This window comes from Vicugna pacos, chromosome 16, assembly GCF_048564905.1.
Source record: "Vicugna pacos chromosome 16, VicPac4, whole genome shotgun sequence".
Taxonomy (NCBI): Eukaryota; Metazoa; Chordata; class Mammalia; order Artiodactyla; family Camelidae; genus Vicugna; species Vicugna pacos.
The window spans coordinates 41,621,817-42,169,218 of record NC_133002.1 but is presented as its reverse complement, the minus strand read 5'-3'; the positions used below and the strand labels follow the sequence as shown (position 1 = coordinate 42,169,218).

The window sequence follows — 547,402 nt, the reverse complement described above, 5'->3', positions numbered from 1 at the left end:
CATACTGCTTTATAACATGTTTTCTTCACTTAGTATTACATCTTGGATACTTTTCTATGTTCACCAAATTCTTTTGAGTAAGATGTATTCATCAGTCTTTGAGATTTTCCTCTTCTTCAGCTGAGCTTACCCACGCCTTTGCTCTCCTCCCTGACTTCTAGCCAGTCACAGCATCTTGTTTACCTCTTTGGGAGTTTCTCCTTTTGGATCTTAGAATCTAAAGAATCAACTTTTTCATCCCCTGCCTCCAAACAGGAAAAGTTAAAAAAGCTTAGCCTAGACCAGTGGTTCACAGTTTTGTTCCCCAGGGGACACTTGGAGGCATTTTGTATTGTCCTGATAGGGGGTGGGGGTGGGGTGCTACTGGCATCTAGTGAATAGAGGCTGCCAGAGATGCTGCTAAATGCGCAGGCCAGTCCCCTATAATGGAGGATTATCAGACCTCAGCTGTCCATGTGCTAAGGCTGAAACTGAGGGTGAGAAACCCTGGCCTGCACAGACAGATCTCTGCCCCATTTTCAAAGTTCTCCTGAGAGACTATGTTCTCGTCCATTAAAGTCCTGGCATCCAGAACATCAAACCTCATTCACTCCTGTTGAGAACATGGCTTTTTGAAAGTGAAGGGGAACAGAGAGGGGCTCCAGCAGCAGCTCCAGGATTCTGTCTAGGAGGGAACCAGGGGAGGCAATCAAGGCAGCGGTGAAGGTTGGGGTCCTGTCTTGCCCCTGAGTTTGCACAGTCAGCATGATGCTGCTTCTATACTTAGAGGGTATGTGCATTTGGGAAGCTGAAAGGGGACTGGTGGAGATAATGGGTGTCAGTACCCCTCAAACTCTGCTTTGGAAGTGTTTTCAGTAATTCCCGGGATCAGAAGCTACAGACATGTAAAGTAAGGTGAGATTTTTGCAGCATGAGGCCTTAGAGAGTGTCCACTTGGCCAGGATTGGGGATGTAAGACCTGTCTCTTCCAAATCCTGGCATGGTAACCAAACGTCATATGTGACCCTGGCACCTGGAGGAGAAACAATCTAAGTTATGAATAGTCTGCTGTGGCATCTTGGGGAAAACATGCCTGGTGCTATGTAAATCTGAAAAAAAAAAAAAAAAAAAGCCCAGGATGGTTGGAAGTTTCAAAAGCCCATTAGCTAGGAACATTTCAATGGAGGCCAAATTGCAGCTTAAGTGTGCAGGTTGTCTTGGTTAATTTGGGGTTGTGTTGGAGAGAAGCTCTGAGAGTTGTTGCTTCCATCTTTTCTTCCTTAGTGTCCTTTTCTCTGCCTGCTTGTTCTTCTTGTCCTTGTCAGGCAGCAAGTGGCACGCCTGGGCGTCAGGCACAGATGGCGCTGGAGCTCTTGCTGTGGTCCAGAAATAGTTATGCAAATATCCAACTTCTGGGGCTTTATAGGACCCCACCACCACCACTTCCCTCCCTGTTCCTCCCTTCCTACCTCAGTTCCTTCCTTAAAGCTTGTGATTTCTGTGTCCACAGTGACCCAGGCTGGGGTTCCTGGGGTCTTCTCACTTTCTAGAGGGACAGTTCCTGGTGGGAGAGAGGATTCTCGCCACATGCCCGGGGGCTGCAGCCCAGGACCCCAGCCTGAGGTCACATGAGGTCTCGGCCATCTACCTTGCTCACGTGGTGCTGCAGCCTTTATGGGGTTGGCCTTCCTGATGGGGCAATACGCTCTGTTTGGGTCTGATGTTCTGGCCTTGTTTCACTGCTACTTCTGCCCCTGGTCACCTTAGTACTGACTGCCTTGTGATCAGGATCACAGAGAAGCTGATCTTCCTAAACCTCATATTTGGGGTGCGAGAGGGCTGCTTCCTCCAGAACCTGATGGGGCTACACTACTGGGGCTGGGTCTTCCCCTGCCAGGCCCTCTTTGTGTCAGCTGCTGCCACTTCTAGGGTGGCCTGTCCTTCCCCCCTACTCCACTCTGATGGGGACAGCATTGGGCTCCAGGTGCCCTCTTGCCTAGAGGTGGAGATCTGGGCCGTGCAGGCCCCAGCACAGACTCTCTGCCTGATGGTGAGAGGCAGCCAGCCCGGTCTGACTGGGCAGTGCCCCCGGCAAACAATCCTGCTATCACTGTCACTCTCCTGCTTGATCCTTGAGGGCAGGGAATGTGGAGAGGGAGTGGGGAACCCTGCTTCCTCCTGAAAGCATTACCTCAACAGATGTAGGAGAGCGAAGTGATTAAGAGCAAGGCTTCTGGAACTGGACTGCCTGAGTTCAAATCGCAGCTCCCCCATTTACCAGCCATGTAACTTTGGACAAGTTGCTTAACTTTTCTGTGCTTCAGTTCCTTTACCTGCAAAAAACATGGGAACAATAATAAACCCTACCTCCTAAGAATGTTTTGAGGATGAGATGAGTTTATATGTGTGAAGTACTCACTGGTAGTAGCCAGTCGCAATAAACATTAGCCGTTGTATTAGCCTTAGCTACCTAGAGGGATGCTTTTGCCTTGCTGCCTGGCCCACTCAGAATTGTGGCATCAGTTGCCAGCTCTCCCCTCACTTGCTCCTATGGCTCCTGGTAGCCAAGTCCCCACACAAACCTTCCTTCCTATTCTCTCCTACCCAGTCCCCATGTCACCTCCTTGGCTCAGACTTGCATTCTCGCTGCCCTGGACCCCTACTGCTTACCTGCCAGCACTTGCCTCCTGGTCAGCTCTCCACTTGAATTAACCCCTTGAAGTATCTCTGCCTGGCCTCCAGCATCTTCCACGGGCCAGCCCAGACCTCGCTCTCCACACTTTCCCTCCCCAGCCACACTTGGAGCTGTGCCCAGAACTTCAGGGGCTTCCTCCCGCACTGTCTCCAGTCTCTCCTGCGGAGTGCTGCCCTGGTCAGCTTCAGGGCCAAACTAACTGGGTCCAAATGCTGCTCTGCCACTCAACTGGCTGTGTAACCTTGGGCAAGCTGCTTGGTGTTTTTAGGCTCAGTCTCCTCCTGTATAAAAAGAGATTAATAATACCCACTTCACGGGGTTGTTGTGAGGATTAAACAAGATAATGTAAATAAAGGGCCAGGCGCACAGTGTTCCCCAGCAAGCAGTGCTATTATTTTCTAAATTTTCCTATTATAGGCTCAAAACCTAGCCTCTTTCTGTGAAGCCTTCCTTGACCCCTCATCTGGTCTGTCCCCCTTCGAGTCTCCATGACGATTTCACTTGATAATTAGTCATGCACTGTTTGCTGTGACTCCCCTTTACTGTGGCCTTCAGAGGTATTCAGATCCATCCTGCTGTGTAACTTTGCACGTGTCTCTGACTGGTCTTTGCACCTCAGTCACAGGTGGGAGGTGGGGGGGGGCGGTGATGCTGTGCTTTGTAGGAATAGGACACACAGTCCTGCTCTTAACTTAGTGCTTTGCATAGAATATGGACTTGGTTCATCTATGCTGATTTACTTTAGTTTTGATGTCTTTAGACCAGAATTAAGAGTGGCCACAGAGGGCTTCCCCTGAGGCATGTCAGAAAACCAGAAGAGATGGACATTCCTCCATCTCCTTCCACAACTTGGGCCAATTTTAACAATCCTTTAACAGCTAAAAAAAAGTTCTTTCCAAGGTCTAACTGGAGTCCTGCTTGCTGCAATGGAAACTGTTCTTCTTGTGCTTCAGGCTATTGATGTCTATTTCTTGAGGTTGATCAGATACCTAGAGTCACAGACATTTCCTGCATAAGATATATCATGTAAGTCAGGTTTGATTTATCACCAGCATTTATAAAATCAGATCTAAGGAAAGAAGTAGGTCTGGGGACACAGTCATGGTCTAAATATAGCAAATATTTAGCGTGCCCTGATTATTACAAAATCAGTAGTGAGAATATTCACAGGACACGGCTTCTAAGTATCTTTTCATCTACAGGTTTCTCTTCTAGCTCTTTCATTTTCCCGCCTGCAACTTATTTGTGGAAGAAACTAGGTCATGTGTCCTATAGATTTTCCACAGTCTGGACTTGACTGATTGCATCCCCAGGGAGTAGTTTAATATGATGTTCCGGCCTCTGTATTTCCTATAAATTGGTAAATAGATCTAGAGTCTTGAACAAATTTGAGTTTTATTTTGAGGGGAAGAATAGTTCATAGATGGCATGGTCTTCTTTCTTCAGATGGCATATAGCATTTTGTCTCTGAAATGACAAAGGCAACAGATATATATGATTGTCTTTATTGGAAGTATAAGAATATGAAAAGAACCATCTATCAACAGATGAATGGATAAACCAAATGTGGTGTTTACATGCAATGGAATATCATTCAGTTATAAACACGAAGAACATTCTGACATATACAACAGCATGATTGAAACTTAAGGACATTTGCTAAGTGAAAGAAGCCAGATACGTAAGGAAAACTACTGTATGATTCCACTTATGTGAGGCACCTAGAATATGCAAATCCATAGAGACAGAAAGTAGAATAGAGGTTACCAGGGTCTGGGGAGGGGAGAAGGAAACAGGGATTTTTTGTTTAACGAGTACAAAAGTTTTTGTTGGGGATGATGAAAAAGTAATGGGAACGGATAATGGTGATGGTTGTACAACATTGTGAACGTACTTAATGCCACTGAATCATACACTTAAAAATGGTTAAAATGGTAAATGTTATGTATATTTTACCACAGAAAAAAATATTTTTCAAGAGCTCAGCTATTGCAGAGAATACGACCCCTCTTACAAATCTTTGATGGCCTCAGTTTACATATTGGCCTTTGTCTGAACCTGCAGCCTACTCCTTCTGAATTGATCTCCACATAATTGTGGGGCCCCTTCCATGCTCCCAGGAATTTCATGGCCTCTGCCTGACTCTACAATGAGCCCCAGCAGCCTCGAGCCCAGCGTCCTAGACCATAGACAACTATAAGCAGAGCTGCAGAGTCAGATGGGGCATGGGCTTCCAGAGTCATAAGGCTTGAAGTTGAGCCTCTTTGCCACTTACTTGCCATGAGAACTTCGTCAAATCACTTAATCTCCCAGTTTCCATTCCTATAACTGATCAACCTCGAGAAATTACAGCACAGCTAGTGGAATAACTTTTGAAGATAACTATTGCTAATTTGATGATTACCAGTTGCCATTGAATGAATTGTTTAAAAAAAAAAAAAGTCATGTCAACTAACTGCAACATGTGAATCAATTCTAACAAGCAGCAGTTTTTAAAAAAACTTTATGGAGATAACTGGGAATTTGAACATTGATTATTTGATGATATTAGAGACTTGTTAAAAAAGTTTAGGTATGACAATGGTATGTGGTTTTGTTTAAAAAATAACCCTTATCTTTTAGACATACATACTGAGATGTTTTCAGATGAAATGATACAATATCTGGGGTTTGTTTTAAAGTTATATTGGTAGAAGGGAGTATGGTTGAAAAAAGATTTCCATGAGTTGATAACTATTGAAGCTGTGTGATGGGTACTTGGGGGTTTGTTATATTATTTTGCTTATTTTTGTCTGTGTTTGAACTTTCCCCAAATAAAACTTTTTTATGTCATTGCAGAGATGTGCTTCTTTATTTTGGGCTAATATTCAGCAGGTACTCTCCTAAGAATTTAGCTTCACATTTCCTAGAGAGCATTCTTCACCCACACTTCAAGCATCTATGCAAAGGAATAAAAGATCTTATGCTAATAAGTGCGTTTTAAGGAACAATATTCAATGTGTACTTTTTAAAAATTCTTTTTTTTTAATTGAAGTGCCAATTTTCAATGTTAATTTCAGGTGTGCTGCAAAGCGGTCCAGTTATACTTACACAAACATATATACATATTTTCAGATTCTTTTCTTTTACAGCTCATTACAAGAAATTGAACATAGTTCCCTGCACTATGCAGTAGGTCCTTGTTGTTTATCTATTTTATATATAGTAATGTGTATCTGTTAATCCCAAACTCCTAACCTACCCCTCCCCTCTCAACGTGAACTTTTGTCACCTGAACATCATTTGCTGTCAGGCAGGTATGCTTTTAAAAAAACTGGCTTGAGTATTTATGATCCTTTTTGGAGGATCATATTGTGGTACTTTATCATGTAACAGGTATCACTCACATGCTTTACACTTGCCATTTCTTCTAAGCCTCACAATAAGGCTATGACTTACATATTATGATCAGCCTCCATTTTACAGATGGGAAGAGATTCAGAGAGATTAGTGAGGGTGAACATCTGTTAACCACTTACTATATATCAAATGCTGGGCTAATCACTCTAAGTGAAGTTGCTTGTTTTATCCTCTCATGCCCTTATGAGGTAGGCACTATTATTATCCCCATTGTACAGACAAGGCAGTTGAGGCTTTTAAGGAACTAGCCAGCAGCTGCTAGAACAAGGGTCCTCTCAAGCCATGTGGCCCCAAAGCCCAGGCACTTTTCAGTCTGTCCAGGACACAACCCAGATGAGTGATTCAGAGCAAGTATTTTGGACTCTGCTATTTAATAGCCGTGTGGCTTGGGCAAATTATTTCATCTTCCTCAGGCTGGTTTCTAATCTGCAGAATGGGAATAACAACATCACCTCCCTAATAGGGTGATGGTAAGGACTAAATGAGACAACGCCGGCCAAGGGGTTAGCACAGCGCTGACCCACGGTGAGGGCTCAGTTGACGTGAGCGATTTTTATTATTACCAGGTTTCTCGCTCAGAGGACTTTTCAATTAAAATCAGGTAGCTTTAAGAGCTTAGGAGTTTTCTGGTAAAACTGGCTTTTCCGTGGTCATCTGTGCTATTTTATGTGGACACTCATCTGACACTTTTCTATGAGGAGGAGAGGGTGCTTTATTTCTTTTACTTTTACTTTTACTTTTACCCTGACCTTTGAGAAGTAAAAGACTGAAAAAACAAATGACCATGAGCTAGAGTTATTGTGGGTGTTGCTCTGGTGTTTCCGTCTTGCTGGGTCTCTGAAATCGGTTCCTGGTTCAGGCTAGAGGAGCTCTTAGGAGCACCATGTGCTTCCCCAAGTACCCTAGACATGGACACACATGAATAAAATCAATGTTAATATGCCTATTCATTCATTGCCATGGTGTAGGGAAAAGAAGGTGGGCTTTGAGCCTTGGGGACCTCAGTTTGAATCCTGACTCTACCACTTGCAGGCTGTGTGCAAGTCACAAATGTGCCTGTACCTTAGTTTTCATAGCTGTGAGTTGGGAAAGTCAGGCCAATAAAGCTAAAGTTATAGAATGCTTACTATGTGCTGGGTACTGTCCTTTTTACATATTAACTCAGTTAATTGTTACAAAAATTAATAAATTATTTTTGAAAGCAATTTTAGGTTTATAGTAAAATTGAGCTGAGAGTACAAAGTTCCCATATACCCTCTTCACCTGCCCCCACACAGCCTCCCACACTATCAACATCCCTGACCACATTCGTGTATTTGTTACAACTGAACCTACGTTGACACCCAAATCATCACCCAAAGTCTATAGTTTACATGAGGTTCATTCTTGGTGTTGTACATTCTATGGGTTTGGATAAATGTATGCATGCATCCATCACTGTAGTATCATATAGAGACTGCCCTAAAAATCCTCTGTGCTCTGCCTACTCATCCCTCCCTTCCCCAAGGGCAACCTAACAACCACCTATCTTTATTGTCTCCACAGTTTAACTTTTCCAGAATGTCATAGAGTTGGAATCATATAGCCCTCTCAGATTGATTTCTTTCACTTAGTAAATAAATTAGTCAACAAATATGCATTTGTTTCTTCCATGTCTTTTCATGGCTTGATGGCTTATTTCTGAATAATAATCCATTGTCTGGATGTACCACAGTTTAACCATTCAGTTACTGAACGATATCTTGTTTTCTTATGTTTTGGCAATTATAAATAAAGCTGTTCTAAACATCCGTGCACAGGTTCTTTTGTGGATATAAGTGTTTATCTCCTTTGGGTAAATAACAAGGAGGCCAATTGCTGGATCATATGGGAAGAGTAAGTTTAGTTTTATAAGAAACTGCCAAATGTTTTCCAAAGTGGCTGTGCCATTTTGCATTCCTAGCAGCAATGAATGAGAATTCCCGTGGCCCCACACGCCTGCCAGCATTTGGTGCTGTCAGTGTTCTGGATTTTGGCCATTCTAATGCAATGTTCTATGACATGTGGTGTAGAGCATATTTTCAAATGCTGATTTGCCATCTGTATATCTTCTTTGGTGAAATGTCTGTTCAGGTCTTTGGTCCATTTTTAAATTGGTTTGTTTGTTTTCTTATTGTTGAGTTTTAAGATTTCTTTGTATATTTTGGATAACAGTTCTTTATCAGATGTGTCTTTTGAATATATTTTCTCCCAGTCTGTGGCTTGTCTTCTCATTGTCTTGGCATTGTCCTTTCATGGAGCAGAAGTTTTTCATTTTGATGAAGTCCAGGGTATTAATCCTTTCTTTCCTAAAGTGTTTCCTTTGATGTTGTATGTGAAAAAAAAATCACCATACCCAAGGTCATATAGGTTTCCTCCTATGTTGTCTTCTAGGAGTTTTATGGATTTATGTTTTACATTTAGGCCTATGATTCATTTTGATTTTTGTGAAGGGCATAAGATCTATGTCTAGACTCAATTTTTGTTTCTGTTTGTGGATGTCCAGTTGTTCCAGCACCATCTGTTGAAAAGGCTAAACTCATTTAATTTTCAAAATAAGCTTCAAGGTAGGCATTATTACCTCATTTTTTTAGATAAAGAAACTGAGGCACAGAGAGGTTCTGTAAGTCACCCAGGGTAACACAGCTAGACCTGACAGAGCTGGGATTTGAACCTAGGCAACCTGGCTCTGGGTCCATACATCTAATCTCTATCTATAAAAATAATGTCTCCCTCATAGGTTTGGTGTGAGGAATAGAGATAGTGTCTAGCACATAGTAGGTGCTTAGAAAGCAACAGTGATAGTCACTGTCCAACTTAGCTTCCAAGCTTTCACTCAAATGTCATGTCCTCAGAGCAGCTTTCTTTCACTCCTACAGCCAAATAAGTCATCCATCAAAGTGTTATCTCATCATCCAAGTGATGACATTGTGGTGAATCCTACTGCTCACAGCTCACTTCCATCCCCCACTGCACCATGTGAGTTCCCTGGAGAGTCTCCAAGTCTGATATCTCCATGTCCCTAAGAGTGCCTGGTGCTTGCCTTGGCATTTAGCAGGCACTCAGTAAAAGTGTGCTGGATTGAGTTTGGGGTGCGTGCTATTCCTTTATCCAAAATGCACATTCTGGGTGTGGTCTACTCCTCAGGGTCTCCTAGCTCTTACTCAGCTCTTAGTTCCTGAGCCCCCTTGCTTGAATCTTCCCTGGTCTGTCAGGTTGAGCCACCTCTGCCTGGAGAAGTTCCTGGTTGGGCTGTTTATGGAAGTAGCTGCCCTTGTCTGCTACACCCTTTTTCCTGCACCACTCCACCCAGTTTCTTCCACATTCTGGGGTACCTCCCTTCATTATGGACACTGCCTGTAGAAGTGTTCACCTCTCTTAATGAGAGAGAAATGTTCTCTCTCTCTCTCCAAGCTCAAGTCATAGCCACCTATCTTGGAGGCCTGGTCTCTATCTCTAGCCTCATCCAGAGAGTCTAAAATTCCTTCTCACTCACTAGGTAGAGCAGCTCACCTGATATTTATAGGACATGAGGGACCCAGAGGCAGACCTCATTCCAAAGAGCTTCGGAAAGGTGTTAATCTTGGCATTGTTGGACTCCTTTAGGGAGCAAGTGCCTCTTGTGGCAATGTCCCCTGGGCCCTGGTTCACCCTTTAGGCAGCTCCACCTGGGGCAGAGCTCTCTCAGACCAAGCCACCAGGAGCCTGTGTCCACCTTGGGGAGTACATTCTGCCAGTGCCACCTTGGGCACAGCAGGCAGTGCCTGCTATGGACTAGGCCATCTGGCATCCTCCAGCAGCGCTCTCTGTCTGCCTTGCAGAGCCACCCTGGGAAGATGTGGCCTGCAAGACTCAGTTGTTCCTTCTGAGACCACTGCTCCGGGCAGCACCGTCTTGGACATAGCAGAGTCCACCAGTGCCCGCCTCAGACAGAGCGTGTTCTGTATACTCAGCATGACCCTGGCCCTGCCCTGGGCACGCCTAGCAGCCTTCAGTGCCCAGTGCAGACAGGACCTCCAAGGCAGGCCTCTCGGACCCGGACAGAGGTCTTCAGGGCAGTGCCGGTGCCCTCAGAGCCCGGTGCCCTCAGCGCCCAGTGCCCTCCTGGCCCTCTCTGGAGGAGCGCCCACGCGCTGCCAGGAAGGCTGGCCGTTTATCCCCGGAGCCGCCAGCAGGGAGCTCCCTTTCGGCTCGGCTCGCGCGGCCGCGGGGGGCGGCGCTGCGCTGCGCCGCGCTGCGCTCCAGCCCGGACCGGGCCGGGGCCGCTGGATGCCGCGTCTCCGCTCCTGCTGCCGGCCGGGCGGGCTCCGGCGGCCGGTGAGTGTGGGGCGGCGGGGGAGGCCGCTCGGTGGCGGGCCAGGCCCGGAGTGGTGGGGCGACGGGGTGTGCTCGAGCCGGGAAGGCGGGCGGGCGGCGGGGCCCGCCGGCTCCTCCTCCTCCCCTGTCCCCTGGAAGCGGCGGCCCGTACTCCCGGCTCCGGTCCCTGGCCCCACCGCGCAGCTCGCCGCCCGGAACGCGGGGCCAACCGGGACTGCGGGTGGGAGGGCGAGCTCCGGCCCCTTTTGCCAGCTTGAGGGGCGCGGGGAGGCCGGGCAGGGTAGCCTTCAGTTTGAGGCTTTGAGGGCTCGCGGGAGCCCAGGTGGCCCCGAACTGCGGGGTGGAGGCTGCAGCCTGGGGGGTAGGGGACTTCTCGGGGCGAGGCCCAGGCCCCCCAGACAGACCGACCGACCGAAGCCCTGAGGGAGGCGGCGGGGAAGGCGAGCACCTCCTCCGAGCCCTTTATCCCTCCCAGCGGCCTTCACCCTTTCACTGCCAGGCCGACAGCGGGCTCCTCTCAAAGGAGCAGCTGCCAGACAGCTGGCAAAACAATGGAGACCCCGCTTTCCCGGGCCTCCTCCCCTTGGGACAGAAGAGGGGGGTGGGGAGGTGAACGGTAGGCTTTGGGGATTAGGGAGTGCAGGCTGTCCCCTGCGACTGGCTGCTCACCTCACCTTTCCCTGCCAAGGGGTGGGGTTCGTGTGGGAAGGTCGGACAGCCTGCCCCAGGCCTCTGGGAGAGACTGCCCTGACGCCCCGCCCTGCGAACCTGTCATGCCAGTTGTTTCGCCAATGGGACGGGGAGGTGGTAAGGTTCGCTGCCCTCCACCCCCGTGTTGGGGTGCTACTGGTACCAAGCCTGGTGAGGAGTGGGTCATGTTCCTGGCTGAGATAAGGCCTGCAGGGACACACCACACATTGGAGCTTTGTTTGGGGGTGGGGGTGGGGTGGGGGAATGGGGGTGTCACCCTGTTGCAAGGCACATGTGTCCTGCTGATTAGCTGGAAAGGCTGCCCGCCAGAATGAGCTGGGGGTGGGGTGGGGTGGGGAGGGGGAGGATGGGGGAGGCTGCCAGTTGGTTTTTTGAACGGTACTCCCTTTGCCTGGTCACTTGGCCAACCGGGCATGTGTTTGGCAGTGTCCTCGTGCTTTGTGTTTGTGTAGGGAGGCCTGGGACGATGCTTCCTGGGAGGAGCTTTCCTGCCTACGACCTTTTTGCCCTCAGATGGTCCACCCAGGTTATGGAATTGGATTCCTTTCCCCCTTCACTGGCCAATGATTTTTGTGGGTTCGTTTTGCCTTTTGGAGTGCCTGGCATGTCTGTGGCTGAGGAGGCCTGGTAAATCCCCCCATGGAGAGTGAACTGTGACGAGTGTGTATGCACGGGGGCCATGCTGGAAGCCAAAGAAGGTCATCCAAGCGATTAAGAGCAAGATCACCTTAGCCAGACATTGAATCTAGAGGTTGAAGCTGCCTTCCCACATGCTTACCAGGTCTGGAGCCCTTTTCCTGGGCAGATTGGTATCCTGTTGTCATGGCAGTGGGCCCAGCCTTGCGTCATGTTCCCCACCCTATTAGTTCAGGGGCTACTTTCTATTTGGGGATATTGAAAGTTGCTCTCCTGAGGTCTCTGGCTTCCGGACAGACCTCCCTGGCTCTTTGTCAGTGACCTGCCACCTCCTCAGCTTCCCCTCTGTCCTTTTGTGATGAGAACTTTCCAGGAAACATCCTCCTGGTTGCTGGACATGACTGGTTATATATAGCTTCGGGTGGAGGTGTGCTTGTCCATTTGGGGTTGGAAACATTGGAGTCGGGGCTTCAATTCCAGGAAGATGATGGGGGAAACTATTGTATTGGGGATTAGGGGAATGAGAAGCGTCACAGATGTGAGGGAGGGGTAGAATGCTGATGGTCACTTCCTGTGGGAGCTTTGAGCTTTGAACAGTTGATGACCTGGTGCCCGGCAGCTCTGAGGATCTAGTTTGTTTACTCTCTCCTGGCCTGGCTCAGCTTCCTCCCATGCCCCAGGCTCTCCTGAGAAGCCCTCAGGTGGATTGTGCCCTTCCTGACTCCTGCCTGGTCCCTCAACGTCACTGCCTGGCAGTCTGGACAGTCAGCCTGTTGCCTGGAGCTCCCGTCACCGGCCTAGCTGGAGGCTGCTCACTGAGGGTTGCATGTGTCTTCAGAAGTTGGGCCTGAAAACTCTGGGGTTCCCCAGAGACAGGTACCTGAAGGTGAACTGGGAGAGGCAGAACTGGGGCTTATGTGAAAGGAAGAATCCACCCTATTCGGGTGGAGCAGAGAGTTGTTGGATCTCAGGAAGCCTTAACCTGGACGTGGTCTGTCCCCTGTCCCCAGGGCAGGAGGGCTGTTCTTACTCCTTCTCAACCAGAGGTCTGTCCCCAGTCAGACCTCCCTCATCTGGAGTGGACATCACAGACTGGAGCCAGAACATCCATGTAAGCAGTGTCCTGATGGTGGCCCTGGGCCCCAGGCCTCTCCTGGGCGTGGTGGGTAAAGCTGAGGCACTCTGGCTTGAGGTAGCTGAAAGGTTTGAGGGGACAGGAGGGCCCAGCCCACCCTGTGCTATGATTAACAGGTTTCCCAGGACTTGGGTTGGGGGCTTGATAGAGCTTTTAAGTTCTGCTTTGGCTCAGGCCCATGGGTATTTAAGATCTGCTTACTGCATCTCACCTCCCCATCACCATTTTCTGAGGCAGCCTGAATTAGGGGGTAGGGTGGTGCAGTGGCAAGAGCTGAACTGGGAGGGGTGGGGAGCAGACATGGAAAGCCTCCACTCTCCCTGCCCCCACTTTCCTGCCCTTTCTCTTGAGGTAGGAATTGTGTGGCTTGTAAATTATCCACATTCCCTTGACAATTCAAATAGTTTACAGTCAGGCAGCAGTTTAAATTGTGGACTGACGATTTTACAGGGCCCAGGGCCCTTTCTCTCAGCCAAGTACTTTATCACTTACAAGGAATTATTTTTATTATTTTCTGGTATTCAGAGATGTTGGATGCTGGGCTCTAGGTCACACAGCAAATCAGAGGGAGAGTGGGATTAGAACCTGCAGTTTGTGGCTGAGCAGAATACTTCTCTAGCAAAGGCAAGGGCCTGGAACCAAATCTGAAGTCTCAGGCCCATGGAGATGCTAGAGTTGGAATAGCTAAGACCCAGAGTGGGGACGGAACTTGCTCAAGGTCACACACAAGGTGGGGTGTAGGGGGGTGGGCAGTGTTAGCTGAGCTCAGAGCCCAGCGGGCTGCGGCAGGCCCCGTAGGGGGCCGAGGAGGTACACCTGGAAGAGCCACCGGGGACCTGGCGGGGTGGCTGGCACCTCTCCCGCTCTCTCGTCTCCCGGGGCCTTCGGGATTGCTGCGTTCCAGGGGAGACGGTATCGTAGCGGAGGCGCCGCAGGGCTGCAGCTGCGCCGGCCCGGCTGCCTGGAGGTGCCGAGGGCCGCTGGGTTCCCGGCGCTGCTGCGAGCAGAGCAGGGAGCGGGCGGGCCGGCTGATGTCATGTGAGAAGCGTGCAGTCGGAGTGAGTGAGCACACCTGGAGCCAGATAAGCTCCGTGTGACCTGGCAGTGAGTCACGGGGCGCTGCGGAGCTCCGCAGGACCGGCGGGGAAGGAGCTCCGCGGCGACAGGCGTCACCCTGCGCCACTCGGGCCAGGCCGGGCCGAGCCAGGTGCCGGGCGAGCACCACTGGGCCGCTCGTGCAGTCGTCTGTGGGGGCCGGTGCCCCGATCGAGGCCTCCGGCCGTAGGAAACAGCCGCTTAGGGAGGTCAGGGGCCAAGCGAGAGAGGCCGGCTCTCTTGGGAAAGTATTTCCTTTGTATTTATTTATGAGTGTGGTCTGGGGGTGGGGGTGCGGCGGACCGACCGTTTTAAGTATCCACCCACAGCAGCCAAGTCTGGGCGCCCTTGTCTTGGGATTCTAACGTTATAGTTTCCATTTCCTGGGGTTTCTACTTTGCCAGCTGCAGGGTGACCCATTTAAATCCGTCCCTACTTAAAGCCACAAGACACCAGTGAGATCTATTTTAACCAAGTCCCCCAAGTCACTGAAACTTTTTCAGGGCTCCAGAGGGCATGCTTTGAACTTGCTACTGGAAACCTGTTCACAGCTTTAATGCAAAATGGATTGCTTACTGCTTTGTCAAACCTTTCTTTTTCTTTTTTAATCTTTAAAATCGCAAAAGTAACATGCTGAAAAAAGGTTTAATCTATAGCAAGTTTACTAGGTAGAAAACTGAAGTGTTACCCCTCTGTTCCTACTCTGCAGAGAAAACCGATAAATTTATGTAATGGATCTTTCCAGACTATTTTTTTAAAGCTTGTTATAAATATTTTATATATTATATATTTATAGTTTAATATATTGTATGTTACATAAATGAAATTTTATATAAAAATATTAATTTTTTTCCGGTGGGAAATAAAAAACAAGAAGAAAAGTAGAAAAAAAATTATATATAATTTTACTATCTAAAGCCCCTAGGCTTAAATGTACGCACACGTGCACACACACACACACACACACACACATACCCCTACCAGCTAAATATTCTCACGGTAAAAAATTAAAACAATATAGACTAAACACAAGTCTACTTTGGCCCCTCCAAAATCCTTGTCTCTTCCCTAAAGCATACATTTTCCTATGCATATGCAAATATTACACATAATGTACATGTATACATATGCACACATATACATAGTTTTAAAAATTTAATAAAAATTATATACTGTCTGGCTGCTTGCTTTTTTTCACTTAACAATGTAGTACAGAATCTTTCCAGGTCAGTATACACAAATCTACCTCATTCTTTGAAATAACTGTCTAGTTCTATAATTTAGAACAATGCTATTGTAAACAATGCTGCAAAGATTAGCCATGTTTATTGTGTGAATATATCTATAGATGTCTTACAAGTAGAATTGCCCTGTCAAGGAGTGAGACACCCTGCTTCCCATCCGCTGACTCGTGCTATTAGTCTTGTTTTGTTTTTGTTTTTTTTAGTTGAACTGCTAAGTGAACACAGTATATCTCTATTTTATTTCACATGTCTGTGGCTGTTACTGAGGCTGAGTACCTGTTCATGTTTGTTGGCCATTTGCATTTCTGCATCTATGAATTGCCTGTCCTTATCTTGGCAGTAGTTGTATGAGGCCTCTGGGCTTGAGCCAGTGTGATCCAGCTTGGCCATGTGCTCACTGGATTGCCTTCACTTCTTTGAGCTTTACTTCTCATATACAAAGGTCCTGTCCAGCATTAATGTCTAGACTTATTTTAGTCATACTTGTGCTGAGAGTCATTTGTGTATTTTATTATCCTCTCTACCATCCCATTTAGATGGCAAGAATGTGCCTTGCTATTATTGGGTGCCATTCTTGAGGGTTTATTCTGGGCTATATGAAGGGCATATATACATATATTATTTAATTCCCATGCCTTATGTGGTAGATACTATTATTATCTCCATTTAAAAAATGGGAAAATGGAGACACCGAGGCCTTAAACGACTTGTCCAAAATTGCATCACTGTTAACTTGAATTTGTTCCCAGCTTTGTTACCTGACATATGAAGCCTAAACTGTTTCATGAATTTTATCTTTATATCCCTTGCATTTAGTAGGTGCTTGATAAATACATATTTCCCCCAACATTTTATCATAAACACTCAGAAAAGTTAAAGAAGTTTACAGTGAACACCCTTCACCCTCCAGACTCTACAGTGAAAATTTTACTATTCTTGTTTATCACATCATTATCCCTTGATTCAACCATCAAGCCATCTTACCTTTTTTTAAAGCCATCTTACATTTTTGATGCATCTCAAAGTAAGTTGCATACACCAATATATTTTGCCCCCAATACGTTACCATACATATCATCAACAAGAGGTCAGTATTTGTTTACAGTTCTTTTTTGCCTTTGAATGATTACCTCACACAATGAAATGCACAAATCTCATGTGAACTATTTGATGACTATTGACAAATAAAATATGTACATATCTGAGAGTCATAATTACATTTTTAAAAAATATATGTCAACTTAAACGCTTATCAAGGTATGTGGCATGAACATCACCCCAGAAAGTTCCCTCATGCCCTTTTCCACTGCACCCCTACTTCCCAGAGGTAACCACTGTTCTGATTTTTTTTAACCCTAGGTTACTTTTGCCTATACTAGAAATTCATATAAATAGTTATCATACCAGTATGTCAAAGGCTTCTTTTACAGTTACTTAACATAATGTTTTTGAGATTCATCCCTGTTGTGTGTATCAGTAGTTTCCTTTTTATTGCTGGGATAGTGTTCCATCATATGAATATGTAATTTGTTTCTCCTGTTGATGAATTGATACATGTGTATTTGAGCTGAGTGTTCCTTGCCCTCAAAATATCTTCAGTCTTAAAGCAGCTGAGTTGACTGAATCAATGGTACTTCGATTTGGGGGACACCAGGGTCAGGATGATTTAAGTACATACTCTAATTTACAAACATACCTTCCTTGCACTTAAAATTAGAAAAGGCCTCCTAGAGTAGGGTGAGGGGAGAAAGGCAGAGGAGGAGGTCAGAAAAACTGTAAGGCACCTAACACTGGAGAGGGTAAGAGATGAAGGGTGGCAGGTAGAAACTGCAGCCTGGAATGGAGAGTCAGGAGGCAGTGATGTCATTGCTGCTAGAGACTTTGGACCTGAGAACAGGAGATGCTGGAAAGTCCAGGATCTACAGGAAGTTGACAAAGCCCAGATCTCTGGCGAATTGGGAGCTGAGAAGCATAGGAGCAGCTGCAGGTGCCTTGTAGGTCTGACCCTGGGTAGAGGGGGTAGGTTGCAGGTAGCTCTCAACATGTGGAGAGTACAGAGGCCACGACCAGGTCTGGCAACTGTAGAGACAGCAGTGGGGAAGGGGTACCTTGTGAGCTGTGCAGATAACAGTGGCAGGACAGGGGTGATGAGGGAAGGGCTGAAATGGACCCAGCCTCCAAAGGTCCCAGGGTTGGGATGACTTTGGCAGAAAGTTAATAAGTAACCTGTGTCCACAAGAGACTTAGATATTTGGAATTTTAGAGCTAGAAGAGACCTAGATCATCTAGTCCAACCTTGAGCAAAGTGACAGACTCAAGGTCCCCTAGCGATTTATTGGCAGATCCAGGCCTAGATACCAGATCTCCTAACATTTCCTGCCAGCCCTATCCCCCTGTGCTGCTGCTGTGACTGTCTGTTGTTTTTGCCTGTTGCAATGACAGTGAGGGACAAGCTTTGGCCAAGACAGCCCAAAGATTCTAGAATGCTGGGGGCTGTTTTCCATTGATACTCCTCAGATACCTAGCCCCCAGCAGAGAGCCAGGATTGGGTAAGGACTGAAGACTGAGAATTGGAGACCATAAAAGGTGTCTTGATGGGACAGCATTGTAGGCAGTGGGATTCTCTGTGCTGGGCTGAGGCCAAGATACTCGTTTGTTCCCTCCAAGTCCCCTGCATGGGTTTCTTTCTTCATTTTCCCCACAGGTGCCCCTGGAGCCATCTTTTAAACCAGCCTTTTAAGAGAGTGCATGTTGTGATGGCTGAGAGAAGAGGTGAGCAGTGCCCAGCCAAAGATCCCATGTCCTGGCATATGGTCGGTCTGTCCGCACCTCCATCAATGTTTAGGAGGAGAGCAGAGACTCCCCATATTAAAGTAGAGCCCTGAAGAGAGGTGCTTGCTGCCAGGCACTCCACCTCCCCAAATCAGTCCAAACTCAGCTGGCCAAGGCTGTCCCTGGCTTTGCACACTTCTTGGGCCCTAGATTTCCTGTCTTCTACTCCCAGGTACTGTGCATGGAGCATTTAGAACCAAAACATTCAGAGGGAACTTTGTTTTACCATGTAGAAACTGAGGCCAGAGTAGGAGGGGGCACCTGCTAGGTCCACAGGGAGCAGGTGACTGGGCCAGATTTCCCACCTCTTTGGTGATGCTCTACAACTCAGGATTTCTCTAGAATTCGCACTGTCCAATCTGATATCCACAAGTCACACAGGGCTGTTGAATACTTGAAATGTGGTTAGTCTGAACTGAGATGTGCTCTAAGTGTTAACTACGCACTGAATTTCAAAGATTTAAAGGAAAAGAGAATGTAAAATATCTCAATATTATTAATACAGATTACATGTTGAGATGATAATATTTTGGATGTATTTATATTAAACTATATTGTTAAAGTTAATTTCACCTGTTTCTTTTTATCTTTTTAAATGTGGCTACTAGAAAATTAACAATTACGTATGTGATGTGAATTATGTTTCTTGTGGACAGCACTGCTCTAGAGAGGTTACATTGATCTCTCGGGAACCGCGTGGGTCAAGGTGCTGGGAGGAGGGATGGAAGAGGAATTAGCTGGGGCCCTGGGGCCCTGGGGCCCTTGGGCCCTTGGGTGTTCCTGGCCTTGATGCCTTCTTAGGAGTTGAACCTGTGTTGGGGGGGCCCTTCTCAGTAGAATGGGGAGCCTAGAGTGCCTTGCTTGTTTGTGGGGATGGGGTACACGGAGGGAGGGCCTCTCCAGGGCTTGGCAAGAGGTCATTGCTGCAAAGAGTAAGCTTGTAGGTCCTGTGTCTAGAAGTCAGGGTGGGGGACCTTCATGGAGAAAGGAAAAAAATTACATTTAATTTCTAATTAGGTGGTATGGCCTACTTCTTGTTCCCTGCTGGTTAGAACAAGGCAGGCTCTCTCTATTTCACCCCCACCAGGCTTTTCTCTGTCCTGTCCCCAGTCGGGTGTGCCAAGGGATGGGAGTAGGTCGGTGCCACAAGCACACAAGCCCTGGAACGGGGTTTTTCTCTCAGGCTGCCACAACTTTCTTCCCGAGGCTATATTTAGGCATTGGTCTGGGGAAAAGGATGTGAGTTTTTCAGGATCCTGTTTATCCAGCAGACCCCACCTCTACCCCCACCTCACAACTGTCTGTCCTCTGTTCAGTCTGGAACTTCCCCTTACTTCCCTCCCTGTTTCACTTTGGACTCCCAGGCCCTAGAAAGAAAACAGTATTTGCCACTGAATCCTGCAGTTGCCACTTATTAGCTGTGTGACAAGTAACATATACTTAATTTTCTCAGCCCTGTTTGAAAGTGGAGATAATGATACCTACCTTGCAGGGATGCTGTGAGTTTCAAATGAGATAGTGGGAGTAACGTGCCTGGCATTATGCCTGGCGAGTGGTAGTCGTTAAATAAGTGCTGGTTCTCTGAGGTCTTCTGTCAGACAGTGGCTAAGGCTGCTGTTTTCCAAGCAGGCTTAGGGAAGAGCCCAGGACCTTGTGAGTTCTGTTGCTTGGGGAGGGGATGGTGCTCAGAGCTCCTTTCCTTTTTCCTTTGTGTTTGAATCATAAGTTGGGTTCCTCTTACCAGAAGGTTAGATCTCCCAGATGCCACTGTCAGGCACACCTAAGCCTGGGTCTAACAGGGATTACAGGAAATGAGAGACTTTGGAATTTGGGCTTTTATAACCTTATCAAAACCTCAAGTTTCCTTATTTGTAAAATGGGGGTAGTATTAGACCGACTCATAGCAGCATTATGAGGTTAACTTAACTGGGATAGTATTGTGTAGAGCAAAGCACCGGGCACATAGCTGGTACTCAGTGAGAGATAGCTGCGCTCATTAGTTGGCCACGTCTGGACTGGAGACAGAGGAGGCCCTGCTTGAATAACCTTTCTCTCCCTCTCTGTTTCTCCTTGCAGCAGCAAGGTGGGACACAAAGGCCCCGTGCTAAGCACCTATAATCCTCTGGGGCTGCCACCCCTAGAGCCAGCATTGCCACCATGTTTAACCTAATGAAGAAAGACAAGGACAAAGATGGCGGGCGTAAGGAGAAGAAGGAGAAAAAGGAGAAGAAGGAGCGGATGTCAGCGGCGGAGCTGCGGAGCCTGGAAGAGATGAGCCTGCGACGTGGCTTCTTCAATCTGAACCGCTCCTCCAAGCGTGAATCTAAGACGCGCCTGGAAATCTCCAATCCCATCCCCATCAAAGTGGCCAGCGGCTCTGACCTGCACCTGACCGACATTGACTCCGACAGCAACAGGGGCAGCGTCATCCTGGACTCAGGCCACCTGAGCACAGCCAGCTCCAGTGATGACCTCAAGGGTGAGGAAGGCAGCTTACGCGGCTCCGTGCTGCAGCGGGCAGCCAAGTTTGGCTCCCTGGCTAAGCAGAACTCACAGATGATTGTCAAGCGCTTCTCTTTCTCCCAGCGCAGCCGGGATGAGAGTGCCTCAGAAACCTCCACCCCCTCGGAGCACTCTGCAGCCCCGTCTCCACAGGTGGAGGTGAGGACTCTAGAGGGACAGCTGATGCAACATTCTGGCCCAGGCATCCCTCGACCAGGACCTCGGTCCCGAGTCCCTGAGCTGGTGACTAAAAGGTTCCCGGCTGACCTGCGCTTGCCCCCCGTGGTACCCCCACCACCCCCCGCTCTCCGGGAGCTGGAACTGCAGCGTCGGCCCACAGGGGACTTTGGCTTTTCCCTGCGGCGCACAACCATGCTGGATCGGGGCCCTGAGGGACAGGTCTATCGGAAGGTGGTTCACTTTGCTGAGCCCGGTGCGGGCACCAAGGACCTGGCCCTGGGGCTGGTGCCAGGTGATCGTCTGGTGGAGATTAATGGGCACAACGTGGAGAGCAAGTCCAGGGATGAGATTGTGGAGATGATCCGGCAGTCTGGGGACAGCGTGCGGCTCAAGGTGCAGCCCATCCCAGAGCTCAGTGAGCTGAGCCGGAGCTGGCTGCGGAGTGGCGAGGGACCCCGCAGGGAGCCAGCCCATGTGAGTGTTTACCGGGGCATCCAGGGGCGAGCAGGGGTTGGGGATGTTGGCATCTCCTGTGATTGTACTTGGGAGGATGGTTGGGTAACCAAGAGCTGTTGTCAGGGCCTAGCGAGTGTGGAAGTGGTAAAACCATGCCACTCCTTGGACTCCAGGACAATTTACCTGACCTGTGGGGAGGAGCAACCTCAGCAGGTGTGATATCTGGCGATACAAGCTTCCTGATACTAGGGTAGGTTAGAGGTTTAGGCACCATATTTCCTGAGCCCTAAATTGGGGCATAGAGGCTAACATATGCCACTTCAGGTATGAGAGATGATCTGGACTACTATAAGTCCAGACTGGTATCTGGACTGAAATATAGGATTTCCATTATTTAGATATTGGAGGTGAAAAGAAGATAAATTATTTCAAATCAGGGCTCATGTGGAACATCTGTGATGTGCAACTGCTGTGGTAGCTCCTGGGATGATGACCTCAGGCTTCCTTTTACTCCTGAGTGAGTGAGGAGTTGAAGACCAGGTTAAGGTTGTAGAGATAAACAGGGGTCAGATCATGGAGGACCTTGTAAATAATGGTAAGGGTTTAGATCTTATCCCAGTGAAATGGGATGATTGTAGGGTTTTCAGCAGGGGAGTGACTGGATCTGATTTTTAAAGATCACCTGGGCTCCAAGAGTCTTTATTATCTCCGAGAAGAAGAAAAAGCACAGCCCTGGAAAGGCAACAAGGATCAACCCTACAGAGACAGTATGACTTGACTGTCCCTGAGATCCCAGCTGTTATCCTGCCCACACGAAACAGCCACAGAAGAGGGTGACAGAGGAGCAGAAGAGATTGAGATTAGATGTATGCACATCTCTAAGCAGGACGGAGATCTCTAACGCCAGGGGTCTTTTCATAGAGTGGCTACATATTAGTTTGGAATGTTCTGCCTAGAGACAGTACATGAGGGACAAGTTGGCCTCTGGCCATCCCTTTCTCCCAGCTGGAGGTTTTAGGACTGTCCAGATCTGGTCCCTGCAGCCTGACCACTGCACAGCCTGGCCAGGACCTTTCAGCACTAAGTGACCGGCCAGATGCGTCTAAGTCAGAAGTGGGAGGAAATGCTAAGGAAGCAGGCAGGGTCCTGGTTGTAGCTTTCTCCCGGGGAGGGGAAGTGGATGCTCAGATGGCTATCCAGCCTGGCAGCATCTCGGGCCTGGAGGGCCTGGGAGCAGCAGGGTCAGGCTCTGGCAGGAAGCACTGGAATTGGGTTCCAGATGTTCTTTTACCCTGGAGCTGGTGGGGTCAGGCAGCTTTGCTAGACAGGAAGGGGTTGTGAGTGAGAGCGAGCCTGTCGCGGAGTCCAGGGAAGGACCCGGACTTGTTATTTCCGGAAACGCACATCAAGCACCTACTATGGGTTAGCCACCAGGCTAGACTGAACTCAGGGGACCACAGCTTAGAGGCAGTGGTCTTTATCTCAGAACCAAAGATCATACCATGTTGCCAAGTCTGTCTGCTTCTACCAGGCTACCATTGCTTGTAACAGATGGAATTTTCTTCTTCTTAAAGAATGAATCCCCCTGGGGAATTGTTGCCAGCTCCCTGCTGAACTACAGAGCAGGCCTCCGTGGGGCCCTGGGCCTGGCATCCCAGACGCTGTTTAGTTTTGTCTTTATAGCGCAGGGATCATCCTGGCATCTCAAATTTCCTAGCCACTCTCCCTTCACAGCTAGCTGCTGCTATCCCATCCCTGGGGAAGTGGATGGTTTAGCTTTGGAGGCCCCAGTGGTTTCCACATTACAGCTGGTATCCTTGAAATGCTGACTTATCCTTGCCCCGGTGGGGCAAACCCAGCTGGTACCCAGAGGACTTCTTCCTTCACCTGGGGGACCGGGCAGGGGACATAGTAGAGTGCCTCATCTTCATGAGTCTCTTAGAGCCATCTGACAGGACAATGGGGTTAAGAGAGGCCCCTGGTCTTTTCCTACCTGGAAAGGTGGTAGGGACTCAGGCTACAGCAGAGAGGAGCCGAGTGAGCCCAGCATTGCAGCTTCCTGGGACGGACCCCAGAGCTGGTGTGGGAGTGCTGCAGCCTCTTCTGCGGCTCTCCTCCTCTATCTCCTCCTCTTCCTCCCACTCCTACTTCTGCTCCTTTTCTTGGCAGCAGTTCTAATCCCAGTTTCATGCCAAGAAAAGAGTCTTCCCGCCTCCTCCAGGCTCCTGGGCGGGGTACCCTGACAACTCTAGCCCCACGGGGACAGCTCCTGGCGGCCACCCTGCCCATCAGGCCATCCATCAACTGCGTCCACACATTGCCTGTCCCCAGGGAGCTCTGAGGGAGCTGGCTAGCCATCTGTTCTCTTTCTGCACACAGATGGGGGCCAGGCCCCATGGCTTTTCTCCATGGCCTCTTCAGAAGGCCTCAGGGAGAGACAGCCCCTTGGGTTTCCTTCTCACATGGTGTGTGTCCACAGTGCTTGGCTCACACCTTCTTCATGTATCCCTGTAGCTGCTAGACAGGGTTCCGCTGGGAGCAGGGGTGAACTACTGTAGTAAGATAGACTTGGGGCCTGATAGGAATCACTCAACTGGCCTGTAAGGAGCAGCTCCTCTTCTGCTGTCTGGTCTTCCACTCTCCTGTCTATTAAACAGACATTTGTTGAGCACTTCCTGTGTGTAGGTCCTGGAGTCCAGGAGTGAGCAGCACATAATCCCAGCGCCAAGGAACTCATAGTCTAGTGGAAGAGATGGTCAAATAGCAGACAAGGATAATGCCACTTGAGAAGCTCAATGACAGGGGCCAGGACACGGTCCTAGGGAGCACAGAAGAGGGACTTCTAGTACAGCCTTAGGAATGTGTCAGGGAAAATTGACATCCGGGTGGGAAATGAGTGTCGAGGAGGCAAGAAGAGGAAGAGAAAGGCTGTAAGACATGTCAAGAACCAGAGGTTGAAGAGAATGACACATCTGGGGAATAAGACTGGGAGATAGTGTGGGGGGCAGTATTGAGAGAAGCAGTAGGAGAGGCAAAGGCCAGGTTATGACGGCCCGTGTGAGTTGTGCTAGAGAATGTGAGCTTTAACCTAAGGGTGAGGAAGCAATTTAATTAAGGGTGAGTTGTGCTAGAGAATGTGAGCTTTAACCTAAGGGTGAATGATAGGAACAGGGTTTCGAAAATCTCTCTGGCTGCTTATGGAGAATGCTTTCAGGTGTAGCAAGGATAGCAGTAGTGAGGGAGCTGTTGTAGTGATCTTAGTAGAATGAATGGAGGCCTGAACTCGAGTAGAGGCAGTGGAGATGGAGAGACATATCAGACACAAGCAACAGAGGTAGGCTCTGTAGTCTTTTTAATTTTTTTAATTGAAAGGTAGCTGGTTTACAGTGTTGTGTTAGTTTCTGGTGTACAGCAAAATGATTCAGTTTATATATATATATACATAATTTTCAGATTCTTTTCCATTATAGTTTGTTACAAGATATTGAAAATAGTTCCCTGTGCTACACAGTAGAACTTTGTTGTTTGTCTATTTTATATATAATAGTTGGTATCTGCTAATCCCAAACTCCTAATTTATCCCTCCCCCTTTCCCCTTTGGTAACCATAAGTTTATTTTCTATGTCTATGAGGTCTATGAGTCTGTTTCTGTTTTGCAAATAAGTTCATTTGTATCATTTTCTTTTTAGATTCCACATATAAGTGATATGATATTTGTCTTTCTCTGTCTGACTTACTTCCCATAATATGATCTCTAGGTCCATTCATGTTGCTGCAAATGACATTATTTCACTCTTTAATATCTGAGTAGTATTCCATTGTATATATACCACATCTTCTTTTTCCATTCATCTGTCAGTGGACATTTAGGTTGCTTCCATGTCTTGGCTATTGTAAACAGTGCTACTATGAACACTGGGGTGCATTGTAGTCTTACTGATCAATTGGGGTAGGGGAAGGAGGAAAGAAGGGAGCAAATGTGACTTCCAGGTTTAGGGGAAGATGCTAACTTCTTTCCTTGGCTCCTCAGGGAAAATGTTTTAGGGACATCTGTTTTTGGATTAATTACTCAAGTTTTCTAAAGGCAAAGGGTTCCTTGAGTTGGTGAGATTAGGGGAGGTGTTGGTAAAGATGAGGATCTTAAAACCCCAGCTGGGTCAAAATTCCTTCCTCTGGTTCCATGTGTCTGAGTGGGAAAGTCAATATCCATTAAGAAGGGGTAGGAGCCCAGTGGGAACGAGGCCTGGGAGAGGGGAGAGCCCATCCCGTCCGTTTGTATTCTCAGTGGGCCCTTCATGGGGGCAAATGTGCTGTCTGGGAATGTAGGATGTTTCTGCTGAGCTCAGGAAAGCCCACTTGGCCAAACCCCGGCCGATGTGATTGTCCCCCTGCGACCAAGAACCAGATCAGCTGGCCTGGATGGGAGCCCTACCTACAAAGCACCGCTTCCCTGAGCTTTGGAGGATGTGGTGGAAGGGGAGAGGTTGGGGAGGAAGGCCCACTCCCTCCCAGTCAAGTCTAGTTTCCTGAGCCCCCTGGAGCTTTCAGGCGTTTCCTCTATTGGACCTTGGGGTTTGTACTCAAAGGTTGGAGGGCTGTAAGTTTCCTTAAGTGGTCATCATGTCCATCTAAACCACCTCCACATTCAGGAGAATCTGGAAGAGAGCATATTATAGTGTAAGGAGCATGGACTTCAGATCCAGAGAGACCTGTGTTTGAGTTTTACTGAAGTTACCAAACTTTTCTGAACCTCAGTTTACTTATCCCCTTAAACATTTAATGAAGTCTGTAATGACCAGTACATTCCTGGGCAGGAAGGGATTAAATAGATAAAATATCATCTTTCCTTGAAGAAGCATAGACCTAAGTAAAGAAATGCAGGCAGGCACCATAACTGCTGTCTCAGGGGTCTGCACAGCTATGCAGTGGAGGGAGAAGGGGCAGCAATTTGGAGAGGCCTCCAGGGGGAAGTAACCCTTGATCTCTGTGAACGGGCTCTATTCTATCTTCCCATCCAGAGTTTAAGAAGGCTGAATCACAGTAGGATGCACACCTGACTAACTTAGTACAATTTTCTCTGAGAAGGAGAATAAAGATCAGAGCTAAAGGGAGACTTGTTTTGTATTCTGTGTACCATACTTTGTGGGTCTTTATTTAAGATAAAAAGATGAACGTATTTGTGAATTAGATGATGTCACTTATGTAGACTTGGGCAGGTAGTAAATGCTCCAGAAGCTTGGTACCCTTTCCTCTGCCCAGTCTCTAATGCCATCCAGGAAAGGTATTTTTGCAGCCTCCTTGATCAGTCCATTCTGGTGCTCTTCCATTCTTGCTCCTGCTAAGGTTTTCTTTCCAGTGGGACTCTGGATGCTTTTGTCCAAACTTTCTCTGTAGCTCTGTCCTTAAAGACAGCCAGCTGGAGGGAGAGAGGGGATGCTGAATGCCCTCCTGCTTTTTCCAGCTTTTTAGAGCCTAGTTTCTCAGGCCTGCAGGCGTGGTTATCAATGGCCTTGCAGGAGACTGGCCAGTAGGGTTGCTTGCAGTTGGGAGAAGGCAGGGGCCCCTTTGCTTAGTGGAAGCCCAAGACCCTGAGGCAGAAACAGTATAAGCCTCATCACCCTTGTCCCCAGGACCCCTGGGAGCTGTCGGGAGTAGGGCCTGCAAGATTTCAAGGGGGGACTCGAAATTGTGCTGCTTCCAGTTCTGCCAGGCCAGCTTCTGAGCAGTGAACTTTCCCAGAGACTTCTGGAGGTGGTGGAGCAGCTGGGGACTGCCTGAGCTTAGTGTTCTAGAATGCTTCTGTTCCTAACGTGACTCCAGGAAATTTTTACTTCATTTTGTGCCAAAGCTTTTGGCATTTCTGGCATCAGAGTCTCACTGTATGAGATCCTTGATTTGAAGGCTCAGAGCAGATCCCAAACTATGTCTTTTTGGTAATGAGAGGCTGGTGAGTAGGTATCAAGGGCTTGAGGACTGATGGGTGAAAGACCTTGTGGGAGCATTTTGGGGGGTTATCGATCCTGCATTAGTGGGGTACATGGACCAGCAGGACAGAGTGGTGGACTAAGTCACTTCTGTTCTGCTAGGTCTCCCTCCTGTCTTCAGAGGACCATTCTGCCTTTTTCCAATGAGACATTAGACAAACTACAACCCAAGAGTGCCCTGGCCATCCAGCCCGTAGGTGGTGGGCACAGTGCCCAGGCCACATTGAACTGGGTGGTTACATGTCATGGTCATTGGTTGTTTTTGCAGGTATGGCTTGGATCCCTGGTGCAGGGGCAGGGCCTTGATTGAGGCAGGCTGCTCTGACCCCTTCCGGCCCTGGCCAGAACCCCTCTGGCCCACCCTGATACCCTTGGTCACCTTGTCCTCTTCTCCCTTCTAATCTCTCTTATTTACATTGAAATGGTTCTGGAAAATACCAGATATGCAAAAACCCAGACTGGGGGTGGGTGAGGAGTGGGGCGAAGGGGGGTGTGTGGCGGGTGGGAACACAAGTATTTTAAAAATGCTGCAAATCTCTACAGCATTTCCCAGAAACCACAAGCACGCGTTCTGCCTGCCAGCAGGGCTCCCGCCACCCCACTACACTAAGCTGCTGGATTCTCCTCACTGGAGCCTGGGGTGGGGAGCAGCATCTGTGGGGGTGGGGGGTCGGTGACCAGTTGGCGTGGGGGCTCCCCTGCTGCCTGGGCAGGCTGCCTGGCGCCTCCTTTGTCAGCCCAGGCAGCGGGTATGGATGTGCCCCAGGCATTCGCAGCACAGTGGGCACCCACCATGTCAGACTGGCACTGCCAAGGAGGGCAGTCTTCACGGCCCCCCACTGCCTGCTGTGCAGTTTGGGGAGGGCCCCAGCCCTTGAGTTCCGCGTGGTGTTTGGCAGCAGCTTCTGTTCTGTTAAATACAGGGGACAGTGTCAGCAAAGCTTATTTTTTCAGTTGTTGGATCTAGTTTGGTTGGGAAACTATTTCCTTAGACCTGGGACACCACTCTGGCTCCCTTAATCTCCCGCCATACGTTCCTCAGAACCAGGGCGTGGTGTTCTGCCCTGGCCTGGCTCAGCCCAGCCACTCTGCACAGATTCCGGGGCCGGGAAGACCGTAGGCCGTCTGCCCAGTGTTCTGTATGGCGCCTGGTATGGCGTGTAGCACACACGTGCTCCCTAAGTGGTATTTCATTGATCTGGTAAAGATTCAACCAAGCAGAAATGCCTTGAGGGAAGGGCATGAAAAATAGTCACAGGGACAAGGATCACAGCTGGCGCCCACTCTCCTTCCATTAGACACCATTCTAGATGTTTCATGTGTATTAACTCATTTAATCTTCCCAGCAACCCTCTGAAGTAGGTATTATAATCATCTCAGTTTTGCAAATGAAGAAACTGGATTACAGAGAGGTCTGAATTACAGAGAGTTCAAGGTTAAATTGCCTGTGGTTTCACGTCTACTGAATGACTGGTCAGGATTTGAACTGAAGGCATCAGCTCCTTGTCCTTCACTCCACACAGGAGGGATATGTATGCTCTCCGGGGGGGGGGGGAGGTGGTCTCTGGATTTCCTTACACACCCACTGCCTAGCCCAGGCCTGGGCCTTTTGATTCCTTCTGCCCTGTCACTAGAAGCCTCTTTTCCAGCAGGAAAGGGGGAACCAGGAGAGACTGGCCACTTGTGCTCTGTGGATGGCATGCTGCAGAAGGCGGTGATGGATGCTCTCAGTCTCTCCTGAGGATTAGCCAGAGGAAGTGAGCCCAAGTGGCAGCGGGTAGAATTTAATCTTGAGGGAGCTGGGACAAGTCCTGAAAAGGCAGCTGAGTAGTGGCACTTGCCTTGGCAGCATTCGTGTGTGGCCCCTAGGGTGGTGGAGGGGTGTGCTTTTGCACCTCATATGTCTCCCCTGCTAGATGCCGGAGGCCAAGCATGTTGCCACCTCACCCTTTTGGCCCTTACCGACATCCTGGTACTGACTCTGTAGCACTTGGAGTCGCAGGAACCCTTGAATGTCACCTCTGACCAAGGACAGGTCCCGTTCTGTTGCACCGGGGCTGGACATGTTGTTTCCCAGTGTGTGCTCTGGGAAAAAGGTGAGGGGCACGGCCTGGCTGAGTGCCTAGCAGGTGATGGGTGTGCCACGCAGTTTTTGTTGGCTTCTACCCTGCTGTTCCTTTTGTCTATGATGCTTTTTCCTGCCTACCCTCACATACTCATACACATTGGCCCTGGTCTGAATATCATTTCCTGAGGGAAGCCTTCCCTGTTCCTTCAGACCATGTCTGGTCTGCACCTCATCCTTTTCCTTCATAGCATTCATCAAGACTGTAATTAAATACCGTGCTGGAGCATTTGAGAGCAGTGGATATTTGTTGAGGGGAAGAAGATGGTTCTCTAGTCAGGAACTTCTCATTCTCTCTGTCCAGGTTCCCTCACCTAGCTCAGTTTTGGTTCCTAGAACCCTCTCCGTTGACTGTCCTTGGTGACTTATCTGCGACTTGTCCTTGGTGACTACATTGCGACTCTGTTTCTTGTGTGCCTGCCTGGGCACTCGGCACCCCTCACAGGAGTGGAGGGGAGATGGGCTCTAGACATCCAGGAGCAAGAGCCTGTGGAAGGGGCTCTGCCTCCTGCCCAACCCTGAAGCCCCCAGAAAGGCACCAGGCGGGGATGAGAAGCAGATTTAGGGTCATGTGGAGTCACATAGTGACCGGCCCAGGGGACCTTGGAGGAATGTGCCTGTCTTCCTGGCTGCAGGTCTTGTTGGGGTGGAATATGGCCCTGCGGGGTTCAAGGCTCCTCTTCCCCTCTGCTTTCCCTGGGCTGCCTGTGTACTGGAATGTCGGCAGGCTGGGAATTTTCACAGCAAGGATTTTCCCCAGTCAGAGCGACAGATTCCAGCTGGAGCCTGGGGACAGCTCCTGCATGGGCAGGGCCTGTCAGAGAGGGCAGGGGCATATGCTGGGGCAGCCCCAGCTGCTTGGCTCTTGGGGCCCGACTTAGTTCCCATCCTCTCTGGGAGATGCAGACATCTGTTTCCCCATTGGGCCAGGCCAGGGGAAACCTGGGCTTCTGGAGCACTGGGGCTCGGGAGACGCAGTGGGAGGCCATAGGGACCAGAGACTCCACAGCAGTGAGGCGAGAATGTGGCTGACCAGATCCCACAAGGCCTCACTTCCTCCAGCCAGTACATGAGTCAGGAAGGGAGCTGCCTCAGATTCCATCCTCAGGTGGGGCTGTGCCTGCCAGACCCAGGTTCTCCGGCCTATAGGGGGCACTCAACCTTGGCAGGAGGTAGCACTGCTGAGTTTGTCACCTGTATCTGTCCTCCACTCTCTGGGCCCCACAACACCTCTAGGGCCTAATTCCCTCTTTTAGTGACCTTTCCAGCCCCCATGCCCTTTGCCCTCTGATCTCAGTTATGCTGGCTCCTCCCTCCCATTCCCATTTCTGCAAGAAGCTGACTCACTTCCTCCCTCCCTCCTCCCCCAGTTTCTGTCACTGCCAGGCCCTGTGGCAAGCAGGGTACCCACCGTGGGGGAGAGTTCTCACAGGGCACTTCCTGGAGGGCTCTCTGGCAGCAGGACCATGATGCTACCCCTGGCTCTGGGCAGAAGGGGAGGGCCCTGGCCCTGGGCTATAGGGGGGACCAGGTGGGAATGTCTCAGAGCCTTGACAGTCAGGGCGAGTTGTCAGGAGACCTTGAGGAGCACCTGCTCTATGTCACCCGGTGGGCTTGGTTCTGTGGGGGAGAAAGGCTGAAGATGTCATCCCTGTGATCAGGGAGGCTGTGCTTTCTCTAGAACAGAAGACATCTGCAAAAAGATAGATCTCAGCCCACAGTGGCATGGGCTAGAGGCCAAGCAGTGACAGCACTGTCAGGCAGCATGAGACAGTCATGACTCTCCGTGACACCCAGTTTCACGCCCAGCCCCATCCCATCAAGGGGAAAGTGTCTGGATAGTCCCGTGGAGCCTTCCAGGGACAAGGCGAGGGGAGGGGTCTGATGCAATGTCCTTGTTCCTTCTTCCTGCTGGGGGCCTGCATCCTGCTCCTCCCCACCCCCACCCCACCCCCCTCTTCTGTGGACCAGTTTGCTTGTGGAGCTGACTGCAGAAGCACCGACCTCAGAGCAGTGAAAGGTTTCCTCCCCAGATGGGCTGGCATCTTCTATCTCAGCCTCCCTGGAGCTGTCAGGCTGTGGGAGCCTGGGCACCTGGCACTTCAGGCACAGGGGACCCAGCCTGTCCTGGGCCTGGCACAGCCTTGCGTCCTCCTCCACAGGCAGCCTAGGTTACCTAAAGGACACAGGCAGAGGGCGAGGTCATTTCCCCACTCACTTGGCCACGCATCAAGATCAATAGAGGCGAGAGGCAAACTGGGCACAGCGCCTGAGAAGCCTGGGGGGACTGCTGTGGGCTCTCTTCCTGGAATCAAGTGACCAGCAAACATCCTTATTCCCCTTAGCACTTGGCTTTGCCTGGCAGAGCCCCCATTGCTCAGGCAGCCTGCAGTGATCCTGATTCTGGCTTCAGGATTTCTGGACAATGACAGGAGTTTCTTGTTTAGGTGAGGTTCAGGCAGGAATGAGGCTTAGGCTTGGAGAAGGTGAGGGATACCAGCTTGAACACTTTGCTTGGTAAAATGCCCTCGTGCTCCCTCATGGGGAGGTGAACCACCCTGCCCAGGCACTCTGATGCCCGTCTGCATTCCTCTCCTAGGAATTGTTTCCTGCCCCCATCCGTCATTACTTGGCCCTGACCTGGGGAGCCGAACCAGGCTCTGTGATGGGACACGCAGCTTGGAAATAGCTTGTGCGCATGTACACGTGCGCGCACACACACACACGCACACACACCACAATTTAGTCCAGGGTGTCCTTTTTACCTAGACCCTTCCAAAGCATTTCTGCCATCAGCTTCCAGTCCTAACCAGCCTTCACCTTCTCTGTGCAGAGGAAGGCTGGTCTCAAACCAGACCTGGTCTCAAACCCAGGTCTCAAAAGATTGTTTCCTGGGCAGAAGAAGGCACAGTTTTCCTGTTTTTATCAGAGTCCTGGGTTCCCCACTCAGCCCCTGTGTTTTCCTTAGACCACTGGTTTTGAGGTCTCTCTTTGTGCCTCTGAAAGAGGAGCCCCTGCTATATAAAGGGTCCCTGACCCCCACCCTCTTCAAAATTCCCAAACTGCAGCTCTTACTGTTGCTATAGAAACAGATGCTTAGCAAATATGAAGTTGGAGGGCTGGTTTTGGTTGTAGGAACTACTTTCAGCTTATTTGGGGGAGGAGAAAAGAGGAAGAAGGCAGCATAGGCGGAAGCGCCCACAAGTCGGGAGCTGCGTGTAATCGTGTATGTATTGTTAATACATTGGTATGTGTTGGGCACGGCCTGGGCTCTGGAACCAGGCTGCCTGGGCTTGACTCCTGGCTCTGCTGCTTACTAGCTGGGTGACCTTGGACAAATTAATTTCTCTGTGCCTCGTTTTCCTCACCTGTAAAATAAGAATAATAGTACTTTCCTGGTAAGGTTGTTTTGAGGGTTAATGAATCAATACATACAAGTTACTTAGAATGGTGTCATCATCATCGATCTGTCTTTGACGCTTCGGAAGCATGGGCTGCCCGGGGTGCCCGGGAGCCTGCCAGCCGTCAGCCCACAGGAATGCCACAGCTTGTCGATGACTCAGCTCCGTCCATGATGGGGCAGAGAGGGTGGGGTTTGCTCTTCTTAGGATGGTGCTTTTGCCTGAAGGGCCTTCCAGGTGGAGATGGGGAAATAAGGCCCAAACTGGTCCCCAGACTTACTCAGGGCCACATGTTAGCCTCAGAGTGGGATTGCTTGGCCCTGGGCTTTCAATCTAATCTGTAGTTTGATGCCAGTTTTCAAAATTATGCTGCTTTTCCTCTGACTTTCCCCAGTCAAATTCTTGGCTGTTACCAATAGCTTTTGAAGACCAGGCTTCTTTCTACCTACTCGTTTTCCAGTTGAACAAACAAACACTACTTTTTTGTGGTCTTTTTGTAACTTACTGTGTTTCTTCATGCCTGTCTTGCCTCCGACAACCCATCTAGATTAGGGCTGCTAAGCAGGAATTGAGGATGGAGTTGAGGCACAGAACAGAGAAGCAGCAGCCCTGACCCCACCAGTTCCCAGGTGGGTGCTCTTTCTATCACACACATATGAGATTGCCCAGACACTCCCACCTTGGATTTTCTAGCTACTGTAGCAAAACCTTTCAAATTAAGTGCCTGTGATAGAATGTGGTAATAGTCAGATCCATGCCCTGTCCCCTTGTTTCCCTGAGGATCCAGGGCTGGGGAGTGGGGGTTGCCGGGCAGGGGGAACTTATTGGAGCTTCTCTAGCATGAGCCAGAGTCCTTTCTCCACCATTCCCTCCCCTCCCTCTTCCTCATTTGATTCATCCAGCTGGCAATGCAGGGAGGTGTCCAGTTATGGTCCCCACTGCCCCATGGCACAACCCCTGGCATTCTGCCCAGTACACGGCTTCATTGCCTTATTTGTGCTCAAAAATTCATGGTTCTGCTGGTACTTCCCTTTCTGGGAGCACTAATATCAGAAGAGTCCAGCAGTGGGTGATGTGGGGGAAGCCCTCAGGCCACTACATTCCTGATGTCTTACCCAGGCATGGTCCAGAGACTCTGCAGAAACAAGGAACAATTGTGTGGCACTGAGGGGCTTTCTCCCAGGCCTGGGATCCCTTGGGGTGGGGGCTGCCTTTCATTCAGCCTTGCCTTTTCAGCCCCTCTGCATCTGGCTTCTGCTCCCAGGCTGGGTGTTAAATTATGGCTACAGTCCCCTCCCCCACTTCTTTCTGTGGCCTAGGGGTCAAGGCCAGGCACCTGGGGACAGGAGTCCAAGCAGACTCTGGGGCAGGGGTGGGAGAGAACAGTAGGTGTTAGGGGCAACACCTGAAGGAGTCTATGACAAGGATGACAAGGACAAGCTGAAAGGGGGATCCTCTAGACAGACATGTTCAATAGGATGTTTGTTCTGCAAAGATGGAAATATTCTGTAGTCTGTGGTTTCCAACATGGTAGCCATTAGCCATATGTGGCTACTGAGCCCTTGAAATGTGGCCAGTGTGAACAAGGAACTGAATTTTAAATTTGATTTGATTTTATTTAACCAGAAATATTCCTTTGTTTCAATTAAATTTTTAAAATTATGTTTATGGGGGGAGGTAATTAGGTTTATTTATTTATTTATTTTTTAATGGAGGTACTGGTGATTGAACCCAGTATCTCATGCATGCTAAGCAGGCACTCTACCTCTGAGCTATACCCTCCCCCTTCAATTTCACTTCAGTTTAAATAGCCACGCTTGGCTGGTGGCTACCATATTGAATAGTGCCGCTCTAGACAGCTCATTCAGAAATGATGGGGTGCTCTTGAAGCTTGCAGTCCCCCTGGTGAGGCCGAGGAGGGTGGTGTTTTCCCTTCCTCTCAGGAAGAAAGGCTTGTCCTCTCTGGCAATTTCTACACTTCACCAGCTCTGGAATCCTGATGCCCCAGGGCCAACAGGCCCCTGGCGCTGGGCCACCACAACTGGGGCAGTGCTTCCCCACCTCACCAAGCATGTTTTCTGCCCAGCCTTGTCACACACAGGTGCTCACATGCCCAGGCTGTTAATGTGGAGGTGGTGGGTTGGTAGGAAAAGTAGAAGCTTTTGCTTCTTCCTTCCTGCTTCTGTGGAGATTGGGTCTGTGCTTTATTTTGAGTTAAGAGGGTTCTAGAAACAAGCCCAGTAGGGGCCTCCAGAGGTGAACACACAGATCCTCAAACACTTATTGAATGTCCAGTGTTTGGAGGACCCTGAGGCTTATCTAAAGGATCCTCTCTGACTTTGAGAATAAACAGCACTGGCTCCAACTCACACCCTAGAAGACCTTCGTAATACTTTATTTAAATTGCTGTGGCTGATCCTTAAACAGGTTTTTTTTTCTCCTGTGGAAATAGAGAAGAGTTTCCTGCATGTGAAAAAAAGAACAATATTTCATTATGCTTATTCTCTGCTGTCTGCCAGAGGAGGTGGGGATGGGACTGTGTGTGTGGTGCATTTAGTAGACTCAGAAGTGCCCCAGGTCGTGGTGGGGTTTAGGGCAGGAGTGTGGAGGATTTGAGAAAACCATCCTCAGGGTTGGCCCTTGGCTTTGGGCCTTGCAAGAGCTTGGCAAGCAGAGGTGGTTTGGAAATCCCCAGGGGCCATGAGGAAATCCCCAGCAGCTGAGTCTTCGGAGCAGCAGGCCTTCTGGAACCGCCAGTCAGGTGGTCCCCGCAGGCAGCCAGGATGGGACTCTGAGGGGATGAGACTCTTGGTCTTATCAGCAAGGACAAGCCCAGACTTCCCTGCTTGGGCTCCGTGCTCGTGAGATGGTGTGGTGTCAACAGGCTCTGAGTGGACTTTTGGGTGTGCCCAGGCAGGGGTTGGAGAGCCCTAAGCCTCAGTGACTTCTGGGGCAGTGATCTGGGACTGTCCCCCCCAAGCCCACTGACCCTCCTGGATTGCTTGTCCCAGACCTCTCCCCACCACACAGGTTCAAGGCGTCCCTAGAATCTTCTGTTTATTCACAGTCATCCATCCATCCAGTTTATTCCATCAATAACACTTATTGAGTGCCTACCATATACAGGGACTTTTTGGGCTGTGGGGTTGGAGCAGTGATGGTTCATCCTTGCCTCTTCTTGCCATATTCCTCCAGGGATAAGAGAGAGGCCATCTTAGCGCTGCGGGCCTCTCTGTCTCCAGCTCCCTGGGGTCGCCGGGCCGAGGGGCAACCCCAAGGAGATGCAATCCCGCGGCCTGGGTGCCGGCGGGCCCTTGAGAAGGTGGCGGCTGCCCTCTGCCGGGCTCCAGCGGAGCTACAGGGCGGGTGCATCCCTGGGTTCTAGCGCAAGTGCCGGCCTGGCCCCACCCTCGGCCCCGCCTCTGCGCTGGCGGGACCAGGAAGCTAGGCCTCTGGGATTGGAGGGACGAGGCCTGGGGCTGACTCTCCAAACAGCGACCTGCCTCCTGGGCAGGATTGTCTGCGCTCAGCCCTGGGCATGCACCTCTGGTCTCGGCAGGTTTCCTTTCAGCTCCCCTTCCCCTCCCTGCGGCCACCTCTGGGCTTCTTCAGGGGGTCTGTTCTCTTCCACTTTGGGATCCACTGGTCATTGATGAGTAAAATTAAACAAATGAAAAAATTGATATCTCAAAGGATATTGGTCACTGTCTACTAACACCGTTACACTGTTACTGCATAGAAAACGTTTGTTACACACCAAAGGGGGGGGCGGTAATGAAGGATAGTCATTCCCAAGAGAGGGAGGGCACTGGTGCTGAGGAAGCTTTGAAGTGGCCCTCCCAGAGAATGCGTCTGTCACGTGGTGGGGAGCCTCCTACCCCAGGAAGCATAAGCGCTCCAGGCCCTCCCCAGTCCTGAGAGCTGAGTGCCTGAAGCAGGATTTCATCCCCCCACCCCCCACCCCCGCTTCCCTAAATAGAGTTCATTATGACGTTTTATACATTGCAAATTAATTATACTGCAGGCACTACACAATTAGTATCCATTAATGGAAACGGTGTTTACAGCGTTTGTTTGAGAGTTTTGATTTAAAGGGGAACTAGAAAGACAAATAGGGTCAAAGGAGTAATTTTTTGTTAGGATGTTAATTAGAACATCAGTCTCAATGTTTTACAAACTTATCTCCCTCTAAACCACAAGTAGCTCACAGTCAGTTTTGGGGGGATGAAAAACAAAAACAAAACCCCCAGAGCCTCAAACCAGGCGTGGTGCTTCCCCACAGTGTTCACCTTGAGGTATTACACACCACCACTAGTTGAGTAAGTAAACAACTTACTCCTCAGAGCCTCCAGTCTAGCCTGCACCCAGCTCTGCTTAGCCACTCTGGTGGCCTGTGCCTGAAACAGAGCCAAGGACCTTTCACTCCCATGCCACCAATGTGGGAAAGCAGAGTAGTTGAAGTTGTTACTCTATTTGGATGTTCTTTTGTTCCCTATTCTGTTCCACCCGGCTAATTGCACATGTACCTTTCAGATCACTTAGTTAAATCCAATGGATGTTTATTGAACACCTACTATGTGCCTAGTGCTGGGGAGTGGGATGGTATCTAAAAGAAGTAGGAAATGGTTCTTGTTCTCCAGGGAGAGAAGGCTTAAACATATGACACATCAAAACATCAGCTTAATCATGATATACACAGCAATAAATTTGACTGCAGGTTTCCCCCACTATATGAAAGTAGAGGGTTCCTATGAAACCTTTTGCAAGTGGAAATCACATAAAGTGAAGAAGCAGTTATCTTAGGACACATCTTGCTAATGGGTCCATAAAATAAATTGAGATGAAGCACAGTTGCTCACAGATTCAGTTTAAAGCTGCGGTGGCTTGATGTGCTGAGTTGCTGAGTGTAGTTCCCGGGGAAGGAGCTTGGCAGTGCAGCGCAGGGTGCTCCCTGCCTCTGTGAGGGTTTGGCTTGCTGCAAAACAGGCACTGAATGCTATTTTTGCTTTTTTCATAAAAGCAAAATTACTCTTCTGGCTTCTTTCAGTTATCGAAAACAGGTACTAATGTAGGTCTTTCGTGAAAGCCAAGTTGCATAAAGCGAACTTTCAAAAAGCAGGGGATACCTGTACATGGTTGTGTAAGAAACTGTATCAGAGTAGTCTGAAACTGTAAACATCGTATTTTGTGGATTTTTATTATATGCTATACATGACTGTATACATATGCTTTCAGATACAGAATAATATCAACAAAACCATGTGTACTATACTTTGTGAGCAATAAGGGATTTTTTAGAGTAATTTTAACTATATTCTATCTTTGCCTTACATGCTGACTTTAAAATCTAACCTCATGTGGTGTGTGACTTCATTGCATCTAACAGAGCACCATGTTGAGTTTACTCAAGAACCACCATGCATGTGTGGTGATATTTAGGGATAGACAGTGAGTGCTGTGGTTTTTAGGACTAATTTAAACACTGCCTACAATATGCCAGGCCTAATGCTAGGTGATTTACATGTACTATTTTTTCTAATTCTCACAACAACCCTGTAAGATAATTACGCTATTATAAGGCAAAAGAGTGGAAAGTCTAAGAAGTCAACTAACTTTCCGCCAGGTCAGACTGCAAGGAAGAGCCAGGGTTCAGACTTTGCACTATGTCACCACATAGGCCTTGTGTTTTGGGAAAGACTTCATAAAGCAGGTAGGACTTGAGATGGACCTTGAGAAATGGGGAGGGTTGGGAAGGTGGAGGAGCTGGTGGAGGGATTTTTGTAAATAAAGGCTCTGGTGGTGATGTAGTCAGGGAGCTGTGGGAAGATCTGGCTGAGAGAGTGAGAGCCAGGTGTGCTGGGAGAGGGCGAGAAAAGTGAGGGTGACGTTCTGGGGAGGGACTAGGTTGTGGCCGTCCTTGGAGGCAGGCCGAGGCGCCGGGAGGTGGTCTGCTGCCTGTGGGAGTGACCACGTGGCCCCCAGAGCCATAGGGCAGGCCTACGGACCAGCCCCTGAGGTAGCACTGAGCTTTGAGCAGCAGAGGGACTGGCTGTGGTTATGCAAAGCTGAGCGGACTGCTTCCCCCTCTGAATGAAGAGGTTGCCCTTTTCACTAAGGGAAGTGAAACTGCCCTGAGATGGTCTCCGTCAGTATCACCAAGCATCTTGGAGACAGAACAGACAGGAGCTAGTCATCTGAGTAGAAGTGTGGGGTGGATGGGCACGTGGTTACTAGTGAGTCAGAATAAGACTGTACAGGTAAAGTGATGCTCGGTCACCCGGAAGTCATCTTCCAGGGCACTGCCGAATGGCAGGTGGGCCTGGAAGGCCCTCAGGCAGCCAAAATAGAGGACACCAAGTCTGCACGTGAAAACCCAGGTCTTTCCCTCACAGGGCAGCCTGCGGGTTCGCTGACATCCCTCTTGCTCTGCTCTGGACTCTGTTCTATCCAGCTTGGTTATCTAGTTTTCCAGCTTTTGGCAGAAACAGCACATTAGAAGGAGGTGAGACTGCTGGAGAGACAGGCATGCTGACAGGCAGAGTGACAGCCAGTGGTCTGGCAGGGGTAAGGGGCAAAAGAACTAAGAAGCAGATACATGGACATAGAAGAGCATCTGGCCCTCCCAGCGTGGGGTTGGGGGGGGCAGGGTGAGGCTTCAAGTTGACTGTGGTGCCTAGACGGGGCTGGTGCCCTTTGAGAGTGATTTGCGACATTGGTGGGGCAGGAGCCAGGCTGGAAGTCAAGAGTCATTGCCATGGGGACGACGTGCCCTGTGGTACAGGCTGGAGTGGGAACAAGTGGGTTCAAGAGGGAAAGCGCAGAGTTTAAGATGTTTGAGATGAGTTCATGGTGTTTTACTTAAGAAAGCTAGGGAGTCCATAACGTTATTTTTATGGTAGTAAATAGTAATAGAATTTAGGAAACTACTTAAAATAGAAAATATTTTCTCTTTTAAAGGGAGTAGGCTTCAGTTACCTGGAAATTCTTCTTGTGCTGCTCCCTGCCCCGTAATGATCACAAATAAATAGTAATTGTTAAAACTTACTGAAAACTTATGGACTGGACACTGTTCTTAGAACTTTACAAGTTCAAATTTGTTTAATTCCTACAATAACCCTATGTGGTAGGCACTATTATTTTCCCCATTTTGCAGATGAAGAAATTGAAGCACAGTTAAGTTGTGTTGTTTACTGCATGGAAGCGCTACGATTGAGCCAGGCAGTCTGGCTCTGGAGATCTCACTGACTTAACCACCGTACACTGGGACTAGTTCTTTTAAAGCAATTGTTCTCAGAATCACTTGGAGGGCTAGTTAAAACACAGATTCTGGGTCCCATATCCAGAGTTTCTGATTCAGTGGGTCTGGGATAATAGGGCCTAGAATTTATGCTTCTGACAAGTTCCTGGTGATGCTGATGCTGCTGGTCTGGGGACCACGTTTTGAGAACCAAAGCCCTTTCACTAAGATTTCACCCATTGCATAGTATGTCAGTGCAGCACATCCTCATTTTACAGAGGAGGGGTTTGAGTCACCGGCCCATGGTCACACAGTTAAGTCATTCATTCTTTCATCCACTGACTCACTCATTTCTCTGCACTCGGCCTTATGCTGGCCTTCCAGCTGAGTGGCTTTCAGCCGTGGCTGCGTTTAAGAATCACACAGAAGAGCTTTTAAAAATCCCAGAGCCCGGGCCACTCTTCCATACCAATTAAATCAGAAACCGAGGGGAAGAGGTGGGATCTGGGCATCAGTATCCCCACAGGGGATTTCAGTGTGCTGCTAAGGTTGGCCCTATCATGTCAAGAAAGTACAGGGGATGCAGAGACCTGTGACATGCCATGTGCCCCAGAAGGACCAGACCATCTCCCTGGGAAGACACACCATTCCGGAGAATGCAGCAGCATGAGCCCCTCATCCTAATGGCCGTGAGTGAAGCACTTGTGAAGCACAGCGAGTGGTAGGTGGGCTTTGGTCCTCTCAGGCAGTGCTTCTCAACGTCTTCACAGAGAAGGTAATAGTGTTTACAGGACCCACTGGGCTCACAAGGCCGGCCAGGGTCACAGGCCTGGGATCTCCAGACCCCCTGTGGGCACCGGTTAGGAGAGAGCTCTGTTCAGCTTTCTAGCACCTCCCCTAACCCCACCCTTTTTCTTCTCGGAGAGGAAGAAAGAGACGATGACTGTTTCCTTTTTTCTGCAGAGCTGACAGCTTCTGACAGATTCAGAAGATCTATCTTTTGGCTCCTTCCCACTGCTCCCAGCTCCCGTTTCAGCCTTACGGGTGTCGCCAGCCTGGTCTGGGCATCCTGTGGTGCTAACTGAAGAGCCCGGCCAGGGCTTCTCTTCATGAGGCGCACTAGCCTTTCACCGGCAGCCCCTGCTCATTGGCCAGACACCCACGATTTCCTCTGCAGGGCCAAGGCTCAGCCACCATGCGCCACCTACCCCACCCTCCTCTGTGCCTGCGCAGTCACTGGCTGTGTGGGGGAGAGGGACGTGTACACAGAGTACAATTGATTCCCTGCATGTCCCCGGTGCATTTATTACAGTGAGGTGGCCACAGTGGGCCTCTGAGCGGTTGTATGGATCTCTGCTCCTGCTGGACTTTACGGGACGGCTGTGTGGCTGATGTTAGGACACAGCGTGCTGTGGGCCCCACGTGTTACACTGGATGTGACATTGGTGGTTGTCTTGGCCTCCGCCGCAGTAATTAGATGGCTGGGGTGAGCCTATGATTTGTGTGTTCTCAAGAACACTGTGCTGTGATCGAGTGTTCATGCATGGCGTGTGTGTATGTGTGTGTGTGTGTGTGTGTGTGCGCGCGCACGCATATGCTTGTCTTCATCCTGGCCCGTGGGGCCGGGGGGCTGCAGGTCTCAAATTCCTCTGCTATTTTTAGGGGCCATATCAGCTCAGCTGTCAGGAGCCCGGGTGTGTGTCACTCAGAAAGTCTCACCCTCCCTGTCCCTTGCCCCTAACCCTCCAACACTGCCTGCCCCCCACCCCATCCTCTTACTCTAGGAGCCTTCTCCTTCTCTTCCACGCAGGCTGGATCACCCTCTGCCTTCCGGCATACCTGGTTCCCACAGTCCTTCAGGCCACTCACTCTCTCCAACTGGCTCTGGCCAGGGTTGGGCAGCTCCAGATGGGAGGGGCCTGGGGAGAGGGAGGGGAACAGGGGCGGGGCTGCTGCCAGTGCTATTTTGAGCCGCTAACGGAGCAGCATCGGAGAGGAGACTCCTTGCTCTGGGCTGCTCCAGGCCAGGCCATGCGGGTGAGTGTCCCTCTGACCCCCCACCCGGAAAAGTCCCAGGCTCCTTATGCTGCTTCCTCATTTAGGAAAGGAGGGGCCTTTTTGTTATTTCCCTAGATGTGACTGAAGGAGGTGCGGAGGGAGGGGTAAGGCTGCCTTGGGGCTCCTCTCTGTGCCTCTTGGTGGGAAGGAATTATCCAGCCCCACAGCCTCCACCTCTCAGAGGCAAGGGGCAGAGGCTCCTGGGCCTGACTCATGATTTTGGGAGTTTTGAAGGGGGCACCATCTTCTAAACCTCAGTGTCCAAGGACTGCATCAGCCACCCCACACACTGGGACACGCCTTCCCCACAAACCACGAATGCTTGAGGCCTTCATTCCTTGGAATGCTATTTTTTTCCAAAGCCCAGAACCCCAGCATTTCCCAGGCCTTTGGAGTCTTGTCCCTGCTTTGTGTCACCGGTGTAGTCTTCCACCCCCTCTTCCTCCTGGTGAACAAGAGTGAGGGGCTTGAGAGGGGTGGTCCTGGAGTTGTCAGGGGTCCCCCTCTCACTGTCCCTGAGAGTGGACTCAGTGTGGCCTCCTCCATTTCTGTGAATCAGACACTCAGAAGGGGCACAGATGGCATCTTGGGATGCCCTGACTGTCTGTAGGTCTCTTTTTTAGCAGAGATTACTTCAGAGGAGTAAGTTCCTTTAAAAAGCAAATGAGGAGCGACATAGCTGCCTCTCAGTCTGTTCCATTCCCCCCATGCCACCCCTCCCAGCCACCAAGTGTAAGGTTTTCAGTTGTGTCAGCAGTTGGCAGAGAGTATGGGCTGGCTTGGTGTGGAGGTGTATCAGGAGCCTGAGATGTGCCCAAGGACTGCCCGCCCCAGCCACAAAACTGGCGTCAGTGCCTATGTGTCGGGGTGAGAGTGGGTGCTTCCTGGTAGAGATTACAATCCATCCCACCCCACCCTGCCCCACCCTGGGCCTCTAGAGCCTAGCACCAGGTCACAGATTTGGGGCCATGCACGATGATGGCCAGGCAGATGGAAGAGTGCCCTGCAGAGGGGCAGGGAGTATCCCCAAGGAAGGGGACCTCTAGCAGGTCCAGCCGTTGGAGGAGGAAGCCCAGGCCTTCTGCAACTGCAGCGGCAGCAGGAAGCATCCTGGTGTACCTGCTTCCTCCGGGCTGGCCTGGCCGACACTGACTGTGTTGCTCAGCTACTTTCTGTTCCGCCCTGGTCTGGGGGAGGGCTCTTGCTAGAGGCTGGACCAAAGGGGCCAAGGTGTCCCTGCCAAGCTTCTCCCCCTCCTCCTCTGGCTGGCAGCCTGGCCTTTAGGCCACTCCTGCAGAGCCCCCGTTCCTCCAAAGCAGCTTTGTGTAAAGCTTATTCTGGTCATGGGTGGTGGGGTAGCTTATCTCTGGAAACCCCTGCTTTCTACCCAGGCTGTTGCCCTGGAAGGTGATGTCATGGAAGGACAGTCGCGCAGATGAACCAAGGGAGGTGGGGGCAGGGCTTGCTTCCACCCCCTAACATGAGCCTCTGAGGTTCTTGCTGGAGGATAGACCTGGGTATGAGTTCTAATTGGCCACTTGCTGCTCTGAGGCCTTGGGCAGGCCATTTCTGAGCCTCCTTTTGCTCATTTGTAAAGTAGGAATCATACTAGTATCTTTTTCAAAGGGCTACTATAGGGATGAAATGAGATAATGCATGGAAAGTGTTCAGCACAGTGCCTAGTACTTAGTACATGTGCAATAAAGGCTAACGGTTATTACTGTTACTACTGTTCTCCCCGCCCCATCCTTAGATAGGTTGGTGCTAGGTTGGGACTGGCAGGGAGAGGGTCCCTTGGGAGCTACCTTCTGTGTTCAAATGGGAGAGAGAAGGATGCCATGTCTCTTTCTTCTCCAAATGAGAAGCTTGGAGTGTTGGCAGAGGGAGAGGTGCCAAGTTCCCTTGGCCACAGGCCATGGGATCTTCTCTTCCTCTAGACACTCTTTCTCAGGGTACCCGCTGCCCTTGGGGGCTCCCAGTGGGTGGACATCTGGCATGGACACTTGGGCCTCGGTGCATTTGTCCAGGCTGGGCATTCTGTGCCTGAGGGGTGCCTGGTGGGTGGAATGATTCTCTTGGGGGCATTTGTGCACTCCTGTTCCCTCCTGTGAGGGGCACAGAAGATGGAAAGTGAAGGGCTGATGGTCCTTGATGGCTATGCAGAAGGTGGAACCCAGCCTGACCCAGCCCCTGGAGAGTGGGGAGTCTTGGGGGCTGAGTGTGGATGGGCCCCTCAGCACAGTTCTTGGCTTTCTCTTTGACAACAAATGCCTTTAGCTATTATCTCCTCTGCTGTTTCTTTTTTATTGATTATTTAGCCATCCTTATAATAGAAATAAACAGTAAGTAACAAATATGTAAAATGAATACCAGCTGTCTCTAGTGTGCCTAATTTGCACAACTTATGAGATCATTATGACCACTGTTTACTATTTAGTTGTAGGGTTGTGTTCTGTTTGTTTGTTTTAAGTTAAGTTAGTCAAAAGGCTCCACTCTGCCTTCTTGTTTCAGCTCTTATACAAAGATAACCAGAAGACAGAGCCAGTAGTGCAATACGATGTAGTGCAAGAAATTCCAGCTCTGGGGCCAGTTGGACAGGGTTTGAATCCCAACTTTGGCACCTGCTAGTGGGGTGGCCTCAGGCAAGTCACTTAACACTTCTGAACCTCATTTTCACTTTTAAAAAAAATGGAACTTTTTGAGATAGTTATAGCATTTTTACTTTTGTGAAATAAAACAGAATTTACCAGGATGAGTTGTTTTAGGATTAAGATTGTAATCTATGTGAGAAATATATACATATTTCCCCCAGAAGCAATGGTTCAGTATTTACTAACTCAGTGCACCAGCTTTTAGAACATTACTACCAGTTTGGGTTTTTTTGATTGATGTTATTTTAGGAGTTTTCCGTATGGTTGGTTACATTGTCCACATATTTATTAGTTTAAATAGCAACATAACAGTGTATTGTAGTGAAGTAACATAGTTTACTTACCCCCTCCCTAATTCTTGGGAGTTCATTGTTTCCAATTTAGGTTTATTATATACGGTGCATCTTTAAGTCTTTGCATGGGTCTGTGAGGGTATTCTCTTCCTTTCTTTAAGTCAGCTCATTGCTTATCCATTCCTGAAGGTGGGACAGCCGGGCCAGAGGATGATGTATTTTATGGCTATTGTTGTTCCACAAAGAGCTACTAAGCAATTTCAGAGTGTCCTGCCCTCCCCCTCATCCCCATGGCAATTGGGTTTATATCTACTTACTGTTGCTAAGTTTAGAGATTCGACCTCCCTTGTTTTTCCCACATCCCTGGGTATCAGGATGGACAAATCTTACTCTCCATAATTTACAGCTGGTGGAAGAGTCTAGCTGGGAGTAAGAGGTTTGTGCAGAGAACCCCCTTTGCAGCTCCTCTAGGCAGCAAGCATTTACTAAGTGCCCGCAGTATGATGAGTGAAACAGAGTCCTGGCAGCGAGGAAATCACAGTCCAGGGAATGTCATAGACACACAGACAGCTGCCCAAGATCCACCCTGGTTGTGAATCCCAGTGCTGCCACTTACCAGCTGGGGGACCCTCAGCAAGATACTCGCCTTCTCAATTTCTTTACCTAGAAAGTGGGTTGTTGTGAGGATTTGATGAGGACACAATGTGACGTACCTACCACTGTGCCTGACTCCCAGTGAGAATCCAGTGAGCATTGGTTTCTCTTCCCCTCCATGAAGAGAAAAGGCCAGAAGTGCGAGGGAGGGAGGAGGTGGTCAGAGCCTCAGGGAGTGGTGGGGTCATGGTGAGGTCTCCCCTTTGCTAGTTTAGAAACTCCATTTGGGCACGCTGAACACTAGTAAACGCCACACTATCAATCTGTGCTCTGGCTCGAGCCAGACCTCCTGAACCCCTTCGCTGCTGAGGAACTTAACCAGAGCTGGCTGCTAAGGATGCCTCAGCCCCTCTGACCTAACACAGCAGAAATGGTGGGCCTCCAACGGAGCAGCACCGGCTTTGCAGTCAGAGCCACTTGGGTTCAAATCCCAGCTCTGAAGCACTTACCAGCTTTGTGAGTTAATCTCTTTCTGAAATTTTTTCCTCATCAGTAAAATGGGAATAATAATAATTCCCATGTCATGAGGCTGTTGTAACATTTATATTCAAAAATATATGTTAGGGGTGGGTGGGGAGGGACAGACTGGGATTTCAAAATGTAGAATAGATAAACAAGATTATACTGTATAGCACAGGGAAATATATACAAGATCTTATGGTAGCTCACAGAGAAAAAAATGTGACAATGAATATATATGTGTTCTTGTATAACTGAAAAATTGTGCTCTACACTGGAATTTGACACAGCATTGTAAATGATTATAATTCAATAAAAAATGTTTGAAAAATAGTTTTTTAAAAAGTAAAAAAATATATATGTTAAACAACTTTACAGGGTACATCTCATTCTAGGTGTTCCATATTCAGCACTTACTATTGTTGGAAGTGTCTGAACTCTCCAGAGAGAGAACAGGGCAGGGGGCAGAGGCTTTGGCTCCCAAGCACCCTTGCTCCACAGACCTGTAGTTCTCAGCCGCCAGGGTGATTGTAGCGAAGATATTGCACCATCTTTGGGACCTGTATTCCTCGCCATGTTGGATAAAGATAGGTTATTCTTGAGCCTGAGCAAATCTTAGTTAAAACCCAGTAATAAGGAAGAGAGGCAACAGACCCAGACAGTTCTGCACAGAAGCCACAGAGAGACCTTCCTGCAGGGAGAAACCCACATTTGTGTCCAGAGTGACACTCATCAGGAACCGCTGTGCAGAGGAACGGGCTGGTGTGAGTGTCCTGGTGTCCCTGCAGCCTTGGGTAGGTGGGCCTCTCCCTGGACACAGAGGAAAACTGGAGCAGGACATCAAAGAATGAATGAGTTAATTAAACAAACAAACAGACTTAAAGTCTATCATGTGAACTGGATAATAGCATAAAAAAGTCAACAAAACAAGTTAAAAATAATTCATTGAAAATAAAACTGTGGGTTTTTTGTTTTTTGTTTTTTGTTTTTTGCTATCAATTCGTGGTAAGTAATAATAAGAATGAGCCAGTTCTAGGGGGAAGGGGAAGCTCAGTGGTAGAGCACATGCCTAGCATGCACGAGGTCCTGGGTTCAATCCCTAGTACCTCCACTAAAAATAAATCCCTATACCTAATTACTACATACCCACTGCCCCCTCCCCCCAAAAATAAAAGAATTAGTAAGAATGAACCAGTTCTTAAACTCCACTGACTTGAATGGATTCTTGAGATGAAGCCTCTCCCTGGGCTGACTCTGGGCTGAGGCAGATTCTGCCTCTTGAGTTTCAAGAGGACCAGCTCTGGTTTCTAATTCCTGGACAGGGTGACCATGCAGTTCTCCAGGCTTCTTGCCCCTGGCAGGTGCTGGTGAGTTGCAGGTAAAAGGCACAGCCACCGGAGTCCTACAGCAGCTTCCTTAATCCCCTCTCTGGGCCCACTTTGGTTCAGTGAATTAAGGGCTTGTGTGGCTGCCCCTACCCAGACTTCTAGGATGCCAGACCTGGAAAAGACTTTAGCTGTTTGTTATCTGAACTAGTCCATCCACTAATTCCACAGAGAGGCCCAGAGAGGTGAAGTGGCTTATTCAAGGGCACACAGCTTCCAAAGGCAGGAAGGTCTGTGTTCTGTACCCCACCTTGCCTTTCCTCTCCTCTAGTATTTTATTCCTTACTCCTTCTCCTTAACTTTTGAGCTCTGTATTCATTCCCTCACTACTCCATCTCTCCTTTCCTCTGTTGCCCACAGTGTTTGTCCTGGCAGGTCCTGGCCTTTAGGAAGACTCCGAGTCCCTGAGAGACCCTGCCCCCTCATTTCTTCTCTGACCCAGGGTGTGGGCCATTTCCGGCACCATGGCCTTTTCGTCAAGGTTCGCCTTCTGGGAGCAAAAGGAAAGTTGTATTTCAAAATCTTTATGCTTTTCCTATATGCTTGGCATGGTGTGTGCAGGCAGGAGACTGGCTTATGAGAGAGCAAGCTTTGGAAGCTTAGCGATGGATTGGGGGCAGGTGTGTGTCTTTGGGGGTTGGGGAGAATGACCATGGGGTCCGTGAACTCACCCTTGTGTCTGGATGGGCTCCTGCGCTGAGTCATGCTCCTCCCCTGAGCTCCACCTCTAGTAAGCTGAGCTGCCTTTTGTCCCTCTGGTGCTCCTCCAAGTTAACCCCTCTGCACCCTTCCCACCCTGCTGCTGCTCTGACTCACGCCCGGGAATGGGAGCTGCTGTAAAGGGGCCGCCAGGAATGGCTTTGGCTCTGAGGGCTCGGAACTGGGTCTCCCCAAGTCTGTGGGCTGTGATGGGTAGAAGGAGAAGAGCCAAGAGTGGGGAGACAGGCCAGTTGGCTGACTGGGTCCAGAGGGTGATTCTGGCGGCAGACCTGGGCGTGCCTTTGTGCTGTGCACAGTCCCCAGCTGGGCAGTGACCTACAGCAGACAGAACCCTTTGGTTGGGGGTGAGTCAGCCTCAGGCTAAATCCAGAGCTGAGCTCAGAGCTGGGCCTAGTGTCCCAGACATTTCAGGGGCAGCCAGTGTTTCCCCCAATGCCTCACCACTTGGGTAAGACCCTTGGGAGTCCCATGCTCGAGCCACTGGAAGGAGAGCAGCTTTGAAGCTGGTGAAGGACACGGAGTGAACTTGGAATCTGGGTCATCCCTGAGCCCACGCTAACAGCACTGTGCAGTAACGAGTGTGTCTGGGTGGTGTGTGAACACTTGCCGTCTCTCTAACCTGTATGCCGGGAAGCTGATGCACGGTGTGATGGGGGTGAGTGATGGGCATTTGTGGGGGCAGCAAGCACAGACCTGGCTCTCCCACTCTTCTTTTCCTCTCCACCAGCCCCTCCCTTCCTTTTCTCTGCTCCAGTCCCAATTTCTAAAGTAGTGGAGTCCATGCTGATGAATAATTGCCATTTTCTCTCTGACCCTGGCAGTGTGAACTAACTTTGAAAAGCTTGAGCCCATTGAAAATAGCTCTATGGGCTATTAGCTTTAAAACTACAGTGGCCATCATGCTGGTCAGTGCCCCGGGCACTGCTAATTAGAGCTCAAAATTAGCCATGAACCCTGGTTACAAATGGACAATCCCCCCAGGTGGATAATTAAAATGATTCTGGATGAGTTTCTAAGGATCTTTTCCAGTAGGAATCAAGGACTCCTTCTCATGCTCCTTCCCCAACTGTGCTGGGAAAGAGTCATGCTGAGGATAAGGTAGGGCTGGTAGCAGACCTGTTTTTTTCCTGTAGTCCTAAGTGGCTGGAAGAAGAAGAGAAATGAAACCCACCGAGACTGCCTGAGCTTTGGGAGAGAGAGGCCAGTGAAGGGGAGGGGGAGAGGCTCTCCTAGACTCGAGGCCTGGCCCTCTGTGTCTCTTCTGAGCCAGTCTCTGAACTGAAAGAACCATCAGAGCAGCCACATTGTCTGTCCTTTTCCCAGATACATTGCGGTATCTGCCGTTTGCCCCCAACTCTGCTCCCCGCCTCTGCCTCGGGCCAGCCAGCTCCCGGGCTGGGCACTAACCCCAGAGCCCAAGTGTCTTTCCTTCCTCCACACCCAACCCCAAACCTTGGGTTTGCCTTCCTAGGCTGCCTGATTGGCAGAGTTTTGTGGGTCTGGGGTTGGGGAGGTATCTGGCTTCCTGAATCCCTGCCTCTGCGCCACTTCCTGCCTCCAGCCAGAATTCAGCTGCCTGGTTGGGAAGACACTCAGGCTTTGTGCTGGGGGAAGTCATACAGACCCAGAAGCAAGCCTAAGCCAGCCTGATAGGGGCCAGTCAGCCACTCCCCCTACACTGAGCTCTGGGGGCTCAGCAGGCCCCCACACTGGGGTCATCCCTTCCCGCTCTGTCCCAGGTCAGGGGCTTCAGACCACGTCCTGTCTGAGCTCGGAATGGCTCTTGTAGTTTAGCCTGAGTTGAATTAGCTGGATCTTTCACCCTGGAACCATGACCATAATATTGCTCTTATAGGGGGACCTCTTTAGACAGCCCAAGGGGGCCACGTGGCTGGTCGCTGAGGGCAAGAGTGCTTGGCTTTAGCTCCCCCCTCCGCCACAGAGACTCCTCATCCTTGAAGTTGCTGCTGGACAACTTTGACCCCAGGATAGGAGATCTGTTGCCCACGTCTGTGTCCCCAGGACTCCTTGGATGTTTTCCTTCCATGCTTTTATTGCAGGGTCTCCCCACCCTAACCTCTGACCTACCAGTGACTTCTTGGTCTGCTCCCTCAGGTCAAAGAGGAGGACAAAACTCTGCCAAAGCCTGGCCCTCCTGCCAAGGAGGAAGGGGCTGTAAGTGCTTCTCTGAGTGTGTGTGTGTGAGTATGTGTCTGGGTGGGTTGTGTCCGCCAGCCCGAGCCTATCTGGGAGGCAGTTCCACAGAGCTGGCAGGGTGCCCCTTCCCATTCGGGGTGGCTGGAGGGAAAGCTAGTAAAGTGACAGAAAGGGCAGCTGGTGTGATGCCAGCCTGGGGTGTGTGAACGGGATGGCAACACCAAGGCATGTTGGGGACCTCTCCCTAGCCCCCGTCTTTACTTCCTACCTTTAGTTCTGGTTTCCTGAGCTCTTTGGGGCTGGAGAGGCTTAGGTGGGCAAACTTTTAGGTCATGGAGCGCCAAATGAGAGCTCAGCTGTTGAGACTCTTCATTCTGCTCTGAGTGGCACAAGACAAGGGCAGGGAGGGACTTTACTGCAGCTGCTGCTGTCTCTTCCCAAGACCCTGTCAGCTGCTCGGTGCCGGTGACCTGGAGGCAAGCTCCAGCCACGCAGTGCTACCACCCCCACGAAGTCATTCTGCCTTGGGATTGAGACCCTGAATAAAGTTGGACACTTAAGGCATGAGAGAAGAGTCAGTTCCAGAATAGCCAGGTCTAGAGATGTGTAGTTCCGCAAAGAGGGCAGGAGTGCCCAGGACTTTGGAACAGAGCTGGGTCACAAAACATATCCATACTTGATTACCCCAAATGGTGCCTGTCCCGGCTCCCTGACTTCCTTGGATGGGGATTTGATTAGCCAGGTGTTATGGCTTCCACCTGATCTGTAAGCAGTCCTGCCAGCCCAGGGTGATTTCAAGGGGATATGGTTGAGATTTGTGAGGGAGGGGTCTTGGAATATGCCGGATTTGAGGGCAAAATTACATGTAAAGTGTTTAGGAGACTACCTGGCACATAATGAGTACTGTATAAGTGTTAGCATTTACTGTCATTATCATCATTGTCATCGTCACCATCAGCTTTGGCTAGAGGGCATGGGAGGAAAGCCAGAAGAGCAAGGGGAAGGGAGTGGGACCCAACAGCTGGGGCCATGCCGGCTCTGCAGGGCCCTGATGTGCCATGGAACACTCTTAGCCCTAGATCCTGAGGAAGAGGCACCTTCAAGCCCTCCCCTACCCACCCCTGTAGCAGGGACACCCCACAGCTGAGGCCTGGGCTGAGGTCATTTGGCTCATCTCTGCTCGGGATGTGGGGCAACCTCTCCACATGGCGGCAGCTAGAGGTCAGTCCACTCTGTAAGCATCTTCCTGCATTTCAGCAGAGATGGCAGCCAGCCCCTTGCAGAGTCCAGTACCCAGGTATACCCCAGAACCAAGGTCATTGTTTTGGAGACTGAGGACTCAAGCACAGCTCATTAGTGGCAGGGCATTGCCTGACAAGCAAGGAGCCCCCAGGTTGACCTTGCTCCCCCAGACAATGTGGCTGGCTTTGCAGGAAACTGCCCTGCTGTTAGCTAGCCTGGCCTGCCAGTGGCGGTCTCTTAGGACTACAAGCAGTTCCTACCAGGCCCAGTGTGCCAGCGTCTGTAGTGGGCTCCTGGGTGCCTGGGGGCGGAGCCAGGGCTCCAGCTCTAGGTAGAGTGGTGCTGTGGCCACTTGAGTGCTTAACCCTTCAAGTTCTGCAGCTGCCACCTCTTCCTCCCATTATTTCATGTGCACACTCTGGGAACTAAGAGGTCTCCACCCCTTGAGAGGCTTGCATGAGGAAAACTGCAAGGAAGCTGGCAAAAAGCAGGCTGAAGTGGAGGCTCCCTGGGCCAGCACTGGGTTTCTGCAGCTCTTGAAAGTGTGAGTGAGGGGTAGATAGTGGCCACAGACCAGAGCAGTGAGGAGGCAGGAGATTTGGCATATTTCGGGGCCAAGAATTACTTCCTGGCTATTGTTTTCATTGGGATGGGTAGGCTCTGGGTCTGACTGCCCAGAAAATCAGGTGATAGAAGAATCAGGGACCACAAAGGCAGGAAGCCCCAGAGTAAGGCCTAAGGTTGATAGTATGGATCCGTGTCTGACCTCTCCCTGCTCTGTCTCTGCTGTGTTTGGGCCGTGAGGGAGGGGGCTTGCCTGGATCCTGGCTTGGTTGCTGTCCTGAGATAGCCAGTAACCCTGGGGCACCTCGTGGGCATCAGGGCTCTCTGTGCTGGCCTCTCCCAGCTCTGTGCTAAGCCTGGAGATAGACAGCAGGTGACAGCAGTACCTGCCCGTGCTTTGTGGGAAAGAGAAGCCAGACTCTCAGATGCAGTTGTCCTATTTGAAAGATGGAATGAGGGCTTCCTGGGTAGCCTCTTGGAGCTGTGTTGTTTGATGGATGAATGCAAGGTCTGTTCCAGGACTGAGCATGAGTGCACACCTCTGTGTGGGGTGGACAGGGCCACAGGGGCTGATGCTAATGTCTCCCTGTGTTTGTGTGACTGTAGCTAGAGGGCAGCTCAAAGGACGGCAGTGGCCCATCTAGGAGTCCTCAGCCTCCCACCAGCCCCTCAGAGACTCCTCAGAGGACCAAGAGCCCTGAGTCCACACTCGCCATGAATGGCCCGGGGGCTGCTTCGGCAGAAGGCCCAAGCGAGGAGGCCCAGGGCTTGTCCCGGAAGAGGGTGGCGAATGCAGTGAGAAAGGTGGTGAGCAAGGTGCTGCCTGGTGAGGAGCCTGGAAGTGCCAAGGAGCCTCTGGGCAGAGGGGTCAGGTCCCCTGAACACCCGGCTCGAGGCAAGAGGGGCGAGAAGACAGGTCCTGGTCCCAAGCCACCGCCCCCTCCTGCTCCCCCTCCTCCACCTAAGCCTGAAGCGAAGAAGGAGGCAGCCAAGGATGAGCTCTCCGTGGGCCTGAGGAGCCTGATGTCCCGGGGCAGGGGCAAGGACCACAAGCCACGTGGCAGGCAGTCTCCCGGAAAGGGGGAGAAGCCTTCCAGCCAGGAGCCAGGTTCCTCGGGGAAACCAGTCTCCCCGGAGACAGTGGACCCCTCAGAGAAGCCAGGCTCCCCAGCCAGGCCTGAAACCCCAGGAAAGCAGTGTCCCCCAGCCCTACCGGAAAAGCTCGCGGACTCAGGCTCTGCTGGCCCAAAGTCGAACCTCACAGGATTGCGGCAGAACAAGTCACCAGTCCCTGATGTGCAGCAGGAGGTATCTGAGTGTGTCACTAACCTCCCGTTCCCTTCACTGCCCTCTCCTGAGGGCTGGCCGCCTGGCAGCTGGCTTCACCAAGGCTCTTCAGCAAACCCTGCATGACTGAGAAGCTGGGCCCGGGCCATGTGCTGACAGCAGCGCTGCATGGCCTTCCTTCTCCAAACGCCGGAACCCAGGGGGCCTGTTAACTAGCATGTGGCTGCTCTTCTGCACTTTTGCGTGGGAGTTGGGGCCTGGGCCCCAGCTGCACAGTGTCAGCTTAAGGCTTCAGATCCCAAGTTAAGGATCAGAGTCTTAGTAGATCAGTGCGAGGGCAGAAGGACAGAATTTCTGGGGTCAGGGGCCTGTGCTTGCATCCCATCCCCGCTACTCACTCCTGTGAGACCTTAGCATCTCTGAGCCTTCGTCTGTCAGATGGGGGTAACATAGGTCTAACAGTCTCTCCTCTGAAGCCCATGGGGCCAGAAGTATTTTGTAAATTAGTAGTTTTTGTATTTGAGAGTGTCATACAAATGACATAATGAGCAGCAACCTGTGACCAAACACATGAATATTTCCACAGGAAATTAGGGATGTTCATGCCGCAGGAGGAAGAGAGTATAAACAGCTTTTGCCACCAAAATAATCAAGAAAATTCTTTTGTTTTGGAGGACTTTTTGGATTTTGGTATTGCAAATAAGAGATACTCCGTGCTTTGAAGTGTTGCTGTGAAGATTAGAAAGGATATAGGGAATGAATGCTCCAAGTCCAGTCCCTGGCCTGGTGGGTGCCCAGTAAATGGTCTCATTGATAGTGATGCTGATAACAGTAATTATTGGTACCATCACTGCCATCGCTACTTCCTTAGGCCTGCCCAGCAGTCCCCTCTGGCGGCAGGACTCTTGAGGAGCTCTGGGCCTGGGTAGCAAATGGGCACAGTGGGCCCCCTTCAGATCTGGGGCCTCTCCTGTCCACAAAGTGCCCTCTGGGTTGGACAGGAGGCTGAGAGGCACAGGAGAGGGCCGAGGATGATCTGTCCAGCCTTTTCCTTTGGAAGGTGATGCCTGCTTGGCTGGTCCTTAGGTTGGGGACTGTTCTCTTCAGGCTTTCTCTTTTTGTGGATCCTTCTGGGGCCTCATGGGGTTGCGTGAGGCGGGTGGGATGCGTCAGGTTTCACCACTGCTTCTCTGTGCTCTTGCCTACTACTTCTGGCTGGAAGGGGACAGTCAGGGGGATGGGGGGCAGGGTACCACCTTAAGGCCTGTCCTGTCTCCCAGGCCCTAGAGGCCCTCTCTGACTGCTACCTCCTAGGATTCCTCAGGCCCCAGAACCCTCCTTGCTCCCCATTCCATTCTTCCTGAGCTTTTAGAACTCAAAAAGGAACAGGTGGTGGCTTCCCCTACCCTCCTAGCTCACTCTGAATCAGGGAGGTGACCTCCTGGCACACAAGAGCTAGCAGAGGCATTTTGGCCCAACAGGCAGGGTTGTGAGGTGAACCACCAGTCCCTAAGAACCTTCAAGGAGCCAGAGAGTGTCATGTGCTGGTTCCTGGGCCAGCTGCCCTCCCTCTGGCCTCTCACTAGGGTGGAGTTGGGCTGAGATGGGCCCTGACCTGGAGTTCAGCCCCCTGTCACCTGGGCCTAGGGCAGGGGCCAGAGGATGTGTGGGAGAACAAGGCCATCCTGTGCTGGGGTGGTGGGAAGAAATAACCCTAGAACCCCCAGGCACCTGTTTTTTTCTCACTTGGCTTGCCTCCCTGACCCTACTCTACTTACCCATGGGGTCCCAGTGGCTTCCTGAGCTAGAAGCTTGGCATGCTGTGTCCCCACCATTCCCTGGGCCGGGACTAATAGTGATTTGACCTTTAGGCAGGAGCTGCCCCCGAGGTCCGGCTGACCCCTACAGAGGAGGCCCACCAGCGGCTTGAGAGGATCTTCACAGCTTCTGTAATGCCACCTCTCACCTGTGGTTTCCCCAGTCCCTGGTCCTCCTCTTGCTGGGGCTGGTCGCCAGACTGTGTGTGTCTGTGTCTAGGAGCACCTGACAACAGAAAGGTGGCTCCCTGGTGGCCTGGGGGCCCTCATATGGGCTTCCTACTTGGAAACATGAGAGAAGGGCTCTGTGAAGGGTCTGAGCACAGGGAGGCCTGTTCCTCCAGGGAGCCCATGGGAGGGGCCCTTCTTGGCTGGAGATCCAGCCTCCTTCTCTGGTGCCAGTCTCTTGCTCTGGAGGACATGTCTTGGTGCCAGGGCCTGGTGGGTGTGAGGCAGAGAGCTGACACTCCCCTTTTTTGATGCCCTGGCTCTCCAGACCCAGGTGGGGCCTGTTAACTCCTTGCCCATTTCTAAGAGGGAGTGGCTGACTCCCCATCTTCCCCAGAAAGGCCTTTAAGTAACCAGACAGAGAGGTCAAGGCTGGCCACAGGGTCTGCCGACAGTCCCTTGGTTCTTGGGTAGTGGGTGGGTGACCCTGGGTGGGGTGATGCCTGTGCTTGCCATGGGGTGGTGACTGGTGCAGGTGTGCAGTGGGGGGCTTGAGGAAGGGGTCCTGGATTTAGGGCTGCTGGTGGGCTTGTTTGATGAAATATGTAGGCGTAACAGCTCTGAAGGGCTGCCCTTGGCATGGGGAGTGGCACCCTTGGGTGTGTGTTTGGAGGCCAGGGACAGCCTGTGCTGGGGTCCAGTGGCTACAGGGAAGCCAGGTTGGGAAGTGCCCAGGAGATAAGGCCAGAGGCTCCCAGGGGGCCCAGGCCCTGGCTGTGGTGAGGTGGCCCCTCCTGGCACACAGAAGAGGAGGCTAGTTCAGAATGGACTGAATGGCCAGCCCAGGACAGACTGTGGCCTGAGGCAGAGAGGCACTCTCCTGTCACAGGGAATGACTTATCAGAACATCTCTGAGGAATCTTATGGTACAAAGTGTTTCCTTTTACCAAGCAGGGCCTCTCCTTCCTGGTCTGGCTTCCCCTTGACTGGGTACAGTTCACTTGCCTAGACTGCCTCCCCCCGGCTCCCCCCACCTCCCGGTGCTGAGTCTCTCTCACCTCCACTTGGCCCAGGGTGCTTGCTGAAGGGGACGTGCCAACCTGCTTGTGTTCACCCCTCTTCTTCTCTCTCTCTCCTTTGCTTGCTGCTGGTAGCTGGACCCTGAGGCCGCCTCTCCTGCCCACAGCCAGGTAGTGTACTCCTGCCCCCCTCAGGAGCCCTCCGCTTCCTCCGGTGACCACCCGCCACCCCCGGCCTGTACCTGGGCTGGCGTCTGTGCTCGGGCCTCGTGCTGGAGTGTAAGGCCCCCTTCCCCTTCCGGCTCCCACCCGGTGTCTGGGGAGACCCCCAGGGGAGGCAATGCCAGGAGTTTGAGATGGGGCAGCTCTGTGCCAGGCCCTGGGTCAGTGTCTAGACTGTGTCACCACTTGAGTTTGGCCTCTGCAGTGCATGGTTCTTAGCCACTGAAGCCCAAGGGCCCGGCCAGAGTTTTGGTTTCTAGGTGTTTCAATTCTGTGCTCTCTGGGTAGAGAAAGCTGCAAAGTCTGAATCTCTACCAACCCCCACCCCCGCCCCCTGCCCACTCTTAAGCCTGACGATGCACATCCTCTGTCTCCACCTGCTGGCCAATGTGGGAAGCCATCTTCAGATTGGCTCTGAAGGAGTTAATTATAGGCCATGATCCTTTGATGTCACCTTTTCATTAGTCTGCAAATACCTGATCCATAGAACATGCCTATGCGAGACGAAGTTTTCACCTGTCTCATGACTTGAAAAAAAAAGTAATTTTGTTTTATAAAATTAATTTTTTTCAAGTATGAAAAAAGCATTTTTTTGATACCTTCACGCAAATTAAAGCATTGACAGCCCCATAGTCCTCCTCCTCCTATTTGACAGGTAATTTCTCTGGTCCATGATATGCAGTCTGGAGACTGCTGTGTAGTCCAGCGTTCTGGCTCTATAGCCAAGAAGGACCATCAGCAAGGGAGGGGGTCACCTGAAGCCAGAATCCAACCTGGGAGTAGAACCCAGATCTTTTTCTTTCAGCTCCAAGAAATGTAACAAAGAACATACTTATTATCTTTTCTTTCCCTTTACAATCCCTCACCCAAGGAGTCAGTATTGCAAAACAGGGTCTATGCCTTGGCCCCAGGACTCATGAGAATGGGGGACTCCAGGAGAGTGATTGTACCTCATAGCTGGAGCTTTGGCTGTTCACGCCACAGGGGGTGACCATTCCCCTACAGGAGCCTGATGGGCCATGCAGCTGGGCCCCTCTCCTGTTTGCCCAGCTCAGGTCTTCTTAGTGGGTGCCAGGTTTGGCAGCCCCACAGCCTGACAGTGCCTGTGAATGCTTCTTTCTGATTGGTGATCGCTGGGGTTGCCAGGGGCTCCCAGCCCCTTTGTACCCATTCCATGCCCATCCATGTGGTGCGCAAGTCTCCCCTGCCCCCACCTTGTGTCCCTGGCCTTGCTGCTTCATGTCCTTGTGTGGCCTTAGCATGTCCATGTGGGTCTGTGCACCTGTTTCCTCCTGAGGAGGAGCAGGGGGCTGGCTCGTGCACCTAGGCACTGCCCCCGCCCGGGAGAGCATCCTCTGGAGGGGAAGGCCAGGGCCAAGGTGAGGACTCAGGACCCACCCATCAGTTTGCACTAACATCCTCAGTAGACACTTCTCAGATCTTGAGGAAATGCCCCTTCCCAGCTTAGTGAGGGAGGGCCTATCAGGTGGATGAACGGAGAAGCTGGACGCGAGGGGTCATAGTAGCTGTGGCCCAGGGTGCGGGCGAAGGGCTCAGGAGACTCATCCTTCACAGGGAAGGCTTCACAGGGAAGGGACAAGAAGGAGGTAGTGATTTGCTTTCCTGGGAGCTGCTCTTTTCTGGGTACATTCCTCATGTGTCCCTGTCTTTCCAGACCCTCGGGGCTGGCATGTTCCCTAGCTCTGTGTCCCTGTCCTCGGGGCTCTGCAGGACCACCACTCCCTCCTGGCTTCCCCACCTTCTTCCTCGATATCTCTGATGTCTCCTGTTCAGTGTCTACCACCCACCTGTCCCCCTCGCTCAGTGGCTCATCCATAAGTCCTTCCCTTCATGTGTTTCCTCTCTCCTGTTGTCCTTGTCTGCTTTCCAGAACAAGGTCTGACTCTTTATTCTTCCCCTCTCTCTGACAGGTGAAGACAGAAGAGCAGATCGCAGCAGAGGAGGCCTGGTATGAGACAGAGAAGGTGTGGCTGGTCCATAAGGACGGCTTCTCCCTGGGTGAGTCTGGGGAGGCCCAGGGGGCAGATGCCTGGACCTCTCTGGTTTCAGGGCTGGGCAGTGGGTGTGCCTCCGGGTCTGGAGAGGGCTGGGTGGTGAGCAAGGAGAGGCTGATGATACAGTGGGAAGGAGGCAAGACCATGAAGGGCCCCAAAGAGGGCTGTCATGGCTGCCCAGGTCCATGTATGTCTGTCTGTCCCTGCTGTGCAGCCAGTCAGCTCAAATCTGAGGAGCTCAGCTTGCCTGAGGGGAAGGTGCGTGTGAAGCTAGACCATGACGGAGCAATCCTGGATGTGGACGAGGATGACGTGGAGAAGGTTCGTAGGTGGCTGGTGGAGGGCACAGAGGGTAGGCTGGGCCAGGCAGGCTGTCCAATGGCAGAGCAGACCGGAGCTGCCTCTTCACTGCCCCCCACCCTCGTCCTGTCACACAGGCTAATGCTCCCTCCTGCGACCGTCTAGAGGATCTGGCCTCACTGGTGTACCTCAACGAGTCCAGTGTCCTGCACACACTGCGCCAGCGCTATGGCGCCAGCCTGCTGCACACATACGCCGGCCCCAGCCTGCTTGTCCTCAGCCCCCGTGGGGCCCCAGCTGTGTACTCTGAGAAGGTGCGGACCCCCTCGGCTGCCATGCAACCCCACAGATCCACCCACCCTTTACCCACTGCACATTCCTGGGCTCTGCCCTTTCCCCTTGGCATCCCATGGGGCTCCTGTCCACTCACAGTGACCTTGGGAAGAGGAGTCACTTCAAGGAGTGGGAACAGAAGGCCTTCCCCTGACCTCTCACAGAGGCCAGGACTTGGCTGGCATCTGCATTTCCATGCACGGCCTTAGACTAAGAACCCCCTAGCTCCTCTGGAGTGGAAAACCCAAAAAGATGGGGGCTTTGGGGATAAGGGCTGTCTGGGCGGGACCAGCTTAGAGCCTCCATCGCTTCCTTCTGTCTCTCCTGTGCCCAAGGTGATGCACATGTTCAAGGGGTGTCGACGGGAGGACATGGCCCCCCACATCTATGCCGTGGTGCAGACTGCGTACAGGGCGATGCTGATGAGCCGTCAGGACCAGTCCATCATCCTCCTGGGCAGTAGTGGCAGTGGCAAGACCACCAGCTGCCAGCACCTGGTGCAGTATTTGGCCACCATTGCAGGCACCAGTGGGAACAAGGTGTTTTCTGGTGAGGCAAGGGCAACTGGGAAAACAGAATGGGCTGGAGGTGGGGCTGGGGATGGAGCCCTCACCTAGGTGCCAGCTCTTTTTCTCTCTGGCCTTTCCATGTCCTCAAAACCCCTCTATCCCTGATAGTTCTGGTCTGATTAACTCCGGGCTTTCAGGTGCTGGGAGAACAGACATGGGCTGGGCCTCTGGAGCCTGTGGCTGGGGGCGAGCTGCCCCTGGCTTTCCTGATGGCCCCTGGGCCTGTCTTCTGCAGTGGACAAGTGGCAGGCTCTGTACACTCTCCTGGAAGCCTTTGGGAACAGCCCCACCGTCATGAACGGCAACGCCACCCGCTTCTCCGAGATCCTTTCCCTGGACTTTGACCAAGCCGGCCAGGTGGCCTCAGCCTCCATCCAGGTGAAGGGACACTCAGGAGAGTAGGAGATTGGCCGCCTGATTTCATGCCCTAGAAATCAGGCTCTCCCCTGTGCCTCAATTTCCTGGGATTCTGCCCCAACAAAATGGATCCTGGCACCAGCAGGGCTGGCCTGCTTTGCCCTAGCCTTCACACTCTATCCCTTCCCACCCCCACCCCCCACCACATGCCTCCTGCCTTGCACGGGGCACAGCTCAGCTTCCTGCCCATCCTGGGGTTGCCCGCACCCTAGTTGGGGCCCTGGCCCCTGCTCAGGGACTTCTCTCAGGCTGATTGACCCAGGGAGGACTGGTCTGTCAGTAGAGTAAGGCCTGGCTGAGGCTGATTCCTTCCGTGCTAAATGGAATATCTCACCACAACTTTGTGCTGTGCCTGGGGGCTGGGCAGGGTGGCAGGGTCTGTGTTTTCCTCCCCAGCTCTGGTTCCTGCCCCAGGTTTGACCGTGAGGCGATCTGGCCTCTGGTTGAGCACCTTGAGAATAAGATGCAGCTGCTGGTTCCCTTGGGCCTGGCTCTTTCTGGTGTGGGAGGGAGGAGCTGTCCCAGCACCGCCCTCCTTGCCCACATACCCTCTATCCTGTGCCGCAGACGATGCTTCTGGAGAAGCTGCGTGTGGCTCGGCGTCCGGCTGGTGAGGCCACATTCAACATCTTCTACTACCTGCTAGCCTGTGGGGATGGCACCCTCAGGTGAGATGGGACAGAGGGAACAGGGAGGATGCCCTGGACTCCCGCGCACTGGCGGCTCCCAGGCCTTGCCACTTGACCGCATCCCACGCTGGCTGTTTATTGCATGCCTGCCACGGGTTAGGCTTTGAGCTAGGTCCTGGGGATGGCGAGATGAATGAGCCAAAGGCCCTGCCTAGCAGGAGCTCCCTGGTCCTGGGCATGAGTCTTGGCTATATGTGAGGGGCACCAGTGACCCTTCAGTATACCCAAGGCCTAGCTAGGATCGCTGCTGCACATGAAGCCAGTTCTGGAGATCTGGGGGTCAGGGACTTGCCTGCAGTTACATGGCTAATGTGGGGCTGAGCTGATGTTTGAACCCACGCAGGGGCCAAAAGCCCAAGCCATTTCCGGTGCCCTCCACGCTGGCCTCCCTGCCTCCACATTGGCTCCTCCGCCAGGCTCTTCCCTTTAGACCTTCAGACTTGCTGTCTGTGTTCACTGAAATAAAGGATAAATGATAAGGCTGAGCAAGCAGCCCAGGGCACTATCCTCTTTAGCTCTTCTTGTAATAAGGGCACAGTCTCTGTCCTGGCTGGACTCCACCTTCAGGCAGTTTCCCTGCTCCCGTCCAGGGGTCTAGCTGGACACTCACCAGGGCATTTCTGGTGACCTATCCTAGGTCCAACCAAGTGTCTAGGCCAATTAGGAAAGGCAGCAGCAGCTGGCCTGACAGGAGGGCATGATGGACAGACAGAACTGGATCTGGAAGCTGAGTATCTGCCTCCAGCCTGGTAGGGAGAGGGCCTTGGCATGGCGACCAAGCACGGAGCTGATGCCTCGTTTGTACCCCTAGGACAGAGCTCCACTTGAACCACTTGGCAGAGAACAACGTGTTTGGGATTGTGCCACTGGCCAAGGTGAGGGGCCTGTGGGGAGAGGGTTGGCACCCCTGGGCCTGGGGGTAGGAGAAGCTTCAGATGGCCCTGAGTGCCCCCTGGGAGTAGCAGGAGCCTAGCTCCGGCTGGGGAGCTCTAGCCTAGCCTTGGCCTCCCTGAGGGTCCAGCAGGAAGGGAGAGCCCCTCTGAGATCTGGTGCCAGTGTGCCCATCTGTCCCTGCAGCCGGAGGAGAAGCAGAAGGCAGCTCAACAGTTCAGTAAGCTACAGGCAGCCATGAAGGTGCTGGGCATCTCCCCCGATGAACAGAAAGCCTGCTGGCTCATCCTGGCTGCCATCTACCACCTGGGGGCTGCTGGCGCCACCAAAGGTAACCTGCAGTGGGTCCCCACAGCCTGGCTGGTCATCTTGGGGGTCCTGCCCACTCCCATTTGTCCTCGCCCAGCACGGACTCCTCTGTTGTCAGACTCCCCTCTTTTGCTTGTGCTGCTTCCCAGTCCCCCTCATCAGAGCTGCAGGCTCCACATGCCTGGAGAAGTGTCTCTGCCAGTGATGGCCAGAGGCCGGGACTGAGTGGCGGTGACTGGGAGCATTGTGAAGAGTGGGAGGAGGGGGTTGGGGGTTTGGAGGCTGAGGAGAAAGAGAAGGGCACTAATTCAGAGCTGTCCCCCTGGAATAACCCTCCTTCTTGTTCCCTTCCTGACAGAGGCTCTCGAGGAGCAAGCGGGTAACTGACCTTGACCCCTTCCTGGGGTGTAGGGGCCACCTTGCCCCATCTTGGTGCTTGCCCTGGGCTCTCTCTAGGGGCTGGGCTTGGTCTATCATAGCAGAGGGCACTGGCCTGGGAGAAGCCCCAGGATTGAGGGTGGAGAGGTTACCTGCTGGCAGTGGGGCGTCTCTGGAGTTCCAGAAATAGGTGCTTCTACCTGTTTTGTATCCATCTCAGGATGCCCTCTATGGGGCTTAGGTGGGGGAGGGTGTGTTACTCCTGGGGTTCCCCAAGGCCAGTTTTCCCTGGATCTTCCCTTCTCTCCACTGGTTTGGTAGTAGGTGCCTCTTCCTCTTGCATGTCAGGGTGGAGGCCACTAGAGGGCAGCAGGCACCGCGGTATTGAATGGACTGCAGCTTCAGCATTTGTGCCTGGGGTCTTGCGAATGGCAAGAGCTTGGTGTGGCTTGGAGGAGCTCCTTTGCCTTCCTCTGAGATTACACTGATGGGCTGGTGCTCCCAGCGCCTCTTCACCCTTTTCTCCTTCAGTTTAGGAAAAGGGATGCTGCCTTTGAACAGCATCTCAGGCTTTGGCTTCATCTTCCTCTGGGATGTGAAGGGCCCCAGGCTGCTTAGCAGAAGTGAGGAAGCACCGGTGGGTGGATGGCAGGGTGGGTGCATGCAGGAACAGGTGTCTGGGTGTTAGTCTCCTTATGATCCCAGCAGGTGGCATTCCTGCCAAAGAGGAAGCAGGCTCTGAATTAAAGAAGTTGTCTCCAGACTGTGTTGGTGGGCAGGTGGGTGGGCGTGTGGCTATGTCTTGAGGAAGTTCTTTCACTCTGAGGTGACAGCCTCCAGGTTTCCTGTAACCCTGCTCAGCGCTGACTGCAAGGGGAAAGCTCGGTGCATCAGCACGTGGACCTTGTTGAGCAGTCTGTTACCTCCTCAGAGCTTCCAGTACTTTCTAGGGGTGTGTGTGCGTGTATGTGGTAGAAAGTCTTTGTGGGTCTCGTGGGTCTCTTTCTGTGTGTGTCAGTGTGATCACATCCACAGACTCTTGATGCTGTGAGTGTGTGCTCACGTGTGTGTTTTCGTGTTTCTGAGTCTGAATGGGGTTGTGTTTTCTCTCCTGCTCCTCACAAAGCCCCGCCCTCCACGGTCCCTTCCCCTGGGCCCAGCGGGCTCAGCTGATGACTGTTTGCTAACACGCTGTTTTTCTTTGCATGCTGCATGCTGGTCCTTTGCCTTACAGAAGCTGCCGAAGGTAAAACCTTGTTTCTTGTTAGCTTTCCCTAATTGCCGCGATTAGAGGCTTGTGGGCGGCTCCCCCTCCCCTGCGGCTTTCTTGCCTCTCTGCTGTTGGGCCGCAGTGGGTGTTTGTGGTCTCCCCTGGCAGATGTCTAGGGGTAAGGGGGAGGGTCCTAATGTGTTCCTGGAACGGGGAGGCACCAATGCTTTCCTGAGACGCGGTGGTTCTTGTGCTCATCATAGCGGAGCTGGCTCCTGCTCTGCCTGTCTGTCCTTGCCCACGTTGGCATCTGGAGCCAAGCCCTCTAAAGGGGTTTTCACAGCCGACTGGGAGCCCTCTGGCGGCAGCAGTTTGGAGTTACCTCCTCTTTTAGGACCTGCTCTTTCTCTACAGCCCCAAGGGACACAGGAAGCGCTGGCAGCTGCCTGCTGTCCCTGTTTTGCCTGAAGCCCTGCTGGTGTCATCAGGGCTTGTTTTACCCTCTGGAAGGCACCTGCTCCCTTGTCCTCTAGGATCGAGGGAGCTGAAGGGCACAGTGGTTATCAAACAGCCTAAGGAGGAAGACCCAAGATGCCATATCCTCTTTTCTACCCCATAGCTGGGCGCAGGCAGTTTGCCCGCCATGAGTGGGCCCAGAAGGCTGCCTACCTGCTGGGCTGCAGCCTGGAAGAGCTCTCCTCGGCCATCTTCAAGCACCAGCACCAGGGCGGCACCCTGCAGCGCTCCACCTCCTTCCGCCAGGGCCCTGAGGAAAGCAGCCTAGGGGATGGCACAGGTACCCTGAGCCCCTTTGCTGGTGGATGTCCCCAGAGGCCTCTTCCAGGGCTGGTTGCCATCTCTGGGGCAGGCAGACTGCTGGGGTGAATAGATGCTTCAATTAGGAGGAGAGACCCAACCCAGGGCTGTGTGCTGACTTGGCCTGGGTGGGTAGGGAGCACACCCAGGTGGGGAGTCCCAAGGAGCAGGAGATACAGTTGACCCTCCTGCTCCACAGGCCCCAAACTGAGTGCGCTGGAGTGCTTGGAGGGCATGGCGTCCGGCCTCTACAGCGAACTCTTCACGCTTCTCATCTCCCTGGTGAACAGGTGAGTGCCAGGCAGGGCCCAGGAGCTCCCTCTTCCTGTCCTGACAAAGGTGGGGTTGATGCCTTTGTGCTTATGTGATCGCTAGGCAGAGCCGTTCTCCACCAGCAGAGGGCTCACTGTCCCTGCAGGCAGGAGAGGCCCGCCGTCCCCACAGGATCTGGGCACTAAGACAGTGATGGGGATCGGGCTTGGTGCAGGGGGCGCTGCTGAGGCAGGGACACTGCCCTGGACAGCTCTGACCCAGACTCTCCCTCTGAAGGGCTCTCAAGTCCAGCCAGCACTCGCTGTGCTCTATGATGATTGTGGACACTCCTGGCTTCCAGAACCCTGAACAGGGTGGGTCAGCCCGAGGGGCCTCCTTTGAAGAGCTGTGCCACAACTACACCCAGGACCGGCTGCAGAGGCTCTTCCACGAGCGCACTTTTGTACAGGAATTGGAAAGATACAAGGAGGTAGCACTTGACCTTGCGTCTGCCTGCCCCCCACCTTCAGGCTCGCCTTCTGACCTTGGCACCCTCAGGGAGGGCATCTGTGGATGTCGGAAGGCACCACTTTCCCCGCTCTTTACCCTTTGACATTTCTGTCCCCTTCTGCTCTCCAGGGCAGGAGGCTTTTCCTGCCCAGGCTACATTCTTTCTTTGTGGAGAATTTGCTCTCCAGGAAGCCAAAGATGCATTCAGGGTTCCTGGGAGCCCCTCTTTGCCCACCTTCAAGGCACCTGCCTAGGCCCTGGGTACTACAGCCATGCAGTTCCTGCCTCCGCATGTGTCAGACCTGGCCTTCCCTGTCTCCTGATCTGTTAGGATGGTGACCAAGTATTTAGACCCCCTCCCCCATAAAGGGGTGTCACAGATAGGATCTGGAAACCTACCTTGTATGGAGATGAGTTGAACAAGCTAGGAAAAATGTTTATCTTAGTTGAGAGAAGATTCAGGAGGAAAATGATCATTGTCTTCAAGTGTTTCAAGGATGAGCATGTGAAATAGAGAGTGGGCTCACTCCATGGAGCCTAATTAGCAGCATAAGTAACAGGGATATGCACGTGACTGTAGCTCACTGCACAGGGAGGTTAGCTGACCAGAGATACAGGCTGGTGCCTTGAGAGGTGTGGAGTGTTTGTCAGTCGGGCTGCTGGAGGGGAGCTCCTGCTCGCATGGGAGATTGGCCTTGCTGACCCCAACGTCCCCTCCTGGCCTGCTCATACGCTGTACCCCACACCAGGCCCCGTTCTCACCACTGCTTCACCTTTCTTCCTAGGAGAACATCGAGCTGGCGTTTGACGACTTGGAGCCAGCCACGGACGACTCTGTGGCTGTTGTCGACCAAGCCTCCCATCAGTCCCTGGTAGGAATCCCAGGGAGGGCCTGGGCTGGCCTCTCTCACCTCTCCCATTCCTCTTCCTCAGCAGAGCCCTCTCTGTGGGAGCTGCTGTCACCGGTGCCACCGTAGGCTGGGGGCGCCCAGCAGTCAGGCCCAGACACCAAGCGTGTTAGTGCTGCGTGCCCTGCCCCTCGGCTCTCAGCCAGTGTGATCAGGAAGATGGCACTTTCTTCTGCCCTGGTGCAAAGGGGAGCACAGCCCCTGGGTGTCTGAGCCAGGCGGGAGGTGTACCTCTTCTCTTACCAGATGGGCTCAGGCCCTTTCCCAGCCGTGCCTCGAGTGTGTCTGCCAGGAGTCCTGGTACCACCTCCTTTGTGGTGAGGGCCTGGCTGGACCCAGAGGAACCTGGTCATCCCCTCCATTGTCCCCACATAGAAGACTGGTGCCGCCTAGCAGAGCAGGGTGGGGAGGTGGCCTTCCGCCCAAACAGAGAGGATATAAACGCCCACTGAGGGGCTGTGTGGATGTGAGCCATCGCCCCTCATTCTGGTGATGGGCTTTGTCACCCTTTGGGCCAGTGTCTTGGGCACCTTGCTGCCTGGGGGCTGGCTGGCCTGATGAGCACTAGGCGTTGGTGAATGTCTTCAGTTAGGGAGGTTGTATAAAGCACTTTATTGGGGAATTGGCATTTTTGCCAGGTTGCTGGTTTCTCTCCTCTGCCTTGAGCCCTGCCTCCCTCTCCCTCCTTCCTGTGAGAAGGCCCTGTCAGGCTGGCACAGGGCGTAGGGCCCCAGGGAGGGTGTGTCCCCCTGGGACAGGTACTTAAAGTACCCAAATTCCACATCCCCCCAGGGAAGCTGGCTTTTCTTCCTGTCACCTGGGCCCCTGCAGTGGCCTCCCCTGAGAACCTTCGCCATTTCCAGGAGGTGTGGAGACGTCAGCCCGCGTGGCTTAGGAGCAGCAGTGGGTCTCATTTAATATGCCTGGGAGGTGACGCCCAGAGGGTGAGGGCAACATGGGGCTTGCCCAGCCCTCCCCACCTCTGAGGGGCCGAGGGTAGAGGAGAGGCTCTGGATGTGGGCTTGGGTTACTGAGAAGACTTCAATCATTGCTGACTTTGCACATGAGACCTAGGAATCAAATTGCTGGGGGCTTCTCTCTCTGATCTCTTCCCAGCCCCTCTTCCTCCTTGCTGCCCACTTCTTCCACCAGATGCAGCAGTGAGGGGCAGGAGCTGCAGTGTGTGTGTGTGTGTGTGTGTGTGTGTGTGTGTGTACACGTACGCACGCGCACAGCATATTCAGAGTGTGGGGCTAGGGCCAGGGCTCCACGTGACAGTGTGGGATTTCTCTGCTTCCCCACAGGTCCGCTCACTGGCCCGCACAGATGAGGCTAGGGGCCTACTGTGGTTATTGGAAGAGGAGGCACTGGTGCCAGGGGCCACTGAGGATGCCCTGCTGGAGCGCCTTTTCTCCTACTATGGCCCCCAGGAAGGTGACAAAAAAGGTAGGTGGCACCCCTGGAGCGCCGTTCCTCTGCTTCCTCTCCAGAGAACCACCTATACCAGGCCAGTTGGCACTGCTCGGAGCTCACTGAGTCAATGGGCATTTTGGGGCCTGTGCCCTGATGATCTGAACCTTGCTTCCCGGACTCTCAGGCCAAAGCCCTCTCCTGCGCAGCAGCAAACCGCGCCACTTTCTCCTGGGCCACAGCCACGGCACCAACTGGGTGGAGTACAACACGGCTGGCTGGCTGAGTTACACCAAGCAGAACCCAGCCACCCAGAACGCCCCCCGACTCCTGCAGGACTCCCAGAAGTAAGAGTGCCACTCACTCAGCCCATCCCAGTTTCTCTTCTTACTGTTTGAAGATTTCTCTGCAGTGTCTCTGTCAGATATGGGACGTGCAGCCCCAGCCCAGAAAAGCCAGACGCCTGGCCGTGGGGGTGGTTGTGTGTCCTAGGCTCTGGGAGAAGGAACAACCTCTACTGCTCCGTGAATGTGACTTCTTTCCTTCCTTTGCCTCCCCTCCTTTGGTAGAAAAATCATCAGCAACCTGTTCCTGGGCCGGGCAGGTGGAGCCACAGTGCTCTCAGGCTCCATTGCGGGCCTGGAGGGCGGCTCGCAGCTAGCGCTGCGCCGGGCCACCAGCATGCGGAAGACCTTCACCATGGGGATGGCAGCTGTCAAGAAGAAGTCCCTGTGCATCCAGATTAAGCTGCAGGTGGTAAGTGTGCCAGCTCGGGCCGCGGGGCACTTCCCGGCCCCTGGCAGGTGACTGGGGCCTCCTGGGCACACTCAGGGCATCAGTGCCCACTCAGCAGCCCACCTGCATTGATTACTGCTGGTGGGTCCTCTTTCAGTGCTGCTGCCTGTGAGTGGCCACCCAGGCCTAGTATGGGCAGAGTTGTCCAGGCTTAGGACATTCTGGCCAGGGATGGGACACCTGCTATCCTGCATGGAAGGGAGATGCTGTTGCTGGTCCCTGATCTCTTGGGCTGTGGATGTCAGAGCCCACTGAAGGCTGTATCTTCCTATTTGGCAGGATGCCCTCATCGACACCATCAAGAAGTCAAAGCTGCATTTCGTGCACTGCTTCCTGCCTCTGGCAGAGGGCTGGGCCGGGGAGCCCCGTTCCGCCTCCTCCCGCAGAGTCAGCAGCAGCAGTGAGCTGGACCTGCCCCCAGGAGACCACTGCGAGGCCGGGCTCCTGCAGCTGGACGTGCCCCTGCTCCGTGCCCAGCTCAGGGGCTCCCGCCTGCTTGATGCCATGCGCATGTACCGCCAAGGTGGGGGCCCCCTTCCCTCTCAACTCCTGCCTCTCTCCAAGAGCTACCCCTCCCCCTCCCCACCTCCCAAACAGGGCCCATGGGGCTAGAGGGGTGCTGCTCCTCTCCTGCCTCCTGCTGGCCCTACATCTTTCTGCTGCTGCCTCCTCTGTGGATCTCTCCTTATGTCTCTCCAGCCCAGTCTGTTCCTTTCTCTTTTTCTTCCCAGCCTGCTGGCTATCCTTTCCCTTCCACATTCCTGTCCTCTTCATCCCCTCCCCTCCGCACTCCACATGCCCTGTTCCCACAGCTCCCTCCTTCCCCCTTCCCTGGTTTGGATGGGTCAGCTCTGCCCACGGCAGCAGACCCAGTACCCTCGTGGAGAAATTGCCTCTAAGAGCAGGCCAGCCCCACAATGAGAAATGAGGTGCTAAATCTTTCTGAAAAACTTAAAATTCCCAAGAAAGGTCAAATAGACCCTTTTTGTGGACCCATCTGGAGGAGGGAATAGAGAGGGTGATAATAATAATAATAATAATAATAATAATAATAATAAAACAAAACCCTTAGAGCATTTTTCTAAACTCATCACACACATGAACTCAGTCCTCACAACAACTTCATGAGATGTAAGTACTAATATCATCCCCTGATAAGGAGACAGGTTCAGAGACGTTCAGTAGTTTGCCCAAGGTCATACAGCTTGTGAGTGGCAGTGTGGGATTTGACCCAAGCAGATCACTTCTGAGTTCATGCCCCTTGGGTAGGGTTTCATTTGCCTGAGAAGTTATGAGTTGCCAGGTTTCTACCTTTGTCCCTTAGTGGAAAGGGTGGGCAGTGTCCCACTCACCCACAGCCAGGTCCCCTTGAGACATCCCCAGGGGCACTGTCATTTCTTCTTGGCAGCCAAAGCCAGGAAACGGGCTCCCTGCCCTACTCTAAATAAATCATCGATCTGTCCCCACGTTGTGCTATGGAGTTGGTGTTTATTATTTCAAAACCAGATTGTTACTGCTCTGAACCAAAATCAATGTGCTTTACTCAAACAAGCAGATCGATGAGGCCAGCAGCAGCCAGCCCCCCTCCCCTCTCCCAGCCCCCAGCCACCATCGATAGCGCTGATGATTAATTAAGATGCCAGGCGTCCAGACCTGCTATCCCAGCCCATCAATTTAATTGCAATTCAGATACAATCAATAGCTCACTTTGTCTTGGCCCCTCAGCAGCCCCTGCCTCCTGTTTCAATTATCAGGCACATGCATCAGCCTCATCTCCCAGTTGGAGGGTTTCCCAGAGCTACTATTCCCATGTAGTGGAGAGAGCCCCCGAGTGGCTGTCAGGAGCCCAGGTCTGGAGTCCAGTTCTACCATCAGCTGCAGCCTTTGTGTCTGACCTTGAACAAGCCAGGTGCCCTACCTCCAGACCTCAGTTTCCACGTCTGGAGGATGTGTTGTGTCTGGCCTTTTTGGTTTGAAATTCTATGTTTCTATAGGAGTGGGTCTCTTGGTCCTCTGCTTGGGTCCTTTGGTGTCCTTGAGGTACCTCAGGGTAACCTCTCGCTGGCCACCTTCCTGACCTTGCTCCAAGTCAGAAGCCGCTTCCTCCTTTCCCTGACCTTAAGACCAGACAGTAGGAGATCTCTGTTAGAAGTAATACTCTTTAGAGAAAAAGAATCTATAAGATTTTTTGGTCACCTGGCCTAGGGCCCAACGTCAGGAGCGGGCAGGAGGGGAGCCCTTTCTGATACCTTGCTTCAGTGGACTGGGAAAAGGAAGGGAGCCTTTTACTGAACACCCGCCAACTAAGCCAAGCTGTACTTTCTCCATATCTTCTCATTTAAGTCCCATGACTACCATGCAAGATAACTAGTAGGGCCCTCCTTTAAAGAGGAGGAAACCAAGGCTCAGAGAGGTTGAGTGACTCGTCCAAGGTCACATGACACCAAGAGCCAGGACAGGATTCCAGCCCCAAGCCTACACACTTTTCCTCTCTGCTGTTCTCTGATGCCCTATTTTTTTTTCTTATTAAATCCCTAATACATCATTCTCTGGGTTATCACAGAGTCATAGACTTGGAGGCTAGAAAGCATCTTAAGGGTTCATCCAGGCTTTTATCTCCTTCCAGGTGGTCAGCCATCCCCTGTTTGCTTCCTCACTGACGAGGCAGCTGCTTCCTTCTAAAAGAACCTGTTCCCTTTTTAAACCTTGTAGTCCCACTGTGGGGCAGCCTTAGCTGTCCTCTCACCTCCTGTTTCTCACCCCTGCCTCCTTCCTTTCTGCTCTCCTTTCCCAGATCTGCTTCAACCACAGGCTCTCCTCCCCCAGCAGTCTCTTCCCCGTCAGGTGACTCTGCCAGGGCACCAGTGGCTGTTGGGGCTCACTGGGAGCCAGCAAGGCTGATAGGCCTGGCTCTGGGCCGCTGTCTCCCCAGGTTACCCTGATCACATGGTGTTTTCCGAGTTCCGCCGCCGCTTTGACGTCCTGGCTCCACACCTGACCAAGAAACACGGGCGCAACTACATTGTGATGGATGAAAGGCGGGTAGGTCTGGGCACCCCCAGCCCCAACAGACCGTCCTTCTTCTGCTCAGACGCCTCTGAGCAGCTGCCCTTGCTCCCCTTGAGAGAGCCAGGCTGGCCAATCAGGACCAGGACAGGGACATGTGGCAGCCAGGCTGTGGCATAGAGGGAAGGCACCCTGGGTCATGGATTACAGGAGTCACAGAAGAGCCACCCACTTCGAAGGCCTGAGATGAGCGTGTCTGCTTTCTGATGAGCCAGACAATCCTCCAGGACCCTCTCAGGTGGCAGATCAGAACAAGGGTTTTAGGTGCCCCACTCGTGGCATCTGGGCCCTTCAGCCTTGACTCCCATGTGAGGGACTGCCTTCTGTATACGCAGGTATACAGGTATACAGGTATACCTCTCCAGGTGCCTCCTTCCCCAGCCCTCCTATCTGGGTGGGAGAGGCTTCCCTCCCCTTGTCTGATCCGTTCCTCCTGTGCCTCGGAACCTGTTCCCTTTGGTCCCTCTAAAGGCCTGTTCCATCAGCATAAGTCCTCTCTCCTGTTCCCTTGGCCTCACCTTCTCTGCTGGCTCTTTTCTCTCAGTGGAGGAACATTCTGCAGACATTGCTCTTGGAAAGGAGCCTTCTGTCACCCTCCCTCATGTGCTGGACCTTCAGTACTTACTTTCCTCCCACTGCTCCTGCCTCACCACCGTTCATTCCTCCCCCCGTAGCTGCCTGGTCCCCACCCCTGACCCCGGGACTAGTCTTGTCCCACCACGCCCCCCACGTTGTCAGAGCTCATGGGCACTTTTCTGTGCTTCTTGGCAACAAGTGACTCTGTTCTTTTTGAAACATTCTCTACTCAGCTTCTTTGCTGCCACTCCTGGGTTCCCCCTTGTCTCTTTGTTCTTTCTTTCTCAGCCCCTCCAAGCTTCCCTTCTTCCACTTGCCCCCAAAGTAAAGGTCTCTTTCTTATTTGTCTCTCTCCTTGGCCATATCTGCTTTCTATTTTACACTGTCTTCCTGGGCAACCTCATTCACACCCATCACTTCAATTACCACATATATATTGATGGTCAGATCAATACCTCTCGCCCAGGCCTCTCTCCCACTCGACACGCATTTCTGTCTAGCTGCTTTCCGGACTTCTCTACCTGTATGCCTTATAGCACCTCAAACTCAGCGTGTTCAAACCAAATTGATCACATTTCCTCCCAAACCTACGCTTTCTCTTGTTTTCCCCTCCTTGGAGGATGGCTCCATCATCCGTTTCCTGCATAAGTCAGAAACCTCAGTGTGTCCCTAGATTCTCCCCTCCCACCTACCCCTCCCCCACATCAGGCAAGGCTCCATCCCTTTAACATCTCTCGTATCTCCCCCTCTACTCCTCCGTTTGGGTCAGGCTCTAGCCTTCTCTCCTGTGGATTCCTGCAGGAGCTGCCTAAGTGGTCTATCCATCCTCCACTCATATTCCAGTGGGATCTCTGCAAAAAGCAAATCTGATCATGCCCCTCCCTGAGAGAACCCTCCAAGGGCTCTCCGAGCACACAGGCTCACATACTTTGGCCCCTGCCCACCTCTCTAATTGCACTTTAATTGCCCCCTCCCACCGCCTTCACCCCAGTTATACTGGACTACTCCGAGTTTCCTCCATGCTTCCATGCCTTTACACATGCTAGGCCCTCTGCCTGAAATGCCCTCTCCCCGGCTTTGTCTGACTAATTCTTACTTGTATCTAAAGACAGCACAAGCAACACCTCCTCCGGGTGCCTTCCACAGCCCCCTTGTCTGACTTACACAACCTCCTCCTCTGTGTACTTCACTGATTCTCTCGTCTCACTCCCCAACAAGATAGCTTGTTCGTCTTGCAGTCATCTTTATGTCCCTGGAATCCGGCACATTGCCGGATGCTGTAGAAGCCACCAGTAGCACTCGCTGAATCAATAGTGGACCATCCGAATGGAGAACGGGAAGGACTGAGTGATTGGGTGAAGCCTGAGTGGAGGTGGGGAGACCCCGGTGGGCTCTCTGACAGAGATGTCTCTTTGCAGGCAGTGGAGGAGCTGCTGGAATCCTTGGACCTGGAGAAAAGCAGCTGCAGCATGGGCCTGAGCCGGGTGAGTTGCCCCTACAGGAGGGCAGCCGGGCCTTCACTCTCTGGTCACCCTTATCCAGATGATCGGCCCTCCCCTCCTGCTCTCCCTGCTCTGCCCAACTTCAGGAATCTCTCGGGACCCCTTCTAGGTCTTGCCCCCCAACCCCTCCTGCCCCATCACTCTGGGGCTACCCTTCCTCTCAAGCTGCCCCCTTCAGGGCTAAGCCCAGGAAGTTAGATATTCCACCTGCAGCAAGCGTGACTCTCCCCCCCTTTGAATAACTGGGCTTGTTCAGTGCCATGAACACCTCTCTGATATCAGGAGGGAGTGGGTTGGAAGATGGTCCTGAATTGGCCTGAGGCCTGGTGTGGGGAGTGGGGAAGGCAGGAGGGAGGAGAGCTGGGAGAAGCAGGAAGGCAGTCGGCAGGTGCTCCAGAAGGCAGGGCCCCCTTTAGGGGAGTTGTCCAGGGCTGCCAGGGTCCCAGAGAGCAAGCAGGACTTGGTGAGGCTGTGCCGAGCCACCTGCCCACAGGCCAAATTCCTCATCTGAATGGAACGCGGTGCATAAAAGGCAGGCACGCCCGCCCAAAGTGCCAGTCTGCAGCATCTACCCGCACCAAAGGGCCAGCCGAGCGTCCCTCCCGCGGGGCCCGGAGCCTGTGCACCCCTCTCTCCCAAGACCAGGAGGCTTGACAGCGGCATCCACGTATGTGCTCCAAGGGCTGCGGTGGGACAGAGAGCAGTTGGGAGTCCCCAGGAGGGTTCTGGCCTGTCCATCTGTCAGCAGAGAGGAGAGGAAGTCATGGGGAGTATGAGGTGGAAGGGGAGGCTCCCCGAAAGAGGCTCCCGTATTGCTTGTCGGCTCTGTTCTCCCTGTTCTGCATTCTGAGCCACTGGGAATCCCTTCCCCGACCCCTCACTCTTTGTCTCCACTGTCCCTGGTTTTCTCTTTTCCTTTTGGCCCTGGCAGTCCCTGCTGGTCTCTGTTCCTTGGTTTCAGATTCTGTTATTTTCTGTTTCTTTCCTGGTTCTCTGTTTCTCCTGTGATCCCACCCTCTTTCCGTGTCATCCTTCTGGTTTTGGTCTCGGCTGTGTCTGGCTCACCTCCTTCCTTCCTCCTCCCCACTGTCTCGAAGCTCAGAAGCTGCCAGCTGAGCTTCCTCCCTGGGAAGCCTGCAGTCAAAGATTTCACTGCGGCCTCTTGGTTTCTCCCTGGGTGGGCTCCTGCCCCTCTGGTAGGCTAAGCTGCTGCTGGCTGGCACGGGGGTGGCACCTCCTCCAAGACATGCCTCGGGCAGCTAAGAGCCTGTACGGGCTGGTCCTCTTCCCAGCTGCCATCTCAGACTCTGCATCATCACAGGTGCCTGGCTGAAGGAGGCAAGTCCCACTCATGCTCAGAGCAGAATAGAGGCAAAGTCGGATGTTCACTGACATCTGGTTTGCCAGAGAAATTTCAGGGCTTCTCGGCTGTGATTAACAATGGCTGGTGAACGAGGATTCTCTGTGTGTTTATCACATTGCTTCAGAGGAAGGGGGTCTCAATCCAAGCCCACGGGACCCTGGGGGTTTAGGCAAGGAGTCTGGGGGTCTGAGAGCCTCCTGATGTTGTTTGTAAAATATATATGGACGGTTATGTTGGCGGGGGCATGAGGTGTGGAGATGGCCCTGAGATTTCACCTAAAAGGACTCAACCTCACAAATGTGCAACTGTTAGGAGAGGTGTGAGGCTCGCTGCCCTAGTCTCTAGACCACCCTTTCTCTGCTCAGTGTGTTTCTGGGCCATTCTCTGTCCCCCTCCCCAGCACCTCACTTCTTCTGTCCCAGTCAGACAGCTGTGTGCTGGCCATCAGCATGTTGGCTCACCTCTTCCGGGGACTTGGGTCTTCCCTACCCTCTGTGGAATCTCAGGCTCACGGATTGTGGGAAACAGAGGCCCAGGTGGGGCTGGAGACCCCAGGGAGATCTCAGGTGCTCACCCCAGGTGTTGCACAGGACTGAGCTGGCTTTCTCCCAGGCCGGCCTCAGGGGACCAGGTTCTTGCCAGAGGCAAAGGTTTCTCAGCAGAAAGTGTAGGCCCCTCCCCACTTCTTCCCTGGAGGGAGGCCTGGGGACACCGTACCTATCAGTTCTGAATGTTTCGCATGGAGTTCACATCTTCTCTTTGCCCCACAAAAGGGAATTTTTCTGTCTTCTGGGCAAGGTGGAGGTGGCATATACCTAGGTGTCTGTTTTTTGCCCTCTTTAAGGAAACCAGAGTCTCTTTTTCACCTGTTTTTCCCCCACTTCTTCCCTTAACACAGAACATTTTACCCAGCCCTATTTCTGGGCACCAAAGAGAGAGGAGAGGCTGAGTGTGAGGGCGCCCAGCTGGTTCCTCTCACATCTGCCCTCCAGCCCCCAAACCTGTATGACAGGTCCCTTGCCTGGGCCAACCCCCGCCCACCACACAGGCTTTTTCATGAGATGAAACCTGGGGGTGGGGGTGGGGTGTTGGCACATGAAAGAAGAGACAGTCTGAAATGAAATCCAGCAGGGAGTGTGCAGAGAAGCCCCCCGCCCCCCTTCCTCCCCCTTCTCTGCTTACTGCTTCCCGGACCTTTTTCTTCTTCCACACATAGACCTCCGTCCACCTGATCCCAGGCACCTGGAGGCCGGAGGTGGCCGGGGCCTGCGGTCGGGACTGCAGTGGGGCCTGCAGTGTGCTGTGGGCACAGCGTCATGGGCAGAGCTGCTGGCGGCCCTGGGGGAAGAAGCCACCATAGGTGTTGCTGAGGGGCGTCCTCTCCCCCTTTGACAGCAGCTGCTTCTGTCTTTCTTGTCTCAGATACCTTCCCTCTGGCGTCTCTTTTCATCTCTCTTAGAAGTTGGATTTCCCACCTTACTCCTCCCCTTCCAAAACCTCCCAGCCCCCAGCCTGGCCCTCCTCCCTCAGCCTTGCCCAGGCCTCTTCTTGCTCCTTCCCTCCTCTCTTGGACATTGGCGTTTTCAGGCTCTTCCTGGGCCAAGAGCCACACTCCCAGGCCTGCTGGTTTTCTGCTCCAGCTGCTTGTTCCTCCACCGGGTGGCCCCCGGCCCAGGTCCCGCCTTCACCTGGCTGGCTTCTCCACAGGTATTCTTCCGGGCGGGCACATTGGCACGTCTGGAGGAGCAGCGGGATGAACAAACCAGCAGGAACCTAACCTTGTTCCAGGCGGCCTGCCGGGGCTACCTGGCCCGCCAGCACTTCAAGAAGAAAAAGGTGCTGCTCCAGGGACATCCCCGTCCCACAGCCCAACCTAGACGGGCAGAGCTGGCTCCTGGGGTGGGGGTTAGGAGGGCCACTCTAGGGGACATGCAGGGCGGGAGGCTGGTCTTGGGACAGTGAGTTATTACCTGGGGGAGAAGAGGCAGGACCTGCCAGGGGCACCATGCTCTGGGCTGGGCCAGGATTGGGGTGGGCAGCTCCCCCGTGCCAGGGAGAGTGCTGGTGTGCCCAGCAATGGGGCCATGTGGCCTGGTCTGAGAGCTAGGGTGGTGGGGGAGCAGGGCCCAGGCAAAGGTGAGCTCTGGATCATAGGCTGCTCCATGAAGATTAAGGAGCTGTGTCAGCGACTCCTTTTCTTATTAGCAAGTCCATAAAACAGCCAGCACCGCCGCCTCTTGTGTTTCAGCAAGATTAGGTTTTATAGCACATCTAGGCCAGGGTGCTGGAAATAATCAGGCAGCAAATAAAGCAGACGAAATTATTCCTAATGACGGCGGAGCAGTTAGTGCCCAGTGCAGTGCTCCCGGGGCTGGCTCTCTGCCGCCCACTCTCTGAGGGATGGAGGGAGGCCAGGGGCAAGGGTGGTTTAGGGAATGCTTAACTCGAGGTCAGGTGGCCAGAGGAGCAGCCCAGCAGCTGGGCTGGTGTTGGGGAGGGTCCTGGCTAGGCATGGGACTGAGAGCCTGCTGTGCGCCACTCCCACCCCAACTTAGATCCAGGACCTAGCCATTCGCTGTGTGCAGAAGAACATCAAGAAGAACAAAGGGGTAAAGGACTGGCCCTGGTGGAAGCTCTTCACCACCGTGCGACCCCTTATTGAGGTTCAGCTGTCGGAGGAGCAGATCCGGAACAAAGACGTACGTGACAGCCTGGGCAGGGCCACACAGCCAGGAGGGAAGGGCTGGAGTTCATCCACGTGGGCAAGAGGTTTGCCGGCTTGTCTTGGGCTCCCAAGTGCTCCTTTGTTTAGTCCAGAGAGCTAGTGTCCTTGAACTATGCCCAGCAAACCGAAGGTATCCATCTGACGTGCTGGCTGACCCCCTGGGTATCCTCTTAGGATAAGACCTCAGGCCTCCTTGGCACATGGGGAAGGGTCTACCGACAGAGACCCAGGGAGGCAGTGGCTTCCTGATCCCTCATGTCCTGGCCTGAGCTTCACCAGCTTCACTCACCCCAAGAGTGCAGATCCCGAGCCCCAACCTCTTGCAGTGCCTCTGGCTCACTTTGCCCTCCTTACTGTACCCTAGGAGGAGATCCAGCAGCTGAGAAGCAAGCTTGAAAAGGTGGAGAAGGAGCGGAATGAGCTGCGGCTCAGCAGTGACCGGCTGGAGACCCGGGTGAGCGATACCCAGCACCCAACAGATTGCCCACCTCTGCAGGGCAGCCACCTGGGAGCCTCCACCCCACCCTCCCGGTGTTCCAGCTGAGTGAGGCAGGCATTTCAACTGGTGGTGACTCCCTCCCCCAACCCCAGATCTCTGAGCTGACATCGGAGCTGACGGATGAACGTAACACAGGAGAGTCCGCCTCCCAGCTGCTGGACGCGGAGACTGCGGAGAGGCTCCGGGCAGAGAAAGAGATGAAGGAGCTGCAGGTGAGGGCAAGGCTGTGCTAGGGCTGCCACTCTAGTGCCCATCTCCTCCTCCAAGGACAGGTGGCATCTTTGTCACCAGCCCAGCAGCCCTGTCTGCCCTGGGTAAGCTTGTGACCATGGTCTGTGTGGTTCAGGGGTGCAGATGGTACTGAGTGAAGGGGTGGAACTGCACACCTCATCACCATCTTTCTGCAGACCCAGTATGATGCACTGAAGAAGCAAATGGAGGTGATGGAAATGGAGGTGATGGAGGCCCGTCTCATCCGGGCAGCTGAGATCAACGGGGAAATGGATGATGATGACACAGGTGGGTCAGAGGCTGGAGGACTCGGCAGTGGCCTGAGTGGCGAACTCTGAAACCTACCCCTGGGCAATCGTGATAATGATGATGTTCAAGAACTATATCCAAGGACCATGATCTGGCGGTCCCAGGGGAGAAGACAGCACATGTAGCCACATCGCCATCTCTAGTCTTTTCCCAGCTAGTGGCTCCTTCTGTCTTGGGAGGAAGCCATTGTTCCAGGAGCCTTTCTGAGTCCCTCTGGCTGACTCCATCTGTTGCCCCATCCTTCACCTCCTCTGCCCCTTCTCGGGGACACTCATCAGCGCAGTCCTCCCTATTCTGCCCCAAATACACAGGTGGCGAGTGGCGCCTTAAGTATGAGCGAGCAGTGCGGGAGGTGGACTTCACCAAGAAGCGGCTCCAGCAGGAGTTTGAGGACAAGCTGGAGGTGGAGCAGCAGAACAAGAGGCAGCTGGAGAGGCGGGTGAGTCTGGTAGAAAGAGTAGAGGCCTGTGCCTGGGAGGGCTGGGAGGAGCTTGGTGCCACATGTTGTCCCAGTGAATGGCCAGAGCCGGGCAGGCCCTGGGAGCAATAGGGAAGGGTTGACTTGTTAGCCATTTGGTATAGGGAACAACCAAGGGTAAACTACTACGAGGGTGTCTTAGGTTCCCTGGATGACCCTGGCTTCATCCCTCATCCCCGATCCCCCCCTCCTTCATTCACTTCCTTCTCCACGCCCTCCACTAAAACTCCCTGGGCAACCCTGCACCCCATCTCATCCCCTAGCTTGGAGACCTGCAGGCAGATAGTGACGAGAGCCAGCGGGCCCTGCAGCAGCTCAAGAAGAAGTGTCAGCGGCTGACGGCCGAGCTGCAGGACACCAAGCTGCACCTGGAGGGCCAGCAAGTCCGCAACCATGAGCTGGAGAAGAAGCAGAGAAGGTGGGTGGATCCCCTGCCCTGGGCGCAGAGGACTTTCTAGAGCCATGACAGACAGGGCTCCCTGCCTCCCTTCAGGGAGGAAAGAAGGGAGGGCCTGAGTTTGGCCAGGCACTTTGCCTGCGTGGTCATTCACCCTGGAGTGTGAGTCAGGGTCTCACTCCTGACCTCCGAGGAGCACACAGACCACATCCCCACTGACAGCCTGCTCACTCAGGCCTCCACTTTCCGATGTGCTCTCCCTAGCGTGTGCCTGTCACCCTGTCTGGGACCAGAAAGGATGGGCATCCGCAAAGCCCCATGCAGGAACCACTCCATGGCAGCCCTGCCCCTTGCCCCCACCCAGTTCCCTGTATCTCCCTTGCCCCAGCCACACAAACACACTCTCCTGACTAATGTCATTAAACTACCGTGACACTTCCATCTCATTATGATAATGACACAAAGGGAGGGGGCAGCCCTCACAGGAGAAAATCCAATCTAAATTAATTTCCCTGGCTGGGGATGGGAATGGGATGCCTTTATTAGTAATACAGAGGAACCCACGCACCCCAGGAACAGCAGGGTGCCCCAGGGAGTGGGAATAGCACCCAGATCCCCTCTGCAGGGGACGGGTTCTCAACAGAGTCACCAGTTGCCTTTGTGAAGGGGCAACCCCACACCCACAACTCTGGATATGAGAATGGCAGGGCTGAGTCCTTCCAGTGACCCTGGCTTACCCTCTGCCCCTTGGGGTCACTAGGGCCTGTGAGGCTGCTGCTTTGCAGAGAGCAAGGGGAAATAGGAAACCCTATATTCCTCCCTCCCAGCACCATGACCCTCTGCTTCCCTAGTTCTTATCTTTTCCCAACCCCCCCTTTTACCTAGGGGCAGGCACCCTTTGTGGGACCCCCCTCTCTGAGCACCCCGATGACAGTGCCAGCTTGGCCTAGTTACCGTCTTGCTACACTCCTCGCTGGGCAACTTATTAGGTTTCAGCTGCCCGGAGTTTTCTTACTTTCTTTCTTTTGTGTGTGTGTGTGTGTGTGTGTGTGAGTGTGAGTGATGTGGGGTTGGGATGGGGATGAGCTGTTCAATTTTTGACAGGAACCTGATTAGCTATTCAGGGGAGGTGTTAAGAGGAATTTCAGCAATTTGCTCCTTATTTAGAGTCACTGGGCAGGAAATGGAAGGCTGGGAAATGGAGAAGTGAAGAAAGAAGCCCCCGACTGTGGACCGTGCACCCGTTGAAGCACGCTGCGAGCTGGGCACAGTTGGAATGGGGCTTCCAGCCGGGTGTGGGGTGTCCTGGGGGTGACATGGGTGCTGCTGGGGAAGGTGGGCCCAGCCAGAGATTCGTGCCCACGGGTGGGGCAGCAGCCAGCTCTTCCATTTGGACTTGCCAAATTGAACTGTAGAAAGTGAGTTAGACAAGGCAGGATGTCTGTCCATTTCTATCCATTCTGATGCCCCATCTGCCCTCACCCTGGCCCCTCATTTCATTCTTTGAACTACTGAAGGGGAAAAGGTCAAGGCTTAATGCTAGAGGAGAGTCTGTCCACCTCTCCCATGGAAGCAGTCTGTGGGTCCTTCTTAGGCCCACCTGCTGAAAGGGCTCTGTGGACCTGCTTGATGAAATGCACTCCTATCCCAGACCAGGCTGCTCAGCAGGGCCTCCATGTCCTGACCTGTAACCCCTGAATGTCACCTCACCACCACCCCCAAGTTCAGGCTGCAGCACTGCCCCTCATCCCTGACTTGTGTCTTGTCCGAATCTGTGGCACAACTTTCTGGCAGCCTCTGGGTGCTGGAGACCTGGACGTTTCCCTTATCTGATGGAACCGTCATGACCACGCTTCCTCACAGGTTTGACAGTGAGCTCTCGCAGGCACACGAGGAGGCCCAGCGGGAGAAGCTGCAGCGGGAGAAGCTGCAGCGGGAGAAAGACACGCTCCTTGCCGAGGCTTTCAGCCTGAAGCAGCAACTGGAGGTGTGTGGGGCTGCCCATCATCCACACCCCATCCCCCTCACAGGTCTGGGCCAGCCCAGGCCCAGCCTCATCTTTTTTGCACCAGGAGAAAGACATGGACATTGCGGGGTTCACCCAGAAGGTTGTGTCACTTGAGGCTGAGCTTCAGGACATTTCTTCCCAAGAGTCTAAGGATGAGGCCTCTCTGGCCAAGGTCAAGAAACAGCTCCGGGACCTGGAAGCTAAAGTCAAGGATCAGGAAGAGGAGCTGGATGAGCAGGCGGGGACCATCCAGATGCTGGAGCAGGTGCTGAGGGCTTGGCCAAGGGAGGCACCATCGACCCTACAGCTACCCCAGGGTGTGGGCCAGAGGAGGGCAAGATCCCAAATTCAGTCATTCATTCGTTCCCTTACCCACAAAATATTGAGGGAGCATCTGATCTGTGCCAGCCACAGTGTGAAGATAATTAAGCTTTCCTGGTACTTTCCACAAGAACAGGTTTTAATTGAGCTCCATTGGTGAGGGACTCAGGATGCATGGCAGCTGGAGGGCCATGAGCCCATCCAGCCTGCCACTGAGCCACCATGTCAGTTCAGGGAGCTAGAGCCTGGAGGCCAAGTGAAAAGCTGCAGGACTGTCCCATGCCCAGCAGCCTTCTCTGGGCCTGTGCCAGACATCTAGTAGAGGAGTTCAGCTTCTCTGGAGAAGCCAGCTGCTGCAGGAGCAAGGTGGGAGCAAAGGGAACTGCTGGCAGAGATGTTCCCTGCTCCCAAGCCTGGGGAGACTGGCCCATCGGGGTGTGGTGGGAAGGGGTCAGGGCACTGCTGGGAAAGAAACCCAGTCCCTACTCCCACCCACCTCCAGGCCAAGCTGCGGCTCGAGATGGAGATGGAGCGAATGAGGCAGACCCATTCCAAGGAGATGGAGAGTCGGGATGAGGAGGTAGAAGAGGCCCGGCAGTCGTGTCAGAAGAAGGTAAGGCCGTGGGCACTTACCTGTCCAATGTAAACACCAGTTCCCCATCACTGCTTTAAAGTAAGGGCTGTTCTGTTTCCCTACCTTAGCCACACTGTCTTCCATTGCCATTCAGGACTGGGACGCTCCACTCAGGATCCTGGCATTGGCTGCGATATGCGCTCTCAGGGTCTGTAAAGAAGCTCAGGCCTTTGAGAAGCTAATGCCCCCTCCTTTCTGTGCCAAGCAGCAGGCAACTAGCCTAGCCCAGTGGAGCCTGCCAATTTAGGAATAAGGGCTCCCTCCCAGGCTGCCTTGAAACTCTAGGAACTTCAAATTCAGGGTCTGATGCCTTCTGGGGTCATCCATGCTCAGCCCTGGCTCACTGTTTTCCTGGGATGGGGAGATCCAGCAGGGAAGGGGCTGGCTAGCACTGGACACTAAAGGGACTGATGGACCCCTGTCCTCAGTTAAAGCAAATGGAAGTACAGCTCGAGGAGGAGTATGAGGACAAGCAGAAGGTGCTGCGGGAGAAGCGGGAGCTGGAGAGCAAGCTGGCCACGCTTAGTGACCAGGTGAGTGGAGACTGCTGGCTGCCACAGGGAGAGCTGGGAACAGGAGGGGTGCTGGCTCTGTAGGGCCTGCTGTCATCACCTGTGGGAGGGGGTGGTCACCATCCATGGCAGCCCCGGGCTTTCTCACTGGCCACCGTGATCCTGGCACTTTTACTTTCATTGCTCATGAGGGGTCTCTGAGAGTGAGGGCAGGGTGAGGAGTGGACTTGGGGAAGACAGGAGGAAGCCCCAGCTTCTGATGTCCACCCAGGTGAACCAGCGGGACTTTGAGTCAGAGAAGCGGCTCCGAAAGGACCTGAAGCGCACCAAGGCCCTGCTGGCGGATGCCCAGATCATGCTGGACCACCTGAAGAACAACGCACCCAGCAAGAGGGAGATTGCCCAGCTGAAGAACCAGGTATCTGCAGACAGGAAGTCATAAGCTCCAGGGGCAACCAAGCTTAGTTTTTCAGTTCTCTCTTTCTCTCCCTCTGGCCTCTCAGTGGTTCTTGAGTCCTTGGGAAGGAAGGTGACAGAGAAGTGGGGAGAAGCCACTTGCAGCACCCAGACTCCCCAGGGTCTGCCCATGCAGTGTGCATGACCGCCAAGCCCAGGATGCTGTGGGTGGGCCCAGCACCTACCACCCCATCACGGGAGGAGATGCGGTGCTCTCACCACAACACATCACAGCCCCGGGGTCTCAAGTGAACGAAGGAGGAGAAGGAGAGCTCCTGGGTTCCCTCTCCCCGTGAGCACTTGGCACAGCCCTCCTGCCCCGAGGGGGATGGCTGACTTCTCTCCCTGGGGCGGGGGTGGCTCTGTGTCCAGCTGGAGGAGTCAGAGTTCACCTGTGCAGCAGCCGTGAAGGCGCGGAAAGCAATGGAGGTGGAGATCGAAGACCTGCATCTGCAGATCGATGACATCGCCAAAGCCAAGACAGCGGTGAGAATGAGGGGTGTGCGGGGCCAGACTCGGGGACTGGGGGAGAGTGTAGCTGTGACGTCGGCTCCCTTTACCCTCAACAGGGCTCCTTCCCCAGCTTGGCCCCTTCACCAGGGCTTCCTGCAGGGAGAGCTGCCCCTACCCTCTGCCTCTCCCCACTCAGAGCAGAGACCTGGAGGGGGTGAGGTGGAGGAGGGAGCCAGCAAGGGCCCATCTCCCTGCTTAACCACCTGCCTGTGGGAGCTTGGCCACAGGCCCCAACACCATAAATAAAGGCAGCTAATATGGCTGAGAGATGTAAACAGGTACCTAGAGATTAGCAGAAGTATCGATAAGAGGATGGGATGGCTCCGTTTCCCTCCCCTGCCCCTGGCCAACCCACTGACAAGCCCAAGCGGCAGCTAATTAGAGCGCTTATTTAATGCCTCCCTTTTAATTCCCCACCTCTCCCACGGCCCATCCATCGGCTGAAAACTCATTACTGGGATGCGGCCACCAGTAGCTCCTCGGGCGGGGAATGGGGCCGGGGAGGAGGCTGGGCTTGACTCAGGGCTCCTGGCCCCCAAGCTGGTCCCCTGGCTGCTGAGAGATGCCAGTCTCCTGGGCTTGATTTATCTCTGTGACATTTGTGCTCCTCAGCAGTTTTCAGGTGAGTAATTCAAATTCTTTAATTGTGTTAAAAAAAAAAAGGCTGTTATAAAATTACCATTTTATTTAAATCCAAGTTAATAAATTTCTTGGCGGAGGCTTCCCCAGCTCCCCACAGCCCGGTAACAAGATGGATGGGGCAGAGAAGGAGCCAACGCAGTCATTTTGGTTTGGAATTACAGGCTAATAGATTCATTCATTTCCTGAAGCTGCTGTTGGCTGTCTCTTCCCTTCCCCCCAGGAGTGGACTCGCTGTGGGGGCTGGAAGGCCGGGAAACAGGCAGTCCCAGAGAAAACAAGAGTCCATGCCAGGAGAGCTTCACAGATTTGAGGGGTCCTTCCCTGGGGCCTGATGGGGGCAGAGTGTGCACAGGTTAGAGCTTAGATGCTACTGCTAGGAGGATGTGTCGCTGGTTCTGGACCGACCTTTTCTGCCTTCTCATTAGCCTTCAAAGAGCTTCGTTATTTAGCCCAGGGTCTGCCTGAGTGGCGAAGACAGCTCTTTCCGTCAGCTCCCAGCCCAGAGCAGGACAGGTAGCTCTCTGAGTATCACTGGTCCTGGCACCTACTCCCGCAGGTGGGCCTGGCCCCGTCTTCAGCCCCTCCCGTTGAAAGTGGCCTGGGGGAGGTTCAGTCTTCCCACTGAGGACCACCAGGCACACTAGGCCTAATGCTCTCTGATCTGTCTTTGCCTCTGTCCAGCTGGAGGAGCAGCTGAGCCGTCTTCAGCGGGAGAAGAATGAGATCCAGAACCGGCTGGAGGAGGATCAGGAGGACATGAATGAGCTGATGAAGAAGCACAAGGCAGCCGTGGCTCAGGTACCTGCCCAGGAATGCCCCTCCACACCCTGCATCGGCACTGTCCTCTGGTCCTCCTCGTAGACCCCCAGCACAGCCACTTCTTTTGGGAGGTCGCAGTGCCTGCGTGCCCTGGCCCTCCATGTGGGGTGGAGTGAGCCAAATTTGGTGCTTGTAGGGGATCCTGCTTCTTCAGCACTCTCTCCTTTCCCAGGCCTCCCGGGACCTGGCTCAGATGAATGATCTCCAAGCTCAGCTAGAAGAAGCCAACAAAGAGAAGCAGGAGCTGCAGGAAAAGGTAGAGACCAGGGTCTCCCTTAGTAGAGACAGGGTGCCAGGATTGCTGTGTGTGGGGATGAACCCTCGAGTTCACAGACCAGCACCCGCTTCTCTCTGCCATCCGTCATCCACAGAGCATCGTCAGCAAGTGCAAAGGCCTAGGCTTAGAGCCATGTCACCGTAGCAGACATTTTGGCTTCCGCTGCCTCGTTTCGCATTTCTATTCCCTCTCTGGTCCTTAGCTTTCTCCTTTCTCTCCAAAGGGCAAAATCCATGCCAGTGCTGGGCCAGATGGGGAATGCCTCTGGCTCAGGGCCCCATCCTTCCACCTCCCTTGGGCATCTTTCCCTCCCTCGGCCTTCTAGTCACCATGGTGATCTTGCAGCAGGGAAGGGGGGACAGACCCTGCTCCCTCCCTTTCTAGGCTCAGTTCTTTCTTCCCTTCCTGCCCTGCACCTCCAGCTACAAGCCCTTCAGAGCCAAGTGGAGTTCCTGGAGCAGTCCATGGTGGACAAGTCCCTGGTGAGCAGACAAGAAGCTAAGATCCGAGAGCTGGAGACACGCCTGGAGTTCGAAAGGACCCAAGTGAAGCGGCTGGAGGTGGGTGCACACTTCCTCCAGTCTGGTCCGCAGTGAGCAGCAGGGCAGAGCAGCCCCAGCAGCTGGAGTCACGCATGCTCAGCAGAGCTGGGCAGGCCTGCAGCCGCTCCTAAGAGGCCTCTGCCAAGCTGCCAGGCCAGCTGACAGGGCGGGTGCCTTCTCCCCCGCCCACCCAGCCCGCTCTCTGGGCATCACGGAGCCTGCCTACTTTACATTCTGTTTCCGTGCTTGCTTTCTGCCAAGGGACCAGAGCAGCTTAGCTTTTCGTCTTCATATTTTCCTCCACCGTGTGCTCCCTGCGCCAGTCCCCTCACTGCTCTCTGGCAGGGTCATAAATATGCAGCGGATGGCGCCACTTCTGCGAGGGCTGGAGTCTGTCCTCTCATCTCACTGCTCGCTCTTTCTCCCCCTTCCCTTTTCTTTTCCCTTTTTTCCTCAATTCTTCCCACTCTTCCCATCTCTGCTTTTTCTCCTTCTCCCTTCATTATCCTTCATTTTTGCCCCATTCTTTCTTCTCCTATGTTTATTTTCTCCCCAATCTCATTTCTTACCCTGTCCTATTTCTTCCTTTCTCCCCACCCCATTTCTCCTCTCCCTCTACTTTTCATTCTTTTCCCTTCAATGCTACTCCTTTTCCTGTTCACCTCCTTCTTCCCTTTTCATCCCTCCTTCCTCCCAACTGTAATCTCCATCCCCTACATTTAATCCTTTCGGTTCTACTCTCTGGAAGCCAGTGTGCTCCAGCCCCCTCCCTCTCCAGCAGAGCAGGTAGGACGAAAGAGGCTTGCAGAATGATCTCTCTGGATTTACACCCCTCTCGCCCTATTTTAAGTTCTTCTTCTCCATCTTGAGCATGTAGATGTCTGTCTGAGCACTGACGGGCCTCCAGGAGAAGCGTGTTCAGGGTGTGGGTCCTGAGGAACATCCCTGCCACCTCCCCATCAACCCTTAGTCAGTGGAGCAGGCAAGAGGGTGGGGATGGAACCAGGTGACTTTGGGGCTGGCACTGGGCATCAGAGGGCATCGATACCATTGACTTAGGAAGAAAATATGGCTGAACCTCCTAAGACAGGGTCACAGTCCTCAGGAGAGCTAGAGAGAGTTAGTCCATGTTCTGCCTTGGTGATGTTTTGATTCACATTTTACATACAGGAAGGATTCAGTACTTTGCCTGAGGTCACAAAGCTGCCAAAGGGCAGAGGAGGCCATTGGTCTGGTGGATGTAGGGCAGACCTGCTGCATCTGCCTTCTTTTCTTGTGGGCCCCAATCCCTCTCCTCAGCTCTCTCTCTCATTTTTCCTTCTGCTCAGAAAGGCAGTTTTGTGGTCTAGACACACAGAATGTTAAGCACATATGGCCCTCAGAGATCATGTGGCCTAGTTCTGTTGTTTTAGAGACACAGGGCTGGGGGCCAAGAGTGGAGAACTAGGATAGGACCAGAAGCAGGACTCTTCCCTCACACTCTGCCCCAATCTCCTAGACATTTTTCGCTCAGCATACTATGGCCCAGAAGGGAAGGATGTGTTCAAGTTTCTGGGGAAAGAGAGATTCATCAGGCTTAGAGGGCTGGCTTTGTGTTTGGCATATGATGACTGTTTAGTCTCCTTCTAATACAGAATTCTTGGTAAAGCCATTTACCTCTGAGCACAGGATCTAGCCTTTGGAGCTTCTGGGTTTAAGGTCTCTGAGGGAAGCCCTGCTGCCCGTGGAGGCCCCACACATGGTGTCAGTATGGACAGGCCCAGGCTCTAGCCAGAGTCCTCCTCTGACCTGGGTGGTAATGATGATAATGGTAGTATCTTTCATCTTCCAGAGTGCCTTCACATACATTACCTTGTTTGGTCCTTAAAAGACCCCTGGGGAATAGGTATTATTCTCCCCCTTTTACGGAAAGGCAAAAGAAGCCACCTCTGGGGGCTTTAGTTGCTTGCCCACCTAGCCAGTGAGCAGGGCAGCCGGAGCTGGACCCAGGCCTCCCGACTCCAGAGCTCTGCCACACCCTGCTCTCTGCCTGGCTGATGGGCCTCTCTTCCCACCGCCCTGTCCAGAGCCTGGGCAGCCGGCTCAAGGAGAACATGGAGAAGCTGACCGAGGAACGGGATCAGCGCATAGCAGCTGAGAACCGGGAGAAGGAGCAGAACAAGAGGCTACAGCGACAACTCCGGGACACCAAGGAGGAGATGAGCGAGCTTGCCAGGAAGGAGGCCGAGGCAAGCCGCAAGAAGCATGAACTGGTAATGCCCGCCCCACCGACCCCGAGGCCTCAGGCCGGCAGCCCTCTGAGAAACTACCAAGCACACACCTCACCCCTGGGCTGGTAGGGGTGGGCCCCATTCTGGGGAAAGCAGAAATTTAAGGGCCATGGTTTAGAGAATTGAAGGGAAGAGGACATATCGAGAGCCCTGCAGGCGGGCCAGGGGGCCAAGCATGGTACCAGAGTCTCCATCAGGTAAAGCCAGGCCCCAACAGCCTAGCAACATCAGAGAGAAAACCCTGTAGGCTCACAGCAGCACCCATGTAACTGTTGCCTGGCCCAGAGAGACTGAAACCGGCCTTTTCTGGGGCAGCTGGATGAGAGACTAGCCCTCCTGTGGACTAGACTGCCCCCTCTCCCTCCTAGGAGATGGATCTGGAGAGTCTGGAAGCTGCTAACCAGAGCTTGCAGGCCGATCTGAAACTGGCATTCAAGCGCATCGGGGACCTACAGGCTGCCATTGAGGATGAGATGGAGAGCGATGAGAACGAGGACCTCATCAACAGGTGAGGGGGCCTCGATGGCTGCTGGGGCTGGCACGGAAGCCCTCGTGACCAGGTAGAACGGCTGCGACCTTGGTCTCCCCGCCGCTGAGCCACCAACCCACCCTCCCGTAATTGCCAGACCCCAGCATGGACCCTGTCCTGCAGTGGCTGAGGGCAGGACAGGTGCTGCCCGGGTGAGACGTCCTCCCCTCTTCCTCCTGGTCCTCCTCCCCAGGCCTCTCAGGGACCTGGCTCTCCAGCTCTGCCTGTTCAAGATGAGTTATTCCCCCATTTAACTGCATTTCCGATGGCGCCTGCCCCACTCTGGGGAGAGCAGATTTAAGGGCCATGGTGCCTTGTTACCGTGCCAGAGATTTTCTCTCATAAAACCCACCCAGGGAATGGTTTAGGAGAGACAGATTTGTAGTCTTAGGCTGAGGAGGAAGTCACGAGGCAGGCAGACCGACCGTGGGGTCAGGCCCTGAAAAAGCTTCCGAGGCTGCCCTGGGCAGACCCCCAGACTTGCCCCTATCCCACATGGACCCCATCCTGCTCCTGGGCCACCCAGGGAGCCTGCTCCTTTGGAGCAGAGGAAAGGTGCCCGAGGAGGCCTGGACCTCCCTCTGAGGACAGCACTATCCTGCGGTCCAGAGCCATGTCTTCCTGAGGAAAGAGGGGTCCTCAACTGAGGGGTCCATCTTGGTTTGCCGGTTGACTTTTCTGTCTTCTTCTGGCCCCCATGCCCACCATTTTCTTTCTGTTTCCAGTTTGCAGGACATGGTGACAAAGTATCAGAAAAGAAAGAATAAACCGTGAGGACTGGAGCGCACGCGCTCTCTGCCTCTCCTCGCGTGGTGTCTAACCACCCCTAACACTGGGCTCCCGGCCCCGCTGCATGCCGCATGTGGACCCACAGCCTCAGCTCTTCCTCTGAGCTGATCTCTCACGCTAACATGGCTGACTCTGTCCTGAGGGAGGCAGGGCGGCGGGCTGGGCCCTGCATCAGATGTAGAGGGGCAGACAGTGAGGGTGCCCTGACACTGGAAGGCTCAGCCGGCCCTCACACCGTTGGTCGGCAGGGTTGGGGCTCCATCAGAAAAGAGAGCTCAGCCTCATGGGGTGGTACCCACAGTCTGCCTTCCTGAGCTTCAGCCCTCTCCTCCCTCAGAAACCAAGTGTAGCCACTTCCTGGCCTCCTTATCTCTGGGGAAAAGTCTGATCTGGATTTATCCACATCCTTGGGCTCCTTTGGAGCCTGAGCTGCCTGAAAGAAGTGGGTATGTTTCGCTTTGAAAGGTCCATCACCTTCTTTTGGCAGACAAGGGTAGAAGGTGAGGGGCATCTAACAGGTTCTTGTTGGAGAAAGCATTCAGGCAGCTAATCACGGGCTGCTCTGCCATGGCAGGGGAAGGGAACGCAGCCAGATGTGTTTACTTTACTCCCTGTGGGCACCACGGGCAGAAAGACGCCCCGGGCATTTGTGCCAGTGCTGTCAATGAGGTGGCGGGGAGCCCAGCAAATCCACCCCATCTCCATTCCTCCTTTCTGGGTGGGAGCTAGGCCTGAGGTGCAGATGTGCCGGCCTCCGGGTGCATCTGGGTGATCCTCCCTCAGGTTGGACAGGGCTGGTCTTAGAGGTTGTTATTCTAGTGTGGCATTGGGTCTCCTCCCCCACTCTCTCTTGTCTGGCAGGCCTCCTCCCCTGGCCGGGATGGGCTGGCAGGCAGTGCAAAGGACTCCGCGAGAGCTAATGATAAATGTAATAGTGTGTAACAGTGATAGAGGGCCGCTGGAGCCCGGTTGTCACACACAATTAATATCCCCCGCCGTTCTGTCTCCGTTTGTTTGTTCCCCCGCGATTCGGCTCCCAGTTAACTAATAGCACATGAGCCTGGACATAAATTGTATTTGACGCGAGGTTTAATTCCAACCATTTAAAATTTCAACTGCCCCTTGAGCCTGCCTGCCCCTGGAGTTTGTTTACAGGCCTGATTATTTAAGGAAAAGAATCCAAACTTCCTCTATAGGCTTAAGACTAAAGGGAAGGCAAGGGCAGGCAGGCCAGCTTCTCAGCCCATTCACTGCTCTGAATATAAGGAGGCAAATTCGTATTCCAGGCCCATGACTGTCTGTCCCCAGTGTGTACCAGCCCTGCTATCCTTGGGCTGTAGGAGCTTTGAGGGCTGATAAAATGTGCATTTAAGATATATTCTAAACTATCGCACATGCACACACACACACACCAGTGTGCACTCACGCAGGCACACGGGGCATGGGATCCTAGCTGGGTTCCGCTGATGGCAGAGGGTGGTGTGGGTCTTTCCTCAGCACCTCTGGGCCCCAGGTCCAAGTTATTGAGCAAGCGTGCTAAGGCGGGCAGAAAAATAATGTTTCGATTTACTTAGAGATACAGTTGTTATTGCCATAACCTTAATGAAAGCAGTAAACAGCACAGTATTAAGGGAGATTTATACAGAAACGCTTTTAACATGTAGGCATAGATTTTGCGATGCATACAGCACCTCCTTTCTAAAGGCAATCAATATGGTTATGAACGGCGGTGATAAATTACAGGCTCTAAAGCTAGAGAAGGAGGTTTTTTGCACGGGTGTATAAATTAGGTGGTATTGGCGTTCCACGGGGCCCGTGCACCATAGTAAATCTGCCATGCTCGGACAGGCACAGGGCTTGCATTAGCCGTTTCGGGGCTGTCTCCTAAACTCCTGTTTACCCGGGGCATCAGCCAGCCTCGTCTTTGTTATAATTCTGTGTTTGACAGAATCCCATAAAATATGCCTCTTTATTGCCCACCCCACAAGTCATGCTGCCTCACAGCCCTCAGAACAGAGTCTGGTGGTTTCCTCGGTGTGTGTGTGTGGTGTGTGTGTGTGTGTACGCACACACAGGCATACATGCACACACGCACACGCCTGTGTGCCTATTTATTCAGGAACATAATTCAGGAATGGGGCTGCTCCTGTTGACATAGATGAAAGGAAATTTATATCAAGGAGAAATCCTAGCATATCTGTAGCAGGGAATGTGGTGAGCAGACATTTTGCAGAATTCTAGAAGCATTCTCCCTCAGAAGCTGTCTCTAAGCCCTTGTTGCTTTCTGAGGAGGTTGCCATGATTCCAGAGTCAGAATTTGACTCCTTCCTGCTTTCCTGCAAGTCGAGAGGGTTCAGGCCAGCTTGACCAGAAGGAGCCCTGGGGAGCAGGAGCTGGAGGTTTCCTGAGGGAGGGAAGAGGGGACTGGAAAAGACAGAGCCCTTGTCTGGAATTTTCTGGTCCCCCCTGGATCTCCAGGGTGCAGCTTGAGTTCTGAAGCTGTTGCCAGCCCTGTGGGAAATGCTGCTGCCCTCTCCTTGTCTTTTCTCTGTTTCTTGAGAGCCAAGGGAAGTTGTGGGATGGGTCTGAAATATGGACTGTGCCCAGGTTGGCATTGCCCTCAGCTCAGGAGACTCCAGGGTCAAGCTCACCTGAAGTCATAATGAGGCCCTTCTCTTCTCTGCTCCATGGCCAGCAGCCCAGTTCCTGCAATGAAAGCACAGAAAGTGGCAGGAGCTGTAGCCACGTTCTGGGGAGTGGGCAGACAAGAAACAGCAGAATAGGCCTCAGGGAGGAGCTAAAGGGCCCAGGACTCCTCTTTTTAATCGAGAGCCATTTATCTGTAATTGAAGAATGGACAATCTCCCTGTCGTTCTCGTCGGATTGGCTGGCTGAACAGCAGCCTGTCGCAGAAAGTGGGATGGAGGTGCCTCCATACTCCTCAGGGCCTTCTTGGTGGCTGTCACACAGCGTGGCTTGCTGAGCCCAGTCACGGTCCTTGTGAATGGCGTGCTCCGTCTAACCTCTCTTGTTCTCTCTGACTTATTGATGCGCATGCTGCCCCGCACCGCACCTCTGCCCAAGACAAACCTGCTGCCACTTTAGTGCTGCCTCCTGGGCCGAGGGTGATCACCTTTTCCCAGCCTTGCCTACCTTTCTGCTCCTCATCCCACAGTGAGGGGGACTCCGATGTGGACTCGGAGCTGGAGGACCGGGTCGACGGGGTCAAGTCGTGGTTGTCGAAAAACAAGGGGCCTTCCAAGACGGCTTCTGATGATGGCAGCTTGAAGAGTTCCAGGTGAGCATGTGGCCTTAGCTGGGAGGAAAAGCCACCTCGTGCCCTAGGGATGGATTGGTAGCGCCTTGATCCTAAAGAGGGCGGGCCTCATACCGCCTGCGTCTCTCTCTTGCGTGGTGTGTGCGTGAGGGACCCAGGCCCACCCCCGGCATGTGGAATGAGAATAGGATGTTCCAGTTTCTTTGTAGTCAGGGTCTGCAGTGCCCTTATTTTCCCCAGGCAATGTTTTCTTACCAGGCTCAGGGCTTTGGTTTTGTATATGTTTCACCTTACCCCATTTATTCACTTAACAAATATTGATCAAACTACCTGATAGTTTGGGCCATTGGAATCAAGACAGGGTGACACTGGATCCCACAACCCTGGACAGAGCTGGTCCGGGCCAGCCATGGATTTCTGAGGTCTTAGTAGGAACAGCAGCAGAGAAGGCTCTGGTTCCTCTGACTCCATCATAGCTACAGACACAATTCTGTCTGTCTCTGCCCATTCTCTTCTTCCTCTAATCTTTTCACTTGCCCCCACCCACGTCTTTCTGCTGACAACCATCCACTGGAGGGATTTACCTATTCTCCAGCCCAGTCACAGTCTTCAGATCACACAGCTACCTGGAACCCAGACTCCAATTTCCATACCTCACCCTCATCCCTCTGCTCCCACTCCTGTGGCCACTTCCCTGCTGGCTCCCCCCTCCCACCTCAGAGCCATCCTGATCCCCCAAGGCATACCCTGCCCAACTCCCTCCCAGAGACAGTCGATGGGCTGGATGGAAAAAATAATCCCTCTCCTTTAAGTCCCCTGAGGCCCCTTCCCAAGTCCAGCCCCTCACCACAAGCACCCAGCGGCCCCCTCTAATTGGTTTAATTTATTCGGCCAAACAACATTTTGTTATTGCCGATAATGCTGCCTTCCCCGCCCCACTGCCGTTCACCACGGCGTGGCATGAGGCTCCAGGTAGTTGACAATGAAATAAATTGAACTAAACGTTTTAGAGGGGAAAAAGTGATGAAATAGAACAATAGTCTAATTTACATGACATTCTCCATGAAGCTATTTTCACTGACGCAAATTATTTTGCTTCATTTCCTCCGCCGCTCTCACTGCCACTTTGCCAGGGCTGCTGCCGATTTCTCCTCCTTTCTCCTCCCTCCCCCTGTGCCTTTATTCTCCAGGTTTAACACGAACTCTCTTTCTCTCTCTCTCTCCCTGCTGCCCCTAACCCGCTGCTCGTGGTTTTCTCCTCCCTGGCCTCACCTCCCTCTGGCAGAACGGCCCTCAACACCCAGGGGAAGGAGGGCAAAGGGGTGGAGGAGAGGCCGGCCTCAGTGCTGAGCTCCCTGAGCTATCGGAAACGGCTCACCCTGAAGGACTCCATCGGGGGCACTGGGGACGAGGATTCACTCTTCACCACCCTGAGTGAGCGGGCCGCCTCCCCCGAGAGGCCCCCCCGGAAGGCCCGCGGGGGCCCCAGGGAGGAACCAAGCCAGGGCAGGAAGTCTTCGGAGCCTGATGAATGCGGCTCTGTCTTCTCTGGGGTCGGGGGCCGTGCCAGCAGGGGGCTGGAGAAGCGGTGGGGCTCAGACTTTGACCGGGCCTCAACCGTCTCTGCGCCCGTCAGCCGGGCCTCCTCGGCCACACGGCGTGGCTCCGGTGAGGACGGGACCCGCTCCTCCATGAGCTTCTCGCTATCAGGCTCACCCAGTTCCCGCCGCAGCACCTCCCGGCTCGACAGCCTGTCGAGGACCCTCAGCCCTTCCTTGAGCCGGGCCTCGGCCCTAGGTCGGGAGAGCCCCGATTCCCGCCTGTCCCTGGGCCAGAGCTGCCTGGATGATTGGGACGATGGAGCCAGTGTGGCCTTGAGTGAGGCCCACTCACAGTATAGCCACCCGTCGCTGGCCCGCAGCCTGTCGGTGCCACCGCAGCCCCGTGTCTCGCCTTCTGCCAAGAATGAGCCTCTTGGCTCCAGCATCCGCCCCGTCAGCCGTCAGTCCTACCTGGACCCAGACCTGGAGGCTGCCATCAATGAAGTCTTGAGCTACAAGCCCGTCCCATTCCACCGGAGGAGCCTGGAGCCTGACTCCGAGGATGACGACCGGAAGAGCGTCCAAAGTACCCGGAGTGCCCAACTGGACCTTCCAGAGCGGTCCACCAACATCCGCCGCTCAGCCTCTGCCGCTGATGTCTCCCGGTCCCACAGCAGCCGGAAGAGCCGGAGCAAGAGAAGAAGCAGCTCCAGCTCCAGCTCGAGCTCAGAAGATTCTTCGGAACACAGGCGGCGGAAGAAGGGGCGCTCTCGAAAGAGCAAGAAGAAGTCCAAATCAAGAAGAAAGAGAACAGAGACGGAGTCTGAGTCCTCCTCGTCGACATCCAGCGGCTCTACTGCCTCGGGCCACAGCCGCTCAAGCGTGAAGAAGGGCCCAGCTGCAGAGAACGAGGAGGCTGGGCAGGTGCACCGGCCATCTCGGAAGGAGGAGAAGAAGCGCAAGAAAGAGGTGGACAGCCTGATGATGCGGTACCTGTACCGGCCTGAGAGCGACTAGTGCAGTAGGTGGTGCCTGGCGTGGGGTGCAGAGCATGGCGTGTGCCACTCGGTGTGAACTAACGTGCTCCCTTCCCACCCACCACCACCCAGGCCCCTCCTGCATTCCTCTTGGGCAGACTTGGCCTCAGAGAGCCTCCTGGCCACCTCAGGGAGCAGGGGCCAGCTGAGCTGGTTAGTCATTCTGAGCCCTGAGCCCAATCAGCTGGGCTTGAGGGTGATATCAGTCACAGTTCCTGCTTATCAATTCCTTACCCTGGGCCAAGTGCCACCCCCTTCCTGATACTTGCCACATTTTGTTCCCTTAATCCTCACACTAACTCCATAACAAAGGTCTGATTAGCCCCACTTCATAGAAAAAGAGGAAGCCAAGGCTCAAGGAGGTTAAGTCACTTGCCAAGGTTACGTAGTTAATAAATGACGTTGCCAGGATTCAAAGAGTCTTTTCAACTTGCTATTAACCACTCCTCCATAGGACCCAAGGCAGAGCACATGGCCAAAATGTTTCCTGTGTGGCTGACAGCATGCATGTGGGAGCTTCTGTCCATGACCCTGACAGGCTGGGCCCAGGAAAGAGCTCTAGCTGACCCTCCAAGTGTGGGCTGGTGCATCATCAGCTATTAAGGGGTCTTTTGCTCAGCTCTCCTCGCATCCAGCAGTGTTACCTTCCACTCTGGGAAGGATCTCAAGCCCAGGAGTGCTAAGCTCACAGAGCTGCCGCCTCCACAGCACCGCACCCTGCAGCAGACCTGGAGATGCCTGACTCTCTCCCCACCCCTCCCACCTGAAGCCCACACATGGGTGTCACCTTGTCTTAGCTCATCTTGTAAAGTTTTAATGAATAGAAATTAGCAGCTGCTGAGTGACAGCCCCCTCCTGGTTCTCCTGCCTCCCCCAGCCTTCTCCCTGTGGGAAGGGAGATCTAGCTGTTAGGCCCTTTATGCCCACACCCCTACCCGGCAAGAAAGGCAAAGACTGACTCATTGGAATCCCATTGTTGCCAGTTTCCCTAGTGGGCGGTGACATTTGGATCACCGTGGTAATGTGAAGCTGTTTTCAGCACAGTATCCTCCCAGGGCAAGCTTGCTGCTTCTCTGGTGGTATGACCCCAGAACACAGCCCCCTGGGGCATGGGCAGTGTTTCCTAGATGCAAGAACTAACACACACCTGTCGCATGCTTGTGGGCTTCTCGTGCAGTGGAGCAGCTGAACAAGCATGCTGACTTGGGCTGGGTTCTACGGAAATGGACCAGTCATGTTTTAAGGAATGGAGCCAGTGGAAGTGAATGTCACCTGCAGCTGTTTAGAGGTGGTGATGGGATGGGATTGGGGGAGGGGGTTTGGGAGAGGCAGAACTTGAACCCAGACCAGGCTCATGGTCAACTCAGATTCCTTGGGCCCTGAGCTGCTCTGAAACCAGGCCCTTAGGCTGAGTCCTGCTCTGTCGCTTCCCCCATGTGGCACATGGTTGCAGGATGCTCTGGGAAGAGCAGGAAACATCTCAGTTGCACTAGGGAGCTGTTGTCAGTGGCACAGTGAGAAAAGACAGGAGTCATAATATTGTGTCTACTGCCTCAGCCTTCCCCTCAGCAGCCCTGCTGAGTGCCCTGCTCCCCCAGTGCAGGAAGTCAGCTGATGGGCCACAGAGGGAAGTTTGGAAAGCAGAGGGGGCCTGGCCCTTCTGAGCACTGCACCAATACCTGAAGAGAGAGACATGGACCTGGCCAGGCCATCCCACACTGACCAGCAACTGGTGCATTTCAAACCCCAGTGACTCAGCCCATGGTCACCCTTGACCCTGCAGGAAACAAAACACAAAGCCTGTTTCTTTCCTCAGCCACCAGCATAGTTTCTCTTGTCCACCAGGAAAACAGTAGTCCTGAAACCCTGCACACCACCACCTCCAACGAGTATTGGATTCACTGCTGGGAGATGGGCACCCAGCCAGAAGCTAGCCAACCAACATGGAGCTGGCAGGACCTAGTTGGACTCAGCATGAACTGGCTTTGGGTGAACAAACTGGCAAGAGTGGGGGCAGGGCAGAGTGGTGGCTTAGCTTTCCACCTGGCGATGGGGACCCGTGAGAATTCAGAACACGAACTCATCCATAGCAAAGCAAAGGGAGGGGGCTGCCACCCTGGGCTTGCCCAGCGGGAATTAGCTTATGCACCAAATCATTTGTGACAGCATGGAGCAGGAGACACTGGCTTGTGGGGAGGAAAGCTTTTTAAACAATTTGGTTAAAATGTTCAAACTGCAGCCCTGACTCTTGCCCTGGGGAAGGGGCTAGCTGCCTGTTGTTGGCTCTCTGACAGCTGTGGCAGTAGAAGCCATGAAGGAGACTGCCTAAAGAGCACCCAAGGTGGGAGCAGGGGGATCTTGTGACTGCACAGAGCACGGGAGGGAGGCCTGGTGTTTACCCCTCCCAGCCGCCTCTGCTACTGCACCCAGCATCTGGTTGGAACAGTATTGAAACCCAGCTGTCATTTATCCAGGTGTCTGCCTGGCAGGCACAGGAATATGGAAGTGGGGGCTGCAGCCGCACTCTGAGGAGAGGTGTGAGAATGGAAAGGAGCACCCCATTTGCACCTGGGTCCCAGACCTCTACCGTCTACCTCACCCCTCCTCTGCCCACAAAAGAACCCCACTGAACTTGCACAAAGCCAGTCCTTCCTTTGCCCAACAGCAGACCTTAGCATTGGGTGCCCAGAAATTCTGTCTGAAAAGTGAAAATAAAATCAGGCTCCCACTAATTCAGAATTCAAACAACCTCAAAGCTAAAATAACCCCAATTTTTTCTATGTTGCACAGTCATCATTAAGCTTTGTAATTTTGTCCCTGAGACACCCCAGAGTCTTTAAGTGCCTTTGGCCCATCAAAGTAAGACTCATTTATGTTCAGTCTAGTTTGTATTAAATGTGTTTTGTGCTATTCTGATTCCTTTAAAAATGGTAATTCATTCATGAGAAATACGATAACTATTAACCAGACTGCCCCATTCCTGAACCATTTTGCATAATTGAACATGTATTCTATCAGGCTCTTCCTTCTCCCCAGGGAGAGCAAGAGAGACCTATCTTTACACACCCCCTGGGCTCTCACCCAGGCCTGTGGGGAGAATGCAGGTTTTGTTGTGTTTTCTCCTGTAGTCACTGGTCTGGCAGTGAGGTGGAGTCTAAAAGGCTTTGAAGTCTAAGGTCCCAGGTTCAAATTTACATACTGGCTGTGTGACCCTGGGCAAGATGCTTCATCTCTTTGAACCAGCTTCCGCATGACATTTCACAGAGTTATTGTGAAGAATAAGATAGCACATTCAGAGCGCCTAGGACAGTGTCACACACAGGAGGTACTCAGTGACCAAATCCTTTCTTCACTGCAGTTGGAAAAGCTTAGAATGTGATTCTTTCTTGCGGCATGCTGTTTCCTTCTCTTTTGATTTGGAGATAGAAGAACTACAAAAGGGCTGGTAAACAAGGGCCTTCCTCAGATTCTTAAATCAGAATTGTGGACAGCGGGATCACAGAATTCCTGTTTATCTGAGATGAAGCTCTCTGGAGTCTGTGTCCCAGAGAGCACAGGACAGGGACCCACTGAGTGCAGCTCACTGGTAGGGGTGAGCCACCCTGAGCTGCATTTTCTCCAACAGTGCTGAAATTACAGTGTGCTTGGACTGGCAGAGGCAGCGGAGGTGGGAGGGGCAGGGGAAGGCTGCGCTAAGGTTTGGAAAAGAAAGGAGAAGGTTAACTGGAGGTGGAAATGAGGTCCCATCCATCCTCAATGCCATGAGTCTGCTCCATCCAAGGGTTAATGCTTCTTCACATCTTGGCTGGGGGAGAGTTTAAGACTTACAGTGGCCTGATGAAAACTCTACAGGGTTGGGTTATGGTTCCACAAAAGGGATGACTATGCCACCCTGAAACAGAGGTCTTGCCAGCTCCTACATCCTGAGTCTCCATTCCTTGTGAGTAGATGATGCCATGATCAAGGGCAGAAATTCTCACTGGCCTTAGGAAAACCCAATTAGGCAAAAGGGTTATGATCTGGGAGAATTCAATGGGGAAAGCCCCCCATTCTTGGAAGGAATCTTTCTAGGAATAACTTTACTAAGACAGGTTGTAGTTGTGTAATCACCAGACCTCCGGTCTCCAAGTCGTTGTGGTCCATGGACTGCATGTATCAGAATCTTCTGGGGAGGGAGCTGAAAAGGCAGAATTCCTGAATTTCACTCAAGAGCTAGCAAATCAGAATTTCTCAGGGGGAGGACCGGAGGATCTGCAGCTGATTCTTAACACATGCAAGTGTGAGACCCACTGCTCTTGGCATCAATTTCCTCGGAGTTGTAAAAGTTTTCAGAGTCAAAACGATGTGCTCCTTTCTCTTACTGCTCTGAGTATCTTCTGGGGAATCCAGGGAAGGTTTGTACTCCTCAATTTGTGGCCTTGGGGGAATACTGTGACAGGATTTGGGGGGCCTCCTCAGGACCAAAGGCTTTGCTGCTGAAGGTAAAGAGCATCCTTCCTCTGTGACCTCATTCCTCTCTCCCTGCAGCCCCACCAGCTACTGGAAGTCCCTTGCCCCTGACCGGTCAGATGATGAGCACGACCTTCTCGACAGCACCTCCAGGCCCCGATACTCCCACAGCTATCTGAGTGACAGCGACACAGAGGCCAAGCAGACCGAGACCAATGCATAGCCCAGGGGAGTGATGCACACCCCTCCCACCCACAGCCTACCGCTGCCTCGGCGCCTCTCCCGGGAAATGGTGGGGCACGAGTCTCCCCCACCTGACTGTGGACCTGCATGGGAAACACCGACCTTCTTCGGTCAGGGGGCTTCCAAGGCTGTGGGTACCTGAAGTCTCTACGTGGAAGAGGTGGGGGGAAAAGCAGTTCTGAAAAAACTTTCTGCTCCTGCCTTAGGCCACCTTGGGCGATAGCAGGTGGCTTGGCACTGCATGGAGCCAGCAAGTTGACCTCCATCTCAGCCCCCAGCTCAGGGACAGTGGACAGATTGCCTACTGGGACGTTTTTGGGTTGCTGGGTCCATGGGGAGGAGTTTGGGGAGGGAACAGCAATTTCTTCCCCCTGGCTTGGGGTGAGGGCTTTTTCTTCTCAGTGCCTGCTGTCTTTTTCTTTTTAATTTAAATACTCAACCTCTCCATCGCAGCTGCATCCCTGAGAGTGGGAGGGGGTTGCGGTGGCAGCCAGCCCGCCTCCTCACACCGGGAATGACTAGGGGAATCTCAGCTTCATCTTCACTCTTCAGAGAGCAGTCTTTTCTCTGTGCAGCTGGAGAGACTGGTGAGCAGAGGTGGATCCAGGTTCTTAAGAGTCCTCGTGGGGAGGGGCTCTCAGGTGCTTCTGGGTTTGGGGTGAGCAAGCCTACACAGACAGGGGTGCATACGTACCAGCCGGAACTTCCAGCCCCCACCCCTCTTCGTCTCATCAGTGTGTTAAGTGCAATGACCTATTTAAAAGTAAACCCATTCCACCTACACCAGTTCAGGGCTTATCCAAGCACTGCCTCCCACCCCTCTGTCCAAGTTTCCTGGATGACAAGCTCAGCTTAAGAGGGAAGACCTTGGGTTGAGGGCTTGTGATCAGAAAAACTGAAGATGGAAGTTTTGGTCAGTACTAAAGTATATTAGATACGAGTCCTCACCCTGTGTCCTGAGCCTGAGTCATTTTTCTTCTTCCAGTCACCTTGCCCACACACACTTATCCTAGACATGACAACATGTGGACCGACAGTCCCCGCCTCCACCCTAAAGGTCATCCCACCACCACCACCAGACTCGGGGGCCCAAGGGCAGTGCCTGGTGCCGCTCCCATCTGCTGTCCCCCTCCTTTCCTGCAATTGGTTTGTACTCATTGGGCTGTGCTCTCTTCCCTGTTTACCTGATGTATGGAAATAAATGTCCTTTTCCTCTTGGCTTTGCCAATTTTCCTGCCTGTTCCCTCAGGCTCAGGTAAAGTCCAGGGTGGCCACAGGGGAGCAGCATGAGGATTCTGGTGAGGACCTGGGGGAATCACCGTGGTCTCTGGCCCACCTCTACATCAGACCAGCAACTCAGAGAGCTTTGGCAGGTCACCTGGAGCAGGGAGAGGCAGTCGATGTGAGGAATGGTCAAGGAAGACACAAGCCCCACCTTTTAAGAACTTGTGGCTTGTTAGTTTGGCCTCATCCTACCCTGGCCTCCACTTGAGAATGTTGAGGTCCCTCTGATTGTTAGATCTCACCAATTACAGAGATCCTGTCTTCTCTAGGCGATTTGGCTTTGTTTAGGAGGCAAGCCTTTCTTATTATACATATATTTTTTAAGTTCCAAAAGTCATTCCAAAGATGACTTTCTGATCAGAACTTGGCAGAACTCACTCTGGCCCCCAACCCCACTGACTATAGGTCAACTTGAATAGGCTGGGTGTGCTGGCTTCTCTGCCCTGCACAGTCTCTGTCTTTGTGCCCCAGTCCACACTTTGTCCCCTCACTGACGGCTAAGAAGCAGCTCATGCAGAAGGGCAGGAAACAAATGATTCCCTCCTCCTCCTCCTCTACCTTCTGTAATGCGACTGGTTACAATTCCCTCACGCATCAAGTATTTACAGCTGGTCGATCAGGCTCCCCTGGTTTGGACAGGTAGGCCGGAAAGGGTATCAGGCCGAATGCTGATGCTCTGGTGATGTCAGCCACCCAGAAAGGGGCAAGAAAGGAAAGGAGCAAGAAAAGTCACCCCCAAAGTGAATGGAAAAGAAGTGTGAAGTGGATCCACCTTGAATGAAAGAAACTGCCCCCTTCCAAGGTTGAATAGAGAAAGTAGTAAAAGTGAAGTTACTTTTTAAATTTTTTAACTGCTAGCTCTTCATGTTCTGTTCTGTCACTCACATCTTTTACTCCTGCTTTCTTTCTTTCTTTCATTTTTTTTAATCCTGCTTTCAAATAGCTTGGTGCATTTTTTTTTTCTCACAGGAACTAGTGTGACAAAGTCCCTGCCACCTGCAGACAAGATTCCAGCTCTGTTCACCCACGCTGATTCAGGCCTCTGTTTAACGGGAAAGTCCCAGCATTAGTCTCTAATAGCCTGGCCTGGGGCACAGAGCTGTGTTCAAGTCAGAAAATGTGTATTATTCATCTGTTCATTCACTCAACAGTCAACTATTTCAGAACTGCATGCTATGGTCCAGGCATTGTTCTAAGTGCTGAGGATGGATGAGGTCCCTTCCTTCATCCAGTGGATATTCTAGTGGAGGAGTTAGACACACAAAATAGGTACTGCACCTCCTAATATATACAAGCTTTTGATGAGTAGAGAGAAGTAAATCATAGTGTTTGTCCTCCAGGGGTTTGTGGATTAGGGCTAGGGCAGATCCCTTTGGAAATAATTATATGAGACATAACAGGACAAAGAAGTTGCGTTTGACATTTTATGGGTGGGGAGGAGACAGTCACTAAGAATGGGTGGGAGGGACTGGCAAGGCTTCTAAAAGGAGCTGGTATTTTGAGCTGGGGCTTGAAGAAAGGACAGCACTTCCACAGGTAGATATTGCTGGGACAGTTGTGCTGGGAAGAAAGAACAGCCTAAGCAAAGGCACTGAGGCAGGGAAAGATGGTGGTAGGGAACTCCATAGGCTGTCTGGGGAAGCCAGACATCACCTCACAAGACCAATACTTCTCCAAGCTGCAGCAAAGCCCCTTGGCCACTGTGCTGGGCTCCAGGCTGGGAAGGAGGTGATTCCCTCCACCCCACTACCCAGGGGAGTCCAGAAGCCTGTAGGGCCATCAAAGCCCATTTTCATTTTGAGTGTGTCTTCACAGTTTGGTAAGCTCCTGCCCTCAACTACACACTCATTGTTCCTAAGATTTAAGTGATTCCCGCAAAACAGGCAGCAATCTGTCACTGACAGGCTCAAAGCTGCCTTGCTAGATCCTCCTTTCTAATCTCAGACCCTCAGGATTGCTCTGACTCCTGGATAAGGGGCATGAGCAGGACCAAAGCCCTATGGGGCTCCCCATGGTGCCCCATCTGTGCCCAGAAACAGCAGCATGCAGTGACTCCTGAACTACCTCCTTTTGTCCTGTGTCCCCTTGGCAGATTATCCCAGTTGTCCTTCCCCCGTGCCCCGCCCCCATGCCTGGTGGCACAGACACTTAGCGATTTGCTCCTTAATTGTCCCCCAGCTAAGCTGCGCAGATGCCGCTCTTTAATCTCTCCTGATAAATGAATCGCGCCGCTCCTTTAATCATATGTTCATATCCAAGCCAATTTGAATCAATTTGGCAGGGAGCGTGTTGCAAGAGATGCCATGACTGCTGCTTCTCCCCCCAGGGCCCCGGAGCCAGCACGTCTGCTGTCCTCACCCTCAGCAAAGAGCCCAGGAGGCCCATCCAGGGGAAGGATCTCTTACCTGAGTGGTGGGGACTTTTCAAAGTCAATCATTCATTCTTGTCCTCCAAGCAGGCCTGTGTGGGGCTGGAGGGAGATGGATTCCCAAAGGCCTCAGAAGTGGGAAGGACAGGGTGAGCCCACAGCCTTCCTTGGTCATTAAATAAAGGGCCCCATTATCAGCCCTGGGAGAAAGTGCTGCCTTAAATCTAACCTTAATCCTTCTGTTCCCCTTTCATTATCTCGGAGCTGGTTCTCAGGGAAGCTGAAAGATTTCATCACCTTTTACACAGCAACATGTTCCAGACCAGTCTATGATCATTTGTCCTTGCCTGCTACTGCTACTGGCTGCCACCCCAATGCCTTTCATCTTTCCCCAGGAAGTCTTTTCTAAATCCTCCAGGCTGGTGGGTAGTCCGGGACATGCTTGGTAATGTACCAAGTTTTGCAGCATTTGGGGCTGCTGCTTTTCACCTACAGAGTGGTGTCCACGTGCCCTAGTGAAAACAAAACAAAACCAGACCAGTAAAATCTGCTAAACTGAGCGCTTCTGCCACTGGCACTGGGACCTTAGAGAAGGGCCTTGACCTCTTGAGCCTCAGTTTCCCCATCTGTAAAACAAGGTGATATTGTTGGCAGGAACCTTTTGGCTCCTAAGTTCGGGCAGAGACTTTAATGCTGCCAACAGAACCTCTCACCCCCACCTCTTCATCACCCTCGGTGAGGAGCCGCAGGGACGGAGAGCAAGACCCACATGCTGGGAAACAGACGTCTTCTCCCAGTGCGAGAGCTGCCTGGACTTGGTTCCATCCAGCAGCCCGGATGAGCCTCCGTGTCCTCTTCATTTCCTTTCCTTGTCCCTCATGAGTTCTACCTGTCCAGGCAGTGCCCTCCTGTTCCCTGGAAAACCGGGCATATTAGCATATTTATACCTTATTTGCATGACCTCGGCCTCGAGCACAGGGCCTCTGGCTCCGCCCCCACCTGGAGGTTCTTCCTGCTCTTCCCGGAAGCCGCGCCCCTGAAAAGGTTCTCCAGCTGCTGACAGGGCCGAGCCCGTCAGCGTTGACCTTCTAGAAGCATGAGGACCAGCCTCTTTGCTCAGCAACCCAACAACACCATTTCCGGCCCTTTCAAGGGCTCCTGGAAGTCCTCGGCAGGAGCTGAGGCTGACATACCGACTGGGGCTGAGGGGCCCTGCAAGGCCTGTCGGCAGTGACTCGGAGGATGAGGAGAAGGAAATCGATAATAGTTCCCATTTGGTGAGCACTTACTGTGTCCCCAGTACTTAGCACTTTGCCTGCACAATCTCGTTTAATCTCTATCACAACTCTGTGAAGTGTCATTGTCCCCTGAAGAAACTGAGGCTCAGAGAGGTGACGCCCGTTTTAGCAGGGTCCTGAACTCTGTTCCAGCAACTGGCCAGGCGTCTCCCAGCTATTCTGGCCCCCTCAGAGGATGAAGAGGGAGGGGAGAAAGCCAAGAATCGCTGTCATGCACCTCATCTCAAATCACTGTGTGCCAGGTATTCACCAAGGCCGGCCCTTCGGAAGGAAGCACTTCCTGACAATTTGGGGGTGGAAATAACCTCACATTTGTTGTTGCTCCTTAACAATTTTCAGAGCAACCCCCATACATTATAACATTTGTGCTTCAAGAACACTGTGCCAACAATATGAGTAACAGTTCCTCATGGCCCGGAATGCATATTTTAAGCTGTATTCACCTCAGTCTAATTTCATTACAGTACAATGGAACAATCCAGTCCATTCTCTAGGATTTGATCTGGGAGGAGTGATTTCCAGAGCAATAGCCATTTTGGAGTTAACAAGGATGCTAGATTTATTTAGAAGGAATTTTACAGAGAAATTGAGTCTTCTGTAGTGTAAGCCCCAGTGATGGGTTATACATATAAGGGAGATTCCAAAAAGGATGTGTGCTTTGCAATTGAAGTCAGTGACATAAATCTCCCAGTGGAATACTTAAATGTGCAGATAGAATTTGCTTTAGATATCAAAAGTCAGCTATGACAGTTTTACCAAAAAAAAAAAAAACCTCAAAAAGGATATTAAGTTTTGACACCATCCAGGCAAATTATATTTGAGGTGGTTTAAGAGTCAAAGAGTTTCCACATTTTAATAAATTTTTATATGTTTTGTGCCACATCTATGATCTGACGAGATTAAGGAAAGAAGCAAATGGATTTGGGGAAGAGAGGGCACTAGGGAATCTGAAAGTGGAGAATTAAAAAAGAAATCCTGGTATGGGAATACAGCCAATAGCTTCAGAAATATTAGTTCTTTGAAAGACAGGGCAACAACTGATAACCAGGCAAATATAAAACTGTATGTGGTGAAATAGACCTCACGGCTCGTATTAAATCCTAAGGACCGGCATCAGTTGAAGGTTGGCACCCTTGCTTGAAGGCTACTTCTGGCCCCCACAGGAATACTGTCCTCTGGAGAGCACTGCCCTGAAAGGTTCTGCACTAGAAGCACAAGTCCATGGCCTGCCTTTGAGGGTCCTGGAGCTCATCTGTAGGGGCTAGTCTTTCTAGCTGACCATATACTGAGCCACTGGACAGGATTTAATAGTAGAAAAGGAGCTTCTGCCACAGGACTGGCAAAATAAGACTAGAGAACCAACTAAAGTGAGGCAGTCTTGCAGCTCTGTGAATGGGTTCTTAAGGGAACATGTACACATGACAAAAGTACATGTGAAAAAAAAGTGTGAAAACACAGATAAATAAATATTAGAGGGACTTCTGAAAATTAGAGAGAGCTTTATTCAGGGATGTAGGGTTATGGATGAAGTATCTGCATAATAAAGTTTTCATACAAATTTTCTTTTAAGTCAGTGCTGATGTGTATCTGTGTCAAACACCAAAGAAGGTCCCAAATCATCGTATTAGTGTGACTCTAAGAGTAGCTTCTTCCCCGGCATTTCATATATAGAAATAGTAGCCATGGGGTGGTGGGGGTAAACCATGTGGCAAAGCTACTTAGAAACTGCTTAGATTCCTTGTTCAGGGAAAGCCATTCTTAAAGCAGCAGGCGTCTCTTGGCATAGATGAGAGTGGAAGCTGGAAGAGGAACAGATTGGAGGGTGGAACTTGAACAGGGTATTTAGGGGAGAAGGGCAGCAGGAGATGGGGGAGAGAAGAGCATCCAGACACGGCCTCCCATGCAGCCTGGAGCCCTGCAGGTAACAGGTTTAGGCGAGGAGACTCATTGATGAAGGGACTGATGATGGAGTGGGGTGAGGAGAAGCCGGTCATTTAGGATATTTGTGTCATGATTATATACTTTTTTTTTTTAAAGATCTGTAAGGGCGAACATGACTCAGTGGCCAGACTGTGCCTAGCTAATGGACTCGTGCTTTTCATATGTGGTTCCATCTAAGAAGGTTTAGCCCCTTAAGGAAGAAATATTTTTGCTGTTTCAGAGAGTCAAGTGACTGGTGAATTCTCTGAGAAAATGAGAAGGTATTGGCATTAAAAGGGGAGAACTGAGGGTTCAGACATTGCAGAAGGTCTGGGAGGAATAAGTCTCCTGGGGCGGGGGTGATCTTCATCTCCCTCCCCACCCCCACTCCTTGCTCCCCAGTAGAAATCAGCTACAAATCTCAGCTTGTTGGGAACAGATGGCCTTGGCTGACGAATAAGCCACCGCAGGCTGCTCCACCTGTTCTCAGGCTGGAATAATCAGCTCGAGACAAACATCGGCGCTGAAATAACTCATGGCAGCGGGTGATGCGCAGGCACAGATTCCAAAAATCTCTTAAATAGACCCCCTCCAACTCTCTCCCCTCCCCAGCCCCTAGAGGCCATCAGGAAAAGGTAATGGAGCGGAGAAGAGAGAGAGAGCCCCAAACTGAGCATGATGGTGGAGCTGGTGGTGCCTCGGGTGAGGATGGGGTGGGTGCGGGGCTGAATTCTGCTGGGCGGGCCGGCGGCGGGGGCGGGGAGGGTGGCAAGGGAACCTTGCACTTCAGCAGAGCAGGAAGTTATTTCTCAAAAGCATCTGGAGAACGTGGGAATGGTTGGCCCATGTTAGGAACAAGTGTGAGAAGATCCAGCCTGTCGGGGATAGTAGAAAACTGAGAATTTGGGATTCATTTGAATGTGTTCATTAAAGGAGTGATATGCAAATGAGATCAAGCTACTGGGGAATCTCTCGGCAGCTCAGACAGCTCTGCTGGCAGCCGCTGAGGGTGGTGCCTGGGTGCCGGCACTTCTGTGGACTGGTGTTCAGCCTCCCCTCACGTCCTTGATGAAGTCAGCTGGGCTAATGTGCCCTGGCAGAGGCAGATGAGCCCGTCGGGGGAGTGACAGCTCTGGGAAGCAGTGGTGACGGGCAGTGGCGAGGGTAGTGGGGGGTGGGTGCCGGCTGAGATGGGGGTCCGGTTCCTGTGGAGTCAGTCAAGAGAGGGCAGGGACTCAGAAGAATGAGGCTGACTGCTTGCTCTGGGTGCCTCAGGCAGGAAGCTCCCCTGGGTCCAACCGCCTGGCCTGGGCTCTGAGTCCCCAGACGGTGGGCTAGCTGGGGAAGAAGCCTAAAGAACTCTTGGACTCCCCAGTGCATCTCTGCCAGGTATGTTTCACCCCAAGTGGTCCCTGGGGCTCTGCCTGAGGCCTAGTGTGTTCAAGGACAGGACTTGCGCCTGTCATTTAGGTCACACAAACCTGGTCTCCTTAAACTTCGTTGTGCTCACAGAGGTGCCATGGTGGCCCCTGTCCTGCTGAGTGCCTGGCGCTGTGGTTCTCACCTTACTGTATATGAGAAACACTCAAGGAGTTGTTTTTGTTTTGTTCTGTGTACAGAAAGTAAAAAGCTTAGTACAATGAACTTTATCCACCAAACATCTTCAACAGTTATCAACACAGAGTGAATCTTGCTTCATCTACACCCCACTCACTTCCTCACTCCCTTCACTGGATTATTCTGAAGCTGACTCCAGATATAACATCACTTTGTTAAGATAAAGATAATTTGTTTAATATCTATGCCTCAAAGAAAAGAAAAGAACTCTTCAAAAATATAATCATAATACTCATATCATACCTTAAAATTTTATCAATAATTATTTAATAACAAATAGCCAGTCAATTTTAGATTTCCTGGATTTTTATACATTAATAATTTAATAAGTTATATATATATTATATACTTAATGGCACTGAAGTATACATTTAAAAATGGTTAAAATGGTAAAAATGAACTCTACAGATTCACATACCATGTGGGTCTGTTCCTACCACTTTCTCCCCTAATATGTCTGGTGCCTGTTCTAGCCTTGCAAGCGTAGCAGATTTTCTTTTTTTGCACGAGAATAGCAAAATTCCTGCCTCAGGAAAAAGTGAGAACTTCCCTGGGGGCAGTTCTCATTTGGCTGCTCAAGTGGCTCTGTGCTGCGATGGTGCTGAGAGAGGAGCCTGCTGGGGTTTTGGCAGCAGATGTAAAGGAAACCTGGGATTGAGTGGGACTTGAACCCAGCACATTTCAGAGAATCTAAGAAACCTTTCTCTCCTGAAGATGTTGGCCCCAGGAGCACTTTAGAGGATTATGCCCACGTTCCTAGTTCACAGCTGTCTGCCTGCCTTCCTGTGGCTGCTTCTGTCCTCTCCCCTACCCCTCCACTCTGCCCACCTTTTGGATTTGTTCCTCTCTCTTGTGTCCCCCACTCCATGCCTCACTGAATGTTGGTGAAACAAATCTAGTCTAAAATAATGAGCAATCAACTACCCTGATGCTTGGGGCAGGCTGGGCAGGGGCTGGGAGGAAGGGGTAGGGAGCTGAATCATTTATAAAGCTTAATAAAGATGCAGATGAGCATGCTGACTAGGCGCCCCAGAGCTGGGCTTATTCATTATTCAAAGTTATGTAAATGCCACTGGGTCCTGCGTGTTAGAATCCTGCCCCTTGTCCCTGCTGCTTCTTCCTGCCTGACAGATCCGGCCTGCCTTATGTCTCCCCTTCCCCACCACGTGCTTATATTCATTTGCCCTGCCCAGATACCCATTTCAGACCCTACCTCCAGGGTAACACAAATCCTAGATCTCCTCTCTAGCCAGACGTCTTCCAGAGGTTTGTTGGGAGGTCCTGGCTTTCAGGCAAGACTATATATACCCAAATAGATAGGTTTCTCATTTTTAAAGATTTCCAAGGGAAGAATACCATAAGAGTGCTTATATATTTTAATATCTCACAAATCTACTTAGTGGGATGAATTTCCTGAGGTCTGACCTAAATCTCTTGCTACACTGGAAGCCCACCACTGAAATAAAACATCCAATAACCAAATTCTCTTTAATCACTCTTCTGAGAAGTAAAACACAGGCATCAAGTCACTCCAGCCTACTGTCCCTAGAATGAGTCATCCTTGTTGCCTCCTCGTACCTTTCCAGATAGCTGAATCTCCTTCCAAGTTAGATTTATACTCTTTAAGCTCTTAAACCTATTTTGGGATACCAACTCTGGTGAGGGTATAACTTGTACTAACTACACTATGTACCTCCTCTTTTCCTTGTAGTGATTACTGATTTGTATCCCACAATTGCCAGGGTCTTAGGATTCAAATTGCTTTCCACTGACCCTCCTCTCTCTGTACCCAGTCTTGCCCTTTTCCCCCAATCACCTCCTAATTTTTCAGTTTGGTGCAGCTGAAAGATGAAGAATTGGGTCAGAGTCGCAACGGCATCGATTGCCTCTGCTTTCCCTTCTTTTCTGGACTGGCTCTCCTCCTCCCCACCTCCAATCTATTTTCAGCCTGCCTCTGTTTTCCTTAGTCTGGTTGGCAACCATGCGGGCCTCTTTCTCTTTGCTGCCCTTATCTCTCCCCTGCAGCCTGTGCAGACCCCAGCTGCCCCTCCAGAGGTCTCTTATTGCCTGCCCGATTTATTTTGATTTTCTTCCATCTTGAAGATAGGTGGGGTCTGCCTGAAAGTGGATGCCTGGCCACGCTCAAGCAGAAAGGAAGCAAGGAAGCAGAGAGATAATGCTAGTGGGTCTGTTTGGCAAATCCTCCAGTGTTACTAAAACCCTCAAGTTGTCCTCTGAGCCCACCTGCAATGGCTGGTCCTCTCCCCCATACCCATAGACTCTATTCCCTATCTCCCCCTCTGCCCCTCTATGACCCCACCCCACCCCCAATAAAGAAATGCTCAGTTCCTCCCACTTGGGCTTTCTGGACCCATTGCCTTTGGCTCCGGGGGTGTGCAGCATCCCTGTAGGTCCTTGCCTGCCTTCTTGGCCTGCACGTTGCCAGTCTTTTCTTATCCAATTCCTGTTTCTCTCCATTCTGACTTGACCTCATCCCTCCCACACACACCCGTCCTACCCCACATGCCCCTGCCCCTCCTTGCACTCTGTTTCTAGGACACACCGGCTCATTTGTCGAGGCCTTCACCAGCTCAGGCAGGGCTTGTCAGCATCCCCCACTTGTCCTTTCTCAGCCTCCTCTAGACACTGGTCCCCTCCTTTAGCTGTCACCAGCAAGCTGAATAAGACTGGATATTTTGGAAGGGGAGCTGCAGCTGGCTGGGGGAGGAGGGTGGCACTGAGAGAAGCAGAGACAGAGGGAACTGTGGGCAGCCATGGAATGAGAGGCGGGGAGAGGCCCCCAACGTTCTGTCTCCCCAACTTGGCCACGTTGGGAGCTGGCAGGATCTTGATCCCTCTCTGTACCTCATTTTTCCCTCTCTCAGTCATAACACAATACCTTGCTTTACAATTTACTACAGTCTCTTACATACATCCAGATATCTGCATGGCTCACTCCCTTTCTTCCAAGTGTGCTCAAATTCTCCCTCCTCAATGAATCCTACCTTGACATCCATTGATAAGAGCAGCCCCTCCCCTGGCATGCTGTATCTTCCTCAGTCTGCTCTGTGTTTTCCACAACGCACTTGTCACCTTCTAATATATGCCATAACTTGTTTATATGTATTGTTCATGTCTTCTTCTCACTGGACTGTAAATGCCACAAGAGTATTGATTTTCATCTGTTTTGTTCATGGATACACTCACCATGCCTATCACAGTGCCTGGCACATAGTGGAAGCTCAATAAATGTTTGTGTATTGAATGAATGAATGAAGGATCGTACTGAATCCTCACACACTCCTGTAGAGTTGGTCGGTATTATTACTCTTTTTTTATTTTATTATGGTAAAATGTACATAACATAAAATTTTAAACATTTTTAAATGTATAGTTCATTTTTACCATTTTAACCATTTTTAAATGTATACTTCAGTGCCATTAAGTATATTCACACTGTTGTGCAGCCGTCACCACCATCTTTCTTTAGAACTTTTTTATCTTCCCAAACTGAAACTCTGTGCCCACTAAACAATAATTCCTTATTCCCTCCTCCCCCCAGCCCCTAGCAACCACCATTCTACTCTCTGTTTCTATGAATTTGACTAATCTGGGAAGCTCACACAAGCAGAATCATCTAGTACTTGTCCTTTTGTGTCTGGTTTATTTCATTTAGCATCATATCTTCAAGGTTGACTCATGATGTAGTATTATTCCCATTTTACAGATAGGATTATTCCCTTTACAGAGGCTGAGGTTCAGGAAACCAAGAGAGAGCACCCAAAACGCAGTCTTGGCATGGGGCTGATGGGATTGGCTGGCTTTTATAATTCCCAGGAGAAATCAGTGCTAATCATGTGCCTAGGCCTATATGGCAATTGAAGAGTAATTTCCTCTGTATTGTATTTCCTTATTCCCATTTCCCTCTCTTATCCCCGCAGCAATTCCTCGGAACATTTCCACCCCACCCAGTCCCAGTTTTTTTCTTCCCGGAGCACTTTAACTCCTTTTCTCTGGGGTCAGACTGGCTGGGTTTGGAGATCCTCCTGCCTGGGTTTCATCTGAGTGCACTTAACCTTGTTGAGTCTCTGTTTACACCCCTCACCCCTCCACCCACCCTGGGGCAGTTATGAGCCTGTTTCCTTCCAAAGCAATTAGTGCAAGGAGGCCAGCCGCCTCGGTGTTAATGCCGTTTCATTAAGTGGGAGCAATCCTAATGATAATAAAATGGCACATTTAACATTCAAACATTGAACAGGGTTTCTAAGCGAGTGTGTCTCTCTCTTCCTTTCTGGTATAACAGCTTCATCTTCATAAAGACCTGACAATACACCTTAATGAGAGACTGGGAGCTGAGCATCTTTACAGCACCAGAGAGAGGATGAGAACCAGACAAAGAATCCAGAGAAAAAGGGTGCAGTGCATTGAGGGGATAAAGACCCCAAGGAGTCCTGGGGTAATGGATTCTGTGGTGCTAATTTAGATAACTAAAGTCTGTAAGAAATAAGGTCACGTGGAAAATAAAGCCTCCCACAGACTTTCATGCAATGCAGTCACTTATCTGTTTGTTCAACGCATTTTTTTTCAACAAACATTTACTGTGCACCCAAGATGAGCCAGATTTTATGGAAGTTTGTGATAGAAGACGGCTCTGGTTTTATGAAAAAGAACTCCAAGGTCATTAGTGGTCTACAGATCATCTTGCTTACCCTCCCCTGAGCAGCTTTAGTCAAACCTATCCCAAATTCATCGAATGCCTCAGCAAAGAGAATTTTAAGTGCTTTGGTCTCTTTATGCCCCCTCCTTATTGAGACATCCATCTCAAAGTTCCTTGCTACTCTGTGATTATTGAATATCTAATTGAACTTCTGAAGCAAAAAAGTAGTGGGTTTGGGGTGCTGGCTAGGGAAAGAAGGTGAATTCAATTGGCAGGTGTTTGTGGGTGTCTGAAGAGAGGCAGGAGAAAAGGATGACATCTCACATCCTTCCTTCCTTCCTCTGAGAAGTCTTTCCCAGCAAAGGGTTTTATTCACAGCTCCTGTGCGCAGAAGGGAGGCTGCTGGCCAGGGGTCAAAGATGAGCTTTGCCCAGGCCAAGGAAGCGGCTGATTCGAAAAGGTGTCAAGTCATAGGATGGCGTTAATTTCATGCTTAATTCATACAGGATCTTCCCCACAACAGGGGACAGCTTGAAACCATGTCCTGAGGAAAGAAGAACAGGTTGTCAGGCATCCTGAGAGAGACGGGCTGGGCTTCCTGGAAGTCCCCCACAAGGTCCCCAGATAGGGCTAACCTCCCCACTGGCCGCATCCCAAAGCCTGAAGTTGCCTCCCACCATGAGCACCCCTTCTTCTCTGATAGCCCTTCCCAGCCCCCTTATACACTCAAGGTCTAGGCTTTGGCCCCTATTGGTTCAGCTAAAAGCAGGGAAAACACCATTTTGCCTGGCACTGAGGCAGGTCAGCTTTAAGGCACCCCGTCTTCTGCTGCTCAGGCTCACCAGAGAATCCAGCACCAATGACAATATTGTCGTACTTTGGGAGTCGATCAAGGATGAAGTGCTTATCAGGAGTGTTCTAGAAAGAAACAATCACACCTGGGTGAGGATAGAGGGTAGAGGAAGAACTGCAGGCTCAGAAGGGAGGGGCCTCGACTGCATTTCTTTCCAGAAAGAATGAGAATAGGGCACAGGAATGCTTTCTGCATGCCAGTGCCCTAGGTAACTCCATTCACCCGTCTTTCTCATTCATCCATCTGTCTCTTCTTGTATAGAGCTATGAACACAGTAGGCACTCAGTTAATGCATGTAAACTAACTTTAGCCAAGATGCCTCAGGCCCTGGTGACATCTGTCTCTTCTCTTTGTCCCTAAGGCCTGCTCAACTAGAACATCTTGCCAAAAACTCTTTTAGAGCTCTTCTGGGAAACATAGTGAAGGACTGCCAGACATAAGCCTAGTTTCCTAATGAAAAGGAATATGAATAACTTCTAATGGGCCCTCTCTGGTGGAGGTGAACCGACCCGTAGAAATGAGCTCATCTGTGTCAAGTCACAGACTCTGTTGGGGTCAGGTAGAGTCCGGCCTGATCAGCCCAAGGCTGGTCTATTTCATTCCTCTGCTCTCCAGGGCTGCGGGAGGGCCTGGCCCAGCTGCCCACACCCTTACCGTGTACATGCAGTGCTCCATAACGGCAGGTTCGGGCTCTAGGCCAGGTAAGCGATCTCGGACAAAGCGGCTGAGGATGTGAACATCTTTGATGTCTGAGAAAGCTGTGGGGCAGTCCCGCTCCTCGGGATCGGCATTGTTGCCGTGGTGATAGCAGACCTGGCTCCCAATCAGAGCAGTGTGAGCTGGGAGGGCCAGCCCTCATGCACACTCCCCCCCGCCCCGAGGGCAAGCTTATACACAGAATGCCCCCCATCCATCATCCCAGCCTTCCCCAGTCCTGACAGATGCTGTTTGTTGCCACACAAGTTTGCCTAGCTGTCCATTCCCCCACTAACCCTATGTGTGAAAAGGAAGGGCTCCCTTTGCTGGTTCCAGCACAGGTGTGTGGCGGGGGGCTGGGGGGGGAGGCTTGCGCTGCACACTGTAAATAGTGAAGTAGGTTCCTGCTGCTGCCCACTGGGATCTGGGGGAGTCTGTTGAGAGGGAACAGCTGCCGCAAATCTGCGTGGGCCCCTATTAGCCTTCTCTTGCCCTCTTCGCTCACCTTCATCAGCCCTGGGTACTCTCCAGAGGGCAGCCCGTAGATGTGGTGAGGAGCCAGGCTGAAGTCCAGGCCCAGGAAGCATGGAAAGGCCTGGGAAACACCATAGCTTCCAGGAACCTTCTCTCGCCAGTAACACACGTTGATCCGCAGAGTCTTGGAGCAGGGAGAAGAAGTGGAAGATGAAGAGGGAAAGCATTTCTAGGGTCCTGTAGCCCTTTAATATAAGCCCAGATGCTCTGCTTAACTCAGCCATCTTTGTTTCACTCAATTCTCATGTCATTTACATATTACAGTATGTTATAATGCATAAAAATCTCTGAATCTCTGTCTCTTCCCTCGTTCTTAATCTTCTCCCATACTTGCATCCAGTCCTACTTCTCTGTCTCTCCAGGAGTTAATAATACTTCATGTTTATTGAGTGCTTACTATAGGCCAGGTCATCTCTTAAGGTCTTTACATATATCGTTTAATTTAACTCTCCAACAGCCCTATCACCCACTTTACAGGTTATAAAATTGAGGTTTATTGAGGTGAGTCTGCTGAGCCTCAATTTTATAACCTGTAAAATGTCAAAAGTCATCCACTAGAAAGTGGCAGTTCGAGAACTCAAACTCAAGTCCATGTGGGTCCAAAGTTTCTTTTCTTAGGCACCAGCTCTCAGGCTTTCAGTTCCCCTTACCTGGAGAGGCAGCTCAACTCCCAGGGGATGGAGGAGCTGGTTGGTCCAAGGACCTGCTGTGATGATTAAGCTCTTGGCTTTGTAGCTCCTGGAGGTGGTTTTCACCACAACTGGTAGCCCCGGTTTTATCTCCATCACTTTCTCTCCATCACGTACTATGACTCCTAGCTGTTGGATTACATCCTGAAAGGGCAGGAGCAGGGAAGGGCAAACCCGTTATGTATGTGGTTCACCCTAGTGGACAAAGAGTCCTCCAATGAGGGCAGGAAAGAGAGTGCAGAATCTAGACCTCCTCTCCCATATTGTCCAGGGCTAGCAGGGTATATAAAACTCCCCTGCCCAAAAAGTCAAAACTAAACCTGAAAGGGCAAAGACTCTGGGTGTTGGGGAATGGCTGATGGGGACCCAGGTTGCCCAGAGTAGGAGCTGAATTACCCCTAATGTTGCACGATATCACCTGGAGGGCTCTGAGCGCTTTGTCGGCATAGAGAACTCCTCCAGACTTGTCCAACAGCCCCACTTCTCCCCTGGCCAACCGAATATTAGGGAAACGTTGCTTCAGTTCCTCAGATGGAAGATACTGGTGTTCCACTCCCTGACTAGACAAAGTAGCCTGGATTGTCTTTAATTCTGGATTCTCCTTCATTCCCAGCAGCAGTAGTCCAGTCTGCCTGTTGAAAAACACACACACACACACTCACACACCTGGATGAGTGTCTTCATCCAGGCCCTAGGCCATTCTCTCTGTCTTCAGAAAGGGACCTGGAGCCAAGCATCAAGGGGAGTCCTGGCCTCACATTCAAAACACAGATAAAGTCACCTCTATTCTGTCATAAGAGTCCCAGTATTGTTGAGCTGGTTTCCAGTCCATGTGCATCCAAGTCTGCCCTTGGCTCTCATTATTGGTTTGCTAGTCCATCCAACCTCCCTCCTCAGGATCCATCCTGCCCTTGAAGGGATAGAGCCTAAGTCTTCTTTTTTCTCTACAACTAGGACGTAGTAGGTGTTCACTGAGTTTGACGAGTTCTTCCCCTTCCTCCAGTCCCCTGACCCTACTCACTGTTTTGATCTCTATTCTTTATCCCCTTCCCCCTTATCCCACCCTCTGCTCTTTCTTTTCCCTGTCCCTTTTTCTTGTCATATAATGTTTTGTCCCTTCCTGTGTGTCTGTCTATCTCTTGGTGACTTCTCAGAGGCTGCTTGTTCTGTGGAAAGGGTCCTAAATTGGGAGCTCTGGCTCTGGGTCCAGTCCTGACATCCCCTCTGTGACCTTGCTCTAGTTGCTCCCTGCTATGGGCCCCAGATTCTTCCTTCGTAACACAGGCCTGTTGGACTATTGGTGGTTCCACACCAGATGGTACCAGCCCCAACCCAAGGGTATGTGGAAATGGCATGGACTCTTTTTTTTCTTTCTTTCTTTCTTTTTTTTTTTTTTTTTTTTTGCTGTCACAATGCTGGGGGCTGCCACTCACATTTAGTGCGCAGGGGCCAGGGATGCTAAACATGCAGTGCTCAGGAAGATTCCACCCAAATGCCAATAGTGCCCTCATGTCGAAATACCAGTAAATGGTCTCTTAGGGCTCCAGCAATTAATTCAGTGATTCAGTGATTTTGTTTCTCCCTGTACATCCTTCTATGCTTCTTACTCCATAAGAGAGTAAAAGCCTTTTCTCTTTACTGCTTTCTCTCTCTCTGTCACAAGAGATCAGAGCTCCCTTTTTATGGAAACTGATCTAAACAATAGAAAGGTCACTTTGGCCCTTGGGACCATTCCTGTAGTCCCTCTCAGTTTCAGCAGCCACAGTGACCAGCATCAGCCTGACGCATCCCCGAGGTACTGTATATAAAGCTCATAATAGCCTATAATGGAGTCTCATGGATATTACATGCTTCCAAATCCCACATTATCTGGTTGGGGGGATTAAAGAGAAGATTGGAAGGGGGTAGGGACGCAGCGGGCCCTGGGGCCGGTGTCTGTACACAGAGCCGCGCAGCATGCCCAATCCATTTGCCACGGCCCCCGCCTACCCAGCATTCACCACTGGTGAGAAAGCAGTGAGTGCCTCTGCCTCTTCAAAGCTCAGCAAAGGAAACACACTGTAGAAATCCCCACACCAGCAGTCTTTTTCCTGTGGCCCCAAAAGGACTTCACATTGGTTCGCAGGTAATGAAAACTTGCCTAGGAAACTCTTTGGTCAACAGGATAAGTAAGTCACCCAAATGTACGTTCTTGAGCCCTTTGTACCTAATGAGATTGTGGCTAGGTAGAATTCTGGGAAAAACCTGGCTTAATCTTCACCTTAGCAGCCATAATGTCAGACCCCTGGCCCGGAAATTTCAGAGCAGCATATTTTAACCCCCATCTGCAACATACCAGCCTTGGTTTCTCATGTACTCTGAGATTTAGTTACTTTCCCTTCCTTCCTCTGTCCCTCCATCCCTCCCTTCCTTCCTTTCTTCCCTCCTTCCTTCCTCTTTTCCTTGAAATAAGAACTCCTCTTACAAGAATGTACTGTGTGGGGAGAATGAACTCATGCCAAGACAATGGGCAAATCTGTCAAATTATGAAATGCTGAGTGATGTTCTAATTCCCAAGCCATCCTGTGGTGGACGAAGCAGGGGCTCCCCATCCCAAGGAGTAATCAGTGAGCTGATTCTGCCGGTGAATGTAATTGTGCCGATTGTAATCATTTTGCTCCAGCTCTCTGCCCCTGTAGCATTTATTTCTTAGCCCAGATATTGATCTAACAGTAGGAAATTTTCCATCTGAATTTGTGATGCTGGACCCTCCCCTAGTCTGAAGATGCGTTTGGGAAATTCTCATTTTCCGTGGATCACAGCTGAACTATTTGGCCTGAGGGAAACCATGCACTGCTGGAGAAATGCCTTGGATTGGAGAGAGATTTTTGACCATTATGAGCAAATCGGAAATAAATGTAAAACACTGCCTGGAAATGCAAAGGCCTGTCATTATGGGAGATAGGTGAGAGGCTCCTGTGGGAAATGCTTAGAGAATTGGAAATCAGTCAGTCAAAACCGGGATTGGAGAACGGGCCTTTTCCCCCCAGTATGAAGATAGATGACTTCCATGGGCAGATTGAAAATCATTTAAGTGCTTATTTTCTTAATGGCTTTTCCTAGATCCCAATAAACAGTCTGCTCATTCTGCATCAATTTCTCACCCCCATGCTCAGGGCTTCCCTCTCCTCTTTTTCTGCTCAGACCCAGGCTACAAAGTTTGAGGAGGAGAAGGGTGAGAAGGGACAAGGGCATTACAGGAAGGAGAAAAAAAAAAAAAAGACCAGGAAATGACTGGTCAGAGCTGATCTAGAAAGATAGCACCTTGAAGAGAGGCTGGGGTGCCAGGAACTCCCAAGTCCCAGAACACTGTCACCTATGTGGAAAGCATTTGGTACTAACTCTGCCTTCCTCCCAACCCTAGCTGGATCTAGTACTAAGAAGAGGTAATCAAAGATTCCTCCCAAGGGCCTTGTTGACTCCTCTATGGCCTGACTAAAACCTCTAATGATGTCAGGAGTTGGTGATGAGGGATTTCCACCAGTTACTATAGCAGGACAGGAGGCAGGATGGAGTGGGGAAGAATCAGGAGGGGCAGACAGCTCTCCCTGCACCTGCTATGTCCCATCCCAAGCTCCAGCTTTTCCCTATCTGGGTTAAAATTGCCAGGCAAGCCAGCTCTCAGAGTCACCTTGGGAAAGGGACTCCAATAGGGACTTGGTAATGGCTCTGTCTTTGTTGGTTTTCGAGGAGCTCTTGGCGTTTCATCTTCCGCTCAGTGGGGCAAGGTGGAATTGGTTAACAGAGACTGCTCTGGGGAGGTGACGTGGCTGACAAGCCAGACACTTCGCAGACACAGGAAGCAGCAGCTGCGGAGGGGGCCACCAGGTTCTGCCAGCAGCTGTACTGCCTACGGCTGTGATCTTGTCTGATACTGTCAGCTAAGCAGGGGCAGCCCAGGTCAGGAGCTAGATAGTAGGACTCAAAGGGGGAAGGCGGGGTAAGAAAGAGATGGGCCACAGAGCTGGGATTTGCTCTTGGTTTCAGCATTCTGGCTGTACACATCACAAAAGATTCAGGCCTTGTGATCTGACACGTGTCATTGTCTGTTCCCAGAATATATGCAAATATCCTGAGTCCACCCATATTTAGTATGCCACTGTCACAGAAAGTGACAGAACAGAACAAAAAGAATTGTATAACTACCTTAACTATCAACTTGTATAGGTTTTTTTTTAATTGTCAACAAATAGCATTAAGGAAATATGTTCATATCTATCCATTCGATTACGATATTGTGCTGGTTCTTCCAGAAGAACCTAGGAGAATAAGAACCACACAGCTGATGAATCATTTAGAAAATCAGCATTAGGAACAAAAGCTAAAGGAAATGGAATGGGAAGTATCTGTTCTGTGTCTCTACTAAGTAAAAGAACCAAATTAATCAGTATGCCTGAGTAAATTAGATTAGCCATAAGAAAGGTCTCATTAATAATAACAACAACAACAATAAGAGTACCTAGCACTGTATAGAACTGTAAAGATTTTTCAAAGAACATTCACTGTATTCTTCATTTTCCATAAATGGGGCTGTGAAGCATAGGTATAGGCTTTTAAGAGAGGCTATGATATGTCCCAGTCTTTAAATACATGTTAGCAGTCTTCTGACCTGGGATGATTTAGGCATGAACTTGTTTGGAGACAGGGGATGGACAAGGTAACAAGTCCATGGTATTTTCTAAACCAGGAGCCAACAACTATGACCCAGGGGCCAAGTCAGGTTTGCCACCTGTTTTCATCTGTCCCACAAGCCAAGATGATCTTTATATTTTTAAAAGGTTGATAAAAAGCAAAAGAAGACTATTTCATGACATGAAAATTATCAGAAATTTTATTGGAACCCAGCCATGCCCATTTGTTTATATGTTATCTGTGGCTGCTTTCACAATGGCAGAGCTGAGTAATTGGCAGAGTTGAATCGTTGTAGCAGACCATATGGCCTGCAAAGCCTATAACACTTACTGTGTGGCCATTCACAGAAAAAGTTTGCCAAGCCTTGTTCTAGACTAAGTAGCATAATTCACAATTTGCACTAACAAGTTAAGACCCTGACTACTCAGTAGAAACCGTCTTATAAGGCTGTAGGGAGAATTAAATGAGTTAACATATATCAAGTACTTTTAGAACAGCATGAGTTTCTTATTATAAGCACTAAACTATGTGGTGATGATGAGGATGAATTGTCAGGTACTCTCTAAGCCCTTTACGTACTTATCCTCACAACAGTCCCATGAAATAGATACTATTATTACACTCCTACTTTGCAGATGAGAAAACTGAGTCTCACAGGTAGCTGAATATGTCAGAGCTGATATATAGAAGCCAGGCCTGCATGGTTCCAAAGCCCTTCCAAATTCCTGTCCTTCTGCCAAAGAGGAGGATTGTGAAATTATGAGATTCTCCTACCTGAGGGTCCCTTTCCCTGTCTTCAGCAGCCATTCCCCTTGATGTCCAGGGTTGCTGCATCCCATGTCTCCTCTTGCCTTTCTTTCCCCCTTGATCAATGGAGATAGGATACCGTTGACCCAGAATAGGTGGTAGGAACTGCCATTTATTCAAAGGTGCTAGGCACAATGCCAAGTATTTTGTGAGAGTCTCATTTAATCCCCACAAAGGCCTATGAGAAAAAAATGAGGCATAGAGAGGTACAGAAACTTTTTCAAGGTCACACAGCTGACAAGAGGTAGAGCACAAAGTCAAATTCAAGCCTGTCTGACTCCAGAACTGCCTTCCCTCTGAAAGATGCCAGACACTCTCCAAACATCCTTAGCTGCCTCCTTGTCTGCTGGGACGAAGTGTGCCCTCCAAGTCCTCAGCAGTTCTTTTAGCACAAGATACTCAGCAGTATTCACAGATGGCTGACAGAGAGGGGTCCTTTTGCTAGGCCACCCCTCAGCAAGACATGCTCCTTTATTTGGGTGCTGGGTACATTAGCTGCCTCTGGTATAAATCTGTAATTAGCTGCCCTAGCTGTATTTGCATAATGGATTTCACTTTGTTCTTAAGTTAATGGTGTTTTTGCAACAGAACAGTAACCTCTTGGTTCCTGGCCATTAAAATAACTGCCACCCTGTAGGGTAGAGCCGTGGTGTTGTAGGAAGTTCAGTTAGGAGCCACAGAGAAGGTGGGAGGGATGGTGGGATGAGGGGTTAAAGTTCTGTTTGCCTCCTGGGTTGTCTGCCTCCATGCCCATGAGTATTTGAAAGGTCAGTGAGGGAGGGCTTAAGGGCCGGAGAGGGCCATGGGGGCAATAGAGAAATAGCTGCGCGCTCATTCCCTGGCAAGCAATGCAGCCTGAGAAGCATCCCCATTTGTTCCTATGGGAGGAGGTATTCAGAGGGAATGAAATGGATTTATAAGGGTTGTTCTGGTGGTGAGGACCCAGCATGAAAGGTTGTGAAACTAGTAGGAATAAAAAGAAGACAGCAGCCTCCTCCTCTGTTTCAATCCCTGACCCAAGAGAGTCTCCAACCTCTCCACAGAGATGTAGATATAAACTCTAGCTCTGGGCATCTGCCCAGTGTCTTTCCAGCAGTTTTCCCAAAACAACCTCTGCAAGCCTTGGACACATGGTCTAAACCCAGCCCTGGAACTCAGAGCCTGGCAAGAGCCAGCGGGACCTGTGAAGAGATCATAATGACAGCAAGCAGAAAACTTCCACGTGCCTGGCACTTCCGCAGGCCCTGTGTCCCTCCACTGGATGTTGAGTGTTCGTGTGTTTGTGGCACTGCCCACTTGCATAAGTAAAAGAACCCCCAGGTGCCGAGCCCCATCATTCAAGGAATCTCCCCTCCCAAGCCAACCTGTATAATTGGGTTCCTGCCTCATGCTCCAGCTGGGCCCATATCCGGTAGCACTCGGCCATCATCTGGGTGTAGAAGTCTTCAGGGTACGCCCTTCGGATTATCCGGCTCTGCCCATGGGAGCTTCCTCTGGAGTGTGGGAGGAAGAACTGGAAATGGAGAATAAGAGACAACTGCAGCTGTCACCCCTGGCATTTAGGAGCCAGCTCATCATGTGCTCTCAGCCAGGAGCACTTATTCTTCAAATATTTCCATACAGTCTCCCTTTATGGCCAAGTTACTGACTCAGCTTCTGAATACAAGTTCTTCAGCAGCTCTAACTCAGGCTTCCTTCTTGCTAACATCATTCACATCCCAAAGTCCCTCTGTTAGTTAGTCTTCAGTCATCCTGCTGCAACCTCCCCTACACTTGGACTTACAGAGGAGCAGAATTAGAAAGAAACTTCAAGATCATTCTAGTCTAGGCTCTTCATTTTGTGGACAAGAAAACTGATGATGACTCTTTCTCTGTGGCCTCAGATCACTCAGGACACCACCTTGGGAACCACCTTGGGATTTAGCAAAAGTTGGCGTGTTTCCTGCAAGGTTGGACCAGGAATCCTTCAGGTTTTGAGAAAACTGACAGAGAAATTAAAGTTTTCTAACCAATCCAACTCATTACCAAGAAGAGTAAACCAAAACCAGCCTGGATAGATAGAGGCAGAATGGGAAGGTAGAAACCTTTGGAGAGCTGGGTGGCCCTACCCTGGAAAGGACTCTGGATATTCAGGGCCTACCCACAGTCTCCAGTGCAGTGGCCACTGTAGACTGCACTGCATGTGGTCACCTCTTCTACAAGTTAAAAAAAAAAAAAAGACCTAAGTCTTATTTCCTGCATATCAGACAAGGAGGTTGCTACTACCCGGAGGTGGCAGAAAAAACGGAAGCCTCTTCTGTGTTCCAGGGTGAGAGGCCAGGAATGTGCAGAAAAGAATCCTACCTCTTAGGCTGACAAATCAGTCTTTGCCTCTAGGCAAAATTATCTTTACTTAAAGTTACCCAAAGCAGAACTGATTATTTTTCTGGGCCAGAATCAACTATTTTGGCACAGAAGAGACAGGGTGGCAAGAAGGAAGAGAACGGGACCTGGAACACTTCTTGGTCAAGGGTGGGAGCTGGAAAGCAGCAAAAGGAGGAAATGTGCCTAGAAATCCAAAGTGAACCTTAGAAAGAATGAAACTTTACTTGCATTGTACTGAAGCACACCAGGCAGCTAAGCTACAAACTGTGCAGAATTTGTAATAATCAGGCCTTTGGCCTTCACCCTACAGCTGCTGGCTCCAGAAAAGGGGAGGAGAAAGGGACAGTCCCTGAGGTTAAAAGTGCAGAAGGGACACAGTACCTGCTCCAGTAGGAGGACCCTCTTCCTGTGTTTGGCCAGGTGGTATGCAGTGAAGCAGCCCTGGATGCCTGCTCCAATCACAATGGTGTCACAGAGATCTTTCTGAGCCGCCATCCTGCCCACCGAGTTAGCCCTACAGCCTCAGAGCCCACATATAAAGAAGAAAGCAAGGGAAGGCGGGCTCTGGCCTGAAGGAGGAGGAGTAAAGCAAAGTCCATCCTGGCCAGCATTCACACAATCCCCTGGGGCCAAGTCCTTCTCCCCACTTCTCCCAACCCCCAAAGCCTGGCACCGACCCGGCTCAACCCCCCGCTTCCCCTGCAGAGCAGAGCTGGGTAGTCTGATTTGTGAGGTTAGCCCAGCTCAGCTGCCAGCCTCACCCTTGCATCCCTTTAGTTTTCTATTCTTGGATCAATTATTGTCATGCAAATGGGCTCCTTCCTATGCCACCTTCCTGTCTCATTATGATCTTTGTCTCAGGACTTCGGCCCTGGAATTTCAATGCCTCCTAGACCAAGCTGGGCACCAGGAATGCTGCTTCTCCCTGTTGGCTTCCCTCTCTCCAGCCTGATTTCCTTTGGAGATTCTAGAGGGCAGAGCTAAGAACTTGGCACTATGCCCAGGGAAAGGCCCACCCCTCTGGTGGGTGGTGAGGTTAGTGGGGTAGACGCAGGGGCCACAATTGGGAGGGCAGTTTTGTGATTATGAAATTATTCTCAGCATGTTTTACATTCATCTTTTAAAAAGGAGAAGGAGAAATGATCCTGAGCAAATGGAAAGGGCAGAGTGAGAGGAGGAGCCTTCTCTTGAGGCCCAGAAGGGGACCGGGCACCAGCCTAGGGCATGAGGGCCCCTGTAGTGAGCACTCTCTCTGTGCCAGGCAGTGTGCTAAATGAGTACTTTAACATACATTTGGGACAGAACTAAGATTTATAGGGCCTAATTCTTATACAATTTGGGGATCCTCTTTAAGAAAAGAAAAAGAAAAACTGTGAATACAAAATTAGATGCTAGAACTTGGAAGAAATCATACAATTAAGGAGCCCGGTGGTTGAAGTTTCATTAGCTTCACAATAAATCAGCCTCTGCTTGCATTATTTAGTTGAAGCTTCACAGCCCTAGGAGAAAATATTTTTATCCCCACTTTTGGCACATTAAAGATGGCCCCAAATTCTTGGTCACTCTTCCCATCACAGGATCTGTGACCACTTGACCAATAGAATATGGTGGAAAGTACACTGGTATCCTTTCTGGCCCAGGTCTTAAAAGCAGCTTCCTCTTCTCATCTTGGAGCTCTCACTCCTGGAGCCCTGAGCCACCATATTAGTCCAACCACCCTGTTGGAGAGACCACGTAAGGAGGCCCTGAGACTACATAGAGAGCCAGATATAAGAATGAAGCAATCTTGGACCCTCCTGCCCAGCCCAGCCACCAGCTAGATACCACTGAGTGACCCAATTAAGGCCACATGGGGCAGAAGACTCATCCAGCCAAGACCCATCTGAATTCCTGACCTACAAAATCATGAGATAGAATAAACCGGTTGTTGTTTTTAGCTAAGATTTGTGAGAGTTTTTTATGCAGCCATAACTGAAACACCACTTTATGCCAAAGACTTTAAGGCTGACAGAGGCCCAAAGCCACACACTTGGTAATCAGAGGAACTGAGATGTGAACTTCATTTTTTCTTTTCCAGAACCTGTTCCCTTAACCACTGTGCCAAACTGAAGAGTAGTCAGACTTGTGATGATGAATCTGATTTAAATATTTTGCTGTTTCTCTCATGACTGTACTGTGAGTGGAAGAAAATAATGGACCAGGAAATCTACATAACCATAGGAAGATGTGCAGCCCCAGCAAAGAATCCTCAGCCCAACCCTTCCTTTCCTAGGAAGATGGGGGCCCAGAGAGGGGGTGTAATATGATTGGCTTTGTTTTCTTCTCAAAAAAGAAATTTCTCTAGAATCCAGAAGTCGCCTCAACTCCACCCCACATGGGACCAGATAGCATCCACTTCACAACAGGACAGCTCCCTTAGAGTAAAAAATGGCAGACATAACCAAGAAAAATGTACTATTTAAGTATGTAAAGCCTTGATATAAATATAGAAGGTCAGCCCCCGGATTTCTCTTGATAAGATGTCAGAGAAGATGAACAGTTTACACACGAGGAAAAGCAGACAATAAATCCTCACGTGGAAGTGTGCCCAGTCTCACTAGCAGTGAAAGAAATGGCGATTAAATAACTTCAAGGTATGATTATGTGCCTATTAAATGAGCAAAAATAAATAAAAATGATAAAATCTGATGTTGTCAGTGCCGCGTGGACAGAGAGAGAGTAGTGTGGCAACTCAGCTTGTCTGGGCTTCCTGGAGAGCATGCAAGCACCGTAAAATGGTTCAAAGCTTCTGACCTGGAAATTTGACTTGGGGAACTATACCCCAAGGAAATATCCAAGGGGAGAAAAAGACATTTGTATGAAGACATTCGTAGCTGTGCTTTTACAATATTAAAAAATTGGAAACAATCCAGCCACAGGGGATAGCCGAACAAACTCTGGCATGTTGACACAATGGAATACTAGGTAGGATTCAAAATGACAAGTGTGAGTACGGTGGGCTCCGCAGAAACATGTAAGTAAGTGAAATCATACTGAGGAAGGGAAGCAGAACACAAATGGACTCACACGGATCACAACCACGAGCTATGTGTGTGTGTTATCAAAGATCTAAAGAGAATTTGGCGAGGTAATTGAGCTTAATGCTCATTAATTTCCATACTCTATAAAAATTGCGCTTCCATTCACAATTTGTAAAAGGATAAGGAGAAATCCCCTGAGGAAGCAGATGCTTCAGATCTCCCTGTCACTGGTTCCAGGGCCTGGGGAAGTTCTTCCTTTGTTCTAATCTCCATTTTCCCAGCTGCCCCCTGACATTTCTTATTGTTCATCCTCCAGGGAAACTACAAAGCGGCTCTGTAGCCCACCTCTCTTTTGTTTAATATAATATATCTTCAGAAATAAAATAACAATTCCATTTCCCCATCCCTACTTCACAAGCCTGCCCTGGATTCCTGGACTCAAGCATTCTGCTTCTTGTTAAGAATTTCAAACGACTCCTCCGAAAGCAGACACTGGCCAACCTTAAAATGAAAAGCAAACCAACTTCTGAAGGCTTCCCCTCTCCATCAGGATTGCCTGTCCTGTGGCTGTCCTGATAGGGGCAGGCAGAGAGAAGCGATCCCCTCAAATTCCATTTTAACACCCATTCTGGATACGAAGACCATTAAAGGGAGAGCCAGCAGCCCTAACTGTGCTGCTGTGTGTCAGCAATTGCTGCTGTGTCCTGGGGCAGAGTCGCCAAGGATGTAAAGGATGTAAGGCTGAACTGCTCATCTGATGGTTTGATTGACACTTCGCAGACAGGGGTGGGAGAGCGAGCCAGGGAAGCAGCAAGCTGTACAGCTCAGAAATAATGAGAGGACCCGAATCTTGAGAGAGAGAGAGAGCGTGGAATAAATAAGAGAGACCTAGGAGTTGAATAGCAAGGGAGAGGCTTCTGTTCTCTTTTCTCTGCACCTCTTTGCCAAGGAGCTGGAGCCTGGGGCAAGGAGACAGGCAGGCTGACCGGGAAGCAGCCCTTTCAGACCCATCCTGCCAGCTAGGGGGTGTTTGTGGCCCTGAATGTGCAGAGAATGCCAGCGTGAGAAAACCAAGAGCAGCAGAGCTGGATCTGCATGTGGTCTCCATACACATTTTGAGCCCATTACCTGTCTTGGGTTTCATCCTTCTCCTCCATCCTGGCTCCCTTTGCCCTGAGTCGTCCATCTTACTTCGTTCACCTAGATTCCTGCATTAACCTCATAACGAATCTCCCGGCCCCATCCTTGCCCCTTTTAAACTATCCTTCTGTGTTCCTGCCAGAATCCTCTCTCTAAACAGCAAATCTGAACAGGTCATTCCCCTGCTGAAAATTCTTTAATAGCTGCCCATTTCCTATTAGGATAAAATCGCAGCCTCTTAGCTTGGCACAGAAGGCAGTAGGGGTGCTGGCCTCTATCTGCTCCTGCAGTTCTACCGCAGGTCCCTTCTCGCTACGCTCTTTAGGCTCTGGCAAGTCTGAGCTGAGAGAGGTTCCAGCATTTCCTATGATGACCCCAAATTCCTCCACACCCACAAGACGAGTTGGATGGCCTCTCTCCTGTAGTCCCTTCCCACCCTGTCTACATCTCCATGATAACAATGAGCATGGAATGTTGTAACTGTGTTTGCATGTCTCCCTTCCCCCTTAAGGAGAAGGGGTCTTCTTTTGATTGTCATTTTTCATAGGTAATACAGACATATGGAACAACAATTAAAAGGTTCAAAAGGGAACACTGTGAAAAGGAAGTCTCCTTCCCACCCTATCCTCAGCCACTTCCTGCCCCTCGTCACATGCAATACTATTACTATTTTCTTTTTTTTTAACTTTTTCTTGATTTATAGTCATTTTACAATGTTGTGTCACTATTTTCATTTGTATCCTTCCAGAGATGTTTTATGGGTATACAAACATATGTTTATTCCTTTTTGTTTTTCAGTCTCAGAAGTAGCACACTATACAGCATCTTGCTGTTTTCCATTTCCTATACTCAACTTCCACATGAGTTATCTGGGACTGGCACGTTATTCCTGATGGCTGCATAGTATTCCATGGTGTGGAGGAGGCATCTGGGACAGAGAAGCACCCATACATGTTTGCTGAATGGACTGTGGGTTTCTCTGGCTGTCACAGGCACCTTACACTCATGTGGCTCTCTAGCCAGCCAGCTGGTATTAGGTGTTCAGGGAAGCGAGAGATCTGTTCTGGGCTGGCCCAGCAAGGTTTATTAAAGGTGGACAGTGTCTTCTGTGAGCCGCTGAGGACAGTATCCTCCTTCAGGCCAGGAGGTAGAGGGTGGAATCCCCAGAGACCCTGGCTTCTGCTTCCTGCTCTGCCTTTGTTTTGTGTTTGTTAAATTGCAGATATTAGGTTCAACTCTGCTCCCTCAAGATACAAGAGTTAATTACTAGGCAGTTTCCAAGGGAGGAAGAAATAAGGTAAGTCCTAGAATTAGGACTGAAACCTCTGAGAAAATATTAAGTCATCATTTAGCCTGAGCATGGGGGAATCCACCTATGGAAGGATGCTCTCAGATCTCACTGGGACAAGAGGAAATGAAATAAAAATGAGAGAGGAGGTGTTTTCATTGTCTTAAGGAAAAATGTCCCTGAAGATGAACAATAGAATCTTTTTAATCTTGTCTCAAGGTCTTTCTATCCCAGCTCTATACAAATAAGTGTGCAATATTTGCACAATCATATGACTGTGGTGCGCTAAGATATACCCAATTGTTCACTAAGTAGCCATCTTCACATATATGTATATCTTAATGGATATATTTCCACCATTAGACTTTTGGAGAAAGTCCCTTTAAAGCCCAGCAGACATTGGAGGAATTGAAAAATCAGAGTGCTGAGAATTGGTGTCCCAGTTCCACTCCTTGGAGGTGAGGATGTGTCCGGAATAGAGACTACATATGAATCCTCTATCAGGAGCCTCCCCACACTCGCCCTTTCATGTCTTTCCCATGCTTCTTAGCCTGGAAACTCTGGGGTGGGGAGCTTAGGGAGGAGTGAGAATTGGGAGCAGGGAAAGGAAAGTAGTTTTCACATGGATTGGGCTGGCTTGACAGGTGACAAATAGCAACTGAAATTCAGTAGCTTGCAGGAAGATTAACTCCAGGGATTCAGCTCTCGGTATTTTCCAGTTTTCAAGCAGATGTGATATTCCCCTCTCCTATCTCTGCAGACTGACCTACTGATGTTGCTGTTTGTTAGGGACGGTAGATGAGTATGGGATTTCAGATCCTCCCCACACTGTACTGCCAGATGTAAGGTCACAGAGGCAGAGAATCAGAGGGAGGCCTGGGGAAAAGGAGGGAAGGGAAGGGAAGGGAAGCAGAGTTCTGAATAGCAACTTCTAAGTCATCTTCAATCCCTGTTTTCTGCTTGTTGCCTCCAGGCCGCCCCCAAAGCCAGTCTAGCCCATCTCCTAAGTGATAATGCCTGCAAGAATCATCCCTTACTCTGCTTTCTCACTTGTTCTTATTCTTTTGTTCTTTTTTCTGTTTCTGCCTTGAGCCTTGGGGTCAGGCGAGAAAAAGAGGTTTGAGGAAAGGCTTTGATGGATGGATGGTATGGTATCAGGGCCTGGCTGGAGGAGAGGCCTCAAGGCAGTGGAAGAGAGAGAAGGGCCTAAGGGAGCCAGGGAATCTCAGGCACCAAAGCCACATGGCTCTGCTTCTTAGTGGGAGGCTTTATGGAGTCTAGCCTACTGCCTGGGAAGGAAACTCTCAGCTGTACCACCCACTCCTGTCTCATCTGGCTGCTGGTTTAGACAGGACTTCCATGCTTGGGATTTACTGACCTCTTGAATCTGTGGACTAGAGCCTTTTCATCAGTTCTGGAAACTGATCAACCGTTATCTTGTCTCAAATATTTTCTTCTGCCCTATTTGTTCTTTCCTCCCTTTCTGGGATGTTAATTAAACATGTTAATTAAATCAGGCCTCTATCCACTGTATCTCTTAGCTTCCCTATTCCTCCCTGCCTTTTTTCCCCTCTCTGTACTACATTCTGGGTAATTTCTCACTATTACCTTTTACTTTGCTAATTCTCTGTTCCACTTCATCCAGGTGCCTTTAAATTAATGAGCTGAGTTTTAATTGCAGTTCTTGTGGGGGTTTTTTTTTTCAGGATTTCTTTTTTTTTTTTTTTTAAGTTCATTTTGTCACCTTACCCAATTTCTTATTTCCTGTGAATATTTTCAAGCTTTTCTTTCTTTGACCACAGGAAGCATGATTAATAGTCTAAATCTGATTGTTCAAATGTGTGAAGTCTCGGCTGTTTTTCATTTGTCTCTTGTTTTTAGATTCTTACTTATGGAGTCTTATTTTCCTGTAGGCTTGGCTCTATTTAACCAAGTTCTGGTAACTGCACTTGAACAAATTATTATTTATTATATATTATTCTAAATACATAGGAACAATTTGGATATGAAGGGGCGTTCCTTTAAAGAAGATTGTGCTTACTTCCACCAGGTACTGGGGTACCACCAGGCCTGAACTGTCTAAACCAAGTTCCTGGTTTGAGATTCCCTGGATCACCCAGGCAATGTGAGCCTGGGCTGGAGGACTTCAGTCTGATGATGTCGCCCTTTGGGGCCTCAGTGTATTGAGGAAAAGATCTTCTGTTAGACTCTCCACCATATGCAGACACTGAGCTTGGATTTCTAACCCCATCCCTCTTCCAGATGATCAAAATGAAAGTTCAGATTTGCTAGGATTGATAGATGCTCTTTCAGGGAAAAGTGGCATCTATGCTCTGGTTTTCTCTTTCATGTTGGCCCATTAATTCCTTGCTATTTTGTCAACTCTCTGGGGCTTTTAAGATGTTTTTGATATTTTATCTATCACTTCTAGTTGTTTTTACTGAGATAGTTATTCCAAATAACTCAGCCTGCCATAAACAGGCTTGCAACCTCAGTTGCAATCAGATTACTAGTACCCAAAATACATCACCCCTTCATGTCCTCCATTTACATTCCCCTGTCTCCTCCCTCCTCAGATATCAAGAGTTAAAAAAAAAAAAAAAGGGCAATTTTCAACAAGAATGGCCTCAGAGGGCAACAAGAGTGGGAATCTCATAATAGCCCCCAGGAGAGTCAGATCTAGGAGGGGACCAGTGAGGCTTTGGCTGAAGGATCTACATACATGCAACAATAAAGCATCACCATGATTGTAAAAAGACAGAAGAGCATTTTGCTGACCAAATGCCTTTTAGAGAATCACTATGTTTGTATTAAAAAAAACTATTTTGAGTATAGACTGTGACCACCCCCACCACCAGCCAGGGTAACTGCTTTCAGCTGACATTGGGTCCTACTTCCTTCACAGCTTTTGTTTCAAAGAATGGGGCATGCAATTGTCCACTAGAGCTGAACTGCTTAGAACAATGAAGAAACAAAGCCTTCTGTTCGGCCTTCCTTTTTGCAGCACCTAATCCCTTTAAATAAAGTGTTGAACAAATATTTAAAGAAAAATCAGTTTTCTCTCTATAAGGATAGCAAGAAACTGGCAACACTGGTTGCCTTTGGGGAATGAAGCTGGGTGGAATCTTGTTATATAGGAAAAGGCTTAGAAGAAAATACTGTACAGATAATTGCTGTCCTGAGGGGGGGAGGGACATTGGGCATCGTCAGCATCCTGCCTGCACCTAAGCTCCCAACCACAGGCAGGGTTTGGCCTTGGTAGGATTGAAATCCACAGAAGGGCCAGAAAGCAGGGGAAAGGTGGTGTGCAGCATCTGAAAATGCAGGGAATGTAAGGGGAGTGGGATTTGGGTCCCACCTCACTGAGCAGGATCTCATACAGAATCTTGAAAGGATCCATGCTGAGTTCCCAGTGACATGGAAATTATTAAACAACTACCCCCTGTTTCCTGCCTTCCTGACTCATCCTTGGAAACCCCTCTCTCTCAGGGTCCCCCACCCCTCTCTCTCCACCTATCATACTTGTCCAACTTAATTTTCTCAATATTTAGAGGGACAGAAGAAGGAAAGTCTTAGAAAACATATTGGGAAGAATCCAGCTGTGTTTGGAACAGATTATCAGTGCTCCTTGCCCAGAATTTTAAAGGAAAGGAGAAAACAGTTTTGTGGAATGGGCTGGGAGATGTCTGCCTGGAGCCCATCCAGAAAGCTCTCTGGACACGTCGGGGGTCTGGACAACCTTGGTTATTATCATGGCTCTTTAATAACCCCTCACCACATTGCATAAGCTTTTTAAAGGTTTCATGGCCCTCACTCTATAGACATCTCATTCAACATTCACGAAAGTCCTGTGAAATGGGCGGGGCAGGCATTTTTACCCCCATTTGCAGATGAGGAAACTGATAGCTAGTAAGTAACAGAGCTGGCATTCCAACCCCCAGCCAGGATTTCAAGCCCCAAGCCTTACTCCACATCCAGAGACTGGCCCAACACTCTTGCTTCGAAACATCCTGGGTGCCAGGATTAGTGCTTACATGGAAAATGGGCAAGAGTATGGTTCATTCTGTGTTGCAAACCACAGCATTCCCCACCCCGACCCCTGCAAAAAAAAAGAAGGAACATGATCCTCAATGGGAAGAAATTCTAAAATAGACCCCAGGGACCTTTAGAGAAGCTGTTTGATTTATTCTAGTCCCTGCTGGTATTCTATGCCACATTTATAAACGTCAGCTCTGGAAATGAAGTTCCCACTGCCCTGGCAGCTGCTGGTTGCTGCTGTTGCTCACCAAGGGTTCAGATAAAGTGTTTCCCCCTCCCCTTGATTGATAGAGAGCTGAGAATAAAAGAAAAATAAAAGCCCCCTGGAGCCTTCCTGTAAGGGAGGAGGCAACTTCTCAGGAATAGAAGGGGAGTGATCTAGAAAAGGCTGATGTTTGGTGAAACAGAGAGGGCGTGTATGTGTGTGTATGTATATGTGAATGTTTAGGGAAAAGATCCAGTTTTTAAGGCCATGTGGAAAATAAATTCATTCTACTTCTGTAGCGAGAGGGAAAATAGTGAAATCCATGGTACATTTCAGGGGCTCTGACACAAGATGAGGGAAGGAAAAGGCATCTGTGAGGTTGCCTTTGTAACCTCTGGGCTTCTACTCTCCCTAAGCAGAATCTGCTATCTTATGGGGTCTAAGACAGGGACAGAGGCGAGCAGAGACTTAGAGCAAAGGGGTCCTGGAGGAAAGTGGAAAGAAATGAAAGGTAAAGGTTCCCAAAGGGCCACACAGATACAGGGTATTACCATTATTAACTGAACCAGCAGCTGAGATTGGAGACCCCCTCCTGGGAGCAGCTGGACGTACCATATGTGCTGACACACACACCCTTGATGGTCTCCTAAATCTGTGATGCCCTCTGGCCTTTGAGAAATGCTAGTTGGGACCAACTCCAAAAGCCCTGACTGAATATCTAAGAAATGAAGCAGCTAACCAGGGATGGCTTCAGTGGGCCCCAAATCAACAAGCCATTTCAAAGTTGCTTTTAATTTGATCTTTTTGTACTTTAATTTTTAAACATACTAAACCAAATATTTCCAAATGACCATTGTTCTCTTCAAAGTCACCCGCTACCCTGAGAGATTGTGTCGTTAATCCAGTGGCACTCAATGTGTGGCCCAAATCATCTTGGAGGGCGATGTGAAATACCTTTAGGGCCAGTCTATAACCTGGGCGATAAAATGTCATGTTGCTTTATAGAGGGTTCCTTCCTTTCCCATAATTTGATTTATCATACCTGTTTCCTGGTAACTTTTGGCCCTTTCCAAGTACCAAATCCTCTGCCAAGCTGCTTTCTCAGAGTGATCTGGAATGGTCCTTGAAGAACAGGGTTGTTTTGTTGTTAGCAAAAGAAAGAAACACAAAAGGAAGAAGAATCTGGGTGGGTTTTCTCTTTTCACTTTCCTCAAGTAGATAGAAACGTTTCTGTTTTTTAAAAAATGTAGAAAAAACAAAATGTGGTATATTTATACAATGGAACATTATTCAGCCTTAAAAAGGAATGAAATTCTACCATGTGCTGCCACAAGGATGAACCTTAAAGACATTACGTGAAATAAGCCAGTCACCAAAGGACAAATACTGTATGATTCCACTTATACGAGGTGCCTAGAGCAATCAAGTTCATAGAGACAGAAAGTAAAATGGTAGGTGTCAAGGGCAGGTGAGGAAGAGAATGGGGAGTTACCGTTTAATGTGCGCAAAGTTCAGTTTGGGATGATGAAAAAGTTCTGGAGATGGACGGTTGCATAATTATTGAAATGTACTTAATGCCAATGAACTGTACACTTGAAATGGTCAAAATGGTACATTTAAAAATAAAAAATAAAGTGGTAAATTTTATGTTATGTGAATCTTACCACACACACAAAAAGTTTAGATAACAAAATCAAATCTACTTTCAAAAGGTGGAAGACTTGACATCGCTGATATTCAAAAGAATTTGCTACAGGGTGAGTCAAGGTCCAGAGAGAAAGGCCCCACATATTCTTTGCCCTGGAGCAAAACCAGAACACAGGGTTCAGGCTCCTGCCCTGAAACAGCTCTGGGAAAGGGCCACTTCCTCCAGGTCTTCTGTTCTCACACCTGCCATAAAATTGTGCACCTGCCACGGCTGCTGTAATGCCTCTCCCAGCCCTGGAACATATCACAACACAGCTTTGGTCTCCCTGACCTGGCCTGCTGGGGCTGGCGAGTCCCCCAGCAGCATGAACAAGGCTACAGCAAGTCATGGCTTTGCTGGCCAGGAGGCTGCTGAGGTGGCTTTTTAATCCTCCAGCCGTGCCGTCCGAGTGATTGCTTTTATTAGGAAATGTAATGAAAAAGACTATATGAAGCCCTTGCCAGAAAAAAAAAAGCTAATAAGATTCTGCACCAAGTGTGGCGAGAAAAGAAAGGGGGGGAAAAAGCACATTAGGAGTCAGATAATGAGATAAATGAAAGACCGCAGGGGAGATCATTTTTGCCGACTTGCTGGATGGTTGTAAAAATTTTAATTTGCTGAATTCTCCTTTTTCGTTGTCTCTGACTCTCCCCATCTCTGTCTTTCACTGTTTCGAAGCTCTGGATCTTGTCTCAGCCTTTCTCTCTTTGCCTCTCCCTTTCTTCCTTGGTTTCTCTCCGTCTGTTTCAGCTCCTGCTTTACAAGTAAGTGTGTGTGTGTGTGTGTGTGTGTGTCTGTGCCTGTGTCTGTGTGGGTGGGTGTGTACTTTCACCATTGCCAGACCCTACCTCTCAGAACTTGGGTCAGAGGCTGTTACCTTGGGCAGGGAGGCCACACCCAGTCAGAAAGAGCAAGAGGACAAAAGATTGCTTCCTGATCCCCCAAGGCCCCCACCACCCCTGCCTTCTAGGAAGCTGCTGTGATTCTGCTGAAGGGAGAGAAAGAAGGAGAGATCAAGGGAAGAAGGAGGGGAAAAAATGGGGCTAGAGAGGAAGGATAGGAGATCAAAGACCAGGGAAGTAGGGAGGAAGAGAAAGCCCCCGCTGCTCCCGCAAATCGATTCTCTGCAATGCCCGCCCTCCCGTCTGTGCTCTGAGCTGCTGAGCAGAATGCCACCTCCATGGGGTGCCAGGCCTGAACAGAAGGGTTCTGGGGCACTGGGAAGGCACACAGGCCAGGCTGCTGGGGACCACTGGGCCTGCCTGGCCCCGCAGGAAGAGACCGCTTCGCCAGGCCCAGCCTCTCACTACCCAGGCTGTAAGGATATCCTCCCCAAAATCTAGTTTTAGTTCTTGCTTTGGCAGACTCCTTTCTCCTATTCCACACTTGGGAATTCTGAAGTGTTTCTTGGCTCCTCTGCATAAGTCCCAGTTCACAGCTACAACTGGAGGAACTGAGGGTGGACACAATGAATAGCTTCCCCACAGGGAGGAGGGATGCCTGTGAAAGTACAGAAGTGAATGGCTCGGGATGGAAGACACACTGTTGGTTATTAGGAAGATCACTCTTGATCCTCCATCCCTTGTTCCTTCCCTGGTAGGACTATCTGCTGTTTTCCTCCCAGGGAAGTCATCTCTCTCTGTGCTCTGCCTCCTGCCAAAGCGTGCTGCTGGTTACCTAGGGGATGAGCCTTTCCTGTACCTGTTACTGCAGAAGACAAAAGAGCCGTGAACATCGGCAAGGTCCATGGGAATGAGAGGACCTATTAGAAATCAGGCGAAAGACCCACTAAAATCTGATTTGTGTCGACAGAACTCTGGGGATCACAGGGAGCCCTCTAAGAACTTGGGAAGTCTGACAGTGGGGCCCCAAGCCAGGCTGGGCAGAGGAAGGGGACTGGGAAATAAGATGGATTGGGACAGAGAGAGGCAGTCTCAAGAGGGAAGATGGAATAAGTCCAAGATCAGTTGGGAGGGTTGAAATTTGACTGTGGTGTAAAATAAGCTGGGAATAAGGGCAAATACACATAGAGCTTCCTTCACCCCAGGCTCTGAGAACCTGAGGATATTCACTTATTTAATCCTCATTCCAACTCTATGAGGTTGGTTCTGCTGTTAACATCTCCATTTTACACATGAGGAAACTGAGGCACAGTAAGAGGTGATTCCAATTTCCAGAGTCTATGCTCTTTTTTTAAATTTTTATTTATTAATTTTTTAATGGAGGTACTAGAGATTGAACCCAGCACCTTGTGCATGCTAAACACATACTGTACCTCTGAGCTATACCCTCCCCCTCAGAGTCTGTGCTCTTAACCACTTCTCTCTACTCCCCCTCCAGAACAGGAGACAGGTTTGACAAAGACTAGTTGAGAGGGAGATCAGCACTGTGGTTAAGAACATGAATTTCTGGGCCCGATAGCCTGACACTGACTAGCAGTGTGACCTTGGATAAGATCCACAGAAACTTAAGGTCGCCCCTCAGAGTGACATAAGAAGTTAAGTGAAGGCTTGTAGGTTTAAACACTGGCACAGCACCTGGTCCCTGAGCTCAGTCACTGGAAGTTTTAAGGAACCAGGAAGGGTGCTTGGCAGCTGGCAAGCCTCAGCCTCTCACCTCTGGAAATCATCTCCAGAAACACTGGAGATGAGCCCTTTCAGAGATCAACTTCTTAGGGGCACACAGCCCTGCAAACAGGCCCAGCACCCACAGCACAGCCCCTCCCCCCAGAACCTCCTGGCCCTTGCTCTGACCTGGTGACCCCAGGGGTTCCTAGGCCATAGGAGCACCCCTGAGTTCTGTGGCTCATTGAATTGTTCCAGGAGTATGTGTTGCTGCCATCCTTTTTCCCTGTCTCTTTCCCTCCCCCAGCCCCTGCTTTTCTCTTGATGGAGAAAGCACAAATAAGGCAGAAAGGAAAATGTTGACAGTTTCCAGCCCTCCCTTGCTGGGGATAAAGAGAAATACGTTAACGGTTGAAGCTTTAGGCGGATCAAATAGTTTGTGAGATGCTTCAAATGTATTATTCATCTCACCAATGAGATACAATCTTGGGCTTTCTCTTTTCGCCCCATCAAGAGGAAACCTCAGCTACTATGGAGATGCTGGGCTCCAGAGAGACAGGGTGCTTTCGTTTCAATATTAAATCAACGAGTTCATCTTGTGTCCCTCTTGTTCCTCCTAAAGCTTTCCAAATGGGATGGGTCAACTTGCCAGAGAATCTACAGGTGCAAAGGCTGCAGGTGAGACCCACAAGAATAGGTCAGCAACAAGCACCCGGAATCAAAGAGAAGACTGTGACATTTCGAGGAGGCAGGAGCTGGAAGGTCCTCGTGTACCACATGAACTTGAGAGACGTAACTCTTATGGGCTAGAAGAGCTCCAAGAGGAGCCATCTCATCTCTGACTTTAGCTCTGCAGACCCTCATAGACAGTGGGGCTGCACTCACCCTATGCTTGGATGCCGGGAGGAAGGATCTGGATCCAGTGTCAGATGCTTGCTGCACAACCCTTAGGCCTTGTGATTTGGACTAGCTGAGGCCCTTGCCCTGCTGGCCTGAGGGTTTGTCACTCATTCCTTGTTCTTCCCCCTTTTCTTTTTGGCCACCAAAGTCCCCACTGGGCTCCTGCCAGCATCCCAAGGGATGGAGGTACCAGTGCACGCTTCTCAAACAACACACTGCCCTCTTTTTGAACATCACCCAGAGAAGAAACCATGCCAGCCTCCCAAGACTTTGCCCCACTATCTCACAAACCTTACACTTGTGCTATGTCAAACAAATCAGAAGTGGGGGTGGGGCGTTGGCACTGCTAGTGGAATGGGAGATTGGAGCAGCCCAGAAGGAAAGAAATTTGACATGATGGACCAAAAGCCCTTAAAGTGTACATTCCTTTTAGCAATTCCATTTCTTAGAAACTGCCCCAAGGAAACATTGGATGAGTGTGCCAAGATGTACAAAAATGTCCATCCCAGCTTTGTTGATAATAGCAAAACCAGTAAAAATCTTCCAACCACAGTAAGAAAGGATTGATTAAATTGTAGCCTTCTGATGTAGTCATTTAAAATCAGATTCTGGAATATTGGGGGGAAGTAATATGCAAATATATTTACATTCTTAAAAAAATTTTATATAATAAGTATAAAGCAAAGTTCCCCCTTATTCTAACCCAATCCAGTTCGTCTTCTCAAGATCCCCATTATCAGTTTAGCATGCATCCACTCAGACTTTTATTTTTGAAGAATCAATATTTAATGTAAACAAGTAATAAACTCAGGTTATGCAACTTTGTAACTAGAGATGTGTGTCTCCGTGCAAAGAGAAAGGGTTTGCTGATTACACACCAAAACGTTAACAGTATTCAGCTCTGAATAGTGGGATTGTATATGATTTTTATTTCCTTCTGCAGGAATAATTGTATTTTCTACATGAACAGAAAAGGGAAACAATGCTATTTTTAAATATAGTGAAACACAAGGAATCAATAATATTGGCTGCCTCTGAGTAGTGACAGAGACTGTTCACTATATACTGTTTTATGTCTTTTGAATTTTGCACCTTGGGCACGAACTACCTATTCGAAAAAATGAATAAAAATTTTAAAAATGTAATATAGCAATAAAATAAAATGAGGGGCTGGTGAAGAAGACCTCTGAAGGATGGCAAGCCCTGATATTCTGGGAATCTGTAAAATTCTTCAAGCTGTAGATAGTTTCTGAATCTGCTCAGGATTCCCTCTAATAGTGCCTGTCTCTTTCTGTCTCACCAGGCGAGGGATTAGGGGCTATAACCTGGAAGAAATGAGGTAGGGTCTAAAATAAACCAGGCTGCCAGCCAGAAATAACTGTAGTAATTTACAGCATAGCAACAATAACGGCTTGGTTGAGCCAGTCTTCATACTTTTTCAAAGTACTTTTCATCTCCCTTTGGTTCTCCAAATTTTCCTTGAGGCGACCTGCTGCTGTCAGGTTCCTGGGCAGGAAAGGATGAGGCTGAAGACCTTGTCTAAAGGGCCGTTGTTTGAAGTCTGAAAGATCCACATTTCCCAGGGCTGGGTGTTAGGTCTCAGACAACCGTCCTCTCTCCTTTAGAAATCACCTCATCCATCAGCACCCCGCCTGTCACCGGTGTATGAGGCTCGGTTTCCTAACTTGTAAAATGAGGGTAATCAGCCTTGCCCCTTGGGCTGGTTGTGAGATGTGGGTGATGGCTGATAGACCTTAGGACAAAGGTGCTGCCCAGTGAGAACAGGGGGTCCCCACAGCTGAAGAAGCTTCCAGGCAGCCCCCTGGGGGGGCAGGGAGGATCTAGATAGACCCTCGCTTCCTGCCCCTCAAAGTGCCTGCCCTGCCCCGAGACCTAGGCCCCGGGGTGAACCCCCCACCTGCATGCTGCTCGGCACAGGGGCGCCCACCGGTGATCCCGTCTCACCTAATAAATTCCTGTCAGAGAGACTGTCAGGACCGGGGAAATAAATAATGATATTTAACATTTTGTAATAACAACAATTAACCAGTAAATAATGTCCTTTAAACTGCAAACGCTGGAGTAAATTAATTCTTCTAATGAGCTGTCAGGAACGAAGAAAAAAGTCCCCGTTTTCTTTGGTGCCGCGCAGCTGCCGTGTGAGCAGCGAGGGAAGCTCACCTCGGGCCCCAGAGCTCATTAACGGGAAGCAGGCGGCGCGGTTTCCCGGTGAATAAGCCGGCCTCTCCTGCTCCCACGTGGGTGCTCGGCCGCCCCGGGCCCCTGCGCACCCGGCTCCCCAGGCCCAGCCGTACCCGCCCCGCGCACCCGCCAGGTGCCGGCTGCAAAGGAGCAACGCGAAGAGCATTTCAATTAGAGACGCCCCCTCCCTTTCCTTCCCCAGCCTGGGCAGCCTCCGCCTCGAGGTGGCAGGGGGCAGGGGCCAAGGACAGAGCAGGGAGGAAGCCAGGCGCCCATCCTTAGTCCTTGCTGCGTGACCTTGGAGAGTTTTCCTGCCCTCTCTGGGCGGGGAAGTCATAAATGGAAATGTGAAGCTAATCAAACCACATGTGATTACTTCTGAGCTCCCTAGAAGCCTGTGACCATAAAAAGACACCTAAGAGTAAGGCAGCTCTTTATGTACTGATTCGGAGTAATCTCCAAGATATATTGTCAGGTGACAAAAGCAAGGCACAGAACAGCATGTGGGGGTATGCTACATCTTGTGTATTAAAAATGGGACTAAAGAAAGAGAATATGTGTCCCTATTTGCTTGTATCTGTCTGGACAGGAAATGCAGAACATTACTTGCCCCTGGGGAGGGGAACTGGGAGACTAGGGTGGGAGGGAGGCTTTTCATTGAACCAGCTTATTTTTTGTGCCCTTATTTTTTGAACCATGTACAGGCATTACATATCAAAAAATAAGAGTCGCACACATCAGAAGTCATCTTGTCTCTCAGTAGCTGTCAGGAGGTGAGAGCCGCAAGGGGACAGCTGAACTGAGACCCCCGACCTAAAACCCCTCCAGAGACAGCACACTGCTCTCTAATAACCTCTCCTAGAGACAAGCTCATGAATGCAGAAATCCTTCCAGGATCTAATCCTATTCCCTCCTGCTTTTTTTTTTTTTTTTTTTGAGTTTCTCTCTACGTGTTCTGTATTTGGTGGGTGACGGGGCTGATAGATGCAAAACGGGGGGTGAATTGGGGGGCAGCCACTGTACAGAGAAGAGAGAATGTAGGCAATCCCAGCCCTCTGGAGCCATATAGGCCTGAGTTTGAATCAGCTTCTGTCACTTGTTAGCTGTGTGTATTGTATGTCACTCTCCATTGCTGGGCTTCAGAGTCCAGACGTCCCTGCCTCCCTCAGGGAAGACATAAGGTGCTGAGCCTAATGGACAAGCATCCACCTCCACATGAAGCGGCCCAGCCCCACTGCTCCCCAAGACAGATAGAAGACCTCCTTCACAATCCAGGGCCATCTGGTCCCTAGACCCATTCCTCCTCAGCCACAACGCCCAACCCCAGCCTTCAAAGGAGGTGGATATGTGACCTCCCAGGGGCAGCTTTGCCCGCTTGCCACATAAACTGTCATGCTCTAAACCCAAACAGGCTCAAGGTAGCTGGTGGCTGAGCTTGTGCTGGAGCCAGAAAATCAGCCAGGCTAAGGGCTCAGTCACAGCCCCTGGGGGCCTGCTATGGGGCTAGGGGGTGAGGGAAGGGGTGGAGCAGCCTTCCTGGAGCAGGAAGTCTCAGCCATTATCGCCATCTGACCAACTCCCCTTTTATCTGTTTGTATCCTTGCCTTCCTCATAAGCTGTCTCCTGGTTAAAGAGTTTCTTAGCTAAAATGTATTTGAAAATCCCTAATCTTGGCCGTTCAGAACCAAGGCAACCAAGGCATGGGGTTCCAGGAAAAGCAGGGGCAAGAGAGGGGAAAGGGACCCAACTCATGTTGAGCGCCTGCTGCTTGCCTAGGTGTTCCACATGCAATGTTTCATGTTAATCCTCACAAACTGTGGTTTAGATAATAGTATCTCCACTCTAGAGACTGGATAAGGGAAATTCCAAGAGGGTAAGAGACTTGCCAAGGGTATTCAACTAATAAGTGATTTGGCTGGAATTTGGACCCAGATCAGCTGACTCCAGAGTTACATCTCCCAACACCCTGCTGCCTATTCCAGATCTCACCCAGTTAGACCAACAGGGTTGGGGAGGGAAGGGGGGTAAAAGCTGAGGTACAGGAAGGTGGCCAGCTTGCTTCCTGACTCTTAGCCTCAAGACCCTAACCTAGAGTATCAGGTGAAAGTTCAGGGAATAATTGCTGATTGTGAGAATTCCTGCAATTCTCTTCTCTGGTGGACTGGAGGAAAAGGAATGTTGGCTTCATTTAACCAGACAGAATCCAGGAAGGGGGAGAATAAGGGCATCTCTAATGTTATCTTAGGACAGAGTGGTAGCTAAGGCTTAGTGACAGGAGTCTAGCAGACCTGGGTTCAAACCCAGGCTTGATCACTTGCAAGCTATCTGACCCCTGACAAGTTATTTGACCTCTTTAAGCTTTGGTTTCTTCTTCTGCAAAATGTAGGTAATTGCTCTCTCTCTTTGGGCTGTTGTGAGGATTAAGAAGGTGAGGTCTGTAAAGTTCTAAGCATACTCCCTGGGCATAAAGTAAGCAACTAATAAATAGCTATATCTGTTCTGGTGAGCTTTTTTGCTGCCCACTAGACAAACTACACCTTCAAGACAAAGAAGGGCAGTTGTCCTGGTGCCTGAGGTAGGCAGACTACCTCTGCAACTGCAAATTTGGGAGATAGCCCAGAAGGGCCTCCAGGCTTGATTTTTGCAGAGGGCAGCGGGAAAATCAGAGCTGAAGCCAGCAAAATGAGGTTCCCAGCAGCGGGTCTGAGTCAGCTCCTCCTGGGTCTGGAAATTCAAGAGTCTTCCTCAAGGTCACATGGCCTCCCAGTCACCCTGTCCTCCATACGACTGCCCCCTTGGCCTGAGCTCTCCAAGGACTCTGGGCACTTGTGTGCACAGAATATCCAGCTGGTAAAGAGGTGTGCTCCAGTGAGCAGAGGAACCTGTGTCTCAGCCACGGGGAAATTAAAACCAGCTTGCCCAGCTCTGAGTTACCATGTCGCCTGAAATCAGATTGATTTCTTGGGCTTGTTGTGACGGCAGTGTTGCAATTGATTCGTCTAGATGGCGGGGAGTTTATCTATTTGGAGCTGTCTGTCATTGATCTGAATAAGCTTCTAAAATAGCCCAAATACCTGGTGGGGGCGAGATTGCCACCAACCCCTGCTCAATATTAATTATAATAATGAACAGGCGTGAGAAAGGTTGGTTCATTGCCTGCCCTGCAGGGCTGGCCTCTTTGAGGTTTGGTGTTTAAATATTCATTGTAGGCCAACATGTACAAAGAGCTAGTGGACACTCCGAAACTGTGGGAAGTTTGCATGGGTGGTGATGCTATTCTCTGCTTTCATGAGACAGAGAAGGAACTGGTGCTCCTGAAACAGGCAAGGTTTATGTTAGACCTCAAGAAGGACTTGCTAATAACCAAAAATGGATGAATAGAGCCTGGATAAGTTATTTCTGAGCCTGTTTCCTACTCTATAAAATGGAGATTATCATACTTAACTTCTCAGAGTTGCTGCTACTGCTATTCCCGGCCAAAAATTAAGACAAGAAAAAACAAAACAGAACAAAATAAAACTTGAGGCCTCTTCTGGGCTGCCTTTTGGTTGAGAAAGAAGCAGAGAGAGGGTCTTACTTTGCGTAACAAAGCACTTGCCCATCTCAGCCTTGACACAGAGTGAGTACTCAATCAATGGACTATTACTATAATAATTATTGATTCTAGATATTTATTAAGCACCTGCTTGCTACATGCCTGGTCCTGAGGAAAAATTACCATACAAGCCATGACCCCTTTGAGAAGATGATACCTGGGTTACTATGGGAGCTGGGGCATCCTACTTGCTGGAAGTTCTCTGGGAGACAGCTTGGAAGGCTGGCAGGTGAACATAAGGACCTCATGGGGTGGGTGTAAGTCCCAGGCAGCGTTATCCGGCAGAAGATAACTCTGCCAAAAATCAGTCCACAAGAGCCCATCCAGAATAACGTTCTTCCAGGAAGAAGAGAATCCTGCCCTCAAAGGATCTAGCAGAAATGTGACTAACTCAATTCACCTGACTTTGTGGTTCTGGTCTGCAAGAAGCAAAGAATAACCAGCTGACTCCCGTTACCCCTGAAGACACCAGCTAAAACTGCAGCAAGAAACATGGAGGTCAAATCAACACAAAGACTTCCTGGCTGAGGTTTGGAAAGCAGTGAAGGAGACCCCGGATGGAGAGACTCCTGTGTCCATCTGGGAGGCTGACCTGCTGCCTTCCCTGCAGCGTTCCTGCCTCTGTTCCTACAAAGCTCTCCTCTCTCATCCAGCCTGGCGGCTGGCGGAGACCCCCACAGCCAGCCTTAAGAGAAACATCAGAAGAAAGTTAATAGCGAAACGCTCTGGCGGATCTAATTGATTTTTTTCCTATTGGTTCCCTAATATAGGCAGCACTGTTCCTGCCACTTTTCTGGGCCGGAGATTATGTCATAAATAAAGAGATTTGCTCCCTATTTCCATGTGCTTATCTTTAATAAGTTAAGAACTCAACAAGCTTTAGGAGAACTTGAAATAAGCAAAGGATCCAGTGGTGGCTTTGGCTGTGGCAGTGGCGGTGGCAACCGAAGCTTTATTTCAGCAGAGGGGAAGGGAGATGGCTGAGGTGAGTGGTGGGGAAGAATTTGCATTCTTTGGGCTGCACTGAGCCCAGGCTCAGCTAGAAGAAGAGAGGGATGAGATGGAGAGCTCGGGGAGGAAATTCGTGATGGCAGATGTAGCAAAACGACTGGACAGGGCCCATGAGGTTGACTGTAATATAGGGTTTAAGAGTGCAGGTTCTGGAGCCAGGCAGTCTGGGTTTAAGTCCCAGGCCCAACATTGCTTAATAGCTGTGTGACCTTGGGCAAGTTACTTAGACTCTCTGTTTCCTCATTTAAAAAATGGATAATAATATCTATCTCATAGGTTGTTTTAAGGATCAACAACATGCAAAGTGCTTAGAACAGAGCCTGGCATGAGGTGTGCCCAGACTATATGTGATCCAGCACATGATTACCAAGACATCATCTAACTCAGTTCACCTGAACTGCTGCTGAGACCCTGCCATGTGTCAGGCCCTGGCCTGGGCTTCATAGATGAGTGAGATGCAGCCTGGCCCTCACTTTACAGAGCACTAGGCCTGCTGGGGACCCAGCCTCTGCAACCGGAATGAGCTGGGCATCAGTCCTGGGTGTCTACATGGAGGAATCCAAACAGGGAGTGGTGACCCCTTCCTGGAAAGACTGCCATCCCATGCCCCTGTCTTGAGGCTCACCCACTCTCTAGTTCCAGACATCCTACAGACTTACTAGCATTTCCTTAAAGCTGAGAGTGAACAGAAACTGTGCAGCATGTGCAGAAACAGCTCTACTCAAGACTGAACTCAATCACCACCACCCACTGTGCACTTAACATGTGCCAGGCTTGCTCGCTCTTTGTCTCATTTAGTTCTAAGCAACCCTATGAGGACAATACTATCACTAGCTCCCTTTTTACAGTTAAGGAAACTGAGGCACAAAAAGGTAAGGTGATTTGCTCAAAGGCTTACAGTTGGTAAGGACCAGGATTTGAACCCAGATCTACTGACATCACCCTCTCCAAACACTGCCCTCTATTCCTCTTGCTGCCGTTAGAGTCACCAACATTAATGAAACATATATAACATGCAAAACCCTAGGCCAAGGGCTGAGGGGATAGAAAAATAAATACAACAAGAATTTCTTGAGCACCTACTGTGTGCCTAGCCTCCTTAGATTATCTCACTGAAAGGCAAATGGCATCATTTTCCTTTTATGTGTAAAGAAGTAGAAGACCAGAGAGGCTCAGAAACTTGCCGAAGGTGAACAAAAGGCTGGGATGATTTGAACCCAGGCCTGACTTCAAAGCCTGGGCATCATTTAGGATGCCCCTCAGCTTCTTGATAAGCAGTCTCCCTTTCCATCAGGCCTTGCTCCTGCAAACCATTAACATGAACTCAAAGGAGCCAGCAGGCTGAGAACACCCTGCAGGTGCCAGCAACTTCCCCTCACTCACTCATAGAAGATGGAGGGCAGGCCCAACAGCATTATTCAAATCAGCTGGGTATCCTATAAGTCAGGAATCAAGGCTCCTTGGCACCTGCACGTCCTCACTTTTTCCCTGATAAGGAAATCAAGGCTCAGACATAGACCAGGTTTTGGCCAGCCCCTCTGGGCCAGTGGGACTGAGACCAGAACCACACTCCTGCCTCCGCTTCCTAGTGGTGCATGGGGCCACATCAGTTATCCCAGAATGCTCCTCCCCACGTCTCATCGATCCCTGCAGCCCATCTGAGTGGGATTAGATGAAGCTCTCCCTTCACAGGCAATTTCAGAGGAGCTAAGTATCAGTGAAGAAGATTTTCAGTGATGGACAAAACTAAGAAGCTGTTTTTAGCCTCTGCAGACAGGCTAGAAGTCGAGTCCTCCTCCCTCCCACAAGTCTTGGGTGGCCTTGTATTTTCCCAGTAGGAGATGGTTTCCCTCTCAGGCCCCCATTTTGCACCCTCCCTTTCTCCTACAGGCCATTGTCTGGCCCTGCAGATTCTGTTGCTTTAAGGATTGGTGACCTCACAATTCGTTGCCATAGAGACCATTGTGATGTCACAAGCAGAGGACAAGTAGTTCAAGGAGGAGTGAAGGGTGGGAGTGCATGGCTAGAACAGAGGGACATTCGTGATTTCCATCCTATTTTCATGCCCAGAAAAGGTAGTGTCTGGAACTGAAATCTGAGGGAGACCTAACCAATTTTCCCTGTGTTCTCCTGGGACTGAGATGCCTCTGGACCCAAAAGAAGGGTCAATGAAAAGGGATGTCAGAAATACTCCCCACCTCGGGACTGTGAGAAGTGAGATACTTTTGCAGCCAAAAGGAATGAGATTAGATGCCAGGAGGAACCTTGCTGCTGGATGATCTTCCTGGAGGGGATGATGTTGCTTTGCCTTAGGAAGCTTGAACCATAGGAGACAGCCTCTAGGGCTCTCATTGCCTGCAGAAGCACTTTACAGAGATGGACATGCTGTGTTACTGTGTGTTGAGACTCTATACTCCCTCCCTCGACTGGGAGCTCCTTGGAGACTCTGCCTCTCCAGCAGCCCACTGAGGTCCTGCCACAATAAATAGCCCCTCATTCAGTAAACAAATGAGTAAGAGGGTGATGAATGAACTGGGTAGGTGATTCGATGAGTGAATGCATGGACAGATGACTGGATGCACAGATGGGCAGATGGGGAGCCTAGAGGTCACGTGCTGCCCCCTGAGCTTTGGAGTGCTACACTCGCCTGCCTCTCTAACTGCATCCCATCCCACATTTCTTATTCCCTGTGATCCAGCCACACTAGCCATCTTTTAGTCCTGCCTACCACAGGACTTTGCATATGCTATTCCCTCTGCACAGAACTCACTTTCCATCCCTGTTCTATCAAATAACTCATACTCCTCCTTTGGCTTTCTACTCAATCACTACCTCCTCAAGGAAGACTTCCCTTATTAGGTCAAGACCCCAGTGTAGGCCTCCACAGCCCTGTGAACTCCTGAGCATTGGATACACTATAGTTTTGCATTTAGTCAGGGGGTTCTGTGGAAGGTCTCTCAATAAGCTCTGAGCTGGCTGGGGCAGTGTCTGTTTTCATTCACCTTTGTATCCTTAGCACTTAGCAGGGTGGATACTTGTCTAAATATTTGTCTAAAGAGTAGTTGATAAGTAACCAGCCCTGCCCTGCCTGTTCCAAGTGGCCCACCCTCCATGGACTGCACCAGAGGAGAGCATCTACATACAGACCTCCTGGAGGTGAACCCAGGGCAGAGGTCGCAGGTTCAGGGAACCTGAGATCCCTCCTGCATTTGCTCTGGCAAAGACCCACTGGCATCTATGCCTTTCTGCTCTGCCTTGGTATTATGTGTATCTTGGTTTGACCTACTAACTAGCTGCAAATCACTTAGCCTCCCAGAGCCTCAGTTTCCTCATCTGTACGATGGGGACAATAACAGTACTGATTTCATAGGATTACTGTGAGAATGTAGTTACATTCTCCAGCTTAATACCCAATAATAGTAAATAATAAATGGTGCTATTATTCTTATTTTTAGAGGTTAGCTACAGCCCACTGGATTCAGTGCTAGCTTCCTAAAAATGGAGAATATTCTAAATTTTTGTGAATCTGTTTTAAATGCATGGGGAAATCTTTTTGAAGAAGAAATACTTAAAGCCCTTCTGTAAAATATGAACCAGCTATGAGTCTGTCCTTTATGTAATTCCAAAGCTTCATGCCTGGGTTTGCTCAAAGGGGAAAACTCAATTATCCTCTTATATTATTCAAAGCAACCCCTAGTCTTATCTCAGGCATTAAAAAAGCGGGGGGCATTCTTCTGCCCCCAGCCATGGCTTGACCCAGGGTGAGTACTGTCAGGGGCAAGGGCATGAGGTCATTCTGGCTGGGATATTTGTTCATGCCTTCCCCATCCTGCCCTAGTCCCCGGAGGTGGGTGGAGTTAGCCTTGGGATTCTGTAGGTGAAGGGGCTCTCCCTGACAGAAGACCAGCTTTTGGTCATTGGCAGCGCCTCCTTGCTTGTCCTATGTATAAATATCTTCTATCTATCTATTGACCAAGATTCCAGGTCAGGCCAACCGAGGCAAGAAGCATTGGGGCATCCTAGGTGGTTTTACATAGGGAAGAACTAAGATGCTTTTGAGGGGCATCCCAGCCAGCCTGGGAAGCTTTTCTCCTCCCAACCCCACCCCCACCCCCCACCCAGTGCCTGAGGCCCACGTGCCAGGGACAGCTCACACGATGCACCCAGGGCGTCCTCCCCCTTCCTCAGAAACTCACCCCACCCCCACCGCTGACCCACTCCCTTATCCTACAGTCATCATCCTGTTACCAGGTCTCCAGCCTGAGCCACACCACCATAAACCCAATGCCTCTGGACAGATGTATTTTATGTAAGTTCAAGCACTAGAAATATTGAGTTCAGAGCATTTTATTTCTAGAGACCTCTATATTTCTCTGGGATTATCACCTGTCTTTGTTCCCTCCCTTTCTGGGTTATTATCTTTGGACCCTTTCCAAGCCAAGCCGCCTTGATTGCTTGGGGAGAAGAAGGCTGCCAGCATCCTCCTATGGTTTCTCTGGGTCTGGTGAGAGCAACCTTAAGGGACCCCCTTTATAACTGCAGATGGCCACACTGCCCAGACAGCTTTGGCTTTTAGGAGCTGGCTTCACCAAGAGACTCTCCAGGTGCCAGGGAGCATTGAGGGGGTGGTGGAAGTGAAAGACTCATCCCTCAAGTTAGGGAGGGCTATGCTCAGGGTGAGCCTTAGGGTACGGAGGGGAGGAAGAAGGCCAGCTGTTCTCTTTTCTACACAGTGCCAACCTAGCCTGACACCAAATTAATAGCATTCAAATGAGATGCAAAGCATTATGTAAATCTAGAGGAGAAGGCCACTCTCACCCGGGGCCTTTTGGCTGTTGGAAGGCCAGCACCTTGAGCCCTTTCCTGGAGGACCCCACAGGCTCCCTTCGATTTCAACCCTCATCCCTTCAGCAGCAGCTGGTACAAAGAATCCAATGAGACTGGAGTGACTATGTCAAGGTCCTCTGATCCAAGTGCCCGCTCTGGTCTCACCTCCCAGGCACTCGGGCCTCTTCCATTCTGAAATGATGCAGAAGCAGCCACAGAAGGTGGCATAACCTCCCTCTGGATGCCAGAATTTCAGTTCCCCACTCCTTAGCAGTATATGCAAAGTAGATGGGGGGATGCACCTATTTAACTGTCCATTAAAATGGCCCTACACCCATCACCTCTGCACAGGCCCAGGCTTCCAAATTGCCAACCCCTGCTGCCTGCAAGCACCATGTGGTTCCTGCGCCTGGTAATTGCTGTGGTGTTTGTTGACCTGTATTTGCATTTGATTGTCATTTAACTTTCCATCTTTCTCCTTCAATCAAACCAGGGATTGGGTTTCTGTAATTGATTATTCATTTTATTTTCAACCCCTTGTTGGGTTTTTTAGAGTTTCTTTTATTAGTGCCACAAACTTGAATGCTGGGACTTGGGTCACATGGAGGGAAAGGCCTCCTCCCACCCATCGCAGGGCTCCTACATGAAAATAATCTAGCCAACATCATGGATCTTATGTCCTATCCCCAGTCTCTCTGTTCCAGCACCTGCCTTATTTCTGCCCAGCCGGTGGCATTAAACATTTATGGAGCTGTGGAGGATCAAAGGAGTTGGCTGGGGGTGGTGGGCAGGCTGGAGGCCTGTCTGGAGATGGAAAGCAGCTCACATCAAACTGCTTTCTGCTGCTGTCTCCACCCACCCTGGGCTCCTGCTACAGTTGATCTGATCCTACTCCTGGAGCAGGAGCAAATGTTCAGGAGTCAGGCCTCCCATTTAGGAGAGCAGAGCCCTCCTTCTTCCTCTAAATTCAAAGGGTTGACTTTGGGTACTCCAGAAAGCCTGGCTGGAGCCGTGGCATCCCAGACTGTTCTAGATGCTGCAGGGTCTCGGAGCCCCCTCTGAGGAGTGGGCTGAGGTGAGCAAGCAGCTCTGTGCCCCTAGGAGTCTCTGGAGTAAGGTGGTAGCCCATGTCCCTGTTTCCCTGAAACCCCAAAACCTCCTTGGCTCCATAGAAGATACAGCTCTGGTTTGAAAACTCTCTTGGAGGAGACTAATTTTCTTCTCCTCTCACTCAGAAAACAGGTGTCATCCAGGCAGAGACTTCAAAATAAGTCACCAAAGTACCTGTGATCCCGCAAATTGATGGGCTGTTTGGAAGTGGTGAGGTGAGTCTGGCTTCTCCAGGGATACGGGCTGGATGTCTGGCACTGTCTAGGCAGAGACTACAAGGGTCCCTGAGTTTGGAGAGACCCTTCTTCCCTTTCTCTGGCTCTCAGTGCTAATGCAGCCATTGTAATTCACACCTCTTCCCCCACCTTCTGAGTCAGCAGTGAACCCCTCACTTCCTACCACTGGCCATGGTGTTTGAAAAACATTCCTTAATAATTTCAGATTCCCTTTTTCTGGTGAAAATATCTTTATGATGGGATAACCCCTTCAGTGTAGGCACTAAGGATGCCCTATGGCTCAGATGACTACAAAGCCTGGATCCAGCCTGCTCCAACCCTTCCTCCTACATCCCTGCAGAGATATACTCTTCCACCAGAACTGGTCTTCTCACTGACAACAGACCATCTTGCATTTTCCACCACTTTGTTTTTGCATACGTCACTCCTTCCACCTTGGATGCCCTCCCTCTTCCTCTCCCCTGACTGAAACCTAAAACATAATCAAGACTTAATTTCAGTCAATTTGTCTGCTGTGTGAAGCTTTCAATGACCTCCCCTCACCCCCAAAAGCAAATGTCTCCTTCTCCATTATCTCACAGCACTCATTTGGTACCAATGACCTTTCTTGGGCTTTAGACACTCCTCTCCACCCCCCAACCATCATTTATTCACAAATATTTATTAAGTATCTACTATGTGTGGAGCACTGAGCTAGGTTGGGAACAGAAGAGACAGACATGTTCCATCCTTCACAGAGTTGACAACTAGCAGAGAAGACAATTAAGCAAACAATAACATAAACAAGGAAGCCCAGAATTCTCTGGGGGTAAAAAACCAGGTGTGGCTTCCAGACCAGAGAGAAGAGGAGAAATGAGAACAGGAAGGGAGCCTTGCATGTCTCCCCAGGCTGCCGTTTTCAAATGTGTATATGACTTGAGTGCACTATAAACCTGTAGCATAGACCTGAATGTCCCCTAGGGCATCTTATTAATTATCTTTAATTTGTGGGTGATACTAAGGTCTCAGCAGAATGGGCCCCTTGAAGGACATGAGACAAGATATTGATACAAACTGCTTCCCAGTTTGGCCCAGGCTCTGCTTCAACCTAACTGGGAACACATTGCACAGAGGCCACGTTGACCATCTTTAGGAAAAAGGGACAGCCCAGGTTCATATTCTTCCCAAGATGCAGTACAAACCCATCCTCTGAGCTCAGAGCAGAGTGATGCATTCTGGGACTTGTAGTCTTTATTGGACCCCCTCCTGACTGCCTAGGTTAGTTCAGGCAGTAGGAACCATGATGTGCAAAGTTCCTGAGCTCCTCCTTCTTGTAAGCAGTGCCCAGCCCATGAAGAAGATCAGCTGCTACCAGCCTCAAAATCCCCATGAGTCATCCTGGCATGCAAGGTTCATCCCTGGGTCATGATTCATCCTCCTCTGTCCAAGCTGCTTAGTTCAGAGGAGACCAGGAATCAAGGAGGAGTTCAGGAATACCTTTAAGGAGGAAAGGAGGAAAGGAGGAATCTCATGCCATTTCCCAGTATTTCCCCAAATTTCCCTCAGCCACAGAACCTTCTACCTCCCTCCTCTGTTGGCAACTCTCTTTCTCCCTCCCCTCTGCATCTTCTTTCTTGGCTTTCCACCTCTGATCTTTTTGTTAAGTCCCCTCCCTTCTGCCATCCTTCTGCTATTGCCCTCTATTGTCTCAGCTCTTTGAAATGACTATCGAGAAATCTTCTCACAGTGACTCCTTTAGATAATTCCACAGGCCACCTGCCTGCTGCCTGGGATTTTTTCACAGGGATCAAGGTAGCTCCCTAGGACCAAAGCAAGAGGATCTAGAGAGAATCTGATGAGAGGAGCTGGAAGACTGTAGTGATGGTAAGGGCCAAAAGACTTTCTGAGGAATGAGACTTAAGAGCAGAAGTCTTTCCCCGGCTTCCAGGATGAGATCAGGGAGGGCATCAGACAGTGACTGGAATCTGGAATCTTTGGAGAGGAGCCAAGTTCATGTGAAAAGAACTAAACAGAAAGCTGTCCTTTTCCATGGGGGCCACAGGAAGTTCAGCCCTCCTCTTCCTCTACAGGGAGTCATAATATCTGTCACAGGGTCATGTTCCGTTGTGTCCATTGAGGCTCTTCAAGTGAGCCCATCCTTGGAGCCAGAAGACCTCTGGATCTAAACATTTGCCTCAGGAATGTGACTGCCCTCTCTGCTGCCCTGTGACTCACTGGGGCTCCTGAGCCCAAGTAGCATCCTAGAAGCTTGTTCTTCCATTCTCTTGAATGGTCCAGTCTCCCTGGCTACTCCCCTGGGCCTCCTTCAAGTCTCTATCTAAAATAGCCCTAGAGAAATGCCCTCATCACTCCACCCTTCCTGTCCTGTTTTCTCCACTTGTTCCAGGAATCTGGGCAGGAATAGGTGTGAAGGATTTGCTCTCACTGGCTAGCGTTGTGGCTTCTCTGGTCCTGTAGGGGGACCAAGGCAGGGTACTGGAGATCCAGGGCTGCATGGAGACCCAGGATACTTCCTTCGGCTGCCTACAGCTTGGCCCGAGTTGGCTCCAGCCAAGTGAAGAATGTCTTCCCAGGACGCGAGTACCGCTGGCTTTTAACTGTAATATCAGGATAATTAAGCTTTTCTGTGAGCACAGTTTGCTGCTGATGCAGCTGCCTGGAGCCCTGGCATTTATTGAGCGCAAAGTAATAATTTATTGTCCTTTGTACGCTTAAAAGCCATCTTCATTATAGGCCCAGGACGGAGCTGCCACAAGGGTACGCGGGCCTCGCCAGCCGGCTGCCTCACTGGCCGACGTCTTCCCAGAGCCCTCAGGTATCAGGATGGGATGGGGAGAGATGGGGAGAGGGTTGCTTTCTCATGGAGAATTAGGTTAGAACCCCACCTCCTTAGCAGGCTGCTAAAGTGGTAGAGGGCGACAGGCTTGGCTGGGCGTGGGTAGCGCGGAAGGGCGGGGGCCGTGTGCCTACATTAGCAGGGCAGTGCTTCCCCTGAGCAGGCGGCGGCGCGGGCGCCTTTGCTCCCGCCGCTGGGTCTTCTGCGCCTTTGCTTGAGACTTTACGGTAAGCCGCTCCTCCCGCGCCCGCGCCCCCGCCCCCAGCCCCGCGCGGCGATCCCCGGCGCCGACGCCAGGCGCTGGCCGTGGTGCTGATTCTGTCAGGCGCTGGCGGCGGCGGCGGCGGCGGCGCGGCGGTGGCACCGCTCTCTCTCCCCGGCCGGACCCGGCTCTGTCCCCAGCGCCCAAGCCCCGCCGAGCCTCCAGCCCTCCCGTCGCGGCCCCAACCTGGGGCGCGGCCGGAACCGGCACCATGCGCCCGGCAGCCCTGCTGCTCTTGCCCTCGTTTCTGGCGCTCCTGGCTCACGGTAAGGGACCCCGGCGTCCGGCGGCAGGACTAGGGCAGGGGCAGGGTCCCGCGGGTGGGAAGAGAGGACTGTTCTCGCTCTCAGCTCCTCGCATCTGGCTGCCCAGCCCAGGCAACGCGCTCCGCTGGCTGCGCTGCCCACCGCGCCGGCCGAGCCGGGCGGGGCGCAGGCTCCGCGGGCGGGAAGCTGCCACTGCTCCCGCCATTCGCACCCGGCCGAGACCTCGCCTTTAATCATCTCTCCGGATCTAATGGGATTTCTCTGCTGCAATTCATCACGCCACCCCCTCCCCGCACACACGCGCTCACTCGCGCGCTACCGCTCTACACTCCAGGCGTCTAGGAGCTCCGGGGTGCGTGCCGCGGGGGAGGGAACCGGGCAGTGAGTCGGGACGGTCCCGCGGGCGGCCCACGGTCCCGCCTCCCTTGTCGCCCGCCAAACTTCTTTCGATTTTGCCGCCCATTCCGGGGCCTCTCCTGTCCTCACTGCGGAGGGATGGAGCCGGATGGCGGCCGGACCTGGAGTTGGGACTTCGCTCACCTCTCTCCGCCTTGGCGCTGCCGCGCGGGAGTCGAAACCTAGAGTATAATTCCAGGGAGAAACTCGGGGGTCCCGGGTACCAATAGCCGGTTCTTCACTCTGCCCTGGGCTGCAATACCTGAGATCCTGGGATAGAGAATCTGTCCTCCCCAGAGTCCTTTCCTTGTACCCTCTACACTCTCACACGTCCAGAGCTCTTCCTCCCTCCGGGCCTGCTGTCCTGCTCGGGCCCCATCCACCCCATGGCCTCAGACTAGTCTCGGGAGAACCAACACCCCACCCTGCGGGTACCCGGTCCCTCGCTTGCAGTTCGGTCTCCAGCTTCATTTGCTGAGGGAAGCTTGGCCATGGATTGGGCAGCAAGGGAATGTTAGGGATAAGATAGGGGTTCTGCGCCTCAGGTAATGAAGGTTTCCGAGTCTCCAAGGGACCAGCCCTGGCTCAAACACTCATCAAAACTACCGACGCCCACGTGTTTCTTCCACTGCAGTCAGTAGGCTGGTGGGATAGACAAAACCTTGATTGGAGTTGGACCCGCCATCTCTGGGAGTATGGTTCATAGTGCCTGATATGGAGGGGGAGAAGGTGGAAGTTTCTAACCTCATCACTCGATCTTTCCAAGCTGTGTCGGAGCTCAGGGTAATGGGGCCAGAGCCATGTTGGGCCCTTGAGTGTCAGTTTTCTTCTCTCTGGGTCCCTAGAGATGCAGAAGCCCCTCTCTGAGCCTCTGGCTCCAGTCACAGGTAGCCAGATGTGCTCGCTCTTCTCCCTGACTGCCCGTGCTGGGTTCCTTTGTGGTGCCAGGAACCCACGCCAGAACGGTGTTCCCATTGGGGAAGAGGGGAGGACTTGAAAACTGGAGGAGTGGGAGAAGAAGCTTGCACCCTGACCCAGCTGTCCCTGGGAGTTCAGGGCTTGTCTTGCAATTGGGCCACGTCCTTGCACTGGATAGCTCCCTTGGGGCTCAAGACCTGTGTATGCCTCCTGACCTATAGTCTGAAGTTTCCTGTGTGGGTGTGTGGGTCTGAGTGTGGTGTAATCAAGGTCTGAAGTAGTGGGTCCGAATGTGTCTGTGCTTCAGAAGGTTTGACGTTGGATGAGGGCTCAGCAGTGAGTGGGTGTGAGGAGTGTGTAAGGCCGCTATTGTATGATGCAGCCTCTGCCAGAGAGCTCCCTGCAGGGCTGGAGTGAGACTGCGGGTCTCCAGGAGAATGGCTCGTGTGGCCAGGAGTCTGGGGAGCCTCACTGGGGTTGTGGGTGTGAGTGTTGAGAAGAATCTGTTCACTCTGTGACCGAGAGTTGTGTGTCCCCAGCCAGTGCCCCCCCCCCGGCCACCCAGACCTCTCCAATGCCTGTGAGACTTCTCCCCCAAGAGGTATGTGAGATAGGGGTCTGTCTGCTGGGAAAGATCTTTATTTTCACTCCCCAAGGGAGAAGAGGAAGCAGCCCAGCAATGCCAGGCCTGAGGAGAGAGGGCCTGGACACCGGAGCGCCTCTTCCTTCTAGTGGGGCTGCAAGGTCCCAATTGTTGGGGTACTCAGCAGTCTCATTGAGAGGCAATGCATTTAACCATCTCAGGGCTCCTGGGGGCTTCAGCCATGACAAGGCAGGCCTGGAGCAGTAAATGCCTTGGACTGTGAGCCTTTGCAGCCTGGGCGGTACATCCCGCGCCCCGGTGGCTTCGAGAGGGGAGCCTCAGAGGTTTGCTCTCACTTAGATGCAGGGACACAGGACTAGATGCAGCCTGAAGTGGCCCAGAAGTGGCTGGAAGTGGGAGAGGCTGAGATAGCACTGGGCCAGGCTCAACCCCGCAGGGTCAGTCCCTTATTCCTGCCTCCGCCCCCTGCAGCTGCAGGAGTATGATTCACTTTAGGCTTGAGGGGCACCTAGAGCCACTATTGGTCCTCCCAACGCACAGGCGGCACCCAGTAATTCTACCACAAGCCTGGGGAGGAAAGCAGTGCGGGAGGGGCAGCACGTGCCTGAGCCTGCTGTGTCAGTTTAATGATTTTTAATGAGCAATTACCTTTAGTCATTCTCCTAATTTCTGAATATCAATAAAGTTAATTAAACTCCGCATGTGTGAATGTGGCCTGGGGAGATTGTGAAGGTGGAAGCAGCAGAAACTGGAGTGGGGTTTAAGTCTCCGGAGACAGAGGCTACCTCCACTGTCTGCGTGACCTTGGACCCGATGCTCCCCCTCTCTGAACACTGATGATGTGTTTGGTGGGAAGAGGAAGGGGACAGCAAGTAGGGGTCACTCAGTGTGCCAAGAACTGGGACGGTGTCTGGGAGGCAAGAAGAGGAGGATGGCTTGGCTTCCAGGAGTCCTCGTGCTGAAAGAGTTAACAAACCAGGGCTGCCTTAACCTAAAATGGTAATTGCTGCTTCCCGCAGACTCTGTGGTAGGTGCTGGAGTCTGACGGCACATTCCTGAGTCTGGGGGCTGCAGCCAAAGCCAGCACCAAGCCCTTCTTCCTGTTGCCCTGCCTGGCACTTTGTGGTAAGGAAGCCGGTTCTGGGGACAAGGCTCTGCGGGAGGCAGTCTAGATTCTACTCAGAACCCCAGAGTTTGACGTGGTGGGCAGGAGGCTCCCTTGGGCTTCTGAGGAGACTGAAGGACCCAGAGACTGCCATGGACTGGAGGGGAAGACTGTGTTGGCTTTTTGTCCCTCATAGGCCTAAGCTCATCAGGCTTGGCAGGCCCTGGCGGCGGTCCCAGGCTCCTCAGCAGGGTGGCAGCTTAAAATGCCTTGGGGACACCGTGGGGCGCTAATGGGGATCGAGGAGATACAGGGACTGGGTTTAATTAGAAACCGGGCTTAATTAGAGCTTCTGTGCCCCTCCTACCATAGCTGCCTGAACGGTGGGGGGCATGTCAAAAAAATCCACTTCCTTAGCCCCTCCTTCCCTCCAGCTCTAGGTGCCCAAGCCTGCCAGCCTCCTCCCATCCCCCTTGTCCCCACCTCCCCAAGTCTTTTCAGGCCCCATTTGCCAGGCTGGGCTCAGCTCAGGGATGCTGCGCCCCTACCAGGGCAGAGCTGTCAGCTGGGTTCCCCAACCCCCAAATAAGAAAGAGGGCATGGAAAAGGGCCTATAGGTAGGGGTTATGTTAGTAAAGGAACCTCTCACTTCAGAAGGTTAAGGGCCTCAGGCTTCCTGTCTGGCCTCAGGCATGCCTCTGCCCTCTCTGGGTCTCCACTTTCTGGAGTGTTCAATTTAAATATACACCAAGCTGGTGGTTGCCAAGCCTTGAAGCACATCAGGGTCTCCAAAGGCTGCTGTTAGATCATGCAGATTTCTGGATCCCCAGCTTACTGGTCTGCTCTCAGGAAGGAAGAGCCAGGCTCTGTATGTAAGAAGCTAAGGTGGAGCCAGAGCTGGGGAAAGATATGGGGGAGACGTCAGGGAAATAATGCTGCCAGCCCTAGTCAGCATCTGGGAGGTGGGGAGCAGGCACTAGGAGGTCTCCAAGGCCACTTCCAGACTAATTCCAGCAGGAAACCAACTTACCCAGCCAGGCCAATCAGTTCCCCAAACTAGCCATGTTCTCAACAGCTTCTGGGCTCTTGCCGTTCCTTCTACCTAAAATTCTTTTCCTCTCCTAGGCCAACTGGCTCATTGCACCTTATGCTTCAGGTTCCGGCTAGTTGGCACTTAGTGCAATTCTTTGGCACATATTTATGGGACATCTACTGTACAGTTTCTCAGGGGAAGCCTGCTTCACCCGACCTCCAGCCTGGGTCAGGGGGCTCTTCTATGTTTCCACCATCTCCTGGTACCCATCTTGTTGGGTCATGAGCACCTGATTGCTTGATGCTCCCCTCCAAAAACAAGACTGAATTTAGAAAGGAAGGGCACCAAATCTATTTTGCTCAGCCCCTCCATTTTGGGGTAGTTCTAGAATTCCTATTGGAAGAAGTTTAGGGTCAGCTGCCTGTTTAGAAAGGAGAGGTGGGTGCATGGCAGCTGGGACTGTGTCTTGAAGTTTGCGTAGCAAGCACACTATTTTTACATAGATTGTATGTTAGGATTTTTTCCCTTTCCTAACGGTTGGCCAATTATCCCAACTGTAAATTATAGCCTTTACTTAGTTTTTTCCTTCCACAAATTAAGCTGCCACGCTGTCAGCCTGAGGTGGCTTGGGGGTGGGGTGCTGATGGCCATTCCAAGAGAGCTAAAGCCTCTCTCCAGACACCCTAGTGCCACCAGTGCTGGAGTCCCCAGTGGCACAGAGCCTAGCACCTGGTAGACATTAAATATACATTAAATAAATTCACAAGTTACACAAGTATGTAAAGTGGCAGAGTTAATCCCAGAGCATAGGCTTCTTGACTCTATCTCACAATACGTACCCACCACTTCTACTGGCTGTTAGGGGTGCCCTGCATGAACTTAACGACTGAGGTAAGGGAAGGGCAACCCCATCTCATCTGGCTTTATCACCCCCTCATCCATCTCAGCTTCAGACACCCTTATAGAGCTTGGAGGGACCAATATGAAACCTTGGGAGCAGCTCTGAGCCTGTCCTATCCTTGAATGAATAGGTGGGGGCTGAGGAGTCATCCAGGAGCACAACAATTCATGTCTACGAACTTTTCACAGCTCCTAAAAGAGTAGTCACTGAGGTACATTCATGTCCTGGGATACATTCATTCATTCATTTCGCAAACATGTAATGAGGTATGAGGCCTGGCTCAGAATCCTCAGGCGCCAAGTTTTTCACTTTTAAGCCTTTTCTTTTTAATACTCGAGACTAGTTATCCCCACTTTATAGACAGGAAAACTGAGTTTCAGAGAGATTTAGTCACTTACCCTAAGCTTCATAGCCAGTAAGTAATAAGACTACTCTATAAAGTGCTTGCCCATTTTGCAAAACCTGGCTGCAGTCAGCAATGTCTACTCCCACACCCTAAGGCAAAGCTTCAGTACAGGCAGATGGGAACCCAGGAGAGTATCACTATCCTAATAATAACAATAGCGAACATTCATTAGACCCCAACTATGTGCCAGGTACTGTACTAAGTGCTTTATATACATTAGCTCATTTAGCCCTCCTATCATTTCTATGAGATAGAAGCTACTATCTGCATTTTATAAGCCAAATTCAAGCCCATGTTGTCAGACAGATCCAAGACAAAAATAGCCCCTAACTTTTTTCTAGCACGTTTCTAGTGATGACAATGGGTTATCTTCCTGATATCTACCCTCAGACCTTCCTGCTATAGATTAGGGACATTTTATCTTGATCAATCCTTAGTGGCAGAGGAATAAAGCATCCTTTCTGACACTTGGAGGCCAGGATAGAGCAAGGATAGGGGCTGGGAGTCAAGTGAACCTTGAAATCTTGCCCCAGAGGCCAGTGACCTTGAGTAACTCTTATTCTCCCACCCTCTGGGGGCCTTGGTGAATGAGATCAGTCACTCCTGTCCTGGCATCTGGGCTGCCCCACCTACCCCCTGCCCCCATCCCTGCTGAGCTTCCAATGTGGAAAGGCCCAAGTTTGCCTGAAGCTCAGCTCCTGGACAGGACTGGGTAACAATCCTGCCCCAGCTTCCCTCCACCTGCCTACCTGCCACCCAGCTGCCAGCCCTGGGAGGGGAGGATCGATGCCGCAGCGCCGGCAGTGTTGTTGGCCATTGATTGTTGAGATTTCTCAGCGGGCTCTGGAGTAAACAAATCTGCCACTTCTCCAACAACAATCCGGGTCTCAGGCTGCAGAGTCTGCAGCCTTGCTGGCAGGCAGGCTGGTGGGAAAGGGGTTGGAGTGGGAGGTCCTGGCTGGGCTCAGGAGGGACAAGGGCCTCTGCCAGGAGATGAGAAGGAACTGAGTGTGTGGAAAGGGAACAACAGAAAGACTGGGTGAGGATGCTGGGGTGAGCCCTAGACCCTGCACATGCTTTGTTTGGGCCAACCTCTACATTTTTGCTCATCCATTTTTCCATACCTGGAATGCCATCTTGGGTCCTTTTGCTTATTTCAGTTCATCCACCCCTTGTCTTCCTGATCATCCAGCCCAGAGGGCTCTCTGTTCTTTAAACACTACCAACCATCAGGAACTTAGCCTATTCATTCTTCATCCACCCATCTGTTCTCCATTCAACAACCCTCTATTCAGCACCTATCAGGTGCTTTAAAAGGCAAGAATACAACATAATCCCTGCCCTTAAGGAACTTAGTTTGGAGGGGGAGCTGCCTTTTTAATATGCTCAGCTATGACTGCCTCCCCAGCTAGACCACAGACCCTCTGATTTTACTTAAATGCAATACAAACAAGATGCCAAACAGCATCCAACCACTAACCTTCAAAAGGATAGGAGACTTCTGGCCAGGGACTGTTCTGAACCTCAGGTTCTCATCTATAGAAAAAGGGCTCACTTTTTGGGTCTTTGAGGGCCCAGCAAGCCTCTGGAATCCCTGAGCCAGGACTTGCTGGTGCCACCTATCACAACTTTTCCCATCTCTGCTGGGTCTGAGTGTCCCCCAACCAACCCCCCCCCCAAGAAGGCAGAGCAGGTTCAGGACCCCTCCTGCCACCAAACTGCAAGTGTGCTCCAGAATTCAAGCTATGCATCTCTCCCCTCCCCCAGTGCAGTCCCCAGGGTCCTACCCAAAATCCTGCACCCTAATATCAACCTCAGCCTCTCAGTCCCCCACGCCTCCCCTCCCCACAGGCTCCTCTCTATCCTGAGGATTCTTCCAGCTGGTCATGGGCTGGGAAGGCAGAACTGCAGGGCCCCTGTGAAAAGTGCCTGAACCACAGAGCACCCCCACCCCCAACATATGCTCATTTATATGCTCTTTTACCCCCCTTTCCATACTGGCTTCTTATTAAAGGCACAGAAGCAGGCCCTGCCCCTCCCACTTCCATCCAGATCCCTCCCCAACTCCCTGCCCCCAAAGCTTCTTCCTCCCTCCCTCTCAGCCCAGCAGCTGAGCCACCAGCTCCTTTGTCCCCCAAGCAGCCACCTGCTGAGTATCTGGCCTGGGTCCCACCAGCCAGCAGGTGCCTAGGGAGTCCCAGAGCCTATGAGGGTGGATATCAGGCAACGTGGAAAGCCAAGTTGTGCCTCAGGGAGGAGGGGGCAGCCCCAAAGGAAGAAGCCAATTTGAAGAATGCTGGTCAGGGGGCCAGGACTCTCAGATTTTAAACCTGATACTGGCTCTTGCTGGCTGGGTGAACTTGAGCAAATTGTGTCACCTTCCTGTGCCTCAGTTTCCTTGGGAATTCACGGCGTCTGCCCCACCTCTTTCACAGAACAGCACCCAGATCAAAGGAAGTTAGAAGGGGTGGTGACAGGAAAGAAACTGGAAGCCCCACTTAAGGGGAGGGTCCTCCAATATCCAGAGTTGTCTGGCGCCAGGAGGGGCTGATTTTTCAGGGAGTCACTGGAGGGGATGGATCAGAAACCAGAGGAGCCCAGGGCTGGACTGTCGAGGTGGGGATGGGCAGTGAGCATCAGTTGGCCCAGGTCTGACCAGGAAGCTGAGACTAGCAGTGCAGAGGGATGAAGGCTGGGTTGAGGTGCTTCTAAGGGCCTTCACCCTGGCTTGCTGCTCTGACGGACATTGTCTTAGACATCATTTATATCCAGCAAGGGGATGTGCTGGTGATTTGAAACATCTGGTCTGGCAGCTGGCAGGCTCCCTCCTGTTGTGAGGTCCTGTTTTCTAGCTGGTTAGAGGAAATGGAGGAGAAGGAGTCACCTTCTTTTGAGGACAGAAGAGTCCCTGGCATCTCCAGGCAAAGGTGTAAAGGTGGGACCAGACAAGGCACGCCTGAGAGAGATCATTTGCACATTTGCTTATTTAGCCTGCCTTTATCCACCTTCCCTCACTGCCCACTCTGTTCTGCCCACCTCCTGCCAGAGCCATAGCCTTGCCCTACTGGGTCCAGTCATTTCCCTCCCTTCCCCCAACCCTGCTTGCCAGCCCAGGCTAGGAAGAGGCCTGCACCTCAGGTTGGGATGTTGCCCTGAGTCTAGTCTCTGTTGCACCTGTATCTCTGATGCTGCCTCTTGTGCTCTCTGGTCCTTCCCTGCCCTGGGCCTGAAGCAGAAGAGACTGGAAGGGACAGGGGGAGAGGACTTATCCTTCTCAACTCAAGGTGCACACATCCAGCCTGGCAGTGTCCTTGGAGGTCAAAGCAAGGTTGGGGTAAGGGGGAAGACTAAGACATTGGGGGCTGCACAGCTAAGTCCATCTAGTGTAACTGGGGGACTGGGGGAGAAGCCCCAGAAGTGCAGGTAGCCCTGTCTGTGTACATCTCTGCCCGGCTTGTCCATCTATCCTTGGGTGTCTGTGTCTATATGTCCCTGCATATCTGTGCTCTTCTGTCTTTACTCCCTGTGACTGTGGCCCTGGGTGTAGGCACAGCAGGCCCCAGCTCAGGCTGGTCTCTCCCCTCCCCAGAGTCTGCTCCACTCTCTTCCTCCCCAGTCTTGGGCTCCACTGACCCCTCAAGGAGATTTGAGCTGCTGCTGCTATTTTTAGCTGCTCTGCACCCATCCCTCCCCCTACTCAGGCTTGCTGGGGAAGTGGGGAGGACAGGCTGAGCCTGGGGAGCCTCACATGCTGGGGTGCTGGGCCAGTAAGACCCTCAGTGTCACAAGGCTATAGAAGCCAGGGGAGTCTGGGATTGTCCACAGGTGCAAGGGCCATGCCCTGGGGCAGCTTAAGACCCATGCCACCTGCCTTGGGCTAGGAGAAGTTCCCAGGCTGTTCTCCCTCTGTCCCCTCCCAGTCTCTAAGGACAGATCCCAAGCCTCCAGTGTCTTCCCTAGGCCATTTGAAAGTAAGGCAGGACTGCCTGGGTCTTCCCCATAGAAGGTGGAGAGACAGAATGGGGCTCAAAGTGGCCCCGTTCTGCCTCCAAAAATCAGGAATTCAGAGGGAGGGGAATATACCTGGATTAGGTTACCCCCTGCCAGATACTTCTGGTACTGTCTTGGCACTTCTAAGAGGGGTTTCTGGCCCCTGCTATAGCTTGACTTTGCCAAAGGCCACCATTAGACCCCCTTGCCCTCCAGATCCTTGGGATTTCTGGGCCCCCCTCCACCGCTGTCCTTGCTGCTCTGGAAACTGACACCAGCTGGGAGTGGTTAGGTAACAGCAGTTCAAGAGGCCTGAACAGAGGGACCAAGGAGGAAGGCAGCCTTGGCCCTGCAGAGCAGGTGCCTGCCCTCCAGACTCAGGCTGCTCTTGCTTTCAGAGATCTTTTGTCCCTACTTCTGTCCTTCTGTCTGTCTCTTGAAATCAGCAGGGCAGAGATGGCCCCTTTCAGAGATCTTTTGTCCCTACTTCTGTCCTTCTGTCTGTCTCTTGAAATCAGCAGGGCAGAGATGGCCCCAGGTCTACCTCCTGGGCCCAGTTAGACCACTTCTCATAGATCATATTAGCTATCTGGTCTTATTCCTTTATTTGTGGGATGGGGAGGATTAATCAGATAGTGTAGGTAAATGGGCCAGCAGAACCTGGCACACAGTAGGTGCTCAAAAATGTTAAATCTCTGCCTAGGCCATTCAGATCAGAGGTAGACACAGGCACTGGGAGCAACCTCAGTAGTGCCAGCATCTGAACTTCAGGGGGATGCGGGGAGGGGCAGCAGCCCAGAGATGCTGATCTGGGGCCTAGGTTGGTACCTGCTCTCCAGCCCTGGTATATTATGGTCTTGTCTTGCTGGGCTCAGTGACTGGGAGGGACTGTCCTTGGCAGATGCCTAGAATTGAGCAGTGGGCAGAGGATGGAGGGGGTGGTCATTCCTCCCTAGATCAACCCCTGTCGCCTAATTTCACCACTGGGCTGGGCTCAGCTGGCCCTGGTACTAGCTCCAGGGAGAATGCCATTCCTGCATTCATAGCCTTCCTCATCCCAGCTGACATTTCCAAGGTTTTCCATTCAAAGAAATATGATCCCTACTGATGCTGAGGTGGTAGTGAGAGCTGTTGGTGCTGGAAGAGGGCTTACCTGAGCACCCAGCTCAGGGCCACATCCCTCCTTTGCCCTGGCCACACTATTGCCAGTTGGCATAATTGGGCAGACTGATTAGTTACCAGGCTGATGAGGAAGCCTGGGCTGTTCCTCCCATTCCTTGTAGCCTGCCCTAGTCCTCTTTCTTTCTCTCAACCCCCTCCCCAGGCCCCCAGCTCCTGTGCCACCTGCCCAGCCCCAGGAACTGTGGGCAGGCAGGACTGGGGGTCCCCAGGGCCAGCAGGCAGGCAGGAGTGGGGAACACAGGGCCGCAGGGGAAGGTGTAGAGCACAGCAGGTGATGCTGTAGCAGAGGCCTCATTAATCACCTCTCCAGCCCCCAGCTCTGCAGTGGCGAGACCATATTAGATTTTAAATTGGAAAGCGGAGAACGTGGCAGTTAGCTGGGAGCTCCCTCTACCCTGGGCCCCTGGTCACAGCCTCACAGGAGGGAGGGGGCATTGGGGAGAAAAGGGCAGCAGCCCGGAGCTGTGTCCCCTCTCCCTCCACACACTCAGAGCCTGAAGGGTCTGTCCAGGCCACATGGCTCTGGGGATGGTCAGGTTAGGACCCAAGAAGCGGGCAGAATGAAAAGGAGGGAGCACAGCAGCCGCCGGGAGAAGTGCATCTCTTCTGAGAGGTAGGACCTTTCCAGGCTTGAGGACAGTGAAGCCAGTTTCCAGGGTGTAGCATCCATGGGCAAGGGCAAATGGTGGCTTATGGTCCATGTGCGTGTTTGGAATCACACATGCACACACACAAATACATACACACGCAGGCACACGCACATGCCTGCACATGTGTACACACAGGCCTCCATACTCAGCGTGTCCACACATAACCATACGAAGCAGCAACCCTGCAGTAGAAATTTGAGGCCAGGCTGTGGAACAGGCAGACCCAGATCAAATCCCTTGTTTGCCACTTTCCTCCTGTATGAACTAGGATGATTCACTTTGCCTCTCAGCCTCAGGTCCTTCATATATAAAGTGTAAAATATTTTTAAAATTTTGTTTTTATTGAAGTATAGTTGATTTACAATGTTAGTTCCAGATGTACAGCAAAGCTATTCAATTATACGTATACATATATTTTTTTCAGATTCTTTTCCATTATATATTATTAGAAGAAATTGATTATAGTTCCCTGTGCTATACAATAGGTCCTTGTTGTTTATTTTATATATAGTAATGTGTATCTGTTAATCCCAAACTCCTAATTTATGCCTCCCCGGCCCTTTCCCCTTTGGTAATCACAGTTTGTCTTCTATGCCTGTGAGTCTGTTTTTGGATTGTAAATGAGATTTGCATCATTTTTTTTTTCAGATTCCACATATAAGTGATATCATATATTTGTCTTTCTCTGCCTGACTTACTTCACTTAATATGAAAATCTCTAGGTCCATCCAAGTTGCTGCAAATGGTATTATTTCATTCTTTTTTATGGCTAAAATTCCATTATTAATATATATATATATATATATATACACACACACACACACACAAGTACACACACACATACACACACACCATAGCTTCCTTATCCAGAACTGTAAAATATTGATTTCAGGTGTAAAAGGTGCAGCTATGGGTGAAAGACAGCCCCTTGGAAGTCCACGGCTGACCGACAGAGGGTGCTCAGTTAATGTGAGGCCCTCCCCTGGCCCCAAGGCCAGGCATTTTGGGGCTGCCCCAGGCGGGGGTGGTGGCCAGGCCAGGCTTCCTACCCCTATGCTCCTGACTGAGCAGTGAAGTCAACTAAGCACAGCAGGCACTGTTATGGAGTGTTCACACACCCTGGCCCCATCCTGGGCCAAATCAGATGAGGCCAAGCATTTCTGACTCTTCTTTATCCATAAAATCCTTCTACACTGGCTCTGCCTGAGCTCCCCAAATTGCTCATTGAACACCCCACTCCTCAGAACGCCAGTGCTCAGCTAAGGGTGGGGAGCAAACATCATGGGTAGGTGGCACCAGTCTTCCCTGAGGAGTGAGGAGCTGATAGGCCCAGCTCTCCTGAGGCCTTAATGGAAAACCTAAAGAAGTCCCAGAGCTCCTTGACATTATCTCCCCGCCCAACCCTGGTCCCCAGTTCTCCCAGGCCCAAAGGAGGGCAGTAGACACTGCTACTCCATCTTAATCTTCTTAATCTTCACCTTCACCTTCAACTCTGGGCTCTTCCCTTCTGAGCGGTGGTGAATATAGAGGAGGTTACAGAGGTTAATGAGCTGCACTTTCCATCCTGGTAGCCACTAACCACATGTGACTATTTAAATGTAAATTCATGAACATGAAATAAAATTTTAAAATTCAGTGTCTCGTTCTCACTAGCCACATCTCAAGTGCTCCCTACCCATGTGTGGCTACTGGCTACTGTGTCGGACACGCAGGTAGAAAACATTTCCATCATCACAAAAAGTCCTATTAGACAGCACTGATCTAGTGCTGTAAATTCTCAGTAAACAGTTCTGTTCAGTATTTTTATTCACAGAGCCCTTTGTGGCTCACCAGATCCTGGAATGTGAGAGCTGATAGGGCCCTTAGATACTTTTTCCATTTTACTGATGGGAAAATGGAGGCTCGGTTTGGGGAAGTGATTTGCGCAGAGGGACCGAGCCCGTTAGGGGCAGGACCAGGACCACTGGGCTGACTCCTGGCTGTTGCCTGCTACCCCCACCCGTACTCCCTCCACGTGGCAAGAAAAGTGCAACCCTGGAAATGCTGAAGCCCAGGGTTACCCCCCACCCCCCACCTAGTACAGTGGGGAGGTAGCTGCCCCTGCAGTTCAAAAGCAGTGCGCTCTCTGTCCCTGGAGGTATGCCCACAGGTAGCAGACAGCCCCAGAAGTATTAGAGGGTTTACTCTTCAGAGCAGTTGGGCCATGTGTTCTTCAAGTCCGTAAGTCCTGAGTCCCAGCCCTGCCCCAAGTATGCTCTGTGACCTAAGAAAACCCTCTGGAGTCAGTTTCTTCCTGTGTAAATCAAGAAGGGATGAGACACACACAAAGACTATAAGGGCTCAGATTCTGGGGGCCAGCCACTTCCTGGCCTGGATTCTGGCCAAATGGAGGTACCCCCATTCACATCTGCATGCCAGATTTGACTGTACTGCCAGGGGTTGGCCAAGAGAGGGTGGTAAGAGGGTGTGATCAGGGGTGGTCAGTGACAAGGGAAGAGAGGGTAGGCTGGGGTTGGGGGACCCACCAGCTGTGCCAGCAGATACTCTTCAGCAGTTGCCAGTTGAGGCTGTTCTGGGACGCTGTTCTGGGACACTGCCAAGGGCTGGCTGCCCATCTTCTCCCTACAGGACACACCCCTGCCTGCCCCTGCCCTCCCCTACCCACTCCTACTGGCCAAGGGCCAAGCATTTTGGGGAACAGGGAGCCTTTCAAGTGTGCAGACAGGCAGAATCCTGGCTTGGAAACTGTGTTCCCTGAGCCCACCCTTCATTGTGCCTAGCACCAGGGGTCATTGCTTTTGGGTGCAGAGATGCAAGAGCGATGCCTCCTGCTGGATCCTTGGTCAGGGACACAAGCCTTACATGTGCCCCCAGGAGGTCAGAGGAGGGAGCTATTTTCACCCACTGGGCCAGGCAGGGATGGTACCCTGAGAGAGATTTGGAGCTGGGTCTGGTAGGATGGGAAATGTCTGAAGAGATTAATGAGCAAATGTGGCAGAAGGGAAAGGCACTACTCTGGCAGAGAAGTTCCCTTTGAGTATACCTCTATGCCCACCCCAACCACTGCCCCTCCAGGACACCACCAGGACTTCCTTCCTTATCACCCAGAGCTGCAGGGCTCCCAACATGAGTGCCCTAGGACGGTGGTGGCCAGGCTGGTGGGGAGATAGTCAGGAGGTACAGCTGAGGGCCAGTGGGAGCAGTAGACAGAGCTGTAAGCTGTGGAGCTGATGAGCTCTGGGTTCTAGACCCAGGCCTGCCATGCACTGGCTGTGCGACCTTGGACAAGTTACTTAACCATTTCTGGCCTCGGTGTCTTTATCTCTAGGGAGGATAAGAGATTACATGTGAAGGTGCTGAGTGCAAGGTCAGCATATGAGCACTGAGTAATGGCAGCTGCCTGGCTCCAAACCACAGGAGGTATACCGAACGTGGCCATTCTGGCTCTGCCATAGCTTTCTGGTAATCTTGGAGATTTGCCTTTCTTGTTAATACAAGTAGTCGACATCAGCAAACCTACCTCAGATGCAAGGATACTGTGGGGCAATTATTTCAGTAGTAGCACGTGGAATCAGGCCTCAGGGGCTCTACAGGGCCCTTCCAGCCTCTAGCTGGGGCCCCTCAGTTCAGGGGTCAGGCTTGGGCCCCGTGAAACTGTCACTGGGGAGACCAGGCTCTGGTTCTGGGGGGCCCAGGTGCTCTTACTCCAAGGGCCTCTTTTCCCTCCCTCAGGCTTTGGGATAATGGGGGTCTGCAGGGGCCAGGCCCTCACTAATCCCCTATTAAAATTTGAAAGGGGCCAGGGAACCTCCAGAATAAACTCATTAGCTTTTATGGGATAATAAATGGATCCCATTAAATTCTCATTCTCCCTATGCAGGGCCAGCTTAACCTCCAGAACCCAAAGGGGTAAGCTCCCTGCCCGCTGTATCCCCCAGGCACCCACCTGCAGTCAAGCTCCTCCCAGCTGAAAGCTGGTGCTGCCACAAGGTGGGAATCAAGCTTGACCTGTCTGAGAACCCTGGCGCTCCCTCCCTGGGCCTGCCTCGAGGCCAGCAGCTTGGGCCCTGGTGGGGAATGCCTGGCAGGGACAGCCAGAGTGACAGGTGGCCCCTCCTGCCTTTGCAGGGGATGGGGTGGGGCTGGCAGATGGGAGCACATCTATCTCTAGATGGCCGTCACCAAACCCAGGATGTCCCCACTCCACAGATGAAGAAACAAAGGCTTGAGTGGCCCCTGCCCAAGTCACACAGGTAGTGAGACAAAGATTAGGGACTGGAAACAGAGGTTTTTCTATCTGTCTAGTGCAGAAAGATGTGCAGAAACAATAGCACGAAGCAGGCAGCTCAGCTGACCCTGAGGTGGCATCTGGAGTCTGTTGCCTGGCGCAGCAGTTCCCCAAGGCAGGGGCACTGCGTAAAGACCACCACCCTCCACCACTGCCTCCACATAGACCAATTCCAGCTCCCACACACGCTGTGACCCTTGGCAACCTCCTGGGCCTCACAAAGCCTGTTTCCCCATGTATCAGACTAGGACAGAACACCTACCTACCTGGATGCTATGAAGAGGAGTCCCCAGTCCTTATCGCCTCTCATAAACAGAGGCTAGACACCCCTCCCCATCCAGATCCCAGTCTGTCGGGGTGGAGCACGTAGGCCCTCGTCTCCACCCTCAACAAGCTGGGGCCCACCGAGGAGAGGGGCGGGGCAGGCGGCTTTCCCTGGGAGGCCCAGGCTGGGGCTGGGGGGAGGGGCCTCCAATCCCAAGGGGGGCCACAGGGGGGCGGCGCGGGCCGGGAGGCGGGAGCGGGAGAGAATCCACCGGGGAGGCATCCTGAATGGCTCATTAGTGCCGATGAAAGCCTTTTTTCATTTCGTCTAAATACTTTAAACAGGGCTCCCTCCGATGTCTATTTGCATAGCTTAAGAGCTAATGCGGGGGGAGGGCCCAGAAGGCGGCGGGGCCACACCAGGGCTGGGGGCTGCGGGGAAGCTCCGGGACTCCTCCGCAGTGGGGACGGCGGTGGGGGTAGCGGAAGGGTGTTCCCCAGTCCCAGCCCACTTGGAGGAGGCAGCCTCGGCGCCTCCGCGCGAGGGGAGGAAGGAGGCGCAGCTCAGGGAGGGCATTCCTGAGTTCTAGCACCTAATGGAGCTGGGCGGGTGGGGATCATGAGTGACTGTCTTGCTGTGGGCCAATGTCTTCCAGGTAGGTGCTGGCCTTGGAGGCAGCTGTCCTTTGTGCTGTGTAGTGCAGTATTATCCTCGTTTTACGGACAAGGACGATGACATGCTTGGGGTCACACACAATGCTACACGACAAGGAACAGGGTCCCCCAGAGAGAAGGCTCACCCGGGACAGCCTCTCCCAATCCTAGGGGCCTGCTCAGTGTTGCCCTGGCAGGGGCTGCCCTCCCTGGAGTGTGGCCTGTCCCTCTGTATATCCTCTCCAAAAAAAACCTATTTAGGGCATAATAATTCTCATAAAACCCCTCCAAAGTGCCTGTTTTACAGCTGAGGACACAAAGGACACAAAGGCCACATGTCCCCTCTTACTTGACTTTTAAGTGGCAGAGCTGACATTTGAATGCCAGTGTATGTGTGACCAAGTGCCCCTACCCTATGGAGCAGTGTCATCAGGCTCTGGTTTGGGTCTCAGATTCAGTTGTGCTTTGGGCACAGAATGATGTCTCCCTGGGTCCCAGCCAGAAGGCTTCCTGAAGGCCCATCTTGGCTCAGGCTCAGCTTAGGTCCCAGATGCCAGAAACTCTGGCCCCAGCTCCACTTCCAAACTGCATGAGACCTTGGACAAGTCCATTCTTCTATCTGACTTTTGCTTCCTCAACTGGCTAGAGTGCTCTCTGCTGGGTAGCACCAGTCTCTTCATGTGAGTCAGGCTAGTGTCCTGGAAAGACTTAGGCTTTGTAAACCAGAGCAACATAGGTTCAGATCCTAGCTCCACCACTGTGCGACTGGGCAAGTCCTCACCTTACTCCCTCTAGGCTTCAGGTTCTTTCCCTGCAATGTGGAAATAAGATTCCCACCTCAAAGACTTGTAATGTCAATTAAATAATCCAAGATCTGGAAACGGCCTGACTCAGTGTCTGGCACATTAGGTGCCTGATGATTCTGGGCATCTGGGTCCCTGACACCTCCTGCCTCTGTCCCCTGCATCACACACACCCCCTTGTCATTCTCTGCACCTTTGAATTCATTCAGCCCAGGCAGAGAGAACTCCAGGAACCTAGGGAGGGGGTCACAGGTCCTCAGGCTTCCATCCCAATCAACCAGGGTGTCCAGAGATGCCTTATCCCCAGAAATGGCTTGTCTCCCAGGGATTGTCTTACCCTCTCTGACAGTGGATAGCACCCTCCGGGACCAAGTGGCAGCTGATTGTAGAATCAATTTGCTCGTTTGATATGCTATCTCGATCCCATTTAACCAAGTGCTCAGGCCCCCCAGATAACACAATCAGTGCAATCGACAGTGACGAGAGGTGCCCATTAGCTCTGCTCCATTGCCCAGCACCCACCTGGCAGCTGGCAGGAGGAGTTGTGCTTGCTATGGTCCCTTCAAGGGACAGAGGCACTCCCTTTTCCAATGAAGAATCTCACAGGTACCTACCCTGGGAGCCTCGGCTACGTCTCTTCTTGGGCAATCCTGGAAGGAGACACTGGAACCCTAAGGGATCCAGTCTGTGTGATAAGAAAGGCTCTTCCTTATGCCAAGCTAAGATTGGGATTGGTCTCAGGTCACCTGGCAAAGACCACGTGACATCTGGGGACTGGGCAGAGAGAGTAGCCCTGTGCTGGCATGTCACAGGCACTCCCTGGACCCTCCAGCACTGACTCAGATGAAAGATATAGGACACTGGCAGACCATCTGCTCCAGTGGGTATAGGCCTGGCTGGGCATCTAGTTTGGGCACTGTGTTGTCAGTGTCTGGTACAGAATGCCAAGGCACAAATGGCCTGCTTTAGTGAGTGTCTCAAGAGATAGGAGTTGATCCTGTCTCAGGGCTTTGAGGCACCAAGGCCCCTCTGACCCAGAGCAATGGAGAACCCTCTTACCTGTACCCACCTTCCCCAATTTCCTCCCTCCTCCCAATTGTCTGACACATCAGAGCTGCCATGGTCTCCTGAACAGAATGTAAGCCATCTGCTGCTACCTCACGCCTGCCAATCCATGGGGTGGGTGTGAGCCTGTGGAATGACAGCCCTACCATCAGATGTGCAGAGGAACCGACCTTCTCCTTGCAAACTCTGTTATCTCACCCTGGCTGTGTTTCCCTTCAAGTCCTCATGCAGCCGTTTTGAGAGCTGTTAGAATCAGAATATCCTCCCAGCCTTCTCAAAACTGGCAAAATTCTATGTGAAGTGAATCTGGAGCCAGCATCCATTGACCTTTTCCTGGCAGTTAAGGATCTGGGGAGCCTAGTGGGCCACAAGCAGAATATGCATCATCTCTCCAGCTATGTGGTTAAACAAGTCAATACAATCAATAGCAGAGCAGTAACAGCAAGTAAGTTTCTTCTTCTATAGCCTATCAATCAGTTGGTAGCAGCTGCCTGGATAACTGTGTTGAAAAGGATTTTGAAGTCTCATGTGGCCTCAGCAAGAAATAGTTAAAACTGGTCAACAATGTCTGCCATAGACTGAGTGGTAGGTGAGTATCATGTCAGATGACTGTTCTATTCCTGCTTTAGACCCTGTCCTAGATGGACCCTGGCTTGTGTCAAAAGAAAGATAAATGGAATTTACAGAGACATAGCAAATAGGAAAGGGGAGTAATATTATCTAAATTAATCAAAAAGAAACCCCATTTTACAGAGAAGAAAACTAAGGTTCAGAGAGTTTAGGTTATTTGGCCAAAGTCACACAGTCCCACAGTGATGGGTTTGGGATTTAAAGCTACACCTGCCTTACTCCAGAGCTTGGCTTTTCCTACTCTATTCAGATTACTGTTCTAGAAGGACCAAAAAAAAAAAAAAAGAGAGAGAGAGAGATAAAAGAAATGATTTTCTGAGAAGTAAGAGAAATAGAGCATAATTGAACCCTAACAAAAATGTTGTCATGTATCCATGAAGTAATCTAAAATAAAGTCCCAAATGTATGAAGGATTTCCTGAGATTAATGACCAGCAGTTTCCCTGAGAACAGAAAGCGAATTTGAATGCCCTATAATCTCAGGCAGAAGAATCACTGTGGCAGGGGATAGCATTCTTGCTAAGGGTGTCATCTCTGGTCTTTAAATTGACTGGTCATGTGACTTTGAGCAAGTCATTTCCTTTCTTTGGCCTTGTTTCCTCATTAGTAAAATGAAGCCTTTAAGCCTCATCAGGGATGGCAAATATTTATTTGTCATGTTGGTCTGAGGTATCAGGCATGGCTGCCTGAAATGCTGTGTTGAGAAGGATTCTGAGGCTGAATCTGGGAACAAGGAAATAGAGCAGTGATAGATTAGTAATGTCCGTATCTGCTGTTGGAGGAGAAAGGATATCTCATGTGCTATCCTTGAAGTATGTGATATCATTTCACTTCCAGCTCTAAAATTCTATAGCTCCATGATTCTCAACAGTGAGGACACTCCTCAAGGCTCTCTGTCAAAAGAGGGATGGATCTCCTACTGCCTGGACTGGGTATGATGCTGCTCACTGTGGGGCAGGAGGAGGACCTCTGATCATCTGTTATTATTTCAGGACTCTCCTCAGAGGCCCCAGCGATGGGGGATGGGCAGGCCCCAGGCATGGAGGAGACGGATGGGGAGCTGACAGTGGCCCCCACACCTGAGGAGCCAGAACGAGGCGTCCACTTCGTCACAACAGCCCCTACCCTGAAGCTGCTTAACCACCACCCCCTGCTAGAGGAATTCCTCCAAGAGGGGCTGGAGAAGGGCGAGGAGGAGCTGAGGCCAGCACAGCCCTTCCAGCCTGACCAACCTACACCATACACCCCAAGTCCCCTTCCCCGCCTGGCCAACCAGGACAGCCGCCCCGTCTTCACCAGCCCCACTCCAGCCATAGCAGCAGCACCCACTCAGCCCCAGTCCAGGGAAGGACCCTGGAGCCTGGAGTCAGAGCCCCCTGCACTTCATATCACAGCTCCCCTACCTCCAGGGCCCAGCATGGCAGTGCCTACCCCAGGCCCAGGGGAGAGGCCCAGTACCACACCCCCAAGCAGAGCATGGACTCCAACCCAAGAGGGTCCTGGAGACATGGGCAGGCCATGGGCTCCAGAGGTCATGTCCCAGACCACAGGGCTCCAGACTGAGGGGACCATCGCCACCTCTCCAGCTTCAGGGGACGATGAGGAGACCACCACCACCACCACCATCATCACCACCACCATCACCACAGTCCAGCCACCAGGTCAGCTACTTTCTGGCTTGCAGATTTAGAAATGGGGACGAGGGAGCTGTGGGGGCCCCTAAATTCCTCTCTCTCTGTCACTGTGCTGGCCTGCCTTGCCCTTTGCCACCACAAGCCAGATTGCAGGAAGCATGTTGGTTGGAACCAGATAAACCCAGGTTTAAATCCTAATTGGAAGTGACTACACCAGACCTTCGGAATTTTATCTAACCTTCCTGAGCCTAATCTGTAAAATGGCAATAAGAAGCCCTACCTTATCAAGCCACTGCAAGAACTGAGATAAGATTGCACACAGTAGGTGCTCAAGAGAAGGTAGTCCTCTGCTTTCAAGAGGGTAATAGACCTCCCAAGAGGTGAGCTTCACTACACACACACGCGCACACACACACACGCTGATGCCATAGTTGGACCCACTTCACCAGAGCTAGGTTTAGCTTTATGTCTCCTCCTGCCTCCCAGGCCCTTGTAGCTGGAACTTCTCAGGCCCAGAGGGTTCTCTGGACTCGCCCACAGCCCCCAGCTCACTCCCTGATGTCAGCCTGGACTGTTTCTACTACATCTCCGTCTACCCTGGCTATGGTGTAGAAATCAAGGTAAGTAACCTGGATCTGCCAGGAGCAAAGCTGGGACTAATGTGTTATCTTTCCAGAAAGGTGCGGGCTATGGGGGGAGGTGGAGATGTGTGTGGTCATCAGTTGGAGGGGGGCCTAGGGTCCGGGCTGGGTGATGGTCCTAAAACATGGTCAGATTCTGTCCTGTGCCCCAGAGTGAAAAGGCTACTGCTCCCACTCAGCAATGCCTAGTCTGAGAGGGGCTGCGGGAGGGGCAGGTGTGCCCATCCTCTTCCCCAGGGATTTAATCAAGAGCTCAGGAGAGCCTGAGGAGGGGGCTCTAGCCTCAGCCGGGCAGGGAATTCAATGAATGTCTGAATCTATGTGTCTGAGTCGAGAGAATTCAGGGCTGCCTGGTCGGGCCTGTGAGAACCATGGAGCCTCACTCACTCCTGCGTTCACTCACTCAGTCCCTTCAGCAAATAATCCCTAAGCAGCTCCTCCAGCCAGGCCCTGTGCTGGCTCCTGGGATGCAGAGGTGGGGAAGACAGACATAGCCACACCATCAGAAAGGTGACCAGCTAGTGGGGGAGTCAGACCCACAGCCCAGTCTCCTGTACCTTGCCTTCTTGGGCCATCTCATCCCTCCCTTGGGATTAAGGCTCTCTCTTAATCCTCAAACCTGAGCGGGCAGGTCCTCATGGGTGTCCCACAGGCTCCTCCACCTCCACATGCCCCAAACTCAACTCTTTTTTTTCTTCTGGTTCCCCCAAACCTACTTGCCATCCAATTCCTGCTCAGAGATTGACACCAACCAGCCAGAAACCTGGAGCAGGGCCACTACACTGCATAATTGGTGGCATCCCCAGAATTGCGTATCCAGAGGCACCTTGGCCTCTCCCTCTCCCTCTTCCCCAAGTCCATCAACTCATGCCCAAGTTCTATCGCCATGACATGCCCCCAAACTCAGATCTGCCTGCTGTTCCCCCTCTATCCTCACAACCACTATGTGGTCCAGCCTCTGTTGTCCCTCTCCTAATGGTGCAGTGGCTGGCTGCCTCACTGGTCACCCCACTCATGCCCCTTACTACTTTCCTCCACCCATACTGCAGTCATTTTTCTCAAATGAAATCAATCCTACCTCCCACACCTCCCCAAGGACCTCTGAATCAAGGCCGGTCCCTCTGAGCCCGTCTCTAGTCACTTCCTCCCTTGCTCTCTACTCCTGCTTTGCACTAAACAGCTTGCAGCTAAGAGAATGGGCCAAGCCCACTTTTCCCATAAGCCCCAATTGCACCTGCTAGTCCCTTTGCCTGGAAGAGTCATCCCCTCCCTTTTATCCCCTCCCTTAGGATTCAACCCTGGCATCACTTTTTCTGGGAATTCTCTCATGATCCTCAAAGCCTGAGACATCCTCCATCCTAATTCATCACTCTGTCTCCTACGGGTCTGTTTATAGCTGTCCACCTCCCCAGCTAGACTGTGAGCTCTTTGAGGGGTTCCTTTGTGTTCAGGGCACAGACTGCGTTCTCCATGGACTGATTGAAAGAATGGACAAATGAATGGAGGAAGCAATGAGGTGACATTTAATACGAATCTGGAGACTGAATGGAAGAGGAGAGGAGAGGCATTCAGCCCAGTTGAGAGGATCAGGCAGGCAACTGAGGAGCACAAGGAAGAGGGCAGAGGAGGAATCCAGGAAACAGAACAGCTCTGCCTGTTCCCCTTTCCTGGCCTGCTCCCCCTTCCTGGCCTGCTCCCCCTTCCTGGCCTGCTCCCCCTGAGGCCAAAGCCCTTGGAGCCAGCTCACCTGTCCTGGGACAGCACCCTCAGACCTCCCCTCTGGGGATGTCAGGTCCAGGTCTCTGTGCCAGGCCCTGAGGAGAGGGGAACTTCTCCCACCACTGGTGGGCCGTTCTTCTTTCTGTAAGTGTTTGCTCCTGTTCTGCCAAGCCCTGTGCCCCTTGTTCTGGGCTGCCTCGGAGGGTAATTAGGAACAGCCACCCCCCTCCACCCCAAGCCATTAGCACTCAGTGCTGCTTAATTAAGGTAATTAATGTAAAATCATCACCTAATGAGTGGTGGCACCGGCTGTGGCTCACTGGGTGGAAGGCTCCAGCTGCAGGTGTGGGGAAGGGGGTGGGAAGGGGCAGAAGCCAGGCTGGCTGCCCCACTGCAGGCCTGGGCTGGTTCCACCTGCCCCCCAAGCCTACCATCCCCACTGATGCCCACTGAGCCAGGCTGGGCCCAGTCCTGGTCCTCTCCACAATGAGGCAAGATGCTGGCTCTGCCTGCCTTGGCCCTGACCCAGGCACGAGCCCCACCCTGGATGCCCACCCCTTCACGTAGGCCTCCAAAAGCCCCGTGTCTGTTGTTTGGTTCTGCCACATTTTTTTCATCAAATGCAAAAGCCGTTACCAGGCAACCTTGAGCGAAGACCCGCCACAGCCTTGGATTGCTGTCAGGAAACGTAGCAGGCAGATGCGGGCCCCACCCTCTACCTCACCACCGTGAGGCAGAGTCCCTGGGGATCTTGTTGGCCCTAATGGCCTGAGATAGAGTCTGAGACCATGGCAGGGAGAACCGGAGAGAAGGGACAGAATGAGCCAGGGCTAAAGAAGGAGTTAAGGTTCTTCTCCTTCCACCACCAGTTCCAGCAGACTCTGCTCCTATCTAGACCTCCTGGCTGCACCACACAGGCCACTTGGGGACCTAAAGAACTACTGACACTGCAGACCGATACCCAATGGATAGCTGGGAAAATTGAGGTCATGATGGAAAGAGAATTGTCCAAGGTCACTCTGTTAATCGTTCACTCATGTTTTTTGATGAATGAATTTGTTCTGCAAATATAGATTAAGCAATTACCATGTGCCAGGCTCTGTGCCGGATGCTGGGGGCACAGATCTTCACAGTTAGTGGGGGAGACAGAAATCATAAACAACCGCAGAATGCACAGTGCTGTCAGGATGGGGGTGGGTATCACAGGGGACTGTGAGTATTCCAGGATGGGGCACACTCCACAAGCAGGCGGGCGGGGTGGTCAGAGAAGGCTCCATAGAGGTGATAATACCTACTCTGAGGCCTGAAGGATAAGAGGTCAGCAGCCAAGCCTGGGCTGGGAAGCATCAGGTAAGGCAGACTGGCCCTTGAAACCTGCCAGGGCAGTTTTGCACAGGTGACTTTATTGCATAGGAGAAGGAGGTGGGCTTAAGGGCTTCTGGATTGCACTCCTGCCAGAAGCTAAGCCTGAGTGCAGTGCCCTCCTATCCAGGGCTATCCAGGGCTGGCAGTTGGGCCAGGCCATGCTGGGCATCAGGGGTGGGATGGGTGAGGCAGCTGGAAAGCCTAGGAGACTACCCACTGCTCCTTCAGGCTTGGGGAAGGCTTGTGGCTTCTCCTTATGGGTAAGCCCCTGCCTGCCTTTCCATGAAGCCACAGGGATAGCTCAGGGTAGGTGGAAGGGATGGAATCCAGGCAAAGGGGACAGGAGGGACATTGGAGGAGAGGAGCATCTTAAGGACCCACAAATCACACCCATGCAGGTCAGCCTGACACTGTGCTGAGGCCCTGCCATGGGGCCCCAGCCCTGGCTAAAGTCTGGGGCCCTGGGCAAGATCCTCTTAATTCCCGTTTCATGAGGAATAGCCTCAGGGGATTCCAGAATCCCTAACAGCCCAGCTCTCAACGGCTGGTACCACAGCCCTTCATAACCTGCTTCATCCCCTGCCCCCTACCTCCCTTCAGGCTGCTGCAGCTATCCTTGCCCTCCGAGGCTGAGGGTCTGAGCTGCTCACAGGTATGAGGGCCAGGTCTGTGATGGGAAGAGGCTGCCTATTTCAGCTGCGGGATGGGCACTGGGCTAGGCTCATTTTAGAGAGATCCAGAGAAGCCCCTTCAGGATGGGTAGGCATAAGCCCCATGGCCCACGAGGGTCCCATTTCCTCTCCAGGCAGCCCATCTCCCCTGAGGACTTCAGGCCTTTCTGGGCCTGGTTCAGGTCTCTCACTGTGCTTGGCATTCCAAGAGCCTTCCCATGCCAGCCCCCATCTTGGCTTGGCTGCTCTCTGTACCATCTGGAGCCTGGGCGTAGTTGCCCACAGCCCCTGCCCTAATGCCCCAGGCAGCCCCATTGGAACACTGCTCTCCTATGCCATACCAGCTGCCAATTTGATATCCAGAACACTGTACCCTTCTAGGCCAGGTCAGGACCAGGCCTGATGTGGACACCAGGAGTAGGGTGGTGGGTCAGTGGGGTGAGATTTCTGGGCAACCTCCTCCTCTTTCCTGGCTCCTGGATAGCTCATCTGAGGGTGGATCACAGGGGAATAGGCAGATCTAGTCCTGTGGATTTAGGCTCCTCTCCCCACCCCTAAAGCAGACCCTACCCTATAAGGGTTGTGAAGGATCATCAGTTAAGACAGGAGCACAGAAGCTGTCATATAGGACTGGGGTTCCAGTTCTGGCTTTGCAGTTCATCTCTCAGTCACTGGGCTGAGCCCCTGGCTTTCTCTGGGCCTGTTTCCCTTGCTGTAGAACCAGCTGATGCAAAAGGCCCCTCCCAGTCAGTCCCTCTGAGTATGGCTCTTTTTGGGTTCAGGAAGCTCCCACATAGGTCAGACTAGGCAGTGGCACCTCAGCCGCTTAACACTGTTTTCTGCCTACTAGCAGCTGCAGAACCTGGGCCAGAGAGAGAATGGCTCCCAGGCAGAGCTCCTCCCAGGCAGAGCCCTGGCAGACCTGCAGTGAGGTGGGTCCACAGCCAGCTGTCATTGTGGGTGGGGACCAGTTCTCTCCAAAAAATGGAAAGAGGACTACTGATGCTGTACCCACTCTGTGCTGAGCCCCTTACAGGCAGGATCTGACTTAATCCTTACAACCCCAATAGGTGGGTACAATTATCCCATTTTACAGATGAAACTGGTGTTCAGAGAGGTCATGTGACTTGCCCAAGGACCTTTCAACTAGTCAGTTATGGAGCTGGGATTTGATCCCAGGATTCAAGTGCCCCTGTTCTTCCCCTAGACCAGAAGATTGGCATGAGCGTGGCAAATCCAAAGAGAGAGTCAGTTGGGGAGCTCCACCTCAACCCCTTTTCCCAGCCCAGCCCTGCATCCTCCTGTAGGACCCCCACCTGGAATTCTCCTAGTTTTGAAGAGAGGTCTGGGATGCTGTAATGAAGACAAAGCACTGGACCAAGAGTCAGGAGTCCTGGTCTAGAGTCCTGGCTTTGCCTTGGATTTCCTGTGTGACCCAAAGAGGAGCTCTTAACTTCTCTGATTACAAGGTTCCCTTCTCTATAGAGTGGAGGTAAACAGACTGCCCAACCTCCCTTTGTGAGATCTATGAAAGAGCTTTGGAAACTGTAAAGGGTCTCCTTGGAAGAATTGTGATTCTACTACTGTCGGAGTGAGGGAGCACGTGTACATGGGGGAACACATGTATGTGAAGTCATACGTGTGCCAGGACATGTGTTTGAGGGAGCTGTGTGCATGCAGTGAGTTTACGTCAGAGTACACACGTGGGTATTGGTGACCAGGAGAGTGCAGTGGAGTAGGGACTGCAGTCAGCTTCTGGAGCTGAGGGCTCAGGTACTGGGGGTGGGGCTCACACACAAGAGTCATCCTTGAGCTCATCCACCTGTGCAGGGTTGTACTCAGGCAATTGGGTGCAAAGACTTGTGGCACCATCCTGCCTATGAGTCACACCATTAGAGCACATTCTGGAGACCAACTGGCAGCTTCCATGGGGATAGACAGGCCAATCAAGTCTGATGGTCTGGGGGTTGGCAGAGGGCAACCTGAATCCTCCCCACCTCTCATCCAGGAAGGAGTCAGCTCCATCAGAGCAGCCATATTTCCTCCGTTAAACTGACTTCCTGGTCTGCTGGAAGCCAGGCAGTGTTAGACAACCCAGCGTCCTATGGGAATTGTCCTTGGCTCCCTCTGCTTCTCTCTTCCGCAGCCTGGCCCCCAGCTCCCCTCTTGTCACTGGCTAGGGGTGTGGGAAGGCAGCCCTCGTGAGCAGAGCTGACATTTCAATCTGTCTCCTGAGCTCCTCAGATGCCTGCAAATTACATCAAGACTTCATCACCCACCTTGTCCAACACCCAGCCCTGTCTGGCCCCTGTCAGGCCTGGCCCTCAAACAAATGACAAATTACATCCAGCCACTGCAGCAGGCCACAAGTGGGTGCTTGAAACCCAAGGGACCAGCGCTGCACAGACAGCCTCTGGCTGAGAATAGGGTGCCTTCTGGATACCAGCCCCTAGCAATCAGACCTATCCCATTCCATGCTCTCATGGCAACCCCTACCACCAGGCCAGTTTGAGGGGGCCATCCCCTCCCCAGATCAGACTGGAGCTAGAGTTCTCAGCAACCAGTTTTCCCAGTTTTACAGGCTTCTGAGGAGAAGGATGGCTTAACATCTTTAAAATAGCCTGGTCTGGCCAAAAATCACCTCCCTGCTAAGCCTGGCGGACCTGGGGCCTCAAAATAAAGATGTGTAGAAATCTGCCTGCAGGTGACACCCCCATGAGGTTGGGAGGGAAGGAGCTGCTTTTGCCTCCAGCAAGGCAAGGCTCTGCTCCTTAACACCTGTGTGACCTTCTGCAAGCTCCTTAGCCTCTCCAGCCTCTGTTTACTTAAGTGGATTTTACCACCTACCTTATAGAATTGTGGTGAGGATGAAATAATACTTGTAAATAGTGCAAGGCTTGACACATTGTAGGTGCTCTGTGAATGGTAATTGTTACTGCTGTTGCTGCCGCTGTTGCTGGGAAAACAGCAGGGTCAGGAGCTGGAAGCTAGGGGTTAAAAGGGTGTTTATGGGAACAAGGAAGAATGCTAAATTCATTTCTACTTCTCTGCCTTTGCTTCCCTAGTAATTTCCCTGCAGCCACGTCCTCCCTTCCTCCTCCTCCCAGTCCCCCTTAAGGCGCTCTCAGATCCACCTGCTTCACGTGCTCTCCCTGAGCCTGCAACCACTCCACCCCGCCCCCAGAGGATTTCTGCTGCACGCATTCAGTCCCACTTAAGGCAGAATTATATGCTGCCTGGCATCTCTCGATAATTACAGATTCCACGTGTGTGAGTCTTGTTTGCCCAACTCTAGAATCACAGAATCTCCAAGTTTGAGGGGACCTCATCCAGCCTCCGCCAGCCGCAGGAATTCCCTGAGGAATGTCCTCAGCAGATGGTCCAGCAGCCTCCACCCAAATGTGCCCCGCGGGGAGCTCCTCATGGAGAGGCAGCACTTCTGCCCCAGCACCCTGCCTTAAGCCTTCTCCTGAGCCCTAAAGACCACCCACGTCTTTTCTCCCAGGTGGGGGTGTCCCCAGGGCACGTCTGCTCTCAGCACCCACAGTCTAAGGGTCCCAGAGGCCAGCACATTTCTGTCCTTGGACCTGGCTGGGTACAACATCCTCTGTGCTGCTCAGCTGACAGGAATCTGAAAAGGAATGTATCTCCAGCGACCCACACATTCACTCTTTCCACACATCTTTATTGCAACTGGCTAGTGAAGAGGGCGTTGTGACCCAAAATGCCACCCTGGGCTTTAACAGAGAGACAGTAGAAGACAGGTGGGGAGGGCCTGAAACAAAGGAACTGACTGGCCTGGCTTGGGAAGCAGAGGATGGTGGCCCTGAGAGCTGAAAGAATGAGCAGATTCAGCAGGAGAGGAAGAAGGGAGAGGCAATCTCTGAGCAGGGTCCTGCATACGCAAATACCCAGAGGAGGGGAGTGAGGAGAGGCCAGTGGCTGCAGTGCTGGTAAGTGAGGCTGGCAAAGCACTGAGGCCAACTGTGAGCTGGGAAGTTTGGACCTTGTCCTTTGGGCTATCTGAAGTCACCGATAGGGCTTGGGTAGGAGAGAGACATGATCTGATCTGATCTGATCTGAGACAACCAGGGCCAGGTGGGAGAGCTGAAGGCCATTCTCAGGTGAGAAACAATGGTCAGGGGGTTAATCAGAACCAAGACAGACAAAGGGATGGGGAGGAGGAAGGAATTAACTGGAATACTTGGGAGGTAAGATTGGGAGGGATTTGGTGACCCACTGGATGCCACTTAACTAGCCCAGGCTGTTAACCCTTGAAGGCTCTGTGCCTCAAAGCAACATAGTAGGGACCTTGGAAACCATGTAGATCAGTGCTTCTGAATCACCCAGGGGTCTTGTTAAAATGCAGAGGATGATTTAGTAGCTCTGAGGTGGGGTCTGAGAGTCTGCATTTCTAACAAGCTCCAGGTGATGCTGATGCTGCTGGGCCTGGGACCACATTTTGAGTAGCAAAGATCCACACTGGCCCACTTTATAAGATGAGGAAATTGAAGCTCAAATAGTCAGCATACTTGTCCAAGATCACATGGTCAGGATGAGGTCCCAGACCACTGGCCTCCCAATCCAATGCTTCTTATACCAGGCCATCTGCCACTTCTCCTCTCGGCAGAGTCTGTTACTGTCCAATCCTTGTTTGACTGAATGGAGGCACGGACCCAGAAGGATGCTCCAGTGATTGAAAGCCTAAGGACTAGGGTGGTGGCAGAGAGGCCTGTGACAGCCAGAGGGAAGGGCTGGAAAAAGAGGCCCAGAGAACTGAGAACAGAAGGGTGACTGGCACATAGAGGGGCCTGGTGTAAGGCCAGGCTGAGCAGTTTGGCAGGGGCCAAATTGGGCAGGGCCTCAAGAGCCACAGCACAGAGTCTGGACTAGATACTCTGGTCTTTGTGAGCTCAATGGAGAGCCACGGAGGATGCAAGTAAGGAAGCACCATGATCAGCAACAGATTGGGGCTACTTGCTGGGTGCAAGTAGCAGTTCAGAGAATATTGAGCAAGGGAGGAGTGGATTAAGCCCTGCAGACAGAAGGCTGCTGAGATGATCTGGGTGAGCATCAACAGGGAGGAGCTGAGGGAATGGCAGTGGTGGTGAAGAGTAGTGAACAGATTTGGGGGCCAGTTGACAGGACTGAATGACTGATTGGATGTGGGGTATGAGGCAGGAGGCAAGATGCCAATTTCTAACTTGGGCATGCAGATGGATGGTGAGGTCATTCCCTGAGATGGGAAGCCAGGCGAGCTGCTGATTGGGGGAAGACAGTGGCTCAGTTTGAGGCAGGCTGAGTGTGAGAGGCCTGTGATGCATCCAACAGGACATTCAGGGGAAGCTGGACATGTGGATCTGATGCTTAAGAACTTACCTTGCTAGTCAGGCCCTCGGACACCATCTAGTTCAATATACCCACTATATCCCCACTTTACAGATGAGAAGACTGAGCCCAGTGCAGTAAGGACAGGAAAGAGCTAGCATAGCTGAAAATCTTTGGAAACAGATGTGCTTTACAGATCCCACTTCTCCTAATAATCTCTATGTGACCTTGGATAATTTATTTAGTATCTCTGAACTTCAGCTCCCATTTCACAGGGTTACTGGGAAGGTAAAATGAACTCCTGCACTTAAGTGCCTAGGTCAGGGCCTGGGGACCCCAATGCCCAAGGGGAACTGAGGATTGGCCAGGTCCAGGGCTTACAGGAGCCTGAGGGCATCAGGGCTCAATCAGCAAAAAGAAGCCTGAGGGTTCTGCTTTGCTCTGCCTCTTCCACCTGCAGGTCCAGAACATCAGCCTCCAAGAAGGGGAGACAGTGACCGTGGAGGGCCTCGGAGGGCCTGACCCCCTGCCCCTGGCCAACCAGTCTTTCCTGATGAGGGGCCAAGTCATCCGCAGCCCCACCCACCAAGCGGCCCTGAGGTTCCAGAGCCTTCCACCACCTGCTGGGCCTGGCACCTTCCATTTCCACTACCAAGGTAGGCCTGGGCAGCGGAGGGAAGAACCAGCCCAGACTGGCTGCCCTCCTAGGGATCTCTGGTGCTACTACAGCCTGGGGGGAACATGGAGATGCTAGTGACATACAACACAGGTGCCCAGTGAAGCTCTGTACAACTGGAGGTGAATATTGCCCATCTGGCACCTCCAGGACCTACCACCCTGCAGAGAACTGGTCTTGAAGGGGGACTGACACAAAATCAGGTAGCCTCAGGTGTGCCCATTGCCACTCATTCATTCAGTATACTTTTCCCAGGCATCCACTCTTTGCCAGGCCTGTACTGGAGACTGGCAGTATTAAGACCCAGCCAAGTCCCTGCCCTCAAAGAGTTCAGAATCTCCGCGGGAGGCAGACACTCAACAGGCAATAATAATAGATGCCCTCTTCCCAAATGCAAGGGGGTCAAGGTCAAAGGGGCTTCATAGTGACCATCTAGAAGTCCTTAGCTACCAACCTGACCTTCCTTACTGCCTTACCCACCCTGGCCCTGGCCCTGGCCCTGTTTCAGTCAGCTCAGAACACCTCTGGAAATCGGAGAGTGGCATGATGTAATGAGAAAAATCACAGACTCAGGAGATGGGCGGATCTGTGTCTGAATCTCCTTCCCACAGTCTATTGACCTTGGACAAGTCGTTTGACCTCTCAAACCCTCTTTTTCCTCTGTTGAAAAATGAGACCAAAACATCTACTCCACAAAATCATGACGAGGATTAAACAAAATGGTGTATGTCGAGTGCTTACTTAGCACACATTCCATGAAGATACTGGAAACTAGTGTTAAAGAGCTGGCAGGATGGGAAAGGGAGGAAAAGGGGCTTGGGACTCTGTCCCTTTCTTATCAGCACCTCTCCTGGCCCCACCTTCCATAGGCAAAGTCTTCTTGATCCCTTGCAGTGCTGTAACAGGGTAACCAGTTCAGATTGGGGAATGCTAATGGGGAAATAATTGGTGTGAACAATTATGGGATTGCCTTGCATTGTCAGGGACCACTTCCACAGCCATGGGGGAGGGGCACAGCCACTCCTCTGAAGATGGGGATGCTTCGAACCCCCTGAGAAGTACTTGCCTCTTCCTGGCCTCTCCACCCAAACTGAGGAAGTAGTCTGGCATTGCAGCAGGAACCCTGATGGTCAGCAGGGGCTGGTCAGGGGCTTGTCAGAGGCAAGAGGCCATCTGAGGCAAGGGTGAGTGTCTAGGCAGCCTGGCCAGCCTCCCCAATGGCTCATCAATCCTCTCTAGCAGCCGGCATAATTTCACGGCACGGTAACCTTCTCTCTTGCTGCAAATTCCTTTGCACAAACCCTTGGACCTTCTCTCTGTTGTGGCAGACAAAGGTGGCTGAAAGCAGGGAGTTGGAGACCCGGTGAGGGGTGAGGACTCCAAGGAGGGGCTAGGAGAACTGGCCCAATCCTACCTCCTTCTCAGCTCCCAGAAGCCCTCCCTCCTCAGCCCAGTTTTTGTCAATGATCAGCTCTTTCCTTAATGAGTGTAATTCCCCTAATTATAGGCTGTAATTAGCCCTGATCCCAGAGATGGGAACAGGAGGAGCATGTGCTCATACGCGCATCTCCCTGAGCTGGAGAAAGAGGGTGCCAGAAGAGTGGGTGAAGGGTCCTGTACCCAAACCCCTGCCAAGCTGTCCAAGAGAATGTTGGAGATCACAAAGATGGGCCCCCACAAGGGCGTCATCTGTAGAACCAAGTTCCAACTCCCCTCCCAAAGCCTCAGGCAGGGTGAGGAAGCAGAGGGCCCTGCCAGGCATCCCCCCTCCTCCCTCCTGAATATTCCTGGCACCGGACTTGGCCCCAGAAACAGATGCCAGGGAGAAAATAGCTCAACAGATTGCGGTGATGCAGGCTCCCCGGGAACAGTAGTCATGGCAACGGGAAGAAGCTCGTCCTGGGGAGTGGCATTTTACCCACCATGGCGTCTGGGGGCTTCGTCATCTGCCCCCAGCCTCCTGCTCTCACTTCATCCCAGCCTGGTTTCCTAATCCATGAGACGGGGGAATCTCCCCTCTCAGAGTTGTGACAAGAACTTGTGGGGAAGAGGAAAGTACAGGTGCTGAGCATGACACCTGGCTCTTGGCTCAGATCTCCCTGCGTGTCACCCTCCTCCATTCTGGATAGAGTGCCCACACCCTTTTCCCATCCCATCTTAGCCTGATCATTGGGAGTGACCACCCTGAACAACCACCCAGGACAGCCTTGTCTATTACTCGGGTTTCTACAATTCCTGAGCCCAGGTTTCTATTTCACCTGGAGAAGCAGGTAGGAGAGGGGCGATGGAAAGCAAGTGGGCTCTAAAGCCAAGAGCTTCAAGTGCCCACTCTACCACTTACTGGCTGTGGGATCAGGGTAAGTCCCTCATTCTCTCTGAACCTTAGTTTTCCTCATCTGAAAATGAGTTAATAACTCCTATCTTGCCTTCCTCCTCCTACACATGTTGTAGATATCAAGTAAGAAGAGTGTGAAGGTATTTTAGAAGTTGGAAGGTGCATGCAGATGTGAGGTATTTTTATTAATCAGGACTGCAAACAAAATAGCAGGCTGGTGCATTCACTATTTGTTCTGTGCCAGACACTGCACATATATGCTCTCACTTGACCCCTCATGTAACATCATTGGATGAAATACTCTACATGAGTGAGTAAACAAGGAAACAGGCACAGAGAAGTTAGGTTACTTGCCCAAGGTGGCACAGCAATTAGGGGAGCCTGTATTCAAACCCAGGCAGTCTGACCTCAGAATCCACCTCCTAAGCACTGCCCCATACTGCTGGCCAATCACAAGTAACCATTCATTGGCCATTATTTTAAGAACCCCGTGAGAGAGGGATGGGTAGGAATCATCCCCCCATTCACAGACCTAGTAACTAAGGTCAGGACAGGTGACTGGACCCTGGTCTGCCCAGAGGCAGCCCTCTTTTTGATTCAGACAAAGGCACACAGAGGCCAATAGAGTCCCTGCCTGGACCTCTCTTCCCATCCACCTAGTGCCATCAGTCAGGGTGGGCCTCTCCACCCCAAGACCCAGGAGTGGTTCCTCAGTCTAGAAGTCCTTATCTCTCCCACCACCCTCAAAGGTTTTCAGACTCTGTAGCCCAGACTCTTCACTCAGCCTTTCCCCTTGACTCCTCTAGGCCTTCTTCCCCACCTCTCAGACCCAACCCCCCACCCCAATTTTTAGCTAAGGCCCCAGCTTGGCCTTGGATTGGGATTTGCTGGGTTGTTTTAGAGGATTTGCTGCCACCATTTGGTCATACCTGGCATGACAATTCCAAAAGTTACCAAGTTTCCCAGGGTAACTGGTCCCTCCCACAACTTCCATGAAGCGTGCCCTGCCTCTCCACCCTGGCCCCATCCTGTTTTTAAAAGAAGTCCACAGCCCTTACTCAAGCTTTTTAGCATTTATCAGTGAATACTAGGAAAGCTTTAACTGTCTGACCTCAGTCTTTCCTGCTGTAATTCATATTTGTCCCCACTGGAAAAATAATATCAATACTTCACATCAGTATAGGCTTTTCACTCTCAAGTGCTTTCATATCTACAAGTCATTCAGTAAACATTTCCTGGTTCCAGGGAGCCCAAGCTGAATAAAATACTATCTTGTTTATTCTCACAGTAACCCTGTAAGTGGGCTAGCATTTTGAACCTCTTAACAAATGAGGAAACTAGGACACAGAAAGGCTATGTAACTTACTTAAAGTGTCAGAAAGCTTGGACCAGAACCCAAGCTTCCAGCTTCCAGCTCTGTGCTTGCTCCACTAATCAGCCCAGGCTGCTAGAAATATCACTGGAACCCTCTGGGGAAGGGATCAGACTTCTGGAATTCCTGATACTTCCTCTGGCCCCAAGTGACACCTCAAGGCAGGCTGGGGCAGGCCGCGTTTGCCTTGGCTATGACTCAGCCCCCTCAACATACATACACACACACACACACACACACACACACACACACACACACACACACACCACCCATTCTCTCTCTGCAGCCTATCTCCTGAGCTGCCACTTTCCCCAACGTCCAGCTTATGGAGCTGTAACTGTCACCAGTCTCCACCCAGGAGGTAGTGCCCGCTTCCACTGTGCCACTGGCTACCAGCTGAAGGGTGCCAGGCTCCTTACCTGTCTCAACGCCACTCAGCCCTTCTGGGATTCTCAGGAGCCTGTCTGCATTGGTGAGTGGCCCAGGGGGACTCAGTGCTGAATGGGGGAGTAAGGTGGGTGGCTCACTCCTGCTCTTGGTTTCTGTCTGGCACCTTCAGTACATACACCTCAGTAATATTCACCCAACCTGCACTTATTAGGCATTTACTGTGTGGAGGCACCATAGGTATACAGAGATGAATTAAGCAGGGACTGTGCCCTCAAAGAGCCCAGAGTTCCAGGAAATGGGGGAGGAAGGAAGCACATGGGTCGCCAAATTCCAGAGCAGGAAGTAAAAAGTACCAGTGAAGAGACAAGATTGACCTGGGAGGGGAGGAAGCAATCATTCTTAGCTGGGTACTTAGGAGGCTTCCTGGGGGAAGTGGCATTGAAGGTTTGACGTATCAGTGGAGGGAACAATGTGGGCGGTGACATAGAGGTGAGAAGGTGAGGGAGTGTTTAGGGACACAGAAAACACCAGGTTTGGCTGGGGCCTGAGACATGTGGAGGGGGCATTGAGAGGGCCTTGAATGTCAGGCCAAGATACTGGGTGGGGAGCTGCTGGAGTTTTGTGAGAGGGCAAGGGTGGGGTTCAGAACTATTCCTCAGGAGAGATGGCCGGGCGGTGTCTGGAGGCTAGGCAGCCAGGCAGGCAAGAGGTTTAAACTTAAGACGGTGACTCTGGGAATGAAGAGGCAGGAAGAGGTTCCAGAGACACTGACATGGAAAGGGGGAAAGTAGGAGACTCCAGGCTCTTGTCCTGGGTGATCAGGGAGTCAGAGATTGCTGCCAGTGGAGAGGGGCTTGTTGGTAGAAGGGAGGTGGAGGGTTTAGTTTGCAGTATGAAAGGTAACTTTGGCTGTTGATACTTTTTTCATGGATACTCTTTCTGGATACCAGGCATAAGCACAGGTGAATAAACCAGACGTGGATCAAGGATCCCTCTGTCTTGCGGGAAGACTGGAAAGCAGCTCAGCAAATCCAGTGCAGATGGTGCTGTAATGGGGCAAACTCGGGGCACAGTGGGGATCAGAGGTGGGGAGAGCTGCTCCAAAATGAGGAAGGAGGCAAGGAGAGCTTCCCAAGGAGAAGGCATGGAAGGATTACAGGAATGTTAGAACTCAGGGAAGTGGAGTGGGTCCCTGGAACAGCATCTGCAGAGTTGCAGAAGCATAAGGCAGCACGCTAGAACGAGGGCATGGTGAGGTACACCTGGAGAAGAAGGTCTATGGGGATGGGCTGAAGCTAAGTCAAGAGAAAGTCAGGTTTATAAAGGGGTTGAACGCCATCTTGAACTTGGACTCTATCCCAAGTGTAATAGGGAGCCACTGAGGAATTTAAGTGAAGGATTGGGGCATAATCAGATTTGAAGGGCAGTTCCATTCTGAAACCAAGCAGGAAGGTGGGTCTGCCCTCTCTGCAGAGAAGCAGAGAAGAAACTCACCACAGTCCCCTCCCTGGGAGTTTTATTAGGTTAAAATATTCTGCAGTCTTGAACACTTGGAGACAAAGGTACTGGGTCTTAACCGTGGTAGCCTGATCTGAGAGCTGGCAGGATCCAGAGCTGTGTGTCCAGGAAAGGAAAGTGCTGCCTGGAACCAGCCACACTCCTGTTGCCTCAGACCTCTTCCCTGGTCCCATTTAACTGCCAGGAACTTGTGGCTAAGTAACTTAGCAGCCCTTAGGGATGGGGATGGGCCAGCTGCTCAGCCTCCACTTAGGAAGAGAGGACAGTCCTAGGCCAGAGGGGCCAGTGCTAGAAAGGCCCTAGGGGGTCAGCCCAGGAATGGCAGTGGTAGTGATGCTGTTTCAGAAAGTGTTTGAGACCATCTCCTGGCTGGCAGTGTCAGCTGAGGGCATGAGATTTGGAGGTGGACGACATGCACCCCAGATGTTTGTCATCCCTGATCTAGTCCTACCCTTTTTTATATTCATTCATTTATTTTATTCAACAAACATTGAATACCAACTCTGTGCCTGGTCTGAAAAGGCCTAGCCCCTGCCCCAGGGGGTGCTAGTTAAGGTACATATCCAAAAATGATCGGTTTAGGGAAGTGAGGTAGAGGAAGCAAGAAGGTTGGAGCCCAGGTAAGGGGTGTTAATAAAGTCTACCTGGCGGGGAGTCAGGGAAGGCATCCCAGAGGAGTCAGCAAAGAGGGAAAGTGACTTACCCAGGGCCACAAGGCTAGGCAGTGGCAGATCTACCATAGCTAAGGGAGTTTAACATGAATAGTCCTAGAGATGTAAAAGGTTAGGAGGTAGGGTGCCTGGAGCTGCAGGGTCACAGGGGCAAAGGATCGACCTTCAGGACCATGAGGCAAGATCCCCGCTGCTCCAGACAGAAGATGCTGAGCTGGGATGGGCAGGGAGATTTGTTAGGCTGTCTAGGATCCAGCCTGGGCCTAACCCACAGTCCTGCCCCTGCCTCTCAGCTGCCTGCGGTGGAGTGATCCGCAATGCCACCACTGGCCGCATCATCTCTCCTGGCTTCCCGGGCAACTACAGCAACAACCTCACCTGCCACTGGCTGCTTGAGGCTCCCCAGGGCCAACGGCTGCATTTGCACTTTGAGAAGGTTTCCCTGGCAGAGGATGACGACAGGTGAGGGGATGTCCTGGTGGGATAGGAGTGACTGGTAATACCCTGTGGGAGGGATGGTACCCCAGCCTGGGGCCACACCCCACACAACTCAGCGACCAGCCACACAGCTGATGCTCTCCTGGCCCAGGCTCATCATCCGCAATGGGGACAATGTGGAGGCTCCGCCCGTGTATGATTCCTACGAGGTGGAGTACCTGCCCATTGAGGGCCTGCTTAGCTCTGGCCGACACTTCTTTGTGGAGCTCAGTACTGACAGCAGTGGAGCGGCTGCAGGCATGGCCCTACGCTATGAGGGTGAGCCAGCTGGGGCCTAACTAGAGGTGGGGGCTTGGGCCTAAAATCTCTTCTCTCACCCTCCCCCTCTACCTCCATTCTATCAACACTTCTTCCAACTCAGCCCTTGCTCACCTGGCACTCACGTCTTCTCTCCCTCTCCCACCTTCAAGTCCAGGATTCCTACCCCATCTTTGCAGGAGACCCCTGCCTGGACCCAGGCTCTCTGGTCCAAGGGAATGAATTCACTAGAGTCTGAAAAACAAAAAAGGCCCCAACCCCTAGGGAAGGAGAATTGCTGCAAGAGACATCTAGAACCACTCACGCATGCATGAATTAATTAATTCAGTCAAAAACTTATTGAGCACGCTCTGTGTACTAAGCACAAACCAGGCACTGGGAACACAATGGTGATCAAGATGGCCTTTTGAGCATAATCAGGATGGATGCTGTGGACTGTCCCTGCCCCCTGGCTCAAGCCTCAGTCATATATCTGCAGTTAGAAAAAGAAAGGCCCCTAGAGGGAAGTAGAACAACTGCCCCCCTGTGTTTGCCCCAGTCCAGGCTGAGCTGGGCTGGGCCCTATGGTTTACAGCCTTCCAGCAAGGCCACTGCTATGAGCCCTTTGTCAAATATGGCAACTTCAGCAGCAGCGCACCTTCCTACCCTGTGGGTACCACCGTGGAGTTCAGCTGTGATCCTGGCTACACCCTGGAGCAGGGCTCCATCATCATTGAGTGCGTTGACCCCCATGACCCCCAGTGGAATGAGACAGAGCCTGCCTGCCGAGGTCAGTAGGCACCAGTGGATGAACCTACCAGGGGCAGGGAGCAGGGTGGGCACCAGCCAGCCAGCCACAGGGCCTGGGACCACAGGGGCCTTGTGACATGTGTGATTCAAGCTTCCCTTGAGGATGACGTGGGGGCTCCTGGCAGTGGGTAGGCACTCCTGCAGGCAGCCCAAGGACATGGCACTGTGGGGGAACGCGGAGGGGACGTGTCTCCCCGGCCTCCCCTGCCTTCCAGCCGTGTGCAGTGGGGAGATCACAGACTCAGCCGGCGTGGTGCTCTCCCCCAACTGGCCAGAGCCCTACGGCCGTGGGCAGGACTGCATCTGGGGCGTGCATGTGGAGGAGGACAAGCGCATCATGCTGGACATCCGAGTGTGAGTGCCCTCTGGGCCCAGCCAAGCCAGCTCCTGAGCTCTGGGGACATCTCCCGCCCACCCTCCCTGACAGTCCTCCTCCACAGGCTCCGCATAGGCCCTGGTGACGTGCTTACCTTCTACGATGGGGATGATCTGACAGCCCGGGTCCTGGGCCAGTACTCTGGGCCCCGTGGCCACTTCAAGCTCTTTACCTCCATGGCTGACATCACCATACAGTTCCAGTCAGACCCAGGGGCCTCAGTACTGGGCTACCAGCAGGGCTTCGTCATCCACTTCTTTGGTGAGCTTGCCCTTTGGGGAGCTTGCCCCTCGGCCTGCCGTCTTGGGGAGAAGGGATGCCAGGACGCAGACTCCGAACCATGGCAAGTCAGAGAGGCCAGGGCAACAAGGAGCCTGAGTGCCCTTATCTGATGAGGGGAAGCTGGGAAACTCCAGGTGTCACCTGTAAGAAGCTAATCTTGTTCTCCACCTTCCCTGAGGGCCTAGTGAGAGGAAGGGAGCCTCTGTTGCAGTAAGAGGGATTTGGGTAGGCAGCAGGAAAAACTTCGTAACAGAAATAGGGAACTAAGGAAAGGTGTTCGTTTCTACCTTTTGGACAATCTGTAATAGAAGTGACAATTTTCCTCACTCAACCCAGCCCCTCTCTCAGGACTAAGGAATTTGCCAACATGCCTTTGGAAGTGAAGCCAAAATTTAGGTGACAACTCTGGAATCTACAAGACAGAACAATGTCAGGGACAGCAAGGAGGGGCCCTTGAGTGGAAAGGAATGAATTGCTGGGCCTGCCCAGGCGAGGCTAGGACCAGGACAGACTGGCAGGAGCCAGAGTGCCCTCAGGGTGAGTGAAGCTAGCATAGTTGCTTTGGTGCTGGCTGAGGGCCTGCATCTTGCTGCTCCTGTGCCCCCAGAGGTGCCCCGTAATGACACGTGTCCGGAGCTGCCTGAGATCCCCAATGGCTGGAAGAGTCCATCACAGCCTGAGCTGGTGCACGGCACTGTCGTCACTTATCAGTGCTATCCTGGCTACCAGGTGGTGGGATCCAGTGTCCTCATGTGCCAGTGGGACCTAACCTGGAGTGAGGACCTGCCCTCCTGCCAGAGGGGTGAGTGTACCTGTTCCCCATGTTCTTCTCCCCAATGCAACCTAACGCCTCTCTCCTGGATTCTGACCCAGATTCTAGGTGTTATTAGCTAGTATTCCTGGCCTCAGTTGCCTCATCTGTGAAATGGGATAATACTATTTCACAGGGTTATCCACCTAGCACTCCAAGTATTTCGTTCCTGATATATGGCCAATTATTTGTTGACTGATGGATGGGAAGGGGACAAATGAGGGGAGACACCAGCAAAACGGTAGGAGCAGATAAACTGGGGGTGGAGCCAGATGCCATAAAGATGTTGGCTGGCCTGCAACAAGGCCAGTGTGGACTTGGCTTTTGTTGAGTTCTACCTGGGCTACTTATACTCCTACCCATAGTGACTTCCTGCCATGACCCTGGGGATGTGGAGCACAGCCGACGCCTCATATCTAGCCCCAGGTTTCCCGTGGGGACCACCGTGCAGTATATCTGTGACCAGGGTTTTGTGCTGACGGGTAGTGCCATCCTCACCTGCCATGACCGCCAAGCCAGTAGCCCCAAGTGGAGCGACCGAGCCCCCAAATGTCTCCGTAAGTGTCAAATGGGTAGAAGGGGAGGATGTGGCCTCTGGAGACTAGGGGCCTGGCACCCTCACCAGGCTCTACCTGCTTTGCAGTGGAACAGCTTAAGCCGTGCCATGGCCTCAGCGCCCCCGAGAATGGTGCCCGCAGTCCTGAGAAGCGGCTACACCCAGCAGGGGCTACCATCCACTTCTCATGTGCCCCTGGCTATGTGCTGAAGGGCCAGGCCAGCATCAAATGTGTGCCTGGACATCCCTCACACTGGAGTGACCCCCCACCCATCTGTAGGGCTGGTGAGTGATCTGCCATCCCCAGAACCCCCGCCTGGCCCATAGGGCTGCTCTGGCAAAGATGTCAAATGTTGAGAACCAGAACTTCCTGCCCATGCCTTCTTCATGTTACCCTCAGTCTCCCCAGTCTCTGCCAGATCCTTCTGACCTGGTGACACCAAGGCAAATTATGGGGTGGACTCTCCTTGGACAAATTCTTCCCATCATCAGCCCACTCCCTGCCTTAGTGGTTTGGCCCTTTGGGCTCACCCACTGCCCTTGGACCTCCCCTCTTGTTCCAGCCTCTCTCGATGGGTTCTACGGCGGCCGCAGCCTGGATGGTGAGCCCCCACCCTTGAGGGCCAGGGAAATAATCTCCCTGCCCCTAGTTCTCGCAGCTCCCAGGCCATGGGTTACCCAAGGTGGGAGGACAGAGAAAGAGAGAGGTCTGGGACTAGCAGGGCAAAAAGCTCCTTCCCTGCCCCCAGCCAGCTAGAGGGAGCTGGTGGCTAGATGCCCCTGGGCCGAGGTGAGGGGATGTGGGATCCAGGTGACAGGGACCTCTGCCCCAATCCCATCCTCTGTGTTTTCAGTTGCCAAGGCGCCTGCTGCCTCCAGCACCCTGGATGCTGCTCACATTGCAGCTGCCATCTTCTTGCCACTGGTGGCAATGGCGCTTTTGGTAGGAGGTGTGTACCTCTACTTCTCCAGGTGAGTCTGGCTTCCCTTCCTGCCCTGCATACCTGACTCACTCCTGCCCAGCACTCCTGACTCACAGGCTTCTCTGCTGCGCAGGCTCCAGGGGAAAAGCCCCTTGCAGCTGCCCAGAACACGACCCCGTCCTTATGACCGCATCACCGTGGAGTCAGCATTTGACAATCCGACTTACGAGACTGGAGTAAGTACCCATACCAGGCCTAACACCCTCATCAGGAACCATTGCTATGCTCCCTCGGGCAGGTACCCCTGAGGGTCCTGCCAAGCCCTCTCACTCTTTCCCTTTCCTTTTCCCTTGGGAAGGTGGATTATGGGCTGGCAAACCTTGTACAAGTTTCCAACTCCCAGCAGTCTCTTTCCTTTGCAGGAGACGAGAGAATATGAAGTCTCCATCTAGGTGGGGCAGCCTGGGGAAGCCAGCTCAGCCCTGTGTCACAGCCCAGTAGCAGAGCTCCCAGCTTCCTGCTGTCCCTCCACCTCCTGTATATACCACCTGGGAAGAGATGCCACCAGTCCCTCAAGAAGTTGTGCCCTTCCCGCCTGCAATGCCCACCAGGGCCTATTTTCTTGGTACCACTGCCCACTTAGGGCCCTTCCTTGGGTCCAAGTCAGGGGCATCTGCCTCCAGGCAGAACATGGCTGGAGCACATGCATCAAGAACCAGCATTCTCCTTACCCTCCTTCATGCCCTGGACCTCCAGCCTGGAATTCACAGGCAGAGGGGAGCACCTCTCTCCATGAGACCACTATCCAGCCCTGGCATGTAGCACCCCGCAGCAGGGTTAATTTGACAATGGTGGAAACTGTGCCAGCGTGTTCCTCACAGGGTCATCACCAGTGGCCAAAACTGCTCTCAACAGTGACCTCTTGGTAGTCCTGGCATGCTGGTATCAGCCCCTTGGGGAGTTCTCTAGTCCTTCTCTAAGGCCCCAGGAATGGACAATTCTGCCTCCTGTCCCTTCCTGGTGGAGGCAATAATTCCAAGGGATGCTAAGGGGTTTAGGGACTCTACCCCAAGCTCAGGTTGGGCTTCCCTAGGCCACACGACTCGTGCTCCACACCAAAGCAGGATATCCTACTGCTCCCCTAGAAGAGCGGGAGCAACACCCTGAAGATAGGTGAACTTACCCTGATGTCAGTCTGGCTGTTAAAAGCATCCTCTTTCCCACTAGCCCCTCCTGCAACCCCAACCACTTGTCAGGCTTCCCTCCCGGCCACTGTGTTTTGGGACAAGGGGAGTGGGTGGGTATATTTTGGAGAGGAGCAGAGGTCCAAGGGCCCAGGAATTTGGCATGGAACAGAGGTTTAGAGAGTCCCAGGGAGAGGCCCTGGAGTTGGCTGCAGGCCACTTTGTACATGTAATGTATTATATGGGGTCTGGGCTCCAGCCAGAGAACAATCTTCTATTTCTGCTGTTTCCTTATTAAAATGGTGTTTTTGAAAAAACCAAGCAGCAGCCTAGTGGATGGTGCTTTCTTAGAGGGAAGGGAAGTGGGAGATGAATGGAATATGGACTTTAGGACCAGAAGGCATTCTGGAACTAACAGCTGATCTTCTCCAGATTTTATCAAAAAACAGTTACATGCCAGTGCTTCCAAGACTACTGTCCCAACAAGGTCAGTGCAACAGATGGCATGCGAAATGAGAGCCCCCAGTGGCTGGTGCCACAGGGGTGTGGGAGCCCACAAACCCAACTCCTCACCCATCCCAATGCTTCATTTCCTTCTCTTTGCTAGGTCCAGAACTACCAGCTGGCATGCTCCCAAGCCCCTCCTCAAAGCCACTGTATTGCTGGAAAAGTCCAGGAAGCCTGATGCCTCTCTCTTTTTCACTGCTTTCCCAGCTAGCAAGGCTTAGGAAATTGGAATACGAATCAGAGACTGAACCCCTGAACATGAGGCCCTAGTCTGTCTTGGCCTCAGAGGACATCCAGACTGTCAAGCAGAGTGGCAATGCCACATAGGGGCTTGGCTCCTATTGTAGCAAAAGCCATATCCATGGGCTCCAGGACAGAGAGGTTCCTCTTTGCCCCCTCCCTAGGGCCCCAGCACCTCCTGAGATGTAAGTGTTTGCCCAGCCTTGGTCCCCAGCATGCACATCCATGAGGTGTGCTATGCATGGCTGCTTTCCAGATTAAGAGCCAGGCAACAGGGAGTTATGGGCTCTTAAAAGCCAGAAGAAAAAAACCTCTGAAGAAATAGTAGCAGCAACCAGTACTTCTACAGTCTTCCAACAGGGAGGTCTTGACCACTCATGGCTGCCCACCTCCTGGTTCTACCACAAGCCACATTGAAGTATAGAGAGGCTTGTCCATGCAGAATGCAGTTGCCTATATTAGCCACAAGAGGTCACTTCCGAAGGCATCTGTATCCCACCTGCTCTCTCTCATCCCCCTAGAACATCCAGGGCTGGAGCTCTCCAAGGTGGCACCAACTACTGGCCCCACTGGGCTGACCTCACCCTCCAAGTTCTAAGAGAAAGATCTGTAGAGTAATTAGTTTCCCCTGTCACTTGTCAACAGAGCCAAGTATTACTTCTTTCATTAGCCCACCAATGCCTATTTCTGTTCTCAACCACAATGATGATGTTGATCAAAACAAAGCTGTGCTCACTGGGCATGTGCCAATGGCTTACTTATCTGCTCCATAATACTTTCAAGCTGACACAGCAGCACAGATGGGCCCTGAGCAGTAGGAAGGAAGCCAGTGGGAGAGGGCCCATGATGTATCAACTTCTGAGGGCCTGTAGCATGAAATACAGCCTTAGAAGAGATGAGGTCCAGCCACTTCCATACTTTTAGCTCAGCTCTTCTCTCTCTGAGAGCCATGTCTCTAACCTGTGGCCACTAAGATTTGTTTGCTGAGGTTGGTAGAGGGCAGAGAGGGCCAATCGACATGATATATTCCCCTGCTTAATCAATAAGGCCCACTACCTTATCTTTCTTCCCAGGCACCAATAGGATCATTAGAAAAGTCATAAAAACAGAAACGTAAGGCCATACACTGACATCCCCACCCTATCTAACTTATCCTCCTTACTCTCCCAAAAGAAGGAGCAGCAAGCCCTCACAGGCAGATAGACAATGTCTGGCCTGGGAATCAAGAAATCTGTTTCATTCCTGGGTCCTCCATAAGTTCACTATGTGAACTAGGCAAATCACTGTTCTTCTCTATGCATCTGGAAATGAAGGGAGTAATACAGATGATTTTTAAGCCCTTTCCAGCTTTAGGCTTCTGAGAATGCTAAGTATACGTTAACATCAAAAGTGAGCTAGGACACGACTACCTGGTAACAATACCAACTACACTCCTAACGTCAGGCACAATGATGTCATTCCCTTCTCCACCGCTTCATCCACAGCCAAGCAGAAATAACTGGCCGACTCCGAAAATGATACCAAGGGGAGGGGCGGGCACCGTGAAGGGATCATGACGCCCCGCCCAGAATTCGAGGTGAAGCCTTTAGACTACAAATCCCAGCATACAGCACTGCAGCTCTGAAAAGTATCCCCTCCTGGTAGGCAAATCACTCTTCCCCGAGTCCATCCTACCGCATGCTGCATCGCACGCACACGGAACTACGGCTCCCACAATCCACCAGACCCACCCCTGTTCTCGCTCCCAGTGTGCAGTGCACTCCCTTTCACCCTTCGGACCCTTGGCGCGTTGCAAACTGGGAGTTGAAGTCCACTGTAGGCAGGTAGCTGGGCGTTGTCAGCATTACAAACTTCGCTTTTGGCTTTCTCTTGGAGAGCAGTTCTCAGGGACAGTGATCAAGAGACGGTAGTAACGGGCAGGTGGAACTCTCCATGGTGCCACCACTACGAAAAACAGGAATGTTCAAGCTAAAATGTACTGTCGGGAGCGGGAGGGAAGCGGGATCAGCAGCCATCCAGCCCGACACCAAAACATCGTTTTCCGTCCCGATGTCTTCTTTTCTCTTTACCAATATGGCGCCTGGTCCAGCCACACCTGACGCTGGAACCAGACAATCCAGTACAACATCCCTAGGAGTACTGCTGTCACCGACAGCCTACCAGCTCCAGCCAACACTACACTTTGCTCCTCTCTGTTCATGTCTGAGGACTCCGAGGACATGGTAGTCTATATCCCATTACCAAAATGGCGAAAGGAGAAGCATTCTTGTTAGGGCCTGCAAGTGACAATACGCCTGCGCGGGAGCCGGCTGTGTTGTTGTGGGGCGGGAGAGGTGTATCCTCAACACGCGTGCGCGGGAACACAGTGCTCTTGGTCTATACACAAACACCAATGGATGAAGAGTCCCCGTGTTCCTGCGGCTGCGCGATGACCCTTACGAGCTCTCCCAGGCGCCTGCGCGAGACCTCAGGTCCCGCCCTTTTGTCTCAGTACGCTGGCGCAGGGCAGAAAGGCGGGGCTTCGGCGCTCCAGACGAATGCCAGCGCGGCTGCGCGCCGGGGGGTACCCCCTCACTGCGGCTGCGCGGGGGCCCGGCCGCCGGCTGTCACTGCGGTTGCGCGCGGCGAGCGGCGATCCCGGGGCGCCTGCGCGGGTGGCTTTGCGGGCGCTCGCGGTAAGTTTGCGCCAAGTGCGCGGCAGCCGGGACGCAGACGGCGGCGGCGGCGAGAGGCGGAGCCCGGGGACCACCCCCCATCACCCTCCCCGCAGTCACCTCACGTACCACAACCTCACCTAACCTCTCACCCCCCTCCGATCCCCCCAACCCCGGGATGGCAGCGCCCGCCAGCCTTCCCGGCCGGACCAGCGGTCGCCAGCGCCGGCTTTAGCCTGTGGGACTAGGCCCCGCCGAGGCCTGACCCCCGGAGCCGGGACCCACCGTGCAGCCAGCCGCCGGGCCGAGGCTGAGGGGCCGCTCCCCCCTCACGGCCCGTGGGGAGGACGCTGCCGTCCCGGGGACTGGGGGCCGGGGGGAGGGGGGGAGCCAGGGCGAGGAAGTCGGGACCCGTGTTGGGAAAAAAGAAGGGGGACCGGGGTCAGGAGCACCCCCTCCCCCGTTTCCCCCCTCCCCCCGGGGTTGGGGGGGCCGGAGCAGAGAGCGCCCAGCCCGGGAGGTGGATGAATGTGGGAGAAAATGGAGACCAAGACGATCGTGTACGACTTGGACACGTCGGGGGGGCTGATGGAGGTAAGAGTGGCCCTCCTCATCCCTCTTCCCCAGCACTGGGAGAGAACCTCCGCCCTCCGCCCCACAAAGCCGGTCCTGAGCTTGCAGCGCAAGAGGGCCGGGGGAGGGGGGCGCTTCCTCACCCAGACTCTCCCTCCCATCTTTCCAATTCGAGGGGCTGAGTTCAGCCCCCGAGGACGTTTGCAGCAGTTTCACCTACCCGCCGCCCTCGATTCGTTCTCCCGAGGCGCCAACCCACTCCATCTCGTTGCACCGGCGGGCCTCCCCACCCCCTTCTTGTCCGCCCCTTTGTGCTTCCCCCAGCACGTCCGGGTACCGGGCTTCAGGCCTCTGCCGAGCCTGGCTTTGGAGTCCCCCACTGTCCATACAAGGAAGTGGCGAGAAGGGAACCGCGCACTCTCTCCCCATCCCCCTACCCTGATCCTCCCCATTTGGAAGAAGCCGTTCTCGTTGTTGTGCTGCAAGAACGCGATTAGGGTGGGCTCCCCCTGGTTCCGGGGGCTGAGAGGTTCTGGGAGTAGCCTGGATGGGAGGAAGAAGGACAAAAGAGGGGAGAGGGGTGGGTGACGGAGAAGCCGCGCCGGGAGGGCGACGGACCGCCCGAGAGCTCCGAGTGTGCACACACGGCATTTGTATGTGTGTGCAGCAAATCCAAGCTCTGCTGGCTCCCCCCAAGACGGACGAGGCAGAAAAGCGAAGTCGGAAGCCTGAGAAGGAGCCCCGGAGAAGCGGCAGGGCTACCAACCACGACAGCTGCGATAGCTGCAAAGAAGGTGGGGATCTCCTGTGCTGTGACCACTGCCCGGCCGCCTTCCACCTCCAGTGCTGGTAAGGTCTGGGGACCCTTCTGGAGGCCCTTGGCGGACCCGTCTCGGCACATTCCTTCACCCGGCCTACCCCTGCCTGCCAAAATAACGGGCGCTTGTAGCCGCTAGCTGACTTTCTGCAGCCGCTGGGGCGAGCGCCTCCCCGCCCCCAGGTGCTGCCCGGATCCGGCCGTTTGAGGGGGAGGAGCAGCAATGGGCCCGGACCCCAAGGTGGGGGTTGGGAGGAGTGAGGAGAGCCCCATCTGGGATTGGAAGTCGCTGGGGAGCCGGGACGGAGCCGGCGGGGCACGGCTGGCGGTGGCGGGGGAGGAAGGGGAGGAGCTCCGGGCTCTGCGCCGCTTGCTTGCCCGCTCGCCCGCCGCTCTCGGGCCTCTGCCGGGCTGGGCTCTCCTCCGGGCGGGTGCGCGTAGCCCTCGGCCGCCGGAGCTGCCCTGGTCCAGAGCCGCGGGACGCGGCGCTCGGTTGCTCCCGGCTGTGGAAGGAATCATGGAGGGTGTCTCTCGAGTCCTCCTCTTCTCTGCCTCTCTGTTTACAATATGGCGACCTGCCTTTAAATTATATTTTTATTCTCAGCGCCATTTTGGCTGCATATATGATTTGCAAACGTCTCCCGGGGAACGGTGGGGGTGGCCTCGAAGTCCTTTCTGCAGAAGCTCCTTCGGGGCCAGGGTTGGGATCTCGCCGCTTTGGTCCCTTTCTCTGCCGCCGCTTGCCCCCTGTTGCCTCTTGGAGCTGCCTCCCCCTTCCCTCCCCTCCCCGCGCTGCCGCCTCTTAGGAAATCGGGCCGAGTTAGACAATTAAAATTGCCCTTGGGCGCAGATTTCACTTCTTCGCTCCGGATCTGCGAACCCTTCGCTGCAGAATTCTTTACTGCTGGGGCAGGATTGTGTGCGGTGGCTCCGCGAGGGCATTTTTAAGGAGCGGAAAGCTGGAAAGCTGTGCGCTTTTTTTTTTTCCCCCCGTTACTGAACGCGAGGGGAGGGGAGAGACGGTAGAGAGAGGGAGGGACCTGGGTTGATCGCCCGCTGCTTGATCCTCCTCAGCAGCTCAGCCCAGAACAATCCGGCCAAGAAGAGTTTAAACTCCAGCTTCTGTTTGGAGAAATCACCTCTGCCCTCCACAAAAATCCCACAGCTGTGCCGGGACCCCGATTGCGTCTTGTTCTGATGGAACTTGTTCTGTTGTTCAGCAACAGTTGACTGAGGCAGACGTTTGTGAGAGGAGACTGCTGGAGAGAGAGCGGGAAACAGAGGGGCTTCTCTGTTTGTTTCCACCGGTTTTTGATGTTGCCTTTTTTAGTCCTCTGTTTAAAAAAAAAGTGAGATTTTCCTTAAGCACCCCGCACAGTTCCAATCACATTCCGTTTCTCAGTTGGTGTAGTAGTGCCTACTGTATATTTGTATTAATTGCAGGTTTTGGAACACTTACTGGACAGATAACTGATGCCGGGAAAATTAAGTCTGTGGTCAGAAGTTATGTAGGAAGTTCCCATTACCATTCCCAAGATTCTTTAGCCCAGGAGGGCACCCCATCTTGGCTTGTAATGTTGCAGGGACAAAAGTGATTATCCTGGAGGGAGCTTTGCTGCTGGCTTTAAAATTTTTTATTATGAAATGAGTAACACTAGCAGGAAGGATCTGTGGTTTTTAGCCTTTGCTTTCTATAAGATGTAATCCCCCTGGAAAAAAAATACCTCCTGTCAAGTTTCCTGTGCTGTTCTTGAGCACAGAAGAGATTTGTACCTGGGTATATGTTGCTTACCAGTTAATTCCCCTGTTGCTTACATTCGTGTATGTGTGTGTGCTTGTTTGATACATACTAAGACTGAATTGCAGACTTCTTGGTTTAAAATGTGGGTTAATGTTTCACCTCTAGAATGAACTTAGTGTTGACCAAGAATGGTGAATCCCATATTGAGAATTTTGTGAGCTCTTTATTACCATTTGTTTAATAAAGCTGAAATTGTTAGAAACTTCTGGGCATGGAAAAAGTGTGCTGTTTTGCCTGAGATTGGGCTTTTTAAACTCTAAAACCTAACTTCTGAATCTTTGAATTAGATGAGTCCAAGTCTTGTCAAGTTGTAACAATTGAGTTTCTACTTTAACTGGTAGGAGAGAGAGAGATGCTTTTTTAGCATTGGTGAGATTGAAGTTTGCCAAGACTGCATTTCATTGACTACCCCCGCCACTAAAGACAGTGAATGGGAACTGGTAATCAGAGATTTGAGAATCCTAGTAAATGAGGCAGGCCTTGTTTCACATCTCCAATTCCCTCTTTCAAGATGCCAGTACTGAATGTACCATTGACTTATCTGAGTAGTTATATAAATCACAAAACATTCTAGATATTGATCCAAAGGCAGAAACCCTTCTTTTAAGCAAGGCTTATCCGACTTTCTTGCCTCCTTAACATAGCACACTCTTTCTAGCCCAAGTGAAGTACTTCATTAACCATCTCGAGTAGTTAGGTCAAGCAATTAATGGTGTCAGAAAATTTTGATTCTTGAGTGCGCTCACGTTAATTTGTCCCATTATTGCTTGCTTGTGTCATGTGGGAGTGAGGTAAGAGGTGTGGCTATATTTTCTCTTGCTTCGCTTTTTAATTGGCTAAGACTGGGTTATTTAGATAAGCATAGTAGTGATAATTTTCCTTATGTAGAGAATGTGCAAAAGTAAAGATGGGGTTTTGTAAACCCTATAGATTGTAATTGCAGGGCTGCTGTGGGTCTCCATTCAAAGCTCTGTGAGATATGTCCTTTTTCAGTCTCTGGTGTGCCTTGCCAGCTTACCTCACAGTGAACAGAATCTAGTAAAATGCTCCAGAAGTGATTCTAGGCAAACTTTACCTCCTGGGCTTAGTGACATAACCATAACCACAGGGGATTTTTCTAAGCTAAGCTTCTGGAGGAAATGACTGGTCAAATAAGCTGTTTTAATTGTCTTGTCTTTTCTCAGGGGCCAGTGCTCTGTATGAGGAATAGTCCTTTCTTTCCAGTTAGACTAGGAGCCCTATTTCTGGGTTTTCTGTGATGATCTTTGGGTGAGGGAATGAATTGTCCTGTGTTCAGTACCATGAACTCACTGAAGAATTGAACTTGAGGAGCTGATATCTTTGTATTTGTTTAAGTGATAGCATAATCATTTTATCCAAGTTTAACTGGCTTATCAATTATTCAGAGTGGTGGTAGGGGTTACTAAACCTGCCCCTGGAGAATTAGAAAGAGATATGTTTTTAAGTGTTCCCTGGTGAACCTGATCTTTATCGTAATTGTCATGCCATAAGTTGAGCATTCTGAAAATACTGGTCTGCATAGACTGGTCTCTAAAAATCAACTTTAAATACTTAGAATAACTGGTAGAGCTCTAGTTGCTGATGGCCCATCGTTCTGCTTGAGGTGGACTATATGGATAGGATTGTTCTCACTGATAAAGTCAACACCACAGAGCATCGGTAATGGAGTTGACTGGAACCTGGATGGTTTCCTCTGATTGCATTTTGCTTCAAACAGTCAGAGGGACCAGAATGGTCTGATTGAAAAGTGCACCTACCTCAGCAGACCTCAGCATGGTTGCTTCCTGTCAGACAGATTTCTGTAGCATTTGCCTCCGCATGTTATATTTGGAATTGTTGGCCGGCTTTCCTCTCCCTGGTGTTGGCAGCAAGATCCAAAATGAGGTTTTCGAAGAATGAGAGTAAAAAGGTCTCTGTGCACAGGCAAAACTAAGCTCAGTTTGGAGTTTTGCATATTTAATTTTCAGTGAGTCATAACAAGAAGGGTTTCACACACAGTAGAAAAGTGCCTTGTAGAAAATCTTGGCTGTTTTGATTTTAAAGGAGGTGATTTTTTCTGATTTTATTGTGTTTAGCTCCTCATTAGAACGGTATCAGGCTAGTGGTGAGTGGAAATACATTTATTTTAACTTTATCTTACGAATCTGTTGTTTCTGACATTGTAAGTGCTTGGAAGCCTGGCACTGAAAAACCGGAGGTGACAACATCTGGACTCCCTCCCTTCACGCTGCCCCCTCAATAGTAAAATGATTCAACAATAAACAAACCTAATTTGGTTTTATGTGTATTTTATTTCTTTGTTTTTGCATTTACTGTGTTGTTTAGGAATCTGGGTGTATAGTAGGGCTTTTGAATGGTCCACGCAAACAGGGTCCAGTAGCATTCAGTTTTAACTCAATTTCACATGCATGCTTCATAAACTTAATGTGGGGATTAGGGGCTAATTCTTGTGATGTGAGTGCTTTAGTTCAAAGATAAAGGAAAATTACTGTTTAAAAATATAAAAATAATATTTGGTATGAGTTGTTTTCTCACAAAATGTGACTCAGATGGCTTTGGTTGAGAAAGGAAGCATCAGAAATACTAAAACTGGAAAAGGAGGTCATACTCCTCCAAGATAATAGTTTGTGTGTAATTTAAGGCAAATACTTAGTGGTACTGTTGTAGGAAATTTTCCGTTTCGGGTCTATCCCAAAATTAATTACCAAACTCAGTGAAAGGTAGGACGCAGTTATAATCCCATCAATTTCCTGCTGTTCCTTAAGGCTCTCAAAATACTTCACAGATGGACTCCACTAATATATTAGGACTGTTGGGCCTTTGTTAATGACTTGTGTGTTTTTTACACACGTAAATGTGGAAAGTCATATTTAGGTATTGCCTTCATTTTAATCTGGAGATGACATCCATGTTGGTCTGTTTTAAATTCTTAATCAAGTGTGTTTCCAAGATATTTTTTTAAAGCCAAATCAGAAGGACAAATAAATTATTTAATTTGAACTGAAAAGGAATTCAGATAGTCACTACTGTGTGTTAAATGAAACTTTTTTATTAAGCTCTGAGTGAAAGTATAAGTGATACTCAGAAGGGCTCAGTGAGTTTTCAGGGTTCATCCTTGTAGGATTTGTAGGATTTGTTCCTTTTAAAATCTGAATACTATTCTGTGTGTGGATATACCACTTTTTTTTAATCCATTCATCCATTGATGGATGTTTGGGGTTTTTTCTACTTTTTACTATTGTGAATAATCATGCTGTGAACATTTGTGTGCAAGTTTTTGTGTGTATATCTGTTTTCATTTCTCTTAGGTATATACCCAGGAATGGAATCACTAGGTCATATGATAACTCTTACGTTTAACCTATGAAGAACTGCCAGACTGTTTTCCAAGTTGGTTGCATCATTTTACATTCCCACTGGCAGTGTGTGAGAGTTCCAGTTTCTCCACACCCTTTCCAATACTTGGTATTACCTATCTTCTTGACTGGAACCATCCGACGGGCATGAAGTGCTATTTCGTTGTGGTTTTGATTTGCATTTGCCTGATGGCTAATGATATTCAACATCTTTTCATGTATTTATTAGCCATTTGTGTATATTTTCTAGGAGAAATGTCTATTCAGATCCTTTGTCCAATTTTAATTGGATTGTGTGGTTTTTTATTGAGTTTAAGAGTTCCTTACATAAATATAGTCTAGATACAAGTGCCTTGTCAGATATTTGATTTACAAGTATTTTCTCCTATTCTGTGATGGTCTTTTCACTTCCCCATCTTTTTATTTTTTATTTTTAGTCTTACCTAGAAAAAATGGTTGATTTAAGCAGTTTAATGTCTATGCCTGTATTGTCTATGTAATAACAGTAAGTAAAGAGTTTCTTCTGTGAACTCAGGATGGTGTCTCTGGAGAGAACCTTACAGTGTAAATTTGGTATGTTTCTATTTCAGCTTTTCTGTGTGACCCCCTCTTAGCAAAGAAGTCTAAGGCTGGAAGTTAGCCTAGAGGAAATTTTAAAAATCCACCAGTTGCCTTAAGGCAGGATGCCCACCCAGCACCCATCTGCCACAATAGAAAATTTCTGTGTGTGAGCACTTCTCATACTTGGAGGTCCCCTAGTTCAAGAAGAAAGATTTAAATTGCCTCAGTTTGGTGACAGCTTGGGGTGGAAATAACTACAAATCCATCAATGAGCTGTCTTTTGAACCCAGTTAACAGGAACAAAAAGTTGTTTTACACTGCAGTGAACTCACCTGTTTCTATGTGTCTTTATGTAAGCCCAGATAGCAGTAAATAAGGAGACAGCATGTGGAGAATATTTGCTTGAAGGTTTTATATAGCTTAAAAAAAGAAACTGTCTGCTTTGATGCTCCCAGGAGGGTTTGATGCTCCCTAGAAATGCAGATGTCCTGCTTCTTAACAGAAATTGGTATATTTCTCCTCCTACAAGTTACAGGGCAATAGAAAAGAGATGAAGCTAAGTGTTGTTTGCTTTTGATTATGGATAAGAGTGTTGAAATCCATCTTTGAACTTTCTTGTCCCACCCCCAGCACGTACACAACAATTCCTTGGGTGTGTAGGTAAGCAGGCCACCCTGGAGGAAGATTCTGGTTGGGGTTATGAAGGCACTTACTATGATAATGCAGTATAGACTCCTGGAAATACATTCTTGTTTAGGTGCCTGAGTTTTATGTCACCAGAGGTGGGCGGGGTGGAGGGGATGTTTTCTACCTCCACTGTGCTCTTCCTTTGACTTAAGGTCCCCAGGGAGTACAACATGGCCAGCTGCATTGCCATTCAATGACTGACACCGCTGCATAATGCTAGCCTCCCAAGAGACAGGACAGGAGTACAGCTGTCCCCCTGCCAGTTTCCTGAAAGAGGAGGACATTGTATTCAGTGCAAGTCCTAGACCAAATTTCAGAAAGGTACTTTAGTGTTGCAGACTTGTCACCATGCCCAGGACGCATGCACAGGTCACTAGCTAACTGCTTTTCCCATGACTCTAGAACAGTTAAGAAGAATAAGAAGGTGACACCTTTTTCTGACCACCATTTACAGATAACAAAATCCTCATCCTTTAAGCCTTAGGTTATTTCTAAATCTGGGTCTCAGCAAATAAGAATAAAGATGAAGTTTTGTGTGAGAGAGGAAAAAAAACACTGAAGGATACAATAGGCACTTATAAAAGGAGAAATCATTGATTTGACCCATCAGCAAAAAGGAACTTGGCTACTACATAGAGCTGTTGTTGAATTCACAGTAAGCAATTTCCAAGTATATCTTGGAGATTGATGAAATTTTCTAAGTAATGAAAAGTTTGACTCATTCAAAGAACTACTCCATTCCCTTTTGCAATCATGTACTAAATGCTCACTAAACTACTTGAAAGCCAGAGACACTTCCTCTGCTCACTGCTGCGTAATACTTAGTGGTATTACAGATGAGAAATGTGCAAAGATAAACACTGGTTGGGGAGCAGAAATGAAGTCTGGGTTCTTCCAACTGGATGGTACCTTGTTAACACAAACACATGGTGACCATTCCTTTCTCCCTAATTACATTTGCTTTCCTGTATGTTAGTCGCTTTGCTGTTTAATGTTTGCCCTTCCTCTGTTTTCTGACAAGTTATACAGAGTGTCTCCCAGGAAATACTTCCCAGTCTTGAAAGGACAAAAGACATAGTAACAGCGGAGTGGGGGATAACTCTGCCTGAACCTAGTGTTGGTCTTTCCCACTGAGGCTCTTTTTGAAATGAGCTAGAGTGAGCAGGAGAGGATTTTTTGCAGGGTTTGAATTTAACCATAGCCCAAAGACATCACTTTACCTCTAGGCCAGGCAGAGAAGGAGGAACCTCTCAGAATTACTAGCAAGGTTGAGCTCCAGGGTGGAACCCTGTTTGTGGCAACACAAGCACACTTACAGGCTTTTATCCAGCTGTGATCCTCAGAGAGATGTTGGATATTTTTTTCTCCCATCTGCATTTGTGCAAAGAACGGAGCAGAGAAGCTAATGAAATGCACTAAACTTCAAGTGAGTTCAGATGAGTCTCTACATCACAAAACGGCAGTGTGGAGCTATTACTGTTCTTTCCACCAGCCCGGGGCTCCTGTGATGAACTGGGAGCTTTTTAATTCCCATGTTCACTGAACTGTCAGATGGAGTTCTACTGATTCTTGGTTTTAACAAAGCTCTGGAAACATTAGACGGAGGCTCTACAGTGAACTTTTCCCATTAATAATTATCAATTATTGGTCAGAATTCATTACAAAAATTGTACTACATTAATCTCATTAAGTGTATCTAAACCTATAACTTTTCACAGTTCTATACATAGGTTGCTGTATTTAAGTTTCCTAATCTTGCCTCTTTTTTTTTTTTGAAAGAACATCTTAAATGGAGGGAGAATTATTTTTGTCTTGCTTTAGCCCTCCTTGGTAGTCCTTGTGGTTTTGCCTGGCATAGATGACACTTAGCCATTCTAACTTAATTCTAAGGCCTAATTCCGTGACATCAGATATCTTTGACTTTAGTCTACAGTTTGTTGGTGTTGAAGGAAGCTGAATAGTAAGAAAAGTGTCTGCAGGGTATTTAAGTTATGGGAAAGCACTCATGTCCGAGGCTCTTATGCTTGCTACATACCAGCTTTCTGCAGATCTTACCATTTGTGTGTGCACATTCAGGCCTTCAGGGTGATTGTTCTTTGGTGAGGGACCATCTGAGAGAAAAGTGGGCTGAAGGGGAAAATCATGGCGCTCTGTCTCTGAGAAGTATGTTCAGCTCCTAAATAGGTCACCAGGGGTATAACTGGAAGCCTTCAGAAGCCCAAGTCAGCACTTAACTGTGGCATCAAACCACGACAGCACAGTTTGACAGCATGCCCAGGAGATTACTTCAGTCCTGTAGCGAGAGGAGCTTTGAGGTTTCTGAGTAAAATTGGGGGGGGGGGCAAGGGTAAAAGAAGGTGGGGAATAAGCCCTGTGCTGTTTTGGCCCAAATAGTAGCATTATTCTCCCAGCTTTTTTTTTGTTTGTTTCTTTTCAAAAGAAGACCCTGTCAGAGGAGAGTAAATGAAGCAGAAATCCTCCTTAGGGAAAAGCAGCTGGGCCTTATGTAGAAACCTGCTCTCTACATTTAGTTGGATTTCAAATAGAAATTCTCCATACATTTAAGATGTTATTGTTTTTAGTTTTTCCCAGCCTTTATAGAATTTTAGGTCCAGTATCTATAGGATGTAAACTGGTCCAGATTCTCTTGAGTTGTGTGGCCTGTCTACTTTCTTATTCTTGATAGTCTTCTAAAATTTGGCTACAGAACAGTACCCAGTTTTCTATACCTCTGAGAGTCTTACCAAATACACAGTTAAAATTGTTGGTTCTTCTTTCCAATGGAGTGTTCCCTGGGAGTGTTAGAAAGTGACTGCTGAGGCAGTTTACTCTTTTCCAAAACAGGTGGGCTCCAGCAACCATCATAAAGTGAATGAGTGAAGCCAATTTTTTAAATGTTTGCAACCAGCTCATTTTCCATTTTAAAGAAGCCAGGATTGTAAGAATAGCCAAATCAGTGACTAGTACCAGCACATTTCCTGATCAGGTCCTGTGGCATCTGGAGTTGGCTTGTAGAAAAGTTAACAGGCAAACACCTGGTATAACTGTTGGTACTCTATCCTCCATCCCTCCTCCTTTCCCTGCACTAACTCGTAACCCTCTTCTCCAGGTGTCCTTCACTGGGAGGATGCCCCAAGCCAGCTCTGCATAGAAGGCAATAAAACTGGGGGGCACAGTCAGCTAATTTGAAAGGATTGTATGCCTGTGGAAGTGACGCAACTAGCTAAGTTTCTCAATGGGGCATTTGTGATAGCCTGGCACTTTGTTGGCCTCCTTGTTAACACAGCTACTAAGACTTTGCATGAAAAAACCGGCAGTCCTTGTACTTTTTGTGTACTTTGTGGCATTAGCTGTATTTGAGTTAGTAGCTGGGATAAAGGAGGGTAAAGGATTAAGTTTCATGGGCCCTATGAACTTTCTCTCTGCTTTCATCTCTCCAGTATCCTTCAATATGACCATTTTCTCTGCCTTTGAAAATTAGGCCACACATGAAGGCAAAAGCCAATGCCTGCTCCACACAGTATTCAGAGGAAGCTTACTGTACCTGCAGACATTTGAATTTGATTAAATTTTGTTCCCTCAAAACATAAACTATTAAATTTGGGTATTATTAACACAGCTTTTAATTTAAATTTAGAAAGGTCTTTTTAAATTAAACTACCCAGCACCTCTTAGCTTTTCCAGGACAGAAGCTGACTTCAATTTATAAAAGGCTTATTTCCTGAGCCTTTATAGATCAAGATGGCTGCTAGGAGGCTGAGACATGATTTTGGTCCTGTCAGCGATCACCTTCCCTCCCCATTTTGACTAGTACCAACACATTTCCTGAGCTGGCTGAGGACAGCAGGGCCAGTCTGAGGGAGTGTAGGCCTGATCTGAGCTTGTATTGTCTCTTGCAGTTGGTCTTACACAGAGCTGTTATATATAAATGCAGGATTTTTATCTGGTAGTGGACCTCACATGGATGGATGAGACCTATGAACTGTGAAATTAAAAATCAAAACTGCTATTGTTTGCTTGCTGAACCACCCTACCCCTACCAAAAAAGGGGGGAGGGGACATACAGATGATGGCGGGTGGGGGGTGGGCAGTGAAATCTTTCTTAGTCTGGTATTTTATTTCAGCTGAAACAACCGTATATGGCTAGAGAGCTTCTGATTCTTGGAGCATGATGGGTTGTGACAGGAGGGACCCTAACCAGTTCATTCGACTGACCTCTTTTAGAAGAAAATGCGAGTGGAAAGCTGTTTTATTGTGTACAGATATGCTGTTTGCACATAGTGTTCCTATTAAGTGTTTGTATTAAACAGAATATTTTGTCAGTCCAGGATGAGAAGATAGTGTGTTCTTTCTTAAGTATTTTTTAATCCATTTGCTTCCTTTTGTCCTAAGACAAACACCAATGCTTTTAATTTGATTAAGTGATATTTTCATGTCTCTGGCCACCTTTGGCTTAAGTTTTAAATGGCATTGTCACTTAGCTGGATGGACAGTTGCAAGCCATATATCAATAACTTAACATACTTTTTTTAAAAAGGTCCAGAGCCCAACATCATTTTTATCTGCTTGTTGTAATGCAGAAGGTAGGTCTGTGAAATAAAAGGCAGTCTTTCTGCTTCCCTGTCTCCCTCTCCCTCCACCTCTCCCCTCCTCCCTTTGTTCTCTTCTTCCCCTCCCCCCCTCCCTTCCAGTTCCATATTGAAAAACTGCTTGTGCTAGATGGATAATTAACACAGAGCTATAGAGCAACAGGTCCCACTGGTGGCGACTAAATCTGAAGTAAATGTTAATGTCTTGCAGGTTCACATGTATTAATAGACGAGGGAGATAGTGAGGTTAGACTCGGATCAGCCGCACTGGTATGACTAGAAATAGATCCTCTTAATTAGAGAGCCAAGAACCATGACAACTACCAACATCTTCCACCTGCAGTGGTGAGCTGCAGCCTCATTAGTGAATGAAAGAGGCATTCTAAGTTAAAACTGGACTCCATCCTTTGGCTGTAAGTCGGGATCATCTGGCTCCAGGCTTTGAATCTTTGACACGGAGAGATCTGTCAGTGCAGGCATTACAGTGAGCTGAGAGAGAGAGAGTGTGTGTGTGTGTGTGGTTTTCTCTTTGATGGCTCCAGAAATAGTCCAATCTAGACACCCTCATCAGCAATAGAGACAGATTATTTGGATTTGCTTATAGGAGTCTAGATGCTCGAGTCCTGCTGCAGAGGTTGGTTTTAGGAGTCTTCATTTTGAAAAAATTAATGTCTTTGACCAGTTTTTCATTTGGTTTGTGTGTAGATGTTACTGTTAACAGTTTATGGGCCCTCTCACGCCTCACTACACCACACCAAACTCTGAGATGCTTCTCTTTCAGTTATACAATCTCTGAAGACTTAGAGCCCTGTTGTTATGAACTATTTTGTAGCTAACAATGTCTTTAAGATCAGGTAGTGGTTAAAATAAATAGCGAGTTGGAGAGCAGTGAACAGTCACTTTCTGGCCAGGGATTGCAGGCCAGGGCTTTTTAACAGACGAACTGGAAGGAAACATCCATAGTTGGGAAGATGGGAAGATATGCTGCAGGAGCTCCATGCTGATAGAGCGTTCTGTTCTCTGCGGTGAAGGGTGCCTGTCTCGAAGCACTGCAAGCCATGTTCTTTTGAAGGCAGAAAATAAAGTAGAAGTTCTTGGCCTGTTGGCTAAAAAACTACCGGTTTTCCAAGACAAGCCAGCTCTTGTACAGAAGACGACTATTCCAGGGCTCACCTTCCTTCCCAGGACTTGATGGTTCTCAGAAGGAATCTAAAGGTTCAAAGACTGTTGTGCTCTAGGTAGACTTTAGCCTCCATTCCCAGGAAAATGTCTCCACTCCCAGAACCTTCCTTTTATCAGGTAGGTTTTCAAAATACAGAAATATACCTTCTTCTAAAACTAGTCTCCTCACGAACCCACAAGATCCTTAACTTCACCATCTTTAAAGGATCACTGGCTGAATTACTATTTGCTGAATAGCAAATGCTGAATTGTAGAAGAGGTCAGGAAGAGGCCACTGTCACCTTCACGTAACAAATGGCCAAACTTCTGGGACTCTAGGTTGAGTCTGCCATTCATAAGCAGTTGAGTCTTAGAAGTCTATATGGCAAGAATCAATTTGTAGGTGATCTTATGTGGTCTTATTACCAACTGTCATTTTGTATATTGTCTCTAGCCTGTGATCCCTGAGAGCAAGACCTTGTCTGAAATCTCACCACTTAGAATGTTGCCTTGCATAAGTGTCCAATAAATGCTTGAGTGGATGAATGACTTTAGTCCTCTCTCCCTAAAGGCAATGTTTCTTGATGGAGTAGATCATAACTTGTTTGCTTTGTGTCCTTCCTCTAGCACAATACCTCCAGTATTGGTTAGTAAGACATTGGTTAGTAAGCAGTGGGAGGGAACTCAATAAATATTGACTGATGTAGAAGGAAATGCTCAACCTTGAGGTTGAGGAAGATACCCTGTTGGGATACTCCACTGTGTTCTGCAGAAATGAGAGAACTACCAAAGGTTCCTTAAAAACAATTGGGCCCAAGATTTGGAAGAACCAGGAAACTGATTTGAGTTCTAATTCTGCTGTTTTCTGGCTCCATGGCTTTAGATAAGTCGCCGTAGAGATACCTGTATGATGTGAATAAGAATTAATTCTCACAGTATGATGGTGAAAATCAAATAAGAGCATCTGTGAAAACACTTTGTGAACTGTAATACACTATCTAGATGTAAGATGAGAGTATCACTCTGCTGTTTCTAAACTTTAGTGATTAGGAAGCATATTGATGTCTTTACAAGCAATACTGGCTCATTATAATGTTGTCATGGTTTTTACTGCTGAGCAGCAGAAACTCTGATAGAGTAATTTCAGCATTACCTGACTTTTCTTTTTTAATCTTTAATGATTTCCTTTTGTAGAGAATGGCCCTCAACACCCTGTCTTCATTGATGTATGGGGATGAGAGGAAGCTGCGACAGCCTTGTTTTTCTTGACAGGCATACCATGATTTAAAGACTCTAGCATGCATATCATTGTTTCAGGGTTGTGCATTTAACTTACGAGAACACCATTCTTCTAGGGGAAGGAGCTTTAAGATGGTCGGCTGAGGTGGGGAGGTCCTCAGGATGTATACGAGTACACGGAAGCTGCAGAATCTCCTTTCTCCCTGGAATCCTTTCTCTGTTGACAGTATTTCTGATATGGAACAAAAACTAGTCTGTTTGCAGAACAGCCTATTTCAGAACTAGTTCCTGAGCTTATTACCCCAATGGCAGCTTGTCTTCCCTTGAGCCATTTCATGAATCCTTTTCCTCTAGATGTTTGAATGGAAAAACTGCCTTCTAAATAGCTTGAAAGGAATTGCTAGGAGCAAAGAGGAAAGAAATATCATCATGAGAAAGCTTTAAGAGGGGTGATTCCTGTGTTTCAGCTATGCCTGTGATGATCATTTTCAAGAAACATAGACCCTCCTTCCCTATCCATCCCATCTTAGATGTTACTGCCTTCTTTCAAAATACTGTATTTTCAAATTTATTTCAAGATGCATATTTTATCTCTAAGAAAGCAGGAGAATCCCAACAAGGTCTCGCTGTTTTACAATGTTCTGTGTTCATCCTGGAGACAATACTCTGACACTCTGACTTCCCTGCGACTCCCTGAACTCACAGCCCTCATCCCACACCTTAGAGCAGATGAGAGGAGCCTATGACCGTAATCTAGAATTGTGAGAAACCTGTGTTCTTAAACTTGGTATCTCTAAAAGTGATCAAACCAGGAGCTACTTTTGAGAGTCTCTTAATACAGACATTAAACATTTTACCCCTGTGTTAAAAAAGAGAAACAAGAAATCAAATTGTTTAAAGAGTGTTTAAATAAGTAGGGTGGGGTGGTACAGTATGAAGTTCCGGTTTGCAAGAATGGACTTTGACTCTGTTGTCTTATTGTTTTGTGACAGAAAACATAAGTAATTTCATGTGTGATTTAACCACCAAGACAAATGTCTGACCAACGGCATTGCCTTGCCTCGCCTCATGACATGGGGGACGGGGCCGGTTAATAGTCACTTCTTAGAAGCCCATTATTTTAGTGCTCCTTCATTCTTTAATGCTTTACTGAGTACTTACTATGTGCCGGGCATTATGCAGAGTGTGGAGGTACAGAGATAAATGCAGAGAAGGAGATTCGGGTCCACAATAGTTCAGTATAGTGTGGCACAGAAGTGCTATAGGGAACCAGGAGACTCCTGGAGGTAATACCTGACTTGAGCTCCAAAAGATAAAGGAGTCCACCAAGTGAAGGAGTGGGGCACAGCTTTTATGGCTGTGGGTAGCAGCTCTGGAATGAGCAGAGACACAGGGTTGAGAAACAGTATGGCCCTGCATAGGGAGCCACCACTAATGGAGATGGAGAAGGGGGCGGGGTTCTGGCCTCAAGGGTCTTACCTGCATTACTGAGGAGCTTGAATTTTATCCTGTAATGAATGGGGTAGGGGCAATATTGAATGGATTTTTAATTAGGTGACTGATCTGATCAGAATTGTGGCAGAATTACTCTGCCAGCAGGGTTGAGAATAGACTGAGGGATGCCGGAAGGGTGGCCAGGGGGCCATTCACATCTTGGTAAAAGATCTAAGCCACTAACACCTTGCCTCACCCTTCTCTGCTTTACATGTTTTGTGTAGGGTAGGTACAAAACACAAAACCAGTGGGCAGATGAGAAGAAATGGTGAAAAACAGAATCAGAAATGACAACCTTTTTAGGGTTAATTTTAAAAGGATTGCTGCTGAAGCATAGTGGGGTCTGTAGGCCTTTGCAAAGTACATACATGCATTTCATTAGTTTGGATGTGGCCTGTGCAGAAATATATTGGAGAGAACAAGGGAGACTTTACAGTGACGTTTCCTGTGGTCCTCCAGGGTTTGAAGACCTGTCCCAGTAGGCCAGTGTGCCTCCAGTTTTCTGCTTCCTGGTAAGGATCCTCCTGAGATTGCACCAAGGAAACAGAAAGGATAGGAAGCAGTGAGCTGTGAGGGCTTGGTGGACATCGTGACATGTATGCTCAGGGTTCCAGGGATGCATTGGCAAAGCAGGAGCTAGGAAAATTTGTCAAGCCAAATACTGTTTTAGGTAGAAACGGTAAAGTAGCCTAGCATTAAGCCCTGGGACTTAAAGGAGAGTCCTTACATATTCATAATCCACATATATTCATAAATATATGTGTGTGAGTATATAAAATACATCTTCTTTTTAGCATTTCACCTATACTTTGGAGAAAAATTTCTTCCATACCATTCCAAGTAGGTGACTCTCAGGAACTAAATGTAAGAATTTCTCAAGCATAAATGTAGCCTTATTCTGTATAGCAGTGGTTTTCAAACTTTGGTACTGAGCAAAATCACCAAGAGAGCTTGTTAAAAACGAATTACTGAGCCCCATTCCCAGAATTTCTGATTCAGTAGACCTAGAGTGAGGCCTCAATTTGCATTTCTAGTACCTTTTCAGGTAATGCTGATGCTACTGGTCTAGGGACCACACTTTGAGAACCACTGCTGTGTAGACATTATGTGACCTGCTCAAGGATTTAATAAAGTTTCATATAATTCTTGGTATAACCTTAATGGAAGTTAGTGACCTGGAGGATCAGTAAAGCCAACCCTATACATCTCTAATTTTGATTCCGTATTGACTTACTGAATGACTTACTGAGTGACTATCATGTGTGCAACTTCTATATTATAAAGATACAAAGTGGAAAGAGATCCAATCCTTCTCTTGGTTCCTCTAATATAAGAAATAAGAGAATTGTGAGAAATAAGGGAAAGCACAATAAGTGCCAAAATAATACAAAGCCATGCAGCCAGAGGTCCAGGATGTGTGAGTAATCTGGGAAGAGCACATGGAGGAGCTGTGCTCAGTGATCTGTTGCTGAGTAACAAACTACCACAAAATTCAGTGGCTTAAAATGGACACTAGGTATTACCTCTCACAAATCTGCATGAAGACTAGGCTCAGCTGGGTGGTTTTCCTGTTCACGTGTTGTTATATTGGGACTGCAGTTATTTGGAGGCTCAACTGAGCTGGCATGATCCAAGATGACTCAGTCACATAGCAGTTGTTGGTGCTGGCTGTTGATTTAGAGTTTAATTGGAGTGCCTTAAGTCTCCTCTATGTGACCTCTCATCATGAGAGCAAGGCTCAGATATGAAACATCCAAGCACATAAAAATGGAATCTGCAGGTCTCTTAAGATTCAGCCACAGAAGTTACAACATTGTCACCTCTTCTGCATTCTGTTGGTCAAACAAGTCATAAGACAAGCCCAATTCAGGAGAGCGGAAATAGACTACTTCTGGGTGGAAAGAGTAGCAAAGAATTTTAATCGTCCATAGACTGACTGAAGCAGGCCTTACAGGATGGATAAATAGGGTTTTGACATGCCTAGTTTTCAGTGGAAAGAGTGTTCCGGGGAAGAAATAGCAAGTCTTCAATTTGACTAGGGGGAAAGGTACCTGAAGGGGGCCTGGAAAGATGGAAAGGGGACCATAGAGAGAGGACTTCGAACAGCAGATGGAAGAGCTTGGACTTATACACTGGCAGACTTTGAATGACTGTGGAGGACCTCTCTCAGTGATTTTAGTAGCATGGTGCAGAGTTGGGAGTGACTCTCAAGGCTCCAAGCTGGTTCTTTATATATTTCCCTAAGTTCTGGATTTGGCTTCTTTTTCAAAGATATGGGAAGAAGGGATGCCCAGTCCTTAGGTTATTGTAAATGATGCTCAGTAAGCATTTTGAAGGATGACAGAATCCAAGGAGTGCTGCAGGACTGGCCAGAACAGGAGTTGAGGGACATGTGGCTTTGTGCCAGACCTAGCTAATCTTTTCCCTGCTGCATCAAAGGGTTAGTTACTTAGTCTTGCCCTTGTCTTTTCCCTGCAGTAATCCTCCACTGAGTGAAGAGATGTTGCCTCCTGGGGAGTGGATGTGTCACCGGTGCACTGTTCGCCGAAAGGTAATGCTGCTTTCTGAAGGCTTTGCTCAGAATGCCAGATCTAGAGCACTGATATTCTAGAGCTAAGACGACTTGGCCCTGAAGGCGTTTTCGTCCCTTCTTGTCTCTTCCAGCCCTGGATCACCCTCACTCTCCCCATGGTGACTGTTTGGAATCCAGTAGGGCCTAAAATCCAAACATGGGCTGCTGAAATGGGCAGAAGAGGTGTGTTAATTTACTGAGCCATGTCCAGTCACTAGTGACAGGAGTAGTCTGATCTTGTAGACCTCCTGATAAGAGGCCTGAATGTGGCAGCTATATCCATGGCTGAGAGTGTCTGAAGAAGAAGAAGGCGGCTTCTCCAGCTTGATGGAAAAAGGATTTCCCTCACCCTAAGGCAAATAAGTCGCTGGTACCCAGAGGCTTGGCCAGGTGTATGGGGTGAAGAGGACTTTGACCCACTTGTACCCCTGGTTGCCTAACCTCTCTTTAGTTCCCCTTCCTTTGGTTTTGGTAATTCAGTACTGGCTTTGAGAACATTATTTTCTACTTTGAGTACTTTTGTGGGGTGCAAAAGCTAAATTCTCCCTTATCGAAAAAGGAAGTAGGTGTGTTTCCTCTCAGATTATGAGGGACCCAATCCTCAAATTACAGGCTGTGAATTAGAATTCATCTGTGAATTGTAAACCACTCTCTTCCCTCCCGCAACACTAATTAAACACCAAACAACTTTGCATTGTTGTGACATCACCTCTGTTTTCTTGGCCCCTCAACATGATGTCACAATGAATGATGACTTCCTTGGTTGCAGAAACAGGATGAGATGATTCAGAGATTGTGGTTTATGTGTGTAACAGTTTTCAGCCTTTAAGAAGAAGGTAAACAGGCAGACCCTATTTTTCAATGTGTGCATAAGGGTTCCTATTAAAAAGCAAGCCAAGTCCAGGTCAGCCACCTTAACCACAGCTGTAGTTTGATTTCTTCTGAAGTTCACACACCAGGGTGTCCTCCAGCTTGTCCAGCTCCCAGGATCTCTACTTCTGTGTCCCTAGTTAGAGTGGGACCAGTTAGAGGTACCTCCCAGCCAAGAGGCCTTTCAGAAACTTGCCACTCAAAGAAACTGGACTTGAAAGAGTTGGGAACAGCTGAAGGAGAAAACGTAAAGCCAGAAAAAGAGGGTGGAAAAGAGGAACTGAGATTATTTTAGTGCTCATCATAGTTGGGTATTTTACATGTGATATCTCATTTTAATCCATACAGCCAACAATGGGTGCTGGTGGTGGTATTTCCGTTTTAAAAAGAAACTAAGGTTCGCAAATGTAGAACTTTCCCAAGTACTGAAAGGAAGTGACAGAGCCAAGATTTCAACCAAATTTTGTCTTACTCTAAAGCTCTATTACCTCAGCATCAGTTTTCTAGAAACAGAACTACTTGCTGGGGATTAGAGTATGCCTTTTCTTAACATAGTGTGCTTTTCCTGAAATGCCACTCTGACCTGCTCTCAGGTGGATGTCTTTGCCTCCTAGTGTCAAATCTGCCTTTACACCCCTTCGCCCTCTGCACCCCTCTGGCCTCCTGTAGTCACAGTTAAGTCGACTGAAATCATACGTCCTGTGGGCCTCATCAACCTCTGATATTCAGATCTAATTCCTAGTGGAGGCTAGATCTTCCCCCAACTCAGAGCCATCCCTCTCATATATGTGATATTCCTTATCTCTGCCGTATCCCTGAGAGGAGGAGAAGAAAGGTTTTACCAGTCTCACTTTACACATAGAGAAATTCCTGCCCACAAGCCTGAGTCACTCAAGGTCATAGGGAATCAGTGGCAGAACTGGGACATGATCCCAGGTCTCCTGACTGCAGACCAGTGCTAAACCTCCGTTTGACCACTCTGTTTGGAGCCCTGGAGGAAAATGTGTTATCAGTCATCTAGTCCTACTGTGTACACTTAGTCTTTTTCCATTTCTCCACCTTCCCATTCAAAGAAGTGTCACTTTCAGAGTTCTAGTTAAACTTGAGACACTGAAAACCACCATTCTTGGATACAGTGGTTGCTGCTCTTCACACCACCCTTCCACCTTGCAGTACACTTGTCTTGCATGCCAGCACCCAGCCTCCCTGGACAGGGAGCTCTGCTTGCCCATTTTACCTTTACTTGTGCAGACTTTTCTTTATTTTGAGTAAAGTGCTTAAAACCATTCAGGAGGTTTTAAGAGGACACTCCAAGGCAAAGTACGATGATTGCGTTGATTCTCTTATGTTATTGTCACTGTTGTCACTTAGTCTGAATTTATTCTCACTGTGAGAATGCCTTTACCCCTGTACCTTGTGTAGAGATATTGTTCATATGATGACTTAGAGTAAATGATGTGTGGTTTGTATAATTGTTTTTAACTTTCTGTACTTTTTGGTGATTCCCTGCTGCAGTGATTTTGCCAGCTTTAGTTTAGTTCAGCTATAGCTTTGTCAACTTCAACAGACCAGTGTTGCAAGTCCCCAGGTGGATGAGTCTATGATATTAGAGACTTTATTAATTTTGGTTAGTGGTCTAGCAGTACTTTGTAGCATCCATCTCTTTCTATTTTGTGGTACTTTATGTGATGCCCACCTGTTCATTTGCACAGAAACGAGAGCAGAAAAAGGAGCTCGGCCATGTCAATGGACTGGTGGACAAATCTGGCAAACGGACTACATCCCCCTGCAGTGATACTGACTTGTTGGACAGATCAGCTAACAAAACTGAACTCAAGGCCATTGCCCATGCCCGGATCCTGGAGAGGAGAGCCAGCCGGCCTGGCACGCCCACATCCAATGCCAGTACAGAGACCCCCACCTCTGAGCAGAATGACGTCGATGAGGACATCATTGACGTGGATGAGGAACCAGTGGCAGCAGAGCCGGACTATGTGCAGCCCCAGCTAAGGCGGCCCTTTGAGCTGCTGATTGCTGCCGCCATGGAGCGGAATCCCACCCAGTTTCAGTTGCCCAATGAACTGACTTGTACCACTGCACTACCAGGTTAGCCAAACCATCATATCTTCTCCCTCACCCTGGCTTCCGCAAAGTCTATTGTGCAGCCAAGGGCAGTGCTGCCTGTGTGGTCACTGTTCGTGTAGCCACTGTCTCAGGTTCCTGTTCTTGCTTCATGGAGAGATCTTTGAAGATTTTATGTTTTACAATACTTACTCAGTTTTCTACTTTCCACCTTTCCCATTATCATTAAAAAAAAAAAGGTAATACATACATGTGGTTCAAAAATCAAAAAATAGGGTTATAATGAAAAATTTCCCACCCATCCCTGTCCACCTTTGGCCTCATTTCCACCTTCCTACCCGTCACAGATAACCATTGTTTGGTTCTTATGTATCTCCTAGAATTTCTTTGTGCATATATAAGCAAATACAGATACATGTCCATTATCTTCTCCTTAAAAAATATATCATTGTACACATGTGAGTGTATACCAGGGTAAGTTACTAATATTAGAATTGCTGGGTCAAAATTATGCATTTACAGCTTTAACGGATATTACCAAATTGCCCTCCGTTTCTTTTTTATTTTTTTTTAATCAAGTCATGGCTCCTATTTGCTACCACAAAGCATCTAGATCTTATTTTCTTCTTCCCAGAGAAAGTGAAATTGGCAGAGTTAAGAAACCTACTGGTCCGTAGGATGCATACAAAATCAAAACTTCTCTGCTTTCTGTAAAAATATGGTAAAATTACAGTCTTTATCTCCACCACCTCCACAGAATAGTCTTTGTTGACTATTTGACATGGGCATTTATATTTCTTAAGTTGTGAGTATCTAACCTAGGCTTCTGACCATTTCATGTTTGTAAAACATATAGATATGTTTCTGCCACAAAGCAAGTGGCCTGTGATCATGGTTCTGACTTATGTCTCCATTCTCCTCTTTTCTTATCCTTTTCCTCACTTGAAATCAGCCAAGGGGGCCCAGAAAGAGATCCATGTCCAGGCCATGGCATGTGCTTTTACTAAAATCTGTTCCTCTGACTTACTGTTGTTTCCATATCCCAGGCTAGGAACTCTGCATCCAGGGAAAGTTCAGCACCACCAATTTCTCTTCTAGGTTCTAGCAAGAGAAGAAGAAAGGAGGAAACCACAGGGAAAAATGTTAAGAAGACGCAGCATGAGTTAGATCACAATGGTCTCGTTCCCTTACCGGTCAAAGTCTGCTTCACGTGTAACAGGTATTTTTCTTCCGTACTAAGGGGTGCTTCCTCATATTCAGCAAATGCTTTTTCCTCTCGTTTTCACCTTTTCCAAACCATGTATGTTAAATGTAGATAACCTGTATTCTGATGGTACGAGTACCGAGAGACTGAGTGTCTAATTGACCAGAGCCTTAAATGTTTTAACAGCAAATTATCTGAAGAATCACGTGCAGAAGTGCTGTAAACTGTGTGTGTAGAGGCTAGAATGAGAGGAGTTAGACTTAAAATGAAGTACAAGATATTTAGACTAGCTAGCAGAGAGAACTGTGGCCAGCAGAGACAGAAGTTCCCGGAAAAGACAAATAATTTTTAAAGCACTAAAGCGGAATTTAAAAGTAGTACGAGTTCCATAGTAGCTGGTTTGCATCAGGATGGATGACTTCCAAAAGACTCTAGGCTGCCCCAGTTGTAGCTTCCATGGGACACTGGTTTCCTTCAAGTAGAATCTCCTCAGTGACAGGAACCAGCTGCTTCAGTTACTGAAGCTGGACTTGTTCGCTTAGATGTGTTCGAAGGGCAGGACAGCAGGAGAAAATCGCTATCAAAAAGAAATGCTATACAGCAAAAGCTACAGAGAACTAGATAGTAGAGCAGCAGAATTCTGAATCAGGCCCAAACTGAGGCTCCGGCTCATCTTAAGGCCTCGAGGAGTATCACAGTTACAAATCATAACTGGCATTTGCTTGCACCCCCTCCCTTGAACTGTGCTTAACATGAATATGTACAAAATCATTTTCCTGGCACAACTCTCCCTACTTGTCAGTTTTGCTGAGCACTTCATGCAGAAGAGAAATCTTTTTCTTGCTGTAGTATAAGACTCTGGAAAGGTTGCTAGTGATTTTTTTTTTAATGAAGTAATTGCTTTCTTTTAAGGAGTAGAAAGATTAGAGCAGGGTTGGCTGTCTTCCCCCAGTGGGTGCTGAGCATTGATCATTCCAGCTCTGACAACCACTTTAGCTATACTCCAAATAAACATTCACTTCTCTATAAGACACATTCCTCTTAGAAGAGAGAATAATGAGGAGCCTGGTGGTAGCCCCCAACTTCACCTATCTTCCTAATGGTGAATGTAACTGATTCACTGGGGAGGAGAATGTGGGAGAACACTTAGCATTAAGGGAGGCAGGCTGTTCCACAGTGCAGAGTTTGTTTGAATTCTCCCATCTTGCCATAGAAATGGCCTACATCTCTTTTTTTGCAGGAGTTGCCGCGTGGCCCCTCTCATCCAGTGTGACTATTGTCCCCTCCTGTTCCACATGGACTGCCTCGAGCCACCGCTCACTGCCATGCCCCTGGGCAGATGGATGTGTCCAAATCACATCGAACATGTGGTGGTAAGCACAGCAGTGCCCTTCGTTCCTCTGTAGACACAGCTGGGGTATGGACTGATTCAGTAGGAAGTGCAGTACAGTCAGCTTTGTACCAGAGTTCACTTTAATCTCTTAGATGCTGGTTTCTGCAGACCATCCCATTCAGTTCTGATTACTTTGACATCCTCAGCTGTGCATTTTGCCTTTTCCCACAATGCCTTGTTTCAGCTGCGCAAGCAGACTTAACTCACTGTGCTTCCTTGTTCATGAGTAACTTCTATAGTGAATTAGGCAGTTGACTTTACACCTCTAAAAGGAGGGTGTATTAGATCCAGCCTTATGGAAATAAATGTTCTCAGTGGTAGTGGTTTCCATATTTTCCTGCCTCTTATTTTTATTTTTTATTTTTTTTTTTTTTTGTTTTTCTGCTGCCTCTTATTTTTAGAGGGAACAAACTAAGAAAAATTTTTATATGTCTATCCTCATAGCACTTAACTGCCCAGAACTCTGGAGAATTGAAGAATTGATACAGATAACGGTATTCTAGACAACCATCCATTTATTGAACACCTGATGTGTCCTAGGCACCAAATGAGGCTCTTTTCCTTCTCTTACTTTCTTTACGAAGGCCCTGGCATGGCACATGATAGGTGTTCAGTTGTTGAATGAATGAATGAATGAATGATAAGATGGTTCTATTATCTTATCTCCCAGGAGGATTGGTTACATTTTCCAGACTGCTTCCTTGGGCTAGAAGAGGACTGTAATTTACTGTCTCCAAAAGAGGTTTAGGACATTTCCTGGTAGGCACTTAGAACAGTCACTCAGAAGATTGAATAGGAGAGGGCTTCAGGCAGAGCAGCTCCCTCATAAGAGCAGCCTTTCCAAATTAAAAAGGAAATTGTTTACGACATTGTCTATCAAATGCTGATAACCATAGAATGACTGCTGGCCTACAGCATGCCAGTGTGCTCCCTGCTCTGCACTGAGAGGAACCTCAGTTATAAACTTACACAATGGGAGAAAAGCTTTGTTTGGCCCTCATTTGGCTAATGCCAGTCACAAAGGTTTATGTGGGAGAAAGCTTCTCTCCAAGGCTCAGTGTGTCTTGTTTTGCCTCCTGCTGAACCAGAAAAAAACAACCATGAGTAGTCTACCCAAATATGAGTCTGTAAGAGCAGCTTTCCAACAGATGACAAATTATTAATTAGGTAATTTTTTATTAACCACTTAGGGATTTTTCCTAATTTACTAATTAGGAAGCTGCCACACAGATCTTTTCTTTTAATTAAAATGTAGGGGACCAGAAGAGGAAAAGTGGCATAGTTTCTTTAAGCCTTCTGTATGCTGCTGTACCAACTTTTCTTCCCTCCCTTTGGCCTCAGATCAGTATGAGGTTTTCTGCCTCCTATAGGGCAAGGCTGTGATATCCAGATGGGTTCACTACTGCTCCCTGATACCAAAGAGGAGGAATAAGGCAGGATATTCAGGACTGTGGTGCTGATGTCTGCTTTCAGCCAGGCTCCTTAAGAGGCAACGGTTCTGCTTCCATTGGGAGAGATTCCCTTGCTAGAAAGAAATCTAGGGCTCCCTAGGGCCAAAGCCAGCATATCCTCTGAAACCTGTGAGCTGGATAGAGGACTTGAGGCTGAATTTGGAAGGGCATTTCTTGGCTAATTTCCTATTTCTTGTCCCCCTCAAGCCTCTCTAGGGAATGAGAACATACCAGTTTTCCCTTGCTGGACTGAACAGGGCTGAGGAGTGTTGACGGAAGGAGCCCATTTGGCTGAGGGCTTCTGTTTTTTAAACGTAGAGAATACAGTTAGCTGGGAGGGAGATGCATTTTGAGCTTTATGACAGGAATATATCTGCTGTGTCCCTAGCTCAACCAGAAGAACATGACGCTGAGCAATCGGTGCCAGGTGTTTGACCGTTTCCAGGACACCATTTCACAGCACGTCGTCAAAGTGGACTTCCTGAACCGAATCCACAAGAAGCACCCTCCTAACCGCCGCGTGCTCCAGTCAGTCAAAAGAAGAAGCTTGAAGGTGAGTCATAACCTGGTGCAGGCAGAATGCTGGTCTCCAACTGCCCTCATGGGTCCTAATTTTACAGATTGGGAGACTGAACCCCCTGAGATTTGTCTGTGGTGTCTCGGCAAGTAATGAATGCGACCATCATTTTAATACTTGAGGATAGTGGTCAGGATTATGAAGTCCAAACCCCCAAGTAGACCTTCAAACGCAGCCAGATTTCTATGTCTGAGGATAAAGCCCTTTAGCCCCTCCCACCAAACTTAGATGTGCCCTGCTGTTACTGCCTCTCACCTGGCACTTACTCCATCTGTTTCTGTTAGATGGCCAATTTCCTGGGGCTGTCTGGTGAGGTGAAGGTGGGATGATAAGCAAAAGGCCTTGTGGAAAGTGAAGAGCTATCCACTTTTCTGGGCTGCTGTAAATGTATCACCAGTACTCAAAAAATTGTGGCATTGGTGTAACCTAACATTTGTATGCATTTGATAGTTAAGTGTGTCCACAAGATGAACAGGAATATTTCCTTCTTTGAAAAGCATTTGGTAGTATTGAGGCCATTTCTCATAAACCATCCAGTCTCATTCATTTAACCCAGAGTGCAGCACTATATACCCATATATAAACTCAATTTTTCTCTTTTGAAATAATCCTGCCGACAGTCCCACTTGCCAGTGGAAACTCACAGTTCCCAAATATGGCCACTTGGTGGCAGTCACACTTTAAAATCACTCACACCACTTCTATCACTTCCATTGGGTGTCAGCACTAGCAAGATGTTAACTGTTGAAAATTGTGTAACAGACTCTTAACTGTGTAAATATTTATGCTTTAGTCGAAACACCGGTTTTCCAAAATTAGATGGTGTTTTCAATTGGGGGTAGAGTATATTGGAGGTGGTATGCCTCATACCTTAGTTAAACATCCGAAAGTGATCTAGACTATGTGATTTGCCATGTAGATTTGGAAGAGAGGTGGCTGCTGAAGTGAATAGATCAGGAGGCCTCGATAAAATCCTGTTATTTTTATGATGCCTCCTCCCCTTTTTTAAATGTTTCTCTATTTTTTAAGAAAATCCAAAGGTATGAGTTACCTGAAAAGCATTTTATACTTAGACAATTTGATAGTGAAATGAGGGCTATAGCATCAGAAGACAGTGCTAGAAAACTGTTTCAGCTCTGCCTGGAATTGGCCTTCATCCTTGATGTGTAGCAGTGCAGGCAAAACCAGCTGAGGCCTTCATATCTTTGTTGGGGGTTCCTCTTCCCCCTGCCCCTTCACTCTTCCCCAAGGGCAGCCTTAGGCAAGCCTACTGCTCTGTCCCTCTCCCTCCCATTCCTGGATGACCACAGACAAGCCCATGGCACCAGCCACCACTGTTAACGCTGATGACTCACAGTTCCATATTCCTTGCCTTTCTTCTCATACCTAGATTCATATCTGCCTGCCCATCTCACAGACACCACAGTCTCAGCCTGCCCAAGACCAAAAGTCTTCTGCCTTCAAATCTGCTCTTCCTTGTATGTTTCCTGTTTTAATGAATGACAGCAATCTCCACCCACTCCCTCAAACCAAAATTCTGGGAACAATTTTCAGCTTTCCTTCCCTTATCTTCCGTGAGGACTTGGTCACCCGATCTGTTGGTTTTCAAATGTTTTCCAAATCTATCAAGTGCTTTCACATCTTTGTGCCTTACATGCTGCTCCCCTGCCTTTATTTTCCCTTTGTCTGCCTGGAAATTCCTTCTTGATTTTAAAGTCTCAGCTCAAATACTGCCTTCCTGTAAAATCTTCCCTAATCCCAAACTCCTACCCCCCAGACAGAAGGAAGCATTCTCCCGTTTTTTTGTTGCTCCTTAGACATACCTCTCTTCTAGGACCCATTACGTTGTATTGTAATGTTTCTGTGTCTATCTCTCCACTAGACTGTGAGCTCCTTGAGGGCAAGGCTTAAGTTTTGTTCACCTCTGGATCTCTAGGACTTGGCACAGTGCCCAGACTCAGGCAGTGTTCAATAAATGTTGGTTGAATGTATGAATGACTCTTTGTTTGTGTGGCTCTTTCATTCTTACATAGTGTGATTCAGAGTGTGTCTTTTGTCTTTGTGCAGCAAAGAGGTCTTCAATTGTTTCATGAGTCGTGAATGAATGGATGAAGGAAACTGACATTGAGTGCTTATCATGAGTCGGGCCTCACGCGGAGCAGTTCCACTGTGAATGTGACCTCACTTAACTTTTATCTCTTAGATACAGCTCACTCACCTCCCAAACTTGGGGCTGAGCAGTAAGATCCTAGAGTACCACTCTGAAGCCCTGTCCAGTGTCAGTCTTAGACACTTTTTAGGCCAGAGCAGAAGGCAGCATGCCAGAAGGCCTAATTTCCACAGGCCTTAGACCTTGATGAAGAAAAGTGGGGGACGTGGCTGCTCTTTCAGTTCTGTGCCTTCTCAGGCTAGTCTATGTGTGTCAGAGTCAAAGAAATGGAGATACAGAGTAGTAGCAGCCCACCGAGCCTCCTTGTCCCCAGCGGATACCAGAGTGGATGATGGTCCCTTAGGCATCAGCACGGCAAACAGAAGAGTGTGGCCAGGGCAGAGTCAACTGGATGTGTTGGCACTATCTTCCTCTCCTTCCTCCTTCTGTCTATCCTACACAGGTTCCTGATGCTATAAAATCTCAGTACCAGTTTCCACCCCCTCTCATTGCACCTGCGGCCATTCGGGATGGGGAGCTGATCTGCAATGGGATCCCTGAGGAATCACAGATGCACCTTTTGAACTCTGAGCACTTAGCCACCCAGGCAGAGCAGCAAGAGGTGAGTGAAGGCAGGGCCGGGATCCTAAATCCAATCTTTCTTCCACCTCACCACAGCTGTTAACGAAAGTAGCCTCAGTGTCTATATTCTGGGACTCCCCTTCCCTCCCTCCCCCATGAGTTGAATATTCCGTAGAGAACCTGTGGCTCAGCTCCTGAGTCAAGTAAGAACTAGAGCCAGCTGGTCTGCTTCTCTCCATCAGTCCCCCGGTGTGCTGTGAGACGGGCAAATCTGTCTTGTAGAAAGAGATCAGTAGACCTGTAGAGAGGTTAGGTGACAGTGCTGGACACACTGCAGGCACTGGGGTACTTGTTGACTGTTGGTCACAGGGTGAGCCTTAGGGGCAGAGTCAGAATGGGAATCCCAAGCTCTGCTGGCCAGGGTGTTACCTGCCAAGCATACCAACAAGCCTTGCTTGGGAATGGAAACAGAATCCTCTCGGGAGTCAAGCACACCCTGTCTGGGCATTCTCGATGGGATCTCAGAACCAGTGCTTGTCAGCTCTGCTATAGCCCTGGCCACTGTGGCAGGAAGGACCAGTGCCTCCCAGGCCTCTCACCCTCCTCTCCTTTCCTCTCCTTCCGTTGCAGTGGCTCTGTAGTGTTGTTGCGCTCCAGTGCAGCATATTGAAACATTTATCTGCTAAGCAGATGCCTTCGCATTGGGACTCTGAACAGACAGAGAAGGCTGATATTAAGCCTGTTATTGTGACTGACAGCTCAATCACCAACTCCCTGCAAACAGCTGACAAGGCACCTACACCTTCCCACTACCCCTTGTCCTGCCCCTCAGGGATTAGCAACCAGAATTCCCTGAGCTGCTCTCCACCCCACCAACCCCCAACCCTAGAGGACATCAGCTGCAGTTCTTGTGCGGAAAAATCCAAGAAAGCCCCCTGTGGGACTGCCAACGGGCCAGTGAACGCAGAGGTGAAAGCCAATGGCCCACACCTCTACAGCAGCCCCACTGATTCCACGGACCCCCGGCGACTTCCAGGCGCCAACACCCCTCTTCCAGGCCTCTCCCACCGGCAAGGCTGGCCCCGGCCTCTCACGCCACCAGCGGCTGGGGGGCTTCAGAACCACACCGTCGGCATCATTGTGAAGACAGAGAATGCCACTGGCCCCAGCTCTTGTCCCCAGAGGAGTTTGGTTCCTGTCCCAAGCCTGCCCCCTTCCATTCCCAGCTCTTGTGCCAGCATCGAGAACACCAGCACTTTGCAAAGAAAGACTGTCCAATCACAGATAGGACCTCCGTTGACAGATTCAAGGCCACTGGGCTCACCCCCAAATGCCACCCGGGTGCTCACTCCCCCCCAAGCAGCAGGAGATGGTAACTTGGCCACAGGAGCCAACCAACGATTCTGCTCACCAGCGCCATCATCAGGTGAGTGTTGCTCAGCCTTTCCTCCTCTTCCTGGCAAATAAGGCTTAAGATTCAAAAAGCACTCGTATCCCTGTGAATATTTTTGAGGACTTTGATCTCTATTATCTGTCCTCCCCCTGCTTTTATAGGTGGGACTGCTTAGGCTCTGAAAGCTTAAGTGATATCTTTAAGGTGACCTACCAAGTCAGTGCAGGATTGGAACTGTAGCCTGGGTCTCCTGACCCCCATTTCCCACACCTTCCACGCTTAGTCTTCTGCCTGTTTTGTTCATCACCTTAGAGGAAACCAACAAGCTCTCTGGAGCCACTGTGGTCAGTCTGAGGTTTGGGTGATGGCCTTAGTGTTTCATGATCCAGATTCTCTGAGCCAGCTCATTTGAACATCTACATCACAGAAAGCAGGATAGAAAATAACACTGCCTTTCAGAATAACTGCAGAATGGGATGCCCACAGAGGTTGATTTGGCCCAAAAGCTTGCCTTGGAGCCACGTACCAAAAGGCAGTCCCTTAATCCGTACTTGGCCTGGTGTAGACCTGCTTTCAGTTGTACCCAGTCAGCATTCAGAACCTCAAGGTTGCTGACCCCAGCATCTGAACCAGGTTTCAGATGCTGCTGGAACCCCCTGTGGTCTCTCCTGTCTGAACTGAAGCTGGCCTCCTAGTCAGCTGGGAGTCTCGGTAACCAGGTGACTGTGACTTCTCTGCATGGGGGCCCCTGGTCCCAGGATGGCCCCTACTCTCAGGCTCTCTTCCTATTCTGTTTATCTCTTAATACCAGCCTGGATAGATTTTGCACCCTGTGAGTCCAACTTCATTATGCAGGAATTGCAGGGGCAGGCACCACTTTCTGAATGAGTAGAGGCAGCAGGGAGGTAGTCGTGGCCCAGGGAATGAAGCTATCCCACCACGTTCCCCAGAGCAGTAGATGTCACGATGCTCTGGAGACTCCTGCGTGCCCGGGTGCATTGTCCTTCCATCTGCCCTTCCTCACCACACGTTTTTAGCTCTAGGAGTTCCAGAGCCTATGGGGTGAGAATCAAGAAGGGAACATCACCTTGGGTCCGAAATCCAGACCTGTCTCAGCAGTGGGGGATTGGACCGGTGGGTTTCCCTCAGGCGACGTAAGTAACAGTCTTCCTGCTCCGTCCCCAGATGGCAAGGTCAGCCCCGGCACGTTATCCATAGGAAGCGCTTTAACCGTACCCTCTTTCCCAGCCAACTCTACTGCCATGGTGGACCTCACCAACTCACTTCGAGCATTTATGGATGTCAATGGAGGTGAGTGAGTGAGCTGCTGCTCGACCACCAGCTGCTGTCCCTGTGCAGCATGTAACTCTTTAAAAAGGGACAGAAGGGAAGCCTGATCGGGGTGGTGGGGGAGATGGTGGAGGTGGGAAAGAAAGCCCCTTCTCCTGTCTCTGCCTTATTCACACACATGTACACGTAGTCAAAGATGAAGGGAGAGCAGAGCCAAGCTGAACCAGTAAGAAGAGAAGAAAATCACTTTAGGCAGATCACCTGGACTTGAAGAATAAAACCAGGAGGAGCCTCACTCCCAAGGAGAGACCTTATCTGTGAGAACCCCTAAAGTCAGTGAGAACTGGGGCAGATCTTGATCTCTGTGAACAGAGGGTAGGTAGAAAGTCCAAGCGTCAGCATCAGACATCCCAGCCCTCCGCCACGGGCAGGCAGGTGGTTGTGTTGCTCCCCCTTTCTAGGACCACTTTACTTTAATGTTCAGCTCTACCCCACTGCAGGAGGCGTCTGCACAGGCTGCCTTGGGGCCAGTCTCTCACTGCAGATGCTAGTTCTCAGCTCCAGGTCCTTGTACCACTTTGTACTCTGTGCTGTTTGAGAAAAATCACTTGGCTGGATTTTAGGAATGCTGAAATATTTGCTCTTTGACCCTCACTACTTCCACATTCCATTTCCTCCTCAGCAGCTTTTTAATCTTTCTCTTTGGTTAATAGAAATCGAGATAAATATGCTGGACGAGAAGCTGATCAAGTTTCTGGCCTTGCAGAGAATACATCAGCTTTTCCCCTCCCGGGTCCAAGCTTCACCGGGCAGTGTCGGGGCACATCCGCTGGCTTCTGGAGGGCACCACACAGAAGGTGCGCACGCCCACGTCTGCCGCCACACCACGCTGTTAGATTGCCCTTTGTGTGTGTGAACAGCCTTCTCCCCTCCATGGAGCAAGTCAGCTTTCAGCATCTCAACCCTCCATATGTGCCTTTAACGGGCTTAATAAAGCACCATGGTTTCTTTTACAGAAAGCAGAAACATGGCAACCACAGCTTTCAGATCAGACTCAGGAAAGTCTGCTGTTACTCTTTCATACATACCCACTTTGAGACACAGAAAACAGCTGTGAATGCCTTTGGGTATATGTGGTGTGCTTTCTGCTCGATTGCTTTCAAATACTTAAGTTAGAAGGGTTTCCCAAAAGAAAGTTTTTCAAGTTCAAGGTGAGAAACAGAGTAACAGTTGGGGTAGCCTCCTGAAAATTCTTCCCAAAGGGATATCCCTTTGAGCATTAGCCACTGAAAGCCTTGATGCTTAAAAAGTGGTCTCCAGACCAGTAGCATCAGCATCACCTAAGAGCTTGTCAGAAATGCAGAGCTCAGGACCCACCTCAGACCTGTGTAATCAGAATCTGCCTTTTAACAAGATCCCTTGGTGATTCATATTCAAAATTAGAGAAACATTAGTCTGCCTTGTTTTTTGGCACAACCTCCCTACATTATCAGTTGGTATATCCCTGACAAACTAGTAGCCATCAGCCTTGAATTCCACGGCCATCTACAACGATGATCCTTCTTACCACATGTGGGAAATGCTATAGTAAGGGAAAAAATCCTCACCCTGAAACAGCCCTGTCAGATGTGAGTTTGGAAAGAGGATTCATCCAGTGGGATTAATTTCTCCAGTCTGTGAGCCAAACGTCCAGGTTCTGTTTGTTTATGTTTGAGCTGCAGGTTCTGTTGGTTTGTGTTTGGGTCCCAGATTCTGTTTCTGAATGGTCACATCCCTGTGTTTGTCTTGTAGCGCAGAGAAAGGAGGTACAGGCCCGAGCTGTGTTCTACCCTCTCTTAGGGTTGGGAGGAGCTGTGAACATGTGCTATCGAACCCTCTACATCGGGACAGGTGAGTCAGCTCGGATTGGTGCTGAATCTATTTGGCCCTAAAGATTGACACCCTTACCCACAGAGGCTAGAAAGGAGGAGGGAAGCCTCTCCATGTCTGGACAAGAGGGACTAAGAAGGGAGACTACCAACTGCTTGTCTTCCCTGCTTCAGGCCCTTTTGCTTTGTTCCCAGTGTGGCATCAGGAAAGCTGAAAGTCAGCTCTGACTGGTGCTTGGTGAGGCATTTTAAACGCTGCAGGAAGTACCTGAGGAGAGGGGGAAATGCTTTGTCTCTGGAGGTCTTTGAAAAGGTGATGGGACCCACACATACCTAACCTTTACGTAGTTCACCCTGTATCTTGTACAGACAGACAGATGAGCCTTTGGTCTAGAAATGTCTCTTTTTTCAGATGATATGACTTGTGGGCTCTGCCCCCAATGTTGTGCTCTCATAGAAATACCAATCCTCTTCAGTAGCTCACTGCTCCCCTCTGGGCAGCAGATGTTCTAAAGCAGATCAGCTGGTAGGGACAGCTGTTTTTAGCAGGGGGTTGGAAAGACATCAGTTTTGTTCAGAAATTACAGGGAGAGGGCCCTGAGCTACCTGCCCCTTGAGTGCCCACCCAGAAGCTAACTCTCTCCCTGCCTTACCTCCCCCAAACATACACTTTACAGTCTATTCTCTGCCTTCCTTTTCCTCTCCTCCTGCCACCTTGCAGGAGCTGACATGGACGTGTGCCTTACAAACTATGGTCACTGTAACTACGTGTCCGGGAAACACGCCTGCATATTCTACGATGAGGTGAGGGATTGGGACGGGGTGGGAGAGAGCTCTTCCCACCAGAGGCCTCTCCCAGACACTGGGCTTTGGTTCACTGCCCTGGGGTGAGGAGAAGGGGGTTGGAGGTCCTCTCCTTTTCTTCCCTCCCTGTCATTCCTGGAGGAGAAGAGTCTGGGTGTGGAAAGGCATCCTGCCATGGCTGCCTGCTCCCCAGGAGCAGGGCTCCCTCCCATTTCTCCTGAGGTTGGTCAGCAGGCCAGCAGGGGGCGCCCACCCTGAAGCAGGGGAGGGGCAGAGAAGGACCCAAGCTCTCTGGGGGAGTCCCTGTGTATTTCATCCTCATCATCATGTGCCCGTGAATATTATTTCACAGGAGCCAGTGCTGAGGGGGCAGAGTATAGAAACGGGGAGAGCCGGGGGCGGGGGACACTAGAAAGGAAAGCTTCCCTGAGGAGGTGAGCCTTGAGCCCTATTCATTCTAAAGGGACAGGAAGGGAGGCGTGATGGGGAAGACAGGGCTCCCTAAGTAGAGCAGCACAGCCTTCTCCATATGTCCTCTCTCCCCTTAGCCCCAGGCCCCACGCAGCAGACCACACATCTTATCTTCCCTCCTCCTCCTCAGAATACCAAACATTATGAGCTGTTAAACTACAGTGAGCACGGGACAACGGTGGACAATGTGCTGTATTCATGTGACTTCTCTGAGAAGACCCCGCCAACCCCCCCAAGCAGTATTGTTGCCAAAGTGCAGAGTGTCATCAGTAAGTTGGGGCAGAGGCCTGTGGCTGCAGAGCCTGCAATTTTTGGACACATTCTCTAAGGCCCCAGTCAGGGTGGCTCTGGCTTGCTGCCAATCACCTGCTGTCTCTTGCTTTCCCAGACCCATTGGCCAGGTGCTCCTTGCTCGTGGGCCCTGGAAGGGCCATGAAGAAGCATGTGCTTTGCACCCCCATGTGTGTACACACCTACCTGGGGACTTCAGACTCTACCAGTCCTTTCTGAGTGTCCCTCACCTCAAGACATGCAGCATTTAGAGTGGGGAGGTACAGGGGCCCCACCCTGGCAGACAGCCTAGATGGGTTGGCTGCTCACCGTTCGTCTCCTGTGACCTCCCCTTCTTTTCGCCAGGGCGCCGCCGGCACCAGAAACAGGATGAAGAGCCAAGTGAGGAGGCAGCCATGATGAGCTCCCAGGCCCAGGGGCCGCAGCGGAGACCCTGCAACTGCAAAGCCAGCAGCTCGAGCTTGATTGGGGGCAGTGGGGCCGGCTGGGAAGGCACGGCCTTACTGCACCACGGCAGCTACATCAAGCTGGGGTGCCTGCAGTTTGTCTTCAGCATCACTGAGTTTGCGACCAAACAGCCCAAAGGCGAGGCCGGCCTACTGCAGGATGGGGTCTTGGCCGAGAAGCTCTCTCTCAAGCCCCACCAGGGCCCTGTGCTGCGCTCCAACTCTGTTCCCTAGGACTGGCGGCTACCCCGTCACCCACCTGTCCACCCAACCCAAGACTCCTGCAATGCAAAAATGTACACAAACCAAGCCCGGGGGTTTTTCTATACTCCACCAGAAACCCTTCAACTACAATCTTTGCATGAAATGAAGAAAACCTTTTGACTGTTTTTTAAAAATCCTTTTTCTTTTCTCAAGTTCTAGGGGGCATTTGCACATATATTTGTACTCAACATTTCATGGGAAGGCGGCAGACCGAGCTGAGGAACAGCGTGGGCAGGGAGGGGAAGGCCAACGGTCTGGACACTTCCTCCGACACAAAACCGTTCCCCACCCTCCTGCTCCCTCCCCCTCGCCCGCCGTTGTAAAATAATCAGAAACTTGTTCTATTTTGTGGCAGTGACAATAGTTTTATATTAAAAGAAAAAAATACAGTTTTCATACAGCAAAATCTATACAATATCATTGTTTTATTTAATATAAAGATCGCTACCCACCCTCCTTCCATGGTTCCCACCCTCCAGGTTATTTTCCCTTTCTGCAGCGGTTGCACTACAGGTAGCTACTGTGTATTATGGACAAATGAGAAATGAATTCTTTTTCTGGCTGTCCATCTATTTTATTTCAAATAAGGAAAAGTGTATTTGGATTTTGTGTAAATACATCTAGTGATGACATTTTTTCAATGTTTTTAAAAACTGTGTACAGTACTACATGTGGTAGAGCGTTTTCTTCAAATTGTCTATTGTAGCAAAAATGTTTTTGTCGTAAATCTGTTTTGTCTCCTTTTTTTGTTCTCCTGCCACTTCTCTCCTCTTCCTCCCACCCCTGGCTCCCCTCCTCCTCTCCCACCCCCACAACTAGTACCAATGTACATAGTAATTGTAATGTTTTAGACTTTACAGAAACTTTCCTGTATTCTGTATATAAAAAAACAAAAAGACTTCAAATTATGTTTTCTGCCTGTCTGTCCTACCTGTCATCACCCTTAGAGGGGACCCTCCCCGAGGTCCTGGTCCCACAGTCTCATTGAACAAGTCTCATTCCCAGATACTCAGTCCTCAGGGAAAGTCAGGAGAAGGCAGGTGTTGGAGAAAAGTGAGCCTTAGGTGGGAGGGGAGTGGGGGGTGCATCTGTGAAGGGAGGCTGTTCTATGGCTTTGTGGGTGACTCGAAGTTCAGAAGGCTTGATCATTTGACATGATCAGATTCTGCAGGAATCCAGGGGTAAGCAGGTCCCAAATCCAAGACATTAAAACGAGCTGACATGAGACTTCAGCATTCTAGTCTAGAAGCTTTAACCCAAGGAGTTGGGGCTGCCTTTTGTTCCAATTGTTCGCTATCCTTTATCCATCTATCCTGGGGGAAGTCATAACACTTGGTTTTGTCCATTCCCCTTAAGCTTTAGCTGGGCATGGAGCAATTCATTAATTTATTCAATTATCACTCAAGTTCCTCTTCTGCCCAGCCTTTGCAGTCACTTGGATCTTGGTCTGGGTCACTTGCTGTGAGCAGTCAACAGGGCATATGTGGCCCCTCCGTCTTGGAGCATAGAATCTAGTGTGGAGCAATCTTGATTCAGATGTCTTGGGAACATGAAGGAAAAAGAGAAATCCAGTGTCTAGACCCAGCCATGCCACAAGTAATGTGACTTGGAATTACAGCTTTACCACTGCAGTTCCTCATAACACAAATCTACAGCATTACGTTAATTCTAAGGCCCTGAGCACCCTCTTACTAAGCCAAACTAGTTTTTCCTCCTTGCACACCTTACTTGAGAAACTACCCCAGAAGTTTTTATTTCATTAGTATTGCATCCCGGGCCTCATCCCACAACATCTACAATGAGCCCTGAATCCACAGTATGGCTAAATAGGAAATTTCCCCCCGAGTCAGTTCTGTCCCTGGCTTCCACCTCATCTAGCTTTGTCTCCACAATTCTGTCCCCCAGTGCCCCGTGCTAATGAGCCTCCAAATTCCTAAGGGCAGAAACAGTATTCTACTAAGTATTTCCAAGGCTAACTGCATTGCTGAGCATGCCAGAAGTGCCAAACAATGGGTGCTAAATTGTACTGGGTTTCTCAGGCAAGGTCCTTTCTCCTGGCAAGTCACTTGGCCAGGAATATCCTTACCCCTGCCTCCCTAGCTGTCTCCACCCATTTTGCCATCATAATCACTTCTTCCATTGAGTGATGGAGTTTACCTATTTCTTTCACCTGTGAGAATCATTCTAGAGACAAATTTTCTCCCCAAGATAATAGGTTTTACAATCTCTTCCTGCTTCCCTTCAGAAACGGAGGGGGTGGGAGGCAAAGGCAGGAAGATAAGACAGCTAATGAATGAATTCTGACAGTCCTTAACTGATGGTGCCACCCTGAATATACTGTGTCAACTCTCCGGCCTCTATAGGAAGAAAAAGGAAGGATCCTAGAAGCTGAGGACTGAATATGAGGATAAGTAACTGAAAGAATGTGTTTATGGAGGGCAAGGCATCCATGACTGGACTGACTCTCAGACACAACAGCATTCATGTACCCACCCCTCTCCAGAAGGTAAGTACTGCTACATACGTGACACCCAGAGGGTTCACACATGGGTTAGCCCCTCCTGCAAGGCCTCAGCTACAGATAGATCTTGGCATAAAGTACAGGTAGACAGGGAGATGTTCAAGCACACACACCGACAGAGACTACAGATGCATGCACACACCTGGAGGGGCTCTCGGCCAGCATGGGTGCAAACATGTAAAAGGTGCTCACACAGGCACATACACCTAGGGCCAGCAAATGCACATACCTACAAGGTGCTCACATGGCACATACACAGAGGATCCAGAGGTACGCAAATAACCTGAAAGAGGATCCCAGGGCTCCTGGGCACTTTACACACCAAAAAGTCATTCACACTCTCACTAGGCACGCATGTACATACCTAGAGGGCGCTCCCAGGGCCTAAATGCACACATGCACCTAGGTTTTCGCACAAGCACACACCCAGAGGAAGCCGACGCACGCCTAGGGGGCGCTCCCAGGGCCCACGCGCACACGCACGCACACACACCCCCGCCCTGCCTGTCGCCCGCCTCCGCCTCCACCTCCGCCTCGCCAGGCCAGTGCGGGGCCAGCAGGCAGCCCCCAGGCGGCGATCCGGGGCGGTGTGGGGCCCAGAGGGGAGCCCGGAGGCGCGGCCGGCATGGAGGCGCTGCTGCTGGGCGTGGGGTTGCTGCTGGGCGCCTACGTGCTTGTCTACTACAACCTGGTGAAGGCCCCGCCGTGCGGCGGCATCGCCAGCCTGCGGGGCCGCACGGCCGTGGTCACGGGTGAGTGCAGGCGGGAGGGCAGGGGGCGGGGAGGCCAGGACGGCGGGGGCGGCAGCCCGCGGGCTCAGCTCGGCTCTCGGCCGCCCTCCGCAGGCGCCAACAGCGGCATCGGGAAGATGACGGCGCTGGAACTGGCGCGCCGAGGAGCGCGCGTGGTGCTGGCTTGCCGGAGCCGGGAGCGCGGCGAGGCAGCCGCCTTCGACCTCCGCCAGGTAAGGGAGGGCGGGGCTGGGCGGGGCTGGGCGGGACGGTGAACAGAGGATAAGACACACCGGGGCACAGGGGTGAGCCGAGCAGCTCCGGGGGATCCAGCCCCCTGGGAGGAGACTGCGGCTCTGTTCGCCAAGTGCTGAAAAGGGAAGTGCAGAGGTGTTCTGGTCACACAGAGAAGGGGCACCAGACCTGAAGGAAGTAATTGCTGTTCTAAGACGTTTAAGAATTAGTAGACCTTACATTAATGAAAGAGAGTCGGTAAGAGAACAGTAGAGGAAACAGCATATGCAAAGGCCCTGAGGCAAGATAATTGGTCTGATTTAAGAAACTGATTAAAAGATTTAATGAGGCTGGAGCACAGCGTAAGGAGGGAAAAGAGGCAAAAGGAAGTCTGAGCCAGGGCCAGCTTCTGAGGAGATCAGATTTTATAGTATGGGCCGTAGAGATCCAATGAAGGGTCCTTGGCAAGGTCTGGACTCTCAAAATACACTTTTGGAATGAACCCCTTGGTGTGGTGCCTAGTCTGAAGGGGACAAGAGTGGTTTGGAGGAGACCAGTGAGAAGTCTGTTATAGGTTTGGGGTAAACAGTAATGATGATAATAATAATAAAATAATAATAATAATATAGAAAGTGCCTACACAGTGCTGACCACCTGTCAGGCACTGTTTTAAGGATTTTACATTATTGACTCATTTAATCCTCACAATAACTCTATGAGATAGGTACTATTATTACTTTTCCCATTTCACAGAGAATTAAGGCTCAGAAAGATTAAGTATCTTGCCCAAGGTCACACTCAAGGAAGAGGCAAAGTCATGATTTGCATCCAGAGTCCACACACTTATCCACTACATTCTAATTTGTAGGGGCAGATCTTAGTAGTATTAGGAGTTGGTTTCAGAATTTGGTGCCTGGGGAGAGGAAGAAGAGAGGGATGCATATGACAGCCCAGCCCTTGCCACTCCACAGGAGAGTGGGAACAATGAGGTCATCTTCATGGCCTTGGACTTGGCCAGTCTGGCCTCCGTGAGGGCCTTTGCCACTGCCTTCCTGAGCTCTGAGCCACGGCTGGACATCCTCATCCACAATGCCGGTGAGGGGCAGCAGGACCTACATGGGGGCGGCGGGTGGCCAGGGGCAGCTGACCCCTCCAGCCAGGCTTTGCGAGGGGGCAGTGAACATGTGAGAAGGATGTCCCCTACCACCATTTCACATGGGGGACCCCGAGGTCTCAGGGAATCCCTCTGGAGTAGTTGCTCACACCTAGCCCTTGCCCCAGGGATCAGTTCCTGTGGCCGGAGCCGCGAGCCCTTTAACCTGCTGCTACGAGTGAACCACATCAGCCCCTTCCTGCTGACACACCTCCTGCTGCCCCGGCTGAAGTCATGCGCCCCTAGCCGCGTAGTGGTGGTATCCTCCGCCGCCCACCGGCGAGGCCGCCTGGACTTCACACGCCTGGACCGCCCAGTGGTGGGTTGGCGGCAGGAACTACGGGCATATGCTGACAGTAAGCTGGCCAACGTGTTGTATGCCCGGGAGCTCGCCACTCAGCTTGAGGGCACTGGCATCACCTGCTATGCAGCCCACCCAGGTGAGACCTAGCTCTCTAGATGCTCTGCTTTGTCTTGATTCCCCCCTCCCATCCTCGCCCCATCCTGTGCTCCCCCAGCCTCTCACTGAGCCACAGAATTTCAGAGCAGGAAGGAATCCTGGTCCAAGGAGAGACCTGTTCCTTGCTAATCTTGGAGCCAGATCCTTGGCTGGGTTCTTTCTCTCACACCACAAGCTTGGATGCTGACTACTGGGTAGGTTATGGCAATGAATAAGGCCTAGGTTCTCACCCCAGAGAGCCATCCATGTGACTGAACTGACTATAATATGATAATAATGATGATGTTAGCTAATAATCATCCATTCAGGAAGCATTTACTGAGTACCTACTATTCTAAGCATTAATCTTGGTGCAAGGGATGTAGCAATGTACAAAACAAGGAACTTATTCTTGTAGAGTTTACAAGCTACTTTACAGAAGGAGGAAAAGGTAATAAATAAATATATACAATGACAGGTGGTGGTAAAGTGCTATGGGGAAAGATAAAACAGGGTAAGGGGAATAAGAAATGATGGGGGGTGCTATTTTATCTACGGCAGTCAGGGGAGACGTATCTAAAAAGATGACATATGAGTAGAGGCCTGAAGGAGATGAGAGAATGAACCATGAGTCTTTCTTGGGAGAAGAGTAAAAGAACAGGGCAAACAGCAAGTGCAAAGGCCCTGAGGCAAAAGTTCCTGATGTGCTTGAGAAAGAACAAGGAGCCTGGTGTGGCCAGAACAGAGAGGGGTAGAGTGGCAAGAGAAGAGGTGTAGAGATGGGTTGGGTCACCTAGGGCCTAAGGGTCCACTGTAAGCATTTTTGTCTTATAGTCTGAGTAACTGAAGTGATGAATAAGACCTATCCCTGCCTTTAGGTTACAGAATAATGAGATCTGCTCTACCCATATTACCATACTGCATTTTAGATAATTGCTGCCTAACTAAGGCTCATTATAACTATAATAGTGACAATAATAATTACAGCCAACCCTCATTACACTCCATATCGCGAATGTCCGAAACAGTGGCTGGTCTACCATAGATGTTAATAAATGTTTGCTGGTTTAACAAAGGAACAGGACTTGAGCTAGTAGAAAAGATGGAGACAGAATTGTTCCAGGCTGGGGATGCAGCATGAGCAAAATCTGGAAGATGGGAATATATAAGGAGTTTGGATGGAGAAGAGGCGGCTTGCTGTTAGAAATGAGTGAGATCACCTTGTGGGGCTCTGAATGCCTGGTAAATACTACCCTGGACCTAGACTCTGTTCCCAACTCCCTTCTAGCCCTGTCCTTGCTGCTCTTACCCTGGGCCCTCACCCCTTCTCCCTACTCTTTCATTTCTTCCTGACCACAGGGCCAGTGAACTCGGAGCTGTTCCTGCGCCACATTCCTGGATGGCTACGCCCACTTTTGCGCCCACTGGCTTGGCTGGTGCTTCGGGCACCACGAGGGGGTGCCCAGACACCCCTGTACTGTGCTCTGCAGGAGGGCATTGAGCCTCTCAGTGGGAGATATTTTGCCAACTGCCACGTGGAGGAGGTGCCCCCAGCCGCCAGAGATGACCGGGCAGCCCACCGGCTATGGGAGGCCAGCAAAAGGCTGGCAGGGCTTGGGCATGGGGAGGATACTGAATCCGATGAAGATCCCCAGCCTGAGGACCCAGGGACCCCATCTTCTCTGAAGAATCCCCACCCTAAGGAACCCATGGCTTCTGAACCTTACCCCAGTCCCCGTGGTTCACCAGACTTGTCTAAGGTCACACGCCGAATTCCGGTCAAAGCAGAACCTAAGCCCCAGGCCTCCTAACCCCCAGGCTGGGAAGCTTTCCAGGGCACTTGGGGGCCCTTGAAAACCTTAGCTGTGTGCTAGGCCACGCACTGGGCATTGAGGAAGTTGCAATTTTTACCAACATGGTTACTTTCTGGGGCTTCAAGTTACGTCCTGGTGTCCTGGACAGCTCTTCCTGGTGGAAGGACATAAAGGATGATTATTTCTTATTATTACTGAGTGTGACAGTAACCCCAGACTGAGAGGTAGAGGGTAGTGTACTAGACACTGCTTCTCAGGAATTTGGATTTCCTATTTCCAGGCCCTCCCCTCAGGAATGCTGATCCGCCCTGGAAGAGAGCCTGGGAATTTGTTGATCTGATGCACTGCCAACATTGAGAATTACTCAACTGGGCCCTTTGCGACCATGTAGCTTGGTAGTTACATTATCCCCATTTTTCAGAGTCAGGATTAGGCAGCCAGGTAAGGGACTCACCCAAAGTCTCCTAGCTAGTGAGAGCGGCGAGCTGATATTGGAGCCCAGGTGGGCAGACTCTAGGGCCGACCGCTGGAAGGTGGGTGCTGGGAGGTGAGGCAAGGCAGGGCGGCTTTCATCCGGGCGCCCCGTGGGAGAAGGGGGACGCTTTCGCGGGCTGCCCGAGGGCTGGGCTCCACGACCCCGACCGGTGTAATAAAGCCTGCCGACTGCCTGGGCTCCTGCTACGGCTGCCTCTCTCCACACGCCGGCCCCGCCCTCCGCCGCCACACTTCCGGCGGGGCTGCCGCCGCGGAGGGGCGCGGGCGGGCTGCCGCTGGGGGTGGTGGGATAGACTGGGCGCGGCCGGTTGTGCGGGCGGGCGTGGGGTGCGGGCCGGCTGCTGCTGTCCAAGTCTCTGCGGCCCCCCAGGGCCCTCCGTCCGCCGGCGCCATGGGCAATTGCCACACGGTGGGCCCCAACGAGGCGCTGGTGGTTTCAGGTGAGGGGGCAGCGAGGGAGGTGGGTGTGGGACGCCCAGGGCCGGGAGGGTGTTTGGGGCGGGGGCTGTGCCTGGGAGGATGGGGCCCGGGCTGGGGAGCGAACGGGGAGGGACTAGGCCGGGGAAGGGTTCAGAGAGTTGCGGCAGAGGGGGTGGGGCTTGAGACTACGGGGCTGCTGGCCGCACCTGAGACCCCTTCCGGGAGGGTCCCACTTTCCATGCTCGACTCCCTTGGACACCCACCAGACTCTCCCCGTCCCGCGTGTTTGCCCGTGTTTATTCCCTCCTTTCTCCGCCTCCTGCCTGGGCAGGGTCTCCTCTGTGGCCTCAGGATTCCGGGAACACAGTTTGACTGGATGCCAGCGCCTGGGATTGGGGTTGGGTCGCACGCAGCTCTGGAGGGCAGGTGTCCGTCTCGGAAGGGGCCTTGGGACATGGATCCTTGGGCTTCAGGCACAGACCCGTTAATTCCGAGCAGGCTGGGGCTCGCTGGGGTTTACTGGCACTGCCTTCCGGGGAGACGCGGGTGCGGCCTCTACAGGTTGAGAAACAGGGCTCTGGGGCTGTGTCGCTCTGTTTGCAAAATGCAGACTCCGGAATTTCTGTGAGCTTAGGTGGGGCGGGGGGGACCGCAATATTGGGGAGGGAGAGGTATCTTGCCGTAAGGCTGCTATTTAGATTGTATATTTGGGTATCTTGAGAAGTGGCTGACGCTTTTCGAGCCACCAGTTTGTGCAGCCCTTGGCTCACAGGTGCTGCGGAGGGACTGGTTTTCCTGACAGCTTGGAGGCCTGTAGCTGCAGGAATCCCTCATGTTTTACTTCCCGCTGTCAATGTGGATTCTCAGCCTGTGCACAGCATTATCGGTGCTGGCTGCAGAGTTGAGCATAAGAGGGTGGGCTGGGCCAGGGCTTGTAGCTGCCAGCCCTTGGGAGGTGTGATGTTATGAATCCATTGGAAACTTTCACCCCAGAATATGGCCTCTGGCTCAGTTTGGATCTCAAAAATCAATCTCTCCCCTGGGACAGGAAATCCCCATTCTCCCTGACTAGGATCCTACTCCTATGGGGGAATTAAGATAATTCATTTCTCTGAAAACCAGAGGTAGCCTTGAGGTCATGTGAGAGACACCACCCCCAACCCCACCCCCCCAGAGAGCACTGAGGCCAGACTTCCTCTATAATAATTGGGCCAGTCTCCCAGCCCCCACTCCTAGAGCAGGCTTTTAGAAACTCAAATCTGCACTGCGCTTGGTTTTTTTCTAGTGGGGTTTCTCTCTAGAAGCCCAGACTCTGGGCTGAAGAGCCAAAAGCTCTAGTCATGTCCTTGTGGAGATCCTTGAGACTGAGGGGCAAGAGGAGCCCCTGGGATGGGCTGCTCTGTGTCTTCTAGTTGCCTGGAAACTGGTTCTCTGGCCAGAGGCCAAGGGAGTGCTAGCTTTGAAGATGTTTTAGGGGTGGGGTAAGGAAGCTGTGCTGAGAATTAACAGTGCTGGAGTCAAGGGAGGGTGGAAAAGAGGGAGACAATGTGTGGCATAATAGAACCTTGGGATTTGAGATGATCAAGCTGAGCTGTGGCTCTCTTGTTTGTGGACTCCCAGCCCTGCCCCCACCTGGTTACTTGGGCCTACATCTAAGTCCAGGACATCTCACACAGCCCAGTTTCAGAAGGAGGATGCTGATATATTTCATGTTGATCTCTACCACTTGAAAAGTCTGGAGGTTCTTCTTATTGCCTTACCTCCCTCTTTCATTCTGTAGTATAAAACCTTCTCTGTTTCAACTTTTGGGTGTTCAGAAGGGGAATCCAAATACAATATACCTTTCTCTCATTTCTACAGTAGGTCAGAAGTTCTCAACCTGGGGTTTGTGGATAGAATTTCGAGGTCTGTGCGTTTGAATGGGGGCGGGGGTACATTTTAATTTCCACTAACCTTAACAGAAATTTAGCATTTCCTTTGGTTATTAACATCAGCAACAACCCTGGGTCTAGTGGGATGCTGCTTGAGGATCTACCATAAAACTAGCTGTTACTGATTCTTTCAAATTTGTTACTATATTTTGAATGGTTTTCTTTTCTAATTTTTGGAGGAGGAGGTAATTAGATTTATTTATTTAATGGAGGTACTGGGAATTGAACCCAGGACCTTGTGCATGCTAGGCGTACACTCTACCACTGAGCTACACCCTCCCCCTGAATGTTATTAATAGTATCTTCTTTATAGAAGAGAATGGAATTTTATTGCAAGAGTAAATGGAATGATGCATAAGACAGGTTCTAATACTCTGGTGGGAACTTAATACCATTTAATGCTGAAAAAAAATATCGGCAACAAACCATGATAGTATTAGCAGATATTTCCTACCATGCTGTTGTTACAGGCACCTTAAAAATCGTTCATGCTCATCACTACTTTGAAATTAAACTGGTTGTTAAATCTACCACTAAATCTTATTTAATGTATTACTATATCCCACATATTGCTATGTATTACGTATCATACAAATTACTGTATCACATATTTGGTTGTTTTAATATTTTGATAACTTTCAATACAATTTGTTTCTTCCATATTTTATTGTATGCATTTATGAACATTCTAGCATTGCCAGACTACTAAGGGCAGTGGGGGGTGGTTGGCTCAAAAAAGGCTAAATCCCCCTAGTCTTAGGGGGAAGAAAAGGGTGGAAGAGAGGCAGGAAAGGAAGGGAGTGTTCCTGAGAGGGCGACCGGCGCCTGTGTCTGGGGAAAGCTAAGCAAAGGGCGGAGGTTATCATGGGATATTTTGTGATTAGGAGAGATTTCCAGGCCTCAAGACAGAATTAGGGGTCAAGGAAGGACCACCTAAGTGTCCTCTTTTGGGAGTGGGGCTCAGGCTTAGTGTGACCAGGAAGCTGGGAGGAAGATGCCTTCCAGGGGAGGAGGCTGCTGGGGGTGGGGCAGCCTGGCAGTCTCAGCTTCCTGTTGTTGCTACCCCTGGGAACCTAGCCATATTGCCCTTGGCCAAGGCCCAGCTTGAGCTGTGGCAGCCTGCTCCCAAGGTCAAAGAATAAGTTAAATAAAGGGTGGACACCTGCCCTTGGCTCCTTCCCCTGCAATCCCACCTACCTCCGCCTCTACCTCCTTCTCCCACAGCACATTGAGAAAGTCCCTTGGAGCTGGCCAGAGGAAGCTGCCCCAGCCCCCACCAGGCCAGAAGGAGCGGAACAAGCTGTGATTTTTGACCCTCTTCCAGGTTCACTGGAGAAATGGTTTGGGTTTCAAAGTGACTGCTTGTCTTTAGAGACTTCCCTTACCCCATCCCCAGGGCAGGGAAGCCTGCGGTGGCTTAACCTCAAGCAGCATGGGTACTTCCACCGTCAAGAGGCAGAGACCCAAGACCTCTTCCCTCCCCTCCTAACACGTGGTGGGGCTGCTCCTGGCTCCCTGGACCTCTGCACACTTTGCATGGGGCAGACCCAGGAAACAGGGTTGGCCACCCAGTGAGCAGTGTCAGATGCTAGCTCTTTAACCTGGCAGGCCCACCACAGTGGGGGCAGCCTTTGTTCCTTTGCTTCCATCTATTCAGAATTTGTCTCCAGTTCGCTGTTTCCTGTTGTCTGTTCAGTTGTTGGCCTGACCCAGGCTCTAGAGTTGCGCTAAATGATATGGTAGCCACAGGTGGCCACGTAAATTTAAGTTAATTAAATTAAAATTTAATTCCTCCAGCCACGTTTCAAGTGCTCAATAACCACATGTCATTGGAGGCGCTGTGTTGCTGTGGAATATTTCTACCCTCGAAGAAAGTTCTCTTGGATAAAATTGCTCTAGAAGTTATCCCCTTGCGTCAGCCACTATGTCCCGCCTGGGTCACTGAAGGAGGCTTCTATCCAGCCTCCTTGACCCAGGTTCTTCCTCCTTGTGCAAAGTAGTGTTTATAAAATACAAATGTGGCTTTGCCACTCCTTAGCTTAAATGACTCCCCCATCTCTCTCTCTCTTTCACACACACACGCACACACACACACAGACAGCTGCTCAGCCTGACACCTCAGACACTGTGATCTGCTTTGTCCCCTGCCATGGGGCTTCAGAGACACTGTAACCCAGTCACACAAAGTTCCCCTGACCTTTGACCTTGGGAAGCACGCACCCTAAGGCTTTCCTGAAAACCGAAGTTTGTGAACGCGGAAATGATGACACCCACTGGCTTTTTCCCAATCACATTTCCTTTGAATCATGTTTCTGAACACATCTTTGCACTGCAAGTGAACTGCTCCTCTTGCTTTTTACTAAGTTTTCTCGCACTTGTGGAGTAATTTTGGCATCAGCAGGAGGGTTCACAAGAAGAATTTCAAGAATTGATTTTTCTTATTTCTGTGTATAGAGCCTGCTGAGTGGGTCCGTGGCATGAATCTGAGTCATGGCCAGATTCAACATTCTGTTTAGTTGATACACAGTATCCAGGAATCTCACTTCCTTTTTAGACCTTTTCCCTTTCTCTTCACTTTTCCCATTGGTACCATGAATTGGCCTTTGTTTTGAGGCCTTGCCTTCACCATCCACACTCACAAGAGAAACAGTCACTCTGAATCCCTGGGAGTAAAGAACCAGCCTCCCTGAGAGGTGTCTGCTGGGCATGAGCAAGGCCCTACCTTGGCTTGGAAACCCCCTCCCACCGGCAGTCTAGTGTTGCCCCTTCCTCCCCGACCCTGCGTTCCCTCTCTGACCCTGCATTCCCTACCCTGAGAACAGACAAATCACCTGGTATTACAGTCATTTCAGGAAAAAAATCCTCCTAATCTCACCTCCTTCAAGATAGGAGTTGCATTTTTTAAATTGGAGCATAGTTGATCTACAGTGTTGTGTTAGTTTCTGGTGTACAGCAAAGTGATTCCGCTTTACATATATATGTGTGTATACACGCACACACACACGCATATATTCTTTTTCAGATTCTTTTCCATTATAGATTGTTACAAGATATTGAATATGGTTCCCCGTGCTGTACAGTAGGTCCTTGTTTATTTTATATACAGTAGTATGTATCAGTTAATTCTGAGCTTCTAATTTGTCCCTCCCTCCCACTTTCCCCTTTGGTAATCATAAATTGGCTTTCTGTGTCTGTGCAGTTAGGAACGGTATCTTCATCACTGTATCCCTAGCACAAAAACATACTTATTTGTTGAATGGGTGGTTGAATCAAAGAAGGGAGCTTTTCCTCCTCACTCCTGGTCACTGAGGTCTCTTGTGTTCTCTGAAAGCACTTACATTCTGAGCCACTCATTGGTTATCCTCCTCTCTCTGCAAATTGCCTGTTTACCAAACTAGATACCAAGGCCCTTAGGGTATATCTCCCATTTATGTGCAGCCTCACCACCTGGCACCCAACAGTGAGAGTTGTCAAGTGTCAGAGCAGCAGAGTTGCTGCTGGAGGCATGGAGGGTAGGCAGACCCAAGAACTGACTGACCAGCAGTGGTTTGCTTTGCTCTCCAGGGGGCTGTTGTGGTTCCGACTATAAACAGTATGTGTTTGGCGGCTGGGCCTGGGCCTGGTGGTGTATCTCCGACACTCAGAGGTAAGGGCCTGGGGGCTTGGGAGCTGGGCATCCTGGTGGGCAAGAGAGACAAGGGCTTCTAGGGAGACAAGGGCTTCCATCCTTACCTGCTTCACCCCACAGGTCATCTAGAGCACCCACCACTTGCCATATTCCATCCGAGGGGGTGGGGGCCTCCTAAGAAGTAGGTGAAGTGGGTGGCCCAGGAATGCAGGAGGCTGTCTATGGGCGCCTCCTCCTTGGTGGGTGTGCTTTTTTCCATTGAGGGCATCACTTCTGTCCCAGAGAATTCAGGGTCATGCCCAGGCAGAATCCTAATTCTCTGATTCTGTCTCAAAGTTATTCACGAAGCCTTAATTACTTACCCTGTTTGGAGTGGGTCCAGGAAGGGAGGAAAGGCTAAAGGGACCCCTCACACATACCCTCACCTACACAGGCCCTGGGACAGTGCAGGCAGGGGGCTAAGTGGCAGAAAATGGCTATACCGTCTGAAGTGGCTCTGACAACAGCAGGTTAAAGACAAGGGATGGGGATCTAAGCTGTTGATGCTGGGACAGGGACTGGGCAAGACAGATCTAGACCTCCTCAATCAGTCTGGAAAGACTTACGAAGGAAAGGGAGATTTCTGCTCCCCAGAGGGCCCACCATCAGGCTCTACCTGCTGGCTTCCCCAGAGCCCCCGGAGGGGCCAGACTTGGCCTAGGCCTCTCCTGCCTCCCTCACTGCCCACCCAGGAGGAGATGAGGCAGGTCACCTCTTCACCATCACCCCCTTCCTGGCTATGGGAGACCAGGGGAGGGGGCCAGATCCTTCCAGGCCAGGACCCAGGCAGCAAGGGCAGCAGAGCTGTGAATGTGTGGACACATTGGCAGTGGGGTCATCGAAGGGGAAGCAATGGAGATTCCAGTGGAAAGCCCCCTCCATCCCAGCCCCACCAGTCAGCAGAGAGAAGCCCCATGGCTACACTGAGCTGCTGGTGCTCGGGGCTTCAGGGCATCTGAGGGTGTTGCTAAGGGTCAGGGGCATGGGAAGTGTGTCACAGCTTTTTAACTCACAGTAACCCCCTCCACTGCCCTGTCTTTCCCCTAACTTTGCCCTGCCTGAGTTGAGGGACACTGGGAGACTCTTCTGGCCCAAGGCCAAAAGTGTCAGAGTATAATCAGTACTGGTCACATCTTCCTCTCAGGTGGATCCTAGGCACTCCTGAGTGGGCCAATTGGCCTGTCAGAGGCCATGGGGTGCCCTCTCCAGAGACATTGACACCTCACCCCACCCACATGCAGTCCTGGGACGACAGAGTGTCTTATCCAAACAGCTCAACGTATACCCTGGCCTCAAGAGCTTGCCGCCTGCCCACAAACCTGTCCTGCATGGGCATCCACTGCTGGGGCCACACCCCAGCAGCCCTTTCTCCACATCCTTGGTCCCCCTTCCTGCTTCTTGCTCCAGGGAGCAGAGCCCCAAGACAAGAGAGCCAAGCATCTCTGACAGCAGGTTTAGAAGTGAGGGGTGGGGGGCCCCGTACCTCTTCCTAGGAAACTGATCTCACATACTCAGGCTTAGCATCCTCCCGCTGGTCCCACTTGCTAGGTAGTCTGAGCCTGCAGCCCTTCCCCTTCTTGGGCCTTGGTCTGGGGGCAGCCCCTTCCCCAACCCCTAGCCTGCTTGGGGCAGTTCCTCAAGCTGGGCCTTTATTTCCCTAGGCCAGCAAGAGCCTCTTAGGTCAGAGTAGAGGCTTCCAACCCAGCCTGGATCCTCCACCTCCCTTTTGAGATACTTTCTGCAGCCATCCCACACATCACTTACCTTCAGTGTCAGCCGTTCTTCTCCAGTCTCAGTGAAACCCCTCCTGCTGCACTTAGCTGCCACATCCTGTCCTGTCCTATTCTGAGGCCCTGATGGGAGCAGCTCTCTCTCCCTTTCCTGAGCGACTCCTCCACCTCTGGCATCTGAGCTGCAGCCTCCCATCTTCCCTCCTTCCCTCCCTCCCTCCCTCCCTTTCTCCTTCCCCAGAAGAGAGCTTGATGGATTCCTGTCTGAGCTGGGTCTTTAGAGTCCTCTCAGGCCCAAGGGTGCTATTGTTAGGGACTCAAATGAAGGCAACCTTTGCACATCTGCATGGCTGGAGCCCTTGGGCTGGCACTGGGAGACCTGAGCTGGGGGATCCACATTGCCTACTCTTCCCCATCCCCCCAGCCCACCTGCTTCTGCTCCCTCAGCCTCAGCCTCTGTCCTCCCTTCCTCTGGTTTAAGGAAACTTTCCACGATGTCCACAGCCTGGACTCTGCCTGGACCACCACCCTACATTCAGTCGCACACATGCTGCCCAGCTAGGGTGGGCTAGGTAGCTTCAGGGCACCTGGTTTTCTTTGCCATGACTCTGCCAGTGCCCAACTCTGGAAATTCCAAAGTGAATGACTTCGCCATCTCCTGGTTGTCCTGTGTATGTTACGGCAGGGGCACACTTTCTCCCTCAGCCTTCTTTGACATACCCCTCCCCCCCCATATCAGAAAATCCAAAAATTTCTTTGAGCTTTTCAGACCCTAAATTGCTTTCTTAGTGATATGTAGCACAAACCTTAAGGGTTTGTGACCCAAACAGGATTTGGTATTTGCTGTGGATTATTAATCCCCAGAGTGGCTTCCCCGACCCCTAGTTTCTGGAAACATAGGTTTGACTGAGTTTGGAGGGTGGAACTGAGGCTGTGTCCAGATTGTGCCAGGAATCTCCTGGGAACATGAGGTGGGGAGCCACTGGCATGCACAGGCCTCCCGACCTCAGGTCACAGGCCCAGGGCATCAGCGGGCTTTTCCCCCAGCCCAGAGTCTGGGGGCTAGAGAAGAGACTGGAGGTCTCAGACCAGCAAGGGGGTGTCCCTGTCCCCCTACAGCCCTAGGCTGAGCTGGCAGTGGGGGTTGGAGGATTGAGAGCAACCCTGCCCCACCCCCAGGCATCAGGCATCAGGGGCTTGTCTGGTAACCACTGTGTGTGTTTGCTGTGTCCCCTCCCACCCCTTCCTGACCCTGCCTCTCCCTACCCCCTGGCTGCTCCTCAGACTGTCTCTGGAGGTTATGACCATCCTGTGTCGCTGTGAGAATATTGAGACGTCGGAGGGGGTCCCGCTATTCGTAACAGGGGTTGCACAGGTAATAACCCACCTGCTTCCTCCTCTGTGTCTAACCTTCTCTCTTCTTGCCCTGAGGGGCCTGGCAGGCAGGAACCGGATGGACTCCCCTCCTGAGAGTGTGCCTTCCTCCCTCTGCCCCCACCTCTGCTGCTCTGGGTGGCAGGGTGGATCCCTGTAGATCCCCAGCTCCCTTGCCCTCGCTCACTGGGGCTGCTAGTGGGGAAAGAGCCAGGACTTCTGGAAGCTCTGCCCCAGTCTGTCAGTGGGTGGCCTTGAACACCAAGCCTAAATTGGGAGTAAGTTGAGGCAGGAGACACAGGCCCTTATGTGGCAGAGCTAGGCTGTCCAGGTGGGGAGGGTTCCATCCTAACTACTCCTGCAGAAGTCCTGGTCCTCCAGGCACCAGGAAGCCCCTGCCAGCCCCTTCTCCAGGCTGACACCCCAGTGTCAAGCCCTAGTCCTCCTCCCTGCAAGGCCAACAGATGGGTCCCATGGGGAGTTCTGTTCACCCTGTCCCTGAGCAGAAAGAGCCTTGGCCATTCCCTGCCCCTAATTCTGTGTCAAGAGGCCTTTGAGCAGATCTCTTGTCACGAGGTTGTAGCTTCCCCGTCCATGAAATGGGAAGAGTCACGCCCTCCCTGTGCCTCCTGTGCCTTGCAGGGATATTGGGAAGGCAAGTAGAACAATACAAGGGCCCTTTGGAATTTTCAGAAAAGAAGTGCTAGGGAAACCCAAGCTGTATTATGAACCTGATCTCATTTTGAAAAGCAAGGGACCCACTGTCTCACTCCTCACTACCACGCAGCGGTAGCCATGAAACCCACTCCTGAGCCAGGGCGTGTAGTAACTCCAAGTGCTTTCTTGACAACGCACAGGTTCCCATCTTCCTTGCTTCATTCACCAGCTCCCTTTTGAGTACCTTGTCAGTTCTGGGCACTGTAGAGGCAGCAGTGAACATCAGAAAGGCCCTGCCCCTCAGAGCCTGCGTGGTGGTGGGTCCCCAGGCTGGAAGAGACCTAAATGTCACCTTACCCATCCCCTTCCATCTCGTGAGATTGTTCTTCAGCTTCTCAGGCAAAACTGCTGCACCACCATCCCCATCTCACCCACCCCTTGCTCTCCTTGAAACAGCTGCAGGTGCCCAGGTCCCTTTTCAGCTGGGTGATGTGGACTCTTGAGGATTCAGATTGTCTGGGCATAGCAACTCTTTGTAGGGTTAGTGCTCCTTGGCCAGGAAGTTCTAGTGTGACCCCAGCCCTTTTCCCCACTGGCCCAGCTGGGCCCAACCCCAGAGGGTGGGTTTCTGGTCACTATTGCCAGGTGTAGGGAGGGCCAGGCAGGGAGGGCTCCTCTGGCAGGGGGCAGGTGCCAGATCACCTCCATCTTGGCGCAGCAAGACAGTTTTCACAACAGTCTCCTGGGGCATCCCAGGGTGCTGAGCAGCCCTGGGGAACAGGTGAGGGCCCCTGGGGGATGTTCAGATGTCACCCATGGGCGCCTGCAGAGCACAGCCTGGAGTACCAGCCCTTATCTGCTATCCCAGGACATAACACACACAGCTGCACCTAGACTCTGCCCACCCTGCCACAGCCCAGACCACCCATGACCACTTCTCTACTACTTCCTTTTCCTCCTCTTCTAGCCCAGCTAACGTGCGCAGAGGACATGTGTGCACGTGGGTGGCACACTGCACTCCTTCCTCTGAGCCACCTAAACCCACCTTATCCTGCCTTCCCACTCATCTCCTCATATGCTCCCGGCTCTGACCCCTGGAGGGTCCCCTTCCACCCTCCCCTGCCACAGAACCCCTGGCCCATCCCAGCTGAAGCAGTGAGGTATCGGACTCTCCCTGCACCTCAGGCCCTGGGCCCCCAGACCTATGCCCCTGTTTTGCATTTCTTGGCAGGATTTCCCTAGAGATTATGACGTTGCAGCCCCGCTGCGAGGACGTAGAGACGGCCGAGGGGGTAGCTTTAACTGTGACGGGTGTCGCCCAGGTATAGTAACTCAGCAGCCCTGCGCATGTCCGTTGAGCTGCCTCGTCCCCATGCTGGGGTTTGGGGGGAGGAGGAGTAGAGGACGGCAGCCAGGGGCAGGATCTCTCCAGCGCCCCTGCCCCACCCCCTCTTCCAAGAGAGGGTCATCGCCACTGGAACACACTCGGCCTCTTGACCGCCCAGCAGGACTAACAGACACCCCTTCTTTCCTCAGCGGGCCCACAGGGGACAGAACCAGTGCTGAGGGCTCCTGTCTCGCTAACCCCACCCCATTCTTTGCAGGTGTCGGAAATACCAAGCCCCAGAATCCAGGCCTTCCCTGTTCCTGGGGTCGGGGCTGCAGGGCGGGGACCAGAGGGCGAGGCCACGTGAGGCAGGAGAGCTCTGGGCTCTGGAGTTGGAGGCTGTGTTATATTCCCAGCTCGGTGCCTGGGTGAAGGGCTTCCTGCTCTCAGAGGTCCACACAGGGTGGGTTCAGCCATCTTATAGACCTCTGGCGATGGGGTTGTTGGCTTAGTATCTCGGGAAGGAAAGGCAGGAGGATGCCCACCCTCGGTGGCGGCCCCTGGACCTGTCTCCTGCCCTATCCTGGCTCTCTTTCCTAGTCTGCTTGTCTGTGCCCCTGTTGCTCATTCTCCTTTTCGCAGAGACCTGCAGGCTGAGGGGCAGCTCGTGGGCTGGGTGGGTGGAAAGGAAACCCCAGATGCCCAGGAGAGGTCATGGCAGGGCCTGGGGCTGCCAGTGAAGATAAAATTTTCTCAGTGTGGGAGTTCCTCATGTCTTCTCCCCACTGGAGGCCTTGGACAGACCCCACCTCCTCTTAGCCCCTAGGCCTCCAGGTCCAGAAAAGGAAGGGAGGGGCACAGCCACCATCCTCCATGCCTCTGGGTCTTGGGCCTCCTCTGCCTCCCTCCAGCCTGGCTCAGGCTCCTCTGTGACCACTGGCAGGTGAAGATCATGACCGAGAAGGAGCTCCTGGCCGTGGCCTGTGAACAATTCCTGGGCAAGAACGTGCAGGACATCAAGAACGTTGTCCTGCAGACCCTGGAGGGGCACCTGCGCTCCATCCTCGGTGAGTCCCTGCCCAGCCCAGGGGCCCCTTCCCTCTGCTGCCTTCAAGGAGCCTCACAAGGTCCCCAAGCCAGGGCCAGGGAAGGAGGCAGGGCAGGCAGTCCCACTAAGAGGCTTCTAGCTAAAAAGCTGCAACATTTTCCTTTCATTATTTCTTGTCAAAACTTCAGGTGACTTGGGTGAAGGGGAAGGTGTTGAGGTGGGAGTGCATGGCTACCAAGCACCTGGTGCTGCTTGGGACACTTCCTCATCCTGCCTGGACCCTGCAGGAGAAGGCTCAGTGTTAAATGCTGTTAAGAAACCCAGGAAGACCCAGCTCAGACTGCATAACCCCTGCATGCACTCAGACCTCTCTTTGCATGCCTCCTCCCTTTCCCAGCAGCCTGGGCCCCTGGGGAGCCAGCCCATGATCCTTCTGCCCCCAGGGACCCTGACGGTGGAGCAGATTTATCAAGACCGGGACCAGTTTGCCAAGCTGGTGCGGGAGGTAGCAGCCCCTGACGTCGGCCGCATGGGCATCGAGATCCTCAGTTTCACAATCAAGGTGCAGTGTGATGGGAAGGCTGTGGTCTCCGCATCCATCCGGCAAGGGGGAACATGGCAGGTGGGGCACCTTTGTGCCTGTAACTGTTCCCAGGGATGACTCCCTCTTCCCTCCCCAGGACGTGTATGACAAAGTGGACTATCTGAGCTCCCTGGGCAAGACACAGACTGCCGTGGTACAGAGAGATGCTGACATCGGAGTGGCCGAGGCCGAGCGGGACGCAGGAATCCGGGTACGTGGGCTTTCCTTCCTGGCCCCAGGGACAGGGAGCTCAGGGGTGGGGGACTACAGTTGTTCAGGGGACCCTCAGCATCTGCCGCTCCTGTCCCCAGGAAGCCGAATGCAAGAAGGAGATGTTGGACATAAAGTTCATGGCAGACACCATGATTGCTGACTCCAAGCGAGCCTTCGAGCTGCAAAAGTCAGCCTTCAGTGAGGAGGTCAACATCAAGGTGAGGAGCCGGAGGGCATCCTGCGCTGGGGCTCAGGGCTTAGCAGCCAGCCTCTGATACTCTGACCACACTCCCGCTGCAGACAGCTGAGGCCCAGCTGGCCTATGAGCTACAAGGGGCCCGTGAGCAGCAGAAGATCCGGCAAGAAGAGATTGAGATCGAAGTTGTGCAGCGCAAGAAGCAGATTGCAGTGGAGGCACAGGAGATTCTGCGCACAGACAAGGAACTCATTGCCACGGTGCGCCGCCCCGCTGAGGCCGAGGCCCACCGCATACAGCAGATCGCTGAGGGCGAGAAGTGAGTGCTGCTGGGGGTTAGTCTGGCGCCTCTTCTGCCCGTGCACTCCCTCTGCTCCCCTGACCAAACTTGGAAGCCACTTCTCCCCCATGTCTGCTTCCTCACTGTCAGATGGGGTGACCCGCCTCCCCCATGGGATTGTTGTTAGGAAGATGGAATTAGATGTAGGAGGTTGGCATAGAGGGCACCCCAGTTAATCCCTTCGCTCATTTGCATCTGGGAGCAGATACCGTTTCCCTGGCCAGAGCCAGAAGACCAGGCTACCCACTCTCATGGGTCCCCCACCCCAGACACCTGCCAAAGCAGAGGGCTTGAGCATTTGCCAGGCAAGCCTTGAGGGGCCCCTGGCACTTCCCACTGATCCTGTCCGGCCTGGACTCCCCTAGGGTGAAGCAGGTCCTCTTGGCACAGGCAGAGGCTGAGAAGATCCGCAAACTTGGGGAGGCAGAGGCAGCAGTCATCGAGGCCATGGGCAAAGCAGAGGCAGAGCGGATGAAACTCAAGGCTGAGGCCTACCAGAAATACGGGGATGCAGCCAAGATGGCCTTGGTGCTGGAGGCCCTGCCCCAGGTGAGGCTCCCACCCCAGGCTGGGACTGACTGGGCAAGTGCTGGACTTTTCTCAGCTTTGTCAGTAACACAGCAACAAGCTGGCTAGAAGGATTAAATGGGGGAGTACTCAGCAGAGGGGAAGCACCCTCCAATAGGATAGGCAGGGGCTCATCCCTAGCCCACTGGGGTTGGGTGAGGTGGAGACAGGAGGGAGAAACACTGGATGGACAGGGTTGGTGGACGGAGTCAGCACCAACCAGCTCTCCTCTCATCCCATCTCTTAGATTGCTGCCAAAATCGCCGCCCCACTAACCAAAGTTGATGAGATCGTGGTCCTCAGTGGGGATAACAGCAAGGTGACCTCAGAAGTAAACCGACTGCTGGCCGAGCTGCCTGCCTCTGTGCATGCCCTCACAGGCGTGGACCTATCTAAGGTGTGTGTCTAGCTCTCTGCAGTGGGGTTGTCTGGGCAGCCCATGGGGCTGGCCTAGGCGGAGCAGTTGGGTGCCCTGGAGCCAAGTCCTCATGGCATTTCCCGTCCTTACAGATACCACTGATCAAGAAAGCCACCGGTGCACAGGTGTGAGGTCCCGAAGACCCACACCCATCAGCAGCAGCCACCCCTCCTTCAGCACCCGTTTTAAAACCACAGGGACAACGGGAACGTTTCTGACTCTGGTGCCTTATTTTATAGGGACCAGAAGTGCTGCGTGCTCAGGCCTCTGGCTGTCTTCCCTTGTCCTCTACCCCACACCCTCACTTTCACTGCCACATTCATCTTGTTTGTCTCTTTCACCCTCATCTAATGTACGTCTCTTCCTTTGTCCATTTGTCTTTCTCTCCCTCTTTCCTCCCACCCTCTGCACACATCATGTAGTTTAAGCTGAAGATGTTTGTTATAATCACTGTCTGTCTGTGGAGGGTGGCCCTGCTGCTCCTCCGAATCCTGGTGCCTTGAAGTTTTCTGTGCATCTGTCCGTTCCTCCTGTGTCCCTGGCTAGAGCTTCAGCGTAGGTGCAGGGGGTCTGGGTAGGACGGACACTCTGCCTTCTCCTGGCCTGGTCTTCCCAGCCCTAAACCTGCCCCCAGGAAGCCCCCAGCCTCTCCCACTCCAACCCATCTCAGCCCAGGTAGCTGCAGCTGCAGGCCCAGGGCCATCGCCTCTCACTTCCCCCCTGCCTGGCCCCAGGCCTGCTCTCATACCTTACCTCTCTCTCCCCAGCCCGGGGCACAGAGGCGAGGCCTCCTGTGTATAGCAACTCCCTCAGTTTACTACTGCCTTAGGAGGCCCTGCTTGTGCTCAGGAAAGTCCCCTTCACGGACATGTCCCTACTAGGTGGAGTGGGACTTGGTCCCAACTCTGCTAAGCCTTTCTGGGATCAGGATCTAGCCCGTCTAGGGACTAGAAAGTGTATAGACCCTCTTCCTACTAGGGCTGTGCCATCCTAGGTATCGGGCTGGGCCCTTCCTGTGGGCAAAGCTGTGCAACCCTATACGGAGTCTAGTGCTGGAGACTGGCCAAACTCTATACCCTTTGTGCCATCTTTCTTCCTGGCCAGAGTGATAGGGTTCCAGCCATTGGGAAGCAGCCCAGTCCTCTGTCTCCTTGCTGTAGTGGAGGCAGAAGAGCCCAGGGCCCAAGCATCCTGGCAGGGGTGCTGTGGGTGTCCTATGGTCCCAGTTCCCCACCCTTTGCCCCACCCCAGCCTGTGTAGCTGTTCCTGCATGTGGATGCTGCATGTCTGGTCTGGGGCTTGGATGCTGCACTGCCCCGCTGCCTGTCCCTTCTGGTAAAATAAAGATCTGGTTATGCCCACACCCTCTATGGTGTCTTCTGTGAGGGGAGAGACTGGGAAGCAAGAACCAACCAGGTCCACCACCTATAAACCCCTTCAGTTTGAAGGCTACACTTTGCCTGTTCTTTCCCACCCTGGCCACTGGGGGGCATCAGCACACTGGCCTTGCTCTTGGTATCCTGAATCAGGGCCGCCATGGCCCAGGTGCTGAAGCCAGACCAGAGCCCTGGGAGACCTGGTTCCACTGCAGACAGAAGATGAAAGGGGCTGCCAGGCTCACTGCACCTCTTTGCCCGTCCTAAGCTCCACTCAGTAATGGAGGCTGTGTCTCAAGAGCATGAACTCTGGAGTCAGATTGCTTGTGTTTAAATTTTAGTTCTAGTGGGGAGGGGATACCTCACTAGAGTGGTTAGAGTGTATGCTTAGCATGCACGAGGTCCTGGGTTCAGTCCCCAGTACTTCCATTTAAATAAATAAATAAACAAACCTAATTACCTTCCCCCAAAATAAATAAAAATTATAAAATGATGAACTACAATTTCTTAAAAAAATAAATGAAATAAAATAGAAAGCACACGCTTAGCACGTACAAGATCCTGGGTTCAATCCCCAGTATCTCCATTTAAAAAAAAAGTTAAGAACATCTGTTTATCAAAAAACAAACAAACAAACTAATCTCCAGGGAATTATGTTGAGCAAGAAAAGCCAATCCCAAAATGTTACATACTACGTATATGATTCCAACTATATAACTTTTATTTTTAATTGTGGTAAAATACACATAACATGAAATCTACTCTTAACCAATTTTAAATGTACAGTTCAGTGGTGTTACATTTACGTTATTATATAACCATCACCACCATCCATCTCCTAGAACCCTGCATTTTGTGAAACTAAAACTCTATACCCATTAAACAATAACCCCCCATTCCTCCCTGCCCCCAGCCCCTGACAACCACCAAACTACTTTTTGTCTCGGTCGATTCGACTACTCTACACATTGCACGTAAGTGAAATCATATGGTATTTGCCTTTTGTGACTGACTTCTTTCACTTAGGATTATGTCCTCAAGTTTCATCCATATGTAGCATCGGTCAGAATTTCCTTTCTTGTAAAGCCGAATAATAACCCATTGTACGTCTATACCACATTTTGCTTATCCATTCATCTGTTGATGGACACTTGGGTTGCTTCCATGTTTTAGCTATTGTGAACAATGCTGCTATGAATGTGAGGGTACAAATCTCTCTCCAAGACTCTGCTTTCAATATTTTTAGGTGTATAGCCAGAAGTGGTATTGCTGGGTAATTCTGTGTAATTTTTTGAGGAACTGTTCTCTTTCCCACAGCAGCTGCAGCATTTTACATCCCACCACCTACCAACACTGCAAGTGTTTCAGTTTTTCCACATTCTCACCTACACTTGTTGTTTTCTTTTCCTTCCTCCTTTCTTTCTTTTTTTTCCTCTATTTCTTCCTTTCTTCCTTTCTTTTTTCTTTTTTTGGTAGTAACCATCCTAATGGGTGTGAGGTGTATACACCATTTTTTGAAATGACAACATTGTAGAAATTAGTGGCTGCCAACAGTAGGGATGGGGCTGGGTGTGGTTATAAACATTAGGGATCCTTGTTCCTGGTGGTGATACATGTACATGCACAGGTGACAAAACTGTGTAGAACTTAACACACGCATAGTGAGCATAAGCAGAACAGGAAGTCTGAATAAAATGGGTAAATTACAACAATGTCAATATCTTGGGTATTTGGCTATGGTTCTGATATTATTCTGCAGTTTTGCAAAATGTCACCAGTGGAGAAACTGGGCAAAGTTGAAAAGGATCTCTCCATGTTATTTCTTATTTCTCTCCATGCCGCATGTGAATCTACAATTGTCTCAATAAAAATTTAAATGAATACACACATACATACACAAATACTCACACACAAAGGCCCATTGAGAGAATGAGAAGGCAAACCTAAAAATAACTTACAACACATATATCTGGGGAAAAAGCTGGCACCCAGAATAGATTTTTTAAATCAAAAAGGAAAAAGATAATCCATCAGAAAAAGACAAATGATGGTTGAGACACTACACAGAATGGCCAATAGATGCACGAAAACGTGTGGTAGTACTTTGCAAAGATAGTGGCAACAATGTTTTCCATTCTACATATTCCTCTTACAGTGTGACTTTGACAGTCCTTCCTATTAGAGGGAGAGCCTATGCCCCCTTCCCTTGAAACTGAGTGGACTTTTGTGACTATTTAGGTCAGCCGAATTTGGCAGTAGTGACACTATATGACTTCCAAGGCTAGATCATAAAAGACAATGTATCTTCCACTTGATTTGCTGGAATATTCTGTTTTTAAGCCTTCAGCCACTATGTGAGCAGTCTGACTGTTCTGAGGCCACTGTGCTGTGAGGAAGCCCAAGCAGGCAGACCACACGGATAGGCCCTGAGCTACATGATCAGAGAGGGATGCCTGGCCAGCCCCCAGCATCTCCAGCCCCATCTGACTTTGTCTGCAAGAGACCCCAAGTTAGTTTCTGCCCAGCAGACCTCCTGAAATTCTGACTTCCGAAACTGTGCAAGGTAGGAAAAGGACTGTTAATTGTCTAAACTTCTGAGTTTGGGGGTGATTTGTTACACAGCAATTGATAATGGAAATAACTCCATTAGTCATCAGGGAAGTGCAAATTCAAGCCGAAATAGATACCACTACACATTCGTCAGAATGACTAGCATAGAAAAGAGTAACCATACCAAGTGTAGGTGTGGATGTGGAGCAATTGGAAATTTCATACACAACTGGAAGAGATACATATCAATACAACCACCTTGAAAACGTGTTTGACAGAATCTAGTACCTACACCTGAACATAAGCATACCCTTTGACCCAGCCATTCCACTCCCAGCAGAAATACACATACATGTATGTACAAGAATATTCATGGCAGCATTATGAATAAAGGCCCCCAAACTCAAACAACCCAAACCTTTACCAATGGTGGAATGAATAAAGTGTAGGACTTTCATGGAATTGAATACTATGCAGTAATGACAATATACCAACCACTCGTGTATACAACAACTCCAATGAGTCTCGCAAATGTAATGTTGGGTGACCGCAGGGGGACCTAACTAGGAAATGGTCCTGGTTAGCCTTGGTGTCAGGGACAGTGACTAGCCAGAGGAAATGACCAGAAGGGCCTGGGAAAAGGCAGGGGCCTTGATGAAAGAGGCATGGAGGATGCTAGAAAGGGGGAAGGGGCAATGATCTGGGGGTAGAGGAGGAGGGGTGGTGATGCATCAGCACCTGCGCTAAAGCCATGGCCCCTGAGAGTCAGGAGAACCAGGCCTCATCCCCAGAGCCTGAATCCAACCTCAGGAAGGGGGAGTGGATAGCATCAGGCCTTTCGTCTAAGCCCGTAAAGACATGCCCCGTCTGTCCTGCCTCACCTGGGCTGCCATGGATCCAAGATGGGGCAGGAGGGCCCGGTGTACAGATTGGGCTCCTGGAGGGCACAGGTGTGGCTGCTCCCTAGTTCCTTGTGCCTGTGACTCCAATCTTGGGAACTGGGCGTGGTGGGGGGTCACAGGGCTTACCCTCACTCCCTGCTATTCCCAGTCCCTGGGCCTGAGGGCCCAGCACAGAGTGGGTTAAGGGCCCTGGAACCTTTGCCTGGGGTGGGGATGGGGGGCAGGGAACTGTCATGAGGAGCCTCCTCTGGCCTGATAATCCAGGCGGCCTATCTTTCACAGCAGCTGTGAAGCGGACAGGTTGTCCTGGCAGGGAGGGAGGGAGATGAGGGCCCGGCTGATGGCGGGAAGGATTGGAGGAAAGAGGAACACCCAGTCTCCCTGGAGATCCTTTGCCACCTAACAGCTGCCTTCAGGGCTGTGTACAGGTCTGGACATGGGGGCTCGCAGTGACCAAGAGGGGCAGGAACTGGGAGCTGATGAACAGATATAGGGAGGTATTGGAAAGTTTCTATTTCTGCCTCAGTATGAGCCCGGGTAGGTGTGCGCTACTGTGTGCATCTGCACAGCTATGTGAGTGAGCACACATGCCCGTGCGCACCTGCCCCCTCCCCCGGGGAGGACGGGGAGGACAAGCCCACTGCAAAGCCAGAAGGGAAGGAGCCAGGCATTTCCTGAGTCCCTGATTTCTATGAGCCCAGCTCTAGGTTAGAAATTTTCACCTCCACTGTCTCATTTCATCTGCACAACAATCCTGCAAAAGAAGGCATTTTGAGCCCATTTTACTGATAAGGAAGCCAAGGCTCCCAGAGGGAAGCAGGGCCCAGGCCCACTCTGCAGGTGGCTGTGGAGCCCGGGAGCTGACAGATCCAAAGCTGAGCTTTTCCTTTCTGGCTCTGAGTCTGTCCTGGGAGGGGGGCCTGGAAGAAAAGCAAGCACTCTAAGGCACAACCCCTGAACCGTGCAGGCTGAGGCTCTGGTTCGGCCTGGGACTCCAGGGCCAGGACTCCAGCCACAGGAGGTCAAAGGAGCAGGATCGCTTCTGGGTTGGCATTGCCTCAGAGCAGTGCGTGCTGGCAGAAGAGGCTTAAAAGGGGTGGGATGGGGTGGGAGGATCTGAGCAAGTGGAAGCCAGGAGGGAATCCCAGCTCCCTTCAGAGGCTTCCCACACACTTTCACTGAATCTTCCCAAGGTCACCCCCATTTTAAAGATTGAAGCTCAGAGAGATGACGTAAGCAATGCACTCAGAATCATGTTACTGTTAAGTGGCAAAGCGCAGGTCTGACTCCGTTGCCTCTGAAACAAAAAGGCCCCACAGAGACACACACAAAATCAATCTCATTCATCGCAGCTTTGCACGGGGACCCTGGGGTCTGGGGTCTGGAGAGCAGAGTTGTAGTCCTGCCTATTTTTCTGATGACTGTGTGACCCAGGGCCACGAGTTTCCTCTCGGAGCCTCTTTTTCTGTTATAAAATCGGCACGCAGTCATCATTTGGAGACTGAGGATGTTGGCAAAGTCCCCAGGGAAGCCATTACTAGAACTGTACTGCATCTGAGTTCATTGTTCAACTCACTCGTGGACTTAGTTGTAGGGAGGAAAGGCATAGAGTATAAGGGAACTGGTTGAGAACTTGAGCTTATGGTTAATGTAGGGCGTTCTCTGAGCACCTTGCAGGATAAGGCCCATGAAGGGTGCCAGGGTCACCTAGAAGAATCAGACCTGCTCATGGATCAGTTGGGGACAAATAAGGGATCAGATCAATTCTCACAATGTGGTAAGGAAAACAGAGCAGGTCCAAGCCTGGATACGATACAGGAGGAGGGGAAGGGGGAGTGTCAGGGAGGGTTAAGGGAAGCTTCATAGGCTGGTTCAGATGAAGCCAATCCAGGAGAAAAGGTAATCAGCATGAGTCACTTCTGACAAACCCCTAGATCTCAGGCCCCAATCTATCACATTTGATTAGATGAGTTTTCCAGCTTTTCTTTTCCACGCCTGTTAAGCTCCTAGAACCACACCAAGCTCTTGCTTTGGGTTCTCTATATCTAAAGCAAAAGAGGAGAGCAAGAACTTCCCAGAGCTTCTCCAAGTCCTTGGTTCCAAGATGAGTTTTGCTGCTGACTGTGCTATGAGTGAGACACTGAATGACCATATTATTTAAATGGCCTTCTTTTACCTTTATACAAAACTGCAAACTTCATGAAACTTAGTAAAGCAACCCAGGAGGGAATTAAGAGTAATTTTACTAGCTGAATCTATTTTTTTAATGTGTATCTCCGTATGTTGTGTGTCTATGTGTGCGTCATACATGTGAACTGTGTATGTCTGTATCCATGTGTCTGCTGCTGCCTTGTTATTCCTCATAGAGTCATGGGTTCCCTATTGCTGAGAGGTAGGGGGAACCCTGAGGCTTTGGATGATACCCTCCCTTTCTCTAGGCCTCAGTTCCCTCTCCTATGTAAATGAAGGACTTGAACCCCATGATTCTGAAGGACTCACAGCTCTGACAATCCTTAATTTCATCACGCACCATGTGGTATAAGGAATTCACCCAAAGAAGGCCTAGTAAGAGTCAAAGGTTTAAAGCTGAGGTGGCAGGGATTGGAATCAGGCTTTAGAAGAAGGAGGTCCCAGACCAGCCCACCCTGGTCTCAGGAAAGCCATGAAACCCCTGGTCTGAAGGAAAAGCTATTTGTATACAAGGCTGGGCCCAAGGACCAGCTCCGTGCTGGTCAGGCAAGGGGCAGAGTCTTCATGTGACCAGCAGGAAGGAAGAAGAACTCCCCTAAAGGCTCTAAGGAGGCAGGGATGGAGCAGCCATCCGGGAGACAGCCCTCAGCAGAAAGTGTCCTCAGGTCCTACTGTGGCCCCTGCAAGCTCCTGATAAGCAGAAGGGCCCCCACCCTGATAGCCCCAAGTCTGCTAATCAGGGTCCACAGACTGCCCCACCCAGACTCAGACTCTTCTAACCCACACCCTGATCGCAGCACCCTCCACCCGAGCCCAGGGCCACAGTCACAAGATCTCTGTCTGGTGGAGATATCTCTCCTCTACCTCCAGGACCCCTGGGTTCCGTCCATGCTCACCTTTGAACTTGGTCCCCAGGAACTAAGTGGAAATCTAGCCAGCAAGTGACATGAATTTGGCCCTAGTACATGAAGCCTTTTTCTGGTAAAGGAGCCTGAACTACCTGTGGGGTCTCTGAGTAGAGGTGGCCTGGCAGGCAGTGTCACAGGACAGGAAAGGGGGTCGCAGGGAGGCAGGAGTAGACAACACTAATTCCTCACTGGGTTCCAGCACCTGGGTTTATAAAGGCTTCTTGCCCATATTTCTAATGTAATTCTTACAACTTGGTAAGATACATATTACCACCAAACCTCAGAAAAGTGGCACTTTGCCCCTGTCACACAGCTAGGGAGTGAAACAGGAAAGGAGGGAAGGAAACTGACATTGGTTCCACATGTGCTGGGCTCCAATACAGCTGTTTGACCTGAGAGTTCGTGTGATCCTCGTCATCACCACGTGTGGTAGGGAGGGACAGCACCCTTTTTGCATTTGAGGAAACTGAAGCGGAGAGCACTTGGTCCAGAGTCACAGAGCTGGATGCAATGGAGTTGGGACTGTCACTCAAGGTCAGTTACCTCTACACATGGGCTCTCTTAATGACCTGGAGCTGCTTTCAAGAGTCTTTCACGAGAGGGAGGGTATAGCGCAAGTGGCAGAATGCGTGCTTAGTATGCATGAGGTCCTGGGTTCAATCCCCAGTACATCCTCTAAAACTAAATAAACCTAGCTCTCCCCCACTCCCCTGAAAAGTTCATGAGTTTTCAGATGTTCAACACGAGGCCTCACAGAGTTGAACCCCTTCTGTAGGCCAGAACTAGTGTTAGCAGCAGCTTAGCTTCCTCAACTCTGGTTCATCCTACATGAATGTTTATTTAGTCACTACACTGTTAGAGATACATCAGTGAATAAACCAGGACCAAAAATTGTTTGCTTAATGCAAATAATCACACAAATAAATGAGCCCATAATAGGGTTTAACTAGCCAGGGAAGACTTCCCTGCAAGCTGACACTTACAGATCTGAAGAAGGAGTAGGAGTTAACCAGACAAGAAAGGAGGGAAGATCATGCCTAACAGAGGGAAAGGCATGTGCCAAGGTTCTGGGACTCCAAGGAACCAAAAGAAGGTTGGGTCTCTCCTCTCACTCCCTGTCCTGGTCTCATTACCCTTGCAGAGGAGGGTTGTAACTGCCTCCCAGCACACAGATTGTCTAGGAGAGGGGAAGGGGAGGAAGCAGAGAAGCAGACATGTACCCCAGAATGGGGGTCCAAATTACAGAGGCCCTGTTTTGAGGAGCCTCTACCCCAAAAGTCTCAGCTTCCCTAGAGGCTGAAAACCCAGTATTGCCAGGCTGTCACTCAGGTGCCTTGAACTCTGAGCAGGCCCCCACGTGAGCATGGGATTCAGCTGCGCTCAAATCTTCCAGCAGAGGACCCCCCACCCCCGTACCTAGAAGACCTCACCATGGCAAAGGTGGGCAAGGGGTCTGCCTGCCCAAGTCTGGCCTCCTGGGCTCAGCATAAACATAGGTAGGGGCCCAGGGACTGAAATTTAGGTCAGAGCTTGCCCCAATGGTACACAGAGATCCAGCTGTCAAGACCCTCCCTGCCTTATAGAGATTCAAACTAACAGTCCCCAAAACCACCACCACCTTCTGGCACCAGGGCTCTGACTAGCAATTCAGCCCTGAAGGATGGAGGTGAGGCTGTTTTTCTTCCTCCCAGGCCTAGGCCCATCAGATAGATGACCAGCTTCGTGAGGAGAAGAGTGAAGGTTAGATCCTAGGCTTTGCACGATTCATAAAAGAGTATGTGACAAGGGAGCTAATAGGGAGAGAGGCCAGTGACCCACAGTCCAAGGAGTTCAGCAGGGAAAGGGTTAAGAGGCAGGGCCTTCCAGAACCGGGAAAGTGCCCCACCCAAGGGGAGGGGCCAGCGGGTGGAATAAAAAGGGAGCCCATTGCCTGGAGAGGCAGGAACAGGGTCTATCTACATCTAAAAACCTCAGTCTGCAGTTTCAGCTCCAGGTAAGTGTCCCTCTTGTGGGTCTGCCTGCCTGTTGGTCTGGCCAGAGGGAACCTCCTGCTTCATTATGTGATCTCTGGGTCCCTAAGGAGATCTCAATAGACCCTATCTCTGAAGGGCCCTTGGCCACAGAATCAAGCAGATGCTGGCCTAGGAGCGACGGAGCAGGGGGTGGGGAGCCCTGTGTCCTGCTCTGACCCCAGCGCCTGGCTCTCTCTGCCACAGTGCTCTCCAAGCCATGCTGCAGGGCCCTGGCTGGGATATCATCATATACTGTAAGTTTGCGATGAGACACTACAGTATAGATGATGTACTAGTCCGGGTACTTCCAGCTCTGGAGCCTGATGAGGAGGGCAGGGGATGCTGCACGCCCACCGCGGCTCACTGCTCAGCGTCTCACAGCCTGCCGACCACCAGGGCACTTGGGGATGGCGAGGAAACCGTTACCATTACTGAGTTTAGTAATGGTAACGGTTCTCTTGCTGCACCCAGAAAACGTGCCAAGAAGACTGCTCGGGACCCTGAAGCAGACTACTTATGGGAGGGAGACTGCAGCTCAGACAGTGGGGTGGGGGTGAGGGAATGGGTAAGTTTCCTCTTTCTTGTTCTAAAGAAATAAAGATGAGAACCACCATGCTTGTCTTTTAATTTTATTAGCATCCAAGACTGGAGAAAATGAGAGACTGGACAGAGTGGGAGGAGTCAAGGACTGGAGGAGCAGGTGGGAGGCATTATCTCACTCAGACACATGAGTCCTTGCCTAGCCTCAAGGTGGAAGAATTGAGGGGAGAGGAAAAAAGATCTCTCTGCTAACTGGCAACTCAGGGAGAAACGCTGGGCCCAATGTCAGGTGGAAGCAGTGCCACATCACTCCCTCACCAAAGGGCCAGCTTCTAAGGCCTAAGTAGCCATAGCCCTAGGCAGAGGAACTACCTGGGAACTGAGCTAAGGTAGGTTCCTTCCTCCAACAGGAGGCATGGCCGGGCAGGGGCTGCGCAGACTTGGCAAGGCCAGGCCAGCCCAGACAGCAGTCAGCCAGTCAGCGTCCATGCCCCTCCCCAGTCCCTGCAGGCCCCGGGCAGGGGCAGTTCCAGTCAGTGGCTCCAGCCAGCAGCTTGGGCTGGGACACCCTGGGAAAGATAGCAGAGGGTGGTCACTTGAGGAGTTTCACAGCTAGGTGGAGCCGAACTTCACAGAGGAAGATGTCCATGAGGTTGCGGCCCACCTCCTGTGCGATCTGGGAGATCAGGTGTCCCTTCGGACCGATCAGGATCCTCTGAGGGTGGGGTAAAAGACAGGGACACAAGCCTGCTCTCAGGGATCCAAGCAGTTGGGAAAGAACCCTTGCCTAACAGAGTCTTGGTCCCTCCTCCAAGCCCAGCCCTGCTTACCACATGAGATTCTTTGGGCACCAGAAGCTTCTGCTCTATCACCAGCTCTCCGTTTGGCCCTTCATCCCACATCACTGTCTTCTGCACAGGGAGACACCATGACTGGTCAGGCAGGCCCCTACCCATACCTCTCTGGGACCCAGCCGTCCCACTCTGGGTGTGTGCCTGGAGGAGAGCCCCCACCCCGCACTGTGCTGCACCTGCTGGACACTGTAGGGCACCTCCTGGGGCAGGTACTCTAGAAGCTTCTCTCGGATGATGTTGGTGCAGATCTCCTCAGGTGTCTGGCTGGTGAGGACTCCACTGTGGAACTCCCAGGGCCCTGGCCGGGCCTGCGCCAGGAGGTATTGCTATGGGCACAAAGGGAATAAGTAGGCATCTCAGTCCCAACCAGGACTCTCCTACTCACTCTCACTTCCAGGAGGAACCCTGAGGCTTGTCTTCACATGGTGTAAACCAAAGGCCAAGCTATGGCCAAGGCTAACTGACCTTTAGTGTCCTGACATCCTCCGGGCTTAGGGCTGACAACATGAAGATCTCCTGGAAGTGGGGCCAGCCAGTCCTCTGAGGGTTTCCCACAGACTGTGTGTTTGGGCTCTTAGCTGCTGAGCTAGGGGCATGAATGCCCGGCTGTGAGCGGAAGGCCTGCTTCCTTTTGAGCTTCTTGCCATTGACCACACCTTCAGTGAGGGCAGCTGTGAGCTCCAGGAGAACAGACTTATGCTTCAGGCAATCTACCTAGGGATGGGGGATGGGGAGAGGATTGTGGTGAGGGAGATGGGGGCCTTGAAGCAGACTCCTTCTTCATGTAGGTGGAGCTCACCTTGTTCATAACAAGGATGCTGGGGACTTGGGAGAACTGGGTCAGGCACCGGAGCAACTGGGGACTGAGCTGCTTCCGAGTCCACTTGTCGGAGACATCCACAAGAACCACAACTGAAAGTCGCCAAGATAGGGAAGAGGACAAAGATATGACCACTCTTTCCCCCAGCCCCTGAAAATTCCAGGGTATGGGCTCTGGCCAACCCCCTCCCCCAAACTACCAGGCATGAGAGCTTCAGATTCCCATCCTGAGCCTAACCCAGATCAGCAGATTCCATGCTCTTCCATGGATCTTCCAACAAAGAGAGCTCCAGATTGTGCCTAAGGGACAGACAGACATAGGTCAGGCAGTGTCTCATGACTGATGCATTCCTGAGGAGGGATGGGGTGTGATAAGGGAGTTTTCCAGCCCCTGTGATGAAATCACCCCACCCACTCTTCAACATCTTTCCCCATATAACCCTGTTTCCACAGCTATTACCTTTTCTGTTTAGCAGGGCTGATGAGGCCAGGTGTGTCAAGCAGAATCTAAAATCAGGAAAGAGATGACCAGACCCCCAACCCCAGGAGGAAAGATTATGACTGGGGAGTGAAAGGTCACCCTTGATGTCAGGACCCTGTTCCTACTTTCTGGCCAAGCTGACTAGACTTTTACTATCCAGCTTTGTTTCAATTCTAGATGGAATCTTGGAGGAAGAGGATGACTGAATATTTGGAAGATTAGGAGGTAGTAAAGGGGCAATGAGACCTTTCTGACTAGATGTTAGAGGGGGGAAGGTAGAGATAGAATTGCATCAGGCCTAAAGGAAAAGGAGGCCCTCCTTTCCCCCCAGAGAAGTGAGTCTAAACATCATTTTCTTCAGGTCTAACAGTAAGGGAGACCCTCTTGGCTTCACCCTCTGTTCTGTTTGCTGGACATCCACTGCAAGTACCCACCACCTGGGCCTCTTTCTCTGTGATGACCCCTAGAGCTTGGCTGCGAGTGGTGTGCACCTTCTTGGAGACCGGGAACACCTGCCATGAACAAAGAAGTCCCAAGTGAGGTCCCAGATCCTTCTAGAACAATCCACAATGGCACAATAAGAAGTGAGAAATAAAAAGGGTTGGGGGTCAAGGATGCAGCATACTTTTCGGCCCAGCAGCTGGTTAGAGAGGGTTGACTTCCCTGCGTTTGGGGCACCCAGGAGGACCACTCGTAGGACCCGGGGGTTCTCAGGCATGTTGGGGCGATGGACCAAGAGGAGATCCTGCTCATCTGTGTGTGGGAACATAAGGGGAGTGAGAGGTAGTGCAATCTGGATCCTCTGTCAGGTACTCAGTCCTACCCATCCACAAAGGGAGTATGGCTACAAGGTTAGCACATCAGGTTGAAGCTGAGATCTGGCTTTGAGACTTAGTTTATTCATTAGTTTGTTTACATGCCTTTATCAAATACTCTAACCTCTTAGGCTTAGGCCTCTTAGTTTTCTCACATGTGAAAGAATGATATTAGCGGTATCTACTTACTGTATAACCTTCTTTAGACAATTGTCAATTGTGTAAAACCACTTAGCACAACGCCTGGCACTTAATGCTCAATTACCGTGTGTAATTGTATCATGTAGTTGTGGCCAGTAAACGTATGTACGTGTGTGAAAGTGAAAGTACATACCAGATAAAGTCAGAAATCCCTCCAGCTCTATCTCACCCTACTAAGGATGCCAGGAAGGCTCTGCAAACTTTCTCAGTCTTTCTGTATTCACTCCTTATGACACTGCATCACAATTACCAGTTATTGTTTCCAGCCTTCCTATCAGACTCTAGCTACTTTAAGAATAGAGGATGCTATTTCCAGGTGTACAGTTGACTCTTGAATCTGGATTTGAACTGCACTGCTCCACTTATATGTGGACTTTTTTTCTCTAAATAGGTACTATCGTACTACACGATCTGCAGTTGACTGAACCCTCAGATCCACCTCGGAATGGTGGATACGATGGAACTACATATACGGAAGGCCGGCTATAAGTCATACGAGGATTTTTGACTAAGTGGGTTTAGCACCCCTAATTCCCGTCTCCAGCGTTGTTCAAGGCTCAACTGTAACTCAGTGTCTTGACAAGTAGATGGGGCACTTATTGGGTCGAGTTATTTTCCCATGTGGGGACAGTAACAACTTTGCCATGCCTGTGGCCCTTCAATCTCCTGCTCTTTGTGTCTCCGCTTGTGACCAGATCGGTTCCCTCCGGTTTGAAAACTCTTAGAACCTAGTATCTCTCTCCTGTGAGAACTTTCACTGCTTTTCTCTCTAGATCTCCCCCCCCCCCCCGCCTAGATCTCACCCTCTCTCTCTAGATCTCTCAAGATCGTTTTCTACTATACAGGGCCAAAGACGATATCCACAGAGACTGTGGGATTTCCCCGACACGGGACTTTCAGTGCTAAAACCGTGACAGTCCCGGGCAAATCTATCTAGGTCCTTTACCTTTGCGTATGGACACGGCGGGGGCGCGACAAGTCAACGAACTGTCGGGCTGAGAGAGTCCAAGGAAGCAGTCCAGGGCTGAGTTCTGGCCAGAGGGGCGAGAAGCCGAGGCCAGGAGGGGACCAGAGAAAGCAGGGCCCGTGGCACAAGAAACGCACCTCTGCGGACAGCCCAAGGGCGAGGGGAGCCGAGCCACCCACTCCCTCGCGGCATCGGGGCCCCGCTGCCAGACCCCTAATAAGGTCCGAAGAAGCGCAGCCCCACGCCTGCCTGGGGCAGCCATCGCAGCCGCAAGGCACTTCGGGAACCGACCGGGAACGCACCTACGATTGGACAGAGACGGAGAATCGAGCCAGTAGGAGAGAGCTAGACGGGCCTAAATAGAGCGGAGGCACATGGGACCTTGGAGGTGGGCTGGAGGAGAAGCCTCTCTGGAGACTGCCCAAGGCTAAGGAAAGAGGGGGAAATGTATTTAGAGTTTGTGTGAGCATGTGGATTCCCATACACATCGAATTTTCTTCTTCTCCTTCCAAAGTTTTGTAAAAAGCTTTCCTAGCGCGGCCTCAGGAAAGACTACATTTCCCACAATGCCAAGCGGCAGAAAGCGTTCTCTGAGCGCCTGACTTCGCTCGGGTCAGAAACTCTCACAGATGGAGGAATGGTCTGGGGCGTGGGAGCGTGCACTGCTCCCCCTCAGGGCCTTTTTAGTCCTCTGCAGCCTCAGGCTTGGAGGATCACCTCCCAGTTCGCCTCTGGTTTGGCCTAGCTGTTGGCAGTGGCCTCAGGCAGTCTGTTCCTTTGCTTTCTGGGGGCATCCTGTAAGGAGTGGTCTGTAGGTCGGTGTTCTGGATGAGCAGCCGACCTGGATTTCCCTCCTGTAAACCTCGGCCTTCTCTGAGGCCATTCCTTTCTGGAGAAAAACCATAGGGTCGGCAAAGGGAGAAGAAGCTGCTTAATCATCCAGGATCTCCCAGATTGCCTTAGCAGCCTGAGGAACCTGATATACCTTGGCCGATTTGTGGCTTTAAGCTCTTCATCCTTCGAAGCCTCTCAATCAAACTCTTGGAATTGAGAGATAAACGTTGCAGGGATTGGAGATGCTGAGGATACAACAATGAACAAAAAGGACAAAAATCTTCTGCACGGAACTTGTATCCTGGGTGTGTGTGTGTGTGTGTGTGTGTGTGTGACATAAGTTAGTGACCTGGCAGGAACGGTTTCAGTAGAGTGGTCTGGGTAAAAGTCTAAATGGAATGGGTTTAAGAGAGAATGAGAGAAGAGGAATTGAGGGTAGCCAGAATATATATACAACTCTTCTCCGGGGAGCAGAGCAAAGGGCATTGGTGGTAGAAGGGAAAGAGAGGGCTGGGATTAAGAGAGAATTTTCTTTTCTTTTTTAAGATGGGAGGGTTTTGTTTGCTTATGGCAGTGACCCAGTAGAGAGGAAGAAACTGATGATATAGAGAGGAGAATTGTTGGAGGATGGTTAAGATCCAACTGGGTAGGCTGTTGTAGGAATGGAGGCTGAGTGTCCAGAGAAGCTCTGAGTGACACAGGATTGACAGACCCTGGGCAGCCAGATGCACTGATGGTTTGCAAATGGCATCAGGCTCCAGCTTTCAGGCTGCCTGCTCTGTAAGTAGAAGAAACAACCTTTTTGGAACATGATATTCCGGATGTTCTTTGGCCATATGGATGTCCAAAGAACAAGATGTTACTAAATACAGGACAGCCAATGATCAGAAAAATACAAATCTTCTTACATGGACGTTAGGTAAAATGCCATTTCAGCTGCAATTAAGGTGAAGGGAAATTTTAGGTTAAACAGTAGTTGAAGAGCTTAATTGCATAAATGCAAAATCACCCAAGGGACACATACTAAGTACTACAGTGCTGATAATAGATAATACTGTGGAAGAATCCCAGGGACACAAAAATTTAGGAGAAATTAGTCAAAGTGCCTTGTTAATTCTCTTTTTTTTCCCTGAGATGTTTCCCTGAAAGGATATTGTTACAAGAAATTTTGTGTTTTGTGAGATTAGGAAAGGCTAATCAAATGAAAGAGACTTGCTTCACTGTTCTCAGAATAAATTGTCAACTAATTAACATAGCTCCAGCTCACTTCACCAGTCTCAGCTCTTGTCAGCTCCTCTTTTTCAGCTAAACTGAATATTTTCAGTCCCGCAATTGCTTGGTATTCCCTCTCACCTCCAGGTCTTTCCATAGGCTGTTCCTTTCATGACTGGTTAAATTTTCTCTTAGGAATCTTTATCCTCCTATGACAAAGAAGATTATAATACAGTGATTATGCACACAGATTAGTAAGCCAGACATCCTGGGTATGGTTCTCAGCTCCATTATTTACTGTATGACCCAGGGCAGGTAACTTCTCTTTACTTCAGTTTCCTTATAAAACAGGAATAATGATTGTTATGTTATAAAATGGAGTTGTGTAAAGTGCTTAGAACAGGGCTTGGCACATCGTAAATGCTGTGTGCTTGCTGTTATTATTGTATGTCCTCTATTAGACTGTAAGTTCTATGAGGACAAAGAATACATATATATTATATATATATATATATAATATATATTATATATATATGTTACTACTGTATCTCCTGCACCTGGAGCAGTGTCTGACACATACTGTCTGGCACATTGTTCAGTGAGTGAATAAATTACATCTTTCTCTGGATTGGCTCTCCCTTGGTGCTGTCAGTGTGGTTGCAGCAATTCCAGATATTATATCTTCTTACACCCAGTTTTAATGGGAAAGAGCAACAGACTTTCCCAGAAGGGCATTTTTGGCTCTGACTAGGTTACATGCCCATCCATGAAACAATCATTGTAACTTAGGGAATGTTACATACTGACATTGGGGTCTAGGTTATGTGCTCATCCATATGGTCTGAAAATGGAGTAGGGGTGGTTCTCTGAATGACTATCATTGGATATAATGAGTGATACTTGGCAGGAAACAAAATCACAATTCTTTCCTTGGTAGGAAATTCAATAGGGAAATGGCTCAGGAGACCCTTATGGTTCAACTATAAGGTATGCTGTCATCATACAGATTCTAGGAGGCCTTCCTAGGAGCTGAATGTGGTGGTGGGGTTAGCAGGGCAAGATTCCCAGAAGCTTCAGGGTCAGCCATGGCCTCCTTTTTCAGTCATCCATTCATTAGAACATAGTGTCCATATTAATTCTTCCTCTCTTCTGGCTCTGAAATTCCCCTCTGGTGCCAAATGTGCTGTCATTCCAAAGGATAATACTTTTGCAAGTAATGACAATTCTTTTAAGCCAGGAGCTAGCCTCTGAGATTGATCCTGGGCCCCACCCACAGGATGTCCTGTTTGTTGCACACCTGCTCTTGCCCTCCCACCGAGCTGAATCTTACCCCAAGGACATTGCAAAGTGTTACATGTTACAGTACCACCTTCAAATTTCAGGCAGTATCTCTCAATACTACCTTCCTCCTCATGGGCTGTACTTGTGAATATACCAAAATTTTAGCAGATTTTCATCATATTGGGAGCATCAGAGTGACTGAAGTCATCAACATCTTAGGGCTCAGCTTGGCGTGGAGCCCTCTAGTTGAAGTCCTGCTTGGAGCATCCTCTTAGGCCTCCTGCTTGCCTGCAGGGACTGACGATTGAGCTGGACCGGACAAGCACCCCACCCCTTCACATAGCCAAATAAAGTTACAGAGTTTCCTTAAAAAAAAAAAAAAGCTGACCCTGAAGCTTTTGGGAACCTTGACTTGTTAACCCCACTACCATATTCAGCCCCCAGGAAGGCCTCCTGGAATCTATATGATGATAGCATATCTTCTTTTTTTTTTTTAACATGTTTCTATTGAGTTATAGTTATTCTACAATGTTGTGTCAAATTCCAGTGCAGAGCACAATTTTTCAGTTATACATGAACATACATAAATTCATCGATAGCATATCTTCTTATATTTGAACCATAAGGGTCTCCTGAACCATTTCCCTGTTGAATTTCTTACCAAGGGCGGAGACTGTGCTCTGTCAGCTGTTGTGTTTTGCTCTACGTATGTCAAAATGGAACTACCTACGTGGGAGGCTATTTATACATGAAGCCAGAACCTTTATATTTGCTTTAGATTTGCTTTTCTAGGGGTGGGATTATGCCAATTTATACACTGTTTCTCTATAGCAACATATACATGTATGTAGAAGCCTATGGTTGTAAAAATCACAAGCATCTGATGAGAAAAAAAATTCTCAGAGCAGGGAGGGTGTAGCTCAAGGGGTAGAGCATATGCTTAGTATCCTGAGTTCAATCCCCAGTACCTCCATTAAAAAATAATAATAATTAAATAAACCTAATTACCTCCTCCCTTGCCCCTCCCCACAAAAAGAAAACCAGAAAAAAAATTCTCAGGTGCCTAGGTGCTGCAGGGAGTAACCATTAGTTTCTTAGTGACCTGAGAATTCCATTATATGCATTTAGATTGATCTTCCTTCCTCCTTTTACAGAAGAATTAGTAGTAATAGTGACAAGCAGGCTCTATTACCTCCAGCATCTCTATGACACTCCATTTACAGCATTCTCAACCTTCTCTCTAGGGCCTGTTTTTGCTTCTTTCCAAAACGAGGAAAATTTCTTTAATCTTATATTTGGAGTTCAAACATTCATACCAGATCCTGGAATCAAGAGTAGCTTTTGCTTTCCCTAGAAGTAGAGAGAATTTAACACTCTTCCCAAAAAGAGTGGAACTTTTTTTTTTTTTTTTTTTGGTCTTGCATTATATCTTGGTCTCTATCTCTCCAGACTCTGAATTGTGGAGAGGAAACTGGGCTGGAGGAAGGATGGAAGAGTCATGGTGATAAGGAGAGTGTGGTCCTGTATCTCCTCTTCCCTTTGATAGTCTTCAGCTTTCAAGTCTATATTGTTTAATTCCCAGGTCTGAACTGAGCCTAGTCACTTGTTGGGTTGCGCCAAGGCAGCAGTCTAGGTAGTGGTTCTAGGGGCTGATAGTTGGGCCTCATTAGGCTCAAGTTCTAGTTTTTATTTACCAGTTTGCAACAAAAGGGCCAGGTTCCATAGTGAGAGTTAGAAAGTGGGAACTATCAACCTGCAAATCCCTCGATGGCACATATGAGACACCTAGAATGTTCTTGTCTAATAAACAGTATGTGCTTGATAAACAGACTGAACTTAGCAGTGTCCCGGTGCATTCTAGGTGCAGTCACCTGCCTGACAATGTCCCCAGGGCTTCTGAGCACCTCCTGGCCTACAGTAGTGTATTCAGGGATGCCAAAGTTGCTTCTTACACAGTTACCCCTCAATGCATTCTAGATGTGATCGTCTTCTTGAAAGAAACCTAAATTTATTATCAGTGTTCATCTCCGAGCATTCAGGCCTTTAAGGGCAAGTGGGATCCAGAATCCTGGAGGTGCTCTTAAGCCTACAGTCCCTTATGGGCACTACGTTTAGTAACCTACGCTACCTTTCAGAAGTGTCAGGCCCTGGGGCAGCCGCCAAAGCCTAAAAGCCCAACAAGCCCTGGAAACCAGCAGCCATGTCTACCTGAGACCCAGGGTTCCAGGGCATCAGGCACTGAGGAAGACGCCCCCGGAGCGGGCTGCGCAGGCTGCGCAGGCGCGGGCGACCCGAGAGGGCCCCGTCACTCCAGGCTGCGCAGGCGCAGGAGCGGCTCCCGGCGAGTCCCGACGGCGGCGGCGGCGGTGGCTGAGGGGCCGGGGCGTGGAGCGGCGGTGGCGGCGGCGGGCGGCAACAGAGCAGCCATGAGGGCCGGGCCCAGTCACCGACAGTGAGTGATGGTGGAAGCGGGGTGGGCGACGAGGGGGGGTGCCTGGTGGAGGGATACCGGGACTTGGGGGGGTGGGCTCTGCCTGTCGGAGGCGAAGGGGCGTGGGGGAGGGACAGTTTGAGGTGATAGTGGGAGAATTTGGGGCACGGGTGGTCAGATTGCCAGCTCCAGGGTTGGACAGCTAGGGGAGGAGCGCGGGTGCGCTCTGCAGAGTGAAGGAGCCCATGGCAGGGGCAGTGTCCCGCGCTCACCCGTTTGTCATCGTCCCTTCCCCCAGGAGCTTTCGGTCGCCTCTCCCTTTTCCGCTTCTTTCAGAGAATGGTCGCGGGGTGAGGGGGCGGGGGGTGGGTGGAGGATGAAAGCCCTGCTGGAGCTGAAGAAGACAACTCTGATCAAGGCAGGGAAGAGCTGGTCGCCTGGAGTATTGGGCTTCTCTGGGTAAAGGCTAGGGGTCGGGAGCCCTCTGTTTAAAGCTGGGAGAGGTCTAGGGAAAAGAGCGAGGGGCTTAGAGTTCGACAGGTTCGAACCCACGTCCACCGCTGATTAAAGCTGATAGGTAACCTTGGGCAGGTCCCACTTAACCTTTCTGAACCTCTGGAAGATGTAATGCTTCAACGGGTGGTTGCAAGCATCATATTATGTGATTGAGATCGTTTATGAAAATTGTAAATTTCATGAGTGCTATGCCGATGTTACTGTATCACCAACAGTATCGTTGGATTTTAGATCTTACCGTTATTAATGAGTTGACTGATTTCTTTGTCAAGGCAAAGCATGTTGTTTGTAAAACCTCAATAGAGACATACGTGTTTTCTTCACCGGCACCCCAGATTATGTGCAGAAATACCAGTTTGTTCTGTAATGTGACAAATTAGCCATCAGAGTTGTATAGGAAAAAATACCATATCCAGGCGTTTTTACAAATGGTGTGTAGCTCCTTATCCAAGAGGAAGGAAATAGAGAATGGAGGGCCAATCTGTTAAATGCTCATTCAGGTTCGTTCCCTTGTAACACTTGGTATTAATGTGCTTTATTATGAGTTGAGAAAACTAGTTTGAGACAAACTGGAGGGGTGCCCAGTGAGGGATGTGCAAATACAATTTGTTATTTTTTCAATTGTGAAAAAAATTTTCTTTGCAAAATTTTGAGTCTGTTTGCCCCAGGGCCTGTCTCTAGGAGATCAGAGAGCATATAGCAGCTTTTCAGCTTCACTTTTTGTTATCCTGCTTGTGGAACATCCAGGGTGGAGTGTCTCTCAGAGAAAGAAGCAGCTGTGCAAGAGCCCAAGAGGTGGCTTTTTGGTTTCTGAGGGGCTGTAGGAGCACTCCTGAGGTTTGTTGTTCTTGTTGTGGTTTAGGATGGTCAAAGCAGAGGACAGAGTTAAACTGTGTACTGAGGGAGAGAGAGAGAGGGAGGGAGAGAAAAACAGCTTTCTAGTCATAGCTTTTGAAAGAGAGGTGAAACTCCTCTCAAAAGTTCAGAAAGAGAGGGTGCTTCAGCTCCACTGGCCCTGAAGATGGAGAGTTTGATATGATGAGGCCTTTTGGAAATAAGTGAGTGATTTGTCTTCCATCTGAGCAAAGGTAAGGAGTAGCTGTACTAGATCCTTGAAGATTCACAGATAAGGAGAATGAATTATTTTATAGGAATGGGGGAAATGAACCCTAGTTGTCTTTAACTTCTCTGTCTGGTAAAACATGTTTTACTTCTCTTTCCTGGAAATGCACAGTGATACATAATTTTTAACTTCTTGCTCTAGGTTTTTTGCTCTCCCAATAAATTCTCTGTCCCTAATGCTGATTATTCTTTTTTAGAGGATAGTTTAAAAAAGAAAGCATTTGTTACTGTTGTCTTAAGTCATTTACAGAATTGAAATTTATTCTGTCTTTGACTACCATGTGGAAGATGAAGTAGAGATATAAAATGTTAGAACTAGCCTAGCCACCTTATTTTTAATAGTTAGACATTTATTTTTAATTTTGATAATGCATTTTCCCCTCTATTGGAAATTTCCATCAGTTCAAACAAGTCTGTGAATACCATCTGTATTATGTTAAAATGATAGAGGTTTATTCAGCTGTGATGAGAATTTCCTGTCCTCTTCTTCCATTCTCTTTCCTATTCATGATTGCTTTTATGTAGTAGATGACTGTTATCAAATGGGAAGTCTTCCCCTGACGGAGAGAAAGGGGATGGTCAGTGCCTTGACTGCCTGTTATATGAACAGTCTGTCTAAAGCAGGGATGTAAGGACTTCCCCTGAATCCCTGACATAGCAAGGCCCTAAATAAAAGAAATAAGGTTTACTAGCTCAGTTTTATCCTGATAAAATGAGTCATTTTTCTTAAAAAAAAAACCCAAAAAACTCATGCCTCAAGGAAACCTTTTGAACAGTCTATTTTAAAACAAAATTGTGTTTGTTTTTTTTTTACTGAGAATACTTGCTTGCTAACAATCTTTGTTTTTTTAAATTTTATTTATTTATAATTGAAGTATAGTCATTTACAGTGTGTCAATTTCTGGTGTACAGCATAATGTTTCAGGCATACATATACATACATATATTTATTTTCATATTCTTTTCCATTGTAGGTTACTACAAGATATTGAATATAGTTCCCTGTGCTATACAGAAGAAACTTGTTTACCTATTTTATAGAATCTTTGTTTCTTAAGGGCCTTTCTGATCTTGCTACCCATTCCTTAACTGAAGTCTCTTGTGATATTTTTATAATCACTAATTAATAATAGAGCAGAAGTTTGGGTTTTTTTGATCATTTGTTTTGGTTTTTTTTGATAGACTGCTAACAACTTTAAAGGAACACTGTATGAGAAGGTGTTAAAAAGGACAAGTAGAGAGAAGAGTGGGTTTAACTTAGTGAATTTGTAGGTTGGCTCTGAAGTTTGGAGGGTAAAGGATTCAAGAATGGACCTGTGGTTCACAGTAGCCTCCTGAGAACCAGGGTTTACTTACCAGTGTTTATTTATTTAGCACAGTCATTGGCCTAGAGTAATTGCTCATTAAATATTTGCTGGATGGAAAAATAATAACAATAATAACATGGGTTCATCTTCTGCAGCTTTGGGTATCTCTGAATGAGCTTACCCATGTCTCTTGACCTGTTTCCTCATCTATAAAACAGAAATAATAAATGTGCTTTATGGGGTTGTTGTGAGGGTTAAATATGTTAATATATGTAAAATGTTTTGAGTGGTACCTAATACCTAGTAAATGCTAAATAAATGCTAATTATTACTAGTGTCTGTTGGGTACATACTCTGTGCCCAAATCACTGGTGAAAGATGATTATGGCATAGCTTCTGCCATCTGGGAGTTCACAGTCTAGTGAAGGAAGCAGAAGTCTACAAAGTAATTATAACCGAGTATTATACCTTATTTCATCAAATCTGTAGTACCAGTGATTATAATTATTTTGCATACCACTAAGTAAGAAGAAATACTGCTAATGGGACTGGCATGCCATCAGTTTTAAGTTGTATCCTGTTTTCAGAGAAATGTGGTGGAAAAAAGTGTGTCTCAGAATTGATGGAGTACAGTAAGTGCTCTACTAGAAAAAGGTACAACTTGTTATGAGAGTTGATGGACTGGGTTCAGTATTGTCAGTAAAGGCCTCTGCTGCATTGAGCCTGCATGATAGCCCTCACAGATGGACGTGGAAGATAGAGCATTCCAAGCAGACAATAAAGTCTGAAATTGGAAGGGAGAGGGCATTATTGATGTGTACCACCAACCACATCAGGACAAGCAGAAGGAGAAAATGAGCTAAGGCTTTGGCAGAGTAACATGTATAATACAGCAGAGCAGGACAGGAAGCTTGGAACATTTTCAGAAAAGACATGAACCTAATTTTTGGATTTAAACTCCTAAAATATTATCACAACTCTAGAAAGATGATTCTAATACAATAAATTGGGAAGTGAGAGTATGTGTGAGAAGTGTATTGTCCAGGGGAAGAGCTGAAGCTTTACAGCTAACCAGAGTGGGAATAAGTGTGAAGTCACTGTACTCTTGATAAGAGGTGAATGCTTTCTCAGCAGAGAAGTGTTTAATATTTATTTCTGCCTTTCACTACCTATCAAGGTCTTGATTGTGTTACTTTTAGAGCTTTGTAACTTAAAGTGAAAAGGAGTGCAACTTGAGAGGAAAAATGCTAAATTTTCTTTATTAAAGATTGCATTTAGTACAAAGTGGATAATAGTTATCAGATTTTATAGCTCAATTATAAAATAGTGGCTTGGGAGGTGCCAAGATGGTGGAGTAGAGAGTCACAGCTCGCCCTCTCCCACAGATAACACCAGTTATATCTACAAACCCATTGAATCGCACAGAACACCTACTGAACTCTGGCATAGTGTCTCTCGCTTCGAAATACAGGAGGATTCCCACAAAATCCAATAAACAAGTTAATACTGTTTAGCACAGGGAACTATTCAGTATCTTGTAGTAACTTATGGTGAAACAGAAGATGAAAACGAATGTATGTATGTTCATGTATGACTGAAGCATTACTCTGTACACCAGAAGTTGACTGAGCTATGCCCTCCTCCCCACTTTTCTTAAATAGTGATCTGAGCTCTCCTATGACTCCCTAGCATCTGCATCTACAAAATAAAATTCAGATCCCTCACTAAGGTCCTCCACAACTGGGCTCCAACCTATCTTTCACCTCACTTCCTTCCATTCTTACCTCATACTCAGTGATCTAGGCACATTAAACCACCTGCCTGCAGGTAAATACTCATACGCTTGTGTAGGTTGTTCTCTGCACTTGAAACACTATCCTCACCAATCCATTTTGGTTGAAGCAGCCAAATTGTATTCATGCCTCAAGACCCACTTGACTCTTCCTCCAGGAAGCCTTCTTCAACCTTCCCTTTCCACTTCTGGACAGAACCAGTGCTCCCACAGCTCTCAGTGCATATCTCTGTGACAGCATTTATTGTACTGATTCATAATTATGTATGTGTTAGTCTGCAATTAAAATGTGAACCTTAAAGACAAGGATCATGTCATTCACATTTTAATTCCCAGTGCCTCGCCCAATACCTAACACACAGTAGGCATTTCAATGTTTGCTGAATTTGATGACCAAGGATCAATTCCTACGTTTTCCAATGAGACCTCAATCCAAAAAGCTTAAGATTCAAGCCAAGTTTTGGCTTATTGGTGAAAGGAAAAGACACTACCCAAATTAAATTCATGTTTATGTTATTTCTAGTTTTTCGTATTTTTCCCTACTAGTTTCAGGGTTAACTACCAGAAAACTAGTAACCAAGTTAAGCCTTTTAAATCACTCCTTAAATGACCTATATATTCCCATAAAACAGTACAATCCAGTGCTATACCAAACCACTAATTTTTATCATGTTTTTAGTTGAAGTATAGTCAGTTTACAATGTGTCAATTTCTGGTGTACAGCAAAATGCTTCAGTCATACATGAACATACATATATTCCTCAGTACCTCTATTGAAAAGAAAAGAAAGAAAAGTAACACTGTTTACAGTGTGGAAGTCAGATTTAAAAAGGAGAAATTGGCTTCAGGGAGACTAATTGGTTATGAGACTGGTGTGATGGTTGCTTGAGAGACATTTAAGATCTCAATTACAGTGGTAGTGGTGGAATTGTAGACAGATTAAAGAGCTTTTTAGGAGACTGACTAGAAGATCTTATTGACTTTATGTTGGGGAGTGTGTATGGGAGGAGTTGTCAAAGATGGATTTGAAATTGCTTGCTTGGGCTACTAAGTGGATGGTGATGTCATTAACTAAGGTAGGGAATACAGGAGTAAGAGAGTGTTATATTTGAGGGAAAATGAGTTTTATTTTGGTATATTAGATTTGAGTTGTCTGGGAAATCCAGGAGCAAATGTCCAATAGGCTTCTAGATACATTTGGATTTTTGAATTCAGTGGAAAGATTTAGAATGGAGATGCAATCTAGAAATCATTAGGATATAAGTAATAGTTAAAGCCAGTGTGATGACCCTGTGAGTCAGTCTAAGTTCCAGTTGCTTAATATATTGTTCATTCACATCATCTAGAGGGATTGGCTTGATGGGAATGTGGCACTAAGTACTTCTCAATAGTAGTTCGTACGTATTTTTACATTTTTTGATGTGTTATGTATATACTTGGCTTAAATTAGCAGCTTTTAGGTTGCAAACAAGAATAAAACACAAAACCTCTCACCTTAGTGGAAAGAATGGTATTACTCTTAATTAAATGAGGATACCATTCTTGCTTAAAATAAAACCATCTATAGGTTTGTAAAATTTTTCAATAAAAGGAAATTAGGGTGCATATCAACTGTACATCTTTTCCTAGTCTCAGTGGTTTACCAGACTTAGAAAACTGCCTTTTCTAATATTAGTTCCATTATAGATATGGAGAAAAAAAAATTTGTTCCACTGAGTACCTCAGAGATAGAAGCTAGGTGATTTTTATGAACCAGAATCTCAGAAGATTTGATTTGAACACCATAGGACAACAACATTGAGCCAGTGATACCAGGTTAGTTCATAGTTGGGATTGGGAACTCAAGCCAACTGACTCTGTCCAGTGTTCTGCTACCCCACAGCTTTCCTTCATTTATAGAGTAACTGAAAACACTGAAATAAATATGCCTGATGGTAAGCCAAAGATATGCATACTGTTGTTGCTTTTTGGAAGGATAATTTGGTATAATTCAGGTGCTTTTTATTTTAATAGTTCATAATTTTGAAATAAAAGCAGAGACATATTTTAAAAAAGAATAGAATTTGCAGAGCATCTAAAGTTGTTGTTAGATTTTAGCTAAGGATTTTTTTTGGTGTGGGAGAGGTAATTAGGTTTATTTATTTATTTAGAGGAGGTATTGGGAATTGAACCCAGGACCTTGTGCATGCTAGGCATGCACTCTATCACTGAACTATACCCTCCTCTCCAGCTAAGCATTTTTAATATTCACATGAAACGGGATGTCTGTCTGGCTGTAACTGGAGAATCAAATGCTGGTAATCACAGACATCCCTAGGGTCTTAACTTAATTCAAGGCTTACTCCCCATACTTTTCTTTTTCTCCCTTTCCTTGGGGATTTAATGTTAAAAAGAAGATTATTAATTTTGTAGATGTTATCTTTTTACTTCTTTTTTATGGAAAATTTAAAATACATACAAAAGTAGACAGAACAGTATAATGCACCCCTTATCACTCTGCTACAATAATTGTCAACTCATGCCAATCTTGTTTCATCTGTGTACCCCCACCCACTAACCCACCTAAATTATTTTTTTAACAAATCCCAGATACCATAATTTCATGAATAAATATTTCAGTATGTATCTCTAAAAGATAAGGACTAAAAGAAATCCCACAAAAAATTAACAAGCATGTCTTTTTTTTTTAATTATTGAAGTATAATCAGTTTACAACGTTGTGTCAGTTTCTGATATAGCATCATGTTTCAGTCATACATATACGTATATATTCCTTTTCATATTTTTTCGTTATAGGTTACTACAAGATATTGAATATAGTTGCCTGTATACAGTATACAGTATAAACTTTATACGGTATAAACTTCTTTTTTTAACTTTTTTTATTGAGTAATAGTCATTTTACAGTGTTGTGTCAAATTCCAGTGTAGAGCACAGTTTTTCAGTTATACATGAACATACATATATTCATTGTCACTTTTTTTTTCGCTGTGAGCTACAGCAAGATCTTTTATCTATTTCCCTGTGCTATACAGTGGAATCTTGTTTATCTATTCTACATTTTAAAATCCCATTCTGTCCCTTCTCACCCCTCCCCCCTTGGCAACCACAAGTTTGTATTCTATGTCTATGAGTCTGTTTCTGTTTTGTATTTATGTTTTTTGGTTTTTTTTTTTTTAGATTCCACATATGAGCGATCTCATATGGTATTTTTCTTTCTCTTTCTGGCTTACTTCACTTAGAATGACATTCTCCAGGGACATCCATGTTGCTGCAAATGGCATTATGTTGTCAGTTTTTATGGCTGAGTAGTATTCCATTGTATAAATATACCACATCTTCTCTATCCAGTCATCTGTTGATGGACATTTAGGCTGTTTCCATGTCCTGGCTATTGTAAATAGTGCTGCTATGAACATTGGGGTGCAGGTGTCATTTTAAAGTAGGGTTCCTTCTGGATATATGCCAAGGAGTGGGATTCCTGGGTCATATGGTAAGTCTACTCCTAGTCTTTTGAGGAATCTCCATACTGTTTTCCACAGTGGCTGCACCAAACTGCATTCCCACCAGCAGTGTAGGAGGGTTCCCTTTTCTCCACAGCCTCTACAGCATTTGTCATTTGTGGACTTTTGAATGATGGCCATTTTGACTAGTGTGAGGTAATAATACCTCATTGTAGTTTTGATTTGCATTTCTCTGATAATTTAAACTTCTTATTTATCTATTTTATATATAGTAGTTAGTACCTGCAAATCTTGCACTCCCATTTTATCCCTTCCCACCCCTTTCCCTACCCGGTAACCATAAGTTTGTTTTCTATGTCTGAGAGTCTGTTCCTCTTTTGTAAATAAGTTCATTTGTGTCTTTTTTTTTTTTTTTTTGATCACATATAAGTGAGACCATATCTTTTCTTTTTCTTTCTCTTTCTGGCTTGCTTCACTTAGAATGACGATCTCCAGCTCCATCCATGTTGCTGCAAGTAAAAATTTTATTCTGTTTTATGACTGAGTAGTATTCCATAGTATAAATATACCACAGCTTCTTTATCCAGTAATCTGTGGACAGACATTTAGGTTGTTTCCATGTCTTGGCTATTGTAAATAGTGCTGCTGTGAACATTGAGGTGCAGGTATCTTTTCAAATTAGAGTTCCCTCCGGATACATGCCCAAGAGTGATACTGTTGGATCATATAAGTCTATTTTTAGTTTTTTGAGGAATCTCCATACTGGCTCCATATTTCCATAATGGCTGCACCAAACTACATTCCCACCAACATTGTAGGGTTCCCTAACAACATTTCTTAATAGCATCAGTTATCCAGTCAGTTTTCACATTTCCCCAATTATCTCAGTAATTTTTCAACTGGTTGTTTGGAACGATGTCCAAATAGGTCAATCTAGAATAATTTTCATGTCTACTGTTCATCTTCTAATCTATAGATTCACCATCCATTTCTTCATGTATTTTTTGAAGCACTTTCCTTCTTAAAAGCTGCTGTCACTTTGTACTCTTTGGAGGATTTCTTTTACAGTATGTCTGCAAAATAGAACATTCTCTTTTCAGTGTCTTCCCTTTCTTGCTGTCATTGAAAGCAATTGGTCATTCAAAGCAAAGATTTATGCATTGGCTACTCTGTGCTAGCAGCTAAGAATGAATTAGTGTAGCTAGTTCTGGCCACCCAGAGTTTATATCCTGATGGGAGAAGCAAAGTTAGCTATCAGTTATAGAATATAATATGTTAAAAGGGGGATGATAGAGGACCTCATGGTACAGTGGAAACATGTTAACCCTTAACCCGTATTTGAGGGATCAAGAAAGGCTTGATGAAGGAGAGATGTTTAAGGTAAGACCTGAAAGATGAGTAGGAGTTAGGCAAGCTTACTGACAGCAGAGGGACCATTGTTTGTAAAGTACAAGAAGTTTAACATTTTTATTTTCACTATTTGAAATAAATGGCATGTCTTTTAGGAAAATTGGGTTTTCAACTTTATTGTACCAAATGGTATTAATACATATCTTTATACAAAGCATTTCTTTTCCCTTCTGCACAATTGTGGGAAATCTCAGAGCAGCAGTGCACGTGAAAAATCAGAACCTTGGAAAATAAGCATAAGATTTCCAACCCTTATGATACCCCCATCATTTTTCTTAAGGTAAACCTAGGCAGCCAATTTCCACCTAAAAGTAGACACTTTTGGTGAAGCTTAAAACGTTTTTGACCAATAGAAATGTAAGTCAATGAACAGAATAGAGAGTCTGGAAATAGACCCACACTATTAAATATGGCTATTTGATTTTGTTTTTTATATTTTTAAATATGGCTATTTGGTTTTTGACAATAGGTACAAAGGCATGTCAGCAGAGAAAGCATAGTCTTCTTGACAACTAGTCATTGAAACAACTAGATATCTATAATCAAAAAAAGAAAAAAAGATGCTTAACACCTTATATAAAAATTAACTCAAAATCAATCACAGACCTAAATAGAAAATGGAAAACTATGAAATATTTAGACTAAAACTGGAGAAAATCCTTGTTATCTTGAGTTCAGAAAGGATTTCTTAGATATAACACCAAAAGCAAGATCCATAAAAGAAAAAATTGAGATATTGGGCTTCATCAAAATTTAAAACTTGTACTCTGCAAAAGACACTGTTAAGTGAATGAAAAGACAAGACACAGACTGGGAGAAAATATTTGCAAGTCATAGCAAAATAAGAACTGTATATAGAATGTATAAAGAGCTCAAAGCTCATCAAGAAGAAAGCAAACACCACCATAAAAAAATGGATGAAAGATTTGAATGACTTCACCAGAGAAGGTATATTAATGGCAAATAAGTGCATGAAAATGTCCTCAACATCTTAGTCATTAGATAAATGCATAAAATCATAACAAGATATGCCATTAGAATGACTGAAATACAACAAAAGAAGAAAACTGACTAGATTATGGACTGACGGGTGTGGAGCAGCTGGAACTTTGGAAAGCACTGTGGTAGTTTCTTATAAAGTAAAACACACACTTAACATATGACCCAGGTGTCTACCCAAGTGAAATGACAACCTATGACACAAAAACCTGTATGTGAATATTTAAAACAGCTTTATTTGTACTCAGCCCAAAACTGGAAACAGCCTGAATGTCCCTCAGCTTTGGAATGGATAAACCAACTGTGATATATCCATACAATGGAATACTACTCAGCAATGAAAAGGAACCAATCATATATGCAATAACATGAATGAACCTCATATGCGTTTTGGTAAGTGAAAGAAGCCAAACTCAAAAGGCTACTCACTATATGAATTTATATGACATTCTGGAAAACTCAAAACTATAGGGACAGTGAGGAACAGATCAATGATTGCCTGGCAAGTATTTGACTACAAAGGGGAAGCATTAGGATATATTTGAAGGGTATTGGAGGGTATTCTGTACCTTGATTGTGGTTGTAGTTATATGACTTTATGCATTTATGAGAACTCAGAACCTGAACACTAGAAAATGAATTTTACTATTTGAAAGTAAAAGTTTGAGGGTAGAAAACTTTAAAGAAGTCTTTAAAGACTTTAAAGAAGGATTCCAGTGATGTAACTTCCTAAGTATATCTGAATTTTCAACCTAATTTTATCTCTTTTGAATATGTTTTAAATAATTTATACAATACATAGTGAAAATTCTCTGAGTAGGAACTTTAGATCCTTTAGGATTTCCTTATTTTACTTTGAAATGCAGTTGTGTACTCTGATTTTAACACTTGAGGAGTACGTTGCCAGCTATTTTCTACTTTATTTGTGTATTTATTGCCAAGCATGATGCAACTAGCTTTCCTTCTCCACTGTCTTCTTCCTCTTTTAGGACACTGCTATGTCACCTTAAGACATGTTCTCTCCTTCAGTGCATTAAAAAGTATTCACCAATGGCTTATATGTAGAATCTAAAAAAATCAGACACAAATGAACTACTTATTATTTATAACTTAGATGATTGATTTCTTGAATATGTGTAAGCACATCTGACTGTCCTTTATAATTGGATTACTGCATTCTGTTAATTCTTATTTTGTGATTGGCTTTATTGCTTTGATAACTGTAAGTTTAAAAAGCTAAAGCTCTAAACTGTTCTTAGAAACAATGAACAGTACATATATGTAAATTTTAAAGGTGTGCAGTATATTGTATATATGCAGGCAAATGGTATCAATTTTACCTAATAAAACTGGAAAATGGAAAAAAAAGAAAAAGTATTCACTAGTGAGATTTACTGAGTTAATTGGGGGATATGTGGATCTCATCCAAAGTCTAGCCAAGCTATCTGTTCTCCCAGAGATTACTTAACGAAATGAAGCTTGGAACTTACAATATTGTGTTAGGAAACATCTTTAGTATTCTTGGAAACTATGTATTACAGCTTCCGGGTGAGTATGGATTTTCAGATTTGGGAAGACATTGAGAAAATCGGCTGTGATTTTTAGGCAGCTGGACCAGGTCCAATATTGATTAACAGCATTGCCCCTTCTGCTGGGCATCCATCCTCTTCCCTCTGCTACTGCTTTTTTTGGTGGGAGACAGTTTGAACTGTTTGCTAGTGTTTCTGGATCATGTCTCTACTCTGCACTTTTTTCCCCCATGATTACTCTGATTTTCTACCAGATCTCATATTTCTAAGTAAAGGACCTTTATTTGGATAAGTAAGATCATTCCTCTTAGTATGGGATTGTTGAGTATCTGATTAGACTCCTATATCTCACCTAAATATTTGCCTGTTCTTGGTAAAGAACAGTTATCCAGTTAATCCAGTTACCTCTAGTCCTTAAGTGTTATTCTCTTCCCTGCCTATCTCTAAGGCTGTCAAGTGGAAATTGTCTTTACTTCTTTCTTCCACACCTACAGAGTTTATTAATATTTTCCTTTTGTTTCTTCATTATTCTGTGAATCCTTCTTTGACCTTGTTGACCCTTTCATCCAAACCATCAGTCTTTTTGTCTTTATTTTTTCTTTTACCCAGCTCTCTGTCCCTACCCTACCCCTAGTTACCGTTCAGTTTCTTTCCTATTTATAAAAGTAGTCTTTCCCCTGCTCTCTTCACTTTCTTACAGCCTATTTATTCCTTAAGCATGTAATTTAATTTTGTTCCCATCACTCCACTGAAATTGCTCTGCTCATGACTCAGTTGTTAAGCCCAGATGATGCTTTTCAGTCCTTAGTTTACTTTTGTCTCTTTTCTTTAAACTGTGATACTGCCCACTCTTGGTTTTTCTCTAACTGCCTATTCTTTCTTAGTCTCCTTCATAATCTTATAGTCTCCTTTCCTTCATTCAATCCCTAAATGTTGGTGTTCTTGAGAATTCTGTTTTTAGCCACCTTCTTTTTTTATTTTTCACAGCTGATGTAATTCACTACACACACAGACACATCCTCCAAATCTCTAGATTTAACTAAAATTTCTCTCTCCCTCTCCCTTTCCCTCTCCATCCTCCTCTCCTTCACCACATACCCCAACCCTACCCCCTTCCCTCCTAGGATCCAGGCCTATATTTCCAAAACCCACCTAGACATCCTGTAGGCACCACAGAATTCATTATCTTCCCCACAAAATCTAAGCATTCTAGATTTCCTGTTGAATGATATCAGTAACCACACAGTTGCCTAAATCAAAAACTTTGGATTTGACGTTAGTTCTTCCTTCTCCTTCATCACTCATCTGGTTGATTCCTCGGTCTGGTTTTAACCTTCAGGCTCTCCTAAATCTGCCTTTTCCTTTCCAACCATATTGTTGAAGTCTTGGATTAGACCATTTTCATTTTCTCACTTGGACAGTTGCAGTAACCTCCTAACTAGTCTGTATGCCTCAATTCTTATCACCCTTCAGTTGATCCACCACACTGCCACGAGAGCCATCTTCCTAAGTTCTAAGACTGCTTATGCCTTTTCCCTTTGTGACTCTTCATTACCCACTGTTCCTTATGCATAGTAGATGCTTGATTCCATCTTTCTTCTTCTTTTCCTAATTATGTTTTTGCTCTATCACTTTCTTTCCCTCCAAGGGCACTTTCCAAACAATCAGACAGACATAACCAATAATCTGGTGAATCTCCTAGTAATTAATCTTAAGAATTTAGCTCATATCTCATTTCTTCTGTGAGGTCTTCCCAGTTTCCAAGGCAGGATTAATCACTCCTGCTGCTGGGCTGCTGTGATGTTTTAGTATCCCGTTAGCATTACATTCATTATTTAAATTTTGTTTTGTTTCCTCAAGTGGATTGTGAGCTCTTTGTGGATAAAGGTTTTGTCTTAACCTTTTTAAGTTCAGTACCTCACAAATAAGTCTGCCAAATTTATTGAGTTTCTAGTATGAGTTGGGCATGCAATACACTGGTAAACAAGGTAGAGTCCCTGCTCTTATGGAGCTGATAATGATAAATACTATGCAGAGCATTAAAATAGAGTGATGTATTAGAGAATGAATGGGTAGCTCCTTTAGATCGAGAGAATAGGGAATAATACCTCTGTGAGGGTATGGCATTTAAGATTCAGGAGGATACAGAGATTAGCCGATCAAACATTCCAGCGCAAAGCTAAGGGGGAATGAACTTGGTAGATTGGAGGAAAAGAAATAAGGCCCGTGTGGCTTGTATATGGTGGTTGAGAGGGAGAATGGTGCAAGAAGAAGGCAGAGGCCAGATAACATTGAGATAAAGCTAGGGTAGTGTGCTTCCTTTGGGGGCTTTTAAACAGGGAAAAGATTTGAGTTGATTTGTAATTATAAAAAATATTCTGGTTACTATGTGGAAATGGATTGTAGGGGGATCAAGAGTGGAGACAGAGAGACTAGTTACAAGGCCATTATACTAATTCAGATGAGTTGATGGTGACTTGGATGGGGGAGGTGGTAGAAGAGCTATATAAAAGCAGACAGATTTGGGATGTCTTTTGGAAATCAGCTTGATAAGGCTTGCTCAGGGATTGGCAGCAGCTAGGGGAAGTGAGGCAAAGAGAGAAATCATGGCTAACTTCTACGTTATGCTGGAGCAACTTGGTAAGTGAATGGTGATTATATTTATTAAGATGCGTAAGACTTGTAGCAGAACATATTTGTTAAGAATTCTGTTTTGCTCATGTCAAGTTTGAGATGCTTGTTAGACAGCCAATTGGAGCTATAAAATAATTCGGTAGAAAAGCCTGGCTTTCCTGGGAGAAGACTGGGCTGGAATTGTAGACTTGGAAAGCATCAACATGTAGATAGAAGTTGAAGTCAATGGAATTCAATCAGGGGGTCTCCTGGGAATGGTTTGTGTCTGGAGAAGTCTGAAAGAGGAGGAGCAGTCAGTGAGACAGGAAAACCAGGAAATGATGTTATGGAAGCCAAGTAAAGAATATGTAAAGAAGTGTTGGACCACTGTATTGAATGCTGTCTCAGATAAGAACAGAGAAATAACCTGTGGGGTTTGGCAACCTAGAGATACATGGTGATCTTGAGTGGAACTACTTACTGGAGTAGTGGAGATAGATATCTGATTGTAATGGATCCAGGGGGAAGATGAGATAAAGAAGCATTTGATCATTTTTTTCTTTTCTGTGTGATGACAGAGGTTTTGGGAGCCTATTTTTGAAAACTTCCTATGTCATTGTTACTAAATCATTTCCTATTTGTATTTCAATGTGGTTATATATTTTTGTCAGAGCATTATAATCTTAATATTTTTGTACCATCATTTTAGATGGATTACTGTTTTCTAAAAACCTAGTTTAACTAGGGTTTGAGCAATACAGATACACTGGTGAGTGAATGAGGCTGTTTTTTAGGATTAGGCCCCTGGTCTTGGAAAAGCAGACTGCCTTGACCTTGGCCTTTTTATAAATTAATTTTTTCAGTTGTCAAATAAGGGTTACAGGACAAGTTTAGCTCAGTGGGTGGTTGTGAGGCATGACTACTAATGAAAATAATTGTAAAATACTTTTGCAAGTAGAAGTGTGATATAAATGCTAAATAATAGTTCTTTATTGGGATGTTGTGAAAATTAGCAACAAGCTGTCTCTTAGAGGCCTTAAGTTCCTTTTGAGAAAGTGATATATTTTTATAAATACTCTGAAGAAAAAATGGCTCAGGATGTGGGAAAAGATCACTACACTAATTTCTAGAATGTAACAATTATAGAACCATAATAAAACAACTTTGTATTAAAGAGAATATTTCCTAAAGATTTATTATAGTATATCACTTTATTCATATCACAAGAGTTTTTACTTTCTTGGCTTTTTGTTTCAATTGAGGGTGTGAGTGCAACTCTATGGCAGTTACAATGCTGACTGTTTAAAGTACTGGTGGGGTTGATTTATTATCTATATTTAAAGCATTACAGCCAATCAATAGAACCACTCAAAACAGAGCATTGAAAAAGCATTTTAATTTATTTTAGGTGACACCATATAGACATTTTAATGCAGGCTTAGGTGATGGTTGCAGTTAGGCTTTAAAGAGGGGCATGGTGCCATGTCAGGCAAAACTAGCACTCCTTGTTCCACACCTGAGTCTAAATATAGAATCAGTGGCATCATTACCTACAGTGTACTTAGAAAATGCTTGAAATTTGAGTCTGATGAACTAAATTTTTCTCAGCCTCTAAGGGGCATTAACAATAGAGGAAAACTGGGATGTGGTTCTTTTGATGTTTAAAACTGATAAGGGAAAACTGAAATGGTTAAGCAATAGTCTGCTGACATGCTCAGAACTTCACCCTGCTGACATCTCAGTTGGTATCTTGTGAATTGTTTTTTTCAGTGGGGACCTGTGTGTTGCTAATTTTAGAACAAAGTGACATGAAGTTCTTAGCTTTACATAGGTTGCAATTGAATCTTTTTTCTGGAATTTGAGTTCCACACAATTCATTACCTTTTTATCAAGGACAAGTAAAAGGCTTAGGTTTCTTTTCCTCTTTGATGAAACACTGTACTTGTTTTTGCTGCACCCAGGCATTATCTGCCTTATTTTTGCATTTGGATGACTGGAAAAGGGATCCCTGAATGGCCTGCTTCCCCAGCAAAGACAACTGAGTAAGCTATCTTTCTTGGAGATGCTTTATTCCTGTGGTTGTATTTAGGATTTCTGTTATTTCCTTCTATCATCTGCCTTGCTCATTGTAGACACAGGGATTGGCTTCAGCTGTTTTATGTTCATAGGTAAATGAACATCTTAAAATTCATATTTTAATTCCTTTGGATTTCATTTGCAGTTGACCTGTATCCATTCTACTTAATAGTTTCTTTCCCAGAGTAGGTATTTCATAACGCTTCTATCTTGAATATTTTTAGGAACATATCTTTTTTCCGGCTTTATTAAGGCATAGTTGACAAATCGAATTGTAAGGTATTTAAGTGTACAACTGATGATTTTTAGGTACTCTTATCTTTTTTTTTTTCCCTTTTCATTCTGAGTAGCCAAGTTTTCTCTGGAAGCTTGCAGTTGGCAGTACCATCAAGTCAAAATACCTTTGGGACCATATGGAGAAGCCACTTTTCACCACTTCCTAATAATATGGAATATATTGTAATATTTGATCTTACTTATTTCTTCGGTGGCTACTAGTTCCTGTCCTTTGAAAATTTCCCTTTCAGTTGTTTCTTTCTCTTATTGACTTGTAAAAGTCTTTGTCTTTTGTGGCCAATTCTTTATCATAAATGTTGCAAGTATTCTTAAAGGCTGTGTATACAAAGTGAGGAAGCAGGCTATTGCATCCAGTACTTATCCAAGATGGTATTTGGTTAAAATGTTTGCCTTGGTTATTTGAGCAGTGGTAAGCTTCTTTTGTCTCTCTCCTTCCAAAGATGCATAGAAAAAGCTCCTTCTGTCTGAAGTAAAATGTTGGCTCTGTGTTGGTTATAATTTGCTTTTTCTGGCTGGCAAAGCCTTCTTTTTGTTTTCTGTCTTCTGACAGATTATAGGATTGTGGGGAAACAGCGTCCAGGGCTTTTTCAGGAACCGTGCCATTTTATCTACAGGAGAAGCCATTGGCTTTGGCACTAGAAAAGAATTGGTTCTGCATTTAAAGATGCCAAATCATGCTTGATTCACAAGTTTGCTGTCTCATTTTGTGTATGTGTGTGAAACTTCTTCAGGATGTTGGCTTTTATTTTTTCTACCATGTGCTACTCCATCAGTATGAGAAATTAACAACTTGTCCCTTCTCTCCAACTCTCCACCCCCAAAACACACAATCCAGACATCCCAAACTATAGCAAAAGATGCAACAGTCATTTTGAGGATTAGGGAAAGATACACCACACAAATGTTTCCATTGCCCTTTTGGTGACTTTGAGCTCTAATTCTGCTTTATCAGTTAAAGTCTTAGTCCTTCCTACGTAGGCTTGAATTATTTAGATGTGGAAATGATTTGCCAACCAAGATGTCTCTTTACAGAGGCTTTTCAAAGGCATCAGAGGAAGCTAATTGTCAGAGTACTGTATTTCCTAATTTGGGAGATTTAATTTGTATAAGACAGAGCACATTTAGGAAACTTCTACTTATTCATTTATGTTTTGTTTTGTTTTCTTTTGTTTTTGGGTGGGGAGGGCATTAGGTCTACTTATTTATTATTAGTTGTTTTTTTTTTAAAAGAAGGTACTGGAGATTAAACCCAAGACCTTGTGCATGCTAAGCTTGCATGCCCTCTACCATTTACGCTGTACCCTCTGCCCCATTCATTTATCCTTGACACACCCTTTTCGGGGAGTGTAGTGTAATTTATCCTAATTTCAAATGAGAAGTTTTATTATTGTGTAAGCAGTCTTAACTCCAGTTGTATCTGTTAACCTTCGTGCTTTTTAAAACTGTGTACAATTGATTTTGAAACCTAGCCAACTAGATATTTTAGCAAATCTTCCACATGTGTTGATGCCTCATTCCTCTACTTTCTGTAGACAACAGTTTAAAGATACCTTCTAGGTGTAGGTTATTTCCGTTTAGATTAAGGTGGCAAGATTGTTAATAGGAGAATAAGCCAGTTTGGATAAGTTGGTTTGTCTAGTGTGAATTATTATATGGACAAAGTTTTTACTCCTTCTGCCAAACTGTCCTGCCCCAAACTCAATCTTGCAAAAATTGGGGTTTGGTTTTCATCTGCATTCTTTGTTGTAGTTTGCCTTTTTTTTTTTTTTTTAAACTGGTGTGTCTCCCTTCCCTAGACTAAGCACCTTAAAGACAGAGACTGTAGCTTTTTTATCTTTTTGTCTCTGAGGTCTAATAGAGTTCCTGATATGTAGGAATGCAATGAATATGTGGTGCTGTGAGTGAACAGATTGAACTCCCAGAGATCCAGTGAATGGATTTTACACTTCCCTCTAGTGTCTGAAAGAGAAAGTGCAGCCAGTTAAAAAAAAAAAAGTTAAAGGAATACCTTGCTATATTGAAATTAGTCAAGGTATTGCCTTTTTTTCCCCTTCTGAACTTTACACTTGTTTTTTTAGACCTATTGTTCTCTTTAAGTCTAATGAATAAAGTTTCTTATCAAAGTCTATGTTCTGTCTCTTGGGTGTTTGAATTCTGTAAAATGTCACATAGGTCTTTATGGGGGAAAGTGCCTTTTTAATAGTGTTTATTTTCTGTTCAGGATAGATCATTGTTATTGTTTTATTTTTGGTATTTAGTTCTGCTGAAAACTATTTATTCTGGTTGGAGTAAATTGTCAAAGTCCCCCACCCTTTTTTTTTTTTTTTTTTTTTGCTTATTATAAATGTCATTTGGGAATTTTGCAAAACAGAGTACTCAAGAAATATTGAAGTGCAGTGATTAGGCTAGATGGATGTTACCTAATCTCATTTTCAAACAAACCCATTGATCTTTTCCTTCTGTTTCTAAGAGATGATGTGTTTGGTTTTTGTTTTAATGTTTTTTGCTGATTATGAATGTAAGACATGTTCACCATAGTTTATAAACTACAAAAATAATAATCTGTAATTCTACTACTCAGCTAATCATTAAAATTATAAACCTCATCCATATTTTTTTACTTTTGAAAGATTAAGTAAAACACATATAAAAAAATTCTCCCTTTATTCCTCCCAACCATACTCTTTTCCTCCTCTCAGTGGTCACTACATTGACAGATTGGTTTATATACTTCCGGATAGTTTCTTGGACCTACAGACATATATAATATTCATATGTGCTTTAAAAATAGATGATACAATGTGAAACTTGTTCTGTACAAGTTTTACCAGAATTATCCATTTGTCAAGAACATTTGTGATAATAGTAGTGAGACTGTGTTTGTCAGTTTTTGACGGCCTGGCAAATTAATTGGCTCATGAATGATCTTGAAAGTGTTTAAATTTTAGTTTCTATTTAATCCTTAAAGAGAAAAAAATGCTTTTTTCAAGAAAACTAGAGTTTGAAGGAAAGTATTGACACAGATGTTTCTGTGACATCAAGAGTAGCTCTTAGGTCAACTATTTTAAACAGTATTTTTCAAAGTATTGTTTAGTTCTTTTAATATGGAAAATGCCAGAGAATTATTAAATGATGTGGAGAATTGTAACTGCTTTTGTGCTTTTGAGGATTTTTGTTTTAGGTCAAGAGAAGATGGGTAAGGGATGGACTCACCTACTAGCTAATCTGGGAGACTTTTCTGGGCAGAATTTAAAATGAAATACATTTTTTGCATTTGGTTCTTTTCATCTGGAACCTAAAAGAGCTAGTCTGTGAGACACCAGTGAAGTTCCTCTATAAAATCTATTTAAGCCCAAGCCTTTTAATTTGAATTAGGAAAGAGAGCTGGCTTTAAAATGGGCACAGCTCCTTTTCCATCTTCCACATAAGGAAGTCTACTTAAATTTGAAGTGTTTTGACACAACATTGTTAACCGACTATAACTCAATAAAAAAAAAATAAAGTGTTTTGTTATTGTCTTAAAAAATTGTAGTAAAACTTGGGAACCAAGTAGGCTTGTAAAGTGTGATATGGACACTTAACATTAGTTGCAAGAACTCTGTGGACAAAAATTATAATTTAGGTAATAACTTGCCTTCCCCATCCCCACTTTGTTTTTCTTAAATGAATTCCTTATACTACTTCACCACTATACCTAAGAAAATATTCTACAATCTGGCATATTCCATTTCTGCAATGTTATGCCCCTAACGTTGGCATTAGGGATTGTAGTGTTGATGCAGCCTGCCAGTTACGTGGCAGTCTGGTGGTTGCTGAGAGTTTTTTCTGTTATTAGGTATATGGCTTGAACAAGACTTAGATGTTTGTTTCCTAATTGTACTGAAACCTGCCAAGGAAATGGCTAGGTTGGGTTTAATTGGATGTAGATGTCTTGTATCTGAGTTGGGTTGGAGCCAGCTGTGTTTGCTGTTTGCTTGTTGCAGATGATTTGATGTATTCCTTCTCCCAGCCCACCAACTACCAGATAAATACCTTCCCAATATGCCCCCCACCCCAATTTCTGCGTCACGAAAAGCAGGTGTTTTAGACACGGTGGATTGATGTGTGCAGCTGATGTAATATGCCTAAATCTATGCACTATTATAAGGGAGTGCAACTGATTAGTCTGAGAGAAGGGCGAGGCAGAGAGGCCTGGGGAGCATCTTTTTACTGTCGGGCGTCTCGGGATGGCTATTGCTGTGGAAGTCTGAGGCACCCGGGGAGGCATCGCCTGGATAGGGGTCACTCCTAGTACCCAGGCAGAGCATGGGCGGGGGAGCCGGAGAAGGGGCGCGGCAGCATCTGGCCCAGCTGCGGGATGCTGGGCTCCCGGCTTTGAGGTGGGGGCCAGGAGAGAAAGGGGCAGCTCTAACAAAGGGGAGCCGCGCCGGGGCCGGGGCCGCGGGTAGCTGGCCTATCCTGGGCGGCTGACCTCCCAGTGGGCCTCCCCAGTTGGCTGCTTGGTGAGTCGCTCTGTTGGCTCCCTGGCTCGCCATTGGCTGTGCGGACTGGAGGGGGCTAGCGGAGGGCCGGGATGAAGTTGAGGGGGGCGGGGCTGGCTTCCGGCGGCGAAGGGGAGCGAGCGGCAGCCGGCTGGGGGAGGGGGTGTCGGCGCACCGCGGAGTGCTGCGCTCCGAGAGCCTGGCACCCGGAGCAGCCGCCTCCCCCTCCCCCTGCCAAGACCGCTATAAACCCCTTCTCATCCATCCTCCCGGGGCTGGGGAGAGGAGGGCTGAGCTGCCCGACACGGGCGGGGCGGAGCCCGGAGCCCCGAGCCCCACCGAGCGCTGCGGAGCGAACCTCACCTCCCTTCCAGGACTCAAGGTGTGTGTGCTTTTTCTAACGTAACCCCGACTTCATCCGACTTAACCTTGTGAGAGAAGGGGAATAGAAGGGGAAGTAAGAGCTCCACATCTGATCAGTTTATTTTAATTTATAATTCTACCCTTCATTCTTCGTTCTCTCCCTTCATCTCACCCTGCAGCAGGGTAAGGAGATTCAGGACTCTTACCTCTTTTTACTGATGTGTCGTTGTCGATCGCGTAGTAAAATGAACAGAGAAGAAAAGAGGGTCCTTTCTTGTGTGGCATCTGATGCAGTAAACCGCAAAAAAAAAAAATAAGGCTAGGGTAAGAGTGGGTTTTTGGAACTGCACTGCATCCGTGTCCATTAAGGCAGTCTTCATCATTTTCTTACTTGGGACTGCCTTAATCAGCAAAAACAATCTGAAAAGGAGGGATGTGCTAGTGGAAAGAGGGATCAGCCCCCGTCAAATGGTAGTTAAAGGAAATCCTGGTAGTTGTTAGAGATTAACTCTGCTAAAGTCTCTCCCCGAGTACAGTGTCACGGGCTTTGTGTAGTACCCTGTTGGAGAAACCTAGCTAGAGCAAGCAAACTTACCTTTCCGTTACTGAAACTTAAAAGTCTTATCTGTTTCTCCATCTGTATATTTCTCATTCATATATTCTCAGAGGGATTAGTTTCTGTCGTCAAAAAACAAACTTTAAACAAATCCAGATGAATTTTGTTTAATTCGTTTATTTTTTAAAAGTCCCCTCCCCTTATGAATTTCAGTGGCTGTGTCATTACAATGTATATTTATCTCTTGAGTTCCTTTGCTTCTACAACCTTGTTTCTGAAAGACAGAGCTCATCCTCAGCCAAAATCAGGAACATCTTTATAGGTTTTTAATTGAGAGGAAAGTTATCAATTGAAGATAGAAAACCCAAAATTTATAATAGAAATAAAGGATGTATGTGTGTTTGTGTTGAGTAGCAGTGTTCTTGGTAAACTTGCTTTAACTGGGTATTTTCACCAGAGGTGTTTGGACCAGGTTTTATCTTAATGTTGATTAGCAAAGAGCTAGAATGCCAGAAGGGCTGAATATCAGTTTTGGGGCAGGACTTTGGTAAATATTAATTTAAATGATGGAGAGTTCATTCTTGTAATCCAGTACAGTTGTTCTAACTGGAGTTTAATTTTGAAGACAGAATTGATATGCTGGAGCTGTTTAACAGTTTAAGCTGGATTAGTGTTTTTTCTTTGCATTGATTGCATCGGATCGCTTAACCATTAAGGAGAAGTTTGGGGTAAAAGCAAGCATTATAAAGAATAGGGATAGTGGAATAGGAAACCATCTCAGTTGTGGAAACTTACTAGGGATTAGGAAATTTATTATACTTTTCTTTTTAAATCTCAAGTAGCCTTAGTATAGAATTGTGCAAAAAAGTAGATTTACAGTAAACCTTTGTTAAATTTTGGGTTTTTAATTGATTATCCATTATCCCTTAAAGAATCTATAAATTATATTTAAATTGAAAGGCAAAGAGGATCCTCCAGATGTTGTCTTACCTAACTTGTTACTGAAAATGAACTGTTAAAAATCACTTTGAAGCTTTGATGGCTAGCTAGTATATAAAATGAAGTGCACTTTGGTGTCTGAACTATACAGTAAGCTGAGAAAGTGACAGAATCCACTTGGAGACCACATTAAAGTATATACAGCTTCACCTTACTTCTACCAAAAAAACAAGTTGTCCTCCTGTTTGATATCTAGATGGTGGTGGTGGTTGTTTGTCTACCCATGGGTGAGCAGTTAATACAGCTTTATAAAGTTATATTACACTTTGCTAACTTAATTTTTTTATGTTTCTATTTTCTTGACTGATTTTTGTAACCTGTATTTTGCATGGTGCGGTGATTTCCCCAAAGAATTTTCCCCAGGAGACAAAATCTATGTGTAGAATTAATCATAGGTGTGTATCTATACTAATCTCCAAGTATCATTTAGGGGGATGGAAATTCAGATTTGGTCCTCTGCAAGGAAACAGTTCTATGAAGCTATGACTTACCATAATCTTTTAGGTTGAGGAGACACAGTGCTGCTGAGGTTAAATTTGCTGATTTAATTTTCTATAGCGATCTGTTTTTATCCATCCTGCCTGTTTCTGTGAGTCACAGCTTCGAATGTGTTAAGAAAAAGGGCCCTATGTTCTCTCTAAAGGGAGATTCAAGCCCAATCCCCTATTCACATCAGAAGTATAAAATGGTCCCCTTGAGAAGGTAAAGGAAAAGATTGGACCCTTGGCATTGGTAGATTCTCATGATAATCAGCTTGAGTGTTGTCAGGTTGAATTGGGAAAAGCTTGCTCAAGGTGAGAAAATAATAGAGGCAAAAAGACCTGGGAATGCTGCAATGTGAGAGACTTATTTAGAGACAATGAATGCATTCATATGGAGATGTGGCTGGTGGTAATTTTCAGTTATCCAGCTTTGTCAATCAGGTGCCTGAGACAATATTTTGTGTGTGTTTAAGCACAACCCCCTCCCCCAGGGATTGACTCTTAGAAGCTGAATCTTTTGAGGAAGTTATTTGCTATCTGAATCCAGAGGGTAGAGGACTTGATGGAGTCTGTTATCTGTTTACAGCTCAGATAAGGACATGGAATTGATTGCTGGTGAGTTACTGAACTCTTCCTAATGAATGGTTGCTAGGCAAAGTGCATCTCAATCAGTTTAATCCTCAACAGTTTACAGGTCTGCTCTTGGTGAGGGCCAGAGCTGTCTTTCTAATAATACTGCCCTTTAAGAATCCTGTTGGATATATGTTGCTCAGTGGTTTAAAAAAAAGGACTAGAATGACTTAATGTTTCTCACTTCATCCATCTCAAATAACTTTTAGCTTTTGGTAACCTGGGTCACATTGTCATTAACTTCTCCCCTGGATCAAGTGGTAGGGTAGAGTTGCTCTCCAATATTAAGATACCACTGTTTGATTATCTTTGGGTTTGTAACTAGTAAGGCGGTGAACTAACACATTCATTTTAGAAACAGGCCAATGATAACACTGCCCTTGGGCCTGGATGGATGGAAAAATAGGACAGCGTAAACAATTGAGGGCATAAATAATGAATCTTCCAACTGAGCCCTGGGAGAGTGAAGAAGATTATCCTCAGAGCTGTTCAGTCTGGCAGTGAAAGGGGAAGAGTCCACTGAATTAATTACCTTGACTGTTTTTGATACTGCACTTATTGTGGGATTGTTAGGGCCATTCAAAATACAGTTGCCTTTTAAATGTAAACTTTTAACCCATCTTTTTGTTGGTTTTTTTTTTTAAGCCAAGCACCCAAATAGCTCATTTATTTTTTAAGTCCAGGCCTTTGCTCCCTCCCCCAGCTTTGTTCTCTGTTAGCATTCTGTGGATACTGGACAGACAGTGCTTTTGTTTGGCCAGATCTTAGAACTTTGCTTAATTAGGGATTTCATTGTCTGTAAATATATATGATAATAGAAGAGAAAACCTGAGCCTGGTTTAAAGGAATTATTTAGTACCTTGAGTACATATTATACCTTGAAATTAAATGTGGCATTGTAGGGTTTAATTATATAACAACTCACAGAAGTCAAGACATAAATTCTTCCAGCCTAAGAATCATTTCCAATGTTAACATTATATTTTTACTTTGGGGTTAGTTTTTTTTTTTTTTTTAATTTATTTTAATGGTGGTACTTGAGTTTGAACCCAGAACCTTGGGCATGCTTAGCTATACCCTCCCTGCCCCGGCCGGGGTTAGTTTTCATCCAGTGAATTAAACAAGTGCTTCTCTTAGTGATCTCAGCATTTCTTAGAGGTAGGGAAAACTAGTGCCCTAGGAATGTCTAAATAACCTAGTAATTTGGTAGTGAAACCAGACCTAGAGCCAAGGTCTCTGAATTCTTCCTTTCTCTGAATTTCTAATAGATTTAATTCTTTTCTCTAAGAACTCCTTTCAGGGTCCCTATTTGAAATGATCTGAAAATTTCCTATCTTTACCCTGAGAAGCTGTTTTTATTTCTCTAGTCATGAAGAGAATCCAAAGACCAGGATGCCATTATCAATCCCAAGGAGAAAGGTTCAAGATAGGTGTTGGAGGAATAATAGATAGAGATGGAAAGGAAAGGACAAATTGAAGTTTTATTATGTTTGGTGCTGATGGATCCCAGGGAGGGAGCACTCGGCTGATTAGATCAAATTTAGTCGTTCACTGAGTTTGTTATATTTAAACCTACCTGAAAAGGGCAGAGGGCATCTTTACCAACACAGGGGCAGAACTCTAGTTAAGGATTCATTCCTGATCAAAGAATATAGTCAGCTCTTGATTATTCATGCAGAAGGGCAAACAGGCAAAGTATAGACAAGTAAAATCCAAAGATACTCCTAGGCCACATTTTTAAGCAGTAGGTTTAACTTCCTCTGCTTTTTAACTGGGATTTTCTAGCTGAACACACTGATTGAAATTTTGTTTTTTTGGTCATTCAAGAGACAAGTAGGTGAGATTACCACAAGCTTGGATTATGCTTAGTTTCTTAGTCATCAAAAGTATATAGCTCAATACCGAACCTAGAAAGTTCAGCTCAGTTTTGTACCCTTGAGACAGTTTATTTTATTTAATATTTTATGACTTGATCCTTGTTACCTAATTATACCAGAGTCCTGTGGAGAATTGGGATTTTCCAGGTAAATCATAAATAAGCTAGCTCTTGATACTGGCTTGTCTTATTTTTTCGTGTTTTCTGGCCACACAGATATGCAAATCATTCATCATACGTGGGGGAGCTGTAGATAGCCAGGCCAAAGAAGAACTATTACCAAGTGAACCTCTTCTAACACTGGACTGTCTGTGCCCTAATGATGGGAGCTTTGGCTGAAATGAAATCCATTTACACATCAGGTTGTGATTAAAGAAGTACTATAAATTATAAATTCAAAGCTGCGGATTTGTTCGTTGGGAAGATGTTATTTGTTTCTCCCTCCTTCTCTCTCTTTTAGTGGAAAATCAACTGAATATTACAGCAGATTTAAAAGGCAAGGTTCCATAGCCAGTCGCTAATTCTTGGCACTCAGCAAAGTGTTTTTGAGGATCAGTTGCTGATCTGAGTAAAAATCAGGTTTTATTCTGCTTGCAGAATTGAAATGATTTAGACAGCATCCCTGTTGCCTCAGAGGAGAATCATAAACATTACTAGTCACAACTTAAATTTTTTCTTCCCTTCCAGAAGCTAAAGTACTTCTTCCATTGGCATTTCATTTATTACTTACTATGTAAAGGATAGGACTTAATCTGTTTTAAAAGGAAGAGGGTATCAAGACTATGAGAAGTTAAAGGCAGCTCATCCCGGGTCACAGTATATCAATGGAGGAGTCGTATTTCCTGCGTTCCTGAATGGGCCTTCTGTATCACACAGCTGTTCATCTGGAAGTGGTTTTACTATTGTGAAGACATTAATTTAGTAGCTGTGAGGGTACTAGTTTGGCTTTTGCTTATCTTATTCTTCCAGAACATCTTTCATTCAACAGAAAGTGGAACCAGGGATTAATGAAGAATCCATATCTTGGTTCTAACCTGTCCTGCCAGGTATTAGTGTGCTTTCACTAAAGTGCTTTACCACGGATTTTAGTATTTAGGCTGCATTCAATCCCTGTGAGGTATGGTGCAATCGGAGTGTGATATTGTGTTCGAACATTTCCCCAGAGAGACAAAAGGAACCTTTCCTTTTAAGAAAAGTGCTTCGCCTATTTCCATAGTCTATGACAAAATTAATTTGGAATAAGTTGCTTTTTCAGCAGGTTATGTTTTAATTTCTGCCTCTTCTCCAAGCTGAACAAATGTCCCAACTGAAATGCGTTGTTTTTATCATTCATAGTATGTTCTGGGGAGATTGTTCCTTAGAGCACCTAGAAGTGAGAAGCTGATGCCACTTCAGCCTGCACACCATTTTGTAGCTCTCTAAAATCCTTTTCTACCAACTCCCTCTATCCCCTTATCTGTCCACATACGCTCCCCTTTCAGCTCTCCACAACTAGTTAAGAAAGTACCATTGCTCAACCAGGGAAATGCTAGTCTTTATTAAAGTCAGAGTTGCATCCAACAGCAGTCTGTGTGTGTGTGCTGGTAGGCTTGCATTAATTGGTCGCATTATTGCTTGAAGAGTATTTCACCATTATAGAAACAAAATTCCATTCTTCAACACAAGTTGATAAATTGCTTTTTATTAAATATGTGAGTGCCTAAGAGTTAAACTTGAAATGAGAAGGGAAAAAGCCTATATTATACTTTAATTGCTAAAAAAAAAAGACCTGCTATATAATTAAAAACTGTATTTCTGCCTTGCACTGAAACTGTATTACTGCCTTGCACTGTAGTTTCTCCACAGTTTCTCAGTGGGGACCACTCAAGCTATGCTATTTAAAATTGTTGCCCCATTCAATCCTCAACTTCTTACACTACTTTATTTGTTTTTTTCATAGCATTTATCACCTTCTAATCGTCTGTGATACTTACCTATTCATTAACTTTGACCCTCCCACTCTACCTCATGTGAAAATGGAAGCACCATGAAGACAGGAGCTTTGCCTGTTTTGTTCATAGATGATGAGTCTCTAGCTCCTGGAGCAGTGTCTTGCTACATTGCAGGTGCTCAATAAATATTGGTGTGAATTAATTGGAGGATGTGCTCTCTAATAGATACCTGGGGATTAGAACTGGAGTGATGGGAAGAGATTATTGTCTTCCTGCAGCTAGTACTAAGTTAGGGATCTGATTACTTAATTAGTTTAAGGGAAATAATATTTATGTGGAAAACTCAGGAATTGGGATTAGTTACCCTAGATTAAAGAAATGACATTTTATAGTATGCAAATATGAAGAAGCATTATACAAAAATAGATGATTAACTCTTACTCACCTTAAAGAGGGCAAAGGAATAGGCTGAAGTTTCTGAACAACAGATATAAGAAATGTAGAAAAATTTGCTGATTTTGAGAATAAACACTGGAACCAGGGACCAAAGAGGGATGGTTTCTAAGAGTGGATTTTCAAGACTGGCACCAGGTTGGAGGCAATGGTGAGAAAGGAAAGAGCGCAGAGGCAGGGGTCAGAAAATCTGGTTGTAGTCTAGGCATTTACTAGCTTTTCTTGGTTTCTTTATCTGTGAAAATGGCATTAATGATATGTGCTCAGACTGTCTCATAGGGCATTTGAGAAAAATCAAGTGAAAGAATCAATGTGAAAATACTTTGAAAATTGTAACCTTCTCTATAAATGTAAGCAATTTTTAATGATTTTAGAAAATCACCTATGTAAGTGATTTAGAATCTTGGAATCTAGAAGTTGGATTTAGTGGTCATCAAGTCCAGATTCTTAGCTACTGAAAATAAACTCTTTCCACCATTCTTAATGAATGGGTCATTACTTTTGCTTCAGCATTTCTAATGCTGTGCCACTGAACAAACTTGAATTATTTATATTCATGTAAAATTGTCTTTCTTCAGACTTTATTAACCTATTTTTTAACATTTTTTATTTTATTAACCTATTTTTAATCGCTGAAGTTCAGAAATAAAGCTACTCTCTCCTTTGTATGACAGCCTTCTTATGACACCTTTATTTGAGACCATCATCTCTCACCTCGAAATCACTATGGCCACTTAACTGACTTCTGCCATCTCCCATTTCTTTCACACTTCCAGCAGATTTATTTAAAATAGACATCTGATCACGTTACTCTGATTAAAACCTGTTCCTTTCTCTCTTGGCTTCAGGATAAAGTCTGACATAAGTAAATAATAGTTACAACTACCATCACTGAGCATAGGCACTGTACTAAGCACTTTATGAGTATAATCTCATTTAATCATCACAGTTAGTCTATTAAGATGTCAAGGCTACTTTTCTGCTGATTTATTTTTAATCTGCTATTCTGTCCTAGTATGAATATAAGGCTCTTCATAATTTAACACATCAGGCTCATCTCCAGGTTTCGCACATACACCCAACACCCTACTCTCCATACCAGACCACTTGTGGTTCCCTAAACATGCAGTTTAGTTTTACAACTGCATGCCTTTCATTATGCTAGTGTTCTCCACCTGGAGTGGCCTACTCTTCTCAATCTGGTAAATTCTTGTTCAGCCTTCAATGACCCATGTTGTTTTCTTCTTTCTTTCTCATTGTTTCCTGGAAGTATTTTTTTCATTATTTGGGTTTTGAAACAACCCTGTCCACCTCCTTCTCTCCCTCCCTTCCTCCTTTCCTTTCCTTCCTTCTTTTCCTGAGGTATAATTGATTTACAACATTATATTAGTTTCAGGTGTACAACATAATGATTTGATATTTGTATAAATTGTGAAATGATTACGTATCTCAACAGGAATTTTGCCTGTCGTATCTGTATTCCTAATACATAGTACTAACTATTGCCATAGTGCCTGCTACATCATAGGTGCTCAGTAAATAAATGAATGAACAGTATTCCAACTAAGTGTCCTCTTTTTCAGGTTGAACTTCTATTTCACTTTACTATTCAGATTACAGTTTCTGGATCCCTCTCTTTTTTTATATCTTGGCTGAGCTTTTCCATATTTCACATCAGAAAGTGTTATATTTTAATGACTAGAGGAAGTAAACTGTAACCTTCCAAAATAACTTACGTTGAAAAGGGTTCCAAGTGAACGGGTAGTCCACCTGCTTTGGAAAAGGTTCAGATTGCATTCATTTCTCCAGCCATGTCCGTCTAGGATAGAGCCCAGGCCACTTAAGGAAAAAATAAGCAGAGGAAGCACTCGGCACCTGCTTTCTCTTTTACCTTCTGTCTCATCAGGAGGTTACTGCCTCCTGCCCACTTTATATAGGTCATTATAGATATAAAGACCACAATTTTCCCCTTCTGTAAAACAGAGTGGCTACCTAAGACTCCATAATACCCTTAGGAGTCTTAGCCCCTTGGGCTATAGACAGAGTTGAAAGGCAGAGTCTTATACTAATTCCAGGGGAAAGGAAACAGTTTTTGTCCAGAACTGAAGGCAGATCAGTCAGGGAGCAGGAATCTTTCAGCTCCAAAGTCCATTCAGAAGTGATTTAATCTTTGGTATTGAAGCAGATCAGGAATGCCTTTTGCCTGTCTAAAAATGAGATTACCCAGGATTCTCTTACAACAAGATAAATTATTTGTGTAACAGTAGCTCTCGGCCTTGCATAATGTCTCTTTTTACTACCACATGCTAGTGGCACAGGGTGCATCTCATGCATAGAACTAGGGTGTGGAGATCAGATCACATTGCTTTACTTAGGGTATCCGGGAGAAATTTAACAGTTCTCAGCAACTCTCAGCCTTAATGAGTTTCGTTATTGTTAAAATTCATCTTTATCAAAGGAAGCATTGGTTAATGATTTTTCTCCTGGCCAAACATGCCTGGGCATTAGCTGAAATTGCTGAGTGATTTGCAGTGGGGAAACCACGAGAGCAATTTCTTGTTTGTCCACAAATTATCATTAGCAGTTTCGTGTGCAGATTGAAGGAGCAGGAGGAGTGGGCTCTTCGCCAGTTGAAGCTTCCCTCTGACTAGGGCATTAGTTCAATTATGTCCAATTAACTTTTATTGCAGACAGTGGTGATAATTACGTGCAAGTCAGTTTTTTTGGGTGCAGTTATCCTAAGACTGAAGTATGAACTTGATAGATTTTTAATAACCAGAATGACACATTTCACTCCCTCCTTCCACTGCAGTTACTTCTTTTTTCAGACCTCTTTTAGATGGGAGGTCAAAGCATTGTAAAAATCCATCTCACAATTAAAACATACTGCCCTTCTTTTGAAGAGCTGTGTAGGCTCTTATTTTAAAAGAATCTATTAAGAGCAGCCTTAATGGCTTTTTATATTCTGAGATCATCCCCTTGAGTTAGTTGCTGCTTATCATGGGAGGCTAGACTGAGATGGAACTTAATGTTATTCACAGTAATATGTGCTTATTGTAAGATAATAGTAATTGGTAAGGTGCAGTTTAGTCCTCTGCTTGCATTGGAGAGTCTCTTCAAAGTACTAAAGAAAACTTTGTTTTGGGCTTTTTTTTTTTTTTCCAGCACTAGCCTTTTTATTGTAATAAAAAATATGTAACACAAAATTTGCCATTTTAACCATTTTTAAGTGTGCAGTGGAGTGACATTAATTATGTTAACAATGTTGTGCAATTATCACCACTATTTATATATAAAACCCTTTCATTACCTGTTTTGGGCGTTTTTAAAATCAGTAGGACACTGAGGACATGTTTCTTTGATTTTAACAGGAGGTTGCATAATACCTTTAGAAACAGTCCTTTCTAGGTAGAGAAATAGGAAAGAAAGAAAAGGAAATCGTTTTTTTCTGAAGATGATGAAGTCCCTTAGCCATTTCCTGTTACCTGTTGTTTGATGGTTACCCTGAAAAGTAAATGGGCTTGTAAGCAAAATTTTCTCTCTTTAACATGCAAAGACTGAAGTTGATTCCAGCTGAGGCTGTTCCTAGAGCTCCAGGTGTCTTGCTCTGCTTTCATTTTGGATGTTGTAGCTCACCTTAATGTCCTTTGTTGCTAGGCTCTCTTCCCAAGGGCAGGTCAATCTTCTTAGTTATCTTCATGGGTGTGGCTGCATAAAAATTTTGTTGAGAATAAGTTGCCAAGGAGTATGGCAATGCATTTTAAGAGTCTGTTTTTGTTAGCGGTTGTTTATAAAGGAAGAAAGTTCATGGCTGCTTGGAGACAGGTTATAATACAGTTATTCCTCCTCCAAAACTTCCATGATCACCCTAAATAGGAAAGATGAGGAAAGGATGAGATAAACATCATCCTTGTACTACTTCACAGCTCTTCATTGATTGTTACTCAGAACCTTTCTGCTGTAGAATTACCAAGACCCTGCCCGCCAGCTGCTGTTGGTGTGAAAGTGGAGAAGCTAGTTATAGTTGCTAGATTTCAGGAAGTCTGGAGATAAAGCTTATGATGTTATTTGAAACTTTTTGTGTAGTGGGAGGAAAGAGTCAAAACTCTGTTACACTCCAGAAGATATAACAAGCCTTTCCCTTAGAGCGTGGGGGTTTGTGGGGCACTTGCTGAGGTTCAGGGTATGTGTTTAGAAGGAAAGGCCTTGAAAAAACACTTATTAAAACATGAAAATGAACTTGATGGAGATGTTAGTGAATGTCAGGCCTGAAGTAAGGAGGGTGGTTAATAGCACCTCCTTCAGGAAAGACATTTCCTTTTTGGAACCTTTCTAAAGGTGAAATTCTCCATCTTTAGGGTAAGAGGGTTGAATGCCACTTAGTGGAAGCATTGCCTAAACAGAGTGGAGGTTGGGAGAGAATTTAAAGTATGGACGCTGGAGAAAATGTTATTCAGATAAGTGTTGAAAAGAAATTGGAAGTTGATGAGGCAGAAAGATACAGGAAGCCTATTCCAAATGGCAAGAACCCCAGTGTCAGCAGTCACCAATTCAGAGATAAGTCACCTGCATTAAGATAAAATGAGGATGGTTTCCAACAGACCACTCGCTTCAACTCTTGTTTATGATCTCCACCCCTTTCAGATTTCAACACTGCTACCTTTTTTTTTTTTTAAATAAAAATTTTGGAAACAATCTCAAATTTATAGAAAAGTTGCAAGTACAGTACAGGGTATATTTTTCTTCCTTGAATTATTTGAGAGTAAGTTGCTGACCTGATGCTTTATCATCCCTGCATACTTTAGTGTTTATCTTCTGCAAATAAGGACATTCTCCAACATTACCACAAAACAACCGTCAAAATTAGGAAGTTAACGCTAATGCATTACCATCATGTAATTCTTAGACCTGGCCCCCCAAATGTTGCTAGTTGTACCAGTAAGTGTCCTTTATTGCAAAAAGGATACAGTTGAGGATCACACATTGCATTTATTTCTTATATCTTCTTGGTCTCCTTCAATCTGGAGCAGTTCCTCAGGCCTTCTTTGATGTTTATAACCTTGACACTACTGACAGTTATTTTGTAGAAAGTTCTTAGTTTAGGATTGTTTAATGGTTCCTCATGTTTAATTTAGGTTATACATCTTCAACAGGAGTATCACAGGAATGTTCTTCAATGCATAATTTCAAGAGCTGCAGAAATTTCATTTGTCCCATTACTGGGAATGTTTGATCACTTGATTAAGATGGTGCCTGCTGGGCATTTCCAGTGTAATGTTACTCTTTTCCGTTTGTAATTAACTAGTAAATATTTTGGGAGGAGATACTATGCAAGTATCTGTTCCTCTTAAGCCTCTCAGTTACCAGTTTATTTACATTAGTATGGACTCATGATTTCCTGTTTTATTCAATTTTATTCAATTTAATCTGTTATCTTTGTTTTGATGTTCAGAATATTTTGCTAGTAAATCAAGAAAAAATGTATATATAACTATATATTTAATTAACCTTGAAGATGCCCAAGTGACTTGCTGTCCTTTTATTTCAAAGGATTGGCTGATACTAACCCAAACTAACATCTTATGAACAGTAGTAGAAAACAAAACCTTCTAATTATTCTATTCCTAGTACATGCCTCCTTCACTCAGTGTACCCATTCTCTGTCCCCTCTGATTTCTACTGTGTAAACTTTTCTTTCTGGAGTTTCCCTCACTGATTGAGCATCCTGTAGTTTCTGCGTTCTTTGACATGTCACTGTTACTCTTTGAGCACTTCCTTCCTTTCCTGCACGGTAAGATGTACCAGACTCATCTAGTACTTTCTCTGCCTCAGCCATTTCTCCAAGGAGCCTTTGTTCCTGTTAGTGAAGAATTTAGTATTTAGAAGTCAAGATCTGAGCAGACCCTATTGGGGCTCATTCCTACTGGATGGGAAGTAGTCACTGCATCCATCCCTCTGGGGATGCTCTCATTCCACATAGGTTCTGGCTCCCTTCAACTTTGTGGATACCCTCCTCACTCTTTTTGGGTACCTTCTATTTCTAATTCAGTTGAAATGACTTAACAGGAAACTAGATGGAAGTTGGTAAGGACACTTGGTGAGGGAGACCTCAGAGAGAAACGTTTACAGATTAGAAATTAGGATAGTGAGTGGGGTACATTAAGTAAAGGAGGCATGTACCAAGAATAGAAGAGTTGTGAACTTTTGTTTCCTGCCACTGTCTATAAAATATTAATTTGTGTAGTGTTAATCATTTCTTTACGGTATCTTTGCGGTAAAGAAAGGCAGATCATTTGGACATTGGTAAGATAAAACATGTATTTTTTTTTCCTGAGTTACTCTGTGCTAAAGTAATCTTGAGTTAAATTGCTTTGTTTGGGTAGGACTTGATATTTGGTCTAAGACACATATTTGACCAGTTAGAACCAGTCACACACTGCCAAATAATAATGCTGAATGATGATGGAATTTCTTAGGGCCACTTAAGGGAGCAGAAGAATTCTGCTGATCAGTTGATCTGTGAGTGAGTTGTGATGCTTTGAGTCCTAGAGAAATGTAAAGAACTACTTTGTTAGTTTTTGTTTTGTTCCCAAGGCATTTCCTGAAATGACAAAGCTTCCTAAAGCTAACTTCAGAATCTTATTTCCGTGGGTGTTTACTCTCGCTATAAAAGTTATTTTTCTAGCAGGGACAGGGACTGTCTCTCTGTTCTCTCTTTACGGGTGGAAATAGCCAGTATTCTGAATTTCATTAGCTAATTGTGGTGGTTTGCAAGGTGTGGGAGGAGGGGTTGCTCCTTTCCCTCAATAAGCTTTCACTTTCTGGGTCCTTTTGAGGTTTAGCAGCCTCTCCCACTTTCAAAGAACACCTTTAGCTTCAGAAGCCTAGTAATTCCCTGGGTAAGTGGAGTGTGAGCCATAAAGCCTCAGGTGATAGTAAGTCTCAGTGAAATGGCAAGGTAAGATTTTTTTATTTTTTGCTAAGGCTATAGAAACTCTCACCAAAATTGTTATACATCAGAATTCCTCATCATCCTCTACTCAGGCTGGGGGAGAAGGAAAAGCCTAAATGAACAGAACATACTAGTATATCAATCATGCCTTATCCTAGTACCTTAAAATCTGCCTTTTGCCAAACTCACCCTGGATGGCAGCAGGCTAGAAGATATCGTGAAGGGTGATGTGTTTAACTTCATTTCCTACCTGCACTGAATTTACTAGCCTTTCTTAAACTCTTCAGTAGAAATCTAAGGCGCATAAGCTCAAGGCATTGTGCACAGAGAACTAGTTCTAGGAAGGTAACAGGCCAAATGAATATATAGAGGGTATAGTAGATGCATGGCCATGGAAAAGTGTGAGCTCCTTTTCACCCCAAATTTAAAATACCTTAAAGAGCAGAAAGATGCTACCTGTCAGAGACCTTGGTGGGCTCTATGATAGCCAGCCAGCTTCCATTGTAGTTCAAGTGTCCAAAATGGAAACTGACTTAGAAAAGATGAGTTGAGAGTGGGTTCAGAGTTAGTCAGGGTTTACTTCTCACATTCAGGGGAGAGTTTGAGGGTAGGAGGGAAAGAATTTTCTGTACGAGGATTGTTTGAGAATGAGAGATAACTGTTTGATCATTACTTGTATTATTCTCTGATACAATTTCCTCAGTGTGAAAGATACAGCTTTCCCATGGAAAAAGGTCTGACCACTTGAACCTAAAGCTTTTCTTTGCTTGCCTTTATGTAGTTACTTTCCTAATACATTTTTACCATGGTTATAGTTGCTGGCTGTTTGTCTGTCTTTGGAAAGGAATTTTCACCAAAAGCTGATTCCAAAGTGTTAGGCTAGCCAAAGTATAATAGAGTTACAGTGCAGAGTGCTGATCTGGGACAGGTAGTTCCCTAAATCCATAGAAAAGTCAGTAATTACGTTTACACTTAAAAAAACAAAGCCATGGCTTAGAATTGTATGTTCTTGTTGTACATAATAGTGTAAGAAGGATATGATAAGTGCTCAATAAATGTTGACTTGAGAGGCGGCTGTGGTATAGTGCAATGTTTTTTCAAACAATTTTGTTTGTGCCCATAATAAGGATTGCATCCTAGTAAATACATACGTATAATTTAAGTAGCTGAAACAGAGTCATGAAACAGTAAGCATTTTTACTGTTACTTTGTGATTTTTTTTTTTTTTAAGGCTGCTCACAGCTTGCAGATTAAAAAGTACTTGTCTAATGGAATGAGCCACAGGTTAGGAGTTCAGAGAATCTAATATGGGGACTACTATCCCACTGCATATCACTGGTTAAGTTACCTAATCTAAGTCTGGGTTTCCCAATCTGTAGAATGGGAATGATACTTATTCCATCTAGGTTAAAAGATTATTTTAAATTTCAAGTGAAATTATGTAAACATGTTGCAGAGTGTAAAGAACTATCAAATGTAAGGTGACGGTTTGGTTCTGTTGGCAAAATAGAAAGTGACCTGAATTTTAATAGATTAGAAAAGTGATAATAGTCAACATTTGAATGGTGTTCAAGCACTTGAGTATATTAAAATTCATTTAATCCTTTCAACGATCCTACTAAAAGTAGTACATTTTACAGATGAAGTTAAGTTTTTTCCCCCCAGATCACACAGCTAGTAAGCCGCAGAGCTGGGCTTCAAATCCAGTCTTGTCTCTTCAACAGTCTGACATTGTGCCCCCTTGTTAATCCAGGTTTTTTGATGTAATTTGAGCTACAGTTGATACTTAATCTATATGTGAATTCTCCTCTTTTAAAAATTTATCAGAAAATGACTGCCCTTGCCACCCACTTTTTTCCTAGGTTACTTTCTTGACTCTGTTGGTTTTATGTTCAAGAAATGAAAGCTAAGTAGAATGTTACCCTAACCTAGCTAGCTCAGATTTATATAATGATTTCCTTTTGGACATTTAGTTGGTTGTTTTCATACAACTATGAACAATTTGTAGTGAAGAGAGTTGTATGTAAATCTTTGTTTACATCGCTGATTATTTCCTTAAGTTAGATTTTAGAAGTGTAATTACTGTATCAGAGTATGAATATTTAAAAAACTGTTCATGCTTGTTTCCAGAGTGTGGCAGTTTAACAACTCAATTTAGTGACTCTTTACCATATCCTAGACTCTGTATGTTTTAGATTTTTTTCAAACATGTTTGTCAAGTTTTAAGCAAAAAAAATAAAACATCGTCCCATTTAATTTATATTTCTTTAATTATTAGGTTGCTTACATTTCTGCACGCAACTTTGGTGGGAGCATGACTTTGGTGGGGGTCGTATCTTCAATCCACTCACATGCATTCAGGTGTTACTGTGGATCCTGTCTCTTCCACTGCTCCTGTTCATAACTCTTCAACACCTGTTAGGCCATCCGTGCAGTTTTGACAAACTATCCTCTTAGGTAGTATAAATCAGTGATGCTTATTACATAGCAAAAATACAGGTTTATAAATGTTCCTTGGAATTTCTAAACCTAGCAGTGAACTTTGACGAGGCACTTTAGACTCTCAGAAAAGGAAGACACTTTAGCACCAGGGTGAGGAAACACAGGCACACACAGAGCCAGACAGTCTCATCTAGCTTGTTTCAGAGTAACAACTTGCGGTCATGTACTCAAGATGGAGCAGGCTTTCCAAATGACCTTGAGTCTCTTAAATTTCTGTCACCCTTCAAACATGAAAGTCTGACTCTAGACTGGGTAGAGGGCCTGCTCTGGTGAGGTGATTCTGAGGCAAGGGAGTCACTAGAGAATCTGGCCTCTATTGTACCTTGTACAGTTGAGGGGAGGAGAAAGGGCATGAATAAGCAACTTGTTTAGCTGTTCTTTAAATACATGCTTGCCAAACATTTTTAACAGCCTGCTAAATTCTTAAAATTCTTTTCCCATATTGTGGCTGTGATCTGTAAGATTACAGAAGCTACACTGGGAAACTGTCTTTTCCATTTTTATCAGAATGAATGCCTGTCTATGGTTTGACTTTTTTTGGGTTCAGTCAAGGCCTATTAAAGGACTTTTTAGATACCCTAAGACTTAAAGTTGTACCTAACTTTGATATCCTACAGATTTCCTTCTTTTTTTTTTAATGGTTTGACTCTTGCCTCAGTTTTCCCATATGGGTGTGAGATCAGTGCTCCTCTGGCAGCTTTTCGTGGTCTCACGTAGGACTGAGGACTTTGAAGATTAAAAACTGCTGCATAATGATAGCTTATTTGTTGAATTATATTTCATCTGAGTAATAATCGGAAACTTTCTTCCTCCGTACAAGTTTCTACAGGAAATTGTGAAAGGTAAAAATCCAATATTTGTGTCTTATCTCAAGGAAGCGGTTTCTTCTGGTTTCTTGTTGTTCTCATTGTCTTGCTGGGCACAGCCCCAAGTACTTATGAGTAAAATTCTACCCAGCCTGATAGCTCTGCTTGCAGTTATGAATGTGATTAAATACAAAGGTCAGTCTACCTTGCTAGAATGGTTCAGCTTAAGTTATAGTGATCCAGTCCTGATAGGAAACTGAAGCCTATTACACACTATTATGAAAAGTTGCAAGTTCTGATTTAGCAGCCTGCAGTGAACCCAGCCTTTATTTCACATTTTTAGAACACTGATTTCTACCTAATGGGGATTAAAGTATTGAAGCCAAAGGATATTTTTCAATACAATGCAAAGTAGTACCTGGGCTCTTTTTTTTTTTTTTAGGTGCCTAGGCGGCTTTTATCTCCTCTGCCCTCACTCCCAGAATGAAGGCACCTGTGTACACACCTACACAGACACATGTTGGCACTTGTATTATCCGTGTGTTTCAAGGACTTAAATTCAGATAAATTCCAGAGCCTGGGATTAAAGTGTATGTTGTTTTTCAGGAGTGAACCAGTAATATTTATTAAACAAATTCACACTCAAGTTGAAAAGTAAATGTCCAGGGTAAATACTTTCCTGGGTCCTGAATAACAAATTTAGGAGAAAGCACTGAGTCATAAATGAATAATAAGAGGATCCAGGAAAGAATATTCATGCTGAAGAAAGCACTGGCAGAGAAGGCACCTTTAGGGACCAGAGTATCGGAGGTTGGAAACAGAATAGGAAGAGGACCTGTTGTGATGGGTTCTAAAGGGTAGTTAGGAGTAATGTTTCCAAACCTCGTATGTCCAGTTACATGGAGATGGTTTGCAGCAGCGATAGTTCTGGGCTTTCAACAAATTTAGTTCAGAGGGAACACCCATCTTTCTCTCCTTCTCTTTCTCTCAGCCTAGAGTTGTGAGGTCACAATTGCAAGTGACTTTAAGTCCCCTATTGGGTTAAAGATAAAGAAGAAAGATGCCTTAGAGCAATGATGGAACTTATTCAGGTTGGGTAAGTAGTGAAAAGTACAAAGTAGTTGGAAGTTCATAGTTACCTGGACTGACAAAATTGCCTGTTGAATAGATTATTTCATTGACACAGACCATAAAGATGACTGATTCTGCAGAATCTAATTTACTAAACATGTAACTTTTGCCATCTTTGGACCTGTTTATTTTCCCCAGAGCAGTATTTCCCTTAGGTTTTAACCTAGTTTCTTGGACCCCAGGAGTAAAGGAACAAGGAGCAGTAGGTTAAAACTTTTACCCCATTATCAAAAAGTGGTCTTTTTAGGTAAGCCTTTGCCTCATGGATGAGAAGGCTTATTGAGAGATAGTGATGACTCTTAATGCAGTTTCTCAGTGTTCATCATATTCTCTTAAGATGCGGGTACTCAGGGTTTTCACTGTTGGGTATATTTTATAAAGTGGAGTCAAATAACAAAGGGCATAACATTTTCTTATCCTCGGATTTCAGAGATGGCACTGCTCTCAATTTCATTTTTTAATTAAAGTCCATGAATGGCAGATTTAAAATTTTGAATCATCGCATAAATAATAAACTGGGCTAGTCAACCTATTGGGGTGGGGGGCGGTGAGGGTTCTTTTTGAAGGCAGGGAAAGGAAAACAGGAGAGAGGCCTGGCAAAGAAAGGTACTGGAAGGCATTCGATTGTGGGTGGTGAGACTTGCTGGGAAGTGATTACTCTAGATCGTTTCACTCTCAACCCCCAAGTAAAAATTCCTTTGCTAACATTTTCTTTTCTTTCCCCCTCCTTTTCTCACTAAAAAAAACATATGAAGAGTCTTCCTCCTTTTCTACCCTTCAGTGGTCTTAAGCATAGACAGGGACAGACAGTACAAACAGCTGAAGTTTTCCTACCAGCACAAACCTGTCCTAAGGCAGAGATGATCCTTTATCAGATGCCACTCGGGAAAGCAGAAAGCGTGATTCCACAACTCTAATAAAACCTCTACCAGCCTTGGGGGTCAGGGGGAGATGGGGAGCACAGATGAAAGTCCTTTTGAATTTTCCCAGTGGGGACAAGGGCTTTGTTCCTTAATTCAAGGTAGTCTGAGAAAAGCTAGCACTTGTGCAAATGCCCCAGGGGAGTTTGAACACCTTAATTCTGTGCACACTGTGATACTGTCGTCCCCCTGCTTAGGGAACAGACCAGCTGGTGGTAGGAAAGCTGGCTGAGAGCTGTCAGAGAGGTTCTGCCAAGAACTTTTTTCTTTCTCTATGATGTCTGTAGCTCATTTGGCCTGAGCCCCAAGTTACTACTTGATTTAGTTCAAAGTCAGGACTTGAATTTTGAGGCTCTTTCAGAAAAGGAAGAACCTAGTGTTGACTTCTGGGTCTAATTGTGCTTCTGGAAATATCAGCTGTAAAATTATATTGGAATTTACGTTTAAGAAAAAGCCAGCTGGTAATCAAAATGTGTGGGTGGTTTAAAGTTTTTAAATAAAAGGCCTGTGCTTCGCTGCCAGGCCTCCAGAGGAGCTTTATGCTGTGCATCCCTGCTTTCTAGAATGGATTATGGAAGTTGCTTCCTTCCCGTTTCATCACAACCCTCATTGACCTTGCTGCATTCTCTGCCTTCCCTGCCCTAACAGAACCTGATTCTTGATTTCAGTAGAACTGCTCAAGAGGCTTGAAGACTTCCTTAGAGCGCAGTCTTTTGCAAAGGATGGCAGACCCCTGAACTCTTAAAGAAAGGGTCACAATATAGAGGCTGCACTCCTAGCAGCCCAGATGATGTCAGTAAGAACTCAAGAGTATTCTAGACTTGCTGGGTGGTTCTGGTTGGGGACATAAATCATAGAGGGTCGCACTCTCTGGTGTCTTTTTCACATGTACTCCTTCCTGCCCAAACTATACACTGACGTTCTGTAGTCTACAGAATTCACCTCTTGTTTTTTGCTCCTTTGTTTGCTGTCGGTAAACCTGTTAATGCCTTTTGCCACAGTTTAGCTGGCTTATTATTTCTCTCCTGTTCTTCCTATTGAAATCCAGACTTGTGGCTTGAAGGGCAGTATCTTACGGTCAGCTCTTGCGATCCACAGCCCCTACTTGTTTCTTCTTGGTTGCAGGTATAAAGATTTAATGGGTGTATCAGAGATTACAGTTATTCACAGACTGGTTCCTTCCAAAAATTATAGCTGTCTGTGAGACAGCTGAGTGGATGTGTTTTTTTGTACCTCTACCATCACAGTGTTTTAGCCTTCCAGGTGAAGTACAAGGTGTGGAAGTGAGTGTGCTTGGCTTGTTGGAAGAGCCCCAAGGAGACCTCCATGACTGGCCCTCAGTAAGAGGGGCAAAGGAGGTTAGAAGATGAGGTCAGAGAGGTAATGGCAACAGATCATGGAAGGCCTTGTAGACTACGTTAGGATTTTGTATTTTATTCTGAGTGAGATGGGAAGTCATTGGAGATTTTTGAGCTGATAACGATTTCCAATTAAAAAAATAAATTACTCTGGCTGCTGTGTGGAGAATAGATTAGGTGATAGGGGCAAGGGTGGAACAGTGAGACCATTTGTAAGGCTACTGTAGTAATCCAGGTTGAGATGATGAGACGACAAGTGAAATGACTGCCTATCTCCAAGAAACGTTAGGAGACCTAATTGAGAAAGCATCACTAAAGCCCCTCATACAGCCCATTTCACAATATTAGCCTCCAGTATTTGTTAATTCCCTTCCTTTCCTTGGAGTTTGCCCTCAGCTATATTAGGACCATAGAGGGGAGGTTATTAAATAGAGATCAGCACTCACAAGGGAAGGGATTGTAAACATTTGACCCCAACAGAAGACTTTTTATTTCTTGAGGCACTGCAGTTGGCACACTGTGTTCATTCTGTCATCCCACCCACCAGAGACCTGAAAAGACTGAATCTGTGCCAGAACTCTGGGGCAGCTCTGTTCTCATTGAGGCATTCACTCTTCAGTTCTTTCTGCAGTTGCTATCTTAGACACAGTTTGAGCAGCCTCTTTTACAAAGTATCTTTTCAGCTACCTGGCCTTGCAAGCTGGAGCTCTCTGATACGCATCGTGACAAGGTAGTTTCACATGCCTGAGAGGGCCCTCCACGGGAAAGAAAGAGGTTTTGTGGTCTTTGTTTAACATTTGAGCTTTCTCCTCATTATTCTTTTGTTGTGATCTAAAGCCTTAATATGCCAACTTGATTTCTGGGTTTTGCAGTATTGGAAAGGAATTTCATGTGTTTTAGTACATTATACTTGCTTTAAAAAAGCTTGTCTATGGTACACAGAGAGCTTGCACTGTTGACAGGCCTTCAGTGTCTACTTGTTTGGACTGCTTATGTCTTGTTGGTAGACTTCACTGATGAAACCATGCCATCTTGATAAAATGTCAGGATCGCCTGCCGAAAGTGGGCTGCTGGCAGCCTGCCACCTCCTTGATTTACGCTGGGAGCAAAGCAACTTTTTCTTTTTTGGGTCCAGGAAGTCTAATTGTGTGAAAGGCAATAGGAAAGGCGAATCCCAGTTGTTAATTTTGTCTCTTAGGATGCTTTTCTCCTTCTTTCTTTTAAAAGTGGGTTCAGGTGACTAGGGTCACAAATTGGACTTCAGGTGCCTTTGCAGCTCATATACAGCACTGCCTCTGGAGATGTGTGACTGCCCCGGCCCCCAGGCAGGTCTGCGAGTAGACCGAGCCAGGCCCTATGAGGGTGAGCTCTCTTTGGGAACGCTGTTCTGTTTTCAGGGAGAAATCATCTTTTCCTTCACCTGAGTAAAACCGTGCTCTATAGTGTTTCCACTCCTGCCATACCTGGGGCCCAGATGAAAGCCAGCATGCCGTGTATCTGGCAGTGCATGGGCTTATCCAAAAGCAGTAGGGAGAGGTAGTCTGCAGGAAATGCAAATGCCGAATGGGTGCATCTCTAGCTTGTGAATATAAAAGACCTTCGGCTCTTTGTGTGGATAGGTATTTTCTAGGTTTTAATTTCCCTACCCGAGCATCTGTGCTGACTGAAATATTTTAGCCATAGTAATAGTTGAGAGCAAATTGTTGCTACAGATAAAGACATAGATATATTTTCAACCAACATGATACTAATTAAATTGCTTATCTATCTAAACTTGGGCCTCTGCTGCTCATATCCGATGTCCCCAGTACCTTCCTTGAGGTGCCTTGTGTTCCATGACCTTGTTTTTTTGTCATTACAGTGTGACTGACTGCCTCATGTTGTGTTGATGCTGGTCTGCCATGCTAGCCTGTCTACCAGGGCCAGGTGACCTGTCCTTTCAGCTTCTTTCTCACACGCAGATGAACACTGGACTTCAGAAATGTAAGTAATCTGGATCCCAGGGGAGGATGTGATCCTTTATTTTGTCCCTACATTTGGGCTATCCCAGAGGCACATTTGGAGTACACTGACCGTGATCTTGGTCAGTAAGTACCGCTGAGATATTCTTCAGCGCAGATAGTAAGAAAACAGCTGCAAAACTTGTCCACAATGTGAAACACTTCGCTGATCAGAGAGATCCTCTTAAACACTAGAATTCTCCAGTGTGTGTCATCTTCATTGTTGCTGACAGCTGTCTGTTGAGCAACACGGTTTATAAGGAGTTTTATAGGATATATATATTACCCTTCAAAGAAGTGTTTTAATTTGAACCCTCATGAGGAATTGAATGAAAACTCACAGTCCAGATTACTTACTGTACCTCTGAAACAAACTGTTTCCACTGTTCTGTTGTTTTGAACTCTCTGAGCCCTCTCTGCCTTGGAAACAGTTCCCTTTGGCTTTGCTGTCTGCTCCCCGAGCCGTTGCCCTTAGTTCATAGTAAGAAGCTTTTGCCTCCAGAAGGGATAGGGAGCTAGCTTTCTCAGTCTCTCTGGGTGTATTCCTGTTAATATGCTTGCCACAAGATTGATGTTTTGAGAACCTTCTGTTAGATTCCTGTCTTAAATTGGCTGGAATTGGGGCTTTATACTTCATAGTTTCCCAGATTCCTACCTTCTATCCCTGTACTATGTGATGTGCAAGGAGAAGATTCTATTCCTGGCTCATTACCATATACAATATCTTCAAGTGTAAAAATGATCCTAAATTTGGAGTAGACTTTCAGAGCAAAAAGGGGACATCAATGAGGCACCTAGGCTTACCCTTTAATAGGAGCTTCAGCATCTTACTTGAATCAATCCTTTATTATAGAGGTTGGCAAACTTTTTCTGTAAAGGGTTAGATGGCAGATATCTTAGGCTTTGTTGCATGTACTCACCTTGCTGTCAGAGTGCACAGGCAGCCGCAGACAGTATGTAAACAAACGAGTGAGGCTGTGCGCCAGTAAAACTTTCTACAAAAGCACAGCAGCTGGGTTTTGGCTTGCGGGCTGTAGTTTGCTGCCTCTGCTCTTGAAATCATCTTCAGAAGTTAAAAATGGCCTAGCTTCTTGACTTCCTTTCTTTGAGGGAGAGTAAGACTCAGAGCCTGGCTAGTTCTAGAATTTGACCAGTGAATCCAAGTTGCATAATGACAAAGCTGAAGGTGACAGTGTTCCTTCTGCAGCTGCTTGACATAGTAGGCAAGCTGTGCTGTATCAGCTCTTCCCCAGCCTTTCTCTTACTAAATGATGATTGGGTGAGGAAGTTGTCAGTGCTCCCTGGCCACCCAAACCTGCATGCTCGCTGCATTGTGACTGGTTCCAGGCTTCTAGGGACACAACTAGGGAAGGAGTATGCTCGGAAGCATATAATAAGATGACAAAGAGCAGCTCACTGTCTTTTTCTTCTAGGTTCCTTATCACACTTTGACAACTTCACCCAGAGATGTGTTATCAAGGGCTGAGCCATTTGGGAGGAAAGGCAAATTGGCAGCTTTATCTTGGATGCTGATTTGGGACCTTCTTCTCAAAGTAGCCCCAAGTAGCCTCTGCCAACCAGTGTCCCAAATCTCTCTTCAAGAATTGAGATACCCTTCTTCCCTGGTTTCAGGCTCACCTGTCCGTGGGGGACTGTGTATTTGAGCCTCTTCGACTCTCTTGTTGCTCTCCTTAACTACACCCAAATTTTTGCAGAGGAGAAAACCCAGTAGTGTTTTTAAGCTCAGTTTTGCTTTCTTCTTTCCTCTCCCCAAATGTGTAGGAAAAAATCCTGTCATATGACTCACCGCTTTTGCATTAAGCATTTACAGTTAAGGTGAGACGGAGCATAAGCTGTCTCCTTTGGAAACCAACAGCCCAGGAGCTGCTCAGAGCCCAGGCCTATCAGCTATAGAGATCTTAAAGCCAGTTTTGTGATTCTGCTATTCAGCCTTTCCCTGCCACCATCCTCAGGAGGGTTGCTAGAAACACAGAACTCAGTATTTGATGGGGTGGGGATGGGGGACAGATGTTATAGCTTAATACACTTTATATTGCTTGAGCTCAAGGCAGGAGAGCTAGGTCAAGGGTCAGGACATGGGATATGTGGCTTCTTGAGCCAGCACTGTAAGTCACCTGGCTAATCACTCTTCCCCAGGCTTGAGCTGCCATATGTACAGGATCACAGGACTGGTCCCTTCTAAGGCCAACATTTTCTTCTCTACATGTATGAGGATGTAATGCATTTCCCAGCCTAGAGGTGCAGTTTGCCATAGTGTAGCAGACTGAATTAAAGGACATCTTGGCTTTGGGTGGGTCCTGTACCTGGTAGAAGACCACAGCTGAGGTTAGGTGGATGCCCTAGAACTGTTCCAGATTGTATATTCCATAATGGCACTTGCTTTGAGAGTCCTCAGCCATTTGGAACCTTGTACTTGCAAAATTTGGTTTCCTCTGATCCATCTTCTCTTAGTTCCTCAGAAAATGTGTTTTTGAACATTTTTGTCTTCATTAACTCCAAGCCTCTGCTCCTCTTTCTCCAGCTCATGGTAAGGTATATAGTGGTGGCTCAGTAAATATTTCTAGGTAGAATGGCTTAAATGACCAAAGTCCTTGGTCCTCAAATCATCTTTTAGTCAAAACTTTGACCTCTTTCATTGTAGAATCAGTCCTGGGGCCTAGGACAGATATCAAAGTTAATCTTTTATGGCTTCTCTGCATGCCTGTCTGCCCCCTAGTGGAAGGGCCTGGAAATGGTGAATTGGCCCAGTGACTGGATAAATTCAGAAATACCAGAAATATTAGTTGACATTTATTGAGTGCTTACCATGTGCCAGACATTAGCTCGAGTATTTTTATATATGTTCATTCATTCCTCGACAGTTCCATATGGGAGACTCTCTTATCTTTCTTTTCAGGATGAGGCACAGAGTGTCACTTGTCTATATCCCATTACTCCTCAGTGACTAGGCTAGAACTCACACTTGGGTCAGGCTTCAAAGCCTGTGTTTGAAACACATTGCCTGTGTCTCTCCACCTGTAGATGGAGGCTGCTGCTGCATTTTGCCACCTGTGTCTTCTGACCTTCAAAACAAGACAAATGGGGAGGTCCCCCTTAGGGAAGCCTAGATTCAGGGAGATTCCCCTGCCAGTGCCTGTAGTAGACAACAGTGCTTTCTCCACTGCATTTATTGCTCAGACTCAAGTCCAGGGGATCCTGCAGTTATTAGGGCTTTCTTGGTCAGGTTACTGTGTCCCATCCGTGGGCAAATTCAGCCAGACCTGGTATCCTTGAATAACAGCTATGGACAGTCAGGGTTCCTGGTCACAGAGCACTTTCCATTCATTGGATCTCTTCATCTTAGTAATTCTGTGAGGTAGGACAGTAGGTATCATCCCTGTTTATAAATTAGGAATAACTGAGACTGAGTAGTCAGATAATAAAGCCACTGATTGAATCCGGATCTCTCTTTTTTCCTAACCACAGATTCCCTGTTCTCTACACTGCCTTATATCTCGATTAATGACACCATTGGTACCAGGTATTTAAATAAGTTGGTTACAAAACTGTAGTATCTGTGTGAGTTGTGCACTTACAGGAAGATGACACAGAAGAAAGTCCTGTATGGGGACTGAGATAAAGTATTGAGGAAAATTTGGCTCTTTTTTAAGGATTGGGCTTAAGTCTGGTATATGAGGTGAGTGATGTTGGATTCCCAGAATGTGGCCTCTTTCTTGTTCAATATGCTTGTCTTATCCTTGAGATTCTTCCTTAATGTACTGTAGCCTGTGTCCATCTTCCCTGCCTGCCCCTCCTCTCGCTTTGATTATGATTTCTTTATTTGACTACCGTCATCACCGCGGTCAACATCAGTGGAGGCAGGACAAAGAATACTAATCAGTATAGGTGTCCATTCCATATTCCTGAGTGAGAAGCAGAAGCTACCTGCTGCCTCTGCTAGAAAAAATCAACCTGAGAGTCGGTATTGACTTGGAACAAAGGAGCTCTATTACTCAGCAAGCCACTGTACCAGTCTCTCTCACTTGGCCTTCAAGGAGAAAAGCCCATTAGCATGGAGGAAAGCCCAGGGGCAGACCTTCATTCCCTGTCTGAACTGAAACCCAGGAGCTTGGGACTCCCATTACTCAGCTGAGTCCCCGTTGTTCATCAGGTGGTACCTGTACTGATGGCATTTACCAAGTATTTACTGCGTGTCTGCTCTGGGTACGGAAGGCACTGAGCTGGGAGCGTCATACGCTTTTTATCAGATACCAAAGTACAAAGGCTGACCAGGGCGGCTTCTAATGGAATTCTGGTGCCTTGAGTTTAGGGACTATCTCTCAGTGTTCTCAGACTTTTTAGTATCTTCTTGTCCAGGAGAATGTAAAAAGGGTCAGAAAATGGCCCCAATTTGTAGAGACTGAAGCCTGTTAAGGGTCAGTAGTTTATAAGAAGCAGCAGAACTCAGACTTCGTTCTCCAGGCTTTGACCTTCCTCACCAGCTAGTGCTACCTACCTAGTGGGTGGGAGAAGACTGCCAGGCCTCTCTGCTTCCCTCTCCTTCCTGCCTTCGGTTGTCATTGTCACATTTATCCTTCTAAGACCTTCAAATCAGTCATCTTACAAACATTTTGTTTATAGGTGGAGCAACTATTCTGTACTCAGTAAATAAAGCAGAGCCTTAAATATGTTGGAGTGCCTCCTAAGTTCAGGGCATTGTGCCGGTGTTTAAAAGCACAGACCTTTTCCTTTCTGTACCTTTTTGCTAAGTTCTACCTCACTGAACGTAGGTCTGAATCTCTCTGCCCCTCCTGGACTTGAGCTTTCTTTTCCTGCTTCCAAAAGCAGCATTTTCTAAGCAGTTGCTGCCAGCCAACCAGCAATGTCACTAAACAAAGGCAACTGTGCCCTTTTCCTTCTAGCACACTCACTAGCCTATTTCTGTTCCAGTTGCTGCCCAGCGACATGACTTTGAATGGGGTCTTTTTGGGGCCAGGCCAGCTGAGGCCACAAGCCAGGCGTTTGGTCAGCTTAGTCCCCGGTCTGCCTTCTGCAAGGGGAGGAAGTAGGGAGGGAGTCAGCTAGCTGAGCCCAGGCTCCCAGCCAAGCTCCTCCACCCCCACCTTTTTTCTGCTTTGGGCTGTCTGTGTACTTACTCAGCAAGCCTTTATTAAGCACCTTCTGTGTATACTCAGGGGAGACCCTCCCTCAGAGAGAGGGAGAACAGAGCAGAGACCCCTTGCAGGAGCCTGGCATCCTTAAAGAGCTCTTGTTCTCTGAACCTTTTCCTTTTTGACTGGAAGCACGACATCCGCTGGAGCCCCCTGATGGGAGGCAACTGGAGATGGGAACAAAGAGACTGTTAGCATTAATGAGGCCCATTGAGCAGTGTTTCCGCAGTCTCCAAAGGAAGGCAGGTTCTTCCTCTTTCATTTTGGAAAGTGACAGCTGACAGGGGCCGAATACAGACTATTTTTGGCTCTCAGGACTTAAAGATTCTCTGAATCCTTTCTTCTCAGTTCCCTCCCTGCTGCCCTGTCATTATTGTCACCCCCTACAAGGAAATAAATGAAGCCTTTTGATCTTCACCAAGGCAGGCAGAGAGTAAGCTGTAAACAAAAGTGAACTTGTGACATGGGGATGGGGGAGGGATGTTGGCAGCTTATTCCTATACTCCTGTAAAAGAAGCATCCTGTCTGCTGGGCCAGGAGGCCCACCCAGTGGGCACTGTGCCCCGGCTGCCAAGGCAGAGAGAAAGCTGATGTCTCACCGGCCACTGCAGACTGAAGAATAGTCATTCTGGGTGCCCTCTTCCCCAGGGTGTCAGGGGGCAGGGACTGAATGGCCCTGACAAGCAGCTGTGCTTAGAACCCCCAAGCCAGCATGGGTTGGTAGGAACTTGGAGAGAAGTCCGTATGAGAAGTGGCCAAGTTCTGGCTCTCTGAGATACGGGATTTTTCAGAGTTGCTCTGCTGTTCTGATCTTTAGTGACCTCACTGTAGAATGGGAATCATAGTACCTGTCTCCTAAAGCAGTAGCAAGCCTGTCACTTAGCAAAAAGCCTGGCCCATTGTAAGTACTGACTAAATGTTAGCAGTGCTTGTTTTTGTGGGGGGCTGAGGCTGGGTCTGAATTGGAGACCAGGGAGGACAACTTGGCCCAGCCCTCAGACGGGAAATCTCGAAGGGCTGGTTGGCTTGGCACTGACGAGCTCCCTCTCCTTCTTTGCTCTCCTTCCCCTTCTCTCTCTCTAGGGGACACTACACAGAAAATGAGAACTGCTCACTATCCTACCCCAGCCGAATTGGACGCGTATGCTAAGAAGGTCGCAAACAACCCACTGACTATAAAAATCTTCCCCAACAGTGTGAAGGTTCCCCAGCGGAAACACGTTCGTCGTACTGTGAACGGCCTCGACACATCAGCCCAGCGCTACAGCCCCTACCCGACTCAGGCTGCCACCAAGGCAGGCCTGCTTGCCATTGTCAAAGTGCCAGCCAAAAGCATTCTCAAGGACTTTGACGGCACCCGAGCCCGGTTGCTCCCTGAGGCCATCATGAACCCCCCAGTGGCGCCCTATGCTACTGTGGCACCCAGCACTTTAGCCCACCCCCAGGCCCAGGCTCTGGCCCGCCAGCAGGCCCTGCAGCATGCACAGACCCTGGCCCATGCCCCTCCCCAGACGCTGCAGCACCCTCAGGGTATCCCGCCACCCCAGGCGCTGTCCCACCCTCAGAGCCTCCAGCAGCCTCAGGGCCTGGGCCACCCTCAGCCCATGGCCCAAACCCAGGGCTTGGTCCACCCTCAGGCCCTGTCTCACCAGGGTCTCCAGCACCCCCCCAACCCCTTGCTGCATGGAGGCCGGAAGATGCCAGACTCAGATGCCCCCCCGAATGTGACCGTGTCTACCTCAACTATCCCCCTTTCGATGGCGGCCACCCTGCAGCACAGCCAGCCCCCGGACCTGAGCAGCATCGTGCACCAGATCAACCAGTTTTGCCAGACGAGGGCGGGCATCAGCACTACCTCAGTGTGTGAGGGCCAGATCGCCAACCCCAGCCCCATTAGTCGCAGTCTGCTCATCAATGCAAGCACTCGGGTGTCGACCCACAGCATCCCCACACCGATGCCTTCCTGTGTGGTCAATCCCATGGAGCACACCCATGCGGCCACAGCCGCACTGCCCGCTGCAGGCCCTGTCAACCTGCCCACGGGCATCTCTCGAGCCCCTACTGGCTACCCTAGCGACCTCAAGCCAGTCGCCTGGAACCAGCACCAGCTGGCCCACTTGCAACAGATGTGCAGTGAGGCCGGTGGGACGCCGGCCCCTGGCCTGACAGGCAAGCATGCGGCAGGACGCGAGTTGGCAGGGCCTGGCTTTGTGGGCAAGGCCCCTGCCTACCCGCAGGAACTCTGCCTGGCACAGTCCTTCCATCTGAAGCCACCCCTGGAGAAGCCAACCCCATCCCCACCTGTCAACGGCCTGGCAGCCCCACTGGCCTACCCCAATGGTCACTACTTCCAACCCCTGTGGAACAACATTCTGCCCACTCCCAATAGCGACAGCTCGGGGTCTCAGGACCTAGCCGTGCCGTTCCACGGTGGGCAGCCTGCAGGTGCACCCCTCGACTGTGCGGCGGCTGCTGGGGCCCACTACCGGGCAGGGACCGGGGGCGGCCCAGTGGCGAGCCAGAACAGCTTGGTGCAAACAGTGGATTACCTAAGTGGGGATTTCCAGCAGGCCTGCTTCCGAGAGCAGGGCCTGGCCGTGCTGAGCAAGGCCCACCGAGCCCCCGGCAGCCGAGCCCCTGACCCCACAGATAGTCGGAGTCTTCATATTCAGCACCCGGGGTATAGATAGGTAGGCCCCGTGCCCTCCACAAGCTACACATCATACATCACCCTTCTAGGTTTAGTCTTTTGAGTAATTGGATAGTTTCCAAGTTTTACTGCTCCAATGTGATCATTCTTAGATGTCTAAGAAAGGGAATGTGGTGGGATCTAATTGAGGACAGAAGGGGGATCCTCTGTGCCCTCATCTTCTTCTCTACCAGCCCCAGCAACTTGTGGGTTTATGTTAGAACCTAATCCCAACCCCAGACTTTTCTTCTGATGCCTGTGTATCAATCAAGTCCCTCCCCCTCTGTCATTTTCCACCAGCCTATGTCAATTGCTGTCCTGTTTCCCTTAGGACTGAGGTGTGAGCTAAGGGAAGGGCCCTAGGTGAGGTAGCTGTAGGTCTCCAGACACCCAAGCTAGGCCTCTCTCTGTCTCTCTGTCTCCCTTTCTCTGGACTAAGAAGCCAGACAGCTCTGGAAGCTAATTCCGTATTTACCCAAAGACCTCAAATTAAAACTGACCTAGGCTTCATCTCCTCCCAGCCCAGCCCCTCTCCATTCGTCAAGGCTTTGTTGTACATCTGCATTGATCCCAGAACCACTGCAACTGTCCTAGCGACAGCCTTGAGACAGGAGGGGGAAAAACCTGTCTTCGTATTGATATCTCAGTTCCTGACTCCCCTTCCATCCCTAGAGAAATTCTGTGACCGTCCAGCATACCCAAGATCTTTCTCACTGTTCTCTCTCCCCTAACACCTGCTGCCCTCATCCCCCATCCCCCTACCTCTCCCCCAAAAGCAAAACAAAACAAAAATCTTGAGGAATTAGGTAGTAGGGAAGGGATGATCACATTGGAGTTTGGAATTAAAAACACTGAAAAAAAAAGTTAAAATGCATTTGGTTCTCTCTACACTGGCTTAAGAATATTGCTCTACACTGTTTAACACGTCCTGTTTCTGTATGAATGTAGTGTGGGTTTGAGTAGCATTGTGTGTGAGCGGTGTCCCACAGGTGCATTTACCCTCTAGTCACCTTTCTCAGCCCCTCAGTTTAATGAAGAAAGAAAGGAAAAAAAAAAAAACACAAAGCCTTAAGCTCTCTGAATTTTTCCCTTACCAAATGAGCACGGTTCTAACAGCTGGAGATGGGCCTCTATGGGAAACAGCCCCTCCTGCCCCTCGCCTGTTCTTCACCCATCCACCCTGTGCTAAACGCGTCTCGTTCCCAGGCGACAGTTAGCTGGCTAGAAATTTAAAGCTTTTCTGTAACTTAGATTATGTTTTGTTGTAATGTTTTGCACCCTTCTGTTAAAGATGCATAGTTGGCTTTTTTTGTTTTTTTTTGTTTTTAAACCAAATAAGCCCTACCCTTTCCTCTTGTCTCTGGGGAATGTGAGCTAATGTTCTTATTTAAGATTTTGGGTTTTGTTTACTATACTATCCACTGTTCTTTAGCCAGAACTTCTCTAGTGATCTGAAGCAATGTGACTGAAGACCATTTTTTAAATTATGTGTTGGCAAGATGCCTTATATTTAAAAAGAGAAAAAAAAAAAAGCCTGATTGTGTTATGCCAAATGATAGCAACATGAAGTCCTAATTTATTACTCCCAATTGTTTTCCTGCCGTCTGTGAACACTGGTACCTCCCTGTCCCTGAGCCCCCAGGAGCACCTGTAGCTCCTGGTGTGATGCCTTCTCCCAGTGTGTTGGCCATCTCACCCCGGGCCCCCTTCCTGTTCTCACTTCTCTTGAGTTAAACTGAAAGAACACCATTGTCTCCCCTTATCCCTCGCTTGATCTTCAAGCCAGATATTTTTGCTGTAATTTTTTCCAATGCCTCTCCCCAAAAGGTGAGCTGCCATTTTAGGAAATTGGACCAGACACCAACTTGGGGGCTTAAAATCAAACCTCAAACCCATCTCTTCCTGTGTAGGGGTGCAAGTCTGAAGCGCTCACTCTCACCCCTAGTCTGCATGGAAAATGTACTGTGACTCCTACCCCCACACCCCAACTGCCCTTGTCTTTGGTTTGAGATGTTTCCTAGTTCACCCTGAGCCCCTCTCTTCCTCTGCCAGCCAACCCCCAACCAGCAATAAGGGGCCAAGCCAGGGCCTCCTAGCCACACTCCCTGCCTCCACCCCACACTGCCCTAGAAAATACCTTGGATTCCCCTGCTGCCCACATACTGTAGCATTCGTTCTCCATCTCTCCTCATCTCACCTGTGGTGGTTTATGGGCGTGATGGGGTTTTTAAGATTATCATAAACCAGTAAAAAGAAAAAACTCACCTTCTGATCTTGTCCTATTCGTTTAATGCTGTCAGTGTTTGAGGTCGTTTACTAGAAGGAAAGTAATTTCTCATTTTTAAGGGGACTCCTGTAGTATTTGTCCCACTCAGAAGCCCTCCCAATCCATCATCCCAGACCAGGCGCTGATTGTAAGGCATGGAGTTCACAGTTCAGCCAGCCCCTGGTGGCGGGGGAGGGTACCCAGCTGACTGGCCTGCTCCCTAGGCAGGGCTGCCAGGGGTTTGGTGGGATCTGATGAGTAAGTATAGTTTGCTGCCCTTCCCTGGAGGTCCAGTTCAATGTACTGCTGCTTTCACTCCAAGGGAGATCAGTCATTGAAACGTGGGGACCTAGTTTGCTGATAAGCCAGCTAACACTAAACATCCTTATTGCCTTTCTCCCACCTTGAATGTCTTGGAATTTCTGACAGTGTCTGACAGAGGTGGAAGTAGTAGGTGCTGTAACACACAGAGGCCCTATTGGTGATTTGAGTCTTAAGGGTTGAGTATTGGGTGGAGAACTTTCTCTTTTTTGTCTGTGGTGGGGGAGTGGGGACCCAAAAGAGCCATTTAGATTCCCCATCCCCTCCCTTTTCCACTGAACTTGGGTCTGGGCTAAGATGTGATGAAGGGAAGGAGAGATTCCACAGGATGCGTAGGATTCAGTGAAGGTGGAATCAGATGGTTAGTAGCAGGAGTTAGGTGGCTCTCAGTACTGATGGAGCTGAAAGGGCCCTGAGCACGCCCTTTTCTCTGGGGTGCCCTTTTCTGAAGGTGCTTTGCCCTCTTTACTCCTCATGCCTTTCCTGTGAAAGAAAGTCCTCTTCTGCTTGTGTCAGATGAGGCCTCAATCAGCCTAGGGTCATGCAGCTAGACAAGAGTTGAAGGTGAACTGAGCCCAGCTCACACTGTGATGCGCAATCTGGCTTGAGTTCCACAGGCAATTATGACCACCTGCAACGGCACTGGAACGAGGGTTAGGCCTCGTTATGGGGTGGACTGCAACATCCACTGTTGCAGGCACTGGGGGAAGCACCAACCTTCTGTGGGAACGTACCGCCTGGAACGATGCAGTGGCACAGTCCTGCCAGCAGAGGGAGCCCAAGCTTGATCCCGGGTGTCTGGCTTCTCTTGGACGCAGAAGTGTTTCAGCCTGTTGCCTTAGAAGCCTGTGCTTAAGTGAAGACATTTCCTCTACTAGAGCCCCTGGTCTTCTCTACCAGCTTCCAGGCATCACTGTACCAAGATGGTTTAGCTGGTAAAAGGGTCACCATTACTTTTTCAGCAAGGCAGCCAGGGCTTCATCTCCTAAATCAGTGAATTTTATCTTTTGAAGGCAAACCTGCTGGACTGCCTGCCTCAGGCTTAGACCCTGTCATCTTCTGGTAAGGGCTCTTTTTACCTAAGCCTCTGTCTGGGAAAGTAAAGAAGGCAAGCTATAGTCCTTGAATCTTCCCCTCACTAAACAACGGTTCTCATACATTGAGCCTCTCCTCAGAGCCAGGCAAGAATAAGGCACTTTATACTGATGAGTTAATCTTTACAAACCTAGATGAGCAGGATTACTCTTATTTTACCAGTGTGAGTAAGGATGCCCCGTGTAGCTAAGTAACTTGTCAAAAAGCAAGCCCAGCAAGGATCCAAACCCAAATCTATTGCCAAAATTAAAGAAAGCTGTACTTCTAGAATTGCTGGAGCTTAAAACAGAATCCAGGCCCTGCTTCAAACTAGCTGACTAAAGTCAGTTCACTCCTCTGTTCCTATGTCATCAGCCAAATGTGGATAATCACAGCACACATTGAGGCCGATATGAAAAGCAAGTAAGTATGGATGAGAAAATCCAAGTGACTTGTACACCTCAAAGGCCTTTTGTTCAGTTTAGGAGTCCCTGGGTGTGGGCTGGGCTTTGGAATTCGATTTACATTGAAACACTCAGTCTTCCCTCTGATATCCGTGGGGAATTGGTTCAGGGATTCCCAGTGTATACCAAAATCCAAATATGCTCAAATCTCCAATATAAAATGGCATAGTATTTGGGTATAACCTACACACATCCTCTGGCACACTTTAAACCATCTCTAGATTACTTGTAATACCCAATACAATGTAATACTGTGTAAATTTGCCCATGAGTGGCCAATAATTTTTGCTTTTTATAACATTCTGGAACTTTTCCCAAGTATTTCCACTGTACTGTTGGTTGAATCTGAGACGGTTGAATCTGAGACTGAAACACACGAATAGGAACAGTCAACTATCTTGTGTTGGGAACATGCACTGTCTCATTAAATCTTCACCACAGCCCACTAAGATAGATAGCTTTTATTAAAAGCTGTATCATTTGACTGTTGTGTTAAATGAAATAGTGCATGTAAAGTGCTTAGCACTGTCTGCCACATGAAATTACTCAATAAATGGTACTTATTATCATTAGACCAAGAGAGACCTGACTACAGCACAGGTAGTCAGTCCTTAGTGGGGTATGGATCAGGGCCTCTAACTTTACAAAATGTCCAAAGCCTGAACCTCCCCATCTAATCACCAGAGGGCAGCGGCAGGCAACTGTTCCAAACAAAGCCTAGTGCAGTCCCTCCGTTCTCCACCAGAGGGAGATCTAGCACAGCAGCTGGATTCTGGGGCCAAGAGGGTTGCAGCCCCTCTCTGGTCCTTTTAACCTCACGGTTGGGCCCAGCCTGCCAGGACCCTAACCAACCCAGATGAGTTAGGCTGGAACCAAGTTAATAAATACAATTCAGGATTTATTAAAAACCAGGGCTCCCCTGCTGTGCCCTCCTGGCACTAAGTAAATAAATAACCAAAGGGGACACAGCTGGGGAAAGGGGAAGAGAAATCAGATCTCAAGACAGATACTTTTAACTGCCCCTCAGTTTCCCAACTCCCCCTCCCCTCTATGGCTCTTGGGACATAGCACCAGCAGGCACCTCAGTCCAGGGTAGAGTGTGGCCCGCACCAAGGCATGTCCGCCCTGTCCAGGAGACAGGCCCTGGGATCACTTATTTCCAAGCCCTTGATGACCCTAAGACCTGCTTTCCTCAGAGGCCAGGGCTGAAGCACCAATAGGAGGCACCTGAGGGTGGTAGAGGAGGAGGGAGGGGGAACAGGGTAACAGAACCCAGACAGCAGAAGCAGCTGTAAGGGGGTCCAGCCCCCTCTTCAGGTTCAGCCAGTGCCCGATGGAGGTTATGTTCCATCCCCCTTTCTCCTGCAGCCCCATCTGCATTCAGCTCAGGATCTTTCGGGGCAATTCAACAGAGGCACGGATGAAGACTGCATCATCCCGCACATAGTTTCGCTTGCGGATATCCTGGTGGGAGATAAACTTGGGGTAGCCAAAGCCCAGAGAACTCTCATCCAGGGAGCCCCGCCAAGTGCCTGGTTTTTGGAAATTCTTCCAGTTTGGGTCAGGGTGAAAGGTCTCAGTGACATGCTGTGGCTTAGCCAGCCCAGGGTCGCTCTGATCCAGCAGGGAGAAGGTGACGCGGCGGGCAAAGGGCCACTCGAGGAGATTGTCAAAGGCACCTGGCAGCACGCGAATGTAGAGTGAGAGATGTGTGCCCTCACCACTGCCATTGCCATTGAGAAAGGCAGACACCTGCAGCTTGTAGCCATACTTATGTGTGTAGAAGGCAGGGCTGAAGCACTCGAGGTTGGGCTTGGCTTTGGCCTCCTGGAGCCGTCGGCCATAACTGCCAATCTTCCAGATGAGTACGCCGTCACTGCCCACCGACAGCTCCTCCAACTCTCTTCGCAGCTCCTGCAGCTCCTGCCGTTGCCGGCTCACCAGGGCACACATCATGGCCAGATGTGGCTTCACGCTCTCCTCCACGTGCCGCGCCATTGCCAGCTTAGGGCACTGTTGGCAAAGCCCCAGGCCATGGGGGAAGGGAGGAGAGCTATCAGTAGGGGCAAGTCCAGAGGACAGGAGAGGAGTGGGTACAGGGTGGCCAGCACCCAGCTCTGCATGAGGAAGATAGATGGCACTAGGAGGAGGCTGGAGCTGGCCAGAAAGGGGAAGGACTGAAGGCTTCAGATCAGCAGAGAAGGGACCATTAAGGGCCTCTGTCCGAGGCTTCAAGGACCAAGAAGGGAGCTGACAGGAAGAGGGGCATCTCACCCTGTGCTTGCAGCCAGAGTCCTTGAATGGGCACAGCACCAGGGCAGTGCTACAGCTGTCCTTAAGATGGCCCGGCAGGTCCTCCCGAGCGATGGTGCCCACGCCACACTGGTTGGGACAGGGCACAGGCAGCCTGGGGCACTGGTACTGGTGGCTCTGGGGTGGCAGGGCAGAGAGAAGCAGTTAGCAGCCCAACTCCCTGCTACCTGCCCCATCGCCCCCAGCTCAGGAAGGGCCTCACCTGGATGGTGTCAAAGACGAACTCCTTGGTGCAGTAGGCGCAAGGCTGGGTGCGCTTGGGGCACTCAGAAGTGGCATGCTGAGCCAGCAGCCGCCGCATCATGCGGGCACCACACTTGTTCTCACAGTACACACTCTCTTGGGGGCACACGCCCTCGTGGCTCTGTGGAAATGCCAGACGGGCTGAGTTTAGGGATCCGTGGGCCACCAGGTGCCCCACTCTCCCTCTACTGTCAGCCAGGCCCCACCCACCTCAAAGGCCTCCCCACTGAAGTCACAGCCACAAAACTCGCACTTGAGGCGCCGCTTGGGGCAGTCGTGCTGCAGGTGTGCAGGCAGATCCCGGCGGCTCAGCTTGGCAGGGCAGCGGTTGGGGCAGGGGACCACATTGAAGCTGCAGGTATTCAGGTGGCCCTGGAGGGAGAGATGGCAGTTAATGCCTACCAAGAGAGGGAAGTGCCCCCTGCCCGCCCCCATCAGAGCCTCACCTGTAGGTGCCGAAGGGGCCCACTCCAGCGGCAGCCCTCCTCACTGTGGATGCAGCGGATAGGCAGGCCCAGTACCTGGACCTCTAGCTCTGGGTCTGGGTAGATCTGTGGTCAAGAAAGGACTGGTCAGGGTCAGAGCCTGCTACAGTCCCTGGTTCCCACCTCCTCCACCCCCAGACAGGGTAGCTCTACCTTAGAGCCAGTAACAGCCTCTCTTGGGCTAAATGCCTCTCTATGCCCAGGAACAAAGGGTACAGCTGGTAGTATCTGCTCCAACACTAGATTCCAAGGTCCTCCAACATGCTGGCACATGACACTCCCTTTGGAGTGGCAGCCAATCAGCCTGCTTAGTCTCAGGCAGCCCCCACACCCTCTGCTTCCTTCTCCCTGGGAGAGGGGTCCTGGCCCTCAGCCACAGGTCTGGCCAGCCACCCAAAGAGGAGGGGAACACTTCTTGTGGGCACAGAGCAGCTCTGTGCACCCCCACAGGCTGGGCATTGTGCCTGCCCTCCAGGGCAAACACGGGCCTCATTTGCAAACTGTCCTGGTGGGAGGGAACAGGCCACCTTTGTGGGGGCACACTATTCCACAGCACTGGGTTGACACTGGCCCTGAGCCCAGTGACTGCCAGCAGCTGCAGCCTCCACCAAGGGCGAGAGCCTGTACCTGGCACTGTGGACTCACCTTGGCATAGTCCAGAGGAAGTTGGTCCTCAGGGCACTTGAAGACTCCTTCACTGCAGGGGGTTGGGGGGGAGAGACAGGGTCAAGGCTCCACACCATGGGAAGGGAGAGCCCCAGGCCTGACTCTCTCAACCAGGGCAGCCTCCTTCCCTCACCAGACTAGTTCCCAGACAGCCCCACCTGAGAGGGTAAGCAGAGGCCTGAGGGTACCCACTTCTCCAGGACCCTAGAAGATCCCAGGTCTTATCCTGGGGAGGGGTGGTTCTGGAGGCCAAGGCAGCTGCCTTAGACAGCATTTGGCCAACAGGTGGCAGCTGGCACCCCTCCTCCCAGGGTGGCAGCTGGACTAGGAAAGGAACAGGCTGCCCAGCCAACCCCTCCCCCGGGTTAGTTTTCATTGGTCAGGCTGAAAGTTGATTTGGGGGGGGTGATCAGGGATGAACTGAGATTAAGTGCCAGGGCTGCCCAGCCCCATGCGGGTGCCCAGCAAAGAACCCAGGGCAAAGGTCAGCTTGGAGCCACCCTATCCAATCCCTTCCCTCTTCCTATGAGGGTGTGTCTCCTAAAGCAAAGAGGAGGAAAGGTACTGTTTATGTTCCCACCCAGTTCTCATCACCTGCCTCTGAAAAGGGGCTCAATGTCCCCATTTTGCAGATCAAAGAACTGAGGCTCACAGATGAAGCAGCACCTATATATATCTGATTCCACAGCTCAGATCAGTTCTACTACCCTGCATACAGAAGAAATGCTAGTGCAAGAAAAACTGTCCAGACAAGCATACCAAGGCTCTGGTCACTGCACGGCAGGCATGTGAAGCCTGCTGACCCTGTCCACTGCCCTTCCTCTCCTCCACCAATCCCTCACCAGGTTGTTAGCACTCAAGGAACCTCTGGCACGCCTCCTTCCGCCAACATGGCCTTGCTGACCTTAGCCAGGACCAGTCACACATGCCTGGCACAGCCCAGGCAGGGCAAGGGCTCACCCAGCAGGATTGAAGGCCCTCAGGCAGGGCATTTCTGGCAAGTCTGAGTCAGGTAGGTAGGAAGCAGGCAAGCATCAAGGCGGAAGCAAAGGCTCCCTGGGAGCCCTGTCCACCACGGCACTTTGGAGGACCTGGGCAGTCCATGGCTCAGGTGCTCAAAGAATTTCTAGCATCCACCTCCTCCCGACCTCATGACTACTACTGGCCATGCTGCCATTGCCAAGAAAAATACGTGCCCAGGCAGTGAGGAGGTGTGCCCGTGCCCACAAGGCAACCAGCCTTTCTGAACAGACTTGAGTAATGGCCCAGGCAGGAGTGGGGAAAGAGGGTGGGCCATGAGGGAGGGGGTCTGCTTTGCGGCCTCAGGAATGTGCTGACTTAGTGGTTCTGGAGTCAGGGAAGGGACTGAGGCAAGTCCCCAGGCTTCAGGCAGATTAGCCTGGGCAGTTTGGGGCCCAGCCAGGACAAAGGTTCCCCCAGAGCTATGGGCACCCTAGGTGGAAGAGTGGGAGGGGCAGTGAGGAACAGAGCCTGTCCCACTACCTCCCTCCTCCCGGCCTCAGCAACAGAGCTCTCCGGCGCTAGGCGGAGGGGGAAAGGCAGGGGCCTGAGACTGCTCCAGGCGGTGCAGTGGAGGCCCAGGCCCAGGGGAGAAGACAGGATGGGGGGAGGGGGCTGTGGGAGAGGAAGAGGGGATTTCCGGGAGGGGGAGGGGCAGAAGCAGCAGAGAGGGGCAGAGGGAGAGGGAAACGGGGCTGACAGCCCCCTCCCCCGCTCCTTCCCCGAGGCAGTCAGAGTGGGTCAGCTGAGGAGGGGGGCAGGCTCAGCTGGCTTCATCTGGAAACCAGAGGGCCGGGGAAGGGCACGGGAGAAGACAATGGGACTGTGTGTCGGTAGGGGAGTCTGTGTACACAGAAGGGAGGAGGGAGGAGGGTGAGGGAAAAGGAGGAGGGGGCAGCACAGCAGCTTGTGCGGGAGCATATGTGAGAGTAGAACCGGCCCAGGCTGCGGGGAACAGAAAACAAAGGACCTGCTGAGATTTCCGCCAGGCTCGGGGCTGCGGGTGACGGCGGGAGGGAGCACTAAAGGCAGAAGCCCCAAAAGTGCTCTCCCTGCCTGCGCCCCGCGAACCCTCACAAACGGCCTCCTGACACATGGCAGTGGCTGACCCAGCCTTCCCGGTGCTCTTGGAGCACGACCTCCCCAGGAGCCGGGGCTCCCTCTTCCTGCCTCCCCACACCCGGGACTGAGCAGGTCCCAGCGTGGGCAGGAGATTCAAGACACCGCAAGGCGCCCAGAACTCAACCTCTGCCCAAGAACCAAGGGGTGACCTGGGTCGGGAGAGGGCAGGGGGCGTTCAGTCGCACGCAGGGTGCGATCCCCTAACGATTTCTAGACCGCTCGCTCAAGACCTCCAGGGGCAGGGAAGGACACCCAAAGGGTTCCTACTGCAGGGGAGAGCTGTAGACTCGCAATCCTCCCTCTACCCTGCGACCACGAGCAGCCTGGGCTTAAACACCAGTTAAGCCTTTAGGTAATCGTGTGACCCCGCGCCAGTAGCAGGCTTTTTTGAATTTGAATCTCGTTTTCTCATCTGTGAAATGGGAGAACAATAGCTGCGGTTCTCGTAACTTCCGAATAATCAGAAGAGCTTAGGTAGCTGAAAATTCCGGAGGCTTAAGGTGCTGCGCGAAACAGGATTTTGTCCTCTTCCCAGAAGAATTCAAAGTTCAAGGCTGAGGCCGCTCTGGCTCTCAGGTGAGGGGGAAGGGCCGGCCACGGGTCAGGAAGACCCGTGCTTTCCCACCTCGATCCTGCGGGAAGGCAGGGAATTGTTCCCACCTGGGGCGGACGCCGATAGCACGCGGGACCCTACGGATTAGAGCGTGGGGTCCTCCCTCAGGGGGCCTGACGTCACCGCCGCCTCGTGACGTCACGCTGGGCGCCCCTGAGATCACCGGGCTGCAGCGCAGACAAAGAGCCGTGGTGCCTCTGGCCTCGACCCTCCCACGGCGGCGTGCCCTATCCCCCACCCGCCGTCCCACGCTCCCCCCGGGCCGCACCTGAGGAACTCTTGCAGGCAGGTGTCGCAGAAGCGGTGGCCGCAGGTAGAAACCTGCACGGGCTCGCGCATGGGCTTCCCGCACAGCGGACACAGCAGCCGCCGCTTGGGCTTCTCCAGGAACTTGTAGTCGAAGCCGGGCATGGCGGGCGGGCACGGGCGAGCGGGGCCGGGCGCGCAGCGGCCCCACAGCCCGCGCCTCGCTCGGGCCGCGATCCCGGGTCCGGGCGGCGCCGACTGGCGGCCGCGGCCTGCGCCCAGTTCTTGAGTCCGCCCGCCGGAAGAGGGGGCGGGGCTGCGCTCGCGCGGTCCTAGTGCCCGCCGCGCCCGGCTCCCCACCCGCCCCAGGAGCCGGAGGCTTTGGGGTCCGCGCTCCGCCAGGCTCGGCTCCCCCTCGAAGCAGGGGCTCCTCTTTCCCCTCGGGAAGAAAAATCGAGGCTTTGCTTCTCCCCAGAGCTCGGGCTGAGGCTCTGACCCTGGCTGAGGCGGAGAGCCTCGGAGGACATGACGGGACCGGCCGGGCCGAGCTACAAAGATTCTTTTCTCCGGAGTCAATAGCTCAGTCTCAGGGGCCACGTGTCGCCCAGGGGCCCGGGGCTCCAGCTTCCAGGTGCTAGGCAGCCGAAGCCTGGCAACCGGATCCGGGGAGCCCAGCTGGGCGGGGAGGCCGAGCTGGGCCCTGGGCCAGGGGAACCTGGGCTCCAGCCTAAGGCTGCGCCCACATTCCTCCCTCGACCGCGGCCCTGCAGCCCAGATCGAGCCCAACCCAGCCCTGGGGTGGCCACCACCCCCACCCCTGAAGAGACCCACACTCTAGGCAGGCAGCTGATTTTTATTGGCGCTACTTTCCAGTCATCTGGGAAGCTGGTCTGGTCCAGCCAGCTAACCTTTCTCCCAACCTGCTTTGGGGGAATGGCGTGGGGTGAGGGGCAACCTTACGGCAGGAATCCCCTCTGCAGTCCACTGCAACCCATGCACTCCCGCAAGGGAAGGGAGGCACTCAGAAATTGTGCAAATCCCTGCCTCAGGATATAAGAGTGGGGGCGGGTGGCAGCACTCCTGAGACCTCCTTGCCTCAGGCCAATGCAGGGGCTAGGCCACCGGAATGGCCAGTCCAGGCAGGCCCCGGCTTGCCCTGCTCCAAAGCACTGAGCTGCTCTCCCAGTAGACAGCAGGGACTTATTTTCTAATTGGACTAGGGGAAGGGGCAGGGTCTGGGTAGAGTCACAGCTACCGCCAGCCTTTCTCTGCAGAGGCTCTGGAGACCACCCTGCTTCCAAAGGTTAACATCTGGCTTCCAACTCTAGCCAGGCTGAACCCTGAGGACGCTGACTAAAAAGAAAGGGTGGGAAGGGAAAAGAGGGATGCTAAGGGAATAGGGTGGGTTGAGTTTTACACATCCAGGGCAAAATGTGGAGCAGAGGCTTTACTGGTTCTTATACTCCACTGATGATACAATCCAGGGGGATGGTCATGCCTGAGGCACCTGCACTTTTCAAGAACAAGCAGAGGAGAAGCAATATCAGGGTAGTCCAGAGGTGTATCCAGGTGCCTTAGGGTGGGACTGGCTCATCTGTGATGGCTGGAGAATACAAATGAGAAATCCCTGCAGCTTCCCAGAGGGCAGTGCCCCCAGCAAGACTCAACTACCTCAGTTCCCACACGGGGCCCTAGACTCTGGATCCTGCCAGGCCAGAAACAGAGGTTCACACTAAACTGAACTTGAGAGTTGGAGAAGAAAGAATGCATTTGGGCCCTGGTGAGCAGTGGAGGCAGCCCTTCAATGAGGCTCAAGAAGCACCCACCCTTGTCCACCCCAGGGGCTCACTTTTGCCCCACAGTTTTTGCTTTCTGGGGGCTGAAGATGGTTTTAGTAATTTGGGACCACTGAAGATGGGAGTGCAGACAGAGGCCAGCTGGATTAACCCTTGTGTGGGTGAGGGTGAAGTTATAACTCACGGCGAACAGCTAGGAGTGTGTTTCCATGGCAACAGGACACAGAAGTCACTGTGTAGGGGTGTGTCTCATCCAGCTGCACTAGCCTGGGGAGTCCAGCATCCTCATCCCTCCTTCCCAGTCGACCTCGGGCCCCTTTGCCCCAAGAGTACACTTCACTTTCTGCCAAAGAGAATCCCAAGGAGGGAAATGGGAGAAGGACATAGGTTAGTAAGTAGCTATCCTCCTAGACTGCCATACTAGCCCCAACATGAGGTTGCTGAGTACAGCAGCCCTGAGCATCACCCACCATTGCCCATGGGCCTGCGCATGCTCCTATCTGCCCCCATAGTGCCCACTAATCACCTGCCCCAATGGCTACAGTGAAGGCATCCCCACAGGCCACCATCGCTATCTTGATGCCCTGGAGGCCTTGGACTTGACAAGGGGCCCGGCTGACCCGGCGAGCGTTGGTACCCAACTGCCCATGCTGATTGCTGCCGAAAGTGTAGCAGTCACCAGAGGCTATAGGGGAAGAGGAAAAGAAGAAAAGGGTGCCTCAACTGAGGACCCAAGGAAGCCAGGAAAGTCCACCTCTGACCTCCTGTGCCATGTCCTGCTCACCAGTTATAGCAGCTGAATGAGCAGTGCCCAGGTCCATGCTCAGCAGGGGCTCCTGGTCCAGGGGTGCAGAACCTAGTGGTGTGAAGCTTAGGGCCTCCTCCACTTGCTGGTGGGGAGCAGGTTCCTCCCCCAGGGAGAGGTGGTCCAAACCCAGCTTATTGAACCTGAGGACAGAGCCAGAAGCCAAGTCCAGTTTGTACAGACTGTCCTCGCCCCTACTTATCTGAGCAGGAGCTTGTGCACCAGGGGACAAATCCCACCTTGGGTTGAACCCAGCACCCTCAACCCCACCTCAGTTCTTATCCCTGATGGGAGATAGGCAATGACTGAGCACTGGCAGCTGGGGAGGGCGGGGGGCAGGCTGCTCATCAACATGCATCTACTTACCTGTTGCTCCCACAGGCCAGGGCTCGGCCAGGCACAGTGAGGATCATGGAGGAGTCAATACCACATACAACCCGCTGTGCTTCCTGTCCTGGGGGCATGGGTACCTGCTGGGGACAGCTGTGGGACTCCCTGGTGCCCAGTCCCAGCCGGCCTACAAGGAGAAACCAGGATGGGACTAGACTGAGCTTTAGGGTTGGTGATCCCAGGATAAGAAGGACCCATGGAGAGGAAGTAACAGCATGAGTGAAGGCTATTCCTCAGACTGAAATGCCCATCCTTGGCCCCTCCGTGAGTCGAAATCCTACTCCTCCTTTAAGGCCCTGTTTAGATGCCACATCTGTCTCCTCCAGGTGGAGCTCCTTGCCATTCCTTGGGTTCTCACACCTCTGGACCTTGCGGGGAGGCCTGCTGCTGTCTGTCCTCTATCATGATGGGGAAGTGTCATCCCTCCTCCATCTAGAATCAGTCCTCTAGGAGGAGAGGAACCCCATCTAAGTCATCTCTAGTTTCAATGCCCAGCCTGATTCCTGACCCAGAGAGGTCCACAACAGATACTGCTGGACGAGTCAAATCCCTCTCATTACATCATGAGCACCTGAAGGAAAAGACATCTTGTTTATCTTGTCTCAGCACCCAGCACAAAGTGGGCACATAATGGGTGTGCAATAAAGATTTCTTGAGTTAATAAATGAATGGAATTAGAGTGAAAAGAGGGAAGAGAGAATGGGCCATGGGGTAGAAGATGGCTGTGAAGAACAAATTGTGGCTGAGGGGTACTGTGAGACGGAGCCAGAGGCTGAAACAGAGTGAAAGCTTACCACCATCTCCGCGGCCCCAGGCAAACAGTTCTCTCTCAGTGGACAGGGCCAGCACGTGAGAGGCCCCACAGGCCACCTGCACCATCTCATAGCCCAGCAGGGCCTCCACAATGGTGGGCTAGAAAGAGAGGAAGCAAGGGTAGACTGTGGGCAAGGGGCCTGGAGTAGCCACCTGGCCTCAACATCCCCTGTAGGGATGAAGTTGAAGACTGCAGTCTCAGGAAGGTGGCTGTCTCTTTAAATCCCCCCTACCCGCCACTGCAACCAGTGAGGAAGCCTGGTCTTTCTGTACTTCCCCCGATGCTGCCCAGAACAGGTGCAGCCTGGGAGCTAGAGGGACCTGTGGCTGCTGGGTATTCCCCTGACCTCAGTGTCAGCTCTCAGATTTGGGCTCCTTGCCATCTCCGCACTTCCTCCTCCCCAAAGTACACGCAGCACCCACCTGACTGATGTCATTGAGGCTGCCATGGCCTAGGCACCCATTGCTGCCACTGCCAAAGGTCATGATGATGCCTCGGTCTAGAGAGGGGGACAGTGAGGAAAGGAAAAGAAGAGAGGAAGAAGAGAGGTTAGATTCTTTCCAGACAGACCAGTGCAACCTTGGGCTGGAGGAACAAGAAAATTTAATTGCACGCAAGGGCTGGAAGAATGGGAACGGGGAGAAAGGGACAGGGGTCTTTCTTCCCAAGTGACAGCCTCTGAGCTTTAGTTTCCGGATCTGTCAAATGGGGATAATGTAACTGCTTTGCCAGGCCTGCTGTGAAGCTAAAGAAGAATGTGTAAGTAGAGCACCCCTGGTGGACAGACGCATTATTAAGTGAGTAGTTTGCAAACGACAGGCAACGAGGAAAGTTGCTCTGGAAGGCCTTCTTATAGCGGGGTCTCCACAGGGTAGTCCCGTGACTGGCTCACCAGTTAGGCAGGCTGTGAAGAGGTCCCCACAGGCCACATGCTTGATGGTCACACCTGACTGGCCCTCCAGGAAACGGGAGACGAACTGGGGCTGCTGCTGCTCCACTGCTCCTGGAAGGAGGGAGCCCCCTGCGGCGCCTAGGGGCGGGGCCTGCGAGGGGAGACGAGAGGGCGGGGCCGGAGCCTGAGCGCCCGGCTCCTGACACGCCGCCCCCAGCCCCCGGCCCCAGACCCGCATCCCCTTCCCTCCAGGCACACTCCAACCGGCTCACCTCCCACAGGATGAGACGCCCAGAGCGCGTGACGCCGGCCTTCTGCGTGCGCCCGGCTGCCACCTGGACCACCTCTGTGTTGAGCATTGGCAGCCGCAGCGGAGCGCTGAGCCCACCGCCCCACGCGTAAACCGACGACAGCGGCGGCGGAATGGCAGGCCGTGTGGGTCCCCGAGGGACGCCTGCAGGGACAGCTCATCAGGCCTTTTAAACTGATGGGAATGCCATAGCGTCCTTGGGAACCCGGGCGGTTGTCCCGACTTACCCCTGCAACGGGCGCTGGTGGTCCTGTTCCCTGTGCTGCCAGGGGCCATCGGTGGCCCGGTGGCTAGGGACTTTTCTGCCCTGCGGGACAGATGGGGACCTCAGGACAAGGACCCTCCTTGGCATTCCCACACGCAGCAATGGAGGGCTTGCCATGCGCGCCCCTCTGCCCCAGGCCTACTATGCTCCCCACCCTGCTGCTGCCCAGGGCCCCCTTCCCCGCTCCCTGCACCGGCCTCCGCATGCGGACGCTGCCCAGGTCGGTGTGGAGGTTGAGGAGCGCACGGATGCAGAGGGGCTGTGCCATGATGTGGCTGAGCGGTGGCCGCTGTGCGGGCTCCAGGCTGAGCAGACTCAGAACCAGCTGGCGAAGCTCAGGGCTGTACCGGTCAGAGATGGGCGCAAAGGTGCCACTCATGATCTTCAGCACCAGTGCTGGCAGGTTCTGTGAAGGCACCAATGTGGGACTGGCCAGAGCCTCAGGCCAGGCTCTTAAACAGTAGCACCCCCCCAGCTCCAGCCCCAGCCCCAGCCCCTAGCCTTGGGTGGTTATAGCCCTGCAGTCAGAAGCCTTTTCTAGTGAGGGGATTCCCAGAAGGACAGGGAAGCCAAATCCTGCTTTTAAGAACGTGATAGGGTAGCTGCAGCTATGTCCTCAGAAATCCCAGGTTGTTGGGAGAACTCAAGTCTTGCCCTTTGGAGGTCCCTAATCTGATGGGAGGGCCCTGCCCTCGGGAGCCCTCAGTTTAATGGGGGGACCCAAGGCCCACCATCAGGAACCCATAGTCTGAGGGAAGCCACAGACCCGGAGTGGGGTAACCCACTAATCTGATAAGAGAGAGATAACTCAACCACAGAAGAAACACAGAAGTGTTTGGTGCCAAGCACTTCAGGGGGGAGGAGATAGAGGTAGAGATTTCCCAGTTGTCTCCTTGGTGAAGCTTACTCACCGCAGCCTCAAAGGCCCTCTTAAGGCTGGCGAGCTCATAGAGGACACAGCCCAGGGCCCAGATGTCACTCTTCTGGTTGTAGGGCTTGCCCTCACACAGTTCAGGGGAGATGTAGCATGGAGTACCCACCACCTGCAGGAGGGAAGCTAGTATTTCAGCCTGGAGGTGGGAGGACCAAGGCTCTGCCCACAACCCTACTTAGAGATAGATTCTCCCTAAAGCAGACAAAAGTGCTTCCTTCTGCAGCCAGGAGCTAAGGGGCCAAGGTCCTGGGTGTGGGAATGAGGTGGGGATAGGGATGTAGAGTTGGCCTCAGCCCTCAAAACCTCCAGCACCGTTCCGGTCCCCTCCATGCCCAGGCACCGTATAGGCCTTGCTCTTGCTGCTAAGGATCTTGGAGATGCCGAAGTCACCGATCTTGACGACCATGCGGTGTTTATCTAGAAGGATGTTTTGGGTCTTGAGGTCCCGGTGCAGGATAAGATGGGTGTGTACATGATGCAGCGCCAGCAGAATCTGCACAAAGAAGTGCAGGATGGTCTCCTCCTCCAAAAGGGAATTACAACGCTTCTGGATGAACTCAGCCAGGGTGCCGCCTGCAGTCACAAGAGACTAGTTAAGATCGAGGTTTTCCATGCCTAAGACTCTCCTTTATATGAAATCAAAGGCCCAGACAGGGCAAGGCCCTACTAGTGACACACAACTGGGGTCGGAACTCTATACCTCTGACCCTCAGCCAAGCCCATTCCAAGCTGATCAGTGCCTGCCTGTCCCAGAGGTGCAGCTAGGCCAGTGCAAGGAGGCTGGCCTACCTGGTGCATATTCCATGGCGATCATGAGGGCCTTGTCCTCCAGGAAGTTCTCGTAGTACTCAATGACATTGGGGTGGTTGAGCAGCTTGAGGACCTGGCACTCGTTCTGGGCTGCCTGCCGCTCTTCTTTGGTCATTTGCTCCACTGGGATCTGCTTGATGATTACCAGCTTCTGGTCAGCCTTGCGCAGGCATAGGTGCACGATCCTGAGGACAGAGAGTATAGGAGTGGGTACCAGCTGAGCCTCCAACCACCTATCAGGCAGGGCAGACCTGGTGACTGGGTTTTCCTTAGGAGAGGGCAATGAGCACCTAAACTAAGAGCTCATCTAAGTAAGTGCACAGAACGCTGAGTTTAGGAATGAGGAGAACTGACCACAAATTGTGTGACACTTTGGGCAAGTCATTGAACTCATCTGGGACTCAGTTTCACCCCAGGCACAATGAGGTAAAGTTGTTTTGGGCTCTGTAAGTCCCCACAGACTCTGGAGTTAACTGCCTGGGTTGAAATCCTGACTCCTCCTGTTACTAGTTATCTGGTCTTAAATTATGTAGCCTCAGGATCTGGAAAATAGGATCAATCTCACAAGGTTGTTGAGAAGATAGAACGAGAAAATGCACGGACTGCACTTAGCACAGTGCCCAGCACATCAAAAATACTCAGTGAGTGGAAGCCATTTATATTATTATTTCCTTCCAGCTCTGTAGTCAGTGTCTATTAAGAAGACTTTTGTTCTTTCTCGTTCACCACTATAGCCCCACTGCATAGCCTAGTGCATACCCCAGCACGTAGTAGGAGCTCAAGAAATATCTGCTGAATGATGGACTATAAGATGATCATCTAAGTATTAAATGTATATCTCTAGCTCAGACCTCTCCTCTGAGCCTCAGACTTACATATCCAACTACCTGCATTGCGTCTCTACCTGAATGGCTCGCAAGCATCCTAAATTTTAACAAGTTCAAAATAAAAACTCCTGATTCCTGCCTTCAAAACCTTTCCTTCCTCAGTTTCTTCCGTATCAGTAAATGATACCACCGTCCCCCAGTTATTAAAGTCAGACATCTGGAAATTATGCCAGAATCTTTCCTCTATCTGACACTAACACATTAATAAATCCTGTTTCTACCTCCAAGATACTGTGAACCTACCCATTTCTCTCTGTATCTTGTACTATAACCCTTGCCCAAATCATTTCTTGCCTAGAATACTGCACTGGCCTCTGAATGGTCGCTTTCACTCTTGTCACCCTCAAATCTAAATTCCGCGCAGCAGCCAGAGTGACATTTTAAAAATGCAAATCAGGGGGAGGGTATAGCTCAAAGTGATACAGCACATGCTTAGCATGCATGAGGTCCTGGGTTGAATCCCTAGTACCTCCCCTAAAAAGTAAATAAACAAATAAATAAACCTAATTACCTCCCCCCTCAAAAAAAAAACCTAAAAAAAATACAAATCATATCAAGATCATGCCTTTGCTTAAACCTGTTTCCTTTACACTGCAAATAAATCCAACTCCTTTACTCCAGCCTGCAAGGCCATAATCTGGTTCCCGCCCTCTGTGACAATCACATTCTATTCCATTCTTTACGTTGCTTGCTACTTTCCAACTACATTGGACTTTTTCTCAATTCTTGAGTATTCTGAATTCTTTCCCATGTGAGGACTTTGGCATAAGCTATTTCCTCCGCCTGAAAAGCTCTGCCTTCTTCAGAATTCTGGTCCTCATTCCTCAAGTCTTGGCGTTAAACTTCACCTCTCAGAGAAATTTTCCCTGACCACCACAAACAAATGCTCCCTGGTGTCGTACTCTATTCTCAAAGTTTCTTAATCACTTCTTTAACAATGTTCTGTTTCTTGTATAACTTTCCTATAGTCTGTAAGCTCTGAGAGGGAAAAGACCAAGCCTATTTTGGTCTTAGCTATATACCCAGCACCGAGAGCCAGACACATATAGTTGCCGCTCAGTATTTGTTGAATGAAGAAGTCAGGATCAAAGAACAGAACTCTGCCGTGGGCGCAAAAGGCTGGCCGGGGGCGTGACCTCTTTGGAGGCGGAGTTTCCCAACCTCGACCAGGACCGGAAGCCTGGGCGGGGCTTCCCACCGTGGGCGCTCACGCCTCAGGGCGGGGCTAAGCGGGCAGTGATTTCGCGGTCGGAGTTGGGGCTTATATTCTCTCTCCCCGAGCAATTTCCTCCCCCAGAGCCCTGGCTCACCCGAAGGCACCTCTCCCCACCACTCGGATCCGCTCGTACTTCTCCATCTCATTTCTCAGAGTCACATTTCCGGAACCCCGACAAGCCTAGACGCGGCGCGTGCGCGGACCCTCCCTCCCTGGAGCCACGCCCCCTGTACTGTAAAATAATTGCGGGGTGGAGCAAGTGGAGCTAGGTGTTGATTCCACCTCTCATCTGTCTTGGCTGATTTGCACTGTTCTTGCAGCCCGAATCTGCAGTCAGTCTAACAGGGTTCAAGAAATGGGCGATATGCCATTTCTTGGCGCGCTCTGTAAAGGCCAACACAGTACCAGCCACTTAAATGTGGCCGCATCCGGCCCTCGCAAATCTCCCTTAGACCAGAAGGGTTCTCCGCGCAGGCCGAGTAAGGTTGGGAAAAGAGGATCGACTTCTCTCTTTCCCCTTCTTTGCCCACTAGTGACGCCGTTTCCGAAGGAGAGGGCAGATTCTCATTGGCACGCAAACGATAAACACTACTAAAACAACCGAGAGCGTCGGCGCTCTCGGTCTGTGGGGGCAGGGTGCAGGATTAGTTTCGTGTTTGCCTAGGGAGGGACCGGGGAAACCCTGAGCTGTGCAAGTTGATTCACCTAGGGAGAACGTAACACGATCTCCAGGCTGTCCCGACTAGCGAGCACCGCGCTCTTCAACACCCATAATTCCCCCGATGCACACATACAACGCTGCCTCCTACAGCACTCAACTAGGGAGGACCTCCTTGGGGGACAATGGGAGGGAAGTGAACCACTACCTGAAAGCGTCGGGGAGAGGAGGAAAGACAGTCATTTGGGTTATAGAGGTTCAAGGCTTCTGCCCAGAGGTAGGGGGCTGGTTAGTACCAATGTCTAAGATCTTGACCGGAAGTAAGTTTAATTCCAGGTGTCTCCCGGCGCCTCCTGATCTTCACAAGCTCCATAAAAGCTTAGTTAAGGAAGCAGGAAGGATGGTGATTAGCGTCCCTATTTCTGAGTGGGTGAGGAATATGAGGAAAGGGCTGTTTATCTTCTGCTCCCACCCTGTCCCTTGAAAGGGTGCCTATACTATCCGCGTGGAATGACTGCTGGAAGGGCCCTGTGAGGGCCCCTCGGTCGCTGGCTCAGGCTGGTGTGGCTGGCGGACAAAGCTACCCTGTGAGCAAAGGGGAGCCTAGAGGGAGAAAGCTGCTCAGCCGGGACACTCCGTGCTCTCACCTAGAAACCTTAGTTGACCCAGGAGCCCCACAGGGGTTAATGTGTAACCTTGGAGCCTTCGGGGAGGCAGAGCAAACACCCAAACTGCTTGGCGCCTCAGGCTTCTGGCTTTTCCTCCCTTTTGTAGAACCTCCTCACCCCTCTGCCTCAACTACCCCCATCTCCTTTACCCCTGCCCTCGGTTCTTCACCGCCCTTCCGTTCGCGGAATCTGGCTAACTCTCCGCAACCAACCACCTTGTTTTTTCGGCGGCGGGAGGGATTTGGCGCCACGGTGAGGACAGGCTGACACCTAGTGGCTGCGATCTGCAACTGCTCCAGGCCGCCGGCCAGCAGAGTGAGGGTCACCCCAGTAGCCTGGGCCTGCCCCAGCCTCCAGGGAGCAGGGAGAATAGACCTGGGGACTGTCTGAGGGAGGACTGTGACTGCCGCTCGGCCCCAGGAGCATAAGAGCTTGGGAGAAGGGGCGGTGATGGGTTAGTCGACAGTTTCTAGGCACTGACTCGGTGCGGAACGCGGTAGAGGCAGGTAAACATACTCGTCTCTCGCCTGAAGAAACTAGTGATCCAGTGCAAGAACAGGGTCCAAATGGAGATCACTGTCAGAAGCTGGGCACCGGCCCGTCCCCAGCACCAGGGATTAAAAGACGTGGGTGTGTGACGGGCCACGCCCAGCTCTGCCCAGAAGGGAGTTGAGGGCGGAGAGAAAGCTCTCTCAGTACCTGCCCAGGCAGGGGAGTCTGGACCCCCAGAAAAAGTTAGGGTGCGGGTTAACGAGACGAAGTGAGCGAGCAGGACTCCGTCGGCAGTCGGGAGGCGCCAGCGAGGGATGGCTCGGTGGCGGCGCCCCTAGGACAGCCGCCTTACCCTGAAGTCCGCGAGAGCCCGGCAGGGCCCAGGGGCCCCCGGGAAACGCCGCTTGCGCCCTCTGAGCTACAGAGGCGCTGGAGAGGCGGGGACAGGCGGAGGCGGGGCGGGGGCGCGGGCGGTTGGGGGCGGGGGCAGAGGCCGGCAGGGAGGGGACGGGAGGGGAGAAGGGGCCTACAGGGCTCCGCGGAAACCGTGTGTGAGGCTGGCGGCCGGCGGGAGAGGCGTCTGGGGTGAACTGGCCCGAGAGGGAGCCCCGTTCCCGAACAGCCCGCGGAGGCCGCCTAGAGGGCGGACAGGTAGAAGGCAGGGAGGGCCAGCATGCCCCCAATGCCGCTCCCCGTCCTGCTGCTGCTCCTGGGCGCCACGCTGACCTTCCGGGCGCTCCGACACACGCTCTGTCGCCTGCCCCTGCCTGCACACGTGCGCACCGACGCCCTGCGCACCTGGCGCTGGCACAACCTGCTCGTCTCCTTCACTCATTCCATTGTGTCAGGGATCTGGGCACTGCTGTGGTGAGTGAAGGACTGGGGGAGTGAAGGCTAGGGGATCCCGCATTACTTGCCGCATCACTCACCAGCGGGCTGAGGCCCAGGCAGTCTCACCTGATTCCCAGTTTAGAATGCTGTCCAACCAGGAACTGCAGCAGCCCCAGGGGAGGGGGGAGGTGTCTCACCTAGGAAATGGGAGACACCTGGGTTTAAGCCGCTCTCCTCCGAGCTCCGCAGTCAGCCAATAGCGTCAGCCCAGTCTCCCCGGGGACTAGCAAGGGTAATGGGGGAAGTTGTGCGTCCTTGGGGATACCGAGATGATGAGCGCCTACCTTCTTCCCTCCCAGTATATGGCAGACCCCTGAGATGCTGGTGGAAATTGAGACAGCATGGTCGCTTTCTGGCTATCTGCTCGTTTGCTTCTCCACAGGTGGGTCTTGCCCAGGAAACATTAAATAGGTGGGGGGACAGGGATAAGTTTGTTCAGTCCCCTTAATACCTCTTCCCCCACCTCTCCCCTAGGGTATTTCATCCACGACACCGTGGATATCTTGATTAGCCATCAGGCACGAGCTTCTTGGGAATACCTTGTCCACCATGTCATGGTAAGTGAGAAGCAGAGGATATTGTATAGGCTTAGTGCTAGCAACCTAGTCTCAGCCCTGTCTTTTTGAACCTGGGAGGTATAGGCCATCTTTCAACGCCACTCCAATGACGCCCTACATCTTCTCATACTAGAATGCCTTAGGTTGACGGTCTGTGCCCTTGATTCACTATTTGAGGCCAGCAATCAAGGCCTCACCTTAGACTGGAAACTCCACCCAGACCAAGAACCTCTGGGCAGGGATCAAAATGCAGTGTTGAATCCACTGTAAACTCTTCCCAGAAGAAAGCAAATAGGGGAGCACTTCCTAGCCCTTAAACCGGTAGCCTTGATATTCTCCCCAACTTTCCAGTTGAAGTCTTGGCATGTGAATTCCCTAACACGTTCTCTCTCTTGCATTGTAGGCCATGGGTGCCTTCTTTTCAGGCATCTTTTGGAAAAGATTTGTTGGTGGGGGCGTCCTAACACTGCTGGTGGAGGTCAGCAACATCTTCCTCACTATACGAATGATGATGAAGATCAACAATGCCCAGGATCTCCTCCTCTATCGGGTGAACAAATATGTCAACTTGGTCATGTACTTTCTCTTCCGCCTGGCCCCTCAGGCCTACCTTACCCATTACTTCCTGGGTTATGCTGGCCAGAGGACCCTGGGAACCTTTCTGCTGAGCATCTTGCTCTTGCTGGATGTCATGATCCTCATCTACTTTTCCCGCCTTCTCCGCTCTGACTTTTGCCCTAACCGTGTTCCCAGCCAGCAACACAAAGACAAGTTCTTGACCGAATGAAAAGCAGAGCTGGGAACCTGTGGCAAGGACAGCAAACACAGCCAAGAACAGCCCCACACATAAATGAAGACTTAGCCCCTTGCCGGAGGCATCCTCTGGGGCCAGCCTCTTCACCCGCTATTGCAAACCCTAATGAAAGCACTCCTCTGAAGTTCTTGTTCTTTCTTGGACAAGGGGTGAAGGAAGCAGACAGACTGGTTGGGCATGGTAGATGGGTGTTGGGAAAGGTGCACCCAACCCACATTGCCCTGAAATGGATGCTAATGAAGACTGCCGATCTCTTCCAGGGATAAAGGTGTTCTTGTAAAGCTTCTTGTTTTCTTTTTTACCTCTATGACGGAGACAGTTGTCCTAGGACAACTAATCCTAATGTGGGTCATAAGTATCTCTGCTATAAATTCGGTGAGGTGATAGGGCTGAATGTTACAACACAATAAGCAAACCAAGTATCTTGCCCAAGCCCTGTTATTTACTTAGGTGTGTATATATCACAGTATGGCCTCCCCCAGACCAACCAGAAATCAACATAAAGACAAGAAGCATATAGTAAAAATTTTTCTATTTAGAATTAGCCAGCAGGACTGAGTTTAGATGATTCCAATCTGAAAAACAAAAGGGAATTTTGTTATTAGAAGTTGAAATGTGAAGACTAAGCTCAAATGTCACTGTTAAAAGCAAAATGAGGGCACAAAAGGGATAGGGCCTATGAAAGACAAGGGTGCAGTTTGTTGAGACTAATCACTGAAGTCAGGCTTTGGTCACTAACAGACACATAATTTGCACCCAGGAAGGGTGGGGTGTTAGGGAATTTGTAGCAAAGGAAGCTTACTTTGTTGGCAACATCCAAAGCATCATAATCAGGAGCCAGTCGTACATATGCCTTCTTCTCTCCATCAGGCCTACAGAGGAGAAGGAAGCCTTAGTCCTTGCTGCTCTCACTGCCCCCGTACCCTCCCTCCTCAGTCATCTGGCGCATCAGTGGTTCCTTTGTTCATGTCATTTTTTTCCAAATAGTGATTTTTCCATCATTTGCGCAGAGGGGGTCAGGGGGAAGCCACTAAGCCACAAATGAAGCCAATTACATTTTACAGGAAACACAAGTATATTCTGACATTAACTGTAACTTAGTCTTGGGCCTGCTTCACCTAGAAGTAGGGATCAAGAAAATGAGCACCACCCCCGAAGTCCTAGAGGCAGGACAGCTGATGTTTCCTCAAAACCCATACTTCATCCAAGTGAGTGTAATTACAGCAGGTGCTGCTCATTTATCATGGCTTACACATGAGGAAACCTACTTCTACCCTCAAAAGCAGCACCAAGGAATTTCATGCCATTCAGGTTTCTTGGCTTCTGACAGAGGCCCTGACCTCCTTTCCCATCCCATGGGGCCCCAACTCACCTAATCAGGGTATTGACTTTAGCCACGTCAATGTCATAGAGCTTCTTCACAGCCTGTTTGATCTGGTGCTTGTTGGCTTTGACATCCACAATGAACACAAGTGTGTTGTTGTCTTCTATCTTCTTCATAGCTGACTCGGTGGTCAAGGGGAACTTGATGATGGCATAGTGGTCAAGCCTTGGGGTGAGACAAAATGGAGTCATCTGGCGTGGGCCCACTAAAAAGATGGTCCTTTTGGAGCCCAAGGCCAGAAGAGCCCAGGTGCATCAGACAATGAAGTAGCAATCATTTCTGTCAGACTTTGGTCGCTTAACAGTGTCATCACGTGCACCCTGAACCCTAGGAACCTGGAGTTCAACTCGGGGGCAGAAACCTTGTGCACATTCTCATTTAAAGGGCTCTCATCCTTAAAGTGATTAAACAATTATCTTTGAGTTCCAACTCTCTTCATTCTTTATCTGACCTTAACATTTATGAAGGGCAAATTTCTGTAAGAAACTTGAAACTTAAGAGGTTAGACAACGTAATCCAAGAGCACAAAGCTAGACTATGGAATCTTGAAACTCAGGCTAGGGTTCCAAAGAATGTAGGTGCTTCACTATGAGGTTGAAGTGACTGTTTTGCCCCCTTTGGTTGCTGAAAACTGGCTTGCAGGCCATTAGTTCTTGAAAGCAACTTTATTTAGCTTCAGGTTAAAGCTACAGTGGCTTGAACAAACTTAACACAGCTTTCCCTCTGAAATTCAAAACAGCAAAGCTCTATTTGTCTGGATACTACCTTCCTGTTTTGAAGCTAGAGGTCAGGTCTCAACCTCTCATCATACTAATTTCTAGATCCAAATGTTGGTAAAGTCTGTCCTTTCCTCCATGGACACCCCCTACTCTACCATTTCTTGAATGTAAAAATTTGGAAGAACGAAAAGAAACTTCCATAGGCCTTCACTATCCAATACAGATGAACAAATCTCATCAATCTAGAATAATCACACACCTTCACCTTCAAGGACTATTCCCTAGAGCAACAGGTGCAATGAGGAACAAACTAAACCTGGAACTCCAAAACAAAAAACATCTAAGTCCCACTTCATACTCACAAGAAAGTACACTTCCACATATGAAGCAATTAACCTAACAATTACTTAACCTAGACAGTGACTTTGGGTTGTTTTAATCACTGACAATATTCTAAAATCACCTTTTGTTCTTGAATAGCGCATTAATCTCTTCACCCTCCAGTGAGAGAAGCACGCTAAGTACCAACATGGTTTTGAGAAACCATGCTCTAGGTTTGGTACGTTTCCAAATTACCAACATTGGGAGGATACCCAAACATCTTTTCATGAGTACAGGGCGATACTGACTTGTTTCTCCTAGGGGCGCTCTTCCGAGGATATTTGGGCTGCCTTCTGAGCCGCAGTGTTTTGGGCCGTCGGAACGTGGGTGACGTCCGGATCTTCTTTTTTTTGTGGCTGTGGACGCCTTTCAGCACTGCTTTCTTGGCCTTCAAAGCTTTTGCTTTGGCTTCGGCTTTGGGAGGGGCGGGGGCTGAGAAGGAAAGAAAATGAGGGTGCGGGATTCATAAAGCGATCACTTCCGGCCTCAAGACCGGTAGTGGGCGCCCCAGGCCACACGTGCATCAGTGGTTCCTTTGAAGACATCACCAGTCTCAGGAGCTTAAATTTTTCCATCATATGCACGACACTAAGGCGAACTTGGGATATGATTAAGAAAAAAGTAACTAGTTAAAAAAAGAGGTAACTAGCAATGATCGAACGCTTGGTAATTGCCAGGGTGTGGGCTAGTAATTTTATACAGCCATCCTGGGAGGGTATATATTCCCAGTTAACATGAAGGGGGGGTAGGGAGGAAAGAAGTTGAGGATACTGATTCCTTACAAGTCTGGAGACATGGAGCTCCCCAGAACCGACTGTCAGGCTGTCCCCCGGCAGAGGGAGCCAGCCGGGTTTGCCTCCCCAACTCCCTTCACTGGAGCCCAGACCATGCGGCTGGGCCCACGCGCTCCTCAACGTTGCCGAAACGCAAGGAACTGCCCCGGAGCAGAAACCCCAAGGGTTGGCCCGGACACTGTCACCCCAGTTCGTTCACTCAGGGGATCCCAGGTCAGCCAGCCGTGAACCCTAGGCCCATCACACACCTTCCTTCTTCGCTTTCGGCGCCATCTTCGTGAAAAGGGTTTCGGAGGTCTGTTCCCGCAAGCTTATAGAGCCAAGTCTCACCGAAAACTCGCGACGCTTTTTATTTAAAGCTGATTGGATAACCTGCAGCCGCAGCGCCCGCCGGGAATGGTAGTTAGATTTAGTTTCCTCGCGAGAGAGCCTAAACTAGCACCACCCCTCGGCTTGTCAGACGCTAAAGCTTCACGGGTGTTGTAGTTTTTTTGCGACACGTGTTTATTTGCTGCGGCGGGTGGATGAAGTAGTCTGCTACTGCGCGGATCTGATCCTGAGTGTTTCGCATCTTGAGCAACTTTAGGGAAGGGGATTACAGTTCAAAGAGACAGTAACACTGCAAACTGGAATTAATATACTGTAGTTAGATTGGCTCAGGTAGAGTAAAGCAAAATTCTAGAACGGTAGAGCAGAATTTGTGCAGTCCAACTCCCTCAGACAACATCTGTGGAAACTGAGGTCGAATGAGGGGACGGCTTATTAATAACACAGTGATTCCGTGGAAGAAAAAAGTCAGGCGGAGGAGAGGTGCTAAGTGTCAGAGAAGGTGGATGGTGGTCACATCTGTCCCTCTTACCAGTGGCAGATTTCATGCGTTTTCCCTATTTCATGTGATTTCTCTTGAAGAGATTCAACAGATATTCCAAACACCTAGGGCACAGATTTCTCCAGGATTCGCTCTTCTTGTGAATACTTTCATTCACAGTCCCCTCCCTTTAAGTAGTCTTCCCTGCCTTGCTCCAGGCAACTTTACATCCTCAAATTCAGTCCCTGACACAGAGCAAAGTTTAGTAAATCTCAGGTTTGCTTCTCTGTGCTTTCCCCACACCCACACCGCCTTTCTGCCCTCTCCCTCCCCTTTGGAATCAGAGTTTCCCTTTGAAGATGAGATTTGTTATGTGCTATCCCCTCTTCTATCTTGCAGACTGCGAAAAGGAAAAGTTGTCCTTGAGGGGAGGGAGATTTCCAATGGGGACAGAGCGAAGAATGCCCACACTGGTGGGGCGTCCCCATGTACCAGAGCAGTGAACTCTTCGAAGGGCGGAATTCTCGGTTCCCCTAGCCCTCTTTTATCCTCCATTGAGGGAGGCAGCTTGGTTTTTGGCCCTCCAACAATTCAATCTACAGGGCAGCCTAGGAGGAAAAGGCACTAGGCTTCGGACATCTCTCTCCTTGGTGGGCACTTCGTTCCGACCCTAGCACTCCCTCTAAGCTCTCTCCCACCACCCCCCAGGGTAAAAGGGCGAGCGGGGGCAGACCCTATGAGTCACGTCCTGGCCCTAGAGTTGAGGGAAGCGCCGCCTCTCCTAGAGCCCCTTCTCTCCCTCTTTCCCCTCCCGCTGGTTCCTGGCACAGCTAGATGCTGCGCAACAGCCACCGATTCCCCATCACCAATTCGTCTGGGTAAGGGTCCCCATGGACGCGCAGCTCGGCACCGGCGGTGCAGAGGAGAGCGACCTGGGGGATGGATCCCCATCTTGGCAGGTTCCAGCCTGGGTGGGGGCGATCCTGGTCCCCTGTGAGGCGTCGGGCGGGGGAGCCTGAGCTGGGGCAGCGCCGGAGGGAGGAGAGGAGGGGGAGGCCAGGGCTGGCTGCGAGGCAGGGAGCTGCTGGGAGAGGGGCGGGGGGCGGCCCTTCTCCAGGAATTTCCGGGGATCAAGTTACAGCACTCGCCGAGGGAGAGCCGAGTGGGACGCGAGGCCCTGCAGTGGACTGGGTCCCTCGCCCCCTCCTCCAGCAGTCCACCGGCCTTGCTGCGCGGTCCCTGCCCACACTGACCCCGAGTGGCGGGGCCGCGCCGCGCCCCCCGGACCTCTCTGTTATGGTGGGGTCGCCTCAACCCCGAGTTGTCGTCGGGTCTCCACGGCCTCGCGTTATTGTAGGAACTATCCGGCCCCGAGTTATTGTAGGGTCTTCGAGGACCCGGGTGCCTCCAGACGGGACTCCCCGCCCGCATTTGGCGGCCGAGGGGTCTCCCCGACCCCGAGTCGTCTTCGGGACGCCCCGGGCCCGAGTGATTGTGGGTTCACCCCGGCCCCAGGTGACTGTCTCATCCCCGTGGCCTGCGGTGGTCGTAGCATCCCCGAGGCCACGGGCTCCCGTAGGTTCTCCGTGGCCCCGAGTTATAGTCGGGACCCCTCGGTCGCGGGTGATTGTCGGGTCTCCGCGGGCCCGGATCGCTGGGGCGGATCAGGCCTCAGCGCCTTCTCAGGGCTCCCCGCAAGGCCGCAGGCAAGATGAACATTCTGGCGCCGGTGCGGAGGGACCGCGTCCTGGCGGAGCTGCCGCAGGTAGGTTGGCGCCAGGGCCACGTCGGGCTTCTGGCTGCGGTGGGTGTGGGCGGGAAGAAGGAGGCACCAGACGGGTTAGAAGCTTGGGCCCAGCCCTGCCGCCCAGCTAGGCTTGCTGCTTCTGGGTGGTCCCCTCCCCACCCCAGCCCCGGGCTGCTGGGCATATGGACTAGGGCCAGGAATGGGTGAGTCCCATTCTCTTCCATCCCTTTCAGTGCCTGAGGAAGGAGGCCGCTTTGCACGTGCACAAAGACTTCCACCCCCGCGTCACCTGCGCCTGCCAGGAGCACCGGACAGGCACCGTGGGGTGAGTTAGAGACACCCGGAATAAAGAAAGGAAGTCCCAGAAAAGCTGTAGTCAAAGCAAGGGTACAGAGCCAACAACTTGGGGCTCCATTTCAGCCTCTACCAGCTATGTGGTTATTTCCCCTTTTCATGCCCCTGTGTTCTTCCCTTTCTTCCAGCAAGGTTGTGGAGAGTGCTCTGAGATGGGGTGGGGTAGAAAGGTGGCAGTTTAATTTCTGACACTGAGAAGATGTCCAACACGAGGGTGTGGTCACCAACTCAGCTTCCCACACACCATCTATCTGGACTCCAGGGCAAGTGGTATTGCCTAGAGGGTTGAGTCCCATTGTAGGTGGAAAAAAAACAAAGTAGTAGTTATAAAAGTTGGCCACAATTAACTGAGCATTTACTGTGTCCCAAGCTGTATGTTGGGTACTGTTATTGTCCTTTATTAAATGGAAAACATCTTCACTTTTAAGATGTATCTGATTTCAGAGTTGTTAAAATTGTGTGTGTGGGGGGCTATATCTCAGAATATAGGACATTTATCTCATTTTAACCTTTGCAACAACCCAGTAAAATATATGTTAAATCCCCAGTTAACAAATGTTGTAACTGAGGCTCAGAGAGATTAAGAAATGTGTCCTAAGTCACACAGCTAGTAAGTGTGAGAGCTGGAATTCAAATTCACTTCTCTCTGATACTGAAGCACAAAACACTCCTCTCCAGCACATCTGTCCAGGCCTGGTGTCTATGGTAACCTCAGCCTGGGTGCACCTAACTTTGTGGACCTACTATATAGGGAGCATTGGGACTCCTCTGGGTGAAACAGCTAGTGCTCACTCTTACTGCTCACTCTTGTGTCAGCAGATTTAAGATCTCCAAGGTCATTGTGGTGGGGGACCTGTCAGTGGGGAAGACTTGTCTCATAAATAGGTAAGAGGTTCCTGGAATGGAGCTGGATTGGGGTGGGCAGGGTGGGGCCAGGCCTAGCCAGGTAGGCTGGGCTAGGGCCAAGAGCATCTGGTGCCCTCTCAGGTTCTGCAAAGACACTTTTGATAAGAACTACAAAGCCACCATTGGAGTGGACTTTGAGATGGAACGATTTGAGGTTTTGGGCGTCCCCTTCAGTCTGCAGCTGTGAGTTCTTCCTCTGCCCCTTCCCGCCATTCCTTCCCCCAGCACCTATATTCCACCTCAGCCATCACCACCCCCCTGCCCCATATAAACCTGTGTTTCCCCCTTCCTTCCTTCCAGCTGGGATACCGCGGGACAGGAGAGGTTCAAATGCATTGCGTCGACTTACTACCGAGGAGCTCAAGGTATGGGTCTGGGTGAAATGGGCTGGTTGGGTGCACCTGGTCTCTCATCTAGGGCTGGGGGAGGATTGTGGAAATGATCCAGTAGTGTTTTCCCCAACAACCTGGGGTTGTTTCTGCCACTCTTCCAGCCATCATCATTGTCTTCAACCTGAATGATGTGGCTTCCCTAGAACATACCAAGTACGTGGGGATGCTGAGCTATAATGGGGACTCTGGGGAGGAGAGGGTTCAGAAAAGAGGAGGGTTGGGGGCATGGTAGTGAACAAGAATGCATCCATGACCAAAGAGCACTGGGTAATCGGGCATACGAGTATCAGCAGGAGAGCCTGGCCATCTCCCTCATCCCTCACTGTCTGTGGCCCACCTGTGGCAGGCAGTGGTTAGCTGATGCTCTCAAGGAGAATGACCCTTCCAGTGTGCTTCTCTTCCTCGTGGGTTCCAAGAAGGATCTGAGTGTGAGTGTGCCAGTGGGGGGACTTCCCGCCTTGGTGAGGGGAACCCCACCCTCAGCACCTGACTCTGACTTTCCTTCAGACTCCTGCTCAGTATGTGCTGATGGAGAAAGACGCACTCAAGGTAGCCCAAGAGATGAAGGCCGAGTACTGGGCAGTCTCATCTCTCACTGGTGAGTCAGAGGCCTCCGACCTTCTGTGGCATTCCTGCCTATGTTGCCTCTCACTCCTACACCTCCAACTGTGCCCATTGATCCCAGGCCTGGAACTGCCCTGAGCACCTATCTGCTCCCTGTGTCAGGTGAAAACGTCCGGGAATTCTTCTTCCGTGTGGCAGCACTAACCTTTGAGGCCAATGTCCTGGCTGAGCTGGAGAAATCGGGGTGCCGCCGCATTGGGGATGTTGTCCGTGAGTGCCTGCCTGGATGAGGGTGGCAGAGAGCACAAGGACCCGCCAATCCCTGCTTCACATATTTCCCACTCTTCTTCAGGCATCAACAGTGATGACAGCAACCTCTACCTAACTGCCAGCAAGAAGAAGCCCACATGCTGCCCATGAAGGGTGAGAGGACTGTCCAGAGACTGCCCAGCCTTGGGGCATTGTGTCCTCTTGACTCCCCCAGAGCTCAACCCCTGAACATTTGCACTGACTGTTTTTCCAGACCAAAGAGCTGCCCCTTGGTGGCAGTATCCCCAGAGGGGTAGCTGGGACCATGCTAGTCACTTTTACTGCCCCCAGGCACTGTGCCAAAGACTGGATGCCCCCCTCCTCCAGGGGCTCTTCAGGGTGCCTAGTGTTGGGGAGGTGGGCTCTACTTCTCTTGCTCAGTCTGCTGGGCCCTTTGAGTATGAGGATGCTTAATGGTCCCAGCTTTACACTGTGCCTTATGCATTAAAATCTCTGTTATTAGCAGGTTGAGGGCTGGAGTCCTTTATCGGGGGTGAGGGATGTGGAATGGGCACAGCTGTATGGCAGTCTTGGGACTGGAGTCTTCTGCTGCAATTCTGGCCATTCCTGGCTGCTGCGCAGGCCTCAGGCAGGCTGGGAACTCAGGGATAACGTTTGAGGGGATGCTATGGACCCTCACTGGGTGCATCTGAATGATCTTTGAGATCTTAGCCCTTTCCTTTGGACCCTTCCCCCCCTCCCCAGGTGGGTCTCCCTACTTGGTACTTATAACCAAATTTCCACCACTAGATAATATTTTTTCTTTTTTCACCTCTTGCCTTCCCTTTAAAAAATACTTCTCTGAGGGGAACAGAGTGAGAAGTGATTGAATTTTCAGTGCTTTTTGGGGTTCACCAGATGGTAGGGGCAGGGCTCTTACTCAGAAGATGTGCTGATACATCTAACTATATTAGTGATAAAACATGAAATCATAAGTAGTTTCTGTTTGTATTTTAAAACAAATAAATGACATTTTTTGTCTCAAAAAAAAAAAAAAAAGATGTGCTGAGTCAGGAGGACCTGCATTTGAATCCTTGCTGTCCATCCTGGAACATTGAGGCATATTACTCACCCTCTGTGCTTCAGTTTCCTCATCTGTAAAATGAGGCTAATACTGATGAGGTTTCTTGGGTGAAATAAGATAAAGCACTAACATATACATAGGAAGATCTCAAAAGCCTTAACTATTATAACAATTTGGGGGAAGAGTGACCAAGAACCTGCCTCATTGTTGACATCTGACCCAGAGCCAGAGTTTGGCTGAAAGTATCTCAGACATCTGGGCCAACATTGGAGGGACACATGTGGTGGGTGTCATCCGGGAGCCATGGAGGATCAAGATGAGAACAGAGATCCTGGTTCTCAGTTGGCAAGTGTTCTGTCCATTGGTTCCACTCTTACCTGCTACTCTGTCCTGGAAGGGCTTGCTTTTCTGCACACTCCCCCTTCTTCTGGCTTCCCCTCTCCTGCTGTTCCTAGAGCTCTCAAAAGCTACAGTGGGTAAGAGGGTCTGAATGTTAGTCCTATCCACTCAGGCTGTTGGGTCTAGAGGAAGGTGAAAGCTGGGATCACGCAGAGCAGCAGCAGGAGAGGCCCTTGATGACTCTGGAGAGCACAAAGTTTAAACACCATTCTTTTCCCTCCGAGAGTGTGTGGTGTGAGGGAAGTGTATAGTAGGTTACTATGCATGTAGCTGGCCCTGCTCCCAGCATTGGGCAAGCCAATGGAGATAAAACGACATGAGGTTGTATGATCGAAATAAAGTACTAACTAATAAAGTACATAGAAAAAGCTCGAAAACCTGAACTATTATAATAACTTTTGGGGGAAGATTGACCAAGACTCTTTGTTTCTTTGTTGACATCTTTATTGGGCAGTATTGTCTCTGGGACAGGGGGCTAGGAGAGCAATCTAAGAGGGGGCACTGGGAGTAGGCGCCACAGAGAGGCTGGGAGCCCATATAACGTCCTTATCCGATGGGCTCCAGTGGAGGGGCCTGCAGGCGGAGAGAAAGAGAGCGAGCCTGGCCTCCCGCCTGGGCAGGAGGGACATTGGAAGAACTGGGATGGCGGGTTGGAGTTTGTAGGCCGTTGCTTCCCAGGCGGGCGGGCATGGGACAGAGTGTAGTTTGGGGGCGGGGCTAAGGGTAGTGGCTGGGTTCCGAAGGATTGGGAGGGGCCAGGAGCAGCCCGAAGTGTGAGGTTGAGAGAATGACTGGGGCGGGGCTAAGAACGGGGTTAGGGGCGGGGCTAGGGCCTAAGGGTAGGTGTAAGCTGGGAGCAGATCTGGAAAGGAACCAGGGATGGAGTGAGGGCTGGGCCTGAGCGGCCGAGCTAAAGTTTAGGCCTGAGATAAAGGGGAGGTGCCAAGGTTAAAGTAGGACAAAGAGGGAGGGGCCCGGAAGGAGCTGGGAGGCCCCGGATGAAGAGCGCGGTTGAAGTTCTGACCTGGGCTAAAACAACGCAGCCTAGAGCAGGGGGAGGGGAGGGACTGGGCAAGCATGAGGCGGAGCTAAGGGCTAAACTGGGGCGAAGCTGAGATTGGGGTTTATGGTGGACTCCATCAAGCTGAGGTTCAGGGTTGGACTTCTGCGAGGAAGAGTCTTGTAGAGACGAAGAACTGGGCTGAGAGCGATGTGGGTCAGGACGACACTGAGGATTGAAAGGTGGACCAAGGAAAAGGCTGAGGACAATGCCAGCTCGTGGGACGAGAGCGGCACCGGTAAGGAGGGGGCGTGGTACGGGGGCTGGCTTGAGGACACAAGGAGGGTGTGGAACCCGAGAGCTCGAAGAAGGAGGCGGGGCCAAGGGCTGACAGGGGCGGAGTTAGGATCTGGGGGCGGGCTCACGTCGGGCCGTGGACCAATGATTGAGGACTAGGGTCCTGAAGACCTGGAGAACCGCCTGCGGGTTCCGCTGGGGTTGTCCGGTGGACCCTGGTTGTAAGGCTGAAAGGCATCTCTGTGCCACAACCAGGAGCCTGAGCCGCTGCCCAAGACGTGCGGGCCTAGGCTGGAGCCCATGGTCCGGTGATTAAGTCACCTAGGCTGGAGCGGGCGGTTCCATTGACTTTGAGGGCAGGAAGTAGCCTGGAGTTTCCATACGTGACATCACAATCGCCTCCAGATGTGGGCGGGGCCAGGGCTGAATTTCCAAGGAGATCGGAGCTGCACTGCCTTGCTCCCTACACTTTCCTCCCCTTTCTAAGTTACTCCCTTCCTTTGTCCCTTCCTCCCTCCCTTCCTCCCCTATTCAGCTGCTGGGGTGCCCAACCTGGAACCCCACCCCCTGTGCCGCAAGGGCAGGGGGAGCTCCTCAGCCCTGAAGACTGGAAGGATTCCTTACAAATGAGCATCACCTGTGAGTTTTGAATTAGGTCCCTGTGCCCCGATTAATGCCCTATTGAGAAAGAGACCACAAGCCTCCTTCTTCCTTTTAAGCTATCACTCTTATTCATAATAAAGTTCCCCCTAGTGTCCAACTTCAATCACTTCTGCTGCAGGAACTCTAGACTGCTGCTTCAGTTAGAGCTCTCCTGTCATGAAACTAGGGCAGATTGCCTCCCTCAGATCTGAGAGAGTTACTAAATCTCTCCCCTTGGCAAAGTTATGATTGTCAAAGATTCTTGGGGGTGTAGGGGGGAAGTTAGTCAGTGGACCCTGCTTATTAGCGTCTTCCATGGTGACTCTGCAGAGAGCAAGCAGAGTTTGAATCCTGACCCTGGATCATGCTGCTCTGGCCTGACCTTAGGGTCCAGGCTGGATAAGAGAGGCTGTGGAGTAAGGACTGAGTAAAGCCAGAGGGTGATGAATTGGCTATGTTAGAGTTGAAAAGCAGGTGTAGCGGGAAGTAATAGTTGGCAGGACAGGTTTTGGATAGGAACTGCAAGTAGACAGGGCTGAAACAGCACAGCTATGGAGCCAAGAAAACTGAATTTGAATCCTACCGCCATCTATTAACTTGTGTCCTTGGAGAAGTTACTTATCCTGAGTCTCTGTGTCCCCATTCACAGGATGGGCTGGGTTGATGATTTAGAATCAAAGGCATATTTTAAAAACCCAGCACAGTGCCTGACTTTGGGAAGATGCTCATCCAGGGTCAATTTTCTTTTCTTAGAGAAGTCCCCAGGTTTGAACCCTCCAATGCCAGGGTTTATTTGTGGCTCCAATACAGACTTTATTCTATTCTATTCTACTCATGTATTCATTCAATCAGCCAACATTTATTGAGCATTTTCCATGTCTCAGGATCTGCAGACACAGAGACAGATGAAATATAAGCCTTGTTCTCAAGCTGCTATAAACGCATGAAGTACCATGGTGCAGTGTAAAGGGGCAAAAGATGTGTGACCAATTCTATTTGGATAGCATTGTTCTTTCCAAGATGATCAGGTGTTCCTGGGGAGTGGGAGACAGAAGAGAAGGAATGGAAGGATGAGAGGAGGGATGGGTGGGAGGAACTTATAATTGAGGAAGGAACCAGGGCCCGGGTCCTGGGGGCCAATTATGTCATGATAAGGAGTTTACACTTTGTCCTGAAGGCAGTGGAATGCTATTAAAGAGGTGGACCAGTTGGGATTCTAGAAAACTCAGTTTGGTGTATTGTGAGGACTGGATGTGCCTAGTGAGACAGAAGTCAGGGAGGCCAGGCAGGAGGCCATGCCAGTTGTCTCCGTCAGAGATAATGAAGGAAAGTCCTAACCAAGACAGAGGCAGATGTGGAGGCAGGTAGGCATGGCAAGACTTGGTCATCAAGTTGGTGAGAAGTGAGGGAAAGGATGATCCCTAGATTTCTAGCTGAGGTGTCTGTTACTCTCTGAAAATGGAAGACACAAGAGGAGGTGGTTCATGGAAGATAGGGAGAAGATGGTGGGTTAGTGTGGGACATGCTGGTCTGATGTTTTTGGAATGTCCAAGAGGACACTGGCTTCATCCTCAGGAAAGCAGTCTGGATTGGAGACCCACCTTTGTGTCATTTTATTAGTGGATGTTGAAACCATGGAAGTGGATAACATTACCCAAGGTAAGCCTGTAGAGACTTTGGAGAATGAAGCCAAAGACAGAACCCTGGTAATCACCAATTTAAAGGGTACAACAGAGGAAGAGGGGAGAGCAGAGGAGTCAAGAAAGAACTAAAAAGCTAATCAGAGAAGGAAGAGAGAGATGAGAGATCTGTCACGGGAGCCAAAGAAACAGTTTGCAGAAGAAAGAGATTGGTCAGCAGGGTCAAGTGAGATGAGACAAAAAGAAGGCCACTGGGTTTGGCTGTTAGCTCACTGGTGGCCTTTGCCTGGGCTATTCTGATACAGGGTCTAGGTGTCATGCTGTAGGTGGCTGGAATAGGAAAGAGAGGTAGAAACTCTGAACTCACTGAAGGTAGGGACTGGGTCTCCTTCATTGGTGCCTAGTGAAGCTATCCAATCTGTCTGTTAAATGAGTGAGTGAGTAAATTTGGACTGAAAAGGAAGAGGGTGGGATATGAAGTGGCAGAGGGAGAAACAGAGTTCATAGAGTGTTTTGTTTAAAGATGTTAATAGCCTGTAGGAAAACAAAAACCCAAAAACATTAAAGAGGGGGAAGGTGAGAATTCTTTCTGGGACCTAGAGTTCAGGTACTTGGGCAGAAGGAAGGACATTTCCCCAGGCTCGAGGAGAGTTGATGAGGGTGGAAGCAGCCACAGATAATGCTAGTGAAATGATCTGCTGAGAGGAACAGCAGCAGGGTAGGAGTTTCCAGGGAAGTGCTTGGAGTTTCATTCATTCATTCCATTAATTTTGAATACTTACTGTACTGTGGAAAACAGAAGGAGCTGACCAGAGACCTGTAGGAGGCCTAGCTGAAGTCCTCAAGCAGTCAGCTACCTTCCTTAAGCAGGCCTCAGCTCCAATACCCGAAAGGATGAGGCTAATTGTAGGAAAAGAAGGAAAGTGGCAGATTCTACAGTGTAGTTCTGATGGAGCTGCTGTCCTGTTAGTAGTTTTGTTTGGGGACACTCTCTGACCAGGCTCCACACACCCTGGGACAATTCCTGGGACTGTCCCTGCTTGCCTAGACCCTGGCTAACGCCTATTCATTACTCTACGCCGAGTCAGTTCCTATTACGCTTCTTCCAAGAAATCTTTCCTGACCACCCCCATCCCCCATCTCATCCTTGTTCCCTCCTCCCATAGCCCATCCCACCATTCCCTCCCTGTCTGTGTCTACTTCACACTACTGTCACCCACTGTTGCACATACCTCTTCTGGGTCCCACTCCTCATCCCCTCCCCCAGTGAGGACTGTTGTGTTCTTTTCATCTCTGCATCTCCTGAGGCCTGACACCTAGAGCTTCTCAGGCTGAATGAATGGCATGGGGAGGGGGCTGCTGCTGCTACCACTCTGTGCTCTCTCAGATATAAACAGGTTACCCAGCTGGGAGAGAGGACATCTGTTGGCTGGTGTGGCTTCGAGCACTGATACATCTACCTTCTCCTCTGAAGGTGGGTCCAGGGGGTCTCTGGCCCCAGAGGCCCCCACACTCCTCATCTGGGACAGAGGGAAGTGTTTGGTCCTGAAGGGATTACCCAGCCGCTCCACCCACACCCCTTCTCACACCAGAGAGCAGCCCTTCCTGGAGGCCACAATCACTCCTTTCCTTTGTATGGCAGTTTATGGTACACAAATATCTTTGACATAGGTGAACTGAGCCCTCCCAACAACCCTGCAAAATAGATATTACCACCATCCCTATTTTGTGAATAAGGAAATGAAGGCTCAGAGAAGTCATGTAACTTGCCCTAGGTTACCCAGATTGACTTGAAATCAGGCCTGTCTGACTACAAGTTCAGGGCACTTGCCACTCTGCTGCCCTTTGCCCCAGTTCAGCAGTGCTGAAGAAACCCAAGGTGGTGGTAGTGGTGTTCCAAGGTCCTGCCTCACATACAGGACTCCTTCTGCCTCTTATTTCCCTGGGATGGAGAAAGGGAGGAAAGGGGGAGGGTCAAGGGTGTAGGGGGAACCCAGACCCTTCACAGCTGGGCAGGGAGAAGGGAAGGGAGGAGGAAGAATGTGGGGAAGGCTCAGAGCTGTCTCATCTCTCAAGTACTTTAAGGCCACCTGGACTAACACCACCCCGCCCCACCACCAGCACCACCAGCGTGAGTTAACTCCTGGTGCCCAGTATGAGGTCTTGCCCCAGTTTCACCCCTTGTAGAGGCTGGATAAATGCACAATCCCCCTGGCCTGTTTGGAGGGAGTCAGTCAGCCATAGTACCTCAAGCCAGGCTGCCCTGGAACCCATGAGTGCCCTTCCTCCTCAGGCACTGGGTGGGGCCAGAGTCAGGGGAACCTGCAGGATGGTGCCTTGTTCTCTCTGCCTTGATGACACTTTGGGCACAAGGAGTCACTTCATGGGCTTTTAGATGGTGGTCCGAGGGGAGAGCCATTGGTACATTGAAGCTATAGGCAAGATCAGAGGTGAGATAATGGGGGTGGAGGCTGGGAAATGCCAGTATGTGTCCAGGGCTTGAATTCAACTGAGCAGAGGTAGGAAACTTTCTCCAGGCTTTCCCCTAATCCTAAACCCTCTCCCCAGCAGCTTCTCCCCTGTGCCCTGGGAAAGGGGACACAGTATCTGTGCTACCTACAAGGGGTGGGCTGTTCAAGTCTGTGGCTCTAGGAACTAGGGAGAATGGATGGGGAACGGAAACTTGATGAGTAAAGAGTAGGGAAAGAATCAAGAGGGAGCCTAGGAAAGGGGAAAGAAGTGAGAGAAAGGTGTCAGAAGGAGAAGAGGCTTGGAGAAGAGAGAAGGAGGGAAAGGGGAAGGAAGAGTCAGGAGGAGAAGCCAAGGAGCATGACGTGCTCCCCTCCAGACTTGAGCTGGCAGGCTGCAGCAGACCTGGGGGCTGGAGTGGCTCCAGAGGCTGTGAGGGGTCAGATACAGGCCTCCCGGGCCTATGCAGGACAGGCATAGGAGATGAGGATGCTGCTGCTTCTGCTGGCTTTAATCACTGGGGACTCTGAAGTGGCGCTCCCCTCTGCCATAGCAAGAGAGCTGTCCCCTACCCAGGCACTCTGTGCCATGGGGTAGGTGACAACTCTGAACAGCTGGGTGAGGGGCTGGCGGGAGTCCGTGGAGGGCCCCGGGAAGGTAGACTCCCACAGAAGGCAGGGGAGAGCAAGAGGAAGGTGTCCCAGGGCAGCAAGGGGGACTTGGTGAGGACCTTGGTGAGTCTGGGGAGGGGCAGGCAGATTAACGCAGTGGACTGGGGAGAGGGGAGTCCTGAGAGGGACTGACTACTGGGCTAAGTTACTACTACTCAGCAGTAGAAACAGGTGTCGGGGAGGGCAGAGGTGATAGCAGGTGAACTAGTGAAGCCTTTAGATTGAGCCGTGGGAAGACCCAGGTGTGTTGCTGCTACTGCCTGGGTATGACCCAGACTCCTACCTGCTCAGGTGAATTCAAGGACACTGACAGGTGCTGCTGGAAACATAAAAAGTGCACCGGGCACATCATCCATCCCTTCACCTCTGACTATGGCCACTACAACCTGCACCTGCACTCTGTCAGCCACTGCGACTGTGATTCTAGGTAAGGGCCTACTCCTTGGGAAACCTACAGCCTAGGAGACTCCTGGGCAGAGCCAGGGGCAAATTTTCACTGTGGTTCCCCACTCTGGCTGACCTGGCACTGCAGCCCAGCCCCAGCTTTATAAACGTGTCTTTGCTACAAGAGCCATGGGGAGGTCTTTTGGCAGTCTGGGATGAGCCCTGTGGAAGCCCGTTGTCCCTCAGGCTTCTTGCTCTGGGCCCCTGGGGAGTCATGGAGGCACAGGAACCAGGCTGAGTCCCCTGTGTGGCAGGCTGAAGGACTGCTCAGAGAAGATAAATAGCAGCTCCCAAGATGTGGGCCCAACCTGCTCCCGAGATGTGGGCTCAGCCTGTTTCAACACCATCCAGTCCCCTTGCTTTGAGCTCATCCCAGAGGAAGAGTGTGTGGAGCAGTTCTGTTATGGCTGGTGAGTGTCGGCAGGCTGACGGTGGCACTATGGGGCACTCGCCCACCCCCACTCTGTCAACCATCTTTCCCTGTCCTCCTCCCTCCCAGGTGCAAAAGCTACAGGCCTATCTCCGTGGCAGTGATCCACCATCCCATCCACCATGAGTGTGGGGCAGATGACCTCAATGAAGAAGAGGAAGAGGAGGAGGAGGAAGAAAGCAAGCCTCCCATCCCGACCCAAGTGGGGCCCACCACCACACCCACCGACACAGGCATGGGCATGGTCACTGGCACCCTTGACTCAGCAGCTCCCATCACCATCTGGCGTTCTGAAAGCCCCACAGGGAAGTCCCAGGGCAACAAGGTGATCAAGAAGGTAAAGAAGAAAAAAGAAAAAGAGAAAGACAAGGAGGAGGAGATGGACGAAAAGGCAAAGCTGAAGAAAAAAGTCAAGAAGAGCAAGTTGACTAAGAAGAAAAGCCCGGTTAAATCAGAATCACCTCCAGACTTGATCCGATCGTTAAGCCCAAGAGAGCTGGCCAGGATGTCAGAGTCCAGCCCAGACAGCCGGCCAGACCTGGAAAGTGAGGACAGTTACAATGATCCTGGCCGGGAGGAACCCTCCAGCGAGGACATTGTGGAGCCTTCATCGCCCAGGAAGAGAGAGAAGAACAGTAACAAGGCCAAGAAGCCCGGGATGAAGACCTCACCGGCCAAGAAGGTCAACAAGAGGAAATCTCCCCCAGCATCAAACCCCAATCTCAGTTGAGGCCAGGGCGACCAGGGTGAAGAATAAATGCAATCAAGCCTATAGCTGACCCCCTGCTTCTCTCTCCCTCCAACCTGGCTCCTTCTGGCGGGGGGGAGGGCTCTGGGCAGAGCTGGAACCAAGGGGCTAAGGGGCTACTGGGGTTTCTGGAGGGCAATCCATCTCAGAAGGTAGGTGGGAAGACATGGGAGGGGCACAGCCTGTTTCTTTGTAACATCCTAGGCCCAGGGCAGAAGAAGAGCGCATCTGGGTGAGGTGGGAAGGAAGCTTCCTGTCAACTGGGAGATGAGTCTGAAATCCAGTTGGGAACAGGCAGTTCTGTCTGCAGTAATACCCCTAATAAATTGAAACTTTTAACCCAGTTTGTGCCACTGTGGCCTGGCATTTCCCTGGGGAAGGTGCTGGTGGCATCAAAGGGTATATGATCTTCCCAGCTGGTGTGGCCCTGCTTCTGCTAGACCCTTCTAGACCTTTTGTACTGAAGGGAACAGAACTGAGTTCCTGGCAGAAGGCCAGCCCCTTCCCCCAACACTTGCCAACAAACAGCCAGAGAGATCTTGAATGAAGAACAGCAAGGTGGAGAACTCACCAAGTTTGGGCAGCAGAGGCCTTTTCTGACTTCTCTGATGAGCCCCAGAGGAAACGGAGGGGGATCCCTTACTTTCCTAGCACTGATAGGCAAAGTTGTCAGAGGAAGCCCTTGTGAAGAAACACAGTGAGATCAGGAGACCAGAACAGAAGAGGCAGTGGGGCTGGCAGAAGGGACAAGTGCCAGGGGACCGGCCTTCCCTGCAACATTCCAGCGTCCTCTGCCAAGGCTGTGTGTGTGGCCCATCCTGGGGCAGACTCACGTAGAGGTACTGTCAGAGGCTAAGGCCCAGCCAGCACAAAGGAGAGAGGTGCACGGGCTCAGGTGGAGAAACGCAGATTGACTTGTGGCCTTTCTTCCACGTGCCAGAGAAGATGAGCAGACACAGTGGATGGGGTGGCTGTGTGTGTCTGTTATTATAAACAGCAGGTCCCAAGCACTGGGCTTACCACTTCACACACTTCTATCTTAGTCCTCACAGCAGCCCTGCTGAGGTAGGTATCACCATCTCCGTTTTACAGATGAGAAAGCTTGGCTTAGAAACAACAGGAGTTTGCTCAAGGTCACAGGGCTGGGAAGTGGAGCAGGGATGTGACCTCAGGCAGTCTGATGCAGAAGCCACCTGATCCTCTACAAGTCATTGCCTCTGATGTCCTGCAAGAGGGAGTCAAGGGAGCCCTCAGAACTCCAAACACTGCTTTGAAAGCTACCCTTTAAGAGCTGGAGAGAGAGAGGCTTTGCGAAATGCTCTGTAGAAACACTGTTTATTCAAATGACAGGCAGGAAGCGGTGGCAGCAGGGGGTGAGGGCAGCCAGGTGGGGGCTGGGCAGGTTAGCACTGCTCCCATGTCCCCTGCCATCCTCCTTTGACAGCCACCCAAGCTGTTGGCATCAGGGTCAAAAATACTTTCCCTCTTCTCCCTCCTGTCCCAAACTGAATAAATAGCATCCCTCTCCCCACAAGAGCCGGGGGAGACTCGTGTGCTGAGCTTGGTGCCCCATCATAGCCCAGAGTCAGGTGAGGGCAGAAGCTCAAATGGCTTGTAGGGAGTAGAATACAAAACTGTTCCACTCTCATTCTCATCTTCCTCTTCTTCCTCCCTGCCACACTCCCCTCCCAGCCTGGTCCCAGGACAGGTGGTCGGTGAGGGCCTGAAGTAGGAGTATTGTCGCCTAGCGTACAATGAGCTCAAGTTTGCAAGGCCATCCAGCCTGTCACCCATCCAGGCTGACCACCAAAGAGAACGTCAATTCACGCCACTTTATGGACAGAAAAGGAGGGGCAGGGAGTGAGGCAATGGGCAGCCAGGCCTTTCCCAGCCTCAGAGGTAACCAGAGTCCTAGGAGCAGGCCCCCTACCGATCCATCTCGTCCAGGAGTGGGGTGGCATCGCCAGCAATAGACATGGGGGTGCTTTCGATCATAGGGCTGGGGGAGGGCCGAGGCGTCAGCCGCTGCTTCTGTTTCCGCCGTTCTGCCTCCTTCTCCTGCAGCCACTGCTCTGCCATCTTCCCCCAGTCGATGGCTGCATGGCTGTTGGACCTGGGAGAAAGAAGTAGTCTTTGAGATTGGGACTCTCTGGGGCTTCCCACAAGGACGGCTTCACACCAACCACCGGTGAGCATCCTCTCTTGCAGAAATGGACCTCATACCCAAGAACTTGTTCCATGCCACCATCAGCATACTTACTTTGGCTGCTGCTGCCGTTGCCGGGAGCTGGAGGAGGGCTGGGGTTGGGCCTGGGCAGACTGTGGGGTGGTGCTGGCCTGTAGCTGGTGGTACTGCGGGGTCGTGATGGGCTGGCTTGGGGTTGTGTAGGAGTAGCTGGGGGTCATTAGTGGTGTGGCCACTGGCTGCTGGGCTGGCGTTGGGAACACCTGGAGAAGGGGGAACAGTTGAAAGGGGATGGGTTTTGCGCTTATTTGCCCTTCCTGTGAATTTCTGGCAAGCTGAAAGTTGGGGTCCAAACAGAGCTTTGCAGCTGACCCTCTCGTGAGCAGTGTGTGGTTCTGAGCAGCAGAGGTAGGCCAGGGCTGGGACCTGGCAAAAACAATAGGGCCCATCACTGCTGACTACTTGAGGTTTCTAGTGGCTTGAGGGTTCCAAAGATCCCGACTCTGTAGAAAGGTCAGAATTTCTCTTATTCCCTTTCCCTTCAAATAAGCCTAAGGAAAGGGAACATCTGTTGGAGACAGTTCCTAATGCTGTGGCAGCCCCATCTGCATATGAACACCCTCCCGGTGGGTACTGCAGAGGTACTGCAGAGGCTCGTCTATGGACACAGGTTGGTAAAGGACGACTTTTCCCTTTCAGCCATCCCCACCCTCTGCAGAGAGCTTCCTCCACAAGCCACGTACATGGTAAGCGCTGCTGCCCCCTCCACTGCCACCATAGCCATACTGGCTGGAAGCCCACTGGGCTGGGGTGGCATTAGGGTTCTGGCCTTGGCCTGTCACGGCAGCGATGGCACTGAACATCTGTGAGGTCATGTTCTGGGGCAGGGCGTTCACAGCCCGTGTCAGATCTGCAAGCACACAGAGGTGGGAGATAGGTACGTTAAAGGCGAAAGTCATTCTAGCTCCAGCCCTCTGATCCCCAGTCCCTGGCATGAACTCCTTACCTGCAAGGTTGATGTTGGCTGGGGTAGCATTGATAGAAGCAGGTGTCCGGGTCCTGCTGCTGCTACTGGGGGTGATGCCTGTACAAAACGGCCCAAGTTACTGACATCTCTTCAGAAACCTAGTTCTGGTTTTACAACTTAGGGGGCTGGAGGAGGTACTGAGGTGGGTGGAGAGAAGGGAGCTGTACAAGCAGAGTGGATGGAGGACCTTTCTGACACCAGAAGGATGGAGGAGTTAAGACAGCTACAATGACAGCCTAGGCCTCAACCCCTCCTACAGAAGTCTAGTGATTATTTTGATTCAGGACTTAGGTGGTACTTCAACCATACTCCAGAAGTCAGAGACAGAAGAACTCACCTGGTACAGGGTCCTGGTAATGATCCTTAAACCATCTGAAAAGTCCATTCACGGTTGGGAAGATTTGGCCCCGGTACCGGAATCCTTCTGGAGTCACCGTTACATATTCTATCCTGGGATTTTGGAAGGAAACATGCATCAGATATTACCTGTGGCCAGCTGTAAGCGAGTGGCCAGAGCAGATCTCCACCATGTAAAGTAGCCACACTGGGTGCTGGGGGAAAGGAAAGATAAAAGAGCCAGTCCCTGTCCCTGTAAGAGGAGGCTGCACTCTGGTGAGGTGAGGTGAGTGTGCAGCAGGGCACAGGTAGGGCCAGGAGTCAGCAGCCCCTGGTGTGCTATTACAGGCTGCCAGAAGAAGGCTTGCTCGGGGCTGGGCCACCTCCTGGGCTGCAGTATGATGGCAGCACACTGCATGTGAGGGCGACACTGAGGTCATAGAGTGTCAGGGTTGGGAGAGGCCTCCCAAGGCAGCAAAGCCAACTCCCCATGAGCTGGAATCTGGAAGTGCCTCTTGAAGGTGGTTGGTCTGCCCTTATTCAACACTTAGCCAGAGCAGAGAGTAGGCAAGAGATGGGCTCTGCATTCAGACCCAGGTCTACTTCCAGTTTTGGCTCTGACACTCACCATCTACGTGACTTTAAACCCGAGTCTCAGCTTCACTTGTACAATGAGGTAACCGCACTTAAACTTTTACAGTGAGTATGACGAATAAAGGTGACAGCATATAAAGCACTTAACAAAACACTTAAAATGGTCTGTGCTCAATAAAGGTAGCTGTCAACAGCCAATAGCCAAAGCTAAGCATGGCAACATTCTCACTCATATTAAACTGAAACCTGCTTCTTAAATCTTCTACCCAAGTGTTGTTCACTCTGCATCATAAGAAGTTTGTGCCCTTTTCCACAGGAAGTTATCACGTTGCTTCTGCTCCTGGTTAAACGCCCTTTTTTTTCAACTGTTCCTCATGGGACAGCTTCCAGCCCCTACATGGCCCTGGCTGCCACCTCCTGGAAGCATGCTGGTGAGTCAGAAAAGGCTTCTCAGAAATGAACACAATATTCCAGAAGTGCCCCAGATGGTACAGGGTCTGGAGTCCAGAGCCTCTTATCATCTGGCCTCTGAGCCCCTCCTAATAGAGTCTACACTGTGATCATGTGCAGGCAGTACAGGACTAAGAGCAGAAATGCACAGGCCCTGGCAATGGCCAAGGCGAGGACGTGGGAGCAGAGAAGGCCCATATAGCTGTCAGTCTGGGTAACAGACACAAAGAAAACAGGTCTAAGAAAACTGGACTTTGTCCAATGCAGGGTGAGCACTGGAGGGACTCAGATAAAGGAACACCCAGGAAGGTCATCCTGTCAGCCACACACAGAAGGGAGCAGAGCATGCTGACGACTGGAAGGAGAGATGCTCTCCTGACCTAACCCCCTTCAGCACAGGCTCACCACAGCAACAGTGAGCCACCATGTGCCAAAGGCCCTGATGAGGATGAAACAAAGTGGAAAGGAGAGACTGGCGTGCTGGCCCCCATCTTTGCCAGTCAGGTGGGAAGAGTGGTGATTTGCGTCACTCCTTGGGAGGGAGAAGAGGCGAAGGGAACTCCTTTTTACAAGGTTGATTATAGCGCCTTTCTTATTCATTCTTGCCTCTAAATCATCACCCTTTTTCCCCACCTCCAACCTCCACCTCCACTCTAAACAGATAAGAGGAGAAAGGCAGTCAAGCAGAACCAGAGAGAGTACTGTTCTGGGGGCCTCTAACTCCCCTGCTAGCCTATCTGTGAACCCCAGCGGCAGCACCTTCTCAGCACCAGTGCTCACCTGGGTTTACCCCGGGGCTGGTATCCCAGTAGGAACTTGCCGGGCAGTTCCTTGCAGGCACAGATGAAATAGGGAATGAAGGTGGGCTTCTCCTTCTTAGTTTTGATGAGCAGCTCCTCTAATTTCTGGGGGTAGAATGAGGGGGAGAGGTTGGGATAGCAGCATGCTTGGTATACAATGTCTGGCTCACACATGATGCACACCTCCTTCATCAGCTGAGCATCCCCTACACTGAAGGGAAACCATACATCCTTAAGTGACTGGGAGGTGTCATCCCTCACAGGGCCCTGGGCTCACCTTACGGTCCCCACCACTGCAGTCCTGATAATACTTGTGGTTCAGAAGGTCCCGGGCAAAGGATGCCATAGGCTGGACATAGCGGGCAACAATCTCATCCAAGTCTTCAAATTCCTGTGGGAAGAAGGTAAAGATCTCATGTGTCATATCCAGGGCCAAGACTCAGCCTTTCATCACATCCACTCAGAACAGAACCCATGGGAGGGGAGGAACTTCCTAGCCCTGCTATAGCTTTACTCTGCTGCGAAGTCCCCTCGACTTATCCATCTGTCTGAGTCATGCCAGATGTATTAGCTAACAAGACACAAAACCCTTTAAATCATAACTTTAATACTCCCCTGGTCTTGGGAACAATAGGGAGCTTCATAAAATTTCTCTTCACTGAAAAGAGGACAGAGAAATTTGATGTATGTGCGCGCGTACACACACGCAAGTGCTCGCATGTGTGTTTTTTCCTCTTCCTCCAGGGACTCTCTAGATTAACACGCTGATCGCCACGTCACTCAAATGTGGGTGACAGTTGTGTTTCCTTAGGGGCCCCGTAATCTAGATATGGATGACACTTTCCTTCTTCCAATTATGCAAGTTTTTACAAGTAATTTGCAACAGTTTTTTTAAACAAAAAATTTTTAAACAAAATTGTTTTTTTTAAAACAATTCCAATTACACTGGAAAAACAGATTAATTATAAGCACATATGGTGTATTACACCACGGTGAAGTGTGAATTTGGGCCTTGCAGGAAATACACATGATCCACAGTGGGCGATCAACGTGTCAAAATTTGGAGGACAGGGAAGGAGGGACAAAATACACAAAACTGATTATTTAATTACTCATTTCATAGCTAACCTCCTGTTTTTTTGCTCTGTGTGGCTAAAATATATATAATGCATACAAGTTGTTAAGGTGAAAGTGGCCAGAAATGGCTTGTTTCTGAAAGCAGGAGTGGGGATGCTAAAATGGGCAGGGGTTGGCTCTTACCTCACTGTTGATCCACAGGGTGGCTCCCAGGCTGAAGGCATTTTCTTTGCCCTCTTCCCGCACATCCACGTGCTGGTAGATGCCATCACTGACTTTCCAGGTCACTGTCAGGTGATTTTCACCCTTGCTGCTTGGTCGGATGATCACATCACCCTGGTCCATGGTCTCCATCATCTTTTCTGCTTGTTTAAAATTTATATTATGGAAGGATGGGTGTGCAATCACTCGCTTGATGTATGCTGAAGAGAGCAGGAAAGAAGTACAGATCAGGTGATGGGACTGGGAGCCAACAGCAATAGGACAAGCCATGGCTTAATTTCTGACACACGAGTGAATTCTGGAACTCTTTCACCCTCTCTGGGCCTGGATTTTCTGAGGAAAAGGATGTGTGAACCTGGGTTCCTAGGGTGCTGAGAGAATGATGCTTTAAGAGTCACAGTGCATCAGCAAAGAAAATTAGACTCAGGAAGACCCCCGCTTCCAACCCTGCCAGTGACTCCCTTTCATGATGCCTATGGGCCTCAGCACCTCAGCACTGAGTCACTCCCATCAGGAATCTGAGCAGTCAGCATGTGCATCCTGCGAAGGGAGAGCTGCCAAGACTGCGGTGCACGGGCATGGCTGTGGGCACACTCACTGGTCCGCTGCTGTTTCCGTTTCATGTCCTCCTCCTGCTTGTGGTCTGCTGCTTCAGCATCAAAGTCATAGTAGGTGTCCTTGGGCAGTTTCCACTCATTGTTCCTGTCCATGAGGTCTGAAGTACGGCAGGTCAGGTCTGCACTAAACTTCTCAATGTCGATCTTCATGATGCGGCAGTGAACAGTCATTCCCACCTAGATCCACAGAACATTTGAGCTGGAAGGGACAAAGATGATCTAGCCCAATGCCCTATTTATATGTGAGAAAACCAAAGTCCAGGCAGAAAGGTGGAGTGACTGCCCAAAGCCAGCCAGCTACGGAATGGCAGATTAGGAGTTCAGGATTGAGTCTGGCCTACAGACTACAGCCTATGCCCTGTACTGATGCCTCCCATATAGGCAGGAAAACCCACTAGAGCCTACTGGGATCTATCCTGTCACTGGCACTATTCCCTCCTCCCATAATGTCACCTAATTACTGCTCCTATAGTGTGAGCGAAGTCTGGCTGCCCTTTTAGGAGGGAAAACAAATAGCCATTTTCTGTACTTTATCCCTAACTTGAGCCCTTCTGTCTAAAGGGTGACAAAAACCAGTTAATCTGCATGACTCTCCTTCTGAAAATCTTCTTAGCTTCATTTATAGGCATATCTTGGGGATATCACAGGTTCAGTTTCAGATCACCACAATAGAGCAAAAATCGAAATAGAGTGAGTCAAAAGAATTTCTGGGTTTCCCAGTGGATATATACGTTATGTTTACACTATACTATAGTCTACTAAGTGTGCAATACTATTATGTTTAAGAAACATGTACATACATTAACTAAAAATCACTTCATTGCTAAAAAATGCTAACCATCACCTGAGCCTTCAGCAAGCCCTAATCTGTTTGCAGTAGTAACATCAAAGACCACTGACTGAAGATCACCATAACAAATATAATGAAAAAGGCTGAAATATTGTGAGAATTACCACACATACATGTGACACAGAGACAAGAAGTGATCAAATGCTGTCAGAAAAATGGCACTGATAGACATGATCGGTGCAGGGTTGCTACAAACCTTCAATTTGTAAAAAATATAGTATCTGCAAAGCACAACAAAATGACATATGCCTATATTAGGAATGTCTTTCCCTAGCCTTCCTAAGTCCACAGTTCTCAGAGGTTCACAATACTCAGAACTAGAACCAGAGAATTTGGCAGATCTGGTACCGGCCATGCTACTAACTTGCTGATCCTGGAAAAGGCACTCGAATGCCTCTGAAAAGACAAGGTAATTTTTCTTCCCCGTAAGGCTGTGAGATTAGACGTAATGTATGCAAATGTTGATAGCTGGTATCTAGTATGTACATAATAAATGTCAACTTGGCATAATAAACACCAAGAGAATACTAGAACAGAAAGGGAGTGCAGCCTTTCTGCTTCGCAGCATGTAATGCGGGCCTTGCTTCCTGCCGGCTGGACTAAACCACAGCTTCCCACACAGGAAGAGCCCTCTCCCAAAGGGTTGGCAACTTGATGAAATTCCACAAAGGCAGTGAACAAAAGCAGCTACTCATTCAGATGCTTCTGGTCCTGGCTTCTCTCAACTAGTTATAAATCCTCCTGAAACTCTCCCCACCAGCAGCCACTGGGAACAGAGCCTAACTCTCAATGAGGACAGCCTAAAGTTAGAGAGCCTGACTTGAACAGCTGAAAACTGCACTAGATACCTCAACCCAGTCATTCACCTACCTTCACTCGTTCCTCTGGCCGCTTTACCACTTTGTCACTGAGGAATTTGGTGGGGATGAAGCCCGTGACACCATTGTCTAGCCGTGTTTTGACACCGATGGCCTGGCCTGGGCACGAACCACTGTCAAAGTGGTTCCAGACCTAAAGAGGGCATCAGGAGAGGAGACTGCTCATTAAGATTCTGGAGATCACACATTCAAAAGAGAGCTGCCAGGGGTGTTGTAATTCATTTTACCACTGACACTGGCATCATGATCTGAGAACACAATGACTGAGCCACCCAGCAACAAAGAATTTAAACATCCTCACTGCTCCTTGACTCATAACTCATGTTCGGCACCACTGGCCATGAGATCAATCCTTTATGTTAATCTAATCTGTATGTTCCTCCAGCTGCAACTCCTCCAGCTGTATGTTCCTCCATTCCTCCCCATTCTGTTCTGACCTAGCAGGCCTAAGAAATATCTATGTCAGTCTCCTTAGAACAACTCATTCCTGTGAACCAGGAACCCCTTGGCTTTTTTATATCCTGGAAAAATCCCACCAGTTTCTTCTATTTGGTAAAGCTGAGAAACTATTTTACAATTGAGCAACATCTGAAGATCCAGAGAAAGCTTTCAGGGTGGTTTTTATGAGTTCTGCCCATGAGAAAAACAGACGGTGTCTAGAAGATTGTGGGAAAAACTGTTAAGATTGTGTGGAGAAAGAAAAAATTGAAGGGAGCCTACAAGATACCTTCTAACTATCATAGGGACTCTGTACCCACTCTGTAGGTAAGAAATGCATGTTCTCATGTCTCTAATCTGGTTGAGCTAGATCCCGAGAGAGTGGGAAACAAGGGTTAAACCACGAAAGCATATAGATCATCCTGCGTAGCATACGGAGGGACGTCATGTTAGACCTATGTGCATTCCAGCCTTCTTCCTTCTTTGTGTATTTATTTGGTAAAGCATGATCTAAAATATCCCCATTCTTGATTCCTTTCTAGGGCACTGAGACAATTCAATCAAGGAAATTCAGTGACCATGATAACAGGGCAGCACATACCTCGCTGAGTTCAGGGAAATTGTCCTGTTGACAGAAGGGGCACTGCCATAGCCCTGTCTCATCATTGCGGATTGCCTGGTCATAGCTCTCACCCTGTGGACGCCTGTGGGCAATGCCAGTGACGTTGCAGATGATAAGCTTTCCTGGAGGAAGGGGAGAGGAGAAGGGAAGAAAACAGGGAGCAGGCTAAGAGAACTGGAGAGGTGATTCCTTCCCACCAACCCACAGAACACGTGTCTTAGAGCATCTCTACTGATTTTCGTCACACCCTTGGAAAAGGGAGATCATTTGATGCGGGGGAAATGAGGCCATAGATTGACCCCATGAAGATCCCACAGCAGCAGGTTAAAAGCATATCTGACCTTGAACTCAACTTTGACTTCCAGTTCAGGACTCCTAATCTTCTTAAAAGCTCCCCTGGTCTTTGAGTACAAACCTGCCTCATTCTGTTGGAATTATTGCTTGGTTTGAATGTACAATAAATGCATCCCCTCACCCCTCTATGTCCTCCTCCCACTGAAAAACAGAATTTACCAATGTAGAAGGTCTCTGGTGTTTCTTTGGTCAACATATTGAAGATTTCCTCTGTGTTGGGCGAGCGGTAGGCTGTCCGGAGGTCCTTATACCGACAGCTTAGCTCTGCCCGGATGTCGTACAGAGTGATGTGTTTGTCACCATAGCCCTGGGGAAGAAGCCCATCAAGAAGAACCTTGCAACCTCCCCAAGCCACAAGGGGTTCCAATGAAAGGACTAGGGCAGTTGGCTCCTGTCAGGGATTGTCTCTTTTCCCCCAGCATTTACTACAGGAGATATTCAAACTTTTCCTTAGCCATGGAAAGCTCATCTACAATAAAAATGCTTCACAGAACCCCCATGTGTAAAACAGATAAATGCAAAGCCGCACTGTTGGAAAGGGGGAAAGAGGGCCTGGAAGGAAACTGTATGACTCACCCTCTCCCGGCTCCCCACAATGTGCCCCTCCACAATGACTATAGCAGTCTCCCTGTAGAGATTTCAACTCCCTAAAGCAGACTGAAAACTTCCTTGAGAAACACAGTACAGCACAGGGAGGGAGAAGAAAGCATTAAGTCTCCTATACTAACACTACTGTGGTTTCTCTGGAGACTTGCTGCCTGAGTCTCTTTCCAACTAGGCCACTTGGGATGGTTTCTGTGACAGGCTTTCTACACTGTCACGCACCTGCCTCTCCAGTTCTTCTGCAAAGGCATCAAGGTCCAGGTCCTTGAGTCGCTCTGGGTTTTCCAAGATCTCTTCAAGGGCTCCTGCAGGGTTGGCATCCTCAGCTGATTCATCATATTCCAGAGCATCAACCGCCATCTTCCTGGCCCACTCATAGGTTTCAGGGTGGACTCGGGAACCATCAAGGACTTCTATATATGAGTCAGTGCTGAAGAAAAGGTGAAAAAGGGGAAGGATACATAACGAGAAGTTTCTAGTAACAACCCAAATGTTCACCAATGGGGAATTGGTTAAAGAAATTAGGGTACCTCCATACAATGGAATACTATACAGCCATTAAAAAGAATGAGGTAGATCTATGTGTGCTGACATGGAAAGATGGCCACGATATACTGATACGTGAATAATGCACTGCAAAACACTATGAGTCATATGATCCCATTTTTGTAGTAAATGGGTAGTTAGTAAATGCATAGCAAAAAATAAAATTTAAGAAAGTTGTAGTATACATCAACTTGTTATGGTAGTTATCTCTGGGGGGTGGGATTATGGGGGACTTCAACTTTCTGCACAATGTTTCTATATGTTGAATTTTATATAATGAACTTATATAAGTCTTACATTAAGATAAAACAAGAAGGGGGAAGAAGACCTTTGAGAATTTGCTGACAGCTACTTTCCCCCATAAAGCCTTCCCAGGCTGGTCTTGCCCGTGCACTCACATGGACCTATGTTATTCGTGGAGTGTTACAGCAAAGCTGGGTGGAAAATGAAGTTTTAGAACTTGAAGCCTATTTCCCCACTGATTTCCATTACTGAATGAGGAGCTATGTGCCCGTGGAAAAGATCCTCCAAAGACTGAGTTGATAACTTCTGGAGAGGAAGAGGTCAATAGTGAAGTCCAAAGTCCAAATGAAAAGAACTTTCTCTCAATAACATCATTTCAAAATACACCAGATCTCTCTCCCCCTTCCTTATCTCCTCAGACCCCCACACTCCTTTCCACTGCCCGTGCTATCCCCACCCTTCTCTAGCCATAACTAACCATAACAACAGAACAAGTTTGTGTTTACTGAACCAAGTATTATGTTTTCTGTCCTTTATTTATAAACTAAGTTGGTTCTTTTTATGTTTCTCTCACAAAAATCCTTCGCATAATTGAACTGATCTTTTCCATAGGTCAGAGGCTCTTGACTAAATAAAGGTTCCTCAACTTTGCTTTAAAACATTTGCTAATTTAAATAGCTTGTGGCCCTTTGACAGCCCTCTCCTTTGTATCCCCAAAGTAAAGCCCAAGGGAATTCCTCTTGGCCCACCCAGGCAGAGGGCATCACCTGTCCCCCAGGGAGGCTGTGTCGATCTTGAGGAAGCCAGCACAGTTCATGAAAACTTTGGGACCCATGTGGCACATGGTGACGAGCTGGGTCCGGCTCTCCAGCCTGGTGTTGTTCTGCTTCAAGATCTAGGGGAGAGGCCTGGAGTGAGCTGGAGCAGCAGGCAGGTACCACCTCCCAGCCTGCTTTCAGGTCTCTAGGAAACCCTCCCTGATGGGAACTTTGCCCCCACACCCCAATATTTGAGCATTACACCATACTAACTGCTACTAAAAAAATTATTTAAAGAACTTCATTATACTGACCAAAGACAATACATAGCTAATGTATGGCTTCAAAATTCGTGATAAAATATACACTCAAGTTGCCATCACTCATTTTAAGAAAAAGAATACTACCAATACTCTTGAAGGTCACTACATGATCCCCTCTGTGATTGAAATAATTTTTCTTTCCACTGGGAAAAAATTATCCTAAGGTCTGTGTCTAGTACACTCTTGCCTTCCTCCATCTGTTTTGAATCATGGCTTAGGCTATCTTTTCCCTGAGTCATCATAGCACAGCCGTGAAGAGCATGGCTGTGCCCACCCTGTCTGAAGTCTGACTCTCACTCTGACGAGCTGGATGACTCTGGACAAGTGCCTTTACCCCTCTGACCTTGGTCTTTCTGTCAAAGCATACTGGCATAGTGTAAAGGCTCAATGGAATAGGAATTTCTTTTCTTCCCTGAGTCAACCCAATCCTACCTTTAGGAGATGGGTCCCTTTTCGAGGTCCCAGGCCACAGACATACTGTATTAAGGCCTGGCTATAGGGGTGGGCAATGGCACGGTTGACATCGACCCCAACCTCGTTGACCCGGTTGATAAATTCACAGTACAAGGCATTGAGCAGCTCTTCTTTCACCACATGCTCCTGTCAACACACAGCAAGTAGGGATAAGGTTACTGTGCCACTCTGCATACCTGGGGCTACCTGTTAACTCCTACTCACCTGCAAGGGGTGAAACTTGAGGCACAGGATGTCTTCATCAGAGCTGCACACCTGGGCAAATTCAATTAGAGGGTCCTGGATGCGCCGGGCCAGGGAGACGGCCTGTCTCAGCACTGGAGGGTAATCCCGGAATTCTGCCTAAGAGTCAAACGAGGGTCAGCGGGGCCATAAAGTTCCCTCAGCAAAAATAGCAAGAGAAAATCTAAACCATCCGGCTTTAAGTCACTTTCTCTTCTCTGGGACCATTTTTCCTGGGACCAATTTAATTTCTGGGGCTTCCAATCTAAACCATGACTGGCACAATGGAGAGTCTCTGTTTAGGTAAATAAACAGGTGCAGTCCTGTGCCCCTGATAACTTTTGTTTACCTATCTCTCTGGGGTTGATAACTTTTGCCTCTGTAGGTCCTAAGGGTGGGGCTCCAGCATTACCTCTGATTTCTTGCTGTTCATATAGAGAATGGCCAACTCGTTGTCAATCAGCTCCACCCCAATAGAGGACAACTGTTGGCCCTGGTCCAGCTCATGCACAATGCGCTTTACATCCTCAATCAACATCTGGGCGTCCCTGGAGGGATGAGGGGTGCTGGTCAGGGCTATTTCTGGATAGTTTCTCAGGGATGAACTATCTCATGGCTGGGATGGGGGAGGAGAGAGTTTTGAAGACAAAGAGGTACAATATCCCCAGGGACATCCCCTGAGGATGAAGGTATTACAAAAGCTCTACACAGGCACATGCCTACTATGTAGTAGGCATGTGGCAGATTCAACAATAAAGGATGAGTGACTTCAAGCCAGGCCTGGCCCAATCCTCTGATGCCCCTACCTGTTCTCTCCTGCAACTGTCACCACATGAGGCTTTTTGTTCAGAAGAAATTTCTTTAGAGTTTCAATATCTTGAGCCTAGATTGAAAGAAAATTGGAGCTGAATGGCTCTGAGGATATAAAGATTTCAAGCACTTCTCTCTCGGTAAGTAGCTTGAGGCCTTACAAGACCAGAACAATGATGCATCACACTCTGTTTAACTGAAACACAAAACAAGGGGACGAGGACCTCTAGTTTGAACAATATACACATCTGTTAATGTTTTCCAAGATTATTCTAATTCTAGCTTAGACTTGAGTTGTGGTTAACTAAACATACTTGGGTCTTTTTTTTTACATAAACCACTGCCTAACAGTCAGGACTATTTTGATCTCACTTTAAGATCTTTCCTTTTTAAAACAGTTGCTTATTAAAAAGTACTTTTTACAATGGGGCTCTCTCAAGAAAACTGAAAGATACTGTTAGGTTAAAAAAAATTAGCAGCATATACACAAGATGAATTCAAATTTCTCTTTCCTTGGAAGAAACACTGAAAGGCTAAAGCAGGGAAAAGGTTGGCGTAATGCCTCAGTGGCTTTCAGCTCCTGGAACAGGCTGACCTAGATGCTGGTAAGAACAGAGGCAATTATGGCAGCTCCCAGAAGCACACAACGCCTAGGAACTGGCCTTATGCCAGAAGTAAATTCTGCACCAGAACTTGAGTGCCATCTACTGCCTATGGAAGTGAGACTTATCCCAGGACTTGAGAGGTCAGTGACCAGGTCAGAGATAATCAGGGTCTTGCATGGGATGTTGCTTAGACCATTAGCTTTTAACCCCACTGAATTATAAGATGCATTCAAGATGTACACGTGGTAACCTATCCCAGACACTTGCCTTCTTTTCCCGTTCTTCCTCTCTCCACGCAGTTCGCCGTTTGGTAAAATGAGGCAGTCGGAGGAAGTCTGTCACTTCTCCTTCACCGTTGACCAAGGCGCAGAACACAGGGTGATCTCTGCCAGCCAGGCAGAAAAGGACCATGTGATAATTAGCAAAATGAGGATATGAGTAAGAGAAGAATGAGATCAGGAAGACAGGTACGGGCTAATGTCAGGCAGGCAGGAACAGGCAGTTACCTGGCAGAGGAGAAAGCAATGCCTAGGACTCGGATGCCCTTCCCTTGGTTCTCATCCATAAAGTCGTCATCTTCCTCTACCTGTTGATCTGGCCGGTAGGGTGCCACCCTCAACCAGTTGTAGAGCTTTCGACTGCAGGCCTGGGGAGGAGATATACCCAACACTATGGCCATCAGGCTTACCAACTGTGTTAAGGAAAGAGATGCAGATACACATGCACAAAGGTCATTTTCATATGCACACATTTTCTCACTCCTGGACAGGCTTATGACCTGAAGACATATCTTGCTTTTAGAAATAGGAGAGTACACAGAGGCCAGCCATATAAACAAAGAATATCTGTATGGAATCGAGGAGGGAGGGAAGAGGCCCTTTAAGTGAGGAGGTCTTGGAATGACCTGTGACTGCACTCACTCTCAGGTTACGCTCTGCCTGCCCCCAGTGCTTCCTCTTTAGGTACAGGATAGTTATTAGGAGTTCCTTCACGCTGAACTCTTGTTTGGGAAAGTCCTACGACTAAAGATCATGAGTTCTTGTCCTCACCTTTATAACATATTCTTTGGCTTCGGCCAGCAGCTTGTTCTTGAGCTCTTTGGCCATCTGCACATAGAGGAACTGCTGCAAAGCTCGCTCAATGGCCATGGTGCGCTGTCGGTTCCACTCCTGCACCTGGTGGCTGAACTCATCTCGGTAGTAAAATTGTTTGATTTCTTCAAAATATGTCTGGTCATTGCCATACCTGAGAAAAGACAACACTGTGGTGTCAGGGATTGAGAAAAGGTGATGCCCAAATACCCACGAACACCGTGAGTAAACCACGGACAGTGGGTTGCTCAATTGAGAAAGTGTGGTTCACATTCCTGAGGCCCCCTCCCTCCAACACACTCCTCGTCAAGCCCTCCCCAAAGAGCTTCCAGCCCAGAGTGTAGCTTACCCTTCTACCCCCTTCATATCTATGCTGATGTCAATGGTGAGCAGTCCTTCATCTTCAGCCAGGCATATCTTGAGGAACTGATCATCTCTCAGTTCCTTAACAGGCTTGTTCTTTAAGTACTTGAAGGAGTAAGCATAGTGGGCCTCATCCACATCCTACACATCAAGAGGGAATCATCAGCCTATGGATAGCTGGGCTTGACCCTGGGGAAAAAGACCGCCTCTCTGCTCTCAGGCAGAGCTCAGCTAAGTGAAGGCAATAAACTCAGTTGAATCAAACAGAGCTGAACCACATACTGGATCAAAGCCCTCCAACTGGCTTACCTTTCTACCTTTCTTGGTGGGGGTTATATTTAGTTTGGCTCTCTCCTGGAAAGTCTGCCTCAGCACCTGCCGGACAAGTGGCTCTCGGGCAATCTGCAGGGCTACCATGTAGCGGGCACCTTCCAGTACAGCTTCTGGTGTAGGGAACTGGCTGTAGGGAAAACGGAGAAGCTGCAGGATGAGGGCATCTTTGTCCTCAGGTCCCTCCTCCTGCCAGGTATGTGCTGCAGGCCTACCTGCAAACATAATCCTTGGCCAGCTCCAAGGGCTCTGCAGGAAACTGCTCTGTCTCGTGCCTCTGGTAACTGTCCCGGAGGTTTTCCCCAAATTGCTCAGGAGTAAGCCCAAACTTTTTGGCCAAGCCATCTAAAGCAAACAGGAGAGTGAAAGGTGAGGCAACAGCTGGGCCGAATAACCTCTTAGCTTTTAGTTTAGGGCCGCAATTCTGGGCATTAGGCTTTAAAGGGGTCTCGAATGAACAGGACCAGGATGTCTTAAAACAAACAGTGAAAACAGTGACTTTAAACAGCTGACAGGCTGTTATGAAGCAGAAGAAACAGAAATTTTAAATATGACTACTACGCTCAGAACTAAGGTGGAAGCTACAGTTTAATAAAAGAATTTCCCAAAGATGGGATGAATTCCCTCTCTCTGTGAGTTTTCTGCTCCTTCAGGAATTATGGGAGAGGCTGAACCATTCCTGTGGCATGGGTCATGGGAGAAGTGTTACAACTTTATTGGTGATTCACTCAGATGTCCTTCAAGTTCTTCTACCTACCAGTGACTATTGGGGAATTTATGCAGTTAGTTTTTACCTAGCCCAGCACTCTGGCAGATGGTGTACATATCTCGGCGGGAAGCCTGCTTGAGCTCTGGCCCCCTCTGCTCCTCATCTTCTCCCTCCTCACCATCACCTGGAAGGAAAACATGAGTTAGTGCTGTAGTTTCCAGTCACTCCCAAGGATCTGACACACATAGAAAAGCCCCAAGGTGTACTCAGCCAAGGGCATCTTTAGAAAGGCCACGGACACTGAGCCTCTGGGTTTTCTTTTCCAGCACTCACCTTCCTCATCGCCCTCTTCCCTTACACGCTTTAGCTTCTTGCGGCTGGCCTTGGCGGCATTCTGCATCTTGGGGATGTCACGACCATAATAAAGCAGGAAATGATTGTAGACATCTTTTAGCTCATCCATTGACTGTACATCCTTGAGCCTGGAGGGAAGGGACATAAGACTTCAATTATCACTGAAAAAGGGTATACCCCAGTTTTGCTACAAGAGGTCCAATTCCCACGAGGCAGGATCCCAACTAGGATAGGTACCTGTATTATTTATTATTAGAGACATACAATGGACCCAGACCATGACTTAATTGTAACTAAAGTACCTTAAAATAGTAACATGTCAAACAATTGGTGGCTGGTGGTTGTCAGAAACAGCAACAAAAAGGGAGAGGCAGATGAGGCAGCACATCTCCACCACAGCTCAGAGTCCTCGAGACAGTCCTTGTCCTTCCTCTCCAGCTTTATACCACTGGCCACTAAAATCATCTGATCCCTTCCCACACCCTTCTCTGATTCCAGGCTCACCAAACTACTTTCTGGCTTTAGTTTGGTTCCCTATGTAGCTTTATATACAGGGAACATACAAAAAAGCAAACATGACTATCTGATCCTCTTAAACCTTTTATACCAACATGAAGTAACAGGAATTCGCCTGTCAGAAAGATCACTTCTGACGTGTTGATAAATTGAGTTTCTGAGGGAAGGGCCCTGTGCTGAGAATTCTACAAGCTTATCCTGCTCTGGGGCTGAGGTTTGGGGGAACCTGTCTCTGGTATGAGAGCTCCCTGTAATGGAATAAACCCTGCATATGCTACCTCTCCATGTCGGTGGTGTCCAGAGCCCGGATACCATCAGCAAGGGGCTTGTCAGGGTCAGCAGAGATTTGCTCGTATTGATAAGCCTGCATCTTCTCAAACAGCCGCGTTAGGTTCTCCTTACGGATCCTCAGCTGGGTCCACTAGGGCAGGACAGGGCAGGAGTAAGGGCTGGTGTTCGGCCTTGGAGACCCAAGGCCATGCTGTTCATCACCAGGAGACCCTGGGGGAAGTCTGGCAGGCTTCGGGGTTTGGCTGCCACCTGATATGTACAAGGGGACTTTGGGCCCAGAAGCAGTAGTACCCAATCCAGCCCTCAGCCCCTTGGGGGCGCATATTCCTATTACCTTTTCATCCCACTGCCACACCCTCCATAGGTCATTGATATGCAACTCAGGCTCCACATACTCTTTTCGGTAAAAGGCAATGAAAGGCACCTAGAGTGGCAAGGAGATAGCAGTCAGCCAGAGAGAAAAAATCTGCAAGGATTCCCTTTGCCAGAAGTATAAACAAACAGCTCCAAGAAATTCAACAGTTGGAAGCCTGGCCTCCCTCACATGCCCATCCAGGGCACACACTCTCCCCCTAGAGGGAAGATAATACTGCCTCTAGGTAATACTGGGGTAGCACTGTTCTCTTGATCACTAAAGTCTATGGTCCTTACACTTCTTGAGTCAAGGGACCACTGCTGATGATAGAAGGCGACTTCCACCTGAGTTAGGGAGCCACTTTTTCACTCACCCCTAGTTGAATTTTTAACCAATAGGCCACAAGGGCTTGAGGTGTTACCTCAAAATGCTGATTTCGCATGAAGCCCAGGGCCTCTTTAATCTTCTGAATTGTGCTGGGCCCTTTTCGACTGAAGCTGCTGGTTGGCTGCCCTCGGTCTAGGTAATCACAGCTTTCCTACAGTAAGAAAAAAAAAGAAACAGCAATGACACCATTACTTGCTTTGCCTTACCACACGCAAAACTGCTTCTTGTCACAGGATGACCTTCTCAGATGAAACCTAGGAAAATCTCCCTCATACCCCTGCACACACAGATGCTGTTCTGTTCCAGGCACACAGATGTTTGGGGTAAGGGAGAAGCAGCTTCTCATCCTGATGAAGTGGCTTAGTCAGGAGTGGGATTCAAACCCACGCCTCCAGGGTAGACTGTGAGCTGAACGCAGCACCTTAGACCACTTGGCCATTCTGACGGCGGGCTTCTGATAAAGCGGCTTTGGTTCATGTCAAAACATAAGGATCGTTTTTTGGGGTACCTGCAGAGAAATAGTTGGTGTGGCAAAGGCGTTCCTGTAGATCCAGTCAGCCTCTTCTTCCAATTCATCATCTTCAGCCCCCTTGACTGGGATGGAACGGAGCTGCAGGAGATAAAACAACAGCATGAGACTGACTTTATCTTGTATCTCACATAGGAAAAACATGTACTGCTTCTGGAAAAAAATGCGTGCTCTGCAGGCATACATTTCTAGTACCCAAAAGAGGGGTGTCTGGCAAGTAGACACTTCGTCTATTTGCTAAAGAAAGAGTGCAGTTTCAGGAACCATAAGCCGCATGAGTCTATGCTGAGCTGGACTCCCTATACCGCCATCAAATGGGGCTCAAAGCTGACTTCCTATATACCAACTGTTACCAGATTGTTGCTAGATTGTTTCTCTCCTATAACTCAAGGTAGGTGATGACAGGTTGGCAGAAGGACAGAGGCTGGTGCTTCCTTACCTGGAACCTCTCAGGCAGGTCAGTGGCTCGGATTTCATTGTCCTGATCTGTGAGGTGGCTGCTTTCTAGCTCGCTGGGCTCGTACATCTCGAAGATGCTCCTGCGGCTCACACGTTTCTTGGTGGTCTTCTTGGGGCGCACTCGGATCTCACCCTCAGCCTCATCATCCTCATACTCATACTCTTCCTCTAATTCTTCATCATACTCATTGTATTTCTCAAATTCATCATAATCGAAGTCCACACCGAAAATCTCCTGGGCTTCTTGCAAGGCCCTGTGGGTGAGAGCAAAAGGCAGTTGGCCCAGGTTCTGGTGAGAGGAGAGGAATGCAACCCCTGCAGAGATCCTTTATCTACCCGAAGGGAACTAAGGTTAACAGAAAGGTAAATAAAAAAGGCCTATTCATCACGGAGTAAAGGCTTAGCCGAGGGATATTTCTGGGGAAACTATGACTTACTGAGGTTAAAAGGCCCATCTTTGGCATGTGCAAGTGACAAGGATCAAACAGCAACAGGGCAGATGGGTCCATATCACGTTCAGTGGGTCTATCTTCTGCTAAGGCACTACAGTATTCCCTCAGGGCAAAAGCTTTCTTCCAACAAAATTATATTTAGAAAACTAATATATAAACAAATGAACATAGGGCTGCAAGTGGAAGGGAGAGGCTGGAGCCTTGCCCAAGTGTGATTCCACCCTAAGCCCACAGAGACCCTAGAATGCAGGAAGAGAGCTATCAGAGCTTCTAGGAGCAGTCCGACATCACTGCTTGGTAAAGGTTATTAGAGGCAGGGAAGCAAAATGGCTGAGAGCTGAGAATGTCCCATTTTTGGCAGAGAACCCTGACCTCCTCCTTCCTGACTGGGTCCATTCAGATGCCTTTATCACCACCTCCCACCAGACCCCACTCACGCATCTGTGTATCCAGGAAGCTTTTTCCGCCACTTAGGTTTTTTCAGTGGTTGTCCATCGTCATCCACAATGAAGTCATCAATATCTGGGTAGGGAAGGGAGGGGTCAGTGCTCAGAGGCAGGGGATGAGCCAGGACTGAATGGCTTTAGTTCCTACTATATGAGTGGCCAGTGAGGAGGGTAGATTGGAACTTCTTTGTGTCAAATGTTTGGGCCGTGTAGCTGAAGAATGGTTTCCCATTCTATTCCTCAGGGTATGAAAACCCAACATCCGTACCAAAACAGGCTTCCCTGCCTGATGCCACATACCTGACTCTTCATCATCTTCCTCTTCCTCCTCGGGAGGAGCCATGGGGGCCTCCACGGCCTCCTGCCCTTCTTCCCCTTCCCCATCCTGGAAGATCTCCTCTGCAATAGCTTCTTTTTCATGTTCCTCCTTGCCATATTCCTCCTCATCATCGTCTTCATCATCTGACATTTTTTTGACACGCCGGTATTTTTGCTAGGGGTGGAAAACCTGCCTCATCAGGGCCTGAGGAGACTGGCATAAGGATGCTTGCTCTCCAGTCTCATTCCCATTTTCCCACCACAGTTACTCTGACAAGGGACATCAGAGAGAACACATCAAATGATGCTCTTTCAGCCCCAAGGCCCACCCTTGAAACTTTGATAAGCTTTTAACAGGCACCCAGAACTGGGCTCCAAAGCACAGTGATACTGAGCCATTTTCTCTTCTCTGATGTTCCCCAAACTGTTCTGGAGGTGCCTCCTCCCCCTGGAGTCACTGAATTGCAAGCGCTTCTTCTCTCACCCCCAAGGTAAGAGACAAAAAAAGACACTTACTCCTCTTTTGACTTTGACACCCAAATTCTCCTCAATGAGGTCAAAATCATCATCCTCCAGGCGGTCGTCAAAAGATGCTAGAGAAGACAAAGTGTAGCCCATGGTGATGGGGAGGCCCCTCCTCCACTGAGACTTCCACCCCAGCCTGACCTGACCTGCAGAGAGGCTACTCACTGCGTTTTCTCTTCTTGTGGCCAACATCATCTTCTGAATCGCCGGAGTCACTGCCCTCGTCCTCCTCCCCTTCGTCTTCATCATCATCGTCATTGATAAAGCCTTTCAGGTTTCCTTGTTCATCCTGATCATCTAGGTTTTCCTCCTCCTCCTCCTCATCTGGAAAATATGCATGTTTGAGGCAAGCAGTCTGGGAAATAGGCTGGGGCTGGGGCAAGGCCACCTGCTTAACTGTGATTCTCCATCTGCTCTGAACCTAAAGACCTGGATGCCAAGTTAATTCTTTTGCCTCATCTAAACATGACCACTTAGAGCAGCAGCTTCCAGAAAGGACTACCTCTTTTCCACATTCACCCAACACGAGCTTCCTAATTACTTTGGCTCTTCAAAATCATTACTAGAGGCTTCACAGCTACCAATAACCTTTGTTTCCCTCTCACTTTATAAACATAGTAGCCACATTCCTTCTCTTATCCATAATGCTTTTGATAAAGCTTATATTTTCCTTCCCATCTTTAAAGCCATTTGATGGTTCTACTTTGCTGATGGTCCTAATGGTTGGGTTTAGACAGAGAAATATGAAACTGGGTACATAAATACCAACACTGTTAGGTCTCTAAAAGAGTGAAACACTACTTATGTATTTATTTATTGGTATACTGACTGTCCCCTCCCACTAATGTAAATTCCATGATAGCTGGGTCTTTATTTTGTATTCCTACTTCTAGGCACAGTGCCTGGCATACAGCATACAGATGCTCAGCAAATATTTTCTAAGAATGACTGAAAATTCTCAAGCTGGTACCTCATGTGTGATAACTTCTGTGCTCAGCCTGAGCCTCTCATCAGCAAGAATCCAACTATCCAAAGCTTAGCAATAGTGGGGAGAAGCTTGAGGCTGGGGCTTCCTCACCATCATCCTCCTCTTCTACAAATTTCTTGGTGACCCGGGGTACCACCTCGCCTTCATCATTGTACTCTTCCTCTGACTCCTCAGCCTCGCTTTCCACAAAATCAGACATTGCTGCAGCTTCTCACCGTTTGCCTGAAGACTAGAGAAGGAAGGGAGATGGGGATAAAAAATGAGACAGAGTTCCCTTAAACATTTCCACAAACAGCCTTCAGCTATGTGCCACTGCTCTGCCCAACCATTTCCATCTGGGAGGAGAGAGTAAGACTCAGATGGCTCCATCTCTTCTATTATCCATACTTCCCACGGTTGCCCTTTCAGGTATACCTTTAAAAAAGCAATTATACTGGACTGCTCTGTATGTACTATCTTGTTTGCCCAAAGAGTTTTACCTCATGTTCCACTTGGGGGCAGAAATGGGTAGATGAAGAAAGAAATTAGGCAACAAAGGTAAATGCAAAGACTGCTGGGCTTAAGAGTAGAGATCAAATACTGGTCCCACCATCTACTATAAACCCTAGGAAATTATTTAATGTGCCTGAACATCAGTTTCTTCACCTGGAAAATGGCAACAGCACTTGCAAGATAGTTGAGAATATTACATAACATAGAGAAAGGGAACTATTTACTATTTCAATAAATGTTAACTGAGTTTGAATTTGAATCCTGGGCCTAAATTTCCTTAGCATTCTGTAACTTTGTACCAACCAATCCTAACTTTGTCTTCTACTTCCCTGCTGTCAGATGCACCCAAAGCCTGGACATGGCAGGGGAGAACCACAGAACCATAATATGGAGTTTCCTGGGCTTTACAACACAACACACATTACACGAATCATAACATCAAGATTCTGTTCTGGAGTCCTGAAGCTGGCTGCTGATAAACTCAGCACCACTCCTTATCCTGTCCTGAATTATCATGCTATTCTTTTCAAAGTATATGAATGCCTACCCAGTACAAGCACTTGCTAGGAGCTGGGGATCTGAAGAGAAACAGGATGGTTTGTTTTCAAGGAGCTGACTTCTAGTAGAGGGCCAAATAAGGACCATGAAGTAATTTTATGTATTACGACATATATGTAGAGCAGACACAGGAAGATAACTGGAAAACAAACCCACAAAACCCAACCAAAACTAATACAGGCATTTCCTGGGTATTTTAAACAAATAGAAAAATGTGCCCTGAGGAATAGTATTTATTGCACATCAAGTTCGAGACATTTAACAAATATCTTATTAACCCCTACATTGTCCTATGAGTTACAGCACACTCCTCTCTACTCAGCAAAGGAGGAAATAGACTCAGAGATGAAGTCACTTGCTCAATGCGACACAACTCTTAACTGCAAGAGCTGAAATCTGAGTTAAGGCTTGTCTGACTCCAAAATCACAACTGTTTCTATCATACAGTAGTTCTCAGAGTGTGGTCCAGGGATCAACCCCCACCTTTCTCTCATGAATATACACTGGAGTTTTCCAGAGGTCGTAAGACATTATCACAACAAACTGAAAGTAGAGGATATGAGAATCTAGCAGTACTCTGTTAAAGCAGACATTAAAATAGATTTGCAAAAAAAAGAAAAGAAAAAGAAAAACAATGCCATTCTTTTCATTTTATTTTTTGTTTTGAAGCTTACAGTTGTTTTTTAATAAAATGTGTTATTTATTTTAAAATGTAGCAGGCTGATTATTTTTTTTCTCAGCTTTATTGAGATACACAGTTGACCCTTGAACAACATGGGTTTAAACTGCGAGGATCTTTTTCTCAGTAAATATAGTACCTGTATTTTCATTTTACAGATCTTTAAATTAAATGTGGGTAATTTGTGTTCAATTAGAGATCACAATATTTGAAATCAAAGAACTAGGGTTTAAGTCTTAATTCTATCCAAACTGTTTTAGCTTCCTGCTGTTAGATGAGTCACTTATTAATTCCTTTGTTTTTGAGGCAGAGATAGCAGTATGCAGACTGTGGGAGGAGCAGGGAGTCAGCACCCTAACCCTTGTGTTGTTCAAGGGCCATCTGTAATTGATGCATAACACTGTGTAAGGTTAAGGTGTATAATGTGTTGATTTGATATACCTGTATGTTGCAAACAGGCTTATTATTATGTTAAAATGAAGTAATATCTATTAGTTTTAATTTCTAATCTGGTAAACATCTCTATATATATCATAAATATCAATAGATATAACTCACGTGAACAAAATGTCTCTGAAATTTTAAATTATCTTTAAAGCATTAAGGGGTGCTCGGATCAAAAAGTTTAAGAGCCTCTACACTGTATCTTTCTATAGGTCCCACAGGATGGTGACATAGGAGGCCTTGGGTTAGATGAATGTCCCCTTTCCTCCCAAGATCTATACCCTTAAGGTCATTTAACTTAAGTACAGCCAAAAATGAATATGTAAAACTTGTCAATTAAATGTGGTGCTCTGATTTTAATACCACTCCCCCTCAGCCCTGAACAGAGCCATTAAAAATAGATTTGGGTACAGCAGCCCCCACACATAGCTTGCTTTAATTAGGCTATCAGACCCACAGACTCAGTTTTATAAGGCCTCAACATCTTCACACTAAATGCCAGCTCCTGCAGACCAGATGTCCTATAGCTTATCAGCAGAGAAAAACAGCCTACCTGATGAAAATAACAGCTTTCTTCTGTTTGGGGAGTGGCTGGTGCTCTGTGCTGCATGCAGCTTTCCTCCCATTCTCTAGATCAGCAATAAAGTACATGATGTGCTACAGCTGGGGAATGCCTCCAATCTAGCCCACTGGCAAGACTTCCAGTTAAAAGAGGCTGTGCCAGAAGCAATCCTGACTTGCTGCAACTTATGGGAGCAAGATGTACAGAGGGTAATGCAGCAGCACTGCAGGCTGAGGTTGGCAAGCAGCAACTATTTCAGAACAAAAACACTACTTATTAGTATATGGTTGTTATTAATATTTGACATCTGAGATAAGTCTGATGTCTTTTGGGTTTTGTATTTAGTACTTATGCTCTTGAATTTTCCCCATATTCAGACTGTAAGTTACATTTGCTACTGAAATAGGTCTAGAAAGGGAATGGGGTGCTGAAAGGAGGTTTCTCCAGGCAGAAGCACAGCTGCAGTACAAGATGTGGCTCAAAGGGAGAGGCTGGCGGTTACCATGACATTCTTGGGAAGAGGAATGGTGCTGGGATCAGATTGCCACAGGGGAGGCCCTCCGCAGTCCCTCCCTTTGAACAAGATGATGTAGGAGGCAATTAAAAGGAGACCAGAGCAAAAAAGAGATGTCTGTTAATTCCCTCCACTGGCAGCTTTAATTAACATTTACTTTTTTTTTTTTAAGGGTCAAGCTCTGTGCTGGGACTTGGATATATGAAAATGAGTAAAACATGCTTTTGACCCTGGTGTACACAATTCACTTCAAAAAACTTGTAAATAAAGTTATGACAAAGCATAAATGTTTTATGGTAGTTATATACAGGACTATGAAAGCAATATGAAAGAGGGAGGTCAGAGAATGCCTCAGAAGAGGTGATGCCTGAGTTGAGAGGAGTTAAGAAGACAGACTGGAAAAAAGCAACACGAGCAAAGGCTTAGGTCTGAAAGGGCCTAGTAGTCTGGAAAATAGCCCCAGAAGTCTGGTGAGGAGTGTAAACTACAAGACATCCTGCATTTTATGAGGGCCTAAGCCTATTTCAAAGGTGTTCACTAGTGACTACCCAATTTAGAATCCAAAAATCTAAGAGTTTGAACTCTTTGGTGTGAAAAACCCTAATCACATCAAGTCAAGATGTCAGAAGACAGCAAATGTTAATTCTACCTATAATCATTTTAATATGCTCACCATAGTTATAAGAAATAACAGTCTTACAATCTTTTCAGTATCAGGGTATAAAAAACACTATTGTTAATAATGGCTAATGTAATAACTAATTTAAAATTGTTAGTTATCCCTTTTCTTTCCATGTTTCCTTTGGGGACAAGGAAAGGGCAAAAGAGGAAGAGAAACAACTGAAATAAGTAACCAGATTCAGAATCCCTGCAACACACAGAGGGAATAACAGTTACTGAGCTTTATGTAACACAATGGGGAGCATATTAGTTCCTTCTCTACAGAGGGCCAGATCTGCTGTTAAAGTACAAAAGCAAATGGAAAATACGTACATGAATGGGAGTGGCCTAATTTGGCTCAGGAGTCTTAGTTTGGTAACCCTCGATCTAGAAGTACAGAAAGTCTTTAAAGATTGATGGCAAAGGTACCATGGGAGCTTGTAATAGAAGACTCTAACCCAATTTTGAGGAAGTGACTTAAGGACCTTAAAAGTGAGGAGGAATTAACTAAGTGAAGAAGATGGCTTCTTTGGAGGTGGTTGGAGGAGTGATGTTGGAGGCAAGTGCTCCCAGCACAAGGCCCAGGATATGTTGTGGCAGGAACCATGAGGGCCAGTTTGGGAAGAGGGAGAAGGGTTCATAATGAGTTGGAGGTGAGGTCACAAGGATCTTGATAGGATAACTTAAGGATTTTTGATTTTATCTGAAAGGTGCTGAGAAGCCCCTACAGGGTTTTATACCAAGAACTGACTCAGCAATTTACTTTCTGATTCTATAAATACTTACTTAATGAGTGCTTACTACATGCCAGGCATGTACAAGACAAAATCCCTGCCCCTAGCATACCTGTTTTCTAGGGCAGGAGACAAACCACAAACAGATAAAGCTTGCTGTAAGTGCTAGGAAGGAAATAATCATCCTCACCTCTGAGAGGGTTAGTTCAGACTGAGATGTCAAGAATGGGTAGGATGTGGTACGCAGAACCAGGGGAAGAGGTTCCCGGCAGAAAAGGTGGGCAAGAACTTGGCATATGGTAGGCAATGTCCTAAGGCTAGTGTGACCAGAGAATGGTGAAGGAAGCAGGATGTGAAAGGGAGGGGTCTGCTCAAGCAGGTCTGTGAAGGTCATGGAAAGCCACTGGAGAGTTTTAAGCAGGGAAATGACATGTTCTGACCTGACCTGATCCTCCTATGTGGAAAATGGACTGGGAGAAATTCTGGGTGGAAGCAGGGAAAACTGAGAACACTATTTCAGTAGCTCTGGAAAAAGAGACGGTGGCTTGCAACAGGGTGGTAGCAGCAGAGATGGAGAACAGAAGAAAAATTTGAAATATATTTTGGAAGTAGAAGTGACAGGACTAACTAAAAGACTTGGGGAGGTGAATAGTAAGGAAGAATCCAATATGATTCTCAGAGGTCTGGCTTTGGTAACCATGTGGATGAGAGTATCACTTAGTAAGGCAGAGAAGATCGGGTTTGGAATGATAGGGAACCTAAAATGTTATGCCAGGTTTGGGATGTCTAAGAGACAACCAAATGGACCTATTAAGCAGGCATTTTGTATGAGTCTTAAACACAGAAGAAAGAAGGCTGGGCTAGAGAGTTTAACTTGGGAGTTGCCAGCTTTCAGATGCTGATTAAAGCCACAGGACTGGATCACCTAAAGGAAGCACACAGAAAACCTAGGATTAAACTCTGAAGGAAATTCAACATTTAGACACTAGGTAGAGAGTAAAAGTAGCTAGCAAAGGAGACTGAGAAGGAGCAGCCATAAAAATGGAGAAAATCCAGGAGTGAAGTGTCAATGAAGCTAACAGAAGAGAGAACTTAAAGAGAGGAATAAACTGTGCTGAGTATTCCACACTGAGAAAGATGAGAACAAAGTATCCACAGGATTTGACAAAATAGAAGTCACTGGTGACCTTGACAAAAGCAGTATCAATGGAGTGGTCAGAAGAGAAGCCAGACTGGTGTAGGCTGAAGAACGAAAAAAAAAAAAACTGAGAAAGTTGACACAGTTGGAAATCTGGCTATGAAAGGAAATTTTAAGAAGTAGAATGCTAGCTAGATAGGGATGAGAGGAATGCCAGAACATAATCTGTATGTTGATGGGAACAGATTTTTATGGAGAGGTAGATTTGGTGATTGATTTTATTGGAGAATAGTGGAAATGAAGAATCAAAGTATTATACTGCAGCATAATCTGACTGTGGTGCCTTAAGAACAGAGAAGCAGGAGCAAATTTATTTGCTTCCAAAAACCATATGTTTCCACCCTACTGGGGAGCCCTCCTTTCTTGTGAAGGTCTACTGAGGGAGGGAGAACTGTAAAATGCGACTACACCACTTCTTGATGTGATTAATCCCATGATGAGATTTAAACCTCTTAGAGTAGTATTACTATGCTAATCTAATCTTGTAGCCAACCAAACCAACTAAATAAGCTTTCAGATGATTCAGACTTGTCCTCGTTGAAGGAACACAAGTCATGGAAAAGGGCTGTAAGTTCACATCTGATGGGGGGAGCAATCATACTTCTGTAATCAATACATGGAAGACTTAAAAATCAGTAACTTTTGGATAAACAGTCGAACTAAACTTTTTTCCAAAGAAATTAATTAATTTCAAAATTCTTTACATTCTCCATGATCATTAATAGCAGCAATGTAATTTAATACTCCCTTGCTACTTCTGATATTACAGTGAATTTCTACGTCTAAGTATTTTCGGAGAGCTTAGGCCTCCTGTAACTGAAAAACAAGTATCAGTACTTGCAACAACCAAGGGAAATGAACTGCTCAAACGAGTGCCTAGACAGAGAGACAGAGAGACACAAACTGGAAGAAAATAAAGTTTTAACTTAATATCGCATTCGTACGTGTATGGTAGACGTCTGATGGATGTAGCCATCTACACAAAGTTCTAATTATATCATTTAACAACATGGAAAAAGAAGGAATTTGGCATCACCCCCTACTCTGATAGCAGAGTTGCTGAAAGCTCCGTAGGTTTCACATCCCCAGAACAAACAATTCGATCACCTGATCCTGACTCAGAAGCCCTAGGTCCCTTCCATTCCAAACCCTATCGCGTGGCCCAGTTTTCAGAAGCTGCGAGAGAGGGACGGCATCCCAGGAAGCCTGTTGATACAACAGGCCGCCCAATTCCTGGGTTCTGGGGTGGCACAGGATTGGGAAAAGACTTAAGACTCTAAGCAACTACCTTGCTTTCCTCCTCCTCCTCCCTCATAGAGAAGGGAAGGTCGGAGGCCCCCCTTCTTCCCGCATAACGGCTCCCCAGTGCCTCTTCCCTTACGGGACCAGGCCCTAAGAGCCTAGCTCCCCACCTGACCCATTCGAGGAACACACTTTCCAGTCCAAACTTTACCTGCTTGAGGCCCGTCACTTCTCCAGTGCCCTCAGCCCCCACCGAGGAAAATGGAGTCGCCGAACCGAGACTGGGAAAGGATAGTACGAACCCACCGCACGGCCCCTCCGCCGCCACCGCCGCCGCTGCTGCGTCAACGTGCTACGTCACTTCCGGCCCCCTGTCACTGGGAGTGGGTGGGCCATTTCTTCCTCTCGGCTCCCTCCTGGCTCTCCCGGCTTGGTCGAAGGAGCGCGAAAACTGGCAGAAGCGGTTCAGAAAAGCAGCTGTCACAGGGCCCCGGGAACGGCACGAGGGAGTCGGAAGCAACCAGGCCTAGCTAGTTCCTTAGGCCTCTCTAGCCAAAGGAACCATAAAGAACAGATTGGGCTTCTTCCTTTCCTCCTCTCTGTGGTTCCGCTCGCAGCTTCCGGTTCCGGGGAGGGGCGAGTTTTCTTCGAAGATTAGGGGCTCTGCACTGCAGCCAGGATGGCTGTGGTGTCGCTGCTGTTGTTTGGGGGTTTGTGGAGTGCTGTGGGAGCGTCCAATCTGGCTGTCGTTACATGCGGTTCTGTAGTGAAGCTGCTCAATACGCGCCACAACGTCCGACTGCACTCACACGACGTGCGCTACGGGTCAGGTACTGCCACCCGGGTTCGGGTGGGCTGGGAAGGCCTGCTAGGCTCCGGAGGGGGTGGGGCCTAGAGAGAATCTGAGGGGTGTGGTCTGGGAAAGTTAGGGGAGCCGGGGGGAGGTTCCTGAGGTCTGGAGGCGGAGAGTCGGAGAATTCAGTGGTCCTAAGGCATCTTAATCGTAATACCAACTTGTATCTGGTGAGCTACGTTCCAGACACATTACATATTTACTTCTGAAGACTTATTCTTACGAGATATAGGCCATTATTATCCTCATTTTACAGATGAGGAAACAGACTCAAATAAATCGCATGCTCAAATCCTTGGCAGCTAGTGAATGACAGAGACGGTTCGATCCAAATCTGTCCAGGTTAAAAGCCTGCGTTCAGTTACTGCAGGCTGGCACTACTCAGTGCGGGAGAGACAGACATGTAGAAAATTACAGTAAGTCTTGTTATCTCTGAAGTCTTCCAAGACTTCACTCTTTGACTACGACACTCTTGTCTAACTCTTTTGCATCTTACACTTAACTTCATCTCTTTTCTTTGGCCTCTTTTCACTCAAACCTTACCCTCGTAAAGAAAAACTGAAGCACTCAGTGGGATTGGAAGGGAAACTGTTCAGAGGGCTTTTTAACATATGAAAATAAAATACTTAGTTTGTGGTTCATTTGTAATGTAGCAGTTATTTGTGGGCTCATTCACTCAGTATAGATTTAATGAGTTCCTACTGTGTGCCTAATACTGTTTTAGATACAAGAGACACCGTAGTGAACCAGTCAGCAAGTTACAAGAAAACAAAAACAGACAAAAAGAAGAGCGTAAGGTTCAGCTAGTAAGATGTGAGAGGCATCTAAGATGACTGCTAGATGTCTGTCTTAGGTAACTGATGATGCTATTAGCTAAGAGAGGAAGGCGTTCTCTTAGATGGGGCTGGTGTATGGTTCATGATCCCCAAAACCTGTCTGACCAGTTAGGCTAGGAAAGGGGCTGAATTTTCATTGTTGGCAGAAGCAGTTCAGGAAAGCAGCTGTCACAGGGGCCCCGGGAACAGAAGCTATAGGGGGTCAGAAGCAAGTTTGGAAAACACAGGGTTTCTTTATAGGAGGGTTTAATAATCTTAGTGGCCTTTCAGTGAATAACTACTATGTGTCAGACTTATATTTTAATTTGATCTGGTTTCCTATTTTGGATCTACTAAATCAGAACATGGGTAAAGAGAGGCCTGCCAGTAAGAATCTGTAGGTTTGAAAAGCTCTTCAGGTGTTCTTGATGGGCAGCCACATTTGAGAACCAGGCTCATTCTGAAGCTCAGAAGAGAGAGATCTGTGTTGAGCCTGAGACACAGAGTTAAGTACAATATCATTGTACAGGTGGTGGTTGAAGATGTGGGGAGAGTAGATGAGATTGCTCAGGATGAACTGTGGTTCTCAATCTGGTGTCAATTTGAATCAGTTGAAAAACTTGTTGAAGTACTTGTAAATGCTTCTGTCTTCATCTCCAACAAGTATTTAAGAGTGCATAAGGGCCAGGGATAGAACTCTGGGTAATCCCAAAGTTTAAGGACGGGAGAGGACGTGGAAGGCTGAATGACAGTGAAAAAGTAGGAGACAGAAAATGTACAACATGATTTAGTGAAGCATGACAGTGAGAACCAAGAGAACTGTAAGGCAAAAGCTAGAAGTAAGAAGGTAGAGTTGGTTTGCCCCCCCCTTTTATAAGATAAAACAAAATCATTATGAGTTGAGTAGAAACAGCAAGAGTGAGAAGCTGGTAGTTTAGTTGTGAACATTCACACAGATAAATGTGGTACAAGGCGTAATGTGTTAACTGGTAAAAAGGAAAGTGTTATCAAAAGCTTGTGGTCAGGCAGGGCCAGAGGACTGAAGGCAAAGCTAAGAGAAATAGGCAAGAGTAACTGAGGAAAGTGTCTGGGAAATATGGAGTGCCTTCCAAGAATTGACTAATGAATGAGGCCTAAGGAAGGGAAATCTCTGGAATTTATATGAATGGCCTATTTGGAGGAAATTGACAGAAAATAAAGCTTTCTGGGAGGCCAGGTGGTAGAGTGGTTAAGAATGTGAGTTGTAGAGTCAGGCCACCTAGGTTCAAACTCCAGCACTGCCTCTTGGGGTTGTGTGTGACCTTGGCATATTATTAAGCCTTTCTAACACTCCAGTGTAAAATGGGGGAAATAATAATACTTACTTTAGAGAATAGATGCATGTATCAAATAAGAATAATCAATCAAAAGGCTTGGATTGGTAATTAGGTTCAGTACACATTAGCTACCCGCCAATTATTGTTTGTATATTTCTTTTTTTTCCCCCAAGCCTGTAGCTACATATTTAACCTAGTACCTTTTAACCTGCAGAATTGCACCATTTGTAAGCAGTGTTAACCAAACTTAGATGATTTAAGAATACTTTTACAATAGGTTGATAGATCACTTACAGGAATTGGGGAGCTGTAATGGCTTGTTGGATTAAAGTTGACAGGAAAAACTGGTCTCACTTTAACTGTGAAATGTGGTAAAAATTTTTTATTGTAATACATAGTAAACATTGAATAACATTACAAACATGTTAATATATGATTAGACACCTGACATATATTAGGGGCCATCCAGGCTAGTATATATAGGTAAATGCTGCCTGTGCTTCAAAAAAACCACATGTGTTCACTTATTTAGTGCTCTTGGATGCAAATTCTTGGAATTTTCTGATGTAATATACTCCTAAATATAGTTCATCATACAGTAACTAATACTGTATAAATACATTTAGTATTTCTCATGCATACTTTAATGTTGTAGGGAAAAAATATTACGAAGCATAGGGTTTCCTTCCAACCCCTCCAAACCTATTATGTAACACAAGAAAGAGAAGGGTCAGGTTGAGCTCACCCTCTTCCTTTTCTTTCTTTTTTTTGACTGCAGGTAGTGGGCAGCAGTCGGTGACAGGTGTAACCTCCGTGGATGACAGCAATAGTTACTGGAGGATACGGGGGAAGACCGCCACCGTGTGTGAAAGGGGAACCCCCATCAGATGTGGTCAGCCCATCCGACTAACACATGTCAACACTGGCCGAAATCTCCATAGTCACCATTTCACCTCACCTCTTTCTGGAAACCAGGTGAGGTGGCATCCCGTGGATCACTGCTGCTCTACCGAGGAGTACTCAGTTGAGTTGTTTGATACCTTGGTTCTTAACCCTTTCTTTTCCAGATGTAGGTGTTCTCTTTTGTGCAGACCTGGAGAATATGCTTCTGTCCCATATGTGTGAAGGAAATTGTTTCTGGTCAAAATGGAGACTCTACGTCTAGATCAAATCAAGAAATGATGAGGGAAGAGAGACTAGGTATATGTTAGCATATCATAAGGTATCTTGATAAATCCTACTATAAAGAAACCCTATGTTTTCCAAATTGCAAGAGAAATTATTACCATTATGATTTTTTTAATGATGCTAACTAACCGCACTAGGAAAATAAATTATGTATTGTGCCATTTTTTTAAGCCTTGAATTTCCGGATGATGTGGACACCTTAATGACTGATTCCCTCCCACCCCTACTTTGTACATAGTTTTCCCTGTTAACATCTTAACATTAGTTTGGTAAATTTGCCACAGTTAATAAAGCAATATTGATACATTGTTATCAACCAGAGTCCATAGTTCATTTTGGTTTCCTTAGTTTTTACCTACTGTCTCTTCTCTTTTCTGTTCCAGGATCCCATGCACGTCACATTTAGTTGTCATGCTTCTTTATGTCCCTCTTTTTTTTAAACTTTTTTTTTATTGAATTATAGTCATTTTACAACGTTGTGTCAAATTCCAGTGTAGAGCACAATTTTTCAGTTATACATGAACATACATATATTGTCACATTTTTTTCACTGTGAGTTACACAAGATCTTGTATATATTTCCCTGTGCTATACAGTATAATCCTGTCTGTCTATTCTACATATGCCTGTCAGTATCTACAAATTTTGAACTTCCAGTCTATCCCTTCCCACCCCCCACCCCCTATGTCCCTCTTGACTGTGACAGTTTCTCAGATTTTTCTTCTTTTTGTTGACCTTGACAGTTTTGAAAGGGGCTAGTTAGGTATATTATAGGGTGCTCATCTATTGGAATTTGTCTGATCTTATGATTAGACTGGATTTATGAAGGTTTGGGCGAGGAAGACCGCAGAGGTAAAGTGTAATTTTCATCATCTTTATCAAGGATACATAGTATCTGCATGATTAATGACTGTTGATATTGATTACCTGGCTGAGGTAGTGTTTTTCAGATTTCTCTTGTAAAGTCAGTCTTTCCATTTTTCCCTTTTACATACTGTAATCTTTGGAAAGAAGTCACTATGCACAGCCCACACTTAAAGAGTTATGCTACCTTTAGGGTAGAAAAGCTGCATAATTTATTTGGAATTCTTCTGCATGTGTGATTTGTCTTTTCTCTATTTACTTAATCATTTATTTACATTGGTATGGACTCCTGGATATTTATTTTATACTTTAAGTTATAAGCCAATAGTACTGTCTTTATTATGTTGCTCAGTTGTTCCAACTTTGGCTATTGGGAGCCCTTTCAGTTGTTTCCTGTATCCATGTGACATATTTCCATCATTGTATATATTGTGTGGGTGTGTTTTAACACTTCCTTACTTTCTGGCACTATGAGATATTCTAGGCTCATCTTGTATATTTCTTGTCCAGTCCTAGAATGAGCTATTTCCCTAAGGAGTCCTGCTTCCATTTATTGGAGAATGGTATTCTTAGATGTAGGCCCTACATGAGCTTGTTGCTACTGGGATATTGTTTCTTTTAGGCCCTCTCACCTGACAGAGCTAAGAAATATCTGCATGTGAATGCATATACACATAACCATAAATGTTCATATGTGTAACCATCTGTGTCTATATTAAATGAAACAAGAGTTCTTACTGATGTCTCCAGCTCTAATCCATTGTCTCATAGATCATTTTAGCCTCCTCCCTTTGCTTATTTGTAAATTCCCACTCTTAACAGTGAGATACCTGGCTCCTACCACTGTTGTCCACTTACTTACTTGTTCAGTTCCAGCATAGTAATAGAATTGTTAATTATGTGCAGTTCCTTATGCCTTTAGTCTTAGAGACTATATTTCCAAATGACTGCCTTCTTACCATCTAAAATTTTATGGCTGTTAGTGTATATTTAAATTATATATGTTTTGTAGTGGTCATTATGTAAAGTATAGAAAATTGAATCACTGTGTTGTGCACTTGGAACTAACAGTGTTGTAGGTTAACTATACTTCAATTAAAAAATATCTGTATGTCTGAAATAATCAGTAACTTATTTTTTAAATTAGTTAAAAAAAAATTTTTAACAGAGATACCAGGAATTGATCCTGGGACCTTGCACTTGTTAAGCACACACTTTACCACAGAGCAATACCCCCACCCCTTAGTAGCTTTTTATTATCATACATACTCTGAATTCTTGGCCTTAAGGGGAATGAGATTAGAATACGAGTAGAAGATAGAACCTGCTATACTTTGCTCGGTTAATATATATTATTTCATTTAATTCTCATAATTATTTTGTAAGATATTATTGTCATCATTTTATAGAGGAGAAGATGAAAGCCCAAAGGAGTCACACAGGAAGGGACAAAACTGAGATTTAAGGTTTGCCTGTTTCCAGAGCCCATCCCCTTTCCAACTTGTGTTTCTCACCAGGTCACTTAAAATCTAGTTGAGGGAATGAGGCAGGAATAGTTAAAAGTCAAATAATGAGGTAAAATATTTTTAAGACTATAATAGAAAATAAAAGGCAAATAGAGGATTACTTGTAAAATAAATGTTTGGGCCATAATCTTATGGCAATTGATTTCATGTCTTTTGTGTCTTTTTATCTTTTTTCCACAGTTTATTTTATTTATTTGTTTGTTTTGTTGGGGGGAGGTAATTAGGTTTTTACTTATTTTTAATGGAGGTACTAGGGATTGAGCCCAGGACCTCGTGCATGCTAAGCACGTGCTCTACCACTGAGCTATACCCTCCTCCCTATTTTATTTATTTTTAAGCAGCATTGGAAAACCTCTTATTTTTCACTTTTAGATAGCCTTATTTTTCTTCCCATTGCCTCCCTCTTCTTTTCAAGCCTGTGTGTCAGCCATACTAATGTTGCTTACCTATCTCTGTCTTCTAGGAGGTGAGTGCTTTTGGTGAGGAAGGTGAAGGCGATTATCTGGATGACTGGACAGTGCTCTGTAATGGGCCCTACTGGGTAAGGGATGGTGAGGTGCGGTTCAAGCATTCTTCCACCGAGGTTCTGCTGTCTGTCACAGGAGAACAATATGGTCGACCCATCAGTGGGCAAAAAGAGGTGCATGGCATGGCCCAGCCAAGCCAGAACAACTACTGGAAAGCCATGGAAGGCATCTTCATGAAGCCCAGTGAACTATTGAAGGCAGAAGCCCACCACACAGAGCTGTGAGTCTGGAGGATGTGAGCCACTGTTACTGCACAGTGTTCATAGACATCTGCTGCTCCTTCCCCCTTTGGATTTCTGCCACAGGCTCCCTGGGCAGTGGCCATGTCACCACTAAGATGAAGATGCGTGACAGAAGACAGAGGCTATATTTGGAAGCTTCATTCCTTCATACTTGAATTGGTGGTTCTCCCAGACTTGGGTCAGTTCTTTCTGAGTACAGGACTTGTTTGTGAAGGAACAGATGCTTTTTATTCATACTAATAAAACAAACTGAGGGAGACATCCCTCCTAGCTGGGAAATTTTTATTCCTTAGAATCTTGGCATCATGGATTATTAATGTTTGTGACTTTTCTTCTACTTTCTTTCTCCAAATTGAAAAAAATTTCATTGTTACTGTGTTGTCATTTATTAGATGTGCTATTTCATAATCTGATTAATCCTTGAGTCCTAAAAGTCATTACAAACACTCTTGAGATGCTGGAAACCTTTAGTGTAGGCACTTTTGAGAGCCTTACTTACATTCAAACTTTTTCTGTCTCTACTTTCACCTTTCTCTCAGCATCTCATCTTTGTTTTTTGACAAATTATGACTAAAGACCCTTAATAAATAGCCAGTGAGATGTTTTACTTTGGATCTGTTACTGCACTTGATAAAAAGAGGTAGATGTAGAAAGAGGAACCAACATTTATTTACTGTCTGCTAAATAGTAGGCACCATATTATAATATTTATTTTTTAAATTTTTGGGGGGGTAATTAGGTTTGTTTGTTTAATTAATTAATAATGGAGGTAGTGGGGATTGAACCCAGGACCCAGTGGTAAGCACACTCTACCACTGAGCTATACCTTCCCCCCCTAGGTGCCATGTTATAGATCTTACCTCATTTAATCTTCACAGGTGTATTACCAGGTAAATATAGTTTTACCAGTGCAGAACAGAAAAGTTTAGTAGCTGCCTGAATTCTTAAAGCTAGTAAATAATTTGAGGATAGGAATCCAGCTTTTTTTCGCACCTGTTCCTTTTACTAGCATTACAACTGCGTTTAGCTCTTAGGAGATAACTCTACTTTTTGGAGAGATGTAGGGATGACTTCCTCTAAAAAGAGGGTTAAAAAGCTTTTGTCCTCTGCTTACTTCATTTCTTCCTTTACTCTTGCTTGTCAGTTCCAGGAAGTTTGCTTCTATGTCCTTCAAGCATGGTAGTGATGAACAGAAGTGTCTGCCATCTGCTGGAATTTCAGTGATTAGCAGGCCTTTTTATTTTTAGAAACTTCTGGATTTTTTCCTCATTTGCTTTAGGGAGTTAATGTTGAACATTTAGGGATACCAGGTTTGTGCCAGACATGGCCCATAATATTAAAAGACTTGATCTCTTTTACAAAGATTTGTCTCAGTAAGCTGAGGCCACATCTAGTGGAGCTCCATCTCTGCCTCCTCCCTTATTCCACTTCAGTTGCATTGATCCCTTGAGGTCTCTCCAGAAAGAAGTAGACAAATGATAAAATCATTTCATACTATTGAGATAGTTGGGAGTAGAATAGGAAGAAAGGAAGTGATAAGGAACAGCTGAGTAAAGGGAACAGCTTGTACAAAATAAATGAAAGTAAAGATGTGCTGCAAGGTGCCACTTAGTGGCTTGGTCATCATTTTCACTAAGCTGTTGAGCTTTCCCTGAAGGTTCATAGACAGAACTTGTTGAGGCTGCAGATAATGGGGATGGTGGAACTATGGTATTTGAGAGGTAAGCATGAACTTGAAAAAAACAGTGGTGGATCCCTTGGGGAGATGTGAAATGACTGATGAGACAACTGGATAAGGAGGAACCAATGGATGGGTAAAAGCAACTTTGGGCAACCTAGGTGAAAATTGAAATGGTGAAATCTGAAGGGATGGAAAAGATGGTCTTCAGGTGAAGTGAATCTGAAGGATGTTTATGGAGATTAGGATGTCAGAGCAAAGGGATATGAAGTACTTATTTTGAAATCCTCACAATGTCTTTAGCTTGTACTGTGTTAGAATCACTGTACTAAAGTTGGAAGGAATCTTTGTCCAATTCCTTCATGTCACAGAGAAGGAAACAAGCAAAATAAAGCTAACCTTGAATTCTCTATTTTACACAATTATGTTTGCTTCCCAGATAAATTGTTGTTGAAGGGCAAGAACAATATCTTCTACTTCTGTAGTATCCCTCTAGCCCAGTGCCTAGACTGCTATTCACGGTAGACGCTGAAAACTGCAATGAAAGGCCCAGAATGGTGTTGGCCACACAGCAGCTCAACACATACTGACTAGAACAATATTCAGTGAATAAGCTAAAAACTCATTCCTTTGTGGATGGAATGAGATGGGATTTTGAGGCCTTTTAATTGGTTTAATTGGTTGGCCCTTAGTTTCCTCCTTAATGATTTTCACACAAGGCTCTCGAATAAGATAGAATAACATACTTCGTATGACCCAGGGGTATAACATCCACAGTGGCTTCCGTCCGGGCCCTAAGTGGCCAAGCTGACTCTATAACTACCCCGGGAAACTGCTTTGGAAACAGAACTCTCCACGGCACAAAGGCGACAGCCAGGTCCACAGTCAGCTAAGGAAGCCGGCTCAGACTCTGGCTCAGGGTTCTGCATTTCCGGGCTCTGAAGGGTGCGCCCGAGGGCGGGGCATCTGTGTCAGTCCGCTCAAAGGCCGCCTCCTCTCTCACTCCTTCCGGAGCCACGCCTTTACTTCGCGCAAGCAGCCGGTCGGCCCTGCGGGATCGCGGGCGCCGGGCGGGGCGGGGCGGGGCATGGAGACAGCTGGCTGGCTGGGTGGCTGGCTGCGAGGGGCGGGGCTCACGCGCGCCAACGCTTCCTTGCCCAGTGCTGTCCCTGCGCGTGCAGCTGGTCGGCCCGCGGCGGCGCAGCTCAGAGGCGGCGGGGGGGCGCCCCGGCAGGGCGGGGGCCAGAGCGGGCCGGGCCGGGCCGGGGCCGGAATGCCCCTGTTCTTCGCGCTGGTGGCCTTGCTGTTGGTTGCGCTCGGCGCCGTCTTCCTAGGCCGGTGAGGGGATCCCAGCTATGGCAGGGGGTGGGTGGGAAGGGACGGAAGAGAAATTGAGGAGGGGGCACGCGCTGGAAAGAGGCGCGGGGGAGGGGGAGGGGAGTGGAGGGGACGGTGCGCCGGCGGCGGAGGGGGAGGGGCCGAGGAGGGGGCACTCGACGAGGGGAGGGGTCGAGCGGGGGCTTAGGACCGGAGCTGGAGTGGAGGTACGGGGAATAGGGGGAGACTGAGCGATCGGGCGAGGCCTCTGGAGATGCTGAGCTTGGGAAGCGAAGAGGTTTGTGAGTGAGGAGGTGGCCCGGCTCGGTGGTTTTTCTTTCACCAGCCACACGCCCCTGAACGTCCCCTTCCTCGAGCGCGAAGGGCACCTGCAGCCTCGCCCTGGGGAGCCGGAACAGGTCTGGCTGCCCAGAGAGCGCGGCATTTGAGCTGGCCGGGGTGACCCCACAGCGCCTTTCCGCGGACATCTGACTGGAGGGCGGAGAAGGAGACCCTTTGAGGGGTTGTGTGATGGCACATCTGGCACGGATACCTGTACTTAGACTCCTGTTGGGGCTTCTTTTTTCTCGGATTTCTAAGAATTTGAAGGATTGCTTTCTTTGTTTCCAACTTAGAGGTGGAGTTTAGTTCGTCTGAGTTCATCTGGATGGAGGGGACACTTCAGAGCTAGGGTTCTGATCAGCGTGGCTGAGTGTATATGACAGAGTGGGTGTTTCAGGAGACAGGAGAGTTGCCCAGAGGATTCTGCTCCAGGTCATGACCCTTTGCAAGGCCTTCTAGGACCAGCAGGGGGTGAGTGAGGCCGTAATTGGGAGAGGGTCCTTATGAACGCAGGGATTTTTCTGCAGGTGGTTTGTGGTCCGGTTGGCCACCAAGTGGTGTCAGCGGAAGCTGCAGGCGGAACTAAAGATTGGCTCCTTTTTTTGGATTCAGAATGTCAGTCTTAAGTTTCAGCAGCACCAGCAAACCGTGGTGAGTCCTGGGAAACTCCCTGGGTATGTATGTGAGGTTGATCTAGTTGAATTTTGGGAACTTTTCATTTTTTAAAAAATTCCGGTGGCTTTCCTAGTTAACCCAGCCTTGCCACCTCTTTGCCAAGATAGTTTAAGAGTTAGTTTGGGAACACTAGAATTGAAGCAAGTTGTTCTGTTAAAAACGCTTGTAAGGCACAGAATGTCCAGGGCACATGAGAAAGATGCAGAAGTAAAGCACAAAACAAAGATAATGGGAAGTAGAACAGCTTACTGTTCTAATTTAAGAGGGGAAACAAGGCAATGTATCCATAAAAGAAAAATACTAAACAAATTAAACATCATTGTGAGGAACAGGATATAGCACTGAGGAGAGAAGCTGGTGGAAATTGGAGAATATTTAGTGGAGGGGCTATAGCACTTCCTCCTTTTCTTAGAACCTTTCTTGTCTCGTCAAGCTGCTCTTGGCTTACCTAGCAGCTAGTGTACGAAGCTTTCTCCCACACTGTTTTAGGAAATTGATAGCCTGTGGATTTCCAGCAAACTCCTTAGCCATGATCTGCCGTGAGTACCCTCTCACCTCACTCTTCTCTTGGGGAATATATTGGGATTGCAGTTTATAGAATGAGATTCTTTTACAGAGGCCTCACAGCCCCAGGAGAGAAGTGGGTTCTTTCTTATGTCTCTGGGTTGGCCTGACAGCTAATGTTTTGTGAGACAGATATTGATGACTATCACGAAACTATTGTCCATGATTTGAGTTACATTTTTAGGAAGGATGAGAAAGTGGATGTGAGGGAGGGGAAGAGACTGCTATGGAAGGAATGGATTTGATGGCAGTGAGGTTTCTCTTCTGGACAGACACTATGTGGCTTTGTGCTTTGGAGAAGTACGTATCAGAACAGATCTACAGAAGGTTTCTGGCCTGTTTGCCCCATTCTCCCAGAGTACTGGGGTGCATCAAAAGGAGCTGTCCTTCAGCCCATCCTTATTGAAGATTTTCTGCCAGGTGAGACTACTTTCCCACTTTCCTGGACTGAAGTAGGAATGGCTGGCTTTGGAGTTATGGGTGAATTTTCCTACTGTATTTGAGGCACAATACTGAGATCTGCCTCTTACTCTTTTTCCTCTGGAAATGAAGGACATTGCCTTGAAGTTAATTATGGTTCATCTTTGCATTTTCCTTCCAGCTGTTCTCCATCCATGTAGATTCTATAAACATCATGGTTCTCAAGGTGGCTACTTCTGAATCCTTGTGGCATATTCAGATCAGAGAAAGTAGCTTTCTTTTGGATAGTGATGGGAAAAGGTAAGCACTGCGTAGAAGAAGGTTCATAGTCCCATTCTTGCCTTATAGTTGTTTCAGGGTGGGTGGATGTCAGGGCTTTCATATCAAAGTGTCAGGTTCTCATTCTGTGTAATTGAGAAAAGATTAAGATTAGGCAGTTCTCTTTGCCTTGTGCCTTCCAGCAAACAAAGCTTGATTGAAGGTAAATGGTGAGGAAAGGGGCCAAGTGCTCTTAATTTTTTTCCTTTCCCAGGCTGAAGTGTGAGGTGAGCCTGAGTCAGATCAACAGCAAAGTTCTAAAGAGTGGCCAGTTGGTGAGTATTCCATGGTCATTCAGATGCCTTGTTTCTGGGCATAAGATATGAAAGAGCTGAGGGCTTACATTTTAGATTCTGTGTCTTATGGGGTTCCCTTAAGGCTGTGTTCCAGATCACTGCATTTGCCCCCAAACTCTCTACACATTCACACCTTAGAGGGCTGTCTTCCCTGTAGGAGGACACCTGCCTGGCGGAGCTCTCACTTGCCCTAAAGCTGTGTCTAGAGGTGGGCATCAGCAGCCGGCAGCTGAAGGCAGTCACTGTGATTGTGTGGACACTCCATGCTGAACTTCATGAGGGCCTCTTCCATAGTCAGCTGCTGCGCCAGGGCCCAGGCCTGGCACCCAAGCCTGTTCCCTGTTCAGGTAAAGCTGTAGTCAGTGAGCTTCTTGGTGTCCCTATTCTTGGGTTATTTTGAAAGTAGGAAAAAATTGTGGTCTCACTACTCATTTAGGTATGATTTGTTAGTTGCCATGGCCTTTGACCCTGGCCTTTTAGGATAGCTAGAGGAAATAAGGCATTTGTTTGTGGTGGGTGAAAGAACTGACATTTAGTGGGTAATTTTCGTGAATTAGACCTGTACTGTGGGTTTATGTGTGTTCCCCTACTAAATCCTCAGTGTTTCACAGATAAGAAAACTGAAGTCTAGGAAGGTTAGATGGGAAACTTGATTGAGAGCACACAGTTAATCAGTAGTAAAAATGAGGTTTAAATTATTTATCCTAAAGTTCATATCCTTTTCATTACACTAGCCTGCTCTCCATACTATTTATTAGACCCTGGGGAAGGAAGTATAGCAGGTGCCTGGATCTCTAGGATAGCTGTCCTGTGGCCTAAGATTTGGCATCTGCTTAGCCTACTTTATGTGTGAGAATTTGGCCAAAGAGGGCATGGCACGTTGTGAGACTTACGAGGGTTAAAGATTGACAGCTCTTGTATTATTCTTTCATGTTTTCAGAGGTGACAGAGAACTTGGCTGAGCCGACTCTGCCTGGCCTATACCTCCTTCAGCAGCTGCCAGACCAGGTCAAGGTGAAGATGGAGATCACAAGTGTGGTCCTGTCCATGAATAGTCAAAAGAGGTGAGATCTCTCTTGACACAGAAGTATGGAGAGTGATAGTTGGAGTTATATGCTGGGGTCTCCATAACCAGCCTAGTAGCTGTACTGAACCTGTCTGAGAGGAGAAGGGGAATAGGAATAGCATTCCACATATTTCTGAGGCAGTCTGTCTCCGGTCCAGGCACCTGAATTGGACACTGAAGCTGCTGCATTTCCTATACCACCGTGATGAGGATCAACTGCCCCTTCGAAGCTTCACGACAGACTCTGATATGGCACAGATGAGCACTGAACTCCTTCTGAAAGGTTCATGGGAGGGGATAGTGGTACTGAGAGAGAACGGGAGGACCAGACACACTGTTCCTCTATGCCCTACTTGGTCTGGTTAACCTAACATCAGTGTAATTGGGGAGAGGCAGATGAGAACCTACTGTGAGAAAATGGCCGTAGTTCATGAGTATTGGTGACATTCTCTTCATCTCCTTTCCTGCCTCTGACCCTCTCCTAGTCTTGCCTTTTGCTCTCCCAGTGTTCCCTTCTAATCTACCCTTTGCCCTTACAGATGGATTGTTGCTATCCCAGAGCCGCCAGCGCATTGTTTGCCTCAACTCCCTCAAGGCTAGTGTACAGGTGTGTTAGGGGCTGTGGTACCAAGAATTCTTTCTCTGCTCCTTCCCTAAGTCATTGCATCATGAGCTAATGAAATAAAACCCAAGCCCACAGTTTTGGTGTTCTCATTTCCAGGTGACCACCATTGACCTCTCAGCCTCCCTGGTTCTGAACACTTGTATTATTCATTACCGGCACCAAGAATTCTCTCACTGGCTGAACATGCTAGCACTGGAGACCGAAGAGTCTAGTTCATCTGTTCTTAAGCAAAGGAGAAAAAGGTCAGTGTAACTTTTTCAGCCATTGTCTTATCAGGTGAATTTTTGTATTCTTTTGGTCTAAAGTAGTATCTTTTGTTAAATATATATTTGATTGTTTGTTCTTTTTAAATTTTAGCCTCAGTAGCCCAGACTCAACAGCAATCCTGTTTCACATATCTTTCCCATTATATTAGACTCTTTGGCAGTAGGATGATGTCTTCTTTGTTTTTAGGTTCTCAGTGCTGAGCACAGTGCCATATTATACAAAGTAAACATTTGTTGAAATGAACTTAAGTGATAAACTATCTTGTCTGCTTTAGGTGACAGGTCATGTCAGTAGTGCCATGTCTCTGTGTAGTGCTTGCATCGTGTTGCATAGAGAACTTAAGGTCGGTAGTTTGGAAATGATGCTCCTTAGTTGTATTAGGTTGAATCATAAGATATGCTGTTGTTCATCATATTTGATCTATGAAAATGGCAGTTTCACATGGTTCAACCTATTATGTTTCTCACATTCCTGCAGATTATCATTGAGAGTAGCAGTGAACTGATGAGTTCAGTCTTCTTTTTTTCCTAGTTGATCTCGCCCTACAGATCACAACAAAACTCACTCTGCCTTTTGAGAGCTTCAGGAATCTGTTCCATGATAGGAAGTTGCAGTTCTTTCCTTATCAAACAGTGATGTCTTGTCTCTGTGCAGAGTCTTCCCTCAGATCCTGGCTCCCATCATCTTTAGCACCTCCATCACCAATGTCAACGTTTCCATTCAGCTTGGAGATACACCGCCCTTTGCCTTGGGCTTCAATTCCATCTCTCTGGGTAAGACTCTGTGATGGAAAAGGAATAAGAACCTGTTCATAAATGCAAAAAAAAAAAAAGAACCTTGACACGATACATATTATATATGCCATATTGTATGTATGCATTTATACATTTTATTAAGAATCACTAATTTCATTTACATTTCCTTCTGTCTCGGTGCTATTGTTTTAATGTTCACCAAAAATACATGTGTGTGTATGCTATAAATCCAGCAATCTCTTGTTAGTATTAATTTAGGCAACTGACTTTTACAAAATTTAATAAATATTAAAATAGCATTTTATATTTAGCACCAAAAAATAAAAATAAAAAAAAAAGAACCTCTTCATTAGTGGAACTAGGCCCAATTAATGGCCTATGTGGCTCCATAGGACTCCTCTCTCCCACCTTCTTTGTTCAGATTACCAGCACCTGAGGCCACAGAGTATCCATCAGCGAGGCGTCCTAACTGTGGACCACCTCTGCTGGCGGGTAGGCAGTGACTCCCACATTCAGCGGGCACCCCACCCACCCAATATGCATGTTTGGGGTGAGGCACTTGTCCTGGACTCCTTCACACTGCAGGTAGGTGGGACTTTGGTGAATAGTAACCCGTACAGTTTCCCCATCCTGGCATGCTTTAGAGCACCTTTTTGTTGACACACTCCTGATAAGAGTCCCTCTGCTTCTTTTCTAGGGTAGCTATAACCAGCCTCTGGGTCTGTCTAGCACCCAGTCAGATACCCTCTTTCTCGATTGTACCATCCGAGGACTGCAGGTAGAAGCATCAGATACCTGTGCTCAGTGTCTTTCTCGGATCTTGTCCTTGATGGGCCCACAATCTGAGAAGTCAGCTGTCTCTAGGGAATCTTCATTTGGAGAATCTGTGTCATTACTGTGGAAGGTAGACTTGAAGGTGGAAGACATGAACCTGTTCACCCTTTCTGCCCTGGTTGGTAAGTGGGATGGGAAGTCTATATTATATATATTATAATATATAATATATATTTTATATATATATATATAATATGTATATGTAAGATTACGCTGTTCCTTCTCATTTAATGAAGCTAATTATTTGATATTTTTCTAAATTAGAGGTATGAAATGCTGGAAGTTCCTGCATAACTATCTGGCTTCTTGATATTTCTTAAGGGCTTATAAATAGCAAGATGTATAAGAAAAAGACAACCTTGATATCTGATCAAGAGAATGAGATGCAGATAGTTTTTAATTTTTTTAATGTATTTAGTTCTAGAGAGTGATATATCCTCTGGGGAATTGGTAGGAGTTTGGGAACTTCTTTGGCTCTGCCAGATCTAGTTAGGTTAAGATGGGAAAGGAAAAACTTCCCTAAAACATGAGGAATGAAGTTAGGAAAGTGTGGGGAATAAAGATAGCTAGAGTGGAGGGAATAAGGAAGGAAGGATAGTGAAGACTGAAGTTGCCATTTGAGAGCTGAGAACCAAGCCTGACAGGGTTTCTTGATGTTAGGTGCTTCAGAGATCCGACTGGACACACTGACTGTCCTAGGAAGTGCTGAAACCTCCACTGTGGGTATTCAAGGACTTGTACTTGCGCTGGTGAAGTCAGTCACAGAGAAGATGCAGCCTTGTTGCAAGGCTCCTGACATCCCCTCTCCAGTACTCAGCCTCTCCATGCTCTCCATCACATATCACAGCAGCATCCGCTCTCTAGAGGTAATACTTCTATGGGGAGGTGGAGTTAGGTTGACTTTTTCCTTGGCTTAGAGCATTTCCCAGTCTTGAGTCATGTTGGGAAACTCACCTATGAGAAATACAACACCTGGTGGTGGTGGTTTTTTTCCTTGCTCATTCTGCACATTTTAAACTCTTAATATGTAACTTAAAATATATATAAAGTAGAGAGAATATGTGGACTTTCATGTATCCATACCCAGCTTCAATAATTACCAATTTATGACCAACTTCATTTAGGTAAACTTCAAGCGGTTGCCCTGCCTTTGCTCTGGGATTATTTTGAAGCAGATCCCAGACATACAGCTTCAAATTGTAAATATTTCGGTTAACATCTCTGAAAAATAAGGGGCTTTTTAAAAGTTATGATCTGGTGTCATTTTATTGAAGCACTTGGCTCATCAAAACACTGGAGGGATCTGAAGATGGATGTGGAAAGTTTCCAGAGGATTCCCAATATCTTTCTCCTCAGAGTGTCAGATGGGCATGGGGCCCTCTTAGGAAGAGAATGGAATATTTTCCTTTTTGTCAGACTTCTACTTCCTTTGGAAACTGAAGAGTTTCTTTTTCAGAAATTGGAACTCAAAGGAATTTTTCTGCCCTGGAATTTAAATTTTCTCTGCCTAACTATTCATAATTGACTTTGTTTTGTAAGCTGACAAGGACCCTCCTACCTTCTTTGAAACACACTTTCCTATAAGTCAATTGCTGTATTGACTTGTATGGCCAGTACTTTTTATACTTCTTAAGAATTAAGTCAACGTGCATTCAATGTATGAAACATATTCCAGTTGATTGGTGTAATGGTTATTATACAGAGTGTGGTTGTTTTAGGAAAATAGCTCGAGCAGACACATAAAGCCAAGTGATTGATTGAGTACATGCTCTGTATCCTGGATGTACTATGGTAGATAATGGAGAATTAAAATTCATGGCTTCTACTCTCAGACAATTTAGAATCCAGTTGAGGAGAACTTAAAAAGTGTAAGTGCTCTTATAAGATAGGTAAAAACTGTTAGTTCAGCATATTAGTGCAAAAGGGAACAAAGCAAGGGAGTAATTAATGTGGTTACTCAGGAAAGATTCTGAGTAGAGATGGTTCTTGAGCCAGGTGTGCATATATAATAGTTTCTGCATCTCTTCTGCTCTGGGACGTTGTAATTGACAGATCCTTTTCTCTTGCTTTCTAAAGGTTCAGTGTGGTACAGGGCTGACCTTACTCTGGAGCCCCCCAGATCACATGTACCTGTACCAACATGTCCTGGCCACCCTGCAGTGCCGAGACCTACTAAGAGCCACTCTGTTTCCTGAGACTGTTGCACTCCTTGCACTAGAGACTCCAGGGACCGCCTGTGGGTCAGAAGGCTGTCCCCCTGAGCCATCTCCTCCAAAGCGGCTGCTAAACCTGACACTTGAGGTGAGCACAGCCAAGCTGACAGCTTTTGTAGCTGAGGACAAGTTCATTACCCTGGCTGCAGAGAGTGTGTCTCTGAGCCGGCATGGGGGTTCTCTGCAGGCTTACTGCCCAGAGCTGGCTGCTGGCTTTGATGGCAATAGCATCTTCAACTTCAAGGAGGTGGAGATGCAGCTGCTACCTGAGCTGGAGGAGATGATCCTCCACCGGAACCCCTTCCCTGCGCTGCAGACCCTCCGGAACCGTGTTTGGCTCCTCTCTTTGGGTTCAGTCTCAGTGGAGTTTCCTTATCAGTATGATTTCTCTCGAACTCTGGATGAGGCCGTGGGAGTTCAGAAATGGCTGAAGGGACTGCATCGAGGAACTCGTGCTCAGGCTTCTGCAAGCCCTGCCCCACTACCTCCTGATCTACTCTTGAAGGTTCAGCACTTCTCATGGGTTTTCCTGGATGACATTTTTGAGGTGAAACTTCGTGATAACTATGAACTGATGAAGGATGAAAGTAAGGAGAGTGCCAAAAGGCTGCAGTTGCTGGATGCCAAAGTGGCTGCCCTTCGGAAGCAGCATGGGGAGTTATTGCCTGCCCGCAAAATTGAGGAGCTCTATGCTGCTTTGGAACATAAAAACATTGAAATCTATATCCAACGCTCCCGTCGTCTCTATGGCAACACACCCATGCGCCGGGCACTGCTCACTTGGAGTCTAGCAGGGCTAGAGCTGGTGGCTCTGGCAGATGCTTCCTTCCACGGGCCTGAGCGTGTGGTAGAGCAAGTTCGAGAGCTTGATCCAGGCAGCCCTTTCCCTGCTGAGGGAATAGATCTTGTCATTCAGTGGTGTCGTATGCTCAAGTGCAATGTCAAGACGTTTCTGGGTAAGTAGCGCTTGCTTATTTGCAGAGCCTAGTGTTTGCCCTTGGAGCTCCGGGGAGCACTTTGAGTGATTACAGAGGAGTCAGCTATATTGGGAACTGTGGCTGTTTTTGGATGAGTGGAGTGGGATGGGTGGACTCCTCTTCCTTTTCTTTGTTCCTGGATTTCATCCTGAAACTGCTTGACTAACATAAGGGTAAGACTAACATAGTCATCTTCAGGGTTAGTATGGCTCTTGGATCTCAGTGTTACTCTTCTCAGTATCTACTCAAGGTCTCCATGCCCTTTTTTTAGCTTTGCTGCCATTGGCCAGCTCTTATTCTCTCAGATAACTATAAAATAGATGGGTAAAAGTAGTTGGAGGGGAAAAAGTGCTTAAGAGTGCTGAGACACTTTCTGACTAGCTGGTGTGTATCTTCCCTATAATAATAGTTCGGATAAGAGACTATCCTCGGTACCTGTTTGAGATCCGTGACTGGCGGCTGACGGGTCGACTTGTAGGGACTGAGCAGAGTGGTCAGCCTTGCTCTCGTCGGCGTCAAATCCTGCACTTGGGGCTTCCTTGGGGTAACGTGGCAGTAGAGAGGAACATGCCTCCTCTCAAGTTCTACCATGACTTTCGCTGTGAGTAGAGGAGGGCAAATGGTTTGACTGAGATGTTGGTGATGGCTTGGGTGGGAAATGAGCTGAGGCCCTTCTGGAGTGAAGGCAAAAGAGAGGGATGAAGTTGTGTAACAAGGTGTGCCTTTTGCTCCTCTGCCCCAGCGGAAATCTTCCAGTACACAGTGGTATGGGGCCCGTGCTGGGATCCAGCCTGGACATTGATTGGCCAATCTGTGGATCTCTTGACCAAGCCCTCAGCTGACCCCAGCCCACCCTTGCCTTGGTGGGACAAGAGTCGTCTTCTGTTCCATGGTGATTGGCACATGGACATTGAACAGGCTAACCTGCACCAGCTTGCTACTGAGGTGAGGGTACAGAGGAGCTGTTTCTCACTAGAAACAGAGGTACTATTTGGGGCTTGTGCTGCATATGGGGGAACAGTGAAAAGGACTGATTTGGGAGGTGAAGGTGATACTCTTATTCATATCTCATCAAATTCTTGGGGTGGTTATAGGATCCATACAACACAACTGAAAATATGCACTGGGAGTGGAACCACCTGTCTTTTCATTGGAAACCTGGTCAGTTTGTGTTCAAGGGTGACTTGGATGTCAACGTGAGAACAGCCTCTAAGTGAGTGGAGTGTGGGCCTCAGTAGGGTGTGGGACTCATGGTGGAGGGAGAGGGAAAGAGCCAAGGGGCTGCAGGTGACCAGGGCACTGAGAGCTGGGGCTTTGTTGTGAGGCAGGTATGACGACTGCTGCTTCCTTCACCTGCCTGACCTCTGCATGACACTGGACCTGCAGTGGTTATGCCATGGGAACCCCCATGATCACCATGGTGTCACTCTTCGGGCCCCAGAGTTCCTGCCTGAGGTGTCCTTGGGCCAGCTCCATGACTCCTACCGAGCCTTTCGCTCTGAGAACCTCAATCTCTCCATCAAGATGGATCTGACTCGGCACAGTGGAAGTGAGGCTTGGGTCTGGGGCAACTGGGAGGAAGGGCTGAAAGGATGAACTTAGACACTGAGGACTTCACCTTGACCCTCTAGGGAGGGGATAGAGAAAGAACAAGGAAGGGTTTGGGTTAGGATGTTTTGGGAAAGTGTTGGTGAAAGTAGAAAGGTTGGGTCTTTGAAGGGAGAAGGGGTTGGAGATATTGAGTGTGAGACTTGAGTGCTGTTTGGGTTTTTAAACCCTTAAAACCTGAAGCTAGGAAAGGATTTGGTTTCATCTCTACAGCTGGGAACTGCCTGTCCTTTTCTTTGCAGCAATATCCCAGCCCCGAATTCTGCTATATAGTAGCACTCTGCGTTGGATGCAAAACTTCTGGGCTACTTGGACTAGTGTCACAAGGCCTATCTGCAGGGGAAAGCTCTTCAATAACCTGAAACCCAGCAAGAAGAAACTCGGCCAGCACTATAAGCAGCTTTCCTACACTGCACTCTTTCCCCAGCTGCAGGTCAGCTCTGACATCCCTGCTGATGTCTTCAGTTCTATTCCCCTTCCGTAGTTTTCTTGTTTTCTCTTATCTGGTCTCTTAATCATCTCTTATGCCATCCTTTGTTCACTGTTATGCTCTCTTGTTGTCAGGTGCATTATTGGGCCTCATTTGCCCAGCAGCGTGGCATCCAGATTGAGTGCAGTCAGGGCCATGTCTTCACTCGGGGAACTCAGCGACTTATACCTCAAGGTAATGTCAAAGACTCCCACTAAAGACTCCTAGCCTGTTCCTTGTCCTCTTTCTCTTTTTCAGTTCTCTTCCTCTCTTTCTGTCCCACACTGTTCTTCTGTACTGGTCTGCATGGGCTCTCTATGCCTCCTTTCCTCAGCGGGCACAGTAATGCGGCGCCTCATCTCTGACTGGAGTGTGACCCAGATGGTTAGTGACTTAAGTCAGGTGACTGTTTACCTGATGGCCTCGCCCACTGAAGAGAATGCTGACCACTGCCTTGATCCTTTGGTAACGAAGACCCACCTACTGAGCCTGTCCTCCCTTACCTACCAACGGCACAGTAATCGCACGGCTGAGGAGGTATTGCCTGACATATTGTCTTTACTACCTTATTTGTATCAGTAGATGTCTTAGTCAGCTCAGGCTAACATAACAAAATACCATAGACTGGGTGACTTAAACAACAGAAACTTACTGCTCACCATTCTGGAGGCTGGAAAGTCCAAATTAGCCAGCATGGTCAGGTTCTACTGAGGGCTTTCTTTCCGGCTTGTAGACAGCTGCCTTCTCACTGTGTTCTCACCTGGCAGGAAAAGAAGCAAGCTCTGTGGTGTCTCTTCTTATAAGGACACTATCCTATCATGAGGGCCCCACCCTCATGACCTCATCTAAACATTACCTCCTAAAGGCCCCATCTCCAAATACCATCACGCTGGGGATTATGGCCTCAACATATGAATTTGGTGGAGGGACACAATTCAGTCTGTAGCAATTGGTTTCAGGCCAAATCCCTGGTAATGTTTCTAGCTATGTTCCAGCTATGTATGTCGTTACTTTATGATGCACTCACCAGTATCAGCATCCCTCTTTTTGAAAATTCCTGTTTTCCCTCTTCTTCTAAGATAGTTTCTTGTTCTTCAGGAAATAGACTAAAACTTTTCCCTAGCACCTTATTTGATATTGCCCCCCCCCACCCCAGTAAAGGAAGGATTTTAAGTTGAAATTCTTTGAGTCATTTAAAATACAGAGGATGTAGTCAGGGTGTAATCCAATGCACGCACTAAGATCGAGTAGTTTTTCTTCCTCCAGGGTTGTCTTGTCTCCCTCAGAACAGGTTTATTATTCAACAAGCTTGTTTTATATCTCTGCATTTGTGGTCCAGGAGGAATGGTGGGAATTTCATTCTACCCTGAGGTTCTTTTCCTATTTCTTAGGAGCTCTCTGCTAGAGTTGGGGACCCTGCCTTTCACACACATCAGCTGCACTTGGTAGATTTACGGGCTTCCTGGACAACCACCAATCGGGACATCGCCTTTGGTTTATACGATGGCTACAAAAAGGCAGCTGTACTCAAACGTAATCTCTCTACTGAGGCCCTGAAGGGGTTAAAGATTGATCCCCAGATGCCAGCCAAAAAGCCAAAGCAGAGTGTCCTGACCAGTGCCCCAACCCCACCTCCTGTCACCACTCCCAGCTTTAGTGGACAGCCTGATAAGGGGTCTTCAGGAGGTAAGCTGGGGGTGATGAGACTCCATAGGGTTAGGTTTAGAATCTGTGTGTGGGTTTGAACAGGAGTTTGAAAAGGACTGAATTGTGGCTGGTCCTACCTATGTGTAGAGATGAAACTGTTGGGACAGAAGGAGAAGAAGGGAACTGAAAAAGAGAAAGAGGACAAAGAATAGGCTAGGAGTCTTTAGTGGGAAACTGTCCATATTAGGCTACCTGAGTCTTACATAGCAATGATATGGAGGCACTGAAGGGTATGGTCCTTTGGCCAGAAAAGGATCAAGGAGGAGTGATGGGGCCAAAACAGGGTAAGTAAGGAGAGAAACAGAGTATTAGAGAGTTGTTTTATGTTTTGATGAATTAATTTGTTCAGTCAGCAAATACTTACTGAGTACTTAATAGGCACAAAGCACTTTGCTGGGTTTAGTGAGAAGTATAGAATGTATGACATTCTACTTGTCTCAACAGGTTTATCATCTCTGGATGAGCTAAGATTAGGTCCTTCATTCACATAGTCACTTTTTAGCTTTATTGTGGGTTTATAACATACCAGGCATGACCCTTAACCATTAGGGATATAAAGATGAGGGTAAGCTCAGAAGCTAGTAGAGAGTCATGTAAATTATTATTTCATTATGAAAACACTCAATTAAGAATACTGAGTATTCTTACAAGAAGAAAGTATTTAAATCAGCATAGGGAAGTCTGGAAAGGCTTCAGAGAGAAGAGAATATAATTGAGATGGGTCTTAAAAGTTAAGTAAGAGTTTAACAGGCAAAGAAAGAGAAACGGAGAAGGAATAACAAGTACAGAGGAATGCAAATTCATGGTGGGTTTAAGAACAAAGTGAAAAGTGGTATATGCCACAAGAGAGAAATTAAAGAATACATGAACTGTTCTTCACTGGAGTGAAGGAGGGACTTTGATCAGGGAAGGGTTTATTGAGGAAGTAGCATTTGAACTGGACCTTGAAGTCTTAGTGGTTTGAACATACGGAAATGGGAAAAGGCATTAAAGGCAAAGGCAACATGCTGAATAGGAATGGCATTAGTAAAGCTCAGTATGTTGAAAGGCGAGTGAACAGTGTGTTTTGTTTGGCATAAAGTGTAGCTAAAAGGAGGAGTGAGAGAAGATGCTGGAAAGGAAAGCTGCAGGTAGACCATGAAAGGTCTTTCCTACAAGGCTAAAGCATCTTCCTTATTCCGTAAACAGTGGTGAACTATTGAAGGTCTTTGAATGGGGGTGTGTCATCATTAGAATTTTACTTTTAGGAAGATAAATCTGGCAGTGGTGTGGAGGACTGGAGAAGAAGAAACTGGAGGTGAGGAGAGAAATTAGGAAACTATTTTGGCATCTCAATAAGAGGCAAGGAGGGCCTGAACTAGGAAGGTAGAGGCAATGGGAATCGAGATGAAGGGATGGATAGAAATGTTATTGTGTAAATGGGAGATGTGGCAACTGGTTGGAAGAAGGTGTTAAAACAGGGAAAAAGTGATAATGATTGAGGCTTTAAGCCTGGTGAATGGGCATGATGGCAAAAGTAATATCAGAAATAGGAGCGCCAGAGGCTTAGAAAGGTTTGGGGAGGTATAGGGTTGTTAAGTTCAGATACGGACATGCTGAGTTTGTGGTGCAATTAGTACATTTAGGTAATGTCTAACAAACAGGTGGAATATGAGGGTCTAAAAGCTTAGGGCTAAAAATAGAGACTAGGGGGTTTCAGCATAGAGCTAAGAGTTAATGCTAAGGAGATAACAGTTGCTTACTGTTGGGCAGGAACTTTGTGGAATATTTTATAAATTATTCCATTAAATTCTCTCAACAACTTTATCAGATACTGTTACTTTACACACAAGGAAACTGAGACAGAGAGGTTAAAGCAGGCTATTGAAGGTCACAGTCAAGTTACTGACAGAGAATGGGGTCTTAAACACAGGCCGACTGTGCTCTTAAACATAACACTGTTAGACAAACTCATTAGAAGAAAGTAAGAAAGAAGAGGGAACAGGCCAAGGACAGACCTTAGGAGATACTTATTTTTAAAACCTGGGAGGAGGAGGAGGATAGGATCTAGAGGCATAAGCAGAGGGAGCAGTAGAGCTAGTAGAACACAGTGGCACTGATGGCAAGAGAATAGTTTCAGGTGGAAAGGAGCGGTAAACAAATGGCATTTAAAATGATATGAAATGAAAAACAGAAGGAAAAAAGATCCTAGAGTAATTTAGAGGTAGATATACATAAGAGAAAAAAAATGCTACCACTTATATAGTATTTCTAAGTTTCTCTTGGGAATCTGTTACTTTTATTAAAATTAAAGGAAAATGAAATGACAGTGCTTACCAGGGGTCAAGGAGTAGAGTGGAGTGGGCTGAAGTTGCAGACTGGGGAGAATACATTCTAGAGAAACTGAAGGACAATCACTTTGGCCCTGGATGTGTTCTCTGTCCCTTTGATGCTGACTTTTCCCCACTTCCTATTTCTTTGTCAGGTGCCTACATGTTGCAGAAGCTGATTGAAGAAACAGATAGGTTTGTAGTGTTCACGGAAGAGGAGTCAGGTGTGAGTGATCAGTTGTGTGGCATTGCTGCCTGCCAGACGGATGACATATATAACCGAAACTGCCTTATTGAGCTGGTCAACTGCCAGGTACCTTCTCTTTACCAGAGCACCCCAACATTGGGCTAGGTCATAATCATGTGTTTACTTTCCATACTTCTCAATAAAACTAGGTGTATATTGTTAGAATTATCCCTTCTAACAAGTATCATGGATAATCACTTATTTAACTAAAAGCCAGTGGAGCTCACTCTGTTAGGCCAGAATTAGACTCTGTAAGCTGCAGTCATTGGTACAGTGCTTTCACTAACCTTCCCATCTTCTTGGTGGCTCTAGTACTGTGACTCTGCTTCTGTCTCTGGCACAGATGGTTCTTCGTGGAGCAGAGACAGAAGGCTGTGTCATTGTGTCCGCTGCCAAAGCCCAGCTGCTGCAGTGCCAACACCATCCAGCCTGGTATGGTGACACACTGAAGCAAAAGACATCCTGGACTTGCCTACTGGATGGCATGCAGTACTTTGCTACAACTGAAAGCAGCCCCACCGAGCAGGATGGCCGACAGCTCTGGTTAGAGGTTAGTCAGCAGGACGGTGAAGGCCTAATATACCCAGTTTCCCATAGTTGGCCCCTTTTACCAAAATAGCTTGCAAGATCCTTGGCAGTACCTGTTGTTACCAGTTTGGCAGAATAATGAGGCTGATGTCTCGAATGTAGAAACTGTACGCAATCTCTGGCCTGTGATCTGTGAACACACAGTGCTTTTTTTTTTCCTGTTTTTTTTTTAAATCTCATGGTGTTCTATTTAATTGCAAGGGAAATTCTCATTTCCTGGCATGAGAATAAAATGGGTTGGAAATTTTTTTACTTTTCAGAAGACTGCTGACCCCTATTAATAAGATCACACTAATCAGCAAGCAGCCAAGAAAACAGGCAGTGAGTCTGAGAATTTTAGTTAAGCTCTCTATCTGCCTTTTCTCTGATTTCTTATGCAGATTATTGATTGGTTGTTTCAGCAAAGCAGAAAGGTTGAATAGAAAGACTGCTTGTCTAGGAGGCAGGTTATGTGAGTCGTGATTTCAACTTTGCCATATTTAGTAGCCATGAGCCCTTGGGCCAGACACCCTCCTTTGTAAAATTGAGTTAATACTTCCCCCTCACAAGATTGGTGAAAGAATCAAATGAGAAAGTACTTTGGAAAATACAAAGCTTCATTCAGATGGAAAGTTGTCTTCTCATTTCTTTAGTTAGTATGGGGAGGTCTAAGTGTATGTCAAGATAATGTTTTTTGTTAGATAGTGAGATTGTGAGCAGTTGGCTGGGACTAGGCTATAAATTTTCTTTCTCTGGTATGATTTTAACTAGTCTTAAATATCGTACATATACGTATATACTTCGGCTTATCTCATATAAGTGAGATACTTTACTTATGTAAGTGGAATCATATATATTTGGGTTTCTTTGTGATTGGCTTATTTCACTTAGTGTAATGTCTACAAGGTTCATGAGGTTGTAGCATGTGTTAGAATTTCCTTCCTTTTCCTGTTTTTTTTTTTTTGAAGTATAGTTGATTTACCATGTTATGAGAATTTGCATTTTAAACCTGAATTGGATTGTATGTACCACATTTTGCTTATCCATTCATCCATCGATGGACACTTGGGTTGCTTCCATACTTAAACTATTGTTAATAATGCTGTTAATGAATTTGGGAGTACAAATTACTTTTTGAGACCTTGCCTTCAATTCTTTTGGGTGTATGTACAAAAGTGGAATTGCTGGGTCATCCTGTTTCTAAGCTTTGAGGAACTGCTGTACTGTTTTCCACAGTAGATAAACCATTTTACATTCCCAGTCGAGGAGGGTATAGCCCAGTGGTAGAGTGTAAGTTCCTGGGTTCAATCCCCAGTACCTCCACTTAAAAAAAAAAAAAAAGTACATAAATAAACCTAATTACCCCCCCCCAAAAAAAAACCCCAGAACAAATACATTCCCATCAGTAGTGCACAGGGTTCTAATTTCTGCACATCCTTGCCAACACTTGTTATTTCCTATATTTTGGATAGTAGCCATCCTGAGGGGTATGAGATGGGACATGATTTGGTTTTAACCTAGCTTGTATTTTCTGTCCTGAGGCCTGGCAAAATGGGTATGTAACTCAGTTGGAGAATTTGGGTGGTTTGGGCCAGAAGAGAGAGACATACTTCCTCTACCCCAGTGCAAGCCCAGATAGGAAGTGTTATACTTGCATTATGGAGATCTGTGACCCAGTTGGGCAGGACAAGCTACTGGTCCCCGAGGAGTTAAAGATGCCTGCATCTCTGTCTTCAGGTAAAGAATATTGAGGAGCACCGGCAGCGTAGTCTGGACTCTGTGCAGGAGCTGATGGAGAGCGGGCAGGCAGTGGGAGGCATGGTTACCACCACCACAGGTCAGCTCACCTCTTCCCCATCATGTGTATTCTGAAGGGGCCTCACTTCCTTACCTGCTCTTAAGATCAGTATATGCGGAGTAGGACTACTTTGTGTTAAGCTAGGTTGAAAGCAAGTGTCTGGAGTTCCCTAGACATCATGCATAGTTGGGAGGCTGTCACAATACCTCTTTTGAGAATATCTTTCTCTTATCTCTTTCCTACCTCTTCCCAGATTGGAACCAGCCAGCTGAGGCACAACAAGCCCAGCAAATCCAGCGGATCATTTCACGCTGCAACTGCCGAATGTACTATATTAGTTACAGCCATGACATTGATCCTGAACTGGCAACTCAGATTAAGCCACCTGAGGTTCATGAGAACCAGGAAAAGGAAGATCTCCTAAAGAAGCAGGAAGGTATTTCGGGCTTGAAAGGCTTTTAGGAGGGTGCTAGGAAACTTCTAAAGTAGTTATTTTCTTAGTGGTTTTGAGGCAGTAGTGTTATTAAGAGTCCCAATGTGCACAGGGCATTAACATTTCACTTTGCTTTACATTTTGTTTAAGTTCTGCTATGAGAGGATAGAACTGGAATGAATGGGTATTGTTTGATTCTAAATAAGCAGACGTTTTTCCCCATGAGCATCTCTCACTAAGCCCTTTCTATGGGGTTAATTAACAGAATTAACCAAATTAATACAGATTAGGAGATGGGGTGGCTATTTAGGGAGAAACTGAGTCTCTTATTTAACTGTTAACAATTACCTAGGGGCTGTGGATACCTTTACCCTCATCCATCATGAACTGGAAATCTCTACCAACCCAGCTCAGTATGCCATGATCCTGGACATTGTCAACAACCTGCTGCTCCATGTAGAACCTAAGCGGAAGGTGAGTATGGGCTCTTATAGAATGCCTGTTAGCCTCACAAGAAGCCCCAGACCTTGTGCTTTATTTAGGATCCAGTAAGAAAAGCCATGCTTCAAACTGAAAAAGGGTGTCGTTGGTACATCCTCTTTTAGTCAGCAGCAGCAGTTGAAATTTGACTTATCTAGGAAAGGTCTGAGTGTCTGAGACTGCAGTTATTTACTTGTTTTTATGGGTCAGTTCTTTACTCAGTCACCTAAATACCTCTAAAAACAATAAACTATTCCTCACTTCCACCTCCATCCCTACCCTGTGGGACTTGCTTATTGTGAAATCCACATTGCCAGATCTTCTGCATTAGCCTGTCTCTTACTCTTGCTACTGATGGTGACAGATAAAGGTGAGTTTTCCAGAGGAAATCACCATTTCTTGTCCATGTCTCTATTTTACTTTACTACAAGACTTGTGTATTTAAAAATCTGTTCATTTCCTTTTCCATTCCTTTAGGAACATAGTGAGAAGAAGCAGCGGGTCAGGTTCCAGCTTGAGATCTCTAGCAATCCTGAAGAGCAGCGCAGCAGCATATTGCATCTACAGGAGGCTGTGCGGCAGCATGTGGCCCAGATACGGCAGCTGGAGAAGCAGATGTATTCTATCATGAAGGTAGTCACCTCGCCCATCTGAGGACAGGGAAATCTCCTAGGATGAGGGAGATCTCTCAGTTTCTCCTGTTCTGGCTCCCTAGTCTTTGCAGGATGACAGCAAGAATGAGAACCTGCTTGACCTGAACCAAAAGCTTCAGTTGCAGCTAAACCAGGAGAAGGCCAACCTACAGCTGGAAAGTGAAGAGCTTAATATCCTTATCAGGTGCCACAGCATTCTTTCCGTGCCCTTTTCCTGTGCCCCAGCTGAAGTCAGTTCCTTTTGCCCATGTTCTGATAGTCTCTAGGTCTAGCGTATATTATCAAAGGCTGATGCTGTAGACTCAGGCACCTCTTCTTGAGTGAGCCTTGCTGGACTTGGCCAACAGGCTGAGTACAGGAGAGCCCTTTCTTAGGATTCTTATTTGAGTTATCTCCTGGGAAAGGAGAAAAACAGGTAGTTTGGAAACATTTTTGTGCCCTTGATACTGTGCAACTGAATTAAAAATAAAGTGTCTTGAAGTTGATCAGTAAGGAACACAACTGCAGATATAATCATAGGGGTTGAAAGTAGGAACAGACCACTTTATCAAAAAGCTGTGGAACTGAAAGATGGGATACGTGTTCTCATGGCCCAGGGTGTGAGGAGCAACAAATCTAACGGAAAAAAATTAGGTATTAGCTGTTCTAGAATAGATGCATCTCGGACTTACCTCCTGCATTGTTCTAGGGCATTCCACCCCACCCCCAACCCTAATACTGTTGCCCTTAATTGTCTTTGACCCTCCTGTCCATTTGTAGGTGTTTTAAGGATTTCCAATTGCAGCAGGCTAACAAGATGGAGCTGCGAAAGCAGCAAGAAGATGTGAGTGTGGTCCGCCGCACTGAATTCTACTTTGCTCAGGCACGATGGCGCTTGACAGAGGAAGATGGACAGCTAGGAATTGCTGAACTGGAGCTGCAGCGGTTCCTCTACAGCAAGGTATCAAGTGTATACAATCACACAAAGGCAGCTGTGTTGAGAAACATTGACCTTTCTCAGGAGTCTCACTCACAGAAAGATAAACAGAAAGGGACTGATTATATGATTATTAATGATGGCATTAATGATTAATGATTATTAATGATAGAAACAATGAACAGAGAGAGTGCCACTTGGACACATTTGTTTGTAATATTAAATAATATAGATATAGATGAGCTTGATCAAATGTTTCCCTCATTGAACAAGATTATCCCTAGAAATGTGACCCAGAGGGAAGTAATCTTCCAAGTCCAGCTGAGAATAGAATCATTAATTCTACACTGGCATTCAGCTTTCCTGTAGTTACCCATGGCACGGAGGAGAGGACATTATTCATCATTCTTCTAGTCCCCCAGGGATGTTTGGAAATGAATTGAGACCATTTTTGAATGTCACAGTGATTGGAAAGTACTGCTGGCATCTAGTGCCCATGAGAAATACTGGGTTAGAGGGTGCATTGACCATGAGATTGAAAGAGATAGCAAAGGCATATGTAGAAACTAAAAACAAACAGTATACATAGCAATTCTCTAGCAAGCTCCTGAGAAAAGCTTATAGTGGGTTGGGGGTGGGGGTAATCTGTCTTTATAGGTGAATAAGTCTGATGACACAGCAGAACATCTTCTGGAGTTGGGCTGGTTCACTATGAACAACCTCCTCCCCAATGCTGTCTACAAGGCAAGTCTTATTTCCCTATTCCTTGCCCATTCACATGCTTCCTAACACAGGCCATTTGCAGTGACCCTTCCACATAAACCCACTATGGGAAACAATGTGGTTATCTGAGCTGGTGAAAGCTTGCTCAGCTTAGCAAGACCATTGCTTCTTCTCTCAGTCTGCAGAGGATTTGTGGGTTGATTTATCACTCTTTATCCTACAGGTAGTCCTGCGACCCCAGAGCTCCTGCCAGTCTGGGCGACAGCTAGCTCTTCGCCTCTTTAGCAAAGTCCGGCCCCCTGTTGGGGGTATTTCTGTTAAGGAGCACTTTGAGGTTAGTAAAGAGTCCTTTGGGGACTCAGGAACAAAAGGCAGTTAAAGCTACCTGTGCGTTCTTAATGTTAGGGGTAGGTAAACTGAGGGATGATGTCTGAGCTTAATTGCTTCTTCAGCTTTTTTCCTCTTTAGGTAAATGTGGTGCCTCTCACCATCCAGCTGACACACCAGTTCTTCCATAGAATAATGGGCTTTTTCTTTCCTGGTCGAAGTGTGGAAGATGATGAGGTTGGTGATGAAGAAGATAAGTCCAAACTGGTGACTACTGGTGAGAACTTTAATGGTGGAGCTCCAGAAGACTGGGGTAGCAGCCCCAGAGAAGCTGAAACTTCAGAAAGAAGACAACAGCTGGTGTGCTTGATTTTTCATAGGAATACCAGTGGTGAAGCCTCGGCAGCTGATTGCAACAGAAGATGCAGCACCACTGGGCCCTGGGAAGGGTGTGGCACAGGGCTTGAATCGGAGTTCTGGGGTCAGAAGATCATTTCGCAAAGCACCTGAGGTACCAGACATGCCCCTGATGATAGAAAAATGGGAGAGTCCTGGGGTACTCTCGCCTGTCTGGGGATTTCTTCTGTTTCCTTTGAATCTACTCCAGGGGTGAAAGGAGACAAGAGATGTTTGAGGTCCTGAGTTTTTGCGATGGTTTAAGGGGCTCACACTTCTTTCCTGCCTTTCCTAGCACCCTGTGGATGATATTGACAAGATGAAAGAGCGAGCTGCCATGAACAACTCCTTCATCTACATAAAGATCCCACAGGTTCCACTCTGCGTTAGCTACAAGGTCTGCCCTTCTCCAGTGCTTTCTAGAACAGTGTGGGAAGGGTTCCAGATAAGATCAGAGATTAAAAACCGGGAGATAGTCAACTTGTGAAGCTGGTCTGTGGGTGATAAATCTGTTGTTCCCTCTGCTGCCCTCAGGAATCAGTACCATTATCAGACTGAGAGCAGGGGAAATCAGTATCTATAGGTTGCTGCTGCAGGCAGATACTAGGTTTGGACTCTAGTACTAAGCTGGCTTAGACTAAAAATCGCAGCAGATATATTTTTTTCCCTCTTCTTCCCTCTTCCCCTTTTTCTTGCAGGGTGAGAAGAATAGTGTGGACTGGGGTGACCTTAACCTAGTGCTGCCCTGTCTGGAGTACCACAACAACACATGGACGTGGCTAGACTTTGCCATGGCTGTCAAGAGGGATAGCCGCAAAGCCCTGGTTGCCCAGGTATCCCGGCAGAGTTCATGGCTGTTTGGTTAGCAGGGGCTGGCAAGCAGATCCTCTGCTCATGAGCATTTCATTGTAAGATGTATTAACAAAGAGCCTTGGGAAGGGGCAGGTGAATGAAGTGACTTTTGTCCCTGCCGTCTCCATGACTTTGCTCAGATAATTAAATTGAACGTTTAGTGTTTTATATATGTTAACTACTGTTGATTTTTAGGAAACAGGTATGACAACTTGATGTTTAGAATGGGTTCTAATAGACTGTAAGCTTCTTGAAAGCAGAGATCATTTTATAATTTTAATTGCCCCATTGTGCCTTCATGTAAGTTTAATAAATCTTTATTGACTTGGTCCACTTGATTTATTCTGCCTGTCCCATTAATATTTACCTTCCCTTTTACTCCTCTCTAACCTATCAGGTAATCAAAGAGAAGCTAAGGCTGAAGCCTGCAACAGGGTCTGAGGTCCGGGGAAAGCTAGAAGCTAAATCGGACCTCAACATGCAACAGCAGGAAGAGGAGGAGAAAGCCCGGCTCCTCATCGGTTTAAGTGTGGGCAACAAGAATCCTGGCAAGAAGTCCATCTTTGGCAGGCGCAAGTGATCCGGCAATCCGAGAGAGGCTGCAGTACAGGATTTGACTCTGGCTCAGGCCCCAGGGACTTGGGGGATGGGAGGTGCTTCCCTTCATCCTTCAGGATATGTGGGGGTTAGGAGCCTACAGGGTACTGTGGAGAGACGCCTTGCTCTTTAGCAGCTGGCCTGTTCCCTGCAGAACATGGTGGATAATGCTGAGTTCTACCTCACACTGATCAGCAGGCCCAGGGCCAGAGGTATCAAGAGAGCAAGATCAAGAGAATGCCCCAGGGCTAGAATCTGCTTACCTTGGGGTCAGTTGAAAGGGTGGGGGGACAGTTCTGATCAAGTGTGATAAATTTTTATAAATAGACATATATATATATATATATATATATATAAATATACATATATATTTCTACGTGTTAACTGCTTTCCCTCTGTGCCAGAAAGTGGAGGGGGTTTATCGTCTATCCCTCATTACACTGCCTTCTATGAAAGAGGTATTAGTGTTCTGAGGGAAATCAGCCCCTCCCTAATCTGTGCCAAACTCACTTGAGAGAATGGCAGTAGGAGACAGGGCTGGCCATGGGTCCCTCCCCCTGGGATATCCCCTGAAGAGTGGTAAAAAATGATTTAAAGAGAAAAAAATATATTTTAAATTTGATGCTGGTTTTTTTTTTTTTTGGATTGTATTGAGTGCATGGTTTCAACCTGTATCCTTCCCTCCCCATCAACCCAAGATACACCTTCTAGCTGCAACTCTAATGAGGGTGGCCTCTTCCCTCCTGCCCAAAGCTCTGTCACAGATACCTCCCAGTTCTGAGGTAACACTGGTCCCATGCTGATAACAGCTCTTGAGACCAGTGCACATTTTAGTCCTGGCTCTAAGCCTATTCTTAACTAGGGGGCATAGAATTTGGAGATAAGGGTGAAGTTTGGCTGCATTATTTGCATCTCTAGTCATGAACTGCAAAGAAAATGCAGGGCTCATGTGTAATGCAGCATGGGGTGGGGGAGGGAGGAACTGCTTATGTAACTGGGACAGCAGATTTAGCAGGAGAGGAGGCAGAGGCTGGGGATGGGAGCAGTGAGCTGTCGGCAGGGGCAACATGTCCAGATGGCTGCTCCTCGTAAGGTAGGCTATGGGGTCTGGCAGCCTGTTTAGGGGAGGTGAAGGAGGCATGGGAACTGACTGGTGATGTTAGTTGTCCATTATACGGGTGGGGCGGGGAGGTTTTACCATGAAAGTATCCCAGCCTTATAATGAGAGGTACAGGCTGAATCTCTGGTGGGGAAAATGTCTAAATACTGCTTTCCTAGAGGATTTTAATTAGGTCCAAGAAACCTAGGTAGGCCTTGGCCCAAAGCAAGGGTAGTGACACTTTTGCCTGGGGCTTAAAAATACATCTCTAGGGTTGAGATTTGAAGGAGTGCCTGCTAAGATAGGCAGAACTTGTAATGCCTCAGGGGCAGAAGCTTTAGTGGCTCCCTTGGTTCTCAGCAGGGTGGCAACAACCGGGGCCCCTGGGTCCGAGGCTGGAGGAGCCTCTGGTCAGGCATGGGGACAACCAGATCAGGTCTGGATGAGCTGTGGGGACTTCAGAGGCATCAGTGCCTGCACCAGGAATCTCTGGAGCCAGCCCCACTGCTAGTAGAGAAGCCTCTGCCTGAATGGCCAGTGCCTCAGTTCATCAACCTCTTTCTGCCGGAGTTTCCCATTAGGCCCCTTAGGGGGCATCAGCAGCTGAAGGTAGGTCAATGGAATCCTTGGAAAGAGTCTCAGTCTTGGGGAGAAATCTAGAAACAACCAGAGTCTCAGTTGCCCTGTTCTCCATTTCTCTGTACAGATTTTAGGCCTTGTGGCTAAAGGCTCCTTTGGAACTGTCCTCAAGGTGCTAGACTGTGGCCAGAAAGCAGTATTTGCAGTGAAGGTAGGGACCTAGGTACAATTTCACATTATTTTCTGGTCCCTGCCTCCAATCTTGATTCCAGAAAGGTTGGGAGGAATTCAATAGTACTATTTCCTTCTAGGGGTCATCACGCCTCTCCTTTTATAGGTGGTGCCCAAGGTAAAGGTCCTACAGAGGGACATCCTGAGGCAGTGTAAAGAGGAGGTTAGCATCCAGGTATGCACAGAGCCCTGGAAAAGATCCTATGAAGGACTAAACCTAGGTGGAGAAAGCACCTTTCTTGTCCAACTGTCTTGTTCTTCCTGGTTCTGATCCCTCCCTGTGCTTCAACCAGAGCAGATCCCAGGAAAAGAAGCTACAGGCAGAGTAATTCTGGGTCCTGCCAGGAAAATCTCTCCAGCATGTCCCAGTGTGTTCTATAGTACTGAGATTACCAGGCAGGCATGCCCAACTATTTAGTTCACCTGAAGTGAGAGATGGAAGCATCTGTTTCCTTTCTGCACAACTAGGTAAATCCTGACTTGTTGGTTGCCTTGATCCTCAGTGACCCTGTTCCTAACTTCCTGTCTTCTTCATTCATAGCGAAAGATCAACCATCCCTTCATACACAGTCTGGGGGACAGCTGGCAGGGAAAACGGCACCTCTTCATTAGTGAGTGACTGGCTTCTCTCCTCATTCCCAGGGGTCCTTCTACTGTACTCCGCACCTGAGATTACCCATCCCTTTGGTCTGTTCTACCTTTGCTCTGTTCCCCTTCTCATAGTACTTTCTCCCAGAGGGAAGAGAGAATAGCAGGTGGCATCAGCTTGGGCAGGAGGCATACAATGCCTTGAGCCCAGGCCTAGTAGCCTCCAAATATTGCCTAGACTTCTGGTGCTTTGCAGTGTGCAGCTACTGCAGCACAGACCTGCACTCCCTGTGGTCCACTGTTGGCTGCTTTGCTGAGGCTTCCATCCGCCTCTTTGCTGCTGAGCTGGTCCTGGTGCTGTGTAAGTGAAACAGAAGTGGTAATGGAAGTAAGGGAAGAATTAAGGGGGGAGGGAAGCAGAGAGAGGAGAACTGATACTAACTTTAGATGTCAAAGAACAGGGATAGGAATGGGGTGGGAGCTACCAGGGAAACTGAAAAGGACAGGAGACCTTCAGCACACACCATGCTTGCTGTCATCCACAGGTTATCTCCATGACTTGGGCATCATCCATCGAGATGTGAAGGTAGTTAAATACTTTTTCTTTTTGTCTGAGGAGGGATTTCAGTAAGAAGTTGCAACAGGTCCAAGAAATCTGCTGAGAACAGTTGACCTTGGGGCCTTCATGGGTGTTGAGGAATTTGGACAAGGGCCCTCCAAGTATAGTTGAATGCGGAGTAAAGTGTCTTCAGCTGGGAGGTGTACAGGATGAAAGAGGGTTGAAAGGAAGAGGATGAATAATAACTTCTCACCTGTGATTTTTCAGATGGAGAATATCCTTCTGGATGAGCGAGGTAAGTCCTTTTCTTTTCCTAGTCCCAGAATGAGAGGTACCTCAGACTGGGATTAAGTCACAGCTGAAGAGACATGGAATAGAGTGGTGCTGATGCCTTATTTTTCACAGGCCATCTGAAATTGACAGACTTCGGTCTGTCCCGCCACCTGCCCCAGGGAGCCCGAGCGTATACTATCTGTGGCACTCTTCAGTACATGGGTGAGAGAGAGGCTGAAGCTGATGGGTAAGCATTGGGAAGGAGGATAGCCAACAGATGTCAATGACAAGTATTTTTCAAATCTGTAGCCCCAGAGGTCCTGAGTGGAGGGCCTTACAACCATGCTGCTGATTGGTGGTCCCTGGGTATCTTGCTTTTCTCTCTGGCAACTGGAAAGGTGAGAGAATGGTAGTGATGTTTGGCAGAGAAGAGAGGAGTTGCCCTGTGGTGGGAAGAAGGAAGACCTTAGGAAATCTTGCTTTATTCTTACAAAGCAATGACACCCTCCCATCCTTAACTCAGTTCCCAGTGCCCGCAGAGAGAGATCATGTGGCCATGTTGGCAAGTGTGACCCACTATGACTCTGAGATCCCAGCTTCTCTTAACCAGGGGCTTTCACTCCTGCTCCATGAGGTAAGGGTGAGCTTTACTTTCCTTCTTGACTACAAACTGTTCACTTTTTTCCCTATCATTGAAGTGATATTTCCTCATTCCTCTGATTAATTATTGTTGGTGGGAGGCGGTGGCAGGGGGAGCTTCAACTTGATCAAGTACTAACCTCACTACTTGCCCTCTAAGCAGCACTTCAAATTTTACTCGTCCTCCAAAGCTCCTCCCCATCCGTAACAGGTCACTTCTGAGAGAGTGGGCCACAGCTCCTTTATATCCTACCTTTGCCCCCAAATTAGCCTGTTTCTCCCACTTTTCCACATTCTCTACTCTTTCGGGTTCTTCTCCCTGCCCTCCCCAGATCCATGAACTTATAATTTCTTTCTCCTTTTCCAGCTTCTCCGTTCAGTCCTTTTCCTATCCCAGTCCCTCATCCTTCATGCTTTATTTCCCTTCAGCTCTTATGCCAGAATCCCCTCCACCGTCTACGTTATTTGCATCACTTCCAGGTCCACCCTTTCTTTCGGGGTGTGGCCTTTGACCCAGAGCTCCTACAGAAGCATCCAGTGAACTTTGTCATGGAAACACAAGCTACCCAGCCCAGTCCATCATCGGAGTCTATGTTCTTCAAGGACTTTGACTGTAACCTGGAGTCCTACCTGGTCCACCTCAGCCTTGCATGAGCTCCTCTACTGTAGATGGGGGCCATCTAGGAACCTGAGGACCTCTTCCAGTGTCAACTCAGTATGACCACCTACATAATCCAGTTTGTTTTTACTTTGCAGCCTCTTATCATTCTGTTAATGTAGGTGCTGGACCAGAGTTCAGATCTTGGGCATTCTGCTATTGGCAGCTATGGTGTCCTAGTCCTTACCCCATCATACAGCCCATCTCTCAATTTAACATCTCAGATCACAATGTTGACCTTTTCCATTGTTTCATTTCTCCAGTGCTTATACCCTGAAGCTTTTAGCCAGAAGCTTATTCCACTTTTCCTTCTCCTTGTTTCTCTGCCATGTTTCCTTTTGTGAGCAAAAATAACACTTCATGGGTTCCAAAGGTGCTATTTTGTGTTGAATAGTCCTGTCAGAAGCAGTATGAATGTTTTTCAGAGGTCTCAAAAGCTAGCATTTCAATCCCTAAATATGCAGGTAAAACATATGATCTAGGGGCTCAAAGGCAGTCTAATTTTTAAAAATTTAAAAAGTCTGATAGCCTACTGTGAGGAAGAGAATAAGAAATGAAACATGGGTGGGTTAAATGTCCCTTCTAGGGGTAATTAACATAGCTATCCACTTTTTCCCCAAAACAAAACCTCTTTGAAAGACATAAGGATTCTTTTTTAAAAAATTTATTTATTTTATTAATTTTGGGTGGCGGGAGGAGGTAGTTATTTTATTTTATTTTAATTAATTAATTAATTAATTTCAATCCCCAGGATGGATTGAACCTAGGACCTTGCGCATGCTAAGCATGTGCTCTACCACTTGAACTATACCCTCCCCTCTGAGATAAGGATTCTTAAACTGATCATTTTCCTAGGTGGCCCAGGATTCAGTTTGTGATGGGCAAGCCAAGGGGGTTATGACATCAACCTTGAGATTTAAGGTTAGAGATGTAACTCAGGAATGTTTTCCTTTAGTAAGGGAAATTATCTTGACCTTAAATTTGTATATATTTCTGGCCTTTATGACTTCTTTTCATTTTTCTTAAACTAACTTCTGAAAAGCTTCATTTTCATTATTTTTTAGTTATATCTGATCTCTCTTTTCAGACCAAAGAGTCTGGGAAGTACTCTGTGTAGTATTTATAGTCATTTTGTTGCTGGATTAAGCCAGATTTTTCCCTGTACATAGCTGGCATTTTTTTGGCCTCTGCAGAACTGCTTTTTCTGGATTGCACTTTGGCAATCCATATGAAAATCCCTATGAAATTTAATTGTTGTAGATACCGTAAAGGGTTGTTTATCATTATAATTCATAACTCATAATGTTCTATTTAGGATACTTGGGAGAATTTCCTTTGAACTCAGTTATGCTTTTCCTGAATTGCTGTTTGGTTTTTATCTTCAAGACACTATATATTCAACTGACTCTATTTTTCTTTCCATACTGATGCTAGACCACTTAGAGCCCAGTTTGTGGCCCACCTTCAGAAAGTGTTGAGGACCTCATGTTATGTGTTTTGTATGCCAGCCACGTTCTTGGTTCCATCTTCCTTTTCTACGTTTACTTTCCTCATTCTCATTTTTCTGTTTTAATCTTTTTTTAAAAATTTTATTAGATTATCTGCATCTTTGTAAGCCTTTTAGAATGAGGTTAGGGTATAAATAAATAAAAGAATGTATCCTTAATCCTTTTGATTATCTCATTTGTTTCTCTTTAGATACTTTTTTAGCTTTATTATATATTTTAAAAGTTTTAATAACCAGAACTTCACATTGGATAAAAACTCTGAATACTAAGAATAGGAATTAATGGCTTCTAAAATAGTAGTTAAGAGTATTAGATTGGAATTTAGGAGACCTGGTGCCTTGATCCACCAATAAATATCTCAGTGTCTTTATACAAGTCATTTTAACTCTGGATTTTAGTTTCAACTAATGTATAAATGAGGGGATTATAACCACTGGTTCTTAATTGTGGGGGATGAGTTTCAGATTTCTGTGATGTTGTTTCAAAGGGCAGATGCAGATGATTTTATGACACTGTGTGTTTGGCCCAGTGTTAATGTTTAGGTAACCCAACATTATATAGCCTCTCTGATCACAGCAGCATATTGGGTTAAGTTCTTTTGGACATGGTTAACATAATGTCACTAGGGTCCCTTTCCTAGGTCATGTTAGATAGCTTAGAGACTGTGATCATGTAAGTGTAGTTTGAATCATTTCTTATCATATGAGGACATTTTTTAACATACTCTCTTCAATCAGTGGTGCATTACAGCAGTGATTCTCAGAGTAGAATGGAGGTAGTGATAGAAAATCAAAGTTTCAGAAAATATAACTTGAAATAGCACTGCTTCCACTCCTCGCCCTACCCCTAGTTTTGATATGCTTATCCCTGGAAGGCAGTCTTTCTTGCCACCCTCCATCCTCATTCAGAATCACTGACCTTTAAATATGATACCTTCTACTTATTCACATGAAATTCAGTTTGAAAAAAATTTTTATATACAACCTGAAATGATCTTTTAGTAGTCCTATATTTTGATTTTTCATTACCTAGAAGAAATCAGATATACCTTTAAGTATGGATATTTTATTCTACTCCTTTCTGTCTTTTCTAAGAATTTAAGGTTAGTCTTAACACCAGTTCTCATATTCTTCTTTTGAGAAAAGTGTCCTTACAGTTCTGCTTAGTGTTTTTTATGCCTAACCTAAGTTATTTTATCATATATTGATCTGTTTATTTGTTCACTTGTTCATTGATTTAATAAACTGGTAACCTCAATTTCTTGATTTACTTCTTTAAATAGTCTTCAATGTAAAAATCTTGTCAAAGCTTGAAAAATTTTTTAATTAAATAAAATCATATTCACTGTGTTATTGGCCCCTGTAATGGGCTGAACTGTGCTGCCTCCCTATTCATATATTGAAATCCTAATCCCCAGTACTTCAGAATGTGACTGTATTTGGAGATAGGGTCTTTACAGGCATAATTAAGTTAAAATAAGGTCTTATGGGTGGGCCCTAATCCTATATGACTGGTGTCCTTATAAAGAAGAGGAAATTAGGAAACAGACAAACACACAGGGAAAACCATGTGAACATATAGGGAGAAGACAGCCAACTACAAGCCAGTGAAAGAGGTCTCAGAAGAAACCAACCCTGCAGACACCTCGATATCAGACTTCTAGCCTCCAGAATTGTGAGAAAATATATTTCTGTTGTTTAAGCCACCCAGTCTGTGGTACTTTGTTATAACAGCCCAAGCAAACAATGGAGAATTGTGATAAGATTAATCAGGAATGACTATTTTACTTACAAAAAAGCATGCTACCTTCTTCCCTATAGGTTGGTTTTGTTTATATTATGAGACATCATTATTTCAGATTTCATTGGCCTCTCCATGAGTTTTACTGGTTTATGGAGCCCCACTGATTAGCAGCTGTCATACTGCCTCCTTTGTTCAGTACCTCATCATACACAGTAGCAGGGCTAATAATTCCAGTTTTATCCTTGAGTTCACTCAGAATTGCCTAGTGGATACTTAGAGGTGCTGTCTGGGCTATGTAATTATATTTTTGCAAATTAAACACTCTCTAATCCTAAAATTTAAAAACTACATTGTTTCTAAAAGTTGGACTCTTACTTCACATCATATACAAAACTTAATTTTAGCTACATCTAGCAATTAAATGTGATCATCAAAACATTAAAAATCTTAGAACATCTGGGAGACTAGGCCTACAAACAGATGGAGGAGATAACTTAAACCAAGACAGAAAATGAAAACACTATAAAAGAAAAAAATATTTACATAAAAAACTTGATGAATGAATCAACAGGATAAGAAATCCAGATGTTCTGAAAGGAAAGAAACACCTTGACCATAAAAGTTTTATCTTTGTGTGGCCAAAGATATCATTAATAAAGTCAAAGGACAAAAAATAGATCTAAAGAAAAATATTTGCAATGTGATGACAATGTCTGTAACACAGAACTCTTACAAATTAGAAAAGAAAAATAAACTTTTTTAAAGAAGGGCAAGGAAGATGACGTAATGAATCAATTAATTAGATCTGTAATAGTGTTAAGCTCAGAAGGCTCTGTATAAGATACTGAGTGGGGGAAAAAATGCAGAAAGTGTAAGAAATGATGCCATTTCTGTAGAGGACTCAATGCTTTCTTCCTCGTGTGTGTGTGAGAGAGAGAGAGTGAGAGAGAGATAGAGACAGAGACAGAGACAGAAAGAGGGAGACAATGTGAAAAAGAAAACCTGGAAGGGAGAGAGGAGTAATGCAAGTGTAAAGAAAAGGGGAAAAAAAGGCACTAGGCCTCAACCCCATAGACCCCAGTTTGCACATCAATTAATTTGGGGGAAAAAAATAAAAACAAAATGTGTGTATATGTGTGTGCACACATATGTTTTTGTAAATGTATACACACTATTGTTTATCTCAAGTGGGTATAATGGATGGAGGAGGCTTTGCCTTTAATATGTCTTTGCATTGTATTGTTTCATTTGCTACAAGCATCTATTTTTTATCATTTGAAAAACACCAAATTAAAAAAAATCATACAAAACACCAACAAATTAATTCTGCTTATGTTGCCTATTTACAATAGTATTTTCCCTTCCTCTACCTCTCCACATACCTCCTAATTTGCTGCTGGAAGCAACATATCCCTTTGGCTACTCACCTGACATCTGACATACCAACTGCAGCAAGGACTAACCATTCATTCCAAGTCACACTTTCTATAATAAGCTTTCACTACCGGCACTTAAAGAGTTTTCTGTCTTGGTTTTTCTGCCCCTTCACCCTTATTTTATTTGCTGGATCTTTTGGATTGACTAGAAGTACATATACCTTGGGATTCCCTCTGCTGAGTCTTGGGGAATCCCAGGCTCAAGTTTGTGTTCTTATGTTGTTTTTCTCCCAGTTTTCCATTCAAACAACTGTTATCTTTACTGCCTTTAGGCTGGGGCCATTATGTTTTTAGAGTGGTGTTGTCCAATAGAAATAATATAAGTCTCATAAATAATTTAAAATTTGCTAGTAGTCACATTAAAAATTAGGTAGAAAGAAAGATGAAATTAATTTTAATGTAATTTAACCTGATCTATCTAAAATGTTTCAACATGTAATCAATATTTAAAAATAAGATATTTTACATCCTTTTTTTTCATACAAAGTCATCGAAATTCAGTTTGTATTTTACACCTATAACACATCTCAATTTGGACTAGCCACATTTGAAGTGCTCAATAGCCACATGTGGCTACTGGCTACGGTACTGGACAACACAGTTCTAGAGGAGCCCCTCCCCTGAGAGCCTTGTAGTTAATAATACAGTTTTTCCTGTTTGGATTATTGCCTTTTCCAAATTCATTAAGACCTCAGAGTGTAAATAAGGTGCTGGGAGTGTTAAAAGGAACATAATTTATCATAAACTATAACTCTAAATACTTACCTTTAGGCTGTTGCCAAAAATCAGCTCCATCTACGGTAGCTAATTTCCCGCACTGAGGGGATTCAAGCGACAGTAGAATCCTTAGTATGTTGTTAGTGTGGGTTGCTCGCTTGACTCGACCATTTGCTACCTGTGGGGCATTGGGCAAAAGACATTATTTGTGACTCAGTTCCTTCATCTGTAAAATGGGGATATTTCCGGTACCTACTTCATAGGCCCTTGTGGGGATTAAAGGAAGTTTACGTATAAAAGGCTTTTGAGGATAGCTAAAGTGGTAGAGCTCATGCTTAGTCTGGGTTCAATCCCCAGTACGTCCGTTAAAAATAAGTAAATAAAACCTAGTTACCCAGCCCAATAAACCAAAACAAACAAAAAGGATTAAAGCCTTTTGGCAGAGTGCCAGGTGCCTAATAAGTGCTCAGTGCTTGTGACCTATTACTGTTAAACTTGTAGCCGGTTCTGAGGGAAGTCCCAAGAAAACACCGGAAATCCTGAAAAGGCTAAATTACAGCGCAGCTTGAGAACCACACCTCAGGCCAACGCAGACGCAGGACCTATGCGCGGACCAACCAGCCTACGTGAAAAACTTCCCACTCACCTTCCCTTCTAGACCTCAGGCCGGCTCCTTGGTCAGGGCTGAGGTAACTGGTTTTCCTCAGGGAAACCTGAGGAGAGACTTCCTAAGGCCAGCCGGCGAAGGCAGCTTTCCCGATAGTGTTAGGGTGGCTTACTGGAAGCACTAGGGATGGACTCCTCTACTGTCCAGCTACCTGGGAGCCCTCGCCGAGGTGAGGCAGGAATACCCGGCGCCTTGGGCCTGGGGCGCGTCCCAACTGCCGCCCGCGTAGATGGTGGGGGAATCAGCCGCCAGCGAGCGCACCTTGGCCAGGGCGGGGCCAACGCAGGCCCCGCCCCGCGCCCGCTGGACGCACTGAGGCCTCACAGCCAATCGGGAAGCGCGGAGCAGGTTCAAATAAAGACGGCGGGTGAGCATGGCGTCACCTCTAGGGTCCGGGAGGTGATCGCCTAGCGTTATGCGTTGAAGATGTGGCGGGTGAAAAAACTAAATCTTATCCTGTCGCCTTCGCCCCAACCGGTGAGTGGAAGGGCCTCATGGAGAGAGAGAGAGAGAGAGCTGGGCTGGGGTTTCGGGGCGGAGGCGCTGGCAGTGCCGAGCGTGGTGAAAAGTTGGGTCCAGCCTGGGGCGGAGGGCGGGGGGCGTGTGGAGTCTTTCTGGTCCTGATGTTCGGAGGACTGGGGTTGGAGCGTACTCTGCTTATTGCTCGTGAGCTTCTTAGGGAGGGAGGAGAGCTTCTTAGGGCAGGCTGGCAGAGCTCAGGCTTTATCACATTTTATCTTTCTTAGGGAAAACCAGCTATGAGAACACCTCTCCGAGAACTTATCCTGCAGCCTGGTGCCCTCACCAGCTCTGGAAAAGGGCCCCCTATTGGGGGATCCTCGCCAACCCCACCACTGTGCAAACTGGGGTTGCAGGTGAGATTCGCCTGCCCAGCTAGCTTCTCGACTGGGCTCCTTGCCGAGGCCGAGAGCTCAGAGGAACAGAGGGCCAGGGCTTGAACGTAATTAATAACGGTAATGATGTTTTCTACCTCGGTGACATCCATTTACAGCTATTCAGGCCAACAGAGAGATGCCCTGGGGTGGTTAGAAGAAATCCACTGAGAACCGGCACCTCTATTTAGCTGTGAGTTTTTATCACCTCCTCCCTACTTCAGTCTATCAAAGTGATAGAAGTACTATCACTTTGACTCGTGGTCTCTCTCTAATAGGGATTCACTTATGGAGAAGTCAGCTGCAAGAATGAGAGGTAGTCAAAACTCCTCAGGGGTCAAGTTACACCACTGGAAGGCAGGACACGGGCCACCATAGTTAGTTCCCCTTTTAGAATTGCCCTCACTAATTTGTACTTTTGTGAAAGGTCTTGAGAGAAATGAGGATTGACTATATATTTCTCTGCATGCTGCTTTTCTCATTAGTAATGTGGTTTAAATTCTTCCATGTCAACTGGCGTAGAAATAATTCATAAGATACTATAGTATGCATGGATCATAATTTATTCATAAATGGTCATTTATTTTTCCACTTTTTTTGCTTCTGCAAACAATGCTAACATAAATATCTTTGTACTGATACTTTTATTTCAATGAGATACATTTTCAGGAGTTGGATTATTGGTTTGAAGAAAAGATATTTTTAATTTTAATAAATTTTGCCAGATCGCTATCTAAAATAGCTATTAGAATTCATATTTTCTCCAGCATTATATGAGGATTTCCATTTCCCCACATCACCTCATGTAAGTCTAATTTTTTCTTTTTTCTTTCTTTCTTTTTTTTTTGGTAAATGGTCTTTTTAGCTAAAGCTTCTAAAATAGTTTTGTTTTCCTGATAATTCAGAAATTTTATTGTTTCTTGTCAATCCTGCTTGGAACTTGGTGAGACATTTCATAATGCAAACTCAGCTCTTTCTTTACCTTAGAGAAATTTTCTTCTAATACTTGTTAATCAGTGCCTCACCTGTACATGTTCTCTTTTCTCCTGGAACTTCTTTTATTCACATGTTAGGTTTGCTGGATTTAGCTTCCAATTCTTTTAGCTTTTCTCTCAGATTTACATTTCTTTTTATTTTTGTTTTTAAGATATTTCTCCCACTTGATTGTCCAGCCCAGTAATTCCAGTCTCAACTCTGATCATCCTCTTTCAATTCATATTACTGAAATTTTTTGTTTAAAAATTATATTTATTATTTCCAGAACATCTTTGTGTATATGAGTTGTACTCAGATCTTCTTACATATTCATATAGTTTTTGGTTCAAATAGACATGTGTTTCTTCCATCAGCTGTGTTTTGGTAGGGTCTACCTTTCCTAACTATCTTAGGTTTGTCCTTTCTCTGGCTACTAGGTCCACTTAAGTACATTCCTATTTTCCTTCATGTTCATTGAGTCTCAGGACTAGCAACCCTACAAATGGTAGAGAGTGCAGTGGTCTTTGTCCCTGTGAACCAGCAGCAGGGAGCTTGTCAGTCCCTTATCTGGGCACACCAGGAAGAGGTCTTTCTGCTCTTCATTATCCTCTGCTAAAAAGGCTAGAACTCTTCAACTCCCAAGAGTTGAATTGCTTCAAGCCATGTGTTCAGGACACCCTCAGCTTTCAGGGCGAAGGAGACTAACTAGGTCACTGGCACAGGTTGATGCTGCCCTTTCTCCCTAGGGTCCATGGATCTCTGTGGGCCAAGTGCTCTCTAACTCTAGTCCCCAGTTTCTCATCTGCTCCAAAAGGAAGAAAATCATATACCAACTCTAGATTTTGGCAGAACTTGACCCAGGGACCCTTCCTACCTAGTCCCATAGAAGTGAATTTGAGTTAGGATTGGAGAAGAGTGGGGTCACTTTCAAGCTACCATCTCCCCATGTTATGGATAGATTATTTTAGCCTTGTTTATACTGTGACCTGTTCACTTGGAAGGACCCCAAAGGGCTTCCCAGCTTTTGTACTAGGTCTCTGTAGTACGTAGCAAGTCTTAGCCAACTTTTTACCTAAGCAAAGGTAATGAGAACTCTTTCCTTTTTTGAGTTCAGACAGTATCCTGCACCCATAATTGTACTTTGAGAACCAGAATTGACTGTCTTAGTCAACTACTTTTGTTTCTGTTTGCAGGAAGACAGCAACAACTTATCTCCACTGGATTTTGTCAATGCTAAGAAGATAGACTCCTCTTCAGAACAGTTCAGCCATTCCTCAAAGTGGCTTGAAGCTTGTCAACATGAATCAGATGAGCAGCCCCTAAATCTGATGCCCCAAACCAACTCTACTCCCAAAACATCTGAGGAAGCTGTAGACCCACTGGATGACAATGTGGATAAAACCATGGTCCTTGTGCCGTCTCCAGGGGGGCAGCAGCAAGACATTATACTTGAGGCCCATTTAGATGCCGTGGCAGAGACATACAGCTTCTCTCTAGATGAGCCCTTGAGGCCAGGAGACCTGCTGAGAAAGGAGGTGGCACCCTGCAAGGAAGACAACTTTTCAGAAATTGTTCCTGCTCTGCGTGAGAAACCTATATTTCAGGATCCTCCATCTCATCTCTTAGAGTACCCACCAAATCCCTGTTCTGAGCAACAGCTACACTGCTCCAAGGAAAGCCTGAAGGACAGTAGCACTGAGGCTGTACCTGAGGACGTAGTCCCTTCTGAAAGTAATGCTTTCTTGCCTTCTTCTGTGCTCTGGCTTTCCCCTTCAACTGCCTTAGCAACAGATTTTCCTGTCAGTCATGTGGACCCAGAGGAGGAATTTGTAGAGCACAGAGCTGTAGAGGAGAGAGAAATGAGCTTTCCCACACTCCCCGAGGAGGCTGAATTGGGAGATCAAGCACCTATCTCAAATATGGAAGATATTCCATCCACATGCCTGACCCCAAATCCAGGAGAAATGGAATCTCAGGCAGCTCCAGAGCCTGCCATGGAAGATGCTGGTAGGATTCCCATCTCTGATACAGGGCCTTGGATGTCCCCCCTGGCCTGGCTGGAAAAGGGTGTAAATACCTCTGTCATGCTGGAAAATCTCCGCCAGAGCTTATCACTTCCCTCTGCGTTTCGGGATGCTGCGATTGGCACTACCCCTTTCTCTGTTTGCTCGGTGGGGACTTGGTTTACTCCCCCAACACAACAGGAGAAGAGTACAAACACATCCCAGACAGGCTTGGTGGGCACCAAGGACAGTACTTCTGAGACAGAGCACCTCCTGTGGGGGTAAGTGTCCCTGTATCTTTGTGCTCCAGGGCTTCATTCACCTTGACCTGCCTCTCCCATCCCTTTCGTTCTTCTTCTCATGTTCTTCTCTTCCTGCTGCAGCCGTCCTCCAGATCTGACTGCCCTGTCTCGACATGACCTGGAAGATAACCTGCTGAACTCTCTTATCATTCTGGAGATTCTCTCCCGCCAGCTGCGGGACTGGAAGAGCCAGCTGACTAGCCCTCGCCCAGAAGTTCAGGACAGCAGTGCACAGACTGACACCCCTCCCAGTGGGGTAAGAAGGTTCCTTCCAAAGTGTGGAGGATCCCAGTGAACACTCTTAGAATATATATTAAAGTTAAGGGTCTGGAAAATCCCTTAGAGCTGTGGGTACTCACTGTACCCCTGGGGTACATCAAAACTTTCCAAGGAATGCAAGCAAGGAAAGTTTCAGAGGAATCAGTTTCTAGATCTTTGTCTTCCAAATGCACTCTTTACTAATTTTTTTCTTTCCTACTTCCCTTTTCTCAGTTGCCCTTGCCCACTTTACTGACTTTACTAAAAAAGGAGCATATTTCTACCTGTCCTTAATCTTACGTTGTGAAGGGATAGCATTCAAAGGACAAGAGAAAATATTTGTACACATGCTGAGAAAGCAATTGACTGCAATGATTATGTAACATGGCATTTTTGCATGCTTTCAACAAAATTGAAGGAGTTGACTTTAATTATGTCAGTGGATCATTAAAATTTTTTGATGGAGTTCACTACAAGATTTTTGGCATATATCTCCAAAGGAGCACCTAGAATTGGGTGGCATGCCTTCTTTCATTCCTACTTATTACCATTATTTATGTGAAGAAGTTTTCTCACAAAATTTTACATCTATAAAAATGGACAATAGGCATAGAATTGTTGCTGAACCACATCTTACTGTAGGAATTATAGTAATCCACAGACACATGAACTAGTAAGTGGAAGGAAGCTCCATCCATTTCATTAATAGGTGATTCCCAATAAAATTTTACTGAATATTTTTATGATTTTATTAAAAATTATATTATTACAGTGATTAGTATACAACTGATGGAAATATTTCTTCATTCAAAAGAAAATTTTTTACTTAATGTCTTATGGTCAGGGAAACTTAAAAAGAATTTTAATTTAAATTTAGATGAACTTTTAAAAATTTCTTTTCTTTTTTTTCTGATTTTTTATCGAAGTATAGTTGATGTACAATGTTATATAAGTTACAGATGTACAGAACAGTGATATAATTTTTAAAGGTTATAGTCCATTTATAGTTACTATAAAATATTGGCTGTATTCTCCGTGTTGTACAATATATCCTTGTTGTAGAGATATTAATTAATAATAGACTTCAAAATGTAAAAATATATTACATTAGGCTAAAATTCTGAGAGGATTAAAATTAGAGGTTCAAGGGGAAGAGGGGATGATATAAAATTTCTGACTGTTAAAGAAGAGCTTGTTCATGTAATTTTTAAAGGTATCAAATAGTTTTCAGTCATTATGGTATATGTCATATTTATACCATTGGGTATATTTATACCATAGTGTATATTTATGAGTGATTTAACAGTTCTATTTCAAACTATCAATATTTATAATATGGTGGAAATTATGGCCTTTGTAACAATTTAAACTTAAGGATACTCACTCTTTCAAAATTACTGTAGGAGATATGAGAGGGAACCAGTTTAAAGACTTTTTCTAGAGGACTCTGGCTTTGATGACACAGGCCATGGAAGTAAGGGAACGTGTCAGGAAGGAATTGAGAGCCTGAGTGTTCTGGCTGTTGAGGTAATAGGTGGCTGCTACTAAGAAGAGATGGTCTCCCAAAACCCAAGACCTCCTTTGGATTGAAAATATCCTCAAAATAATGACTTTACCTTTTGCCAAAATCGTGGAAGCCATAGGCTCATCATTCTTCTGGCTGCTCAGTTTCTTTCCTGTGTTATCTAATTTTTGTATCCTTTCCTCTTGTCCTTGACTTTTTCGCCATCCCTGTGTTGGCCTTATATCCTCTTTCCTTGAAGCTTGCCAAATCCTTTTGGAGACCACTGAAGCAGAACCAAAGAGAGGAAATGACAGAACCTTCAGCCATTCCCCATCACAGAGCCAGGTCCTTGCTGCTTGGCTGCCTCATTCACACTAATCTCATCACCTGCCTGACTGCCCAGCTCTGAGCAGTATGTGTGCCCTGTCCAGGGCTCAGGGGGCACTCTTTGCACAACACAGCAGGAACTGATGACTGCTTTGCTGAGGAAAGGAGCAGTGAACTCCAAGAGCTCTGCCCCCTTAAATCCAGACTGCCGCAACATCGTGACTCAGCACTGCTGCTCCAGCGCTAGGCTTTTTCATAGATGATGGCTGCCTTGCAGCAGTAACAAAAGCTTCCCACTTTTCTCTCAGAACTTCAGAGTCTTTCTGTGGTTCTGCTGCCTTTGAGATTATACTTATCTATACTACATATCACACTAAGCTTTCATCTGACCCAAGATAATGAACTAGTAAGTGGAAGTGAACTAGAGAGTGAAGTAATAAAAATGAATAAGAAATGTTAGAGAATGTTACCATTATTGGTAACCAGAGAAATGCAAATTGCAACAATAAGATGCTATTTTCTTCTAACAAAATAGGAAAGAATAAAATAGATAATGGTGATAAGCATTGTCCTATTGTCAGTAGGGTATAAATTGGTTTAATCTTTTTTGAAGGCGTTATAGGACCCTTAAAGCAGTCCAGACTTTTTGACCCAGTAACTCCACTTCTAGGGATGTATCCTAAGGGAAAAAAAATTCTGTACAAAGATAACTTTTTTTAAATAATGAAAAAAAAATGGTGCACCCATATGATGGGATATTCTACAGTCATTTAAAAGATTTATGAAGAGTTTTTAAAAAGATGGATAAAGATGGATAAGTTTAATGTAAGTTCATGATTTTTAAAGAAAGGAAATCCGAATTCACATAATCGCTGAGAGGCTTTGGTGTAAGGTAAAATATAAGCTGAAGTTAAAAATGGGTGGTACTCCACTTTGATATTTCCCCCTAAAGCACATGGCTGCTCCAATAAGGAGAGTGAATATAAACTCAGGGCTAAATAACATTAGTATAATAAAATTGAGTAATAAAAGCAGGACCTCAAATTTATTTATATATTATAATCTCATTTGTGGTTTTTCTTAAGCATTACTGTCTTTCATCAAATCTAAGACATTATCACTATTAAGATGCATACTCATTTAAAATATAAAAAGATAATCATCTTAGAATTTACTGAATATGGTCATTTCTTTCTAAATCAGTAGTCTACAACTTTTTTTTTCCCCTGACACTTGAGTAAAGTAACATACTCATCAATTAATAGCAAATCCCAATAGCAAGGAAATCTGGTGTGGAAGTGTATTAAAATCTTTTAGGGTGGGTGCTATAATGTTGGTTAAAAACTACTGCTTCTAGATGATGAAATTATTAATGATTTCTTTTTCTATTTTATTCACTTTTCTATTTGTAAAATTTTAAAATAAGTATGCATTATCCTTATAATCAGAAAAAAATGTTACTTTAAAAAGGAAGTTTTTTTTACCTATCTCTGGATTTTTTTTTTTTCTGACTTGGCTTCTGTGTCTCAGTGAGTGGGAGGGGGAGTGAGCTGCTGGTAGTGCATGTAGCCTATGCAAAAGGAACAATTCTCTTTCTCCGGCTAGGTGAGTAAGAAACCCCAGCATCTTCAGGAGCGCCAGGAGATTGGACAGGCTCTGCAACAGGCCAGGAGTGTCATGGTAAGTGTTGATTGACCTTATACCATTGCTAGGTCTCCTGGGAAGATCAAGAATGGAGACTCGAGGGTGGTTAGCAGATGGTGGTACTCAGCTGTGGCAGTCTGCTTCTCTGGGAGAAGCAGAAGGGAGATTTCCTTTTGTTAAGAACATCTCTTCCTTATTGGAAGCTTGAAGTTGGGTGCATGGCTTTCCTCCCCAGTGTCCCTACTTACTTCCTGCTTAATGACTTTATCTGATCTAGCCCAACCATCTTTCCCTCTACAGCAGTCATGTGTGCTGGTCTCTAAAGAGCTGATATCCTTGCTTCACCTCTCTCTGTTACACTTAGATGAAGATAGAACTACTCTGAGTCAGGAGGTAAGCAGCATGATGAAGAAAGAGGCCTCTGTTGGGACTGAAGTTCAGTCAAATAAAGGAACCAGACACAGCATCTGATTCTTATCTTGTAGTCTCTGCGTGCAGAAACCTTGGTCTCCTGCTGTTTTGATGTGTTGAAGAAGTTGAGGGCAAGGCTCCAGAGTCTCCAAGCAGAAAGGGAGGAGGCAAAGTGCAGGGAGGAAATGGCTCTCAGAGGCAAGGATGTGGTAAGATGTCAGTCTTTCATTCCTAGATATGAGAGGTTTCTTCCCAAGGGTTCCTATGGGAATACAAATTGACTTGAGACATAGATGGGTGGCTGAAGAACTGCCTGCCCTGGGGAATAATGACCTAAACTCCTGATGTGATGGATAGTTGTGGCTTTTTGTGTTGTTTCCTTCCTTTGCCAAGGATGTCCTCACAACCTCTTCTCTAAACAGGCAGAGACAGTGTTAGAGGCTTTCTGTGCACACGCCAGCCAGCGCATCAGCCATTTGGAACAGGACCTGGCATCCATGGGGGAATTCAGAGGCCTTTTGAAGGAGACCCAGACCCAACTGGTAACTGAGATCATTTTCCCTCCCGAGATACATGCTGATACATGGGGAGGATGGTCACATACCCCCTCTTCCCTGTATCCAGCGGGAAGGGCCCCTCTATCAGCAATCCTTCTCGTGTAGGTGGGGCTTCATACTGAGCAAGAAGAATTGGCTCAGCAGACAGTGAGTCTTACTTCAGCCTTGCAACAGGACTGGGTGTCCATGCAACTGGATGTAAGTATTTGGGGCCATTATACTACTCCTGAAATCATAGCCAGTCCCGTTAGGAGCCTGTCTCAAGTGTGCTCTACTGACCTATTTGCTTTCCCTGTTAGTATGTAACATGGACAGCTTTGCTGAGCCGGGTTAAACAACTCACAGAGAAATTCACAGCCAAGAGCCGGCAGATCCTGCAGGAACGTGATGCTGCAATTGAGGGAAAGCAGCAGGTACAAACCAGAAGTGGGTACTGCTTAGGCCTGGTTTCCTCCTTGTCTACAGAAGGCCTTTCTGATGTGTGGTATCATTAGCCTCTTCCCCTGGACCTGTCTTCTTTCCACCTGTGTTTTTTGAGACCATCTAGTCCCTTTGCTGTGACACGGCCTTGGACCCAGTTGTTTCCTTTGCCCTTCAGCACCTTTTCAGCTACTTTCCTCCTGTTTCTACTTTTTCCTGAGGATCAGCCTTATTTGCTGCAGTGTTGTTACCCCAGAATAAGGTGGTTTACTGTCCTGTTCAGAAAGAGAATCTGGACTAAGTCTTGGGACTCTTGATTCAAGAAGAAATGTGTGAGGAAAATGTCTTTTTTCTCTAGGTTTCCAGAGAGCTAGAACAAGTCTCTTCATGTTTAAAAGACTGCAAAGGCCAAATAGAACAACTAGAGTTGGAAAACAGTCGCCTGGCAACAGGTGTGTGTGTGTGTGTGCGCATGTGTGCAAGCATGTATACCCTGATAAGACTGAGGTTTGGCAGTAGAGCAAGAAGGTGCTCTAGAGCACTTGTTTTGGAGCAGAAGTGTGGGGAGGTTTGGGCCTGTTGACCACGTGGTGTCATTAGGATGCTTTTGGTCTAGATCTCCAGGCTCAGCTGCAGATTCTGGCCAGCATGGAGAGTCAGCTAAAAGACCTACAGAGTCAGCATGCCCTTTGTACCCAGGACCTGGCCATGAAGGATGAGTTGCTCTGCCAGCTTACCCAGAGCAGTGAGGAGCGGGCTGCTCAGTGAGTTCCTCTCAGGTTATTGTGGCAGTAGGCGCCCAGGATGTAGGACCAGTGGGATCTAACATGAGGTTTCTGGCAGATGGCAAAAGGAAGAGATGGCCCTAAAACACATGCAGGCAGAGCTGCAGCAACAACAGGCTGTCCTGGCCAAGGAAGCTCAGGACCTGAAGGAGACCCTGGAGGTAAGGAAGATGGCTTGGAGCAAGGGATCTGGCAGGAGTGTGACTCTTTTCTGATGGTATTGAAGTGAAGTTTGAGACTGTGGACTGGAAAACATTCTGTTCCCAAGACTCTAAAATCTTCCCACTTAGACACATCCCACCCCCCACCCCCCATCCTCCTTCCTTCTCCTGTCTCCCCAGTTTGCAGAACAAGAGAATCAGGTTGCTCACCTGGAGCTGGGCCAAGTTGAGTGTCAGTTGAAAAGCACTTTGGAAGTGCTCCGGGAGCGCAGCCTGCAGTGTGAGGACCTCAAGGACACTGTGGAGAACCTAAAGTAAGATCTCTACCTTTCTGTGCTTCCCCCTTAGGGCTTTTCTTTCCGAGGGCCACTTCTAGAAGCTAAAGTCTTCAAGAAGGGAATTGTGAAAGGGTCCGAGAGCCTCTTGTTTCCTTCTTTGAATGTAACTCTGAGTTGGGATTTGGAGAGACGTACAGAGAAGGTCATCTGGTCTTTGGCCGTCTTTTCTGTTCCTTCCTTATCTCAGGGATAAACTGGCCAGCACCATAAAAGAGAAGCAGCAGCAGGACCTGAAGAAGACGCGCCAGTATTCCCAAGAGCTGGGGGTGCTGACTAAGCAACTGCATAGTCTAATCCTCTTCCTACAGACAAAACTAAAGGAGGAGGTAGGATCTGGGGCTTCCATCTCTTCCCTTCCAGTTGTATCTTTGAATAAAGACGGTTTTATCTCTTCCTTCCCAATCTATATACCTTTTATTTCCTTTTCTTGTCTTACTGCATAAGCTAGAACTTTCCCTACAATGTTGAAAAGGATAGAATCCAATTGAGAGAGACAGACTGAAGGGTCATCCATGTAGAAGTGGATGTTTTTATGGAGCTCCCGAGGTGGGACCACTTGAGGTATGGATTAGTGTAAAAGGGGCTAAGGATGAACCAAAAGGAATTAAAGAAAGACCTGTGGCTAGAGAGAAGAAATAACCAGAAAGATATGAGTCCTACCTCTGGAGAGACAGCCATGTCCCAGATGCTAAGAAAATGAAGTTTCTAAAACAACATGGTCATCGGTCATCAAATAGGTCAGGTAAAATAAGAGCTGAAAAGTGTCCATTGCATTTGAAAGTAAGGGTGCCATTAGTTTACCAAATAATGAAAGCTTTGGTGGAATGATGGAGCAGAAACCTGAGTGTAGTGGGCCAGGGAATCAATAGATGGTGAGAATTTTAGGCAAGAAATGTGGGGTTTTTTTCTTTTTTTTTTGTTTTTAAATTGAAGAGAAAGAGAAATGGTAATAGCTAAAAGGGTATTTAAGGTAAGAAGAAGATTTTTTTTTTAATTGTTGTTTTAGTGGAAGAGAATTAAGTTCAGGGAAAGGAGCTAATGGAGATGTTCAGGATAGAGAAGAGGTAATAGAGCAGCATTCTAGACGAGATGGCTGGTGAGTACCTGGAAATTCAGGGAAATCACTAACCCTGAAAAGAAGCTGACCTTTTTTTCTTCTTTGCCCTTAGGCTGAACCAGAGACCCTCCCGATAAGCATAGCCTGTGCTCCTTCCCAGGAACACCCTCTGCTCACCGACAGCGCCTTCCTGGGCAGCATCTTGACAGCAGTGGCAGATGAAGGTTAAAGGCCCTGGAATTGAGGGGTGGGGAAGTTGTGACCCTGCTCCTGATATCTGCAGTTGTTGAAGATGCCCACCAACAGACCTATGTCTCCCTGGTTTCCGTTATGATGGATCCTTTACTGGGTTATCATAGGGGCCCTCAATCATGGTCGGTTTTTGTTTTAGAGCCAGAATCAGCTCCTGCACCCTTGCTTGGAAGTGACAAGAGTGCTTTCACCAGAGTAGCATCAACGGTTTCCCTTCAGCCTACAGGTTAGGATGGGCTCCAGGGATCCTGCCTCATTTCTAGATCTGGTAGTGATGATAAAGACTAAAGCAGTGAGAAGCGCTTTGCTCTAAAAACCTCAATTCTACCTGGGCTCATTTCATTCCTGCCTTTTGGGATCTGTAATGTTCCGGACGGTCAAATCTGGTGGGTGGGGAACATGGAAAAGAGTTGTGGAAGTGATGGCTACATACTCCTTCCTTTTAGAGCTAAAGGGCTCTACCTCTATCTAGTACTTTCTCTTTTAGAAACCCCAGGCATTGAGAAGAGCCTGGAAGAAATGAGTACTAAGACTCTGGAGCTCCGGAGCCTGTGTTCCCTGCTGCAGGAGTCCAGAGAAGAAGCTGTCAGGACTCTGCAGCGGAAGATGTGAGTGGAGGGCAGTCTTGTGAGGGGGGCGGGTCAGGTGAGCAGCCCCTTATGTCAAGGGCCCAGCCAGCCCTCAGGGGCAGAGGAATAATGCTAAATTCTTCCCTCCCCTAGTTGTGATCTGCAGGCTCAGCTGCAGGCCCAGGAAGAACAGCATCAGGAAGCCCAGAAGGCAAAGGAAGCGGACATAGAGAAGCTGAACCAGGCCTTGTGCTTGCGCTACAAGGTGAAGGAGGGGCCTGGAAGTGAGGCGATGAAGAACTGGGGCAGCTATGCAGGCCCACTGGGAGCCGTTGTCTCTCCAGGAATCTGGGTGGTGGGGATTTTCCAACCATTGCCCTAGTTTTGTCCTTTCTGGGGTCAGACATTTCACATGTTAGGGAATCAGCTACAGGCTGATCGATCTCCTAGGCTGACCTAGAAGTCAGGAACTCCCGCAGAACTCTCAACACTGAAATGTGCCAGGCCTGACATAGCCCTAGCGGAAGAACTGGAGTGTCATCAAGTGGTATCCCCTGGGCAGAGCATGGGTCAGACACTAAATCCTGTCTTCTGGCAAGGGCTGCAAAGAAACCAGCTTTTCTGCTGCCTTCTTACCTCCCTTTCCCTCACAGAATGAAAAGGAGCTCCAGGAAGTGATACAGCAGCAGAACGAGAAGATCCTAGAGCAGATAGACAAGAGTGGCGAGCTCATAGTATGTGCATCATGATGCCCAGCATTCACCTTCTATGTCACTAGTAGCCAGAATCCCAGATGTGGGAATTGGGTCCTCTGGTCTACCCTTACTCAGCATATGGGATAAGGATAGAGAGGACCTCTGAGGGCTGTTGAATACCTCTCCATTCTCATCCCCAGAGCCTTAGAGAAGAGGTGACCCAGCTCACCCGCTCACTTCGGCGTGCTGAGACAGAGACTAAGGTGCTTCAAGAGACACTGGCAGGCCAGCTGAACCCTGACTGTCAGCCCATGGCGACTAACTGGATCCAGGAGAAAGTGTGGCTCTCCCAGGAGGTGACTCAGAGTTAACAGAAGAGCTGGGCAGCTAGAGGGAACCCCATGCTATGTCCCTACTGATCTGGACATATCTATAGGTGGACAAGCTGAGGGTAATGTTCCTGGAGATGAAAAATGAGAAGGCAAAACTGATGGTCAAGTTCCAGAGCCATGTAAGAATTTCCATGCCATTCCAGGGCCATTTCCCGTCACCACTAGCAAGTGCCCTGCCATATTTTCCTTCCCCCACAAGCTATGTTCTTTTAAGTATAGCACTTATGCACCCTATTTGCTTCTTAGAGAAACATCCTGGAAGAGAATCTGCGGCGCTCTGACAAAGAGTTAAAGAAACTAGATGACATTGTTCAGCATATTTATGAGGTAAAGGGGAGGGAAGGAGTTGATGCAACTAAGGCTCTTGGTATAGGCCTGGCCTCAGAGGTACTGATGAGCAAAGCTCTGGTTCCCAGCCTGTGCTGACAGCTGGCCCTGACTCACTGTTGCAGGCTTCTCTGTGGCTTCCATTTTCTCCCCTCTAACTCGGTGGGTGCTTCTAAGGGCTAGGAGCCTTGGGCCTTCGGCCTGTGACCCTGAGCTGCCTTTTCTGTATCTCTCCCCAGACTCTGCTGTCCATCCCAGAGGTCGTGAGGGGTTGCAAGGAGCTACAGGGATTGCTGGAATTTCTGAGCTAAGATACTGAAGGCTGGAATCTGTGTCACCGATTTTACCTGCAGTACTCCTTTACCCCAACACTAGACCAATTGGCATAGAGCCAGCTATGTTTAATGCTATTTAAATAAAGTATATTTCGTGTATTTCTTCAAGCTCACTGAATCTTATTTCATGGATGGGAGGTAGGTGAATGAAGTCTGGAGAGAGGCAGCTTGGCCCTCCTGCCTGGTTACTCCACACACACCCCTCCCACTGCATCCAGAGCCAAAGCCAGCTGCTCCACCTCCACCTTTTCTTGCTTCCCCAAATACTCGGCACTGGACTGCTTGTTCCCTGGCTCACAGCCTAGTGGGGAACAGACAAGGCTTCATTCTCTTACCTTCTCCATCCCCCTCCGGGGTAGGCCCTGGTGAATAAGTGGGTGAGGACAGAGAAACAGTTCCTTACTCAGTACCCTGTCTTGGACTCCCCACCCTGTTGGTGCCTCTGTCCCAACTATCCCATCCTTGGTGATTGTTTAGGTGCCTCTCCTTCACCAGACCAGGCTTCATCCCCAACATCCAGCACAGTGCCCTGCACAAGGTAAAGGCAACTGTGGCAGAAATGAGGGCAAGGCCATTTCCTGCCCAGGGGACCCTGATGGCAGGGCTCCACGAGCTGAGAGCTGCGAGGGGGACAGTTCACAACAACCTCCGAGATTCTGGCAGCCTAGTCACTCCACCTCGTCGCCCCGCCCCATGGGCGTGGCCGTACAGCCGACTCCAGTCCTGCGGAGGGGGCGTGGCCAGGGCCGGGACGTGCCGGCCCCGCCCACCGGGGAGTCACGTAGCTCTGCGGCATCCGCAGCCTCTTTTAGAGGAGCCAGGGTTGGGTCCGCAGCAGCTTTCGTTCCTGAGCTGGAGCTGTTCCTGTGGCTGCCGCAGCTAACTCGCTGCGCACAGGTGAGACACAGGGAGAAGAGGGAGCTGCTCAACCTTGCTGCTTCCTCTCCCTGACTCTTCTCTCTGTCATCCTTGCCTTGCTCCCGGGGGCCCCTTGATGTGCCTTCTCAGCTCTCTCCTTATCTTCTCTCTCCTTTCTGTCCACTGGAAACCCCATGGCTCAGCCTCTCCCACGGCACTTCTTCCTCTTAGCGCCCACGCCTGGACCTCAGCTTTTCCAATCCCAACTCTTCCTCTGCTTACCGGGTTTTTCCTTGGGGTCAGCCTCTCCCACCTAGACCATTAATTAATTAATTAATTAATTTTAAAATGGAGGTCCTGGAGATTAAACCCAGGACCTCGTGCATGAGTATGCTCTACCACTGAGCTATACCCACCCCCACTATCCAGACCATTTTAATTTCAGCCTCCTCCCTCTCCTAGGCTGAGTTGCCTCTCCAATTCTCCTGCCTTCTTGATCCTCCTAGTCTAGGTCCTTTACCCAGGCTATTTAGCCTGTCTCCCTGTCACCTCCCCACTAGGCTTCTCCCTCCTCCTGCATCTCTCCCTCCTTTCCTCAGGCTCTCTCCTCAATTCTTTCAACTGTGATTCTCTGCTCTCATCTGCTGATTGCCTAGGCAGTCAGGTTTGGGCTATAGAAGAAGAGGTTATGGGAGCCTGTGGCCATTTTTTGTGACATTCCTACTTCCTACCTGTCCCTCCTCCCACCCTTTTCCTCCAGAAGTGGAAGGAAGAGGGAGTAATGGGTGCTTTTGCTTCATTCTGAAGCCTTGGAAGTAAGTGCACTATTCCTCAGAGCCCTGCTGAGAATGAGGAGGGAAGTTGGAAAGACCAGGGCTTATGTCTACCTGAAGAAAGGGCCAAATTCAGTCAAAGAAGGATTGGCATCTTTGTCTGGGCAATAGTTTCTTAAGAAGACCTGTAGCTTCGGGGCTGCTCACCTCCCCACCCCCACCCGGGGGCTGGGAAGGGTGCCCACCAGGGACAAAAGGAGGTGTGGGAACTGGGGCCCTAAGCCTGTTAGCTGTCAGAGGGATTGTGGTGCCTCTTCAAGGCCCAGGACCCCTGCCAAGGACTGATGCTCTGTTCCCAGCTCCTGCTTGTTGGGGAGAAGGAAAAGGTCGTTTGGCCCATATGGACAAGAGAGGAAGCAGAGGAGGTGATGGGTGGGGGTCCAGCTTTTATGTCTTGTTTCCATTCCACAGGGCTGTCACCATGCCCAACTCGTACCCAGCCCTTTCTGCTGAGCAGAAAAAGGAGTTGTCTGACATTGCCCTCCGGATTGTAGCCCCAGGCAAAGGCATTCTGGCCGCAGATGAATCTGTAGGTAGGTGGGGGCCTGTGGTTAGGTGAGGGTAGAGGTGGCCAGGGAGTCCTGGGGATGACCTTGACACCCTACTTTGTTTGCCCCCAGGCAGCATGGCCAAGCGGCTGAGCCAAATTGGGGTGGAGAACACGGAGGAGAACCGCCGGTTGTACCGCCAGGTCTTATTCAGTGCTGATGACCGTGTGAAGAAGTGCATTGGAGGTGTCATCTTTTTCCATGAGACACTCTACCAGAAAGATGATAATGGGGTCCCCTTCGTCCGTACAATCCAGGATAAGGGCATTGTCGTGGGCATCAAGGTGCAGCCACTGGCTTTGGATGGGGGCTGAGCATGCGAATAGGTGTGTGCCTGTGAGAGATGGCAAGGAGAATCCGGCCTGGGTTCAGCCCTCTGCCTGTTTCCCCTACAGGTTGACAAGGGTGTAGTGCCTCTAGCTGGGACTGATGGAGAAACCACCACTCAAGGTACAGGATGGGTGGGCTTCAGGACCACAGTCTTGTTGGGTGGTTGATGCTGGCAAAGAAGGGCAGAGTAATGAGGCTGGCACTATGCCTGCAGGGTTGGATGGGCTCTCGGAACGCTGTGCCCAGTACAAGAAGGATGGCGCCGACTTTGCCAAGTGGCGCTGCGTGCTGAAAATCAGTGAGCGCACACCCTCAGCACTTGCCATTCTGGAGAATGCCAATGTGCTGGCCCGCTATGCCAGTATCTGCCAGCAGGTATGTGTTTGTGTGTGAGAGGAGGTCATATGGGTGCTCTGTGCCTGGTGGGGAGAGGGTTACACAGCTTTCTTCCATCCTACCTACCGCCCCTCCCAAGCTGCTCTGCTCTTACCTGCAGAATGGGATTGTGCCTATTGTGGAACCAGAAATCCTGCCTGATGGAGACCATGACCTCAAACGCTGCCAGTATGTTACGGAGAAGGTGAGTCCACATGTGGGCACAGACATATACGGCAGGGACAGCCTGACACGGAGGCTGTTCCCCACAGTCTCTGGCTCAGATGCAGGCACTTTCCTCAAGCACTCTTACTTGATCCCAGAACAGACCTGCGAGTCTGAACCTTACCCACCCTCACAGTCATGCCCACTCACCCCTAGACAGGGAGAGTAGTACTGGAAGTGGCAGGGGCCAGAATCTTAGTAAACCTCCTCTGATCCCCAGGTCCTGGCTGCAGTGTACAAGGCCCTGAGTGACCATCACGTTTACCTGGAGGGGACCCTGCTCAAGCCCAACATGGTGACTCCCGGCCATGCCTGTCCCATTAAGTATAGCCCAGAGGAGATCGCCATGGCAACTGTCACTGCCCTGCGTCGCACTGTGCCCCCAGCTGTCCCAGGTACCACCCTGCTTCCAAACCTGTTCCTATCCCTGAGATCCATACTCAGGTTCTTTTTGTGGGCTTTAGGGGTTCCTTACCCTGGAAAAATAAGGAGTGCAAATGAGTTTGTTTTCTTTACCCTAGGGGTGACCTTCCTCTCTGGGGGTCAGAGTGAAGAGGAGGCATCTCTCAACCTCAATGCTATCAACCGCTGCCCTCTTCCCCGGCCCTGGGCCCTCACCTTCTCCTATGGGCGTGCTCTGCAGGCATCTGCCCTCAATGCCTGGCGAGGGCAACGGGATAATGCTGGGGCCGCCACTGAGGAGTTCATCAAGAGGGCCGAGGTTGGGAACTAGGGTTGGTGGTTGGGGAGGTAGTGTGTAGCCAGGCAGCGGGTAGCATCCAGAGGCTATAGCCTGGGCAGGGTTTGGCCCCTATGGGCTGGGTCAGCCTACTTACCCCTCTCCTTTTCCAGGTGAATGGGCTTGCGGCCCAGGGCAAATATGAAGGCGGTGGAGAAGATGGTGGAGCGGCAGCACAGTCCCTCTATGTTGCCAACCATGCCTACTGAGTACCCACTCCATACCACAGCCCTCGGCTTGACCACCTGCACCCAGTTTTGCCTGTAGTTATGGCCAGGGCCAAATAGCCATGCAGAGCAGAGATACCGCCATCCATCACTGAGTCATCTTCCTTTTTTTCTCCTCCCCTCCCGTTTCTAATTGCTGCACCTGGGACCATTGGATGGGAGGATAGGGAGCCCCTCAAAGGGCAGGAGAACTTGCTAGAAGTCAGAGCAGGATGCCTGGGTCTCCCCCTGCCTCTACCAGCCCCCACAATTTCCTCATGGTGGGGTTGCTTCTCCTTGGGCTTTCCTTGTCCACTCTCTCTCCTGGGACCAGAGGGTAGGACACCAGAGCTGACTCATGCTTTGGGTACATACCATATAGCAAATAAATGGTAGCAAAACATGCTACTTTGTCTGTCTGTTTTACACATCCAATTCCCACGTCCATGTTTCTGATCTCTGCTGACTCTATCTCTGAGCCCTCTCTGATTGTGGAGGTGAAGAGGGTGAGTTTTGAGTTGTACTGGGCTTTAAGTTTATGGGGGATGGGCATACCCAGTCACCATTCCCAGCTCAGGCTCTTGCCTGTTCATGTCCAAGCTGGAGCGTGGCAGTGTGGAGGGCTGCTAGTCTTTCAGGAATTGCCATTTCAGAGGCACTTGGCTGCAGCTGCAGAAGGATGGATTGAGGCAAGACTTGAGCAACTCCTGAAGGCAGCTTTTGCACAAGGCCCAAAACTGGGATAAGAAAGGTTGGGAGTCTCTTACTTAGCTGTGTTGAGCCCTGCTGGGACTTGATGCATTTCGATAGGGGGAGCCACTGCAGGATGAGCACCTGGGCTTCTGCGCAACAGGGAAAATCTGCAAGGCTCAGGACTTCCAGACTCAGCAGGGTACCTAGGAGGTTGCCAAGCGCTTTTGCCCACTCTCATTTGGGATAGATGAGGGCACAGAGGGAGCCAATTTAAGGGTCTGGGCAAAAGCAGACCTGGTGAAGTCTCATGCTGAACTTTGACCACTTGGCTGGTCAAGCAGCTGGGTCTATCTGAGCAGATGAAACGAGAGAATCTGCTGGTTGTGTTCTGTGTGAACTGGGGAGGCCATGCTCTATGTAAAGTACACAACAAATGCTCCATCCAGCTATTTAAAATTGCAATAGGGGAATGTGAGCCCAGTGTGGCCCGATCTTATATTAACAAAAATAGCTAATGCTTACATAGCACTTTCCTACCAGGTCCTATTCTAATCACTTTACATTTACTAACTCATTTACTACAACAATTTCATATAAACTAGATACTATTACTATCCCTATTTTAATATGCGGAAACAGGCCCAGAGAGTTTAACTTCTCAAGATCACTCAGGTTAAGTGGTGAAGCTAGGATTTGAACCCAAGTGATCAGGATCCAGAGTCTGTGATCATGAATTTTCAAGAATTTTAAGTCAAGTATTCAGACTTTTACAAGTTGGAAATGAATTCAAAAGCATTTGAAAAATATTGAACGAGCCAAATATTCTAAAAAGGTATTACTAGCTTGCACCTCCGGAAGAGGAGCTCTATGATAGTGATGATAAACAATGATCATAATAGGTGACTTTTGAGTGCTTTCCGTGTGCCAGGCCCCATTCTTTACATGAATGGCCTCATTTTAGTAAATATCTCCATTTTTCATATGAGAAAACTGAGGCTTAGAGCTTCCTGTGGTCGTCCAGCTAGTATTTAACAGCTGCAGAGTTTGTGCTCTTAACCTTTGGGGCTAGGAGTATGTTCCATAAGGAAGGAGGGCACTAATCAAGTGAATGTTTTTTGGCAACGCCGCAACCCGCTACTGAACCATTCCTTGGCGCCCGGGTAACCTCCTTTCAAACTTCGGACTCCGCCCACCTATCGCCTGTTTTCATCCGCCTGCGAGTCTGGAGTGCCGCTCGTGATTGGCCGCGATCGCTGCCGTAGGCACGCCCCCTCCTTGTGGGTTTCCGATTGGGGGAGGCCTATGTAGCTCCGCCCCTCTGCGGCCAGGGCAATCGGAAGCAAGCATGGCGGCCGCCGGGGCTGCAGCAACAGATCTAGGTGCGGTAACATTCGAGTGGGGACTGCGGCTCGTGGATTGCGAGGGCGGAATGCAGGGGTGGGGATTGTGGTGTGCCAGAGGTCCCATGGACTGGGGGTCGGGGTTCGCCTCAGAGAGGATCCCTTCAGACTGGGGCCTGGGCCTCTCGCACGGGAATCCCTACGAATGCGGGCCGAGAGGCTCTGAGTACAGGTTGTCCGGGCTCCTCCGCGTCGGGGGTAGGGCCGGCACCCGAGCCCACCTCTGGCGCCTCAGTGGATCCCCCCGTTCCCCTAGAGGTGGTCCGAGGCAAGCGCGCCGCACTCTTCTTCGCTGCGGTGGCCATCGTGCTGGGGCTGCCGCTCTGGTGGAAGACCACGGAGACCTACCGGGCCCCGTTGCCTTACTCCCAGATTAGAGGGCTGAATTCCTTGCAGGTAAGATCTCAGTGGTGGAGGGCCAGGGGACAGTCCACTGGCAAGGTGGAGACTCAGCTGATGGCCCTGACGCTTCTTCCCCTAGCTCCGGCTCATGGTGCCAGTTACCGTCGTGTTTACCCAGGAATCAGTGCCCTTGGACGACCAGGAAAAGCTACCCTTCACCGTTGTGCATGAGAGAGAGATCCCTCTGAAGTGTGAGTTCCTGGGAGTAGGGTGGTCCAGGGCTACCTTTCTGGTCTGAGCTCAGTCCAGGGATAGGTTGGATAGGAGGACCATGAGTATCCCGTAAAGGTAATTAAAAACTTACTTAAAAGGCTTCTCTGAATGAACAGTGTGTTAGGTTAGAAGAAAAGCAGCTTTATATTCAGTATTTATCATTAAGGTGGCGGTTTTATTCATGAAATAGTGATGCTACCTGATCAGAAGCAGTTGATGCTCATTAGGGGATAGGGGAGGAAGTGGGATGTAGTGGAATGAAAACAAGGTTTGGAATCAATTACGACTTGTATGCAGGCCTTATTTAGTTTACCATTAAACACTTACTGAGTGTTAGGTACTCTTCTTACATATCAGGAATCTGGGGATGAATAAGAAATTGATAATGTGAGAAAATTTTTAAAAATTAAAAATTCATACATAAAAAATAAAGAAAGAAATTGATAATGGTCTCAAGAAATTCATAGGTAGGGGATAGAGACACTTAAAGAAATCACAGTAGAAATATACAAATATATAAGAAACAGAGATTGTACTTAAGAAAGAAGCTACAACTGTCTTGGAGGAAAGAAAGGTAGAGAAGGTTATATAAAGGTTGTAATTTTTAAGTTGAATTTTTAAAGGCTGTGTAGGAATTCAGGTTAAATGAGGAGAGGAGTGAGAGATTAGCATTAGCCAGTAATAATGATGGTTAATATTAGTTGTTCATTATACGCTAGAAACTAGGTGAAGCACTTTAAATGTGTTGCCTCATTAAATCCTAACTTTATGATCTCCATTTTTTAAAATCTCTTTTGTCTCTTTTATCAGCTCCCCCTACCCCATCCCAATATGCTTTTTTTCATTGATTTGTTGGAGAAACCAGGTCATTTGTTTGATAGAACATCTAACATTCTGGATTTGGCAGATTGCTTCCTCCTAGCTGCATTTAATATATTCCTCTATTACTCATATTTCTTATGAACTGGTAGTTCGATCTAGAGGTTTGATCAAAATCAAATTTGATTTTTTAGGCAAGACTACTTTATAGTTAGTGTGGTGTACTTCCTATCATGTTGTATTGTGTAATGGCTGGTTGTTTCACTTTGGGTTATACAAAGCTGATTTAGTGAGTTCAGTTATTGTCAGCTTGATTTCTGTATTTTAGTTCCCTGTCAACCTTTCATCTGATGGCTTTAGCATCTGTTAATACTGAAATCCATCTCATTAGGTTGCAAAATGGCAATTTTAAAATTCTATCATTTCTTCTGCATATATGACCTGGAATTCTTCTATAAAGAAGAACTTCAATAAATTTTAGGTTCAGCTTGTCATATTCCAGGGGGCAAAAAAATCTTTGGGGCTGCCTTGCATGTTTCGATTAACTTGGAGAGAATTGACATCCTTAGAATATTTAGTCTTTCCATCTAGGTGCCTTGTATGTGTTTTCCATTTTATTCAGATCTTCTTTTATGTCAATGAGTAAAGCCCTGGGGTTTTTTTTTTCTGATACTTCTGTACATTTATTCCTGAGTATTTTTCTGTTCTTTATTATGGCTGCGATTGGGATTTTTTTTTTTAAAGGTTTCAAGTTCAATAGTCACACTCTCTCAAAATACAAAAAGTAGGTATAATTCAACTAAACACAGAAGCTTGATTGGGATTTTTAAAAAATAGTTGCCTTCTTAATTGGGTATTGTGGGTATTTATCAGAAATCTATTGATTCTTGCATATTCTTGTAACCATTTTTTAGTGGGTTCTCTTTGATTCTCTTGGAAAATAATTATACTACTACAAAAAGTGGCCATTTTGTCTCTTTCTTTTAAATATTCATGTTTCTCTTTTTTCACTTATTGCATTGGTCAGGAACTTTTGACCAATGAACTTCAGAAAGAGCAGTGCTGAATAATAGAGAAGATAGCAGGCATCCTTGTTTTATTAGTAATTTTAATGGAACTGTATTTAGTGTTTTGTTATTAAGTGTACATCTTATTTTTATCAAGAATGTTCACTGAAAAAAAAGGATGTTCACTGAGTTTATTTGGAGGCACCTGTTGAAGTGATCATGAGGTTTTTCTCCCTTTACCTGTTAATGTAATGAATATTATAATGGATTTCCCTGTAGGAGGGTACTTCAGGTTGAAGATAGTGTGTCTACAGGCACAGGCAAGAGCTGGGCAAGTGGAAGAGATAGAATGTTTGTGTTTATATCATCCATCCAGCAATCATTAGAATTGGCTGTAGCTTCTTGGTCTTTCTCTGCAAACAGTCTTGCTGCTGTCTTCAGACACTGGACAGCGTTAGGGCTGGAAAGGTGGGCAGAGGTCTGACATTTACTCTCCTCTTCATGCTTCTTCCTTTTCTCTCAGACAAGTTGAAAATCAAATGCCGTTTCCAGAAGGCCTATCGGAGGGCTTTGGACCATGAGGAAGAGGCCCTGTCATTGGGCAGCATACAAGGTACTGGAAGGGGTGATCATTTTAATAGGAAGCCCTCTTTTTCCTTCTGATCTGTAAGTATATAGTTTCCATACCTTGTCTTTACTCCAAACTCTCTCTGGGAAGGCTGGGAATGAGATACCTTCTGTTTCAGCCTGGGCCACTGAGGGCCAAGCCTGGCCACGGTGTCAGCTGGGTGTGAGTGGGAGGTAGAGATAGATTCGGCACTGTGGGGGCCAGAGGGAGAGGGAATGGTGTTTTTGCTCCTGGTACACCACCTGCTCTTGTCTCCAGAGGCAGAAACCATGTTGGCTGAGCCACCGGAACAAGCAGAGGGCTCCCTGACTGTGTATGTGATCTCTGAACACTCCTCACTTCTCCCCCAGGTAGGGAGAGTAGAGAGGCTGCAACCCTGCCTTATCCCTTCAGCTCATTCTCTCCTAAGTCTTCTCCTTCTTGCGCTATTGCACGTTTCTTCCATTTGCCGCAGAAAATGCTCAAGAATTTTTTTAAAAATATAATTATTAATTTACTTATTGGCTTGTTTATTTATTTATTATTAATGGAGGTACCAGGGGTTGAACCCAGGACCTCATGCACGCAAGAGATCATGCACTCTACCACTGAGCTCTACCCTCCCCCCTCAAGTATTTTTTAAACAGAATGCAAAGAGAGGTTTTTTCATTGACTCTGGGTCTTTCTAAATCCAAGGCTTGTGTGTGGTTCAACCTCCAGTGACCATTTAAAGTGGAAAAAAAAAATCAGGTTTGAAAGAAGCTGGTTTGAATGGATTGTGATGATAATATAAGCAGTACACTGACCTCTTCACTTTTTGAGCAAAAGGCTCAGTGGGAGCTATACCAGGTACCATTTTATTTTTAAGTTCATAATGAAATATTTAATTATTACAAAAAGATGAAACAAAAATTTAATGAACATCTAGGTACTCACCCCGAGCTTGCAAACTACAATATAGTGCATCTCCGTGGTTATACCCCATTCCCTTTCGGCCCAAGGTAACCATATTTTGTATCCTTTTCTTACTTTTCTTTCACATTTCATCACATAGGTTGTATCTCTATAAACAATATATTTAACTTTACAAGTTTTTGAACTTTATATAAATGGTGTAATTTAGCACACGTTCTTCCCTGGTTTTCATTTTGCTCAACATTTATGTTTGAATCATCCATGATAATACATGTAGTTGAATTTAATGTGTTCATTTAAAATTCTGTTTAATGTTTCATTGTACAAACATATCACAGTTTATCCACCCTGCTGCTGATGGGTATTTGGATTGTCTCCAGTTTTATACTATTAGAAATAATGCTGCTGTGAAAATTCTTCTACTTGCCTCTTTGCCATTTACTTGTATCAAACTTTCCAGTTGTGTGTTTGTTCCACTTTTCTCACTCAGCATACCATCTGTTAGTTTCCAGCCCGTAACAATTTAAATATTTCCTGGATCTATGTTAACTGGAAAGGAAAAGGGAACTGAAATGATTGAAAACACTCACATACACCTATTACTCAGAAATGCTGGGATAATAGTTCACTCTGAATCTTGAGAGAGGTACAGGCCTGTTGGTCGGTGGCAAAAGGCCAGATTCTCAAAGACAGGTGCCAGACTGCTCTTCTGCTTTCCTCCCTGAGCCATGGACATTCTGTCCCTTGCTTGTCTCTCACAGGATATGATGAGCTACATTGGGCCCAAGAGGATGGCAGTTGTGCGGGGGATAATACACCGCGAGGCCTTTAACATCATTGGCCGCCGCATACTCCAGGTAGCCCAGGCCATGTCTTTGACTGAGGATGTGCTTGCTGCGGCCCTGGCTGACCACCTTCCAGAGGACAAGTGGAGCTCTGATAAGAGGCGGCCTCTCAAGTCCAGCTTGGGTAAGATGACCAGGCTTTGCTGTGGGCAGGGAAAAGGAAATGAATTATTGGAGACATCGGGGCAGGAAGGGAATCTGCATGCAACCTCTTTACTCCTTTCTTCTGTGGTTTCATCTTTTTCTTAAAGCACTCAGTGTTCCTCATCCCAGTTTTATCCTCCCGTGGTTCCATGATGGCAACCAGCCCCATCCTGGGGGCGGGAAACAAGTTCAGCTCAGCCAGGGATACAGGCTGCCTTTGAGCCACAGCAGCCTCTGACTTCCCTGACTCCTGTTTCTATAGGCTATGAAATCACCTTCAGTTTACTGAACCCCGACCCCAAGTCCCATGACGTCCACTGGGACATCGAGGGGGCTGTCCGGCACTATGTGCAGCCCTTCCTGAATGCCCTCAGTGCTGCGGGCAACTTCTCTGTAGACTCTCAGGTGAGTCTGGGAGTGAGCTGAGGAGCCCTTTTCCTGGCTGTACCATCTTTTTCAAAGTCGCTCTGTATTTAGTGTTTACAAATGTAGTCTGTTTTTCCCTCTCTCAGAGATACTGATTTCCCGTGTACGCCTATGGTTCTGGGGTCTACTTTCCGTCCATGGTGTCCAGCTTGGGGAGTTTTGTCAATGCTTGTTAAAAAACTAACTCCCTCATGGCTCCCTCTAGACTGTATTCACCAGTTGTGTTATCCATGGGGAACTTCCTAAAAAACAAAAAAAAAACTTTCTGAAATATGTTAACTTAGTAACAGTAAAGATGAAAAATGTACCTTTCTGAATCAGACAGTGTCCTCAGAGAATATGTGGAAAAAATTTTTATCAGGTCGTGGTAGTGGGAGGAATTACTTCTGAACAACTGACGTGATTTGATCTTGTGGACACTGAATTATACTATTTGTTTAGGCTGTTAGAAAGCCTAGTAAAATATGTGATTTTCAAAGCCTAGATTTAGCATATTAACTTTCCCCTTAGCTTTGTTATTTTTTCCCTACTCCTCTTTTCTCTCAGCCCTGTTTTTGCCTCTTAGAGTTTACCTTGTCCTAATTGTTATCTTTTTAAGACACCTCAAATCTTTTCTTAGGACAAAGTGGAATATAAATTAGTAAACAAAATAATGTCCTCCCTCTTGGCTCTACAGATCCTTTACTACGCAGTGTTGGGGGTAAACCCTCGCTTTGACGCAGTGTCCTCCAGCTACTACTTGGCCGCACACAGCCTCCCCCATGTCATCAACCCAGTGGAGTCCCGGCTCGGTGAGCTGAGGATAGGGGTCTTTCTGCCAGGTTGGGGAGGACCTTGAAGGCTCAGCCTAGGGTGGGAGGCAGGTTGTATCTATTGATGGCTCCCAGATTGGGTTGGTCTGAGGAAGTGCTGGGCATTTAGGCTCTTTTTTCATGAGAGTCTGTTGACATCTCTATCTCTACATTGTCATATCCAAAAGCATTTATGAAACATTCCTGGCACTTTCTATAAATGAATGGATAATCTGTCTCACTCCCTGCAAGCCATCCAGGAATGATATAGGCCACACATGTAGAAAAGACAACAACAGAAGTAAATGAAGGCAGAATTTGAATTGGCACTTCTCCTGATTGAGATTGAGGAACCTTGAAGCTAGGATTCCAGTTTTTCATTTTGGAGCTGGTACCTAGGAAGAGTAGGTGTGACCAAGAACTGTAATAGAAACCGAAGTGAGTATATCACTAGTTGTAGAATTTCAGGCAACAGGGTTAGGCCAGTGTGGACCAAGGGTTATGGTAGGAGTGGCGCATGAGGCCTTGGTGAATTCTTCCTTCCATCCTTCCTCCCTCCCCTTGCCTTCCCTCCTTCCTCCAGCAAACAAAGCCTAAGGATTGCTTTATGGCACTGCGGACTACAGAGATAGAAGGGGATTTCAGGCTAGGGAATTATGAGCTTAGATGCAGAAGAGTTAAGATCATGAAAACATTCAGGAAACTCAGAGAAATTCAGTGTGGCTGAATAGTGAGAGAGTGACCAAGATGACGCTGGCAAGGCAGGCAGGCACCAGATCATAGAAGACCATGCTAAAGAGTTTAAACTAACCTGGTATGGATAGTTGACCATTAAAGGATGTTAAGCAGGAACTGACAAGAGGTCAGATTTATACTTGTGCATAAAACATATGTTATAGTAATATGGGGGCACTGTGGCAGTGGCCAAGAGAGCTGTCTTGGGGGGTACCTGTTAGAGGAGGGGCGATTTTAGGAGCAGTTTGGGGCTGAGGACTGCACTTCATGTGTGTGGCACATCTTGGGAGAATCTTCAGAGGTTCATTACCACAGAAACCCAGGCCTGGAGGATATTCTAGTGATTATCAGTTGGAGAAGATGAGGCCCAGAGTGAGTGACCAGCAAGTTAAAAGGCTGACCTGGAACAAAGATCTAGGTGCAATGTGTTTGGTATTCTGACTGCCCTTCTCTTTGTACCACAGGATCCAGCGCTGCCTCCCTTTACCCTGTGCTCAACTTTCTACTCTATGTACCCGAGCTGGCCCACTCCCCCCTGTACATTCAGGACAAGGATGGGGCTCCAGTGGCCACCAACGCCTTCCACAGTCCCCGCTGGGGTGGCATTATGGTAATGGTCACACCATGCAGATCCAGGAGCCCAAGCTTCAAGGACAAACAGATGTTCCCTGAGACTGTCCCTTTTGTTGTTTCTCTGGCATCCTTTGTGGCCCGGCCTGTGGTGGGGCCGGCACCAAGGTGTGAGGGTGCTGTGATCCCCTCCTCTGCCAGCCCCACTGCTTCTTATTTCTGTCAGTGTTTCTCTAATAGGACCCTTTTGGACTTGCAGTTTGCACTGACTTAGGACTATTTTGTATATCTTAGCTCTCAGCCTTGTTTGTGGAAGTCTTACAAGGTTGGGAACTTTGTCTCCCCTGTTAGACTGAGAGTGCCTCATGGGTAGGAACTCTAAAATGGAATAAAAAAATAATTTCTTTAACAGGACTTTTGGGGGGATAATGGACATAATTTATATAAAGCTCCAAATAGCAGCTATTCCAAAAATATTGTAATTTCTAAAGAGCACAGAATATGTCTTCCTTTTCTCTCTCGGCCTCCAGAGTGTCAAGGGCAGAGCTGTGTATGGTCCTGGCATGATTTTGAGGCAACCTCATTTCCCCCTGCAGGTTTACAATGTGGACCCCAAAGCCTACAATGCCTCGGAGCTGCCAGTGAGAGTCGACGTGGACATGGTGCGAGTGATGGAGGTGTTCCTGGCTCAGTTGCGGTGAGGTCCTGGGGGATTCACTTGGGGGCATGGCTACTGAGTCTGACCCCAGTCTCCTGGGCTGACTGGCATGAACTCTTACTTGGCAGAAATACCTTGGCTGTGCCTAGAGCCCCCAAGAAAAGTTTCCAAGGATCACTTCATTTGTCTCTAAGAAGGACTAGTTGCTGACAAAAACTGTTTTAAGAAAAATCGACCTATGAATGTCAAGTCCATGAGTGTGATTAGGGGTGCTTAAGAAAATAGCTGTTAATTCTTATGCTAACAGATCTCCTGATGGAGACTGCCTGACAGCCAATGTTGAGGATTCTAAGGCTATGTCTGGGCTCATCAGAAAAGAGGATTCTGGTTGATTAGCAATGTCTGCCATGAGTGCAGGATTAGAGAGGCACAGCACACCTGCCTTGTCAGAGGTGGTCTTAGATCATCCCTTAGCTAAGGTTCAAGGGCCCCATTTGTTCAAAGAGAAGGTAGACAGGGTGAGGGGAATTAAACTAAGTTGGTGTTATCATAAATATTTTAGCCATGGAACCTTTTTTTCATATAAGATCTTGGAAGTCCAATGTAGAAACAGGTAAAAGTGAAAACACTGGTTAGAGCAGAGCTTGGGTCTCCAGAGTGCTTAGTGTTGCCGTTCACCCCTCAAGACCCTGAGGCACTTCCTACATACCCTGTGGTTCTGGGTAAGACTGAAAATCCTAGTAGTTACTCTAGGAATCTTAACCATCTTCTCCCACCTTCTAGTCTCAGCCCCTTTGACCTTCTTCACTGTTCCTGCAGGCTGCTCTTTGGGATTGCTCAGCCCCAGGTGCCTCCAAAATGCCTGTTTTCAGGGCCTAAGAATGAAGGGCTGATGACCTGGGAGCTAGATCGGCTGCTCTGGGCTCGGTCAGTGGAGAACCTGGCCACAGCCACCACCACTCTCACTTCCCTGGCCCAGCTTCTGGGCAAGATCAGCAACATTGTCATCAAGGACGATGTGGCATCTGAGGTAAGCAGGCAGGGGATGGATTCTGTGGCCCAGGATTGGAGTGGCCAGTAAGGGCCAGGGTGTGGTGAACCCAGAGAGCCATTTGAGGTCCAAGCAATGTGTGGGCATGCCATCCTTGAGAACCCCAGACTTCCTCCCCAGTAGGAGTCCAGATGGGGGTGTGAGGTATCAGGCAGGCACTAAGAAAATACACCCTAGCCCTTTTATACTGGTCTCCATATATCCTGGGCGAACTCCAGGCAACCTGTCTGGTAGACGGAAGACACAGTGAGGCCCTCTCCCACCCTCCCCACCAACTGATGCCTAGGACTTATTGGTAACCCCCTGCTCCCTTCCTAGGTGTACAGGGCTGTAGCTGCAGTCCAGAAGGCAGCGGAGGAGTTGGCCTCTGGGCACCTGGCATCCGCCTTTGTTGCCAGCCAGGAAGCTGTGACATCTTCAGAGCGTGCCTTTTTTGATCCTTCGCTCCTCCACCTCCTCTATTTCCCTGATGACCAGAAGTTTGCCATCTACATCCCACTCTTCCTGCCTATGGCTGTGCCCATCCTTTTGTCCCTGTTCAAGATCTTCCGGGAGACTCGCAAGTCCTGGAAAAAGCCAGAGAAGATAGACTGAGCAGGGCAGCTTCTCAGTAGGAAGCCTTCCTTTCTGGTCAGGATGAGAGTTGTTAGATTGAGAGGCATGTAAATGAGGCCCTTCATGGGTGACTTGTCTCCAGCCTCCTCTGTTGCCACTCTAGCAGTCAAAGTATAACACTCCAAGAGGGTTTCATCCTTCCTTTCCTTTCTTCTGGCTCAGGTCCCCCCCTCCTCATTCCCCCTACCCCATCCTCAAAAGACACATCATCTGGGTCTTCTTAACTTGGTTTAAACTTGAAGGCCCTTTTCTGTCTCCCTCTGGAGTAGGGGCATCTTATGCCTCTGCCCTATTCCTCACAGCCCTCTTGCACTGAGCCCTGGGTTGGATTCTAGGCCCCTCCCCTCCATGCTTCTCCCTGACCCCTCAGGGAAAGCCCTAGCACTGGTCTCATGGAAGGGGCCAGGTACCTGTCACTTCTGGGACCTTCTCCCTTACTCCCCTCCCTCCTGGCTGGCTACACCTGTTGGGTGAAGCCTGATGCTGTATGTGGCAGAGGTTCTCTTTACCCTTTCATAGAGGCAGTGTGGTGCAGCAGGGAGAGTTCCGGATTTGAGATCAAACATGCCTGAATTCAAACCCTTGCTTCTGCCCTTATCATCTGGGGAGCTTTGAATAAGCTACTTAATCCTCTCTGAGCCTCAGTTTTTCATTGTTAAAATAGCACTAATGATACCTCCCTTACAAGGTGGTTGTGAGGATTAAATGTGATGAGCATGTGAAAGTGTCTGGCATATTCTAGGCTCTCAATAAACATCGAATGAATGTGAATTGGAATGATACAAAGTATGAGCATACCTTTCATTCTTTATTCGTGTATAAGTAATGATTTCCTGGTATCTGTTCTCTTGGGCTCACTAGTCCACTTTGTTTCCATCTAGCCATGTGCCCTTCCTGCCTCCCTGTCCTGGAGGGCCCTGTGGTTGCTAGACACTTGTAGACTTTTGTCCCTCAGTATATCCTGGGTTGTAGCATCTACTTCTGCTTTTTAGCAGGGGGTCTGGGAGATAATAGCTTGTACCAGTGTAACCCCTCAGATTCATAAATTCAAAAGAAGAATGTACAGTTGACCCTTGAACAGTGTCGGGGTTGGGGCACCCACTCTCCATGTATTCAAAAATCAGGGTATAATTTATATTTGGCCTTGTGTATCTGCAATTTTGCATCCGCAGAGTCAGCCAACCTCCCATCGTGTAGTACTGTAGTCTTTTCTATTGAAAAAAGTCCACATATAAGTGGACCCACGCACTTCAAATCCATGTTGTTTAAGGGTCAACTCTTGAGCACAGGCTGCAATGGGAATAGGTGCTGGGTATTGTAGAGAACAAAGACAGAATCTCTGCTTTCACAGAACTGATTTTTAGGAGGGTGAGTCAGTGAACAAATGAAACTAATTTAAGATAATGTATTAGAAAGAAAAAAATAGGCTGATTAGACAGTGACTAGGGGATAATACTTTAGATTGGGTGTTTGAGAGGGCGTCTGAGCAGATGTCATTGGGGCTGAGACCAGAAGGACCAGAGGAAGCCATCTGGGGAAGAGCATCCCAGGCAAAGACCCTGAGAACTCGCTTGCGGGGCAGAGGGACGAGTGGAGTGGCCTGAGCACAGAGAGTAGGAAGAGAAGGTAGCCAGGACTCCGTAAGTGCCTATCGAAAGAATGAATGAAGCCTAAAGAATGAATGAAGCCAGGGGAGAGCCCCCATCCTGTCCCGGGTGAGAAGCCCAGGTGGGCGGGGCCAGTGCCCGGCCCACCCCGGGGGCGGAGCGGTACCTGGGGCCCCGGCCGGGGGCGGGGCTGCGGACGCTCCCCCTTCTCTCGGATCCAGCAGGCGCAGGCAGCCGTGGTGGCAGCAGGCGAGCCGCGGCCCCGCGAGGCCATGAAGGTGAAGAAGGGTGGCGGCGGGGCCGGGACGGGGGTGGAGCCCGCTCCAGGGGCCTCGGGCCCGAGCGTGGACCCCAAACCGGAGCCGCAGGCGGAATCCGAATCCGGGTCCGAGTCGGAGCTGGAGGCAGGCCCGGGGCCCAGGCTGGGGCCGCTGCAGAGGAAACCGCCGATCGGGCCGGAGGACGTGCTGGGGCTGCAGCGGATCACGGGTGGTGAGCACCGGAGAGGGAGCGCCGCCCGCGGGCGGGAGCGAGAGAGCGTGGGAGGGGCCCCTCGAGGCGCGCGGAGCCCGGGCCCCCGCCCCCTTTCCCGCCCTCACTGCCCCCGCCTCCCCTCCCCCACCCGGATCCCCCCTCGCCTGTGTCCCCTACCCTTCTGCCTCCAATCCTGAGATCTCCATGTCCCCCCTTCCCTTGATCTCTCTCTGCGCCCCTTCTCCCTTGAGAGATTTATTACCACCTCACTCCTTCCTTTTCGAGAAGTCCATCTCCCTTTCCTATGGTGGAGGTGGGGCAGCAGCTGCAACTTACCCCTTCCTCGTAGTCTTCAGAGCCCTTTGAAGATTTTCTCTGCAATTTTGAGGAGGGGGGCTGAGTGCAGTCTGTCCCGTCTCTTCCACCCTTGAGCCCTGGTGGAGGCTGAGTTACTTAGGTGGCATTAAGACCCTCAGTTCTCCCAACCATTAATGCCCTCACCCTGGACACCCCAGGAAGTCTGGAGCCATACCCTGTCCCCAGGAAAGGACCTGAGCAGGAATTTTCAATTGGTTCCCTGTGAGGCCTCTCAAGGGATGCCCCTCTAGCCTAGACTAAGGTTAATGCCCACCCCCACCCCCCCTTAGCCTGGACTAGGGCCTGTTCTCTTCTGGGAGGCCAAGTCTCCACTGCGGTTGAGTTTCTGAATTGGACTGCCTAAGTTGAAGTTTCAGGTTTGCCGTGTAATTGGCTGTGTGACCTTGGGCTAATAACGTCACCTCTCTGAGCATATTCATCTGCAAAATGGGGATAATGACACCTACCCTACAGAGCTATTGTGAAAGTAAATCCTCTGATTTTGCTCTGTGCCTGGCATAATGTGCGTGCTCTGTAAATAGGGCTCTTTTATCAATAGTACTGAGGGCCCCACAGGACTGCTCATGGCTGCTGCCTAGAAGCAGACAACTGGGCATTCAGGGCAGGGGAGGGGGCCACCATAGGCAGGGAACAACGGTTAGAAAGTCTCGTGGCAGAGGCAGTGGCTGAGCCTCAAAGAACAGAAGGCATTTGGAGAGGCAATGGCCTTCTACCTTGGTCTCATTCATCAGTAATCCTGCCCTGGCTCTCTCTGCGAGAGCAACTCTTGGAGCCCTTCTGTAGGGGTGAGGGGGCAGATGCTGGAGTGGACCTGAGCTCTGGAGCTGCAGAAGCAGCAGAGCTCAGGGCTTCCAGACAGAGCTGTGGAGGAGACCATGAAGACAGGTCTACGCCTGTGCATCTGGGTCCCTGGGGGACCAGTATCTCCCTCCTCTCTGAGCCAGGCAGCAGCCATTCTTGGCTGGGCCCCCAGAGCACTGAGCTGCCTTGCTCAAACAGGCAGTGGTAGGGGGAGGGGACCTGGACCAATCTGATGTTGGTGTTAATTGGGCTGTAATTCGCAATAGCAGCATTTAGGATTCAGGTTAGTTCTGGGGCAGAACTTCCTTATAAGATATCTAGCCTGTCCGGGTCCTAGGTTAATTTAGAGGTTATTTCACAACTATGGGGGCTTCGAGCCCGTGTACAACTGTGTCTCTAAATTTGGAGGAAATTCATGGCCCTTCAAGATGCAGCATCTGAGGGGGATGAGTAGAGAACGGGGCTTCACAGGAGCTCTTTCCTTTGTAGAAGCTGAGAACAGGGTTACAGGACTCTCCTCACCCTAGGAACCTCTGCCTGGTCTCTTCTGACCCTAATCACGTAGGTCTGAGGTTAGCTCTTCCTGGATTACCCAGCCCTGAATCCAGCTTAGGAAGCTATTTGTGGCTGAGGGGAAGGGAGCAGTTGTGTTCTAAGCCCTTGGCCACGCTGCCGCTTATCTGGCCTGACCCTGGGTCCGAGACCTCATCCTTCTCTGGCAGAGGGAGGGCTTAGCTGTGGTATCCTGAGCCATGGGTATCTGCTGTTCCTTACTTCCTCTAAAGACAGAGGGGTTGATAGGTTGAGTTTGCAGTAGATGAGACTAAGGTCAGTCTGCAAGTTGTTCTCAAATGAGAGGAGAGTCTCCAAAAGTTAGAATGGAGGAAGAAGGAGGGCTTTATGAGGATCCAGGAGCTGGGCAACTAGGATCCAGTTCCCAGTTCTGCCACATCCTCTCCTTATGCCCTTCACCTTCGTTCTACACCTTTGGATTAGTGCCTACTTTCTGTTAAAATTGCGTACAGGGTGAGGTAGGGGCTGCCCACTTCTATTCCTCTCCTCTCCTCTCTCTTCCCTACTATGGGCTGTGATGGGCAGGCCAGGGCTCAGGCCCCTTCCCAAGCCCTATGAAGTTCCTGTTGGGCCCCAAGGTGCCAGAGTGGCTACCAGGAGGGCTTCCTGGAGGGGGCTGCCCCAGGCTTGGGGAAGAGAGAATGACTTTACATTCACTTCCTCTTCCTACCCCAGAGGAATAGGAGGTGGCCCAGGGGCCTGGAGGGTGATTTCCGGGTCTCTATGGGGAGGATGTGATGCTGTGCAGGCTGATAGCCTCAGAGCCCACGCTGCACCTTGCTGCTCCTTCCTATTTGCTGCTGGGGCCTCCCTGAGTGCTTGCAGTTGCTGCTGCAAGGGCAGTGAGGGTTGGATCAGGCCCTGCTATTCCTGAGCTTCCTCATGCAGGGGTCACCATTGTTCTTGGTTCCTCTTCTAGGCCGGAGGACTCCCCTTACCCCATGCACACTCCCCGCTGCACCTGCCGCACCCTCTTCCTGGCCTCACCTATGCTCTTCTCTCTGGGGCCAAGGCTGGATAGGTGACCTATGAGGGGGTTCCTTCTGTTTGCTAAGACCTTCTTCCATTTGAAGATCAACAGGGGATGGGAGTAAGGGTGACTCCCTTCCCCCCAATATTCCAGGCTCTGGGCTTGAGTCAGCAGAGCTTTGGCTAAGCTGCTTAAGGGAGTTGGGTTTGTATAAGCCTCTTATGGGGAGAGGCGGGGCCTGGGCGGGGCTGTATGTGTGTGTGTGTGTGTGTGAGGAGGAACAGGGAAGGGGTGGTTTCTGTGCCCTAACGCTACCCAGATCAGAGAAAGTCCTTGCCTGACACACCAAGATGTGGCACCAGAGGCCGCTTTGGAGTGGGGTTGGGGGTGTCATCTCCAGAGGTAGAGCTGTGTCACCCCCTTTGAGTAAGGCTCCCCAAAGCAGAACTGTATCTTCCCTCTCATGTTGGGATTGCTCGCCATCAGATTAGAGACCCATTTGACTCAAAGGCACCAAGCTAACCCTGGCAAAGCAGAGGCTGGAATAAGGACCCTCAACTGGATGGGAGAGCAAGTGTGAGGGAGGTGGCCTTGACCTCCTCGCTGCCCCTCCCTGGCCCCAGAGGCTAGTAGGATGGAGCCATGTGGCCCCCTTAGATCCCAATGTCAGAGCTATGTCTCCCCCACACTGTGGAGGCTCCCCCAGGGCAGGGGTTCAGGTCTCTCTTTCTGAAGGCAGTGACCTTAGGGATCAGAAAGTGGTAGGTAGGTCAGGATCCCACTAAAGCTGAGCTGGCAGCAGGGGCTTCCCGGCAGGCCCCTTCTTTGCTCAGCTGCCCATCTCCTCTAGACTACCTGTGCTCCCCTGAGGAAAATATCTACAAGATTGACTTCGTCAGGTTCAAGATTCGGGACATGGATTCAGGCACTGTCCTTTTTGAAATCAAGAAGCCTCCAGCCTCAGGTGAGTGGGTTGGGTGGGCCATCGACAGAGGAAGGATGGTGAGGGCTGTGAAGTGGGCTGCCCAGGGACTCCTCAGGCCACAGAGGAGTCAGAGCAGAGCTGGGACTTGGGCCTTTCCAGGAGTCAGCAGGCTGGGGGACCTCTGCCTGGGCCTGAGCCTGTTCTTCCCCTGTGTTTCTGGGGTTAGACCTCTTGGGAAGGTAGTCCGGCCTCTTCAGTCCCTGCCAGCCTGCCCTCTGCATGCCTGCCTGGGAACTACAGTCCTGGAGACCCCAGGTCTTTTTGTCTCCTGTGGCTCTGGGAACCTTAGTTGAAATTGGTGACTGGCTGACCGAGAACCCCCAGTTGGAAGCATTCAGCCAATGGTCTGAACCCTCAATGTGCATCAGGATCTCCTGGGGAGTTTTGAAAATTCAGACAGAGGCGGGCCCTGTGGTCAAAACTGGGGTGGGCATCGGCCCCAGCCTGAAGCCCACTGAGCCCCAGCTGGGGTGCATTACAGAGCGGCTGCCCATCAACCTGCGGGATCTGGACCCCAATGCTGGGCGCTTTGTCCGCTACCAGTTCACGCCTGCCTTCCTCCGCCTGAGGCAGGTGGGAGCCACGTGAGTCACTGGGCCAGGGTGAGGGCTGGGGGTTGGGGAGAGGTGGGAGCGAGCCCTTCCTGAGTTCTTACTGAGCCCCTCTGAGGGATGGTCTCTCCAGAGCCTGGCTGGCCACCCTATGGCCCAGCTCAGCCCCACCTCCTTCTCTCACTCAGAGTGGAGTTCACAGTGGGAGACAAGCCTGTCAACAACTTCCGCATGATTGAGAGGCACTACTTCCGCAACCAGCTGCTCAAAAGCTTTGACTTCCACTTCGGCTTCTGCATCCCCAGCAGCAAGAACACCTGCGAGCACATCTACGACTTTCCTCCTCTCTCTGAGGAGCTGAGTGAGTGGGCAGGGCCCAGGGGAGGGGCTCAAGGGGGACCAGAGAGACCAGGTTGGAGGGAGTGTGGGTCTGAGCCCCTGTCCTCCCACCCTGGGTCCCCTGTGTCTTGTCACCATTCCCATGTCACTTATAGAGAAACCGAGACTCAAAGAGGCCGGTGTGAGGGGGTACCTTTTGTTCAGCTTGTCCCCATCCCCTAGTCCTGAAGCCCCTGCAGTAGTCTGGCTCAGGCTCCTGACCTTTGCCCCAACTGACTGGGCCTCTCTTGCAGTCAACGAGATGATCCGTCACCCCTATGAAACACAGTCTGACAGCTTCTACTTCGTGGATGACCGGCTGGTGATGCACAACAAAGCAGACTATTCCTACAGTGGGACGCCCTGACCCCCAAACTGCCCCTCACCCCAGGAGGGTCCTGGGCCCTCAACCATGACCACCCCACCACTCACCTCTCAACCCTAAGTCTTCTGCCTGAGGAATGTTCCAGAAGCCCTGGACCCTGAGTCACTGTTGGGTGGGAGGGTGCCTGATGTCTCCAGCCCAAGTCCATGCAGCCCATGGGGCCTGGCACATGGGGTGGGATGGTAGGAGGGCCGTTTGCCTCCGTGTCCAGGAAAGCCTCCTGTGAGAGGAGTAGCTAGGACTTCCCAACAAACTAGCTGGGCCTCTTGGGCCCAAGTGTCAGAATAGTGTTCCCCTATCCAGGTTTGACTAGGTCGGGGCAGGGACCCATTCCCTGTCCCCGGCCCACCACCAACAGGCTATTTAGAGTTGTAAATTCACAGATGAAGATCCATGTGGGATCTGGCAGTCAAGCTTCCCAAGGGAGTCTGGGCCCTGACTCTAGCCCTGGCTGTCACCATCAGGGGCTGAGATACTGCCTGAGGGGTGGGTCCCTCCCACCCTGATTGCAGCCTGTGGTAGGGGCTGGACGAGCTGTATATAGTTTTCAATAAACTCTCCTTTTCTGTTCTCTGGTTGTGAGCTGGCATGTGAGTGGTGGTGAGTGGGGGTGGGGGAGGGCAATAATGTGGTCCCGAGTCCTGTCTCCTAATCCTCTGCACCTGACACCACACTTGGCCTCTAGAGTCAGCATTTAGTACATGTTGCAGCTGGAAAGGGTTTTCTTTTAATAAAGGAGACCCAGACCCTGAGAAAAGAAGCTTTGGTCCAAAGTTAGCCAACCCTGAAGAACAGAGGCTGAGACAAGGGCCCTGACTCTGAGGTGGAAGGGAAGGTGGCCTTGCCTTCTACCCCACCTTTCCTATCCCTCAGAGGCCACTAGGACCATTAGATTGTCCTTTTAGCCCTCCCTCAACAGAAAGAAGGTGGACAGGGCTATGGCTAAGGACTGGAGCTATCTTGCCCTTGGTTGCCTTGGGGAGGCCCCAGGCCTGGCTGCCTTGCCTGTAATAGTGCCTCCAGCCCTGCCACAGAGAGGTCTTCATTCCCTTAATGAAGGAAATTCAGGAACAGAGGTTAAGTAGAGAACTTGCCTAGGTTCACACCCCACTGTTACAGGCACTAACTTGGATACGCATGATGCCAGTCCTCTCTGGGCTGAGGAGTTAATCTAACCCTAAGAGGCCTAGAAGTTCTGGAATTCAGCTGGGCTCTGGGGAGCCCTTGCTGTGGGCCAGGATGTGGGCTGAACGTAGGGATTCTAAAATGAGTGAGACCCAGGGAACAAATATCTGTCCCTAGAGTAAGATGAACGGGGCATACAGGGGAGCAAGAGTCGTTTTGCTTGGGGGGTTCTGGGGAGGATTCCTGGAGGAGGCAGCATGGGAATAGATGCTTGAAAACTCAGGACGATTCTGACAGGAAGAGATGGAGGAGAGAGTGTTTAAGCACAGGGAACAGCATAAAGCAAGGGTCTGGAAGCAAGATTTATCCGTTGTTTTCAAGAAACTGACAATCTTCCATGTAAAAGACCTGTGGATTCTTGTGGTTCAGGTGTTGGGGCTTCTCCTGAGGAAGACAGTGGGCCATGGAGGAGGATTAAGCAGGAATGACTTGATCAGATTATCTCCGGCAGCTGAGTGAAGTGTGGATTGGAAAGAGTGAGACTAATAATAACAGCCAATATATACTGAGTGCTAGGCCCAAGGCTAGGCGCTTTATATGTGTTAACTTAGATTGCTCACCATCATTTCTGAGGAAGGTACTATTATTATGCCCATTTTGCAGAAAATGCAGGCCCAGAGAGATTAACTTGCCCGGTCAATGTTGCACAGCTATTAAAGTGGCAGTGTCAGTATTTGAATCCAGGCAGTCTGGCTCCAGAGGTCATGTACTACCATCCTGGAGGCAGAGGGGTGCTGAGGAGGGTAATTCAGGAATTCAAATGAAAGGTGAAGGAACTCGGGAGAAATAAATGAAGTTGAGATTTTTAAGAGGTGAAATCTCCAGGACTGGTTGCTGATTGAATGAGGGAGTTGGAGACAAGGAGGAGACTGAATCCCTGGTTTGTGGCCTGGATGTTGGGGTGGATGGGGTGTTGCCACTCGCCTTGGAAGCCCAGGTTGGTACACGGAGGAGTCTAGCGGGAGGTGATGGGTTCAGGTTCGGACATGCTGTGGTGTGATGCAGATGTCCTGGATGAGGTGACCGACCAGGAGGAGAAAGAAAATTCAGGCCATGAGACCAGGAGAGGGGTGAGGGCTGGAGATGGTGATCGTTGGAGGTAATTGTTCATAAGGTGATTGCTGAAGTTGTGATGGTGGCTGGGATTATGGGGTGGCCAATAGGCACTACTGGTGATTAGAGAGCAGAGAGCATGAATGGCAATGCTCTCCAATTAATGAGACACTCGATGCTAGTAGTCTGTCTCTTTGAAGTCATCCAGGTATATTTGCTTTGACTCCTTAGGGGTGTCATGAGGATCCTACCACTGGGCTTAGCAGGAAAGCCCAAATACTACAGGGAGACCACTGCTCATGCTCACCTGGGCTGGCCTGTGGGGTGTGTACGGGGACTCCCAAATCCCATCATAAAACACTGAGATGCTTCCCTTCCAGCTGGTAAAGAGCTGCTGTTCCAAGCCCCCAGTGCCTTCCTCCCTAGCCTGGCCCCTCCCCTGAGAGCCGCCCTCCACTTCCCCACCCCCTAGTAACTAAAGCAAGTGTGCTTTACTTTTTTGTGTGTCATGGACCCTTTGTTATCTATCATCTACTGAAGCCTATGGACAATGAGTTTTTTTATGTACATAAAATATATTGTAATCCCTGTGTATTTTATGTATTAAAAACTATATATAGATAGCTATACCTATTCTTCAATGCCAGTAACCTAATGTAAAAATGTCTGTGATTTCTAATCTGTGATTTCTCTAAGAACAAAGTCACAGATTCTGTGAAAGTCTTGTGATTTGTTGCTGACATTCTTCTTAAGGGAAATGATAAATTTGAGGTAGAAACGAGTGAAAATGGAGGTGTAATTTCTTTATCCAAGTTCATGGACTCGTGGCTTCTAACCAGTTTTAGAACCCTCAGCCTTAGGGCTCCTGAACAAAAGGGTTAATTCCCCATAAATAGGGAACTTCCAGACCCTGCATCCTTTCAAACTACATTGCTCACCCTTAATAGTGGTTGAACATGTTGTGAGAAGTGGCCAGCAGGGGGCAGCATAAGAGCAGGAGTGTGGGTCAGTTCTGAGAGAAGCAGCTGGCAGTTTGATCTGGTTACAAACAAACATGAGACTCAAAAGTCATATGTGCTTGCCACCTGTCTTAATTTGCGCAGGGGCCGGCTCACTCACTGCCTAGGGCGGAGGAGTAGAGCAGGTTGTCTGAGTCCCCAGGGTCTGAGGATCTGAGGCCAGGAAGTGGGTCCCAGTAAAGTCCTATGAAATATTTCCCCTGCCCTTGAGGGCTTGGGTATCAAGACACAGGCCCGGGGTTGGTCAGAGCTGGCCTGTGGTCACATCACCTAGGGGCTTGACAGAAAGCCTTTACTACTTCCTATACAGCCAGGGCTGGGCTGGGGCAAGTGGGTCTCTTACTCTCAGGTGCACTGGCTGGCTGTGCCTTCCGCCTCTTCCTACCTGACCCTATCCCTTTAGCCCTGGACCTGGCCTTAGAGCCTCTGGGAGGGAGGGTGCTGATATAGGGTGGGGTTCCATTGTGAGATCCTCTGCAGAGCTGTCCTCTGGGGCAGGTAGGTAGTGTTCCTGGCCCCCAGGCCTGGCCCCTGGAAGAACTTTCTAAGCAGAAGCCCTACCTGTGGCTGCTCTCAGACTCGAGGTCCGTGTATGTTCTTTCAGCTCCCACACCTGCCCCATCCCTGTTCTGCCTCTCAGGCTGCTGTTTGGTGACAGCAGCCTGCCTGGTGGTGGTACCTGAAGTGGGGCCGAGTGGGCTCCTAACCCTCCAGGGACCATCCTCCAGGGCTGGCAGTGCACACTGCACATTCAGGTCACCTGTGGAACCCAGAGCCCAGCCAGGGAAACACGGGGGCAGGAAGGCACAGCTTGGATAGGGAAGTGACCCCTTCTGGCAGCTGCTTCCTCCAATCCCTTTGGAAGTTCTCCTGGGAAGAGATATCACCCGCCTGGCCCCTCATCCTTACCCGTGCTGGTCAGGACGTCCTCCTAGATGCCTCACTCTTTGGATTTGAAAACTTCACAGTCCTAGGTGAGGGTCAGGGTAAAATCACAGGCCCAGGGAATCTATAGTCAGCGTGTCCTAAACTTTCTGCCCCAGGGAGGGGGGTCCAAAAAGGAAGGCTTGGTAGTGAGACCACAAGGCACTTGCTTTATTGTTCCAGGACAGGGGACAATGGCAGGCCATCGAGGGTTCTGCTTTGCCTCATCTGAGCCTAGGGCCAACCTCTGGGGGTTCTTGTCAGCCTCAGGCCCAGGGCAGGCTGAGGCTCCCGCTGGGTAGAGGTTGGGCTCCCAGCTAGGGTGTGGCAGGCATCTGGGCCTGCCAAGCAGTCAAAAAGAGGGGTCATGGGTGCTCCCCCACCAGCCTGTACCAGGCTTCCCTGAATGCCCAGGCTGTCTGAGACAGTTGGAAGTAATTCATAAAATGGGACCTAAACTACATGAACTTCTTAGGAGTGAGATTGTAGTGAGCTGGAGGGGCCCTTCCTGCACCCAGGGCTGGGAGAAAAGGACACTTTCAAGTTTCCGAGGGCAAGGGGTTTTCCAAACACTTTGGAATTGGGCTCAGTTTGGTCCTGGGGTGAATTTGCCCCTCCTGTGTGTCACCCTGGGGGAAGCCAGACAGAGCTTATGTTGAGGACGGATAGGGCCTGGCAGAGGGGATGCTGCTGACTATTCGCCCCCGGGGGACCCCCAGACACCTTGGGGAGGGGCTCCATATCTCTTCCTTCTTGATAGGCTGCTGGGATGAAGATGGGAGAATAAATACAGGGGGCTGCTGGGAAAGGTCATGCCCTGAGGGGACCAGGCCTGCAGAGGATATGGATGTGAGAATGGGGTTCCACGGTGGTCTTGGACCTGGCATGGGGCCCCTGAGCTTCTGGTAACCAAAGGCTTCAACTCTCAGCTGCCCCCAAAATGAAGTCAGGCTCTGGGATGTAGTTCTGATTCCTCTGGATATAATGTATGTGAGTGGGTTATGTCTGAATAACCGTGTCTGTGTGTGTGTGCACTCATGTGTGCACACGTGCATGAAGGCTTAAGTGTGAGTGTGAGCTAGGGAGAGTGTGTTTTCTTCTTGCCCAGACATTTGTGCTTCCGGGGCCCTGAGTGAGGCGCTGATGTACCAGGCGGCAGAAACGTGTGAGTGGCAGAGTCCTGGGTGGTGTCTTCTTCACCCCAGCTGCCAGCTAACATACAAGTTGGCTTAGTGGCTTAGGGGACAGGGAATGTTTTCCTTCCTTGACCTTTAAGGTGAGCCCGATGTGGGCGGCCAGCTGGGACCTCCAGGCCAGGCAAAGGCTGGAGCTGCTGCTGGGCACGGCTCATGCTAAAGCCATGGGCTTGGAGCTGGGGCTGAGGTACACAGAGGGGCCAGCAGGGGCCGTGGGGGGCGTGGGCTCCAGCTCCATGAAGGCCGAATAGAGGGTGGTGAGATGCAGGTCACCCAGTGCCCCAGAGCCCCCGTTGCCTGATGGTGCCAAGTCGCCTGCCTCACGGCCTGTCTCTGCCAGACAAGGCCCAGGGGGGAAGCAGTGGGGTGGAGGTGGGGGTGGCGGCATCGAAGATGGCGTTGGGGATGAGGTCACCAGTACCAAGGGGTCAAGGGCCAAGCTGTCATCCTTCAGTTGTTCCCACAGGTTTCCTATTGCGGGAAGAGAACAAGCATCACTGGGAGGCACCAAGGAGCCCTGTCTGCCCCCCACCCCGTGGCTTTCACATGCTGAAAAGAGCAGGACTGGGGTAACATTGAATGGGGCACAGACCCTTGGAACTAGCTGTGTGATCCTAGGCAGTTGCTGAACCACTCTGATTCCTCCTCCCATGTAGGACAGTTTGAAAACCACAGCCCAAATGATCTCTGTGGCTCTTTTTTTTCAGGGGTGGGTGTGGGGAGGGTGAAGGATTTGAGAGCTGCCTATTGGAAGGGTTTATGCAGATGTTGTACATTCTGGGGTTACCCTGGGGAGGGAGCCCCAGGAGCTCTTCATTCTGGCTCTTGCCCAGGCTCCCAATGAAGATGGATCTGCAGCCCAGACCAAAGAGCTTCCAGCAATGCACTGTTGGATCCAATGAGGTGATTGGGCTTGGCTCCCTGGGTGTCCTCCACTGCAGGACCAAGGGTCGGGGGCAAAGCCAGGAAGCACTGACTCTGGGGAGCAGACTGCGCTGCCACCTGTTTCTCCTCTCTGTGTCATGTGAGCTGCATTGTGGCAGGTCAGGGTCTGCAGCTCCTACCCTGGGTATCAGGGCTGTAGGGCCTGGTGACCCTGATAAATTAGTTAACCTTGGTGTACATCTGTGAAATGGGTTTAATAATCCCTCCTATCCTATAGGCCCATGTGAGAGAGCACACGGAAAGCACCTTACATGATGCCTGGCAGTTAGTAGGGGCTCTGGTAAATGTGTACAGTAGCCCATGTGTCTATAGCCTCTTCTGAGGCTGTTAAGCCCTCTCCCCACTTCTGGAGGGAGATGAGGCTCTAGTTCCCTGTTTCTAACAATAGCTTCCCCAGATCTGGCTCTCTCCCCATCAGACTGGGAGATCTCACTGGGCTGCCCCCACCTGCTTGAGGATGTCCCCTGCCTCTGAGACCTGGATCAGCACCTTCCTTCAAATCCCCTGTGGCCAGTACCAGGGCATTAGAGTTTAGATGGGAATGGGCGGGGCTGGCCACAGGCAGAGATGGAGCAGGCAGGATGGAAGGGAAGAGAACCTCTCCCTGGGACCTGCCTAGCTCTGGGGCCGCATATTCCTCCAGGGGGAAGATCTCTCTCCTTCTGCATTAGAAGGTGAGCTCAGAGAAAATGCAGTAGTGTCTGGGAATGTTCAGACTGTCAGTCATTCACAACCTAGTATGGAAAGGAATATCAGGCCCTTTCCAGCCGACTCAGAGCTTAGAGTGGTTTGGTGATAGGGTCAGTTAGAACATGTTTAAGGGCACCAGGAGGAGGGGGTTAACATTGAATGGGGAGCAGACCCTTGCCACTAGCTGTGTGACTCCAGGCAGTTGCTGAACCTCTCTGATTCCTCTTTGCCCCTTAACACCCACTGCCAGCTTGGGCCTTCCCTGCTTCAGTTGACTCAGCAGTTAGCAGGCTACAGCCTGGAGACTTTAGAGGATGGGCCACCCTGCCAAATGCCCCTCTCCAGTCCTATGCCACCTCCCTTTTCCCATCCACAGCTCACCCTGGAAGTCAAAGTCGGTGAGAGAGGGGTTGATGGCATCCAGGTCGGTGCCAAGATCTCCATCTGGCAGCAGGGTGTCATGCATGGTCCTGGCTGGGGAAGGCTCAGCCAGTACCTTGGCACTGTGGCTGGGTGGGGTGTGGGCAGGCAGAGGCGAGTCCTGGGGGGTGTCCGGCTGAGCCCGCAGCTCAAGGTGCCCATCTGGCTGCGGGAATAATGGCTGCGGAGGTCCAGGAGGGGCCAGGCCCGGTGAGAGGTGTGAATACGTCTGCCCATAGCAGGAGGGTGCGTGCCCCCCAAGTAGGTCCTGCAGGGAATTCTTGCCAGGAATGGGGCCCGGAGCTGGATGGATTGAGTGCAGCGGCTGGGAGAGCCCAGCTGGAGGTGCCAGGGGCCGTATGGGGCCTGAGCCTGCCAGTCCAGGGGGTGGGCAGCCCAGCAGTGGGGATCCCAGCTTCTCCCTCTTGTCTCCAATGAGGCTGTCCAGCTCTTCTGAAAAGACCCAAGACAACAGGAAACATTGAGACCTCCCTCTCCCCACACACCATCCCAGCCTTGGAATCACACTCAGGCCCTCTCCTCATTCATCAATTCTCCTTGCTCAGATTTTCTGGCCTCCTCTACCCTTTGATATGTTTGGCTCCTGGGTCCCCCAGGGCCTTCTCTGAACAGCCCATCAGCTTCACCTGGCTTGGCCATGCTCTTGCGCACGGCAATGGGATCTTTCCTCTTCCACTTCTGCAGCTCTTCCTGCATCTTGTCAATCTTGGATGGATTGAGGGCCCACAGGCAGCCCTTGCGAGAGGAACTTCCTGATTTGTTCTCCACCTTCTCAAAGCACTTGTTGAGAGACAGGTTGTGGCGGACAGAATTCTTCCAGCCATCGGGTGCCGTCTGCCAGAGTAGAGCAAGACAAGAATTCAGGCCGTGGTCAGTGCTCCAGACAACTGCTTTGCCCTCTGGGCACCTGCTCTGGGGCTTGTCGTCCTCCTCAGCACTCAGCCTGGTTTGGGACCCTTCAGGGGCAGGGCAGGGGTGGGCAGGAACCTTGACCGCAGTTATTGGTTATCACCTAAAATCTGCCTTCATCCTACTCCCATCTCCCACGGACCCATCAGAGAACTGTCAAGGTGATTCATAAAGGAAGGACTGGTGGGTGCTACAGAGAGCCCTGCCCCTCCCCCATCTGAGGTTGGACCACTCCCCACTGGGTCTTTATGCCTGTGCTTGGACCCCTCCGTGGAAAGGGACTCATTATGCTGAGCTCTCTGGTGCTGTGTCTCCCTGCTGTGAGCTTGTCTCTGGGTTATGGGCCCGTGAATTCTTCTGAGTGTGAGGACACGTGTATCCCTGAGGCTGAGTGTGTGTGAGAAAGTCTCTCTGGGTATGTGTGTGGGTATCCATGATTGTATGCATGTGTGGGTGTGAGTCTTCACATGAGTGTGCCTGGGGGGGCGTGCCCTGGTGGGGAGGCCAGCCCTCAGGCAGGGGGTGCTCGTGCCAACAGAATAAATACCCATTAGTAGGCCTGGTCATGCCACCAGTGCAGTAATTGTGACCAGGGAGGGTTGTAAAAACCATTAGGCTGACTCAGTTGGGTGAGAGGCGGTGGCGGGGGGTGCCAGTGGGCACCCCCATCCCCACTCCCATACCTCCAGCTCTGTTCCAGGTTCTGGGGCAGTCGTGGGCCCAACAGAGCACCCACTCTGGCTGGTAGGGTCCCTTCACCCTCACTCCCGGGACCCTCTCCCTTTCAGCTCACAGTTTCTGCTAAATGAGGGGCAGCCACTCCCTCCTCCACAGCTCACTTGCCCCAGGGAGCAGCCAGGCTGAATCACGCCCAGCAGAACTGGGTCCTGATGCCAGCATCACTGCAAGTTGCTGGCAGGAACTGCTGGAGACTTTCCCAGGGGCCGCTGACTTGGGGCAGAGGGCTGGTTGAGATGACCCCCAAGGCTCTCAGGGTCATGAGGGGGGATTCCTGAGCCACCAGACCAGCGAGCTGGGGATTCACCTTCAACTCCAATGACAGTCCCTACTAGAAGTCAAGGCTGTGTTGCCTGGTGGTCAGAGTTAATGGCCACTGGGCCCTTTTATGGCCCTATAAATCTGTGACTTTGGGATGCCAGGGCAGCCCCCACCCCTGCCACTTCCTATTTGGAAGAGGGATGGTCAGCACTAGCAATTATGTCCAGTGGCTGGAACTTCCCCAGTCCCACATTCCTGACTCATGGGGCTATAGGATGCCCATCTCAGCTGCTTTGGGCATGAGTGCTGCCCACCCCAGCATCCACTCTGTCCTTGCCCAGAAAAATGACCTTCCACTGGAGAGTGAGAGAGAGGGCAGGGGACCTTGAACTAATTCTTCAGGTTGGTGAGAGGGGAATTATCAGAGTTGGAAGTGAATCTATGTGCCAACTGGTCCAACCTGACCATTTTACAGACCGGGAAACTGAGATCCAGAGAAGAAGGGGTCTAGCCCTGGATCTCACAAGGAGGCAGCGACAGACCCCAGATTCCAGCTCTGTTCCCTAATTAAGGGCCCTGCCCAGGTCACCCCATTGGACTGCCTTCATCTGGGGCTGGTCCCATCCTTACAGATGCTTTCTCTCTGAAGTCAAGTGTAAATTCAGGAGTGAGGGAGTGATGCAACTGGCTAAGAACAACAACTAGAGCCAAAAAAAAAAAAAAAAGCAGTTAGACCTCTTCACTCCTCAGCCCCATAAAACAGGGATTACATGGCTCCCAGGAAAAATAATTAAGCCAGGAAGATGAGATGCAGGGAGGGGCTGGAGGCCAGGTTGGGAGTTGGCAGGGAGGAGAGGCTGAGAGGAGCAGGGCTGGCCCTCACTTCTCTATCTCTGGCCTGGCTCCTTGAAGCCCTAGGGGACCCTCCAAAAGCTTTAGGAGCCAGGAAGACTTTGGTCCCCTGATCTGCTGGGGTATAGAGGGAGAGCCCTGGATATCAGGTTTCATGCTTCTCGTATCCCATTGGCAACTCTGCTCCTACCTCTTCTTCCTTCCAGAACCTCTGGTGGGTGACTATACCTTTCCATTCTTGGCCAGACCACTCTGGCCATCCTGCCCATTCCTCATGGTAGCTAGGCAAGTACAAACTTGTTTGAATATCAGCCTCAAATCATCCCCAGGTAGGACAATTGGGGAGACGGTGGGGCCAGGAATCACCCATTGGCAGGTGGAGCTGAATTTGGATTACCTGGGCCTCAGCTCCGGCCCTCTGCCTGAGATTGTCTCCACCAGGGTGCGGGCCTTGGAGAAGGCACTCATCACACACAAGGGCTGACCTCCCCTGCACCTACCCCAGGGGCATTCAGACAAGGGAAGTGGTTCGTGTGTGAAGCCAGAGAACTTGAGACAGCAAGTGGTCCCACCTGCTGTTTGGCCTTGAGCAAGTGGATCACCCTCTCTGATGGATTTGCCCATCTGGAGAGAAGGGCATCTGCCCTGCATCTGGGGACAAAGTCTGGGAGAGCCCCAGAAGCCCCTTCTGTGGATGACAGAAACTAGATCGTATCCACGGGAAGGTCAGATGAACCAGCCAGTTCCCTGGGACACTCCAAAACCATAAAGCCCACACCCCACTTTCTGGCAGAACTGCAGCTGAGCCTGCCACCCACAGAAGCAGATCCTAATCTCACCCGAGAAGGCAATGGGTTCTGCAGTCCCAACATCCTGTGCCACCTTGGCTGGCCAGCTCCTACCCAAATTCCTCCAGCTGTAGAACATGCTGGGGGTAGGGGTGGGAACAGTCTCTCGTTTCTTCCCAAGCTCTCCCTCCCTACTTGGAGTAGGTGGATGCTCCTTGAAGCCTATCAGGATTGACCTGTCCACCTTCCACCAGCATGAGGTCTGACTCCAGCCTGCTGTGTGGCCTCGGGTGAATGGCTTGAACTCTCTGTTCCCCACATAGAACTGTCCTTCTGAAGTGGAGAAAAGGGAAAGCGTGTAGGGGGTACACCCTCTTCTGGCTTTTATTCTAACTCATCTCCCACCTCCCAACAGAATTCTCTGGCTCCAGAAAGGCCTGACTTGCCCAGAACTTGGGGGGTGGTGAAGTAGGGTGGATTTGGGGCTCACCTTGAAGTAAGGAAAGTGCTCCGTCATAAAATTGTAGATCTCGCTGACGGGAAGGCTGCCAGTTTTACTGTTCTTAAGGGCCATGAAGATGAGGATGCTGAAGGTAGAGAAAGCTCTGAGAGTTTGAACCTCTGATGGAGTCTGGAGTCTCACCCCATGCCCCTGCCCTAGCTGGAGTAGACAAGGAGGAATAACCTACCGTAGTATTCATGGGAGAGAGGCCCTACGCGGTCGGAAGGAGAAGGAATGATAAAGTGTCCACTGGGGTCTTGTGGCATCTAAGGGACCTGGGTTACAATCCTGGCTTTAGCCACTCAACAGCTCTGTGACTTTGGGTGAGTGCCTTCACCTCTCTGAGCCTCAGTTTCCTCAGCTTTGAAGTGAAGAAAGTAATAGCTACCTCAGAGTTGTGAGGATTAAGGAGGATGCCTAGCATGTAGAAGGCACGCATTAAATGGAAGCAGTCATTACTGGTCAGCCCTCAGTCAACTGCATGAATGCTGGATAGTAAGGGAAGGAACTAAAACTACAATGCTCCAGGTATATTCTCTCACTTAATCCATCCAAAGGCCTGAATATTGCTGTTCTTTTTTTTTCATTTTTTTTAAACAAATGAATAAACAGAGGCTCAGAGAGATTAAGTAACTTGTCTGAGGTTTCACAGCTCATAAATTCAGAGCCTGGGCTTGAACCCAATTCTGCTGGACTCTAAGAATTGCACGTGCTCCTTTCTGTGTTGTTTGCCTTCCACAAACCCCTTCTCTGTGCTCCTGGCTGATGTTTAAATTTCTTTTCCTTCTCCTAAGCTCACACTGGCTGGTGACCTGACCCCACGTGGGGCCTGGCCCATAGGAGGTCAAGTGTCAGTACTGGTTGGGTGAACAAAAGTTCAGATGGAAGGTCTTCCAGATGGGCTGGGTGCTGCTGGCCTGGCACTTACAACCCCAGTCCCAGAGAAATTGCACCAGATCTGGCAGATGCTGGGTGACTGAGTCATATCTGCAGATCTCATCCCTCACTAATTTCCAGTAGAGCTTTGGGCAGGGGGGCTTCTCTCCGTACCTGGGGACAGGGGGTAAAAGGGGGGCATTCCCCCCTTTTGCTCAGTACCTGGGTCCCAGGAAGCGAGAACTTAGTGGGTTCACTCCAGGGTTTCAGCAACTGCTGTGAGTCACACATGGCTCCTCAGGGTTGGATGAGAGGTCAGAGGTGAGCTGGTATATCCCCCTGTCCCCATGCTGGAATCTTCTCTCAAGCATCCTTTGGAAGCCTACTGGGTATGCCTTCCACCCTCTGCTGTTACTCTTATACCTCGAGGACTCCATGCCTCAGTTTCCCTAAGGTTCCTCTGACCCCTCTTCTTTCTACCCCAGGAGAGCTGAGAAACATACCTGTAGGAGTAAATGGGTTTCGGGAAGAGAGGCTGGTGCCCGTCAGTGCTGGCCTGAGGTGCGATCCGCTGGTATGGATAGTGTGAGGAGCCCAGGTAGGGTACAGGGTAGCTGCTACCACCTGGTGAGTACTGTAGAGGTCAAAGGGGCAGAATGGTTGCCATGGTAACCAGTTTTCCCAAGGATGGGGTCCCTCCCCCCATTCATGTACATCCAGAGAAGGAACTGGGGCTTGATTCTTCTCTCATGGGCTCTACCACCCACAGCCATGGACTCCAAAGTCAGAGCTATCTGAGGGGGCTGGCCAAGGATGTGGCTATCTGAGGGCCTGTGAGGAGATCCACATTCCAGAACTGAGGATCTCAGAAGCCTCAAAGCTCCCTTCCTCCAGCATCATCCTCTCTGGCCTCTAGGTATGCTGGTTGCCATGGTAATAGGATAGGCGCTGGGCTAGAGAGTGTGAGGGGTAGCCTGTACCTTCTGGGCAGGTGCTCTAGGCCTCCCTTGCATCTCCTGGAGTGGCTGGGCCAGAAGTGGGGTGTCCAGCCTGGGCGTTTGCTGGGCACTGCCACCTTTTACGAGTTTCAGTGGTTCTTTGAAAGGGCCGGTCATGGTGGTGGGCAGGTGAGGGTAGGAGGTGGTTTTATGGCAAAGGGAGTGGCTGCGGTGCCAGGGATGATGTTTTATGAGGGTGAGGGGGGAGTAGGAGACTCTGACCCCCCCATCTGCTCTGGGCTGGAGTGCTCTTTCCAGGTCACTCGAGAGACACTTAGTGCCTGAGTCACCCTCTCTGCAGGCTCCATAAAGCCCTGGGTGCGGCCATCTTCTTCGAGGAAGGGGGTGCAGAAAACAGAGGGCATCAAGGCAGGGCTGGGCATGGTGGGGCCGTTTAAGGTCTGGTAGCCCCTTAGCCCTGCCATGGCTCAGTCCCTGACAGGGCAGGCTGTGTCGGGGCCGCCCCCCATCCTGGGTTAGACTGTGAGCCTCAGGATGGCTGGGCCACTCCAGCCAGGCTCCTCACAGATCGAGGATGATTCCTCAAGTGTTCCCTCTGCTTCCTTCGTTCTCTGTCTTTCCTTACACAAAGCAAGCAGTCTGACCACCCCCTCCCCCCACCCACGTGCCTGCCTCCCTGGCTTGGCCAATGCCAAAGAGCTGGGAGTAGAACCTGCTCCACAGGCAGGGCCTGTCTCAGTGCCAGGCTGCAGGTGGATGGAGCTGGGCGCTGGGCAGCCACTTGCTCTGTCTTGCCCGGTGACTCCTGGGAGCTGCCTGGCTGCTCTGGGGCTCTTTTCTTTCTCTTTTTAAAAAACCTCCATCCTATGCCAGTGTCAGGCAATTACTTGGCACCCTCTGGATCTGGGAGGAGCTGAAGCTGGGCAGTGGGGTAGGGAAGGGGGAAGGGCCAATAATGACCGACTTGGAGCCTCCAGGTGGAAAGGCCCCCTAACCTCATGCCTAGTCCCACCCTGTCTAGGCTAAAGAGAAGTTTGAGGCCAAGGTCACATAACAAGGTGGTAGCTGACCCAGACAGGAGCCCATTATTCCCTGCCCTGCTCAGCCTTGTGTGTCACCCGACTTGCTCCTTTTCTTTTTGCTCAGTCCTTGTCTAGCTCTCTTCTTCTCTGCCTTTTCGGTTCACGTCCAGTCCTGCCCCAATCTCAGCCCCACTCTCTTTCCTGAGTCCTCTTAGGCACTGTCAGGACCTCAGACAAGCCTCACCCATCCTGAGAGAAGGACAGTTTCTTCCCTTCCTGTGAATCCCTGTTCCCTGCCCCGGGTGGCCCAGCCTGAGGTTCAGGACCCTGCTGCTCCTACCTGCCCATTCAGGCATACACACACACACACTCACATAACACACCCACATATCACACATGCACATAATATCCTGAGACCCTGGGAACACATACCCACCTGCCCCGGACCCACCTGGTGGAAGGGGGGCTGGGAGGGACAGTACATGTGCTGCAATGGGGGCTGGTAACAGTACATTCCTGGACCACTCTCCAGAGCTGGGGGCTTGACCTTGACTTCCGATCCCTGCTGGAAGGGTAAAACAGATGACCGGGCTGGATCTTATTTTTCTTTCTTTCTTCTGTGTCCTGAACCTTAAACAAAAGCAACTTCTATTCTGTGCCCTTCCACCCACCCTCCCCCCAACCTTATTCCTGGAGAACAAATAGAGAACAGCAAAGGGCAGAGATTTTCCTGAGGGAATTCAGCAAGTTAGTGGTGGAACTGGGGCTGGAACCAACAGCTCTTCCCCCGCTCCCACAACCTCACTGCAGGTGAAAGGCTGAGGCTAGGCTGTCCAGAGAAGTGGGGGAGACTCGTCAACGGTCACTGTGAGGCTGGGGTAGGACCAGAGGTCTCCCTGGAATGGCACCAGGGTGCACTACCTGACCTCACTCACCAGGCCTGGCTCGGGGCTGCTTGCTGATTCAGAATTGCCAGCCTCTCAGGTCTGCAAAGGACACCCAGAGAAGGCTATTGCTCTAGAATTCCCATTGCAGAGCCGTGGTGAAGGCAGAAGAACTCCAACAGGCTCTCTGGAGGGGACTGGTGAGTCGTGTCTACTCTGGCCATCTCCAAGTCAGAGTCTCTGATCTGGGAAGCCTACCCAGTTGCTTGTCTGCTGGAGCCCCATGGCCCCCTCACTCTGGCACAGGGAGCCTGCAACTGCTGCTAGTGGTGCTGGCCAGATCCTGGCTTCCCATGGATTGTAAGCCCCACATGGAGCTCCCAGGGGCTAGCACAGAGCTCTACCCTGAGTAGGACCAGAAAGAGTGTGCAGCTAGGTACAGAAGGTGAATAAGGCCAGGAGCAGGTGGACCATTCTTCCTGGGGTTACCAGGGGCGTTGGGAACCAGCATCTGGGCCTAGAGGGTCAAATCAGTTTGAGCTCTTTCTGAGTGTGCCCTGGGGTGGCTGATGCAGAGATAACCATAATCATAGAAGCTCAGGCCTGGAAGGGCCACAAACACTATGTCCAACCCTATCATTTGGCAGATGATGGGGCTGAGCCCGTAGAGGGGAAGTGATATGCCCAAGGTCACTCAGCGAGTCAATGAGTTGACCAGCTAGCTGTGGGTCTCTGGGCCCGAGCTCTTCTCCACTGTGCGGGGAGTAAAAGAGTGAGCTCAAATCTCAGCTGAGAATCCTTGGGCAAATCACTTGGTCTCTATGGAACCAGTTTCCTCATCTGCAAAATGGGGATAATGGGAACTCTTTAGAGGGTTGTCATGAAGATTAAACAGGGCATTTGAAAGAAAGCATCTGGCACAGTGACCAGGAGCTGGCACTGAGTGGACATTTAGGAGGCAGTAGCTGATATAATGGTATCCTCACTGTGGGCTACTGTCGTGTTCAACGGGCCTGGGGAGAAGCCATCAAAGGGTCCCAGAACCAGAAGCAGATCCCGTCTTGGCCACAGCTAGTAAATGCCCAGCCGCTTTTCTGTCTTTCGACTTGGAAACAGACTTTTTTTGGGGGTGGTGAGGGGATGGAATGAAAGCTGTTTGAAAGCAAGAGGTAAGGAGAGCTGGTAGGCATCTGGAGTAGGCACAGCCCAGGCTGGGGAATGGGGAGCAAAGCTCCCTTTAGCTTTCCTCTTCCCATGACAACAAGCCTATGAAGAAGGTCCTGTTAACCATGTTCTTCTGATGAGGCTCAGAGAGGTTAAGTGACTTGCCCAAGGTCACACAGCTTGTGGGGATGGCCATGGAGGGACATGTTGAGCTTCCAAGGTATTTCTATGAATACACCCAGGCCCCACTCTGGGCAAAGAATGGGACCCAGAAGTGTCCTTTGAGAAGACCTAAGTCTTCTCTCAACTCTGTATGTTGATGCTTGAAAGAAAACTGAGCTCTGTGGCTCCTCCCTAAACCCTTTCTCTTAGCCTCTGGAATGTGCTTTTCTTCTCACACTTACATATGAGCATGTTTGTCTGCCTGGGGATTCTTGACACTTAAACAAACAGAGAAAAGTTGCATACAGGAATCCTGACTCAGGAGCCTCTGGGAAACTTCCAGCTTCCTTCGTCTGACCGGCCTCTCCCACCTTGCCCCTTCTGTGCTGGACCAGGTCAGCATCCCCTCCCCAGCTGACCTGGAGGTCCGGAATGAAACTGAGAGACCCCAACTCTCTGAGCTTGCTGCTTCCCTGGTGCACACTAACCCTGAGTGGAAAGGTCTGGAAAGGGATGGCAGGGAGTTTGATCTCAGAAGAACTGTTCTGGGCTGCCGGAAATTGGGCCAGGGGTAGGTGGGATGCCCGCTGGGCCACTGGTACTCACCAGGACTTGGGGGCTGTGCTCCTGGCTGGGGTAGGGGAGCCCGTTGCACCAGGCCTCTGCTGGGAAGCCAGGCAGGAAGGCTTCAGCTTCCCCCACATCTGCAGGGATCTCCTCGAAGGCCTCCAGGGCCCTGGGGGTCTTAAAGGAGTGTCCATCGAGGGCCAGGGCTGTCTGGGCCTCAGGGAAGACGTCCTCATGGAAATGCCGCTTATATGGGTGGAAAGGCGTGTGGCTACCCTTGAGGAAGCACCCAGGGCTGCTTGCTGGGCCCTCCTCCAAGCCAAAGCCGAGGTATTTGTCTGAGGGTGAGAGCCGGAAGGGGCCCGGGCCAGGGCCGGCTGGGCAGTGAACTTGCTCGGGACCTGGTGATGCGATGCTGGGGCTGTGTGGGGGCAGTGAGGGTGTCCTCTCTGGTGGGCCATCAGGCACAAATGATGAGCAGTTGAAGCTGGCATGCTTCTGGGGTGGACAGAGAATAGAGAGCCTATGAGCAGAGGCTGGACCAGGACCCTACTCTGTGCTAGGGTAAAGGGTCAGTGGCTGAGTTCTGGGGAGCCCCCAGTTGATGGGGGAGACATAGTCTGCCCTTGGCAGCCCCATCTGATGAGGTCACACTGCTTCTAAAGCTGGGTCGCCCCCAGTCAGATGGAGGCACAGCCCTGCCCTGGGAAAGTCCCAGGCTGAAGGGTTAAGCAGAGGCTGAGGTCTCAGCACCTCTGGATCTGGGAGTCACTGGGTACTAGTTTGTTGGTGGAAAGACAAAACAGATGAAGGGAGGTCCCTGAGGGTGGGTGATGGTCTACCTGCTGCTCGTGTAGCCCTCAGCCCAGGCCTACGTGCAAGGTACTTACATTCTGTGAGGCAGGGGAGCCTGGGAGGCCCGGAGCCTGCATGAGGTCCCCTTGGGGCTCGCCTTCCAGTCTGGTGGGGCCCGGCAGCGTGACGTCAGACTGCGGCGGGTGTAGTGACACCATCACCCACTCCTGGCCTCGAAGAAAGCCGGCTGTGATGAGAGCGAGGACCAGCGTCCAGGGCTGACCAAGCCCAAGTCCACCACCTCCACTCCCACCCCATCCCTGGGCTGGGACCCTGACTCCAGCCAGATGTCTAATGAGAGAGAGAAATAGACAGATAAACAGACAAACTGAGAGACACATCAGAAACAGAAGGAAGCAGATAAACAATGTGAGAGACAGAGTAGGAGACAGAGAGAGAAGAGTCTGGTGGACTTGGACGCCTGGCAGCCCCATGAGTCTGGCGCAGCACTGGGGATGCTGTCACCAGCCCACTGTGGGATGTCTGGCATGTGTGGTTTTCTTCTGCTTTTGGGCCTGCACACTCCCCCTGGTACCTGTGACCGTGTGTGGGCCACTGCCCTTCCTGAGTTTTAAACTCCCCATTCGAAAAACTCAGGGCTCGTACTGGGTGACATGTGAGGGCTCTTTCTGCCCAGACCTCCTAGAATTATAGGGAAACTCTGTGCCCAGCACACTGAGGACTCAGCTCAAAGCCAGCCTTTGCCTTTCCTTGCTAGCTGTGTCAGAGAAACTCTCTGAGCTTCAGCATCAATTACCTGCATAAAACAGGGAGACTGGGAGACAGAGAGGGCCGCCCTCATGACCGCTAAGGATTTAGCACAGTGCCAAGGATGTAGTGAGTGCTCGATAAATGTCAGCTCTTGTTAGTAGTATCATTATTAGTGTGGCTCTTACTATTATTATCCTCAGCTGTCTGATTTCCTTCTCCACCTCCTGCAAAGGGCACCTGGGCTGAGGCTGAGACCTGAGGGCTTACTCCTCTTTGTCCAAGTAGTGTTCGATAGAGGCCACTATTTGCTGAGGGCCTGCCCTGGGCTGGCTACTGTGTAAATGATTTGGAGAATTTTCTTATCAGTTTGTCAGAAGAATCCTATGAGAAAGGTACATTATTAACCCCACTTTCCAGATGAAGAAACTGAGACTCAGAGGGGTTAAGTGACTTGCCCAAGTCACATAATGAATCCTGACTGAGTCAAGATTCGAACCCAGATCCTTCTTCAACTCTGGAGTTTACCCTCCTCAAACAGTTTCTTCATTTGGGGAGGGTCATGGTGGAGGTTCATGAGCTGCAGGGCCAAGCAACATGAAAAGCACGAGGTTGACACTTACCAAGACCCCCTCAGGCAGAGCAGGATAACTGCATTTCCCAAGCCCTGCTCCCCTGGGAGCTTTGGGAGGGAGGGATGGCTTCAGCGGCCCCATGGTGTCCAGCCTGGGGTTGGTACATCTTTGCTAAATAAACTGTCACCTTCATTTGAGAGGGTGATGGGGACAAGGAAGGGAGGGCATTTGCCCAAAGTCCCTCAGAGGCTCAGTGGCTGAGGGAGCTGGGGGCTGGGGTCCAAGGAGGGCCTGGTGGGAGGCTCTCCCGCCCCTTCAAGAGTCTTTACCGCCCCTTCTCCATGTCTCGGTGCTGCTCACTCGGCAATGCTAAATGTGGCGTGACCGGGGAAGCGCCTAGCTGGCCGTAACTGGACACCGTGGTGGAGCAAGCCTGGGGCCCAAGGTGCAGGGCAGCCCATCTCCGGCTCCGCATGACCGCCTGGCCTGGCCCCTGCTCCCTGGACAGCTCGGGCCTGCCTGCCACGCCTGGCCCTGATCCAGAGCTGCTTTCCTAAGGCCCCTCCAGAGGTAAGGCGGGGGTGTTCTTCCCCCCAGGTCTCAGGCCTTGTAACTTGTGGGGTGGTGGTCACTCTCTTCTCTGAAGGCAGCATAGTCTGCAGTTAAGAGCAAGGGTTTTGGATTTGGGTCAACCTGAGTTTGAGCCCCAGTTGTGTCATTTCCTGGCTATGTGAGTCTGACCAAATTGTATAAATCTCTGTATCTGCCTTGGCTCCTCTGACAGTAGGGTTCGTGGACCCACCTCACAGGGTCATCATGAAGATTAAGTGACATGATGTGCATAAGGTGCCCGGCACATAGAAAATGCTCAGGGACACATGTTGTCCACCTGGTCTCATTGGCGAAATGTGGCTCCTGACCCCGGACTGTAGTTTTCCTGATGATCTTGCTGCTTCAGGCTTGGGGAAAGTGGCTAATGACACCGTGCTCAGGTGGGAGTTGCTTTGCAGCCTTTCTTGTCTGCCTGGCCGTCTCTCAGCCTGGCCCCAGGGAGTTCAGATCCCAGCCCTGCTCCTCTGAGACGTGAACCTGAGGAGGCTGAGACTTACTTCGCTTGGCTGCGCCTCCTGCATGTCTCACGCCCACCCTTACAGCGGCTCCTATGTCCCAGGATATTATCTGTGGCCCTGGTTGAGTTCCTGCATGACCGAGGCCTTAACTAAAGTCTTCAGTTCCCAGCCCTGACTTTCTTATCCTGGCTCGGCCAAACCAACACCCCACCTCCTCCAAGGAAGAGGAATAGAACCAGGGAGGCTCTGCAGAGTTCAGAGGCCAATCGCTTGATTTGCACTGATGATGCAGAAGACCCTGAATGGACCTCAGTGCAGGGTTTCCTCTGGGTATGTTTTGTAAATGATGACCCCTGATTCTGTGACAAACCCCCTTGGTTGCCTCAGCTGAAGCGATATTCTACAAATGAGGAAACGAGGCCCAGAGAGGAGGTTAATTACTTGCCTGAGACGGCACAGCCCAGGAGAAATAGGGTCTTTCACGAACTACATTCCAAAGAGTCTTTTCGTCTCAGAGGCTGGGCAGAGGGGCTCTGATTGGTGTACGGGGGGACCTTCTGTCCAGCACAGGGAAGGGCTCACTATAGTGAGACGAATGAGGCTGCCTTGGTCCTGGACCCCTCTCTGGAGTAGGTGGCATTGCTCCTGAAGTTGCATGATCTAGTTCAGAAGCTCTAGAGTCATGGTTGGGTTTGAACCCCAGTAATTGTGAGACTTTGGTTGGGCAACTTGCTTAGCTTCCTTCCTTGGGCCTCAGTTTCCTCATCTGTAAAATAGGGCTAATAATACATACCTCTCTGGAGGATTAGATGACATGTTGCTTGTAAATAGCTTAATGCATAGTATGTGCTCAATAAATGATAGCTATTATTAATAATTAACAGTGGGACAGGGTTATTTTAATGCATGAAGTCTGGGGGTGGGGACAGGGAGAGCAAAGGACACTCTTCTCTCCTGCCTCCTGCCTCCTGCCTCCCACCTCCATCTCCCCGACATCATCCTCCCCCATTGGCAGAGGCTAAACTTCCCTCCTCCGGATCCTCTGGCCTCAGAGATCATGTTAGCCACCCCTCTGAGGGAGGATGGCTGCAGAAACTCCCAGGGATTAGAGTAGAGAGGAGGGGGAGACTTTTGCTTTAGATCCCTCAGGAGGCCTCTCTGATGGCTGCAGCTCCCCAGGGATGGCATCTGCATTCAGAAGGAATCCTTCATTGAAGACTTTATGCCACCTTCTTCAGTGACAGGGGGTGCAGTGGGATATGTGTGTGTACAAATATTGCCAGTAAACCAGTACAGGTGGTCTGGTGCAGGCGATCCTTTCTCAGATCCCAGGAGCTACCCCAGATGGCACTGATGACCCTGCCACTCAGTATGGGCTCCCACAACCCACAACGTGTCCCACTTTGGGGGTAGAGCTAGGCCAGTTCTCTCAAAGGTGGACTGTGCCCTGAGGTCCCTTTGACTATACGGACTTTTCTAATCACAACTCCACGTCTCTAAAGCACTCAGCATTTTGCAAAGCACTTTTATATCTATCATCTTTTATCCTCCCTTTGCCCCAGAGAATAGCAGGCAGTGGTTTGCAGGAGCCAGATACTCTGGGCTTGGTAAGGGCAATTGTGCGCATCGCTTTTCAACTCCACTTTCAGTGAAATTGGCCCAAATCGGCCATGGTGGGAGTATTTACCCAAGGAAATTAACAAATCTACAAAACAGGTCTTTTTTTTTTTTTTAAGAGCTGGTTGGTGAACACTTATCAGCACATTATTGGTAGGAGAAAAAGGTCATTAATCCCATTTTTTAGGGGAGAAGATTGAGGCCCAGAGAGAAGTGACATGCCCAGATCACAGAGTTAAAACTGAAAACCACATCTCTTGAATCTCAGGCTCTGAGAGCCCCAACTACACCCCCAAAACATACTCTAGGGGTGCAACCCTAGCAAAATACTAGCTGAAGACAAGTTTACTGTCTGGGTATTTTTTCTACCATCTGCTCTCTGAACTTGTCCTCCTTCCATGTTCCCTGAGGAGTGGGAGGGCAGAGATGGGGATGGAAGAAGTAGACTTGATCTTCCCTGGACTCAGAGAGAAGAAAGAAGTGGTCCTCTAATCTGAGTAAGGAACATGGGTAAGAAATTCCCTAGAAATTACGACAATAGGATTAATATGCATCGTTATTGAATCTCTGCTCTGTGTCCTTCTCACAAAGAGCCAGGCCCTGTGCCCCCTCCTCCCAGCACATCTCCCCATCCCTCAGAGACTCTCTTCCTAGTACGCCAGGATTAAGGCAGAGGGGGCATTTGGGGGTAGGGGCTGGGGGACACCCTGTGTGCTGTTAGTGTGAGTATGGACAAGTCAGTCCCCCATTCTGCACTCAGTTTCATTTTAAGTACAACGAGGCACTGGGACCATTTGCATCTAAAGATGCTGAAGCTGGTCCAGTGGATGTGTATATGGTCCACAGGGCTGTGAGCTGGGCCCTCCCCTCTGCTCTCCCTTCAGGAGGGACCTCCTGAAGGAAATCCTCAAGGGGACCAGGAACAGCTGGGTGAGTTTTTATACCTGAGAAGAGAGGTGCTGTATTATCAACCCCATTTTATAGATGAGGAAACTGAGGCTCAGAGAGGGTAATCCGAATTGCCCAAGTTCACTCAGCTAGTAAACTATGCTTCCCCAGGATTCAGACACAGGCTTCAAAGCCAGTTCGCTTGACCACTATGCTACACAGCCCCACCTCACAAACACCTCAGCTTCCCTGCTCACACCTGGAAGCCAGGGTGGCGAGTTGGGGGCAAGGATGGAGGTTTCCTTAGGAGGCTCTGTCCCTGCACCCCATGTGGGCAGCTGAGTCACAGAGGACACTAGGGCCCTCAATGGGCTCTCTCTACACTCCCTTCCACTGGGGCTGCTCCTACCCGCCCTTTACGAGAGAGGTGGAGATGTTGTAGTTCCGCCTTAATGGTTTCTGTTGCTGGCTGCGGCAGCATGTTTTACAAGGGGTGGGGACTGTGCCCAGTGCTCCCTGTGGCCCCACCCGGGGCTCCACCTGCCTGGCTGCTGGGAGGGGTCCCCTGGAGCAGCTCAGTGGTTACCTAGTGAGGGTGGCAGGGAAGGGCCTGGGGGCCACTCCTGAGGTTGGGCACCTTGGATACTGGGAGTCTGGGGGTATCAAGAATGAGGGGGTAGTTAGCTCCTCTTCTTCCATCAAGGTTGGGGGTTCTGAGGCCAAAATTCTGGCCCCTTTGGCTCTTGACCCTACCTTAGTATCAGGAAGGGGGTCAGCTGCCCCTGCTTTGAGATCTGATTAAACTGCTCTGGGAAGCAACTAGAGATGGAAAGGGCAGGAGGTGGAGTGGGGAAGAAGAACAAAGGATGAAGAACAATCATGTCCCCCGTGTGATGCTTTCCTCAAATATGAGCCACTGACACCTGTCGCTGAGTCATTCCCATCCCCCAAACCAGGGCTGTCCTGAAGCCACTTTAGTCATCCCCCTGCCTCTGGAAGTAGGCTGGTCCTTGAGCATCACTTGGTATACCCATCCTGAAAAAGCACTTGAACCACCTTCCATTCCAAGGGCTGACCTGGAAGTTCTTCCAGACGTCTAACCTTAATCTCTCTTGTAATCTTAGTCCTCTTGCCCTGTCCTTCCTGCCATTCACCAAGGGACCCTCCAGAGGCTAGTAAATGACAATGGACTCATCCCTCCTCGAGGGTGGGTCCCAGCCTTGTTGCGGATGTCTAACTCCAACAGCTTCCTGTTCTCCCACTCTTCTTTGCCCAGCACCCCTTCCTTTCCACCATCCCTGGCCACCCATCTCTCCAGCCCACCCCCAGCCCCTGCCACCCAGCCCTGGCCCCAGAGGAGCTGAATCCAAACACTCACAGTGGGCTCTGGGCCTTGGCCACCATCACAGCTTCAGGGAGTCATTCAGCCCAGCAACACCCCAGGAGCCTCCATCGAGGTATAAATACTCCCACATGCCTGGACCAGCCCCCTGCCTGAGGACTGGGGTGGGGCTGCCTCCCCAGGCCAGACAGGCAGGTCACATGCCCCATAAATGCCACAGGACCACAGGCCCTTCCCAGCAGCCCTGGGGAGACTAACTGGGGCCTGATCTCTTTGGAGAGATGAATGATGGATGGATACATGGGTGAATGGGAGGATAGGTGGATGGATGAAATGGACAGATCAATCATTGAATAGACTGTTGGATGGACAAATGACTGGATGGCTAGATGGATAGATAGATGGATGAATGGACAGTGGGACAGGTGGATGGGTGTTCTTGAACTGCCTGTGAATGCTCATTGGTAGATGGGAAGGAAGTGATGCTTGGTTTCAAGGAAAGAAGAAATGCTATCCTTAAAGCTATCCATTCATCCCTTTCTGAGACACACTTACCAGGTCCCCTTTTCTCCTCTGCTGTGGCCACCTAGTCTAGGATATTGGCTCTACTGGGTTCTCCCTATTTCTTAGATGCCTCTTTCCAAGAGACCTCCCGCCTAAACACCCCCAGCCCTCAGGAATCTTTTGCTCTTTCTCTTGGGGGTCATTCATGGTCTGCCTTTTCCTCCCTCTTGCCCACTCTGGAGTCCATGCTCTGAGGCTATGAGCCCATTTCCAGATCTCACACACAGAAGCAAGTTCAGCTTGTCCTCCAAGGTTAGCAGGGGAAGGGGAGGCAAAATTCTCAATTCCCAAGAGCATAAGATTCTTACATGGGCAATTTAAGAGGGAGAAGTTGCCCCCCTCTCCTTCCCCAGGGATTTTTAAAGGCATGACTGGGTCTGATGGTGAGGACAGGCTTGGGAAGGGACTTGTATGTGGACTTAGAACCCCTCGGGGCCTGACTGGAGAGCTGGGCTCCTAGGGGTTGGGGACTTCTTGCCTGCTTAATCCTCCCAGAGGCAGTGTGCAGAAAGCAATGATCTGATTTCCAAAGAAATTTCCTTTTTAATTCTCAGTCTGCCCAGCTGTGAAAGGGATAAAAAATTGGATGATGAGGTGGGGAGTGACTGAAGGAACAGGTGGATTTTTCATAGATGATAAAATATGGCCTTTGTCCCTCCTTACAACAAGCTTTTCCCAGCCACACTGGCTAAAGCGAGGGTAGAGGAATGGGCTGGGGAATGGGGATGCTAGCCTCTGAGTACTCATTAGCTCTGTATTCCTGTGATGCAGAAGTCCCGCCCCCATGACCAGGTCATTTAAGGCTGAGCCTGGTGATTGGTTCCACCTCCACCCTCCCATAGACTGCTTTGGCAACTGGCTGCAGAGCTGATTGGGTGTGGTGGTGATTGGCAGCTGAGGATTTGAGCTGGGAGACCAACAGGGATGACAGAGGCCTTGTTTTTCCTCATCCCTTAGCCTGGCATTTACTATCTCAGGAGCCCTCCGGCTGCCTTACCAAGCCCCCTGTTCCCTCACAGGGAGTCCTTCTGACCCAGGACCCTGGAACCTCCTCTCCCAGCCCTGCCGTCAGTGTGGGCTAGTCACAGGAACTGACCACATTTCCTCCTTTATTAAATAGAATCCTCACTTTTGCCTTAAACACCTCACCTGGCTGTCCTGGGGGCTGAGTAAGAACCAGGAGGTTAAAATGCTCTGAGGAAGATAAACTGACACCATCTTGACTGGTGCCCTGCCTCCTCCACTGGGGTCCTGGGCCTATGGGATTTCAGGAGAGGGGGGGGGCTGAGATCTTGGTCCCTTCAAGCATTTGCCCTTCCCAGGGTGCTCCCCATGGGCGTGGTCAAGAATGCTCACCTCCAGGCCCCTCTCTGCCTGCTCACTTTAGTTGGGGCATGAGATGGCTCTGGGTCCTGCCATCCCTTGGCCAGGGGCCTGTCGTGCTGTGTACATATAATTATCAGAAGGACTGCTCATTATTACCTATCTATTATTAGGGATATTAAGTCTGCCACCAGTACTAATAATCAGATCTAGTACAAGTCAGATACATACTGGTGGAGTCTCTCCCTCATGCCATCCAGATCACATGTGCAAACACACACAAGGAAGGCAGGAAGTTGCCTGCCTGGACTTATGGAACTTTGGAGTGAGAAGAGCACTGGGAAGCCCTCCCATCCAACCTCCTTTTTATTGGACAGATGGGAAAACTGAGGCCCCACCCATGGCAGGGAATCTTCTCTGCTTTGTGGGTGTGTGCACACTGGGTTGGGTGAAGCCAGCTCTGAGTGGCTAATCATTCCCTTGCCCATCTGAGGAGAAGGATGTAGAGAAGTGGCAGGTCCTGGGGTGTTTTCTTGAGATCATCCAGCTCCTGGGCTCTAGGCCCCACTTTTCTCCTTTGACTACCCCCAGATCCTCGTGGGCTTGGCATTGTCATCCCAAATAACTTCCTCTCCAGAACCCTTCCCACCTTAGGTAGATTGGACATGATCATGAGAAGGCCCAGAGAGTTAGAGCCTCCTCTCCAAAGCCACATGCTCTTTGGGTCCCAACGTGGGCCCCATGAACTCCTCCCAGAGGGAGCTGGGGGTACCTCTGACAGTGAGCACTGCTGCAGTCTCTCTGCTAAGTGAACAGTCTGGTAATTGGGTTTTCTGATCATGGTGATGTGTGTGTGTGTGTGCATGTGTGTGTGTGTGTGTGTGTGTGTATGTCCTGATGCACATCCTTTACCTTCCTGATGGGCTGGTGTAGTCCTGGACATGGCTGTGGAATTTACAAGTGTAGGCAGAATCTCCAACTGTCTCTGGGCAATCCGGTTCCAGGGACATGCTCCATTCTGTGTGTGTGTGTGTGTTTGTGTGTTGGTGCCCAGGTTGGCTGTAGTTTGTCAGAAGCAGTAGTTTCAAGGTTGGGGAACAGGGCTTGAAGTAGACGAATCATGCATCCTCTGTGAGCATGGGGTGGAGGGTTAGGGTCAGACCTCCCAGGGGCTCTCTGTTGTATCCTGGGGGGGGGGTCTTGAGGAGTGCCCCTCTCTCTGAGCTTCCAGAGTAGCCATGAGAGCATAGGTTTCCTTTTCTCTGTGACTCACAGCTGGCTCTCGAGTCAAGTTTCCCGAGAGATCACGATTCAGCTAATTCTCTCCCCGGCTCCATTAATCTGAGCTGACTAAGCAAGAGCCACAGGCGGGGTAGAGACCCGGGGATGCTCACAATTGTAGTCATTCCAAAACAACCCAGCAGGCTTTCTTGCTTTAGCTTCTGTCCATCTCCCTGCCTTGGGCCTGGCCATGCACAATAGATTGGTTATGCTCCCAGCCACCCCTGCCCCATACACATGAAGGTTGTCACTGCCTCCCTTTGGGGCCCTCTTAGCATGTCTTCATTTTCCCCCTTCACTTGCCACACACCCGCAGTGTAGAGAGGTCCATTTGGACATCAGACCTCATCTTGTCCTGTTGTACCTGAACTCGTTTTTACTGTTTGGTCAGCATCCAGCCTTTAAGGTCCAGTGGGGACCAGGAAGCTGTGGGCTTCTCCAGGGATTATCCTATCCAATCAATTTTGTCCTAATGTCTATGGCTCTGGGCTTTCCCTGAACACTGGGAGAATGGGGAGGACATACCGGGACCTGACAGGGGCACTGATGAGGGGCATGGAACTCCAAAGGGGAACTCTGATGTGTGGAGAGACCCATCCTGGGGAGGTGGGAATGGTGTGGGATGGGCAGATGGGGCTAGGGATGAGGATGAAGGTGGCGCTGAGGAGGTGAGGTAGAGAGGGAAGAGAGGAATGGGGTTGTGGAGGTAGAGATGAAATTGGGGATCAGGATGAGGAATTGGATAGGAAGAGGATTTGGCTGGGGTTGGAGATGGGAATGAGGATATGGTTGGAATGAAAGGAGACAGGGATGGAGTGAAGGAGTTAGGGATGAGGTGGGGGTTGAGGTTGGAGTTGGGCACAGAGATGGAGGAAGGGGCAAAGGATGGGAAGGAATAAAATGGAAAGACTAAAATTATTCAGGGACTTTTGATTGACACTTCTGAGATGCACTCTCCCAGAGGTCATCATGTCATTCCCCTGCTCCTGGGCTTGTTGCCAGCCCAGCCGCACCCATCACAGATCAATGGTCGCCACTCCACTCAGGAAACCACCTTCTGTGGTCACATTGTCCAGCTAAACTCAATTTAAAATGCTGAAACATCTCTCTAATGTCAACCTCTCCTGCTGTAGAAGCTAATCTCAGCTTGCTAAACTTCCCCCTGCAGGCTTCAGCAGGGATGATGGTGAGCTGTGATTGGGGAAGAAAGAGGGAAGGGCATATCTGCAGGACCTCTGTCCCTGGCATCCCGCTGGGGAATAAGGGGAGACAGGTAGAAACACATCCTAACAGCCCCCTTCTCATCAGAGTAATAGGGGGACAGCAGGCACAGGGCCTTCTTTCTGTCCCTTCCTATGCACAAGCTCTTAAGAAATTTCAATGTGACTTAGTAACAGTGTCTGGCAATGTGCTTGAGCCCTGTGCAGGCTGTGGGGTTTCTGCTGGTCTATGAAGACTCAAGCTGGAAAGAGGGAGGTTAGACAACAGGAAGGACTTCCCAGCAGGAAGGATGGAGAGTCCATGGGAAGTGGTGCTGGGCTGCTTTAATAGAGGGCAGATGGGACTCTCCATGGGGGCCAAAGGAAGGTTTTCCTGAGACCAAGGTGGGGACATAAATCAGCTTCCCAGAAGGCAAGTGTCAGCAAGTGGGCTTTCCCCCTTGTCTGTAACTGTCCCAGGGCTTTTCCCTTCTCACAGTGAATGAAAGCACAGCTGTTGGTTGGGGGCCATATGGGGAGAGTGTGTGAGTGAGACAAAGATGGGGAGCAGGGAGGGTTCCCAAACCCCCCTAATCTCTCTGACCTTCCCAGGAGCAGAATTGAGAGGATTCTGGAATTCCCTGAGCCCCTGGGAAATAAAGTCCTCTGAGAACTCCCTGGCATTCCCGGGAGAACAGGTTCCTGGCCCTGGGAGGTGAGTGAGGCACCGGGCCTTGGGGGGCAGCGTGTCCCGGCAGGCCCTGGAGCCGGGAGCTGAGCTCGGCAGAGGCAGCACGGGCGGGGCTGGGCGGGAGCTGGGAGGACATGTGCCTCTCCCCTCGGCACCTTCGCTCCTGAGGACCTGAGCCTCCCCAGGACCTAGCCCCACTCTGGCCCTGCCGGGCTTACCACAAGACAGAGGGCCAGGAATGGAGATGCTGGCCCCATCGGTTGGGGAATGCCTGCGTCCCGGGGGTCAGGGAATGACCAAGGGTCTAAAAAGGCCTGAGCCAGGCTCAACAGGGACAGGACTGGAGTGCAATGCACCCTCCCCTTCTCACCCTCCAGTCAGCCCAGAGGAATGGGTTTTATCAGTGGGGAAAAGAGAAGCCTATGGGAGCAAGCAGGGGTGGATCCTGCAGCTGTAGAGACTTCAGTCCAGGAAGGACCTCAAGACTGTGAGGGAATGACCCAGTTTCCTCCTTTGGGAATAGGAAAGTGAGGAGGGGGCAGACCTTTTTGGTGTGGGAAATGACCAGCCTAGCGGCAGGGGAGATGGATGAGATGGCTTCTCAAGAGCATGGGCCCTCTCCACCTGGGTTCTTTCCCGCTGACCAGCCATGCCTGGCCACAATGCACACACACACGTATCTCCCCATGCCTGTAGGTGCAGAGAGAAGAGGCAAACACGCCCACTTATTCGAGTCTATTCTTAATCTAACTTGCTTCTTTGGACGTTTAGGGAGGCCTGGGGACTCCACGGGGAATGCCAGAACCTTACCTGATCAGATTGGGGTCGGCGGGAAGCCATGAGAGCCAGAGGGGTCTTCCTGCTGTTCTAGCCAGTTCCCTAAGGGCCTTTGATCCCCAGACCCCCAATTCCAGGCATTGAGGGTCTAAGAGCTCCCTGCATATCCTGGGTCTGCTCTCCAGGCCTGTTGGTTTCAGGGGAATTGAGGGAGAGAGCTGTTTCTAGACCTCTGGGGTATTCTGCCTTGAGCTCAGCATCAGGTACTGGCCACAGCACCTGTTTGCCACCTGTCTGCTTCTCCACCAGGTGCACCATCTCCTTCCTGCAACCCAGGCCTCCCCCGCGAGGCCCAGGCATCTAGACCCGAACCAAGGCTACTCAGAGATACTGAATGATTCATTGATCAACACATACCCTTGCACAACTCAGCCCCCAGAGCTGAGCTCTTCTCTCTCCACTTGGAAAAGCCACTAAATTAGGAATCTGCCTCCCTGTCTTTCAGCTCTAGTTTTCCAATTCTAGCCCTTCTGAGTCTTTATTTTCTCCCAGCACAGGGTGGCCAAGTACACTCTGTCCAACACACACACAAAATCCACCAAACACCAGAATGAAAAATCACAGTACAGCAAGAAGGATTGAAGTTAGGCAACCTGGAACAGGAAGAAGAGGGAGGAGCATGGAGGAGGGGGTCCTCCTTGGCCTCCAGGCACTCACCCCACTTCCTGATTCTCCCTTGAGCAGCAGTGAGAGGAAAGGGAGCACCCAGGTGCTCCCAGTCACTCCTAGGGCCCGTTAAAAAGGCAGGCCCCCTCCCCATATCCTGGCCCAGGCCCGCTGGCCTCCACGGCTGACTTGGGCCGGGTCTCCTCTTACCTGCTCAGTGAAGCAGGTCGGCGTGGGGGCTGGGGTCCGGGGGGCCAGGAGCTCCGTCTGTCTGTCAGTCCGTCAGCTCGGCTGTCCTGGGTCTGTGCTGACATCAGATGAGGGGAGGCAGCTGCTGGGTGAGCCAATAATTATGATATCAGCTTCCCCTTGCCCCGAGGGGCTGCTGCCAAAATGGGGAGACGAGCAAGGTGACTAAGAAGCTCGTTTGCTCCTTGGCTCTTGTTTGACAGGTACCGGCTCCTGTGCCCGCCCCAGCCGCGCCCTGGCCCCCCCTCGGCCCCTCCCTCCTCCTGGACCAGCCCGGGCCCCCTGTCTCTGCCAGCGGGCGCAGCCTGTGGCCTGTGGATGAGGGGGCTGTCCTGTGGCCCCCACCTGCACCCCAGAACAGGGATAGCCGCCACGGGTGGGGCACAGGCCTGTTGGGACATGCACACGTGTGTCAGGAGAGCTGGGCCACCGCATGTATGTTCATGGAGCTGGTGAGGGGGTTCTGGGCAGCAGATCTGGGTGGCCGCCCAGGATTCTCAGGCCTGCCATGGATGGGCAATAGTTGTGACCCCTCAAGGGCCAGGCACAAGCATAGATTTGGTGGGGACTATCCGTTCACGAGGTCCAGCCATCTGTCTGTCTCTCTCCAGTGCCTCTGACACCTTCAGGTGTGGGTGTGTGCACCCATGTGTCATGTATCCGTGATTCCTCCGTGTGTCCGTGGGTATGTGAGTGTCTCTGTGTGCTTGTATGGTTGTCCCCTGGGCTGATGGGCATCTGTATTTATGTCTTTCCCCCTGTCTGTGTGCGGATCTATGTGCCTGTATCCAGGCCTGTGTCCATGTCCTCTTGCATGTCATCTGTGTGTTTACACCCTCGTGTCTGTGTACACATCTCTAGTCTAGGTCAGCAATCCTGCCCTGTGTGTGTATCTGTTTGTCTGTGCAGGTGGAGCTGGGGGCCCTCTGGTTCTGTGTCGTGATTCCGTGGCCACTCTTTATGGTCTGGATGATGGAAACAGAAATTTATGTGGTTGTGGCTTGGTCCTGGCCACATTTGGTCCTGGTTTGGTCTGGCCTCTCAGAGTCCACATTGGGGATGGAGTACCTGGTGAACCCTGGAAATTGGCCCCCACTGTTCTCACCTGGACTCAGGCCTGGGGCCTGTCCCTGGCTCCCTGCCCAGACCCTGTCCCCATCTCCTACTCACTGTTCCTTTTCTTCTTTTTTGCCCCACCCCTATCTTCTGTCCATGACCACTTTTTCCCTCTTTCCCCTCCCACCTTGTCCTGGTCTCTGAGGCCACGTGTATCTCTTCTTGGAACTAGAGGCTCCAAGGACCTAGTGGTACAGCTGCTGCCCAGCACAGCCTGGGATTTGGTTTCCAGCCTGAGGGTGTGGACAGGCCATCTCCTCTCTACTTACTCTACTTCATTTCAAGAGGGAGGTAATGTCAGCCTTGGCTGGGGGATCATAATGGTCATCTGGTACCAGTGTGGTGTAGACTAAAACATTTGGAGACTTCTTGGTCTAGGCAGGGAATGTCCATTTCAAAAGATCGTGCTGAGGCAGATAACAACGGTGTCCTCTGTGCTTGAGGTTAACTGTGTCATCTTCCATACTTACCACTCTGAGCCTCAGTTTCCTCCTCTGTTAACAAAGGAATAGTATTATTCATCCACAGAGTAGTTGTGGATTAAACAAGATTATAATGTATCAAGTTCCCAACACAATCCCTGGCATGTAGTAGATGCTCAATAGACTTGTGCCCCCTTTCTATTTATCAAGCCCAGTGGTGCTGGGTGGGGAATGAGGATGAGCTGGCTAGCTCACTTGGGTAGAAGAATTGTGTTCTGGGGCTAGAACAGGGGCCCTGCCTCAATCCACCTTTCTCTGGGACTCACATTAGCAATCAAAGCCTTGCTCCCTTAACCTGACAATCAGTGGAGTTTCACAGTGAAAGGGCAGCTGTCAGGACCTTCTAGTGTGTTTGCTGATTGCTTCTATCTGATGTATACAGGGCTAATTATTATTCTAGACTCAGAGATATTTCTTTACTGATACTCTGGGCAAAGAGAACCATGAAAGTTGTAAACTGGAGGCTGCTATCATTGCTATCAAATCAACACTATTTTGAAGGCCCTAATCAGTGCAATAAGATAAGAAAAAAAAAATAAGGGACATAAATATGAGAAGCAAAGTGCAAAATCTTTAAGAATTACAAATGATGTGATTGTTTACTTAGGAAATCAACTAAAAACTGTTAGAACCAATGAGAGAATTTTGTAAGGTAGTGGAATTTATGTTAAGTATAGAAAAATCAGTATCATTTCCATACTACTAAAACAACCAGTTGGAAAATATAAGGAGACAAAAGATCCAATTCACAATAGCAATATTATAAAACATACAGGAATAAATAATAAAAAAAATACAAAAAATGTGCATGAAGAAAACAATAGGAATTTATTGACAGACATAAGATAAACCCTGAATAACTGTAAAGGCATATCGTGGTCCTGAGCTGGAAAACTCAATATAATATTGTAAAGATGTCTATTCCACCCTAAATAACCTATGAACTGAATGTAATTCAAATCAGATGTCTAATTCCCCATCCCCCGAACTTGACAAGTTGATTCTAAAGTTTGGGGAAGAGTAAATATATGACAATAGCTAAGAAGTTTTTGAAAAAGAAGGCTAATAGGGGGAACTTGCTTTGCCAGATTTCAAAGTGGTCAGTAAGGCTTCTGCAATTAAAACCGTGTGATTTGGGTGAAATTAACAAATAAATTAAGGGAAGATAATAGAGTCTAGAATAAACTTGGGTGTTTGTGAGAATTAGGTATATCATAATAACATGTTTTAAAGCAGTAGTAAAGTGTAAAAATTCATTAATGGACTTGGGATAATACATTTTCCATTTGAAAGAAAGTTAAGTCCTACTTCATGCTGTACATTAAAAAATCCAGATGGTTTAAAGATCTAATGTAAAATGAAAACCATACAAATAAACAGAAAAATATAGGAAACATTTTTATAATTATGGAATGGAGAAGGTTTTATTATAAAAACAAAAATGACATCGAATCCAGAAGCCATAAAAGGAAGATGTTACTTAAATAAAAATTAAATATTTCATTAGAACAAAATATACCATAAACAAAGCTGAAAGATACAAAACAGCCTGGAAGAAAGTGTTGCAACATATATAACAGACAAAGGGTTAAAAACGGTAATATATAAAGAGCTCCTCTAAATAAATAAGAAGAAAGACAATCTCACAGAAAAATGGACAAAGGACACAAATCAGCAATTCACAGATAAAATACAAATGGCCGATAAACGAGATTTTCAACTTCATTAAAAATCAAGGAGAGGAAAAAATGTGACAATGAATATATATATGTTCATGTGTAACTGAAAAATTGTGCTCTACACTGAAATTTCACACAACATTGTAAAATGATTATAAATCAATTAAAAATATTTGAAAAAAATAAAATAGTAAAAATAAATGTGAAAAAAAAATCAAGGAGAGGAAAATGAATTTAAGGGGCCAAGGATCCCAGGGAGGCTCTGATGGGATGGCAGGAGAGACTGTGGCTTTCATCTTTCTACAGTGAGACTCTGCAGGGTGAGATGAACTTCCTTCCCTTCTGAGACAGGATCCACCTCTGCCCCAGGAATGGGTGTGGGCTCTGGCTCCCTCTTTTCTTTGGGAAGCACTACTTCCTCACTGCATGCAGTCTGGGAGTTAAAGCAGGAGCCTTGGGAATTTCAGAGAACTTGGACTGAGAGGGGATTTGTGAGGTCATTCTCCTCATTAGCTGCCTCTAAACAGATCCATCCTCTCCTTTCAACACACCAGCCCCTCGGAGTTCTCTCCTAGATCCAGAAAGTCTGTCCTGGTGTCTACCCTCAATTCTGGCTGCTACAGTGTTGGCTCTGCTCCCCTTGGAAGCTGCTTCCATCAGGAGGTTTGGTCCCACGCACACCAGCACCCTAATTTCAGGACCAGCAGATATAACTGAGCTGGGCTCTGGCCTGGATGGGCTGTGGCTGGGGGTTTAAACAGACTGGGGCTAGGGAAAACTCTGTCTCTCTGGAGACTGTTGCTGAGCTCTGCCCAGGGCTGGGCTGCTTTGAGCCAGTGGCAGCCCTGTCTGGGGATGGAAATCCCTCTGGCCAATGTCTGCCATGCTGCACTCTGGTGACCCCAGGGAGAAGGAAGGGTATGTTCCCACTCTTGGGAGTCCCAGTGTGATGGAAGTGGGGCCCCCTTCCTGCACCCTGCATCAGGACTGGCCATCTTCTGTCCACTTGTGCTCATGTGAGCTGAACTTGTCTTCCCAAAGTGAGTTCCCAAGACTGAGCCCGCCACTTCCCAGACCTTCCAAGTCTCACTCCACTGGCGTGGAAGACCCTTAAGAACATCTGCAGAGAAGCAGGGACCAAGCATAGCTATCATGAGGCCCTGAGGTCCGAGGATCCCCATGCCAAAGAAAGGCTGGAGAAGTCTGGAGTTAGGATGGGCTTCCTGGGGAAGAGCAGGCAGCTCCTTAGCTGTGGATGATCACAGGAGCATTGGCCAGAGCCCTGGAGGGTGTGTGACTACAGACGGCCACTGGGTTGGGAGGTCTGAGCTGGTTCTGGCTGGCTGACCCTCTGGGAAATCCAGGGAGTTTCCAAGCTGAGAGCTTGGTTGGGGTGGAGGGGGGACCAGGGGTGAGGGATGTAGCTAGAGTCCTGCGGATGGGGAGGGCAGGCTTCTCCTGTCTCATCTTAATCCCTTCTACTGCAGGAGGCACTGTTGTGGAGGTGGGAGGAGCCATGCCTGTGTGTGTGTGTGTGGTCACTGCCATCAGTGTGTGTGGAAGTACGCAGGTACCTGTGTACGACTGGGCAAGTGTTTACATTTCTGTTCTCACGCTCACATGTGCCATCATGGGTGTGCATTAAGTCTGGCACTGTAATGTAATGCTGGGCATGTCCACACCAGAATCTGTCTCAGTGTGTGTGAGGTTCTGTGTATTTCTGGGATCACTTAGGTCTGACACTGTGTGCATGGGCATCTGTGATTATGTCTGAGTGAATTGTGTGTACAAGTGTCTGTGACTCTGTACGTGTGTGTGTCTGTGAGTGACTCTGGGTGTCCAAAGTGCTGTCAGTGCCTATGAGTGTGTAGCTATGCACACAGGTGTCTGTGGGTTGTATGTGTGTGACCCAGGAACTTGTGGCTTAGTGTATACATGTCTGTGGGTCTCTCCACCCTTAAGAGCAGCTCTTGTGAATCCCTGTCCCGATCTTTCCAATCAGGTTACTCCATCTGCACCTATGTCCCTCCTCTCCCTACTCTTCTCCCTGAGGTTGAGGCTCACCCTTTTGAGTCCCTGAGACTCCCTGCCCCTAGTAAAACCTCATGGCCCTGCTGATCATGACTAACAGGGCCCAGACTGGGTGGAGGCTGCAGGGAGCACCCTCTCCAGGCTGGCACCCACCAGAACCTCACCCATCCCAGTGCTACCCCTCACCCTGCACCCCTGGATGCACCGCCACCCTCCTGCACAGCTCACCCCTCCCATTTCAGGAAGCAGCCACACCTCTGAGGCTTTGGGGAGATAGGGGAGTCACGGCCTGAGCTCCCAAGGGGCCTACTTAGGGGTTGAGGACCCTAAGCCTTGGAGATTCCCTTGACCTAAGGCTCAAGTCAAGGTGAACTTGGGGACCAAGGAGATGGGGACCAACCTCCCTGCTGCCACCTTCTCTGTCTGCCTAACAAGGGCCCCTTTCCACCTGCCAGGTTTTGCTGGCTTGATAGCTTGGCTTGATAGCTCTTCCCTGGGCCCTCTGGCTGCTACAGTGGCCTCTGGGGCTGGGGCTGGCCGGCAGGAAGGTGGAGGGAGGGAAACAGGGAGATCCTCAGAAAACTAGGCATTGGCTTACAAACCTGAGCCTATCAGATGAGCCTAAAGGTGACATTGGCTCAAGGTCACACAACACCTCACACAGCAGTCTGGAAAGGGGCTTTGAGGGCAGAGTGTCTAACTTCCCTCCAGGAGCAAAAAGCCCCCTTTTGCTTCTTTTTGTGAAAGAGAGTGTGTGTGTGTGTGTGTGGTGGTGGTATAAGTAGCTTTGTATTTATTTGTTTTAATGGAGGTACTGGGGATTGAATCCAGGACCTTGTGCATGCTAAGCACTGCTTTCTACCACTGAGCTATACCCCTTCCCACCATGCTTCTGATATATTCATTCATTCATACAACAGTCACTGTGCCCAGCCCTGTGCTAGGAACTGGGGACACAGCTGCATCGGGCAGACTGTCCTCAAGTTGTTTCGTCTCACTGATTTTCTCTAGCAATGGGAAGCTCACTACCTTAGAAGTTCTTGAGTCCCAGCACTGCACAAATTCAGCTGATAGGAGACACCCGAAGTCCCTTTCTACTTTCCTGGAAGCCACGGGGGAAGGGGTGTGGGTGCCCAGGCAGGGAGAGGATAGACCCTCATCCCCACAGTGCCCTATCCACCTGCAGTCTGGAGTGTGTGTGTCCAGGAGGGGCTGGGCTGCCAGGCCGCCTGCACAAACCTGACCTGGGTTGACAGGCCCTTCCATCAAAGGCTGGCCCAGTCCGTGCTACTTTATTGCTCGGCTAATGATGGTGATTAGGCCAACAGGTGCCGCCTGCCTTCCGTCTGCCCTCCCACCAGCTGAGGACGATGGTTTCTAAGCACCTGGAGGAAGCCTGCCCTGAGTTCTACCAGGGCTGACCCCTTAACCCTCGGGCCAGTATTTGTCCATCTCCTCCCCAAGGAGGCAGGGCCAGCCCAGTCTTCATCTCCTGGAGCTGCTGTGTGATCTCAGTCCACATCTAGCCCTCTCTGAGCAGGACTGAGAGGGGAGTGGAGAGGTATGAAGGGAAGCTGAGCACAGTGGACCAGGCATGAGTCCTCTAGGAAGCACACCCACCTCTTCCCCAGGCAGGGCTGGACTGTGGGTACCTAACCAGGGTCCAGGAGAAAGGAGTAGCAGAGGGTCCTCCTTGCAGGTGGGGTTGGGGCTGCTCCTTTGGAACCCACTGCATTGTGGGTAAGCCACTGGAGGAGTCCTACCATTCTGGGGCCAGCCTATCCCAATGCCGGGTTGGGGGGCAGTTTTGCCTGGGGCCTTGGAGGGGTCCTAGTGTGGGTCTGGGTGGGAGCTGTGATTTATGACTGTGCTTCATGAGTGAGGAATGCCAGCCTGGGGGGCTGGGGTGGGGGTGGAGCTACTCACCTGATGCTCCTCTCTGCTGGATGTCTGGCATGTCCTGTCAGGAACCCCTATCCCCTGGGGACAGCCACGTTCTCCCCTATGCAGCCACCCCCTCCCATCTGCGCCTCCCCACAACCTTCAAACCCCCGACTCTTGGCATACTGAGTGAAGGCCCAGCCCAGGGGGAATCCAGCATTAAATCCTTTCTCTTCACAACTCAGCTCCCCTTTTTATTGGGCATGAGAGTGATGGTAAGTATCTTTTTTTTTCCTCCTTTGCAGCAGGAATGAACTGGATGAGACTCTTGGAAACTTCCACTAGATGAGCTTCCAGCCTGAAAAGGATGTTGAGCTCCCAGAATGGATGATGGATGTGGTATTATTCTTCCCTGCCCCCACCCTCCCTTGTCAGCTAAATGAAAACGAGTTCATGAAGGCGAGAGGCAGAGGAGGAGGGGAGGGGAGGTTGGGAGGCAGAATGATCCGGAGTGTTGTCTGCTCCTGGACTCTGAAGGCCAGAGTTTTGAACCTGCTCCTGTGTGTCTCACCTGCGTCCTTCTTGCTGCAGGTTGCCATTTTGGGTGAGGGTCCATCTTTCTGGGCAACTAGAATGGGTCAGTCTGCCTCCCCTAGTCTGGTGGGACTGGTTTTTCCAGCTGGTGGAAGGGTCGGTGAGGAATTGGCAGGGGCAGAGGGTTTTATGTAAATGCCCAGGGAGTGCTCTGGGAATGGGAGGCTGGTTTTCTCAAAGACACGCAGGGACTGGCAGCTCCCAATTAGCCAGGCCGGGTGATGTCAGTGCTACTTTCCTGGGTGGCTGCGCCCACTCCGATTGGCCTTGGCAGAGGTTCCTGGCCATTACCTTCTCCCTTGGGTGGGAGGGATGCCAAGGGGGCCACCATATGGGACAGATGCCAGGTCCCTTCCTAGCGTGTTCCCCTACCTGGGGCTTGAGCCATGCTGTGGACCAGTCCTGGAAAGTGCCGTGAAAAACCGCCACAGATTCTACAGAAAGACTTTAATGTGGCTAATATTACAACTCTCCCCACAAACCTGAGAGGCTGGGGAGACCTCAGTATGCTGAGCCTGGCCCAGAGGCCGCTGCCATGGCAACCACTGGTAGGCTCTGCAGCCCAGACTGCCCCAATCCTGAATTTCAATAAATAGAAGGCAAAGGGGTCTGGTCACCCACCAAACTGGTAAGACAGAGACCTGGAGTGCCAGACCGAACATGCTGTCTGTGAACTCACACGTGTACATGTCTGGCACACCTCGGATCATGTGCTCACACACAAACCCCCCTTGCAGACATCCTCACATGACATACCATCTTTACACACACACGTACACACATGTACACACAGCTTCCTCAGACACACAGGCTTGAGCGCATAGACACCTTCCTCTCACACTCACATGAGGTTAGGTATACACGTGCCTTTCTCTCAATGTTTGACTTGGAGCCTGGGTGCCCCTTCCAGCTCAGAGGAGTAGAAACGGGGTAGGTCTTCCTGGTTTGGTCCAGATTCTACGATGGTCTAGGGGTGAGGTGTTGTGGTGTTTGCCTGGCTGACCCCGCAGGAAGCCGTGGCATTGGAGTGAGCCCAGGAGGGGAAGGTGTGCAGATCAAACATGGGGATGCTCCAAGTGTTGATGGCCAGCGTGATGACCAAGACCCCAATGATGTTGAGCATGAATCCCGCACGGGCCTGGGGTGAGGAGAGCCAGTATGAGTGAGTGAGCGTTGGTGGTATAGTGGTGAGCATAGCTGCCTTCCAGCTTGAGTGAGTGAGCACTGACCTAGGCCAGCACCCATCCCTCAGGTGTTCACAGGCGCTTAGAGGCTCTCTCTCTAGCAAAACTCTTCCTGGGAAGTGCCCCCTTGGGTCTAACCTGCTGCACTAGGCTATGCCCCTGCCACGGGCTTGACTCCCAGTGCTAACAGGGCCAAGGGGAGCTTCCAGAGCCCTGGGTTTTGTTTTCCCTGAGTCCATCTCCCTGGGTGTGGGGGCCTGGCCTCTTGGTGCCTTCCCTAAACTCCTCACCCCTCCTCTCCTTCTCACGTGGCCTAAGGCTGGCAGGGCCTGAAGATACTCCTACTGGGGATCACGTTCCAACCTCCCCCACTGTCATCCACCCCAGACAGGGTCCACTCTCAACCCTGAGAATCTCAGTAGCTTTAAGCTACATTGTGGTCACCAAGAAGGAAAGACAGAGCAGAGAGTGCTGAGGCACGGGAGACCCCTGACACTCACCATATCAGTCACTCTGAGGCCTCCAAATGAGAAGGCGATGGCATTGGGTGGGGTGGCCACAGGCAGCATGAAGGCCAGGGAGGCAGAAAGCGTGCAGGGCAGCATGACGTAGAGAGGGTGAATGCAGATGGCCTGAGCCTGGAGGGGAGACGGTGGGGCAGAGCTGATCCCAGTCCCCATCCCAGAGGGGAAGGTGTGGCCCCCAATCTCCTGCTTTCCTCTCTGAGGGATGGCCCTCACCCCAATACACATTCTGGCCAGAAACCCACCACTTCTGCCAGAAGGCACTGGGTGACCTGGGAAGGGCCCTTTGACCTCTCTGGAGGGGATGAGTGTGTGGCCCTGCCCTGTGGGGCATGGTAAGGGGAGGGGCCCATAAAATGGATCTCAAAGGAGCTCGGGGGTGTCATCATCAAAGGCTGCGGGAACGTGCCTGGGGAGGAAGGGGCTGGGGACGCTTTGGGAAGCAATTGCATCCTGTCACCTCAGGAATGACCAGAACAGGGGCTGGGCCAGTGATGTGGGCGAGGCCACCAGCGAGCCCCATCAGGATACTCCAGGGGTGACATCACTAGGGATGGAGTGAATCAGGGGCCAGAGGGCCTTGGGGCCCAAAGTTACTGAAGAGCCTGGAGAAGGATGGAAGCTCAAGGGTCCTTTCCCAGAAATTAAAAGAGGTGCAGATAGGTCACTCTGACCTTCAGGTGGGGCCCTTGGGTGGGGGTGGGCAGAAGGGCTGCCTGGAGGAGGTGTGTCTGCAGGGCCAGCTCACCATGGAGGCCAGGATGGGCAGGAAGAGCGTGGTGGTAGCCACATTGCTGGTGCACTCTGTGAAGGTGGCAGTCAGAAGGCAGAGGATGAAGGCAATGGCGGGAGACGGCACACTCTCTAATGGGGTCAGCTTGTCCCCCAACCACTTTGACAGACCTGATGCCTGTGGGCAGAGGAGGGTGGTGTGTGAGAGGCTGGGCTGCCTAGGGCCCCAGAGTCCCCTGCTGAGGCTCTGGGAGGGTCCTGCTCCAGCCCACACCTCTCTAGAGCCTTCAGAGTCAAGGGCAGATTAGGAGGGAAGATGATACCCAGCTGAAACCAAGGGGCCCCCTCTTGCCCATGAAGGACTGTTGGGTGCGGAGAGAAGGATCAGATGAGAAGTGAGGAGAGGGAGCCAAAGAGCTTTCTTTGGAAACCTAGGGCTTGGAGGGAGTAAAGATTTTTGACTCCATTTACTCCTGCTCTCCTAACCTCTCTCCAGGAGGTCCCTGGCCAACCTTAGCCCTTCCCCTGCCCACTCCAGCCCAGCAGGTTGGGGCCCTTTCTCCTGGCAAGGAGGGTGAGGGGGAAGAGCCCTAGTGGAGACTGGGAAGAGGCTGACAGGGGAATGGGGACAGTCCACAGGGTCAGAAGAGCTCCAAGGTCTTGCTCTACCCACGCCTGTCATGCCAGACTGTGAGCCCCAGGGAGTGGGGGCTACCCACCCAGCCCCCAGCACAGTGCTTGGCACACTCAGTGAATGCTTGATGGATGAACTAACCAACCCCAGATCCAGGGAAGCTGCCTCCTGTCCGTGCAGTGAATGAGCTTAGCTGGGGTTGAAGGTTCAGGGATTTCCCTCCTGGAAGGAAGCTCTGGGGGAGTGATCTGGTCCTCAGAGCCAGGCTGGGTATGATCACAGCGCCCCCTGGTGGCCTGAGCAGGCAGCCGGCTTCAACCCAATGGCAGCCTGCAACTCTCTAGCGCTAAAGCGGTAGGCCTTCTTGTCTGGCAGAGGGTGAGGGGGTGGAGTGAGTGGTCACTGAGAACAGACCCTGCCCACCAGAGAAGCCTGTCTTCTCTTTGGCTTTGAAAACTCGACTAGGGAGAGGTTCCTGTGGCTTGTGCTTCCTCTCCCTCCTTCAGGGCTCTAACCTGTTTCTCCAGCTGCTGCAAAGTCTGTGCCCACCAGGGGGCTCCCGAGTGAGGATCAGGTCTCCCCTGGTGGGAGAGAAGCAGGGCCCCTCTTTCTCCACTTCAAACGGGCTGGGGAGTGGTGTGGGGGTCTCTCACCTCACTGCCCTTGGCCAGGGCAAAGCCACCGCCCAGAAGGATCATGATATTCCAAGGCATCTTCTCCTTTACTACATTCCAGCTGAGGAGGGCAGGAGGGGCCTTCAGCTTCCCTGGTTTTCCTGCTCCCCAAGCAGAAGAGGATAGGTCACTTCCACGTGGGGCCTCTCTGTATGGGTCCCTATCAGAGCTTAATGCATGTGAGAGAGGGACCCTCAGTTCTGCAACATCCTGACTTTGTACCTGAGTCCCTTTGCCCTTGGCAAGTCACCCTGACTTCTCTGGACTTTGCCTACCTCTGCCATGTGCAGTCGCAGGTCCATTGTGACCAGAAGGCAGGGTCTGCCCAGACTCCCTGCCCTGCTCCAGTCCAGGATCCTCTTACCTGGATCCTGAGTAAGCCCTGGGATCTTGGAGGGCACGATGAACATAATTACGGCGATGAAGATAGCCACTGTCCCATCGGAGGGCATGCTGTGGGTGGGGCAGGGAGGGCAGGCTTAGTGGCTCAGGACTGCTCAGGATCACAAGGTGGAGGGGTGGTGGAGAGGAGCCCCTCCCACAGATGTGCCAACTCCTCCTGGCAAGTCTCCCCCACAGCCCAGTGTTACCTCCTGTTCTGCACTGGGGACCCTGCTCCCTTCCCTCCTCCCGTAGCCAGGTGAGCCCCAGAAGTATTCCACCCCCATGAAATGCTCACCTTTTTCCATCCTTGTCAGAAAAAGCCAGGTTGCCCCAGCCAGTGAAAAAGCCTGGTTCCCGGGTGAACCAAAGCACCACCAATAAGATAAAGAGGATGGTGACAGCCTTTTCTGCAAACTTCATGGGGCCTAGCAGTTTGTGCTCTCTCCGGACGACATCGAAGGCCGCTCGCTCTTGCTCCCTCATCTCGTCCCCCAAGCCAAAGTTCTTCCGGAAGCTGCAGGTGGAGGAGTGGGGACAGCTCATGAGGGCCACACACCAGGCAGGCGAGCAAGGGTCTCTGAGTGCCCATGTTGCAAAGCCTGAGGCCTGCAGAGGCCACCTCAGGGTTACTACACCAAGGCTCTTGATCCACCCAAGTTTCTGGAAGAAGAACAGAAGATTCTTGGGGTGTCATGGCTCTTATTTAGCAGAGGGAAGGCTGGGGCTGGAGGTGCTGGGTTTCCCTGTGCTCAGCCCTGCTCCATCTGCCCTGATGACCCTCTGTCCCTCCAGGGGTTCTCTTGTGCTGAGCCCTCCCTTGCCCAGAGTGAGGAGGACCTAGGGCCTGGATCCCATGCCTCCTTTTGGCCCTGACTTATCATTCCTCTCCTCCAATAGCCTTTCAGGAAATCCCCCTTCCCTATCCTACTGCTTCTGGGCATCCTGAGCCAGCCTGAGCCCCACCTCAGAAATACAGGAGTCTGCAGCCCACATCCACATGCCACTGGCTGAACTTGTGTTTTGTGTTGACTTTTAACTTTTAACTTGGGCAAATCTCAATTCCCCTGCTGGACTGTGAGTTCCTCAAGGACAAAAACCATGCTTCACATGTCTTTGAATCCTTTATGGTGTCTGGCACTGCGCTGGGCTCTTTAGCTACCACCTCACCTTCTACCAGCCCTCACCCTCAATCTAACTTTCATCGCACCTGCCCAAGCGATTTTTCCAAAGTACAGTCACAGTGCTTAAACATTTTCCATGGCTTCCCATTGCCTGGGCAGGAAGGCAAATAACGACTCATACCACAATAGCACTCTTCCCACCACTTTGGTCCTTTACTCATAGCAGATATCACTAATCGAGCCCAGACTTGATTCCAATCGAGCCCCAGCAAGGTCTCACGTGATTTTCAACTTGGAGCTCTAGTGACCTCTAGTAATCAAGGGCTGGAAGTAGGAATAAAACCTATTTACTACTCTTGGCCTCAAGAATAAGATCCATACTCCTTATGTGGCACACAAGATCCCCCATAATCTTCCCCTCCCTACTTCTCCAGCTTCATATCCTGATGCTCCTTTTTGCTCTTGTGTTTTAGCCACACAGAACTAGAGTCCCCCCAAACCCTTTGTGTTCCTTCTTGCCTCTGTGCCTTTGTACAAGCTCTTCCTGCTCCTGGAATGCCTTTACCTGTTCTCTACCTGGTTGACTTTTAACACTACTGTTCAGGCATCATCTCCTCCGGGGCCTTTTGGAATCTCCACTCTCTTGGGCTGTGCTCCCACAGCACCTGGGCTTCCCCCTGTCACGGCCCCTATCTTATCATCACCCATTAGGTAGTGAGCTCCAAGGACAGGGACTGTGCCTAATGCTTCTAGTATTCTCAGTGCCTAGCACAGGGCCAGACATATAGTAGGAGCACAACAAATACTGTTGTAACTGACCATGTTCACAGTGTTTGTTCCTTAAGCACTTACCAAAGGACTGTGGATCATGATGGAATGGGACCTGGCCTGGGCATCAGGAGACCTGGTTATTAATCGCAACACTGACACATCTGGTTGTGTACCATGTCTTGAGCCTCAGTTTGCTCATCTCCTAAATGGGGTAATACTCTCCACCCAGTAATTCCCTCAAATGGGGGGGGGGGGCAAGTGTCCAAAAGTGCCTTAGGAGGGAAAGGCCTTCTCACTAGGATGGCAACTATGTCCTTTTCCACAGAGCTATCTGGGTACCCAACTGGAAGCTCCCAGAGGGTAAGCGCAGGCACCTGGGAGTCTCTTGCCCACTCCACCACTTACTTGAACCCCAGGAAGAGAACCTGCAGCCATAGCCAGGAAAGAAACAGCAAGATGACCATGGTGGGGAAGGCAAAGCCGAACCAGGAGGCAAAGTTCACCACGTTGGCATTTTGGGGGAAGATCCTGTAGGGAGATACGGCTGCTGTGTGACATTGCCCAGTGACCAGCCAGCTCCCCAGTCAGAGTGCAGACTTCCCCACCCCTCAGTCACTCACGAGTTGACCTGGCCTTGCAGGACCAGGTTGGGCGTGGTGCCGGTCAAGGTGGCGATGCCCCCGATGCTGGCTGAGTAGCACACACACAGGCTCATGCCCTGGTTAAAGTGGAGCTGCTCCTTGTTCTGCTGCATGCTGGGCTTCGAAGGAGCAGGCGGGACAGGGTGGTCCTGCTTGTTGTCTGAGAACAAGGGAGCGCTCAGGTTGTGGGCTCCAGGGAGCTTGGCTGGGGCTCTATGGCCTTGGGGGTGCTGTGTCAGTGAGCAGTCTAGACCTGAGCTTGGGGTAGGGCAGGGGCTGCCTCCGGGTCTGCAAGGGCCAGCACTCCCTGGAGTCTCAGGCTGGGGTGACCCTCAGACACCATCTGGCCCAAACCTCTTGAGAGAGGGAAACTGAGGCACCAGAAAGGGAAGATGATCCAAACCACACCAGAAGAATGGAGCCTGAACCCCTGACATCCCACCAGGCTCTCGTTCTCTGCTGGCCAGGGTGAGCCAGCATCGCATCTTGGTTTGCGCAGGGCTGAGGGGATTCTCAGCCTGTGGGACTTTTCATTTCAAAACCAGGGAAATCCCGGGCAAACCAGGACAAGTTGGTCCCTGTACTTCTTGCCCTGCTCTTCTCTCTCTAAAAGCACCAAGATGGCCACCTAACCATAGAGACCATCTCAGACTCTCCCCAAGAACCGAGGGTTTGGGGCAGCACCTGGCCTCACCTTTCTCATCAAGCTTGGTCTCTTCCTTCTGGGGACTTGGTTCCTGGAGTTCAAAGGCGGGGTTGTTCCTGCCCTCCTCGACATCCTTGCCCACAGGCATCTTGTGCAGCTGCTCCAGAACGGCTTGGGCGATGGGCAACATCATGGCTGTGGTGGCCGTGTTGCTGATCCACATGGACAGGAAGGCAGTCACCAGCATGAAGCCCAGGATCAGCCTAGGGACAGACAGACAGACTGACTTGTGCTCCAGCTTCCCTACAGGGACTAGGTGCCCGGAATGCCACCATCCCAGGTTCTGATCTCGGTTTGTGGGAACTCACAGGGCAGGCCGCACCCCGATGATGAGAAGCACGCGGAGGGCGATGCGTTTGTGCAGATTCCAGTGCTCCACAGCAATGGCCACCAGCATCCCGCCGACGAATAGGATGTTGGTGTCCTTAAGGTACTCAACACTGACCTGGCAGGCAGGGACAGCTGAGAAACAGGAAGGGGTCCCCCAGCCCCGTGCCTCTGGGCTTACAGGGTGCAGGCACTCCTATTCCCCCAGAGATTGGTCCCCTGGGCTCTTGGACCCAGATGGAAATGGTCTTTGGATCATCTGCCATTTAACATTAAGCAACTTCCTCTCTTCCTGCCAAACTCATTCTTTCTCCACTCAGGAATGACTGAAATCATCTAGCCTGATTCCACTCATGTTTGAAGCCACTGACTGTGAGAGAGATCATTTAAACGCTGTTCCTAGAAACTAAAGCAGCCGTTCTCAAAATGTAGTCCCTGGGCCTGCATCACCACCAACCTGGAACTTGCTAGAAATGAAATGGTTAGACCCTGCCCCAGATCTAAGGAACCAGAAACTTTGGGGGGAGGCCCAGCACTGTGTTTTAACCAGCCCTGCAGGTGGGCCTGATGCTCAAAGTTCCGTCCCTGAGTGAGAAGGCTACAAGCTCTTTAGCTGGCTATGGAGGCCCCCTTTCCTGGATAAAAGCATTTTCACCTCCCTAGCCTAGACCTAATCACTCCCACTTTGAAATAATTCTTGACAACAGCTGTGCATTGGCATATCTAGAATCCCCTTCCCCGCGTCTTCTAGTTGATTCCTCCCTCGGTGCTCCCTGACCTGTCAAGCAAAGGTGAGGCACCGCCACCCCCTAGCCCCCTGTGCCCTGCCTATGATGAGGCCTCCTCCATCACCAGTGTCCTAGGGCAGACCCTTGCCATTTCTGGGAGCACTTCCTCCTGCAGCTGGGGAGGCTTACCTCGGAGGCATCCATGATGCCCATCACGGGGAACAGGATGACGGGGAAGAAGGCGGTGACAGCCAGGGGCAGAGCCTCCGTGCACCAGAGGAGTGCCATGAGGATGATGGCGTAGCCACAGTAGGCTTCCTGTGGGGAAGAGGGGAACAGCAAAGCCTTTGGAGGGGGCAGGCCTGTGTCCCAGAGTCATGTCACCTCCTGCCCTCAGGGCAAACAGGCCATTTGTAACTGTGGGGAGAGCCTGTGAAACCCACAGTCATTGATTCCAAGGTCCCGTTTAAAAATGAAAACAGAAAACAAAGCAAAGCCTGACCACCTTGTTTTTGACATTGGGGAGCCTAGACATTATACTCCAGCCCCTTTGGGGAGTGAAGGGGGCTCAGGTGAGGATCCCTAGATGAGGTGGGGGCTCATCTAGATGAAACCAGGGTCTGGGACATGTGGACCCCTGCCTGCCACCCTGGCCTTCCCTGGCTTTATCAGAACCCGTAAGAATATATTTGTTTGTATAATGATTTAAGTAATATTTGTTCCTTTGGCTAGAAGGTCAGTTCCATAAGGAGTCAGTTTTGTAGCATCTGGATCCTTGGAGCTCAGGACCCAGCAGGCTTCAGAATATTTCTGAATGAATGAATCACTGAAAAGTTTTGGGAATAGGGGCAGCGGGCTCTCATTCCTAGTAATCCAGGCATGAACACTGCATTGCACAACTCCAGGAGGTGCATTCACATTATAGAACGTGTGGAAGTTTCCCCCATACCTGTGTTGTGTGGGGAATTGTAGGGTAAACCCTGGGGCATAGTCTTGGGGTACTAGAGGCCCTCCTTTCCCTCGTGAGGCCCCCGAAACTAGAGAGACCTGACCTTAGCCCTGGGAGGAGACCTGACCTCAGCCCTGGGAGGAGACCTGGAGCAGGAATGATGTCTGACAGCCACAGTCATCAGGGGCCCATCCTCCTTACCAGAGCCTCTCGAAAGCCTAGGGAGGGAGGGCGGGGGAATCATTAGCCAGAAGGAAGCCTCCAGGGAGAGGGTGCTGCATCCAAGCTCCTCAGGGGCACCTGCCCACTCTTTGTTTGCCGAAGGAAGGGGCTGCATGCTGAGACAGTGGGCCTAGGGGGCCCCTCCTACGTGCTGTCTCAATTGCCCAGCCCTTCTTGGGTTTCTCTACCTGGTACAAGCTGGGCTCACCCCTTGTATCTCATGCCCTTAGTACCCTGAAGCTTCAAGGAGGGTCTCAGGACGAGGAAGGTGCTGTTTATTGAGCCACTCTCAGGGGCTGGGTGTTTCCGTGTATGTAGTTACAGCCATGGGTGGGTCTAGATGAGCTCTAGAGGGTAAGTGGCTTGCTCAAGGTCTCAGAACTAGGGAGTGGCAGAGCCAGGTTGGAACCCAGGCAAGGTGTCTGGAATTGCATAATTCAGAGAGCATTCCCTGGTAGTCCCCTGGAGTGATGCGGTGCACAGCCTGCACAGCCTGCGCAGCCTTCTGTTTGATGCCAGGCTCACTGTCTTTCCAGGAAACCTGTACCACCTCTCCTTACCCTGAACAGAAACTCATTTGCCCCAGGGGTGGGGCCACCTTGACCCTCGACCAAAGATCCACCCCTCTTCCTCCCCCAGAGGGAGGTAGATTCTGCTGAAGCAGCTGGTTCCTCAAACACTTTTCTCACCTGCGATGATTGCACAGACTGCTACCCATCCTCCCCTGGGGCTAAGGGCAGGCCAGACCCTGTGGACCCTGGCGTGCCCCCCACGCCCCTACCCCCCAGAATTCTCTGCCTAGAGACAAGGGAGGGGGCTGGGCCAGATGACTCTGCTGATTCAAGAAGAAAGCTCTGCTAATAAGGACAGCAGAAGGATCCTGAGGGCTACTCTGTGCCAGGCCTGAGGCTCTATGCACTTCGAGTGGTTTTAATCACATTTATTACCTCTGTGAGGGAATGACTATTGTTCCCATTTCACAGATGAAGAAGAAAGCCGCAAATAAGTAGATGTCTCAAAGTCACACAAATAAGTGGAAGAACCCAGGCCACCTGGTTCTAGAGCCCCAGGTTTTTGCCTTCTACTCTGAGCTCCATCCCTTGCAGCTGGGGGTGTCCTCCAGCCTCAGGCTCGCTGTGACCAGTGGGGTGTTCTGGAGGTGAGCTGGGGCTCTGAATCCAAACAGAACTATTTTAGCTGGGGCCTGCCACTCCCTGTTGCCTGGCTCGGGGCAAGTTCCTTCACTTCTGGGACCCCACTTCTACCCCCCAAAGGGAGCTGTGAGCTCCAGCCTGTTGAATCTATGGCTCCCCTACCCCTTTACAACTTCCCTGCATCCCTCTCCCTGTCTGTCTCTGGATCAAAACCCCGAACTTGTTTCAAAGTTCCATTCAGGAAACTTTCCTGGCCCTGGTGGCTCTGGCCTCACGTCCCCCTCCCACCTTCTTGGGCTGTTGTGTCCAGCTGTAGCGTAACTCGCTGACCTGCTCTTCCTGGGTCATGGGGCTCTTAACTGGGGCGTGGAATGCCAAGGATCGGTGAGGTTGGATGGGAAAACTATTTCATCTTTTAACTAACATCTAACTAAGATTGTGAACAGAGGCAACAAAACCATAGAGCGGTACTCTTGGTGATTTTGTCACAGATGTTTGATTGTGGCTGTCAGCTCCTAGATACCCACACAGATCAGCGGCTGCAATTATCTCAAAATGTGTCTTGAAATATTGTTTACCTCCATCCCTATTTTGAAATGATTGGAGTTATTATATCAAATGCTAGGTCTTATTTAATGCTTGAATAAGGAAGCACCTCTACTTCTGAACTGCAGTTATTTTTTTTCATAGTTTTATAACGGTATTTCAAAATGGTTGGTTTCTCTCGTCATCTTACGTATTTTATTTTGTGCATTTCAAAGCAATATTTTGAGAAGGGCCCACAGTCTTCACCAGACAGCTGACAGCATTTATGGCTTCAAAATGGGAGCAGAGCCCTGGGGAGCCTTTCTCCTTGGCTCCACAATATGTCTGATTCCAAGGTCTGTATCCCCAGCTCTAGAAGTGGGAAGTTGGGACTCAGATCTGTCCTCCAAGGCCACCCTCTACCTTCTGCTTTGCTGCCCAGCCATATATATCTTGGGCCTGCGGCCTATGGCATGGGACCCCTCTGACTTACTCCCCGGGGCTGCTGTACTGCACGACTCCATGCACCCTTCTCAGAGGGAGCTGTGTGGGGCACAGCCTGTACCCTGTCTGATGTAGCCCCTCCTGGAGCTCAGATACCAGCCGGGAAGAGTTTTCTCTTGGAGGCGAATGCTCATCTTTCTGCTCCATCACTACGTCCTCCTGCCCCAGGCCAGCAGGCTAGTTGTTCCCCAGCTCTGTTCCTTGGCTGTAGAATGTGCTCCCCTCTCAGTCTGGGCTCCTGAGGACAGGGGTCAAGTCTCTTTCACCTCCCTGTCTCTAGCCCCTCGCTCTTTTGCTAGTGCTGGTCTGGGTCTGTAAATCCTCCTTTCCCATTTGTCCCCGCTACCGCCCACCCCTACACCAGGAAGTCACCCTGTTGAGATCCCCATTCCTCTCCAAATTCATGCAGCCCTGCTATTGGGAGCCCCGGGGTCGGGGGTGGGGGGTGCGGAGGAGGCACTGGGCCTCCTGCATTTTCATGAGGCTGTCACTGGACAAACACCCTCGCTGCTCCAGGTCACCTGCTGGTTCAATACCTCAAATTCTTTTTTACTTCTCTCCAGCTCTGGGCCATTAGCCTGGTCCAAGCGCCAGCATCTGTCACCAAGATTCCTTCAAGAGCTTCCTTATTCACCTCCTAGCTTCCTCTCTTGCCCCAGAAATTTCTTTCTCGCTGTAGCCAGAGTGATCTTGAGCTACAAACCTGTTTAATCCACTCTCTGCCTCCCAGCATGTGCATGCACACACACACACACACACACACACACAACCTTCAAAGCAGCTCAAATCCCTGCAGGCTTTCCCACTGCTCTTAGGAAAATTTAGGGGCTGGTCTGTGCCTCTCCTCCTTGCTCTCTCTGCTCTAGCCATGATGGCACCTCTTCCAGTTTTTCGAAGGCTCCATCTTCCCTGTAGCCACAGGGCCTTTGCACATAATCTCCTTTCTTCCCTCCCCACTTTGCTCGCCTGATGTTTACTCATTATTGAGATCTGGACTCAGGGAAGCCTCCATGGGTTCCACACTGGCGTATATTCCCCATTTTTCTCACTGTAAGTCCCCATGCCTCTTCTGCATGAGCCCTCCTCATGGTCTGTAGTTAAACATTAGCTTTCACAAATTTCTTGATAAATATCAATCTTTGTCATCAGAGCGTACTCCCCAGGGAGTAGGGGCTGAGGCTGTTTCTGCTCACCCCAGCAGGGTGCTTGGCACCTCTACAGAGTTGACACTGAATGAATGAGTGAATGAATGTTAGGCAGTGGGGTACAGACATGAATCAAGCGCAGTCTTGGCTCTCAGGGAGTCTGAATGCCCCATGTGGGCAGGCCCGTAGTAATGGTGGGCTGCCTGGCAAAGCCACCAATGAACAGAAGAGGTAAACCCTCAGATGGCTTCCAAACCCCAAGGCTGGAAACACAGGTCAAAGGTCAGAAAACCTGAGTGCTCAGGCCCAGCTTTATTGCTGCATGTCCTCGGGCAGTTACTTAACATCTCCCTGCTCTGGTTTTTGTTGTTGTTTTTCAGTCTTTGGTTTTTTGACAAGCAATATTGAGCTTTTCTAGCTGTACGCACATTTGTCTCCTTTATGCAGTGCGCTTATCTACAAATGAGAATAAAAGGAACACCCACCTCACCGGGTTATTATGAGGAAGAAGGATGTGATTATGTAGGTCTCAGCTGTAAAGGACGGTAGATGGAAGTGAGCAGATGGCAGGGTTGGCCTTGGCAGAGAAACGTATTCCTGGGCTGCTGGAGAAACAGGCTGGATGCAGGCAGTACAAATGAAGATGGAAATGCCTGGGAATCCAGGGCAGACTCTGGACCCCGAGTGTGGGCAGGATGTGGACCTACGGGCATCATGGTCTTTACCTGTTTCCGGCACAGAGTAGCTTGTAACTGTTGGGCAGCAGCAAAAATGCTCACAATCTTGAAGGTACCACATCTTATTCCTCCTGGTGATTGAAGGTTAGCTTCAGGGTGAGTTACTCCCTCTACCCCTCTGCCCCTGGCAAGTAGGGATGCTGAGGGTAGGGAGCACTGCTGGATCTGGGAAGTGAGGTGAGGAACTGGGTGGCAGCCTGCCAAGCTCTGCTGCAAAGAAAGACCGGAGAGTGGGATCCCAGAGAAGGGGCCCTTTCCCTGAGCCTTCCTCTGTCTGGGCTGAGGAAGGCTTCTAGAGAGGGCACACTGAGTGGGTGCTGAGGGATGAATAGGAGTTCAGTGGGTGGGCAAAAGGTGTCGACATGAGGAGTCAGCACAGAAGGAATAGAATGAGGCATAAAAGATCAAAACACATTCTTGGAGGGAAGGTGTGTCATGCTTGAAAAGAGCTGTGTCTGCCCCAGAGGAATCTAGGACTTTATCTTGAAGACAAAGGTGAAAAGGGGAGGCCCTTGAAGGATTGTAAGCAGAGAGAGTGACATGGTCAGGTTGGTGTTTCTATTAAAAGATCATGCTGATGCTGCCATATATGATTTTTAAAACTACGTGGACAAGTGTTTGTATATACAGAGGAAAATCTCTGATTCGGGGATTCTTGCCCTGTTTTTGGTACCAGGATCCTTTTGGCAGCCTGATGAAGCCTTCCAATTCCTTCTTAGATTAATATTTTTAAATGCATTAAATAAAATGCATAGGATTACAAAGAAAACTAATTATATCAAAGTACAGTTATTAAAATATGAAAAAAGGGGTAAGATAGAGATATATGTGACTCTTTCTTAACTAATAAGATTTCCACCAGCTAATGGCTACTGTAATTTCAAAGTCATGATTAACACAGACAATATTTCAAGGTACTGGCAACAGCACTCATACGATTTGAAAGTCTCTGTGATTCCTACTGGTGGCAAAGTAAAAACTATTGTTCACATTACTGTGGTGTTTTGTCTGCATTCATAAGCAGGAAACAATGCTAAATTTTCTTTAGAGGTAATTGACAATAAAATGTAATTTTTTCCCTCCAAGTTCACAGACTTCCTGAATTGTCCTCCTCACAGACCCCCCCAAGGATGAGGAGTCCCCTTCTCTGGAGGACAAACACCATGCTGGCCACTGAGAACACCCTGAGGAGGGACACTGGGGCACTGCATGGGAAGGGTACCTCTCCGTTTCACATTTTGTGCTGTTGGATTTTGCACAACATGCATGTATCACCTAATTAAATAAATAAACCACCTACAGATGCAAATAGGGTGCTTACACCTGCCACCGTGTGATGGCTCGATCGGCAGCCACGGAGGCTGGGAGGTCCCAGGAGGCCATGATGAGATGTCCAATGGGGAGGTGACAGGGGCAGAGATGTTAGGAGATGGAAGACAGAGAGTTGGGTGATGGCTGCTGGGTTGGGTGGGAGGAGGAAGACTCCCACACGCCTGTTCTGGACGTCTAGGTACATAGTGACCACAAGGAGACAGCCAGGTGGCAGGACTTGGGGAAGGAGGTACCGAGTGGGCTGGGGGCAGGGGTGGGTGTGATGTTCTTTCTAGGAATTATAGGTCCATCCAAATGCCTAATAGCTTTGAGAGGCTAAATATACAAAGGAGACAATGGCCAGTCCATATGCAAATATAGATCCTAAGATCTCTGCAGCAACCAGCCTGGCAGCCAAACCACAAACTCCCCAGCCACTGGCCCCAGACAATCAATTTGCTCAATGACTGTCAGCTTCCTTAATTTTTGGCCCCGACTCTCTACCACCACCTCCAACTCAGGACCGACCTGTGAAAGCCACATATGCTCTCCTAACCAATCACAGAGGATGCCTCGCTTCTAGTGCGCCCCTCCAGCTTCCCCTGCCAACAGTCTCCAGTCAGGGCACACCTGAAGGAAGCCTTCCTTCTTTCCACTCTGAAGCATCCCCACCTGCCTGCCTTTGAGCATCTGCCAAAAGCAAGCGATGGAGCCTGACTCCCTGCCTATCCTCTGCCTGGTCTCACTTGGGTGATCTTTGTTTATTTCTGCACCTTAATGTGAATGTATTTGTTGCATCATCTGCTTTAAGAGGCCAAAGGGAAACAATGGGTCTCAGTGTCAGAGAAAACAAAAGTTGGGCGGTGGGGGTTGGGGGAGTCCTGACATCACAGATTGGGCAAGGGCCAGACCTGCCTGTGTCCGCTTAAGAGCAAACCAGCAGGCTGGAATTGAAGATGAGGGAAGGATTCCCACACTCCTCCCTGCCTCTGATCCCCACAACAGCCCTGGGCCTTGCTGCACAATTACATCCAGGAAACTGTACTGCTAGAGTCTTGCTTGCTTTCCCATTCCTGACCTTCACCTAGCAGGTGCCGGAAGCATGAACATGATTTGGTAATCTGGGGGCAAAGTTCAAGTTGGGGAACCTTCTCTCTTTACTCCAGAGATCCTCCTGGCTTTGGAGGCTGGCTCCTCCTTTAATCCTACCCCCAGGAACAGAAGTTAACGATGGAAAAGAAGTCAGGCATCTACACAGTGTTCAAGGCCTGCTGAGTTTGTCCATGGGCCAGGAATTCAGGCTTGAGGCAGAGGGTGCAGGGAACCATTGTTTACTGAGCCCTGGGTGCCAGGGACTCTGCAAAGCGTCATCTCATTTCATCTTGACAGTAGTCTCTTAGAGGTGAGAGGCTTGGAGAGGCTTGAAAAGGTCACATGGCTGGATGTGCCACAAAGTGGATTTGGACCCACATCTCTCTGGCTCCAAAATCCCTGTTTTCTTCCCTGGACTCTGCCTTCTCAACCAAGAGCCAAGAAGTTTCAAAAGCTAGAGGTGGGCCCCAGAACTGAGGTCCAAATTCCTCACACAGTCTTCGTGCCCACAATCCTGGTCTGTCTTTGAGTTTCAGGAAGAGCTTGCAGTAGGAGTATTTTAGTTATGCAGATTTTAAAGTGCACGTGGCCACACAACACGTGCTGATTTTAACATCCTAGGAATGCAGGTGATTCCGATTAAGAAATTCTGCCTTTTGTTCCTACTGTAAATACAATCTAGTTTCCAGCTAAGCTCTGTCCTGGCAAACACGGTGCTATGGGGAGACAGTTTTCATGGATAGTCCTGTTGGGTCCTGGGATGTACTTGCATTTTCAACTCCAACTTACTAGCCCTTTGACCCCTGAGCAAGTATTTATCCCTCATGGCCCTCAGCATAAAATCCTCACTCCTTCCCCTGACCTTGTAAGGTTGACATTGGCTGACTTCTCTGTCACCCTCGGCCGTTTCCTGCTCATTCAGGTCCCCAGGCCATGCTGCCTTATTTATCCCTCCACCTTGCCAAGCTCACCCCAGGGCTTGGGCCTTTGTACTGTGTGTTCCACCTAGACAGCTCTTGGCCCAGAGCTGTGCTCGGCTGACTCTTACTTGCCAGTCAGGTCCTAGGGTAAATGTAACCACCCCAGGAGGCCTCCTGCGCTCACCCCATCCAGAACAGCCCCTCCCCAAGCCACAGTCCCAGCATGAGGTGTGGCTTTCACTACATGGACAGTATGTGCTTTTGTGTGTCTCTCCACCCCACTCCCTTCCCCCAGAATTACAAGTTCCCCTGAATCCTACCTCCAATCCCCTGCACCTAAACCGTACCTATCACATGATTCGTCTTCCCTAAGAAACAGATGAAGGGATGGATGGTTTCTGGCACACCAATGGCTTCTTCACTATCTGGTTGCAGGGTTGGGAGAGCAGTGAGAAGACCTCAGGCCCCATTGTCCCTCATCCACTGGGACCACCAGAGGGTGGCAGGCATTTCTAAGATCCTGTTGCTAATTCCTCAAACACATCTTACTGTTTCCAGCCCCGACACCTTTGCTCCCACCCTTCTGTTCACCTGGCCTGCCCTCTCCTGATGCCTCTGACAGTTGAAATCTCACTCAGCCTTCAAGGCCCAACTCAGAATCTCCCTCACCTCAGTTGGAAGGCTCTCCTCCCTCCTCTGAGCTCCTGCAGGCTTCTAGCTCTACACAGGGTCCTCTAGACTGAAAGCAACTTGAGGACAGAACATCTGTATTCCTGTTTGGTAACCCCCACCCCCCACCCTACCTCCATACAGAGCAAGGGCTCAGCAGACATTCCAGACTGGATGACCATGGAAGGACTGGCTGACTGGCTGGATGGACGTGCCGGTTGATGGCTCGAGAGGTGACTCACAACAGCCAAGGCCAGGTTCCAGTCCAGACTTTGCCTTTTTCTAGCCGGGACTGGAGGCCAATTCCTTTACCACCCTGGGCCTCCATTTACATGTCTGTAAAATGGAGACAACAGGAGTAAACTCACAGTAACTTAGAGGTTATTGAGGGAAATAAAAGGGTTAGTGCTTTGAAGTGCTTGGTACATCGACTAGCACATAAAAAGTGCTCAATAAATGTCAACGGTATTACACGGACGCAAGTCTGAACCTAGTCTGGGACTTCTCACTTCAGGGCCCAGGGGCTTGGAGGTAAGCCCGAGGAGCCACCACAGAGAGCAGGGAATCAGCAGGAATTCACATCAGGGCCCTCTTTGCCCACATGCATTCATTCACTCATTCATGTGATAAGTTTTCATGGAGCACCTGCTGTGTGTCTGGTACTGGGGCTTCTGCCTGGAAAAAGACAAAGTCCCTGCTTTCATGGAGCCTACATTCTAGTGTAGGGGGTTCCTTGTGTCAGAGAATAAATAGAAAATAAACAAATACATCATTTCAGAGAGTGAAAGCCCTTTAAAGGAGAGGGTTTTGTAATAGTGAGTGACGGGGGCTGCTCAGAGAAGGCTTTTCTGAAGAGGTGGATTTAAGCTGAAACCTGAGGAATGAGAAGGAGGCATGTGGGAGACCATTCTGGGCAGGAAGATGAGCAATTTGAGGAGCAGAGAGAAAGCGGGTGAGGCCGGAGAAGCGTGAACAAGAGGTAGGAGACGAAGCATGGAGACAGAGGGGTCTGCAGGGGTGGAGCCCCCGGGACTCGTGGCTACCCTAAGAGGCTTGGATTTTATTTTAAGTTTGATGGGAAACCTGTGTGGGGTTTTAAGCCAGGTAATGACATGAGGTTATATTTGGAAAAGACCACCCTGGCATTTGGGTGAAGAATAGTCTGGGGAGAGGTAGGGATGGGAGAGAAATGATGGTGGCCTGGACCAGAGTGGAGGCAGTGGAAAGGGACTCCATTGGGAGTATTTTTGGGAAATCGAGTCGACAGGACCTGCAGGTGCATGTGGAAGTGAAGGAAGGAGAGGCAGCAGGAATGGCTCTGAGATAGACTTTGAGCCGAGCCATCTCTTGATAAGTAAGACAGCAAGTAGAGTCAACCAGGAGATGAGCAGGCAGGTTGTGTTCTGGCCGCGTCAGCGCATATGCGGCCAAAAAGAAAATGTTTGGGAGAAGTGTCCAGTGTTAGTTAGATAATACAAGTTTAGAGATTAGAGCTGGGCGTACTGACTGGGGAGTCACCAGCATAGAGCTGCTTTTTAAAGCGGGACACAACAGAAGGTCACCTGGGGGAGAGTGAGGAGAGGAAGAAGGAACCAGGAAAAGTGGTCAAAGGGAGAGGAAAACCAGATGTCACCAAAGCCAGAAGAAAGCAGAGCAGAGGAGGTGACTGGCTGGGACTAATACTGCAGAGTAGTTGAGGAAGGTGAGCACGGACCAGGGGTTTGGTGACATGGACACGGATGGGGCCATGATGAAAGCCCTTTTGGGACGTAGAGGCTTGGAGAGTGGAGCTGTCTAAGGAGAGACAGGCAGTGTAGACAGTCTTTGAGTACTTCCGTTGTGAGACAGAGCAGAGAAAGGAGGCATATGGAGGGAATTGCGGGACTTCAGGAGGGTTTGTTTTTTTAACATGGGAGATATTAGAGCTTGTGTGTACACTGATGGGAGAGATCAGGCAAAGAGGGGAAAGTCAATGATGTAGGAGAGGAGGCGGTAATTGCAAGAGCAAAGTCCTTGAGAGGGACTGGTAGCCAGGGCTCCCGTGGGGGACTGGCCTCCACAGATAGGCTCCGGACAGTTCCTCTGAGCCAGGACAGGGAGGCAGCATCTGTAGGCAGGAGGCAGGGGGCAGGGTTGGGTGCAGCACAGGGAAGACAGTGACTGCTGACACCTCACACTCCCACCAGGAGGCCTGGCTTCTCGTACTGACTCAGGATTTCCTGGGTGACTTTGGGCAAGTTACTAAATCTTCCTGGGCTGTCCTTTCCTGGGGAGTAAAATGGGAATCACACTTCCTGTCTGTCCTCCCTCCTGGGGTTAGCACACTTGGCTCAGCCTGTCTGGAAACTCATCTGATGGGTCCCTAGCACAGAGATGCCATGGGCTTTGGCCTGAGATGAGGGTCATCTCAAAGGTCAGCCAGGCCTTGGCACTTACCAGTTGTCAGGGACCCTGGGGGCTGTTCCACTGCCTCCCCAGTTCCTTACCCCTTTGGGACACCATGAACAAAAAGGCTGCCTCGAGTTCCCGATTTGTGACAAAAGGAAAAAAATGGCTCAGAGGGCATTTTGGTGGGGAGGGAGGGTGTGGGGTGGGGCCAGGGCCAGGCAGGATTCTGTCTCAGCAGCAAAGGCTTTGTAGCCAGACCACGCCCCCAGCTCTGCCACTTCCTAGCTCAGCCAGAGGGAGATTTACTGCGAAGATTGGACCTCAAGGCCACTTCCCAGACCTACCCTTCCCAAAGTTCGTGTTCATTTTAGATTTATAATTGTGTGCTCTTTTACTTTACCAGGAGGGTCCCCAAAGTGCCTAATATCTGAGCTCCAGAAAACAGGATCGGCCCCAGGATTTGGGGTAAGTGACTTAACCTCACTCTCTCTGTCTGTAAAATGAGAGTCAGATCTGCCTCATGAGATGGGGGAGAGGGTTACAGGGTGCACAGTACAGGGCCTGCAGTGGGGGCTCCAGTGAATAGGAGCTGAAGTTATGACTCCTGCTGCTTGGATGGGGGCTGGCAGGAAGCAATGGCTCTTATTCCTCCCTGCAGGGTGTGCATCTGTGGTGGCCACTGGCAAGGGAGTCTCATTCAATTCCCATCCCTCTTCCTTAGGAGACTTAGCTCTTAGGATCCCAGGTGAATGCCTTTTCTTCCTGTTTGCACTCTTAAATGCACAAACTACCTGAGGCCAGCTTCCTCTTAATCCTCTTCCTCCCAATCCTCTTCCTCCCCATCTAGCAGCTCGCCCAGCTCATGCCCTCCTGAGCCCAATTCAGGGCTGGGTGGACACAGTAGTCAGATCAACTCCATCTGCCAACACCTGTACCTCCTTTACGGAACTGGCTTCCTGCCTCCCAAGGCAGCGAATTCCAAGTGCACCTGAGCAATTTGCATTGGGCTCCTACTACTGGGGGCCAAACAAAAGCCCCCCTCGGAACTTTTAACCCTCAATCTTCAAGAGGACCAAGAGGTGATAGCCTCACTTTCCAGGCTAGGAGAGATGAGTGGGTCATGCTGATCCTAAGGATGCCCAACCCTGGGGCAGACAGTCCTGCCCCTGCTCCCTTGGCACTTCTCCGTGCCCAGAACCCCAAGTCCTTACCTTGGTCGGGATGAGGATGGGCAGAGGTAGCAGGAGAATGGGCAGGAGGAGCACAATCAGGTAGGAGCGATAGGCCCATAGGCCCTGCCAGCAGGTGGCCATGGTGTGGACCCACGGGGGCTGCCAGGTCACCGTCCGGATCCAGGGAACTGAAGGACCAGTGTTGTAGCAGGTAGGCGGCTAGGCAGGCTTATATAAAGCCACTGGAGTGTTAACCATTGACCCACCCTGGTAATCAGAGTGTTTCTGGAGTCCGGGAGGTAAGAGTAAGGAGGAGGGCCCTGCAGGAAGTATAAAGATCAGGAAGACTTTGCAAAGAAAGGGAGGAGGGTGAGCTCAAAGAATAGAAGCTAAAGGTTCCTTTGAGAAATTAAGCCCAGAGTTAACTCCTTCTGTGTGTGGAGGCTGTTAAGGGCTGCGGCTGGAGGAACATGAGAGGGAAGGATGCCTGGGAAGCCCTACGGCTGGCATCCACAGGGCAAAACCCAGAGCGCCCTCCCCGGCCCAGCCCCACCACCATCTAAGAGGCTGGCTTCTCCAGGCACTTTATACAGGGCCCTGGGTGGGGCAGCCTTGCCTCCAGAGACACCCTGCCCTCTGGGGGTTTCCAGTATAGGATTGAGGAAGGCCCGGAGCAAGCCCTTCTCCTTCCAGGTATCCAGGAAACCGACAGAGCCACTGGACCTGACCATCTCTTATTCAATGTGTGCTGCTCATGCACTGACTTAATTTTGAAATAGCCACTTCCTTGTTCTGCTGTAATGTCTCCTTATAATGAGGCTCAAATTAGACAACTTACATTATGTTGAGCATTGATGTGTGGTGGATGTACAATAAAGGTTCCCTTAAGTAGGTTCTTCGTGGCCCCTCACCCTCACCCCAAACTGCCATGGAGGACCGACAAAGTCTATCTCATATTTTGGAAACAC

At 49.1% G+C, this 547,402-nt stretch overlaps 24 protein-coding genes, 3 long non-coding RNA genes and 5 other non-coding genes across 90 annotated transcripts; 17 read left to right on the top strand and 15 right to left on the bottom strand.

Annotated features, from left to right (window-relative positions):
• Window positions 1-3,714: 3,714 nt before the first annotated feature.
• On the bottom strand, window positions 3,715-3,844 carry LOC116283767 (small nucleolar RNA SNORA72). The gene has a single exon (XR_004193475.1). It is a non-coding gene; the product is annotated as a small nucleolar RNA SNORA72 (small nucleolar RNA).
• Window positions 3,845-10,281: 6,437 nt separating this feature from the next.
• On the top strand, window positions 10,282-101,667 carry LOC102525314 (unconventional myosin-XVIIIa). Of its 10 annotated transcripts, none has more exons than XM_072939004.1 (43): window positions 10,282-10,408; window positions 20,138-21,217; window positions 56,556-56,591; window positions 58,574-58,661; window positions 58,872-58,978; window positions 59,095-59,271; window positions 59,626-59,839; window positions 60,095-60,237; window positions 60,844-60,944; window positions 61,777-61,840; window positions 62,043-62,187; window positions 62,524-62,544; window positions 64,373-64,549; window positions 64,769-64,859; window positions 65,119-65,311; window positions 66,117-66,203; window positions 67,544-67,685; window positions 67,837-67,996; window positions 68,219-68,405; window positions 68,724-68,967; window positions 71,377-71,486; window positions 73,505-73,570; window positions 76,659-76,787; window positions 77,507-77,650; window positions 78,041-78,130; window positions 78,268-78,387; window positions 78,583-78,694; window positions 79,027-79,154; window positions 79,457-79,611; window positions 81,454-81,577; window positions 81,663-81,863; window positions 82,422-82,532; window positions 82,982-83,086; window positions 83,337-83,483; window positions 83,894-84,007; window positions 85,358-85,474; window positions 85,668-85,751; window positions 86,195-86,332; window positions 88,381-88,566; window positions 88,953-89,092; window positions 89,839-89,883; window positions 93,078-93,200; window positions 94,465-97,022. In XM_072939004.1, the coding sequence occupies exons 2-43, from the start codon at window positions 20,219-20,221 to the stop codon at window positions 95,735-95,737; spliced, it is 7,338 nt and encodes a 2,445-aa protein (XP_072795105.1). In that variant the 5' UTR covers window positions 10,282-10,408; window positions 20,138-20,218; the 3' UTR covers window positions 95,738-97,022. The 10 variants fall into 10 exon arrangements, with proteins under 10 accessions (XP_072795105.1, XP_072795106.1, XP_072795110.1 ...); XM_072939005.1 differs by having other exon boundaries at window positions 10,392-10,408; window positions 20,141-21,217; XM_072939009.1 differs by lacking the exons at window positions 10,282-10,408; window positions 94,465-97,022 and adding an exon at window positions 100,285-100,897.
• A 2,871-nt stretch (window positions 101,668-104,538) lies between these two features.
• LOC140686137 (uncharacterized) lies at window positions 104,539-113,484 on the top strand. Its single transcript, XR_012059691.1, has 2 exons — window positions 104,539-105,378; window positions 113,240-113,484. It is a non-coding gene; the product is annotated as an uncharacterized lncRNA (long non-coding RNA).
• A 441-nt stretch (window positions 113,485-113,925) lies between these two features.
• PIPOX (pipecolic acid and sarcosine oxidase) lies at window positions 113,926-202,924 on the bottom strand. 2 transcript variants are annotated; one of them, XM_031685346.2, is made up of 8 exons: window positions 202,474-202,924; window positions 123,208-123,356; window positions 116,784-116,997; window positions 116,327-116,509; window positions 115,648-115,800; window positions 115,101-115,259; window positions 114,436-114,511; window positions 113,926-114,137 (listed from the first exon to the last, which is right to left on the bottom strand). In XM_031685346.2, the coding sequence occupies exons 2-8, from the start codon at window positions 123,270-123,272 to the stop codon at window positions 114,007-114,009; spliced, it is 981 nt and encodes a 326-aa protein (XP_031541206.1). In that variant the 5' UTR covers window positions 123,273-123,356; window positions 202,474-202,924; the 3' UTR covers window positions 113,926-114,006. The 2 variants fall into 2 exon arrangements, with proteins under 2 accessions (XP_031541206.1, XP_006211998.1); XM_006211936.4 differs by lacking the exon at window positions 202,474-202,924 and adding an exon at window positions 124,589-124,745.
• Window positions 147,866-198,600, top strand: SEZ6 (seizure related 6 homolog). Of its 6 annotated transcripts, none has more exons than XM_072938986.1 (20): window positions 147,866-147,932; window positions 151,920-152,009; window positions 154,764-154,845; window positions 174,119-174,242; window positions 175,275-175,943; window positions 176,403-176,536; window positions 186,101-186,296; window positions 190,310-190,495; window positions 192,896-193,064; window positions 193,192-193,358; window positions 193,933-194,127; window positions 194,363-194,501; window positions 194,588-194,784; window positions 195,413-195,607; window positions 195,982-196,173; window positions 196,260-196,457; window positions 196,736-196,774; window positions 197,027-197,144; window positions 197,229-197,331; window positions 197,502-198,600. In XM_072938986.1, exons 5-20 carry the CDS (start codon window positions 175,298-175,300, stop codon window positions 197,532-197,534), a joined length of 2,907 nt encoding a protein of 968 aa, XP_072795087.1. In that variant the 5' UTR covers window positions 147,866-147,932; window positions 151,920-152,009; window positions 154,764-154,845; window positions 174,119-174,242; window positions 175,275-175,297; the 3' UTR covers window positions 197,535-198,600. The 6 variants fall into 6 exon arrangements, with proteins under 6 accessions (XP_072795087.1, XP_072795088.1, XP_072795089.1 ...); XM_072938989.1 differs by lacking the exon at window positions 147,866-147,932 and adding an exon at window positions 150,091-150,166; XM_072938987.1 differs by lacking the exon at window positions 154,764-154,845.
• On the top strand, window positions 201,572-238,594 carry PHF12 (PHD finger protein 12). 2 transcript variants are annotated; one of them, XM_006211938.4, is made up of 15 exons: window positions 201,598-202,274; window positions 202,921-203,102; window positions 220,458-220,530; window positions 223,134-223,527; window positions 224,602-224,722; window positions 225,948-226,080; window positions 227,940-228,104; window positions 230,741-230,899; window positions 231,490-232,285; window positions 233,438-233,563; window positions 234,256-234,399; window positions 235,334-235,432; window positions 236,132-236,214; window positions 236,816-236,954; window positions 237,322-238,594. In XM_006211938.4, the coding sequence occupies exons 1-15, from the start codon at window positions 202,209-202,211 to the stop codon at window positions 237,654-237,656; spliced, it is 3,015 nt and encodes a 1,004-aa protein (XP_006212000.1). In that variant the 5' UTR covers window positions 201,598-202,208; the 3' UTR covers window positions 237,657-238,594. The 2 variants fall into 2 exon arrangements, with proteins under 2 accessions (XP_072795091.1, XP_006212000.1); XM_072938990.1 differs by lacking the exons at window positions 233,438-233,563; window positions 234,256-234,399; window positions 235,334-235,432; ... (1 more) ...; window positions 236,816-236,954; window positions 237,322-238,594 and adding an exon at window positions 233,290-233,428 and having other exon boundaries at window positions 201,572-202,274.
• Window positions 238,595-238,726: 132 nt separating this feature from the next.
• LOC140686136 (uncharacterized) lies at window positions 238,727-245,149 on the bottom strand. The gene is made up of 3 exons (XR_012059690.1): window positions 245,033-245,149; window positions 244,492-244,732; window positions 238,727-239,226 (listed from the first exon to the last, which is right to left on the bottom strand). It is a non-coding gene; the product is annotated as an uncharacterized lncRNA (long non-coding RNA).
• DHRS13 (dehydrogenase/reductase 13) lies at window positions 240,589-245,246 on the top strand. Of its 2 annotated transcripts, XM_072938999.1 has the most exons (5): window positions 240,702-240,959; window positions 241,053-241,171; window positions 242,144-242,267; window positions 242,454-242,765; window positions 244,124-245,246. In XM_072938999.1, exons 1-5 carry the CDS (start codon window positions 240,833-240,835, stop codon window positions 244,573-244,575), a joined length of 1,134 nt encoding a protein of 377 aa, XP_072795100.1. In that variant the 5' UTR covers window positions 240,702-240,832; the 3' UTR covers window positions 244,576-245,246. The 2 variants fall into 2 exon arrangements, with proteins under 2 accessions (XP_072795099.1, XP_072795100.1); XM_072938998.1 differs by lacking the exon at window positions 242,144-242,267 and having other exon boundaries at window positions 240,589-240,959.
• An 81-nt stretch (window positions 245,247-245,327) lies between these two features.
• FLOT2 (flotillin 2) lies at window positions 245,328-260,907 on the top strand. Of its 8 annotated transcripts, none has more exons than XM_072938997.1 (12): window positions 245,371-245,513; window positions 248,649-248,748; window positions 250,989-251,070; window positions 256,084-256,174; window positions 257,123-257,246; window positions 257,671-257,789; window positions 257,908-258,021; window positions 258,122-258,241; window positions 258,324-258,538; window positions 258,925-259,108; window positions 259,374-259,523; window positions 259,637-260,907. In XM_072938997.1, exons 4-12 carry the CDS (start codon window positions 256,100-256,102, stop codon window positions 259,673-259,675), a joined length of 1,140 nt encoding a protein of 379 aa, XP_072795098.1. In that variant the 5' UTR covers window positions 245,371-245,513; window positions 248,649-248,748; window positions 250,989-251,070; window positions 256,084-256,099; the 3' UTR covers window positions 259,676-260,907. The 8 variants fall into 8 exon arrangements, with proteins under 8 accessions (XP_006212001.2, XP_072795092.1, XP_072795098.1 ...); XM_072938993.1 differs by lacking the exon at window positions 245,371-245,513 and adding an exon at window positions 254,106-254,196 and having other exon boundaries at window positions 248,664-248,764; XM_006211939.4 differs by lacking the exon at window positions 248,649-248,748 and having other exon boundaries at window positions 245,328-245,513.
• A 9,190-nt stretch (window positions 260,908-270,097) lies between these two features.
• ERAL1 (Era like 12S mitochondrial rRNA chaperone 1) lies at window positions 270,098-274,434 on the bottom strand. Of its 2 annotated transcripts, XM_072938983.1 has the most exons (11): window positions 274,139-274,434; window positions 272,802-272,929; window positions 272,611-272,688; window positions 272,156-272,202; window positions 271,934-271,995; window positions 271,676-271,788; window positions 271,342-271,590; window positions 271,053-271,202; window positions 270,853-270,933; window positions 270,687-270,737; window positions 270,098-270,591 (listed from the first exon to the last, which is right to left on the bottom strand). In XM_072938983.1, exons 1-11 carry the CDS (start codon window positions 274,419-274,421, stop codon window positions 270,556-270,558), a joined length of 1,278 nt encoding a protein of 425 aa, XP_072795084.1. In that variant the 5' UTR covers window positions 274,422-274,434; the 3' UTR covers window positions 270,098-270,555. The 2 variants fall into 2 exon arrangements, with proteins under 2 accessions (XP_072795084.1, XP_006212002.1); XM_006211940.4 differs by having other exon boundaries at window positions 270,098-270,737.
• A 5,265-nt stretch (window positions 274,435-279,699) lies between these two features.
• FAM222B (family with sequence similarity 222 member B) lies at window positions 279,700-334,611 on the top strand. 3 transcript variants are annotated; one of them, XM_031685331.2, is made up of 3 exons: window positions 279,700-279,938; window positions 324,344-324,465; window positions 330,849-334,611. In XM_031685331.2, the coding sequence occupies exon 3, from the start codon at window positions 331,039-331,041 to the stop codon at window positions 332,341-332,343; it is 1,305 nt and encodes a 434-aa protein (XP_031541191.1). In that variant the 5' UTR covers window positions 279,700-279,938; window positions 324,344-324,465; window positions 330,849-331,038; the 3' UTR covers window positions 332,344-334,611. The 3 variants fall into 3 exon arrangements, with proteins under 3 accessions (XP_031541191.1, XP_031541190.1, XP_006212003.1); XM_031685330.2 differs by having other exon boundaries at window positions 279,708-279,938; window positions 330,737-334,611; XM_006211941.3 differs by lacking the exon at window positions 279,700-279,938 and adding an exon at window positions 301,633-301,905 and having other exon boundaries at window positions 330,737-334,611.
• Window positions 334,612-337,344: 2,733 nt separating this feature from the next.
• TRAF4 (TNF receptor associated factor 4) lies at window positions 337,345-343,989 on the bottom strand. Its single transcript, XM_006211942.3, has 7 exons — window positions 343,198-343,989; window positions 340,154-340,205; window positions 339,470-339,574; window positions 339,234-339,395; window positions 338,983-339,144; window positions 338,742-338,897; window positions 337,345-338,480 (listed from the first exon to the last, which is right to left on the bottom strand). The coding sequence occupies exons 1-7, from the start codon at window positions 343,338-343,340 to the stop codon at window positions 337,848-337,850; spliced, it is 1,413 nt and encodes a 470-aa protein (XP_006212004.3). The 5' UTR covers window positions 343,341-343,989; the 3' UTR covers window positions 337,345-337,847.
• A 25-nt stretch (window positions 343,990-344,014) lies between these two features.
• Window positions 344,015-355,135, bottom strand: NEK8 (NIMA related kinase 8). Of its 4 annotated transcripts, none has more exons than XM_072938978.1 (15): window positions 355,070-355,135; window positions 350,171-350,376; window positions 349,722-349,954; window positions 349,359-349,490; window positions 348,645-348,853; window positions 348,410-348,489; window positions 348,145-348,326; window positions 347,873-348,023; window positions 347,403-347,479; window positions 346,961-347,078; window positions 346,143-346,293; window positions 345,756-345,919; window positions 345,498-345,656; window positions 345,156-345,314; window positions 344,015-344,778 (listed from the first exon to the last, which is right to left on the bottom strand). In XM_072938978.1, the coding sequence occupies exons 2-15, from the start codon at window positions 350,304-350,306 to the stop codon at window positions 344,750-344,752; spliced, it is 1,980 nt and encodes a 659-aa protein (XP_072795079.1). In that variant the 5' UTR covers window positions 350,307-350,376; window positions 355,070-355,135; the 3' UTR covers window positions 344,015-344,749. The 4 variants fall into 4 exon arrangements, with proteins under 4 accessions (XP_072795079.1, XP_072795078.1, XP_072795077.1 ...); XM_072938977.1 differs by having other exon boundaries at window positions 355,042-355,099; XM_072938976.1 differs by lacking the exon at window positions 355,070-355,135 and adding an exon at window positions 352,389-352,522.
• On the top strand, window positions 354,614-356,660 carry TLCD1 (TLC domain containing 1). Its single transcript, XM_006211944.4, has 4 exons — window positions 354,614-354,979; window positions 355,303-355,385; window positions 355,478-355,560; window positions 355,964-356,660. The coding sequence occupies exons 1-4, from the start codon at window positions 354,786-354,788 to the stop codon at window positions 356,345-356,347; spliced, it is 744 nt and encodes a 247-aa protein (XP_006212006.2). The 5' UTR covers window positions 354,614-354,785; the 3' UTR covers window positions 356,348-356,660.
• Window positions 356,661-356,889: 229 nt separating this feature from the next.
• RPL23A (ribosomal protein L23a) lies at window positions 356,890-360,056 on the bottom strand. The gene is made up of 5 exons (XM_006211945.4): window positions 359,901-360,056; window positions 359,107-359,290; window positions 357,747-357,923; window positions 357,177-357,246; window positions 356,890-356,949 (listed from the first exon to the last, which is right to left on the bottom strand). The coding sequence occupies exons 1-5, from the start codon at window positions 359,923-359,925 to the stop codon at window positions 356,935-356,937; spliced, it is 471 nt and encodes a 156-aa protein (XP_006212007.1). The 5' UTR covers window positions 359,926-360,056; the 3' UTR covers window positions 356,890-356,934.
• LOC116283775 (small nucleolar RNA Z17) lies at window positions 357,065-357,131 on the bottom strand. Its single transcript, XR_004193484.1, has one exon. It is a non-coding gene; the product is annotated as a small nucleolar RNA Z17 (small nucleolar RNA).
• On the bottom strand, window positions 357,318-357,382 carry LOC116283770 (small nucleolar RNA SNORD42). The gene has a single exon (XR_004193478.1). It is a non-coding gene; the product is annotated as a small nucleolar RNA SNORD42 (small nucleolar RNA).
• On the bottom strand, window positions 358,007-358,078 carry LOC116283774 (small nucleolar RNA Z17). Its single transcript, XR_004193483.1, has one exon. It is a non-coding gene; the product is annotated as a small nucleolar RNA Z17 (small nucleolar RNA).
• On the bottom strand, window positions 359,377-359,442 carry LOC116283769 (small nucleolar RNA SNORD42). Its single transcript, XR_004193477.1, has one exon. It is a non-coding gene; the product is annotated as a small nucleolar RNA SNORD42 (small nucleolar RNA).
• Window positions 360,057-361,276: 1,220 nt separating the features above from the next.
• On the top strand, window positions 361,277-365,757 carry RAB34 (RAB34, member RAS oncogene family). Of its 2 annotated transcripts, XM_006211947.3 has the most exons (11): window positions 361,277-361,338; window positions 362,013-362,225; window positions 362,441-362,532; window positions 363,381-363,446; window positions 363,549-363,650; window positions 363,768-363,832; window positions 363,961-364,012; window positions 364,206-364,287; window positions 364,367-364,457; window positions 364,586-364,693; window positions 364,776-365,757. In XM_006211947.3, the coding sequence occupies exons 2-11, from the start codon at window positions 362,172-362,174 to the stop codon at window positions 364,841-364,843; spliced, it is 780 nt and encodes a 259-aa protein (XP_006212009.1). In that variant the 5' UTR covers window positions 361,277-361,338; window positions 362,013-362,171; the 3' UTR covers window positions 364,844-365,757. The 2 variants fall into 2 exon arrangements, with proteins under 2 accessions (XP_006212009.1, XP_015101346.1); XM_015245860.3 differs by lacking the exons at window positions 361,277-361,338; window positions 364,776-365,757 and having other exon boundaries at window positions 362,031-362,225; window positions 364,545-364,680.
• Window positions 365,758-366,978: 1,221 nt separating this feature from the next.
• Window positions 366,979-374,520, top strand: PROCA1 (protein interacting with cyclin A1). 8 transcript variants are annotated; one of them, XM_015245808.3, is made up of 6 exons: window positions 366,980-367,453; window positions 369,670-369,753; window positions 371,122-371,208; window positions 373,166-373,301; window positions 373,573-373,728; window positions 373,818-374,520. In XM_015245808.3, exons 1-6 carry the CDS (start codon window positions 367,366-367,368, stop codon window positions 374,476-374,478), a joined length of 1,212 nt encoding a protein of 403 aa, XP_015101294.1. In that variant the 5' UTR covers window positions 366,980-367,365; the 3' UTR covers window positions 374,479-374,520. The 8 variants fall into 8 exon arrangements, with proteins under 8 accessions (XP_015101296.1, XP_015101294.1, XP_015101295.1 ...); XM_031685334.2 differs by lacking the exon at window positions 366,980-367,453 and adding an exon at window positions 367,596-368,091; XM_015245809.3 differs by lacking the exon at window positions 373,573-373,728.
• Window positions 374,521-376,314: 1,794 nt separating this feature from the next.
• On the bottom strand, window positions 376,315-405,158 carry SUPT6H (SPT6 homolog, histone chaperone and transcription elongation factor). Of its 2 annotated transcripts, none has more exons than XM_015245802.3 (37): window positions 405,029-405,158; window positions 397,734-397,872; window positions 396,821-396,979; window positions 396,647-396,723; window positions 396,113-396,305; window positions 395,804-395,888; window positions 394,895-395,168; window positions 394,435-394,536; window positions 393,961-394,077; window positions 393,519-393,608; window positions 393,172-393,314; window positions 392,357-392,505; window positions 392,109-392,207; window positions 391,530-391,659; window positions 391,294-391,444; window positions 390,971-391,125; window positions 390,580-390,775; window positions 390,037-390,176; window positions 389,798-389,915; window positions 388,922-388,998; window positions 388,528-388,663; window positions 388,098-388,235; window positions 387,852-388,019; window positions 387,106-387,233; window positions 385,772-385,979; window positions 385,106-385,253; window positions 384,572-384,714; window positions 383,525-383,665; window positions 381,786-381,981; window positions 381,149-381,387; window positions 380,166-380,279; window positions 379,869-379,993; window positions 378,046-378,158; window positions 377,688-377,765; window positions 377,425-377,591; window positions 376,757-376,944; window positions 376,315-376,609 (listed from the first exon to the last, which is right to left on the bottom strand). In XM_015245802.3, exons 2-37 carry the CDS (start codon window positions 397,840-397,842, stop codon window positions 376,423-376,425), a joined length of 5,181 nt encoding a protein of 1,726 aa, XP_015101288.1. In that variant the 5' UTR covers window positions 397,843-397,872; window positions 405,029-405,158; the 3' UTR covers window positions 376,315-376,422. The 2 variants fall into 2 exon arrangements, with proteins under 2 accessions (XP_015101288.1, XP_015101287.1); XM_015245801.3 differs by having other exon boundaries at window positions 404,938-405,076.
• Window positions 405,159-405,311: 153 nt separating this feature from the next.
• Window positions 405,312-412,430, top strand: SDF2 (stromal cell derived factor 2). Of its 2 annotated transcripts, none has more exons than XM_006211953.4 (3): window positions 405,312-405,556; window positions 408,489-408,685; window positions 411,752-412,430. In XM_006211953.4, the coding sequence occupies exons 1-3, from the start codon at window positions 405,406-405,408 to the stop codon at window positions 412,037-412,039; spliced, it is 636 nt and encodes a 211-aa protein (XP_006212015.1). In that variant the 5' UTR covers window positions 405,312-405,405; the 3' UTR covers window positions 412,040-412,430. The 2 variants fall into 2 exon arrangements, with proteins under 2 accessions (XP_006212015.1, XP_031541199.1); XM_031685339.2 differs by having other exon boundaries at window positions 408,489-408,733.
• Window positions 412,431-414,904: 2,474 nt separating this feature from the next.
• Window positions 414,905-439,108, top strand: BLTP2 (bridge-like lipid transfer protein family member 2). Of its 2 annotated transcripts, XM_072938974.1 has the most exons (39): window positions 414,905-415,073; window positions 415,922-416,045; window positions 416,559-416,608; window positions 416,906-417,053; window positions 417,235-417,353; window positions 417,586-417,646; window positions 417,825-418,014; window positions 418,608-418,731; window positions 418,892-419,016; window positions 419,273-419,340; window positions 419,455-419,600; window positions 420,280-420,398; window positions 420,802-420,965; window positions 421,078-421,336; window positions 421,875-422,080; window positions 423,291-424,383; window positions 424,814-425,005; window positions 425,147-425,349; window positions 425,499-425,617; window positions 425,733-425,953; window positions 426,255-426,445; window positions 426,577-426,676; window positions 426,816-427,018; window positions 427,873-428,167; window positions 430,653-430,810; window positions 431,088-431,294; window positions 433,049-433,148; window positions 433,363-433,545; window positions 433,895-434,016; window positions 434,500-434,655; window positions 434,738-434,859; window positions 435,435-435,615; window positions 436,249-436,335; window positions 436,538-436,648; window positions 436,783-436,918; window positions 437,022-437,152; window positions 437,333-437,434; window positions 437,736-437,870; window positions 438,287-439,108. In XM_072938974.1, the coding sequence occupies exons 1-39, from the start codon at window positions 415,009-415,011 to the stop codon at window positions 438,467-438,469; spliced, it is 6,699 nt and encodes a 2,232-aa protein (XP_072795075.1). In that variant the 5' UTR covers window positions 414,905-415,008; the 3' UTR covers window positions 438,470-439,108. The 2 variants fall into 2 exon arrangements, 1 of the variants encoding a protein (XP_072795075.1); XR_012059681.1 differs by lacking the exons at window positions 437,333-437,434; window positions 437,736-437,870; window positions 438,287-439,108 and having other exon boundaries at window positions 436,767-436,918.
• Window positions 419,977-449,423, bottom strand: LOC116283670 (uncharacterized). Of its 8 annotated transcripts, none has more exons than XR_012059686.1 (6): window positions 449,163-449,423; window positions 448,565-448,694; window positions 427,134-427,241; window positions 424,840-425,003; window positions 421,176-421,329; window positions 419,977-420,406 (listed from the first exon to the last, which is right to left on the bottom strand). It is a non-coding gene; the product is annotated as an uncharacterized lncRNA (long non-coding RNA). The 8 variants fall into 8 exon arrangements; XR_012059685.1 differs by having other exon boundaries at window positions 419,977-420,430; window positions 427,141-427,241; XR_012059683.1 differs by having other exon boundaries at window positions 427,141-427,241.
• Window positions 439,176-445,848, top strand: RSKR (ribosomal protein S6 kinase related). Of its 2 annotated transcripts, XM_006212011.4 has the most exons (12): window positions 439,176-439,579; window positions 439,946-440,194; window positions 440,292-440,375; window positions 440,502-440,570; window positions 440,937-441,006; window positions 441,240-441,344; window positions 441,529-441,569; window positions 441,810-441,837; window positions 441,948-442,037; window positions 442,125-442,213; window positions 442,339-442,449; window positions 442,884-445,848. In XM_006212011.4, exons 1-12 carry the CDS (start codon window positions 439,523-439,525, stop codon window positions 443,106-443,108), a joined length of 1,218 nt encoding a protein of 405 aa, XP_006212073.1. In that variant the 5' UTR covers window positions 439,176-439,522; the 3' UTR covers window positions 443,109-445,848. The 2 variants fall into 2 exon arrangements, with proteins under 2 accessions (XP_006212073.1, XP_072795076.1); XM_072938975.1 differs by lacking the exons at window positions 439,176-439,579; window positions 440,502-440,570 and having other exon boundaries at window positions 439,833-440,194.
• Window positions 449,424-449,505: 82 nt separating the features above from the next.
• SPAG5 (sperm associated antigen 5) lies at window positions 449,506-463,487 on the top strand. Of its 2 annotated transcripts, XM_006211954.3 has the most exons (24): window positions 449,508-449,660; window positions 449,930-450,058; window positions 452,245-453,335; window positions 453,438-453,612; window positions 457,051-457,125; window positions 457,390-457,482; window positions 457,575-457,709; window positions 457,923-458,042; window positions 458,163-458,255; window positions 458,357-458,470; window positions 458,836-458,929; window positions 459,094-459,241; window positions 459,321-459,423; window positions 459,604-459,737; window positions 459,949-460,087; window positions 460,931-461,042; window positions 461,210-461,296; window positions 461,558-461,678; window positions 461,793-461,904; window positions 462,293-462,373; window positions 462,535-462,690; window positions 462,771-462,845; window positions 462,973-463,053; window positions 463,293-463,487. In XM_006211954.3, the coding sequence occupies exons 1-24, from the start codon at window positions 449,610-449,612 to the stop codon at window positions 463,362-463,364; spliced, it is 3,591 nt and encodes a 1,196-aa protein (XP_006212016.2). In that variant the 5' UTR covers window positions 449,508-449,609; the 3' UTR covers window positions 463,365-463,487. The 2 variants fall into 2 exon arrangements, with proteins under 2 accessions (XP_031541186.2, XP_006212016.2); XM_031685326.2 differs by lacking the exon at window positions 449,930-450,058 and having other exon boundaries at window positions 449,506-449,660.
• A 661-nt stretch (window positions 463,488-464,148) lies between these two features.
• ALDOC (aldolase, fructose-bisphosphate C) lies at window positions 464,149-467,907 on the top strand. The gene is made up of 9 exons (XM_006211955.4): window positions 464,149-464,285; window positions 465,491-465,612; window positions 465,700-465,911; window positions 466,023-466,077; window positions 466,172-466,332; window positions 466,454-466,537; window positions 466,778-466,952; window positions 467,079-467,278; window positions 467,410-467,907. The coding sequence occupies exons 2-9, from the start codon at window positions 465,501-465,503 to the stop codon at window positions 467,503-467,505; spliced, it is 1,095 nt and encodes a 364-aa protein (XP_006212017.1). The 5' UTR covers window positions 464,149-464,285; window positions 465,491-465,500; the 3' UTR covers window positions 467,506-467,907.
• A 1,607-nt stretch (window positions 467,908-469,514) lies between these two features.
• PIGS (phosphatidylinositol glycan anchor biosynthesis class S) lies at window positions 469,515-480,170 on the top strand. Its single transcript, XM_006211956.3, has 12 exons — window positions 469,515-469,574; window positions 469,852-469,991; window positions 470,077-470,188; window positions 472,560-472,649; window positions 472,923-473,014; window positions 474,320-474,527; window positions 474,810-474,952; window positions 475,650-475,764; window positions 476,964-477,109; window positions 477,666-477,766; window positions 478,547-478,757; window positions 479,097-480,170. The coding sequence occupies exons 1-12, from the start codon at window positions 469,541-469,543 to the stop codon at window positions 479,370-479,372; spliced, it is 1,668 nt and encodes a 555-aa protein (XP_006212018.2). The 5' UTR covers window positions 469,515-469,540; the 3' UTR covers window positions 479,373-480,170.
• A 938-nt stretch (window positions 480,171-481,108) lies between these two features.
• UNC119 (unc-119 lipid binding chaperone) lies at window positions 481,109-487,066 on the top strand. Its single transcript, XM_006211958.2, has 5 exons — window positions 481,109-481,492; window positions 485,047-485,160; window positions 485,663-485,765; window positions 485,921-486,093; window positions 486,365-487,066. The coding sequence occupies exons 1-5, from the start codon at window positions 481,273-481,275 to the stop codon at window positions 486,475-486,477; spliced, it is 723 nt and encodes a 240-aa protein (XP_006212020.2). The 5' UTR covers window positions 481,109-481,272; the 3' UTR covers window positions 486,478-487,066.
• A 3,757-nt stretch (window positions 487,067-490,823) lies between these two features.
• Window positions 490,824-517,606, bottom strand: FOXN1 (forkhead box N1). Of its 9 annotated transcripts, none has more exons than XM_031685317.2 (9): window positions 517,399-517,606; window positions 504,523-504,654; window positions 503,672-504,130; window positions 501,292-501,420; window positions 499,378-499,508; window positions 497,987-498,083; window positions 494,575-494,782; window positions 493,889-494,380; window positions 490,824-492,343 (listed from the first exon to the last, which is right to left on the bottom strand). In XM_031685317.2, exons 2-9 carry the CDS (start codon window positions 504,643-504,645, stop codon window positions 492,024-492,026), a joined length of 1,959 nt encoding a protein of 652 aa, XP_031541177.1. In that variant the 5' UTR covers window positions 504,646-504,654; window positions 517,399-517,606; the 3' UTR covers window positions 490,824-492,023. The 9 variants fall into 9 exon arrangements, with proteins under 9 accessions (XP_031541177.1, XP_031541175.1, XP_031541176.1 ...); XM_031685315.2 differs by having other exon boundaries at window positions 504,523-504,674; window positions 517,399-517,605; XM_031685316.2 differs by lacking the exon at window positions 517,399-517,606 and adding an exon at window positions 510,724-510,832 and having other exon boundaries at window positions 504,523-504,674.
• An 8,046-nt stretch (window positions 517,607-525,652) lies between these two features.
• On the bottom strand, window positions 525,653-546,575 carry SLC13A2 (solute carrier family 13 member 2). The gene is made up of 12 exons (XM_006211961.4): window positions 546,474-546,575; window positions 533,836-533,964; window positions 532,900-533,036; window positions 532,580-532,794; window positions 531,865-532,045; window positions 531,650-531,772; window positions 529,648-529,866; window positions 529,333-529,421; window positions 528,948-529,069; window positions 527,677-527,838; window positions 526,905-527,042; window positions 525,653-526,358 (listed from the first exon to the last, which is right to left on the bottom strand). The coding sequence occupies exons 1-12, from the start codon at window positions 546,573-546,575 to the stop codon at window positions 526,188-526,190; spliced, it is 1,788 nt and encodes a 595-aa protein (XP_006212023.2). The 3' UTR covers window positions 525,653-526,187.
• Window positions 546,576-547,402: the final 827 nt, after the last annotated feature.

Excerpts from the sequence above, each read along its gene's own strand:
- LOC102525314 (XM_072939004.1), top strand. The coding sequence starts at position 20,219 with ATGTTTAACCTAATGAAGAAAGACAAGGACAAAGATGGCGGGCGTAAG. Across the intron at positions 64,550-64,768 it reads CAGCCTAGGGGATGGCACAG|GCCCCAAACTGAGTGCGCTG; the intron begins GTACCCTGAGCC and ends CCTGCTCCACAG. Across the intron at positions 79,155-79,456 it reads AGAGGCAGCTGGAGAGGCGG|CTTGGAGACCTGCAGGCAGA; the intron begins GTGAGTCTGGTA and ends CTCATCCCCTAG.
- PIPOX (XM_006211936.4), bottom strand. The coding sequence starts at position 124,702 with ATGGCGGCTCAGAAAGATCTCTGTGACACCATTGTGATTGGAGCAGGC. Across the intron at positions 123,357-124,588 it reads GGGTCCTCCTACTGGAGCAG|TTCTTCCTCCCACACTCCAG; the intron begins GTACTGTGTCCC and ends CTCCATTTCCAG. Across the intron at positions 116,998-123,207 it reads GCAGGAACCCAATTATACAG|GCAGACTGGACTACTGCTGC; the intron begins GTTGGCTTGGGA and ends GTTTTTCAACAG.
- SEZ6 (XM_072938984.1), top strand. The coding sequence starts at position 155,340 with ATGCGCCCGGCAGCCCTGCTGCTCTTGCCCTCGTTTCTGGCGCTCCTG. Across the intron at positions 190,496-192,895 it reads TCAGGAGCCTGTCTGCATTG|CTGCCTGCGGTGGAGTGATC; the intron begins GTGAGTGGCCCA and ends CCTGCCTCTCAG. Across the intron at positions 197,145-197,228 it reads GTGTACCTCTACTTCTCCAG|GCTCCAGGGGAAAAGCCCCT; the intron begins GTGAGTCTGGCT and ends TCTGCTGCGCAG.
- PHF12 (XM_006211938.4), top strand. The coding sequence starts at position 202,209 with ATGTGGGAGAAAATGGAGACCAAGACGATCGTGTACGACTTGGACACG. Across the intron at positions 233,564-234,255 it reads ATTTATGGATGTCAATGGAG|AAATCGAGATAAATATGCTG; the intron begins GTGAGTGAGTGA and ends TTTGGTTAATAG. Across the intron at positions 236,955-237,321 it reads CAAAGTGCAGAGTGTCATCA|GGCGCCGCCGGCACCAGAAA; the intron begins GTAAGTTGGGGC and ends TCTTTTCGCCAG.
- DHRS13 (XM_072938998.1), top strand. The coding sequence starts at position 240,604 with ATGCACCTAGGTTTTCGCACAAGCACACACCCAGAGGAAGCCGACGCA. Across the intron at positions 241,172-242,453 it reads CCGCCTTCGACCTCCGCCAG|GGATCAGTTCCTGTGGCCGG; the intron begins GTAAGGGAGGGC and ends CCCTTGCCCCAG. Across the intron at positions 242,766-244,123 it reads CTGCTATGCAGCCCACCCAG|GGCCAGTGAACTCGGAGCTG; the intron begins GTGAGACCTAGC and ends TCCTGACCACAG.
- FLOT2 (XM_006211939.4), top strand. The coding sequence starts at position 245,465 with ATGGGCAATTGCCACACGGTGGGCCCCAACGAGGCGCTGGTGGTTTCA. Across the intron at positions 245,514-250,988 it reads CGAGGCGCTGGTGGTTTCAG|GGGGCTGTTGTGGTTCCGAC; the intron begins GTGAGGGGGCAG and ends TTTGCTCTCCAG. Across the intron at positions 259,524-259,636 it reads CAGGCGTGGACCTATCTAAG|ATACCACTGATCAAGAAAGC; the intron begins GTGTGTGTCTAG and ends CCGTCCTTACAG.
- ERAL1 (XM_006211940.4), bottom strand. The coding sequence starts at position 274,421 with ATGGCTGCCCCAGGCAGGCGTGGGGCTGCGCTTCTTCGGACCTTATTA. Across the intron at positions 272,930-274,138 it reads CGCCGTGTCCATACGCAAAG|ATGAGCAGGATCTCCTCTTG; the intron begins GTAAAGGACCTA and ends TCCCACACACAG. Across the intron at positions 271,789-271,933 it reads CATGGAATCTGCTGATCTGG|TTGTGGTTCTTGTGGATGTC; the intron begins GTTAGGCTCAGG and ends GGCGACTTTCAG.
- FAM222B (XM_031685330.2), top strand. The coding sequence starts at position 324,384 with ATGCTAGCCTGTCTACCAGGGCCAGGTGACCTGTCCTTTCAGCTTCTT. Across the intron at positions 324,466-330,736 it reads GAACACTGGACTTCAGAAAT|GGGACACTACACAGAAAATG; the intron begins GTAAGTAATCTG and ends CTCTCTCTCTAG.
- TRAF4 (XM_006211942.3), bottom strand. The coding sequence starts at position 343,340 with ATGCCCGGCTTCGACTACAAGTTCCTGGAGAAGCCCAAGCGGCGGCTG. Across the intron at positions 339,575-340,153 it reads TTCCTCTGGACTATGCCAAG|ATCTACCCAGACCCAGAGCT; the intron begins GTGAGTCCACAG and ends TCTTGACCACAG. Across the intron at positions 339,396-339,469 it reads GGCCCCTTCGGCACCTACAG|GGCCACCTGAATACCTGCAG; the intron begins GTGAGGCTCTGA and ends CTCTCCCTCCAG.
- NEK8 (XM_072938976.1), bottom strand. The coding sequence starts at position 352,435 with ATGGAGAAGTACGAGCGGATCCGAGTGGTGGGGAGAGGTGCCTTCGG. Across the intron at positions 348,490-348,644 it reads GGCAGCGTCCGCATGCGGAG|GGCAGAAAAGTCCCTAGCCA; the intron begins GCCGGTGCAGGG and ends TCTGTCCCGCAG. Across the intron at positions 345,920-346,142 it reads CTGGCCTGTGGGAGCAACAG|GTTCAATAAGCTGGGTTTGG; the intron begins GTAAGTAGATGC and ends CTCTGTCCTCAG.
- TLCD1 (XM_006211944.4), top strand. The coding sequence starts at position 354,786 with ATGCCCCCAATGCCGCTCCCCGTCCTGCTGCTGCTCCTGGGCGCCACG. Across the intron at positions 354,980-355,302 it reads GGGATCTGGGCACTGCTGTG|TATATGGCAGACCCCTGAGA; the intron begins GTGAGTGAAGGA and ends CTTCCCTCCCAG. Across the intron at positions 355,386-355,477 it reads GCTCGTTTGCTTCTCCACAG|GGTATTTCATCCACGACACC; the intron begins GTGGGTCTTGCC and ends CCTCTCCCCTAG.
- RPL23A (XM_006211945.4), bottom strand. The coding sequence starts at position 359,925 with ATGGCGCCGAAAGCGAAGAAGGAAG. Across the intron at positions 359,291-359,900 it reads GCCGAAAGCGAAGAAGGAAG|CCCCCGCCCCTCCCAAAGCC; the intron begins GTGTGTGATGGG and ends TTTCCTTCTCAG. Across the intron at positions 357,247-357,746 it reads AAAGTCAATACCCTGATTAG|GCCTGATGGAGAGAAGAAGG; the intron begins GTGAGTTGGGGC and ends TCTCCTCTGTAG.
- RAB34 (XM_006211947.3), top strand. The coding sequence starts at position 362,172 with ATGAACATTCTGGCGCCGGTGCGGAGGGACCGCGTCCTGGCGGAGCTG. Across the intron at positions 362,226-362,440 it reads TCCTGGCGGAGCTGCCGCAG|TGCCTGAGGAAGGAGGCCGC; the intron begins GTAGGTTGGCGC and ends CATCCCTTTCAG. Across the intron at positions 363,651-363,767 it reads GTCCCCTTCAGTCTGCAGCT|CTGGGATACCGCGGGACAGG; the intron begins GTGAGTTCTTCC and ends CCTTCCTTCCAG.
- PROCA1 (XM_015245808.3), top strand. The coding sequence starts at position 367,366 with ATGTGGGTCAGGACGACACTGAGGATTGAAAGGTGGACCAAGGAAAAG. Across the intron at positions 367,454-369,669 it reads GTGGGACGAGAGCGGCACCG|GAAAGCAGTCTGGATTGGAG; the intron begins GTAAGGAGGGGG and ends CTTCATCCTCAG. Across the intron at positions 369,754-371,121 it reads AGTGGATAACATTACCCAAG|ATATAAACAGGTTACCCAGC; the intron begins GTAAGCCTGTAG and ends GTGCTCTCTCAG.
- SUPT6H (XM_015245802.3), bottom strand. The coding sequence starts at position 397,842 with ATGTCTGATTTTGTGGAAAGCGAGGCTGAGGAGTCAGAGGAAGAGTAC. Across the intron at positions 391,660-392,108 it reads CTGCCAGAGTGCTGGGCTAG|ATGGCTTGGCCAAAAAGTTT; the intron begins GTAAAAACTAAC and ends TGTTTGCTTTAG. Across the intron at positions 376,610-376,756 it reads CAACGGCAGCAGCAGCCAAA|GTCCAACAGCCATGCAGCCA; the intron begins GTAAGTATGCTG and ends TCTTTCTCCCAG.
- SDF2 (XM_031685339.2), top strand. The coding sequence starts at position 405,406 with ATGGCTGTGGTGTCGCTGCTGTTGTTTGGGGGTTTGTGGAGTGCTGTG. Across the intron at positions 405,557-408,488 it reads CGACGTGCGCTACGGGTCAG|GTAGTGGGCAGCAGTCGGTG; the intron begins GTACTGCCACCC and ends TTTTGACTGCAG. Across the intron at positions 408,734-411,751 it reads GCTCTACCGAGGAGTACTCA|GAGGTGAGTGCTTTTGGTGA; the intron begins GTTGAGTTGTTT and ends TCTGTCTTCTAG.
- BLTP2 (XM_072938974.1), top strand. The coding sequence starts at position 415,009 with ATGCCCCTGTTCTTCGCGCTGGTGGCCTTGCTGTTGGTTGCGCTCGGC. Across the intron at positions 415,074-415,921 it reads GGCGCCGTCTTCCTAGGCCG|GTGGTTTGTGGTCCGGTTGG; the intron begins GTGAGGGGATCC and ends ATTTTTCTGCAG. Across the intron at positions 417,354-417,585 it reads TTGGATAGTGATGGGAAAAG|GCTGAAGTGTGAGGTGAGCC; the intron begins GTAAGCACTGCG and ends TTCCTTTCCCAG.
- RSKR (XM_006212011.4), top strand. The coding sequence starts at position 439,523 with ATGGGAGCAGTGAGCTGTCGGCAGGGGCAACATGTCCAGATGGCTGCT. Across the intron at positions 439,580-439,945 it reads AGATGGCTGCTCCTCGTAAG|CAGGGTGGCAACAACCGGGG; the intron begins GTAGGCTATGGG and ends CTTGGTTCTCAG. Across the intron at positions 442,450-442,883 it reads TTTCACTCCTGCTCCATGAG|CTCTTATGCCAGAATCCCCT; the intron begins GTAAGGGTGAGC and ends ATTTCCCTTCAG.
- SPAG5 (XM_006211954.3), top strand. The coding sequence starts at position 449,610 with ATGTGGCGGGTGAAAAAACTAAATCTTATCCTGTCGCCTTCGCCCCAA. Across the intron at positions 458,471-458,835 it reads CAATTGAGGGAAAGCAGCAG|GTTTCCAGAGAGCTAGAACA; the intron begins GTACAAACCAGA and ends TTTTTTCTCTAG. Across the intron at positions 462,846-462,972 it reads TGGTCAAGTTCCAGAGCCAT|AGAAACATCCTGGAAGAGAA; the intron begins GTAAGAATTTCC and ends TTTGCTTCTTAG.
- ALDOC (XM_006211955.4), top strand. The coding sequence starts at position 465,501 with ATGCCCAACTCGTACCCAGCCCTTTCTGCTGAGCAGAAAAAGGAGTTG. Across the intron at positions 466,078-466,171 it reads TGGAGAAACCACCACTCAAG|GGTTGGATGGGCTCTCGGAA; the intron begins GTACAGGATGGG and ends CTATGCCTGCAG. Across the intron at positions 467,279-467,409 it reads AGTTCATCAAGAGGGCCGAG|GTGAATGGGCTTGCGGCCCA; the intron begins GTTGGGAACTAG and ends CTCCTTTTCCAG.
- PIGS (XM_006211956.3), top strand. The coding sequence starts at position 469,541 with ATGGCGGCCGCCGGGGCTGCAGCAACAGATCTAG. Across the intron at positions 470,189-472,559 it reads GAGAGAGATCCCTCTGAAGT|ACAAGTTGAAAATCAAATGC; the intron begins GTGAGTTCCTGG and ends CTTTTCTCTCAG. Across the intron at positions 478,758-479,096 it reads AGGACGATGTGGCATCTGAG|GTGTACAGGGCTGTAGCTGC; the intron begins GTAAGCAGGCAG and ends CTCCCTTCCTAG.
- UNC119 (XM_006211958.2), top strand. The coding sequence starts at position 481,273 with ATGAAGGTGAAGAAGGGTGGCGGCGGGGCCGGGACGGGGGTGGAGCCC. Across the intron at positions 481,493-485,046 it reads GCTGCAGCGGATCACGGGTG|ACTACCTGTGCTCCCCTGAG; the intron begins GTGAGCACCGGA and ends CATCTCCTCTAG. Across the intron at positions 485,766-485,920 it reads CTGAGGCAGGTGGGAGCCAC|AGTGGAGTTCACAGTGGGAG; the intron begins GTGAGTCACTGG and ends TCTCTCACTCAG.
- FOXN1 (XM_072938969.1), bottom strand. The coding sequence starts at position 510,749 with ATGGTGGCCAAGGCCCAGAGCCCACT. Across the intron at positions 504,779-510,723 it reads GCCAAGGCCCAGAGCCCACT|ACATCTGGCTGGAGTCAGGG; the intron begins GTGAGTGTTTGG and ends CTCTCTCATTAG. Across the intron at positions 499,509-501,291 it reads ACCAGGTGGGTCCGGGGCAG|TACTCACCAGGTGGTAGCAG; the intron begins GTGGGTATGTGT and ends TGACCTCTACAG.
- SLC13A2 (XM_006211961.4), bottom strand. The coding sequence starts at position 546,575 with ATGGCCACCTGCTGGCAGGGCCTATGGGCCTATCGCTCCTACCTGATT. Across the intron at positions 529,422-529,647 it reads TCTGACAAGGATGGAAAAAG|CATGCCCTCCGATGGGACAG; the intron begins GTGAGCATTTCA and ends CCCCACCCACAG. Across the intron at positions 529,070-529,332 it reads AGGGCTTACTCAGGATCCAG|GAAAACCAGGGAAGCTGAAG; the intron begins GTAAGAGGATCC and ends CTTGGGGAGCAG.